This window comes from Oryzias latipes, chromosome 13 (genome assembly GCF_053564925.1).
Source record: "Oryzias latipes strain Hd-rR chromosome 13, Olatipes_Hd-rR_3.1".
NCBI classification, from domain to species: Eukaryota; Metazoa; Chordata; class Actinopteri; order Beloniformes; family Adrianichthyidae; genus Oryzias; species Oryzias latipes.
This window is the reverse complement of record NC_136249.1, coordinates 15,560,479-16,098,267: the sequence shown is the minus strand read 5'-3', so window position 1 is coordinate 16,098,267 and position 537,789 is coordinate 15,560,479. Positions and strand designations below refer to the sequence as shown.

At 40.8% G+C, this 537,789-nt stretch overlaps 20 protein-coding genes and 1 non-coding gene across 44 annotated transcripts; 8 read left to right on the top strand and 13 right to left on the bottom strand.

Moving 5' to 3' along the window:
• Positions 1-26,517: 26,517 nt before the first annotated feature.
• On the bottom strand, positions 26,518-80,287 carry sorl1 (sortilin-related receptor, L(DLR class) A repeats containing). The gene is made up of 48 exons (XM_023961483.2): positions 79,919-80,287; positions 74,831-74,947; positions 73,831-73,965; positions 71,873-72,034; positions 71,592-71,659; positions 63,280-63,460; positions 61,042-61,143; positions 60,460-60,629; positions 59,572-59,764; positions 58,929-59,046; positions 56,207-56,280; positions 55,873-55,961; positions 55,286-55,464; positions 53,553-53,739; positions 53,330-53,458; positions 53,086-53,171; positions 52,653-52,825; positions 51,810-51,941; positions 51,597-51,688; positions 49,629-49,875; positions 49,420-49,558; positions 49,144-49,317; positions 48,952-49,065; positions 48,744-48,866; positions 47,773-47,892; positions 47,517-47,642; positions 46,113-46,223; positions 45,216-45,347; positions 44,923-45,054; positions 44,610-44,744; positions 44,381-44,533; positions 42,768-42,932; positions 42,494-42,622; positions 41,396-41,522; positions 41,141-41,310; positions 40,917-41,029; positions 38,105-38,209; positions 37,962-38,028; positions 36,584-36,666; positions 36,421-36,511; positions 36,153-36,343; positions 34,042-34,161; positions 33,069-33,233; positions 32,793-32,967; positions 31,400-31,506; positions 30,861-31,050; positions 30,216-30,428; positions 26,518-29,246 (listed from the first exon to the last, which is right to left on the bottom strand). Exons 1-48 carry the CDS (start codon positions 80,183-80,185, stop codon positions 29,176-29,178), a joined length of 6,642 nt encoding a protein of 2,213 aa, XP_023817251.1. The 5' UTR covers positions 80,186-80,287; the 3' UTR covers positions 26,518-29,175.
• Positions 80,288-83,271: 2,984 nt separating this feature from the next.
• tex12 (testis expressed 12) lies at positions 83,272-88,782 on the top strand. Its single transcript, XM_004075735.5, has 5 exons — positions 83,272-83,396; positions 84,501-84,608; positions 84,823-84,940; positions 87,088-87,139; positions 88,418-88,782. The coding sequence occupies exons 2-5, from the start codon at positions 84,507-84,509 to the stop codon at positions 88,560-88,562; spliced, it is 417 nt and encodes a 138-aa protein (XP_004075783.1). The 5' UTR covers positions 83,272-83,396; positions 84,501-84,506; the 3' UTR covers positions 88,563-88,782.
• A 73-nt stretch (positions 88,783-88,855) lies between these two features.
• On the bottom strand, positions 88,856-94,961 carry bco2b (beta-carotene oxygenase 2b). Its single transcript, XM_011482760.4, has 12 exons — positions 94,828-94,961; positions 94,550-94,748; positions 94,251-94,462; positions 94,050-94,165; positions 93,785-93,887; positions 93,592-93,720; positions 92,568-92,728; positions 91,361-91,528; positions 90,938-91,075; positions 90,265-90,447; positions 90,064-90,174; positions 88,856-89,876 (listed from the first exon to the last, which is right to left on the bottom strand). The coding sequence occupies exons 1-12, from the start codon at positions 94,862-94,864 to the stop codon at positions 89,760-89,762; spliced, it is 1,674 nt and encodes a 557-aa protein (XP_011481062.1). The 5' UTR covers positions 94,865-94,961; the 3' UTR covers positions 88,856-89,759.
• Positions 94,962-99,425: 4,464 nt separating this feature from the next.
• Positions 99,426-105,801, top strand: il-18 (uncharacterized). Of its 3 annotated transcripts, XM_078929494.1 has the most exons (8): positions 99,446-99,585; positions 101,420-101,477; positions 101,567-101,602; positions 102,882-102,968; positions 103,077-103,220; positions 103,615-103,757; positions 104,394-104,627; positions 104,707-104,911. In XM_078929494.1, the coding sequence occupies exons 2-7, from the start codon at positions 101,420-101,422 to the stop codon at positions 104,610-104,612; spliced, it is 687 nt and encodes a 228-aa protein (XP_078785620.1). In that variant the 5' UTR covers positions 99,446-99,585; the 3' UTR covers positions 104,613-104,627; positions 104,707-104,911. The 3 variants fall into 3 exon arrangements, with proteins under 3 accessions (XP_020564027.1, XP_078785620.1, XP_078785619.1); XM_020708368.3 differs by lacking the exon at positions 102,882-102,968 and having other exon boundaries at positions 99,426-99,585; XM_078929493.1 differs by having other exon boundaries at positions 104,394-105,801.
• Positions 105,802-106,801: 1,000 nt separating this feature from the next.
• On the bottom strand, positions 106,802-114,376 carry sdhdb (succinate dehydrogenase complex, subunit D, integral membrane protein b). The gene is made up of 4 exons (XM_004075737.5): positions 114,219-114,376; positions 111,700-111,810; positions 109,981-110,131; positions 106,802-107,421 (listed from the first exon to the last, which is right to left on the bottom strand). The coding sequence occupies exons 1-4, from the start codon at positions 114,265-114,267 to the stop codon at positions 107,256-107,258; spliced, it is 477 nt and encodes a 158-aa protein (XP_004075785.1). The 5' UTR covers positions 114,268-114,376; the 3' UTR covers positions 106,802-107,255.
• Positions 114,377-114,923: 547 nt separating this feature from the next.
• timm8b (translocase of inner mitochondrial membrane 8 homolog B (yeast)) lies at positions 114,924-115,968 on the top strand. The gene is made up of 2 exons (XM_004075738.5): positions 114,924-115,135; positions 115,558-115,968. The coding sequence occupies exons 1-2, from the start codon at positions 115,034-115,036 to the stop codon at positions 115,723-115,725; spliced, it is 270 nt and encodes an 89-aa protein (XP_004075786.1). The 5' UTR covers positions 114,924-115,033; the 3' UTR covers positions 115,726-115,968.
• Positions 115,969-116,047: 79 nt separating this feature from the next.
• il4i1 (interleukin 4 induced 1) lies at positions 116,048-121,899 on the bottom strand. The gene is made up of 8 exons (XM_004075791.5): positions 121,789-121,899; positions 121,187-121,286; positions 120,817-121,031; positions 120,618-120,730; positions 119,484-119,685; positions 119,335-119,403; positions 119,124-119,260; positions 116,048-117,043 (listed from the first exon to the last, which is right to left on the bottom strand). Exons 2-8 carry the CDS (start codon positions 121,215-121,217, stop codon positions 116,266-116,268), a joined length of 1,545 nt encoding a protein of 514 aa, XP_004075839.1. The 5' UTR covers positions 121,218-121,286; positions 121,789-121,899; the 3' UTR covers positions 116,048-116,265.
• A 9,732-nt stretch (positions 121,900-131,631) lies between these two features.
• Positions 131,632-204,426, bottom strand: fat3a (FAT atypical cadherin 3a). Of its 8 annotated transcripts, none has more exons than XM_023961436.2 (31): positions 204,137-204,295; positions 184,681-188,004; positions 180,142-180,465; positions 178,898-178,959; positions 178,268-178,582; positions 176,983-177,193; positions 174,719-174,790; positions 172,883-173,022; positions 166,685-166,960; positions 165,907-166,117; positions 163,068-165,796; positions 161,597-162,968; positions 160,014-160,210; positions 159,674-159,827; positions 159,345-159,578; positions 158,031-158,423; positions 156,046-156,260; positions 155,057-155,194; positions 152,431-152,574; positions 151,478-151,675; positions 150,429-151,230; positions 148,763-148,897; positions 148,521-148,675; positions 147,410-147,649; positions 146,365-146,611; positions 144,522-144,675; positions 143,727-144,439; positions 142,410-142,523; positions 139,613-139,672; positions 137,469-137,504; positions 131,632-133,763 (listed from the first exon to the last, which is right to left on the bottom strand). In XM_023961436.2, exons 2-31 carry the CDS (start codon positions 187,985-187,987, stop codon positions 133,138-133,140), a joined length of 13,974 nt encoding a protein of 4,657 aa, XP_023817204.1. In that variant the 5' UTR covers positions 187,988-188,004; positions 204,137-204,295; the 3' UTR covers positions 131,632-133,137. The 8 variants fall into 8 exon arrangements, with proteins under 8 accessions (XP_023817204.1, XP_023817206.1, XP_023817207.1 ...); XM_023961438.2 differs by having other exon boundaries at positions 158,031-158,420; XM_023961439.2 differs by lacking the exon at positions 174,719-174,790 and having other exon boundaries at positions 204,137-204,426.
• A 12,753-nt stretch (positions 204,427-217,179) lies between these two features.
• kcnj13 (potassium inwardly rectifying channel subfamily J member 13) lies at positions 217,180-241,537 on the top strand. Its single transcript, XM_004075739.5, has 3 exons — positions 217,180-217,396; positions 224,023-224,563; positions 238,414-241,537. Exons 2-3 carry the CDS (start codon positions 224,047-224,049, stop codon positions 238,986-238,988), a joined length of 1,092 nt encoding a protein of 363 aa, XP_004075787.1. The 5' UTR covers positions 217,180-217,396; positions 224,023-224,046; the 3' UTR covers positions 238,989-241,537.
• Positions 241,538-242,326: 789 nt separating this feature from the next.
• LOC101161570 (NACHT and WD repeat domain-containing protein 2) lies at positions 242,327-251,623 on the bottom strand. 4 transcript variants are annotated; one of them, XM_078929489.1, is made up of 11 exons: positions 251,431-251,623; positions 251,265-251,353; positions 250,755-250,817; positions 250,580-250,687; positions 249,193-249,378; positions 248,936-249,074; positions 248,566-248,699; positions 248,059-248,409; positions 247,874-247,975; positions 246,521-247,193; positions 242,327-245,613 (listed from the first exon to the last, which is right to left on the bottom strand). In XM_078929489.1, the coding sequence occupies exons 1-11, from the start codon at positions 251,510-251,512 to the stop codon at positions 242,534-242,536; spliced, it is 5,007 nt and encodes a 1,668-aa protein (XP_078785615.1). In that variant the 5' UTR covers positions 251,513-251,623; the 3' UTR covers positions 242,327-242,533. The 4 variants fall into 4 exon arrangements, with proteins under 4 accessions (XP_078785615.1, XP_078785616.1, XP_011481136.1 ...); XM_078929490.1 differs by having other exon boundaries at positions 251,265-251,349; positions 251,431-251,577; XM_011482834.4 differs by lacking the exon at positions 250,755-250,817.
• A 75-nt stretch (positions 251,624-251,698) lies between these two features.
• Positions 251,699-314,498, bottom strand: fchsd2 (FCH and double SH3 domains 2). 2 transcript variants are annotated; one of them, XM_004075794.5, is made up of 22 exons: positions 314,171-314,498; positions 307,466-307,563; positions 302,746-302,791; positions 291,406-291,485; positions 287,010-287,154; positions 286,778-286,911; positions 286,382-286,436; positions 286,087-286,215; positions 277,198-277,320; positions 275,970-276,065; positions 275,233-275,307; positions 272,630-272,746; positions 272,412-272,516; positions 268,415-268,504; positions 268,261-268,323; positions 263,590-263,724; positions 261,999-262,082; positions 261,716-261,893; positions 260,222-260,445; positions 257,393-257,585; positions 257,226-257,314; positions 251,699-254,379 (listed from the first exon to the last, which is right to left on the bottom strand). In XM_004075794.5, the coding sequence occupies exons 1-22, from the start codon at positions 314,189-314,191 to the stop codon at positions 254,287-254,289; spliced, it is 2,373 nt and encodes a 790-aa protein (XP_004075842.1). In that variant the 5' UTR covers positions 314,192-314,498; the 3' UTR covers positions 251,699-254,286. The 2 variants fall into 2 exon arrangements, with proteins under 2 accessions (XP_004075842.1, XP_011481068.1); XM_011482766.4 differs by lacking the exon at positions 275,233-275,307 and having other exon boundaries at positions 314,171-314,468.
• Positions 314,499-318,931: 4,433 nt separating this feature from the next.
• Positions 318,932-326,848, top strand: p2ry2.1 (purinergic receptor P2Y2, tandem duplicate 1). 4 transcript variants are annotated; one of them, XM_078929491.1, is made up of 5 exons: positions 318,932-319,042; positions 323,454-323,804; positions 324,573-324,741; positions 324,836-325,166; positions 325,250-326,848. In XM_078929491.1, the coding sequence occupies exons 2-5, from the start codon at positions 323,471-323,473 to the stop codon at positions 325,439-325,441; spliced, it is 1,026 nt and encodes a 341-aa protein (XP_078785617.1). In that variant the 5' UTR covers positions 318,932-319,042; positions 323,454-323,470; the 3' UTR covers positions 325,442-326,848. The 4 variants fall into 4 exon arrangements, with proteins under 4 accessions (XP_078785617.1, XP_020564036.1, XP_020564035.1 ...); XM_020708376.3 differs by lacking the exon at positions 318,932-319,042 and adding an exon at positions 322,255-322,549; XM_078929492.1 differs by lacking the exon at positions 318,932-319,042 and adding an exon at positions 322,413-322,549 and having other exon boundaries at positions 324,839-325,166.
• relt (RELT TNF receptor) lies at positions 326,374-351,293 on the bottom strand. 2 transcript variants are annotated; one of them, XM_023961844.2, is made up of 11 exons: positions 351,143-351,293; positions 337,909-337,983; positions 337,740-337,832; positions 336,905-337,089; positions 336,749-336,801; positions 336,409-336,660; positions 331,275-331,355; positions 330,979-331,051; positions 328,367-328,747; positions 327,980-328,111; positions 326,374-327,702 (listed from the first exon to the last, which is right to left on the bottom strand). In XM_023961844.2, the coding sequence occupies exons 2-11, from the start codon at positions 337,948-337,950 to the stop codon at positions 327,699-327,701; spliced, it is 1,296 nt and encodes a 431-aa protein (XP_023817612.1). In that variant the 5' UTR covers positions 337,951-337,983; positions 351,143-351,293; the 3' UTR covers positions 326,374-327,698. The 2 variants fall into 2 exon arrangements, with proteins under 2 accessions (XP_023817612.1, XP_011481069.1); XM_011482767.3 differs by lacking the exon at positions 351,143-351,293 and adding an exon at positions 338,823-338,963.
• A 1,944-nt stretch (positions 351,294-353,237) lies between these two features.
• arhgef17 (Rho guanine nucleotide exchange factor (GEF) 17) lies at positions 353,238-417,466 on the bottom strand. Of its 3 annotated transcripts, XM_023961337.2 has the most exons (25): positions 412,742-417,466; positions 412,331-412,615; positions 371,457-371,534; positions 366,503-366,685; positions 364,894-365,010; positions 364,352-364,444; positions 364,100-364,276; positions 363,973-364,023; positions 362,516-362,625; positions 362,352-362,437; positions 362,125-362,243; positions 361,819-362,026; positions 361,516-361,589; positions 361,344-361,427; positions 361,159-361,262; positions 359,623-359,735; positions 359,425-359,544; positions 359,076-359,343; positions 358,907-358,993; positions 357,774-357,841; positions 357,442-357,590; positions 357,188-357,362; positions 356,558-356,653; positions 356,260-356,442; positions 353,238-356,181 (listed from the first exon to the last, which is right to left on the bottom strand). In XM_023961337.2, exons 1-25 carry the CDS (start codon positions 417,047-417,049, stop codon positions 355,973-355,975), a joined length of 7,545 nt encoding a protein of 2,514 aa, XP_023817105.1. In that variant the 5' UTR covers positions 417,050-417,466; the 3' UTR covers positions 353,238-355,972. The 3 variants fall into 3 exon arrangements, with proteins under 3 accessions (XP_023817105.1, XP_011481070.1, XP_020564037.1); XM_011482768.4 differs by having other exon boundaries at positions 412,331-417,466; XM_020708378.3 differs by having other exon boundaries at positions 364,352-364,441; positions 412,331-417,466.
• Positions 365,810-365,882, bottom strand: trnam-cau (transfer RNA methionine (anticodon CAU)). Its single transcript has one exon. It is a non-coding gene; the product is annotated as a tRNA-Met (tRNA).
• A 1,890-nt stretch (positions 417,467-419,356) lies between the features above and the next one.
• Positions 419,357-436,834, bottom strand: p2ry6 (pyrimidinergic receptor P2Y6). Of its 2 annotated transcripts, none has more exons than XM_023961808.2 (3): positions 436,660-436,834; positions 422,078-422,517; positions 419,357-421,600 (listed from the first exon to the last, which is right to left on the bottom strand). In XM_023961808.2, the coding sequence occupies exons 2-3, from the start codon at positions 422,506-422,508 to the stop codon at positions 420,892-420,894; spliced, it is 1,140 nt and encodes a 379-aa protein (XP_023817576.1). In that variant the 5' UTR covers positions 422,509-422,517; positions 436,660-436,834; the 3' UTR covers positions 419,357-420,891. The 2 variants fall into 2 exon arrangements, with proteins under 2 accessions (XP_023817576.1, XP_023817577.1); XM_023961809.2 differs by lacking the exon at positions 436,660-436,834 and adding an exon at positions 429,853-430,025.
• A 3,993-nt stretch (positions 436,835-440,827) lies between these two features.
• fam168a (family with sequence similarity 168 member A) lies at positions 440,828-485,274 on the bottom strand. Of its 2 annotated transcripts, XM_004075741.5 has the most exons (8): positions 485,100-485,274; positions 458,411-458,518; positions 456,308-456,399; positions 452,693-452,773; positions 446,369-446,514; positions 445,969-446,155; positions 445,402-445,528; positions 440,828-444,720 (listed from the first exon to the last, which is right to left on the bottom strand). In XM_004075741.5, exons 2-7 carry the CDS (start codon positions 458,470-458,472, stop codon positions 445,416-445,418), a joined length of 681 nt encoding a protein of 226 aa, XP_004075789.1. In that variant the 5' UTR covers positions 458,473-458,518; positions 485,100-485,274; the 3' UTR covers positions 440,828-444,720; positions 445,402-445,415. The 2 variants fall into 2 exon arrangements, with proteins under 2 accessions (XP_004075789.1, XP_020564038.1); XM_020708379.3 differs by lacking the exon at positions 458,411-458,518 and having other exon boundaries at positions 485,100-485,258.
• kbtbd3 (kelch repeat and BTB (POZ) domain containing 3) lies at positions 484,375-496,806 on the top strand. 3 transcript variants are annotated; one of them, XM_023961689.2, is made up of 10 exons: positions 484,375-484,514; positions 489,563-489,853; positions 489,927-490,092; positions 490,939-491,121; positions 491,438-491,611; positions 491,680-491,970; positions 492,661-492,903; positions 492,973-493,263; positions 493,355-493,504; positions 493,980-496,806. In XM_023961689.2, exons 2-10 carry the CDS (start codon positions 489,573-489,575, stop codon positions 494,100-494,102), a joined length of 1,902 nt encoding a protein of 633 aa, XP_023817457.1. In that variant the 5' UTR covers positions 484,375-484,514; positions 489,563-489,572; the 3' UTR covers positions 494,103-496,806. The 3 variants fall into 3 exon arrangements, with proteins under 3 accessions (XP_023817457.1, XP_023817456.1, XP_023817455.1); XM_023961688.2 differs by lacking the exon at positions 484,375-484,514 and adding an exon at positions 489,154-489,277; XM_023961687.2 differs by lacking the exon at positions 484,375-484,514 and having other exon boundaries at positions 489,194-489,853.
• A 56-nt stretch (positions 496,807-496,862) lies between these two features.
• sln (sarcolipin) lies at positions 496,863-497,806 on the bottom strand. The gene is made up of 2 exons (XM_011482773.4): positions 497,668-497,806; positions 496,863-497,367 (listed from the first exon to the last, which is right to left on the bottom strand). The coding sequence occupies exon 2, from the start codon at positions 497,284-497,286 to the stop codon at positions 497,191-497,193; it is 96 nt and encodes a 31-aa protein (XP_011481075.1). The 5' UTR covers positions 497,287-497,367; positions 497,668-497,806; the 3' UTR covers positions 496,863-497,190.
• Positions 497,807-505,539: 7,733 nt separating this feature from the next.
• Positions 505,540-514,413, top strand: alkbh8 (alkB homolog 8, tRNA methyltransferase). The gene is made up of 12 exons (XM_004075743.5): positions 505,540-505,715; positions 505,856-505,989; positions 507,435-507,535; positions 507,625-507,756; positions 507,969-508,064; positions 508,195-508,299; positions 508,615-508,685; positions 509,402-509,508; positions 509,628-509,782; positions 510,205-510,470; positions 512,980-513,129; positions 513,647-514,413. The coding sequence occupies exons 1-12, from the start codon at positions 505,587-505,589 to the stop codon at positions 514,286-514,288; spliced, it is 2,088 nt and encodes a 695-aa protein (XP_004075791.1). The 5' UTR covers positions 505,540-505,586; the 3' UTR covers positions 514,289-514,413.
• Positions 514,414-515,021: 608 nt separating this feature from the next.
• Positions 515,022-537,392, top strand: cwf19l2 (CWF19 like cell cycle control factor 2). The gene is made up of 19 exons (XM_011482774.4): positions 515,022-515,579; positions 516,426-516,536; positions 517,553-517,678; positions 521,957-522,073; positions 522,220-522,339; positions 522,523-522,616; positions 523,383-523,498; positions 523,948-524,419; positions 524,508-524,712; positions 526,689-526,806; positions 528,858-528,959; positions 530,496-530,624; positions 531,591-531,728; positions 534,674-534,886; positions 535,132-535,248; positions 535,621-535,776; positions 536,473-536,553; positions 536,647-536,748; positions 537,080-537,392. Exons 1-19 carry the CDS (start codon positions 515,487-515,489, stop codon positions 537,218-537,220), a joined length of 2,751 nt encoding a protein of 916 aa, XP_011481076.1. The 5' UTR covers positions 515,022-515,486; the 3' UTR covers positions 537,221-537,392.
• Positions 537,393-537,789: the final 397 nt, after the last annotated feature.

Genomic DNA, 537,789 nt, shown 5'->3' with positions numbered 1-537,789 from the left:
CTCTGTCACTGTGGCATGTTGGTAACAGACGCTCTAGCTTCTTCTCAGTGATCATCCAGGAAACTTTCTTCACAGAGAAAACATTGTTTTAAATGTCCTGTGGTTCATGGAAGGCAGACAATAACCATATATGGAAGAAGCGCCTTGTTCACAGTAAAGTGGAGCTGAGGCACGTTTCATTGATTTGTATGATAACTGACAGTTTAATTATGTTAATAATAATAATAATGATAATAATTGATATGTTGATAATACTTTTAGAGTTTATTGTTGCAACTTACTCAGAAAAGTTAATTAAAGCCACAAGCAGTGTTGTATGGTCTGCAGGTGCTATTGTCCTCGCCATTCCCCAGTACCCTCTTTTGACCCACCCTCACTGGCTGAGTGACAGCTACATGCCCATCAATCTTCCCTCCGCTTTCCCAGTCAGAGCTGCACAGGACAAATTATTGGGGGGGGGGGGGGGGGGGGGGGGTGTTCCTTCAAAATGGTTGCTTTTATCTCCATAGCAAGTATTTTATTCTTTGTTCCCCAATAGAGGTGACGGAAAATCCTATGTCATTTTTAGAAGATTCAGTCAAAGTAAACTGTTTGGATTCTTTTGGCAACTGAGCTTTATTTTGTCAACCACGCCCAGATTTTTTGTATTTTTGTTTTGTTTGTCATATCATTTCTTTCAACCTGAGTCAACAATTCATGTATTACATTTTCATAATAATGCATTAAAAACTTTGCGAGCAAAAGCAAAAAACCGCCACACTAGCGTCATTCAAAATCTACAAACTTTATTTCCAACATTATTCTTTCAAGTAGCTTCCCAATGAGGCTGTGGGAATTAGGAGGCAATAGATTGAAATACCTAGGTTCAGTCTAAATTTGACCAGAGCCACCCGGCTTACCCCAAATGTGTTGTAGTTCACCCCAGCGAGTGAGATGTCCGGTTCCTGCACCTCTAAGTTGGAGACAGAGGTTTTGCAGATGTTTATTAAAAAAATAGCTATTTAAATGTATGTGAGGAACTTATAGTTTAGGCAGCATGAATGCTGACTGCAGATCTGGTCTGGAAGGTAGCTCCACAGCCGGCTGATATCTATTGGGCCAGTTGTTTTCATCAGAGAGGAAGTTCAATCATTTTCATGCTCCATCAAATCATCTGCCTGATATAATCGCTGTGTCAGAGGAAATGTGCCCACCACCAGCAGATTCCACCACAACGAAACCATAAATGGCCTCATATTACGGACTATTTATGTTCAATTAGGTGGAACTACACAAACAGTCATAGATGAAAGTGTGTTTTTCTTTATCTTCCTGCCCACTTCACATGCATCTTTATTCTCCTGCATGGAGATAAGTACAATCAGAGGGCACTTAACAGTCTCTGCACATACAGACAAAGCTCAGGGAGCCTCCATCCACACAACTCCTCGTCTTCTGTTATGTTACAAATATCCAAACTTGCATCAAGATTTTTTTTAGTCATATCTCCGTAGTTTTTGCGATAGTTTTAGCCCCCTAAATTAGTGTGATAAAGTCATTCAGTCTTCACCGTCTCCTCTTCTCTCCTTGTATTAATCTCCTCTTCCTCTGCACTCAAAACAAAGTTAATTATTAGGATTTTGCATATAAATCTTGTTTGAAAAAGCAAATAATCCAGTTAGATGTAGAAGAAGGAATCCTTTTTTGAGTATTTTCTCCTGTGGAAGAACAGTGTTACAGTGTGATGCTGAAGCTCTGTGAGTGCTGGCTGCCTCTGCTTTGTGTGAATTTCATGTGCCAAATATGAAGGATATCTATCACTCAGTGCAGTTTTGATTAGACAATGTCAAAAAAGAGGCTCTATTCACAGCCTTCAAGGTAAAACTTCTTCCACCTATTGTCTCTAGCCGATCCTGGGAGGATGCAGATAGTTTGGCCTGATTTCGGAATGAACTAGGGGGCTGGTGAAGTGTGCAGGGAACGTAATTGATGGGCTCAGTTTTTGCAGAACCTGGAAGTGCTTTTTTGTTTGCGCTGGAGCTGTTGGAGACAGAGGAATGTGTTGCCATAGCTCACTCTGGTAGAGATGGAGAAGTGAACCACTTTTTTCTGCAGCTTGGAGGGATGTGGGAGTCTGGCAACGCCGCAAAGATGGAAGTTATGCAGATGTGGTTGACACGATGCTCAATTGTTTTCTGACTGTTGTCACAAATGTCTGCCAGCATGAATAGCATGAATAACAATCACAGCAGACAGTAGTGAACAACTGATATCACGTTCTAATAAACCACTAGCTGAGGTCAAAACACCATGGATTCAATCGCAGAAGAAAAAGAGCCACATTTGCCCTTTCGGACGGACGCCCGCCGTCTGTTGGTGAAAAATGGGCAAAACAATTTTATGATCGGAGGCATGGTTTTTGTGATATTGTCATTCACTGCAAGTAGCTGAAAGAAAATCCTCCAAAATTTTCACCACAGAAGCTCAATTCGGCACTGTAATGTGAACTCTGCAGTCCCGGCTCACTTTCCAAGGTGAGCCGATAATTTCAATATGAGCAAGTTCTTTTGCTCCATTTTGAGTCCTTCTCTCATCAGAGATGAGGTGTTTTGTGTTGGATAGAACCTGGTATTCTGACACAAAACAAAAACTGTACAGAAACATCTCCATCCATGACATCCACTCATATTAGCCACTTTATCAGTTAAATCAATCTTTTTTAATCATGTATTCATAATGCAGAGATAAACCCAGCTATGATTTGTGTTACTGTATCCTTTAGCGTTGCCATCTTTTTGCACCAAGGCCTTCCTCCTAATAACTCCAGCCTTTCTTTTCTCCTCTCCCGCTATTCATACACATCCTCCTCTCTTTTTACCACTTAGCCCTTTTGCTCCTTTTTGTCAGTTCACTTCCCCTCCTCTCAGCCCATCTCTTTCAGCAGAGCACTCCACCTGTCTGGCCCTGCTGCCATGCTGGGTTGGACTGTGGAGAAGGCTCACCCATGTCTTCTTCAGGAAAGCAGCCCAGATTAGTGGCCATTAAAGAAAAAGTATAATGAAAAAAATAGGATTATCAAAAACATGTTAAAAAATGTATCAAAGCAAGATTGGTTATTCTGAAAAATAGAATGACTGAGTAACAGCTGTTTTTTTCTTCTACCGAAGACGATCGGATTTTGGCTTCTTGGTACTTCCTGTTTGCAACGCCAGGGGGGAGGAGTCTCTCAGTCCAGTTCTCACATACAGTAAATGTTGGAAAACCATCATCTTTGCGTGGTCCTCTTACAGATGCTGAGGAGCATAGCACAGTTTTTACAATTTCTTAGCCCTAGATCCAACAAAGCAACCTCTTATCATTACACTTCCTCCTCTGTCTTTGGCTGTTGATGTCACACATTAACTGAACTGTCTATTGTGGAGGGGATGTGAGGCTCCCATCCTTCTTTCTATATATCTGTAACAAAATTTTACATTTTAGTAAACACACACTCACCTGGGCGCAGGTGCCTGCTCACCTTTAGCACCAAATCAGGTGTGAAAGCAGGTTTGTGAGAATGTGTGAGTTACTCTAAATATACATATATGATGTATAGGTGTCTGCATAGACGTGTAAAACGTCCTATGTGCTCTATTTGTATTCATGCGGATCTGTTGATATGTGTGCTGTACAAAAATCTGTCCTGTGGGAAAAATTATGTATTTACCAAATTATTTACTGTCATGGTGCCTCTGGAAGTCTCTCCTCCCCCTCCCCTCTCTGTTCTGCTCTCATCATTGGAACCAGCTGTGGACATTCACCTCATCTACTACCAGCCTTCATACGGAGATCCAGCCCCAGTATTCATCGCCAGTTCTTGCCCCTAATGGTGCTTCAGCTGGTCGCTATGTTTATTCTTGTCATCTAGTTTTTTCATGTTACTTACCTTATTTGTCGCCTCGCTCTAAGGTCCATTTCCACGAGTGTCCACCTGGAACAATCCTCTCGAAGAGCTGTCACGCTTACTCCTGCCACGCCACGACTCCTGCCAGGCATTACTCCAGCCACGCCACAACTCTCGCTTCGTCTCGTATTCAGCCACAATGAAACTCCTACCACGGAAAGACTGCTGTCATTGCTAGCCATCATCCAAGTTACGAACTCTAAAGACTCTCTTACCTTTCCCATCTTGAAAAATAAATCCAGTTTGTTATTTCTACCACGTCTGAGTTTTCTTCCGGGTTCCAGCATCTGGGTATGCTACGTCATACAAGTCATGACATTTGCCATGATAATAAACCTCCATAAACTTTTGTCTGTTTTTATGCTGCTTCATATCCATCCTCAATCTGTATTTTTTTCCAAATCAATTTTCATTTATAGAGCACTTTTTATGCACGGTAACACAAAGTGCTGTATGGTGGACTTTAGCAACTTGAACCAGAAAAATAATCAGAGTTGATAATCATCTCAGTATTTTAACTCTTCAGTATGTTAAAGGTACTGTGTAAACTGAAACAATTTCTTACAGTGTTAGGAACATAGTAAATTAAAACTCAATGCTTTCATTGAATCTTATGCTGCACTGCAAATTGTTAAAAAAGCTGCTTTTCTAATGAATGATGTATAGAACATGAAATAATAATTACATTTAAAACTGAGCATGTATGCACAAGGACAAACACAACAAAGGGGTTGTTTGTAGACTTGAAGCATCCAGTTTTTTCAGCCCGCTGTACTCTTAGAATGATCATATTATCGTTTCAGACAGATCTCTGGTGGGGAAAACTGAAGCCATGAAACTGGCAGACCTCAGCTTTCCTGGTTCTGAAGTGTGTGCGCACTGCTTTGTTGCAACATTGCCTGGTGCAATGATCCGATGCCATCTGAATGCTGTTAGCATGGGGAAGAGGCATTCCGAAACTGGCTGGCCAATACAAACACTGAGCTTGGAGAAATGAGGTGTGACTAGACTGCTGTGTTGCCTTGGAAACTCTTAACAATTCAGTTCCGGTCTGCTGTCTTATTTCTCAATTTTCAAGACAATGAATCTAATTTAAGACCGGATTTAAGATGGTTCTTCAGGAGTATCACGTTCAAAAAAGCAGTTGAATTTTGTGACCATCTTGGGATCTGAAAGCAGAAAAACAACAATGAAGAGCATGGGAACTGATGACTCAGGACTTCAATATTTCACATCTTTACATTTAAATGGATGTTTTCGTTTTGATACAACCTCTTCCTTTGATTCTGAAGTCATGACCTTGTACGTTTTTTTTACTAGACTCTGACAGAATTGTTAAAAAGTGTTGACAGACCACAGAGCCAAACATTGATGGAATATTATTTTATCTGCATGTTGGACTTTACATTTTTCTTCTCTGTCTTTTCGCTCCATCCTTTAGGGGCACCACAGGGAATTATTTACCTTCATCCAAATCTCTCCTCCGCATCATCCTCACATCAGCATCATCCTCTTCTACACCCATGACCCTTTTCTTTATTCTTCCCGAAGGCTCATTTTCCTGGTACCTTGTACAAACAGAAATAGTGTCTCTCCTCTAAACCAAACAATCCCAGTCTGTCTCACTTCTGACCTTAGCATAGCTACCAGAACTCTTTCCCATAACTCCGTCTTAACAATCATTGCACTTTTTCCCCTGGAGTTTTCTCTCAGTCTACAAACACGATGTTCTCCTTTCCATCTTCCACGAAACATATGGTGCAGTGGTGCAGTGGTAGGGCAGTCGACCTCAGATCAGAAAATTGCAAGTTTGATTCCTCCTTGCCCACCCATGTGCCAAAGTGTCCCTGGGCAAGACACCAAACCCCACCCTGCCTCTGGTGGAAGGCTGGTGCCAGCGTCCGGGACCGCAGGCACCATTAGCATGTAAATGTATGTGTGAATGGGTGAATGGGACTGTGACTGTAAAGCACCTTGGGCCTTCGAGGAAGGTAGAAAAGCGCTACACAAGTATACGCCATTTACCATTTACCATAGTCAGATCTGCACCTGTAGGTCAACATCACAGATCGTTGTTGACCTAGACCATCAAATATTTATTATGGTAATTATAATCAGAATCATTTAGAATCTGGACTCTGCATGTGTTCACACCTAGACCACTACATGTGTCCGGTACTAACCTAAAGGATGAAACTGATAAAAGTATTACAGCTGTATTATTTATACTGTATTATATTAATGTTTTGGTTATAATGATGTAATTAAAAAAAAAGCAAAATGAGGGAATGTTTTAAAAATTAACTATGCAATGGTTGGTTCTGCTGTGCTAGATGTCCAGGGTTGATCAATTTGCACTAATTACAAGAACATTCAGTCTTTTTTTATCATGGGGGTCAGAATTTTCTACACCACCTGCACCACGTTGCCTTGCTCATGATTTTTTGTTTTACTTCCCTATATGTTTCAAATGGGACCTTTGCCAAGAAGGACCCCAGTGTTGAATGCAAACCGTCATTTCCACCTGTATTTTTTAAGGCAAAAACACTCTGAAAGAATTGATGGACCTAAACTGGAGCTTTTGAGCAAAAGTAAATTAGTGGTACTTTCACAGCAGTAAAGATGAAGGATATTAGGAAAATGAAACTGAGACCACAGAGAGGCTCAGTTATGGTAGGCAGATGCATTGCTCCATCTGGCACAGTCTTGGTTCATTTCGATGCAATCTCAAGATGGTGGAGGCCTTCTGGAGTGAAATGTCAGAAAGTTTGGTCTCAGTTGGATACCAGAGGTCTTCCAGCTAAATAATGACCCCAAACACAAACACATATAAATGTCCTTTGGACAGATGAGACAAAACTGGAGCTTTTTGGTAGGGCAAATCAGCTCCATGTTCGTAGACTCAAAAATGAAGCATACAACGAAAAGGACACTGTCCCTACTGTGAAACATGGAAGAGGCTGAGTTCTGTTTTGGGGCTGCTTTGCTGCATCTGGCACAGGGTGTCTTGAAGTTGTGCAAGGTAAAATGAAGGTATAAATGTGCTGCCTAGTGTCAGAAAGCTTGGTCTCAGTCGCAGATCATGGGTCTTCCAACAGGACAACGATCCAAAACACACAGCCAAAAAACCCCAAGAATGGCTAAGAGAAAAGCGTTGGACTATTCTGAAGTGGCCTTCTATGAGCCCAGATCTGAATCCCATTGAACATCTGTGGAAGGAGCTGAAACATGCCATTTGGAGAAGACACCTGTCAAACCTGAGACAACTGGAGCAGTTTGCTCATGAGGAGTGGGCCAAAATACCTGTCGACAGGTGCAGAAGGCTCATTGATATATACAGAAACCGTTTAACCCTTGTGCTATCTTAGATTACCCCCCCCCCCCTTACATTGACGTGTTCTCCCTACCATGACAAAGGTGGATAAAGGTGGAAAGATTTCATGTAATCCATGGACACCAGTGAAGATCACAAATTATTGAAGAAGAAAGGTTCAGCGCACTGTCTAGTCTAGTGGGTCTAGATGACCCAACTCCCAATGTTAAAGTGCCACTCTGCTTCAGAGTGAACTACATAGTGAACTATAAGTATAGTTCACTATAGTGAACTATACTTTTTTTGAAGCCACACAGTAGATTAGTCATTGGTAGAGGCTGGAGATTCACCTGGGACATAAACAGGCTCCACACCCAGTGCGACCCTGAACCTAAAAAAACAGATAAACCCTTACTGCAGTTGTATTTTTATTTTATTTTAATGTGGAGCTCTGATATGTGACAAGTGTCAACCCAAAGTTTAGTCTTTTTGTTGTCCTCGTGTCAGAAGTCATTTTCATTTGACCAAAAGTAGAATATTTTGTTCTTGATAAAGTAAACTCGCGTTTTACTTCATCGGGTACTGTCCATCCTCTTGGCCAGTTCTATGTTTATTTCCAAGGGTTTTTTTCCCCAGATCTCTCCTGGCCACAGTGCGAGGGCTCTTGGCTGAAGTCCACACCGCACAAAGGACCCGGGCATTCCAGCTGTCTGCCTTTAATCCAGGGTGTCAGCTCCTGTTAATGTTGCAGCGTGAAATCTGAGGGTGCAAAGCTGCGTGGAATATCTACAAGAAAAAAACATTTCTCGCTCTGAAAAAAGGCAGCCACCTTTGCATCTCCAACTCTCCCCTGGCAGGTACGCTTAATAGGTGTCACTAAGTTTGACTAGTAGATGGTAGCACAGGAGGTGGCTCCATAACTGTCCAGGAGAACCGCTGCCTAATCAAAAAGAAAAGCGAGAATGCAAAGCCTGTGAGACTAAATTAGCATTTCCGCTCCTCCTCAGAACCCCCACAGTCTCTTCTGACTCACAATGGGAGGAATGACACGCTTCTGTGGACAGTTAATTATGGAAGACGCTCACACTTTGACATTCACTCTTACACAGAACAGACACACACACAAAACTACTTTAGAGAGGCGTCCATCACATCACCACTTCACAGCCTGAGCGCTGCACTTCAGTTTTATTATGGTGCTTGCAGATTGTTTTCACAATGATGCAAAAATCTCAAAAGGTACAAAAAGAATTAAAAAAAAGGCCAAACAGACATAAGTTGTGTGTAGTACCAAAAACCACACAAGGAGAAACTTAGGCTGCAAATTTTCTACATTGTTATCGTATTATTGATTATTCTGTCCTGCAGCCGTCCTAGACTGAAGGATCAGATTGTTTCAACAATTTTATCTTTCTGCGCCTTTGAGCAAAAATGTCATCCCAGCCACATACTCAACATTTGCACAGACCTAGTATCCTGTGGCAATGAATTTGGGGTAATAGCCTAAAGGTAGACACCCCCACTCCCCCCACAAAAGAAAACCATCAGAAAAATGAATAGAGCCAAAATTTCTTATCAAGCTCAAAAATATATATATTCTAAACGCACTTGTCTGGGACATCCAAAGGAAGTTTGGAAATTATTATGGGATGGGCACATGACCTACAGTTTGGCAAATTTCTAATGACCTACTGCTGCTCTGCAGAAACTATGTCCTAGAAAACGAAATCGTTTTTAATGATTTAAAAATGGCATAATCAGAATTAACCACTTATCAGAATGGGTCTGTAATGACTAGCATCAGCTACTCTTTGCTTTTTTACAGTAAAGACTTTTTTCCATGTTTTCCCTTCGAAATAAAAAATGTTTGGAAATGTTAAATGTTTTGGAAATGTTCATTATGTTATGTATAGTGATAGATGTCTAAAGATCAAAGATCAACCATGTTGCATAATGTCGGCGCAAATGCAGGACATCAAAGGATGCAGAAATGAAATGTTCCGATTCAGATTCCCTCTTGATGCAACTTCAACAAAAATGATTCTCCGACTTTGAAAATTGTCTTTCAACAGCAGCAACCTGAAGTTGAGAGCTTCACCACCAAAGCAGTTTGAGATTAAATCAAGCGAGACAGAAGAGGAAGCTAAATGAGTGAAAAAATACAAAGGCTTTGGGGATGAGTTGGGGGGGCTCTGCATGAGTCTGCAGGTGCTGCAGACAGCCTGGTAGGCTAATTAAACTTTCCTTTCCTATGGAGGGATCATACTGTTTGCACCCCCGTCTGCTTTCTGATGACAGCTCCTGTGTCGGGGGGTTATACGTGTCTGTGTGTGTGTGCAAATGTGCGTGTGTGCTAGGAGCTGGGGGTGTTTTGCTGCAAAAAGAGGTTCTCATTATCACATCAGTATCACCTCTCTTTGATTTCACCTAAATCACAGCCTTTCTGAGGTTGGAGGATGCTTACATTCATTGTTCATTTATTTTTTCACCGTCTGCCATCCGTATGAACCCTTGTTTGATGGAAGCTTGTTGCATGAGACAACTGAAACATCTGTTCTGTCTGAAAATGTTATCTTTTACAAAAACAGTTCCCTAGCTGGTGTGGGTGCTGCAGTGGGACTTAACTGAACAGGCCTGACCAGACTCAACCCCCCAGCACTGTCACACTGGGGAAACTTTATAGACAGGGACAAACCATACTGGACACATGAGTGATGGGGAAACAAACTAATGAAACATAACAATAATTAATCTATGATTGCAAAACAGGAAAACAGCAAACAAATCACATTTAAATAATATTGAAGTAGTCTTAAAAAACTGAACTAAATTTCCTTTAAATAAGCAAAAGTAAAGTGCACGAGGAGAGTTGGCAATCCCTGCAGTTTCCCCAGTGGAATGTCCCAATCTCCTCTGCTGATTTCTATGGATGGGCTCACCTGGGATGGAAACTCAGAAACACAAAAAAGGGAATAGACAATTTTTTCACTCAAAACAAATTAATCAAATGTGTGCACCCATTGTTAACTTATTTTATGTAAACAAAGTAAAAGTGAGTGTTTTAATTAAAAGAAAATTAAAGAAATACTCACACCCATGTAGTGGTTTGAGTTTGAACCACCACAGTACCTAAACCATGTTTAAATGTACATCACATATATACAATATAGCAGAAAGTATTAGCTGAAAGGCATAAGAGGATAAAAAAAAAGGTAAAACAATATTTGGGAATGTTTTAAGAGGTCAAGTGATAAAAAGAAAAATGACGCTAGAGCAGAAAAATAGTTGGGAGAATAAACAAACTGTGGCAGAAGGGCAATTTGGTGCAGTCTATACTACAATCTGAAAGAAAAAAATTCAAACAATAAATATGTTGTTTTGAAGTTGAGAATATAAAGTGGAGGTCTGGTTTTATGGAGCTTTGCTCTTAAATTGATAGGTATGCTGCAGGTTTGTTTTGTTTTGAAGAACAGAAGAGTGTTCTTCTTGATTGGCAGATGCTCATAAAATGAAAGTGTTTTCTTCATGCTTCTGCCTCAATCAACGAAGGAATGAAAAAAGATGGAAAGTTGCACTAAAATGTCAATTCTCGAGGAGCTGCCACAATTGGATGAAGTCTTTATTGTTGAAGATTTTCATCATGAAACATTTCAGGATACATTAAAAAACACACAAATCCTGATTTAGCTTAGTTCAGTTGTGGACAAAGGGTTTTTTGTGAGTTGGTGGAGGTCTGAGTTCTGTCAATCTCACAGAAAAGAAAAAACATCCTCTGATGATTCCAGTTGCCCATTATGGTGCCAGATCATTTATCAGACATCGTGATGAGGAAGTGGCTCATCCAGGAAGACCCATTGCCGAGGGAGCTGTTGAAGGGGAGGCTCTTGTGTTTTCTATATTCTTTAATGTATCTGCTATGGACAACAGGTCAAAATGGAGGCTCAGAACATGACTGACCTTCCTGAAGACAGAGTGAATCCTGGACCTGCTCAGATGTTTCAGCCCATGGTCAGTTGGGACTCATCACACAAAAAACGGGTTGGGCTTTTTTGTTTTACACTGAACTGATTGAAACCAAGTCAACAGGCAGTTTTGATGACGCTTTTAGAAGGTTCTGAGCTGCTCTCGCTCCAGTCAAGGCTCTGCATTCAGGAGTTTTGCAAGGAACTTAGCTTTTTGGCAGATTTCTGTCAAATGTGGTAAATATCCAGGTAATGTTTCGCTTTATTTTTCTTTAAAAAAAAAAATGATATTTTATATATGATTAAAACAAAATCCCTGATCTCCGTTTGGATCTGTTTACTAAAGGAAAAACCAAGTGGACAAAAAAGAATGCATTTCCTATTTTTGTTTTTATTTCACTCCATCTTTTCTGTGTTCAGCAAGCCATAAACTTGGTGATAAAGCCGGTTCTTAGAGTGTCTGCTATCTGAAACTCTGATCTACGCCGCCTCCAATGAAAAAAGCCAGTGAGAGAAGGGGAGTGGAGGGAATGGGAGAAGAAAGGGTGACAGACAGGACAAAGCTTGGAGCAGGGAGAAACTGAGCACAGTGTCTGTTTTGTGTATGAAGGGAGGACTTGGCACAAACACTGGCCGGTCTGTAAGAGTATCCTCCTCTCCTTTCTTTCTGCCTACATCCTCAATGCTGTCTTTGTACGACTGCCGAGCAGAGTGACACTAAGACTCCACTCACAGCTACACCTGCCGCTGCATTGCGGTGCCTCCTCTGCTTCAGTGTGTTAAAGCAAACTGAGTACAGGTAAACTCTGGACATAACAGACAGAATCTTTTTTGTTTTTCATTCACAACAGAAATGTCAGTTTTAGGTATAAAACCATTGTTTTTTCAAGAAGTATTCCCTCAAATTCATGTAAAAATGATAGAGCACATGACCTGCACTAACACCTGTTTTTGTCAATTGATACATATTTCAACATGGTATAACTGCAATACAAAGAATTCACAATCAATAAGAGGCCGTACAAGACATATTTCATTCTGAACCACTCAAAGACCTGTAGTCTCATTCACACATACATATATACACTCGCTCACATACATACATTCTCCCTTACATTCTCATACATTGTCATCTAAATTTTCATGCATTCTCACTTGCACATACATTCATTCTAATAACATGTGTCTAATAACAAACACACTTCAACATCAATTTCAGTTCAACAATTGAACTTCTGGTTGACAGTTTTTTTAGACGTCACACGGACATGCGCATCCAAGCAATTTTGTGTCCGTCCATCAAAAACCAGTTATGGATGTCTATAGGCCTACAATGTCCATATTCTGTCTACTATTTTATATGCAATAATAACCTAATTCGATGTCCTTTTTTGTTTAATATAAAATAACGTGTGGACATTTTAATTGCACATGGCAGTAACATGTGGGACCAGTGCTGAATTTGAATTTTTTTTTATTTTACATTTTCATGTCTTCTTATAATGTATCGATGTACTGAAATGTGGAAATGCACTTTGTGGGAAGGGCTCAGTAAGTTATATTATTTGTATTTATTCATTTAGAAGTTTTTTTTTCCATTTTCATGTGTCAGTAATTCATGCTTCACTAACTAACCGGTAGTCAAGTCCACTCTCACTAAAACACCACATCTCACATCTAAACCGACTGAACGTGCAGTTTTTGATCTGATTCTGAACCGGTCTGAACCTAATCCATATATTACTGGATGGAGCATCTCTGACGTCACCCTTTGACTTCTACAGTCCCCTACTTGAAGCCTGAATTTTCCGCTCACGGGCGCAGCCATATTGGCTTGAGTTAACTGTGGTTTAAGCCAATCGGCGGTTCCTGCACGCTAATTCTGCTTTCCGCTTTACCTAAAGTCTCCAGCTCGGCAACGTGAATCTTTATTGGTAAAAACTGGGTGTTTCACACAGAACATGTAAAGCTTTTAAAGTCTGGGGTGCAAGTGACATATGGGACAAAATAAAAACATATTTTTCTGTATTTTAGTACAAATAGCCCTTTCTAACACATAACAACTTGGAATATGTTATTTCTGTCAATATGTGATATCAAAATACCTTATTATAGCCTTTATATGTACATTTTTTAAACAATTTAAAACAACAGTAATAGACAAACAAGTAAAATTAAAATTAAAATAAAATAAGCCAAAAACGAAACATGTACCACTTTGTTACAAATTAATTGCTTACATTAAATCAATTGTTCCTGTTGGAATAGACTCTGAAAGTTTTCAATGTGTTTTATAGTTTTACCTCAAAAATTTGGATCACCTGTGTGTTGTCAGACACTTTACATTAACCCTTGTGTTATCTTAGATGACCCCACCCTTACATTGACGTGTTCTCCCTACCATGACAAAGGTGGATAAAGATGGAAAGAGTTCATGTAATCCATGGACACCAGTGAAGATCATAAATCATTGAAGAAAAAAGGTGCAGTGCACTGTCTAGTGGGTCTAGATGACCCAACTCCCAATTTTAAAGTTCCAAGGATAGCACAAGGGTTAAGTGCTTCTGAATCCAGTCCTTATAATATAAGTAAAAAAAACATAAATAAAAATACTAAGAAAATGTAAGCATTTTCAACATTAAAAGTCATAATAAATATTTGAATTTTTTTTTTTTCCCTCTCTCTTCTTCCCCTCTTTCCTTTTCCGTCCGGTCCAACACCAAAGATTTTCAAACATGATTGAAATTAATAAAGTTTGGCCTCAATTACAAAAGGGGTTTATTCAGACATACCTTTGGTAAAATATGTCCAACACAAGAGGCCCTCAGCTCTCATCTGTCTGCCCAGCTGTTGGACAGGACAAGTTAAAAAAAATAATAATAATAAATAAAAAAAAAAATAAAAAAATAAATATTTCATATTAACGATAAACAATTATAGAGATATTATGGTGAGGACATTTTGAAAAAAATTCAATTGAATTACTGGAATTAACAGAAATTTCACATTATATATATTTATAGGGTTTATCTTTGTTATATAGACAAATAGTTTTTCTTTTGTTAAAAAAAAAAAAAGCTCGCTCCACCCAGAGTTGTAACAATTTGTTACTTCCTGGTTGAAGCACCCCACCCCTCACCTGCTAGAGTTACTGCTTATAGATCTAATCATGTGGGTATGTAGCTGCGTCTCAGCCAATCACAGCACAAGAAATCATCTGCCTTCAATTTCCACTATTCTTCTCCTCTCACACACAAATATACTTCTCAATCACACATAATTTTTTGTACTGTATATATAAATTATGAGTGTGAGAATGTGTTAATGTAAGAGATAGAATGTATAAAAATGAGTATGTATTTGAGAATGAGAATAAATGTATGTGAGTGGTTAAGAATGAAATATGTCTTGTAAGGCCCCTCATAATAAATGTTACTTCTTTTTTTTTCAATTCAGCAAGTAGTCATTTCAACAATGAATAATAATGGATGAGTTATTCTCACCATAAAGTTGTGAAAATTTGCTAAACTTGTTCCTCCAAAAACAATTTTTGAGATTTCATGAAAGCAGCCGTTTTGCAGGAAAAGCCTCTCTACTACCCCTAGTGGAATGATTATGCATTACAGGTAGTTTTTTTTTTTTTTATTCAAATCAAAAATGCAATGGCTTTTTAAGGAAGGTTTGGGTCATGCTAATGAAGGCTGGGGTCTCAGAAATATGATATAATGGTCAAATACGATATGAATGGTAATATAGGGTCCTGCTTTTGGGGGGGGGTTAGAGTTAACACCAGTCTAAACCCACACCGACTGAGTTTTCCTTTTTATTCTTGTAAATGAATAAAAACATGTTAAAGTCAGAACAATTTCCTTTCATTCTCATTAGAGTGTAACCTGTGATGAGCAGAGCCAGGCACAGCAGTGACTGCAGGTACCATGGTGATGGTGCAGTGATACCTTGAAAGAAAATCATTCCAGGAACAGAAAACCCATGTCACTACAGGTGGTGTAGAAAAGATCTGAGGCACCAGACACTGGTGACAGCAGTAAACCTGATTGCTGAATAGCTCTGGTGTCAAATGGATGTACAATTCTGAGCGCTGGATTCCTTGCACTAAACAAAGCTGTCCTGGTGAAATCGTTCTGTCTGTGCAGGACGCTTCTCTGCACTTGTGATCGTGTGAACAAACATCACTGCTCCATGACCCCACCCCCTGTTTACTGCTCATTTAAACACTAGTTAATGGCTGTTTTAGACTGCACGTTTTTGAATAAAAATATATTTTCCTAAAAATAACCATGCCCTCCCCAAAGAATGACCTTAGTAAACAAAGAGCCCGTAAGTTCAAATATTAACATATATAGTAAAATACAGCAAAATGTTCCTTTTTAAGTTAAACTGTAAAATTTCAACCCTTACTAAAAAATTATTTTAGCGAACACATACAGATAGCCAAAATTTAAAAAAAAACTGTGTTTCTCTAGGACATAGTTTCTGCAGAGCACCAGTAGTTGATTAGAAATCCACCTCTGACTTGTGGGCAGGAACCTAACCCCCTTCTCTGTTTACACTCTCTCCCACTAGTTTACAGTCCATCACAACCCAGACTTAACATTACCAGTGTAATAAAAATGGTGAGCAATATTAGAGCTGTCCAGCCTTACAGTTTGGAGCCAGATGCCAGCTCAGACGAGAAAAACAAAGTTGGGATCTAGTCTTCAACAAGTTGATGTATTGGAATGGAGCAGAACAGGGAGCTTGTGGAGTATTTTCTACATCACAAATAAGATCTTTTTCAAACAGCATTTCTTCATCTGCTTCTGATTCATTTGAATTAAAAAAATACTCATAAGTGCAATTTTAAGATTATTTTTCTTTATATGCCCTCCATAATCAGAAAAACATGTTAAAAACATTAATTGCACCGGAGTTGCTTTTTAATGACGGAAACAGTGTCTTGTGTTTGGTTGTAAGACCTTAAACTTTGACACAAATGTTAAGATGACTGGGCGGAGACACTGATGCCAAGCGTTCCTCTGTGAGCTGACTGAGGTGCTTGTTCTTCACCACGTTCACTGCTGAGAATGCAGATAGATGGTTGAGAATGTAATGTGCCATCTTTTAGAGAATTATCTGCAGTTATTACCTTTGTCCAGAAGGTGATCACAGATTGCGTCACGTTGACTCTCTTTCAGTCCAATGGGCGTCAATCAACTCCCGCTGCAGCAAGGCAGCTTGGCCTGGCTTGTTGTGCTTCTACAGAGAACTTCCTCGCATTTCTGTCCGCAAATGGATCGTTAGTCAACAGAAGGACTTGTTTTCTGAAATGTTCAGTCAGCTTCGTCAACATTATAATGAATTTGTGGAGGTTTGTTTACCTTCAGTGTGTTCCAAAACTTATGAGAAGTATAAAGGCTTGACCTGTAAGGAAACTCAGAACCTTCACCTCTAATAGGGCATTTAGTATCCATAAAATAATGTTTGCAAATGAACATACAAATCAGCACCCCTGTGGGTCACTTTTGGAGACCTCCAGTTCCCTCTGGCTGACTTTAGGTTACACATTGCCTTGTTCCTCCCCCACATCTACAGATTTAGGTCTGTAAGATGAAACTGCCATAGCTTGTATCTTATCCAGTCTCTGTAGGAATCTCATGAACTGAATTGCTTTGTCACTCCTTTGACCAAAATACTTATGGCTCATTCCTATTGGCTCAAAACCCTTAGTCTTTTTCTTCTTTTTTTCTAACATATTTATAAATCCCAAAGGAAAATTAATAGTAGCCAGCTGCTTTCATTCAAAAATGCTTGTACATCAAATAAATGGATTGAAAATTCAAAAATAAAACAATACAATATTTGAATTTTTAAATCTATTGATTAAAAATACAATAAAAACATGAAACATTCAAAATCAAAATTCAATGATTTTTTTGGAGACAAAAGACGTCCTCAGTCTGTCTGTGGAGCAGCACTGGGACAGTAATCTGCTGCTCAGTCACCTGATGCTGTTGTGCAGCAGCAAATCATCAGATGCTTCACTGACGTCTGTCAGGATTGTGTGCAGCAGGCAAGGCTGCTGTGCACAAGATAAACCCCAAAATCTATACGTCTCATATCTGTTGGCATGATTTCAGATTACAGAAGATTAATCCCAGGACCTGCAGAAAAAATCTAAAGTCTTTCTTTCTCACTGCTGGAGAATAAAACAGAGTTAAGAAAACGAGTGATGATCCTCCACTCCATGCGACAGACAGAGCTTTCTTCACATTTCCTCAGCAGTGTTCTCCCTTCTTGGTTACCATGTCCATCGAATCTTTAACAAACCCTCTCTCTTTCCCTCATAATGAGTCCTCACAAGCTGCATCAACAGAGTTACATACCAGGGATGTCAGTGGACTCATCCACAGCTAAACAAACATATTTTACATCAGAGAATTGTTTTTCTGCCATACCAACACCTATCCCTCCCTTGATGAGCACACCGTCGCTTTTTGTTTTTGGGTCATGAACGCATGAACTATTTTAGTCAATTGATTCTTGTTTTTCAAATATCAAAATTTTGAGGAAAAGTCTCTTTTGTGAGGACATAAGCCTTTAGTTTAGTTTGTTTTCCATCATGTTTACTTGGTTCTTGTTGATGGATAGAGAAGAACCTGAATCTGAACCCAGCAGGAGATTCTCTGCCATACCTGTCACACCAGAAGAAGGTTTTCCTGCAGCCCTGTTGAAGACACGCTATGACCACACCTGTCCACGGTCACTCCAACAATTGATGTTCTAGTTGCGGGAACCTGCAACATGGGTTCACTGATCCTAAGGATTCTGAAAAGAGTAAAAACGGTTCAGTTTCCTTCTCAGGCTGGAGGTCAAGTTAGAGTTGAAATCCTGCTGCAGTACGGGGGGGTATGTTACAACATCAGAGCTACAAGGTTCAGTTTCCAAAGTATTCAAAGCAAATTGTCTATTATAGTTCTCAGGAAAATGACATCTTTCCAATCTGACATAGTAACTGTGGAAACGTTCAATGGGCAGGTAAAGGGAGGAGGGAAGGCGTGTTGGGGCGGGCCTTAAGTCTTCACATGGAATTTTGTTATTTCAGTCATAAATTTTTCCAACTTCTACAACACACAACACACAATTTGGAAACTAGGCTGTTTAAAAAAAAAAGGTGAACACAATTCATAAAACTCCACATCCAAACTGCAAAATGAAGCACTCCAACCCAATACCGTTATCAAAGTCAAACTTTTGCACCAAATTGCACACATTTCATTCATATCACCAAATATTTGTCTAACCTACAACACACGGTTGGGCATAATGAAAAGCATTCTACTCTTTAGTATACTATGCCATGACACTAAAATAGTTCAAATAGTAGAAAATTCCTCTGATTGTTCACAAAAATATTTGTAGATAAACACATGATTTGGAGAACTGTATTTTTACCAAACGAGCCAGTGCAACATCTGAACAGCACATATATTTACATTAGAGTGAACCAAAATGTGGTCACAAAGAACAGAAAACTAAAAAAGAAAATTGCAGAAAAACTGAATAGAATGAAAAAAAGAGGCAAGAAAAATGATCAGGACAATAATCCTGAATGAAAACATCTATCCATCCATCTGTTCATTCATCTATATATCCAATATTATCTATCTATCCATTAATCCATCCATCCATCCATCCATCAAGTAATCCATTACTTTATCCATACATCCAATCTCTTTTTCTTGTCAATCCATCCATCCATTTATTAATTTATAAATGCTTCATCCATCTATCCATCCAGCAATCAATCCATTAATCCATTCATCATTTATCTATCTATCAATTCATCCATCTGTCAAGTCATCCACATATTTATTTATTCATCTATCATCTGTCCATCCATCGATCATCCATCCAACCAACGATCCACGATACATCCAAACCATCCAACAGACCTTTAACATAGTTCTGTTACACTTTTCCTGAAAAGAAGAAGTTTGGAAAAAACAATCCGACTCCTTTCCAAAACTACAGCAGCAGAAATCAGGTGACATTTAGAAGATTCAGAAGAAAGGACAGAAAACAGAGGGAGGGGGAGACTGTAAGGAAATGAAGGCTTGGCAAGCTGCACTTTTCTGTTGGCAACCGGATCTGAGCGGGGAGGGAAGATAAAAGGAGAAAGAAGTTCTGTCCGAGTCCGGCTACAGGAAAAGAATGATTAGATCAGGTGAGCAGGCCTGCAGCTTCAGCCATCACACTGTGGGTACATCAGGCAGAAGAGCAGACCGACTGCTGCTGTTAATGTTTCTCTTCTCTTCTTCTCCCTCTGCGGTTATGTCATCAACGGCTTGTGTCGGATTTCAAAAGGCTAAAAGGCATTTAGAAAATTTAAACTTTTAGTAATTTAGCAATAACCAAAAAATATATTCATAGAATATTGTATGAAATGATCATCTGGACATTTGATCACAACATTTGACATTTGGAGGAACATTTGTCATGTGGTCCTTCACTCCCCTCCACACTGCTGTAGAACTTAAACTCCGTCATGCTCTTCAGAAAGTCTTTACTTCAGCTGCAGGTTGATGCACTGCCTCCAAGTGGTGATTCACAAAAGTTCACTTCTTGAACTTGAACATCAATAGAAATGAAAGCAAAGTATTATTTGTCCTCTGGTCAGTTTTCAAGCTTTTAATAACTGGAGGAACAATGAATCTTTTATTGTTTACATTCTTTAACATATTTTTCCTTTTATTCATATTTTTTTTTTGGCAGATTGTAGAAAAAATCCAAATTGATGTGGTGTTGAAATGGCTCGTTGTGATGTTATCAGGCACCTGGGACTTGGACATATACCAGGAAGAAGATCATGAATACGGTGGCTGAGAGAGCTCCGTTTTAGTGTTTGAAAAGCAATGTACGGACATTGTTGCAGTTTAAGTGTTTTATTTTTATTAAAGCAGTTCTCACACTGAGCTTTTTTTGACAACTGTACAGATACTACAAGAAAACAATAAAAAAAAAACTTTGTGGAGGCATGACAGTAAAGATTATGAATATTTTGCTTGAAAAAAAAACAATAACTTTGTCCTATAACAAAAAGGGAAATGTTTCTACATTTCTGTCAAAGACAGAACATCTTTTTATCCACCCATAATTGTTAAATGGCAAAATACTCACAGCATCATCTCCTCTGCCAGTGATGGAACCAGGAGAAAAACATTTTTAGCAGTTGTGACTGACAACTTTGAGTGAGTTTCTGTTATTCTGACCGTCAATCAGCAGAACAAAGACATCGACAGTCAGACAGTAGACAAATCATTTGCAAACCCATCTTGATTTTTACGCTCAGTTCTGTGAGGAGGACACACAAAACGCTACACAAGGGAAAAGCAGGTTTGCACTGATCTCCTCGGAGAAGAACCTCCATGGAACTGTCACCAGGAAACCCTTTCAATTCTACCCCACAACCCTTTAAACAAAACCCATCAAGTCAACCACGACATTCAGGTGAAACCCCACAGAGTGAAGCGTCATGAAAGCCAAGAGCAAAAGGAACTGATGCCATCAGGAAAAGCCTGCCACCGTGGGCCTTTGGTGCAGTGGAGACCTGATGCAAGTGTGAAGTCTAGTGGCAAACTGATTATTGAGGATTTTTTTTTACATGTTTCTTCTGCATTTCTGGGCTTAACTCCTTGGTGGATTCCTATAAAGCCTTAGTCCCAACAACCCTTACATGTACCATAGATAAAAGTTGTCTGCAGGTGAAAATTGGTCAAACCTGGACAGGGCACACAGGTGACCCACATGAAACATCAAGATCATAGACCGCTCAGTGAACCCATAGAGGGATAAAGTTCATGGACATTTTTACTACAGGCATGCAGCAGACGACAGATTGTAGTAAACACTTAAACAACATGTAATGATCATGAAGTATTTGTAAGCATAATGGAAGTTACACACACTAATGACGTACAAGTGATGCTGTCGTACAATGTCCTTATGCCACACTCTAGTCATTAGTAAGGAGCAAGTTCTGGCTCCATACTGGCCGCACAAATGTTGCACAAGATGTGTACGTGATACATAATTGTCCATAGGATGTTCACATAAACTGATTGTCAATAAGAGCCTTATTTCCTTCTTTCTAACAGTCAGACTGGAGTGCACACTTATCACGTGACACACTTATCACGCAGTCTGCAAGATTTGGAAGGGTTGAAAATGACATATCTGTTGGATACGCTTACTTCTCACCTACTTTACTCTTACTTATACACTTAGCACACGCGCGACAATGAGGTGGCCGTACGAGCCTCAAAGAAACTGCAAAACACACCTGAGCTCCCTTCAGATGCAGCCACTCCTCTCTATGACCCTCCACGGACTCGGACACTCCAGAAACCCTCAACACCTGGACGGGTGCCTGTGACTAACACTTTAGATATTTTGGACAAGTCCATGTTCCCAACTTAATAGTAACAGTTTGAAGATAGTCCTGCTCCATCATTACTGCAAACTAGAATAGCCCGTTTAAAGTGCAGGGATGAGAAAGATAGAGATGGAAGACCCAGAATGAACTGCACCAAGTCTTGACCTCAACACAATGAGAAACATTTGAAATGAAACTAAAGAAAAGACTTTTAGCAAGTTAGCAGAGTTGCACCTGCAACAAGACAGACTAAACACTCTGATGAGGAACACAGAAATGTCATGAAAATGTTCGAGTCTCTGAAGTCTAATAAGAAATTTGACTTAGTAATTTCAGTCCATAAGAATTAAAAACAGCCAAAAGTGACAGAAAAAGTGGAAAAAATTATTTTGTATTGAAAAACACAAAGCTTATCTTTTTGCTCTACATGATCTAAATTCTATTGGTTGATCTGCTAAACTTTCCAAAAAACCTGCTTTTGAAAAGAGCTTTCATAATGAAGTATGCAAGATATTTGGTGGCCGTTGACTAAAGAAGATCATCTTTTCTATCATTTACCTTTTAACCTTAATCATGACACAGTGGTGAAACTAATTGTCTAACAGGAAGGACGTGTTAACCCACAACAAATGGTCTCATTCATACTTCCTAATTCCCATCAGCTAAATCATGCCACTTCCACTCACCCTTTGTTTGTTTAATTCTGTCTGCAGCGGCCATCTCACACGTCTCACATCAGACCGATCAATCAACGCGCTGCTCCACACTGCCGCCTTTGTCAGAAGCCTCACCGAGTCCACAAACACACTGACAACCTCTGTTTGCATCCTTTTTCCAGGCCCCCATCAGGGCACAGAGTCCCTTCTTTGTCCCCTCCGCCCGTATTGATGGAATCTGAAAGTAAGCAGATTTTCAACGGATATTAACAGTGGGCTTTCAGAACAATGGCGAGGAGAAACGAGGCACAAGGCTGAGAACAAATGAGTCCTTTATGTCCGCCATGGCCCTTGGTCCCAGGACAAAGGAGAGCAGAGCACGGAGAAATGCACAAGGATGGCTGTCATCTCCCCTTCTGCAAACGGAAACCAGAAAATGTGCACAGATGTGTGAAAGTTAGAGGCCATTCATATCTCATTTTAACCAGAAGATGCACCAAAATGAGCACACAGCAAACGACAACACTCATCCAAGAAGCAGATGGGGATGGAAGGCCTTTACATCTCCACCCTCAGCTGCAGTCCTCCACTGACAAAAAGAGAAGCTTCCTCTTTGGTGGCTTCATCTTCTCATGCCTTTGACAGCATCATGGGGGGCTTTTTTGCTGGAAGCCGCAGGAAGTCTCTTCACATTCTTCAGTCTTCAGCAGAGCCGGAAGGTCACAGAAAGGATGAATTGATGTTTCTTCTCGTTCTTCCTCGTTGGAGTCCAGATCTTTAATCGTTACTTGTGTTGAATTCAGGACCATCACTGAATTCTGAGATGTGAGAGTATGTAACTGAACCCAGATAGAAACAAATCTTCCTTTTTAGTCAGCACACAGTTATGCTCATAAGTTTGCATTCTCCAGAAGAAATTATGATTTCTTGACCATTTTTCACAGAATATGAATGATAACACTAAAACAATTCTTTCACTCATAGTTAGCAGTTGGGTGAAGCCATTTATTGTCAAAAATGTCATCCTTTTTAAATCGCCCTGGAAGAAGAACAACCTTTTTCTGCACAGTTTGAATCCACTTAAAGTTCTTCAGGTTGCCTCTGTCAGCAACTTTGTCAGGTGGAGATGAAATAGAATAGTGTGTTGCCATGACAGCCATGTAAAGCCTGATGTCCAGCCCCAAGAGCTGGACATCAGGAAGTGGATCTCACATATCGCACATATTTATGGTCTTTATAAACTCAGTTACTACTGACAAAATACTAATTCTCGGAAGGCTTATTCTAACTTTCTGACCAAAATTGATCCTTGTCAAAAACAATAAAAATACACGAATATATCAAATTTATTCAATAGAATAACTAATGAATTTATTTGAAAATAAAGAAAAGACAACATTATTATCTTCTTGACATTATAATTGCTCCTAATCATAAAAAGAAATATTTGCTCTCATACATACAGCACACACGAAACATAGAATCCATTAAAGATAATGAGTGTGTGATAGAGTTTGATAATTGTTTGAATGGGAGTGGAAGGAACTTATATAATCATCCCTCTAAAAAAGGAAAACAAGTGCTGGTGTATAAAAATGAAAGAAAAAGATAAATGTTAATTTCTAGAGAAGAAAGTTCCCCCCACCAGGAGCGCTGAGCCCCCGGTAACCTCCTTTATGTTTGTTCTAAATAAAAAATGAAATTCTGCTGTTTTTCAATAGAGTTCTGATATGCACCAGTAACAAGGTGATTTCTCTAGAAGAAAACTAAAATGTACATTTTAAGTTCATTTTTTTTGCGAGTAGTTATTTCTGGGCTGTGGCAATGTTAATGTAGTTTTGCAAATGTTTACACCTCACTGATCTGTATGTAAATGTGCTTTTAATGCTGCTGTAGAATCTAATGACTCCAGCTATCCATTTGTGCGTTGATGCTGCTGTTGCTGCTGTTCTCTGCCTAAACAATTATTGACTAATCTGTTCTGTTGGTGCTTAGATGTACATGAGAAGTATTTTTCAGAAGTGATGCAAAATTGTTTGTACTATATGAACACAGAGACCGTGGAATTGTGTTACAGTAAGGACAAGGTTTCTATCTGCATCATACGCATCCAGCAGCAGCAACACATCCAGCTCAGCAACTACATCCTTCAAGCTACAGCAGCATTGAGGTGGTTTTGATGCAAACATCTTCCCAAGGACACCACAAATATTAGGATTTCTGGTAAGTACCATCATCATTACAAATGGAAATATGAAATCAGTATTTCTTTTTAGGTCTAACTTGGTGAAAGAGCAGGCAGAGAAACCTAAAGAGGAGACAACACACACCTATAAGATCTCTGAGGCACTGAGGATAAACAGAAACAGATTTAAACAAAACTTAAATAAATCCAAAAGGTCAGAGTAGAAAAATATTGGGGAGAAGAGCTCCCAGACCCTGAGCTTCGGTTTAAAGATGTATTTTTCTAAGGATTTCAAATGACTATAAAAGAGCAAACTTTGCCAAATGAATCTTGATTTTGGCAGCACAATTCAGATCTTTTACCAATAACTTTGGTTAATTGTCTTTGCCTAATTTGAACTTTACCAGATTGTCTCTTTCATACATACCGGACGTGAGGTTCTTGCTCAGAGCATGTCTGCATTCTGATTCAGCCTCTGATTCAGTTTTTTACCAAGCACCTGTTTTACGTGAAGCATTCACCCTGCGTTACAGTCCAAAACTAAGGAAAGAGCACAGAACGTAGAACTTTCCAAAGAGAAGCATGTTTAGCTCAAACTGTGCAGAAATAAAACTGTGATAAATATCTTTATGTTGTGCTGAATTTGAACTGTAGAGGACATGTCAAAATCTGAATATCTCTCAACCACTGCATAGTACTGAAAGAACTACTTATAATATCTACAGAGGACATTTGGAGCTTTCCAAATATACTAAATGTAAGGCAGGGGGGCCCGGGGAATTGTAGTTTTTGATAGATTTCTTTTTTTTAATAACTGGACAAGATTTTTTTTCTCTGAGAGTCTGCAGGTTGAGAAACATGAAAAACTTTAGAGGTTCTAAAAAGTCCAGAGAAAACACAGGAAGTGTCTAATTTGTTGAGGTTGTGGCTTGGTGCCCTTGCCCTGGCAAATACTGCCCCCTGTTGTACAGAATGAATGTAGGAGGATCCAAATTGACACCTTTGCATCAGATCCACTCATATGAAGACTTCCCTTGTTTTATTTTTCGTTGCTTTTGAATTTCAATTAATGCAAAGATCTTTCATCAGGGGGACAGATACGTACGGACACAGAAAATGTTTAAACGTTAACCATGATGACAAAAAACTGAACAAAAAGTGTATTTTTGTATTGTATATTTTTTGCTTTCCTTCATTGAAGGTGCAGGTGACACACATGAGCCTATTAGCCTATTTCAAATGGTAGAAAACTTTTCTTCTTTCCTATTTGAAGTAGAATCTCAGTTGAAGGTTTTCTATCATATTACAAAAATCAGGATTTAAACTTCAAACTTAAACCTTTCAAAGTTATTTTCTTATTCTTCCTCACACCTAAAACGGGACGTTTGAAAGCAGTGATCTCTTCCTTCTGTCTATTTTATTTTAAGGATCTTTTGCTGCTCTATATAGGATAAAATAAAATCGAATGGATTTTTTTATTCCCATTTGGTAGTTTACCTAAACGCTGAAGTCACACAGGTTGTAATAGAGGGAGGCCCTGGGGGGGGTTGTAGCTGGCCATGGAGGCTTCAGACAGGCCTGGAGGAACTCTGACAGCACCTGGACCAACAGGGAGGGAGGGAGAAAGATCTGATAAGAGCGCGCATAAATACACGTCAGCAGCCGAAACACCCTAAATCCCTAAAGCACTTTTCTTTATAGTCATACATTTTGACAAATTGCATTTTTTGCAGAGAATGATCATTCCCACTCCCACAATGAAACGTTTGCCCCTGAAAGCCTCTGAAATAAAGAAACCAAGATGAGAAAAAATATTCAGCAGGCAGAACAATATTCATAAAGATGTATAAGCGTATAAACTGCAGTGTGATCTCCAGATCAGTTTAGGCTGTTTGCTGTGGACTTAGAACTACTGTAACTCTACAGGTTCTTTAAGAAAGTGACACCAAATAAATGCGTGGTGGATATAATGAAGCTGCTTTGATGTGACATGAATAATAAGTTCAAATCTCTGCATATAAAGATGGCATCAAAATTAAACAGGAACTCGATTTCAGCAACTTTATTCCAGTAAATGATTTTACAGTATTTCTTTAGTTTTCTTGCAGTGAGCTTTACAAGCAGGCAAAAAACAACAACATCAACAACAACATGGTCAAAAATGGATTATCTGTGTGTCCAAATCAAAGTAAATTGTTTTTTACGAGTCCACACTAAGACAGGTGAGGAGCACAACGATGCTGCTTTGTACAGATGTAAAGTCTGACTGAGAACAGGAACACAAAATGGTCCTACGCCCTTTCCCTTCCTCCTCAGCAGAAAATACCTGCATGCATGAGCAGGTTCTAGCATACAAACAGTACATTACATAGAAATTCATCGTTTTCTAATAAGGCATTCAGTGGTGGAACAAGAAAAAAACAAAACACAGAAGAGTTTAGAACAGCATCAGAGAAGATTTAAGGCCAAGAAACAAAAGAACGTTCCTCCTTAAGACCAGTTCTTAAGGAGACCTTAAAGTGACAACAGACACAGCCTTATGATAAAAAAAAAAAAAAAAAAAAAACAGTAACATGTTTTGCAGAAATGGTTGCAGACATCCAAATCATATAAAACCACTTTAAAAACAAGCTGAAGACTGTGCTTCACCAGTGATCCACAAATTCACATTGGAAAGGTCAAACTGCTCCTCAGAGAGGATGGTACGGCCCAACGTACAGATGCTAAATACATTCATGAAGTTGCTTTTCCCACCAAATTTTCATCCACTGACTGTACATGAGAACTGGACTGAGTGACCCCTCCCCTAGCGTTCCAAATAGGAAGTACCCACTGGCTCCAAGAAGCCAAAATCCTATAGACTTCTATAGAGAAATAAACAGCTGTTATTCACTCAATCTATTTGTTAGAATTACCATTTGCTCTGATACATTTTTTTAACACTTTCTTGATAATCCTTTTTTCTTCTTCTGTAGTTCAAGTTATTGAAGTTATAAACTGACCAATCAGGTGCCTCAATTAAAGTAGGTGGAGTCTGCTGGCTTTCACGTTCACGTTTGGCAGATTTTGTGTAGCCCCCTGTTAAATGTGTGGCTGTCCAGCAAGCTCACTCCTGACTGGCCAGAGTGGTTGCCATGAGAACAATGACTGACTCAAATCAATTACTTCTTACAAACATCATCTAGCTCTAAAATAGCACAAAAAATGGCAACTGAATTGACCTCATCTGGAAGTAAACCAATTTTTCATGGACTCATTCCAGTTCTTAGATACAGTCAATGGTTTCACCTCAGTACGTTTCCACTTTCAAAATAAAGTGACTGAACAATCGTTTTAAAATGGTGTTGAAGTGAAACACAGATCTACTTTAAACCAAAGGAAAAAAGTCAATGAATGAAGAAACTCTCCAGGGGTCCAACAGTAAACGATGAGCCTGTTGACTTCTGGTTACGCATTCAGCTGTTACATGTGAGGGTTCTCCTGATGTTTGTGTAAATCCATCAAAGCTTCAAAATAAAAACTCACATTCCTGTGAGCAACAGAACCAAAGGTCAAGAAGACCTTCCTGAAGGTAACAGCCCAAGCAGCAGGCCCTGCCCCAAAAGGCCAACCAACCGCAGAAACCAGACCAAAGCAACGATGAGCAGATGGTGCTGAGAGGGGTGATGCTAAATGTCTTCACCTGGACCTGATGGTTAGCCTGAGTCTGACACCTCAAACCTTTGAGCCCCGCCCCTTCCTCGAAGGTTTCTGTACCATCCAACAGTAGATTGACGGCGCCGCCTCAACCACGGAGGCGCCGGTGTCCGTTCTGACACGTTTCCCTGAGAACCGCCAAACACACCTTTCCTACGACTGGACTTATGGCAACGTGGGGGGGGGGGGTCTGCAGTCCAAAACAACCAAAAATTCATGATGAAATATATATCTACATCTATATATTTATACAGAATGATGAGTGCAGCATTGCAAGGAGAAGATATATTAAAAGCTCAAATTTACAAACACTTTACATGATCTTGGCGACGTTCTGAGGGAGCGTCCCCCTCGAGGAACTTTATCCGTCAGGCTCCGCTTAAACACACGAATACGACTGTGCTGGTGGTGGAACAGAAGAGTGTTTTTACAAAGACACTGTGGCGACACTTCCAGATCAATCACTTTTGGTTGCAAAAGAGAACAAAGCGTGTCCGAACTTTAACAGACTAAGTCAGATAAACACAATCCACGAACAGCGCGGTCGACGGCCGCACACCAACGTTTGATCCCGACAGGAACGGGGGCGGAGTGGCCTCCATCAGTTTTATCGGGATAGCAGAGCATTTAGATGGTGCTGTATTTGTGGGGGGGGTTGCGTTGTCTGTTCTTTTTGTTTTCTTTTTTTTTACTTTGGATGCTTCTTTTGGCTTCAAGCAGTAACCATTGCAACAGTAATGAGTTTGCATTACAATGTTGGGTCTTTCCTTACAGACATGCTAGACAAACTCAAATATTTCACAGTTTACATCAAAGTCCTCTTATCCAACTATCTACATAGTTCACATTATAAAAAATAGGTTATTGCGCATCCCAAAAAGTGCAATGTATGTTTGAAGGTGATCTGGTTTGGCGCCGGTTTCATTTTCTTCCACTTTCCGGTAAATTGGGGGGGGGGGGGGGGGGGGGGGGTTTCCAGTCGGGTAGTAGCTGTCTGGGACCGGCTTTGCTATGCAATGACCATGGGGACATCATCGGAGAATCCGCTGATCATGGGCGCATCTTCATCGTCGTCATCACCTAAAAACAGATGAGGAGAAAATGAGGTGATTTTGGAAAAGACCTCAGCTAAAACAAAATGCAAACATCAGTTTGACCCTTTTCTTAACTTATTAACCATTTTTACCAGTGGTCCCCTACCCCTGGGCTGCAGACCAGTACCCGTTTGTGGAACAATTTGGAACTGGCCAGGAGAAAAATAAAACAGGAACTACACTTTTTACGTACATCTTATTCTGAAGGAAGTTTTATTTTGGAAAACTTCTGGATTATCTCCACCACATTTGACTCAATCTTGAAGCATATCAAGCTGCTCGGTCATGTGTGGAAAATCCCGCCCATCCTGCGCCTTCCAGAAAGAGTCTGCTCTGTCAGCTCCGCCCCCAGAACTAGCGTTGATCAGCAAAAGGCTTTAATATTATTCAAAAGTTTGGATGTTGTTTGTTTTTAAAGGCAAAGCTCAGATAATTACTGCAGATCCAACGTTTACTGAAGCCTAGAAAAACCGTTTTGTGCTGCAACACTTCACGTAAGTAATGTGTTCCATGAAGCTGCTTTCCTCCGCATCAGAATCAGCTGATTCACCTCGATCACGTAAGTGGTGGAAGGCTTACGGTAGGTCAAAGAGAAAGTGTTATTTAGGTGTTGCCAGCAACATCTCCGGTTTCACGTTAAAAGATTTTGTTTCATTTATTTTTCCATATTCATCAGTAACGAAGAAGCATAAGGCTTCTCTTTTTAAGAAAGACAATAATAACTCAAATTAAATAAAAATGTTTCCGATTAAAACTTTTATTTGAAAGTTTAATCAAGAGTTAACACTAAACAATTTAATATGTGTGGAAATTATTCCAAGTTTGACAGTTTACTGAAAATAAATTAATGCTTTGATCATATTTAAGTGTATTAAAACATGGATCGCTGTGCTGATTTAGCAACTGTCTATAGGAGGTTAGAGAAAAGGTCAGAGGTCAGGAATGCATCCGATACCTAGTTCATCTCCAGAAGAAAAGATGGCGGAGCCCAGGCGGGAGTTGTAGTGGGAGTTGGCGAAAGCCGTGAAGTTGTTCTGCAGTCTCCGATGGCGAAGGTAGAGCGCCACCAAACCTCCACACATTCCCAAGAGCAGGACAAAGAGGACCGGGACCACCACCGCCGCCATGTCCTGGGAGTGGACCTCAGTCCGAGAAGCGTCGCTGGTTCCTTCGGGTGAAAGAGCACGCCTTCATCAAACATGTCCCACCGCAGCAGGACCTCTGATTTCATCTGTTCGTCGACTTTTTAAAACTGGACATCCCTGCCGCTCAAATTGGGGTTAGTGTGAACACAGCTTAAGGTTGATGGGGTACATTCCCTCATCAAGCAGGTCTTTTTGGCGACTGCAGAAACTTTCAGATTATCTAAATACTGACGTGAATGTAAACATATTCACAGTTTACTGTTTACTGGTCCCGAGCTTTTCACAATATAGATATAGTAAAGGTACCTTTTCAGTTTTTGTTGTTTACCTGCTGGTTTAGTGTTACATCATGACAGACGGGTAACCTCTCCGTCTTCAGAACAAGTGCCGCTTTTGACCTCGTTTAAAAGCGGTAACCTGAGCAGTGTATTGTGGGAAAAACAGCATCTTAGCACCTGCCAGCGTGTTGTAGAGCACCACAGCAGGATCGCCGCACAGCTGACCGCCCAACAAGCAACGAGCCTGCACTGAGAAGGTGTAGCTGTGGCCCGGCAGCAGGCTGGTGATGCGGAAGAAGGTTTCGGTGGTGTTTCCCAGATATGAGGTGTGGTTGGTGGTGCTGTCAAACGCATGAACTTCATATCCCTGAAAACAACACAACAGAATGAAGAGCAGCGGCGGCGGCGGCAGAAAGACTGATCTGACTGAAGTGCAGCATTGTTCCCTTCAGAGTAACTCAAGGAACTTTCTAGGATTTAAACATTTCAACTAATGAACCTAAAGTTTGAAGTTCAAACTTTAATCTTTATGAAGCATAAAATGTCTGGAAAAAAAAGACACATTTTTATCTGCCATGGACAGCTGCATAAAGTACCACCAGTCTGTCCAGCCACCTCATTGGCCAGCCTTTGAATCTGTCAAATGGAGTTTGGATGGATGAAGCTTCATAAAGAGGAGCTCCCTGCAGAGCCCAAACAACCCACACCAGCCTCACCCTGCTCTCATTGAAGCCCCTTTCCCGGACCGCCAGGCTCTTCCAGAACAGGAACACGTGGTCGTTCTCCGTCAAAATCTTTAAGGCTTCAGGCGGAGGAAGAGGAGCTGCAGAACAGAGAAGAAAAGCTCAGATTTTATATTAAAGAAAAAAAGCCTTCTTAGCCTAAACATGTAACCTGTGTTGTTTTCTAGGACATAGTTTCTGCAGAGCAGCAGGGGTTCATTAGAAATGGGCAGGCAGATTGTTTTTTTGTTTTAGCCTCCAGTTTTCCTTTACTTGACTTGATTTGATTTGATTTATTGATTTATTTCAAGCATTGTAGTCAAAGCAATAAATAATTTACACATGTTTATCAAACTCATTACAGATATATTGAAATGCATAGTTTAAAAAGAGAGAAAATAAAACAAAACAAAAAAGTCACTTAAGTCACATTTGCTTAATTAAATATAGAGATAATTAACTAAAGTTAAGTAGAGCTTTATTTATTGCTTGGAAAGGAGTGGGAAGAAGCGAACTTATATAAGCCCACCCCTACTGAGTTCATTCATTTGATAGTTTTACAGTTTTTGAAATCCGGTAAAGTTTATCTTCATCCTCTGTAAAATATCCGCAGTTACTTCAAACTTTCATTGCACACCAGATTTCATGTAGGAACCATTCAAATGTGATGTAAGTTTTTCCTTAATCCATAACTGTCAACTTGAAGCTAAAAATTTAGACGTCAACTTCAAGTAGAACATTGATTTTTGGCACGTGAGCGAGCAACTTGACGTGCACCAAAAATGAGTCGGATGTGGTGGCTAATGCAGTAATTTAAAAAAACTAAATCTTATGAATAAAAGGGAAAAAATGGAGTTCATGATTTTTTCCATGAGGCCTGGAACCAACTGTACCACTTAATGATACCGGTCTGTGGGACCACTGACCTAGATGACCAGGATGTAGAAGAATAGGTGTTGTCTTGAGATCTGTCATTTTAATCAGATTGATAAAAACAGGATAAATGTTTAAAGGTAACTGAAGATTTATTTGGACAAATGTGGTTTGAATTTTATTGCAAGTTGAGAAAACTTTTTTTCTGTGGTTTAAGCAAACCTCTGCTTCCTCCATCACTGCTGTTTTTTTGTTTTTTTGGGGGGGTATTGTGTCAAATGTAATTAGTCCAGGGATCAATGACAGTGGTAAACTCATTTGTTTAGTTCCAACAAGTTTAAATTTCCATCAGATTTAGCTTAGTGCTTCTACTGAACCCTCTTTGTGGGGATCTGCCTGCTAGCGTCCTTCAAGCAAAGGTGTTGCTAGAGAACAGAAGATCTTCTGCTTTTATCCCGTCTCTCGTTTGCATTCACGTTTCTTTTTCCATCTTCAGAGCTTTGACTGAACTCACTTGTGCTGAGAGTGAAGCTGGCCTCTTTGCTCATGTTGAGCAGACGGACTGAGATGCTGTATCTTCCTCCAGGCTCCAGGTCCTTCAGCAGGTACTCCACCGTGTTGCTCTGACTAGTGAACTTATAGTCCCTCTCAACATTTTGAATCACGTCCCTCACATGGATTACGTATGTCTGAGGATAAAAAAAAACAACGTGGTTTTGATTGACAAGATGTAATAACTTTAAATCATTAACGCCGGCTTTCAAAATGATGACCCGCATTTTAGCCGTACCAGAGGCTTGCTCGGGGTGTCGTACGGCGGCTGCCACTTCAGAGTGGCCTGGGTTTGGTCGACCCGCACCCGGTGGAGGTTTCTGGGCGGCAGTCTCTCATCCGGAATCATCTTCACCACGGCATAGTCAGAGGGCGGGCCGAGGAACGGGTAGACTGCCCGGACCTGCAGACAGAGATTAACAGGTGAGTCTGAAACACCTTAACTAAAAGCACATAGTCTAAAAAACCTGATCACAACAGATCTGATCAATGATCACAAAAATCATGACAAACTGATGCAGAGCGGCAACTTTCATGAAACTTTCAGATTTCATGTAGTCCTCTTTCAAGTGGTAGGGGTGTGGACATCCAACAAGCTCACTCCTGATTGGTAGAGTGGCTACCATAGAAATGTTGACTCAGACCAAACACTGCTTACTGACGATGTCTGGCTCCAACATGGCGGCATCCGTATCATGAAAAATGGGAACTGAATTGGTTTATTTCATTTGGTTTAAGCTGGAAGTAAGCTATTGTCTATGGATGTTATCACACCCACTCGGCCCAGTTCTCTAATAGAGCTGATTGGTTCAACAGCTGTTTTTCCTGTACATTTTTACATTTGATTCCAAATTTAAAATGTGTTGAACTTTTTGGCTGAACATGGAGTTTTGATGATGTGCTTTTGCTAAACTTTCTGTAAGAACATCAATGTCAAACATGAAGAATTTGACATGAAATGGGTCACAGTGAGAAGTTTGAGAGTTACGGCTGCTTAGATATTTCTGATTCAACAAGTAGGGATGGAAATTTTAAACCAAAACAGTATTTATATGTATTTTATTACTGATTTCATGTTTTGTACAATTGCCGGTGTGATAATAACTGTTGAGATAACTGTGTTGTAATATTGGGCTATTTAAATAAAATTTAATGGAATAATTACACCCTTTAACCATAAAATAGAAGTTGCATTTCCAGAAAGTACTCACCAGGAAAAGATACTGCTCATCCCTGTCCACAGTCACCGTCAGGTTGAAGGAAGCGGAATCCACGCGGCGGGGCCAGCGGTACAGATCCAGGAAGGATGTGGCGTAAAACACGCCGTACTGCTACAGACACACACATGCAACAGGTTGATGACTAAGATGTGGTCTGAGGTTGGTGTCTTTGGTACTTATTCATCCTCCTGTTCCCTGTTTCCATGAAGAATCCCTGACAAAAAGCTTTGACCTGTATTATTTGCTGCACTCTTATTTTCATGAGTCTCCAAAAATGAAACGTCTTGTTTGTAAAATTTTGCTCTAAAAGAAGTGAAACAGTGTGTTGGTGGTTACCATATGAGCAGCAGGTGGCACATTTTACCCGGAGAGTTTTAAAGGTATCTTCAACAGCCGATCAGTTCCTTTCACCACTGTTAATGTATTATTTCATACAAACTTATCTCCAAAAAAGAAGAACACTAGACAAAATGCGTCTGTAATTGTGGTTCTGCTGGTTTAACAGTTTGGGTTATTTCTGGTAATACTTTCCTTAAGTATTTTCTGGTTTAGAGATCACACTATTCACTTATGCTCCTCAGAGAACCGGGGAGTTCAGGAGGCCAACCCACTGCTCAAAGTCCAGAGGAGCAGTTGAGGACCAAATGATGCTCTGATGGAGCACAGATTACTTGGACCTCAATATCCCATTCGTGTAATCTGATATGTATTTAGGCCATTCCCATACAATATAATAAAACAATTTTAAAGAATGAATGACTTGGATCATAGATGTTCATAGAGTGTAGTAATATGAGCATCCACCAGAGTAAAATATCATGTTGTTAAAAGTTTGGAGGCAGGGAGTCTGCTGCAGGTTCCTTTCAATTATCAACAAACAGATTTCCCAACAAAACTGACCTGAAGACAGAGGAATTTGGCCTCAAACACCACGGGACCAACAGCCTGTTTAAAGCATAGACGAGTCCGAATTGCTTCCTTACCCCTCTGGCTCCTCCAGATTTGTAAGGAGGATCCGTAGCGACTTAGGACTGGCTATCCCTCCACTGGTAGGTTACTCTACGCCACAGTGCAATGTGGAGGAGAAACACATTTCTGCACATTGGTGTGCTCTGAAGCACTGACTTTTACATTTAAATTTAAGTACTGAGCTTTTGTTTTTGCATGTTTTTTTAAAGTTATAAATCCGACGTTGTGTATTTTCCCAGCACTGGCAGCTATGCGCCAACATAGATGTCTGGCGGCTATTGATGACGCCATCGAGTGGTAGTAACGTCCAGATTTGGAGACACTATTCTTGTCATAACTCTCCACTTGGAGGGATAAATGTAGAGGTAGGGAGAAGCCGTAGGGGTACAGAAGCAATTCGGATTTGGTCCATGTGATGTTTACATATATGTGTTGGTGGAAAAGATAAAGAACCATTTTAAAATTCTAAATATTTCCAGAAAGTTTTTATTTATCTTTGTGTTTTCAATGTCATTTACCTAAAGATAGTGTAGCCAAGGCATTCATTACACTTAAAAATGATCATTAAAACACATCTAAACTATTTTTGAGAGGTTCTATGCTGTTCATCCCTTCAAAAAACACTAACTATGAGATCCAGCAGATAGGTGGTCAAAGGAAGCTGTTGGTCTTTGTTGAATCATTTTCCATGTTGATTTAGTGCTGTAGAGGGTTACGGCCAGTAGATGGTGCTAATTTCCCGTGATTTGGACCAAGTTGAACTTCATATACTTGGGGGAGAAACTGAAGCCCCGGCGAAATTCGTTCTGAGCTCCATTTGATTTCAGAACGCATTTGTTACTACTTTGAAGGGGAGGAAGAAACGTGCTGTTCAGTAATATTTGTAATATTTGGCCATATGCTTTAAAATGAGAAAACGTGTCTATTTTGATGTTTATTGGGAATTGGGTAAACTGAGAAAACTAGGAATTTCATTTTTCTCACTGCTTCTTTCCTGTTTTCGTAAGACATGGACTTTTGTTATGTTGAATATGTGAATATATAGTGGTACTCTTTATGAAAGGAACAAATAAACAGAACAAGACCTCGACTTTGCAGGTGGTGGTGGTTTTGGGGCCATGTGCTTGCCGTACCTTTGCCAGAGGGCCACTGACAGTCCAGCTGCACTCCACAGCAGTCTGATTTAGAGCCTTGGCTTTGAGGAGGGGCTTCTTTGGTGGTGTGCCGGTTGTACGCTGCTGGGAAAGGGTGGTGGGGCTGTCTCCAGTGCTGGTGTGAGCCCATACAGCCACCTCATACAGCGTCCCTGCAGTCAGGTTGGAGGCTAAAAAAAAAAGTAGTGTGTCACCTTCAACTCAGCAGTTTGGGGATGGACGATGATGAAACAGTCAGGAGGAGAACCTTTCAGGATCCCTGATGTGACGTTGTAGTTCCTGCTTTCCTTAACGTGGGAATCAAATTGCCAGGACAGAACGGCCATAAAGAGCTTTACCTGCAGAGATCAACCAACGTGTCACAAAAAGGAAAACCCACCAACTAAGAAGAGTTTTAGAGAAGATCAAACCTCAATCTTGGAGTCCAGGCTTAAGGACAGACTCATGGAGTCGTTGCTGATGCTTTTTACCATCACAGAGGGAGGGGGCAGAGCTGTGGAACAAACAACACACCAGAGATGTTCATTTCTATCTGAAATAGTTTTAAATCAAACTTACCAACTTTTCTAAACTGTTTGGTAGAAATATGTTGTTGTTGTTGTGCTATCTTTATTTACATTATTACAACCACTGGTGCAATTTCTTTTTTGATTTTCACTCGTGTTGTAAGTTTTATAAATATGTGACATGTTTAATTATTTTAATTAAGGGGCGGCCGTGGTGCAGCGGTAGGGCGGTCGACCAATGATCGTAAGATTGCAGGTTCAATTCCCGCCTTGCACGCCCATGAGTCAAAGTGTCCTTAGGCAAGACACTGAACCCCACCTTGCCTCTGGTGGTAGGCGGGCGCCTGTGTTTGGCAGCGGAGCCGCCACCAGTGTGTGAATGTGTGAGTGAATGTGTGTATGACTGGGTGAATGGGTCTGTGACTGTAAAGCGCTTTGTCCTTGTAGGAAGAAAGGCGCTATATAAGTATACGCCATTACGCCATTTACCATTTTGACCTGTACATATAATCATGCTCCATCTAAATTTGTTATCTGCTGCTGCAACGTTGGAATTGCCGCACTGCAGGACGAATAAAGGATTATCTTCTCTCCTATCTAATGAACACTAAAGACCCACTCTGATCATCTGTTAATCTATTGTAAAAGTGTTCCAAGTGGTCCTTTAATTAGAATTATGTCAAAAATAAAGACCTGTGTTGTTTTCTAGGACAGTTTCTGCAGACCGGCAGGAGTTCATCAGAAATTCGCCTCTTGAGTTGTGGGTGGGACTTTTGGCGTAGAGTAAGCCTAACCCCCCTTTCCCATCATCCCTTTGTTTACATGCTCTCCCGCTAGCTTACAGCCCTCACAAGCCCAACCTAACATTACTGGTGTGGTGAAAGTAGGGAGCAATGTTGGAATTACCAATACCTTACAGTTTTGATCTAGATGCCAGCTCAGATGAGAAAAATAAAGATGTACGTGGATCTCTCTGTCTGCAAGTGGATGCATCAGAATGGAGCGGAGCAGGGAGCCTGCCTGTTGTGACTTCTACATCACTGCTACAGACATTTTCCCCGCGATTTGAATGAATACTCAAAAATGCTATTTTTTTTTTGCAAGTCTAATTTTTTCAGGATACATGTCCTCTGTCATCAGAGAAATGCCACAAGAACATGTTAAAAACACCAAAAATGGTTTTCATTGGAGAGGGTTTTACGGCAGACAAATCCAAACATTGTGATTCTGAGCTGTCACCAGCAGAGGACAGAGTTTCCTTTAGTTAGGAGATTGAGTTTACCTTTTTTAGGTGTTATGGACTTGATCTCTGACCAGTTTCCAACCCCTCGACTGGTAACAGCAGCCACCTGAAACCAAGGATTAAATAGAAAGTGGTAATTTTGATCCTTCTGAAACCTGTACCACTGCTGTGATGCCCCTTACCTGGAACCTGTACAGGGATTCTGGCTGCAGATTCTTCACCTCTGTGCTGGTTTCACTGGATCTCTGGGACGTCCACTCTAAACCTCCACGCTGGTTGTACTCTACCTGTCACACGGCAGGAGACGGGTGGGAGTGAACACTTTTACAATACACATAACGGTAGGTAAGGGGGGAGTAGGTGAGACGCAGACATGTTGTACTGTTGGAATTTAGGAAATTCAGTGATGAAAGTCAGGCAAGGAAAAAATCCCTGAACTTTTCTTTGAGCGATATGGCGGGCACAGAGCGAAATTTTGGAAAAATACGTGGTCTTAGATGCATTCTGGTGCATTCTGGCAGCTAGTTATTCACTTCTTTATCAAGAAACTAAGACTAATTGGAGCATCATGATTTGTCATTCAAACCCCTAGTTTGACTCTCCATTAAAGACTTGCTGGTCCCAAAAAAGAATTTGGAAAATTGCTCAAAGTAACACAATCCTACAATCTACGCTTTTCCTTAAAGCTGCAAAACATACAATTGCTAAAATATAGTAACATCAAAGCCCCAAATGGCAAAAAGAACACCAGTAACTATGATATTCTATGAAAATACCTCAGTTATTTATACATTATTTCTGCTTTAGAAATGACTGATGTACAACATCCACTTGCACTGTTTTCTCAAACTATAATTACATCAAAATATGGGATCTGCTTTAAACTATAATTCTATAACATAATACATCAATTCTTTAACACCAATACTAAGTAATCTGGGAAATATCAAAACAAACATACAAACTAAGCTAAACATTGTAAACATTATTTTTTAAGGGAGTGCGGGTCCAAACCATCAAATACTTATAATTAATGTCAACTATACTGAACTAAATCGTGGTAATTAGGAAATACAAATAAATTAGATAAAGAAATGTATTCAAAATAAAAACTGAAACTCAAAACTAAAATTGAAATTATTTCAAAATGTGGTTTTGAGATTATTTTACACAAAAAAGTATTTGACCTACACTACCTTAAAAATCTTTTTTTTCCAGCCAAGACCACTTCAATTTGTTTTTTATCGTCTTCTCACAACTGAGGTCGTGACCACGCACAATAATGACGATGCCTGCCATTATTTTAACACAAATTTGATCGCAAACTCTTCAGATGTGTTTGTGAAAGTTTAGCGTGGGTCCGCCAGTTTTGGTCTCTAGGGAAGCAAGTCACGCTGACCACGTGGTGCAGACAGAGCCAATCAGACCCGTCGACGCATCCGAAAGCAACTAAAACGTCCCGTCATTGGTCAATTAGGCCGGGAAGACGAGAGATGGCCACGACCATAGAGGAAGCGATCTGCGGAGAAATATAGAAAATAAAGCTAAAATTAGCTGATTTCAGACCATTTTTTAATCCGGAAAGCGATTTGTCCGTAGAGATCAGGTCTTTATTTCCCGGAAAGTACGTTCGGTTTGCTCAAAAACCCGGATTTCCGGGAATTCCCGGAAGACTTTCATCACTGGAAATTAGACAATCAGAGTGGAGTTAGTGTGCAGGTCCTACGGGAACTTGCGTATCACGTGCATACCCCAGCATTATTGCACCGTCAGTAAGGAGCCAGTACCAACACCTGATAAACGACTAGAGTGTGGAGTAAGGGCACCGTTTGACAGCATCACCCATACATCATCAGTGCGTGAAAGTTCCACTATCCTTAGAAATACTTTACAATACACTTACCACACACATGACAATGGTACGTTCTATGGTACGTCCCTTGAGGTAACTGTAAGAGCTTCAAGGGAACTGCAAGACACATTTGCACTCCCTTTACTCTCTACGAACAACCCAAAAACCCACAGCACCCGTACAGGTCAACCCCCATACGGGTGCATGTGACTAAGGCATAAGACCTGCACACGGTTTCCCTGAACACTCCTGACTTATTCAGCCTCATTTCACAGTCCAGATATAACCAGATTCTTGTTTGGAACGTCTAGCCTTTTATTCTGATCTTGTTAAATGAAGAGAACGTGAAGCATTTTGAAGGCCTGATAATGTCAAACTGGTACTTCCCTGATTCTTCATCCAGTCCTTGTGGTTTACCATCACCTGAGGACTGTGGAGTTACACTAGGACTATCACAACTGGCTCTATGACTCATTCAGGCTCAAACAGTATCTAAACTCAGAGATGAACTCACAACAAACCTGGATTTTATAAGTTGTCAATATGTTTGGAGTTAATTCAAAAATTCTTTAGTTTTTCACATTTTTATGCAATCTTTTTGTTCAACCCATGGAATAAAAGCTGAAAGTCTGCACTTCAATAATCTCTGAGTTGTTTTATTTAAAATTCACTGTGGTAATGTACACAGAAACTAAATTAGAAAGACAGAAACTAAATTAGAAAGAATGTGTCTCTGTCCAAATATTTATGGTCCTGACTGTAGGTGTTGTAGAATGAGTATGTGTGTCAGCGAGCTGTGTGTGTAAGTGGAAGGGGCCAGAGCAGAGCAAGAGTGAGTGAGAGCGCTCCCTTTTGCGCTGCACGCGCTCTCCCCTACCTCCGAAGTACCCGCACCGTCCGCTTTCTTACACACGCAGCACAAGGTTTCAGCACATCCTCATTCTACAACACGTTTCAATGTGGGCACATGTGGCTTATAGACAGGTGCGGCTTTTGTATTTACAAAATGTTTTATCCTTTAAAAATGTAATGGTTGCGGCTTATGATCAGGTACGCTCTATAGTCCGGAAATGACGGTAAATAAAAAACGCCTTTTAAAGGCCAGCATATTCAGTTGGACATCAGGTCTGTGAATCCCTCACAATGTACTCCCTGATCAGGCCGTGCCCTCTGCTGGGAGGATCCCAGGAGACCTTCACCGTGCCGTCTTCCTTATTCAGGCAGGACAGCTGCAGGTTTGTGGGGGGATCTGGCACTACATCGTCCACAGCAGGGGGGGGGGGGAACGATTCAGATAAAAGATAACATGAAACCGTTAATGTTTGCTTTTGGTGGTTGCGGATCAGTCCATAACTCAGGAACTCACATCCCTCTGGGGTCCGGATGCTGATCATGTCGTTGGTCCTGTACAGCTTACTGAGGCACTGAGTGAGCACTTTCACTTGGTAGGTGGTGTCTGGTTGTAAAACGGTCAGCTTGCAGCTGGTCTTGTTGCTGTGGGTGTTCATGGTGCTCCACTGCTGCGTACCGATGAGTCTGAACACAAGAACACCCATCATGTTACAAACATGGATGGCAAGAAGATGGAGGTTCTCGCCACGTGTGTGGGGACCAGGCTCACCTGTAGAAGATCAGGAAGTAGCAGGAGTTCAAAGGGAGGTTTTTGGGCCGAGACCAGGTCAAAGTGACGGCACCTGATAAGTCCTGCGCCCACTGGAGGTTCTGCACCTTATACACCCGTGTGTCCGCTACAAAGGAAGTCCAGTCAAAAAGGACAAAGTCCTTTCCAAATATTTTCATGCAAACACTGGATTCACATTTGCATACAGGAAGAAAACGTAGATTCCTGCAGCAACAGATAAAATGATTGAGATTTGTGTTCCTTTATCAGTCTTTTTAAAGGACCAGTCTGAACATCTTTAAATCTATTTTTAGAGTTCCCAGTGATCTTTTAACTACGTGTAAAGCACGTAGTGTCGTGTTTTGATAGGAATAGTGCTATCTAAATAAAGCTTGATTTGATTTTAATTTTTCTAGTTGTTCCATTTCTACTGAGCGGTTGCTGTGTCTACATTTACTATATTCTTGTCATCTATCAACTGGAATTGTAGTCGGCTAAACTTTGAGGATGGAAAAACTGTGGAGAACATTTTCCGGATTTGTTCCGAGATGAACCAGAGCAACAGGGATGTGTATGTTTTGTTTCCTGCTGAAGTTGACTGGGAGGTTGACAAAAAAAAACTTGAGTGTGACATTGTTTAAAGTGATAAATACCACTGTGCTTTGTTGATTCTCATCTCTTGTTCTACATAAAGGCCTAAATGATGATATTTCAATTCATGTTATTTTAATGTTATACATACAGTAAAATGGCCTTCACAAAGCAGCCATTCAAACAGTTAAATAGGAACAATTTGACCTGTGAATCATTGATCTTGATATTTGAATCGAATTAGATCGCTCCCAAGTAACGATCCACAGCCCTACTACTGGACTAAAATAAAGTAAAGATTAACGGTTGATTTTAATTTCAGTGACTCAGATCAGAACCGAGATCAGAAACAAAAGAGTAACAATTAATTCAGTACTTAGAGTTCTTTTGAGGGAATTTTACTTTTTTGTACTTGTATTTGAGTATTATCCTGTCAAAGGAATGGTATTTTGGTGGAGAGTGTTAAGTATTTACTTGGATGAAACTTTGAATGGGATGTTGACTCACGGGTGCAGTTGTCTTCGTCGCTGTGGTCAGAGCAGTCCAGGAAGCCATCGCAGCGCTCGCCGTCCAGCACACAGGCCTCCCCATCAGCGCACCGGGTGCCGTTAACACAGACCAGAGGCCCGAGGGTCGCTTCAAACACATTACACACCACAGTTTGTTAAAAGTTAAAGCTCCAACAGGCTGATGGTCGCATTTTCTTCTGCATGAATTAACGTCACACTGTAGTACCGGTACTTTTAGTCTGCGGTGACTTTTTATGAACAAAGAAACTCACGGCAGTGGACTTCGTCTGAGCCGTCCGGGCAGTGAGAGAGGCCATCGCAGTGCTGCCACTCTGGGATGCAGTGGGCGGGGCTGTGACACAGAAACTGACCTGGACTGCAGCGGCCAGGGGATGGGGGAGGAGCCTGGGTGGGGGCGGGCGTAACAGTGCCATTCACTGTGATCAAACCAGAAAGAGATCGTGGAGTTTAATTCAAGCTCATCAAAGCTTGAGCAGGTTAAGCTTCATAAACTCCAACAGGACCTTCATCTGTTGAAGCTCACTGACCTTCAGTCAGTGGGGTTCAGCTGCATTTTAGTGTTTAGAAATGAACAACAAATCAGAAAAACATTTGTTCAAAAACAGAACGGAGACTTTCGACCTCAAACCTAAGCATGTTTATTAGCAGAAATATTTGTTAAATCTGTCAGAACCTGTTAGTATTTAAAGGAAATGTTTCGTTGTTTTGACAGAAGGTGTTCAAACATGTTTTAAACCGAAATATTTCAGCAGCATTGTTTAATCATCGACTGATTTCCCTCCATCTTTCTGAGGAAACTGTTTTACAGGTGAAATAGTGGACTGTGTTTTTTAATTAAGCAGTTTTCACACCGATGTGATTTGTGCGTTAAGCTAAGTTCACAAGTCTATGTAAAACGTGCATAAATGCACAGCTCAAATGCTCACATTCACATGTCACTACGCATGTTTCTATGACTGTTTTCAGGCTCTAGGTACAAAACCAGTGTTTGTGGAACGCGCGTTGAAAATTAGACCAATTGAGGTCTGAGCAACCAAGGACTCAGATTTGGTAGTGACGTATGGGTGACAGCCTTTTCAATTCATGAAAGTGCCAAACGTTTGAAAAGTAATCATAGAGGACAAATGAATGATTACGGTTTTTGCCCCGAATTATAGACCCCAAGTCTTTCATATATCGGAATTGAACTGTGAAGAAAAAGGTCTGGATCGAGATTCAGAAGATTTGAACCGCCTCGCCATTTCGCAACAAGCCTTCTCCAACTGTAGATACATGCACTAGTATTGTGTAGCGCCAGTCCAGCGTGAACACTGTATGCTAAATGTAAACGCGCTAAAAGCGCACTGTTGGATGCTCGTCACATGCCTGGTGTGAACGTAGGATCACGGACGTCCAGTTTCAATGAGGTGATTACCAAAGATTTTGTAAAACTCTTCAAAAAAATCTACACAAATGCTGAGGATTCTATACATAGTAAATGATATACTGTATACAGATAAACAGTCAACGCCTCCATGTAGTTGATGAGGCTACCAATTTATAACAGTTGCTTCTCCCACGCGTGTTTAGTTTATGAACACATTTTGGGAGAAAAAACGTTGAACAGCAAATTTGACGCTTGTCAAAAGAGGCACCAAATTTGACGTGCAAATCGCATTCTGTGAATGCAGCATAAATAGTGTCCATGAGGATGACCTGTTGGCGTCGGGTTGAACAGAACATTTGAGCGCACTGCAGCCCAGACCAGGAGGTAATTATTCTCCTTTAGGCCTCAGACGTTTGATTTGAGTCTCTGTTTGTTAGACTAAAACTTAAATGACCTCAGAGACAAAGCCAGGCTAAACTTGAGAGACGACACTAGTACCTGTCGGACACCCAAGCTCGTCGCTACCATCGCGGCAGTCAGCGTAGCCGTCACACACCCATGTGTTAATGATACACGCTCCGGAGCCACAGTGGAAGCGGTTAGAGGCACATGTAGTGGGACCTGGAGTCACAGTGTGAGGAGTAACCCCGCCTATGGCACAGACAGAGGTTTTCTTTTTTAAGATGTAACAAATTTCTACAAGCAAGTTATCGTTTCAGGCTCTCACCTGTGCACAGAGCCTCATCTGACCAGTCTCCACAGTCATTCTCGCCATCGCATTTCCACCAGGTGGGGATGCAGCGTCCATTTCTGCATTCATACTGGAAAAACCTGGAGCAGCCTGGAGCCTCAGTGGGAGCAGCTACATGACAGAACAGCGAGCATCATGGGAGCTGCTTCAAAAAACACACACTCACTTCTGACAGGGACGAGTTGCAGAACTAAAAAAATGTTTCACTTTTTATGTTATTTGGCCCTTAAATGCATCACAACTGTTCTTTATGTGTGTTGGTGGGTTTGTTTATTCCAGAGGTTCTCACCACAGTTGGCTTCATCAGAGTAATCCCCGCAGTCGTCCATGCCGTCGCACTTCCACTCCAGGCTAACGCAAACACCGTTGGCACACTGGAACGTGTAGGCATCGCACACTTTCCCAAATTCCGAGGGTGTGGCTGACGGAGCAGACGGAAACCATTAGAGTCCCAACCCCCTTCTGGAAAAGCAGCTGCTTTTCTCGACTAAGCATCTCAGTTACAAACATGAACTTAAAATATGTGTTTTTTTTGTTTCATGAGTCCATCAGATGTTTCTGTGGGATAAACATGTTTCTCACCACATCCAGCATACGCTGCATCCTCATCTGAACCGTCTTCACAATGTTTGATGCCGTCACAAACCAACGACTGAAACAGACACTGGGCTCGGTTCCTGCACACAAACTCCATGTAACGAGTGCAGAGAGGATCTGCAGGTGAAACACAGACAAGAGCATCACACGACATCCCAACAGACCAGCAAAACTCCTGTAGGCCTGAATATACGCGAGCTTTGATGAGTTTATAGAACTATAACTATAACAATAAATCCTTTCGCCATTAGAGGTTCCTGAATGAAATAATTACAATTGTAAATGAAAGAGCCAAACATTTTATACAAAAAAATCTAAAGAATAAAAACAGATTTTAGTTCATAAAAACAACTGATAGCCATGGTCCAGAGGTAGGTTGGTCGACATCTGATTGGAAGTTCGAAGGTTTGGTTTGGCAAGATACCAAACCCCACACTGCTCCTGGTGGTTATAGGTTGGCGCCAGTATTCGACAGCAAAGTCAGTGAAAGTCATCAGTGTGGGAATGTGTGTGAGAATGATTGAATGGGACTGGGACTGTAAAGGGCTTTAGGCCTTCAGAGGAAGGAAGTAAAGTGCTTTTTACCATTTTTATCTACCTGTATTATCTATATCAATACTTTAAAGCTTTATCTATGTCTGTGTTTTCCCCTGGAAAGATCTTTCAGTGTATTTCTTCACGCTACGTACACAGCAGGCATGTGTGGCGTGTTCAAGAATGTGCTGAACGTGGGTTTTTGAACGTATACATGGTGTCCAGTGTTCCCCAGAGGTATAACAATGTAAGACACACACATTCTTTATTTTGTTATGAATTCAGCAGAACTTTGACAACATTTCTAGAACTCTGTAACTCGCGATGCACCAGCAGACAGAAACTCACCACAGTTGTTTTCGTCAGCGCCATCGGGACAGTCCTTAACGCCATTGCAGTGTGCTGCTGCTGGCAGACAGGAAGCGTTGGAGCACAAGAAACCTTTACACTGAGTCCCCTCTGGAAGCAGAAATTACAATTTTAAAAACCGTTTAGAAAAAATTTAATTAAAACATATTTTCTAGAGACTGGTTTCTTCTGGAACTCATCTAAAGCAGGGGTCCCCAAACTTTTTCCTGTGAGAACCAAATACGTTTTTTTCTCCAATGGGAAGGCCAATGTCTGTTTGTAACAGAAAAGGTTTGAACGCCGCGGGGGTGCCTAAACTTGTTTATGGTTTTCCAGAAAGCCACACATGACCAAGTCTTAAAAAACCCTTTCTCGGATCTTCACAGAGAAGTAGGTCAGGAAATAAATAACACTGCTCCTGAAATAAAAAATGACCAAATAATCCTCTGGTTTCTTCACCAATGCACGTGCATGCCATCATCCAGTGCTAATGAAAAAAAAGGCTAATTCTTTCGTCTTCTGCTGCAGCTTGGCATATATTACCCCTGATTTCCTCATTGCGTCTGTTGATTTGCATTAAAGACATCTTCCTTCTCAGGACACACCTCCTCCACAACAACATTCAAAGACATCTTTACAAACTCTCCATCAGTAAAAGCTTTACTGCTGCTTGCTATCAGTTGAGACGGCTCCAACAGATACAAATCATAATGTATCATAATGCGTCCCAGATATTGTTCTGGGGACCAAGCCAAATGTGGAGGTGAGCCAAATCCAGCCCGCCGGCCATAGTTTGGGGACCACTAGTCTAAATGTACGTTCACACCAGCCTCAGCAACATGCGTTTAAACAACATTTCCAATGAGAAGTCTATATAAACTCCCTTATACGCAGTTCAGGCGTTTGCGCTCAAGCGTTTTAAAGACCGTTTTCAAGCTCTATGTACAACAAGTCGAGCCATTAAACGTGCGTTAAACGTTGCACAAGTTGAACTTTCAGCAATCAGGGACATTGAATTAATTCACGCTTGAACATTGGCCATGGAGAAGAAATTAATATTGCGGTTTGTGCCTGGCTAGAATTAAATGACACCAAGTCTTTCTTGTACTGGAATAGAGCGGTGAAGAAAAAGCCTGAGAGAGGGTTGGCAGGATTTGCATCCCTTCAGAGACGATGGAGGTCACGTTGGTTGCGTACATGAAGCTCAGGTAAACTCGCACATTTTGCACCGGGCCTCATATTCTAAGTAGGCATTCAAGAATGCACTTTTAGCATGTTCTTGATAGTTCGCCTGTGTGAATGAAGCCTAATCCTCAATATATAAATTCAAATCAACCAGTGCTGCACTTGAGCATAAATAAGCACTTCCGATGTATTTATTTTTATTAAAAAATGTTTGATCACCACAAAACTGTGGATCTTCGTCTGAGCCATCCTGACAGTCGTCATCACCGTCACATTTCCAACGCAGAGGGATGCAATGGCCTGTGCGACACTGGAAGCTGCTGGGCTCACAGGTATGGTGGCCCACTGGGATCAAACAAGAAAAGAAAGTTAGAGTGTTCTCCACCTGTGCAAAATCAGAGCACTGGACTCATTTTCCTGACGTTTGGTGGCAGGTTAAAGGTGACTGAAACACAAACGCCCTGTTTCTTTGAACCTGTGCAGTTGCTCTCGTCAGACCAGTCTCTGCAGTCGTTGTCGCCATCACAGAGCCACGCCTCGCGTATGCAAACACCTCTTGCGCAGGTGAACTCTCCGGGTCCACATTGGTGAGCCTCTGAGGAAGACAAACATACCTTGACATTAGTTTACTGACAAATATGCCTCCATTTCAGAAAGGTTCAACATCATCGTTTTGTTTCATTTTTATCCTTTTGAAAACAATCATAGAGGAACTGAGGTCAGATGATCCACTATTCTTAAGATTTTTATATTTATAAAATCTATTCATTGCTAAACACAGAATATAAAACAAAAACCATCCCTAATGTAACTAAAAACCCAATAGGAAATCGACTCAAGTTTCTCAGAGGAAATTCTACAGAAAAGTCTCTAGAAACGTCTTAAATTTGTCTACATCAAATGGTTATTTCATTAAAGATTGTACATCGACTCCACTGGTCTAAACCAGGTGTTTACAACTGATATGTTTGCAGTTTGAGACTGAAAAGTACCATAAACGGAGGGGGGTTTCGTGTTCTACGTTCTCTCTATCTTTGAACAATGTTTGAAATACAAAACACTAATAAAAGACTTGGTGTCAATTTTTATTATGATTTATATGCAGCCTCAGTTCAACACAAGATCACACTTGACTTGTTTTTTCTTAGAAATAAATAAGAAAGAGCAGAAATTTTGTCGGTCATCAATCTGTTATTTGGTTAGAAAAAAGGTTTGAGACAACAATTTTCTGCAGCATTTCTTCAGTTCGCTGAAGATGAGATTGCTGCACAGTTCTTTAATTCTCAGGTGGAGATCCAGACTTTTATTGTGAAAATCCTGAAGCCCCACATTTCTCTGGTAAACCAGCTGTTTGTTTACATACAAAGTGTCAAAACTGAATCGTTGCATCCCTACTGATTCTCCTCAGATTCTCTGCATCATGTCAAAAGGAAACTCAAACCTTACCACACTGCTCTTCATCACTGTTGTCTCCACAGTCATCCTCGTGGTCGCATTTGAAGGCCAGGGGGATGCAGGAGCCCGAGGCCATGCAGCGGAACTGGTGGGATGGGTCGCAGGTCGTGGTAGCTAAGACAGATAGCAGAAGTGTTCGGATTTGTTCGGACAGAGGTCGACTTTCAGGGCTAAAGGTGGCGCCGTCCTGAGTACTCACGACACTCCTGTTCGTCGCTCATGTCCCCGCAGTCGTTGTCGCTGTCACACTTCCAGATGCTGCTGATGCAGCGGCCATTGCGGCAGTGGTACTGGTTGGGCAAACAGGTGCGCTCTGTTGGAATAAAAAGAAGAAGCCCTCTTAGACCAAGCAGCCACTCCTCGGCTCTCTAAGGACGCTGCCGGGTCTCACCGGTTTTCACGCAGGTCTTGTTTCGGAGCTGGTACCCAAAGGGACATTTGCACTGCAGCTCTCCTTCGGGCATGGTCACCATGGGAACCCCGTCTGGGCAAACGCAGGTGTGTTTGTGTCCGGGTTGAGGCAGACACAGAAGGCTGCAGGGCTGGTCAGCGCAGGCGTTGTGGCCTGGAGATGACAGACACTCGTCACCACGCCGACCTCTCTCTTCACGAACAAAGAGACGCTCCTGGAAAAGTATCTGGATAGGTGTCTTTGTCTGTCTCTTACCTCTGTGCTTTCCCTTGTAAAAGATCTTTAGATCCATGACTCCCGTCAATCTGCCAACAATTAGCTCTTGGTTCTGAGATCCAGCTTTCTGAGCTTTAAAGATCCCCATCCTGGACCAGTCGTCCCAATACAGATCGTTCTGAAATTAGAAGGCTGAGTTTAACAGAACAACTTCGATCTGCTCTGCTTCAGAAGGAAAGTAAACGTACCTTGAAGACAGCAATGGCATAGGGGTGGGGGAGCCCCTCAATGAGGACCATCCTGTGGGTGCCGGAGAAGTCGGCCCGCTCGATGCGATCGCTGTAGGCCTCGGTCCAATACAGCCAGTGGTCATCGGCGGTGATGCCGTTGGGCCAGTGGACGCCCTCAGAGACGATGCAGGTCACGTTGGTTCCATCCATGAAGCTCCGGTAAACTCCAGCTGCTCTGTCACCCCAGTCTGTCCAGAACATGAGACTGTGGGACAACCAGAGGCCGGATTAACCACAATGAACCTTAAAATAACTATATTTCAAATGAGTACCTTTACTGTCAATACGAAAAATTCATCCAAAACCCTTGAAAGTACACTCTGATCATCTTTTGATCTATTTTAGTCTTTGAATTCTGATTATGACAGTTTTTGTCAAAATCAGAAAACGTGTTTTTTTTTTTTTATGACAGTTTCTGCAGAGCAGCATGAGTTAATGAGAAATTTAGCTCTGAGTTGTGGGTGAGTTGGCGCTAACCCTTAGTCCAGCGTATTTTCTACAGCAAAAATAACATTTTTTTAAATCAGCTTTTTTTCCTCTGCTCCTGAAAATGAAAGACTGAATAAAGAAATATAAGAAAAAAAGCCACAAAAAACATGTTAAAAACACCAAAAAGACCATTTTCATCTGAGTGGGTTAAAAGGAAAGAGTTCCCCCTTTGCAAGAGGAAGAATAATGAGACATTAAAGACGAAGCAGGTCCACTAAAGCAAAAGTGTAAAAATTTTTTAGAGAAAATGAAAATAGGAAGCAGTAAAAAGCGGAAACATTTAAAAACCACAGCATGTCTGGCTGTTCTGCAGCAAAACTAAAATGAAAGCAAAAACGTTTCTGCAGAAGTGTCAGCTGGAAATAGAAAGCAGCATAGGTGAAACAAGATTATTCCCTCAATAACCCTGATGGATTTAAGTCTTAGTCACAACTGTCCTTATGGAAGCTAATGTGGGCGAAAAATGGGTGAATCTGAACAGAGCAAGGAGTTGGTTATAGATCACTCCGTGAACCCATTGAGAGATCATGTTCAGGCTATTTTTTCCTTACCGGCAAGCTGCAGGCCACAGGTTATAGTGAAAACTCATCCAACACAAAAAGGTAAGTAAGGGTGAAGTAGGTGAGACACGGGCATGTCGCACAGGTTTTTCATCATTTCAACCACACACACACAAAATCTTTCGATTAGACAATCGGAGTGTAGTTTGTGTGAACATCCTACATGTGTTCTAAGGCAACTACACATCACGTTCACGCCCCGTTTGTGCAGAATTTGTGCGCGGTCAGTAAGGAGCCAGAACTCAGAACAGCACCACGTGCATCATCATCATAAGTGCGTGTAACTTCCATAATCTTATGAATACTTCATGATACACTTACCACACGCATGACAACGGTAGGTTCCATTGTCATGATGTCCCTTGAGGTGGCCATATGAGCCTCAAGGGAACTAGAAAACACACCTGAACTCCCCATTAAGATGCAGCCTCTGCTCTCTACAACCCTCCACGGACACAGCCAACACAAAAACACAACACCGTAAGGGTCAAACCCCAGTATAAGTGCAATTTGACCAAGGCGTAATGTTGACCCAACTTCAGTAGAAATCAGACATAAAAATGAGTCTCATTGCAACTCATTTTCAGAAAAAAATACAGAAATTCTGTCTCCTTAAGATATTCAGAAAATGCTACAAATTTATGAGCTTGTTTTGATTCCATTAAACATTTTTGATCAATAACTTCCGGAAAGGGTTTCTCTGAGAACCAAGAAGCTTCCACAAGTAGAACTTTGAATCAAATTTATTTTATTTTTAAAATTCTGCTTCAAGCCTTTATTTGTTATGAAAAAACTTCTAGGAAAATTTTTAATGAATTTTATTTTCTGATTTTCTAGATTTGGTGGTTTTTAACGAGGGTAGAAATGGGGTACTAACCTCTCACCAGGCAGCAGCACCAGAGCTCTGGGATGTTCCAGGACCGAGGAGTTGAGCAACGTGTGACGAAGATCCCCGTCTGGATTGGAAACCTTCAGACACAGAACCCAAAGACAGTTCAGTCTTTGGGTTCCAAACGCTTCAACCAGCGCTTGATGTCGTGTAAAACGTGACAGAAAAACAGGAGTAAAGGCTTTTACACATATCAAGTACCTCGATCTTTTGCGCTCCAGCATCAACCCAGTAAAGGAGTCTGCTGATGGGGTCAAAGGTTAGAGCTTCCACATTCTGTAGGTCTTTCCTTATGACGACTTCCTGACCTGAGCTGCCGTTCAGACATAGCCGCTGATGGAGGACAAGGAGCTGCAGGTTAGTACTAAAGACACTTTGACACAATTTTATAATTATCATTTAACATTGAGGCCCAAGTACTTCCTTAAAAGATACAAAAACTGTTCTTGACCCCTGTTTTCATTGGTGTGGAACTTGCAATGTAATTATTCTTTTCACTATTATTAAACATTTGTGAAAAGTATCTAAGAAAGTCACCAGAAGTGTCAGATGTTCAAAGAGGTCACATTGTCTGAGGCTGGTCTAAGCCAGTGAAAACAATCTTGCTCTAAATAATGTTCATAGAGTTAAAGTACAGTTCAAAATCAAGAGGAAAAGAATCAAAAGATTCTTATCACGGTTGACCTGGACTATTGGAAATGAAGCTTTGCTGTTTGAAAAGAATTGTGGGTAATGAACCTCGTTTGAAGGCTGCTGATGAAGCTCATCGTTTAAACGCCACAGGGAGTTTCTGATAAAAAACTACTAAGGAAAGTTCAACTAAATACAAAAGTAAGTTATTTAGGGTAATTACCATATAAAACAAAAATGTTTTAGTTACTCTATTCAAATAGAAACAAGTATCACTGCTGTTCCTCAGAAACAGGAAGTTCAAACTACAGTTTGTATGAATAATTCTATCATCAGGAATATGTTTAAATAATCTAACATCTCATAATATGAATACACAGGTAGAAGTTGTTCTACAAACTCAGACTGTCAGACCTGAATGGTGTCTAAAGCGATGTCGGCCCAGTACAAGCAGTTCCTGTCGTAGTCAAAGTCCAAAGCCACGGCCTCCCGCAGGCCGACCAGCGGCAGCGCCTGGTCGCTGCCCGTGGCCAGGTCGTAGCGATGAATGGAGTTTCTGACAGCGTACAGGATGAACTCATTACTCTCTGCAGAGACAGGAGATGCAGAGAAAGTGAAGATGTGGCTCACAGCGATGGACTGATGTTAGCTGTCGCACACAACATCCGGCTGAAGATGCTGTTCCAGCATGACAAGGGGTTGAATGATGCTGTCACAATAAACAAAAAATCAAATGATCTGGAGCATTCTTTAACTTGTCCAAAGTTTTTTTTTAAACTAACATAAAAATAAATTTAAGACAAAGGGGTTAAAAAAAAATCCAGATTTTTAAGAAAGTGGTTTTTACCTCCAATGGGGCAGGGCAGCATTTCCCCGTCCAGTCTGGACTCCACATCTCCACCGCTGCAGCTGTCGCCTGGAACCTTCCTGTAGCTGCAGCACAAATGCGAGAAACAATGAAGGCATGAAGGCAACAGAAGCAGCAGATACCTGATATGATTTTCCACAAAGCTGACATTTTGTTTTAAATGAAAGTTCTGTAAACGATGCTGTTCTGCACAACAGAAGAGGATTTGATGATGGCAGTTTACCCTTTACTGCGCCGATAGGTGGTACCGATGGGACAGGGAACAGGAGGAGCATACAGGTCACCCATAAACTCAGGGTCTGGGACACAAACCTGGAGAGACAAGTCCTCACTGAGCTTGAAGCCATAGTCGCTGCAGAGAGAAGGAAACTCCAGGTAAACATAATAAATGAATGGAGGATCACAGACAGTATGGGAGAAGTTTCTGCGTCCAGTGTTTTCCTCACCATTCATAGTCCTGTCGTGTGCAGGAGCAGTTGGTGATGGTGATGGGCCTGTCAAAGTCCTCGCCGTTGAAGCACGTGGCATGGGGAGCGCGCCTCTTGAAGGTCACTTCCCTGCCCAGAAGACACTCATTGCCATGCTCATCTGAAGGAGACCAGCGCTTGTAATCCGCCTCTGAACACGGCACGCCTGGAGAAGCAAAGCACACGCTTGTCACGCTGCTCCAGCCGCATCCTCCCCTATCCTCAGACACCTTCAGTGGTTCGTCAAATCCAAAGCCTCCCACACAACTCATCTTCTGCAGGACCTCATGTCTTCCGGCATCTGACACTAGCCGAAAGTAACTGTTTCAGTCAGAAGGAGGGAAGTTCTACTAAAAACCACCATTATCATCACGTCACTGTGTTCAGGTTAAGTCTGCCGTATGGCTAACAGGGATATCAGCCAATCGGGAGCTTCAGCAACCAGAAAAAGCTTTTATACTAGAGCAGTGTTCCTATTATGCTGCGGACGGTACCAGTCCGTGGTCACTAGGTACGGGGCCGCAGGCAACAAAAATACATCCAGTAACTAAGATTATTTCCATTTTATTTTGTGATTCTGAAGGAAGTTTTATTTTGCTAAACCACGTCCACCACACCAGTCTATGATTTAGTCTTGATGCATCTTAAACTAGCTCAAAGATAACAAAAAAAAACATCTTTGGAAATTTTCTTTGAGGAGAAAACGAGCCAGAGAGCAAACAAAAGATGTGCCTTAAAAAAAAAAAGAAAATCTGCTATTTACTGATAAAACCAGGAGAAATTTGGATTTATTACGACAGTTGTTTCCATGTACCAAACTCACTTTGCACACTACGTGGCGACCAACTCTCTAATGTTACACTGATATTATTGTTGCATGCACTGTGGAGGGTCTAAGGCAGGGGTGGGCAAACTGTGGCCCGCGGGCTGGATCTTGCCCGCCTCCATGTTTGGTCCGACCCACTGAACAATATCAGAGACCCATGTTTTTGGTTTTTTATCTGGCCACATGATCAAGACCTGCATAGAACGTGATATTTTCTTCCCCCCTTCTGCAGTCTGTGCTCCAACCTGAAACCCTCTCAAAATCTCTGTCAAACAGAACAGAAGACAGTTTTCCCTTCCTACGTCGCAGTTCATCTTTTCCGGTTTAGCCCGTTCTTTTAGAGCAATTATGCTGCTTTTTTTAAACAGCACACCCTGTTCTGTGTCCTGATTGGCTGGAGACCTTGTCAATTAATCTCCCCGGGTCATGTTACTTGTTCAGAAACGTGGAGCTCTTCAGATCTGCAGAAATCCGTGATCAATCATATCTTTGTTTTCATTCTAAGATCCTGGACCTAATTTCTATTAAGGTTTGACAATTTAATCAAGAGAAAAGGATGAAAATGTTCATGTCTGTCAGAGAAAAGTGTAGAAAGTGGGCAGTGAGGAGTTTTACTGCCATAAACGTCTGTAATCAGACTGAGGATATCAATGATCACTGGTTATTTTTAGAACGTAACTCCTGCAATAATCAAGGGAACTCTATACTGGTGAAAAGGTAATGCAGAGTTATGCTTAGCAGCAGCATAAGACATAGAAATGTGCTTTTTTTTTCATTCTTACTGAATGAGAAACAGACGTGCAGGACACAGCTTCTCAGATTTTGTGCAAACTGTGAGATGTTTGAGGGGCTGCCATAAGACCGTCCATTAATGAGCTGAACTCACTCAGAACATCAGAGGCGTTGACCTGCAGGATGAGCCAGCTGTGCCGTTGCTCCGCATACGAGCCAAAGATGGTAAAAATGGTGCTCTTCTCCCCAGGCTCCGTCAGCAGCTGGTACACAAAGACCTCCTTCTCAGAGAACTTAAACTCCGTCCACGTCTCGCCTTCGTTGGTGCTGAACCTGAAGATGGAAAACATCACATTGACACTTCATCATTAGGACAAAAACAGGTGAGAAGAGGTGAACTTTCTCTCTGAAATGATGCTTTGGATTCCTTAACATGACGCTTAGCATATATACCAGTTTCCTCAGTTAGTTAGTTCTCATACACCAGCTGCAGGTTATCATAACAACGCGTCACATCATGTATCAACTAGTCTAATAATATTTGATTTAATATTTCTTTCTTTCGTAAATAACCATTGAAATAAGCAGGATAATGTCCTTCGAGGTGTCCATTATCTGAAATGAATGGACTTTAGTGAAGCAACAGTCCGTTGTCAATTTATATGATCTGTAAACTTCATCAAAAGTTTATCCGTGTAAGAGCTCCAACCTCCTTGATTCTCCGACAGTTTCAGGACTTACTTGAGCTGGTTGGTTGGACCTCCCTGAGCTATGGCCATCAAGATGCCACCATGGTCCCCCCACGTGTAAAAATGAGGTCCAGCCAGAGCCTGGATCACACACAAAAAACTACATCAGATCCAGTTCACAACATTCCGAAACATTTCCACAAACTACATGTTTAAAGGCCCACGCCAATGAAAGCGGAGGACATAAAGTCAGATGTTCCATCCTGAATGAATGCTGCAGAGCTCAGCTGTTCTGCATCCTCCTGTCCTCATGCTACAACTGAAGCTTTACAAGCGAGCTTTTGGCGCCGCAGCTCTGCGTTCATTATATTAGTTTTTGAACTGACCTCTCTCCAGCGCGCTCCAGCGCTGCTCGACACATACACGTTAGGTTTGTTCGCCAAGTTCCTGCCAACAGATCCTGCAGTCGGAACACAGAGCGACAGATTACTGACTGCAGCAGAAGCAGTCTTTACCCAACGTCACAAAGAACAAGGCACACAGTGTCTTCAGCAAAAGATCTGCTTGGAGAATTCATTAAAGCAAAGAAAAACGTGAGGTACAAGTGAAAAGACAAATGTTCCTTTTATGTGAAAACCAGGTCATTATTATGTCCTGATGATCAAAAAGGCTAAAAGAGCAACATTGTTACCGTAGTTACAGTCTTCAGGTAAGAGTTTTTGCAGCTGCACTGATGTGAGAAACTGAATGGTTTGAACACCATTTAAACAGGAGTTCTTTGAGACGATCATGCTTGAATATATATAAGTCCAATCCTCTCTGAGCTGCAAGCTTCACAGTCAAACAGTGCGAAGCCATGAAAAAAAATAAAGAAAATTTGATTTCTTTCCTGTCCTGTGATGAAGAGTTAGGGTCCTAAAGGTAACCCCACCTTATACCATGGTCCAGGTGAACTCTCGATTCTGATTGGCTGCTGGGTGTGCATTGAAAAGTGATAAACCACAGTGATAATGCACGCCTAAAAGAAGAAGTTCCGGTCACATAGTCTAAAAGTTCTATATCACTGCGCTGGCTTCTTTGAAATAAACTTTTGCTTCATCATCTGGACAAAAAACAAGCGATAAGAAGTGAACTTCCTCTCTGACCTGATGCTTTATCTAACCCCATATATGCCGCTGCAGCCGGCTAACATTGTAACATAACAAATATTCAGCTTTTTATGAAAAAAAGCCTCCCAAACTGATCAAATCACAAGAATAAAGAACAAAAACTGGTTGAATATTTATTTCTTTTGAAAGTGACCATGGCATAAGCGGGATAATGGGCTTTGAAGTGTGCATTATCAGAAATGAACGCACTTTGCGGAAGCAACCATCTTTCGCTTCACCTCAGATGGTACAGCCTTCCACGTTATTGTGATAGTTTCTGATAATGCGTTGTTGGCCATTTACTGTGTTCCCCAACAACACAGTAAATGGGATAGGCTCCAGCTACCCTGTCATCCCAAAGGGGATTCAGCTGGTTTGAAAGATGAGTGGATTTCCTCCTGTTTAAAGGGGCTTTATTTGATTTTTTATCAATAGAAAAACTAAAAGCATACTTAAGACTTAAAGACAAGCTACAGATTAGTGAAAATCACCGGTAACTCGTGAATGAATCATATTTTTTTTTATCCAAACCACAAAATGTCAGAATGATAATAAAAAAGTTCAACCCCAGAGATCTAAAACGAAAAGTTGAGGTAGAAATTTTGGTTTCACCCAAGTTTATACGTAAATCAGCATCTTACTGCAGCAGAAGCTGAGTTTTCAACAGGACTCTGAAAGCTCATTGTTAAGAGCCTTAATGCTCTGCAGGTTCCACCACTAACAGTTATGCGTTTGCTCTTCCAGAACAAAGCTGGTCAACAGCTCATTCAGGTCACTGCAGGACCTTTAACCAAAACCAGGACAACTCACACAGACAGTCAAAACTGCTGCTGGTTTAGAAATGTAATCCTTTCGATCTGAGAGCTCTGTTCGGTATACCTTTACCACAATGAGAACATTTTTTAAGAATGCAGCTGTGGTTTGTTGAGACACGGGTAAACCCCCAGCTAGTCACCAACCTGTGACTTTTGAGGTTCTCAGATGTAGAACTACAGAACTGATTGGATTACATGAAGTGATTTACACTGAATAATCAAAATACTCAGCCTTAGATGTGTTCATATTTTCATGTTTAGGGATCAGGGCCCGTTTTGTCTTTGAACTCAAAGGGCAAAGGCAGAAACGACAGAACTTGTTAAATGGTTTGAGACACTGGCGACAGTCATGTAAATGAGAATTCAGGATTGGGATGGACACCTTCACACCATAACATAAATATATCCAATAGGAGCAGGAAAGTCTCATCCTGCATCTGAAGATGACTCCGTCTGAAGGTTGTCAAATCCAAAAACATTGTCAGAAGTGGTTTATAAAAGGCAGTGCTTCGAGCAGGAAATTCGTTTCAAACATCATTTCATAAACAATGAAGTCATTAAAAAACCTTTTGGAGATAAGCTGACGGGTTTTACAAACGGATGGAAATCACCTCAATGTTAGAGAAACCAGTGATGTAAAATAACTGTTCTGGGAGCTGCAGCTCAGTTGACCAAAGGCAGCATCCAGAAATACCACCAGCATCCAACAAAAACAGACTTACAGGCTGGATTTCTGCTGAGAGTAGAGCTGGAGAAATATAGAATGCAAAGACCATTAACCTGGAGATAAAACTCGCTTCACAATTCTGATGAAATTCTCCAAAACATCAAATCATCTGCTGCAGCCTCAGTGGTAAATGTGAAGCAGCACTAAACCATGATATGTTTGTAGAAGGCAAACAGGAAGTGAACAGACCACAGATCTGTAAACATCTGTCAATTGCATCTCAACTAACTGCAGATGGTGACCAGCTTCAGGTTTCACCATGACTTCAGTCTAAATATACAGAAGTAAACAAGTTTCTGCTTAATGAACAACTGTTTCTGATAGTAATTAAAAGTACAAATTAAATACCAATAATCCCATAGCACCTGCAGTCAACAACCCAAGAACTCCAATTCTTCCAGAAGTCCTGCAGTCTCACCTGTTGCCATGATAAGTCCAGGAGCAGAGTCCTTGGATAGGATGGGGATCCTCCTCAACTGGATGTTGAACAGCTGACTCCAGCGCTGAGCCAGGTGGAGAGAACAGCCTTTACTGAGCTACGGAAGGAGAAGAAACAACCATGGGTGTTCTGTCCTGATGTCCCTATGCGACCAACAAGCACCGGTCCAATGCAGGAACTGTTCAGTTCAAGACCCACTCTGATGAAAATGTTGTTTTTTTTTTAACATGTTCTTGAATTTCTGAGTATTTCTTTATTCAATTCATTGTTAATCAGGGGCAGATGAAAAACGCAGTTCGAGAAAAGACCGTATTTGTGATGTAGAAAATACGAGCTTCCTGCTCCAAGCTCTTAGCAATGGGAACAGGAAAGGGGGGGGGGGGTTGCTCAGTCACTCCAGTTCTCTGATACAGTCAAGGACTATAACACTATAACAGAAGAGCAATGTGGGGGGAAAAAAGATGGATCTGAATGATCAAACACCAAACAGAATTTTTTACCGCTCTTACTCTAAATGTCATTTAGTCCATTTCCTCAACTGCATCTATGGAGCTCAATCATGAACATCAAACATCAATTATGTTAAAGGAGTCCGTGCGCTAAATCCAGGAAGGCCTGTCACCTGGCAGTCTACGGTTCCTCCCAGGCTGTCAGCTGAGGGCGGCTGCAGCAGCTCCCATGTTCCTCCTTTGTCAAACGTGATCACAGAGCGCATGTTATCCTCGCTGGCCGAGCCGTTCAGCAGGGTGGCAATGAAGACGCCTCGCAAACCCTCCACTCGATGCAGGTCTGCAAAGGTCTCACTGGCGAAGTACCTGGACCACAGAGTAGCTGTCAGCGGCGCTGGATGATAAGTTTAGGATCTGAAAATCTGCTTTTTTATTGGTCTCTCTCTGAGTTATGCATCTTAGTTTACAAACCAGAATTCATATACATCAACACAAACTGATTTTTAAAGGAAACTCTCAAAAGTCTCCTTTAAAAATGCCTAAAAAAATAAAGATCTAAACCAGGACTGTTCTCCAGGAAGCTGCACCTGGGGCTCTCCAGGAAAGTGGTTTGTTCCTTCTTCTCTAAAGCCTTTAGTTGATCAAAATGTTCCAGCATTAGTAGGAGTTACATTTTAGGATTTTTACCTTTTAAAACCAGAAAGTTTTTTCAGTCAGGTGGGCTGACTGAAAAAAAGACAAGAGATTTTGCAGCAGTATTATCAAGCAAAACCAGAGCAGGAGCTAAAGTCCAAATAGATTATTTCATTAAAGTTTGCATTAAAGTCTCTTTTTGATATCCTGGATTTCTTCAGAAAGAAAATTTTTGTTTAGAAAAATGACCTAAAGCTTTTGCAAGTCATTAAGTATGCCCACATGAACCTACTTCCACCATGCTTTGAAGTACAGTTTTAGATTGATACAGAAGAGTCCAAGATCTGTTCTTTTTCACAAGTGAACCTTCTCAGACTATATCAAATGTCTATATAAGGTCTACATGAGTCGGTTTGTTCGGTATCTACCTAATAAGTGTGTTATTGCTGGAGCCTTCGGGACTGTAGTACAGGACGTTCTCCAGGGACAGAGAGAAAGCAAGCCCTTGCGTGTCTGATATGTAAAGGTGTGTGACGTTGTGTCTGTGGTTCACACACACAAACACTTGGTCTTCAGAGGCATCGGCGATGTAGAACTCCTGTTGGACAGACATTTGACAAGACTTCACTTATGTATAAGAACACAGAATTTAGAATTGACACATATTAAAAAAAACACAAGGTTTGGAAAATTTCACTAAAAGATGTCAAATTACAACACATTGATGCTAAATAAAACATTAAAATAACAATTATTTCACATTATTTCATTTTTTATTGATTCGTTTTAAATTTTTGAAAACATTTCAAAACCAGATTCTTTTTAAAAAGAATCTGGCTTCAGATCATTTCATTTCTTGCATTAAAGTCTCCCTCAGGTCAGAATCAAATTTCTGAATACTTATTAAAAAAATTATGTTTTGAATCCGAATCGTGTCTTAGTTGAAGATAAAAATCCTGCAAAACACAGGGTCATGTGACGTCTTTCTGGTGACACAAGGAAGCGCTCACTGTGATTGGATGGCGAGTCATAAACTGCGCTGCTTTCATAGGCTGGCGGTTGTAGGAGACCCAAAGCTGGACGGTGGACGGTTCATGGCTGCCAAACAGCTTCTGCAGGGGCCAAGGACACAGGCATAAGCAGATCAGTGTTTTTACCAGCCTGTCATCCAAAAATCAAAATCCATCCCAACAACATCCCACAAAACCAAAGTTCAGCAACACATACAATTTTCTTTCAAAATAAAATAAAGATTCTACCGCTGCATCAGATCTACTTGCATTTATAAACTTTTAAAAACGTTGCCTCTGAACAGCAAGTAAACACTGGTGTGTAGCTAAAGATAAGAATATGTGCTTTAAACTTTACCTAAACAGCTCTGACAACAGATAAAACCTTAAACCATCATTTTGCCTAGTTATCTGTCATTTTCATCTTTGAGGAGTGGTGAAGCAAGCAAGCTCTCTTCATTTAGTGTGTTGTCAGCAATGGTTTAAAAAGAAAAGACACTTTATTTTACTAATGCATGATCAATTATAAAATCTAAGCATAAATGTCAACAAACCTTTTATGTATTCAACAGGTTAGCATTTTTCTTCAAAGCCAAAGAACAATAATGAAAAAATAAGAGCCACATGTGGCTCCAGAGCCTCAGGTTGCAGAACGCTGCTCTAGAAGGTCAATGATGGGTGATGTTGTCAGACATACTGTGGATAATTTTGAAAATCGAGATAAACTGTTGAATTCAACATAGAATATTTTTCCCTTGTATACTGTTGTCTGCGCTGAGTGTTGTAGGGCCAAAACATATCTACCTTTCATCCTAAAAAGGTTGATCTTATTTTCATCAGACAGTAAAGTTGGAAAAGCAGTTGAGCCGTCAACAGGGAACAGGTTTTTCTGAACAATGCTTTCTGCCACCTTGACTCTTTATTGACATAACTGACAAGCAAATGAGATTATATGTTGGTTTACTGTTCTGCAGAGGAAAGGAAGTGACACAGGAAGTCAGTCGTTACAGCTGAGCCTCTGCAGAAACAACACAGTCACGGCAGAGCACAACAAACAGCTTCAGAGTCCCGATTCGCCTGAGCCGCTGAATGTGATGCCGACTTTGGAAGAAACGCTTCACAGTGGGTGACATTTAACACTCCTGTTAATATTTAATCCTGTTTCACCACAAACCAACACTTAATTACCATCAACACAAGAACCACACAGTTAATGTACATTTTAAACACTTCCATGGCTTCTGGCCAACCTAAGCCAATTTCACTGAATAAAAATATACATATAATAAACTGAAATATTGACTCCAAAACCTCCATTAGTCTCTATAGTTATAGATTTTGTAAAGTTAGTCATACAAATACCCAAATGTTAAGAGAAAAACTCTACTGATCACATTTTAATTGAATAGATAGCTCTAATTTATAGAATTTTCAAAGTTTTATGGGTTTTGTCTCAGCAGATTAATAATGTATAGAACACAAAGTGGCCCCCACAAAACCAATTATGCTTCATCAGCAACTGTGCATAAAGGCCCCGCCAATAAAACAAGACACCACACTACCAACAAGGGCAAGGCAATGCAGTGTTTCCTCATTAATCACGGTATTCACAAAGTAGTCAACTTATTTGTTTTATTTACAATTATTTTAAATGTTTTAAGGCTGCATAACTCACTGCACACTTAACACACTTATATCAGACAGATAAGAACATTTTCACATTTTTCTATCTTGTTTCAAATTTCTGAGTTCAAACCTTCACAGAAAAATAAATCCATTGTTATCACATGAAAACGAAGATCTGACCCCAATCGAAGATTCATGTGTTTGACAAACTGAACGCTTTCTGTACAGGAGGCATGGCACGGAGGAGACTGACTGACAATGATCTAGACCCATTCAAGAACACAATTTACTGTGAGAAATCCTTTTAAAACAAGCATTCAAAAGGCTGAACTGCATTATAGCGGGGCAACACTGTACACCAATTCCATTAAGGAGGACATTTAGGGGTCAACGGGTCCTGTTGGGCGACCCAGCTCCTCACAGACTGTCTTCATTTAAGGGCAAATTGGAGAAAATCAAAATGCTTTATAATCTAAGACAATAAGCCCCTCCTTTATAATAAAGGACATAATCTTAGCACTGTTATTAATGTATTTTTTGGTGGTTTGAATGCCAAATGAGTTGGGTTTTGGTCTTTCTGCATAACCCCTACACAGCACCCGCTCGTCTTACCCGTGTGGTTGTGGCGAACATGTACTTGTCTCGAAGCTGGAAGCTGTCCACCTGCTCCAGGATCACGCTGCGGTTTTGCTCACTCTGGAAAAAGTCTGTGCTCTTGAGAACGGTGGAAACACCCTGCGGCTCGTGTCTTTGGACCAGCACAGTGGTGGGGGGGTCATAAGGCTCAATTCCCCTATGATCATGCAGAAGAAAAGTCGGCAGGTCAGACTGACAGACGAAAGGGCTAAATTCCTGCCGCTACGACAGCAACAGCTTCAGACCTACAGGTTCCTGTCACATCCCAGACCAGAACCAAAACACGAAAAATCAACAGACAGCTTATGTTTAAACTTCTAAATATAAAGCTTAATGCATCTCGCTAAACATCACACAGGTTAGTTTTGTGTTCACTGAGGCAGGGTTGTGCTGACCGCACTTCTCTATTAGCTATTTTACACAAACTTCCTTAAATTAATCCTGTTTCTTTCACATAAGGACATTTTCAAATACATATCAGTCAAGCTAGGAGAACTTTGTGGTAAACATATTTTTAGATACAAACAAATTAATTCTGAGGCCAGAGAACGAGCTGGGATGGAAACAAGAGGTTTGCTGTTTCCCATAATCAACCTCAACACGGAAGCTCTTGGCCCTGAACTCAACAGAGGCAGCACTGTCTTGGCCTGACTTGGCCTCTGTAGCATTCCTGCAAAGCTCTCTGTTCATCTGACACTCACAGTCTGGACCGAGTCTGGTTGGTACTTCAACTCTGCTGCCTCCTTTGAACGGATCTCCAGCTCACTGAGATTCGTCCTACTTGTGAATTTAGGGAAAATAAATACTGTGTTGTTTTACTCTTTAAATCACGCAAATATTATTTAGCTGCCAATCTGAAAATAATTTTTAACTAGTTTATTTGTAATGTTGTCATTTTAACATCCAGCTCAGAGAATGTAAAAAAAAAACTGTTTAAAACAAGTATTATCATTGCATCAAACAACCAAGATTTTAAGGAACTGTTTTAGTCCGGTGGGACCCGTTGACAAGGCTGCATTTAAATGGGTTCTTTGGGTGTAACCTCAAACAAAAAACTGTAAGAAGGAAACTTTCTCTGACAATAAGAAACGTCTAACATAGTCTGTCAACAAATAGCAAGATCCATAAATGCTATAGGTGTAAAGGATAACAGATACGGATCAAAAATTGATCCAGTACTGAGAATAACAGCAGTATTGGTTGAAAACCACAGATAAAAACAGGATTATGTTGGTAAAAAGTAGGGGTGTGTATCTTTCCCTCTTGCAGGTTGCACTATCCAACTCGATACATGGTCCACAAATTGATAACTAAAAGATTCAGCTAACTTTGTGGCAGTATACTACAGTCCAATTCCTATATTATGTATAAATGGATACATTAATTATTTACTTCCCGATTCATTTTATACCTTTTTTACAACATAATCTTGTTCCAATATGTAGTTTTCAAATTACTCCCATTGCTCAATCGATTCTTTGATACATGTGAATATCCTTTACATCTCTGCAAATGAAAAAGTATAAAATCGATTGAAAAGTAAATACTGGTAATCAGTGTCTGGCAAACTTTGGCAGTTTCTCTTACTGTTGTCTCTATACTGTCTTTGCCTTTTTATATACATGTGATTCAAAAAAAAAAGACATCCAATCACAAGCTTGCTTCTACCAAGTCATGTCAAAGGGAACATGTATGTGAGAAGAGAAAAAAATGCACTACCGTGGCATTTTAAGTCAATGTTTGTCAAGTTTGAGGTCTACAAACAAAGTCCCTTAATATTACAAATCTGACAATATCAGGAAAGGTTCTTTTTTTATTATTAAGTAATAGATTAAAGTATCTAAACTCCCACATAACTAAAAATCAATAGAAAAAAATGAGCAGTGATTTATATTTTTAGGTTCTCTTTCAACATTCGTTTCGGTATCTCACTATGGGACACGCCCCCTGCGCTGTCCCCCAGAAGCTCTTTTTCATTACGCCAGTCTTGACTGGCAGACAGAAGGTGACGTCTGCTCTCAGGAGGCGGGACTTCCTCCTGCTATAAGAGCCGGACGCCATCTTCTCTCCTCAGTCTAACACCTCTTCTCGCTCCCAGAAGCATCCTCAGACGGCAGGTGTAGTATCCGAAGCTAGCTTAACTGTTCCTAGAGCGAGCTAACAACTCGGTCGCTGAACGCTAGTCGGTGTTACATAGCTTGTCTGGGTCACGCGGTTGGTCTGTCTCCAAACAGCACCCGTTAGAACTAGTCACCATACTAGTAATTTTTCGCGCTTCGCTCTCAACCGGAGTCGACGAAGTCGTCATGGAGCCTGAACCTTTCCTCGCCATGGAAACGGTCAGACCTCTGCCTAGAGCCTGCTCATGCGGCAGCAAAATCGCCGGGGCAGACACCCATTCTGCCTGTGCTGCATGTCTGGGGCTGCAACATGCCCAGGACGCGTTAGCATCTCCGGCTAGCTGCGAGCATTGTGCGCGCCTCTCCCTCAAGACCCTGAGACGCAGACTAGCGCGCCAAGCTAGTCTGTCCAAGGCGGACCCGGTCTTGGGGGTAACCAGCCCCCCACTACCAGAGGAGTCTACGCAGGGAGAGGTGGCAGGCATGAGCTGGGGCGACCAACTGGATACGGTCGCGCCACTCGAGGGCATGGATGAGCAGGAGGCCGCGCCCCCGGAGTTTCAGGACACTGTGCCCGACTCCGGAGACGAGTCCATCAGCTTCGGCTCTGAGGAGGACGAGGAGGACAGCGAGCCTTTCCTTCTGCCATCGGCTGCAAAGCCGCTGGCTGCGGGCGACGCGTGCGGCGGCTTCCCAAACCCGACCGCCGCGATGGACCTGCATGATGTCTGCAGAAGAGCAGCTGAAAAGCTGGGCATTAAGTGGCCTGAAGCCCTCACCGAGGCCACCACGTCTCGCTATGAGGGAAAAAGACTGCCTAAAGCCAAGTCTTCCAGCAGACAGCTGCTGCCAGTGTTCCCTGAGTGCTTGGAGGAAGCAACCAGGACCTGGAGCACCCCCTTTTCAGCCAAAAGCCCCGTCCTGGGAGGCTCGGCTTTGGACTGGGCCAACATGGAGGAGAACGGATTCTCGCAGATCCCTCCAGTCGAACCGCTGCTGGCTTCCCACCTGCACCCAACACAGAAGTCCACCATGACTTCCGCGGGCCCCGCCCTGCCCTCGAAAGCTGACTGCTTCCAGTCAACTCTCACCGAAAAGGGCTACAAGGCAGTTGCCGCATCGGTGAAAGCCCTGAATGCATCTTCTCTGCTTCTAGCCTACCAGGCAGAGCTGCAGGAACAGATGTCAAGCACTCCAACCCCAGACCTGTGGAACGAGCTATGCGTGGTCACAGACCTTTGTCTGCGTCTCCACAGGTCCGCAGTCCAAGCCTCTGGGCGAGCCATGGCCCTCATGGTTGTCCAGGAAAGAGCCCGGTGGCTGAACTTATCCAGTCTCTCTCAGAAGGAGAAGACTCAACTCCTCGATGTGCCGGTGGACCCAAAGAGCCTATTTGGGCCAGCAATGGCCACAATGCAAAGGCGCTGTGAGGAGAAGAAACGGGAAGGTGAAGCACTGCAGCTGTGTCTGCCCAGGAAGGTACCCCCTCCTACCCCAGCTGCACCGCGTCTTTCCTTCGCTCAAGCGGTAGCTAGACCAGCTTACCGCACTCCGAAACGCCAGCCTCAGCCAGGTGACCGGAGCCACGGAAAGCCTGCTGAGGCCAGAGGGGCCTGGGCCAAGAAACCGTCTGCTCCAAACGTGACAACGTCAGCCCAGCCAGCGCCTCCTGTCGCTCAGAGCGCAAAGAAAAAGAGGCGTGCCACCTAGGGCGCAACCAACAGGGATGGAGAGCGGGCAAAACCAAAAGCCTGCTTCCCCCCTTCCACGACACGTTCCGTTCCTGTCGTTTTTCTCCAGGGCATGTTCCAGCCCGACCAAAAGGCGTGCAGAGGCACAGGTGGCCCTCACTGTTCACAGCCAGTTTAAAAGGAGAAAAGAGGGACCCACAGAGAGCTCAGTGGAGCCACAGTTGGGTCCCAGAAAGTGTTTGAAAAGGTTTTTAAAACCAACACAAATAAAAAATCCCCGAGGCGCGCAACCAGGCCCCGAGCCAAGGGCGCAGCCTCAACACAAAAAGACAAAACAAAAAACAAAACGCATACAAATGACGGGAAGCCGAGTGGGAGCTGCGCAGCTGCACATGAGGCCACAGGAGGGAGCTGTTGCTCCGCCAGTGGCACAGCAGCCCAGCACCGTGGTACCAACGAGCCCTGCGCCAGCGCAGCTCGTGTTGGCCACGCCCACCAGTGTCTCAGCGCGGATGCCGCTCGGCCCGCTCTCGGACAAATCACAGCAATGGCGGCACTGCGGGGCGCCAGACTGGGTTATAAGCACTGTTACCAAGGGTTACAGACTCCAGTTTGCATTTACCCCTCCCCTTTTCAATGGTATACTGCAGTCGCAGGCCAGGGGGCAGAATGCACGAATTTTGCAGGAAGAGATCAAAACACTGCAGGGCAAAAGAGCCATTCAGCTAGTGCCACCGGAGCAAGCTCACAGCGGGTTCTACTCCAGATACTTCCTGGTCCCAAAACGGGGTGGAGGCCTGCGTCCGATTCTAGACCTGCGAGCACTGAACAAATACTTGAGGAAGTACAAATTCAGAATGCTAACACACGCAGGTCTGGTACGGTTTGTGCGTCCAGGAGACTGGTTCGTCTCCATAGATTTGAAAGACGCATATTTTCACGTCCCAATATACCCCCCTCACAGAAAGTATCTCAGATTTTCCTTTCGAGGGAAGGTTTACGAGTTTCTAGTGCTCCCCTTCGGCCTCTCACTGAGTCCGCGGGTGTTTGTGAAATGCACGGAGGCCGCCGTCGCACCCATGAGACAGATGGGCGTTCGGCTGGCCATGTATATAGACGACTGGCTGCTCGCAGCGCAGTCTCCCGAAGAACTCAGGAGGCAGGCCGGGTTGCTCACATCGCACCTAACTGCACTGGGCTTCACAGTAAACTGGGGAAAGTGCGTATTGACACCAGTTCAAACGATCACTTTCATCGGCTTATCCCTGAATTCGGTCGAGTTCAGAGCGCGACTCTCAGCGGAGAGAGTGACAGCCTTCCGGGCGTGTCTGTCACAGTTCCGCAGGGGGGCGTGGATAACATTCAGACTGTGCCTCAAACTCCTCGGGCTGATGGCATCGGCGCTGTCCGTCATCCCTTTTGGCCGCTTACACATGCGTCCTTTTCAGCGGTGGGTGGCGTCGCTCAATCTAAGCCCCGCCTGCCATGGTCACCGACGAGTGCTTGCTTCGGTTACGTGCATTCTCGCCCTACACAAGTGGAGGGACATCTCCTTCCTCACCACGGGTGTTGTCATGGGAACCGTGCAAACAAGACAGGTGATCACCACAGACGCCTCGCTGACAGGCTGGGGAGCCACTCACGAGGGCAGGACAGTGAACGGTCTGTGGGGCTCCCACATGCGATCAGTTCACATAAACTGCTTGGAACTCCTGGCGGTGTCTCTTGCACTGAAACATTTCTTACCCTTTCTGAAAGGGCGCCATGTTTTAGTCAGGACCGACAATACCACAGTGGTGGCGTATATCAACAGACAAGGAGGACTGCGCTCATTTCAGTTGCACACGCTAGCACACAGACTGATTATGTGGAGCAGCTCCCGTCTTCTGTCGCTGCGGGCCATCCATGTACCGGGGATAATGAACTGGGGAGCCGACCTGCTCTCCAGAGGGAACCCGCGTTACAGGGAATGGAAGCTCCACAGCCAGGTGGTAGCCCAGATGTGGAGCATTTACGGTCAAGCAGAGGTCGATCTCTTTGCGTCAGCGGAGAACGCCCAGTGTCAAATGTTCTACTCTCTGACGGACCAGAGCGGCCCCCTGGGGGTGGACGCTCTAGCGCACGAGTGGCCGTGCCGACTTCTGTATGCGTTCCCACCATTGGAGTTGATTGCCCCTACCCTCACCAGGGTTCGGGAGGGGAAACACTCTCTCATCCTCGTAGCCCCTCGGTGGCCCGGGAAACACTGGCTAGCGGACATCATTCAGATGCTGCACAGCCAACCGTGGCCCCTGCCTTTACGCAGGGACCTCCTGTCGCAGGCCCGCGGGGAAATTTTTCATCCTCATCCGGAGCGCCTGGCTCTGTGGGCCTGGCCCGTGAGAGGCTGAATCTCATGGCAGCGGGACTCCCGCAGAACGTCGTGGACACGATCCAGAGTGCCAGAGCGCGGTCCACCCGCTCCGCCTATGGCGCCAAATGGCGCGTTTTTGAGGACTGGTGCGTAAAAATGGGCGTATTGCCTTTCCAGAGCCCAGTCCCAGTCATTCTATCGTTCCTTCAGGAACTGATTGAAAAAGGTTTGTCCTTTTCCACCATTAAAGTGTATCTGGCGGCCATATCCGCCTGTCACATAGGTGTTAATGACAAAACAGTGGGCCAGCATCCGCTTATTTGTCAGTTTATGAGGGGCGCACGTCGGCTCCGACCGGTGTCGAAAAGCCTTGTTGCTCCTTGGGATTTACCGGTGGTGCTGGACGCACTGTCGTGCGCACCGTTTGAGCCACTGAGGCAAGTCAGCCTCAAAGCGCTCTCTTTTAAAACAGCTCTGCTTATTGCACTAGCTTCTGCTAAACGAGTGAGCGACATCCATGCGTTGTCAGTTCACCCGTCCTGTTTGCAGTTCTCCAGAGGGGATTCTAAGGTTTTGTTGAGACCGAATCCGGCATTTATGCCCAAGGTTTTCAACCCTACCATACCTTGCCACCCCATTGAGTTTTTGGAATTCAATCCGCCTCCTTTTTCCTCTACGGAGCAAGAGAAGCTTCACACATTGTGCCCTGTGCGGGCGCTGCGCATCTATGTGGAGAGGACGGCTGGCTTCAGAAAATCTGAGCAGCTGTTTGTGTCGTGGGTTTCTCCTCACACAGGAAAGCCTATAACCAAACAACGCCTGTCACACTGGGTTGTGGGCGCTATAACCATGGCTTATAACAGCAAGGGGTTAACACCCCCGGCGGGCCTGCGCGCTCATTCCACTCGCGGCATGGCATCATCATGGGCAGTTTTTCAGGGCATCTCTCTGGATGATGTGTGCACGGCTGCCAGTTGGGCAACGCCTCACACTTTCATCAGATTTTATAGACTGGATGTCACTAGACCAGGGCTGCCTCACGCAGTGCTAGGTGTGGGGTCCACACCTTCACCTGTATGATCAGCCTGGTTGTTCTCTGTTGGTCTTCGGAGTAAGCTTATCTGGCAATACGGGAGTCTCTACATCCCATAGTGAGATACCGAAACGAATGTTGAAAGAGAACTTTAGGTTAAGAACTTAACCCCGGTTCTCTGAAACATGAGTGAGGTATCTCACCAGATCACCCTCCTTGCCTGGAGCGAGAAGAGGTGTGCTTACTTAGACTGAGGAGAGAAGATGGCGTCCGGCTCTTATAGCAGGAGGAAGTCCTGCCTCCTGAGAGCAGACGTCACCTTCTGTCTGCCAGTCAAGACTGGCGTAATGAAAAAGAGCTTCTGGGGGACAGCGCAGGGGGCGTGTCCCATAGTGAGATACCTCACTCATGTTTCAGAGAACCGGGGTTAAGTTCTTAACCTAAAGATTTCCACCCACCCACCCAAAAAATTTGGAGACTTCAAAATAAAAGCACACACAACGAAACCATTTTGCTTTGAAGAGTGAAAAAAATCAAGAAGAACAGAGATGGGCTGTTCCAGCACTCCAACTCCAAACCAAATGCATTGAAGGAGAACATCTAGTTTGGCTCTGTTGTTCCAGGCTTTGGATGTCAGAAATATCAACAGCTGACTGAAGATCCAGACCAGCCAAGAACAAGACAAACTCCAAGATTATTTCCCTGGTCTCACTTCATAAGGGGTACCTCAATAATTGATCCAATCTCCCCCACAGTTTTCCATTGGGGACCAGCAGAACAGTTTAGATTAGGATCCGTTTTTGCTGTTCCAGTACGAAGCCCTTTCTTTCTTTGTACAGTCACATGACCATAACAATTCTAGATTTGCTTCTTGGCTTTTGTTATACTCTTTTACTTTTCAAATACTGTAGACTGCGCAAGGAGCCCATTAGTGATTCGTGTGTGCTCCTTGGGTGCAGCCTGACTGTTAGAAATGAGGAAATTAGACAATTAGAGTGTAGTTTGTCTGGACTGCAGCGTTTGCTGGTGGATGGAAACCGATTAATTCTTCTGGGCTTGAAGCAGAAAAGGCTGAACATTTCAGGTCTTACCAGAAGTAGGCCTTCACATGTTCCTGGATTAACACCCATGTCTCCCCAAAGTCATCAGATTTCCACAGCTAGAGACCAGAGAAGAAGAAGAAAAGGAAGAAATGGAGGGGTACAATGACAAAAAGTCTAGGTCACACTTGACTCAAGTAAGACAGGGACAGCAACTGACCTCTAGATTTAAAAAAGGAAGCAAGAAAAACATCATTCCATCATTCCTTAATAACCATTTACTGAAAATGAAGGTTGTGAAAATAGACTTGGATTAGTCACAACGTTGAGACCTGTTTGTTGGAATGGGAGCTGTCGTAGCCAAGCACAAGGCCGGACATTCTGGAATGGAGCAGCAGGTCGGTGGGTTTGAAGGGAAGGGAGAAGCCCTGGACGTTACGGCAGAAGTCAAAGGTGTTCCACAGGTAGTTGTTAGTGGAATCCACAAACAGGTACTGAAAAACACAAGAGGAACCAGAACAACACAAATATTCAAGAATATGCTGTAAGCCATTTTTTGAAAACATGTTTATTCATAAATCATTGATGTAAGGGATAATGGCCGTTGTGGTGTCCATGATCAGAAATTAACGGACGACCCGAAAGCAACTGTCCAACACCAAGCAGAGGATGGATGCTTTCGCATAGTTTATTAATTTCTACTCGAAGGCCATTTTCCTGCTTATAGCATGGCCATTTAGAAAAGAAATGAATATTAAATCAATTATTTGTACTTTAATGTAGCTATTTCTAACATTTATACAGTTTTTCACAACAAGTCGACTATTTAATACGCTGTGTGATGCATTTGCAGCGCTTTGCTGCAGCTGGTCTATGAGACTAACCAGCAGAGCAATATAGTATACGTGTTCATCATTCATTAACTCTTAAATTGTTTATTAAAATGTATTCACTCTGTATCAAGCAATAAGGCAAACAAGACAGAAAGACAGACAATGAATTATTTAAAATTAAAGGCAACATTGTTGTTGGAGGTAAAATTTGACAGATACCTGCGTGTCCATCATAGAACCATTTGAAGGACAGAGATCTTTTCTACTGCCTTGCTGCTGTGATAAACTGTGGAATAACGAATGTCCACCTATGTTCCAGGTTCCTGTTGTTCTGGTTACCAACTGGCGTTTAGACCAGCGCCTAAATATAGAATGTAGAGCATTCAGGCCATGTTACCAGAACTCGTTCTTTAAGTGTCTATTATCACTTTTACTGGACACCAGCAGCCAATCAGAACTAAGCATTCACCCACATAAAAATATTTGTTTTCTAATTTTGTTGTTATTTTAATAAACTTCGTTTTTATTATAATCCATTTACTCATCCCAGAATTGAGCAATCTGCACCAGGAATTGTGGGCAGATCTAATTAAAGCAACCCCCAACTGAGGATTAGATATCTTGCCCAGGGCAATTTAGCACAGGTCTCAACCAATATCCAGTTTTTTTCAGAGATCTGAAGCTGCAGCTGTTTCTCCACTCTAAACTTTGGCGTTCAGCTTTACAATGATGGAAGTTTTTGCAAAAATGAAAAATCTGAAAACTATTGAAAGAAATAAAGAAGCAACAATCTGTCTTTATTATTGACAATGACAGTAAATTAACAATTTGAGCCCAATTTTACTTTAGATTAATCATATTGCTTTTAAACAGTGTATTTAGTTTGGTTGGTATCATCAGTAGAAGCAGCTTGTGCCGCACACAGCAATTTTTAGATCCATGCATGAATGCAGCTCTTCAATCAGTGGCTTTGGACCACAAAACACACAGACAAACATGTTGGAGCAGGCAGGTATAGTTAGCCCCGACTGCCGTTCCAGGCGGATTTGGGATGTCTGCGGGTGAAAAATGGTCAAACCTGGACGGGTTTACACAGGTGGCCAGCACAAAATTTCAATGTCATAGATCACTTGGTAAACCCGTAGAGAGAAAATGTTCATAGATATTTTTTTCTATGGCCAACAGGTCGTAGTGAAAACTTGTACAACACTTAAGGGTAAGTAAGATGAAGCCGCATCTCTTTGTGATCCTGCAAGCGCCCGGACAACCCAAAAACCCACAGCACCCGTACAGGTCACCTACCCTATATGGTCGCATGTGACTAAGCTATTACTTTCTGGCAATGACCACAATCCTCCTAAATGACAAATCCGTTCTTTTGCTGGTTCGTGTGGAGCCATCTGACCTGCTGGTGGAAAAGGCTCTAAAGCAGAATCATCTCTGCTGCAGAAACTTACCCTTCGGTTGTCTGCTGGGCTGTGGTAGAACTGGGAAATAACTTGCTTGCTGCCATCCTTTTTCTTGTCCTTTGATAGCTGAAACTTGTCTGAGATGAGGGTGAAGGTACCGCCGTAGTCATAGGACACATACACCTTCAGATGAGAAAAGAGGAACTCTTTCAACGCCCACAGCATGAAAGCTCACATTTGGATTATAGCTCAACATTTTTAGGTGGGAATAAACTTTTAAAGCAAATTTGGGGTTGTATTAAACCCATTATTGAGAGAGTTCTTTGAAGCAATTTCCAGATTTAAACCATGTTTATGGTCAGCTACATGATTGGGGGTATCACCGGGCCCGTACAGCCAGCATAGGGCAAAAGGGGTCGGAGTTACAGGCACTAGACAGGATAAGAAAGAACATTTATTAAGAGGACAAGAAGAGTGGCAACGGTGGAGAGAAAAAGTCCAGCAGATGTAGACTGAAGCAGAATCAGTCCAATCGTAGAGAATAATGAAAGGAACTCGGTGAAAAACATGGTTTTTCATCAAGTCCATCGACCCATTAGGTGGAAGAAGCTAGTTTCCCTTTTCACTTAATCCTTTTTGTCTTATATCGAATTCAACAATAGTGTGGCAAAAAAAAGTTCTTTCCCGTTGAAATATATTTACAATCAGACATTTTTAATCCAGTTTACAGCTTAATTTTTATCACTCCTTGTTTCAAAAAGATATAAAAGTTCAGAGATATTTTAGGTTTTGGGTTAGTGCTAGGGTTTTGTAATCAAATGTAGTTCATACACAGTTTTTTGAGTAAATATTCTTGGTAATAATCTGAGAAAAACAGACTCCTGCATTATGCTGTTAGCAGAAAAACAGTATTTTTCTAGATGGAAGAAGAACACCAGCTCAGATGGAACAGGTCTCGCTTTCATACAGGCGTTTGGTTTTTGCTTCAGACCGTCCGTCACCATTCAGACTTTTTCCGTACTAAAATAAACGTTGTAGAAGTACTTACAGCACTGGTCTTGGGTCCACTGGCTGCTGCACTGTCCCGAGCCAACGCCACAATAACGTTGCTCTTCTCCCCGGCCCAGTGCACAACCATCTGGTTGTGAGAATCGTTCAGACTGACCTGCACATAGAAAGTCAACAGGGACGTTAGAAGAGCAATGAAAAGAACCTAAGACCTCCATCCAAGATCTCCTGCTGCTTCCTTCATTTGGAGCTGCACACCAAACATGGCGCCTCTGAAACCTGTAAAGCTGGATAGCTCTGAGATTGGTCGTCATTTTCGTTAGTTAATGTTAGGGTTGGGGTTGTGAGGGGCTAGCAGGAGAGCACATACATAGAGAGCCCTCAAAGATGTGTAGGGGAAGGGGGGCGGGTTGCTCTGCACCAACAACCCTGCCCAAACTGGTTAATTTCTAATGAACTCCTGCTGCTATGCAGAAACTTTGTCCAAAAAAAACACTACTTTTAATTTTTATTTTGGCTAAAAGCAGCATAATCCTAATTAAAAGATAACAATAGATCAAACGATTGGGTTAGGATTTTCAGGGCCGTACTTATAAAGCTTTGTGGCCAAGACATTCTGCTCGTTCAAATAAATAGAATGGCAGAAAATAGACTTTTGAAACTCGTGCAAAATAAAAATATCAAAATTCTTCATTTTCATTAATTTGTGTCAATTTTCGTTTTAATATGTGCATATTATTATTTTACAGCTGCATCTTCTACCAGTCTGTGGTCGCCAGCGCTCTAACGTACGCTGTGGTGTGCTGGGGGGGGAGCACCTCAAAGACAGACTTCTCCAGGCTGGAGAAGCTGATCAGGCGGGCTGGTTCTGTGGTTGGCACAAGGCTGGACCCTCTGGCTACTGTGGCAGAGAGAAGGACACTCAAAAAACTAACGTGTATCCTGGACAATACCACCCACCCTCTGCACACGACCATCAGTAGCCAGAGAAGCACCTTCAGCAAGAGGCTGCTCCTCCCAAGGTGCAGGACTAATAGACTGAGGAACTCCTTTGTCCCCGGGCCATCAAACTCTTCAACCACCACTTAGGAGGGGGTTGTGGGACAGAAAGGAAAGGGCCTTGATTGACTTTCTTAAATGCTGTTTTGCAGAAATGTAAACTGTCTTTACTGTTTTTACTTTTCTGATTATGTCTAATAGTGCTGTATGCGATGGAGATGTCAATTTCCATGCGGGAACCTCCCAAATGGATAAATAAAGTTGTCTATCTATCTATCTATCTATCTATCTATCTATTTATCTATCTATCCAAGTGTATTGTAATACAACTGCAAAAATGCTTGACTTCAGAATTAGTCAGTAAGGTTGTGTCAGTGCAGTGTTACATAAAAAATGAATCAAACCTCCTCCCAGTGCCCTCAAAAACAAAAATAAGCCGTGTAGCTGCACATTGTTCTGCTGAGGGAGAGGCTGAACACCAGAGCTGAAATGTCAGACTGATAACTGGTTTTCGCACATCTCAGTTTTTAGGCCTTGGCTCCACATTAAGGCTGTTGTTAAGCTGGTTCCCCGCCCTCCTCCTCCTCCTCCTCTTCCTCCTCCTCCTCCTCAGTGTGTCCCTCTGGACCGCCTTACGTCTCCGTCTCTCAGGCCAAAAAACCTCGCAGCAGTAAATTTCCGCATTTCAGGCTCCGTTGGTCGCAAAGCAAGTGCATTGATAGGCTGCATACAGCTCTGAAGAGCGGCGGGCGACACTCCACAAAGTCACGGTGAAACCAACAACCTTCAACAGACTGCAGCAATACAGAACTAGAATATCTTTAAGAGTGATAAGCACTATGGTTAAGGGACAGGCCGGCTACAGCGTTCTAAATTCGCAGCACAGAGAACTTCCGAAATATTCACTCTTGTTGTTAGAGTTTTGGTTCATCGGTTTGTTACAGAGTGGCAACATTTGTTCTCCTCCCCTGGAGGAGCAGTAAGCTGCAAACACTGGAACCGATGATGGCCTTGGTCCCATGCACCTGTACGGGGGTTGACCCGTATGGGTGCCACAGGTGGGCCGCCAGTTTTATGCTCCCCTATAGGAGCACATGGAACCTCAAAATGCAACAGACGGATGCCTTGCAAGATAAAAACCATGAGCTTCTACAAATGTGCTGTAACACAGACCTGACAGAAGATCCTCACCTCCACAGATAGAACCTCCAACAAAGAAAAGGTTTAGATAATGATTTACTACAGAGTGAAAGTATTTTGGAAATGAGCACCAATAGAAATTGATCCAGGGTTTGCTGATCATCACTGCAGTTTACATGCAGAGCAGCAACACCAGGAGCGGCTTGGACTGCCCGAAGAGCCCATCAGCTTATTCATGCGGGCACCGTTCAGCTGCTCACACTTTGCACGTCAGCATTTTAATTATTTACCTCGGCTTTTTATTGCTTTCACTACACAGGTAACCGACGGTTTGAAATGTTTTAAAGGAGCATCAAGATTTTCTGTTCGTATGTTTTAGAGACGGTTTGCGAGGGAGGTTCATTTAGCTACCAAAAGTTTGGATTCCACCATAAAAAAAAAACTCCAGTCATCTTTAATCTATTGTCCAAGCATTTCCGGTGTTTTTTTAATTATGATGATGCCGTTTTTAGCCCAAAAAAAAGTGTTGTTTTCTAAGACATAGTTTCTGCAGAGCGGCAGCAGCTCATTAAATATTTACCTCCGAGTTGTGGGCGGGGCTGTTGGTACGGTGCATGGACTGTAAAAAAAAAACCGGACACATCGAGATGCGAGGTCACCTATAGAAAATGCATTACCTCCAGCTCTGGCGAAATGAGGAAAAATCCCTCACCATTGCTTCCTGATAACCATCTACTGCTATAGATATGATGACTCATAGCGACTCTGACCAATCACTGCCGACTGGTTTCAACATGGCGGCGCCTGTAGCTTATTCCTATTTAGGAACACGAGATGGGAGGGGTTGAGCTGTCCAATGTTTTTACAGTCAATGGTGCGAAGCAACCCCACCCCCGTTTTTCATGACCCATAACTGAGAGCTCTCTGTTTACATGCTCACCATTTTCATTGGAGTGGGTCTTTAAACATGTTTTTTACTTTGTAAAATCCAATAAGAGTACATTTCAACAGAATGTTTTGTGAAGCAGATTGTTCAGACAGCTGGGCTCTTGGAATGTTACACGTTGGGTTAAAAGTCGAGAGCAGAGAGCCAGACTCTGAGATGAATCATTATGAACATTTATGAAGAGGTTCCTCAATTCTGACCTTTTTGGGGGGGGTTTCAGACGGACATTTCAGAAACTTAACAAGAAAACCAGTTCAGAAGAAAAAATAAGGTCAAAACCACAAAGGGAAATCAAAATCTCTTTTGCCTCGGCTGGTTGCATCAAAATATTGAATAGATTTGGTTTCAATTCCAGTTTTTTTATTTAAAACAAGTTTTACTAACAAAATGCGACTTTCACACAACTGGTGACATGAACGTTGAATATTAAATCATTATTTCTTTAAAATGAAAAATTAACAGAATTTATTTTTCCCTGAAAAATGTATTAAGACCCAGCCCAATGATAAAAGTGTTTTTGGTGTTTTTAACATGTTCTTGTGGCATTTCTCTCACGATGGAGGACAAATATAAAGAAAATTAAGCTTCAAATTGCATGAATCTTAATTAAAAGACCACTAGGAACATTCATTAAATTAAAATATGGTCACAGTGGTACTTTAAGTAAAGATTGCTTTGATATTGTTGAATCTCTGAGCTCTGACTGTAGTCCCTGGTCTCTATCTGTGCTGCTGGTTGTGGAGCTCTCTTCTTTCAGTCTTTAGTTGAAGTTTTCCAGGAACTGAGAGCAAATCTGGACCAAAAGGTAAACTTCCTGTCACTCAGAGGCAGGGGAACAGGTTGTGTTCTTCCTATAGGAAGATCCTGAAGGTCCCTTTATTATGTAATTATCTGATGATGTCAACAATGTGTCGATGTCACGGTGGATCATCCTCACGGGAGAGGTTTGTTTTTGAACACGAAACTCTTCTAGCCTTCTCATAATGTGAGACCTGCACTGAGAAGTGAGACCTCTGACGACAGATAACAGGACATTCAGGTCAAAAGACTACATGAGGAAGTGACAGCCTTCAACCATAATGGCTGATAAAACCTGTTGATGGGTCAAAACCCTGCAGGAGATCCTAACCTGCCCCTGAAGACTTCTATCCCCCCATCACCTTTCATCCTAAAAGCTTCTTCTTCTAAGTAAGTGATAACCAAAAGCTACTATGAAGATTCAGTTTCCACCTCTGACCATGTTGCAAATATACAAACGGAGCTCCAGTCCGTTGGTTTTAACAGTTTTGCTCTGATGCAGTGACGTTTCCTATGAGCTGATGATGAGGATGATGTTCAGAGCCTTCACATGTGGAGTTCTCTTCTTCACCAGGTAATCTCCTTTTATTTTCCTCTCTGGTTAATACTGATGATCAAACTGGCATTTAGGTCTCGTTCTGGACCTTCAGATGTTCAGGCTCGTGAGTTGACGTGCACTAGCAGAGCTTCAACACTCTTCCCTCTGAAGGAATTCACAGAGAATTTAAGGAGATATGGAGAGTTCGTCTTCTTGTGTGACATTTGAGGACATTTCCTTGGTTCCTCTGCCGATCCCTGTCCTCCTGTGTGACGTCGGCTGCAGCTCGGATCTCTGTGGAAGATAATTCGGAGCAGCTGCCCCCTCATCCAGGATCATAAGCCAGGCTCCTTTCATGCATCTTCTAGATGCATCCAAACCGCAGTCTTCCACCTTCTCAACCCCAGAGAGCACGCCATCATTCCGGAATATGGAGGGTCTGGCTTTGGGCATATATATGTATTTTTTTTCATGGATCTGCAGATGAGCGTGGAGCTCCTCTGCAGATATCTCTTGGTGGCCCCAACACCAGCAGCAGGTGGGCCGCGGAAGCGCTCAACAAGCGCCGCGGCGCGTCCGTGGCTCCAGCCTCCTCAGTTATGAGAAGAACCGCAGAAACGCGCAGCAGTAAACACGTGAATGCGCAAAACGAGGCTTTCAACGCACGAGCCCGTCTGCAGCCGCATTAGTGCGCGAGCGCAGCCTACCTGGCCGTACACCTTCGGCATGGCCGACACTCCGCTGCTCCGGCGGCTTCGACGCGCCGTGTAGCCGCCCTCCGCGACGACACCATGCGCGGCCACAGGCAGCGCGGCGCCTCCTCCGCCTCCGCCTGCCGGGTCCCGGTTCGCATCCACCGTGAAGACGCCGCGGTTCTCCCAGTGAGCACGGAGGGTCACGCAGTTCACCGCGCTGGCAGCGATGAGCAGCGCGTGAAGCGCGAGCAGCATCCTTTCTTCTCGTCCCTTCGCCATGTTTGTGTACGTTTATCTCCTGGAGGAGGTCACAGCAGCGGGGAGGGGAGGGAGTGACGTGCTGCGTTCACAGGCCGCGTGCAGGTCCAGAACAGAGCGCGCGCGGACAGAAGAGCTGCTGCCACCACCAGCCTGATGATCCTGGAGGAACAGAATCACTTCACATCAGTGTGAACCGAAATACGCCTTCATCTTTACATTAGATATACACACGTCATGGCAGATAGATGGAGCTTTCATAAAACATTCAGAGTTCATTGTCTGGGTTCCAAGGGTGGGTTCTCATGACACATTGACATATGGTTCTATCATGTCTAAGAAAGAAAAGATCCCACAATAAACAAACAAGACTATCACTCTGCATCCACTGAGACCAAATCTATGGATTCATGGAGATTACATTTAAAAAAAATTGTCTCAAGGTTATAATTTGTTGCTACAAATTAGTATTTTGTGTGCACAAATTTGCATTTTATATACACAAATTTGCATTTTCTGCAAACAAACTTGCATTTTACATATTCATAGTTTTAAACAAATAATAAATAGTGTTTTCACTGAAATTCAGTGTCAGGTGTCTTCCCTGGGTATTATTTACCTCGCTGGCTAATCCACTTTGCAGCAGCAAAGAAGCACTACTCTGCAGCTAAGTCCACCTTCTCGGCGGCTTTAGGTGGTCCACTTATCCGATCTTCACTCACAGTGTGGTTCTAATCTTCTTCCTGTAAATCCTTTAATGTCATCTATCCTCATCCAAGCAAGCAGTTCCAAGGAACGTTCAGTTCCTCATGTGATTATAAATTTTGGACTTTTCCTGTTAATGTTGCCACTGAACATTAACAAAATTAGGAGTTTTTTACCAAAATGGCATCAATGTTAATAGCTTTTCCGATGACTGTGAATGTAAGCCTTTATTGTGTACATTTTGTTGGTTATTAATTTAGATGCACCAATTGGGGATCGTAGACACCACAGTGGATACTCACGTTTTGTTTTGTTTTTAAATAAAGTGATTGGTTTCATTTTTAGTAATTATTTTAAATATTGTTCTTGGAAATCTTGGAGGTCTGAAGTACAAGAATTTAACTCACCTCTGAAGTCACACAAGGCTCTTTTACCCCTCCATTGTTGGAGGGCTGAGCGGAAAATAAAGCTAAACATTTTTTTTAATAATGAGAATTACTAAACACTGTTTTAATTTTAGTACACTTTATAAATGTATCCAAGAATAGTAGGGTAAACCATGCTAATTTTTTAAACTGGTTCCAGAGGCTTCATGTACTCCACCATTCCAGAATGCCCACATTTTAAACACAGAGCAAAATGTTCGTAGAACTGTGCAAGCTCTGCTTATTATTAGAAAAGGTTTGAAGCACATAATCTTATGTTGTATAGAAAAAAGTTTACTTTCTGTCAAGAGAGGAAGTGCTAAGTCAAACTCTATGTAGCCTACCTTTATATATTTTTAACTAAATTTTGAACCATTGAAGTTTTTTTGTTATTTAGGTTCATTGTAGTGGTAAATAGGAGAATAGATGACAGGTTTCCAAAGCAGACAAAATGGCATTTTGATTTGTGTCGTTATGTTGCAGTCTTTTAACCCTTGTGCTATCTTAGATGACCCCACCCTACATTGACGTGTTCTCCCTACCATGACAAAGGTGGATAAAGGTGGAAAGATTTCATGTAATCCATGGACACCAGTGAAGATCACAAATCATTGAAGAAAAAAGGTTCAGATGACTGTCTAGTGGGTCTAGATGACCCAACTCCCAATGTTAAAGTGCCTAGGATAGCACAAGGGTTACAAGGAACCCCCATTGGTTTTTGTCAGAAATTTAGAAAATATATCATATAATATATAATATCGCCTCGGCTGGGGCCGATGGGGGTTGAGTCCTCCGTCTCCTGGGATGGGTGTGCTTGGTGGTTGGGCACACCAGTGCACCCCAATATTTCCATTGTTGCTCGCAGTAACTGGTGCCTTGTCCTCGGGCTCACCCTTCTCCCCTGTCTAGGGCATGTGCTGCCCTAGACACATGTCCGCTGCACATGTCCACCTCTGCTGATGGGCATTCTGCCTGGGTTTGTAGTGGATGGGCTGGTCGTGGTTGGTCCTGGCTTGCCTCTGGGGGTGGAGGCGGTTGGGGGGCCCTGTTATCTGGGCACCTGCGTGGGTCTCGTGTGGTCTGGGCTTGGGTCTGGGACTGGGGCGCCTTGGGGGTAGGGGCGGGTCCCTGTCCGGGCTGAGGCTCCTGCTCTGTATGCTCTCTGTTCCTCTTGCTTCTCAGCCAGGGGGCTGCCGGGTTCAGTTCTCCAGTTCCTTCACCATTGTAGGGGTCTATTGCACATTCCTGGGCCTTTGTCGGTTGGGGGGCTCTTTGGTGCCTGGATTGAGCTGCTGCGCTGTCTGCCACGGGCTCTGAGGTATTGGGGGGCCTTTGCTGGAGCATTCAATGTGAGCAAGGTAGACTCTGAGAAGCATGCATTCATTAAACTCAACTGCTTATTTGCTTTTGCATAATGTTTTTACACCCCTCTCCAATAATGTTGGATATGTACATATTGTGTGTACCTGTCTGTGTGACAGAGTTCATTTCAGTTGGTGCGCCCTGTGAGATAAGTTTTGCATAATTATTCTATGAATATTCTAAAAACCTGTAAATAGTTCATGTAAGTTTGTGTGTACACTAATAAAGTTCAGCTTCTTTTACATAGTGGTTTAAAATAACATACTCTAGGAAGTTATCACACAACCCCAATTTCAAAAGTAAAACATGTTAATCAGAAGAAGGACTCTGTGCATTCATTATTTGCTGGACAAGTTAGGGGAAAATAAAAAAAAGCTATCATTAGCATATATAGAGAGAAACTGAAAACATTTTTTCATCATATTTCAGTGTTTTGTTTAAATGTGAAACAAGTGTTTGTTTATTTATATACATTATAAGTTAGTAGTAGTTAGTATTATTTTATATATAATACTAACAACAGAATAAATATTGTTTTGTTTTGGTTTAAAGTATAATTTTTTTTATTATAAAGTTACATTAATTCCTTTTTGGGTTGGAATCTTCCAGGGAATTCAGAAACTTGTGTTCTTAGGAGCACAGTTTATTTTGCTCCGTTATTTCCCGGAGTCCCTGAACGCAGCACCGGACAGACGAGATTTCCAGCCCGCGCCACTGTGACGCCATTTATAGAGTATCAGGTTAGCCTTTGATTAACTTCTGTTTTCACCCTTTTTAGATATATATATAAAAAACGGTGGACTTTTTCCGGCTCTTCGACAACTCCCTGCACTGTTTTTCTGAATAAATGTTTCCTTTTTTTTCTTTTTTAAGAAAATACATCACCTCTGCAGCTTAGCTTTCGGTTAGCTACTTTCTCAAATGCGGCATGAACAGAAGTTTGTGTAGAAGAAGTTGAGAAAAAAACTTTTAGGATATCTAATCACGTAAGAGTGATTAACAATCATAATGGTAATTCTATTAACGTGTAACTACACTGTGATTATCTGCTCTGTGTGTCTCTAGGTAAAATCTACTTTAAAGTTGCATAGTAGAGTTCAAGCTTCTTACAGTTTTTCTGGAGTAGTTCTGATTGTTTATGTCCAAACATAAATGCTTTGTTCTGAGTTGATCAAGCGGTTTTGTGGTTTGGTGCTTCTTTACCACCCTTTTCGACACAAGCTGCTCTATCAGTCTGTGACGGAAACTTGTTACGATTTTTTTTAGCTACAGATACTGTTTCAACCCTTTAACACCAGAGCCTTAGCTCCATAGTTCCCGTTCTTTGAATTACCGTAACTCTTCAACCCTTCAGCCTAATTCCACCTGATTCTGACGCTGAGAAAAGCAGCAGTAGTAAAGTGTTTATGCAATCAACATAAATCAGCTGATTTATCACATTGTGTCAAAATGAGGTTAATTGGATAAATGGTCAAAGAGTTAGGGTAGTTCAAAGATGTTGTTCATTTTTTGGCATATCCCTTCAGGGGTTGCCACAGCTTTCACAGGTTCCCACAGGTGGTTTGCCATTCCTGGCACAACCCTTGTATTTTATCCTAGCTGGGACCCGGCACAGGGGGGCCCGACTCTGAGTCTCTAGCTCTCTCTGGCTCTGGAAGCCTTGTGACTACATAGGCAGTAAGGCGAAGGGGCTTGCCCAAGGACCCACACTGGTGAATTTGTTATCTCCAGTGTTAAAGGGTTAACACTTTAGACTGTTCATTCCACCTCATCCTACACAGCAAATGAAAGTCCAGCTTCATGGAATGATCTGATCTGATTTTGACTTTTTGAGGGCTGTGCAGAGTGCAATGGAGGACACGTCTACAGTAGCAGGAAAACTGGAGCCGCTAGTGTTAAACAAGTCAACAATGAACAACAACAAGGGACAAAAATGGACAGCATCCCAAGAAGTAAGAAGACACACTGGATGTTGCTTTAAAATGAATTATTTTTAATTTGTTTGGGGTTTTTTCCCCATAAAATATGAAAGGATCAATGGGAATAGGGAACACAAATATTCAAATATGTTGCTTCCTGTTCAGAAGAAGCTAGAAATACTCAGAAAAATAATTTCTATGCAAATGTTGAAAAACATTTTTACATCTGTTGGTTGTTTTCTCCCAGTCTCAGCAGATGGAATGTACACTTTCATATCAAGACAAGTTTCAGCCAAAGAAGAGGAAACCCTCTTCTGAAGCATCTGCTCATGATTTGACAAACTCATTTGAAACCACAGCTGCAGGTAAAACAGGCTTACAGCAGTTTGAGATTACCTTCAAAATATGTCATAAAAGTCCATTTTAATCCACATCTTAACCCTTTAACACCAGAGATGTCGCAAGACCTAGATAACCCATGACCTGTGACCTACCGGAACTTGTTTACGCAGTCAATGTCGATCAGCGGATTCTGACGTGGAGAAAAGCAGCTTTGCATATGTGCTTTGCATCCTTGTGAAACACATTACACAACTATAAATTCTTTCTCCGAGACAGAATCAGATGATTTACGTTGATTGCAAAAACAATTCACTTCAGTAAAGGGTTTCATATCAGTGCAAAGCTGCGTCAGAGTCCGGTGGAATTGCATTAATTGCTTAAACGGTTGAAGAGAGACGGCAGTCCAAAGAATGTAAATACCAGAGCTAAAGATCTGGTGATAAAGGGTTAAAGGCCTAAAAAACAAAAGTTAGGTGCTAATGTTTCTATTATATTGAGTTGTTATTATTGAACAGGAGTGTCAAGGTTAAGTAGAAAGACCTTAAATAAGTATTTGAACACCCTGTGATTTTGCAAGTTTCCCCCCTAGATATCATGGAGTGATCTGACATTTTCATCTTTGGTGCATGTCCACTCTGAGAAACATAATGTAAACATATCTGGAAATCACATTTCATACTTTTTAAAATAATTTATTTGTACGCTACTGTTGTAAAGAAGTATTTGACCACCTGAGAAAATCAATGTTAATATTTGGTACAGTGGCCTTTGTTTGCTATTACACAGATCAAATGTTTCCTGTAGCATCAGCCAGGTTAGGACACACTGCAGGAGGGATTTTGGCCCACTCCTCCACATAGATCTTCTCTAGATCAGCCAGGGTTCTGTGCTGAAACACTGAGCTTGAGTTCCCTCTTAAGATTTTAATTTGGGTTGTGGTCTCACCACTCCAGGACCTTAATGTGCTTCTTACGAAGCCACTCCTTGGTAATGCTGGCTATGTGCTTTGGGTCGTCATGTTGAAAGACACAGCCACAACCACTCTTCAATGCTCTAACTGAGGGATGGAGGTTGTACCCCAAAATCTCACAATGCGTTGCCCCACTCATTCTCTCCTTTAAACAGTGCAGCCATCCTGTCCCATGTGCAGAAAACACCCCCATAGCATGATGCTACCATGCTTGGGATGGTACTCATCATTCTTCTTCCTCCAAGCACAGGGAGTCGAATTAAGACCAAAGTCCCATTTTGGTCTCACCCGACCACATGACTTTCTCCCATGACTCCTCTGGATTATCCAAATATTCATTGGCAAACTTCAGACGGGCCTGGACATGCGCTGGTTTAAGCAGGGGAACCTTCTTAGCCAATACATTATTCCAAACCACGACGTCTTAGTGTATTACCAACAGTAACCTTGGAAATGGTTGTCCCAGCTCTTTTAAGGTAATTGACCAGCTCCACCCGTGTAGTTCTGGGCTGGGTCCTCACCTTTTTTAGGATCATTGGAACCCCACAAGGTGAGATCTTGCATCAAGCCCAAGTTTGACGGAGATAGACAGTTGTGTTCAGTTTCTTCCATTTTCTAATAATTGCTTCAACAGTGGATCTTTTTTCGCCAAGCTGATTGAAGATTGCCCCGTATGCCTTATCAAGCCTTGTGGAGGTCTACAATTTTGTCCCTGGTGTCTTTGGGCAGCTCTTTGGTCTTGGCCATGTTAATAGTTAGGGTCATACTGATTGTATGGGGTGGACAGGTGCTTTTAGCTTAAGATAAGAAGTGGAGTGGAGGTGGACTATTTAAAGGTGGACGAATAGGTCTTTGATGGTCAGAATTCTAGCTAAGTGACAGATGGTCAAATACTTTTTTGCAGCAATAGCGTACAAATAAATTACTTTGATGCAATGTGATTTCCAGGTTTTTTTTAGATATCACAGTTGACATGCACCTTGGCTGAAATTTGTTTGACCCCTCTATGATGTCTAAGTGGGAGAACTTGCAGAATCACAGGATGGTCAAATACTTATTTGCCTCACTGCAAGTCTGCTGTGATGTGAAACACAACATGAGTGAACACAAAATCTGATGTCGTGAAAAAGCATCAATCCACACAAGTAATCTGAAGGTTCTCGTCTCTGTCTGACATTTCCCGTTGGTCTGCTTCTCCAGGGGCGAGTAGAGATATCAGCATGCTGCTTACAAAGTTTGCCCAAGTGTTGAGGTAAAAAGACAATATTCCATGTATGTCAATGAAGGTTCTCTATTCTCCAGGAAATGTTGTCTTTAAGTTGAGTCATGGTATCTGGTCTTAGAGTCAAAGTCTAGATACCATGACTCAACTTCAAGACAGTGTTCCAGGTAAACATTTCAAATCAGGACAATTATAGGAGCGTAATAATTTTCCATATAATTTAAAATCTTATGTCATCTTTCTTAACTCTTGTGCTATCTTACATGACCCCACCCTTACATTGACGTGTCCTCCCTACCATGACAAAGGTGGAAAGATTTCATGTAATCCATGGACACCAGTGAAGATCACAAATCTTCTTCCTCTTTCGGCTTCTCCCATCAGGGGTGGCCACAGCGAACAAGTCGCATGGTAAACTTGGCAATGTTTTACGCCGGATGCCCTTCCTGACGCAACCCTCTCAAACCGGGCTTGGAACTGGCACAGAGGCAGAGAAGGGAACAGGGAGCAGCCTGGAGTCGAACCCTGGTTTCACGGACGGAAGGCGCCGCAAACCAGCACGTGCTAAACTGGCTCCATGGACACCAGTGAAGATCACAAATCATTGAAGAAAAAAGGTTTAGAGCACTGTCTAGTGGGTCTAGATGACCCAACTCCCAATGTTAAAGTGCCTAGGATAGCACAAGAGTTAAAGAAGGAAACAGGAGGTATTTTACCTTTATACTAAAAAAAAGTGACGTTGTTTGGTTTGGTTTTACGGTTTGCTGGCATCAAAGCTCCTCTACAATCTAACCAGAGATTAGAGGAGGGAGTGGGTTAGGTTTTCATTAACACTCAGGGGTTACTGGATGTCTAACTCATACTTGGCAGTTTAGGATGGCGGTATAGATGTTTCTGCTGCGGACTAACTAACCAAAACCTCAAAGAAAAAGGCCTGAAGTGACAGCATCGTGTATTCCTCACAGCTGTAATTGTAGTGCCTATGATCTCACCTAAAGATCTATGATGTCTTTGTGGAATTTAACCCTTGTGCTATCCTAGGCACTTTAACATTGGGAGTTGGGTCATCTAGACCCACTAGACAGTGCACTGAACCTTTTTTCTTCAATGATTTGTGATCTTCACTGGTGTCCATAGATCACATGAAATCTTTCCACCTTTAGCCACTTTTGTCATGGTAGGGAGAACACGTCAATGTAAGGGTGGGGTCATCTAAGATAGCACAAGGGTTACACCTTCGGTCACATTCTCTTCCAATCTGAATGCTGCTAACCTGATTAGTGAAAAACTTCTCTGGTTTTTCTGCAGGGAGAGAGCTGCAGCAGACACCTCCAAGATGAAGGAGCTGGAGATCCTTCTGACTGAAGCCAGGAACCTGGAGTCCTACCTGAAGGAGAAGAAAAGCCACCTGAAGCAAACTCTGGCTCAGATTTCTGACAAACTTCAGGGTTGAATCTTTAAGATGTTGTTTTAATGCTTCATGAAGCAAATGACCTATTTCTCTTACTTTCTTGGCGTCCCAGTTTAGGTTAAAATTCTTTCCACTCAGGTTTTCACGTTTTCTCCTTCATTTCACACTAAGCTTAAATGCTTATAAAGCTGTTAAAAAAATGTTGGATTCTTTTTTGACAGAATAAAAAGGAGTGTTCTAATAAAAAAAGTTCTAAAAAATTCTCCTTGCATGTCGTCTGTGCTCCACCTACATCTTTAGCATCTGCAGATAGGTCATTAAAATCATTACGACAATTTTTTTATTGTCATCACTTTTATTTAGCAGACACAAAACAAATTAAACAAATTAAAAACAGTGAGTTTTTAGATTGGTTGAGTCATTCAGAAACTTCATTCTTGTGTCACTCGCTCCTTACATCGGTTTCTGTTTTCTTGGATGATTATTCATATTTCCTTCTTTAACTCCTTAACAAAAATAATCCTGCAACAAACATCCAAATTAAAGCAACTAATCAACTACTTCAACAAGATTGAGTTGAAATCATTTAAAAACCAGCTCCAATGAAAATTGTGTTTTTAAAATGAAAATACATACACAAAGAAAATTAATTCCAAAATTGCATTTCTGGGTATTTCTTTAATCAAATTGTTCAGGAGATTTGATTGATCAGGAGAAGATGAAAAAAACTCTTTGAAAAAGATCGTATTTGCTGGGCGGGGCAAAAAAACTCCTGTCACTCTATTCTGATCCATCCACTTGTAGACGACTAGATGTACGTCTTTGTTTTCCCTGTCCGAGCTGGCATCTGGTTCACAACTATAAGGCTGGAGAGCTCGCCATTGTTGTTGCACCACTAGGTTTGGGTTGTGAGGGTCTATAAGCTAATGTAGACAAATGGATAATGGAATGAGGGCAGGGGCAGGCTTACTCTGTGTCCAAAGGTGTGTTTCTAACTACTACTGCCGCTCTGCAGAAACTATGTTTTAAAAAATAACACTGGTGTTTTGATTTTGGCTTGGAACGGCATGATCATCAATAAAAGGTCACTGGGAACGCTTTGAAAATAGATCAAAAGATGATCGGAGTAGGACTGTCAAGCACTGAGTTTCCAGGTGTCAGCTGGTTTTATGGTTACTTGGCGCTGACATGGTACGGTGCAGGTCAGGCGCTCCCTGAACCTCTTTCTCCCCCTCATGCTTATGTTGTGGCGCTAAACGCTCCGTGGAAGCCGTACGGGATGTTCACAGACACTGCAGCCCTGCCCAACTCCTCGAAGCTCTTTGCATCCAAAACAAGAAGGAAAGTACTTTTGTCCTGAAACAGACAAAAAGAATCATTCAGGTTCGACATCCTATACGAGCTCCAGGTTATACCTGTTCAGTGAGGTTTGACCTGGTTAGCTGTAGATAAAGTTCTAAACTGTTTTCCTATGTATTTTACATAACACTTTAGAAGTGTTTCAGTGTTTCTTTCCCTTTTCACATGTCTGAACTGGAACAACCTTGTTTGGAGTGATGACCACAGACAGGATGACACCATCGTCTTCCTCCGTAGCGTCAGGTGAAGGAACAAAGATCGGCTCAGAGGGATACAGACCCGCATGTTCCCACACCTTAGTGTTCAACAAGTCAGATCATTAAAACAGAAGAGGTGTTATAATTGCGCAGATTTGGTCTTTCTACGCAGTAGTTCTGCAGCTCACCTTCATGCTCTTCCTGTGGAGATCCATTTTGATCAGCGTGTCTCCTACCAAGTGTCTGAAGCCACAGCCGTAGAAGTAGCGGTAGGGACGGGTGTTGTACTTGCCGTAGTTAATCTGTGGGAACTCTAGGCCCCCATAGTGATGGAGTTCCTCTCCATGGAGGTCCTCATGGGTGCAAAACACCTGCACAGAGCAAAGAGAAAATAACGAAGAGGATTTAGTGCCTTAAAACACTGACGTGGTTAGGTGCAAATTTAGGGATGTTACTAACATGTAACAGAGATCCACCTGAAATAGTTGTAGCTAGCATGGATAAAATCAGCGGGAGTCTGAGATCAGAAATGCAAAGATTACACTGTAACAGCTGCCAATGCAACATTCTCCTGCCAGTAAATATAAAGAGGAAAAAGTCATTAAAACCTGATTTTGTCTTCTGTCTTGTTTGACCTTCTTGTTAGACCTTTTTAAACGTTAGTCTTCCTACAAAAGGCTGATTAAGGAGTTATGGCCCTTTCTAATTTCTAATAGATAAGCAATGGATTCACTATATCTGCCCACTTCTCAGCTGGACAATCGTAACACCCTAAAGTGTGCTGCACATGGGTGCAGAAACCCTGTCCTGTGATTGGTTTCCCTTTAGTCCTCACACTAATGGACTAAGGGAGCAGCCCACCTTGTTTGAGCCGATTCTGACGCAGGTGGCTGTGATGTTGGCCAGGTGGACCAGGTTCTGGTTGAAGGGCGTTTGGGAGTCGATGTTGAGAGGAAGCACAAAACGCCGCGGGAAGACTCTGCACAAAGTGTTGTAAACCTGAGGAGGATACAAGTTTTTTCATCCTATGATTCCTAAATAAGTTGAAGTGGAACCCAAAAAATAAAATTCCCTGTAACCATGTTTGTGTTTAAAAAAAAAAATCACTGACAGTCTGCACAGTTTCATGATTGTCTTGTAATTTATGCAAACTGACTCACAAGGAGAGACATCCTCATCCCCATCCAAATTTAGGAACTTTATCTCCACAGTCATCTTTGCATTGGAGAAGCTGCTGAACAATAGCATAGTGGCTGGCATTAAAAACACTGCAGCAACACTCACCTCATCAAGAGCTTCACCACTCTTGCGCAGGTTCTGGACCTTATAGTTTGTGATTGCACGGCCATCGTCGGATGCGCACATGTCTATAATCAGGAAGCCCCCCTCCTCAAAAGCATTGATCTGGTGGAACGTTGACAGCGCCTTGGCAAAATATTTGATGGGGCTCACCTGAAATGTAAAGCTGGGAATGAAGATTCCTCTACAGCCATTCAAATCAACTTTATTTATAAAGAACTTTTCAAAAAAAGTGCTTAGAACCTTATTAAAAAACTACACACAAAGTTAAAGTACCAGAATAGGCATTTAAAGAAAGAAGGAAAGAGTTTTAGAGAAGTGATGATTGCTTTATAATAGAGCTTAATAATAGCATAAAATAAAAATGAAGCAAAAGAGGCAATCAATAGCAACAACCAAATAAAAGGTCTAGGCTCCTTTTTACAGAAAATCAACTATGATTTGCTATTTTGGTTTTCTTTTGGCCAAACATTTGCATTTTCTTGGATTTCTGTGCAAGTCTGGCTGTGACTCCGCCCACTCACCTGTGGTACACAGCTGCCGGAACTATGTTAATTAGTCGCACTGCAGTTAAAGGCCCCCCCCCCCCCCCCCCCCCCCAACAGGACTCAATAATATAAATAAATAAAAAATATATATATATAACCCTTGTTCTATCTTGTGGGGTCCAGATGACCCTCCTACCAACGTTTACATGCCTCAAAGGGATAAGAACTGTCATTGTTTAGCATGTCCTTGTTCCTCTGTCTCCCTCTTCTGGTCATTTCTGTTATTGATGTCTGCTGACTCCTTTCTGCTGTTTTGTTTTGTCTCTACAAGTGTCCAGATTACTGAAGGGAACTCCTGACATACCTGCAAACCATCTCTATTTACCCTGATTGTATTTCAGAATGGTTTCACCAGCCCCTATGCCCACCAGTCCGTCAGCTCTTCTTCTTCCTCCAGTCTGTTCAACCCTTTAAATAATGGCAGTTTGTGGTTGTTACCACCTACTCATAAAAACTGTTGGGTTTTTTTCATTAGGCAGTTTCCTCCTTCTGAGGAAGCTTTAACAGATTAAAGGGTGAGTCTGAGCTTTTTCATAAAAGTCTTCATAAATGATGAATTTCTCACATCCCCAGATAGACTGATCGACAATTTTAATCTGAGAACTGCCCCTGAAGGTCTGAGGGTTTTCCAGGGTCAGTGTTACCTTTCCGGTGTCTTTATGAATCAGGTGGAAGACTGTGTTGGATTTGGGCTCCCAGGAGAAACCATCACTGATGCTTTTCCCTGTCAGCTTCCCAGTTGCAATTTTCAATAGGTCCATCTTGATTGGCTGCTCTATGAACACCACGTAGTTCTCAGACATTGCTGGAAGAGATGAACATAGTTTTGTTTTAATCTGGAGTATTTTCTGCATTTTAGACTGAAATGTGTTATTGACACTCATAGCCTCATAGCAGCGTCTGGACAGGGCAGTTTCTAGCTTAGTAGAGGTCAAACACAAGCAAATATTAGGGAGATTTGTAGCTTGACAAACTGCTCAGTTTAAGGCCCTCTTTTTTTTTCCTGCCCATACATACTCAGATACCCCAGAAATGAAAGTACGTACAAAACTGAATGCTTCTAATCACAAGAAAACTTATAAATAAAGATAACTGCGGAATTTCCCTATGAATTGGTCTCATAATTTGGAAATCCAGTGTCTCTCTTTGCTGTCATGCAGATGACAGTCAACTATGTACTGCATGGGTGTCTCTAATAAAAAAAAAAAAAGTTAATTTATTGAATATGATTTGATCTGATATTTCATTGCTATTTCATATACTTGACCAGCTCAGTGGCCTTGTGCAAGAGTGTCTGTCCTGTGACTTCAAGGTCGTGAGTTCAAATCTAAAGCCTAGTCATTCCAAAAACTTAAAAAATGGAACACAATGCCTCCCTGCTTGACACTCAGCATTAAAGGGTTGGATTGAGGGGTTACACTGCTAATATTTCCCCAGAGCAGCTCACTACTCCACCATGTTCTCAAATGCCGAGAACGAATTTCACAAATCCAAGTGCGTGACAGCTAATGGGACTTGATTTGATTAAAAAAAAACCTTTATTTTGAATCTGTACAAATCTTTTGTTCTTTGGAAATGGCTAAAGTGTTTTCTAAGGTTGAAGATGCTGTAGATTCAATTTAAAACTGTCTTTGTGGTCAAAGAAAGGTCGTGTGAAGACAAACTCACCAAAGCTGTGGTAGTAAGAAGGCTTGGTCTTCTCTGAGGAGCGAATGGCGCACAGCACGGAGGCTCCCTCCAGGGTTTCCCCCTCTGCCTGTTTGCTTGCGGGCACTCGGATGATGTTGTAGTATGCTCCTGTCATCACAGAGGGCTGAGTCGCCAGTGGAGTTCATTCTCAGCACAGACATTCCTGACCTACCTTTGGGGGTGTAGGAGTTTCCCATGTTGTACGTTGTTCCATCAGGCTCTGTGTGAGGATGTGCAGTTGCTCCATTCACAGCAATGAATTTGCTCCAGTCCACCTTATGCAAAAAGAATAAAAAAACAAACGTGGACCTCATTTCCAGTTTGCGTTTTAGTTTCTGATCTGATAGCAGGGAGCCAAACTCAGACTTTATTCACTAGTTTTTTGTTCTCTGTAGTCATTCTGTTTTTAAAAAGTCTTGCGTTCAATGACACGTTACCTTTTCGGTGGACTGCAGGGTCTCGGGGTCCAACTTATGCATGATGTTGGTTTCTGTGCTGACGTAGTAATCTCCTTTGTAGGTTACAAAACTCACGTTGGCGTTGTCAGAGAGTTCTGCAGGCAAAGAGCAAACACCAACTCTCATGGACCGTGTCAGGAATCTGGTTTGTGTTTGTTCTCTGGCAGACAGAGCACTCACTTGGTAGCTCAAACCTGGACAGGAAGCGCTGGAAGAAGTTCTTGCAAGGATCTGGCATGGTGACCGTCCCAAACTCTGACACAGCAATTCTGTTGTGCTCTTGGTTGGATTGGTAGCTGTCGCTTGAGAGGAAGCGGCTTTTGTAGGTGACCTGTCCGTTTGATATTTTAAACTGATGCAGGAGAGCCATGCCGTCAAACCAGTGGTTGAACCTGATGAGAGTAGAGGAGCCATCCAGCTTCGTCAGGTTGGTCCTGCTTTACTTTGGTTGGAAAAATGGGAGAAAATGTCACACTTACCTCTGGTTGCCAATCTCAAATTTCCCAGGTCCGTTTCTCAGGAAGTTTCCTTTGATCCAATCTGGGATTGTGCCTGTGATGAAGCAGCTGATGGGTTCAGGCGTTTCCTCCACTGAACTCACCATCTTCTCAATGCACGGTAGCCCGTGCACATCAGTGAAGTACCTGATGTTTTTCGTAGACTTCGATTTTTTATTTGCTGTGAAAACAAATTGTTGACTTTTAAAAAAGCAATGAAGAATTCAAGTAAATCTAAAGAGCAGCCCTTGCAGATTTACCTGGGCTGTTGCTCTTCCAATGTTTGATGTTGCTCATGGTTGCTTCCGGATCTCCTCTGGTCTAGCCTCTTTCCTGAGACGCTGCTGATCTTTTGAGAGGGACTTGGGATTTTATATTCTGGGTCTGACATTGAGGCCCCCAGAAACAGATGCATGTACAACACTCAGGTCATGCTTGTATAAGCCTGTACACTGTAATCACAAGAAAACTCATTCACAAAGATAATTGCAAAATTTCCCAGTCAATTGGAAATCCGCTGTGTCCATTTCTTTCAATTGCTTCTTTATTATGTCTGTGGATGACAGAAGCAGATGAGATGCTGGAAGGTATTTTGTGTTTTAAATAGATGCTGACTTAAAAGCCTTGTTTATCTGTTGTTGCACTCGTCTATTTCTGGAAGTAATTAGTTTTATTTAAAACTGGGACTTTTCCTTTAAGCTTATCAACAGCTGAACAACAACACAGATGTTTGTGAACCTCAGATGCTGCAGAAATAGAGCAGAACATCTCCTGATGTCTTTTGCAGTATTTTTCCATCTTGTTTTTGATGACATCCTTGTTCCATCAGCCTCTACCAGGTCCATTGTCGCAGTTGAGAAAGCATCTTCAGAATCCAAAAGGAAGGGTTTAGGGTCAGCAGCATTCAGATGCAAAGTAACTAAATCCATCAGATGATCAAAACTCAGATTTGTGTTAATAGCAGGTAAAAAAAACACCAGCAACAACCTGAGAGCAGCTGCTGCTGTACTTGACAAAGGAATAGGATATGAAAATGATTTAAAAGCGTTATTAAATATGGAATCCATCAAAGCCACAAAGAGCCACTCGAGTCACTGAGTCAGCCATGAGCTGTTAGTCCAGAGTATTCTAGTATTCCATGGTTTTCTAGTAGTTCAAAGTATTCTCGTATTTCAGAGCATTTAGTATTTCACAAGATACTAGTATTCCACAATATTCTGGTATTTTCCAGTATTCTAATATTCCAGTTTATACTAGTATTCCAGAAAATACTAATCTTCCAAGTATTCTGGTATTTCAAGGTGCTCTACTATTCCTGAATACCCTGTATTTCAGAGTAATCTGGGTATCCAGAGTGCACCAATTCACCAGACAATACTAGTATTTCAGAATTTTTTTAATTTTTCCAGAGTTTACTAGTATTCACTAGTATTCCAGAGCATTAAGCAGTGTGAACGTAGAGTATTCCATGTCCCAAAAGCCAAATCCAGGGTTTGGGCAGCTGAGGCACCCGCCTTTGACTGCCACCCAAACCACATTGCACTGGCCCCTTTTGAGTTGTTCTTAAGGGAGAGTGATCCTACATAGTCTCTTTGGGCTTGACCCGACTGGGGCTTGTGAGAAGAACCCAAGGGCTGAACCAGAGTATTCTAGACTGGAATGTGAGTGCAGGTGCCTGGCAGCTAAAGCTTCACCTAAAAACATGTCCTTCAGTAGATCAATTTTAAACCTGACAGCCTGAGCTCAGAGCCACAATACAACAGAATGACAATGTATCATAAGTTGCATATAAAATAATAAAGGACATCTTCATGCATTATTATTTACAATAAAAAGTCTACAGGGGGCACTGCTGGCTTGTTTCAAAAGTAAGTGATCCCCCTTTCACTATGATGCAAACCCCCACAACTGAAGTGGAAATAATGATGCTAACAGTCTGACCCAGAAACGGGTTCCACCATTGAATCCTCACCTCTGTAATCACTTTTCTTCCAGTTCGCAATGATGCAGCAGTCTGTCTAATCAACCCCAAATAAAGCACATTAGTTTGTTCTGTGACAAAATGATGAAAAAGTTCAAACCATGTAACCATACTTGAACAAACCATACTTGAATAAACAAAGTGTCTCTGTTTGGTTTCTGTGCCTGCATGGTACCACTGAGGACACAGCTTAATGTGGGGTCTATGGCAGTTTTAAAAACTTTCCCCTCCTCTTTATTCTGGAAACGGATGATTTTTTTCAATATAAAGTGGAAAATAAAGATAAATGGGATTATTTAAGGCTGTTTTCATTTATCCCTCCAGGGAAATTCATTCTCTTATTTGACCCGTGCTGGTTCAAATGCAGCCATACATGCATGATCAGGTCATGGGTTCCATCAGGAGCAGTGCTCCTAAGATGAATGCCTTGCTCAACGGCACTCCAGGTGCTTTTGGAAACCACAAAACATTAATAATCTAAAACAAATATTTACTTGTGATTGGTTACTTTAGGGGAATAGCTTTATTTTTTGAATAATCTGGGATAATGTAATTAATTTACAAATTCTTTTTGAGTTTATTTATTTGATTTCTAGCATTAAAAATAATTGAACTCTAAACAATAATAAAAAAAATCATTCCAGATATCAAGTAATACATAGACTAGAATATAAAGGGAACATGAACAAAGGTTTTAGAAGATTATGTTATCTTTGCATACATTTAGTTTGCATAAAATATTACTGTTAAAATCTCAGTTTATCCCTTTATTCCACTTTAGGTTTTGTTTTAATAAAAAAAATTGAGGTCCAAACAACGAGGAGATAAATATAAACTCTGAAGCGGAAGTGTTACTTTTTGTAGTTTAATTCTGTTGACGAACGCAGCTTTGTTTTCACTTTCATCCTCATAAAACATAGTCATGATATTCAAGGTATTTCTATTTTTGAAAAGCAATACAAAATTAGTCAGTTTGCAGATGATACTGCTTTACTTCTAAAAAACGATGCAGAGGTTGTTAAAGCTCTAAGTAGGCTTCAGTTATTTTCCAAAGCATCAGGCTTGAAGCTAAATATTTCCAAATGTGAAATCCTCCCCGTTCACTCGTGTCAGCACCAAACTATTGAAGCCATTAGGGTTGTTCATGAAGTGAAATATCTGGGTGTGTTATTGTCTAAAAACACATTAAGGAGGGAAGAAGTCAACATTACAAATCGATTGTTTGATATAAAGAAAAGTTTAAGTCGCTGGTTGACAAGAGATTTAACTGTTTTTGGGAGAAATCTGTTAACCAAAGCAGAAGGCGTCTCTAAGATTATTTATCCCTGCTATTCCTTATACATATCCCCTCCAAACATTAAGAAAGTTAACTCTATTATTTTTCAATTCATATGGAAAAACAAAACACATTATATCAAACGTTCCCAACTGGTCAAAAGTTATGATAATGGTGGCATCAAGGCTCTAGATTTTGAAGCTATGGTCGGTACTTTCAGGATTAATTTTTTAAAAGCTCTTCTGGTTGATAGTAACTCCATGTGGTTTCATATCCCAAGATCCATTTTTAAACATTTAGGAGGCATAGACTTCCTTTTGAAATGTGATTTTGAAGTCAACAAGATTCCATTCATTTTGTCCAACTTCCATAAACAGGTTCTTCAGTTTTGGAAAATGATATTTATTCACAATTTTACCCCCCATGGATCAACATTATGGAATAACAGAACAGTATTAGTTGGTAGGAAATCTATATTTAAACAGGATTGGTTTGACAGAAACATTCTTTTTGTTACAGATTTAACTGACAGTGACGGTAATTTATTGACTTTTTCTTCATTTATAGATAAATACAGTCTCACCTGCAGCCTTAAAGAATTTAAAAAAGTATGTCGAGCTATTCCTGCTGCTTTGATTCATTTAATAAAGAACACTGTTTTTACTCCTCATAGAACAATTATCTCATTACCAAAATTACAGATAAATGGATGTAATTTCTTAGATTTTAAACTAAATAACAATCTTTTGAACAACTGTTTAAAAGAAAGAATTTATCATGTCCATAATCGAGCCTCTTTTAGATCTTTCTCTTATTTCAACAGCCAATCTCTGTTAGTTAAAGCACACTCAAAGTATATTAAATGGCCTGTTCTGCCCAAAGTAAAAGAAACTCATTTCAAAATAATAAATAAATATTATCCTGTCTCCGATTTTCTTCAAAGCAGATTTAAATTTGATGTGGAATCTTGCATTTTTTGTAACTCCAATGAGGAAACACTGGAACATTTGTTTTTTTCATGCGATTACTCCAAAGAGTTCTGGACTCAAATAAGGAATTGGATTAATTTAAAACTGAATATTCCCCCTTTTGGTATTTCTGATGTCATGCTGTTTATGGAAAATATTGATGATTCTTTCTCAAATTTCATTAATATCATCTTACTTTTAGGAAAATACCATATCCACTGTTGCAAGTGGAGAGGTTCCAAGCCCTCCTTCCCAGGTTTTATTAACGATTTTAAATTATATTATTCCTCACTGAAAAGATTACAATCCTCGGTAGGTGTTAAAAAATATCTAAACAAATTTCTTTGTGGCTTTTATTCTAGTGTCTGTCCTGTGCTATCATTTGGCTCCTGTTATTTTTTATTTGTATTTTTTGTAAGTGTTTCAACACTTAATGTTTATGACTGAGAGTATTTTTTACCCCCATTAGTGTTTTTGTATTTTGTGGTGTATTCATCCTCTGCTGGAGTTTGTATGTTTTGTATTTGAAAAGTTCAATAAAAAAAAAAAAAAAAAAAAAAAAAAAAAAAAAAAAAAAAAAAGCTTTGTTTTCACTTCCGCTTTGCAGCAACACGCGGGACTTTTTTTCCGCTCAAACACGCATGCGCTAAGCTGCCGCGAACCCTCAAAGATCCAGACACGTGCGGTGTTGTTTCATCAGCCGTGCGTTGCCGTCCAACGGAGCATCGAGGTCGAGCTCAACAACCCCTGAGAGGTCCTTCATCCTGAACAGAAAGAGAGAGAAGCCTCAAAGGTACGAAGTTCTGCGAAAACAATAACAACAACGGTCCCTCTTTCTTATGATGCTCAATTTCCAATGAGGTTCCGTTTGTGCCAAAAATATGTTTTTTTGTGTCCACTGTCTATCTATGTCTTTGGTCTATTCTATCTGTGTCTACTGAACAAGTTCATTGAACATTGGTTCATGCGTTATCTTTAAAACTTTGCATGATTTGTCTTTGTTATTGTCGGACGTTACCCCCTGTCGTCTCAATATGTCGTCAGGAAAGTCCTTTACCGGCCATACAAAGGACTTTTCTGACGACTTTGGCCCAGTTTGGCAAAATTTGAAAAACGACAAGATGAAGATCTAAGAGCACGACATGAGGAAACGACAAAGCTAACGACACTACCAACGGTTGCTAAGGATTTTCTTGACGACCACCACGTAGCAAACGACACTAGCAACGGTTGCTAAGGACTTTTCTGACACCGTAATGAGACGACATGGGGTGACGACAATAATAAAGACAAATGCAAAGTTTTAAGCATAAAGCAAGCATATAGATCACAAAGCAAATAGAAAGTAATAAGCAAAGAAGCATGGGCATGCAGAAAATATTGCTTAGTAGTACATAGATATGAACGAATGTTCAATGAACTTGTTTAATAGACATAGACAATGGACCAAAGACATAGACAGTGGATGCAAAAACATTTTCATATTTTTGGTACAAATGGAACCTCATAATTTTCAGTTTCAAGTTGTTGTATTTGTTTTTTTCAACACGTTTGACCCCATTTGGTACCACAAGTCTGCGCCGTCTTTGATGGAGTCGTTCTCATGTGGTTCAGCTGAAAGTAGCAAAGTTTACAGAATCAGGGAGAAGATCCCCTTTCCCCCCACAAATGAAGGTGAAGAACTGAATCAGAAAATGTGCAACAGCGTCTGACCACTTCCTGCTTTTATGCCTGGGAAGTCCCCTATATTGGATCATTGTGTCGTTCACAAAATACAGTGAAATACTTGAGTTTGGTTTATTAGAAAAAAGAAAGAAAAGAAGCTACATTTGGTAAATAAATGATCTAAACTAGGGATCCTTTTTTGTGCAGAACTGAACTTCATTTGTTTGGATTTAAAAACAAGGACACAGCTTTAAAAAAAAAAAAAGGTGCTGAATTAGTGAACTGTTGCAGCCTCAGAGCTAACAAAAGCTGCTGGTTACAGCTTTTTAACTTGAGTTTGAAAGAAATCTGAACATTTCTAAATGCAGCTTTGCCTTAATCATATGATTGACTTGGTAGACTTTAGTAAAAAACAAACTAATTTGACAGAATTTGCTGCCTCAGCTGATAAAGTCTCTAAACACGTACCCGTAATCGAAAAGAATCCCTGTGTTTTGTTTTGTTTTAAGAAAATTGAACAAAGGTTAAAGTTTTTTTTATGTTTTAAAAATAAAAATTCTGAAACTAAGCACAGAAACGGCAGCTTTACCGTGATCCGCGCGGTTTTCTGAAGGAACCCTCTGAGCCAAATTCACCTAAACTTCACCCAGAATCCCCTGGTGTTAGTCTCTCACAGAATCGTCTCCAGTAGAGCTTCCAGTTTTTTGGATCTGTCATCTCATCTGGTTGTTTTGCAAATCGACCCCAAAGATGCAGAGGCGCTTAGAAAGTCCTTTCTTTTAAGTTGATCAAAATCTATACATTTAATCAATTTCTATGTTTAAAAATAAGCTGTAATTAGTGCGGCTCAAAAGCTGAAGTTGTGATTTCAGAGAAACTCCCGGTCGCCCATCAGTTCAGTGAAATCCAGCGGTGAGTTTTGCAGAAGTGGCAGCTGACAAACATCTTTGTGTTTCCTTCAGATGGAAGCCGTTACGCTCACATTTTTTGGAACATGTGAGGATTTCTTCCTTTTTGAAGGTAAAGGACATTTCCTTCATTTTGAGTCTGTGGATGGAAAAGCTTCTTCTCAGAGACCTCCTTCTGTTTTCTCCCACAAAAACATGCAGTCCTGCCCTCGCCTGTCTGTCAAGGAGCTCCAACATGTAAGCCGTTGAACTTCTCCATTTGTGAAATTCTAAGTGTTCTGGTTCTGCTATTCAAAAAATTGTGTCCCGTGAGAAAATTGGGCTTAAGTAATGGGTTGTGATGTCATTTCCTGTGCATCCATCCAAAAAGACGTCTCTTCCGTTAGCCCAGAAAGTGGAGACCAGTGAGTAGGAGGAGCAGCCACATGATACGTTCACACTGGGCTCGTTTGGAACATGGAAGGAAGCTGGAAACGCACATATACATGCTTTTTACATGTTTGACCTTTCATTGAAAGCGGCTGCTTGAACACCTGTTTCTGAGCCCGGTGTGAACGTAGCAGAACCTGTCAACTTGATGATGAACCAAAAGCAACTTTACATTTATCTTGATGTTGTAAACCCAGTGGTCCCCAACCCCCGGTACCGGTCCGCGGGTCATTTGGTTCCGGGCCGCACAGAAAAAATAAAATAACTTGCATGACTTCCATTTTATTTACCGGTATTTCGGAATCTGAAAGTTGTTTTATTTTGAAAAATTGCCCATTTCTCTGTTACATCCGTTTATGTTACTCTTGACGCAGGCCAATTCGCTCGTCTTGGTCACGTGAAAGGATACCGCTAAAATAAAACCCAGGAACTAGCAAAATGAATAAAAAAAACAACCGTCTTTGGAAAGTTTCTTTGCTAAGTCGAAAAGGCCCAGCCAGGAGACAGAAAAAAAGAAAGCTACATTTAATAGACAGTATCAGGAGTCCTACTTGAAATACAGATTTATCCCAACGGGAGATTCCCATGCACCATCCAGCATAGTGGAGAGTTGGATTTTCCCTGCTCTTATTTTGAAGGCATGTTTAAATGTTGTAATAATAGCGACCAGGGAGTGTTGCGGGCAGAGAGGACGTTGCTCATGTCATAATTCGTGTTTATTGTTATGTTTAGAAAATACCACAGTTTTCATGCAAGTCATATTATTTTGTTGTACTGTAGTGTCGGTCACATGCACGTTTGGTCTGCTATCGGAGTTCCACAGGCTGCAGGGAATTAAATCAATCCCCTTTGCCTGCTTTGGTCAAAATAGGGTTGAGCATGGGTGTTTCTTTTTGCCTACGGGTCCTTTTATGTGGCAGTTATGTTGTTTCACCCTTTGTTATTTCTTCCTGTTGTTTACTTCTTTTTAGCACCATGAGTGTGGGAAGGGGAGAGGATGATGACACCTGTGCGATGTACAATGTTTAGCGTCTCAAAATAAAAGTGCAGAGTACATCTTATCACCTGTCTCTAAACTTTATTGTAGCTTTGCTGCAGTGTGTGTCCGCCACATGTAACATACCGGTCCGTGAGAATTTTGCCAGACATCAAACCGGTCCGTGGCGCAATAAAGGTTGGGTGCCGCTGCTGTAAACCTGTAGAAGAAAAGGTTCTTGTGCCTCTCGGTGGACTGGAGCACAGGTTGAATTTGGTAACCTGGTTATGTTTCTGTTTTCTTCAGGCTGTGAGGGAGACGGTTTCAGGATTTCTAAATGCTACCAGTCAAACTGCTGGATCCAAAGCAAGGAACAAAAGTTCTTGATTCTGCACAATACAGGGACTCTTGACGTTCAGGATCTTAACGCAGAACAACGGCAACAGTCAGGTTTGAACTTTTGCTTTTGATACAAGCATTATGGAGTGGGAAACTGACAGAAATGTTTTAGTTTTTTAGTTTTCCTCACAATTAGAATATAATTCTTGGCAAACACAACAATCTCTGAATAAGAGAATTGTCTAAAAATCTTTTTTAACTGGATCTTTAATATATTTTACATTTTTAGGCCAACAATTAAAGAAATGGTCATTTATTGAATTGGTATAATAATACATTTATTCAGGATCATTCTTTTATTCATTGCTTTGTCTTTAGATTGCATTCAACCAGCTTTTTTTTTTCCTTTTTCTTCTATCATTAGTCAGATCGAGGTGCTTGGATGAGATTTTTTGGGGGGTTTGTACCTGAACTTCTTTCCTCTGCTTGTCCTGTATTTTCTTAGAGTGCAGGTTCAACATCCAATACTACCAGAACACGTCCAGAGACGCCACCAAGAAAAGGCCGGTCATTCTGTACGCCTTCAAAAACGGCCAGACGGTGGCGGTGTGCTGCCATGACGAGCACACCATCTGCAGTCAACCAATGGTGAGTTTAAAGCTTTTATTTTGACATAGACAGGAACTTAACCAAAGGCATCTCCACACTGGACATATTCCCGGCTTGCATTAAAGCTGGAGGGAGGGGCAACGTCTAACACAGCATGCCTTCCTATAGAAAGCTTTAGAGGTCACCTAGAGGTCACAATTCTTTCTTACTGTGCCTTTAAGCAAAAATTTCACCTTCGCCACAAACTCCAAAAACTCAGCCAAATTTGCACCCACCAAGTACCCGGTGACAGTGAATTTTTGACACGATTACCCTGATCAGGGTGGCTGGGGAAGAGGGGGGGAGTAAAGGGTATGTAGCAGCCATTCAGCCAATGTGGGTTGGTCAAAAAAGGGCGGGAAGAGCCTGCGAGCCATACGGCGCTGCTCGTAGCTTTAATTTTAAAAACCGATTTTCTAATTCATTTTTTTGCCTGTTTTTATTTTTTGGTTTGTCAAATTTGGAGCTCCTGCAGCAAAAGCTGTGATTGGGTCAAAAAGGCCCCCTGTCTGAAGAGCAGGTGAATGCATGAGTGCCTTTCAAGGAACAGGTTGATCTGTCAGGACTTGTGAATGAGGGAGCAATCATCTGTGTTCTTATGTTCTGAAATGGAAAACCTGTCTCATTTATTGCCAGGATCTTCCCAACAACATCTGTGAGACGAAGCACAAGGCCTTGTTCTACCGGACCAAAGTCTCCACCAACCTCTACATGTTTGAGTCCTCCGTGTACACGAGCAGGTTTCTGGCCTTTGAGCCTCTGGATAACAACCCCTGCATTCATAAGCTGGTGTTGCGTAACAAAAGTGAAGATGAGGTGGACGAACCTTGCCAGGTCATCGTGTCTCAGATGTGAAACGTGAAGCAGACGGTCGGTGCACCAGCTCTGATTTACTCTCACTCGGAAGACCTACTGGACCGGCATTGTGACTCCAAATTCTTTGTTTTAGAAAACATGACCACCTTCTAGACCAGGCGTCTGCAACAGGTGAAGCTACAAGAACCCTTTGGTCCAGTTTCTTACAGACCAAAACGCAGCGAGAGCTGCAGAGCTCCACCTCAACCTAGAGAAAAATCAACTTTATATTTTTGTATTACCTAAGCCTTTTATGTATAAAATTAAGCTTTTAAATATTTACAATAAATACACTAAAAGTATATTTTTATATAAATACCAAGTTCAACTTTCTTTATTTTTTGCAGATTCACTGAAATTAATGTAAGAGTCTGAGACTTTTCTATCAACTATTCTCCTTGTACCATTTAGTTTGGGTTCATGAGTGAAAAAGCACACAAGAAATTGTGTTCAGCAGTCAGCAGTTGTACAAAAAGTTACTATAAAAATCTAAACACAAATGACAATTTAGTTGATTTATTCAAGCATTATTCTTTTAACCCTTGTGCTATCTTAGATGACCCCACCCTTACATTGACGTGTTCTCCCTACCATGACAAAGGTGGATAAAGGTGGAAAGATTTCATGTAATCCATGGACACCAGTGAAGATCACAAATCATTGAAGAAAAAAGGGTCAACGCACTGTCTAGTGGGTCTAGATGACCCAACTCCCAATGTTAAAGTGCCTAGGATAACACAAGGGTTAGAGCTAAAGAGCCACAAGAAATGAAAAAAACAAAAACCATGTGGCTCCAGTGCCTCGGGTTGCAGACCCCTGTTCTGTTCAAGAGTTGTGCTAAAGTTTATCGATTCTCATCGTTATTAATGAACACTTGGCACTTTTTAGAGGATCACTTCACATTGAACCCAACTCCTCCAGGACATGTTGCGTCAGGACACCTAAAGCTTCATCAAAACCAGAACGGTCTGCTGCGTGATTTGTATTTTTGGGGGAAATGTCTGACCAAGTGGGATCCTAAATAAAATGCTGTGAAATGGAAGCTGCTTGAGTGCAGCTGTAAGTTTTGTTGAATGTTCTCTTCTGGAGTTTTCCTCCTGAAATTATGAAAACCATAAAGAAAAATGTGAATACTGTTGGATTTTTTTTAAAGTACTTTTTCCATGAATTAAACACCACATTTACTGTTTTTCTCTGTTCTTTAGCATGATATAAAAATGTTTTTCAACATTCAACATGGGGGCCTTGCGGCGGTCCTGCTGGCCCTGGCTTGGGTGGCGGGCTTGGTCGCCCGGGCGGCCGTTGTTCCCTGCCGGTTCCCGTGTGGCGTTGGGGGGATTCCGGCTGCCGCTGCTGCTGCGGCGGGGGTCTTGGGGTGGGGATGGCTGGGCACTCTCCCTCCTTCTTTTCACATTCCACCATCCATTTAGAAGAACATAAACACTCACCTGAGCACAGGTGTTAGCTCACCTTTGCACTAACAGTTTGCATGACTGAAATATTTCACACTAGTTGGTTTTAAGGCATAAGTATGTGTGTGAACACTATCTGTTTTGTGTACATGTCGACAGGTGGACATTTTTGCAGCTAGCAGGGGTGTTTATAACATTTGAGTGTGTGTGGACAGGCCTTTTTGTACTACATTTGAACCTTACCATAATGATTAACAACCAGTAAACTTGTTGCTTTATGCTGCTTCATGGTCTTATCCCCCTTCCCCTCCTATTATCACCCTCCTACCCCCCCCCCCCCTTCTCTAACATCCCTCTCTCTTCTTCCCTTCTTTCCTTTCCCGTCCGGTCCAACACCAAAGATTTTGAAACATGATTGAAATTAATAAAGTTTGGCCTCAATTACAAAAAGGGTTTATTCAGTCATACCTTTGGTTTGTCTGAAGATTAATAACCCCTCTTGTTAAAGTAAAATATGTCCAACCCAAGAGGCCCTTAGCTCTCATCTGTCTGCCCAGCTGTTGGACAGGACAAGTTAAAAAAAAAAAAAAAAAAGTTTTTCAAGCGAGGATCTGGGATCCATGACTTTCAAAATAAAACACCACAGTGCATTGAATAAAGCTATGTTGCTAAGCTACATCAAACATACTTGTATTTTTTTTGTTGAGCTGATGAGTTAAGTGTTTCACCAAAACCTGTTCCTGCGGCTGGGAACTTGAGAAAAGTCAGAGCTTAAGGTGTTTGTAAATAGGTTTATTTTTACACAGCGCTTAACGGCGGCAGAACATACGGTAGGTTCTGACTGTAGTAATGAACCGGCGCATTAAACAGGACGGCACCAAGACGTTTTGTGGCTCGTCTGCGGTAAAGAAGACGCTTCACCTCGGCCACAGACCCGCACGAACACGTCGGCGGGTCAGAGGTGTGACCGTGGGGTGGACCCAGTCATGGTTTTCCGATTGGAGAACAAAGATGTGTTCAATGAACAGATGTGAAGCAGCAGCTTCAGCTGCTTGTCTGGAGGCGGACATGAACTTCTACTGATGATTAAAAAAAGCATGCTGGAAATGAATAAACATACATTGAAGTACTTCTGTCAAATTATCCATTCATAGGAATTTACAAAGAACCCATCTTGTTCTTTACAATCTTTTCCCTGCAGGACATCCAAAGCCTGTCAGTCCAGAGGAGCTCATTTGCTCCAGAGCAGAGCCACAGCTTTGCAAATCCCCACGTCATTGTAGTTGAAGTAACAAAGACCAGCAAAGGTGACGGTGGAGAGCAGGAAGAGCCCCGCTTTTGCCATCTTGACTTTGGTGTCTCCGTGGACGTAGTCTGTGAGAACCTGGTCAATCCCCCTACACACAAAAAACAAAAACACTTCTCAGAGTCTGAGCCTTTGAATGAACTTAGTGCTGCAAAAAAAAAGGAAGAAATAAATTAATCTGGAGAAAGTCATGATTTAAGGTTCATTATTAATGTTCTTCCAGGAAAATAAAAAGAAAAGGACACAGAATCATCTACAAGTCTCTTCTTCTCAATGAACATCTGGGCTTTAAGCCTTTGGCACTTATACAGGTCAACCCCCATACGGGGGTGCGAGGTTTTTGAGTGGTCTGGTCCGTGGAGGGTCGTAGAGAGAAGCAGCTGCATCGTAACCCTTGTGCTATCCTAGGCACTTTAACCTTGGGAGTTGGGTCATCTAGACCCACTAGACAGTGCGCTGAACCTTTTTTCTTCAATGATTTGTGAACCTCACTGGTGTCCATGGATTACATGAAATCTTTCCACCTTTATCCACCTTTGTCATGGTAGGGAGAACACGTCAATGGAAGGGTGGGGTCTTCTAAGATAACACAAGGGTTATGGGGAGTATAGGCGCGTCTTGGAGTTCCCTTGAAGCTCCTATGGTCACCTCCAGGGACGTCATGAAAATGGAACCTGCCATTGTTGTGAGTGTGGTAAACAAATTGTGAAGTATTTCTAAGGCTAATGGAAGTTGCATCCATTCATGACGCTGTGGAACGGTGTCCTTATGCCACTTCAGAAGTAAGTAAGGTGCGAGTATGAACGAATGGGGTGTGCATGTGATACAGAAGTGCCTCTAGGAAGTCCACATAAATCAGGTTCTGAATGTCTAATTTCCTCAATTCTGAAGCTATGTTCACACTGGGCTCAAAAATGTGCGTTCAAGCAGCCGCTGCTGCGTTCCAGCACCCCTGTAAACGTCTGCTTTCAGGCTCTAGGTTTAAACGCACAACTACTGAACACATGCTGAAAGTTAAACCAGTTGAACTTTGACCAATCAGGGACACAGAAGTGCAAACCGTTTGCAAATTGATCATAAAGGAGAAAAAAATAATTGTGGTTTGTGACCGGCTGGAATTCTATGACACCAAGTCTTTCATATGTCGGAACAGAGCCGTGAAAGAAACAGCCTGGACTACATGCGCTAGCATCAAGTAGTTCAACACGTTCAAAAATCCGCGGTCAGCACATTCTTGAACACAGAACTCATGTCTGGTGTGAACAGAGGTTGACAGTCAGGCTGCAAGCCAAGAGTGGGCACTTATCACAGACTCCTTGTGCAGTCCACAGGTTTAAGGGGGGGTTGAAGAAATGAAAAACCTCTATAAAATGCCTGAAACTCACCTCCTTCACCTTTACTTACCCGTTCGTGTTGTACAAGTGTTCACTAGGACCTGTTGCCTGCAACATGCCCGTAAAAAAAAGTGTGCATGAATATTTTCTCTCTACGAGTTTCCCTAAGCGACCTACGACCTTGATATTTCATGAAAACCCTAATGCTCCTCTAAAGGTATTGAGGATCAACAGGAGGTCTCCTTAATAAGGTGGTATTAAGGGGAGAGTCATCAGCACTGTCGTCTCCTTTCTAACACAAACTGTTGGTGACTGATCTTACAGACTGAAGTCAGTGATGACCAACCCAACTTCTGAAGAACTGGGTCAGTTCATCTGACCTAATTAAAAGGGATTAATGTCCCTTTGATTTATCAGCTAGATGTTATTTTCAACCGTCTTAAGAAATTTCCCAGAGATCCTATTAAACATAAGCATCCATGAAAAGTGACACCTTTCCTCAAACCCTGGCTGTGCGTGAACAGATTGTATTCGACATGAATTAACCCAAAAGGACCTTTCTGCCCCGAGAGCCGTTGCTTTCTGGACTTACGGCTGGAATTTGCAGCTCAACACTAAAAGCCGTTTCTCAACCAGAATGAGAAACGTTCTCAGCTAGAATGTGACAGCTGTGCCGCCTGCTGCCCCGCTCCCACTTCAACCTCCTGAAGAAGGTCGCTGAGCAAAGTCAGGACAAATCACAGAGAAGAATCGCTGCTTTTGACCTCAGTCACACAGAGATGATAGATGATACGTTCTGCTTATGCGCCAAAGGGGTAGACTAGAGGGCTTTTCTTAACATGACCCTTATGCTAACCTATGACCCCACCCTTCCATTGACGTGTTCTCCCTACCATGACAAAGGTGGATAAAGGTGGAAAGATTTCATGTAATCCATGGACACCAGTGAAGATCACAAATCATTGAAGAAAAAAGGTTCAGAGTACTGTCTAGTGGGTCTAGATGACCCAACTCCCAATGTTAAAGTGCCTAGGATAGCACAAGGGTTAGGCCCATGCATCCGTCCAGGTTAGTGTTACCTCTATGAGCCTCCATGGATCCGGACAATCCAAAAACCTGCAGCATCATACAGGCCATCCCCATGTACGAGTGCATGTGACTAAGGCTTAAACTAAGACTTATGAAATCTGAGGTTGATAAACTGTAAAGCAAAGAGATAAAAAGGGGAAATAGTCTGGAAATCTTTTTATTCTGAGTAAAAGGAAGTGAAAATGAACCGCTATTCCCGCAGTGAAACAAATGCATTCAGGTCTCACCAGTGACCATGCAGGGTCAGCGCTGCAGCCAGAGAGTAGTCTATGACGGGGCCGGGGCTATAATATGCAACAGGGCCCATGGCCAGCAGAGCGATGCTCAGCACCCGCTCGGCCGTCCAGTGCAGAGAGGCGGCTTTAGAGTCAGCTCCACCTGTGAACATAAATAAAAGAGGATCATCAAAGAGTAGAACGCAGAACCGACACAGAGCACAACATGATTGATCAGGGAGGTCCGTCATCCACGTTACAGTAGCTGTAACCACAACCTCGACTCACTTTAAACCACCTTAACTAATGACTATTAACAAAATGTGTTTGCTTTTCTTCTCCATCACATTATTTATACTATAAAAGAAACTAATTTAAACAACATACACATTCATTATACACCCACAAAGAAAATTAAAACAAGAGCTTTTTTAAACCCTTTACTTATAAACTTCATGTAGAAAATTATTTGACTTAAATTGATGTTTTATCTTCAACACCAAATTAAAAATGTTTCAACAGGCTAAAGAGGGAAAATCTTTCAAGTTCAGTTTTTCTTGTTACTTTCAGCAAACTGTCCACATATACGTTTGTTTGTTTTTCAGTGACTACCTGTCTGATCTTAAAAAGCCACTAAATATTTAAGGGAACATCACGATCCAGACAACCAGTCTTACAAAAGTGGGAATCAAAGCTCCAGGAAGTAGATGGATCCTGACAACACTCAGTATCAGATAGAAGAAGTTAAAATGCAAGTTAGAAAAAGGATGAGGAAACAATGCCTCGGAAAATACAAATTTATGCAACGATGAGTGGGATGGATAACTTCAGGGGTTTGCAGTGATGAGAACATCGGCGCTTCATGAAGGTAACTTCAGTGTAAAGCTATAGACCACGTGTGGTAGGGCTGCACCACATGAGGAAAACCTGCGGTATGCGATATTGGTGATTGATTTTGCAATAACCTTATAATTTGCGGTATATAAACAAATAGCAAAACAACCAAAAAATAGCAAAAAAAAATAGCAAAACAACCATCATTTCCATTTCATTGCAACAGTTTAAAAATTATACTCCAAATGACCCTAGTCTATATAGGAGGCAAACATCTAACATAAAAGGGCTCATCTGATTGATCAACAACGTAAATGGGTCCTTCCCATTGGTTAAATGCATAAAGGGATTTATTTCATTTGTTCAATATTTCATGCTGCCATGAGTTTCTTTTAGCACGTTTAAGGTAGCCATTTATTGCGATTTTCGCCGTCTTTTGAGGTATGCATATTGCACAGCTTGATGTCGCGATAACGATAAATGTGTGGTATATTGTGCAGGCCTAACGTGTGGCATTTTAATGGATGCTAATAAAGGCTGTGAACTTGCAAAAAGACACTCAACTTCTTTCTGTGGAGACATCAGGAAGTTTTTTAAGTAAATTTGATGAAAAATGCAGTAACAGTCAGCAGAGTCCAACATTTTCTGCAGATTTCACGCTCAGTTGTGAAGAAAACCGCATCAGCACCTGAACACACCTCCAGAAAGGCGGGCTTGCAGTTGGAAGAGTATCAGATCCTAAGTGTTACACGTGGAACCAAACTCTTTCCCTTTTACATCAACTCTACATTCATTAAAAAGAAGATGTGTGGCTGTGGGGGTGATGATGATGATGATGATGATGAGGGTAAGGAGGGAGAAATGGAGCCAGAGCTCTCTGCGTTGTGTGCGACTGACCGTACAGCGCCTGCGAGGAATGAATCCTTGCCGTCAGCAGACACGGCGGCTCCTTCCGTTTCTGTGGGACGGCAGCTGGTCGGGCCAGCAAGGCGCTTTGGTAGAGCAGAGCTGAGGAAAGAGATCATCATCCAACCATTAGATCAAAAGCGGTTAGCGAGCAAGAACCTCAAACCTGCCGAGGAAGAGTACACTGGGGAGGTGAACAAACCACCAACCCTTTTGACTCAAAGTAACTGAATGATCCTGCAGCAGCGTAAAGACCTTTTAACTTTAGGAAACCTGAAGTACAACAGCTTCAGCAGAAGAACGGTCCACTGTGACTACACTCCTGACGGAGCCAAAAGTTCTTAGAGTTTGAGGAGAAATAAGGAAGTAAGCGACGGGTCCGTCCAGCAAGTCATAGTGGTCCTCATGGCAAAACCGTCCACAGAACCACCACTGACATGGACAAGCAGAGCTCACTAATGACAACATTTGAAAACATCCTCGTTCAAAAATATATAAATACATACATCAACCAACTTCAGAAGATCTCCCAGTGTTTTACAACTAAAGAGCAATCCTAGACGACTTCTCTCTACATCAGGGGTTCTCAAAGTACGGCCTGGGGGCCAATGGCGAAGAAAATGTTGCGTTGGCATGGAAAAAAGGCGCTTTCAAGCTAAGTGGACTAACGCTTACTTTGTCATACTTCATGGGCTGGATAAAGTCCTGTGCCTTATTTGAAAGCAGGTAAATGCAATGCTCAAAGAATTCAAAATAAAATCGCCACTATGTTACAAATCATAAAAACTATAACAAATTTACCGGCGAGGAGCGCAACAATGAACTCCGACAACAACAACGAGGCTATGCTGCACAGCAGACAATGTTTACAAAAATGGCTAAATCTAGTGAAGCTGTGACAGAATCTAGCTATGTTGTGGCTTTGGAAATGGCGCGGAGTATCAAGCCCTTCAGTGACGAGGAGTTTGTAAAAAGAATGCATGCTGAAAGAAGCTGACATTGTTTGTCCAGAGCAAAAGAAGAAGTTTGAAGAATTAAGTCTGTCAAATGTTACAAATACTAAACGAGTAGAAGATCTGGGCAGCAACCTCTGACAGCAAGTGGGAAAACATCTGAAGGGCCTGGTTAATTGTACAAATGACACTTGGTCATTAAAGTTATTAAAACAACTTTTTCTGTTTATCCATTTTTCCCCCACCAAAATTGGCCCCCAGTCTAATGTCAAGTTCCTAATTTGGCCCTCCGCTACAAAAACTTTGAGAACCTCTGCTCCACATGATCCACCTTTGCAGCTTCTTGGTAAAACACACCTGATCAAGGGGATCAGCAGCAGATAAGGCAGGATATCAGAAAACAACCCAGCAAAACATGAAGGACTGACCAGGTAACTCTAACCATCTGCTTTATGAAGCCTCAACACTTTCATTTATCTTTATGGTTTTATAACCACAAAGTCACTGTGAATCCTGTAGAGTTCATGAGTCAGTGGGTTTCCTTCAACCAATCACAGAGGTTGTGTCCAAACTCCTTCACTATTCACTACATAGTGCACTATGTAGTGCATCTGCCATTTTGTAGGGCTGTCCGACTCTAAAACTCCAAAACTGAGTGCCCTAGAAATTTCCTAGAAGTCTCTGCGACAAACCAGTGTTTGCTCACTAGATTGGCGAATATAGACCACAATGCATTGCGTTTGAGTAATTTTCGTGAGAGTAAATGTATTTATTTTTTAAAATATATAAACCATCTAAGTTTTTTATCATCAAACAATTGATTCATAGTTTTCGTAAAATACTCAACATTTATAAGGGGTTTACTTCATGAAATCGGTGACGTCATATTTGCCGTTTTAAAAGTAAAGTAGCGAGCATTGTGTCTTAATAGCTTTTAAAAGGCAGGGCACTAGATTGTCCCGCACTAAATAGTTTAGTAACTAGAGAGTAGGGAGGAAATTCAGAGAGCATCATCATGAGAGTGAAGGGCAAACAAAATTTTAACAGCAGACTGTACCTACTTGATGAATGGACTCAAAAGACGGAGCTTGAAATTACAAATATTCTAATTTTTTTTACATTCCGTCTATTTTATAGTCATATTTTATTTGAAATGTGCATATTTTTCACGAGAGATTCAGTAACCTTAATTTAACCCAGGAGGAGTGCTACAGACAGTAGTATGTTTTTTTGTTGTTGACCAGCATGACGAGTAACAAACAACACGTGTATGTGTGACGCACACGTACAGAAACATACAAATGTATACACATAAATAAGTTCAAATACACACACATTACGTCTTTCTTTCTTTCAGGTATTTGAACCTTTGAGTGTCCAGTCAGCAGCGCCTAGCATCTTCTAGCACACTGACTTTCACGCGCTGGTGTAATCGATGCTAACAATTACAGCTGCGTGACTTGTAGCCGTGAAGCTGGGAAAATTCCGGCGTCCCACACTCCGCAGCTACATCTCCACTTTCACACAACCACAGCTGACAGTCGGAGCTTAACTTACGGTGAACTCCTCTGCGACACAGAGAAGAGAGTTTGTACACAGCCGCCATGACGATCCTTCAGCCAAGGTCACCACGAGTACCCGGATGTGAATGGAGCGTCGTGGCCGAGATTATACATTTTAAGAGAATCTCTCACTACATTCCAGCTTCTGTTTGTTTTTGGTTTTTAAAAAATAAAACAATGCTTTTCTAAAAAATACACAAAAAATCACACAAAAACAATCCGGTTATTTTAAAATTTTAAACGTTTGCATATTTTTACCCTGTATAAAAGAGTATTATTTTATTTGTGCAGACAACTTTTGAGGCCACAACTTTTCCATAGAAGACTGACCTTTACTTTGTCCAGCTTTGAAAAGGCACTCCAATAAAAATGGTATTTTCTGTGTTTTTGACATGTTCTTGTGCCACTTTTCTATGGAGGATACATATTAGAAAAATGGATCCCTTTCTTCTTGCTGTATCTGTACATAGTAGTTACCTCTTTTTTATCGGTGCTAAATATAATCTGAATTATGATCCATATCTTTTCTATTCTTAAACTTGTTTCTTTTTTCTTTTTATTTAAAATGTTTTTTTTTTCTATTCTAAAATCCAGTGAAAGAATGAAGATGATTAAAAACTACAAAACACTTCATTTCCTTTTTATCATTAACGATCTATGGTTGGGAGGCGGGGTTTCTGTTAGCCAATCACAGACGTCAGCGTGATCTGCGCAGTCGCAGTGACTGAAGGAACGGTCAGCGTTCACCTTCGGCGTGTGGCCGCTCAGTCAGTGAAACCATCGGCGTTTTCTGTGCCTCAGCGGTCCGCCATGGCGGATTTTAACAGCCTGAGCTCATCGGAGAAGGCAGAGGCGGCGGAGCTTCAACGGATGATCGCAGTGGAGCAGCAGAAAGCGCAGTTTCAGGCGCAGGTCGGTGCTAAATGGCAGGCTAAGCTAGCCGTACTTCTTTCCATTCAGAGGCTACCTGCAAGGAGTCCGCACGTGCAGGTTCACTGAATACTATTCTGTACAAACGTCAATGGTCTGGGGAAAGCTGAGGTTCTGCTATAACGCAGCGTTCTACATTTTCTGGCTCGCGCTCGTTAGCAGATTCACTGCAGGCACGCGCCCTGCTGTGAGAACATGATTAAAAAGAAAATGATTTGTTTCAAGGTGCAGGCTGCAGCAGAAACGATGACATTATGCAGAACGTCACGTTCTGCATAATGTCATAATGTCAACGTGAACTGTGCACGTGCGAAACCTCTTATTTTAAATTTGAGCAAACTCTATAACAGTGGAGGAGCTCGTGACTGTTTCTCATGTTTCAGTCTCCTCTCCATGTTCTGCAGGTGCACACGTTCACTGATGTCTGCTGGGATAAATGTGTGGACACTCCCGGCTCCAAACTGGACCACCGGACAGAGACCTGCCTGGTGAGCTGCGTGGAGAGATTCATCGACACCACCCTGACCATCACCAACCGCTTCACGCAGATGGTGCAGAAGGGCGCTCACTGAGGATGGACGTACACTGGTGGAAGATGCTGCAGGCTGGGATCACCTCAGCTGAATGACTGTGTCACTGCAGGTTCCTTAGAGCTGGAGAACCCATCCCTGTTTCACATCTTAACTACAATCTTTTAAAGTTCCAACTACACATGGTGCATTCATCCTCCGCCAAAATCTCAGCTATTCTGTATATTTATTCCTTCCATCTGTCATTTTTTGTCCTGTATGGAAAATAAAGTTTTAAAACGTTAAGTCTAACCTGGTTGCTGGAGCGATAAGCAGACATGGAGTGGACACATCTGGACACTGTAGGTCAGATTTCTGAGACTTGTTTTTGCAGGAATAGTGTTTTATTAGGTATATCAAGATAGAAAACAACTAACTTCATTAAAAAAATAAATGTGTCTAGGAAAAAGTCCAGTACTTTTATTATTTCTAATTCTACAGTCACACCAGCCTTGGCAACGTGTGTTCAAGTGGCAAAAAGTCTGTAAACTCAGTCCAGTTCTCATATACAGTCAAACCCGACATGCTGTCCTTCATCTGGTTTTAATTGAAGGCCAGCTCTTTGCTGTGGATGTTTTTAGCCGCTCTGAGTGCAGACTTCACGGCTGTCTCGATCCAGCCGTGAGGAGTGGCCGTATGCTCCCCCGCAAAGTGCACCTGCCCCTCACTCCTGAAGAGCTCCTGGGCATACTGCCCCTGCTGGTAGGGTGTAAACAGTGCAAAGGCTCCCAGACTGTAAGGATCCAACCCCCACTTCTTTACCAGCCCTCCGGTCCACAGAGGCTTGATCTCCTGCCCGTGGATTCTCGCCAAGTCGTCCAGAACCACGGCCATCAGCTCTTCATCGCTCATCCCTTGAAAGAGGGTGGAGTCATCTGAGCAGGTGTAGGAAGCCAGGAGGGCACCTGCGGCCGTTGCAGGGAAGCTGTGGCTGGGGTAGTAGATGAAACGCGAAGGCCGGTCAGTGACGCTCTTCCCGCCTCTGATGCCCTGCTTCTCCCAGAATCGCTCTTTGAAGCTGAGCACCACCTTGGTGGAGCTGGCGTAGTGCACGGAGCGCAGAGCCTCCATCTTATTCCCAGAGAGAGGCGGCTGGAAGTCGATGAAGAGGGTGGCCTTGGCTGTGGCTGTCACCAGGACATAGTCGACTGTCAGGTTGGACAGAGAACCGGGGTTTTGCTGGTCCTGGAACGTCACAGTCACATGATCTCCACCTCTTTGGTCTATTAACTTCACCTTAGAGTTCAAGAGAATGGTGGCGTTTAACACCCTGTAGAAAGCTCTGGGAAGGTGGTCGAAGCCGTCAGTGACCTCAAAGTACCTGGAAAACAAAACGTTTTTAGTCAACAACAGACGAAAAATATGGAGTCCAGGGGGGTATTCCAGAAAGCATGTTTAAACTAGCCGGACTTTAAGCCTGAACTCTGGCTGAAATCCAAACCTGAACTTGCTTACTCTGGGTATGTTGGTTCCAAAAGACCGGATGTGAGTTAGCGTAATTACGCTCGACTTGGTAACCCTGGGTTAATGCACGTGCATGTCAAGTACATAAAGACATTCTCAATGGATCGCAGATTTCTGGAGTCACAATGGAAACGCGTGGTGAAAAAAAAAAAAAGCGCGACGCTTGAGACGGAAGTGAGACGGAGTCTGAGATTTTAATGACGGCGTATGAAGATTATAAACCCATCAAAAAAGTAACACGGCTGCATCATCAAAAAAAAAATAGTTTCTGCTTGGAGAAAAATAACAGACAAAGTAAACGCACGAGTTTCTGATCTTATTTCCATTTTCCTTGTGACGCATATATATATATATATATATATATATATATATATATATAATTACTTCTATTGGTAACAAATGATTGAGTTAAATTTATTCAACCTAATTTCTTACGTCTATAAAACTCAATAATTCTTTATACAACTCAAATTTACATATGTATCTAACTTAATGTCACATTACTGCATTAATCTTTTTTCCATCTTATTTACTTATATTTCTTGAACTCTCATATGTCTAAGTTTGAGCCGGCAGATATGCTCATTTTTATAACAATAAAAAGGACGGAAAAAAATGCACGGAGTGCAAAAATTCATTTAAGAATTTACATCATTGTCATTACAACGAATACTTGTAGGGGTTCTATATAAACTCATCATCGTCTCCTTCACTCTTACTCATGGTGCAGAGACATAAGCATAGTAGGACAAAATAACTCGGCAAAACACGGCAAAACACAGTAAAACAGCTAAACAACTAAACACATTTTGTCAAAAACCCACACTTTTCTATGAGATTTTCTATGGCTCTAATTTCTTTTTCAAACGGCATTTTGTCTCCTCTTGATTACCAACGATTTGAATAAAGAAAAACTCAAGAATGCATTTACGAGCCTGATGTCTTTCATATATGTTGTCCATCATCAGAAAAATGCCACAAAATAGAAAATGTAAAAACAGCAAAAACAAAACTTTCCTCAGAGTGGGTCTTAAAAAACTCCTAACCTTGTTTCCACAGTCTGTTGTTGCTCCTTAAAAAAACCAAGGATGCAACTCTACACCTACAGCATGTTTCATGCTTGTTTCTAGCTCCCATCACACCTCTCTGATACTCCTGAATCACCTTCTCAAGAACAAGATGAAGATCTCTTGACTCTTTCTTTGATCACTTATCCTCCTGACTACCAGCATTGCACATGTGTCCTAACCCTGAATGTCCCCCAACCACTGCATACTACTTTTTGTATCCACGGAGGACATTTGAGACTGTAACCCTTGTGCTATCCTAGGCATTGGGAGTTGGGTCGTCTAGACCCACTAGACAGTGCGCTGAACCTTTTTTCTTCAATGATTTGTGATCTTCACTGGTGTCCATGGATTACATAAAATCTTTCCACCTTTATCCACCTTTGTCATGGTAGGAAGAACACGTCAATGTGAGGGTGGGGTCATCTAAGATAGCACAAGGGTTAAATGATACCAAAATGAAAGGGTGGAGCTCTGGGTAAAACCATATTTGATGGGTTGAAAAACTATCTGACTCGACAACATTTTTTTCTCTGGTATTCAGGAGCTTTTATTAAGGTAGCTGTCAGAACCTTCATCCCTGCCCTCCTCAGGTTCCTCTGATGGACCTCAGTGTTCTGAAGATGCTCAGGTACAGCCATGAAAGTGGGTTTTTTCTATCATCACATCCTGGAGGGAGGCAGATCCGTAGATTTGCAATAACATCAAGCAGCAGAAGAGGAGCAGAAGCACCTGAGTCTGTGTTTGACATATCCAGAGAACAAATCTAACATCAGCTGTTCTTCAGAACCAAAGACCAACTGGACTGATAGACATTGCATGAGTCAGTTTTCTCAATTTGAGGTATTAAAGACATAAAGCAGATCTTACTCGTTGCTGTCACTGATGTCTGACTGAATGTAAAGCATCTCTATCAGTGAGGTGTAGAAGAGGCTGTTTTCATTCAGAATGTCCCCAATCATCCTCAGGGCGCCGCGGCTCAGGTTCCCTTCCTTCACCAGGTACTCCTGTCGCCATCAAACACACTCCTTTCAGGTTCGTTCATGTCAAACATTGTCCTTCTATTCATCAGAAAACAAACCTTCACTGTATAGGAGTCGTATTTATCCAGCATGGCGCTGCAGCCCATCGCTTTAAGGTCATTTCTTACCTGAAAGGTGAAGCGGAAAAACATCTGCTTCACAAATAACATCTCTCTGATGGTTACTGGTGTTTGTCATGAGTCTGAACCTTCCACAGAGCCCGGCTGAAGAGCTCAGCTGCTGATTTTCCTCTTTCTCCCTCGTGCAAACTGTAGTTCAGGACACTGGGGTTGTTTTCCACGGCGTACGTTCTATGAAGAGCTTCATTTATCAAATAATAAGTGTTGATGTCCTCTTGGATGAAATGGTTAAGAGGAATTTGCAGCTTGGAGATGAAGGAAAGCAGAATCCTGTAAAATGAAGAACTCATTGTCAAGCTGGAGATATTTCACTGTTTTTTAAAAAGACAGATGACAGCAAATATTTTCTTGGTTTACGTCAATTGTATAAATGGTTAGTTATGGTAGTTCGAAGAAAGTGTATTAGTTTGCTACAGGGTTACAATTGATCCTGCAAAATCTTGTAAATGGGAACTGTTGCACTGTCTTTTGGTCATTAAAATACCTGCACTGACTGGAGGAAGTGTGGGATTAAGGGGACTTTTCCATCAAAAAAATCCCAATGAGGTAACATGTGACCTAACTCTGAACAGGAGCATTTTTATTGCCATATACTTTAGTTTTTTAACAGTGTGCAGAACAAATTGGTCCTTAGTAAAACAGCTGATCTTCAGTCTTTGGTTTTTATCTGTTCTGGACCTGGAGCTTTCATTAGTATTTTCTACAAATCTGATTTTATTTTATTTTTCGTGAATATAATTGAGAGTAAAAACACTAATTCTGGATTAAAATGTACCCAGAAAACAATTGATGTTCAATGATGAGAAGAAGACAGACCTGATCAACTATCATTCATCTGTTTAGGCTTAATCTGACTGTAGTTTAAAACCAACAACAGGTCAGTTAAGGTTGGATTAAAAAACAAACTTGTTATGGAGAATGGATAGTTATGACGTTTCAGACATTGTTATGCTGTGTAGATCACATATTTATAACCTGTTGACCTCTTCATTAATCTGCTCTCAATCTGACTCACCAGCCAAACCAGAATGTGTCTAAACTCTGTGATCAAAGTCATGATCTAAAACCTCTCATTTGAGGAACCAAAATTCACCAAAAGTCTAGATCATGCCCCTGACAACCAATTCTCTGTGTTGCTGTCAGTAGAAATTCCTCTTGAGCCTCAGCTGATGCGTTTAAGTCATTTTTTCGACTGTACTCACTTATGGAAGCTTGGGATCCTCATGGCACCCACTTCTGCGTACCAGCCCTCCTTTTGGTTCCTGTAGGTCTCCACCCGTCCTCCAATACGGTTACTGGCTTCTAAGATGGTCACCTTTTTCATCCACATGGACACATTAAATTACACCATGTGCATCCCCCTCTCATTTACAAGATATTTGTCCTCAGAAGATAGATAACCTTATGTCCCGCATCTTCTAAAACCTTTGCAGCAGTCAGTCCAGCCATGCCCCCTCCAACGATGAGCACATGTCGAGGGCTCTTTGTGACGGGAAGACCTTTGAGGACCATATCAAGGAGATCGCTGTAGTCTGAGTCCTGGAGGCAGTCAAAGACTGGGTCTCCACTGAGTCCACTCACAGCGTAAACCACCAGTCCCACCAGAACCAGGGGGGCTGGCAGACCAAGAAGACACCAAAACCAAAGACAAAGCTGAACAACTCAGAACTTCCAGCTGAATTTCTATTTTTTCTTGCCGTTAAGTATAAACAGAAACACTGCGACTGATGCGGTATGAGCTAGAAGAGCTTCGACTGGCATTCAGACTTACCAAACTTGCACAGAGCCACATGGGGTGTCATGGCAGCGACAGAATGCCACAGAGTGGATTTCTGTCTTTGGGCACCGATTTGAGGAGAGACAAAGGAAACCTATCAAAGAAGGAGAGTTAAGTGCTAACTCCAAACACACGTAATAGCGTCAAATAGTGGGAAAAAAATTGTGATCAATAAAAAAAAGATCTCAAATAATCAGAGAAGAAACATCAGTGTACGACCTCCAGACTCACCTCCTCAATAGGAAATGTATTGTAAGTTGTCATAGAGTGATGCATGACTAAAGAGAAATGAATCTGAATCTGCAGAGTCAAACTATCAAAGCTGTGACTTCAAACCCCGGAGGTGGGGTGGGTATGTGTGACATCAAGGTCATTTTAATGAAGGGCTTGCCCGGTCTCCCAGAAATACTTTCCCACACTGCTTCCAGACTCACCCACACTGAACAAATCAGATTAGTGGGGTTATACTAGTCATCAGCATACCTTCAGTCCTCCATCGACTCTGATTTTAATATCTGACCTGAAAGAGCTCATGGAATCAAATCAAGAAGATCTGAGGTCAAACATCTCCTCTGAAGCAAACAGCTCTCACGTACCTGTAGGGTGATCACCAGCTTCTGTCTCTGTCAGTGTCCAACCCAGAAGTGACCCCATGCTTTTATTCTGTCTGCAGGGAAAGAAAATGAAAGCAAAACTACTCATAAGTTTCATTTTCCTGACTGACGCTGGGATTGAAAGTGAATAAAGAAACTCTGAGCTGGAAGTTCCAAATATTACTTCTGTAAAAAAAAAAAAAAAAAAAAAAAGAATATCACATTTCAATTTTAGTCATGTTTCATTATGAAACTGAAACAAATGGAAGGGCAAAGGCAGCATGACAATGTAATAGTTTTTTAGAGTTTTCTTTCTCTATTGATGATCAAATGTGAGAATATCCATGGATTAGAACAGGGGTCACCAACCCTGTGCCCGCGGGCGCCCATGCGCCCCCGAGCACCCCTTGTGACGCCCGCAGGGAATGCACCAACACATTTTTTTTTTTAATTGAAGCAAATATTCAACAAACAATCACAGCATGTCTGTCAATGACAACAATTGGAGGTTTTTAGTAAACAGGTCCTGTGGCGCCCTTCATACCACTTAGTGCCCATGAAATAGCCCTCAGTCTCAAAAAGGTTGTGGACCCCTGGATTATACAAACAGTGAAAATCACAGTGAATTTTCCTTTTCAGCGATTATTTGAATGATTTAACCCACAGATTCTTAATGTTTTACATGTAGGGGACGTGGGAATGAGGCTGTGAAGCAAAGTCCCTTTTGTGACATTTTTATTAACAACCTTTTCCAGAAAAATAGGCTAATCTGTTTCTTCTTCTTCTTCTTTTGCAGGTTTTAAAAGCTGTTTGTGGACAGCCGGTGAGCAGAACCAGATCAACCGGAGCACCAATATCGACGAGTAAGTCCTGGCTGCGGCCTGCAGATCGCTCAACGTCGCAGAATGCTGGAACGCTGTGGAATGTTAACCCCGCCCACGTTGAGCTCGTGTAATACTGAATAAATGTGTGTGCATGGCTTGCATCAAGAGGGGCACAGGTGAGTGAGATGAAAAGCAATCAGGAGTGATTAGGAAGAAAGACAGGAAGTGAGGTACGGGAAGTGAACTGATTCAAATTACAGCCTTTATTTTTCTGACAGAATTTCATATACTATTTCTATTTAATTTTTTATTGAAAGGCAGTTTAAAAATCACAGATTGTTTTTGATTAAATGTTTTCCCCTTTTGCTTTTTGAACTGAATTGTTTCAACATGAATTATACCATGCTCTGGGTGAAAAACCTGATTCTGAGTGGCTGCTGAGTGTGCATTTAAAAGTGAAAACAAGAATTAAGGAGTAAAAACTGGTTAATATTTATTTATTTTGTAAGTGACCATGGTATATAAAGATAACATTCAGAAAGTCACATGGATTCTATACATTAACATGTACTTTATGACTTTCAGTATGCACTCTACATTGTCACTGGGACTAAATGCGATTTCAATGAGGTGTGTGTAGATTGTGTCGAGTGAATTCAAGACACTTTTGGGTTGTGGCACAAAGTAACCTACTGTGTCTTTATTTCTTCAAAGGAAATATGGAGCATATAAGAAGATGGTGTCTTAATCTAATAACTAACTTTCCAATGCCGTAAGTGCTCTTTATGTGATCAAACTTTTAAAATCCTTATTTTCTAATTACATATTCTAATGAAAACTCTATGGATTGACCTTCTATTAACATTTTGATAGTGAACATTCATTGTCACTGATTCACCAAGGTCTGAAGACGACAGAATGCAGGCCAGAAAAAGAGGAGCAGAAACTCCAGGTGAGAGGAGGTCATTGAATTCATCAGGCACATATTGAAGCTCTTCTTTGAGGCTATTGTTAATCCCTCTACCACTTTCAGGATGAAGAAGATGCTTCACTGAAATAGATGCCTTCTGAATCCATCTCATCAACTATTGAAGCTGGAGCTGTTGTACACTTACATACATAGTTTTTCCCTGCATGCTTTCACTCTGTTAAGTTATTTAGGTGACCTGAGATGCCCCTGCAAATATAATATTGTATTATAAATATAATAGAATATTGCATTTAATCTAAAGGTTTAGGAGATGGGATGTCCAGGGTGTTTTTTAGTGTCATATCTTTTCATTTTTATGCTCTTCTCTTTGTAGGGGAAGGTGACATGAAGACCAGCAGTGGGACAGGAAGGAATGGATGGATCCTTCTGAACTCATCATTTGTTGCCATCTCCAGTATCTACTCTAAGAATTCCCTTCTTTTTCTGTACAGGAAGAAGATGCTTTACTACACGGCACCAGTAAGGCAGCCACATGGTGCAAAATGCAGTCCTTTCAAGGAAGATGTTCCCTGCCGGAAGTTCTGAAGGTAGATAAAGGAGAACAGAAGGAGATTCTGAAAGAGCTCGGAAACTGCTCCCTCATGAGTGAATGTGACGAGAGATTGATGGAACTGAGGGAGCTTTTCGTTTTTTCATTTCAGTTTTCAAATGTTTTTTTGTCTAAATTTGTGTATGTGTAATGCTATAATGACTGTAGCTTTACATTCATTCATCTTCTATTACGTTGTATCCCTTTTGTGGTCACGGGGCTGCTGGAGCCTATCCCGGCCACTTGCTGGTGAAGGCAGGGGACATCCTGGACAGCTCGCCAGTCTTTTGCAGGACCACAATCACACACCCATACACTCTCACATTCACACCTATAGACACTTTAGAGTGACCAATTTACCTATCAAGCATGTTTTTGGGCGGTGGGAGGAAGGCCCAGAGAAAATCCACGCATGCAGGTCTAGCATGGGGTCAGAAGTTTTACTTTCCACGTTTAACCCACCTGAGACTAAGCAGTCCTTTTGTTGTGTGAGACTGAGCTGAAATACATAACAGTTATTACACAATATCTTGGTGGAACCTGGATGTGATAAAATTATATATAAAATTCTATATTTTAAATTGTGATATAATTTTACAATAAACCATTGATCAATAAATGACAGGTCCAGTTAAACTTTATTTCCAAGAGACAATGTTAGTCAGCAGCTTTGTTCAGTCTGCCCTTTTCTTTTCTCCTGTAGCCATATATAAAAAATATATATTTAAAAAAAAATCTTAAAGCACGACTGTACATATCCTAAAGGCAGTTAATTGCATTTATTAACGTGATTAAAAACACAAAAACCGATGGAATTTCACGTTGGCCGCACTTAATTCATGCAGCCAAGATGCACATTGCTCCATTGTCCGCACGTATTTTAAGTGCGTCCAAGGATACAAGTCTGCCACACATACTTCGTCCAGGTCCGTGATGCCAAACAAAAAGTACCGCTGTTGAGCCTTAATTTTATGAATTCTCTAATACATGCACATGGAAACATGTAAAAGGCATATAAGAAGACGGCAATCGCGGTATAAATTCCCTAATTCAATTTGTTTTTTGTTTTTTTTTATATAGCCCAAACAAATCTTTTTTTATTTTTTATAGCCCAAATTCACAACAACAGTCATCTGAATGGGCTTCCTACCGGTAATTGTAAGGTAAACATACAATCAAAAAGAATCATAAATGTATAAAATACAATAAGATAATACTCAAACTTTAATTAAACGGACATTCCTGCCCTTAGACCCCCCTTTCGCGGTAAGGAAAAACTTAAAAAAAAAACGATAGGTGGCAATATTGCACATGGAAACTTGTAATTTGCAAAGAAGAAAAAGACAGGCTCAACGTGGGCGGGGTTAACATTCCACATTGTTTCAGCATTCCACGAAATTGAGCGTTCTGCAGGCTGCAGCCAGGGGTAGTTGTGGGATCGACTATATGGAGTCAATTCAGTCTCAATAACCAGAAATGCACACAACCTGTTTCACAAATACAGACGCTCTGATTCACAACTGTAATTTTACGCAAACGTGCAATATAAATTTGGAAATGCACACGTTGTTTCACAAATGCACACCCTGTGTTTCACACATGCACAATAAGTGTTTCTCACAAATGCAGACAAATTGTTGTCATCAAACCATCAGTTGATGCAAGGCTGTGTGCAGCCTATTTTCGTAAAATGTTACATGTGTAATACATGTCCTTTTTTGCTCAGTTTTATGTTATTTTTCTTCGTTCACTTGGACAGTTTGATCGTGGGTTTTTATAAGCAGATAAAATTTAGAAGGATTTATGCTAGAGTAACAAGCAAACATGTTTTTTATGCAACTGTAATTGTCACTTTAAAAGGTTATAGTAAATAAATGAGTTTTTTTAACATTAAGGAGTAGTTGCATTTATTTTTTGTTACATTTAGTTACATGTATAAATTATATCTGGCCCTTTGAGGACAATCACTGTGCAGATGTGGCCCTCGGTGAAAATGAGTTTGACACCCCTGGGCTAATGAATCTGTCATCAAACTCATCAGCAAAGTAGGCGTGCTTGCTTTCAGCCAATCGAATGGCATCTAAGACTTTCTCCAGCTTTCACACTGATGTCATAACTGAAGGTGCACGGCACACAAGCATGGCGGTAAAGTTTTAAAGTCCAGGGGCCTCATTTATAAACGTTGCGTACGCACAAAAGAAGGCGTACGCCACTCTCTACGCAGTAGTTGATATTTATAAAAAGCAAACTTGACGGGAAAATGTGCGGTCCTTCACGCAAGCTCTGACCCAGGCGTACGCACAAAAACGGGTGAAATGAGAAACGGCGACACCGTCGGCAGATGGGAGAAACACGTGAAAGTGAAAATGACAATACTGCCTCTCATAAATAACATGAAGACTTCACAAAGCAAGTCTTACAATTAACAGCCTACACGAACACCCATTTGATCGATCAGCAGTGAAACAAACAAAAAAAATCAAACGAAAATTACAACAGAAATTCAAATGAACACATATTATTTGCAAAAAGAAAAGTGAAATACGTTCTGCAATATTGGCATGTTGTGCGATTCATCCTCATAAATAATAGTTAACAGAACGAAATAATGTACAAAACTGATATTCTCGTCAGTGTGTCCGTCTGGCGGAGCAGATATAGGTGCGGGCGTGCGGACGGACGGACAGACGTACTAATTGTCCACTGGGGAAAGTTGTTTTCATATTAAAACATTTCTTCATAAGCTATGGAATTATGGTATTCATACATATGCCTTTAGTTTGTTTTATCTTTGATAAAACAATGTATGGCGTATGTCTCAACCATTCACAAAGCAACAAGAAATTACATTTGCGCTGATCAATTTCCCATTTCCACGTCGATTATTACCGACATCTGTAGCTTGTCAGATGCAATAAATGGATGGAAATAAAATGCCCCATCACAATGCGTAATGACGCACAATGGCTGATCTTAGAAGATGTGGCAAATGGAAGAATTCAGAGTGAACGCATCTTTAGACAGCAATAAGACTTGCTGGCAAACGAGGACGAGTGGCTTATGAGCCGGTTCCGACTTCCTCGAGCAGTCCTGTTGGACCTCTGCGGGCTTTTGGGCCCGGCGTTACCGGAGCACTCGGAGGAACCACGCGAGTCACCCGGTGCATCTGGCGCTCCGGTGCCCCCTCGGTCGCAGAGACATTCTGGCGATGGAGCGCCAGACGTTTTTTATGCCTCGACTTTGATGTCCGACCATTTCTTTTTTATTTTGGCCACGGTCTGAGGTTGTGAGGCTACAGCATTTGGCGTCTGCCACCGTTCGCCACTCAAGTGCCTTTTTGGCATTAGTAATGCCCACACTGTGCCCTCCAAACAACACTTTTTTCCTCTTTTCCACTTCGCCAACGATAACTTCTACTTCACATTGAGTGAAGTTACGTTTTTTTGATTTCCTCTCTGTGTTTGCCATGATCTCGCAATCAATGAATATTCATTTGTGGGCGTTTCACGGACTATTTATGGGCAACTATAGGCGTGAAGCCGCAAAAGCTGCGCAGCATTTAGAATTGGTTGTGATTTATTAAGGGAAAGATGCGTAGGATGTGCGTGCGCACGGTTTTATAAATCTGAATATTTCTGTGCGTACGCACGTCCTATGTTTCATCCGTACGCCACTTCTGACGCAAATCCTACGCAAAGTTTTATAAATGAGGCCCCAGGAGATGCTAAGTCCATAACGTAGGAGTAACAAAATCATCCACTATAATTAAAGTCAGTATTGTAATTCTTTTTCTAACTTTAGGGGTAACGCCCTGATTTGAAGAATGGAGAGAAAGGGAGGGGGGGGTGTATTGATCTGTGATTGACAGTGAGGTTAGCTTGAGGTAACGTAGTCCCGCTGCGTCTTTAATATGGAGAGTGGTACAAAGAGATGCCAGTTTCTCCACAGAACTTTTTGTGGAAGTTGATGTTTTTTTGTTCTCCACCTCCTCATGATCCAGACCGAAGGGACCGGTGTACGAGTGATAAAAGGAGGCTAGCATCATAGCTAATAAGGATAAAGTATTAGCAAACTATCCCGAGTGAAACATTCATCGCAAATCCCAGTTGACCTGCAGCGTGAAGGGAGTCTCAATCTTCACCACAGAGAAATCTCTCACAAATGTGGGGAGATTCACAAATGAGAGCGGGTTTGTGAATGCACATTCTAAAATTTGCACGATCTGTGAGTTCATAAAACAAGTGTACCTAAAAATGATGTTTGTGAAGCATCTATAGTGCATTTCTGAAAAATATATTGTGAATTTCTAAAAAACATGTGATATTAATTAAAATATTACAATATGTGATAATATTTGTGAAACAAAGCGTGTACATTTGTGAGACACTTATTTTGTATGTGTGAAACATTTCGTGTGCATGTGTGAAACACAATGTGTGCATTTCCAAATTTATATTGCACCTTTGCATAAAATTACAGTTGTGAATGAGAGCGTGTGTATTTGTAAAACAGGTTGTTTGCATTTCTGATTATTGAGACTGAATTAACTCCATACGACCAGGCGTGTAAATGATGTTCGGCTCGAGTGGGTTCACTGCGGGTCAAACAGGACTTCGTTTCGCTGATGAACTTACGTTTTTTTTTATTATTTTTTTAAAGATAGATGAAGATAGATTTAAAGATGTTATTTTGCTGTCCAGCGGTCCAGCGCCAAAGTTCTTGTACAGAGAAAAGCTCTGCCCACAAGGTGTCTGGAAGAAATGCATTGTGGGTGTTTGTTTTTCTTTTCTTTTTGTTTTAATGATTTAATTTAGTTGGTGATATTTTAGTTTTTTTGTTCCTTTTATGTAAAATTTAATTTATTCTTTGTTTTTTGTTTTTTGTATTCACTCACTGTCACCGCCAGTGAGGAGTCTGTCTGTTTCTTTATTATTATCTGACAAACTAAAACAAATAAAATGACCTTACAACTCAAAATTCGACTTTTAATGGATTTCATGAAGCCTTGGTTTTTGTTATTTTAAAGAGTTGTATATAAGATTGGCTCTCTTGGCTTTTTTCAGATGTGTTGACTTGTAAAAAGTCAGTCTGGAGTTAATTCATGATTGATGGGCTGAGATCTGGAGCAGAATAATTCAATAGATGAGTTCAAATTTTTTTTTTAATCAATTATAGCTTCATTTGACATGTGTGGATATTATGTTAACGTCTAATATGGATTCATTGTAAATATTCCATTGCTAGCATAGCATATACAGTGTGCATATGCATAAGGAGTGTGTACGTGTACTATGAATTTTTAATGCAACAGCTAAACCAGGGGTTTTAACCTCTAAAATAACCATTTGCTCCAGTATTTACAGATAAAACTGAGCTAAAGCCAAAAATGTCACTACACTTCCTATAAAAATACACTTTTTTTTAGCAGACTTGAGGCCATTTAACTATAACATCTAACTTTTAAATATTCACAATAATTTTAATAATTTTTTTTAATAATTTTTCAATAGGCTATACAGTATAGCAATTTTCGTTTATTTTAATCTGACAGGAGCACATTGAAGTTCCTCTCAAAATAAAAATGTGTCAAAAAAGATGCTCCTAAAGAAACAAATACTTGCACTTATAATTATGCAATTCTGTCATTTATTTACTTTCCTTCTGAACAGAAACTATAGATACTGCTGTGCAGCAGAAGATAAGAACATAAACTTATTCTGATAATAAACAGTTCTGACAATAGATTAATCATCGTCAATTTGTTCGGTAATCTAACGTGTGCATTTTGAAGGATTGATAAAACAAACAAGGTCAGGAGTGGCTAAAACAAGTTTATTTTACTATTATAAGATCACTTCATTAAATAAAAAACCCAAATGACAAAATGTAACTAATAAACTAATTATTTACACCCAATAAAAAACAAATTAGGCTACTTTGAAACTCTATGCAAAAACTTCTGGTGAAACATTTTATAGAAACAAAAGAAAAATTGTAACAAACAGAACAACTTCAACTCAAGAGAACAACTCCAGAACGACGACTGAGCCCCCCCCCCCCCCCCCCCCCCCCCCATTGTCTGCACGTGCTGCGACTACGACAAAAGAGACAACATTGAGACAAGAGTGATGCTGCTACTCAGTCTCGATTTCTTTTAAAAAGCCTTTATAGAAAAATAAAGGGCCCCATTTCTGTTTTAGATATAAAAATATCCACTGTTGCTGTTTTTCAGACTTTATACCATGGTCCGGTTGAATACTCGATTCTGATTGGCTGCTGGGTATGCATTAAAACCTGATAACCGCACGGTGAAAAAAGAAGTTCCGGTCGGCTAGCTTAAATGATTTGTATCACTGCGCCGGCTTCTGTAAAACAACCTTTTGCTTCATCATCTGGGCAAAAACAAGCGGTAAGCGATTAACTTTCCCTCTGAATTGATGCTTTATTCAACCCATCGGGACCATCGGCATATATATATCATCGAATCTTGACTGCAGCGGTGGTGCTGCGCGACGCGGACTATATGTTACGTGATGCGGCGCGATGCGCCGCATCACGTAACATATAGTACGCTGTTTATGAGAAAAGTGATCCAAATCGAAAAAAAAAAACAAGAATTAAGGACTAAAACCTGGTTAATATGTATTGCTTTTGTAAGTGACCATGGTATAAGCGGGTTAATGGCCTTCGAAGTGTGCGGTTACTACTTTTTAACGCACTTCGCGGAAGCTTCCACGGCGTGCGTTAAAAAGTAGTAACCGCACACTTCGTCGGCCATTAACCCTTACATAAACAACAACTCTTAAGCTACAAACACACCGGGAATTTGACGTGCATCCAGTAACTCGCTTTTGACCCATTGTGTTCACACTGTGCAAGCAGGGAGGGGCTTCTTCTTTTCCTACCCCACCCACAGAAGAATCTTAGTGTGAAATGTCAGAGGGGTGCAAATCACACAATTTGGGCATAAAACAATAACAATTCAGTTCATGGCTGGCATCCTTGCAATGGCAATATGTATTAATTGGTTTGTGTTTATTTGAAAAACAAATGCAGACATTGTCGGGCTTGTCGCGGTGTCTGGGTTCACCAGATAAACCCTCTACACTCCGTGTTTGGGGAGTTTCACTACGTCTTTATCAAATCCGAGTCCCTGATTGGTCAAAGTTCTACCTGGTTTAGCCTGAATCATGCATTCAATGGCCATGTAGGGCCCAAAAATGGTCGTCAGAACTTGCGAAGCTATGCACGAATGTGAGAGTTTTGACTGCAGCCCGAAATGCACTTTTACTTACTTACTTGCATTGACTTTCCGTTGGAAATGGCTGCTTGAACGTGCGTTGCCTAGAGCGGTGTGTACTTAGCTTCAGGCCAATAAAAGGCCAAGAGTCCAGCAATCCTCCAACCCAGGCGTGGAAGCCACAGAAAAATCCTGCTGCAGGGAAGAATGGGGAAAAAACATTCAAGTGGAGGATTTTTTGTAGTTAACAACTCACCAAAGCTGCTTTTCTCTTGTTTTATTAGAATACAGAAGTGTCATGTAATACACAGCTACTTTGTAAACACGAAGTACAAAATTGTGAAACTGTATCATCTTCAATTTCTTTAGATTAGTGCAGTTTAGTTCACACTGCCTGTCTTTGTAAAAATCCAGAGGAAAAACATTCAAGTTGGAAAGAAGGTTCAAAGCAGTTCTCATTGCTTTCAGTGTAGTTTGACAAAATAAAGTAACAGCTGGGATGTTGGGGTTTCATTTTGTGCACATATTTCTTAAAAGGCTGAAATGCCAATAAGAAAAGCTTAGAAACAACTGTTATCTAAAGAAAATGCAGAAAAGAAATAATGCAGACAAAACTGTACTCTTCAGAGTCACATCAAAGTAAAAATAAACATTTATGGATTGCAATTTCATATTTACAAAATGATCATTTTAATCACAAGCTTTTGAGTTTCTATAAATGGTTAAATTCAAATAAACATTATTTACAGAGGGCTGGGGCTTGCCTTGGATTTCCATACAACGCAAAAGTAAAGACAGTTGTCTCTGCCCAAATAAAAACAAAGCCATCGATGTCCTTCGTTACTTTATTCTGCCTTAACGCCTCTGCCTTAACCATGGCGAGGATGCTACACAGAAGAAAAAATAATAATTCAAGTTATTGCAAGTAAAAAGTCAGATCACTTAAATTCATTGATACTAAAAAGTGTTTGCTTCAATTGGAATTTTAGAAAGGTTGTAATCGTAGATCCAGATTCAATACATAGTTTGTTCTGCTCAGTTATCTTGTCAAACATTTTATGTACACACAAAACAATTCAAAAGGACATAAAAAAGCCAAAAAGCCCTTTTCTTAAGGTAGATCAGATATCCTACATTTCATTATTAGTATTTTTCTGTTGGGTAAATGCTGAGCAAACATAACTGTCTTTCTTTACCGTCTTGTAGAATGGATGAGGCTTCTTCATGACACTTCATGGGCGTCATGTCAGGGAGATGGCAGTGTAATGTTAAAAGAATGAACTCCAATTTTTGCCTTACCAAAACCTTCAAGAACTGCGCCCCCCCACATTACATTCCACATTTTAAAGAATAGAGAAGAGGTATTATTAAATAGAAAAAGAAGGTGTCAATTTACATCTTTTGGGAGGTTCTTGAAGAAAATCCTTTTTTAATCTTTGCTGCACACAAAGATGGTCTATTTTTGTTTCATCTTCATCTGCACTGGATCAATAAATAGATGAGGGTGTTCTGGGTTGGTTTCTCATTGGTTATCAAAGTCTTACAAGCAAATCAGAGTCAGAAAATAGTAGAGGCCACACTTGACAACAATAAATTTGATGGTTGTAATATTGTAAACCTTTCCAACACATGCAGGACTAAAACTCATTGGACGATGGTCTCTGAAACACCAAACGAGGCTTACATGTGGCCTACAACCTTCCGCCATTGCTTATATTTGGATCCAGTGGTGCAGAGAAAAGGTGTCCTGGCAACGGAACTGAGGCAGTCATACTTCAGTCTGTTGCTGGGAGTCTGTCGTAATAGTCACCCCCCGGCGGAGTTCCTCCATGCTTCCAACGCTGCCATGTTCAGAGTCCAAGCCGCACGGGCCAGATATGTCCGAGGCTGACGAAGTTCCACCTGACAGGTGAGTGTTTTTCCACAAAGAATCTGCACTGTCCCCGTTTACTGGGGTTCCTGCACCGACTGTAGGGCTTAAGTCACCATGGAGAACTTCTCCAGTGGGTAGCTGGTGGGAAGGCAGGTACTGACTAGGGTGGAAGTGTGGCCTCACAGTCTGATGCCTTGTGCTACTGGAGCTCAGTGCAGTCTCCTTGGAGGCAGGTCGACTGGCCAGCAGTGGTGTGTAGGGCTCAGGGTAATCCTCCCCAGTGGGCAGTGGAGGGGGCATTTGTTCTGGACATAAGAACTCTTCCTCATGAGGAGGGGGGTAGTCGCTGTCGATATCATAACCTCCCAGGTAGTAGTCTGACTCCAGTTCATGGGTTCCTCCTTCAAGGCAAGGAGACAGAGCTACTGGACCACCGGCGGGACCCATCTCGTAGTTTTGGTCTTCTTCGATGTCTGACAGCCTTGTGCTTGGCATCCAATCGGATGTGTCCCAGTGATATGCTGGACAGCAGAAACAAACACTGTTAATTACAGACGACAAATCTACATTTACCAGAGCGCCTTAGAGATGATGCAACAGGATGAAAATGTTCAGACCATGCAGAGAAGGCTTCAGCAATGCAGGGCAACAATACGGTTGGTGGAAACCAAGTTCTTCACAAAGAACATGCAGGGTTCATGACGTGCATGCCATGCTTCATGAAGACTCAGAACAGCTGAGCAATGTTGAGGGATTTCAAACTAGCAAAAAAACTAAATCTGATTCTGATTATGCTCCTCATTGATTCCAATGAAAACCACAATTCAAAGTTACAGGTCGTCTCAAGTTTTCCTTTTAGACTTCAATAGAAAGTTCCCTTGAGTCAGGTAACACTGGACAGAGGCTCTGCTCAAAGGCAAGGTGTAATCTAATTACTATTTTTGCAGTACCGTAAATAAAAAAACTTAGCTTTGCATTTATAAAATGATAAACTGCGTTTGCACGAGCTCAACATTCCAGAATTTGGATCGTGCAGACTTAAAGGCTTGGCATTGAATCAGCATCTGCAGCTGACCTGACAGCCATGGAGCAAGTAGTTGGTCTGAATCCCAAAATCCTGTTGACTCTGCTTCTGTTTCATCTGTTTTGTTGCATTTTTCCCCCAATGGTACCACTTACAAACTAAAATTAAAGTCATATCGAAGTGAATCCCTAATTGCAGCAAAAAAAAAATCTACCTAAAGTGAAATTCGGAATACAAACCAACTTTAAAATTCCTTTAAAAGAAGAAGACAACACCTGCACACACGTAACACCTGCGGCACCTGAGACAACAGTAACAACTGTGGCACTTGCCACAACTGTAACACTTCCGACATCTGTAGCACTTGCAACATCTGCAAAACATGCAACCCCTGTGACAACAGGAACATCTGTGACACCTGTAAAAGACAATAAACCAGCCTGTGAGCATATTAACATTAAATGACTTGATCACCAGCACAGTGCCTATAAATGCAGAACAATAATCATATTTTCCTCAAGTAAGCCAGTTTTTCTAAAGGCAGAACTTATAATCAGAACAGAGAAAGCCTTTTGTGTCAGAGGTGAAATGGGTTCACCTAAAATAACCAAGTCCAGATGAAGATCTTTTCTGCCATGAGCACCTATGTTTACGACGATTTAAGTCTTTTAATACGGAGGATTAAAAGACTGGTTCTTTGAAAATAAACTCAAAGTACTACATTATTAACTGCATATGCATCATATGTGCATTGACAAAATGACAAAAGGACTATTAGACTTCTAATTTGAGCCTGGAAAAGAAAACCTAATGTTATGTTAAGTAGAAAATCATGAATCTGCACAGCCGCCATGTTTTGCTGCTGAGAACCAGATCCAAGTCCTTTACTTCCATTTTCAGGCTCATCTTCTGGCATGTGACTGAACACTTTACCTTCTTACCAATTCTCTTTCATTGGGAAAACAAGATGGAGGCAAGTTTGAGTATTTACATCTCTACATCTTACATCGTATTTGTAATCTTAAAACAAAATTCTGAAGATAAACAAGAACTTTTAGAATTACAGTTCAATGTAATCAAAAGAAGGATGGAGAGCTTGATCATCACACAAGTGGAGCATTGGCTGAAGGTTGGGTTGGAAATAAGGTCCATTAAAGCACACAAAGCTCCAAGAATGAAGATGAAAACAAATATGGCAACAAGAAGAAAGGAAAAGTGGAAAAAGAGCGGCTTTCTTCTTTTGTCTTTTCAGAGGGAATGGTTATGACGAGAACTATGGATCTCCAGAGTTTCAGCTGTTCTTCAAAGACCAGCATATTAAATCCAAACTTTCATTTTAAAGTGTCCAGAAGCTGTTAGCTTTGGAAACACAAAACATGACAGCATTTACTGAAAAACAGTTTCAAGTAACATTTTAGGACAGCCATCCATTGGTTTTGAATAGAGATAGTTCAGACCGGTTGGTCAGGGAAGAAAGTCTGATTATCATCAAAAAACAAAAAATATTGTATAATATGTCTAACATTATTAAAAGTGTATTTCTAATGTGTTATTTATTTTCAAATGAATTTATAGATATATTTCTCAAAATATATCAGATATAATCATATTTTCTTTTATTTTTTGCGTTGTTTCTTTAGTGTTGTTTTTAATTTATTACTAATAAACAAATGAATCAAATTGTTAAAGATTCAATAAGAGCAAATAAAACTAAAAGTTCAGTATTTCAGAAAATCTGAATATTAACTTTCACCAATTAGAAAAACATCAGATGAATGTCTAACTGGTACCTACAAGCAAAGCTAAACTAAAAAATTGTCTTGGATGCATCTGTGTTCTTGGCTTTTGGACCTGAAGCACACTTGTTGTGTTTACTTGATTATATTTATGATTAAAGTATTAATACTCAGCAGCTGTTTTCATGTAGGTTATCCCATTTTTGTTCATTCTCAAGATGCGTGATGACATCACAACCATATCTGTATCAGCAAAATATTTCATAAAAAAGTAGTTATTAGAATTAGACAGAATGTAAATGTACAAAAATGTAATCTTTAATTATTTAAGCTCAATGTAAAAATGATGGCTCTACAGTAGAAGTCGGGAAATTTAAGTGTTAAATGTTTGAACTTTTCTAGAAACTAAATAAAAAAAGGAGAAATTAAAATCAGTTAGAGTTCAAATGTGACATTAGAAAATATTTTTTCTGTCACCAAAATAAAACATTTTTTTTATTCTGACCCGTTTTGTTAATAATTCTCCTCGGCAACAATTAAAAAGGTAAAACGACCCACTGAAAAAAAAACACAGATCAAGACAGAATCATTACCACATCCTGAGAATGAATGTTACAGGAAATTTATGATAATAATTATCTTCTAAATTTAGCAGAGGAGAGGCCTAGAATTGAACTCAAATAAGATTGAATTCAAAGTTTTATTACTCAAGCAAAAGTAAAAGAATAGTCATAACTTGTGAAAATAATTCCTCAAGTTTTGAGCAATATTTTGAACATGTCTATTTGTAGTCTAAGACTTATGGAATCATGCAAACAAAAAGTACAACAGTGCAAAGGTATAACAAATTCTCAATTCTTGGATTAACAGAAAAATCTGCTTGTTTCATTCATTTTGGCAACAACATGATGAAAATGAATACAAAGATATTTGATTCTCGCTTGTTTCCAATATTTAAGCTTTTGATTGCATTTATTGCACATGCTTTATCTTATTTATCTATCAGATTTTTGAATAAGCAAGGATTAAAATCATCCCTCCTTAGAAACAGTATTTAATCTCTCTGATATTTAAAATAGTCATTAATCATCTGTGGATATGAATACTGTGTTGATGTAAATGTGCCTCAATATAAATGGAACTAACATCAACTTAACTTCAGTAACTAGAGAGAAATAGAAACTCAAGTAAGAAAAGGTATGGTGCAGTAAAAGTACTAGTACACCTAAAAAGGTACATGAGTATATGTAACTTCACCTCAACCAGTTGGTATGGAAATAAAAGCTTTGACTGAAAAAAGCTGTAAAATAAAATTCTAATCAAAGTAGAGCTGTTCTGCCTCCTCGCTACAGAGAAGTACAGATGAATAAATGAAGCAGGCAGGGGGGGGGGGGGGCAGTGAGGGTGAGCAGGGTGGAGGTTGTTGTTGATGGTGGTGGTGGTGGTGGTGGGAGGGGGGGGTTCACCTCTGTTGTAGATTTCATCTTGATTCATAACAGACACTAACAGATGGAACAAGAAAACACAGCAGCCTTTAACATCCTCAGCATCTTCAAAAGTGGATGTATTTTATGTTTTGTTTTTACCCATAATTCAAACTGATATTCAGGTCTCAGAATCACAAAGAAATCATCTGCTCGAGTCTGAAGGGCTTCCAGTATTTTGGTCCCAAGTCCAGTACAGTGCGTTCCAAAATATTATGCAAACTGTATTTACGTGTAAAAAAGATTAAATTGTTTGTTTGTTTTGTGCCTAACAATGGGGAACAGTGCATTTGAAGATTTTTCTTTTTAAAAAACAAACTGCGATCTTTATGAGATTTCTTCAATAACATTTAATATACAGCATACTGTAATGGGTAGTGACTTGAAAATTATGCTGAGTTACATTAGCATTGAGTATTTAGAGAAATCATAGAAAAATAGTATTTGCCTAACAATTTGAAACACTGTAGATTCACCTCAGCTGAGGAACCACTTCCATTATGGATGTAGGAAACTCTCCAAGGGTTCAATTTTCATGAAGATCATAGTTTAGCTGATGAACCAAACTCAGAGATCAAGATAAACTGGACTGAGTGAGTGTGAGGTCAACCATAATATATGGTTTACTTCCGGCTATGACCAAATTAGGTTAATTTAGTCGCCATTTTTTCACACTCCGGATGCCCCCCTGTTGGAGCCAGACAACAAATGGTCTAGGTCGACGTTTCTATGGTAGCCAATAAGGAGTGAGCTTGTTGGAAGTCCACAACATTACCACTTAAAGCAGGCTGCATAAACTCAGTCAAACGTTTTGAACGTTGGATGTGGGGGACAGCAAGCTCCATCTACTTTTTTCGAGGCATCTAAAAAGTCCATTTACAACTTGAATAACAGAAAAAATATCATATTTACCTTATTTTTATTTTAAAAAGTTATCAAAGAAAGAATGGTTTTGGTTATTCTGACGACCACAAAGTGCGACTTAAAACACAGCTGGGACTTTAAGTAAGTAAGTAACCTTTTTATTTTGGACAAGTGAAAACAAGTGTAGAATAACAAAATAAGACAAAAACAAGACAAAAATTATATAAAACAAGAAAATTATTTAAAACAAAACTATATAAACAACACAAGTCCAAAAGGGAGTGAGAAGAAGAAAAATCTTATACTTAACTTTGCTTTCAAGAGTGTGTTCATTTATTTATTATTCATCCCAGAAATGGGGGTTACATTTGTCTAGTGTTTGATTAAAGAAAAGAAAAATTTGCTTCTAGTTGTCTGCCAATTGCACTTATTGCTTTCCTTAAGTGTGTGTGTGGGGGGGGGGGATCGGGGGGATCGGGGGGAAAATTGGAAATCGAATAAAAAATTGAAATAAAATCAGAGATTTTACTTTTAGGCCATATTGCCAACCCTAATTTCTATACATAAGTTTATGGGTCTGTCTTCTTGGAGCCAGCAGGTACTTCCTGTTTGGAACACCAGACGGGACGGGTCACTCAGTTCAATTCTCAGAAACAATCCATGGGAAAAAACTGACTTCAGTCCTCCGAAAATAAATAGAAGATTTTCTAATCCTGAATATGACTTTTTGTATCTTCCTGATAAATGTTCTATTCTTATATATCTGAGGACATATTTTTATTGTCCAAAAAAAACATCTCATTATCAAATCTTAGGTGGTGAAACATGATTTGTTACAGCAGGAGTAGCCCTCATTGGGATTTTAAAGCTTCTTCTGCTCCCATTGAAGCAGAACACTAACAACTTTCTTTCCTTCTCACCACTGACAGTTTTTGAATCTCTAACTTCTGCTGCTCAGTGCCTCAGCTTCAGCTGGTTTCACACACTGAATAGTTAGCATATTGGGTTTAATACAATTAGGAAAAGCAGATTTACCAGAGATGATGAGGTCTATATTTGCACGACAGCTCCGTAGCATACCTTGAATAAACCGCATTTACTGAATCCATACTTTAAGAGATTTCTGAGGAAGTGAATATCAGATGACACAAGAACTCTGCAGGTAACCTCAGTTGTGACACTTATGGACCAATAAAAGTGGGGGGAAAATCATTTTTGTGGAGCAAAAAGAGACCACACACAAAGAAGATGAGAAATGGTACCTTCACTTTCGATTGAGTTGACTGCATCATTGACCAGTCGAATGACAGTCACAATGGATGCTTGTGGGGGAAACAAGGAGCAGGTCAGAGTTTAAAATGCAGCTTCTGAAATTCAATAGAGCAGTTTGCTGGGCAGCGCTAAGTGAGCCGTCCTGTCTGCCCTCGTGTGGTTCCCAAGAGTTAATGACGAATTAATGACCAATATATCATATAAATAATTGAAGTAGAAACAAGGTCAATCTTGCAAAGGAGGTGGAGTGAGAACATAAAAGAGTCAGATCTTTACTATTAAGTCTTTTCTAACTGCTGCAGCGGTCAGATTTTACAGTGCACAGAATATGATGGAAAACCAAATAAAATGAACCCTGAGGAAGGGTTTATAGTAAATCATGTTACAAACACATCTGTCGTATGTTTTTTCTATGAAATGTAATGGGGTATAAATTAAGTCCAGTAATAATAAATAAAACAAATAAAATTCCACTTTAATGGCAGAACAAAAGCAATTGCATCATGCTTGTGTTTCCTGTCAGATCAATCCATTCTCACTCAGACTGCATCAACGCTGGCCTCTGCTGGACAGTCTACACCTTTACTAAACAGTGACGCCTCCCAAATACAAAAGATGGGATTTGGCTGCATTTTTACTGTTTTTACATCAAGTCTTTGCAGGGAGGTATTCTGCAGGGAGGAGTGAGAATGAGTTGATCAGCACATTTTGTGAGAAAATCTCAGTGAACCTTCTGGAATGCACCAACGTACTTCTGAAAATATCCCTGGCTGTGTGTGAAACATTTATATATACGACATGACTTTGACTAATTATGTATTATTTTTCCCTAGGAACCAGTTTATGGTGTTTTGTTGGACATCGGAGACTTAAAGTTTTAGTCACAACTGTTCTTGTAGGAAGCAACTATGGGTGAAAAACGGGAAAACCTGTACGGGGGACGCAAGTGGCCCGCACCAAGGATCAAGATCGTAGACTGCTCAGTGAACCCACAGAGAAAAAAAACGTCATGAACATTTTTTTACCATAATGATGCAGGCGACAGTAAACAATTGTACGGCACATAAAGAATAAGTAAGATGCAGGCGTGTTTTACAAATTTTTCATTTCTTCAGCCCCTCCAAAATCCTGGGGACTGTGCACCCATTGGTGCTGTTCAGGTGATAAGTGTGGCCAAGGAAATTTAACAATCAAAGCGAAGTTTGTACAGGCATCCTACAGAAACGTAGGTATCCCGTACACCCCCCCCCCCCCCCCCCCCCGTGCATGTGGCGTCCGAGCCTGGTCAGTAAAGAGCCAATACTTGCACCTCACTAACACTAGAGTGTGGTGTAAGGACACTAAGTTATAAGTGCGTGTAACTTTCAGTAGCCTCACGAATATTTAACAATACACTTTACCACACGCATGACAATGGTACGTTTTATTTTCATGATGTCCCTTGAGGTAATCGAATGAACAGCTGCAGCTGCTCCTCTCTAGGACCTCTCTAGGACCTTCCACGGGCCCAGACTACCCACAAACGCCAAAAAAAAAAACCTGCATGGGGTGTGACTAAGGCTTCCAGATCAGAAGAACTGAGGAAGCTGCTCAGCAAATACAGTTTCATGAAGAAATGATAAGAAGTTTTATGCTGCCAGTTTGTTCCTTCAAACCAGAAATGTTTTTAGCCAGTCTCCTACTGTGATCGTCAGCTGCAGCATCACCCAAACATCAGTGTAAACATGAGTGTATACAGACGGCAGGATGATCTGATTGGGCTCTTTTCTTCCTGGAATGACTGCAGTTCAGCTTAAAGAAAAAAGTGTCATGGTTTGGGTTTCTTTTGTCTTGGTTCTTGATTTATTTCGTGGTCTGTCATGTTTGGTTCTGTTTCCTGTTTTATTTTGAAAGGTGTTCTGTGTTGTCATGTTCCTGATTTTTACTTCCTTGTCCCTATCTGTCCTTATCATGTTCACCTGTGTCTTGTCTGCCCTGTCTGTATTTAAGTCTCGTCTCTCCCTTCCTCTGGTGCTGGTCCATTAGCTTCTTGTCATAGTGTTAACGTCATCTTGTCGTAGCGTCTTTGTTTCCATGTTTCTATGTTTCTAGCCACGTTCATGCCATGTTTCATGTCCCTCGCCACGCCACAGTAAGCTTTGTTTTGTTTTGTCATCCTGCTCTGCAGCGCCTTTTGTTTGTCATTAAACCCTCTAATCCTGAACCCGTTTGCCTCCCGTCTCTGCGTCTGGGTCCTACCGGCTCTCGAGCCCCCCTCTCCGTGACAAAAAGACACTTATTCGAGGAGAACTGAACATTTTTTCTTTGAGTTCCTTTCAGTTTAAAGGAACCATTTGTTCCCCAATTTATGCACTTAATTCTGCCCACCGTGAAAATTGAGTTTCTGAACAGGAGTGTAGGGAGATTTGGACCATTGCACCATTACCCAGTTTTTATTCATCCATTTTCTGATGACATGTTGGTCAGGCTGTAAGATTACCTCTATAGGTTACTATGTACCATGTATGTTACAGTAAATCTGCTGATAAATCTTAAAATACCAAATATATAACTTATCATGTTGCTATGATCCACATTCTGGATACCAGGTTGTAGTCCAAATGATTCACATTTTTCTCACAAATGTTAACCTGAAGGTTGTTCTAAAATGTATTGATGAGAAAATCTCGCTCTCTGAGACACCTTTTGGTGATTACATCATAGACCGGTCAAAAATAAAAAAAGAGGAAAATTAAGAGAGCTGGAGGAATGAGGTGATCCTGCTGCGGCGGCGCCGGATCTTCTTACCGTTGTCATCGCAGGAGTCCGACTGAAAGGAACTCAGCGATTGGGCCTCAGAGCTTTGGCCTTTGTTGCTGCCTGAGAAACACGTCTCTTCTTCCGCCATGTCCGTCATCTTACCTGCAAATGAAACAAACGAAACAGTTCATGAGCTTTACAAAACGAAAGCTGTTTGCATGGGGATAGTTTCAAGAAATAATAGGAATGTGACATAATTATCAGTTTGGCTTTTTTAGGTAAAAAAAAAAACAACTTAATTTACAAGTTTGTAATTTTTTAAAAACTTTTTTAACATAACCTAGGCTTTAGAACTCCGCCCTCTACAAGGTTCAGCAGAAAAATCTAGTTGTTTTAACGCTTTTTTTTAAAATAAGAAAGACAAATAATAAACCAGCTATCATGTCTTAAAGACTGGCTTATGCCAAATAATCTTCAACGAAATGCAAAAAGCAATATCTCAAAGCATAATTTTACGCCCCTAAACAAAAAGTATCTCTTATTAAACACCACTTAGGTGCCTTTGGGCTCCTCGAGCAAACCTACCTTCAGAAACCTCAAAGTTGTATTTGAACAATCAACGTCCTTCCAAATTCATTCAAGGTACTTAGTCAAAAACTGTTTTTAACACTTAAAAAACATGTCAAAAACAACATTAACACCATATTCATTAGAGAGGGTCTTTAACTGTAATTTATTTTATATTCTTTGTTTTTGTTTCATAATAATCCTTTTTTGGCCAAATGATTACTTTTGAAAAGGCTTTTTGTTAGTTGATCAATTAGTTGTATAATTTTCGGTTCATGCATTGGAAACATATTAGAATCCGTTTCCTTGTACAGAGCGCAGTTCAGTTCTGCTCACACTGGAGCAGAACTTTATAAGGAAGAGCACATTAGTGCTCCAGTGCCAGAACTTTGTTATGGGATTTTTCACATTTTATTTAGCAAAAGCTTAAATGCATCCTAAATTTTGTGAGATATTTTGAAAGAGTTTGTTCATGTTCTGGTATTAAAAGGTGTCTATAAAGTGTTGCAATCAACACATGCTGGGTCACAAGGCAAACCTTTACAATCACAATAGGATGTTCAGCTTCATTATGAACGTTGGGGGACTTCACAACAACCAGAAAATCAATAATAATTGTGTCGTTCAATTTCAATTTCAATTCAATTTTATTTTTATAGCCCAAATTCACAACAACAGTCGTCTCGATGGGCTTCGTGTAGTTAGTGCTTTTTGTCAGGATGGCTGTGAATTTCTTTTCTGGAAATTATTGACTTCATATTTTCACCTCAGAAGATCTCCTCAACCATAAACGCTCACCGTCATCGCTCGCCACAGAGCTTTTGTGGATGGAGTCACAGTCTGAGCGACACGGAGACACCGGAGGAAGGTTGGGAGCCACGCTGCACACCACCACCCCCCTCTTGTTGGTTCCCGAGAGGATTTTCGGAGACTCCTGCTGGAAGCTGCTCATCTCCAGATGTTCTCGGAAATGCTCCTCAGACATCCTCTCCAGTTTGGACAGCGGATCTCCTTGAAAGCAGGGCGTGTATCCCATAGGTCTCACAGGAACCTGTGGGGGGCCCATTACCCCAACCCCTCCCACTATAGTTGGTTCTATAGTTGGCTCGGAATACAGGTTGATGTTATCTCCAGGCGTGCAGTGGAGACCTTTGAACTGAACACAGCTGGCCTTGTTGAGCAGGGCCGCAGTGGCCGGGTCCTGCACCAGAGAGAGGTTGCTCCTCGAGTAGTTCTTCTGGAAAACTTTCTTGCGGAAAGCGATGAAGAGGATGACGAAGACGATGATGACAAACAGCACCACGGTGATGCCAATCAGCTCCTCCTTGCCAACCACAGCGTGTCCGGCCTGCATGTCGGGGACGACGACAGGCCGCAGGCTGCAGCGCTGGCCCACAAACCCGGGGGTGCAGTTGCAGTAGAAGGAGCCGGGGGTGTTGACGCAGGTGCCTCCATTCTCACACTCCCCCTCGGGGTTGTTTCGGTCACATTCGTTCACATCTTCCTCACACCTGCAGCATGGAGAGGGTGGAGGGAAACGAGGATTAGAGTGACACCTGGTGGAGGAGCGGGGTCACTTCTGCTGGAACTCACACCAGGCCCCGGAAGCCTCTCCTACAGCTGCAGAGGAACGCGTTCCCGATAGGTTTACACACTCCACTGTTCTGACACGGGTTAGGGACGCACACCGTCTTCTTCATCTCACAGTTTCCTCCAGTGAATTGATGACTGCAGCTGCAGGAAAAGCCTGATGTAAACACAGAAAAAGTCAAAACAGAAATATATGCATTAAACACAACAACAGACACAAGGTTGTTCTTCATTTATATAAAAAAAGCTTAACAATTTACAAAACTCTTGTAAAAATCGAATTTTTAACTATGACAGGTTTCTGCCGAATTAGTCTTGACTGAGGAAAAGTACAGGTGCACAGGTTGGAAAGTCCTCCCACCTCTTTGCTCTTCAGGCTAAATGTCAGCAGGGGCTCTGTGACATCACTCCACAGCTCAGTGATGTTGGAGGAGACACACCCGTGAGGGACTGCTGGGCTTTCTTTATAGGTTGCTTTAAAGAAGCAGAACCTGGACACAGAGTGGCGTGTTCTCTGACGGTTGGAAGCGTGTTCGAGGAGAGGATTGTGGATGGAGAAGGCAGAGAGCGAGCCACAGGGTCTTCATCAGGGAGTGGGCCATCAAAGTGTGACAGGTCATCACCTGGAGGAGTACACCTCAGTATCGCTGTTCGGTGTGAATGGGCTTCAGCCCCTCCCAAAGTCAAGAGTAGCAGCTGCATCCTGATATTTTTATTGAAAGCCTGTAGCTTCAGTTGCCAGTGGTTTTTAAAGAAACAGATTTATCAATTTTTTGAATGTCTGTGTTATTATAAGTCTGTTTTTGGATCCGTTTTATCTGCATTAATACTGATGGACGAGAAGGCGGGGCTGAATGGTCATGCAAGGCCTTAAATAACAAGCACCTGTACGGGGATTGATCTGTATGTGTGCAGCAGGTTTTTGGGTTGTCCAGGTCTGTGGAAGGTCATAGATAGCTGTATCTTAAGGGAAGTGCAGGTGTGTCATACAGTTTCCTTGAGGCTTGTACGGCCACCCCAAGGGGCACCATGAAAATGGAACCATCATTGCTGGGCGTGTGCTAAGCGTGTCTTGAAGTGTTTATAAGGATATTGGTTAAACACACTTGTGGTGATGCTGTGGCAGGGTCTCCTTATGCCACACTAGTGGTTAGTAGAGTGTGAGTACTGGCTCCTTACTGACCGGACACAAATGCTGCACACACGGGGTGTGCAGGTAACAGGTAATAAGTAGTAAGAAGGTAGTAAGAAGCCCGTAGGATGTCTGCACAAACTAAACTCGGTCTCATTGCTTAATTTCTAACAGTCAGGCTGCACCCAAGGAGCAGCACTTATCACGTGAACAGCACTTTCAGGCTCATAACATCTGAGATTCCACCAGATAAATCTGGGGCGCAACCATCAAAAGACCTTAACCTAAAAATCTCAAATATTAAGTCTTGTTGACTAGTATTTTCTTGAAAATTAAACATTTTGACCATGACATTTTTTTAAGCATTAAATACATTGTATTAAAACTTTACAAAAATCCACTAAATGATCAGGTGATCTGACAAATAGTTGCAGATTTATTTTATATTCCTGTTCCTCTCTATAGTTGGGTGAAAACATAGTAAAATAAAAATTTAAAAAATAGATTTTTTTCCGCCTTTGAATGTCAGCAGGTCAATTAATTTGCTTTGAAAAAATCTATTTAGAAGCAGGAAAATGTATACAAACAATAAAAAAGCTTAGTCTTCACCAGTTTACATGTGTGGCATAAATTTAAATTTTTACAACCATGAAAGTTTTAAAGAACTGAAGGTGCAATAAAAAAAGGAGGACTCATGTGCTTCCAGCTCCTTACCACCAGATGGCAGACTGTTGCATGTGGCTCCGTTGTGGCAGGGCTGATGCAGGCATGGGTCAGGATAGAGGACGCAGCCCAGCTTCAGCTCCGTCAGCTCCACCACCTCAGCGTACAGCGAGCGCTTGCTCTGCAGAGGCAGCTCATTGTCGTTGAGCGTGACCAAGTCCAGGCAGCCTTGGAAACCATCATGGACCCGCAAGTCCCTCTGGGAGTCCACTAGGCTACGGGAGTTTGGCGGCTGCACCTAAAACATGGGATTTAGGAATTTAGATGTGAAATAAGACACTTCAGAAATTTTTGTACCTAGAAGTTGATTACAATAGTTCAAAAGTACAAGAATTTTATAAATATTTTGAAAATGATCTTTTTGGTCTTGAAGTTGAGTCATCTACAACAAGTCCAGATGACTCAACTTAAAGACGTCACATGGATGAACCGGGTTTCCATATTTTCTGCTTTTTGCTGATTAGCTGACTCAGGCGTCTCCACATTCTGATTGACTGAACACACCTGATCCAGGTAATCAGCAACAAGACCTGGAGGGAGATCTGGAAAAAGACAGTGTGGTAGGTAGATCTCTGAGAACCAGGCTTGGGCATCCCTGAGGTAAAAAGATCCTTCGATTAGGAGAAAATCAATCTTTTTGAGTTTTGGGTTGTCTGGGTTCTGCTCCATTAAACTGGTTACAGTTTGATGGAGCAGGATGGATGGAAACCATGATGAGCAGCACTTAGAGGAAACAAAAACGTATTAGTGTGACTATTATGGATTGTCCAGCCATTTAACTGTCTTTTTGTTGCGCTCTTTAAAGATGAAATGTTGCTTTTGTTAAACTTTTCTCCACATTTAGACAATAATGTGGAAATCCCTTTGAGTTACCTTGGTAACCTTTAGCTTTCTTCATAGTTCCATACTTAGTAGTTATTGTTGTGACCTATCCTGAAGTCTTGACAGTGATAAGATGAGTAAAACCGAGCCAAGCTGATCCATTGTCTCCAAAAAAACCTTCTGGAATGATTTCTACCTTCTTTCAGAGACTCACCAGCGCTCCCAGGTAGATCGTTCTCTCCTGAAAATGCGTTTGCATCAGTGATGGTGCGTGGCGCTGCTCAATGAAGCTGTTGTCCAGTGCCAGCCGGCTGAAGTTGCGATTCATCTCCAGCGCCACCGTGTGCCAGTTTCCATCATTGATACGATGACCAGAGAGGCCCAGAATGTCCGGACTGGAACCGCCAGCCCCAAGACCACAGGCCAGCTGGAACCACAGCTTCCCATCCACCAGCTGCAACAACACAAATGCACAGAATTCCACTTTGGTAGAACTGGGCGTCCTCTTCATCACTGGAAGGACTTTTTTTTACAGAACTTCCCTGTGTACGAAAGCTGCTTAGATTTTTGTTTGGGCTATTTCCCACCATGCACCTGGATTGTGGTCAACAACATCACCAAAACCTTTTAATACTCTTATCAGGAAACCAACGTCAACAAATGCAGTTCTGTCCTGCAGCAGTCCTGGGCTGTAGGACCTGATAGAGTTAGTAATTCTTCTTTCTTTCTGTGCCTTTGAGCAAAAAATTTCACCCCTGCCACATACTCAAAACTCGTGCTCACCCCCTATTGAAAACTCAAATGCCGCACAATTCTGGAGAAAATCAGTCGAAATCCTGCGTTTTGTGTTTCAACGCATCAAAATGACAAAATTGTCTCCAGTTAATTAGGAATTGTTTTCAGTTAACACTGAGGACATGACAATTATTTTGCTTCCTGATGATTCATGCCCCAAAAATATCACAGAACAGGTTTAAACAAATCCATCTCCAGATTCAGATCTGCATCAGATTTTGGGATTAAACTTGTTTTCTGGAAAGGACTTGGGGATCTGTCTTAGACACATGTCTGTATTTGCCACTGTCACATGTAAAACAAAATTTAACCTGCTCTTATAGGTAATTAAAAGATGAACACAACTAATAAACACAAATTTCCATCAGTCATTAAAATCAATATATTACAAACAAAAGCATAAGGATGGTTATAGCACAATTCAGCTCATTTTTACACTCAACATTTCATAGTTTTAGCAGCCTTAGTTTGGAATTGAAATAGTTTAAAACATAAATATAGTCTTTTGTTGAGGAACAACGTCATGATACCTTCAGGAGGATGCAGTGCTCGGTGTGCATGGACATGATGATTCCGTGGCTCTGAAGTGTCCGGATCCTTAAGGAAAGCTTCAGCTCGGTCTGCAGCCGCTCCGACAATCTGTACTTTATGTAGCTGTTGCCTGAGAAACTCAGAGACGAGTGGCCTGCACCCAACCAGCCTCAGCGTTAGTTTTGTTGGTCAAAAATTGCTATTGTGTGTCTGATTTGCATCCAGACTTGGAGGTACACACCTGCACAGTCTCCCAGTTTGCCTGATGGACATTGGCATGCGTAGCGCCCTCTGGTGGCTTCAACTGAAACGCAGTGCATGTCGGCTGGACACAGGTGGTCCTCGCACTGTTCTGAGACAACAGCACAGCTGGCATCTGCATCCAGAGACAGAAGTTCAGGACGAGTCTCAGTGGAGGTGGAGCAGACTGATGTTACAGAGACAAGGAATTCTGTTGTGCAGATGGACCACTCATTGTGTTCTTTTAGGGTTAGGGGGGTAACAATTTGATTCATATCATAATTTGTAATTCATAGTCACTATTGGTTCATCTTGAACGATCTGATTCACTGACTTAAAATCAATCCAGAACATCTACAGACAAAAATTTATCCATTGGGACTCAGAGATAAATACCTGGGTACTGAACAGTGCAAGTAAAGTTTTCCAGATGTATTTCCAGTAAGATAATCAAGTGTAAATAAAATGTGCACAAACAAACAAGAATTAATGACAAATCCATTTATATTTCAGTTTCATAAAGTTCAGCCCACTTGTTTTTCCACATTAAAATATAGGAATATACATTGATTCATTGGTTAAGTTGATTATCCTTTACACCCTAAGCCACAATCCATTTATCCATTTTCTGAACTTGCTGAATCCCTTTTGGAGTCAGGGGGTTGCTGGAGACTATCCCAGCTACCTCCGGGCAAACGTGGGTATAGCCTGGACAGGTCACCAGTCTGTTGCACAGCCAAACAATCACATGCACACCTACGGACAATTTAGATTCATCAATGAACCTATGAAGCATGTTTTTGGAGTGTGGCAGTAAAACCACAGTGTGCTAAGAGAAAACCCACACATGCACGAGGAGAACATGCAAACTCCACACAGAAAGGACCCAGTTAGGATTGGAACCAGGACCCTCTCACAATAAGGCAAGAGTGCTCAGTACTGGATCAGCACGCAGCCCCTGTGTTAGTTTCTAAATTACCTTAAACTCCATAGGCTACATACAGCAAAAGCAGCAGGAAACTCAGGAATTCCAAATGCAAACTAGATCAGCGCGTCAGCTTAATCATTTTCAGCCGCAAATGATGCAGGGGGCAAAGGGCACTCAGGTTCTGGCGCAGATGAGTTCAGGTAAGATTACAAGGGGGTTCTGAAAGACTGAAATGAGGGTTCAGCAGGTTTTCATGGTTTAAGTCCTTCACAGCATAGACGGCCGATGGCGTGCAACTCTGCTGTAGTTTAGTCTTTGTGATTAATTTAAAGCTGTCAATGTTCATTCAAAGCTGAAGGATGAGCATCAATTCTGTTCTCAGCACCTCAACCAAAGTTCATCTTCTCTCTGAGAGAAAACATTCATCAAAGATTTAATTCACTCTTTTAAAGTCAAAGCTCTGAGGTGATGAAGACGAAGGTCTTCACTGACATGACAGCAGCAACGAGGCAAGCTGCTATGCATCACTTGAAACAGGTCAAACTGGGCTTTTTTTTTTCAGTGAACATGTTTTATGGCAAAATACATCAAATACTGAACATAAGCCTACAGACAGTCAAGTCCAAGTCTATTTAAGCTGCATTTAAACGGCGTTGTATCACATAAATTATGACTTCAGCTTTGAAGTGTTTCTGTCTTTAAAACTCCATCAGGTCATCTTGTTAGTACTGCCTCTTACCGTCACACATGCAGCGTAAGCTCCGGTGGAAGTGCGGCGACACAAAACTGAGGCGTGGAGTGCTGTAGGTCTGCAGGTTGTGGGAATCCAGGCTGATGCTCTGCTCACACTGTGCACCCCGACACTCTAGCCCAGAGCAGTTCTTGTCCAGAATCGCAGACACCCGGACCACCTCCTCCAGCTTTTGCCGAGACGTGCTGAGCTTCTGCGTCAGGTAGGCCGCCTTATAGTATCCGCCTGCTGCTGTTTCCACGGCAACCAGCATATCCAGCTGTTGGGTCCCGCCCACTGGCTGCAGACTCAGGAGGTGCAAAACGTCCTGGGGCTGAGAGGTGGCTGCCTCCCGCAGAACCTTCAATATTCCCTTAAGGTGCGACGCCACAAAGTCGGACGGTGTGATGCTCTCGAAGCGCACCGTCACCGCGTCATGAAGCATCTCAGGCATCACCTGCTTCACGTGCACACTCACAGAAACGGGCACGACGAAGCGCCCATCGCTTACAGTCACGTTGAGCGAGTAACTGCCAGCATCCAGCCCCCCCAGAGCAATGATCCTCCCATCATGGGGGCTGATCTTAAACAGGCCGTGCTGGGCTTGAGGGGCGTGTCCGAACGTCAAAGCGTCATAGGGGTCGGCGTCAGTAGCGTGGAGCTGACCGATGACGCCACCAGGAAACTCGTCCTCCATTGTGACCACGTGGATCTCCAGCGGCAGCGCCACTGGTCGGTTGAGGCTCTCCTCGATCACCGCAACAGTCAGCATCGTGGAGGAAGACAAGCTGGGCTTTCCGGAGTCTGACACCTGAGGAGGAGGTGCACAAGCACAATGAGGGAGAAGAGGAGGAACACCAGAAACCTTCAAAAGAGAAGAAAGTTCTAAAGGAAAGTAAACATCAAAAACTACAAAGAGGAAGCAGTGCATCACGTCTCTGAAGAGTCAGTCTACTCTTAATGCACTCCCTTAAAACCCCCCGAAACAGAGCTTTTTATTACCTCAGAGCGACTTTTAAGCTAAACTCAGCCGAACCTGAGCAGAAGCTGGATCTTACCTGAATCTGAATGATGTATTCCGTTGCAAACTCTCTTTTAAACACCTGGTTGGCAGTAAGAGTTCCATCTTCCTTCAGCACAAACTCTCTGCCTTCATTTCCAGACAGGATTTGGAAGGAAAAAGGCGGACCGTTCCGAGAGGAGTCCCGATCGATGACGGACAGCTGCAGGATGGTAGTGCCAATTGGCTTGTTTTCCTGCACACGGTAAGGGTTGGTAGAACAGGAGAAGTTAGGATTTACCATGAAAAAAATTATGAATAATAGAGCTAAAGCATCAAATACCAAGACAATACTGACATAGATGGAATTGTGTGTTAAACCAAAGAACCAAAAACTTCATGTGAAGCTAAAATAATCAGTACAGTCCCCTAAGGTTCTGTTAAAGGTTGCCATTAAGCAAACATCACATTGCTGTGATAAAGATCTATTTAATTTGGATCCAGTCTCATTGTCTCTCACAGGGATCAAAAGTAGACCACATCAGTCCAGTTCTGAGGTCTTTCCACTGGCTGCCTGTCTGCTGGAGGATAGACTTTAAACTTGAATAGCTTAGCATCAAAATACACTATTGACCTCTTGACCCAGTATGAACCAGCCAGACCTCTCCAGTCATCTGGATCCAGGCTTTTGTCAGTTCCTAGAGTCCAAACCAAACATGGAGATGCTGCATTCAGCTTCCATCATCCTCAGAACAGACTTAAATCAGCTGAAACACTCGTACATTTTGGTACCATGACTTATTTATTCCAATTTAAATCCACCTCTCAGCTGGATTTGATTAGTTTTCATTCAAAGTTTTGTTGACTTTGTTTGGGATTCCTCTTCAGGTTATGTATATTTGTGCCCATTGAGGGACTAGAAGAATGAAAAAGTGACATGAAACCTGTGAGATTATGCTTGGTTACCTAGCAGACCCTCTGCTCTCTCTGGGCTTGTTGCGTCAGTCTTACCTGAATGACGGCGGTGAGGTTGGCTGAGGAGAAGGTTGGGGGGTTATCGTTCACATCAGAGACGTCGATGTTGACCAGCGCGGTGGAGGACATCGGTGGGACTCCACTGTCCAAAGCTCTGATGGTCAGTGAGAAGCTGGGAATCTGAAAGGACCGAATAAATCTGATCAGAAAACTAAATGCTATCAGATCCCAGCAAACTGCAGGCTGTGGCAAGGAGCGTTCGTCTCGCAGCTGTTGTCTTAGTACATTTTTGTCAAAAAAATTCTTTTTGATTTTCATTCAAATTATCATCAAAAACCAATTTTATTATTATTTTTTTAAGCGAACAATTTTTACAATTTTTCTTACATGTCCAAACTTTCCAAATCGTCTCCAAACTCTCACTGACTGCACCACTCACACACCGACATTTTGAAGGGAGCCTGAGGGATTTATATCAACTGTAAAACTGGCGGCACAATCCCAAGCATTTCTTGAATCGGTCCCATGGTACAGCCAGGCAGTGAGGCTGCGGGCATCATCATTCTCTGCTCCTCCCCTTACATGAAGCTAGCCTCAATACGACAACACCTCTTCCTCTGCCTCCACGACACACACCTCGAAGCCTTAACACACAACGTCACAGCACTAGCCATTGTATATAAAGGCTATGCAACAAAATGTTAAAATTAAGGGCGTCATCATGTTTATCCAGGTACAATATGGTGGAACCACAATTTAAAAGCAAAAACTTATTGGATGATTTAGATTTTCTTCTATTGGGACAGTTGGGGGACTCATTAACACAGGGGCTACCACATAAAACCTGCTGAAGAGACCAGAAGGGAAGAACAGTAAGACCAAAGTGAACCAGCTCAAATTTTAAGAAAAAATTTAAAATTAACTATTTAAAAGCAACTCAAAAAGTGATGAAGTTTTGGTTGTGCTGATTCTTTTCATCTTTGCTGGGCTTTAAAAACTCTTATATTTGTGCCCTTGTGCTTTCTGCTCAACCCTGATTGGCAACCGTCTGTCCAGGGAGCCAACCCAGATCAGACCGAACGGCATCGAGCAGATTGGAGGTCAGACATGTGGTGGAGGTTTCCAGATGACTGCATTTTTGTATGCTTTAGTAAATGTACAGAATGAGGATTATTCTTTTTGCTTTGGGAAGAAACATGCATATGGTGGCAAATTAGTCCCTAGTATTTTGATTTTCGCTTTGGGGGTATTTGTTCCACACATGAATAGCATTTTACCCTTTTTCAAACGGTGCTCTTTATTAAAAAATGTTTTACACTATTTTATAGGAACCAACCAAAACCAACAGAACTATGGTTGTTAAAGACTTCAACTATTACCATTTACACATGAATACACTGACACGGTTGATGCTACATGGGGTTTGGAGAGCTCATAGTCCTTTATTAAGAGAGGCCGGACATCAAGAAAGTGGGTTAACATCATATTTGTTGTTTGGTGCTGTTGTCATGGCGACAGTTTTGCTCATTTGGGCCCACTTCATCCACTTTTTAGGCCCTTCTTTTGCTGCTCTCTGTATTTTTAAGCTATTATTAATGACCAAGTCAGACTCCAACCTGGCACACAGGCAGTCCATCCATCCCATTAATCAGCTGTAAACACCCTCAGAGTTATTAACTACTGGTAGCAATGAGAAAAGAAACTGATGAGTCAGTGATTTTGACTACGGCAGAGATGTTGGTGCCAGATGAGATGCTTTGAGTGAATCTAGACATCTATATAGTTGTTTATCATGCTCGTTTGATGCAAAAACCTGTCAATGTTGACACAACAAACACAAACAGAGACTATGTCTCACACAAATTCATCCTTTAATAAATTTAGATCTCATACATCTTCATTTTAGCTGCAACCTTCAAACTGTGGGGGAAGAATTTTACAGACTGACTTAGTTTTATGACATATAGACTCACGCAGCTCTTCTGGAGCAGTTTTTGTGCACATGTCACTATCAAATATGTTTATGTCTAATGAACAACACCCTCATCCTTTTATTCATCATGTTGGAAAAATAAGGCATAAGTCCAGGAACACATTCACAGTTAAGCATCAATACAATCAAAAAGAACAAAACTGCAGCTGAAAACTACTGGTAAAAACAACAGAACTGGAAACCTCAACATTAAGACATTTAATTCCAAAATATTCCTCAATAGCCAAAGGAAAATGAGACCTTGCTAATGTCAGGGAGGAATAGAAAATGTGCTGAGCTTTGTAATAAATATGAAAGTTAAATTCTTCATGTGGATTGTTTTGTGTTTTACCAGGTTACCATGGACTATGCAGCCCGCACAAGCCCCAATGATGGGAGAAACAGAAGTAAGGGATGAAGCAGGGGTGAATGAATGCAAAGGTATAAATGATATTAGGGAATGGGAGGGGTCAAGAAAAATTCTGAAAAGTTGAGTTTGAACCAACCTGCTGGAAGAACTGAGGTGCTTCTCCATCGGATAATTAGCCAATAATGACGCTTTAACAATGTCCCAAAAACTATCTTAAACTATAAATTGAAGCTTTCTTTAATGGGTTAGTGATTAGCAAAGCTCACCCTCTTTAATTATGCTTATGTTTTTGGTTTTCAGAGGAGTGTGTAAGTTCTTACTGTTTCACGATCCAGGGGTTTGTTGACTTTGATGACGCCATTTATCGGATCAATGAAGAATTGGCTCCCTTGGTCTCCACTGACTACGGAGTACAGAACAGCTCCGTTCAGGTGACTGTCGCTGTCCTCTGCCACCAGCTGCACACAAACATTCATTTCAAACCATGAGTCAAGTGTGTTAAGCTTCAGAGAATCTTGATTGTAATCTCATTTAAATATTGTTGACAAAACATAACAAAGAAATTGGTTTTAAAAACCCCACTTTGCTGTCAATCAAAACACATCTCTATTTTTTACAAGTGTGACCTTCACGATCCAGAAATTAGCAAGTGCTTGATTTCATGTAAACATGTATGATGTTTAAATTATTTAATAATAATAGACAAAGCTAAAAGAACATATGCAAACCAATATAAATTCCATATGAGGCACTTTAGGAGCTAACTTTGCGAATACTGTAAACACTTTGTTGCAGCCCATTTTCCCACACACAATCTTTGTGGGTGTATTTAAAATATATTAAAATATCAGGTGGTCATGTTTATGGTCAGACATTTCTTTTACTTTAACGTGGTTATACTTGAAATGTTGTTTCTTTGTCATTTCACGGCTTAACATAAGATGAAAGTAAGAGTCCTGCTGCTGCAGTTAAAAGTATTAATGGGCATAGATTTCTAATCCAAAAACTAATGATAAAAAGTATTTGCAATTTTCTGGACTTTTACAATTATTGGACATTAGTATAAAATTAACGAGGTAAAAATGTCAAACTACAGGTTTCACTGTGAGCCTGTTGTCATATAAAGCTGGTTTAACCCCTCAATGCCTGAATTTATTCCAATTATATTTTTTAAAAATCTTCTTTTTTTCCAGTTCAACTATCAACACATAAAAAACTTAAATATACTTTTTGTTATTTAAAATTTTGAGACCAGAAGGTAAAAGAGCGTTTTAAAGCTCTGGCATCTGGACTTATCGGGCAAACCTACCTGCACAACAAACTCGCCAATAAAAGCGTCCTCTGACACAAAGGCAGTGTACAGGTCACGGCTAAACATGGGCGCATTGTCGTTCACGTCTGTCAGGTTGATGTTAACCGTTGTAACTGCACTCAGGGGGGGTGTGCCGCCGTCACGAGCCTCCACTGTCAGGAAGTAGTCCCTGCAGGTCTCATAGTCCAGAGGCTGAGCGACGATGATGGCACCTGAGAGGGACCGAAAGACAGAAATGGTGAAAGACCTTGATCCAGGTCTCCTGTGAGAAGTCCAGGTGATGATGTTTCAATGTGGGAATCATTAACAGATCAGCAGATTTTCTTCCCACTAATGACAGAATGAACAGAAGCAGATTCTAGTTTCACTCAGAAACAGCAACAGGCAACAGCTCTAATCTAAAGAGACCAGCAACTTCTGATTTCTGTTCATAAAAAGATGCAATTAAGACACCCCTGGAGTTTAATCTTATGTAATTAAAAAGGTTTTGCCACAGTCTTTAAAAGTTATTTCATAGTCATAAGTGCAGCATTTTCTGCTTATAGAATTGCCTACTGACTCTGGGGCCACTTCCTGCTGTGAGCTCTGACTTCATTTGTACACACAGCCTCAAGATGCTGACAAAAGTGAGACATGTGTCTGTTAAATGACTGGAACTAAACGCTTGTTTTGGTAGAACAGGCTGTGAGACGATGATTAAAATATCACTGCTGTTCAGAACACTGGATAAAAATGATTACAGAATCCCTTTAATCCCCACAAACGTATTTAAATTATTCCAACTTCATAGGTAATGATGCATAAACAGAACCAGAAACAAAACACAGCTACCTGAACGCAGAAGGAAATTCAAACATGCTGACTGATACTAAATGTATTGGAAAGACAATTTGAGTTGAACACGACAGAAGTCACAGCAGGCAGACTCTTCAGGGGAATCCTTCATTAGGAACTGCCATCAACTGGGTTTTAAAAAAGGGAAGTGTGTTTGAATTCAGTTTGTATAGTTAGATGTGATTCCATATTTACAGAAAAGAGGTGTACAGGAAAACCAGCTTGTCATTTTTGGCTACAGTTAGGCTGTTAATTCACCAAACAATCTGACCGATTCTGTTCTTCCATACTTTATTTTATCTTCAGCCCTCACCCACCAGCACATATTTATGCCTTTTACACCAACTACTGCTGACTGGTACAGACTTTGTTTAATTGGGAATTATAAATGAATCCTTGTTGTTTTGTTTTAGTTTAAATCTCCTTATAAATTGGTATATAAAAGAAGAAAATTACAACCTTAACCCTTTAACACCAAAGCTACAACATCTAAATAACACACACTCTTTGACATACCAAAAATCTTTGACCATTGATGTGATCACAGTGAGCCAGCTGATTAAGACAGAGAAAAGCAGCTTTGCATCAATATACAATGCATTATGAACGCAAGTTGTTGCATAACGACACTAAGCTGTTTCTCTCTGCCTGAGAACCAGCTAATTTACGTGGATTGCTTAAACACTTCACTACTTTGTAGTGTCACATATCAGCACAAGTCTGCCTTAGTCCGCTTCAGAATCTGCTTGAATTCCGTCAATTGTGTAAATGGTTTAAGAGTTACGGTAGTCCAACACTGGAGCGAAAGCTCTGGTGTTAAAAGGTTAGAGGTAAAAACATTTGGAGGTTTGGAGCCAATTGGAGCAATTACTATCTTAGAAAACCAATCAGAGTTTGATCTAGACCAGGGGTGCCCAAATCCAGGCCTCAAGGGGCCGGTGTCCTACGTGTTTTCCAACCATCCTACCATTGGAGCTTCTCATTGGCTAAACACACCTGATTCAGGTAATGTACAGCAGATAAGGCAGGATTTCTAGAAAAGTAACAGAAAGTTGGCCCTTGAGGCCTGAATTTGGGATCCACACGTTCACCACAGACACTAAAATCTTGATGTGTGGAACTTTTACAGTTTCACACTCGTCACTCACCAGAATGAGGATGGACATGAAACCTCCTGTGTTCGTTGCCTGATCGTATAGTGTAGGTGATCTCAGCGTTCGTTCCAATGTCCTTGCTGGCGGCATACACTCTCAAAACCTCTGTGCCGACTCTCACGTCTTCTGGCACTGTTGTCAATTGGTCTCGATGCTCAAATATGGGATGATTGTCGTTGATATCCAGCACTGTTATTGTCACGTTGACCAGAGAGTAAAGAGGCAGTGGGGAGCCCTGATCTGACGCACAAACTGTTATCTGATAGGTTGACTGAACTTCACGGTCCAAGGTGTGCTCCAGGATGACAACACCGGAGACATGGTCAATGGAGAAAAGGCCTCCTGCTGAGTCTGTCAGGGAATAAACCACCATCCGACCTGGTCCTGCTGGAGAACCACACAGGGGAATCAAAAAAATCATTTCATAGGCTTCATGAATCCACAACAAGTCTCAAATAACCATCATGTGTTTTAACATTTCTGCTCCTCACATTATTACATGATAATATGAAACACAAAATCAGTTTACCACTAAAACTTAAATGATGAAATCAAAATTAAACTAAAGAAATTGTAAAGAAGTATTGTTATATAACTAAATCATTTTAATTTGTTCCTAGATTAAGAAATACTGGTAATAATCCTGAACTTTTTTGCTTCCAAAGATCAATAAAAACAATGAAGTGAATTGTTTTAATACATTTATGTTTTTTTCCTAAATAAACCTTAATTCAAGAATGATATTTTCACAATTTTAAGTGAATATTGAATATTTTTGTCTATTGAATATTTTTTTTCAGATCATTTTTAATGCATGCAAATATGGAGAAAATGGTGCCTGACAATAGGCTATAAAGGGATGAGAATGCATTATTGATCAGAATGTGCTGACTGATATTAAATTTACTTGGATGACATGTTAGCTTAACAGTTCCATTACACAGAGGCTAGATAGCTATTATATTGTAGTTCATTTAAAATGGTTTATTATGACTTAGGTAGGTATGTTTGTATTCTTTTTCTCAGTGGCAAAACAAACCTTTTGTTATATTTTATAAAGTTTACCTTTCAGTATTTAAAAAAACAACTCAAGAAGCGTGTGCTCACCTTAACCTAAATGGTTGATGTGTATTAAGAATAATAACCAATGTCTGTATCTGAGAACTGTATTGAGTGAGTGTGTGAGATATCATCCATAAAAAATTGTTTTCTTTCAACTCCACCCAACTTAATCAATGTAGTCGCCATTTTTTCCACATTATGGACACATAAAGCTGTTTTGTCTCATTCAAAAGAGTGGATCTCTACCTTCATCAGGATCTATGGCCTGAATGCGAGTGAGCAGTGCCTTGGGGATAGTATTCTCATATACATTGGCAGTATACTGTGGCATAGTAAAAATTGGTGGGTTGTCATTCACATCCGTCACCACCAGTTGGATCTCAGCGCTACACCACTGCCCACCACCATCCATGGCCTGCACAACTAGCCTGTAACTGGGTGTCTTCTCGTGGTCCAAGGTCACCAAAGATTTCACCTCCCCTGCAGAAGTTAGTATTAAAGGAACAATTAGAAATGACAAATCAAAGAGTAATTGTTTAATTTGTCACACAAACTCTTCAAATTAGCATCCATACCAGTGTCTGGGTCTATACTAAAGTCCTGTGACCCAGAACCATGAAGAGAGTACTGGATCTGAGCATTTACTCCCACATCTGCATCTGTTGCTCCAACAGTTAGCAGCAAACTGTGCACTGGAAGGTCCTCTGGAATACTGGCAGTGTACACTGCCTGGAAACACACACACACACAAAGAAATACACACACAAATACATAAAAATTCAAGACAGGCTTTTACAGGTGCCTAAAAACAGAAACTTTTGCCAGTATCTACCGTATATTTCCGCTCAAAAGAAATTTCCTGCTATGCTTTTTGCATTCAGTTCAAATGTAAAATTAGTTAGCTGACCCACTGACCTGGTCACAATCGGGGCTGTTGTCATTGGCATCCATCACTGTCACCTCCACTTTGGTTTGAGAAACAAAAAGTCCATCTGTGGCAGTGATGTTGATTAAATAGAAGTTGCGTTTCTCCCGATCCAGTGGACCCTTTACATACATCTTCCATTCCCCCTGAACTAGACGGAGTGCAAACACACCACGATCATTCCCACCTACATGACACAATCAGACAATGGGGGAGACAAAGGGTCAGGACAGATATGATCCTATCAAAATAAAGCACTTATTTTCTTTATCAAATTTTTCCTTCATATTCTAAGGGATGCATTTTTGTCTTGTTTGCTGTTGAGCTTCAACAATATATGACAATAGACAAAAAGGCAAACACTGGACTAACAATGAGGGAAATAAGGAGCCAAAAATTAGGCAAACTTAAAAGAGCTTTTAGAATTTTTTGCCAGAATTCCAAGCTAAAAAACAACAAAATGATTACAAAGTCCTAAATTGACTCTGGTGTCCAGCTTCGAAAGAGTTTGCCTCATTGGAGGACAAAAGAATAATGTCTGTCAGAAAATTTCCAAACTTTCTAAACTCACACATAAGCAAGACTGAAACCATGATTTTTCAGCTAAACAAAGAAAGTGTTAGCAGTCACGTTAAGTGTCTTTATCTGAAGCCTAAAAGTCTGGTTAAAAGTTAAGGATATTCATGGACTCAAAGAAAACTTTAACAGTTGTGTCAAGCTTGGTTCAAAACTCTGCTGCTCAGATCATTTCCCTTCACCATCCACAGCGCTCCAGTCCAAAAGCAGCTATACTGCTGCAAGTCCATCTGAGAACTGAATTTAAAAATCTTTCTCCTCACTTTAACGCTCCTAATGATTTCCTCCAGCTCCATCTACCCCTCCGCTCTTTAAGATTATCCTCAAGTTCTCTTCTCTCCAATGGAAGCATTTGTGTAGCACAATTAAAAATAAAGGTCAATACCAGAAATGCTTTTTCATTTTCAAAATGAAGCTGCATTTATTGAATCAAAATAAAATAAAAAAAGCAATCCGCCAAACCGCTTTTTCTTTTTCTTCTTCCACACCGCTCATTTTGTCACTTAATTAAAATGATAAAGAAAATGGTATTTGACATTTCATTTTCAAAAAGTTCTTTAGTAAACGTGGAGCAAAATTAAATTAGAAATATCAAATTTGACAATTAAGATGGTTTAACAGAAATGCTTTTTCATTTTCACAATGTAACTGCATCAAATGACCCAAAAATAAAGTTAAAAATCAATCCTCCAAAAATCTTGTTCATTTTCTTCTTGAGCACTGCTTATTCTGTGACATAATTAAAGAGAAAAGACAAAGATGGGATTGCATTTTCACTTTTCGCATGATGGACCTGTCCATATGAACCACCATGGACAGGAACAGACCTTCTACCAGTACCTAGGACTAACACTGAAGCGGCATTTTAGTTTTATCCAGTTTGAATCTGGAACAATCTTTCTGAGGATGTGAGATCAGTTTCTACTCTGACAATGTTTCTGTCGCAGTATAAGCCATGCTTGCATATCAATAGGCAGCTTTTTGCACAAGTACTCACCAGTGATGTGGATGCTGATGTGTTGATTAACAACAGAGCTGTCTTCATCTCTTGTGTTTAGTACGGCCACCACCTCACCAGGGGGGTCACTCTCTCGAACCGTACCAATGTAGTGGGTTTCAGTAAATACGGGGGCATTGTCATTGACATCCGACACTGTGACCGTCACTGTAGTGGTACTGGACAGAGACAGGACCTCCCCATGATCCAAGGCCACCACTGTGAAGGTATAAAATGGACTAGTCTCGTGGTCGAGGTCCGTTCTTATGAAGATCCAACCGCTGTTACTGTCAATGTTGAATATGTCAGATAATGGCTCAGAATTCCCTTTTGATTTAATTAATGATCCAAGTCTGTATGTCACTTGGCCATTGGCTCCAGAGTCTGGGTCTGATGCTTGAACTCGAATGACTTTGGTTCCAACTGCCGTTCCCTCCATTACAGTAGCAACATAAGAGTTTGTCTCAAAAGCTGGTCTGTTGTCATTTATGTCAAAAACATTGACTTTAACATTTGCAGAAGTCATAGAATCCAGCTTTGCCTGCTTCACTGTGGCAGTGACTTTGAAGTAAAATTCTTTAATCGCTTCATGGTCCAAGGCTTTATCAAGCTTTATGACTCCTGTGTCTTTCTCCACCAAAAAGACCATTTCTCGATTGTTTTCACCACTTTCTCCATTGGCTGTGGCAAAGGTAGCAGTCAGTGAAGAATATTCTGGAGGAATGCTGACGCGAACTGTTCCTATGACCGAACCTATGGGTGTGTTCTCCGGTATGTTGAATGAGTAATGGTGCTGACTGAAAAATGGAATGAAAGCCTCAGAGGAGAGAACATGGATGTAGACAGGAACTAGAGAATGTCGCGCTGGAATTCCTCCATCAACGGCCTTAACAAAAAATGATAGCACAGAGTTCCTTAAATGGCTGAAGCTGCCTTTTGTCACCATCCAACCATTATCTGGGTCTATTTCCAAAATGTCCACTACAGGGACGCGAGCCTCACTATATAGTGAATATCTCACCTTTGCATTGCTGCCATCATCTAGATCATGAGCCTGTAGCTGCGTCACCAAAAACCCTTTAGTCACATCATGCTTTAGAGATGCTTGGTATTCTGTGGCAACAAAGGAAGGGGAATTGTCGTTGTCGTCTAACAGAGTAATCTGTACTGTGCAATAAGACACACGTCCGCCCAAATCTTGAGCTGCCACAATAAGAAGAATGTCCCTGTTTGCTGGATCCTCGCGATCAAGCTTTTCTACTGTACAGATATAACCATTTGAATCAATACTAAACTGGTCACTCCCCACATCATTAGCAAAGGAATAAGTAATGTGGCCAAATGGTTCCTGGTCTTTGTCAGTTGCCTTTACCTGGAAAAAAGGGAGAGAATGTTGTTCTATATTTCCTTGTGTCTATAGTTTTTTTCAATGAAATATAATATTTGTATGTAGAATTTCAAAGGCACTTACCTGAATCACTGTGGTTCCCACCGCAGCATTCTCTCTCAACTCTGCCTCGTATACACTCCGTTCAAACACTGGACTGTGCAGGTTGGCTCCCAACACTTTAATATGAACCTGAGCAGTACTTGTGAAGACCCCATCCGAGACTGAAACATTGAGGCTATAGGTTGGATCCATTTTCTGCTTTCGGTGGCTAGACAAGGCAAGGATTCCTGTACTTTTTTCTAGCACAAAATGCATTCTCTCATTTCCCGACAAAATACTATACTCCAACTTATCAAAATCTGAACTGTCAGCATCAGAAGCTTGGACACAAGTTATAAAGTGACCCCTGGGTGCTAACTCACTCACATAAGCCTCGTAAAGCAGCTGGTTGAAAACTGGTGCATTATCATTCATGTCATTCAATGTAACGGTCACTGTTACTTCACTACTTAATGCTGGATAACCGTTATCAGTGGCCCTCACAACAAAGTAATAATTATGGGCTAGTTCATGGTCCAGCATCCGAGCTGTCAGAATTAATCCGCTGCTACTATCTATGTGAAAATAGTCTGTGCTGTTGTGCAGTTGGGAAAATATCTGGTAGCGAATGATGTTGTTCTTCTCTGAGTCTTGGTCAGAGGCAATAACTTGAAGAACAGGAGTACCAATCATGGCTGTTTCAGACAGACTAACACTGTAAGACATCTTCTGAAATATAGGAGGGTTATCATTTATGTCCTGAATAAAAACACCTAAATCAACCTCAGCATGGGCACCAGTCAAGTAGTCTGTGGCTCTAACAGTGAGGTGGTACGATGATGTTACCTCATAGTCCAAACAGTGGATGACACTTATGACTCCTGTATCGAACCCTATATCAAACTGAAGAGATGGATCACCATCAACTATAGTGTAAATGATCTTCTGACCTTCAGGACTGGTTGAATTAATGCTGATGATAGGTGTATAAACTTCCACATCTTCATTCACGTAAACAGAATAAAATGATTTGTCAAAGACAGGCATGGCTTTGTTGACCACAGTGATGGGAAACTCTACTGTAGATGAGAGAGGTTCATCACCCCCATCTTTAGCATATATCACAATCTGGTATTCTGCATTAGACAAATCTGACTCGAAAGACTTTTTAAGGCTGATAATTCCAGTCTTCTGGTTAATCTCAAAGTGGTCATGGTCATACTTTAGATGATAAGTCACTTCTCCATTAACCCCTTTGTCCCCATCCACTGCAATGACTGTGAATATATGTGACCCTTGTTCAGCATCCACTTGAACAACTGCATAATAAGGAAGTCCAACAAAAACAGGAAAATTGTCATTTATGTCTTCAACTTGAACTTTAACTACAACTCTAGCCACATGCCGATGGTCATGTTCCCTTTTTGCTTCTGCTATCAGTTCATAAAACTCTTGTTCTTCACGGTCAAAAGGTATTCCTGTGGTTTGAATGACACCAGATGTTGGACGAATTCTAAAATGTGTACCAGCATTTAGCAGGCTGTATTTTAGTGGCTCATTGAGGTGGTTCCCCACAGCACTGACCACAGCAACTTTGGTGATATTTGGTAGATTTTCTTTAATAGAGGAGTAGTAAATGTTGTGAGTAAAACTGAGGCCAGAGTCAAGGGCTTCTTGAACATTTAAAGTCACCAAAGCAGAACTGGAGAATTTTCCATCAGAAACTTGGACAGTGAAACGAAAAAGCTCTTTGGAGAAGTTGATGTTTTTGACGACAATTATTCCACTGGTAGGATTGATGTCAAAATGTTCCAGTGATCCATCAACTAGAGAGAAAGTGAGCTCTGTGGCTACATCTTTGTCAGGGTCTATGGCTGACACTTGCAAAGCTTCAACCCCAAAATAGGTGGGGAGAAGTAGCACAGCTTCATAGGCACTTTGGGTGAAGTGAGGTGGTGAATCATTTGAGTCAATCACTTGTATGGTGACCTCAGTCGGACTGTCTGCTGTCAGTTGTGGCCTACCACTGTCTCTCACTTGAACATGGAAGATGAAGATGGGGAAAGTTTCATGATCTAGATTAGCAATGGTTCTAATGGATCCCGTCCCAGAGTCCACCGTGAAAACCTTTTTTGCAGTGTTCTCAACAATCTCGTAGACCAGCAAAGCATTTTGGTTGTGGTCGGGATCAGTGGCTCTGATTACAAGGGGTAAGCCATGCAAGTTCAAGACCACACTTTTGACTGGTGCCACTTCACTGATGCTGCCATAGTAGTGATGCTGCAGGAACACTGGAGGATTATCATTTTCATCCAGTATCTGGATTAATAAAGTAGCATTGGATGCCATACCAGCCATATTTACCGCTTGTACTATCAAGGTATAAGACTCTGTGGTCTCATAGTCTAGAGCCTTCTGATTAGTAATGACTCCACTATACTGATTTATCTGAAAAACATGTTCAGCATTGCCCTGCTTGATGTCGTAAATAAGCGTAGACTGACTGAAAGCGCTGACTGTGGTGATGGATGTCCCAATCAGGGCATTCTCTGAGACCTCTGTCTGATACTCGGGCTGAGGAAACTTTGGACCAGTGTTGTCAGATAAAGTGACTGCAATACGCACTACTGTGTTTGTGGACAGAGGAGGGACACCATTGTCAGTAACTCTGACAGTCACAACATAGTGGCCTACATTGGTCAAGTCCAAGTTGTGTGCCACACTAATGATACCCAAGACAGGCTCAATCCGGAATGTGTTTCCAGTATTCCCTGTTGGGGAGATTGAAAAGATGTTAATACCATGTTACCATTGTTGAAGGAAAATTAATGTTTGTCGTAAAATTTGTATAAGAAAATATTCAGCTTTCAGTAGTACTTACCTGCCTCAATGGAATAGCGTAACTCAGCATTTTTGCCTTTGTCTTTGTCCAGAGCAGTGACCTGAACTACTGCTGAGCCCTTTGCTGCTGACTCATAGACTGAGCCTTCATAGAGGGGACTGGTAAAAATGGGTACATGATCATTTATGTCCTCCACTTCTATTAGAACGCGAGCTAAGTTCTTCCTGTAAGGAAAATCCTGGTCTTTCACCTGTAAAACAGACAAAAATTTAAACTTTTTGATCATTCCAGTAAAAATAGATTTTTTTCCTGTCCTATTATTATTTAAGTTGGGTGAGCATTTTTCTTTGGTTCCTTTAATAGTTTTTGAGATAATTTCCTCAATTATGAGACTGAGTAAAGTCTCATATTAAAGTGAGTAAAGTGCTTCAAGATTATCTTGATTATTGATGTTTGTTTTTTTTTACATCTAAGTGAGGTAAGATTTTAACCCTTTTCTATCCTGGCAGGAATTTCCTGTTTTAGCTGCAGAATTGAAATAAATTCTCACAAGCGCTGCCGGAGTTTTTCCTAGCAGCCCAGCTACTAGGAAATTTTTAGATTTGTCCAAAGTTGGAGTCCAGGAGGAACTGTGTAAATCTTGTATCTAAAGAAAATTCCAGTTATAACAGTTGAGCTGTCTAAATAGGTGTTGTCTCAGAAAGCAAAAAAAAGTATATGGAGACATTCAAACTTCAATGTATGTTGCTAAAACCAAAGAAGAATCTTCACACTACCATCAACACCACAAGCTTCTCTGATCAAATGTTTGTCTTACGAGGACAGTGAGGATGTGCTGGGCACAGGCCTCATGGTCCAGTCTCTGAGTAGTGAAGATGGTACCCAGTGTGGGGTGGATGCGGAACAGACGCATACTGTTGGGGTCGATGGAGCTTTGGAGAGAATAGGTGAGCTCATTGTGCTCGTCACGGTCTGAGGCCACTATCTGCAGAACCTCAGTGTCAGTTGGTGTATCTTCAGAGATGGTGACCTCATAGGCTTGTTGGGAGAAGATAGGATCGTTGTCATTGTTGTCCAGAACAAGGATGTGAACCTAGAAGATGAAAAACAGTATAAAGTCAAAGTCCCACTATCTGTCACACACCTGGGTGTGCGTAATTTGTTCTCTGCATTTGACCCATCCCCTGAAGCAGCAGTATTAAGGGTCTTGCCCAAGGGTCTTGCCCAATGAACAGTACCATTGTTCATTCCCCTCTGAGAATCAAACCCTGGATTCCTGCTTGGCAGGCTTCCACCTTACCAACCAAGCTACCCAGCTGCTTAACTGATGATGCAATTGCTCAGATTGAACCACTGATATGGCTGTAGTAATTTAAGAATTCATAAGAATGTAAACATTAAGCAACTTACTAGTACATTCTAAATATCTACAGGTACTTATAAGGGGTGCAACGAAACACATAATTGAACCAAACCGTTTCGGTACAGCAGTTTCGATTCAGGTTACTTCTGTACTGTTTTGGTATGTTTTTTCTTTTTTTTCCCCCGCACATGCATTGTAACAACCCAGCTGGTATGTCACTCGTGGCGGGGAAAGAGAGCAGAGTTGCCAATTGACTAGCTGCGTTGGCTGTCCTTGCCCCATACTCCCCACACCCTCAAACAGTCTCAGAGAGGGAGAGGTGGAAAGACAGGCAGATTGCTAAATCTCCTTTCCGGCATTAAAACCCATTTATTATGAACACACATGAACAGTGTTCCAACATGAATGTCAATTCTCTTCACAGCTCTCTCAGTTATGGTGAAGGATTCAACACACAAGATTTCACACTTCCCATAAGTCTTAGTGGCTATAGGCGGGGCTAACCCCCAGGTCGCCACAGTATTAACTTTGCGCCAAGGCGGAACTAATGTTAGCTGTGAGTTTCCTCCAAGACGCTATTAGGTGACGGACAGTAAGCATGTCAAATATACGGCTAATGCAGACGCGAGGCCAGAGAGGAGAACCCCCCCCATCTCCTTACACTCTCCTGTGTGGGAACACTTCGGCTTGGTTGTCAGCATCCATCAAGGGGAAAGACAATTGGATAAGTGGAATGCTGTGTGTTGACATTGTTACACAATAGCGTATGCCACAGGTAACACATCTATCTAATCTGTTAACAAACTTAAAACGGTATCACCCGACTGTAACAATCGGGTCTACAAGAAAAAAAAATGTGCAAGTTAAAATATGTTTTTTCAGGCCTGTGGTAAGTATCCAAAGTTTTTGGTTCCTGGCAATATTTTTTTTTGTTTTTATAAAGGCAAGGCAAGTTTATTTGTATAGCACAATTCATACACAAAGTAATTCAAGGTGCTTCACAAAACAGAAAAATGCATTAAAATCACAATACATCATAGAAATAATCAACATAAAATTTACTTTAAAAGAAAAGAAAAAAGAAAAAAAAATTGAAAACTGATTTAAAAATAAAAGAAGGAAAGGAAAGAAAAGTGCAGATAGGACCTTTCAGTCATATACACGGCTAAACAGAAATGTTTTAAGTCTAGATTTGAACATGAACACAGAAGACGCCTGTCTTACGACTTCAGGGAGGCTGTTCCAGATTTTAGCTGCAGAATATTGAAACGCTGATTCCCCTTGTTTAGTTCTGACTCTGGGAATCAACAGGAGGCCGGCCCCTGAGGTCCTCAGAGTACGAGATGGTTCATATGGCACTAACATGTCAGAGATGTACTTTGGTGCTCGGCCATGGAGAGACTTGTACACAAGCAGAGCTGCTTTGAAGTCTATTCTTTGAGGTACAGGGAGCCAGTGCAGAGACCTGAGCACAGGACTAATGTGATCATACTTCCTGGTTCTGGTCAGGACTCGAGCAGCAGCATTCTGGATGTACTGAAGCTGTTTTACAGCTCGTTTGGAGAGGCCGGTGAGCAGGCCGTTACAGTAGTCTAACCTGCTGGAGACAAATGCATGAATAAGTATCTCCAGGTCAGGCTTTGACACTATGTTTTTGATTTTGGCAATGTTTTTCAGATGGTAAAATGCCGCTGATGTTACTGACTTGATGTGGCTGTTAAAGTTCAGGTCAGAGTCCATGATTACCCCTAGATTTCTGACTTGATTTGAGGGTTTAAGACACAGAGAATGAAGGTAGCTGCTGAGACTTTCTCTTTGTTTCTGTGGGCCAAAAATAATAACTTCGGTCTTGTTTGAGTTTAGCTGGAGAAAGTTGTTCTGCATCCACGCACTGATCTGTTGGAGGCAGTGGCTGAGTGAATCCACCGGCCCATATTCACCTGTTGTCAGTGACACATAGATCTGAGTATCATCTGCATAGTTGTGATAAGATATGTTATTACTGCGTATTAACTGCCCTAGTGGCAGCATGTAGAGGTTGAACAGAAGGGGTCCCAGGATCGATCCCTGGGGCACACCACAAGTCAAGGCCATGTAGTCTGAGACACAACTCCCAATTTCAACAAAATATTTCCTGTCTTCTAGATAAGACTTGAGCCAACTTAGGGCAGATCCAGAGATGCCAACCCAGTCTTGGAGTCTGTGCAAAAGGATCCCATGATCAACAGTATCAAAGGCAGCACTCAGGTCTAGCAGGATTAAGACAGTGACTTCGCCATCATCAGTGTTCAGGCGGATGTCGTTGGTTACCTTGATAAGAGCAGTTTCTGTGCTATGATGGGGTCTAAAACCTGACTGGAAAACATCAAATGAATTGTTTAATAAGAGAAAATCAGTGAGCTGTTGGTAGACAACTTTTTCAAGGACTTTTCCTAAAAATGGCAGATTAGAGATAGGTCTGTAATTATTCAGTACAGTGGGATCAAGACCGTTTTTCTTCAGGAGAGGTTTAATGACTGCAGTTTTTAAGGCCTCTGGAAATATTCCAGATTGAAGAGACATGTTAACTATTTGAGTAATTGATGGCAACACACTGTTCAGGACAGACTTTAGAAATCTAGTGGGTAACACATCAAGGCAGCATGTAGACGAGCTCAGACGGGTGATGGTCTCTTGGACAGTTTGGTCAGTGACAGGTACAAAGTGAGTCAGCTTAGAGTGAGTAGGTGGCCGTTCGATAGTTATATGTGTTGTGGAGTTGATGGCTTTTTTAATGCCCTGAACCTTGTCATTAAAAAATACAGCAAACTCATTACATTTAGGTGTGCAAACCAGTTCTATTGGTAGCTGGGTTGGAGGGTTAGTTAATCTGTTTACTGTTGTGAACAGGACACGAGAGTTGTTGCTGCAACTTCCAATGATTTCAGATCACATACATAGGTCAATTTTATTCATTGTTATGTAAAACCAGTAAATGCATTTTATAATTAATTTTCTTTTTGTCCGACCGACTGACCAACCGACCGACAGAAAAAAAAAAACTTTATTAATCTCCCAAGGGAGAAATTCAGGTGTCCAGTCGCAAAACACACAATAAATAACAATAAAATAATAGCTCATAAAATAGGAGTTCATATCAGGCAGATTTGTTAAACAGCAGTACCGAACAAAAATGTACCCAACCGAGCCCTATGAAATTCTCAACGGAACCGAATTGGGATTTTAGCGTACCGTTAGACTCTTAGTACTTATACACTCAAGTATTATTGAAATAAAGAACAAATAAACAATAAATTGAGGTCTTGGATTTTAGGATTAGAAATTTAACACTGTTTTTTTAAAGTCCCACACTGATCATCTTTTGATCTGTTATGGTAAATGGCATATACTTATGTAGCGCTTTTCTATCTTCTTCGAAGGCCCAAAGCGCTTTATAGTCACAGACCCATTCACCCATTCACACACTGGTGGCGGCTCCACTGCCGAACACTGGCACCAACCTTCCACCAGAGGAGAGGTGGGGTTCAGTGTTTGCCCAAGGACACTTTGACACATGGGCGGGCAAGGCGGGAATCAAACTCGCAATAATCCAACCAGAGGTCGACCGCCCTACCACTGCACCACGGCCGCCCATAAAAGTGTTACCAGTGGTCTTTTAATTATGATTATGCGGTTTTAAGGCAAAATTAAGCCTCTTTCCTTCTCCTTGCTGAGAGCTCAGATCAGGGAGCTTGTGGCCCGCCCAGCATATTTTCAACGTAACAAATACAATCTTTTCAAACAGCATTTTTTATCTGCTTCTTAATCATAATGATTTGATTGAGGAAAACTCAGAAATGCAATTTCAAGCTTAATTTATTACCCAGAAATCCTCCATCATCAGAAAAATGCTACAAAAACATTTTAAAAACACAGAAAACACAATTTTTATTGGAGTAAGTCTTTAAATGAATTTAATCTCTTTACCATGTAACAATGTCCAAAAGAAAACAAGCACCAACTTAACAGAATTTCATTCTACAGCTTTGTTGACCAGCATTGTTGGTTAGTAGTGATGTGAAACTTATATGGAACAATGGACACTGGTGAAGGCAATTCAACTTTGTCAGCAACTTTAATTGTTGTGCTTTATTTGATCCCTGATTTCCAGACTGATTGAATGTGGATGCAGCACGTTCACTTTCACTTCAAGATTCTGATTTGTCCCTATAAGTTTGACAGCAAATATTTTTGCAAACAAATATTATTATTTGCAAATACAGCAAATATTATTATTGACTTTGGTTTATCCGTTTGTCTTCCACTACTTCCCCAGAGCCAGGGGTGAGGGCAGCAATCAAGGCAAAGATGACCTTCTCTCAGGCCCTTTGCTGAAGTGACTCCAAGGAATTCCCAGGTCCTCTCTGACCTCTGGGACATGCCTGGGACATCTTTTTGTATGAACATATAAAGAGCCTTCATTTGGTATAAATAACCTTTCATTATACTTTTTACTTTTAGCAATAAACACCTCTAAGGGAGAGCCCAACCCCCATCAAGGAAACTGCCATTTGTATCCAGAATGTCATCTTTTCAGTGACAATCCAAAATTCATGACCACATGAGAGGGCAGAAACACAGATGGACATATTATTTGTAAGCTTTGGGCCTAGCTTTTTCTTTGCCACAATGCAACAACTGTTTTAGTGTAGCCAATATTAGTATTACTCTCCATCCTTCTATCACTCACTAACTAGAACACCAAATACTTTGACTCCACCACTTGGGGCAGGAGCTCTCTGCCTAACCAGAAAGGGCAGGCCATGTTTTTCCAGTCAAGAACCATGATGTCAGACTTGGAGATGTGAATTTTCATACTGGCATATTAAATTAAAAATATAATGGTGACAAAAGGCATCTTTGCAACAGCCCAACAGGCACAGGGAACAATTTACCTCGGGAAACAAGAACCAAGGGTAGCAAACACCATCTTCCCAGAGTCTCATGAGAGACATGAATAAACGCCTTCTGCCAATCTAAAAATAAAAACGACTATAAACCCAGAAGCACAGTATGGAGGGTACAGTGCTGAATCATTGGTCCACGAAGAAAACACAAAGTTCCTCCAGGACCAGAGGTTTGACTGTCAGTCAGATACTATCCAGCACCCTAGAGTAGACCTTCCTAGGAGGGTTGTGATCCACTGGACCAAACTCTCCAGTCCTCTTTCTTGAAAAGATGAACATGACCCTCTGCAAAGAGACTGTCAACAACAACGATGCTGCAAAGTTGTATCAACCCAAACAGCCTCATGACATCCAAGAACAGAGGAGATACCTCTGTGACTCCACCTCAGGTGATGCACAGATTTATCCTCTAGTTCCCCAACTTCTGTTTCTCCAGAGACCTTCTGGCCACAACTCAAAACAACTGCAAAGGAGGTGGAGAAAATGGTCCATTTGGATTTGTTAATAACCCCCTTCTGTACCTGGCGATGCAACATAACCTCTTCGGGCTAGACACGCCTATTTCTTTGTTTTTATTTAAAAAAGTGACCCGTTTTGCTTTTTTAATCTTTTTTTTTTATTAATTATTTTTTTAAAGAGAGACGGTACATGTGACATCAGGGAGTTGGTCTTCTAAAAAATACTTAAGGGTTAGATCAAGTTTTACCTGTGTGTATGCAGTGTGAGTCCCATCGGTGGCCAAAACAGTCAGATTGTAGAAGGAACGTTGTTCTGCATCCAGAGGTTTGGCGATCAGGATGGTTCCCACAGCCTTCTCCACGTCAAACACGCTATTGCTGTTTCCACCTGTTCAAAACCATGAACTTCAGAAAGGAAGAAGAGGCAGGCAGGAGAACTAGAATACAGATGACTAAAAAGCCAGTTTTACTGACAAAAGCACAAAGGTATGTAGTTTAAACCCATTTGTTACAACATACTGAAATCCCTTTTTAATATGTCTGTGTAAAAACAATAATGAGATCAGCAGCAAGAAATGACTGAAGACACAGTGTACACATTGATGCAGCCAAAAAGCTGCACAACTTCCAAAAACATACTAGCTACACATCTTCAAAACACTCACCATCAAACATCTGCTCCAAAAGCTTCATTCAGAATCGATGTGTAGTAATGGTATTATTTTCTTTTAAAATTACTTTTTTTTCTTGCTGATATTTGCCTTTAAGTCTAAACTGTAAGGAAACCTGGATATTTATATAACTGCATTTTGTACAAATAAAAAAATATATTTTTAGTCAAAGAAGACACTATTTTTTGTGTGTGCTTGTGTTTACAGGTCTTTCTGATGAAAAATATCCAGTTTATTTAAAAAAAAAAGAAAAAAAAGAAAATTGTTTTCTATCAAGTGAATAAAAAGTAATGTGCATTTTTGCTACAAAAATACTGTGAAACTGTATCTCTAAATTTCTCTAAATAAAATTACATGTCACCCCCTTACAGAAAAAAGACGGTTATTCCTTCTAAGACTTTATGTCAAATGAATTCCTGTTAGAATCACAGATTTGTTTTTGCTCTCTTTCCAATATTAATCTGCATTAAATTAACGTGAACAACCTTCTCCTGATTTGTGCGTCATGCGGTTGAAATTTTTTGAAAGTGAGGCTCAGGTTCCTTTTTTTTGAACAATTCTGTGAAAGGGTCTGTTTGTTTTTTACATGTGAGAAATGTTCAGAGGAAAGAATTCCTCACATTTTAACAAATGCACTCATTTCAGGAGACTTGCATCAAGTTTCCAGTTTCTATTTAAGTTGAATTCATGTGTCATTTTCTGTTTCCTTATTTTACATGTGGGCCTCGGGAGTGTTGAGGGCACTCTGTGTTTTATAATTTAATATAATTTAATTGACTTTTGTTTAATTTTTCCTGTGTCTGAGTATTTTTTATTTGATTTATGACAATCTAATTATGATATATTCTTAATTATGATCATTTGTATCATCAATTCATTTTGATTTTTGTTTTTCTAGACCAATCCATGGGCTTTGGTTCTGTCAGTCCATTCTCTTTCTCTGGACTGGACTTTTTTTTTCCAAACCATACTGGCTTTTAAGCAGCAAGATTCTGGTAAATGGGATTTGAACACATACCTAAATCTGGCTATACAGTAAAAAGCAGAAGATTATTTCCTGACAGATGGGTTTAAAGATGTGGCTAAAAGCAGGTTTTCCAATGGGCTCATCTCAGGTTGTAACCATTGGCAGAGATAAGAACATTTGATTGTAATGTCTTAATAATTCCTCATTACAGCAGTTAACCTTTGCTGTAATTCGGTTAAATGGTTTGATATAATTTGCCTGATCCCCTAACAATTCACACATACACCCTCAGCATGAGCTCCTTTGTACTGTGCATCAACCAGTCATCCTTTAGAAGCATGTGACAGCAGCATGAACGAAAAAGAACAAAAAAAGGAAAACAACAACAAGGGAAAAACATGAAAACAGCAGGATATGAGAGGTGAAAGAAGCTGGAAACAAGATACCTTCAGAGGAACAGTTGTTGACACAAGAAGAGCTCTGCAGAATACAGAACATCTCACGGAAAGACCTGGAACCTTCCATGAGTGAAGCATTGAGGAGAAACATTAGAGACGATGAGACTGAGAGGCTCAGAGGAGGAGAGCAACAACAGAAGAACATCAGAGGAAATACACTAAACTAGTAAACTAATTAGAAAGAATTTCTGTCTATTACGCAGGCACACAATTTTTTGGACTATAATAGTACCTAATACAGTTATATGGCTATTTCATAAAAAGTTAAAGGGATATTGTACTATTTTAAATCTCTCTCTCTCTCTCTCTCTCTCTCTCTCTCTCTCTCTCTCTCTCTCTCTCTCTCCTCTCTCTCTCTCTCTCTCTCTCTCTCTCTCTCTCTCTCTCTCTCTCTCTCTCTCTCTCTCTCTCTCTCTCTCTCTCTCTCTCTCTCTCTCTCTCTCTCTCTCTCTCTCTCTCTCTCTCTCTCTCTCTCTCTCTCTCTCTCTCTCTCTCTCTCTCTCTCTCTATATATATTAGTGATCCATAAATAGGAGAACATAGTACTTTAGCTAACCTTAACTAACCCTAAATAACGACACTTACAGAAAATATGAAATATGCTCAGCAAGAAGACTGAATGAAAGAAACGACAGCAGTAAACACAGACAAAACTGAAAGAAAAACGTTTCAGTAAAAGCGGAAATGTGTGGAAAAAAATACATGCTTTTCTATTAAGACATCAGGCTGAATGAAGTGCTGTTACTTTACAACAACTTTAAAGAAACACACAAGCGCACATATATGGATGCACATCTAACCACACACATGCAAATAACACAGCCATATATGTAAAAAAAACACACACACAAATACAACTGTACATCCAAATTCACACATAAGTATGAACACACACACGTGAGCCTGCACTCACACAATGACTTAGACACAAACACACAAGAAAACCACATCCACAAACATGACCACATATGTGCATCCACACACTTTTAAGCACAAACACACACAATTACGCACACAGAGGTGTTAAAGAATCCTCGGGGTTGATTTCTCATTTTCCTTCACGTCACTCTTAGATATTTTGATTCATCGCACAAACATAAATTCAAACAAAAAGACCAAAAGTAAAAACAAAATGAGGTTTTTAAATCATAATTTTCGTTAGGAGAAAATTATTGAGTAAACACACACATGATCTTGTGTAACAATGTGAACTGCGTCATGCAGCTAAAAATTACTTCTGTTGGGTTGATGATCATTTCTGTTTGCAGTAAATTTATTTGCAAGCTGGTTGCAGAGTCTTTGCAATAACGGTCTATGTATAAGGACTTAAAGAAAATCAGTTGAACTGAATATAAATCACTGTTCAGCTGAGGATGTAGAGGAGAGGCTCACTAAGGCGGTTCTGCCAGAACCAGAAACGAGGGTACTAATGCAGGACAACTGCCCAGAGGGGGCAGAGATTTGAGAAATACACAGCAGCTGCAGAGTGGGCGTGACATGACCGAGTGACCATGGTGGATGGCCTGAAGGATAGTGGACCTGCTAAATGAACCGTGAGGCCCAGACCTGCTTCGCCAGGGCTATCCAGGTTTCTGTCCACACCAGCACAGTCACCAGTACATGTACGCGTGGCGGACGGGGATCAAAGCTCATCCTCTCTTACTCTGAGTGCTCTTCTCTTCTTCTTATGCTGGTTTAACAGAAGTGGGTTTTTATCCTCTTGCTCGTAAGCTTTATTATCTGATTTGCTCTATTTTATACAGAGGATTATTTTTCGTAGGTCTTAGGAAATGATCAGAAGCTGTGGTTCTGTCTGTATAGATCCTGCCATACTAAGTGATTTTTATAATGTTCTTTTAAGACAAAATATCTAAATCCTGTTTTATCTGAAGGCGGATGGTTTCCCCCTAAAGGGAGCATCCAAAAGGCGAAGAAGATCTAAATCCTGCTTTCATGTACTTCTCTGGATGACTTATTGAGCATATTTTCCTCCATATCAGTTGTTTTTTTTACATTTTCTGTTTTAAATAATTTCACGCAGACATCGTAAATCTTGAAAGAATTTGGTTTAAAGGCATGGAATTCACACATTTAAAAAAAAGCCATCGGTTGTAAAAACCACAGCTTGTTTTATTATGAAAAGTATTAAAATGACTTCTGCTTTACGAGCTGTGTGCCCCAAATTTACTGTAAACCCCCAGCATCCCGATGCTATAACAGCACTAATGATCCCATTTTCAGGGAAACGTTACCTCTGATGTCAAACCACACAGGAGCCGAACTCCACTGCAGGGAAACCACGCCCACTATTTCTGCCACCTTGTCGTTCTCCATGACAGTGAAATTATAGAAGGATTCACTGAAGACCAGTGGCTGAGTGGACGCAGGAGGCTGAGGGATCCATTCGATGTGCAGACGAGCGGTGGAGGACTTCTGAGGACGGCCGTTGTCTGTTGCTTTAATCTGAAGATAAACGGAGAAGCATCTGTCGTGACCAGCCAAACCACGGCGGGGTGAGAAAAATGTATTTAGAGACACCTGACACCACTGAAACCATAAAATTTGTTACTCAGCCAAACATCTACATCACATTCTGAAACAGAGCTCAGCAGCAGACTAAAAGCTACTTACTGACTTTATCTGTGAAACTGAAACATCCATAAATTAAATTGTACAAAATTATAAATGTTAACAGTCACGTTTTTCATTTAAAGAACTGAAAACAACTTTTTAAGTAGAGCTGTGGATAAAAAACCCAGAAGCAATCCAACTCGGCTATTTTTTTTATAAAATAAAACAGAAATGAATGATGAATGAACAGAAATTTCTATTAGAAACTCTTCACGTTTGTTTTACTCAAAACTCCTTGACTCTAAAATTTAACAAAGGATTCTTTTTTGTTCTTTATTTTTTTTCAGGCTGCACAGTGGCTCAGTGGTTGGCGCTCTTGCCTCACAGCAAGAAGGCCACTGGTTCAAGTCCCGGCTGGGGGACCTGAAACAGAACATCAATGGGGGACATTTTGGATGGTGGGAGGAAGCCGGAGTCCCCGGAGAAAAACCACGCATGCACGGGAAGAACATGCAAACTCCCCCATTGCTGTTATGTTTCAGATCAGCCAGCCGGGATTTGAACCTTCTTGCTTTGAGCCAAGAGCGCTAACCACTGTGCCACCGTGCAGCCCCAACAATAATAATAACGATAATAACATTATTAATAATAATATTATCAATAATAATAACAATAATAGTACATCTAAAGGTAGAATATGGAATAAAAATAATAATCACTTAATGTGTTTATCTGGCAGAATGTGATCGCATTTTGATTTCAGTTTTATCCATAAATGATCCAACATAAAATTATTTATCAAGTAAATTTGAAGTAACTTAAAATAAGATGTGGATATCTTTAAAATAATAAAGAATAACTGCAAAATTCTGTGAATACCTGTAAAAGAATTTAGAGTCAAGCTTAAAAACATCTACCGTAACTTTACGTCGCCCAGAAGCTTCAGCTGTGCTTATCGCCTCTTACCGTCAAGATGTCGTAGCCACCGGCGGGGAAGGCTCTGCGGGACTGTACTGTTCCTGTCTTGGGGTCGATGACAAATTTGCCGTCCTCGTTTCCATCAACAATACTGTAGGAGATGTCGCTGTTGGGCCCCTCGTCCAGATCATAAGCAAACACGCGATAGATAGGCTCCGCCTTCTTTCTGCGCTCCCTCTCCGGAAGTTTGACCTTGTAAACCTTTTCGTGAAAGGTGGGCTTGTTGTCATTTTCGTCTAGAACCTGAACGATTACCAACACAGTACTCTGCCTTGGGTTGGGACCACCATCTGAGATTACAACCTGTGCAGACAAGCAGAATGGTGACCATGATGGATCTTTTCAACTTTCACTATTTATGGAGCGTTCTTTGAGTTGGAAAAAAAACACCTTTTTTCTAAAGCTTCATACAAAAAGAAACAACACAGAATGGTAAAAATCTGTAAAATGATTTAAACCAGTGAGAATATTTGGGATGATGGAGAAGCAGATCAAGCGTGTCATTCTTGAGATAGTCCACTGTCTTTCTTTTTTCAAAACAGCAACATGTTTTCAGGTTTGGAGACCTTTGGTGGAAAAAAAAAAGCCAACCAAAATGAGACGTATGTTCTTACTAACCTCCAGAACATGCTCTGTTTGTAGCTCACGGTCCAGTTTATGAGAGGTTGTGGTGATCAGACCTTAGGGCAGAAAACAGCAAACATTAGTTTGTGCTGGGACCTGGATCTTAGAGTAACCTTTTTGTTTTCTTTTATTAGAAAACACAGGAATAAAGTTCATTATATATTCAAATGTGTTTTTTTAAAGACTAATGAATTGAAAATGTTAATTTATTTAAGTGAGCAGATATATTTGAGCATAATAGGACACAAACCTATTTTTTTTTAGATTTTTTAATAGCAAAATGAAAAGTATTTTCTTTACTCTTTCTGCTGTGTTAATTTTATTTATTTTGTTTATTTTTAGTTTATTTTGCATAATCTCAAATTTAATCTTCATTCCTATAAAATTGAACAAGAATGTTGATATTCTGTTAATTTAAAAGTTATATATGTGAATGTTTTGTAAGTAATACAATGAAAAATAATTACTATACTCCATAAAGAGTCCAGTGCATGACACTAAAACACCTTCATGTTTAAACATGCCATTGCAGAAATTTTAAATTTAGTTTGTAAATATTAACACATTTAAATTTTTTTATTGATTGAAAAGTTTTGAGAGACTCATAGCAAAATACTGATTTTCTTTTTATTCTGGAGTTAGAAACACTCATTACGTCAATAAGCCAATAGTGCAAGTCAGGGAAAATATTAAAATGACGATTTTTACTCTGCAGTAAAAAAAAAACAATAATGGGAAAGAGACAAAACAATGCATTGCTTTTTGTGAAAAAAAATGCAGGGAAAATCCATTAAAAGTTTTTATTTTAATATCAGATAAAAACGTTCAATTGCTCTTCTGCCTCCTATTATAGTGTGTGTTTTACTTAAAAATAAAGACGTTTTCTCTTGTAAAGAAGTTTGCTAAAACAAATTGAAAATCGCTCCATACACAAAGCACGTTTACAACAAAACAGTTTTTTAGTTCTGCAGGTCTTTGTTTTAAATATCTTTTTTGTAATTTTTTTAAAACACTTTTTATAAAAGTTTTAATTTTACCCGCAGGTTTCTGTCAACTTTCCAGACAGAAAATCCCAATCAAAGGAAGGTTTTTCAGCGGCAGCAGTCAGAGCTAACACACCCATCCACTGACAATGCAGCTTCTTTTTTTAGATCTGCACATTAGCCTTTATAATTCGTATTCATTGGTACCAAGACGCAGTCCATGATGTATTAAATGGGTTGTACGTTGGTTCTTACCACTGTGGGGGTCCATGTTGAAGAAATGCTGTGGGTTTCCACTAACAATTTGGTAGCTGAGCCAGTGAAGGGAGGTGGAAGGGGAGGTGTCAGGGTCCTGGGCCTGGATCTGGATTACAGAAACGTCTGGCGGGGAGTTCTCGGGCACGGACGGTCGGTAAAGCGGCTCTGATGTTAACGGGGCATTGTCGTTGATGTCTTCCACTTGGACAAACACGTCAATAGTCGTGAATTGAGGAACCACACCACGGTCGCTGGCATACACTGTGAGCCAATAAGAATCCTTGGTCTCGCGGTCTAAAATGTCAGTGGTGTAGATCACCCCTGGTTTAAGAGGAGACAAATAAAGCAAATGAATAAAACAAATGTCCAAGAAACAAGGCCTTAGTCTTTCACCTGAAGTTCCAATGAAAGGACCTCAAGAGATCATGAATATTCAGCGTACAAAGACATTTTGAACAATTCTGTGCACCAAACCTTGTAGGAACAGTTTGTCAATAGACCCCATTTTTGCTTTAATGCCAGCGCATGAAGTAAAGTCCATAGAAACATGGAGGAGAAAGTTTGGTGTTGAAGAACCTGACTGGTATCCGCAGAATTCTGACTGTAACCCGACAAAATATCTTTGCAATGAATGAGATTGAAAACTGTGAGAAAAGCTTTTTTGTTCAAGATCAGTGTCTGACCCCACAAATAAACTTATGTCAAAATGGTCAAACATTCCCATAACACACCCCTAAACCCATAAAACGGCCTCTTAAAAGAGTTTAAGCTTTTTTACTTGTTTTATTAAACTTTATGTATTAAATATGGGACATCACATATATTCTTATCCTCCTTACACTCAGAGAAAAACACATTTTCAAGTCAATTTTTAAGAATTGACCTAAAACTACATTTTCCCGGAGCCCCACCGCTTCACATTTGGTATCACTGAAATACCCCAAATGGCCTCTATAAATACTAAAAGGGGTTAATGCAGTATGATACACAGGTTGGGAGCTATTCAGGTTTAAAAAATATCCTCAGAGAATAGTTTTGGCAGGCATTAACTGTATCTGAGAACCAAATTTAGTGAGTGTGACGTCACCTATGGAAAACGGTTTATTTCCAGCTCCAACCAAAGGAAGTCATCTCAGTCGCCATGTTTTCGCATTGAGGACACTGCCACGTTGGAGCTAGATGTCGTCAGTAAGCAGTGATTGGTCCGAGTCAGTCTGAGTCAACTTTTCAAAGGCAACCACTCTGGACAATTAAAACGGAGCTTGTTTGAAGGCCACACCCCTATCACTTGAAGGCTACACAAAATGTCAATGAAACGTTTTGAATGTTGGATGTGGGGACCTGTAGGCTCCACCTACTTTTATTGGTCAGTTTATAACTTGAATGTCTTCAACTACTGAAAAGATATTTAAAAAAAAAGGAGGATTATCACAAACATGTTAAAAAAGCAACATATTAAGAACGGTTATTCTGAGAAATAGAATGACTGAATATTAGTGTATTTCTCTATAGAAATCATCTGGATTTTGGCTTCTTGGAGCCAGCGAGTACTTCCTGTTTGGAATGCCAGAAGGGAGGGGATCAGTCAGTCCAGCTACTATATACAGTCAATGATTGCTGGTAGTCATGAGGACATGGTAAATGCTGGTAATATAAAGAGCTTTACTACCTACTTAGAATGCACAAAGTGCTTTACAGTCACAGTCCCATTCACCCACACACAGCCACTCACCGATGGTGGCTCCGCCGCCGAGCACTGGTGCCAACCTAGAGCCACCAGGATCAATGTGAGGTTTAGTGTCTTGCCCAAGGACACTTTGACACATGGGCAATGTTCCAGGTCAACCGCTCTACCTCTGCACCAAAGCCGCTCCGTTATGCATGTCAAAGCAGACAAGCACATTTTTTGGCAGTTTTATTTCTATAAAGGTAACTCAACTTTCTTTCTTTCAAAGAAAATTGAAGGCAAAATTAATTTTTTGTTAGATGGCGACATCTCAAGCTCCCACTAATCTATTAGAGCGTGCATTCTTCATTTACTACACACAATCTAACCTGGTGTTTCCCAACCCTGGTCCTCTGGGAACACTGACCTGCATTTTTTTCACTCCTACCCTGCTTAAACACACCTGCCTTTGATGATTATCCCATGTCTGCAGAGCCTGATGATGAGCTGAATCAGGTGCGCTTAAACATGCAGTACAGAGTTCCCAGAGGACCAGGGTAGGGAAACACTGCTCTAACCAACATTGTGTGGATGAAAAGAAAGACAAGCAGACCAGCAAAAGCCAACACTTTTGCTTGAAACAATAGCATGGATTTACATGATCTGAGGATGGAGATGAAGTACTGAGCAGTGTTGAAGGGAAGACCTGCAGAGGAGGACTTAGTGCTGATTAAAAATAAAGCCACTGCTCTGACAAAACTGTTAAAGTCTGCTTTACTACTTGTCTCATGAGTTCACTGCAGAGCATGTTATGTCTGTTTACATTTCTCCAGATCCTCACACTAATGACTCGCTGAAAGACCTTAAGGACAACATTAGCTTGCTGCAAAGAAAAACAGCTGGAGGCTTTTTCTGTGACAGCAGGAGACTTAAACCACCTCTATCTGGCCAAAGTTCTGGGTTGTTTTTACCAGCATGTCACTGTGTCTACAGGGGGAAAGGACGTTCTAAGACATCAGTGCACTACTAGACATGAAACATAGAGCACACCTACCTCAGCCTCTTCAAACCCTTTTCCTTTATCCTGCTACTTCCTACTGCTTCAGGTTAAAACAAGGGCAGTTTATGTTTGTTCTGGTGATGCTGCTGCTGTTCGTTCACACTGAGGACCGGAAAACCTCACAGGGTCACAGGAGGCTGAGGTGGACATGGATGAATATGCTTTAGCCTTCTTTGGCTTCATTTCCAAATGTGCCCACCAAGACATTTGGGTTAGGAACAAAAATCTTTTCTTCAACATTTAAATATGACATTAAAGTATCAGGCCTCTTTCGCTGACTAATTTAGCAGTTTTTCACCACTTTATTACAGTTTTTGTTTTTTCTGCATTCGATACCTCTTAACCATTTTCACTTGACTACTGAACCTAAATCTTCCTCATTCTCTCTCTTTTCAGTCAATCCCAGAGAATAAAGAAGAGGGCATTCATTTCAATAAATTTTAGCTTCAAGTACTATTTAAAACGAAAATATATACAAACAATAAAATCCGTCCAACATAAAAGACTCGTACCTTCTGTCTGCAAGCTGCTTTACTGACAAACAAGGAAAAATGAGAACTGTCTTTTGATCAAGTTATCCCACAAACGCAATTACAAAGCAATTATTTTCTGAGTTTCACTCTCTGCTGAAATATAATCTAGCCGTCAACAAAAGGAGTCTGAAAAACTCTGACACGACACAAAAATGAAAAAACTTCAAAAACCAGATGCATTAGAGGCAACTTTAAAGCTGTGGATGCCAAGGCTCAGATCTGATCACAAAAGCTTCAAACCAAAACAGAAACTAGCATCATTGGCATAGCAGGAAAAATAAAACATAAAAAAGCAATTTTGTTTAAAAAAAACAGACACTCCCATTTTGGTCAAACTGGAGCAAAGACACAATATGCCAAGTATTGTTTGGCATATACGTAATTGCTGTTTGATGTGTGTGTACGCCAATGCTAAATGTAGTTTTTTATAAATATCTATCCTTGATGGAAACCCAGGTCTGGATGGAGGCAAAGGGTTAAATATTTATTAGGGGTGTAACAATTAATCAACTTGATCATTGAATCGATTTATATTACAACGATCAAACTGATCTGTCTGAAGCAAGTTGTTAGTCAAATTAACCTATACTATTATAAAATCCCTTCAAAATAAAATACATTGATTATGTCCATATTAGAAAATACCATTTGGGTTGAGACAAGGTACATTTATTTTACTATAATGTAAAAACAACAAAGTGCCATCACAGCGGACAACACACATGTGATGGCATCAAAAAATAATCAATCCATCATTCCAGTCCAATGTGTGGAAACACTTTGAATTTAGCAAAGACATGTGACCATACAGTGTGGTAGAATGTCCTAAGAGGCAACTACTGTAAGAATGGAAAAACAACATTTGGCTGAACATTAAGTAACTAAAATGTGAAAGAATTTGCCATTCATTCTTGTTTACTTTCCTTTACTTTTTGTGTGTACACATATTAAATTTACACTTGATTTTCTTGAAGAGATTACAAGAAATCTGGAAAACGTCACCTTCACTTTTCAGTCCCCAGGTATTTATCTCTGAGTCACACTGGATGAAGTTTTGGCTAAAGATGTCCTGGATCCATTTTAGGTAATTGAATCGGATCATTTAAAATGAAACAATATCGACCATGAATCATTTTGACAACCAAAAATTATGATTTGAATCAAATCATAGATTAAAATGAATCATTACACCCCAATATTTGGATTTTTAAAAAAACATTCAAATGCATTTTATCAAGCTAATATTGAGAATTAAAAAGTAATTTTCCGACACCCACCTGTTTCTTCATCAATGGAAAATCGTCCAAGGCCACTTCCATCACGAATGGAGTAATGAATTTCTCCATCTCTTCCTGTGTCGTCATCATTAGCACTGACTTGAAGTAAAGTAGTTCCAATACGAGCATTTTCTTTAACTACTCCAGTTAATGCAAAGTGGGTAAAATATGGAGCATAGAGGTTTTCATTGACATCTATCACCTCCAACTCCACAAAGGTTACAGACAAAAGAGATACAGGCCTTCCCTTGTCCTTGGCCTTCACAGTCAGGTTGTAGAATTGCTGAGTCTCATAGTCCAGTTCCTTTGTGAGACGAATGGCTCCGCTGGCTTTGTCTAGTTCAAACCACCCATTGTGGTCATTTACTAGAGAGAAGCGAACTTGGCCTCCCAAGCCCAGATCTGGATCATGGGTTTCAAGCCAAGCGACAACAGTTCCTACTGGGAGATCCTCCAGAGCCCTGGCTTTGAACACACTTGGAATAAATAAAGGTGAACAGTCATTTACATCTTCCAATATAATTTCTAAAGTAGTTACAGAAAACTTGGGGCTCTCCTTGTCTGCTCTGTCCCGAGCTTCAATTTTCAGGGTAAACCTGGAGGTTAACTCTCTATCTAGTTGGGCAGCAACATACACCATCCCAGTGGTGGAGTTTATGCCAAATGGTGTTGTACTCGTCAAAATAGAGTACATAACTTCCCCATTGGGTCCCATATCTTTATCCGTGGCCTCCACTTGAATGATGTCCGTACCTATTGCCATGTTTTCGGGAATGGTAATTTTATATCCATCTTCTTGCAAAAATTGGGGTGCATTATCATTTGCATCCTCTATGTGAATAGAGAGTAAACGCCAGGCCATTTTCTGTGGGATGCCAAGGTCATAGATAGTTATGTTGAGAAGATAGTGATCTCTCTTTTCTCTGTCCATGGGCAGGAAAACACTGATGAGACCAGTCTGCATGTCAATGTTAAAGCAGTTGTCAGTGTTTCCACCTGAAAAAGAGAATAAAACCTGACCATTGAAACCAGTGTCACCATCATACGCATTTACTTTAATAACGCTCGAGCCAATCTTCAAGTCTTCCATCACAGCAATGTCGGTGGGAAACGTTTTGCCAAACTGGGGAGTTTTGCGGTTTGCAGAGAAAAGGTCAATAAAACCTTCCTCCACCTTTAGCTTGTTACTAGCTTTGGACTTCCTGAGTAACTTTTCCGCTAACATTTGGGCCACTCTTGTGTCTTTACAAGTTAAATGTTTAGGGAGAGATTTTTCATAAACAACTGAGATATTTACATACATATGGTCAGAAAGGTTTTCACCATCTGTGGCAGTTATTTTTAAACTAAAGACACCTTTCTGTGGACCTAATGAGGTAAGAGGGTGCCCCAATGTAAGGACCCCTGAATCAGGGTTGAGGTCAAAGAGCCTTTGCTCATTCCCTGACAGAATCTTGTACTTCACCAGCTCTAACTCGTCTATGTCAATTGCAGATACGGTGGTTATTACTTCCCCTACTGGGAAGTCTGCAGAAATCACCCCCTGGCATGCTACTTTCTCAAACAATGGTTGGTTATCGTTGACATTTTCCAAGTGAATTGTTACATTCACTTCGCTCTCTCGTCTGTAAGGTGACCCCCAGTCAGATGCTCTGACCAAAAACACAAAAATCTCTGTAGAGGACTCAAAATCTAACAAAGAACTAGTGCTAATAACACCAGAAAACTGGTCGATTTTGAAGGGCAATGGCTGAAGGCTGGAGATGCTGTAAGTTATGTAACCGTTTTCCCCTCTGTCCTCATCCGTTGCAGAAACTGTCAAAACATTGGTTCCAACTGGGACACTTTCATTGACGAAAACTTCGTATGAGGACTGGGAAAATGTTGGCGTGTTATCATTGGCATCTTCGATAGTGATTAGAACTTTCACTCTGAGATCACTGCTAATTTCCACTACCTCCAAATTAAAAAGATTATTAGAAACTTTAGTTAACCAGCGGGTAGTGGAGATTACACCTGTGAAGGTATTGATCTGAAAAAAATCCAAATCTTTAGATGGCATTAGGATGTATTCAACATTTTCATGCTCTGGCCTGATTTTAACGGCGCACACAACTGTCCTCGGGGGTGAAACCTCATTAATAGCAATTTCATAGAGCTCCTGCTCAAAGCTAGCTTCAACTTTTTGCTCTTTCTTTGCAAAAATGTGGACAGGGAAAGTGGACAGCTTTGGTGGGATTCCTCTATCTTTTGCCTGCAAGGTGATGTTGCATCCAAAAGGGAAAGACTCCCAGTTTATGGATTCAGTCGCTTTGATAGCATACTCATTTTCCTTAGTTTTTTCTAAAAAGAACTGCCCTAAAGGGTCCCCGTCTACAATGATTACTGAATCAATTTCCCCATTTACCCCCTCGTCAGAGTCATCCACGTTGACTATGGCATACGCAAGGCTTTTGTATAGCTTTGAATCATGGTGTGTGACTGCACTAATGACTGGGGCATGCTCATTCAGACGCTCTACATGGACGAAAAGCTTGGCTGTGCTGCTGACTCCGTTGTTTCCATATAGCTTCATACCACGATCCACAGCAAGTATTTCTAAATTATACAGAGTCTGCTCATCAACGTTGAGTTTTCCACTGAGGTAAACCACTCCACTGGTTGGGTGTACTGCAAATAAATCTACTTTCTCCTTGAAAAAAAAGTAAAACTCTCCATTGGAGCCAATATCTGCATCTGTGGCAGTAACTTGTGCTATGCTAGTCCTGAGAGGGGTGCTCTCTGCTATGGTGACAGAATACGTAGTGGGGGAGAACAATGGTCGAAGGTCATTCATATCCAAGACTTGGACGCTCACTTTAGTCCAGGCCTCCAGAAAGACTTCTCCCTTGACGAAGGCTTTCACTGTCAATACGTAGTTACTCTGAATCTCTCGGTTCAAGATGGCTGAATTGCCTCCCTTAGTTCTTATGCGCAGAAAACAAAAGTCACCAAGTACATACTCCTCCGCTTTGAAAAAACCTTCTTCATCTCCTGAGACGATTCTGTATCGTATATCCAAGAAGCGCTTATCCAGTGTAATGCCCATTTTAATTTTACTGTTGGCATAGGTACGTGCAGCAGAGTTTTCATAAATTGTGGCATGGTAGACCGCTTGAGTGAAGCTGAAGTTGAATCCATCCTGAGGTGGTTTATGAGTGTTTTGGTTGTTACAGGCTGAAGGCTTGAAGATCAGGAGTAACAGAATGAGAGCCAGACCAAAGTGATGGGCTTGCATGCCTGTCCATTTGCCCATATTCAAATCCATCCCATTATAGCTCCATCCTACAGAAAAAGAGACAACACAGGAAACCAAATGTTAATCACAAACATTAGCTTAATTAAAACTAGATATTTTCAACATTCACAAACTTTGAAATGATTAGAAAAAAGCTGAGAACAAGCAGAGGTCTGCAAGAAGAAATGTCATTTAACAGGGAAGCTCGTCTGTCACAGGAGACCCTGGAATTGTTTTTACCAAGTGATTTCACAGTGACTTTGCTGCATTTTTATTAGAATAGAGAATGTCTGAGTAAATAACATGTAAGTGGTGATGCAAGTTAAAAAGGAGACAACGACCAATGTGACCCAATCATTTGGTCACCATTGATTTTTGAGACACTTTTTTGACCCATAATTTAAACCCAAAAGAAATGCAATCATTGTTCAATATTTTAAGGTAAACGGTATTCTCAAATGATAAGACACAAGAAGTCATTAAGAAACATTCTTGTGATTGAAGCTTTAGTCACAACTGCCCTTACTGGTGGATACGGGCTGTCTGCAGGCAAAAACTGCCAAACCTGTACGGGACACACAGGTGGCCCACACAAAACAATCAAGTTCGTAGAACGTTCTGTGAACCAGTAGAGTGAAAACGTTTTTTTTTTGTGTGCTTGCCGTCTGTGACAGACAGGTCACAGTAAGCACTTATACAACACATAAAGGTAAGTAATGGTGATGTAGGTGAGAAGCAGGGGTGTCATAAAGATTTCTAATATTTTCTAACCCCCCTAAATTCTGTGGACTGAGCATGTGCTTTTCACATACGTGTGCGCTCCTTTAGTGCAGCCTGACTGTTAGAAATAAGGAAATTTGACAATAGGAGTGTAGTTTGTGTGGACATCCTATTAAATATCACATGCACAAGTCATGCGTGCAGTATTTGAGCACAGTCAATAGGAAGTCTGTACTTGCACCTTCATTTCATTTTCATTTCATTTCATTTCATTTTTTACAAATGATTAGTGTGGAGTAAGGGTATCATCCATACATCATAGGTTTGTGTAACTTATATTAGCCATATGAGTAATTCGCGAGACACCTACCACACACATGACAATGGTACGTTCTATTTTTGTGACATCCCTTGAGGTGGCCGTACGAGTCTCAAGGGGAACTGCAAGACACACCTGCACTCCCCTTAAGATTCAACGGCCCCACTCTACGATCCTCCACGTGTAACCCAAAGAGTCTCACCTCCTGTACAGATCACGCCCCATATGAAATCAGGGGATTAAGGCTTGGGCTAGGCTCCATAATGTAGTGAACAGAGGACTAAACTAAAAAATAATGTCTATGAACATGCACCATGACCTCCTATATAAAAAGTCATTAACCTGTTTTTTTTACAATGGGTAAGTAAATAATTGCATTATAATTTTCAAAAGCTTTAAGAAGTTTAAAATCAAAATGGAACATTCTTTGTTAATAACCTATGTTGCTGTCTTTTGCGGCTGCAGTAGTGGTTTTAAAGTGAATCAGCATGAAGTCCATCTCCAGTTAAATTTCCTATTATAGCTCCTTCTATTTCTCCTTCCACAGAAAAACTGAAACCAAAGCGGATCGCTCGTCCAGCAGCATCACAACAGTCTGACTGATTACCAGGGTTTTTTCTGTAGATGTCACTGCCTTCAAGCCTGACAGATAGGCATCCATTGTAAAATCACATTTGGGGCACTGTGGTTTAGGATTGACTGGATTTATCTGTAGGAATGTTAGAAGAAAATCTCAGCCTGAGCCACCAAACTGTGTTAAAAAGCTTAACAGCCACTTTGAGGCAGCTTGGTTCTTTGAATAGAGAGAAAAGAACTAGACGGCAAAGAACTAAAAGACAAATGTACAAATCTTGGAGTTAAATCTTTATTTATTTTTAAACAAAAAAGAATAGGTTACATAACTGTATATTCATTTTGACAGTTGTGCTTAGTTAGTAAGAATGGAAATTAGATAGAAAAACATTTTAAAAACAAATGTTTTTTAAATTAACATTATTATATGATCGAAAAATTAACATTAAAAACACCCCAGAAAATTTGATTTCCGTTTGGGAAGGGGGAGTTTCTGTCAGTCACTGTGTGTGTACGTCTGAGCATTCCAACGGGAATATGATCTCCCTCTAACATCTAAGTCTTATCAAATAGGAAACATTTAACATGCCAATAATTTTCCTTGTCAATGTGTATTTTAGGCAGTTTTCAATGAGGGCCTAGCTCAAAAGTTGTTTTCATTGATTAAATGGCCTTGCAGGAAGCTGAAGAAATCAGTTTCATGAATTTAAATGGAATATTTTAAATTAAAAGCTTAAATATTGAACATTATCCTCTTAGGTGGTCATATCTTAAGCTCTGATCCGACTATTTTTATAAACCTGAGTCCAAATTGCAAAGTAAAAAATGTTTTCACAATTCTACTGTTTGTAATTTATCAACCATCAAGGAAAAACCTTGTTTTCTCATTTCTATAAGTAATTTTAGTCAAACTTACATACTTTTTTTTTTCAACTGTTAAGCTATTGAGTAATTGTATTGTTCTGTATCCTTGCTTTAAGTGGCTTCATTTGTGACACAACAAAAAAATGTAAAGAGTAAAAGTTTAGTCAAATGTTTTCAGCTTGCTGAGACTGGAAGCATTCACAAAGAATGCTCAGATTGGACACTTTTTTTCAAAAGTAGTTTTTTAAGGTTTCGTAATGATCACTAAAAAAAATGTTGCTGTAAACAGTTTGATTTTTATTATTTTAGACTTTCTTATGTGACCGCTGTTTCTGTTCCTTTTCTCAAAAGGCCTCGACTTTTACGAGGCCACACAAGAATATTGTTTTAATCTATCTTGCCTGCATAAATAAAGGTTAAATAAAAAAATAAGTAAGTAATTATGATTCGGAACCCAAATCTTTGCTTTGCTTGTTTTCTCATTCAAATTTGAAAATAAAAAATTCTTTAAAAAAAGGTCAAAAACCAGTTTTGGATGCTCTACAGGTAGATATCTTAGTTGTAGATGATTCAGGAACAAGTTTGGAAAGGACATATATTGTGTGCAATAAATATAGTTTTTTTTAATCAAATTATGGCCAAATGGAAATTGTTTTATGTTTGGAATCAAATTTTACTGAGACAGCTGGTGAAACACTTCCTGTGAAGAAGTAACTCAGAACAGACTTCAGGCAGATGGCCATTTACAAATTATGCTTTTAATAAAAATATGGCATAAAATATTCACCCACTGCTGCTTGTATCATGTTAAAAATACACTTTAGGGAAGTAATGAACAAGTCATTTGCTTTATTTCAAAACAATGCACTTGTTAACGCAACAGACATTCTCTGACTGTCCATATTTTAAATGACAATTTTCTCTCATCCTGTGCAGCATAGGAAATAAATCGGCAATGCCGGATATCTTTTCAGTACGGGGCTTATGTCTCTGAGATAATCTCCATGGGTCACAAACACATTTAATGAGTTGCACTCCTTAACAACAGCGAGTGCCTACTTGCTGAATGGGAGCAGGTTTTCATATTCTGAATAAGAGCTTCTTTTTATCTTGTGCTGTGTTGGGATGAAGCCCATGTGTAACAAGAGACACAATTAAGAGAAAAGGGCTAAAACTGATCCTTTATCTAATAAAATGTAAAGCATATGAACGTTAATGGTTTTATTAGTATATGTTCTTGCTCTACAATTGCCAATCTCAATTTGGTGTCCTATTGTATTGTATATTATATTACATGAAGGCATCTTTAAGAAGTACAGACAACTTCTGGAAATGAACCAATGAACTTGAAAATTATAACTTCTTTAGCATGGTTAAAGGCACCCGAGATGCTGTGAACTCACATTTCTGAAACTGAAAGCCTTAAATTCCTGCAGTTGACACTTTTTTCCGATTAATAAAGCCTAAGAATGTGTTTGTATTTGGTTTGAAAAGGGCGGGAAAAAGTGAGCAGGGGGAGAGTAAAATGCTAATGAGGGCAGTTGCTTGAGAACCAACTGCTTTCAGTCTGTTGCACACATTCAGTCCTCTCCAGGGATGCAGAAGGAGATTTAATGCAAAAAGATGATCAGGAGTCACTTCCATTTTACTGGAAGTGACCACAGAGTACAGCCCTTCAAATTGGCACTCAGTAATCACCCATTTCACAACACATATATTCATGAGGAAAATTGTGGTTCCTTTCTGCAAACACTGCACCCACAAGCAGTGGGCTCTGGGGACTGGATTTGCAATCAGCATCTTGTAGGTCAGGCTGTAAGACGGAAGAGTGGTTAGCACTCTTGCCTCTCAACAAGAAGGCCCTGGTTCAAATTCAGGATGGGTGGAGTTTGGATGTCTACCAGGGTTTTCTCCATTCACTCTGGCTTCTTCTCAAAGCGTTAATTTATGATTCTGTCCTTTAGCTGTGAATGTGTATGGTTGTCTCTTTTTGTGTGGCCCTCTGATGGGCTGGGACACTGTCCAGAATAATTCAGCCTTCACCCTACAGTAGCTGGGATAGGCTCCAGCATCCCTGTGACTTTGAGCAGGAATGATAGGAAGAAGGTAAAATCAAAATATGCTTTACAATGTACAAGCAAAATGCTATAAAATTGATAAATAACATGTAAAAAGTAAGGTACAGTTACAAATTCAAACCAAATATATAGGCAGGTGGTTACAAAGTTAATCAAAAGCTTGTCTACATAAAAAGCTTTTAAAAGAATCAGCAGAATCAGCCACGTGGAAGCTCAATTGCATACCAGGGTCATGGGGCTGCTGCTTGAAAGGTTGGTTCTCCACCAGTTTTAAACCGGGTTCTCTGGATGTTAGGAAGGTTCTGGGATTAAAAATTTTGATATTTTCAACATTCACAAACTTTGAAAGTTCAGATTATTAGAAACAAGCTGAGAACAAGCCAAGCAAGAAGAAATGTCATTTAACAGGGAAATTCGTTTGCCACTGGAAACCCTGGAATTGTTGTTACCAAGTGGTGTCACGGTGACTTTGCTGCATTTTTTATTAGAATGGAGAACGTCTGACTAAATAACACTGAAGTGGTGATGAATACAGGAGACAACGACCCATGTAACCCAATTCTTTGGATACCATGATTTTTGACACACTTTGATCCATAATTTGAACCAAAAGAAAAGCAATCATAATTTAATATTTTAATGTAAACAGCATTCTCAAATGATAAGACACAAGAAGTTGTAAAGAATCACACTTGTGCATAAAGTCTGCGAGCAAAAAGGGTTAAACCTTCATGGTTCACGCAGGTGGTCCACAGGAAACATCAAGGTCGTTAGAGTAGACCGTTCAGTGAACCCATAGGGAGTGAGTAGAGGAGTAGGGAGTCAGACAATTTTGAAACAATTTGGGGGTCCATTTAAAATTCTACAAGTTAATACAAAAATTTTAAAATCAATTCTTAATCAAACTGATTGCCAATGTAAAGAGAATAAATCTGGAGTAAAGTAAAGTAAACCCAAGTAAAGATACAAACTCAAATCTGCAACAACACAGCTCCATCAGACTGAGCACCACATAAGATAAGATAAGATAGATAAGATGGGACTTTATTGATCCCCGGAGGGAAATTCGGTTGTCACAGCAGCCAAAACAAGAAATATAGCAGTTAGAAAAAGACAAAAAACAAAGTAGCAATGAGTAAGAATAAAATAGTAATAACACAAAGTGGAAGTAAAAGTACACACAAATAACGAGTTAAATAAGGGAATAAATAAATGTAAAAACCTGATTAATCCAATGTGAATGAGGTAGAGCTGAGAGTTCATATTTAATAAAATAAGCTGCAGCTCAACCTCAAAAATAGTAAAAAAAAGTAACTTAACAAAATTGTGTTCTTCAGAAAATCTGGACTTTAAAGATTGATGGAGGGGACATTGCTCTGATCCTAGGAGTATTTTCTCAAGTTCTAACAGCGGATTCGGGTTTTGTGCTCTGACTGTTTTAGGGGAACCAAAACAGATTAGCAGATATATATCCAATGATCCTGTGCTCCTGTGCTCATCGGAGCGGTCAGCTCATACACCGTTACTTGGTGGGGGTTTTAGTGTGGCTCAGAGGTGGGGGCTCTCATTAGTGGTTTATTGTTGTTGGTCTGTGATGTGAAAGACTTTCTTCAAAGTATTCAATCAGACGGGGGCTTAAACGTTGTTAGAAAAGCAGTCAGCAAAACAAAAGTCAACTAAATCTAAACAACTGCAGGCCAAAAATAAAATATGGACACAACTTTTTGGGTTAATAACAAATCTAAAGCAAAAGTAGAAAAAATGTTTACAACCTGACAACAGGTTTGTATGCTTTCTTTGTTTTTCAATGTAGACTACCTTTCTTGAATAACATGTCCCCTTGGCAGTTAAACGGTGATCTGACCTAGCTCCAGTTACTTTTGTTTTCAATCAGCCTCAAAGAAGAAAGGCAAGAGTTGCCCCTTGGTGCTGTCATAGAGAATCTGCAGGAGCTGTATGAACAAGTGGCTAAAGCTCTATTCTCCTCATCCAGTGCATAGAAGTGCATGTGGAAGTGCACATGGAATGCACAGGCTGGTGAAAGTGCACGGTTCTGGCTCATTCCCTTCATGATGTCAGTGGGACTGTTGGTTAGTTTTCAAGTCGCATTTTCTGGCTGAGATTCTCCTTAAATCTAATGTTGTTCGAGATAAATGAAATTCTTTGGATATATGTGATATAAAGTGTTAGAGTTGAGTCTTATCATTTGTTATTAAAATGTGAAACATTAAATGAAAGAAAATTTTAAGTCTAGATGCCATGACTCAACTTCAAGACATCAGCTGAATAAATGAGATTGTTCACTGACGTACAGTGTTGGAGTCTGTTCCCGAGGCACTGTGGTCTCTCCTGGAATTTACAGATGCTCTCTTTGGAAACGAGTCTGTGACCATGGCCTACATCAAGCAGGTTTTTCACCTTCTGGCCACATCAATCCTGGCTGAAGATACTGAGGACATTGAATTGATGCCTTACTCACATGCAGTAAAATGGGGGTTGACCTGTATGGGTGCTGCATGTTTTTGGGTTGTCCAGGCCCATGGAGGGTCATAGAGAGAAGCATGGGGAGAACGCAGGTGTGTCTTGCAGTTCCCTTGGGGCTAGTGCAGGCTATCATGAAAATGGAACGTAGGATTGTTGTGTGTGTGTGTGTGTGTGGTAAGTGTTGCGTGAAGCATTTGTAAGGGTTATTACCTGCCGGTGATCCTGCTGTCCTTACGCCACACTAATCGTTAGTAAGGTGTGAGTACTGGCGCCTTACTGACCACGGACAAATGCTGCACGCATGGGGTGTGCAAGTGATCAAAAGTGCCAGCAAGATGCCCATAGGACGTCCACAAAGACTAAACGCCGGTTGTCTAATTTCCTAATTTCCAACAGTCAGACTGCACGCAAGTAGCGTGCACTTATCTTGCATAAATCTTGAACAGCACTAATATGCCTCGTTTCCACAGCGGTACGGTAGTCCAGTCAAGACCCGTTTAGTAATTTGAGCATTTTCATTATGAAAATACACCAATTAAACTGGACTGAATCGTACCATTTTTAACACCCGTTGTTTGTTAGGGCGGAGCTAATGTTGAAACAATTGGGATAAAGGCATAACTCAGGTCTGACAGACCTCAGAAAAAAACATATTGAAATGGCCCAAACATCTGGGAACTTTTGGATGTTCCTTTTGTACTTTGCTTGTGCTACTTGAGGAGGCTATGGCAGTTGAATGAAGCAGTTACCTCATGACTGCTGACAGTGAATGGGAGGAGGGCTACTTGGTCTAATGGAAGCTGCTCAAGATCAACCTCCACCAACCAAGCAAGATATAAGACCAGGGATTTTGCAAGTCGTTCCACAAGTTCCATAAGACACAAGTTGAACTCTTGTGACGGTACAATGTCTGTGCAGGAGTCAATGTCTAGAGTTTAAGTCCAAAATATTTGATAGGGTAAAGACTCAAAAACTGTTAGATTTTTTCGTTTGCCTCAACCTTCCTTCTTTAGAAGTCATTAGTTCAGATATGTATTTGTGACCCAAAGTTATGCTTCTATGTTGTTTTAAATCAAATAAGGCTTTTAGAAAAAGATTCGGAATATATCCAAAACTCCTCAGTACAATACAATGATAATGATTTATTACAGTGCATTCATATCTCAGATGCTTATTTGAAATTGACCATAGTGAGATGCTGTAGTGTGTTTCTAAAGCCACTGCATGGTCAGAACTGGAGAAAAGCTCCTTCAGCATCTGGACGTCCACCTTTAGAACATCAGATTCTGAGAAAGTTAGCAGCTCCGCTCTCATACTTGTGCACCAGCCAACCGCACAAACAGAGGTAACAAAGCTTCACTCCACACAGGCCAACAGCCTACAGCCCAGATAAACGGGCGAATTGACAGAACCCCCCTCCATCTCTTTTTCTCATGCACTTAGAGAGAATGGAGGGGGTAGTAGTTTCCAGGATACTGGCATTTGGCACAAAAGAAGCATACAATGCCCCAGAGACTGCTGGGGTGAAGGAAAGTGGGGGGAGCTGGAGGAGGAGGAGGGGTGTCAGTAATGCTGTCTGTTGGGGGGGGTGGGGGGATAGCCTGTGGATTGCTGCAGTGAGATGATGATAAACCTACCAGTGTCCTTTCCAACCCTCCTACATGTCAAGGACAGGGGCCCCAACAAGTTCGACCACAAATCTAAATAACCATTTATACGAGATGCTGCTCCACTTCACTGGCTAACCCAGATCTAACGCAGAGATTCAGAACGGGAGTTAACTGGGACTCTACTTTGATCTTAATAATAAATTTGTTGTAGTTGTTTACCTATAGTTTAAATAAGCACCCCACCGGGATAACATAAAATGTGAGAACAGTTATCGGTATAGAAGTGTATGTTAAACGATTTATTAAATTAAAAGTCAGTTTTCTAAGGGAAACTATTATTCATCTGCTTTTTGTTGGTTCTTTCTTACGATTGTTATGGTTGAAAAGGTTTCTGTTTTAAGATTTAACTATAATATTCTCTCAGTTTAGTCCACTTTCCAGTACAGAACAAAATGCATAAAATAGAAAAAAGATCAGTTCAAAATATTATAAAATATTGTAACCTATAGGCAAGTTAAGAAAAGGTTTTTTTTCTTCTTTGACCAATGGGAATCAAATCAATCACTTTGAACGTTGGACATGGGGACCAGCAGGCTCCACTTACTGCTTTTAGGCATCCGACTGGTCAGTTTATAATGTGAATAACGTGCACTACAGAGAAAAGAATCGTGAAAAAAATGAGGATTATCAAGAACATGTTAAAAAAAAGGTATCACACCAAGAATGGTTATTCTAACAAATGGCTGAGTAACTATACTATCCTATACTATCTGAGTTTTCTTCAGCGAACGAGAAGGTTGCACCATCGGGTTAGGGAATTGGTATTTTTTCTCTTATAATCCTAATTTGGTTTAGAGTACCAAGCCTTCTTGTAGTCGGTTAAAGGAGAACTGAAGGGTGTTCCCTTGAGGGGTCGTGGTAGGGGGAGATCTCGATTCGGCCATGGACCATGTCTAATCAATTAAATGTTCAAGCATTGATAATTTACTCATAACTAAAAAAAAACAGTACATTAGAGGGAGGGGCAAAACTTAGACACCCCATCTCCAAGACAATTTGTGAAGAGCACAACATGGCTGAACACAAGCGTCCAGATTTGGGTTTAATAATATCCAAGGAGCAGGTGATTTGAACAAAAGCCACACCTCGTGTCTGCTGCGGCACTCCAAGATAAACTGTGCCAGAAACACAACAACCTTGAGAAACATTTCCACAATTCAGCTCCTTTACAAGCAAAACTGATGTGAAGAAGGACAGTATTACAGAGTAGCTGAGAGAATTACTGCTGAGGCTGCTACTCCCCCACAGGAAAGTCAACATATTTATTGCGTAGAAAGTCATTTCAAATGTAAAATTCAACTATTTAATTTAAAATGAATTTCAATAAATAATTTAAAGACAAAGTACTATTTTACATAATCCAGAGTGTTAAGTATTGATTGGATAATAATACCTAAAATGGGATATTCTTTTATTTTTAATTACTTTTTATTTATTATTTTAAATTGTGAATTTAATTTAATTTAATTTTTAAATTTGTGTTTGTAATTGCTTCAGGTCAAAAATGGGGGGATGGGTGACCCTAACCCTAACCCAGTGAGAGAAGGCCATAAAATCCTTGAGGATGATGAAAATAAAAAGGAATGCATGGTCATCTTCCTCGTTGGAGAATCTCCTGGAGCAGAAATCCACCAACACAAAGATCAACCAACATCCTACCAAATCTGCTGAAGCAGAGCTCCAACACTCAGGTCAACCAACATCCAACCATGTGCACTGGAGTTCAGGATGTAGCGAACAAGCACTAAAGCCCTTGATCTCTCCCTCTTTCCCAGGACCCTCTGAGCCGGTAGAGAAAGAAAGAGGCAGTTTTTCTTCCTCTTTCCCTAGGTACAAGCGTCTCTGCAGAGTTTCTTTCCACAGCGGAGCAGACTTGAATCAGAGCATGAAGGTCAGCTCCTGTTCTCACACAAGAACACAAAGGTTTAAAAACATTTGAAACACGTAGGCTTTACAATTCAGCGGTATAAATCTTTTTTTCTTTAGTTTACATAACTGTAGTTACCGTATTATATTTGATCTTTTATACATTTAGTTTTCAGGATTTTAAAGACGGAAATTTGTTTTTTTGTTTCTTAAGGTCTTGAAGCTTTTTTGTTTTCTGAGACTAAAGACAGAGTTTCTGCTTTTGACCTAAAGCTTGAAGGCACAACAGTTTGATAATGAATCAGGGTTGTTCCTGTGAGAGAGGACAGCTTTTTATGTTGTCTGGTAATTGAAGTTTGTAAGCATCATGGCTGAGCCGTCAACATGTTTACATTTCTAACGAAATCCCATCAATTTTGGTTCAGGGAATTGCTTTGTGCCATAATAACCGATTGCTCATTCCACTGCTGTGGATGTTTTAAAGGATAATATAAGTGAATTCAGCTTCTTTGTAATGATAAATAAACAGATATTTTTCTAAAAACAGCGAGTAGAAATGTTCTGGTATACCTCGATGAAGAAAACAAATTTTACTAATATGTTTGTAAAATAGATCAATCCTTGATGGGCTAATAACCATTTGACATCGGAATCACAGCCCCCCGAATCGTACTGAAAGCAAATCATAATACAAACAGAATAGAGATGCACCTTTCATAATGGTACGGTGGCAAACTTCATCAAAAACCAATCAGAAGATTTGTACAAGCAGATCAAAAATGAAATGAATAAATGAAAGCATCTTCACAAACAAAAACTATACACTTTCGTATTATCTTATACTTTGATGGAATCAACCTGAATGATTTATCAAACATTTTGAATTTGGAATGTGGGGGCCAGCAGGCTCCACATACTTTTTTTGAGGCATCTGACTGGTCAGTTTATAACTTGAATAACTTGTAAGAAAAAATATAGAGAAAATTAGGATTATCAAGTTTATGTTAAAAATAAAGGTTTCAGAGCAAGAATGGTTATTCTGACAAATAGAACGACTGAGTAATAGCTGTTTATTTCTCCATAGATGTCTACAGGATTTTGGCTTCTTGCAGCTTGCCGTTTGGAATGCCAGGAGGGAGTCTCTCATTTCTCTGTCCTTCAGTCTTTCCTTTCACAATTCTTTCATCACAAACTGCTTCCCCAACAAACCATAGCATACAGAAAGCCATCACCATCTATCAGAATGCATGGTGCTTGTTCCTGCAGACATTACCAATATTTCTCCAGAAATTGCATGTAGTGACATGTAATTCCGAGTACTCGCCTCGGTTCACTCTTAGATACTTGTACAATAAAAAAAAAAAATAAAACTTGATTTACAATCTTGTATCTTAAGAATGATGTGGCTCTTCTTCCTTCCCGAAGCCCACCAGCATCTCCTCTGTTTTAATCTTCTTGCTGTGCTCCTCCTTCTCCTCTTACAAATGCCTCACACATGTCACCACAACAGTTTTGCCTGAGTGTTCCTGAATGCAGGAGGACTTAAAGTTGTCTGAAGTGTACAGCGTAAGCAGGAAGGGGGTAAAACGGTCCCCTGTGGAGACCCCTTGGGCTGAAGAGACAGCCCTAGAGTCTGAAGCCCCTTTCAATGAGCCATTCTGTTCCATCTCTGAGGAGTCTTTTTTATGCACCAAGAAACGTCCGTTCAGCAGCGACGTAACATTTGTTCCAACCCTGATCCTCCTCCAGAGGAAGTCTCAGAGGAGGATGGGAGGTGGAGTAAGTCTTCTGTGATGAAATAACAGATCATCTGGTGATGCTGCAACCATGCTCTGCTAATGAATGCATGCATATTAATTTCTCCACAACATGGACCATCTATGGATATGAACAGGGCGACATTCATATCTCCATGCTCCACACCTGTTGCCGTGTTTGTCCTCACTCATCTTGGAAGTTATCCAGACTGAATACTGCCTGTGGGCATTTTAAGTGTTTCAGTTACATTTGCTGAGGCATCAGCCTCGTCGTCTGTCGCTAGCCTGCGGCCTGTTTCCAACATACGTCTATTATATCATATGCTTTGACCACGGTGACGATATTCCTGCCTTGGTTAGTATGCACTTTGAAAGAGCACGCATGAACAGGAGTTTTACATGGGATGACAATGTGTACAGTCTAAAGTCTGGTCCATGATGTTAAAAACATAAGAGACGGTCATTATCTTGCATTATTGTGCACACAATGCATTTAAATCATAACCTTTAGTAAAAAAAAAAAAACACTTATAATGCTAGTCACTTTGCAGCATTTACATCGACAGGAGGGAAACGAAGGAGCTATAGCAGGCTCTTCTGTAACGAACACTGTAACATTGTTCATCCATCCATCCCTCTTCTGAACCCACTCAATTCCTCTTGGGGTCACAAGCTGCTGGAGCCTTTTGCAGCTACTGTTGGGCAAAGGTTTGATACACCCTGTACCCTAAACATTTAAAAACCACCCAAACATATATTTGAACTTTGACCCTCCTTTTAGCCACACCCTCAATCTATTAGGTAATTAGACAAAAACCCAGAGTTGAAATAGGGAGGGAAATCACATGAAACGAGCTCACATAACAGCCATGATGCTTTTTTTTCTTTTTTTTACTAAACCTGGACTTTATAAACCAACTCAAAATGGGAAGATGGGGGTATAGAAAATGAGTGTGACCAAAATTCATATTTAGCCACTCATCGAAGAAAACATTTGACTACAATGCTCAGGGAAAAATACAGAGTGCTTTTACGTTAACCTAAATTGCACTAAATGTAGGACTAGATTGTTGATGCAACGATGCAGTGGGACATGAAAGCCTCGATGCTCAGGTTCATTCCAGCAGCACCACAGCCCCAAAACAATCTGCTTAACCACATGCATGTAGGTGAAACCATAACATGCAGCTGCTAGTGGACTTCCTGTAAATAAAGTTTTGAGTAAAACGTTTTACCTACTGTGATGTACTCTGGATCAGGATTTCTTTCCTCTCCAGTGATCCTTTTTTGTTTGTTTGTTTCCACTTCTAATCTTCCCAACTGTGCTTGATGGTTTTAATCAGAGAATGAAAACCATGAAGCTGCAAACAAAATGCCCTGAATACTCTGTTTCTCAATTAAACCAAAATGTTTCAGAGTTCTTTTGCATTATTTAGCTCCCACAGCAACTACATTGTTACACAGTTCTCTCATCCAGCATGTGGAAAGTAAATCTGTGAAACCTCAATGATTGGTTATATATTTAACCACAATGTTTGTGGTTAAATATGTGAGTCTTTTAATAAAGTGAGAAAAGAAATTATTAAGGTAAACAGTATAATGTGACATGGTCCTAGTACAAGAGAATGGAGCTGACTGGCTTGCCTTTTCATCTCCACTAAACTTCAGCCTGTCCAAACACGGCCTTATACAAGGACACAAACAAGTGAAAGTTTCTGGACCTAACAAAGCTGCTTTTGAGCAAAGATTTAGACCAGTAACCTGCGAGTCAATAACCCCCTTCCTCCCTCCAGGTGTGTGCAGTTTAAGTAATGAATATTATCTAAAACAGTTGTGGTTAGGGATGGATGGATGATATTAGGGCTGAGTATTACCAAGATGTTCCATAATCGATTCAATTTGACTAATAAGAGTCTGGACCAATTTGATTCATGATTTTTTTTAATCCACTCAATTTAATATTGAATTGACACAGTTTACACATTTAGACATATTTGCATAGAAAAACAGTAATAATCTATATATGTTTTAAAGTTATTAATCTTATACAGTTGACATACTGTAAAATGTATTAGTGAAATAATAAACCAATGAGATTGTTGACACCATACAGCATTATATGATTTCTCAGACGGAGAAGCTCCAGCAAAAATGTGCAGATTATTATGTCCTGCCTCTCCTGGAGGGCGTTTCACTTTGGCCACTAGGTGGTGGTCGCGTTATAGCGTTAAGCTTTATTCCAGAAGATTTAGCAAAAAACATTGCTTTAGACCACAAATGGCTACTTTAAAAAAGTTTTCTTGAAAGAGTTTGAAAAATGTATACCTGTTAGTATATATTGCTGTTCATTTAGTCAACATCATATAGGTCAACCAAGCATTAGCATGAGCCGTCCTATGGGAAACTCCATTATACGTTAGCATCAAACTAACGGGCATTGGTTTACTGCCGTTATGCGTTAGGTCACTGGAAAAGGAAAGGCATAAAAGATTGATTTCTACTTTTATGAACTAATTATTGATTTATTAAGTTTGGATTGATTCAGATCGATAAATCGATTTTATCAACCCAGCCCTAATCGATATAAAATGCTCCAGTGCCTCCACAAGGCACAGTGGTGAAAAGACGTTTATGTTGAAAATGTAGACCCATAGTCTGTCTGGCCTGTTCACCTAATGGTTATTTGGTGAACAGACCTGGCACCAGTTGGGGTTTTTCTTATTCACAAGACCGACAACTGCGAGCCTTAAGAGACACAATCCTACATTTTTCTCCTCATTCATGCAGCTTCTGGTTTCTGGAAACACCTGGTCTGAGTAAGTAAATGATGTATATCTATGAACTAGGATGGAAACCTAGAAGAAGACCAAAGAGGATGTTCATGGAAGTAGTAAATGAGGATATGATGGTGGTGTGAAGAGAGGGGAAGATAGTAATAAGGCGTGACAACGCTTGAAGGAAACGGATGAAAGGCAAAGAAGAAGAAAGGGTGGATATTTTGGGGTAGATGTTTGCACAGGTCTGTCTGTTTGTGCCCCTGTTGATCCACAAGCACGTCTGATTCTGCTCACCTGAGCCTTCTGCCATCATCCTAATTTGAAAATGACAGAGCGGCTCCATTCACTGCTCCACTCAACACTGGCTTTTGAGGTACATGCACGTATTCATACACACGCACGCCCGCAAAGAGAAAGGAGAACCTGTGGGTTTGCGGGTGGAGGGATGCACTCACTCACAGATGGGATTTCACCTGTGGAAACGATTGGTTTGTTTGTTATTTTATCTATGAACCAATGCTTCAGCAGATCCACACATGCGCGGCAGTCACTGGAGATTTTCCATTTTTCTCTCTTACAGCTGTAGAGGCGATGTGTCCAAAACCTAAACTACACTCTGAGGGAAGAAATGATTCATATAAACGCTGCAGTGAAGCCCATTAGCATCTTGAGGCTTTTCTTTTTAAAGACAGCATCTCCAAGGCTGTCATTTGCGTCTTGAAGAACACCTTAACGCACCATCCCCCATAACACGCCTCATGCTCCGAAGCCTTTGCAAATGAAGCGGATTCCCACTCCACCACAGCTCCGACAGGCTGCAAGCGGCCTTTCAGGCGTCCCCGTGCAGCACGAGCTGCAGCGCTGCATGCTCAACCATCCCCGGCCCTGAAAGTCAACAGCCCTTCACGCACAGCTGCAGAGCAGCCCCGCAACGCAACGCACGTTCCACGGACTGAAAAACCTCAGTGATCCACAATGGAAAGGCTGCCCACGCAAAATCACGGCACCCTGCACGCCCCCCCCCCCTCCCTTAAACATGCCCCACTCTGCGGATCCATCCAGGAGACTCACCCGCTCGTGCTGTCGGTCGTCGCGGTTAAAACATCGCAGAGATCTGCGCGATCCATCCGCTGCGAGCACCGCTCCGATCCCAGCTCCACGGCTGCTGGCAAGAGGCTCACCCGCACGGAAGAGGGCCGAGTAGTTCGCAGAGATGCGCGCTTTTAGCGCAACCTGCCGGAAGTGTGCGTGTGTGCGCGCGTGAGGAGAGCGACTACTGGGGGGGGTGCAACAAAATCAGTTTGGAGCAAAGGCGACTCCAGGAGGATCTTCACGGGAGCTTGCCACAAAGCTTGTACTTCTGTAAGTTTTTTTTATTTTTGGAACCGGAGAAACAACATAGAATCTTCACTTTGTTCATGTGATCTTTGAGGGTTCACCCCCTCCCATGTGCGCGTTTTTACGCGTCTGTGGCACAACAATAGGTCATCTTAAATTACCCACAGAGGACAAACAGTGGGAAAGATAAATTGTCTAGGATCCCGTTTCACCACCTTTGACTAAATCATTGCAATTTCCCCTTCAGGTTTGGGATAATCATACTGTACTGACCTCTATGTGCTGTCAGAAAAGGTAAAGAAAGCTTTCAATTAACAAATACAGTTACACCAAGGATGCAAAACCTTTGGTTTGAAATCCACCTAGTTTTAGAATAAAAACAAGTCCATCCGAGAAAGGAATATCTGAAAAAAAGTGATAATCTGCTATTTATGCATTTGGAACACTATGACAGGGTGTCCTGATGTTATTGCCACGCACCTTTTTGGCCCTTCTGTGTCTCCTTTCCCTTTTCCTCTTCATCTCCTTCTCACCTACTATTGTCAGTATTCACTGTCCTTCTGTCAGGTTGGGGAGGGCTGGTAAGCACGAAGGACTCAAAACACAGAGACGGGAGGCACACAGTTCCAGGGCAAGGGATTTATTCAACTAAAAAAAAGCGCTGCAGAGCAGGAAAACTAAACTAAACTTACTGTGGGCATAGCATGAACACATGGTAGAGAAGGGAGTCAGGGAAGAGACGTTAATGGACCAGCACAAGAGGAAGGCAGAGAAAAGACTTAAATACAAACAGCACTGACAAGACACAGGTGAACATGATCAGGAGATATTGGGAATAGGGAAGTAAAACGCAAAACCATGACATAACAGTAAACCTTTCAAAATAAAACAGGAAACAGAACTCAAACATGACACAAACAAGACGGAAAGCAAAAACTCATACAAAGAAAGCCAAACCATGACACCTCCTCTCCATATCCAATAGGGGATTTTATGTCCCATTTCAGTCTTATTTTCTGTTTAAGGTCTTTAATTGAGATTTTATTCAACTTTTAAAATGTAGCATTGATAAAAACTTCTTTATTTTTTGTTGTCATCTCCAGAAGCTGAAAACAGAAGTGAGAGTCCACACCTATATCTTTTGTAGTTAACAGCAGCACAAACTTGATAAATTACAGTTCCACTGAACTGAACTAGATTGTGACGGAGTTGTTTTTCTTCTTCCTTCTTTTAAAAAGACACTAAAACTGCCAAAAATGTAAAATTTTAAAAGAGGGATTTTATTGGTTCCAAACAAAAGACAGAATACAGAAATCCCTACTGCAAGAGTTTGTTACCACTAATGTGACCAAAGTTCCCCCTAAATAAGGTTTAGCCCCTCCCACAAGCCAACTAACCAAACATTTCTGCATTCCTTCTCTGAAAGTCTATTTTTGCCTTGCAACGGTGTGCAAACACCTGCTGATGAGCAGAGAGATGAAAATAAAAACAGACTGACATTCAGATGCTTTCCTACAACCTGTGATGCTGCTTCATCACCCATACAGTTTTAAGATCTTTTGCAAAACGATGAAGATCTGAATCCACAAACATGTCCACATCATTTAAGGTTTTTAGTTTCTGACCAGACTCCAACCCCAAGTTCTCCACCGAGTTTCTGCCTCTGATCAAGCTCCACCTCCTCAGATCATGTCGGGATTTCCTTCATCACCTCCTTCCCTCTTTCTGGTACAAGCTTTTCTTCTGACAAAGCTCCTTCCACTCTCTTACGCCACCTTCTGGAGGAATAGAGACTCTGCTTCCAACGCTTCACATGATTTTTCATTCTACTAACACCTGTAAAACTGTACAGTACAGTTACCAGCGCCTAAAAGAAAAAAAGCTCTCAAAATAAAAAAATTCACAAAGACAATTAACTGGCACATCGACCACAAACCTTACAGGAGGAGACACACCCTCACTTTTTTAGGGTTAATTACAAGATCCAATTTTTTCTATAAACTTGAAGCAGACTCACATTTTGGAGGATGAGGAAGACAAACCAAAAAATGAAAACAAGGACAAAGAAGAACTAATCCTCCTGAGACTCTGGAGGCGCCAGGAAACAGACGTCTATCCTTCCTGGACGTGAAGATCTAACACGGAGGATGGCAGCATTACAATAATATTGTGGTGAAACCTACATACAGACCAGCACCTGTTATGGCCACACCAGCCAAACAGGATGCTGTATGAACGGACTATTGCCACAGATGAGGACTTTTCAGTTGAGAAAGGAAACCCTGGATAAATTCATATTTCAATACTGTGAGCACCTAAACATTATGCCTCTTTTTATCATTTTTTCTTTACATCCCCTTTTGTGGTCTGTGACTGCATCACATCTGATGTTTTCCTAACCCCCTATAGTTTTCTCTGGCTGTGCAGCTTTGCATAACCTGGCAACCCGGGAATTGAGCTCGGAGTTCCTGATTCCCACAGATGGCAGTATGACTGAAGAAAATGTAATGATTGGACGTGATGATTGCTGAGAATAAAAGAAAAGCAAAACATTTAGTACACAAGAAAGAAAACTGAGTCGTTCTTGTGAAAATTTGTTAAGATTTCTGTTGAAATATTTTAATAAATTGCATTCTTATTATTGAAAATGAATTACAGGTTTTAACCTATGATGTAATGAATTTCAAATTGTAAGAAAACTGTCTGTGATGTTTAGACCTGAAGTAAATGAACATGAAATCATAATTTTATTCCTAAAGTGGGAAAAACATATTTAAATAGATTCAAACTCTCCTCATTAGAGGGATTTATTAAAAGAAAAATGACAATTTTAAAATTTTTAAATTTTAAAAGATTATGACCTGTTAAGCAGAATTACTCAAAATATGATTCTGTCCTTAAAAAGCTCCTTCAATATATGTCTGATATTTTGAGTTTCTTCTTCTAGATGTTTTCCTTAAAGACCCACTCAGATGAAAATGTTTTTGTCTGTGTGTGTTTTTAACATGTTCTTGTGGCCTTTTTCTGATGATGGAGAGCATTCATAAAAAAATTAAGCCTAAAATAGCTTTTCTGGGTATTTCTTGAGTCAAATCTTTGTGAATTAGGAGTAAACAAAAATATGCCATTTGAAATAAATTGTATTCGTGACATAGAAAAAATACACAGGGTGGGCCACAAGCTTCCTGCTGTGCTGCACTAGGATGGATCCACTTGCAGACAAATAGATCTATTTACATCTTTCTTTTCACTGTCTCAGCTGGCATCTGGCTCAAAATAAGCTCCAGTGTTCCTCAAAAATTTGGTTGCACCGCTAATGTTAGGTCGGGGGTTTGAGGGGCTGTAAGCTAATGGGAGAACATGTGAATGGATGGGTGATGGGAAGTGGGGGCAGTGATGCTCCATGCCAATGGTCCCGCCCACAATTCAGACGTGAATGTCTTATGAACTTCTGTTGCTCTTCAGAAACTGTCCTAGAAAACAAGCGTTTTTTAAGATTCTGGCTAATCATAATTAAAGACCCCTGGGAACGCTTTGAAATGAAATCAAAAGACAATTGGAGTGGGACTTTAACAAATGGATACAGGAGCTGCAGTCATGTGTGTGTGTGAAGGTGTGTGTGTTTGCATGGGTGGGGGTGTTACTTTCCTTAATGTTCAGATCAGATCCCTCCTGACTGTTCTGGATGACACAGACCTCATCAAACCACAGATGCTGTGGGAAGTTTCTCTGATGGTTCCCTCTGCGTCAGAGGTTCTGGTGTTTCTGCTGTAATATTCTTATTACTCCTTGTTTATCTTCATGTGCGGTGCTGGGATGTAAATATGAGATCCTGGTCAGCGTAAGCGGGTTTCCAGTACACCTCAGTGTTCAGATTCCTGCCGTAACCCTTGTGCTACCCTTGGAACTTTAACATTGGGAGTTGGGTCATCTAGAGCCACTAAACAGTGCTCTGAACCTTTTTTCTTCATTGATTTGTGATCTTCACTGGTGTCCATGGATTACATGAAATCTTTCCACCTTTATCCACCTTTATCATGGTAGGGAGAACACGTCGATGCAAGGGTGGGGTCATCTAAGATAACACAAGGGTTAAACAACAGTCCCCCGGGTTTTCCAGAGCAGTCAGGACTGTCATCACTGAAAACATTATTCTAAATGTAGACTTTAAGCATTTATATCTGAAGTAAAGTTAAAGCTTTACATGATAAAATGTGGTTTGTTTTCAGATTCCCAGAGTTTTTTTCTGCAGTTGTTCATAAAAGCCACAAAGAAAAGGAAACAACTAGCAGAGATCTCTGGGAATTCATTAGTTTTTGAAGACATTTGAGGATTTCATTTTTTAAAATCTCTTTGGCTAAACAAAATGATCTAAACTCTTCATTGTGGTCTCTCCATGTTTTGAAGAAACATGGTTGGCTGAAGTTATGGACTTAGAGGGAACCCTCGTAACCCTTGTGCTATCCTAGGCACTTTAACATCGGGAGTTGGGTCATCTAGACCCACTAGACAGTGCGCTGAACCTTTTTTCTTCAATGATTTGGGATCTTCACTGGTGTCCATGGATTACATGAAATCTTTCCACCTTTATCCACCTTTGTCATGGTAGGAAGAACACGTCAATGTAAGGGTGGGGTCATTTAAGATAGCACAAGGGTTCACCACTTCGACCTTGCACAGCGTTTCCAAAGGAAAGCCCAAAGATGTTGAGATAAAGGCCAGAGACTTTTAGGCTGGATAAGGGGAGTGCAACCCAAATATAATATGTTGCTCTGTATAGGAAGTATTTAAACCTTTAGAAAGCAGAGCAGCTGACAATGTTCCACCATGAACTGAGATTCCTTTTTGTATGAAGATCCTTTTGACTCCAGAAGTATGCACAGACTCTTTTCATCATTTGGCCGACAGACAAGGTGTTATAAAACATGCACACTCACTCAGAGTTATAAAGCTGGCCAAGAGAATAAATCATCAGGAGACCTCCATTCACCTGCAGCAGAAAGGAACCCTTTCTCCTGGTCTGACTGGGGAGGATGTGGTTCCCCTAACGATCACATGGTTGACTTCGGCAGTGCGCATGTATCTCCACCCCCACGTGCACGTGCACACTGTCACATTGTTCCCTGTCTGCTTCATCCCTCCTCCTAACCCACAGTGTATTGATGAACAGATATCCTCCGCTTATCTTAGTATCAGAATTTTACTTTTGGATGGAATATTTGTATTTCCAGCAGATCTGGTATAAATGTTACACAGCTTAAAATCATAACCTAAATCAACAACCCGGCCCTTGTATCCCCTCACTTTCTCCCCCTCTCTCTTTTTTTTATTTTTCTTCAACCCCCCCCCCCACACACACACACTTTTCCCCTCTCTCTCGACTAAAAAAAAATTGTGTATATAAAAATTTATTAATTTATTTATATTCATATACTTCAAACATTAAATGTAACAAATGAATACAAAATCATTTAAAAAAAACAAAAAAGGGGTTTATACAAATTTACACCCTGGTTATCCAAAGATACATAACCTCTTTTTGTAATAGTAAAATCTGTCCAACATAAAAGGCCTTCAGCTCTCATCAGTTGTTGGACAGAACAAGTTAAAAAAAAAATTAAAAAAGGATCCTGAAGCTAGAAGACAACAAACCTGGTGAGTGGTAGTACATGTGGGATTTGGGTGATAGACATCTGGAGAAGTCAGCAGCGAAGCGGCTCACTGGACCCCTGGTGGAGATGACCTTGATGATTCCAGGAATCCTGAGAAAAGTTTCCAGATCGGTAAGTCACAACAGGCTAAGGTCACGCACGGGAAGATCAGTCAAACAGACAAAATAAATCCCAGTTTGTAATCTGTAAAGAAGTCAGATAGGAAAGAAGGTAACAGCAGGAAGAAAAACACAGAGATCAAGAATTATTTTCCTCTTGTGGGTCTGACTTTGTGCAGCTGAGGAGAAAAGCTTTTGCTTTCTGTTCTAACTAGCAAGATAAAAGCATTTCAATTTGATTTATGATTTTTTTCAAAGTCTGAAACAAAATTGATAATTTTTGGAAAGGAGAAACCTTAACCAGATCTTAAAGCCCTGAATCCGGGAAAAAACAGGACCAGATGAGGAGAGAACCTAGCTCCTCCCTCATCAACATGGTAACCTAATATGCTGAGTCAGCAGAAAACATTTGATAATTTGAGCTTTTGGAATCAGAAATGACACTAATATTGAAACATTCAACACTTCATCAGGTCTCAGTTTCAAAAATGCAGAAGTGTGGGACTCAATCAGACTTCAGAAGAAAATCTAAGGATTACAGACTTAATGCTGATAAAACAGTTTTGACTGGAGTTTGTCGTTCTTTGACTTTGACCTGAAAGAATTCTACCTCCTTTTTATTGAACACAGAGTTTTAGTAATTCGTTTCAGAATAATGATGTCAGAAATGACCTTTTATTTGGAAGCATAATGGGTGAATGTATGGAACATGCAGACCGACAACAGTAAACTCGTGAGGAGCAGCAGACATGCACTCAGACAAACAATAAATAAAACTGGGTTTTAAGTTTTTTTTCAAGCAATATTATAAATTTCTTTCTAAATCCAAGAGCACAATCTTAGCACCTTCAAGCTTCGTTTGTCTCAAAATATCCACAGAGGTTAGCAATGGACTTGTTGTCTAAAGAAATTGATGTGCATCAAAAGGTAAAACTAACAAAGAAAAACCCCAACATGGTTGAAAAAGGGTTTAATAGATAATCGACTTAATTGAGGAATCGATTTATGCTCCAACGATCAAACCAGATTGCTATGCCGTGAGGCAAGTTGGAAATAGAATGACCTGATACAATTATAAAGTCGTTTTAAAATGAAATAAATTGATTACAATTGAAATTGGAAAATACCTTTTGGATCGAGCCAATGTGTTTCAGATGTGTTTCATTGTGCGGGTGAGAGGCTGCAGTCTTTTTCCTGATTGTTTACTCACAGAAACACTGGTTACATAAAGTTTTGGTATAGGAATGTAATTCCTTGATTCAAAAAGTTGTTTTTAAATAGTAACTGTTATGCATTGGTCTACAGGTACATTCGGTTTGTATTTTAACGAGCGTCTCCACCTTCCTGCACTGTGAATCCATCTACAACTACACAAAAACACACTATTCATCCACGGTGGATGTCTGTGCTTCACCATCTGCACCCGCATTCTATGCAGTGACCATTAAAACATGAGTCCAAAATACGTATCCATCCACCTGATGGATACGTATACTGTATATATATAACTTCATTTTTATATGAAGTTATATGAAGGTAATGGTAATGGAAATTGCAATGCCAATTACCATAACAATAGCAAGTAATTAACAGGACAGGACATTTTTATATGAAGTTTGCAGAGTTCAAGGTCCCTTTTGCAGGAAAACTAAGCCCCCCCACAGCAGAAAAGGCTGGGAGGTGAGGACTGTGAAAGTTGAAAGGTGAAGGGTGGCATTTTTCCAAATACTGCTCCACACTTCAGACTAATGAGAGAGAATGAAGGCAAAGTCAGAGTAAAACAACAACACAGACTCACATTCTTTCAAAGTCATGGGTCATGTTCACACAAAGCAGCCAGACACTTTATAAGTCAGCTGTTGGAGCATTGATCTAAATCACTAAGCTGAATGGCAAATGATTCCTCCTCATCCTTAACCCTTGTGTTATCTTAGATGACCCCACCCTTACATTGACGTGTTCTCCCTACCATGACAAAGGTGGATAAAGGTGGAAAGATTTCATGTAATCCATGGACACCAGTGAAGATCACAAATCATTGAAGAAAAAAGGTTCAGTGAACTGTCTAGAGAGGTCTGGATGACCCAACTCCCAATGTTAAATTGCCTAAGGTAACACAAGGGTTAAAGATTGTAGGGACCATTGCCATCTTTCTTTGAAAAACGGAAAATTCTTTGGCGGTTCTTCCTTGGAAGGAAATTCGTTTTCCAAGAAACAAAATATAATCAAGTAAAAGTTTAAAAATGTTTTCCATTCTTTAACAATCATCCCCTCAGCACGTGGTCTCATGAGTGAGATCTTCTGAGAGAAGATACAGGCTCGTGTCATTAGAGGGTCTCCATGATTTCAAACAGACTACACAAACAGTTTGGTGAACTTTGTGAATAAATTACAATTCCCAGAAAGATAGGACATTTGTTTCGTAAAGAGTTGAAGGAAAAAGTAAAATAAAACCAGAAATTTAAATGTATAACTATTTAGAATACATCGTGTGACTCATTGATGTAAAACCAAGTTGAAAAGTTGATAAAATACAACCTAACTTGATGACTCCATACCTCCCCCTTCAGGGGGTTTAGGTATTTCTCCTTGGCCTGTTAACTCCAGGGTCCTTCTCATCAACTTAAAGACCCACTCCAAGAAAAATCATGATTTTGGTATTTTTAAAATGTTGTTGCATTATTCTCATGATGAAGGACATATGTCAAGAAAAATAAGATCAAAACTGCTTTTCTGAGTATTTCTTTCTTTAACCCTTGTGCTATCTTAGATGACCCATAAATTGCCCAGAAATGTAAAGAAAAAATGATAACACAAAACATTGATCCAACTCCTGATATTTTTCTCTAGAATGGTTTTGCATGCCACATAACATTTATGGCTTTTGCCAAAGTTACATGGAGAAGTTACATGGAGCTTTCACTCTGGTAAAATGTCAAATTTCTAAAGCTTTATTCCAATCGTGTGTATCTACAAGAAAGCTCGACATCCTTGTCATCTGTTGTTAACACCAACATTCCTCCTGTGAGTCATGACATGACAGCCGACATGACCACCAAGGGCACAACTCAAGGTTGGTGTTTGTAAAGCATTTTAGCACACACAAAAACACTATGCAGTCGGTTTACTAATCAAAACATTAACTTAGAGCCCTTGTATGAGTTTTTATGGAACTGGTTGCAGTAAATAATACAGACACTGCTTAACTCTGTCTTTCCACCTCCATTTTTTTCCTCCTTTGTCTTGTTTTTATCTTAACTGTTTCGTTTGTGCATCTCTCCTGTGCTTTTCCTTCCTCTCCAGAGCCCGGCTGCTGCCCTCATTGGGAGCACTCTCCGCTGCCCCGTCTTTGATTTTTGTCAGCCCATATACGGGCCGTCCAGCAGTCGAGTGTGCGTTGCTAAGGCCTGAGTATCTGCTCACTTTGGCCTTCTCGTCACAGGAAACACAGTGTGCGTAACCTCAGACGTTTGATGGCTTTGTTCCAGCAGCACCCAATTTCCTGTGCTCCATCTCTGCTCTCCACAGAGTAGCCTCATTTAAATACTGCTTTTAGGCCTGTTATTTATAACACAAATCCTCTTTGTACTGACGAGTCCTAAACAAACTGCCTGTTGCACATTCACGCCCTTTTGGGCTCTTTGTCCAGGATCTTGGTAAATCAGGGCATAGTGTTCTTGAATCACAGATGATGCCTGACTTAACCCTTGTGCTATCCAAGGCACTTTACCATTGGGAGTTGGGTCATATAGACCCACTAGACCAGGGGTCGGGAACCTATGGCTCGCGAGCCATATATGGCTCTTTTGATGGTCACATGTGGCTCGCAGAAAAATCCTTGAAAATCCTTTACTATTATCTATTATTTCACAGAGTTTGTACCACCCGGAAACCTGTGAATTGCCGTGCCTAAAGCTGCGCGCTCCCGTCTCTGAGGAAGAGCGCGCAGTTTCGGGGACGGGATGTGTGAGGAAGAAAGCCGGGGGGAGGGGGGGGACAGGCAGCAGGTGAATCGCGCAGGGATTGTAAAAACGTAAACCCGCTGCAGCGTGTGAGTGAGTGTTTGGTTCCTTGTCCACATCTAAAGAACATTCAGACCTAAGATCCCGTTTAAAGTCTCAACGCCTGCATGAAGCAGAAACTCACCACGTATCAACTAGACTAGACCATCAGCAAAACTACTACGAGAAATACTCATCATTTATTAGCAACAGCATAATGAAGTTTTTAAAAAGAATCCACAGACCTATTGTACTTTAAAAGTGTTGAAATTACATCAAATGCACACATTCTGTCATGATTTGAACTTGTCTTGTTTTTGGTCCTTGTTCTGTCTTGTTTCTGTTTCCTGTTTTATTTTGAAAGTCTCCTGTCTTGTCTGTTTTCTTGAGTTTTACTTCCTTTGGTCCCCATCAGCCCTGATCGTGTCCACCTGTGTCTTGTCTGCCCTGTCTGTATTTAAGTCTTGTCTCTGCCTTCCTCCTGTGTTGGTCCATTAGTTATTCCTGTCCTGGTTGTCCTTGTCATGCCATGTTCCTCGTTTCTTGTTCCACGCCACAGTGAGTTTTGTTTAGTTTTGTCATCCTGCTCTGCAGCGCCTTTTGTTTGTTCATTAAACCCTCTAGACTCTGATCCTCATGCCTCCACCTCTGCGTCTGGGTCCAACCGGCTCTCGAGCCACCCTGCACCATGACACATTCACTTGTATATTTAGTTTTAAACATATTGTCGCGGACTGAGTTTAACTTGGCTGTTGGGCCGCGTTAAAAGTTCTGGAGTTCATGGAACGCATCGATCAGGCAGAGATCTGATTGGCCCTCAGTTCTGTCGCTCAGCCTGTTGTTAGGGAGTTTGGACCAATGGGGTTCAGCTATGGGGCGAATAAAGGAAATGGGAGGGCTGGAGCGGGAGGGGGGAATATAAAGTTGGGAGAAGCGCTCTCGTCTCGGCGGGAGAGATTCAGGAGTTGCTGAATTAATTGAACGGCGTTTGTTGCGGTCTACAGTAACCAGAATAAAGAACCTTAAAAGAGGTTAAGTCTCCGTGCCTCAGTGTGGGAAAAGGACACAACATTATTGTATGGCTCTTTCGAAATTACATTTAAAAATATGTGGCGTTTATGGCTCTCTTGGCCAAAAAGGTTCCCGACCCCTGCACTAGACAGTGCACTGAACCTTTTTTCTTCAATGATTTGTGATCTTCACTGGTGTCCATGGATTACATGAAATCCTCTTCACCTTTATCCACCTTTATCATGGTGGGGAGAACACGTCAATGTAAGGGTGGGGTCATCTGGAACCCATAAGACAGCACAAGGGTTAAGCAGCATCAAGTTCAATACCTGCAGTGTTACTAAAGGTACCAAATGCATCAAATTTGTGTGGCCTCTATTTATTTGTGGTTTTTGCAGTAACAGGGTGGACGTGGACTATGAAGTGGAGATTTACGGTTCTGTTTTTCACTCTGTCACTGGTAATCCCTGAACTGAATGAGTTCAGGTCAGGTGTTCATGTTTGGTACATCTGTTATCACTGAAACAATCATTTAATATCATTTAAAAATAAAAGTATTCCACTTTTAAAAAATTACATTCCATCCATCTTCCAAACCCACTCAATCCGTTTCAGGATCACGGGGTTCCCAGCTTGTATGGGGTGAAGGCGCTGGTCACTGTCAACAGGTCGCCCATCCATCTCAGGACCACACAATTATATTCACACTGAGGTATAGTTTATAATCATTAATTAACCTTTGATGCATGTTTATTGACTGTGGGAAGAAACCAGAGAAAACCCACCATGTATGAGGAGAGCATGCAAACTCCACACAAAAAGGTCCCAACTGGAGTTCAAAGCAGGGCCATCTCGCTGTGAGGACAGAGTACTAAGCCCCCAACTCCAACCATGACCCCAGCCCCCAAAAATGACCCAAAACCCCAATAATGTCAAATCCTTTCAAGTCAAGTTTCAAATGTCAAGAAAATCAAGTCAAAGTTACGTCTAACCTTTAATCAATGCTTGTCAATCAGGTTTCAAGTCCTCAAACTCCAATTGGACATTGAACCCCCACATGTCATGTGACTGGATACCACTACCTCTGGTAGACTGATAACATCTCCTGGTTTCAAAGGCAGAGCGACTGCATGACAGAAGATGGAACAGTGGCAACTGATAAGAGAACACAGCCCCATGATAAGATTAAAAAGTGTGATTAAGCGGTAAAACAGTAAAGAAAGAACATCTACGTTAGTAGACGGGAACTTCAGAAAGACAAAATTCTTCCATCTTCATTTAAATCACTTCTGTTTACACAAATCTGATCATATCTCGAAGGGTAAAACCCAAAAACCATTAAGGCAAAGATAATGTATAACACTGAAATAAAATACAATCTAACCAAAGAGAGAAATACAACCAGAAATACCCCAAAGTCTCAAGGTTTTTCTAATTAAATCAAAGGTGATTGTCACCATGGTGATGATGACGAGCGGACAGAGAGTGTCCCAACAACGATGTGTTTCTGCTTGGGTCAAAGAACGCTTTTTAGATAGTGAGAAGGCTCTCCGCTGTTTTCTCTGTTAATATGTCAACCTTTCAGAATAATGCAGGTAAAGTTTACAACATGAAGGGCGATTAAAATAAAAACAAGAGTTCTTTTTCACACACTTAATTTTGAGAAAAAAAACACACACACACAGCTAAAGCTAAAGTTTTTATTAGTCGACAATCCAAAAAAGGGAAAAATTATTTAACCATAAAAACAACACAAACTGTAAAGTCAGCTAGAAAAATAAAATGGAAATTCAAACTTTTATTCTGAAAGATCAGAGTTTCTGAGAATACAAACAAAGGCTGCAGGATGTACGCGTGTGACAAACTTATTTTTGAATGAACTGTGACAAAATGTCTCTTTCTCTGATACACACATGTGCACACACACACACACACAGAAACACACACATCTCCATCTTCTGTCTTCTTGGAACACTAATAGGCTCCATGCAGAGTTGTGTGACCAATTGAATCATTCTCTAACAGAGCTTTGGACTGCACATCCCAGCAGAGTGCCATACTCTTTCCAGCTTTCGCACCAGTGGCACCTCTCCCAAAGGGAGCACTGAGCACATTCATTTCTGGGACCCATTTGGGATTTTATTCATCTTTCTCCAGCATTCAGCAGCTCTTTCTGTTGGGGCACAGCAAACTTCCAAAGTAGGAGAAGAGGTAAGACGACATGACAACTGCATCTCCAGATGGGAACATGTGTTTGATCCTCAGCAGTCCTGGGATTAGAGAAGGAAATGCAGCACCAAAAAGGATATTTCAGATTACAATAGTTATTAACACATTCTAATGATAGCACAAAATTAATTAAATCTGAACTGACTTCATGTAATATATCTGCTAGCCAACTTGCATCATCAAGCCAACATTTTGCTGTTTATCATGCGACACAGGTCCCCCAGTTTGTGCTGCAGGCAGTTCACTCTTTGACCAAGCTGGAGCAGTTGAAGTGAACAGCTGCAGGGTGAATGTTACATAAACCTCTCTGCAGGCCTCCAAGCTAGTTCTGAGCATGCTTTCTGCTCTTTTTTCATGCATTTGTTTGGAACAAAATCACAGAAAAGCATTACCTGCATCTATTGTCCTAATGACAATGTTCATTAGATTGTTCATGAGCTTTCTAGAATTTGTTGGGGCAAAAGTTTCATGACGTTAACCTTTACTAGCTCTGCTGAAGCATGAATCAGCTACACGGTCATTTAAAAGCTTAATTGATGAGTGAAGAGGGTAAAGTTCAGTAAAATCACAAAGTAGAACAGCTAGAATTGTTTCCATTGCTTCCAATTTGGAAGAACTGTTATTCACCTTCAAAGTCCCCAAAAAGGAGGATCATTTAATCAACTAAAGCTTGGGGTTTAATTTAGGTGCATCAGATTTACTGACAGGCTTCATGATCTTCTACCATAAAAACGTTCATCACTGACCAGGGGCGTCTCCAAAAGGGGGCCTGGGAGTCGGGGTAGGTCCCTTCAAAAACTGTCAGTTAGATAAATCCCAACTCATGTTTGTTTTAAACAAACCACATGAATAAAAATAGAAATGTTTAAATTACTTTTTCTTTTTAATTTAATTACAGTCAAATTTTCTCACAGACATGTGGGTGGGCCTAACAGGGCTTTGAATTTCACTTTGTTCCACCCAATTGCCATTTTTGGAACATTGCTGAGTTGGGTGGAGTAAAGAACGCACCCACCCAACTCCGAGCTCCGTTTTCGACCTGGATTCAACTCGGCAAACAGGTCAGTCTCCAAATGGAAAAGTACTGCTGAGATCAAATTGTTTCAGCTGCGACCACGAAGGTCATCTGATGACCTAAACATATGGAATGAGCAGCTTCTTCCATGAGCTGATGGTTGCCCCACTGTTGACGCTTGAACACTGTCAGTGTTAAAGTAACTTGAAGGATGAGACATGAACTGAACTATAGAAGGTTTAGACCAAACCTGGTCCCATTGGATAACATTTTCCAAACCTCTGCTCATATATGTAGAAACTGAGGAAACTCGTGGAGCTCCACACAAAACAATGCAAAATTACCAAAATGTTGCTTTTTAAATAAAGCAACATTGTTCTGAGTTAAACTTATGTGCACAGTCACAACCTTTTGGAAGTATTTCTTGTGAACCTAATCAGTATCTGATGTCACAACACAGAAGTCAATTAAAAAAAGATGCATGTTTGGTTAAACATTTCCATTCAAGCAAATGAATCCCTTCCTGGTAATTAATCTGTAAAAAAAATAAAAAACAGAAATGATTCTTTTTTCTTCCCCTCCAAACTGTCTGACAGCTTTTAGCCTTTGTTGGTTTTGACAAACCAGACTTTGTTTGGAAAACAGAGTTTTTGCTCAACATCCAACCATTTATCTTAAATCACGTTTACAGATTTAGTTTTCCACTAAAACATTGCAAAGCAAGGAAAAACAGATTATTCCGTTGCATTTAATCCCATAAATGGGGGATTAATTGCCTTCATAGCAGCACTCTGGAACCGTTTCAGTCTAATCTGACCCAACATCCTCTGAAGTTTGCTTCCAGACCACTGAACACACATCAGTGCTTCATTGACCTGTTTCAATGTCAGGCTGCCTCAGTAGATCCACCTTCTATGAGCATTATCTCACACAAATGGGGGCCTCGGGGTAGGTGTGGCCCCTCGGGGCATTTCACCCCCAAATTTATTGAAGTTTTAACATGAAGTTAGATCTTTGGATGGAGTCACACATTTTAATTAATTCAAGAATTAGATAAATGTTTGGTTTGTTAAAAAGTTGTTTTGCTCTAACCAAAAAATGTAAAATTCTGAAAGAGAAAAACAAAGTGACACAACCCAACATCATTAATACATCAGTGGAAAACAGACATTATGTGGTAACTACGCGAACAAGTAAAGAAAAACCACCGTCCAACACCGCTACAGATTAACCAGGTCATCTTATTTACAAAAACACTCAATCAGACATTTTGACAAAGCACCTCTCTAAATTGCTTCGACCTCAGATTATAAAGCGTATCGTTGTCTAAAAAAATTAAATGAAGTGCGCCTTACGGTGTGGAAAATATGGCCTCAATGCATCTTTATTCTGTGTACAGAATGTTTTGTTTTCAACACAAGACACTTGAGCAATATTTACTTTTCTCCACCAAAGTGCATCAGTAAGTAAAGACAAGATCAATAAACCTGTTGAACTTTTATTGAGATCATAAAAATTGTGACAAGAAAAGTTTTATGTTTGATAAACAAAAATCTTTCACAGCATCAACCATAGAAAGAAAAACTTTTCCCTGAACTCAACGACCTAAAATTACAAAAAAACATGTGATTTATCATCAATAGCTCAGTTTGAACACAATGATCTTTAACTCAAGTCAGACAAAATAAATAGCGTCCAGCTTTAGCTAAAATAATACTTTAGTACAGTGTGGAATTGTGCTATATGATTTTGCTTGTTTGTTATGTTCCCTAAATACTTCATTTAGGTACAACACAACTTACACAAAACACGACTTTTGTCAAAAGCATTTTAACCATCGGCATTGAAAAGACCAAAATGCTTTCAAAGATTAGCTGTAACCCTTGTGCTATCCTAGGCACTTTACCATTGTGAGTTGGGTCATCTAGACCCACTAGACAGTGCTCTGAACCTTTTTTCTTCAATGATTTGTGATCTTCACTGGTGTCCATGGATTACATGAAATCTTTCCACCTTTATCCACCTTTGTCATGGTAGGGAGAACACGTCAATGTAAGGGTGGGGTCATCTAAGATAGCACAAGGGTTAAACAAAGTCAGGTCTGGTCTGATCCACTGCCTGTATCGGACTGAGTAAGTGATCGTGAACTCACCCATAGAAAACGTTTTACTTCTGGCTCCAGCGGAATGAAGTCAATTCAGTCGCCATTTATTTTTCACAATATGGACGTTGCCATATTGGAGTCAAAATATCATCAGTAAGCAGTGATTGGTCTGAATTGGTGTACGTCAATATTTCTATGGCAACAACTCTCACCAATCGGGATTGAGCTTGTTGGAAGTCCACATTCCTACCACTTGAAAGCATGCTGGGGGTCAAACGATCACTCAAACAGTTCAAATGTTCAACATGAGACCAGCTACTTTTATTGAGACATCTGATTGACTGCTTAATAACTTGAGCTACAGAAAAAATATGAAAAAAAATGATCAAGAGCATGTTAAAAATGTATCAGAGACAAATAGAATGACTGAGTAATAGTTGTTAATTTATCAGAAGTCTATGAGATTTAGGCTTCTTGGAGCCAGCGGGTACTTCCTGTTTGGGACATAAGCATGACGGGTCGCTCATTCCAGTTCTCAATTACAGTCAGTGGTCTAGTCGCTGGCCGATCTGTGACGGTTACTTGATCTATCCATTCAAGTGTGAAGATGCGTCCACTTCCGCTAAAGCATTTTAATGGTCAGAGTATGTTTTCAGATGTTAATAACAGTAATTACCTCCTAAAATGTTTATTATAATAGATTTCATGTTAAAGTTTATTTCAATGTTTACATTAAAAACGAAAGAAAAAATAAATGTTAAGGATTAGGACTTCACGATCCTGAAAATGACTACAAGTGGACTAAATGTTTTATTCCTCTGGGTTTTTTTTTATGGCACTTTACTACCCAGCGTACAAGGAAACAGCGCCACCTACTGACACTTTATTAACTCCGATAACACAGACGAGTTATTAAAAGCAAAAGTGGCAGCAGGAGCCCGTGACATCTGCCTATCAAAACCATCAAACAGGGCAAACAACTCCAAGCCGTGTAGTTTTGATTCTATGACACATTGTAGAGATTTTCATTGTCTGTAATGACAACAACATACAGTGTTGTTTTAGGCGAAGTGCTTTTATTTTTCTGAGCTGTACTTCAGGACGAGGAAACTCTCGTTGTTGAGGAAAACATAAGTTCAGGTAATCACAGAGTTATCCACTGTTTAAAAGGCTCAAATAGTTGTAAAGGAGACAGAAGTATCGGGTAATGCTATCACCAGCTGACCTTTTTAAACTATTTTTATTTTCATTGTTTAACAATGAATTACTAGGTTTATAATCTTGGAACAACAAACATACAAAAAATATATAAATTATGGGAAATAAAATTGCGAAATTGCTGCACAAAGAGGAAGTGGCGTAAGGGTTGCTCATGCAGGAACCGATTGCGTAGCTGTTACGGATCAGGTAGCGACAAGATCTGATCACAGAGTCAAAGGATTAGCCATGTTTGTGTGGTCTTTAAAAACATCTGATTGAAAAAACCCTGGGCGTTTAAGTCCTGCTTAATGCTTTAGGTGAAATCACGTAAATGTTTCAATTCTTGATTATTTAAAAATCACAAAACAATTCAGAATCATCTATGAATCTTAACATATTAAGCTAATAACCCACCCCCTTCTGTTTGCTCGACCCTCAAAAAACAAACTGCTCAACTCTGAACCACTGGAATGCTTTTAGAATGCTGGTCATCTGAACCATGGCGGTTTCCTGCATGTTCTGGCTGCAGATGACCATCGACAACAGAGCTGACTCTAATCCTGGAGAACCCACAGGGTCGAATTCTGGCTGCAGTTCTTTGTTTTTAACCCTTCTGCTATCCTAGGCACTTTAACATTGGGAGTTGGGTCATGTAGACCCACTAGACAGTGCTCTGAACATTTTTTCTTCAATGATTTGTGATCTTCACCGGTGTCCATGGATTACATGAAATCTTTCCAACTTTATCCACCTTTGTCATGGTAGGGAGAACACGTCAATGCAAGGGAGGGGTCATCTAAGATAGCAAAAGAATTAACTGCTGTTACCCAAAATGATCAAACACAAAACAAACAGTGAAAATAACTTTAAAAGTCCAGAACATAATCGTTCTTGGGTTCTCCGGAGTTAAGGAACACACTACATCTTTTTTACCTACTGTCTCAAATTTGATACACGCTTTTATCATGGTGTAACTGTATTAAAAAGAATCAACTACTTTCGTATTCTGTCAGAACAGCAAGTAGCCATATATCAAAATGAATATCAAGAGATGAGTTATTCACACTATAAAATTTTAAAATTAGCAAAACCTTTCCCGTCAGATATTTTGAAATGAGCAGGAAAAGGCCTTCTACTGCCTCTAGTGGAATGATGATGAACAACAGGGCAGAAAACATGGACCCAGTTTTAAACAATGGGACAAAGTTTGGATCATGCTAATAAAATCGAGATCTCAGAAATGTTTGTATCAAATATGATACGAATGTTTAAGTGGGATTAATCTACAACAGACACAACGATGACAAGTTTTTGAGAAGCAACTGCATTAATTAATTTTTAAAACAACCACACAAATGAAAATAGTCTTCTATTCTAATCAGAGAAAGCTGTAATAAATCATGCAACAAACAGTAAAAACAATAAAACAAACAGCAAGTCCTGAAAACTTTATAAATAAGGGAGTAGAGAAAAACCAAAGATAAAGAAAGAACCACAGGATGTGTTGACGAAACATTGGTTCACCCCTGATTTTGGAGTATTTTATACTACATGTACTTGTTGGTAATTGGTTGACAGAGGAGTGTGGATGCATGCAGGACAAGCTCCCCACAGATGAAAGACACATTCCTGCTCTGCATGCTGCTGTGTTGCTCAGACGGACTCCCGGCTGAGAGCCGCTCTAATCTTCTGGAAACAATATTGACATAGAAATAGAAACTCTGCAAAGCACACAGCTCTGGCTGTCTGCTCCTCAGGATTGTGCACATACATGAAGGGCCACATGTATGAAACTTTGTCAAGCTGTGTGAAATTTGCGTACACATTTTTTCCATATTTAATTTATTGCAACTGAGAGTAATCTGTCATTTTGCTTTTTTTATACACAAGTGCATTTGCTTTTTGCAGACATAATTCCTAATTTCTTTCGTTTTTAGACAGACATGGATGCGTATACTCATCAGGATGGCTCATCTTTTCAAGTTTGTGTTTTATTTGATGTGTGTGACATGAATAAACAAACAATAAATTAGTTTATTGGAAGAAATTAGCAGAAGGGGATTTACAGGCTTAGAATTGTGCGTATGTGAACTTTTAAAGGAGGAGATCCCACATGTATGAAAAGCCATTAAGTCCACAAAAAATGCAATAACATACAACCATTGTTTAAAGGTACATTTAAATCTAACTGGGGTAAAATAAAGTGAAGTTACGTCAAAATTAAAATGTTAAAGAAAAAAATTATGTATTTAACGAAAATGTTAACGTCCAGTTTCCTTGTTATTTCAGAAGCTGCATCCTGAAGTTGCTACCATGACAACCAAGTCCACCGGCAGCATTCTGGCAGGCAAAGCTTCCTCCTCTCCTCTCTTGTCCTCTGCTCCACGTCAACGTCTCGTCACCAAAGATGGACGCTGTACGCTTCGCCCCCCTCCTTACCCATCTGGAAAGTGGAGCAGGGCCTGGAGTGGAGCCTGGATGTTGGCTCTGCAGGACCTCTGGGGGCTGCTAGTAAATCTGCGCTGGAGATGGGTGCTCCTGGCTTTCTGTGCTTCGTTTCTGGCCCACTGGCTGCTTTTTGCCTGTCTCTGGTACCTGCTGGCCCATCTCAACGGAGACCTTGCTGTTGAGGATCATGATCATCCTCCGCCTGGTCATGTCATTTGTGTCAAATACATCACAAGCTTCACGGCTGCCTTTTCCTTCTCTCTGGAGACGCAGTTGACGATCGGCTACGGCACCATGTTTCCCAGCGGTGACTGTCCCAGTGCCATTGCACTGTTGGCAGTGCAGATGCTGCTGGGCCTGATGCTGGAGGCCTTCATCACAGGTACCACTCTATAAGCACTTGTAAAAATATAAAAGTAGTCAAATGGATGGGCAACATTAAAAAGTTAATCCTAAAATAGGAAAAATAAAGTCAGTATAAAATATTTTTGGTTGTTAAATAAAAACAAAGCCCAGTACTTTACCATTCCTTGAGACTTGACTTTTGTTCATAAATAATTAATGATCTCATATACAGTTATATAATTAACATCAAATATACCATGGCTCCATAGTTCTAAAGAGGGCAGGTTTAGCATCTTATCTCATGGTTTTTTAAATCTATAATTTAAGAAATTGGTTCTAATCTCATTGACTTTTGCCCTTTCTTGTTGGAGGAAGAGAAATATAAATTTGACAACCCAACATTTTTGCTAAATATTGAAAACAAAAAAAGAAAAATCATTTTGACCATTTTGTCTTTTACACAGGAAAAAAAAAGTCCTTCTCATTACAAGTTAAATGTTCATGTTATAAGGAACTTAGAACTAATAGAATTTGTATTGGTAAGATTTCTTAAAACAAATCGGGATGTCCTGGTCTTTAAAGAAATATTTTAATCTTGAAATTAGCTATAAACACTCTTATTTATGTTACTCTGCTAAATGAAAATAGTATGTCCTAAAATATGCATGCATTGTCAAAAAATGTTTTATATTCTTAATATATTTTAATCAGTTTCATGAGTGAATAAATAATAAATAATCTGTAACAATGTTCAGACCATTTGGTGCAAATAAGGGATCCAGGTGATCAGCTGCATGTGGAGCACAGACAACTGGATGGAAGCTACTCCAACCTTAGAGAGCTGACCCTGAAGTAATACCTTCCCGGGGGCTTTTTAGCAATCACATGATAAAGGTTTTTCTTTTTTTAATCTCTCTTTTAATTATTCTTTTCATATTTTAGAGGAAATTGTTTTTCTTAAATGTTTTGCAGTTACTCAAAGTCTCCCTTTATAAGGAACTAAAAGTTTTTGTATTATTTAAAATATCTGTCTTGTAAAAAATAAAACCAGTCAATCTAGATTTTTGTGATCAAAAATAATACCTGTAGATTAAATACTTACTAATTATCTGATGCATTTTTTTCAGACAGCCAGAAATCAAATTAAATCTGTTTAACAAAAGAAAGATAATAATGGATTGGATTTATCTGCACTTTTCCAGACACTCAAAGCACTTACAGTGTGTCCATCATTCATTCACTCCTCATTCATACTTGTTGATGGTAAGCTATGGTTGTAGCCACAGCTGTCCTGGGGCAGACTGACAGAGGCGTGGCTGCCAGTTCGCGCCTACAGCCCCTCTGACCATCACCGGGATCATTCATGCACATTCACACACCAGTGGAGCCACACTGGAGGCAAGGAGGGTGAAGTGTCTTGCCCAAGGACACAAGGACATTTTGGCTGGTGGGAGCGGGGATCGAACCGCCAACCCTTTGATCATTGGACGACCCGCTCAACCGCCTGAGCCCCTGTCGCTCAGTGTAAAGAAAAGCCTTGAGAATAACTTTAATGAAATTTTACCAAAGAAAGAGCGGGATGATTAAAAGTTTTCTTGCCACAGTTATTGAGCAGCTTATTTTGTTTCTTTATGGTTGTTTTTTGAAACATAGAGGCTGAAAGTCTTTAACTTATTCAGCATGACTCTGCTTTGAGTTGTTAACAGTTGGATTTTGATGATCTTTAAAAAGAAAGTGCAAATTATTATACCTAAACGTTAGACTATTAGGGCTGCCTTTTGTTGGCTAAAGTGACACCTGTATAATCTACCTGACAACAAGGATATTCATCTGCAATGCAGGAAATTATTTTGTTGACACGGACATGTTTCAAGTGTTTGATGGCTGTAAAAATGATCCACGATCTGTTTAGATCATGTTTTACTGCACTATTTGCTGTTCAGTTAGAGTTTAAAAGTAAAGACACAGTCCTAATATTTTCCTAAAAGGTGGTTTGAGATTCCAGCTGCATGTGTCCAGTCGTAGTTCTGCCAGTAGTTTGTTAGTAAATGTTGGAGTACCTGCATGTCTTCACTGGTACGACATCTGATGCGTATGTTTGACAAGAGGGGCTTAACAAAAGTTCAATAAGGAGAGATCTGTGTTTGTGATACAGAAAGATGTGCACGAGATAAATCTATGACCTCCGGTGCTTAGGCTCTGGTCCAATGACTTCTTGGGTGCGAAGGATAAACTAGGATCATAGATGTATCAACCACAGAGTCTAGACGCCATTGGTGGGTAAGGGTCAGCCAATGACAAGAATCGTTCCCGGTGGAGAATGAGGAGGTAGACAACCGTCCATGAATCTAAAGGGGAACATTTGATTGTCGTTAGCTGAGAGGAAAATGTGGGCTGGGACGAGTGATGTAACAACCCAGCTTATATTATTCCTTATAGAAAATGCGCCAAAGCTTCACAATAAAAATGACATAGCTCAATTTGGATCCACATTGTGGTTTTACTGGATCCTCGAAGTTAAATCTCATGTTTTTACTCATGTATTTGTTTTTCTTCTCTTTTCTTTCTTTGTTTAGTTGAATGGATCTCATGGTGTTGTTCCTAAAAATAAAGTGTGAATGGTTAGAAGGTCATCATAATGTACAACTATTCTATTTGCTGTTGTCAAACAATATGTTGGGGCAATGCTGTAAAGCAGGAGCGATACACGTGATATAGGAAATATTTGTGGATTCAATCGCTGCGTTACATCAGGCTTTTAATAGAGCATTGTGCAAATTCAGCAAATGTTACTTTTGATAATGTTAGGAATTAAATAAATCAGAAAGAGTTCATGACACAAATCCCTGATGATATATTTCTGATCTCATTTATTTTGTTTGAAAATTAGGATTCTGCCTGTTAGTGAGAACAAAAAGGCAAACCTGTTAGTGTGGGAACTGTGGTGGTGCGTGGTCTAGTCTTGTCTGGTAATAGTGTTAAACTCTCTGGTCGTCCTAATGAAATTCAGATGCAGCAGGAGTGAGCGTGTTTGTCACCACAACTGCACTGGAAAATCCCTTCACTGGTGGAAAAACCCTTCAAAGACACTTTTTTGAGAGAATGTAGTCATTTGATCTAGAATCTTCTAAACGCCCTCACACTATAGCAAATCCACTATGTGTTCTAGTCTTTGCATGAAATGTGAGATGTGTCTGTCTCGTTCAACACATTGTTGCATTTCTTAATAATAGGATGAACTGCTGTAATAAACCTTCAGCTAATAAAATAACCGGAAGATACAGTAGCTAAATGCTCAACTGAAACAAACATTTAAGATCTGTTAACAAATTATTTTTACATTCAAGTTGTTGCAAAAAAAACAACTGCAGATTCTGCTTTTTTGTGCCACTAGAGCAGGGGTCGGGAACCTTTTTGGCCAAGAGAGCCATAAACGCCACATATTTTGAAATGTAATTTTGAAAGAGCCATACAATAATGTAGTGTCCCTTCCCCACACTGAGGCACGGAGACTTAACCTCTTTTAAAGTTCTTTATTCCGATTACTGCAGACCGCAACAAACGCCGTTCAATTCATTCAGCAACTCCTGAATCTCTCCCGCCGACACGAGAGCCCTGCGCGATTCACCTGCTGCCTGTCCCCACAACCCCTCACCCCCACCCTCTGCTTTCTTCCTCACACATCCCGTCTCCGCAACTGCGCGCTCTTTCTCAGAGACGGGAGCGCGCAGTTTTAGGTACGTCAATTCACAGGTTTCCAGCTGGTACAAACTCTGTGAAATAATAGATAATAGTAACTGATAGCGCTGGCGCAGATTTCTCTCTCTAAGCACCGCTACTACTGCGCGCCTCTGGCATCGCATCGCGCCCGAGAAGGACTGGTCTAATGAAAAAAAAAAACTATAATTAAAGATTTGTCTGCGAGCCACATGTGACCATCAAAAGAGCCATATATGGCTCGCGAGCCATAGGTTCCCGACCCCTGAACTAGAGGGACAATAGGACTTTAAAGGACAGGAATTTAAAACACTTTCAGGAGGGTCTAGTGTAAACCTGAAAACGCAGCGTGTTTTCTCATGACACTTGTGGTTTTTTTGACATTTTCTCCCATTTGGTGGCCATTTTAGATAATGTCACAGACTAATTAGATGATGGGAGGGAGCACTTTCTTTTTTTCTCTATGGGTTTTTCAGGGTGGCACTGAAAAGTAGTGGTATAAGCACTCACACTTTTCAGTGAAAAGTTCTCGTTCAAACTCCAGCTGGGCTCTTTCTGTGTGCAGTTTCCAAGTTCTCCCTGTTTTCTCTGGGCTCTTCAGCTTCCTCCCACAGTCCAAAAGCAAGCTTCATGGGTTAATGGATGATTCTAAGTAGTTCCTAGGTGAATTTGTGGTTGTTGGGAAAGGCTCCAACAACCCCACAACCCTAAAAGGGATTAGGTGAGTTAAAAAGATGGCTGCGTTTCACAGTGTTTCTCTAGTGGCAGATACTCATCAGCTCAGGCATTACAGTACTTTATCAACTCTAGTACATAGACATGAGTTGGTACAGGATAAACCCTGGACATCGTATTTAAAGTGTGTTTTATCAGGAAAAAGAAGAGGAGATGAGACAACAGTTTGTTGATCCTAAAGGACGGAGATGGAATCTGGAGTTGGTGATGAACGATTAAGATAATCCAGGCTGACTAGAAGATGATGGAGACAACAGGTATAAAATGTAGTTAAGGCCAGACTAAATATTTTAACAAATGTGAGTTTGTACCACTAGAGGTTAGTTGACAGACTTGTGGGTTAGTTCTGGAAAAAAAAAAAAAGGAAAAACCCACTTGCAGCCAGGGTGCTTGGAGAGGAGTTGCAGGTGCGCCGGGAGCTCAGACCTGTAATTCTGTGGACCTGTGGAGAGCAGACACGAGGCCTGAGGACAGCAATGACAGGGAAATCCACAAGAGTAAGACAGAGAGATAGGTACCTGCTAAACCAGAATAAGATGAAGAATCAAGAAAACCAAGTTTTAGTGGTAAACAATTTAGGGTGTGTTCTTTCTAAGACTATGTTAAGTTCTATGACATTTTGCTGATTGTCCATTTCAATACCTACTAAAATTGGCTTCCTTTTTTTAATTTTTTTGTTCCCAAGATATTTTTGGACTTGGATAACTTTTAAAGTAAAATAAAAAAATGCAAAGACAGTCAAAGAGCCAATTTCTTTACAAATCAGAATACATCTGCCATCTGATATTACATGTATATATATATATATCTTCTTTTTTCTCTTTCGGCTTTTCCCATCAGGGGTCGCCACAGCGAATCATCCTTTTCCACCTCACTCTATCATGGACATCTTCTACCCTAACATTAGCCAACTTCATGTCCTCTGTTAAGACATCCATGTATCTCCTCTTTGGCCGTCCTCTTGCCCTCCTGCCAGGCAGCTCCATCTCCAACATCCTTCTACCAATATATCCACTATCCCTCCTCTGAACATGTCCAAACCATCTCAGTCTGGCTTCTCTGACTTTGTCGCTAACACAGGCAACATGAGCCGTCCCTCTGATGTACTCGTTCCTTATCCTGTCTAACCTGGTCACTCCTAAGGAGAACCTCAACATCTTCATCTCCGCTACCTCCATCTCAGCCTCTTGTCTCTGTCTCACTGCTACCGTCTCTAACCCATAGAGCAGAGCTGGTCTCACCACTGTCTTGTACACCTTTCCTTTGAGTCTTGCTGGCACTCTTCTGTCACACAACACTCCTGACACTTTCCTCCACCCGCTCCAACCTGCCTGCACTCGCCTCTTCACCTCTTTTCCACACTCCCCATCACACTGAACTGTTGACCCCAAGTACTTAAACTCCTGCACCTTCTTCACCTCAGCCCCCTGTAGCCTAATGCTTCCACCTTGATCCCTCTCATTCAGACACATGTATTCTGTCTTACTACGACTGACCTTCATGCCTCTTCTTTCCAGAGCAAACCTCCACCTCTCTAGCTGTTCCTCTACCTGCTCACTACTCTCACTGCAAATTACAATGTCATCCGCAAACATCATTGTCCAGGGAGATTCCTGTCTTACCTCGTCTGTCAGCCTGTCCATCAGCATAGCAAACAAAAAAGGACTCAAAGCTGATCCTTGGTGTAGTCCCACCTCCACCTTGAACTCCTCTGTCTGACCTACAGCACATCTCACCACCGTCATACTTCTCTCATACATGTCCTGAACTACTCTGACATACTTCTCTGCCACTCCAGATGACCTCATACAGTACCACAGCTCCTCCCTAGGCACCCTGTCATACGCCTTCTCTAAATCTACAAACACACAATGCAGCTCCTTCTGACCTTCTCTGTACTTTTCCATCAACATTCTCAAAGCAAAAATGGCATCAGTGGTGCTCTTACGGGGCATGAAACCATACTGCTGCTCACAAATCTCCACCTTCTTCCTAAGCCTGGCTTCCACTACTCTTTCCCACAGCTTCATTGTGTGGCTCATCAACTTTATTCCTCTATAGTTGCTGCAGTTCTGCGTGTCACCCTTGTTCTTAAAGATCGGAACCAGAACGCTTCTCCTCCATTCCTCAGGCAACTTCTCACTCTCTAGAATCCTATTGAACAACCTCGTTAGAAATTCCACTGCTGTCTCTCCTAAGCACTTCCATACCTCCACAGGTACGTCATCAGGACCAACGGCCTTTCCGCTCTTCATCCTTTTCAGAGCCTTCCTAACCTCATCCTTTCCAATCTCTGCTACTTCCTGCTCCACAACAACCACATCTTCCTCCCTTCTTTCCCTGTCATTTTCCACGTTCATCAGCTCCTCAAAATACTCCTTCCATCTTTTCTGTACACTCTCCTGAGTTGTTAGCGCCTTTCCATCTCTGTCCTTAATCACCCTTATCTGTTGCACGTCCTTCCCATCTCTGTATCTCTGTTTGGCTAGCCTGAACAAGTCCTTTTCTCCTTCCTTTGTGTCTAACCTGTCATATAGCTCATCGTAAGCTTGCTGTTTGGCCTTTGCCACCTCTCTTTTCACTCTACGCTGCGCTTCCTTGTACTCCTGTCTACCTTCCTCAGTCATTTCTACATCCCACTTCCTTTTAGCCAACCTCTTCCTCTGGACGCAGTCCTGTACTTCCTCATTCCACCACCAAGTGTCTTTACCGTCTTTCCTCTTTCCAGATGACACACCTAGCACCTTCCTACCTGTTTCCCTGATAATTTCTGCTGTAGTTTCCCAGTCATCTGGAAGCTCATCCTGACCACCCAGGACCTGCCTCAACTTCTGCCTAAATTCCTCACAAGTTTCTTCATTCTGTAGCTTCCACCACTTGGTCTTCTTTTCTGTTTTCCCTCTCTTCTTCTTCCTGACCTCCAGAGTCATCTTACACACCACCATGCGGTGCTGTCTGGCTACACTCTCTCCTACCACCACTTTGCAGTCAATAACCTCTCTCAAATGACCTCGTCTACATAGGATGTAGTCCACCTGAGTACTCCTACCTCCACTTCTGTATGTCACTCTATGTTCCTCTCTCTTCTGGAAGTAAGTGTTGACTACAGCCATTTCCATCCTCTTCGCAAAGTCCACCACCATCTGTCCCTCCAGATTCCTTTCCTTCACACCAAACCTGCCCATCACCTCCTCATCACCTCTGTTGCCCTCACCAACATGCCCATTAAAGTCTGCTCCAATAACAACTCTCTCTCCTCTGGGGATACTCTCGATGACCTCATCCAACTCACTCCAGAATCTCTCCTTCACTTCTAACTCACAGCCAACCTGTGGCGCATACCCACTGACTACATTTACCATCACCCCTTCAATTTCTAACTTTAGGCTCATCATCCTATCTGAGACTCTTTTCACCTCTAGAACACTGTTCACAAACTCCCCCTTCAGAATCACACCTACCCCGTTTCTCTTCCTATCAACACCATGATAGAACAGTTTGTATCCTCCTCCAATACTACGTGCCTTGCTGCCCTTCCACCTTGTCTCCTGCACACACAGTACATCTACCTTCCTTCTCTCCATCATGTCTGCCAGCTCTCTGCCTTTCCCTGTCATTGTGCCAACGTTAAGAGTCCCTATTCTCAAACCTATGTTCCTGCCTTTCCCCTTCTCTCTCTGGCCACGGACCCTTCTGCCTCCCCTCTTTCTTCGACCAACAGTAGTCAAATTTCCAGACACCCTGTAGGTTAACAGCATCGGTGGCGGTCGTTGTTAACCCGGGCCTCGACCGATCCGGTATGTCTAAAGTGTTGTGGATGATTCGCATGGTTATTTTGGCAATTTTTACGCCGGATGCCCTTCCTGACGCAACCCTCTCTATTTATCCGGGCTTGGGACCGGCACAGAGGCAACTGGCTTGCAACCCCTGTGGCTAGATTGTATATATATATATATATATATATATATATATATATATATATATATATATATATATATATATATATATATATATATATATATATATATATATATATATATATATACATGCTGCATCCTAACTGATGATGACTCAGAGACAAAACAGTTATATACAGATTTTTTAAACATGTAAACACGCCGTTCGGAATACTCTGCCCCAATCAGACTCGTTCGGATCAAAATTTCTTTCCGATCGAGATAGGTGGGTTATGCCGATTGTTTATCCGATCGTGTTGCATGTAAACAGTCTATTCCGATCGTGTGTCACTACTGCTTTGGTTTAACGTCATGCAAAGACGGTGTTTCGCTCCAGAGAAAGCTTTGGAGCTCAAACAGGACCGACCGCCCGCTCCGCGGACGCCTCTGTGCTCTGCCCTCCTTGCCTCTCCCTTCCTATCTTTTTCCGACATCCCTCGCGAGGGGGGCGCCGGGAAGGAGCGCTTCGTGCCCCCTGATGTCCGGACCCTGCGCAGTCTGGGCGCGGCTCCCGGTGGACAGAGCGAACTCATAGTTTTGTGTTAGAGGGGAGGATGCTTTGATACATGTGGGAGGCTTCGGACTGCGATCCGTCCCGCAGCTATAGGTGAATGAGCAGCCGAATTCAGGAGAACCATGTCTCCCGTCTCCGTGCAGAGCTCGGGCCTCCAGCTCACACAGCGGCCTTGGGGCGGTGTGTGAGCTTAAAGCAGAAATGTCGCTCAGTCCTTAGAAACCGTTCAAACAATCACGTGGATTTGTGTTTCCAGTCGTGTCCCGACAGAATAAAGGCTGATGATATTCCCATATATTTACGTGCATCCAAGATGCAGATTGCGGCATTTCCTGCATGGATTTATGCTCATCTAGGCTAAATGTTGTTAGCGCGCATTAGCCTTCTCCTAACTCTTCTTCCGGCTCCGTTCACAAAAAAAGACCACACAGATGAAAAATAAAAGGATGAGCGAACAGGCGCTTCATAATAACTATAACATTTACAAAAGCATAGAAGATCATTTGAAGATCATCTTATATATTACAGAGCTGCTACATATATTTATGTGGAAGCTCGGCTTGTTTCAGCGGGACTCGTTTCCTCTTCCGGTATTTTAAACAGAACTGTGCATGTGAACGTTTGTTATGATCGGAAAAAATGTTCTGGGCCCATGTACACGGTTGAATTCTAATCCGACCATTGATCCGATCAAGATACTTTGCATATGTAACCGCGGCTACTGTTTTTCTAAGACGTAGCTGTCCTCACTACTTTCTGCAGGAATCTACCTAACGGAAAATTCCCTAAGTTTCCTTCCATAAAATATTTCATGTCCATTTCCTGTGATGGTGAGTTGATTTTAAAGTAAAAAACATTGACTGTGATCATGTGCATACTTACATTGCATATCTACACACACTAATATGTTTTGTTACCTGAAACAGATTGAGTTGACTAACTCTTCACATCTTAATGCACATTCAAATATTTTTTAATTACAGTTATATCAATATAAATATGTAAAAAGTGATCTTTATCTTAGCTGTTAATGATGACGTCTCTCTTGTTTACAGAAAAGGACCCCCTCCACCCATAATTAAAGTCACAACACTTTCAACTCATCATTCTGTTGGACAGTAATGACTTGTTGCATTTTTTAAAGGAAATAAGTTATTTTTATTCAAATGGCCAATGGTGAGACACGAAATTATGGTCTGTTGCCTTAAGGCGATGCTAAGCAGTAGAGGGTTAATGCACCGTAACATGATGGCTGCCTTTAATTTCGTCATTATCTTTGTATGACAATGAAGCATTCTAATCTATTTTATTCTATCCTAAAACAAAGGGGTACATGTGTTGGGAGGACAGTCGTACATGAGGGATTCAAGAATAACTGAACTCACTGCACCCTGAGATATTCAAGTCATTCTTCAAAAAATAAAAAAAATAGTTTTAGTCAGACAATCAAATGTTGAATTGAATATTAATTTCTAAGTAACGTCAGATGTACAAATAGCACTCTGTCATGTGGTCAAGAATTGATGTCCAATTGTTTGTTTTTCCTTTTGGGTATTCCCTTCAGGAGGTGCCACAGTGAACAGACTAGCAGTTGACACTTTGTTAGGCTTTAGTCCTTTCCTGGTCCAAAACCCAGACTTGGAAAAAGCATGCCCAAACTTTGGAAAGCTGTTCCATGGATTTGCAGTGACTTACAGCACCTAGTAGTTGAAGGCAGACTCCCAGGACTAAGCAGGCTCAACCTGGCTTAGGTCCCAATAAGGGCAGATCAGGTCTAGTTTGGGACTTTCAGTCAAAGAGTTCGTCTCGGATTGACAAACCCAAAGTAGACCCAAAGTCTAAAGTTCCAAATACAATATAATGAAAGCAGCCGGTTTTTATCAGGGTTGGATAAATTAACAAGAAAATAGAAAAGGAGTGAATTTTTTGTGTCCCGCTTTTTAATTTTTACCCTTTTAATACCCAACCAAGAAAAAAACATTAAAAATAAATGTTTTGTCTGCTGTCTTTTGCCTTGGGGGAGTAATATACAAAATCCTTTTTTTTAAATAATACAGATGCTCTACCATTTGGGTAAGCAGGCAAATATAGGGTTAATAAAACTCGTAAAAGTAAAACAGTTGTCCTCAATGGCAACCCTTTGCAAAAAATCCATTTAAGTGCACTACAAGCATACTTAGTCTATACTAGAAGTGTAGCTGTATACTTGAAGTTTACTTTTTGTAAACTGTCTATATTTTGTAAAGTTAAAATGTTTAGTCTGAAGAAGTATTGAGTTAGTACACTTCCAACACTACACATTCAGTACATGGTCTACATCAGGCAGTGGCGGTTCTACCCTGAATTACTCCCCAGGCGCCCCCCCCCCTCCCCAGGCGCCCCCCCCCCCCATAGTCACAACAGAACTTTGTTTGTCTTCGTCAACTGAAATGTTTTATTGTCATTGAAATTAAGAAGTGGATACAAAAGATGTCAGAATTCTGAACAGCATTATAAAAGTTATCAGAACACAAAAAATAAAAGACCATAAGCATGGCAAAAATACAGTTAGCTAAGAAAATATTGAATCAAACTCAATGTTAAATAAATAATATAAAATAAATATTTTAAAAACATTTATGAATTGGAAATTTAAATTGTCATGTTCTATATCGATCTCTACTTCAGAGAAGAAAAATTAGCTCATGTTTTCCGTCTTCAATCCTTTGATTGGCACATTTTTAGTTATGACCTGTTACATTATGTTTTGTCCCCATAGAGTTGCAGTAAATGGTAAATATTCATTTTTAAAACTACCTACAGATTTATGGAAATTCTATTGGCTAAAAATATAATCCCACATTTGTAAAACAAATAAAAAATAAACTTCATATGCAGGCTCAAAATTAACCCCTAAATCCCCAGTTAAATGTCAAAAAAACATTGTGAAAACGTTTAGGCTGCCACAAATGATTATTAAATTAATGACCAATCTCAAATTATTTGCCCCATTAGCATCTTATGGCAGCAGCAGCATGCTGTGTAACCATCACAGCTTTTTTAACATTATGAGCTAGTATACAACAGCAAAACACAACAAAACCTTTGTGTTACAGCAGAGCAGACAGACACACGAATCATAACTAATGTTACAAGTTAAGGCAGAGCAAATTTTTAAGAATAAAATCTAAAAAAAATTAAAAATGACGCTATTTGCAACATTTGGGCCTACTTCAGTGTTGGTCATCGACCAAAATAAAGTTTTCATCGGCAACGTTGTTGTAGGGCAGGTAGCATTAGAATTTGGAAAAAACATGCATCAAGCTGTGAGGACTTACCCTTTTCTTTATCTCTTTTCTCCTCTTCTTCTTTTCTTTTCTTTCTAAATTGGGCACCAGATGGCTTTGACCTTTTCTTTTCCATATTTTAGATGTTTATTGGCGTTTGTTTGGCATAAATGTCCTCACGTCACGAAGAAGGCATCAAGTCCGTCGACTGAACCAACTGTCACCTTAGTGACAGCATTGTTTTGTGTTGCCATTTTTTTTATTTGGGCATTTCACACAAAATTAACCCAAAAAGCAGAATATATTTTTTATACCTTTATTAAAATGTAGGTTATAGAATGTCACCTTATGACTGACTTATAAAAAGGATTTTATAAAGTAGATTCAAACCCCCGCCCTTGTCCCCACCTAGCCACTTAATTTGGAAGCGTCCCACAATTGAACTGATTCCCCGCAGCCCCCCCCCCCCTTTCTTCACACATTCCCAGCAGGAGCGCGTGCAGCTACAGCCAGGGGCGCTGATTCGCTACATGACGGCGCAGTCGCAGTTTTTACTTCTATTTTTTTCATCAAGCCCGCGACCGTCGCCTCCCCTGAAAGATGAGCCAGCCAGGTTTTGCGCATGCGCAAACGCGGCGGCGCTCCGTGCTCACCCCGCGCCCCCTCCCTTCTCCTTCTTCACACACATTTGTGTCTACTTCTCAAAGACAGGAGAGCGCAGCTGCGGGGCGAGGGCGGCGGCGCGGCCAGGTTCAGGCTGTTACAAACTCACAAACTGTGACATAAGTAAACCAATAGTGGTGCATATAATATTTTACAAGGGCTGAGCCGCCGGTGCCGCCCCCCTTCAGTTTTCCGCCCCAGCCACCGCCCGGACGGCCCGTGCCTAGAACCGCTACTGACATCAGGGGTGTCAAACTCATTTTCACCGAGGGCCACATCTGCATAGCGGTTGTCCTCAAAGGGCCAGATATAACTTAAACATGTTACTAAATGTAATGAAAAATAAATGTAAATACTCCTTAATAACTCATTATTAATTTATTATAACTTTTTAAAGTTACAATTACAGTTGCATATGTTTGCTTGTTACTCTAGCATAAATCCTTTTAAATTTGATTCTGTTAGGTTACATTATACAGACAGTGTTTAAGTCGTAATGTATAGTTGCCCAATCCCATATTTCAAGTCCAATTCCCTCTAGATATGAACAAATACACATACATTTTTATTTTAAGAAATTTTAAAATGTTATGCTCTCGTGGGCCACATAAAAAGACATGGCGGGCCTTGAGTTTGACACATGTGGTCTAGTATAGCTGCTATTTTTATATTCAAGTATATACCTAATAAAATAAGCTTCAAGTGTAGTAATTTTTGCCAAGTGAGGAGTTGTTTATTGCTGCTGCAATGTATGTCCAACTGACTAAAGATTCAATCACATTCAAGATTTTAACTAACAGAATTTGAATAAACAAATTGAAGTTGGTCCTATGGATCTAGTCTTAAAGCAAATGTTAGATTTACACTGGTAAAATCTGAAAAGAAAATATTTTTTTACTGTGATTTCAACATATTTGGTACTTGATCATCAAGTGTTTTCAGAACATTTATGTTTGAAATCTGTTGTAAAAGTAAATGAAGCTGAACAGCTTGAATCCATCACAGGCTGCTGAGGTGTTGATGTTTTTACCTTCAGGTGCTTTTGTGGCTAAGATTGCACGTCCTCAGAAGAGAGCGGGAGCCATCCAGTTCAGCCCCCAAGCAGTGGTGGGCCAACACCAGGGCAAGACGTGCCTGATGGTGCGAGCCACCAATCTGCTCCACCGCCCCCTGGTGGACGTGAAGGTGAGTGCCGTTCTCTACGAGGAGCACGAAGGTCAGGCTCTCTACCAAACCACTCTGGACTTCCTGTTGGACCATCTTGGCCAGCAGCCATGCCCATTCTTTATTTTTCCGCTGACTTTTTACCACCCCCTGGACTGCCACAGCCCGCTCTACCCCGCGCTTTGCGAAGGCTCCTCCAACCATTTTGAGCTGGTGGTTTTCCTCACAGCCTTACAGGAGGGAACGGGGGACTCCTGCCAGAAAAGAACCTCCTACCTGCGGCAAGAAATTCAGTTTGACCGTCGGTTTGTGCCTGCGTTGGGGCTGGATGCTCGGGGAAGGTACATGGTGAGCATCGAGCACTTTGACACAACCCATTCAAAGGAGCCCATGAGCAGGGACTGTGTGGTACAGATCAACGGGGATGGCAGCGACAGGATGGAGTGAGGAGGAGGATGGAAAAAAAGTCTCACAAGATCTGCAAGAAGTTTTCTACAGACTGATACCTTGACAGGACACAACTGGATGTAAGAGCTCCTAAACCAGGAATGAGCCACTGTTGTGTTGTCTTAGTGCAAACAAGGAATCACTGAGCAACTTTAAGAATGTAGCTTCAGGCTCTTACTTTGACTCATCTTTGGTTTCTACCTTTAGCCACGTCTCGCGGAGAAGACAATTGGACATCAGTTCTAAAGCTTTGATGTGTCAACACAACATCAGGTTTTCCCTGCAGGACTGATACAAAAACAGGCTTAAAAACCAGAAAAAAGCAGCCAAAAAAACCCTAGAAAACCTTAAGGTAGCCTGGAGCTTTGTTGATCAATCCCACCTTAAATATTATAAAAAGCAAGTACTGTACTTTCAAATTAATAAACATAAGAGCTGAATGAAAAGTTTAAATGATGAACCATGATGTCTATGATCTTCTGTTAGATTAATTTGGATCAGCTACTTTCCACACTCTCTGAATTTTATTTATTTAGTGTTTCTAATAAGCAAAAAGATTTTGAAATGATGGTTGGTGGACAATTCTTCCTACATGTTTAGTGTGGAGCCTGTTCTGACCAAAATAAACACCTCGTGTTCCATCTGTCGATGCTTTCATGTACCATATTTTCCACACTATTCAGCGCACTGGATTATAAGTCAATAAAGGGTCTATTTTCAAATGCATGTCATAAATAAGGTGCACTGAACTATGAAGCTACGTTCACACCACCTTCACCATCGAGCATTCCAGCAGCCAGTTCCAATAAAAAGTCTATGTAAATGCGAGTGTTTTGGCTCCCGCTTTTAAAACTCTTGCGTTTCCACAACATGCAAAACGCACTGCCGTTGAATTCATATTGCTAATTAAACCAGGTTGAACTTTGATCAGTCAGGAACTCAGATTGGTTAGTGACGTTTGGATGGCGACCTTTTCAATTCATGTTAGTGGCAACTGTTTAAAAATCGATCATGAAGGAGAAATTAATCTTTCTGGTTTGTAATGAAATTATATGACTCCAAGTCTTTCATATTTTGGAATAGAGCTATAAAATAAAAAAGCCTGGAGCGAGATTCGTCAGATTTGCACTGCTTGACATTTCGCATCAAGCCTCCTGCAACTGTAAATGGCGAACATGCAATGAAACAATACAATATGATACAATAGTACTTTATTGATCCCGAGGAAAATTCATTATTTTCATGCAGGAGTATCTTGCAGCAACAGTCCTGTGATTACCACATGCCAAATACGGGTTCAAGAATGCACGTCACATGCCCGGTGTGAACGAGCACCAGGCGCATTAAGCTAGACAAAAGAGTCAAAAATAAGTCTGTCAGTCAGTCAGACTTTATCGTCCACAGTAGTTCTGGAACTTCTGTGTGACGCGCTAAACGTTAGCTAGGTTAGATACTTGTACAATACTTGTAATCCCCAACCTTGCAAGTGACACAAAACGAAAACCCAGTCCGACATTCTACACATCAGCTGCATTAGCGTATTGAAAATAACAGCCAACCTTGTTTGCAAAACTTTTTTTTTTTTTTTAAACAGCTTGACATGTCTACACACCACCGTGTACCTCTTAAAATCGCTTCGACATCAGCGAACATAACCAGAATTAATCTATGTTCATGGTGCATTGCTGTTTGGGGGGGAAAAAACAAAGTCTTTTAAGTGTGGCTCATAGCGTGGAAAATACGGTAGTTACTTTTGACTCTTTTCACGCTGATCTGTAACCTCCATCTCAGTTAAATAGTGTGTTTGTGACCCCCTCTAACCTGTAGTTCCATGGTCGTTTGTCAGCTGGTGTGCTCGCCATCAGAAGTCCAGCCTCAATGTGAACGATATTTATAATTAGACTGACCCATGTGACACACTGTTCAGAAATGAATGATAACATTATATCTATTGACGATTGAAGTGTTGATAAATTACCATGTACTGACAAATTGTTGTTTGAAATGTAAGATTGATCAAAACGGAAAATGATGTTTTCAATCTGCTCAGCGAGAATATTTGCTTCTAGATTTAACAACGAAAGATAGAAATGTAGGAACCACAGTGAATAGGCTTCAAATGTTTGTTTGTTCCTTTTTCTATAAAAGATCTGTATACTATGAATCATGTACACTATTATATATTAAGTCGCGGTTTGAAAAAAATCACAGACACACATGGAACTGGTTTAACAATGCTGCACATAAAAAATAAATTGATGTGAAGAAAGATTTTCAGTACATAATACATGCTGTAGTGCCTTCGTACAGCGGATCCATTAAATCCATATTTTCTAAAAAACAAACAAAAAAAAAGCAGATATGGAAGCAAAATATCACGTCCAGATTCCAGGGGCTACATGATTAAAAATCTGTAGATTTTAGAGTGAAATATGTGTGTATATTAAGGCCAAATGTACATACATGTTGTTGTTTTTTGCCAGTTTTATCAAGCCAGAAATGTATAATTACTGGTCATAACTTTATAATAAAACACTTGTCAAAAGAAATTATTATGACTGTGTTTAATTATATTGACACTTCAAAAGTGACTATGAAAAGGCAGGTAATGTTGTATTTCTGAGCAGAATTTTCAATGAAAGTCTTGTTAGGAGAAGCTCAGGGAAAAAAAACAGAACCGAAAGTTCCAAAGGTTAAAAGGTTCTGGATCACAGACACTAAATGGAACAATTAAGTACCTGAGGGACACATTATACGGGTGAGTCATCCCAAATAACCATTCATATCATATTTCATACAAGGATTTCTGAGACCCCCATCTCATTAGCATGATCCAAACTTTCCTTAAAAAACGATTGTAAAGAACAGGAATCTGCAACCTGAAGCTCCGGAGCCACATGTGGTTCTTTTACTCCTCTGGTGGCTCTTTAATTAAAGAAAAAGAACATTTTTAATTTTAAAACTAGGTGTGAAGTAAAAAGTAAGTGAGTAATAAAGTAAATATAAAGTAACTCAAACTTTATTCAACAGTTGAAGGACAGAATGTATCACTTCAAGTGGCTCCTGACTACAGTACCCATAATGCTCCAATATACCATCAAGCAGTTCAGCTTCATTGTTTTCCTCAAGTCAAACTAAAACATTATGATTGACTTTTAAGCACCGTGTTCCACAGAAAATCAATTGAAGGTCATTGAAGGTGCACTAAATTACAAGGCGGTTTTTCTATTTTTGAAAAAAAAAAGCAGAGATTTTAAGTCATGGTCTTAAAATACAGTAAGGGTCACTTCATTAGCTCTGAGTAGAGTTACACATATTTTACAGAGATGCATCACAAATGGTAAAATGAACTTTTTATTTTTTTAAACACTGCTGACATTACACCACTTATTTTCTGCATTTTATTTATGCAATATATTTCCCTTATATTATAAATATATACCTTATATTTATCAGGTTACAAAAAAGTTACACTAAAATATGCATTTACAAATAGAAATAGAACATGTGAGCCTCTTTGTGTGTTGAAACATATCAATTCTAAATCACACAATTTGAGGCCAATTCACGTTAGGTTTGGCTTGAGGAAACCAGCTGAGAGGATCCTCAAAGGGGCAGAAGTTCTCTTTCCAATGGCCTTTTGAATCCTCTGTGCCTCTGAGCAAGGCTTCCTCATCATTAGTGGAATCTAAAATGGAGTACAGACCTACAGATCCATCCTCAAATCCCACGAAAACCCTTTTCTGATCACAGACAAGCAGAGTGGAGGGGTTTTCAGACAGCTGCACACTTCCCATCTGCTCTCCGTCTGAAAGCCGTGTGACTGTGAGGACAGGTCGGTTGTGGTGGTGACAGGTGCAGCTTTCCTCCAGGCTGCGGGGGCTGCTTATGTATGCAACGTACGATCCGGTTTGGTCCAAGCAGGCTTTAATGACGATTCCTTCAGCTTTAAATGAGCACAGTCTGACCCGGGACAGATCTAGAAGGTTTATTTGGTCACCACAAGTGGACAACAGCGCAAAGCTCCCATCAGATGACATCTGGAAGTCTCCTGGATCACAGTAAAACATAGGTGGTAGCTCAAAGTGCTGGCACACAGTCTCCTCTGACACCTTCCAGGTGTACACTGCCCCCAAGGCAGCCATTACAACCACAAAGTCTGGATGCTCCGTCAGTGTGTGGAAAGCTACAACCTCAGACGGCTCCATGCAGGAGAAACGCTTACTGATCAAGCCCGACCACAAGCTGGCAGCCAGCAGGTCCCCGCGGTGCAGACCGATGAGGAAGGTTCCATCAGGCAGCACCTGGGCGTCAGAGAGGTGCAGGTGAATGCTGCACACGATGCTTCCTTGTGCTACCTTCCAAACATGAGAGAGTCCTTGTTCAGAAATGCTCACGCCAAAGTTACTGTTGGGTGTAATGAGGAGATCTGTAGCTCTGCAGCCGCCGATCCGGACCACATTCTGACCCGATTCTGTGTCCCAGACGTAGATCTCCCCAGCTGACAGCGACACGAGCTTCAAGCTGTTGGGAGACAGCTGTAATTTTTCCACAGCGCCATCGTGGAGGAAGCTGTCGCGTGGGTGTCCTGGGTCTAAGCTCCACCTCCACACTACGCGTGAACCATCGGACGTGTAAAAACACTTTCCTGCTTTTTCCGCCACAACTTCTTTCACTCCAGATCTCATTTTTGGAGTGGTTCCTGCTGCATCGATCATCCCAGAGTCCCAGATTGTCAAGCCGCCACTCTGAGAGACACAGATGGTTTCTGAGAGCGTTCTGAGGAGCAACAGCGGTGGCCTGTTTGTCTCCAAGGAGAGGACACACTGCCCAGAGCTGATCTTCCACACCAATACCAAGCTGCAGTTCCGTAACACGGCTGAGAAGAGGTGTCCATCCTGACTCAGCATCGCCTGTGTGAAGACTCTCGTCTTTGGCGCTGAGAACTTCTCCAACAGTTCCCAGCTGTCCGAACCCCAAAGGGTCACCTGCTTCGCCCCACACACCAGAAGCAAGCTGATGTCCTCCACATAATCTGTGTTGAGGATGTCAGATTCATTATGACTGTTTTTCTCTCTGACAAGTCTGAATGTCTGTTCTTTCGCTGCAACATCCCATAATGCGATGTTCCCAGTCCTGGCAAGGCACGCCATTTCCTGCTGCTCTTCTCTGAAGATCATCAACATGATGGCGCTGCGTTTCCAGTGGGAACAAGAGCCCAGCAGGGTCCCGGTTTGGATGTCAAACGCAGACATGGTGCCATCTTCTTGTCCACAGAACAGGTGAAAGCTGTGGGTGGAGAACGCCACGTAGGTGACAGCGCTCCAACACTGGAAATGAGCTACGATCCTACCGCAAACATCAAACACACCGACAAAATTTTCGTTTTCCCACCACCAACCTAACTTCTCCTGGTGTGCAATAAAACCTCCGACTCTTTTTGATGCTCCTCCGGATCTGAGAGGGTCTTCGACCTCCTTGAGCTCCTCTGAATCGGTCAAGTCCCACACAAAGAGCCTGCTGCCCTCAGCTGACAGCAGCAGGAACCGGCCACTGCTTCTCACTCCAGTAAACTTCACCTCCTGCTGATCACAGCTCAGGGAAATCCTGAGTCTGACGAATCTGGAGCTTCTCCAGATCCAAGCAAAACCGTCCTCCATGGTCTGTGCTACGGTTCCACATCTTGTAGCAGCAGACTCAGTGACACGCGTCTCATGCGGTCTATCGTCTACGCCCTGAAGGGCAGGAACGGAGTGGAGACAAGGCCAGAGAAGGATATCTAACCCTCTTCCTCTCTGCCATTTTTCTTCTCTAATGTCTCGGATGTAACCCCCAAGGGTGGGAAACCCCCCCCAAAAAGGCAGGAGGTTCGTTTCCATGACTGTAGGTAGCTGGGGGGGGGATCTCTGCAGTAAGCAGGCGGATGACCTCAGCATGTTTGCAAGGAGCCGTCTTTCCCTTAAGAAATGAAAGCTGGAGGGGCTTCTGTCAGACTCCAACATGGAGATCAGATCTCCCAGACGTCCAGCTTGAAGCATCGCCTGGTGAAAACTGAAAGACATCAACAGCTCAGCTTCCAGCTCCGCCCACCTGCCACTTTGTTGCAAGTGATGCGGCAGCTCTATGATTTTTCTCACATTCACCCAACTCTCGTTTGCTGGAGAACCAAAGAGGAACGGCTGGTTGTCCTTATTTAGTCCTCGACCTCCGACCCTCCATCCCCTGAAGGAGTCTGCCATCTCTGAATGAATCTTCCTCTTCACCTCAACATCCAGATACTTTTTGGACACCACCAGACCGAAGTGTCGGCTCACCCAGAACAGAACCCGTGTACCGCCTACTGATCTTTTAAGAAGAAAGCTCCAGAAATCCAAAAGCAGCTTTTCCGTGTCGACCTGTGTGACCTTTGGCCTAAAAACAGAGTCTTCCTCTTCTTCCTCAGCCAGAGAGGCATTGGAGAGCAGATCGGCGAGTTCAGCCTCCGAGAGCCCGGATTTAGAGAGGGTGAGGAAAGACGTAGCACGAGCCACGAGGGCGGAGCCATGTTTGAGTTCCAGGTGATCCAAGAGCGCAGAAATGGAGGAATGAACGCCATCTGGAAGAAAGGACTCGTTTACCTCTGAGTCTGAGAAGAAAAACGGAGAGAAGGACATCAGTTTAACAGACGGGTTCATATCTGCCTTCACAGTCCTGGAAAAGTAACAGTAACTTACTGTTAATATATTTGTTACTGAGTAATAAATATATTACTCAGTGTATTTATTGAACTGTACCATTAAAAGTAACCCTTTTCAAAAAAGTAGTCTAAGTGTAGTACAAGTATATGTAGTCTAAACTAAAAGTGAGGCAATATACTTGAAGTTATATTTTAAACTTAAAATGTTTCAATTTAGGTCTATCCTTGCTAGACTTATACTCAAGTATATTTAACAAAGTAAACTTCAAGTGTACTACTTTTTGCTAGGAGAAATCATCCCCTTTTTTGGTTACAGAAGATGCTTGGGCTTTAAGGATGTGTTGATATGGAACTAGTTTAAAAATATGGATTTATTGTAAATAAAAGATTTAATTCTTCAACTTTAGCAAAGACCAGATGATCCTCAGAGACTAGCAGAGAAATAAAAGTGAAATCAACCACAAAAAAGAAAAAAAGAACAAACGTTTTTGGTTGATCCAATGTATACAGATATTGAGTGACTTCACCCCTCTGGCGTTCCAAATAGGAAGTACCCGCTGCTCCGATACCTTTTTTAACATGTTCTTGATAATCCTCTTTTTTTCAGGATTTTTCTATCTGTAGTTACCGTAATAAGTTAATAAAAGTAGGTGGAGCCTGCTGGCCCCCACATCCAACAGTCAAAACGTTTGACAGATTTTGTATAGCCCGAATTGAAGTGGTAGGGGTTTGGCCGTCCAACAAGCTAAAATAATGACTCAGACTGACTGACCAAATGATCTTTACCAATTGTCTGGTTCCAACTTGGCCATATTGTGAAAAAAAAGGTGACAGCTTCATTAGGCGTCCGTCTTACCTGAGCTCCACCCAGCGGCGTGCACATGCAGCAGCCTGGTGTAGAGCGGCAGGCGGCAGGAAGTGAGCGCCTCGTTTATCAGAGCTTGTTGTCCAGATGTAACCCTCCTCCCTGAACCTCCTAGCAGGAACGTCAGCATCTTCCTGCACTGTTTGGTGTCTGCTGATCCCATCTCCACACACAAGAACCCTGACTCTTCTTCTGACACATGGTGAGGAAGACCTCCCACATGGGAGTACTGCTGCTTGATTGTGTTCAGGAGGTGAGGTTGGTTAGAAGAAACTGTGATGATGAGTTTGACCCCACAGGGGAGGGGGGAGGGGAGGTTCCTGACTATCTGAACACCAACGCTGTTCTCCAGTTGATCCAAACCCTCGAGCAGAAGGATAAGAGGCCGTTTGGTGCACGGAAGGAGAGTTAGGAGGGATGCAAGATGCTGTTGGAGCTCAGAGAGATTCATTAAGCCTAAACTGGATCGTCTTGGATAACGGAAGGACGTGACTGTGGGGTTTGGGCAAAAGCTGGTGTCCGTATCTGCAGGAACCTGGTGGTCATACTCTGCAGTGATCTGAAGACACAAACTGGTGAGCAGGCGTTCTGGAGAAGCGTCCACTGACATGCTGCAGAAATAACTGAGCCCCACAGGATCAGCATCTGCCAGCCAAGACTTCAGCTGTAAGAACAGAGAGTACCGTAGGTTTGGATCATCATCTCAAGCAACGCACATACCGGGTATGTGTCACGCATTCAAGGACACACTTAGAAGCGTGTTCTTGAACTCACATTTAACCCAAGGTTTTCACATTGGAGAAGCAGGTAGGAACTTATTCCTTTTTCTCTTTTTCTACTGTTTACTAGCTTGATGTCTTGATGACTTGATGTCATGTAATTCTGGCACAAATCACATTTATTAATTTATCCTCTGATGATCTCGTTTGATATTACAACTAATTGGAACAAAAAAGACTTTAGTTTCACTTTTTTTCCCCTAGAAAGTAAAAAGTTAATTAACATAAATTCTGTTTCTTTACAGAGTTTTTTTATCTTGGGATATTCCAACCTAGAAAAACCAACAATGTATTAAAATAATATGACCACGAAGATTAAATAATATTTCTGTCTTTTATGAAACACCATCCCCTCATTTATCACCTGATTGAGGTCTCGGTCAGGTTTTTGATCAATGTGGAGCATTTACCGTCAAAGATTCTCCCCTGATCAAGTGTTATGTGTTGGCTTTTTTTTTTGGGTTTGTTGTATTATTTTTTAATTTTTGTTTATTCAGTTTTCTGTCAAATCTATTCTTAGTGCTGACGGCTGTTAAGGTCTTTCATTGGGTTAACATTCCATTACCTGATGAGCGCAATGAGCCAGCAGCACCTTCTTCCCTGTGCAAGGTCCTCCAACAACCACTAGTGGGCAGTGTTGATCCTTCTGCTGCACATAAGCTCTGACCTGAAACAACGGAGATTGAAGTCCAGACTGCAGACCCAACAGAACTCTACAGTGTAATCAGAAAAACTGGAGATCCTCCTGACCTTTTCTTCCTGTGGTTGAATGATGTCATAAAACTCAGACAGGATGCTGCACAGATGCACCTGCTCAGCCCGCTCTTCCTTTAAAGAACCAACATTTTGGATAACCCCTCCAGAACCCGACAGGTTTGAGCGACCGATTAACGAGACAAGGTCTGCGTACACCTGCTGGCTCAGGGAGTCAGCGTAGGCTCGCCTCCTGGCTGTGGTGTAACCATGGCGACGGTCACACTCAGTGGTGAAGGTATAAACTAGAAGGTGGCAGGAGGTGACAAGAGCAGGCAGGTAATCGTCACACATCTCTGATAGGAATTGGTCATGGGTGGGATCAGAGATCTCTGCCTGAAGGTTCAGCTGAAGACAAAAAAAAACGTTTTTGGCAAAATCAAATTGAAATAAATCTTTAAAAACATTTTGTTGAAGAGATCTAGTATTTTGTTTTTATTTTATTTTGTTAAACTTTTCTTTGTTCAAATGTTCACAGATTTCTGTAAAAATGCAGCTTTTTACCTCCAAGTCTGTCAGCAGCTGGTTGGACATGTCCTTCCTGGCATTGAGGACCTTGTGGACGTAAACCACACAGCGGTTGGTGACGTCCTCAACTGTGGGGTTCGCCAAAGCAAATCGCACATCTTTATCAAGGACTGGGGAACAAATTAAAAACACAGGGGAGAATTCAGTTTGTCATCATCTCAGGACGCTCCAGCTCCAGATCTGCGTGTCTTTCTCCATCTTGCAGAGAAGTATTTTGTATCCAACTGAAGGAGATATTAAATGTGTCACTGGAAGAACAGTTTGGGAGGTTTGCATGCATTTGCAACAGAACTGTAACACTTTCTGACCACAGGCTAGATCAGCGGACACAAGACAGATGATTTACCTGAAGTGTGGAAACTACGGGCTCTCTCTGGGCTCAAAAGACCTCTGCAGACACTCAGAGTCACTGCTGCCTGAAGCATCTTCCTTAGCTCTTCTTCATTCTTCCTCTTCTTCTCTGTTTCCTCCTTTCCGTCTGACTCCTGAGCAAAAAAAATTTCAGAAAACTGCATCCCACTAATACAAGTCTTTCTTCATCGCAAATGTGAGTCAAGATCAAAAATGTTAACTTCTGAATAGAATAAAGTTTGCTAACTTCACCAGAAAACTGGAGGAGGACCTCCGACAGAAGGATGCGGGGATGATGTTCTCGTCCCTCTGGTAGGCCTTTTCCAGTTCCAGGGTGCTGATTCCCGCCCGCTGGCTCTCCTGCAACAGCAGCTGGAACTCCGACACCTGCACCTGGGCGGGCAGACAGCTGGCGCCATACTGATGTCCCACCAGAGCCTAGAGCGCCACCATGTGGACACAGAAGGAACGTCAGAACGAGTTCTTTTCTGTTCTTTTCATTTTTTCGTGCAGAATTTGTGCCAGATAGCAGATGATTCTGTTTAACCCTTGTGCTATCCTAGGTACTTTAACGTTGGGAGTTTGGTCATCTAGACCCACTAGACAGTGCGCTGAACCTTTTTTCTTGAATGATTTGTGATCTTCACTGGTGTCCATGGATTACATGAAATCTTTCCACCTTTATCCACCTTTGTCTTGGTAGGGAGAACACGTCAATGTAAGGGTGGGGTCATCTAAGATAGCACAAGGGTTAAGGGGCTTCTGGTATATTTTATGACTTTAAACAAATATATATTTTTTTTAATTTTTATGTGGCAGCAATAATAGCGTTTTTTTAAATCAATCTTTAAAGATCCACTCAGATGAAAATTGTGTTTTTCTTTTTTTTAACATGTTCTTGTGACGTAGAAAATTTGCTGGACGGGCCACAAGTTCCCTGCTCCGCTCCATTCCGATGCATCCACTTGCAGACAAATGGATCCATGTTCGTCTTTGTTTTCCTCGTCTAAGCTGGAATCTAGTTCCAAACTGTACAGCTGGATAGCTCCAATATTGCTCCCCATTTTTGTTGTGTTGGTAATGTTAAGTTGGGGGTGTGAGGGGCTGTAAGCTAGCATGAGAGCATGTAAATGGATAGCTCTCAGTAATGGAAAGAGGAGAGGGTGAACTATGAAAATCCTGAACCACAACTATGAGGTGAATTTCTAATGAACCCCTGCCGCTCTGCAGAGACTATGTCCTAGAAAACGACACAGGATTTTTGATTTTGGCTAAAAATCATGATTAAAAGACCACTGGGAACAATTTTCCAAAAATCAAAATTCTTGGAGTGGGACTTTGAAGAAATGTTTTAGAGTTTAAACCACTGATTTGTCTTTGCTGAAATTGGAAACAGGCTTCATGCAAGCACTCCTACGAAAACTCTGGAAGACAATAATTTATGTGACTGGGTTGAAATCTGTGCACTGATGGACTAAAAACTAAAACCTAAAAAAACGTTTGAATGAATCACTAGTTATTATGGCTGATGTTCTTTGTCAGTACTTCAGGACTGGCTGCTGCCGTCAGTGTGTGCAATGTTCACTGCAGGCCTCAGTGCAGACTGATCCATCATGGGGGGTGGGGTGGGGGTATTTACCAGCAAATAGGGCCCGGCTGAGCTCTCTCTGCACTCTGTAATCAACCGCTGTCTGGTGTTTTCATCTGGCCAACGACGAGGATCACTGGACTCAAATGGATCTATCACCTGCAAAGCACACACCTGTGACTGGAGAGCCACTAACAGACAGCAGGGAGGTGGATGCGTGACACACCAGGTTTTTATAGCCATTAATCGCTGGAAGGCTGTGATGATACACTGCTCTGTCTGCGACCAACTGTGTTGATGTGAGGAACACACAAAAACAAACACACAAGTCAGGTGGTTGACTTCCCGCTGCTCCTCCTCTTCACTGTCGGATCTAATTAGCAGAAGTTGAGCAGAGGTGATCGCACCATGACAAGAGTGGCTTCAACCTGGAAGTGTGAAACAATCAAGGACGGATGTACAAACACAGAGAGACAACACAACTTTGAGTGCTGCCGCAAATTTAGCAGATCAAAAATCTGATTAAAATTCAAAACCTTCTAGATATGCAGTGAATTTAGTAATTATGCAGAGATTATATATTCTGTTTTGTTGGTGGAAAGATGTACAATTAGATGATCAGGGTAAGAAACATGAAGAAGTGGTCAAATCTGCTTCTTCTCCAGTCGAAGAATCGCCACATTTTCCAGAGCTGAACTCTCAGCAGGTGAACAGGGGTGTCCCTTTGATGACTCACTCTGACATCCAGGCCCAGCGAGCGTCTGCAGTATCTTCTGAACCTGGGGAACACGTCCTGTCTGAGCGCCTGGCGCTCCGTCCTGCTGTCTGACAAACACAGTTTAGGAAGGAGACTCAGAGTCTTGAGGATCCTGACGGAGACTCACACTGCGCAGCTACCATACCTTCTGGGTTGGAGCATAGGTAGATTTTCACACAGGAAGAGCTGAAGGGTCCTGGGAAGCAGTCTTTTCCTTCGGTGTGCATGTCTAAACAGAAAAAGAAAAACCAGAGGAGACCTTCTGCAGGAGCAGCTTCTCCTCAGAGGAACTGCTTCTGGTTCTGCTCAGGAAGCTGCAGTCAGAGGATGTTTATGGACTTCTCCTGATCACGCCCAAGAGGGGCTGGGGTCAAATCTACACCTCCTTCAGCTCAGAAGACGAGAACACCACCTTCATCATATTTTTTTATTAACATTTTTACACAATAAATACAAACTTCAGTTATTGTACAGCTGATATGACACTCAGGAAGGCCTGTTCTCATTTCAGTCAGCAGTGTGTGAGAAGAGAAGAAGGCCGAATGTTCCCGCTCTGAATCATAAAAAATACACGTATAGAAAACATAGAAACCAAATCATTGAACACGTCAGCAGATCCAGAAGGTTAGTGGAGGGAAACCTGGAAGCAGGAACGATGTGAGTGACAGCAGCACGGACGCCGATGGATTTAAGCTCCACACTTCACTTCTTTTTTTCATCAGGGTCACAGGAAGCTAGAAAAACATCATTTCAAAATAAAGGAGGTTAAAGTTTTCAGGTATTGATCCAGCAACAGCAGGATGAGACGTTCTACCGAACTTCTGTCAAGGTTAGTATTTAGTGAATACTGTCTCTGCAGTCACAAAACAATGACATTTATACTGTTACTGATAGGGTTCTTATATCTTTGGGGATTTGTTATTTTGTACTAAGTTTAAATATACTTTTTTTCATTTCTGAAGCACAGTTTATTGTTTAAGATTGTTTTAAGCAGTGTTAACTTTCTTTGTTGCTTTCAACAACTTCATATAGCGCAATAAAAAAACAACTCCTATTTTTAGCTAAAAGTGTGATTTATTCAGAGCGAACACAGAGCTCTAAAATAGAGCTGATGTGAAAAGACACTGGGAGGAATCCAGAATAGATGAGTAAAATAAATTAAACATCACATCTCAATTCAAAATTCTTCTGTTTTTATTTTTATTTTTTTATAAAATTCAGAAAATTTTAAAGCCTCGACAATTTTCTTTCCATGTCTTTGGAGGTTTTTAAATATCAATGCCACTAAATCTGCTCGTTTATAAAGTCAGTATAGAATAAAAACAACAATATTTCTGTATTTGTAGCTACATTGATTTGTCAGTTTTCTCTATCCATGCAGATACCACATGAGGTTACAATGACCTTTAGGGGAGGGTACAAATAAATAAATAAAAGTGCTACTTTTGTCATATAGGTAAAGACCCAAAGGCTTAAAGTGTACATGAAGGAGAGATTCTGTTTTACTTGAAGGAAAGTCACAGGTTTGTACTTTGCTGCATTTGAACGTCACTCGCTGGTCACCTGCTGCCTTTGCTGTGGGTTCAAATCATCGACTGTATTTGAGAACTGGACTGAGTGACTCCTCCCTGGGGTTTTAAACAAAATGTGCCCAAATCGCGCATCCATTAACAGTGGATTGAAAGTTAAATCAGGTTGAACTTTGACCAATCAGGGACTCAGATCTGGTAGTAACTAGGGGTGTTAACGATTAATCGGCTTATCCAACCAGATCAATCTGTCTGCGACAAGTTATTTATTGAGTGGAATTCAAGAATTATAACTTAGTTTCAAAAAGATAAATATCGATTATATTGACATTGAAAAATGGCATTTGGATTGAGGGATGGTAGATTTATTTTACTTTTATGTAAAAACAACCATAAAGGCAACTGAAGGACTTCAATTGGTCGGAGCGGAGAGTGAACCATTTTCTATGCATGACGTCACACTCACTCAGTCCAGTTCTCAAATATGGTCAATGGTCAAAACAGGGAAAACGGCTGGAAAATGGGCGATGACAGAAAGCCCCCACCAACGTGATGCATGGCACGGCCACAAAGACACGAGTTCACCGGGTTTCAGTGGAGCTGTTCTCATCACTTCAAAATAAAGTAAACCACCTTTCCAATCAGCCACACAGAAGAAAATGTACGTCTGTGTGGTTCAGGACTCAGTGGGGACGGACCTGAAGAAACACAGATTCACCGCAGGGATGAGACCAGATGAAGGTTAAAGCAGATCAGAGGATCCAGCCTCCGTCTGCTCTTTAGTTTTCTTTTTTTAAACTCTTCTCATTTCCTTTCATCGGTTTGTCCTTCCTCCTACACAAACTTCAAACTTTGCGCTGAGTTGAACATTCCTATGACAACAGTAATGTACTGTACTAATAATACACAATACATACATTTGATGATGATGATAATGACTATATATGGTGTAGGCTTTCTCTGTTTACTACCTTTAAACACTTTTGAGCCCCCAACACTCGTAAAGCATCGTCTCAGAAAATCCAACACCAATCCGATTTCCTCCACACAAACTCGTGTTTCCGGAGAATCTTTGACCACACTTTGAAACCTTGTTTGACGCTCTTGAGCTAAAACATCAAATTTACTGCTTTACTTTCCGTCTACTGAGTTTAACGACACACAAAACCTTTCGGAACCCTCTTTCGGAACCCTCTTCCTGTTGCAGCAGGTCTACTTCCTGTCTGTCAGGTCTGAGGTTGGAGCGGAAGAACAGAAAAGGTGGAGCAGAGAGGTGGGGGCGCTGCTTCCTTTCCTTAGAGAGCGGAGGTTCTATTATCCCATATCTCTGCTCATGTTATTATCTTGAGATTGAGATCGCCGCCGAGCGTCTGGAGGAATCAAACCGCTTCCAATCCGCTCTACGCCTGCTTTCCTCCTGCTTTCAGGTCCGGGGGTGTCTCCAGTTCTTTTAGGGCAGCTGTCGCTCCTCGTCACACAAGCGTAATCTCCACCTCCTCTGTTTTGTCGCTCTTCTCCTGGTGTCGGCGGGGGTGTTGTTTGGGTGGGGGAGGAGCTGCTCGTACCTGAGGAAAACAAACAAACAAACAAACAGCATTAAGATGTAAAATTTTTGCTTTCTTTCTCTTTCCATTTGTGCATTTATTTCTTATTATTCTTTTTAGAAGGAACAAATGACATCCCTTCTTTAGTTTTCAGATTATTTTTAAACTAAATCACATACACATTGAGGAACGTTGGACGGTGAAGAATGTTATAAATAAACATAGCAAACAAAGCAATTCTAAAAGTTATAGTCAAAACCCATCCAGCAAACAAATACAGAGGCTCTTTTCTCTGCTTTGTTTGATGCCTTCTTTGAATTCTGCACGCAGATCTTACTGTAACATTAAGAAAAGATGTTGCATATTTACAGTAAAGCAGAAAGGTATTGATTTGTGGTTTGTTCCTCTTAAAAAGCTTAGTTTGGTCTGTAGAAGAGACACTAACTGTGAGGCAGAATGTAAAAAAGAATCTACGAGGCAACATTGTTTGATTTTTAAAAACTGTAAATGTATAATGGAGCAGAAAAATTAACAAAAGTTCACCTTAATACTTAGTACTTAATACAGTAACCCTGCTTGATCAAAGGTTCTTCCATTTTCTAATAATTACTCCAACAGCTGATCTGTTCTCTCCAAGCTGCTGCTTACTGTAGATTGGTTCATCCCAGTCTTGTTGCAATCTAAAAATCTTGATCCTTTATTTGCACCTTAGACATGTAATGCCATTGATAGTGGGGGGGGGGGGGGGGGGGTGCTTGGGCATCACTGTCAGCAAGCAGCGGATGTCCTTTAGCGCCCTACCTGCCAATTTTAACTGCACCGCAGACATTTAGGGCCCCTTGGTTGGGAGGATGATGGGATATCACTGTGAGTAATCAGGAGATGTCCCCTCAGTGCCCTACCCGCCAATTTTAACTGCACCCCCATAGTACACACACCATTTAACCCTCAAAATATACACTCCAACATAAACACACAAACATGCACACACACGTCCTCACAAAACACACACACATGCATTTCACAAGGAAGGTGGGACCTCGGACCACCTGTCCCCTACCCCATCCCTGGTAGGGGGTACTGGGCCCTTGGCAACGGCGACCAAGTGCCGTGGAACACATCACATCTGAGCCGGGGGGTGTCCGTGTCCCTGTGGTGTGGGTTCTGGTCCTTGCCCCTGAGCGCTGGGCCTCTGCAAATTTCCAACTGTGGGCAAGCCTGGTCGGGCCATGTTTACAACACTTCTTGTGAACCCCCTCTTTTCCTGGGTGCCCTCCCCCTGGGCGGGAACAGCTGGCCCCTGCCTTGCTCCTCCCTGGACCAACCGTGGGACGGGTGGGTGGCTGCCTGGAGCGCGGGCCGGGTCTCCCTTTGGGGGTCCTGGCTTGTACCCGGGGTTGGGGCAGGGGGATGCACAGAACTCCTGGGTGGTGATGAGGTGCTCTTCAGGGGCTGTGGGCGCTCTTCTGGTGCGGTGCCCTGCGCTGGGCCCTCCCGGCGCAGGGGGGGGGGTTGCTCTCCTGGTTGGGCTGGAGCTGCACTCTTTGTCCCCCCATGCCTCCCTGATCTCTGGCTCTGGGTGCCTCCGTGGCGGTCCTGCTGGCCCTGGCCTGGGTGGCGGATGTTATCGCCCGGGGGGCGGTTGTCTTCTATCTGCTGCCGTGCGGGTGTTGGAGGGGTTCTAGCTGCCGCTGCTGCTGCGCCAGGGGTCTTGGTGAGGGGATGACTGGGCACTCTCCCTCCTTCTTCTGACATTCCATCATCCACTTTAGAAGAACATAAACACTCACTTGAGCACAGATGTTAGCTCACCTTTGCACTAACATTTTGCGTGATTGAATGAAACGTTTCACACTAGTTGGTTTGAAGGCATAGGTATGCATGTGTGAATATGATTAGGATTGTGTACATGCTGACATGTGAACATTTTTGGAGCGAACAGGTATGTTCACAACATCTGAGTGTGTGTCTGGACAGGCCCCACCCCTTCTAGATAGGTATTACATCTGAACCTCAATGTAATGAGTATAACCATCCAGAAACTTGTTGTTTTATGCTGCTTCATGGTTTTACCCCCCCCCCCCCCCCCCCTTTCTATAACCACCCTCCCACCCCCCCCTCTCTAACATCCCTCTTTCTTCTTCCCTTCTTTCCTTTTCCGTCCAGTCCAACACAAAAGATTTTCAAATATGATTAAAATGAATGAAGTTTGGCCTCAACTACAAAAGGAGTTTATTCAGACATACCTCTGGTTTGTCTGAAGATTTATAACCCCTGTTGTTAAAGTAAAATATGTCCAACACAAGAGGCCTTCAGCTCTCATCTGTTTGCCCAGCTGTTGGACAGGACAAGTAAAAAAACAAAAAATAAAAAAAACGTATTGATCCTGGTGTTCTTCGACAGCTCTTTGGACTTGGTCACAGTGGGAAGGTTGCAGTCTGATTGTTAAAAGGTGTTGGCAGGTGTATTTCAAATAACTCGAGGAGGATAGAAGAGCTTTTAAGAAGTAACAGGTTTGTGAGGGACAGAATTCTTGTTTGTTTGAAAGAGTTAAATACTTACTTTCTGCACCGTTATACAAATAAATTCTTTTAAAATCAAACAATGTCATTACCTTGACTCTTTTTGTTACATTCTGTCTCACAGTGGAAGAGCTTTTCTTACGGACCAAACTCAGCTTTTTATGAGGAACAAACCACAAAATCTGTGACGGATGAATAATTTTTACTCCACTGCACATCTACTCTACATTCACGTTGTAAAAGCCCTTTTGGAGACTGGCTGACACCTCATCTTTGCTACCCATCATCAAAGCAATCCCATCATCTGTCACCTTACAGACGCGTTTTAAACCGTTTTATACTAACAGGTCGAAGTTTGCCGGGTCCTCCTTCAGGGGTGAACCGTAGAGGCTGAGTAAACCCCGGAGACACCGGACTGCGGCCAGAGCTTTGATCTGAAGCGAGAGATGACAGATTAGCAGAGAAAAAAACCCAAATGGTGTCTTCAGATGAAAGCTGCTAGTGCGTCTTACTGTGAGAGGACAGCTGCCCTTTGTACGATGCTGCAGGCAGTGGAAGCTTGTGCTCCCCGTTGAGTGCAGATGAGGGGGAGCGCGGCAGAGGAGGGGGGGTGGAAGTCTCCGGGCTGGTGAAAGGGCTGATGGGAGGCTGATCGTACAGTGGGAGAGGCAGCAGAGACGACTGCAATTTTACAGATGGAGAAATCTAAAAAAGGTCAAATAAAAGTTAGAACCGACTTTTGACTTCACTGTAAACTATGGAAACGTGTTGAAGAGCATTTCAAATATTTTTAAGCAACTTTATTTCCCCCAACTGACCAGCTGAATGGGTGTCGTTTGGATTTTATCTGGTGCCAGTGCCAAAAATTAAAAATGGCACCACTGTTTTTTTAAAACATGTGCTAGAATGCTTCAATTTATTCTTTCTGACAGTCTGCACCATTGAGAGTAATGAGAACTGGACTGTTTGAAATAAATAATCTTATCAAAATAGGGAAAATAATCGTAGTTTTAGTTTCTAATTTCTAAGGCGCCTGTTTTTGCAGTGTGGGTCTAATGAGATCCGTATAGTATGGCATACCACACAGATTAATCTTCTCACTTCCTGAGAACATCTAAAAGACTTTCTGAACTACAATAACCTCCTAATAAGACATTAAAGATCCTAAAAGTTGTTGTTTGATGTGTTGTGTCTACAGGCTTGTGGGAAGGGAGAGGCTGCATCCTTCCTCTCTTTAGGCCACAGATAAGAGCGTTTTTATAATTGTCGTGGCGTGTTTTTCATCAGAGTGCAGGAACATGGCTGTTTGTGAGCTGCACCGCCGCTGACAGATCAGCCAGACAGCAGACAGGAAGGGGGGGAAGCTGTGGCTTATGGGGGCACAGCGGATGACACTCCAGGTTTGGGTTTTCTTCTCCTTTGAGAAGCTTCCTTATGCCCCAAACATCCCCTTTACCCTCGTTTCTATAGATGATGTCTGTGAGCTGTATTTAGTTAAAGTACACACTCTTACACATCATCTGATGGTTTTTTAATAAAAGCAAACCACAGGCAGCCCAAATGAGACCAACTGGAATAATGTCAGTGTTCAGAACAAATAAACCTTTTTTTGTTTTTGTTTGGAATACTCCTCTACCTGTTGAATCACTGTAAGAGTAAAAGCTGCTCACGATCAGAGTCTTCATCATTTTCTGAACTTCTTGTTGCCTGTTTAGCTTCATTAAATCTCTTGCTGTCTGATTTAAATCATTGACAGTGTCTCTGTGTTTGAACCGCTTTAACAAAGTGGTCCCATTTCAATGGGCGTGAATGGGACCTGGCCACAGAGAAAAAAAAATAAAACACAACCTACAGTTTAACCTTTTTATTCATATTCTTAGAGTGTATTTAGACTGAAAAACCCATTTGGTTCGGATCAAGTCTGCTTAATTTGTTCCGGATTGAGTCCTGAATCTTGTGTTTGGTGTGTATTGCCGTTAAGCAGCCTTTCCTGATTCAAACCAAAGCTTGTAAACAAAACCATGTGACTAAAAATCTTTTCACTCATTGGTCAGGAATTACAAGGGCGGGGAAATCCAACTAGAGCCAGAAAAGATGGAAGTCCTGCGCTTTGCAGTCCTTGCTGGCGTTAGTTCATTCAATCTTTATATTTTGCTCACGATTTTTTAAACGTCTGTATTAACGTCGGGCTCAACAAGCTTTTTACCTGCTTTTTTGGTCTGCTAAAGGAATGTTGCAGGACAGTTACTGGCAAGAAGACAGCTAAGAAGGTGCTACTAGGTGTTTATGACATTTAGATAAGATTGTGGGGAAAACAGTGAGAAGCCATGTGTGTCGCGTTAAAAGTTGTGTTGATGAGCCTGCATAGTTGCTGTGTCTCATCATTGTGGTGTTAGGACATTGTTGTTGAGAGAATTTTGTTCAGGAACTACAAAGCAGCTTTTAGCATGACGTCACAGCAGCGCTGGGCTCATGAAACGTAATGAGACACAGAAAAGCATGCAAGAAGAGTTTTCAGCTGTGTTAAAATAAACATTCTAACAAATAAACAGTTAAACTCTTTTCTGTGTTTGATAACATGGCAATCTTTGCTTTACATTTAAAACTGATGTTGGTGTATAAACATCCTAATCTGTTTATTTTGGCTACGGTGGACGTTTTGGTTCAGTTGATCCGCTCCAAGAATGGATTGTATTCAGACTGAGGAATCTCAGAGAGAAACGAAGCTTAGAAACAAACCGAGACCACGTTCATAGACGGGTCTGAGAGTGGTTCCTGGTACCGGACCAGGGTCCACTTGGGTGGATTATCGGGGAACAACAAACTCTGTCTTATTTTAAGCGGACCAAACGAGTCCAGTCTGAATATACCCTTAGTCATAAAAATGTTACAGTAACCGGAAGGGGCTTTGCCTTTTGAAACAGCAGGTTTATTGTTTCCTAAAGTGGTTCCTGCACTAAATCCTAAGTACAAATAAAGTTTATAGCAGCTGCAGATGTTTTACAGAAGATGAAGATAAACCGTACCTCCAGAAATTAAGAGAAACTGGAAGCAGAAAAAAAAAAACCAATGCCCACTTCAGCCTCATACACACAACAGTCCATGAGAATATTGTCTGACATTAAACCAGTCCGTGGCCTGAAAAAAGTTGGGAACCACTGGTTTAACCTACATGTAGCAGAACAGGGAAAGCTAAAAGCAGAGACGTTCAGGCTGGTTGGACGTCCTCAAGAGTGAAACTAGAGTTCCCAAACAAACAGCAATTTACCGCCAGTATGTGTACAGAAACAATGGAGTATGATATACGTGAGTGTTTTTTGGGGTGCAGGTGGTTACAGTACCTGTCTGTCATGTGGCGCTCCCCCACCAGCTTCTCCATTCTCTGTGAGATCTTCCACAAGGACAGAAGGAAAAACTCCCACCCGTCCGTTCAGCTCCCCTTCCCAGAAGCCGTCGTCGGTTTGGGTGTCCCGGCTCAGCAGGCGGATCACGGCGCCCTCAGAGAAGGAGAGCTCCTCGTCGGCCTGGCCGACATAATCGTAGAGCGCGCGGACGAACAACGCCGCTATGGGACACAAACACGGAGAGACAGAAGGTCACCATGGCAACAGAAAGAAAACTTTCATCTTCAGATTTACAGCTGTTCATCTGTTTCCTGTACTGTACAGTTTTATTTCACCAACACAGGGGGTAAAACATTGACTGTATATGAGAACTGAACTGAGTGACTCCTCCCCACTGGCATTCCAAACAGGAAGTACCCACTGACTTCACAGACTTAGACTTCTGTAGAGAAATAAACAGCTAATACTTAGTCATTTTATTTTTCAGTATAACCATTCTTGCTCTGATACTTTTTTAACATGTTCTTAATAATCCCCTTTTTTTAAATTTTCTTTTTTTGCTGTCGTCCAAGTCATTTAAGTATAAAATGACTAATCAGATGCTCCAATAAAAGTAGGTGTCAGCCGTTCAAAACATTTGATTGATAAATTTCATGTAACCTGCATTCAAGTGGTTGGGGTGTGGACTTCCAATAAGCTCTCTCCTGATTGGTGAGAGTAGTTTCCATTGAAACATTGACTCAGACCAACTTTGACCAATACTGATGTTACTGATATTGTCTGGCTCCAATATGGCGGCGTCTGTATAATGAAAAATGGCAACTGAATTGACTTCATTTAAATGGAGCTGGAGGTAAATCCTTTTCTATGGATGATATCACATTCACTCACTCTAGTTCTCAGATAATGTCACTGGGTTATTAGGAAATATAATAAAAGATAATAGAAAGTGCAAAATATTAGATGGTTATTGGTAGGTTTTTCTTGTGGGCCTCTTTCTATTATATCCTCAGCGGAAACAAGCAAAGAACAATCAACAAACGCTCTGATTTTCTAGTTATTCTGTCATTCAGGCTATCCTGGGACAAAAAGCCTTCAGAAAAAGCGTCCAAATACACTTGTGTCAGGCAGCAAGAATTTCTAAAAAAAACGTTACTTCTAACTTCAGGGCCTTTCAGTTCTGTTGACTTTGGAAAGTTAAACTCGTGTTAGATGTCGTCTTTTGACAGTTTTACATAGATTTTTCTTCTCTTAAACAGACACAAAGCGACTTTTGGGGTTTAAAACAAAATAATAAACCAAATTCTGTTCCCACTAAATTCAAATATTGTCTTTTTTGTCTTTCACTGTGGAAATTTACTGTGAATGTAGTAACTATTAAGAAGACAATACTGAGTAAAATTGGTGGTTTTGAATTTCACAGAGCAATGACAAGAAAAGGGGAAAAATGTGTGCATTTGTGCAGCTTTCGAAGATGTTCCAGCTGCTTACTGTTTGTGTCTCCATTGACGCAGACCGCATGCAGCTCTGGCTCCGTTGAATTGGACGACGTGTGGGAGCGAGCGTCCAGCGTGGTCAGGGACTGGAGCATACTCAGTAGGCTGTTGGAAGTCGGGAACTGCAGGTATTTTTCAGGGACATAACCCACGAGACCCGTCTTGTTGCGGGCCTGGAGAAACCCAGAGAGTGCGAAAGGTCAGAGTGAGAAGGGCAACGACAAGCGGCTGTGGAAAACACAAAGCAGGTCCATGTCTATGAAAAAAGAAGTGAGCACCTTGACCCAGTCCTCCATGTCTCCATCCTCAATAACCTCCAGCATCTCCTGTTCATCAATCGTTAACTCGTCTGGCTGAGAGGCCTTCAGAGATAACAAAGAGGCAGGAAAGTCAGAAAATAGAGTTTCATGACTGACATGAGCAATAAAATTTCAATAACTTGATTTTTAAAAACCTGTCATGAGAAGACTGAGGTCTGCTCTGACCGTTCAAGTCCTACTGAATAAAGTTTCCTGTAAAAACGATGCAACACTGTGGCAAAAATACTTCTTCTCACTGTCACAGGATGCAGAGATTCATCTGACAGTGGTCCCTCTCTGCCATGTGGTTCACCTCTCACAGTCTTGTGGATTTTTTAGTGCATGCTTTGTTGTGTGCGCCTGATTTATGTGTCGTGTCTCATGTACAGCCAGAATGCATGCATGCAGATCGTTCCATGACACTGGACTTATTTTTTAATAAATTTTTGAACTTTGAAAGTTTAAACAAGAAGCACAATGTTTTTGTTTTAGTTAAGGGTATAAAGAGTGTAGAGAGGGATTTACAGCCTTAAATCATCTTTCATACTTGGGGGGGGGGGGGGGGGGGAAGAGAGATGACCAGATGAAGATTGAGGACTTTAGTTTAGTTTTTCAGAGATGTTTTTGATCATGTTCTTTTTTCCTTCTGTCAGTCGCACCAGGTCTAGGTTTCCAGTCTTAATTGGCTGGTCATCTGCTTTGTCACCCTCTTGTTTCGCTATGGTTTTGGTCATATTTAAGTTTATTTATTAAATGTTTTGAGTTTCAGCCACCAAGCCCCTGCTTTCTGCATTTTGGGTCCTACACTTCCAGTCCCTGAAAGACAACTTTGTGGAATTTCGTCTATCATTTTTTTTTAACAAAAGACAAACCATGTATGCATTTGCAAACATTGTCTTCACGTAAGTTTAGCTATATATAAATTCCCCAAACAATGTAAGAAGCCAGCAGTGAATGGCGAAAACTGATCAGAAACCAGACACATTATATAGAGATAACCTAAAGAAGACTAACAGACAAAAACTCTAAAGTTGTATTGACTTTAATTTCAAACAGTTTGCTGTCTTTTTGCTTTGTTTACCTTATTGATTGACACAGAGTAAATATGTGTAAATAAATAATTTTAGTATTAAATAATAAAGAAATTGTTTGCTTGTTGATGGTGGATATTTCTTTAATAAAGGTGATCTAGGAAGCTTTTGTGGACTTTGTTTCTTTGAAACAAACTTTTGTTTAATGAAAACCTTGGTGTGTTTCTGATAAAGGTGTATAAAGTGTGTACTGAGGGGTTATAAAGCCTTAAAACACGTGTAATTATTGTAAAAACTAAGGATGACTACTTCGCAGATTTCATCTATCAGAGGTTATTTTTAGAATGTAACTCCTGAGACAAATCAGGGACCACTCTATTTGTATTTCCTATTGGAATGCAGTTAACATGTCTGACTACTACAAACCAGCAGTTTTTTAGTAATAGCAGTACTTAATCCATAAAACTTTTAAAGGGAAACAGGTGTCTTCCTGTCAGAACACAGAGGGAGCAGCTCGTGTGTCTCAGAGCTGGTCATACCTTGTATGAATAAAGCACTTTGCAGGTTAGTGGGTAGTTGCGGAGAGTTCCAGAAGGACTGGAACTGCTGTCGTCAAAAACCTCCATGTTCTCCTCCCCCTCCTCGCCCTCCTCCCGCTCCAAGTCCACCGAGCCCTTTGGACGCACACACAGAAGAAAAGCTGAAAGAGCTCCGGTCACAACCAGAGGACGGTCCTCCAGCTCAGATGATCCAGACTTTCACAACAGTCTAACATCACGGTGAACGTCTGACTCTGCGCTCTTCTAGCAGGTTCAACCATGAGAGTTCATCTGCGTCCTTCACCTGAATTGACAAGCCCTCACCTCCTCCTCCCCTCAGCTCTCCTGAAGAAAGGTGGGGAGGTACTTGCCTCTCAGATGTTGTAGCCCCCCCTTTGTTCTGTGAGAACTTCACTGGCTTAGATGAAGATCATGTGACCCAGCTAATGGAAAGATCCATCACACACAGCAAACTGACCTGCCCAGTAACAAAAGAGTGTGTTTGTGTGCGTCTTTCCAAAGCTTTCGTGCTTCGTCATCACATTTCTGTTTACAGGGTAAACTCTCCACGTCTGCAGAACTAAACAACAGTTTTTAAGTCTCATCTCCTCCGTTTTATTCTAAAATAGAAATGTAAACCTTCAAGCTGGTCTAAGGGCTGTGAGGCCAGTTGACTTTTTACTTTACATTTTCTGTCTTGTTTTGTTTAATCTCAGTTTTAATGATTCTGCCTCCCTGCTGTTCACAGTGTCTAACCATAGTATAGCAGCAGTTATAGTTCAGTTCTAAATCCCTCATAGTTTGTAAAAAGACCCATTCCGATGAAAACTGTGTTTTTGGTGTTCCTAGCATATTATTTTGGCATGTTTCTGATAATGGAGGACATACATAAAGAACAATAAGCTTAGAATCCCGTTTCTAAATATTTCTCTATTCAAATCGTTGTGAATCAGGACCGAAGGAAAAAATTCCATTTGAAAAAGGCCACAAGCTCCCTGCTCTGCTCCATTCTGATGCATCTGCTTACAGACGACTAGATCCATGTATGGCCACGTTTTCCTTGTCTGAGCAGAGATCTGGATCCAAACTGTACGGCTGGATAGCTCCGATAACACTCGCCATTTTTATTGCACTGGTAATGTTAGGTTGGTGGTTTGATGGGTTGTACGCTAAAGGGAGAGCACGGAAAACAGAGAGCTCTTAGTGAGGGGTAGTAAAGGGGGGTGGGGTTTCTTCGCACCAACAGTCCCGCCCCCAACTCAGAGGCGAATTTCTTAAAAACTCCTGCTGTTCTGCAGACACTATGTCCTAGAAAACGACACAGGTTTTTCTTTTTTCCTTTTTATTTTCAGAGTATTAATTGTGTTCTTTTGTGTGGATAGTTTGGCCCGGGGGCGACATACTTATGTGTGACTTATATGCGAGGTGTTTTTTCTTTAAATAAGTAGCAAGAGCCAGTAGAGGGCGCTGTATGTGTGTGTATCAGTATTGAGTAGACGGCAGAAGCACCACCCAGTCTTCTGCAGGGATTGGCAAAATTTTTCCCAAGCGACACAGGGAATGAAGAATTTAACAAATGTAATATTTTAAAGTGATGTGAAGAATGTAGTTGACCTGTTGCCATGTTCTTTATGGTTATCTTTATTTTTATTCATCTGTTGGACTCATACACTAGATTTCTTCTATGTTTCGTAAGGCTAAAAAAGTTTCAGAGTGCAGTTTAAGATTCAGTCTATGATTGTTATCTTTTTCATTGTTATGATTTACCTTTCAACATGAAAAATCTATTCTTGCATGTATTTTCTGGCTTAGGCGATTTATAACCCAAAAATAATATGATAATGATAATTAAAAGACCACCGGTAATACTTTCAAAAGATGTTCAAAGTGGAACTTTAAATAACCTTTGGTTGTCATCGTAAAGCAGGGGAAAAAGTTTTTCAAAAGCCGGAGTGTTCTTCAGTCCAGATGTGAGCTAACAAGTCAATATTTTTATTCATCTGTTTTTTAGAGATTTAGACATTTGCAGCCTCTTAGCTTAAAGTTTAATTTAGAAATGTACACTAAATATATATTTTGCTTTCATTTTAAAGACTTAGAGGTCAAATGTATGTATACTTCAGATTAGGTTTTCTGGTGCTTTAACTTTGGTTTGTGTGCAGGTTTTAGTGCCTTCTGGTTCCTCAGTTGGTTAGTTAGTTTGCTGCATCACATGATTCTCATTCAGTTTTACAGCAAAGCTCTATCAGGAGAATTTCTGCAGTAAAATGACCAGCGTTCATCTCAATAACAACCGAACAAATCCAGTTTCTCTGTGTTGGATCCACTAAAGATGGGACTAACGATTATTGCCACAAGGAACAGGAAGGTTTGCAGAAATAAGAGTAGAAGAAGTGAGGCTATAGAGGATCTCAGCATCTGACTGGTTGGTTACACAAAGAGAAATTTTTTCATTTGTTTTTTTGTTCGAGTATAAAACAGACTTCAGGCATCAGAACCTGAAATAAAATCTCACTCAGCCTATTTTCTGATTTCACAGCCCCTCATCATTGTCACCTCCGCCTCCCATTTTACCTCCGCGTTCTCACCTTGACACGACTCTTCCTCACCCCTCCCACCTCTTCTCTCCTCAACTCCATTTTCCCTCCTTCAGTAGTTGTCTTCCTAATGCTCCATCTTGCTGTGCATAACTCCATCTTTTATCCTCGCTCCTTTCATTTATCTGCACAAAGACTCCCCCACCCCCCATATTCAGGATCTCTCAGTTTTTTGGGTGATATCTGCACCATCATGTGAGCAGAATGTCAAACGACTGATGGACCAGAACATGTTTCACCTCTGATGGGAAGATAAAGGAGCGCTGACCCGGAAAAATCTTTCCCTTCTGTAGAGTAGATGTGGAGGGAAAAAAAGAAACTTAAATTCTGAAGATTAAACTTCATTTTAAACAATTTATTTTGTCCTCTTTAGAAAAATAAAATAAATGTTTCATCTGAAGATATCTAAACAATTAGACTAAATTTTTTAAATATATTACTTTTAATTAGTTATTTTATTTCTTAAATTTCTTTTTGTTGTTTTTTGTTGGGTTCATTACTCTGTTATAAGATTATATTAAAAGTTGTTTTCTTTGAAATGTTACTAATAACGTGTTCATAATAAAAATAAATAAATAATAATTAAACAAAATTATAAATAATAAGTATTAATTGAAATTTTTAGATATATTTCACTGGAATAATGAAGCATCTGCAGTTTACTTGTGCAGCACTGAAAAACATAAACATGTGCACGACTCAGACCAACACTCAGTTTACTGTTGCTTAAATATTCATGAGGTAAAGCAGCAGTCTGTGAGTGTCGGTAATTCTAGAGGACAGGAAGGTTAAACTTCAGGCCTGATCTTACCGTCTATTTCCCTCAGAAGGAGACTTTTCATCCCAAACTTGGAAATTATCTCAAAGAAGGAATATGATGTAATGATGAGACATTTAGATGAGAGTTTGCAGTTCAACCTTTGACCTACTAAGACAGGAGTGCAGTGATGTGTTTGTAAAGATCATGGATGAGGTCAAATCAGGATCATCTTGAAGAGAATTTGAAAAACAGATTGTTAACTTGGAAGAAGAAAAAACGAACATTTGAAAACAGTTTTAAGCTAGAGAGAACACATTGTGAACTTGAAATAAATATTTAAAACTAAAAGAAAAATTAAACTTAGCTGTGAAACTAAAACTTTTACCAAATGAAGAATAATATTTGGAACAGCTGCTGTTTCTTATTTTCAGCTTTTATTTTTGCCCCCCCCCCCCCCCCCCCATTACCTTCAGTCCTTAATTTACAGTTTCAATTCAGACTTTTGGAGTTGATCCTAAATGTTTGTAGGGGCGGGGCTTTCAGCCCATTGGCTATCAGGACATGACTGACATAGCGTGATAGAGGTTAAAGTCTCTAAAATGTCTGTTGTTGGAGCCGCCAATGTCATCTCTACTGTGGTCTGTGTAGTAGTGATAATGCTCCCAAAGTTTGGAAAAATACCAAACAGCAGCTGTTACAAAGATTTATCATTTGATAACAGTTTTTTATGCATAGTTTTTTCACTCAAGATTTCAAAAAATGTACATTTTCAATTTTTTTGAGTTTACTTTTTTCTTCTTCAATTTTTAGATATTTCCTTTAAATTTGCAATGTGACCTTAGAAGTTATTTTTTAACTACAATCTGGTTTTTCATTCAATTTACGCTGATGAATAATGTTTTCCTTGAAGCAGAACGTAACTTCATGCAACACAAACAGGCAGACGGAGACAGCAGGAAAAAAAGACTGGAATCATAACTGAAGGCGTGTCGCTCCAACCATCCAGCCAAGTCAAAGCAAAGTTATTTTCTGCTTTAGATCATCTGCACTAATGTCAGGTTTTTCAAACTCTTTCAGTCAAGAAGGAAATCTGGTGCCGCTGAGTGCTAAAGAGCGTCTGTGCTCTAACACATGAATGGATGAAGCTGAACAGCAGCTGTTTGTGTGAGAACTTCAGAAGAACTAAGAAAAAGCGCTGTGGCCTAAAAAGGTTCCAGCTAAAAGGAGGCTCAGTTCTGCAGCTCCAAATGTTTTCACAGGCTCCTCTGCGTTGACTTGGCAAGAAAGCGAAAGCTCTGAGGGGGAGTGTCTCACCGACAGTGAGGGACCGTGGGAAGTGAAGCTGGCCCAACGTTCATTCTCCAGCTCCTCCATCACCTACAGCACGCGCAGAGACAGCGCCCGTTGGTTCAGGGAGTGTTTGCAACATTCACATCATTCCTTTCAGCTTATCACAGTTAGCACTCACCTGGTTCATGGCACTTTTCAGCCAGGTGTCCACGGCAACTCCCACTTGTCGAAGAAGATCCAAACGAGCTTCAGCTTTCAACTTTATGGTCTTTGGAAAGAAAAAAGGGTTTGGAACGTTAAAAAAGAAAGTTTTCTCTTCTGAATGGTCAGCATAGATCCAACAAACTGAATGAAACTCCATCGCCCAGGATGCTCCTGGGTAGGGATGGGTACCGAGCCCCGGTATTGAACGAGCCCCGGGCAACATTCTTCAAGACCGCTGTATAGTTAAGATCTGACCTCTGACATCTGCTATCGGTACAGGAGAAGTCGCTTTTTTCGTGTCCCACAAGATATAAACGTTATCTGCCATATTTAACTCACCAAGGCAATTATTTTTAATAATTAATGATGACATTAATTTCGCTATTCTCGCTGAAGAGGAGAGGTCTGTCTGGCAATTTGTGTGCAAGGGGGGGAGGGCTGTTGTTCAGACAGTACGCGGCACGCGCACACACGAACGCTACCAAAGATATACGATGGTGAAAGAGCTAAACGGTCTAAAATGCAGATCTTTCCTCCTTGGGCTGCGGCTCTCTGTGCTTTTGTAAAATAACTATCATGTTCTCAGATTGTCGTGATGCCTTTAACATCGTCGGGTAGAGCGAGCAAGCAGGAGGAATAGAGCAGCGTGAGCACGCGAAGGGGCGTGTCTGCAGCTATGAACGGCGACCAGAGTCTATTATGGGACGGAACGTTTTTCTGGAGAGACAGTCAGCGGGGATCTCGTAGGGGACACATGAACACCCTCCCAAAAAAATCCTTTTATCCCCCTAGACTAAAACCACCCATTTCCGAGTAAAATTAATTACATTTGTGTCAGGGTGCCCCTATTATCCTGTCACCTTGCTGCTACGATGACCGTATGTTGAGCTGTCTGTGTAGAACACGCTGGAGGGGGGGTTGCACACAGAGGAAAACAACGAACAGGTAGAGACGCGGGGGCGGGGCTTAGACTCACCGCTTATGATTCCAGACAAACTAACAGCTGTTTGCTAATAAAAAAATTATTGTTATCCATAAAATTAAAATACTTTATTGGGTTTACTGGATTTAAAGAAAAAAAAAATAGAAAGGAGTCTGCATCAAAGTGAATCTGTTTCCATCATCTCATTCATCTTAACTCTGGGTGTTTGACAGACAGAAAAGTCTATTCAAGGTGGTGGAAAATGGACAAAAGATCAAAGGAAACATCACACTCATAAAGAATAAAAATAATTTAATTAAATAATTAAATAAATATCCTGACAGCATTTTGAATCAATACAAGTATTGCCAAATGAACTATGGTATTTTGTATTGTAACATTATCATGTATAAAGTATTTTTTTTTTTAAACTATGTTGTTGCATAATGAGTAAATAAAACACTTTATGTTTTTAATTTGTTATTTATTTATTTTTCATCCTCAAAAAGTATCCATAAGAGTATCGTTAAAATACCGGATCGATAAGCAGTATCGACAAGAGTAGTAGTATCGTTAAAACCTTAACGATACCCATCCCTACTCCTGGGTATTTCTGAATAAGCAGAATCTATTCAATTCCTTGACTCTCTTTTTCCTCGCAGAGGGGAGCAGCCACATCTAATGGGGAGCACAGGTGTGTCCTGCAGTTCTCTTGTACGACCACCTCAAGGGATGACATGTTAATGGAACGTACCATTGTCGTGCGTGTGGTAAGCGTATTGTAAAGTATTTGTCAGGCACGTTGGATGCACTCATGACGTACGGATGAGGCTGTCATACGGTGCCTTTACACCACACTCTAGTCGCTATAAGGTGTGAGCACTGGCTCCATACTGACAAGTTCCACATACACACTGTGCATGTGGAACTTGTCAGTAGGAAACTCCACACAAACTACACTAATCGTTTAACTTCCTCATGAATAACAGTCTGACAAAAAGCACTGATTTATTACATGAACATCACTAACTGGCTCCTTGAGAAGTGCGCAGGATTTGGGGATATTGAAAATGGGACAAATCTTTACAACACACCTGCTTCTCACCTGTGTTCATTACAATCTGTTGTCTGCAGCATACCAATAAAAAAAATGTGCATGAACATTTTCTCTCTATGGGTCCCATACAGGTTTGCCCCGCAGACAGCACGTATCCACCCGTGAGGGCAGTAGCCACTAAAGTTAAAGACAGGGGGTATGTGTAGATGACAGCAAACGTTAGAGGAATGCTGAAAGTTGCCTCCCCTGCTTTCACAGCCTCTTCCTCTGTGTGATTACATTGGAACCATCCTGTCTATTCCAGCATTTTTCCTTTTTTAGAACATGGTACCCTCCAAGCTGGCAACACTAAATAGACACTGAGACCCACCTGACCACCACATTTACTGTTATGTCAATACAATCAATTACTTCAAAAGAGATGTTTTTGTCATCATTTTAAAGAACTGATTGTCTCTTGAGATCCATAAAGGACACATGGTGTCATGAGCATGATTTATTTCCTCTGTGATGAACTGAATGCTGTTTTCTTCACATTCCCTTTCAGTTGAAACCTAAAAATCCTAATTTCTTTCTGTTAAATCCACACTTGGATTTTTGGTTGATAATGAAACAGAACCTTTGAAAGGCTCAGCTAAAGGAAATGAGTTCATGTCAAAGGATCGTTGGCGCCATCACCATCCAGATAAAAGTACCATCTCGAAGCATGAATGTCTTCTGTCTGTTTCATATGATGAGCTGAGAGCTCATCATTTCTATCCAATGAGCTCTTTAAATATTCATCAGCACAGGGAAGGCAGTTTTGGGCCTAATGAGAGTAGGAGAGGCAGCATTCATTTAGAGGCTGAGATCATTTGATCACTGGTTACACAAATTCCAGTTCCAGTTCAGTTAAGAAAAGTTTGGAAATTCTGTTCTATTTAATACGACAGCAGAAATCGGGAAGATACCAGTGCTTTAATGAGGACGGGGGATGAGCTCCCAGAGGCTGAAGAGCAGACAGTTATAGGTTAGAAAAAGAAGAAATGAACAAATAATGGTAAATCAAAGTATAACTTTCCCTTAAAATTTACATTTTGTTCATTGAAATGTCAAAGCTCTAATCCTTTTAAGTTGACTTGTATCAAACCTTCTTCAAGTCAATATTTCCAGATAAAGGACAGTAAGCATTTTAGAAGTGTTGAAGATCCACGTGATCAGACAAAATTTGTCCTTTAATCAAAAGGAACCTTGGACAGCAACATTAGTCTAAATCCTACAGGTTTTCTGCCTCTCTGTACACTGTTGAATTTTTTTCCTCTGTTTTTTTCTTCAAAAGTCCATGATAGCATTAAATCAATCAAATCAAGTGAAATTGCAAACTGGATAAAGCTATTGACTGTATCTGAGAACTGTGGGGTCCGGCAGGCTCCACTCACTTTTAATGAGGTTGTGATAGGTCAGTTTATTTCTTGAAGAATTTAAACTACAGAAAAAATATAATAAAAAAAACAGGATCATCAAGAACATGTTAAAAAAGGTATCAGAGCAAGAATGGTTTTTCTGATAAATAGAATGAGTAACAGCTGTTTATTTCTCTGTAGAAGTCTATGGGGTTTTGGCTTCTTGGAGCCAGCGGGTACTTCCTGTTTGGAACATCAGGGGACACTCAGTTCAGTCCTCATATTCAGTCAATGGGATAAACCTGTGACCTTCCATGGTTTTTCCATAGATTCTTTAAACTATTCTAAATACACAGATTATTTTTAATGATTTTATTATCAGAACTGAAACACATTGAAGGTGGACTAAATTCTTTACATTCAGATAATTTTTAAGAAAAAAAACACTGTTACGGTAGGTTGGCCTTAATGAAAGAAAGGAATAGACTAAACTGGAAGAAACCAACAAGGGAATCGTTTGATGTATATATTATATAGTGTGGCAGAACTTGATGAACCAGCCCCCCAATAGTGATATAAAAACAGATGTAAGAGCATTGGAGTCACAGACCTCAGCTTTGCGCATCATCTCTTTGGTGTCTTCTATCTTCAGCTCCAGCTCCAGTCTGCCCTGCTCAGTGGGGGGCAAACCGTGACTTTCACACTCCTCCAGAGACTAAAAGCAACACAAGCAAACCTTCAGACGGAAACGGAGTATGGAGAACGTGAACTCCATCCATGAGATGAAGTAGAAGTTTTTCTGCGGGTTCATCCGCAGGTTAGTCTTACTCTCTTGAAGTGAATGATGTTCTTGTGCTCTCTGGCCACTCTGGTGGCCCATTTTCTGGCCTCTTTGTTCAGACTGTGTTCCTCCGTTGTTCCTGACTCAGACTCCAGCTGTCGACTCTGCACACACGAACGCACGCACGCACACACACACAAACACACCATCGTTTAGCTTTTTAACAGTGTGTAAAACTGTAAAAGCTCGAAAAAGTGACAACTTGATTGTTTTTCTTCATTATTATCTGTTCAAACTTTTGATTCTCATGAAGGATAATGACTCTGTTTCAATGTGGTTTTATTCAAGTTGTGTAGAAAACAAGCACAAGGTTCATGTTAGGTTATGTTATTCTGTTTTCTTAAAAATATAAGTTCTTTTTTTTCTGAAATGAAAATCCGTTTTAAGGAGCTTTTAGGACCCAAGAATCACATAAACCCTTGTGTTTTTAATCAGTATGCCCAACTAATTCCAGGTTCTCTTTCTGAAATCTTTGGAAAACCTAATTTCAATTCATGCATTATAGAAAAAAGTGTTAAATATCTTTGTCAGAATCCAGATGAAATCCTTTGACTTCCCCTTTAAAAACCAACACCAGACAACAAACATGCAGCACAAAAGGCTGTCTGTACATTACAATGCAAAACAAACCCATTCATTACAATTCAGTGACACTTCAGCATAAATCCAGCAACACATAAATGTTAAAGAAAAAACCAAGCAGCGGAGATTTACTGTTAAATTCTAAGTGGGGTTTCAGGGTTTCAGATTACAGATTAGGTTAGAGTGAAATACAATGTGGATAAGTGATATTCCTATCATGATAATTTTAAAAAAAATACAGACATTTTCCCATAACAGATATTGAATGGAGTAACAAGGAACACACTGATGCAAAAATAAACTCCAAGTGAAAACACGATGGATGATACTCAAGTCAACCCCACATTTGACTGGGCACTGAGGGTCCCATTCCTGCATGTTTTCCTGCATACCCTGCTCTGGCATGTTTCAATTGGCTGGACACACCTGAACCAGGTAATCAGCCATGTGTAGGGCAAGGATATCTAGAAATCATGCAGACACACCGGCACTCGAGGCCTGAAATTGCCCACCCCTGCAGAAACGTCAACAACTTTTTCACTAGGGATCTTGGAATAGTTCTCTTGTAAGCCATTCCAGCAGTCTAGCTTTAACATTGAGAATCCAGTTAGATCATGGACATATGAAGTACATCACAATGACCTCAGAGTTGTGGTTCAAGCACTTTAGAAACAACAACAACGTCACAATAACAGTCTTTTAGACGACTGTGCAGAGCAAGTGTGTTATTGTGAAGGAGCGGGGCTTAAAGGATGCCATCACAACATTACAAGTGTGAGAATGGGCGGGACCACATATACTGATGGTAGTTTAGGCTTTAAAGATAAGACCCTGAAATGTTGTGTCTCCTGTACAGAATGTGTTCGGCTCGCCACATTGACATAAATCTTCAATTGTGAGAAATCTTTGTTTTCATTTTATAATACTGGAGTAACTTTTCTGAAGGTTTGAATTTTGTGAGAAAAGTGTGGAAATATGAAAAAAAAGATGCATCAAGTGTGTAGTGAGGGGTTTTACAGCTTAAACATCTATAATACTACTTCATGGATTTCACCTATAGCAGGTTATTTTAGAACCTAGCTCTAGCGATCAATAAAGGAACATTATATATTCAAAATACTGCCCCTAAATGGCCAGCGCTTCATAGATGCATGGCTTTTTGCTCACTTGAGTGTGAATGCAAATAAGACTTAATAAAAGTGAGAAATTGTCCTGCCTTGGTCGGATTTCTCCTGGTGAATCTTTATCTTTCACAACAAAAGTGATGCGTTTGCCTGATGAGGTGGCTTTACTCATCAATGCCATTGTTTAGTCAGAAGTCAAAATGCATTAGAAACGTATACAAATTCAAGAACATTAATGGTTTCAAATGTACTTTACATCTGCAGCAACACAATGAGAGCGTTTCTTCTGTGACATTATTATAACTTTGATGGCCAAGATCATGAGTTCGAATGACTTTTGCAGGTTCTCCTCACAGCATCAGGTCATTTGTTTATCTTGGTTTAATTCTGATTCGGAATCAAAAGACTCACAAAATATTTAAGATTTACAAATACAATTTCCTATTGGTTCACGTGTAGATAAAAGATGATTTTTTAACACAATTATGCCTTTGTGATGTTGTCTGTCATTTTCATGCAAGAGGAAAAAAACTCCTATTTGTCAAATAATAAAGTCACATTTTTTGAAACCGTGAATTATTTCAGGCTTGACTTTATAAGACAAAATCTACATAGGATTTGATATTTAAACTTCAAATTTGCATCAGTTGGGTTTGTAAGGTCTAAAATTGAACATGTAATCGTTCATATACCCCTAGATAAACAAAAAAAACAGAATATACTATTTAAATTTCTGCATTAAAGCGATAAATCAAGTAAAACTTTGTCTAACTTATTTCAGTCTTTAACTGTATGCAAATGTGACCAACCCAGAGCGCTATCATATGGACTTTAGGGGACCATTTTAGGAATGAGGATGGAATGCCAACAATGGTTAAAACTACCTGTGCCAGGGTCATTCTCATGGCACTGACGGGCGACGGCTCAATGTCCACCAACTGCTCCTCCGAGCTTAGAGTCTGCCGCGCACAGACGATCAGGGGAGGGTCAGTGAGAAAAGAGTTTGGGGAAGAGTGTTAGAACAGGTTAAAGGAAAAGGAAGAAGACAAACGAGGAAGGAACAGCTTATCGGTGAGTACAGGCATCAGAGCGGCAGGCAGAAAAGATCAAAGGATAGATAAAGAGACATGGATGGAAAAGCCAGGACAGACATTCATTTGGTAGATTTTCAAAATGTGTTATATTTCTTAATAAATAGACTTTTTAGACTGGATGACTGATACAAGTAAAAGAAGAAAATTTTTGTTAAAGTTAACGGGATTATTGCATTGGAGTTTCATTCTAAATGTAGAAAGAAGTGGATGCAGACTTCATTAGAAAATTGGAGAAGTGGAATATCTTTTCTCAATACATGTAAAAACAATGAGCAATTTTAAGCATTGTTACAATTCATTTGTGATCGCTACTTATTTCTTAAATTATATCATAAATATCAAAAGCAAACGGAGGAAAGAACTCGTACTCTGCCACATTTTGTTTTTCTAAATAAACATCAGTGTTTTTTTGCTCTTGTGTTTTGGATAAAGTATGGTTCAGCTTCAAAAAGGCTCAAGTACAAACAATCCAAGGACTTTAGGCACAGCAGGACAATTGTACACTCGTGTATGCAGAAAAGTCTCACCATGTCACATTCACTGGGCTGGAACTGAAAGTCCTGTGATTTGTGAAAGACTGGGTTTTCCTGCATGAACAACTGCTGGTTGAACTCTTGAATTATCTAAGGGAAAAGAAAATTCCAATCCAAACGTTAATCCACTGCAGCCTGTTGATTAGACAAAACCAAGTTTAAACTCAAGGAGACAATCATTAAACTGTCTTAAACAGGTTTTGTTTCTGATCCCTTTCAATGGAAAGAGTGACAGTTTCATTGAACAGCATGTATGAGGTCAAAATGAGCAAGAAGAAAAATGTATGAGATGCATGATTCTATTCTAATATACAGCAGGAGTGGCGCATCACCGTTAAAGCCTTAGTCACATGGATGGATACAGGCTGTCTGTGGCTAAAAATGGTTAAATCTGTTGGGGGCACACGGGTTATCAGCAGGAAATATCAAGATCATGGACCGTTCAGTGAACCCGTACAGAGAAAATGTTCATATACAATTTTTTCTACCAGCATGCTGCGTGTGACTGGTCGTACCGAACACATATACAACACTAATAGGTATGTAAGGGGGAAAGCAAGTGACACAGGCGCAAGGATCCCATGCTGGTCACGTAAGATGTACGGTACTCACTCCTTGTTTGGAGTCTGACTGTTAGAAATAAGGAAATTAGACAATCAGAGTGTTGTTTGTGTGGAATCCTACGGGTGTATTATGGGCAATCACATGCACACCCTGTGCTTGCACAGTCGTAGGTAAACAGTAAGGGGCCAGTACTGCCACCTTACTAAAGGCTACAGCTTGGCGTAAGGACACCGTACGACACAGCATCACCCGTACGTCAGAAGTATGTGTAACTTACATTAGCCTTTTGAATGGTTCATGAACCCACATGCATGACAACGATATGTTCCATTTTCATGATGCGTCTTGAGGTGGCAGTATGAGCCTCACACCTATGCCCCCTTTAAGATGCAGCAGTTCCTCTCCATTACCCTCCATAGATCCGAACAACCCAAAAACCACAGCACCTGTATGGGTCAACCCCCCATTGACCCTGTCCATGTGACTAAGGCTTTAGGATGCACACACAAAACGTAATGTGCTAAAATAAATTACCCCATTGTTTCATGCAATCACACCCCTAATGTGAAACATCATGATGTCATCACGATGACGAGAAACCTTTCATTTAAAATAAAAGCTACTGGGCATGCACATAGCTGAGATGTTTGTGACTCACTCTGGTCGATTTCTCCAACAGAAACTGGAAGGTGTTATGTGATGTTTGAGAGGCCTCCAGCTCGGTGCGACACAGCGCTACCAGGTAGTCCTTCACATGTTCATAGATCCTCCCATCCAGAGCCTTCAGGACAAACAGGCAGACCGATGGGTTACATGCTAAACCCAACATTTATTCAGCGTTTCTTCTTCATCCATTCACATTAAAGGATAAACCACAAAGCAGGGGGCTTTCAGGGGCGAAATGAGCAAAGCTGTGGACCACAGACAGAAGAAGCTGCATTCATTTCTCAGAATGAGTCAATACTCATGAATGCAGCTTCTGAATGAACCAAAATATGTGTTTGGAGGAGCAAGTTCTCACAGCTGCCGGGGTCAGTGAATGGCTTTAGGTTGTGAGAAAAAATAAATGAATACAATAAAGACAAAAATACATTTCCTGCAAACATGTTCAGAAGCCGGGTTAAAGTGAGGTTTTAAACAGAGCTAATAAACAATGGGAGTCTGGCAAAGGAATTATGTCATGAAGGGTGGGTTGTTGGTTGACTTCAATCCACATGTTCCCTCATCATTCTGGTAACTTCCTCCTCCCCCTTTCCTCTCTTCCTGCCCTCCTCTTTCTGTCCATTTATGGTAGCACTAAAACGAAATGAGTCAGGTTCCAGAAAAAGGTTCTTTCCCGTGCTATGGCTGTTGGGTGTGTGTATGTTTTTCTGTGTGTGCGATAACGTCAAATGACTTCATCAGTTAAAACAACAATAATTACAGCACAGAGGAGCAGGAAGGAGATCATCGGTGTGCGTTTAGAGGACAGAAACAGCCATGCTGATTCCAGACAGCAGGGGGAGTCATGGAGCAGTTCCTGCCCTCATAACCAGCAGATGAACTCACCAGCCTAAGATTTGGGTTTTTATTGCAGTCTAGCATTACTTCCTCCACTCAGTCCATGCTTATGTTTCACTCCTATGTCATTTTTAAAAATATATATTTGTATTTTTTCTATTCATAGGTGACATAGGAGACAAGCTTTCATTATGGCAAATGGAGGTGAGGGACTGTTTTCTTCTACAACTTCTTCCACTTTCGGCTTCTCCCATCAGGGGTCGCCACAGCGAACAAGTCGCATGGTAAATTTGGCAATGTTTTACGCCGGATGCCCTTCCTGACGCAACCTTCTCAAACCGGGCTTGGAACCGGCAGAGGTAGAGAAGGGAACAGGGAGCAGCCCGGAGTCGAACCCAGGTTTCACGGATGGAAGGCGCCGCAAACCAGCACGAGCTAAACTGGCTCTGTTTTCTTCTACAACATTTCTAAAAATGTTGTTTCTTTCTGTTCAAGAACAAAAACTGTTTGATGATGAAACTGCAACTTTCCTATGATTCCTTAGTTCTGGAGATATTTTATTGTGTGTTTTTGGTAGTTTTAAAGACCCTATACAATGCAAAGTGTATCACAATATTCATTTCTCACGAAAACAATCCCCAAAGTGGTATTTTGATACATTCATGCATTTCTGAGCTAGCTGTGTTTAGCAAAAACTCTTTCCTTTTATATGCACAATATGTAAATCCATTCATTCATTCATCTTGTAAGCCATTTTGTTCCCTTTCGGGGTCACTGGGCTGCTGGAGCCTATCCTGGCCACACGTGGGCGGAGGCTGGGGACATCCTGGAGAGGTCGCCAGTCTGTCGCAGGGCCACAATCACACACCCATGCACTCTCACATTTACACTTAGGGACAAGTTAGAGTAACTAATTAACCAATGAAGCATGTTTTTGGATGGTGGGAGGAAGCCGGAGTCCCCCCACGAATGAACGGGGAGAAGATGCAAACTCCACACAGAAAGGTGTGGTACAGTCCACCGGCTGGAAAGTGAGACACTTTCTAAATAAGAGGGACAAATAACAAGTCGTTATCCCAGGTACTAAATCTGCTGCCCTGTCTTATGCACATCCATCTTTGCAAATGTTTGGATGTCTGCATCCACAAGGAGCAAAAGGCAGTGCTTCAGAGATGGAGTCGTCTTACTTCAGGGTAGGAAAGGTAGGAAGCTCAAGAAAATAACTACTATTTATTAATAAAATCCTTTTGTGTGCCAAAGAATACATCATCCTATACATGGGTATTGTTTACTATAAAAGGTTTAAGAATAGCATGGTATAGGTTGTTTAACATGTTCTTATGGCACTTTTTTCATGATGGAGGACATATTTAAAGAAAAATAAGCTCGAAATTGGGTTTCTGACTATTTCTTTAATCAAATATAAATGAATCATGCGCATTTTAAAAAAATGTAGTTTGAAAAAGCCTAGCCTGTATTTATGATGTCGAAAATACACTGGGTGGCCCAAAAGCTTCCTGCTCCACTCCATTCTAATGCATCCACTTGTAGACGACTAGATCCATGTACGTCTTTTCTTCGTCTGAGCTGGAATCTGGATCACAACTCTATGGATGGATAGCCCAAAATTCCTCGCCATCTTTGTTGCACCAGTAATGTTAGCTTGGGGAATGAAGTCAGGGCAGGTTTACTCTGACCCAACGGTTCCGCCCACAACTCAGAGGTGAATTTCTAAAGAACTACTGCCGCTCTGCAGAAACTGTCCTAGAAAAGTTTTTTTTATTTTTTTATTGGCTAAAAACGGCATTGTGATAATTAAAAGACCACTGGGAACGCTTTGAAAATAGATCAAAAGATGATCGGAGTGAGTATTTCAGTGTTTTACAGATAAGATGTGTAAACACCACAAATGAAACTAAAGCACGGAGAAGATGAACAGCTTGCTTCCCTCTAGCAGTGTCTCTCACTTTCCTTGTGGATTTGCATGCACATATTTGTTTACATGCATCTTCCTTACAGTTCCATCCTTCCATCAGGAGCTAAGGATCTATTATTCAGAGATGCCTCCTAGTATAGATGCTGAGGATCGCCTGCAGCGGTGTATGTCACAGTCAAGTAGAACATGTTGAAGCAATATTGGGGGGGAAGAAAAATGGAAACAAGCACTCGAATTTCAAACAAAACTGACTACCAAAAATTAAGAGGGATGTAGCTGTTGGGTTGCATTTCTATTTCTTGAAACAAGCATTTATATCATAACTCGTAATTTTTTGTAAACTACCGGTAATTTTTCCCCCCAATATTTGCTGAGGTAATTGCATGCTTACAAAAATCAAGCAATTGTCACTAGGGGTGTGTACTGGCAAGATTCTGGCGATACGATACGTATCCCGATATTGTACCGGAACACATGTTTTTCTCTTTTTTTTTTTTTTTTTTAAATATGACTTAGGAAAAACTCTACTTGAATTTCAATACGTCTTTCATTTCAATAAATATGGTCAAATTCAGTTTATTTAATGATCACAATGTTAAGCACTGCAACTGTGTCTCATATAGAAGTTGCTTTTACCCGGGCAAATTTATAGTGCTTTTGTTTTGGTAACCTAAAATATAGAAAGGGAAAAGTCAGCATTGTCTGATTTCCACCACAAAATATATTTCAGTATATGAAAAAAATGGAATGAATGTGGCTTAATCAATAAGGTTGTAAAAGTATAATTGGGGAAATAAAGCACTTTGTATTTTCAATATTGCTTAATGTAGCTTCTCCAGTACCTTTAAGCGATTCAGGAGCCTGAATCTTCTTCCACTTTCGGCTTCTCCCATCAGGGGTCGCCACAGCGAACAAGTCGCATGGTAAATTTGGCAATGTTTTACGCCGGATGCCCTTCCTGACGCAACCTTCTCAAACCGGGCTTGGAACCGGCACAGAGGTAGAGAAGGGAACAGGGAGCAGCCCGGAGTCGAACCCTGGTTTCACGGACGGAAGGCGCCGCAAACCAGCACGAGCTAAACCGGCTCCCGATTCAGGAGCCTGAATGGTGTTTCAAAAAAAAATTTTTTTAAAGGAGGGGGGAGGGGCACTAATTCTTTCCAAGAACAATAAAGTGTGATGATGAGGCAGCATTACTCATAACAACAAAAAAAACTGCCTCTGGCTGAGGTCTTCCTGTTGTTTTGTGCAGAGTAGAGCTCTTCAAAGAGGCTCCGTGTGCTCTGCTGCCAACTAGCGGTCAGAGGGTGAAGTGGAAAACACCCCTAATTTGTACTACTATAAAAAAAATAATTGTTCGTTCCAGAATTTGTGGCCAACAAACTGCTTAAAATCATTACCCTCCAATTAACATTTACTGAATATGACACTAAAAAGAATAGAACATAAACTACTGTCAGAAACAAAGTTATCCAGTCTTTTCTGCCTAAGACGTGTAGTTTCATAAAAAGTGTTGCTTCTGTAATACATTTTCTGTTTTTTCTTAATGGTTTTTTAAAAATCTGCACTTTGAAGAACCAACACTTTAAAGAACCAACACTTTAAAGAACCAACACTTTAAAGAACCAACACTTTTACAAACCAACACTTTTACAAACCAACACTTTAAAGAACAAACACTTTTAAAAACCAACATTTTAAAGGACAAACACTTTTACAAACCAACAATTTAAAGAACCAACACTTTAAAGAACCAACACTTTAAAGAACCAACACTTTAAAAACCAACACTTTAAAAAACTAACACTTTAAAAACCAATACTTTTACAAACCAACACTTTAAAGAACCAACACTTTTACAAACCAACACTTTAAAAATCAACACTTTGAAGAACCAACACTTTAAAGAACCAACACTTTAAAGAACCAACACTTTTACAAACCAACACTTTTACAAACCAACACTTTAAAGAACCAACACTTTTAAAAACCAACACTTTAAAGAACCAACAATTCTATAAACCAACAGTTTTACAAACCAACACTTTAAAGAACCAACACTTTAAAAACCAACACTTTGAATAAACCAACACTTTAAAGAACCAACACTTTAAAAACCAACACTTTTACAAACCAACACTTTAAAGAACCAACATTTTAAAGAACCAACACTTTAAAGAACCAACACTTTTACAAACCAACACTTTAAAGAACCAACACTTTTACAAACCAACACTTTTACAAACCAACACTTTAAAGAACAAACACTTTTAAAAACCAACATTTTAAAGGACAAACACTTTTACAAACCAACAATTTAAAGAACCAACACTTTAAAGAACCAACACTTTAAAGAACCAACACTTTAAAAACCAACACTTTAAAAAACTAACACTTTAAAAACCAAAACTTTTACAAACCAACACTTTAAAGAACCAACACTTTAAAGAACAAACACTTTTACAAACCAACACTTTAAAAATCAACACTTTGAAGAACCAACACTTTAAAGAACCAACACTTTTACAAACCAACACTTTTACAAACCAACACTTTAAAGAACAAACACTTTTAAAAACCAACATTTTAAAGGACAAACACTTTTACAAACAAACAATTTAAAGAACCAACACTTTAAAGAACCAACACTTTAAAGAAAAAACACTTTAAAGAACCAACACTTTAAAAAACCAACACTTTAAAAACCAAAACTTTTACAAACCAACACTTTAAAGAACCAACACTTTTACAAACCAACACTTTAAAGAACCAACACTTTTAAAAACCAACACTTTAAAGAACCAACACTTTTAAAAACCAACACTTTAAAGAACCAACACTTTTAAAAACCAACACTTTAAAGAACCAACAATTCTATAAACCAACAGTTTTACAAACCAACACTTTAAAGAACCAACACTTTAAAAACCAACACTTTGAATAAACCAACACTTTAAAGAACCAACACTTTAAAAACCAACACTTTTACAAACCAACACTTTAAAGAACCAACAATTCTATAAACCAACAGTTTTACAAACCAACATTTTAAAGAACCAACACTTTAAAAACCAACACTTTGAATAAACCAACACTTTAAAGAACCAACATTTTAAAGAACCAACACTTTAAAGAACCAACACTTTTACAAACCAACACTTTAAAGAAACCAACACTTTGAAGAACCAACACTTTACAGGGCTCCAGACTAACTTTTTTCACTAGGAGCACAGTGGCCCCTAACTGAAAATTTTAGGGGCACAACTAGAAAATTTAGGGGCGCATACCGTAAATCAAAATTCTAACCAAATCTACTAATTTCCACTGTATTACTAATAAATACTTTAATAATAGATGCAGAAATTACAATGTGCTGTTTCAAATTCAGTGTCACATTTTAATCTGCACTTTTGAAGATGCAACAACAAGGTAAACTGACAAAAGCATCGCTGTCATGACAGTACAAATAGTTAAGAAAACTGATGGAAATTTATCTTTGTGACACCAAATAGGTGCAGCCAAGATGCACAGTAAGCGTGTTTGAGATCACCCAGGTGAACTCAACGCTGCGCAGATCACCTGGTGTGTGACATATATTTTTGTTTTTGCTCCAACATTAACTGTCAATCATCACAAAAATTTCAGGAGAAAGGGGTGGGAGCAAGGGGCAAACCTACCCGGACACAGCTGGAAACTGAACTGACTGAAAGCTGCCCTACAGGCTACAAAACAATGCATTATGGGACATGTGTCCTGATGGTTTTTGTAGTGGAGGGATTAATCAAAATAATTTAAAATACCAATTCATTAAAAAAGGCTACATACATTACAAAACATTAAATAATCACAAAATATATAATAACACAGATCATACTAAGGGGGAGAAGAATATTAAAACTAAACTGAATGTTAAGGACAACTCCATTTCCAGGCGAGGTGCTGGTTCATTTAAAAAACGTCTATCGTTGCATTTTCCCCACGTATTTTCAGTGTGTCTAAAACTAATGTTGTTTTTGCTCGAGCGTGTTTAAAGTTCAAGCCCCGTTAGCTGTCACGCATGTAGGTGTGGGACATTTATTCTCCTCAGCTGACCCGACTCCCGGGGGAGCGGTGTGCTGCCGTAACGGCCGTGCATAAACCCTTTGATGCGCCGCCGTAACCGTAACCAAAACCTAAACCTTCCTCCGGGTCTGTGCGGCCCAGAGAAAAGTTCAGCACGGACTGCATGTATTTAGAAAATTACGAGCGAAAAGATACGTTCTAGAAAGGAAAGTAAGGAACTCCTTCATGTGGTCCGGGGAGGGCGCTGTCAGGTGTCCTGCTTTCAAACCCTGTCATTGTCACGCCCCCAAGAGTCATATACCCCACTGTGATTGGTTGGTCAGCTCTAGGCCCCTCCCCCTACACGCATTTTAGCCACTCAGTGGCTTTCCCTATTCTTCTCACACGCAGTGGCCGCCTCACACACAGGCATCACGCGAGTGTGTGCTCGCGTTTCATGAGTATGTGCGCGAGTGTGTGTGTCTGCCTGCGTGCGTGTGCGTCTCATTGATTATTTCATTGATCATTGACGTGCCCCTTCCACGTTTAATGTATAAAAAAATACGAAGGGGGTGGGGGAGGCAAATTTACTGGTCGCACATGTGCGAATGGATGTAAAATTCAGTCGCACACTCTCAAATTTTGGTCGCAAAATGCGACCAATTGCTCGCAGTCTGGAGCCCTGCTTTAAAGAACCAACACTTTTACAAACCAACACCTTAAAGAACAAACACTTTTAAAAACCAACATTTTAAAGGACAAACACTTTTACAAACAAACAACTTAAAGAACCAACACTTTAAAGAACCAACACTTTAAAGAAAAAACACTTTAAAGAACCAACACTTTAAAAACACAACACTTTAAAAACCAAAACTTTTACAAACCAACACTTTAAAGAACCAACACTTTTACAAACCAACACTTTAAAGAACCAACACTTTTAAAAACCAACACTTTAAAGAACCAACAATTCTATAAACCAACAGTTTTACAAACCAACACTTTAAAGAACCAACAATTCTATAAACCAACAGTTTTACAAACCAACACTTTAAAGAACCAACATTTTAAAGAACCAACACTTTAAAGAACCAGCAATTTTATAAACCAACACTTTAAAGAACCAACATTTTAAAGAACCAACACTTCTATAAACCAACAGTTTTACAAACCAACACTTTTAAAAATCAACACTATAAAGAACCAACACTTTAAAAAACCAACACTTTAAAAACCAAAACTTTTACAAACCAACACTTTAAAAACCAAAACTTTTACAAACCAACACTTTAAAGAACCAACACTTTTACAAACCAACACTTTAAAGAACCAACACTTTTACAAACCAACACTTTAAAGAACCAACACTTTTACAAACCAACACTTTAAAGAACCAACACTTTTAAAAACCAACACTTTAAAGAACCAACACTTCTATAAACCAACAGTTTTACAAACCAACACTTTAAAGAACCAACACTTTAAAAACCAACACTTTTATAAACCAACACTTTAAAAAACCAACATTTTAAAGAACCAACACTTCTATAAACCAACAGTTTTACAAACCAACACTTTTAAAAATCAACACTATAAAGAACCAACATTTTAAAGAACCAACACAAGGCAAGAAGGCCCTGGTTCAAGTACCAGCTGGGGGACGTGAAACAAAACATCAATGGGGGATCTTTCTGTGGGGAGTTTGCATGTTCTCCTCGAGCATACGTGGGTTTTCTCCGGGGACTCCGGCTTCCTCCCACCATCCAAAAACATGCTTCATAGGTTTATTGGTTAATCTTAATTGTCCCTAAGTGAATGTGAGATTGAATGGATGTGTGATATGTGGCCCTGCGACAGACTGGCGACCTCTCCAGGATGTCCCCAGCCTTCGCCCACAAGTGGCCGGGATAGGCTCCAGCAGCCCCGTGACCCCGAAAGGGATAAAACGGATTAGATAACACTTAGAGAGCCAAAACTTTTACAAAAATTTTGTTCTGGTGTAAACTAATAATTTTTCAGGTTCTAAATAATTGTATTGTCTCTGCTTTAATCCTTCAGTAAACATACCTGTATGCAGTGCGGCAGATCCGTGTGGTAGTAGCGGTCGTGATGAGCGTTGGCAGCAGCTAGCGTTAGCAAGTAGTCATTCCTGGCCTGCGTTGCCTTGGAGTTACAGTCGCTTCTTTTAGCTTTCAACTGAAACCAAACAGCAAAACACATCAATGCAGGACTCCACTGGAGAAACAGATAAGAGCTTAGAGATTCAGATGAAGGCATTCAGGAGAAACAAGGTGAAATGTCTTAAAATAGCCTCAGTGAAAGGCTGACCTTTAAAGGTTGGTGACACTAGAGGCTCTCTTACCTTCACACTTGCTTTCTGTAAACTAATTCTTGACTGAAAAAGACCCAATTTAGATCTAAGAGAAAAAGAACGACAAAAATAAATAAATTAGTCCTACTAAATGATAAGGACATTTTGTCACATTCACTTCAGCACTAGGGGTGGGAGATCATGGGAATTTGGGTATCGATCCGATACCAAGTACTTACAGGGCCAGTATCGCTGATTTCTTTACAGATACTTTGTCTTGAAATGTTCGATTTTTGGAAATACACATTTTTTTGGTATATAAGTGTATACTAAAACACAGGACAGAGACTTACAGCAAATAAAAGTGTTTGTTTGTTGGATTGAATAATGAGAGTATCTACCAAATAGCAAGTTTCCTTCTGACACACAAAGTGAGGCTGAACTCACTTGGCCTCAATATCGGCTTTCTCTCGTACAGCGTGGGCCACCTGCTCACACTCGTAGTATTTCTTCTTGGCTTTTGCCAACTCCTTCACAGATTCTTGCAGCTCAGCTTGAATGTCACTTAGCTGGTCGATGGTCTGCAAGGACAAAACGCAAACAGGTCAGCTGTTCAAAAGTCCACACCAGTAAGATTCATGACAGTAAGTCAGAGACGGGGAGCTCTGGATCTCCTCACCTTTTTGAGTTGCTGTTCTTTATAAAGTCTAACAGTCTTTGCAGGCTCTGATACTTGACTCTTGTAGTTATCACACACGTTGAGCTTGGACTGGCTCACCTGGACCGTTCCCTCCAGGTACGCCCTCCAAACTGCATAAACATTCCTTTCAAAAGAGGAAAAAGACAAAAATCATATTCCAGGTATGGCTGCAACTAAAGACCATTGTGTTTGTCATCTACTGCAGAGGCCCCAACCCCCAGGCTGTGGACCGTTAGCAGTCTGTGGGCCACCTGGTACCGGTCCGCACAGAAAAAAATAAAAAGCATAAGCTAAATTGGATTATGTAAGTTTTGTTTATTTTCTGATACTGACGAAAGTTTTATTTGGAAAACTACCGGATTCCATTCACCACATCCATCTGTCTTGACAGAGCTGCTGGGTTGGTAGTTGGTAGGTCAACACTTAAAGCTCACAAAAACCAAATAATAAAACGCATTTGGAACGTTTCTTTGTGGAGAAAAGAGCCAGCAAGGAAACTGAAGAAGAGCCTTAAACTTTAAAGAATAAAGAATAAAGCTGTTATTTACAGGCAAAACCAGGAGCTTTCCTCCAAATACGGATTTCTGGAGACAGTTGTTCCCAGGTACCAGAACCTGCACCGCTCTGCCTGACTTTTGAATGTTTCACTCACACAGATAATGAAGTTCAAAACACGGTGGATTCATTTTTTTTAATATATATTTAGAAAATACCAGTTTTACGACGGTTGTGTTATTGGTTGAATGCTGTAAAGCATTCAACCCTTTGTTTTCCTCTTCTGCTATCTTCCGCCGTTTTTCGGCACTTAACTCCTTCTACAATTTTTAACCGATTGTAACCATTCAACTTTTAAAATGTTCAGCTCTTTCAGCTAATTACTGCTATGACTTTTGGTACTTCTAATCCTTGTACTTTTTAAGATATTCCAGTTTTTCCGGGAATTTTTACCCTATTAAAATGCATTGGGAAGTTATGGTGCATGAGGCGCCCGGTTCGAAACCCGGTTTGGACACTTCAAATTTTTTTTATCCATTTAACTTTTAAAATTTTCTACCCTTTCAACTTATTCCAACAATGACTTTTGGTCATTCAAATCATTGAACTTTTTAAGATATTCCAGGATTTTCCAGGATTTTTGCTCCGTTTAAATACAAGGATGATCCTTGAAAACCTTTTTTGTTTTAACCACTGTAACTTCAACATGCTTCCAGCTAGAGACACCGTTCAAACATTGAAATGTTCGCAAGGCTTTGGACTTCAATATAAGGCTCAAAACTATTATGGGATGGCAACACCACCTAGAGTTTGGTGGCCATTTTGTGCCAAAATGTGAGGCAATTTTAAACTTCTTCAAACTTTCACCTACTTTAATCATTCTACTATTACAATGTTCAACCCTGTCAGCTTATTCCTTTCAGCTACTACTTCTGGTCTTTCAAATCTTTGAACTTTTCAAGATATCCCAAGATTTTCCAGGATTTTCCAAGACTTTTGCTTCATTTAAATACATGGAGAGTTCTTGAAAACCTCTGTTTCTTTTAAGCATTATAACTTTAACATGCTTTTGGCAAGAGACACTGTTCAAATATTGAAATGCTCACAAGGCTTTGGACTTCAACATACGTTTTGAAATTATTATGGGATGGCAATACAACCTGGAGTTTGGCGGCCATTTTGTGCCTAAATGTGAGGCGATATTAACCTTCAGTTTTTAACCTATTTTAACCAGTTTACTATTGAAATGTTCAACTCTTATAGCTTATTCCTTTCAGCTATGAATCTCGGGCCTTCATATACTTGAACTTTTCAAGATATTCCAGGATATTCCAGGATTTTCCAAGATTTTTGCTTCATTTAAATACATGGAGAATTCTTGAAAACTTTTGTTTCTTTCAAGCATTATAAGTTCAACATACTTGTAGCTAGAGATACCGTTCAAACATTAAAATGATCACCAGGCTTTGGACTATAAAATACGTTTAGAAATCATTATGGGATGTCGACACAACCTACTGTTTGGTTGCCATTTAATGACAAAATCTAAAGCAAATATTGCAATAAACTTCATCCATGGCTTGAACGGAACATATTGAAATTCACTGGATCTGGACATATAAGGAATGTGGGCGTGGTTAGCCAACAAACTTCGTTGCTAAGGACGTCCAAAGGTTTACTTTTTCCGATTTGTCTGAAACTAATGTCGATTTGTTCGTCATCCCCAGGCGACCCAAACATAAAATGGTTGCTATGGAGATAAAATTAATAGAAAAGCCGCCATTTTGAAAAAAGTGGATTTTCTGTCAACTTAGAACATGTAGCTTTTGCCAATATGATACTCTCAAACAATGTGTTTTTTTGAGTCAGTTGATGATGCTGATGCTAGCAATTTTAGCCATTTTAGCATCATCTTCAAATTTTCAACAGTACATCCATTTTTATCAACAATTTCAGCTTTCATGCTTAACTCCGTCTACAAATCTTGACCTGTTTTGGTCATTCTACTTTTACAATGCTCACCTTTGACTTTTGGTCCTTTAACTTTTCAAAATATTCCAGGATTTTCCAGGACAGTTCAGCTATTTTTTCAACAATTTCAGCTTTCATGCTTAACTCCTTCTACAATGTTTGACCTATTTTAGACATTCTACTTTTACAATGTTCAGCTTTTTCATCATATTTCTGCTTTCATTCAGCAATACAGCATTCAACCCTGCATTTTCTTCTGGAAATGCAGCTTCTTCTAGTTTTATTTTGCTTTATTTACGCCTGACGCCTTACAAGTCAGACGTGGCTAAAGTTAGTTAGCATCCACTTGTTAGCATCCACTTTGATGTCTTCATCTTCATCACAAAATCTAAGTTTAAACCAGCCACAAACAGTTTTACAGAGAATCCTGATTCAATCAAATAAAATTGGTGATTTATGGAGGCTTGTAAAAGGGACATTTAAGAATTGTCCTATAACAAGGGAGAACTAGGTAGTCATCTGTTAAGAATAAATCTTAAATAAATCTTGATAAATCTAGTGCCCTTTTTGCCCTGAAAGATGATCCGAGACTTGGTTGAGGTCTCAGTGTTATGACATTCTATGAAAAAAACATTGCCTTTATTAATTTTTTTCACAAATCAGAATCAACTTCAACAAGTCACCAATCTTGTTTGATTGAATCTTTGTCATATATACCAAAAAAAAATGCCTGACATCAAACCGTGGCCTGAAAAAAGATCGGAGACCGCTGATATAATGCATCAATTTAAAAAAAATATTTAATGACAAACTTGTATTTTCAAAGCATCTGTTTCTGCCTTCCTCTATTCACATCTGGTGCAGCAGAAAAGGTTCCTCAGTTTAATTGCTTTCAGTCAAAACTTTGGTCCTGAATTTCCACCCAGAATCCATTATCCATCTTCGTCAGTTTTACCCGGTTATTGAGAGATTCATCAGTGGAATAAAATATTTGATATTTTTACTGACTGATCCCATAAGACTACTGCTAGAAGATGCATATGAATTGCACTAGAAATACAAGTTCTTAGTGAAAAAAGAACATTTGTTGAGAAAATCCACTTCTATTTGAAGAAATATTCACTGATATTCTGCAAACCTTTTTAGATTAAACTAACAATAATGAAAAAAATATTGACCCTGGAAAATAAAATGCAAACTATTAAATGTGTGAGAACTTCAAGGCTTTCATCAACTTTGAAATTGGTTGAAAATTAAAAAAATTTACAAAAAAAAAGTTCTCACCTTTGCGTTATAGAAAAACTAAAAAAAGATGTTTTCAAAACAATTGAGACTAATCGACTAAACAAAACAATGATTAATTAAGTTAATTTCCATTATTTTGAATCTAATCTATAACATTAAAGTATATGTGTTGCTTCTACCTATATATTGTTGTCGAAAAGAACATACTTTTTCCACTTTTGCTTCTTTAAACATCATTTTCTTTTGCCAATCTTAAAAGTTTTATTTCATTGTACATCATCTTTTTTCTGTATACATTTCTTATTTTGGTTTTTTTCCCCATCATTTTCAGTCTGATCATCTTCAGGACACTATAATTTTATCTCTGTAGAGTTTAAAGTTAGTGCCTTTTTCTTGAATTGCTCATAGCTCAAAGAAAAACATACCAAAATAAAGGCATTTAACTAAAGTTGTCTGTGTCTAACAAGCTTTCCTGAAAAAGCCCCATGGAGGGGAAGGGGGGTGATGGAGGTTTGGTCTTTCTGACTGTAACTGCTACAGAACCTCCACAACTCAATCCCCAGACTGTACTGGTAGATATTGGCAGAATAGACAAAAACATAAAAAAGACAGACACTCTTAAATTTGATGACAACATATGTGAAGAAATTTTCCCCAAACCTACCTGTAGTCAGTTCTCTGGTCATCAGGACTGATTCCAGGCCAGTCTCTCTTCAAGTACTGACTTGCTAACTTCTGCAGAGCCTGAAAACACAAAAGATGACATCTGTAGGAGGAAGAATGACGGCTGCTTTTCTGACCATTGGCTCTTTAAACCAGTGGAAAAGGGACACTTGGTGCTCAGAAAACAAATGCATTTTATCTACCAGTATTTGAAAATGTTTGTATTGCAAAGATCCTACTTCATATAGACTGCAGATGTGTGCATCCCTGCCCAACAGCTCAGACGCCAACTGGCGCTCCAAAATGCAACCAATGGATGTGAAGGATATGGAGCAGACGAGGGCTGCACCATCTGAGGAAAACTTTCAATTTATATCAGTGGTCAATGTTGAGGTGACGATATAACTTGCGATATATGAACAAACACCAAAACAACCAAAAACATCATTTCCATTTCACTGCAACACTTTAATTTAAATAAGAGTCAAATGACCCTTGTCTACATACTGTAGGAGGCGAGCATCTAACATAAAAGGGGGTCCATCCAACTGGTCAAATGGATAAATGGATTTATTTGATTTGTTAAATACTTCAAGCTGCCATAAGATTGTTTTGGCAAATTTAGGGTAACCATTTATTGAAATTTTTGCCGACAATTGCGATATGCGTATTGCACAGCTTGATATCACGATAACGATAAATTTGTGATTAATTGTGCAGGCCTAATGCAGACCCAATTTCATCCACAAGATTGGTATTGGAAGTATTGGAAGATATTGTAAGGTTCAACAACTCAGAGTCAGCAAACGTGAGCTCCTCGTCAGCTCCTGTGAGTCAGGCAGAAACCTGTGGGCTGCGATGGAGGGTAACCCACATCCCGCAGACTGGGTCACTGTGTCAGCGGCTCATGGGCTCCCTGCGCTCTGGTCTTTGACCGCATGCGCGTTCTGCTGAGCGGGACAGCAGGACCTTCATGAATAAAACAGTTTACAAATGAGATCAGCCAAATTCTAATCACCACAAGCAGAGCTTTGGCACCAGGAAAAACACACTTGCTCTTCCTGATTTCCCTCTAAATCTCCTCATCCTCCAGTTTTCTGATCTGAACATCCAAGGAAAAACATACTTTTTTTAAAAGGAAAGTGGCATCCAAGAAGAGAGATCATAGTTAGTGGACTGTTTTAATTAAAAGCTCTTAAAAGAGATTCACTCAAGACAGTATGCTCTTTGGTAGAGGGGTTGTACATTTTCAAAATACAACCATGAAGGCAGAAAAGTCCATGTTTTGGAGTAGGCCTGGGCGAAAACTCGATTGAATTAATTAATTCGAATTTTTTGTTACCGGTAATTTAAAAAATAACAAAATCAAGTTTTTGTGTAATGGTGCATTTTTGGCTCCCTGGAGCTTCCGTAGTATGGCAGCATGGCAAGCGACAAACAACATCATAGCATACACGAAACAGCAAGCGACAGCATGGCTACCGGTGAGAGTGGGAAGTTTGTTCCCAAGAAAGGAATAAAATCATCTGTTGTTGGAACTGGTATGGGTTTGCTGCCACAGACATGGAGGAAGAGACCCCACGCTGCAACATTTGCCAAAAACCCATCGCAGTCAAAGGCAGCAGCACCACAAACCTATTCCAACACCTGAAACAGAGACATCCAGCCGAATATGAAAAATGCCAGTCTCTCCGAGGCGAACAAAACCGCAGCGACCATAAAAAAATGGCTAAAAAACAGCTAACTGTAGCCGAATCCTTTGCACAAGGCACCGCATATTACAGGGGCACAGTGGCGAACAATCACCGAAGCAGTCGCTTTGCATATAGCCAAAGACATGGTACCCATAGATACCGTGGAGAAGACGGGGTTTATTCATTTAATTAAAACCTTAGACCCCAGATATGAGCTACCCAGCCGCAAGTTTGATTCCAAGAGCGTGTTTATTTATTTATTATTCATCCCAGAAATGGGGGTTACATTTGTCTTGCGTTTGATTAAATAAAAGCAAAATTTGCTTTAAGTCGTCTGCTGTTTGTACTTAATGCTTTCCTTAAGTAAGGGGGGGGGGGGGGGGGTCGGGAAAAAAAATGGGAAATCGAATTAAAAAAAGTGAATCTGAGATTTAATTTTTAGGCCATATCATCCAGCCTTATTTTGGAATAACACTTGCTGGAGTTCCACAGCGTCCTCAGCTGCAGATGGTGTCATCTCCTGAACAAAACGCCCTGGTGAAAGGCGCAGATAACTGTCAGCAGCAACTGTGTCTGATCTCACAGGGAGACTGAACTGTCTTTGTTTGCACAGGAAACCATCACACATCATGAAAAGTACATGAGGAGGATTGAACCCTGAGTTTTCAGGAAAGAACACCTCTCTGAGCTCTTCTTCCCATCACATCTCAAAAGAGCTGGTACTAACCCATAGACATGAAAACAGGAGTTTAAAATCCAAATTGATCAAGGTTCCAATTTGATATTAAAGGCCCACTCAGATGAAAATGATATTTTTGGTGTTTTAACATGTTGTGACATTTTTCTGATCATCTTTGTGAATCAGGACCAAATGGAAAAATGTCCTTTGAAAACAATCGTATTTGTGCCATAAAATACAGGGGGCGGACAACAATGTCCCTGCTCCTCTCTATCCTGATGCATCCACTTGTTGACGACTAGATCCGTACGTCTATGTTTTACGGATGGATAGCTTCAATATTGCTCGCCATTTTTGTTGCACTGGTAATGTTGAGTTGGGCGTGTGAGGAGCCTTAAGCTAGAGCATGTAAACAGAGAGCTCTCAGCAACGGGACACACACACACCAAGGTCTTGCCCATAACTTAAGAGATTAATTTCTAATGAACTACTGCTGCTCTGGAGAAACAATATCCTAGAGAGCAACACAAGTTTTTTCCATTTAACCATACATGGCAATGAAATTCTGTTTAATTCCAGAAGTGAGTCAGCGGTGAGTGCATGATATCGGTACAAGTTCTAAGTGCACTTAAAGCAGATATTTTACAAGGTAAATCCAAAAAAATGTCATTTATGCTGTTTACTATCATTCATGGGAAATAAGTAATATTAGCGTTAATGCAATATTATTGTTTTTCTAAAGAATCGCCAACAGAACCAACATCTCTGTCCATCCAAAGACAAAAACAACCTCTTTAGTTTTGTATAATAAAGATGTGTCCAATATAGCCGCACATATATTCTGTACAAGTGTTGGAAAAAAACTGAAACTTTAATATCTTGGTAAGAAGTCCAGACAAAGATATTTAATGATGCTGCAAGAAACAATGCATCCACTCGGGACATCCCATTAGGTCGAATCCTTTTTCCAGGGTTTTCCTGTGAGCTGCAGCACAGAAAGGCAGAAGCAGGTGCTGCACTCAAACAGATGTGGGGCACAAGCTGGCCCAGCTGTTAATTTGAATTAAAAATTAAAAATGGGGATTAATGTCTTCCCTTTATACCATAAAAAGATCGGAAACCCAAAAAATGTAGATCATCATTTCATAAAGGGATGGCCTTGATGAAAATTTAAAAATAAAGGATTCAAATGTTTTGTGCTGCACAGGCCAGACGTTAAAATCAGCTGGCATTAACGGTCTGTTAATCTGTTAATCAATGGTAAAATCCAGCCAAATCCATCCAGACAGCTTCAGCTCACCTTAGTTTAGTCCTTTTTATCCAATTAACTTACTTCCTTTTCTGTACTGGTGATCTGTTTGTTGATGAAAGGCTGCTAAACCTGCCATTGAGCACCAGAGAGACGCAGAGTTTTGACAGTGAGCCAGAACCCGTTTAGAAGGGTTTGAGCTAGTGAGGGTCAGTTTAGTTCATGGCCACTTGCTGAGCTCAGGCCAGCAGGATGACAGGTGATCACTGTCAGCTTATCTCTGGAAGTAAGTAACTTACAACTTATCTGGGCTTTTGCTGTTTTCATTTTTATCTTCAATCAGGTTAAAGGTTTACAGTCAACTGCATCCCTCTCAGGAAGTAAGAAACCCCAGTGTTCAGTTTAAAGCCTTTGTCTCGTGCACTCGTACCGGGGTTGGCCTGTATGGGTGCTAAAGGGATTTCCGGGTCTGTGGAGGGTCGTAGAGAGGAGCGACTGCATCTCAAGGGGAGTGCAGGTGTGTCTTGCAGTTCCTTTGACGCTCATACGGCCACCTCAAGGGTCGTCATGAAAGTGGTACTTAACATTGTTGTACGTGTGGTAAGTGTATCATGAAGTATTTGTAGGCCTAAAAGAAGTTGGACACACTTATGACGTACAGGTGATGCTGTTGTACATTGTCCTTACAGCACACTCTTTAGTAAGGTGTGAGTACTGGCTGCTTACTGACCGTGCACAAATGCTGCACGCATGTAAATGCCTATAGAACATCCACACAAACTACATACTAATTTTCTCATTTCTAATAGTCAGCCTGCTTGCAGGGACTGCACACTTATCATGAACAGCACTAATGGGCTCCTTATACAATCCGCAGGATTTGGGGGCAAAAAAGGAAATCTGCGTCTCACCTATTCTTCCCTTACTAACTCTTACATGTTCTTTGGTATGACCTGTCGCCCGCAGCATGTCCATAGAAAACAATGTACAAGAACATTTTCTTGTACATTTTCTTTCTACAACCTTGATATTTCGTGCGGGTCACTTGCATGTCCTGTGCAGGTTTGTCTATTTTTCACACGCAGACAGCCTGTATCCACATGTAAGGACAGTTGTGACAAAGGCTTAACGATTTAACCTATAGAGTGAAGCAATAACCATAGTTCTGTTTAGAGCTTTACAGACGGTACCCACGCTCTTTAACTTCCAATGTTCCCTTGTTAAACATGTCATGTGGGACGGGTGTCACAATTTTTTTCACAGAATTTAAATGAAGCAATTTCACTGAAAGAAAGGGTTTTCTTTAACAACATTAACAAAAATTCAGGGTTTTCAACAACCTGAGACTCATTCACCTGTATGAGAGCAAACATTAGCATCATCCGCGTCAACAGACAGCTATCGACATCTTGTGTTTCTTTCAGATAAGACACTGATCTTGATGTGTTCCCAAAAAAAAAAAAAACACACATGTGATAGCCATCTTACTGTAGCTGCAGGAGCAGCGATGACAAAACATGGCAGTGACTGCCTGGTGGGACTGCCGAGGGACCCTTTTGTGACAGATTCACTGTTTGCCCATTTAAATGATTCTCTGCTGTACTTCCACTCCTGCGTGTTGCCATGGCAACATCCTTTTCCCAGCCCACCCAATGTGTTCTTGGGCAAGGTGCAAATACTTGTCTTAAAAGAGCACAAATAGGGTAAAACCCAAATCAAGAATGCCACACATCCTGTTTTTGGGATTGTGATGCCAACCGGCCCAGACAGACGGATTTCCTAAGGAAATCATTGTGTGTGTTTGTGTGGGTGTGTTTGGGTATATGTGTGTGTTGAAAGATAATAAAATGGAACGGAAGAGGAAGGAAAATTGAAAAAGTTGTTCATGTGGTTCGTTACATGACTGTAAACACATGAGCCTATTGACTCTTCTATACAGTGATGACTCCATTTATTTAAATTAGGAATGAATGAGGGCCCTCCATTACAGCTGCAGGTCCGAACATCATGTTTTTGACTTTCCTACAAGGTCAGGGACCTTCAATAAATCCTATTTAACTCTGTGTAAAGATAAAATATCAATCATCTAGATAGAAAAAGTATTTCTAAGAGGCCCATGGTGCCACTTCCCTTCACCATGTTCCTCTTAAGCAGTGGTCCCCAACCTTTTTCAGGCCACAGATCGGTTTAATAACACACAGTGTTTCCACGGACCGGCCTGTTCAAGACTTTAGTTGGTGTATGATATTTCTTTCCTTTTTTTGTAAGCTTCCAGTTTCTTTTAACTTTTGAGGGTAAAGATTATTTGTACACTAGATTTCGTGTAAGAACTATTAAATTGTGATATAGATTTTTATAATTGCGACAGATAAATAAATGAGAAAACTAATTAAAACTGTTTTTTCTAAATATTGTATAGCTACAAACGTGAATCCACAATTTGGACAACCTTTTTAGCAGCGTCCTCGTAACATTAGACAGATCGCTGATGAATATTGTATGTGGGAACAACTGTCACAGTATGTATGTGGGAACAAATCCCTATTTGGAGTAGAGACTTTTGATTGAAAGATTTTTCTGTTACCTCATTGGCTGTTTTTTGTTAAAGGAAACTTTCCAATTATATATGTTTGTTGTTAACTGTGCTTGCCAATTTAGTGGCTGGTACAGCTGCTTTAAGAAAGTAGTGGACGGATTTTCCACATGTGACCGAGTGCCTTGACATACGTCAAGAATGAGTCGGATGTGGAGGGGAGAATCTAGTAGTTTTCCAAAATAAAACCCACTAATTAAACTTCAGTATTCACTGAATCCCTATCATGGCATGCTGGAGAGCACCCAGCTATTGCTGGGCAAAGATAGTCTACAGTCTGTTTTGTAAAACAGGAAAAATGTAGGTTGTGTTTTTTGTCTCTGCAGACCGGTACCAATTGTCCCACGGACCCGTAACGGTCTGTTGCATGGGGATTGGGGATCAATGCTCTTAAGGACAGCAACCTCCCCGCAGACACTCAGCTGTACAGCATTCTTTGTCTGGTCCTGGAATGCAGTAACTCAGTGATAATGTGGCACCATAAACAGGGAATCAGGCTGACCCTGCGTGACTTGATTTATTGATGTATGTACTGCAGGATTAGAAAGATGCCTTGAAGTGACTGGTTTGTGGATTTATATCAGAGTCAGGAACCCAGTAGTCTGCCTATCTGTGCATTTGGAGAATTTTCCAGACAGCTTCGTATTTTTGTCCTCCTGTCAGTTGCTCCAGAATCAGTTTTTCATTCTGTCACCTGCAAGCATTTTTTCGGGTGACAGTAAGCTTGTGCTTTGTGTTTACTGCTGCTGTTGCACTCAAACACTTGATCTGATCTGTGGTTTAGTCACTTTGGTTTACTCTCTGCTGTCTGGATCTGATTTCTCCCTGCTGCTGTGTGTGCGTCTGCCTTTTCAACCCCCTCACTTTCTCAACTTCCTCTCAAATCAATATACTTGATTTTCATTCCCATGTCTTCCTGTCTGTAGTCCTCTTCCCCTGCAGACCTCTCAGTGTTTTTGGTAGGGCGATCTGACATCCACATCAGCAGAGTTAGGATGAAGTCAGGGAGGGATGAGAGGAAGTTTGTGGTATGAAAAGTTCCAGAAGACATGACGACAGAGGAACCTTGGGTGAATTGTTCATCAAATATTTCTGTTGAATGTGTCAGAGACAGCAGTGAGATAAAGAAAAGGTTTCCTCCTCGTCGCCTCTTTTCCCCTCAGATGTTCTCTGGTTTACTGCATAAACATTATGGATCACTTTGATTTGACTGCACTGTTTTAAAAATGAATATAAATATTGGGTACAGAAATAACATGTAGGATAAAAAGTAAGCAACGTATTTCTAAGGTTGAACTGACGTAGCAATGTTTGACCAAACAGGAAGAAAGAGTATAAAAATATCCTTGCAATACATACCAATAGGGCTCATAGGAGAATGTGCTCCTTGAAGGTATAAAATCTATGACCAACTAATAAAGACTGGAATTATTTTTGAAACTTGATATTTTAAGCACATCCTTAATTTTTCTCAAATCCATAGTTATATCACAGAAAGTTCCACCTTTGTTAAGTTTATATCATTAGTTGAGTAAATTCTTTTTGGAGTAAATTGGAAATTGTGTGTGTGTGTGTGTGTAGGGGGGGGGGGAATCAATATTTGGTCAAATTAGATAGTGAACTTAAAATTAGTTTTTCCACATGAATTATTCATTTTAAAGTGTCCACCAGATTTTTTAAAACAAAACACAGATTTCTTAGAAGTGTACTCTGATGTTTATGTATGATACTTAAGAAAATGAACATCCTCAAATGTTGATTCAACATTCATTTCTGTTAAACAAAGCAGAAGACGGAGCAGGATGCATTTCCTGAGGAGAGTGGCCAGCTTCAACATCTGCTCTAAGCTTCTACACATGTTTTACCAGTCAGTCGTCTCCAGCACCCTCTCGTATGCCATAGTGTGCTGGGGAGGTAGTGCAAAAAAAAAAATGACCTTAATAGACTGAACAGACTGGTCAGAAGAGCAGTCTATTGTTGATTCGATTCTGGACTCTGTGCCGCCCAATAGAATTGGGCTCAGGAGGTTTAGCAGGTCTTCCAAGGGTTGGCAGTTCGATCCCCACTCCCCACAGTCAACTGTCGTTATATCTTTGGGCAAGACACTTCACCCTTCCTGCCTCCAGTGTGGCTCCACTGAATGTGTATGAAGGTGATGGTCAGAGGGACCGTAGGCGCCATCTGGCAGCCACACCTCTACCATCACCAAGTATACATGAGTAGTGAATGAATAATGGACACACTGTAAGCGCTTTGAGCGTCTGGAAAAACGCAGATAAATCTAATCCATTATTATTATTATTATTGGTCAAATATAATGCCCTGCAATGAGTTACTTCTGTGTGAACATTTATGTTATGATTTTTATATAATGATACATATTTTTAGTGACCTTTTATCTTTTAACTCATACTTATTATTTATATTTCTAATCCTTGACTACTTTTATGATGTGTTTTTTATTGTTTTATCTGTATGTGGTTTTCAGCAAGCCCAAAACTTTCCCTTTGGGATTATTAAAGTATATCTGTTCTACTCTATTCTAAGTTAGTGGCATGTTGTTGACCTGGAACCTGGAAGGCTTTTTGCTCAAATATGGTTTCCCATGATGCCCTGCCAAAGGCACAGAAGGCTGTGCTTGCGTGTTCTAAAGGATTTCTTAGGTATGATTTGGAAAACAGATTGAGAGACTTTTTTTAAAGAATTTTCTGCATCCACAATAATTTACATTAGAATTTATATATATATAAAAAAAAACTATTGAGCCCCACATCATGGTAAAAAGAGGTTGTGTTACACAAAGTTATATGTAAAACAAAACCTGCTTCTTTTGTCAGTACAGAGAAGTCTTCATGAAGTCTAAAAGTATTCCAGTTATGCTTACAATGGGAAGAGAACATCAGACAGCTCGTTGACGATCACATGTCTGCAGACACCCACCACCCACTGTGCTTTTGATTGGTTTTGATGGTAGTTGGACAACTCCCTTCACAGGGGAGTCCAGCACAGTGAAAGGTCAACAGTTCAACGGCAACATCTTCTTCCATGTTGCATGGTTGAACTCCCACAACAGCATCCGCTTGGCCTGTTCTGTTAAATCATGTCACTGTCTCTCCCTGGCTCTAGACTGTTTGTGGAAATCTTCAGATTCTCTGTTGAAATGGCTGGTTAGTTTGTTGTTGTTATTGTTGATTTTCTTGGTTGTGCAAGGTCTTTGTTTCAAAGTGGAAGAAAAACCAATGGCTGATAATGTGGAGTAAATTAAAAAGGGTTGGGAAACAACATTTCCCTTCATATTATTTTTTTATTTTGATCTAAAAACTTCCCCTTTCATTTCTTTAAAAGGGAAATCTACAGTGCCTGAGATTTTCCACCCAAAGATACACCAACAATTAGAAGAGGTTTCATTGTCCTGCTGATTAGAGAGCTTGTTGCTAGGCAACCTTTATTTCTACAGTGACAGAAGAGTAGAATATAAAGAGTGATGGAAAGAAGGCAAGTGACTAAGGAGATCATCAGACACCTGGGATTGGGAGGCAGAAAGGGTGGTGTGAAATTCTAAAGTACACACACATAAATGACATTCCACCACTACTGTATTAGTTTGTTATTAAGGTCACAAAGACGTATGAATTCTGTGTGAATGCATTTCTTTTATAGCAAAATGAGCTGAAACTAGAATATTAAAAGAGGAATTTAAAACCTGGAGAAGGCTCCGTCTGTATGTAAATGTGAATTTAACAGCCTCAAATGAACCGACAGTAACTATAACTGCCTCAAAAGTCTGCATAATCATTTCAAACGATTTTATGTAAAATGTCGGCTATGCACTATACTGTTGGATTAATGTCCAACCATTGCACTAAAAGGTAATACAACTATGACCAAAATAGACTTATACGTTTCTACCCTGTTTACCAACTGTTTCTAGACTTTTCTTGCTCCAGTCTTGCAGTTTCCAAATGTTAGGGCACATTTTTCCTGAAGTTTCCTGCTGAAAACTCCCTGCCTCAATCATGAGTTTTCACAAGAATAACTAGCAAATACAAAGCAGGGTTTTGTTGATAATCTTTCCAGAATATGAAGTTGATTCATGTTTTTAATACGTAAAATTATCATTTAGGCTTAGTGCCGTATGTGTTCCAAATTGTTTTTATTTTGAATATTGGTTAATACAAAGTTGTTGTTTTGTAAAAAGACAAATCAATGGCAAATAAGCTGCATTTTCTGTTTAACTGCTTAGGAGAAGTTTACATATTTTCTTTTAATTGCATTTTTAAAATTTTTAATCTGTGTTTTGATCTAAATGTGCTTAATCTATTTTAAATCCAGCTGTAAATTAGCAGAACACAAGCAAAATCTTCAGAGTTCTTTCTGCATACTTGAACCTTAAAACATTAAAACTACATCAACCTGTCATGTACATTGACCAGAGAAAGGTCACTGCAACAGACAGACCCTTTACAAATCTAAACATATTGATGCAATAAGAAAAAAATGCAAATGTGGGATTGTATTTTAGATAATCAATTGACATTAAAGAGAAATTATAGCCTGGATCCATTTCTACAATGCATCAAAACTTCTTTTTTTCAAGTTTCTTTTCCATCATTAGTGTTTTTTTCCCGAACATAAGACGCATCAGATTACAAGGCGTATTAAGCAAAACAAAACAGTCATATAATGCATTATGATTACACTTCCCCTAATGCCAAGAGGGGGTTAAAGGCAGGCAATTGGTTAGAGGGGTTGAAGTAGCAAACTGTAATGTTATTCCTGTTCACCTCTTTTATCTGTAATAGTCAGCTTCAGCAGAGAGTGAAACACAACCCTTAAATCAAACTGTATCTACAAAAACAACATAAAATAAAGAACAATGAACATAGCACTCCACCAGGCCCCTGAGTCATGACTACAGTACCCATAATGCTCAGAAAAAACCATCAAGCAGTCCAGCTTCAGAGTTTATTAAGTCATACTAAAGCATTTTGTACTAAAACCAGATTTTGAGAAAGTTCAAGGATTTTATGTGCGCCTTATGACTCAAAAATACAGAAAGTTTTTATGGACAAACTCACAAACTTAACAGAAAAAAGACGGTAAATATTTGGAACAGCAATTCTTACTTGTGCGTAGTCCCGCTCCAGCTGTCCTTTCTTTAGGCTGTAACTCCTAAAGAGAGATAAACATATTTATTAAACTGTATGTAGTTACAAGCATTGGTGGCAAAATATACAAGACGAAAAACCTTAGAAAAAGTATTTCTTTCCTATTGCTTTTACAATCACCCTTCTGATATGGATTAGGCTACCAGTTTACATGGTCACGAGAGAAAAGGAAATAAAAAGAGGATTTTCTTTGTTAAGTCTTAGTGTTAGAGTTTCGCCTAAAATTGAAATGATTCCTTTTGTAATAGAGTGGATTATGTTGGTGTGTTGGGCTGGGCATCACTGCCAAAAATCCTAATCCACTCAATTTGCATTTTCATTATCCATTAAAAAAAATAAAATCCAACCTAATACAAACTATTTGGGCGATGAACAACAACTTTTTCACTACTGAAAAAAACAAGCTTCCATGAATGAAATCTTAATTTTTTACATTACACTAATGTGAGCAATGGGGATTTGGTTCGGGGGCGTTCGGGGGCCACAAGGGGGGCAAAGTCTGGGTCCCCTGTGCTGGTCCCCAGCCCAGATAAACTACAGGGTTGTGTCAAGAAGGGCATCCAGCATAAAAATTCCACCTGTGCAAGTCAGATGTGGCAACCCCAGAAGGGATAAGTCGAGAGATAAACAACAACAACATTCTGTAAATATGCCATAATCTATATTATACTAAATCTTCTTCTACATCCCAAAACCCAATACGAACTGTGATCGTTTTTTTCCCCTTTCTTTTCATTCTTTTCTTGCTTTCACTCAAACTTTACTAATCTAATACCTTCTCTACTTTCTTGCCCCCACTTAGACAGCCATTACTGATGTTTTATTTTAGCTGTGTGAAGCAAGAGTTAGATACGCATGTAAGCACAAGAGGCACAAAAGCACAGACTCTATAGTGAGCCAAGCAGGAAATACTGAAGTACTTCAGACTTGACGCTACTCTATCTGTGAATCTGAGAAGGTTGTGAAAATGGGAACATTACCCATCCATCCATCCATCCATCCATCCATCCATCCATCCATCCATCCATCCATCCATCCATCCATCCATCCATCCATCTTCGTTCCTACTTTATTTAGTACAGGGTCATCAGAATCAGAATCCTCACTATTATAGAGTGAAGTTCCCGGTTCATTACAGGCCACACTCGCATTCACTCCTAAGGGACAGTTTGGAGTATAGGCAACTAAATCAGTACACCTGGTTCAAATACTGTGAAAGTTTCCACTCCCCTCACTTCATTTTGGTAACATAATCGATGTTACATCAATGAGTAAAACAAACCAAGTCTAATAGTACAGCATTTATTATGTCTGGACGTCTTTTGCCTTGGTCAAAACTGCTCTTATGGCTAAATACACACTTATCACATGCTCACGTGATAAGTGCATGCTCCTTGCATGTCCCGAACATTTTTGCCCATTTTCAGCCTGTATCTAGCCATAAGGGCAATTGTGACTAATGCTTTACTAACAACTACTGTAGAATGTGGTGTCTGCACCGTGCACCAGCATCATCCATGTCATATGTGAGCTTTACCAATACTTTAGGATACACAACAATTTCACTTTCATCGAGCCTTAAAAGAGCTGGCTGCTTCTCTCTACGATCCTCCACGGCCCCGGACAACCCAAAAACCCCTACAGGCACATCACTATGGCTTTTGTCTTGTGTCGAACATTATTTGCATCTTAATCAAAACGGTGAAACAGGAGTAAATCCTTGTCATATTGCGGTTTCAATCAAGCTTATGTTGTTGTAGCATACACCTACCTTATAACTACCTGTTTGTGATCTCATTAGCTTACATTCTGCTTTATTAAGGGTTCATTTGAACAACTCAAAAATGTTTTTCAAAAGGTCAATTTGTAAGCATAATTTCATTGTTTACAATAACTGGGATCCACAAAAGCTGAGGTTGTCTGTAATGTAATTTACACAGCGACTCTAAGCCATGACTGCATTAGCCAACAGTGATTCAGTTTGCATTTATGTGGGTTCTTCATCTTCTTAAAGTATGGAGGCTTTGCTCATGAGCATTAATTGACAACTTTAAGAGCAAGTTGGTCTCTCACTTCTGAGGTTCATCTTGGTGCATATCATGGTGGGGCTGTTTAAAATTAATGGAATGCTTAGAAACTGTTCAATAAATCTTTGTGATTTACAAATCTCCTTCATTCCATTAGCAAGTGCCAGCCCAAATGGAAATCTGGGGGGTAGATCACATCTAAATCCCAATTTAATCCCATATCACCAACTTCACACCAACAGCAAATACAGATTTAATTTTTTTGATATACTTCTTCCTTTATTAATAGAAGATTTTCCTTTCAAGAGTTTTAACCAGTTTAAGCGCATGGGGGCACTATGGTGAATCTCAGAAATATGCCATCCAGAAGGAAGTACACCACTGGGAAATGTGGGGTTTTCTGCAGTTCTGATATGTGACTACATGAAACAAAACAGATTTTTAAGTCCGATCAATTCGCTTTAAAGTAAAGTGCATGGAAGGGTAAATCTGGGTTTTACCAATGGTAAAATGTTAGCTAACGGCAGAGTTAATAAACCTACTTCACACTCCAAGGCAGGTGTGGCACACATTAGGTTGTGAGGACTGAGGACAACTAATTTACTTCTCATATCCACAAAGTCATGTTTTGTCCTCTCTGTCTTTCTCCTGTCCAGCCAACTTAAATTAATCCAGCAAAAACTAAAATAATTCTAAAAAAAAACACACAAAACCACATTGTCACTGTTGTTTTTATTCATCTCTTCTTGTTATTCTCTTTTCAACCTCTTAGCCTTTGTGTACACTGCATGGCAGCAATTGAGCACACTGCTATTCATTGGATTGAAGAGGTTAAATAACCCATATATTTAAAGACAACCTTAGCAGCAGAGGCCTCACAAAATCCCAATCTAAATCAACAAGTCTCCTTTTCAGGTTATGTCCTAAATTGTGCTTAGAGACAGGCAAAATTATGAGTTTTACGGAATACAAATTAGGATGCACTTTGATCAATATTTCAGTCACAGTAAATTGCATAACTTCCCACAGTTGTTCATTCATACATTAACTATATATCAGTTCCTCCTCCAGAGCTTTCACATTTGCCAAACAAAGCCAACTATCTGCAGCAATAAACCCTGGAGCGAAACCACCTGCTAACAGGAATCCATCCAAAGCAGGCCATATGCCATCTGTTAAACTATTTAATCTGGCCTTCCAAACTGGAATAAATTATATTCATATTCCTTGTTATAGTTTTATCTTCCCTGTAATTCTGGTGTCTCCCCATAGGTGGTGCTCTATTAACCTTTTAAGTGCAAAAGGTTATTCTGCATTCATGTGTTTTTGGAAGATTCCTCATTTTTCCCTGAGGGACAACAACCCATTGGTGCATTTTGCATTAAAATGAGAAGAAAGTCAAAGTTTTGAAAAAGTTGAAAAGTTCCAAAATGTTTTATTTTTTTAAAATATACATTAATTTTCAATCAAAATGTAAGCATGTTATCCAGATTCCAGGTTATTTCTTTCTTTAATGATGTGGATTACCAAAGCACTCCAGCATCTGCTCCTGCTCCCGCCCTTCTGTCAAATTTAAGAACCCTTTGTGGACCACGAGTCAAAAGATTTGCCCACCCCTGATCTCTAAAAGGAACTTTGACCAGATTCAAAACTGTTTATTTGAAACTATCTTCAGTAAATAAAAATACAGGTTTAGGAATTAGGACATCGACACCAGCCTAAAAAGTGTAAGTGTACTGGATACCACACTAATGCCCCATGATTCAACCAAAATGAGAACTACTAAACATTAAACACCTAAACATCATGCTGAGAAAACACTTCCAGCAGCTGCTGCTTCTAATGTTGAAGATCACAAATGCAATTTGTAACCTTTCATCGAAGCTTAATCTCTAACTGACAGGAAGAACTAACACACACTGTGGTTGCTTATGTTTACAGGTTTCACCCTCTCCCACTAGTGGGTCTGGAGACTTGTTCCCTTCCCAAAAGCCCTGCAGCACTGAAGCAATCTGCTCCCAAACAGCTGGATCAGCCCTATGGAGTCCAGCAAGGAGAGGGCACAACCAGGCCAGGTGAAGAGGAGGAGCAGGGAGGAAGACGAGAATGGAGACAAATAAGTACTTGACAAAAGGAGAAAGGAGAGTGAGAGAATGGAAGCCAAGCTCTCTCGGCCCCGTTGCCAAATCCAAAAGGGAAATCTGCCAACAAACGCACGTCACAAGTAAATAGAGCTCAGCCAAAAGAAAAAAGAAATGAATATGAATGAATATAGGCCCAAAAACCAATGGCAAAAGAGATTAAAAAAAAAACAGGAGGGAGCAAAAGATAAAAGAAAGGAAAACAATTAGAAAAGATGAGGAGTGTATAAAAACAATGTCCCAGAGCAGGAAAGAGGCAGCAGGAAATTCCTTCATCGTTTTCCTGACCCTTTGTACATTGAAAACTCTGCTTCATGACAGTCCTCCTCCTCCTCTTCCTCCTTTTCTCATGCCACTTCTCCATAAATCCTGCTCTCTTCATCCTCTTTTCTCGCTCTGTCCATGGTCTCTTCTATCAGGGATTTGTAACTGTCAGCTATTCCCGTGTGATGAGTTTTATTTTTCACTTGTACACTCTGTCAGATGCGTGTTTCAGAGACGTGTTCATACCTCATATCTTCAAGCAGGTCACATTCAGTCTGATGTTTAAAGTGCAGCCTTGTCATCTGCTCTGTGTGAGTGTTTTTCAGCTCCTGTGTCACTTTGACCTGTTAAAAAAAGAGCAAAAACAAAGGATGTGTAACGTTTTCATTCCACTTCTCTTTAACAAACCAACAGCAAACGCGCTAATACAAAATAAATGTGAAACTATGAGGTCATGGAACATGACATTCTTGTTTTTCTGGTAGCGATGAATTGTGCAATATGAAGAAAACCTCTTTCTTTATCAAAACGATGAACATGAATATTTAATGATCTACCCATCCATCCATTATCCCTTTATGGCAGAACAGACTCTCATTTCTGGAATAAATAATGCCCTGAATTACCAAACACATGAATAAAAACCAGAACTCTGCATCCTCTCATTTAAAGCCCAGAACCATTTAGATGCATGTTGGGTAATAACAAACCAACCCGAAGACCAGATCGATTGACTGTATAAAAGAACTGGACTGAGTGACCCCTCCCCACAGGTGTTCCAAACAGGAAGTAACCACTAGCTGCAAGAAGCCAAAATCCCTTAGACTTCCATAGGAAAATAAACAGCTATTACTCAGTCATCCTATTTGTCAGAACAACCATTATTGGTCTGATACCTTTTTTGAACATGTTCCTGATAATTTAAAATATTTTTTAAAAAATTTCATGAGATTTTTTCTGTAGAGCAAGTTATTTGAGTTAGAATCTGACCAATAAGATAAAAGTAAGTGGTCTAACGTTTAATGTTCAAAACATTTGATTGACAGAGTTTGTGTAACCAGCGATTCTCAGCCTTTATATTGAACTTGTAAACCTGTGAATCTTTGATCCATGCCCTTCCCAAACTGAAGCGTGTGCTCTATAAGAGCTTGTAAACATGTTTATATCAGGTGAAAATGGAGGAACAGATCCACACACACTCCCCACCAGTAATCATTTGGCGTTGGGTATTTGTAATTATTTGTAATGGTGGATTTCAACTGAAAGATGGGAGGACTGAGGATTCTGCTCAGCAGCAGACACACCACCTTAGTGAGCATCTCAGGACAAATCTGGACTGTCTTCTCCCCCCACAGAACTGAAGCGTCTTGTGCTAAAGCAGACCAAGTCCCAAAGCAAACTCGTGAAATATGAATACAAAGACAAGCTTCTGCACAGCATTACTGTGAAGGTCACTATGAATGTTGGGTAAATTCCACCACCTATTCACCAAATTCATGACGCTTCCAGACAAAACAATCAACAACTTTCTATGCAACGCACTGCCAGTCACTAACATGACACGGCGAACGAACAAACGCAACACTGAGACTCTGGAGGGACAGGTGTTTATCAGAGCAGGGGCACACCAGCAGCAGGTACAGACAGACACACAGGCACAGGTCAACTGAGGCAAAAGACAAGAAGCTGAAATACACTAGGGATGCAATCGTTCACTTTCCTCACAGTTCCGTTCAAACCTTGAATTTTTTTTTTTTTGGGGGGATTTACTAACAAGCGAGTAACAATGAAGATAAAGCTTTCAGTTCACCAACACTCAACCTGGTGTGATGTGATAAAACAATAAATAGAAAATCCTTCTTAAAATTAGCACAGCAGTTGTTTGCCACTTTTCAAAATAGCAGTAGAGATGATTCACTTCATACAGTTGGGTTTTAAAATGTGGCATCCCTAGTGATTCCTGCAAAAACTCCATACAAACCAGCGAGAATATTCAGAAAGAGCCACAGCACATGTTTGCAGAGGAGCACAGGAATATCCTGAATATAGTTTAACAGTAGAAATGTGAGGTTTCTCCACTTTATTGTGAGTTTAAAATATAAATATCCCACTTTGCCTTCCAGCTACAACCATTAATTTGATCACAAACGTATATCTATCAGAGTTTATGTCTCTTTTACAGCTCGTCATTAAACCTTTACTTTCCATCATTTGAACCTTAGAGTTAAAAGACTGCAGCAGCCATAACAACTGTCTATAATTATTCCCATGATTAGACCAGCTACACATTAGTATGTGGATTATACGATTTAACAGAGTTTAAAAAAGAATAATCATCTCTACTGATGGAGTATTATCTGTGGCAGCATGCACAGTAAATACAGTAAATAGAACCTTTTCCCACATCTCTGGTCCACACACATGGTGTGACGAGCAGGACAGCAACTCCTTACAGAGAGCAGCTGGTTGACAAGGACGGGCTGGAGAGACAGGCAGCGTGATCGACACACAAGGAGAACATCCTGAAGCCAAAGATGTCCTCACAAACGTTCTCTAAAGAAAACTGGAAATGTTTCGGCAGGACTGGGGTTGCATTGCACCGTCTGGTGGAAAATGTGTCTGAAACCAGAGGTCCATGCTGGCTGGGTTTCGCCACTGTTACGTGGAATAATAGCTTTTTATCGAGGTAAATTAATCTATGTTGAAAATATGGAATTCCTTAGATCAACATGCAGGTTTGAATCCCATTCGTGTATGTGTTCCACAGATAAATGAAGGGAGTCTTGAAGCGTGATGTGTGGTGATAAACCGCCTGTGTCTGCCCAGAGGCGGCCATCTTTAATCCAAGCCACATAAAAACTAATATACAAGACTCCAACGAGCTCAGTTTGTAAGCAGATGTGCTGAAACACGGAGAAGAAACATGAGGGGTTTTATATGCCGTGCCAGCAGAGGAATTACTTGTGTCCGACAACCAGACACTCAGCATTGACTGGGTTTGTGAAGTCTGAGTGCACTGACCAGCTTCATCACATCAGATGTTAAGACAAATGTGCTGCAGCCTTTGAAAGTATTTTAGGAGAACATGATAAAGGACGAGGAGATTCCTAGAATCACACAGAGGACCGGAGCAAAAACCAGTCAGCTTTAAATATGAAGTTGCAGGCTCTGGTGTTGACATGACTTGGCATGTAGAAGCACATTCAGGGCACCAGAGGATACATGATAATGAGAGGATGAGGAGCTGAGGTAGAGAGGAGCATGGAAACTGCCTGTTATGCATCTACTTGAAGACAACATAGAATCAAACGACAAGCTGGAACTTCCTCTCATGTGCAGGAATACTCCTGACCTGTTACTGCAATGACGACTCTCGTTTTAGCAGACTATGTGATGATCGAGGAGCCAACTTGTAACTTTTACAGACTCACTTGGATGAAAATGGTGTTTTTAACATGTTCTTGTGGCATTTTTCTGAAGATGGAGGACATATAAAGAAAATTATTCTTAAAGTTGCATTTCTGACTCCTTATTCAAATCCTGAATCGCAAGCAGACAAAAAAATGCCATTTGAAAAATATTTGTTATGTAAAAAATATGCTGATCTCTCTGTTCTGCTCCATTACATACACACCGGGTATTTGATGTGCACTTTTGAACGCACACATTTAAGCCTATAGTGTTCACAGTGGACAAGCAGGAAGGGGCTTCTTCTTCTTTTTCTACTGTTTACTAGCACACGTCTGCCACCTGCAGTTGGAAGAGGCTTGGTGTGATTTGTCAAAATGGTTGCTAGCACCCATGCAATGGCGGATATGGATTTCCATCATGTCAGGAGAGTGGCCTTGGTTTATTTTATTTGAAAAACAAACACAGGCGTCGTCAGGTTAGTCGCCTTGTCTGGGTTCACCAGATAAACCAGCTAAACTCTGAGTCTGATTAATTTCACAGAGTCACTTTCAAATCCCAGTACCTGATTGGTCAAAATTTGTATGCGTTTAATGGCTATGCATTTAGTACATAGAGCCCAAAAACTGTCCTAAAAAAAGTGTAGCTGTGTAGCTACATGGGAGCGGAAGAGTTTCGGACGCAGAAGCTTGAAACGCGCGCTTATATAGACTTTTCAGTGGAAGTGGCTGCTTGAACGAGCATTGCGGAAAGCGGTGTGTACATAGCTTCCACCAGTAGATAAGTAGATCCATGTAGGTTTAGCTTTTCCTCGTCTGAGCTGGCATCTGGCTCAAACTGTATAGCTTCTTTTTTGTTGCACCGGCAATGTTAGGTTTTGGGTGCGAGGGGCTACTTCGGTCCTGCCTACCACTCAGAGGCAATTTTCTAATGAACTCCTGCCGCTCTGCAGAAACTATGCCCTAGAAAACTACACAGGTTTTTTGATTTTGTCTGAAAACACCATAATCATAACTAAAAGACCACTGGGAATGCTTTGACAATGGATCAAAAGATGATTGGAGTGGGTCTTTAAGAAGTTTAACCCTTGTGCTATCTTAGATGACCCCACCCTTACACTGACGTGTTCTCCCTACCATGACAAAGGTGGATAAAGGTGGAAAGATTTCATGTAATCCATGGACACCAGTGAAGATCACTAATCATTGAAGAAAAAAGGTTCAGAGCACTGTCTAGTGGGTCTAAATGACCCAACTCCCAATGTTAAAGTGCCTTGGATAGCACAAGGGTTACACAAATAGTACAATATCTCATTTTCAAATAAACAAAAAAATGGCAACATTGCTGTACAGTCACTCAAATAAAAATGTCTTTTAAAAACACGCTGACATATCTGTCCCAATCTTCCGCTCCAACACGCTAGCGGGGCTCAAAACACGACTAATGACAGTTTTGCAACAGTTAGATGGCAGCTAACAGGCAGAACGTTGGTTCAGCTCTGAAGCAGATCAACACAGACACTCCTCTGCTGAAAACAGGCCAACGGCAAAACAAATTACCAGCTGCAGAAGTGATATGGTGTAAATTTACGGCTCTCCACAACTACAATTAGCTGCTTCGCTTGGATTTGTCTTGCGTGGCAGAAAAAATTGTGTTTGATGGCAATCATGGCGATCATCCAAAATAAGAAGGCAGTGACTGCTGTTATGTGAACACAGTACTCTAATTACTTTTGAGTGGCACTTTTAGCCCTTTATTGTATCTTTTTAACATCATAAAGTAGCCAAACACATATTTGAAGCAGAGAACCTCAGTGAAAACACTGGCTAGAGCTTGTACAGAGGTTCCTGTATGCTGTCCTATCAGAAGACTGTTCACAACTAATTCAAGCCGATTTTTCAAGATAGTTCAATCTTCAAAATGAGGAATAAAATATGTAAAGTAGTTCAAATATGCTTACTTCTTCACTCCTACAGTGTTGTTCTTTTGTCAAGGGTGTCCACACTTTTAGCAGCGGGCAGGATTTGGTGAAGTGAAAATGTGTGAGGGCCAACCAATCGCCTTGCATTCTTTGAACATTTATAATGACATGAAATGCAAATAAACTATTATACTTTGCATATCTTCAAATAGAACTGAAATAGATGTAAATACATGTTTACCATAATTACTTTGAATTTGTATTTGAAGACAAGAGGTTTTGTCAATATTATGAAATGTTACATATAATTTATTATTAAACGTTCAATGTTAACTTCGAAATGTAAATTACGTGAACAAGAAAATAATCTAATCATTATTCAGAAGTACAAAACGCAGTTGACATTTTAGAAATGAGCCAGAATGTGTCACAAAAGGGTCCTGCGACAGTGTGGCCACATATTTTAGCAAATCATAATCAAGAAATCGTACCAGCAGTATTTAGAAAGTGCTGGAGTCTGCATAGTATTGATTTTATGACAGGAACTTGCAGTCAGATAAGAAATTTGAAGGCCGGTTGCCCAGGGGCCAGGCTTTGGACATGCCTGTCCTACACCATTCATTCAACTAACACTTTATTTTAAAAGAGGAAGAATATAGGAGAAGAAAAAACTGCACTTTTAATAAGTTTCAACTTGAAAATAGAGCTTTTTATCAAATACATTGTTTGCATATTTTATATATATATATGTCTTAAAAATAATCGCAATTGGCGCAAATTAATGGGGAAAAACACTGCATCTCTAATGCCACACGCCATAACAACCAGGTATCAACACATGTATCACCCTGACCTCTAAGAATGACATACAAACTCACCGAAAATAAAAATATAAATAAAACCACGTGTCCGTGTTTATCCTACAACCATGCAGGCATTCGTGAAACATCTCAGAAGCTTCTGCTCTGTGGATCATCAGGCTTCATCTTTTCCATCAGTTCGATCCATTGGATTTAAATGAAGAGCAGGAGTTTGACAGAAGCGGTCTCTACTGCATGGCGGGGGTGGGTGGGGGGGGTCTAAAGGGACAATCAATAACCGTGGATCCGACATGGCCCCCGCTTTATGATGTCTCCGGAGAGCTTGACGGTCTCCTCGTGTTAAAATCATACGACTTCTCTCAGAGACTGACGCTTTGAATGGGAACTCAAATATCACAGAAATCGCATGAAGATGCAACGACGGTTGCACAGACAGACAGTCTCCTAAGAAATCAGTGCTCGCGCGTGTTAACGTTCAAATGATGTTTTTTGGTCGTCCCCCCTTTGCCTCCCCGGCGCGGTGCTTTGTCTCCTCCGGCGCCTCGCGGCTGTTTGACGGCTGGACAGATGCACTCGCGCGTGTCAGAGCCTCTCCGCTCGCCTGGCTAGCTCGCTTGCTAATGCTGGTTAGCGGTGCATCTCTTCCCCCCCTGGCGGGATTTTAAGCCCCCTCAGACGGCGTGCAGCCCTCTTTTTTTTCTTTTTTAGAGAGGCTATACCCGCGTCCAGATGTGCGGCTGCGCCGCCGCCGTGTGTCTGCGGTTGTCGCCCCGACCTAACGGACCGATGGAGATCACTCACCTTCCGCGGCGGTGGCTGCATTTTGCAGCGTTGACATGAATGGTATCTCCCCGGTGAGATGTGCAGTAATTCCGAAAGGATATCCGAATCAGCGCGAGGCTGATTTTTTTTTCCTTCTTTTGGAGTAAAAAAAAAAATTTGCGAAAAATCCTCCCCTCGGTCGACAAGGGAGGGAAGACGCGAGTTAAACTTCCACTTCGGCCGCCATGATTGATGATAGATAGCCAGCTGGACTGTGAAGCTCCGGGGAGACGCCGCACACACTTGTTTTGGCTGCTGCCATACGAGAGTCCTGCGCGGCCGCGAGCAGAGGAGGGCAGGCGGGGAATAAAGAGCAGCGGGAGGGGGGGGGGTATATTGACGGAGAGCCCTGTCCGTCAAGAAGCTCCGCGGCGCCACCGTGCGGTCAAAAAGCGCGTGACAGCTAAAGCCGAATGAAGCACGCGGGGACAAATAAGCGATGACATCACGGCCCAGCACCAAAAAGTGGTGGTAGGAGAGAGTGTAGCCAGACAGCACCGCATGGTGGTGTGTAAGATGACTCTGGAGGTCAGGAAGAAGAAGAGAGGGAAAACAGAAAAGAAGACCAAGTGGTGGAAGCTACAGAATGAAGAACTTGTGAGGAATTTAGGCAGAAGTTGAGACAGGTCCTGGGTGGTCAGGATGAGCTTCCAGATGACTGGGAAACTACAGCAGAGATTATCAGGGAAACAGGTAGGAAGGTGCTAGGTGTGTCATCTGGAAAGAGGAAAGACGGTAAAGAGACTTGGTGGTGGAATGAGGAAGTACAGGAATGCGTCCAGAGGAAGAGGTTGGCTAAAAGGAAGTGGGATGTAGAAAGGACTGAGGAAGGTAGACAGGAGTACAAGGAAGCGCAGCGTAGAGTGAAGAGAGAGGTGGCAAAGGCCAAACAGAAAGCTTACGATGAGCTATTTGACAGGTTAGACACAAAGGAAGGAGAAAAGGACTTGTTCAGGCTAGCCAAACAGAGAGACAGAGATGGGAAGGACGTGCAACAGATAAGGGTGATTAAGGACAGAGATGGAAAGGTGCTAACAACCCAGGAGAGTGTACAGAAAAGATGGAAGGAGTATTTTGAGGAGCTGATGAACGAGGAAAATGACAGGGAAAGAAGGGAGGAAGATGTGGTTGTTGTGGAGCAGGAAGTAGCAGAGATTGGAAAGGATGAGGTTAGGAAGGCTCTGAAAAGGATGAAGAGCGGAAAGGCCGTTGGTCCTGATGACGTACCTGTGGAGGTATGGAAGTGCTTAGGAGAGACAGCAGTGGAATTTCTAACGAGGTTGTTCAATAGGATTCTAGAGAGTGAGAAGATGCCTGAGGAATGGAGGAGAAGCGTTCTGGTTCCGATCTTTAAGAACAAGGGTGACACGCAGAACTGCAGCAACTATAGAGGAATAAAGTCGATGAGCCACACAATGAAGCTGTGGGAAAGAGTAGTGGAAGCCAGGCTTAGGAAAAAGGTGGAGATTTGTGAGCAGCAGTATGGTTTCATGCCCCGTAAGAGCACCACTGATGCCATTTTTGCTTTGAGAATGTTGATGGAAAAGTACAGAGAAGGTCAGAAGGAGCTGCATTGTGTGTTCGTAGATTTAGAGAAGGCGTATGACAGGGTGCCGAGGGAGGAACTGTGGTACTGTATGAGGTCGTCTGGAGTGGCAGAGAAGTATGTCAGAGTAGTTCAGGACATGTATGAGAGAAGTATGACGGTGGTGAGATGTGCTGTAGGTCAGACAGAGGAGTTCAAGGTGGAGGTGGGACTACACCAAGGATCAGCTTTGAGTCCTTTTTTGTTTGCTATGCTGATGGACAGGCTGACAGACGAGGTAAGACAGGAATCTCCCTGGACAATGATGTTTGCGGATGACATTGTAATCTGCAGTGAGAGTAGAGAGCAGGTGGAGGAACAGCTAGAGAGGTGGAGGTTTGCTCTGGAAAGAAGAGGCATGAAGGTCAGTCATAGTAAGACAGAATACATGTGTCTGAACGAGAGGGATCAAGGTAGAAGCGTTAGGTTACAGGGGGCTGAGGTGAAGAAGGTGCAGGAGTTTAAGTACTTGGGGTCAACAGTTCAGTGTGATGGGGAGTGTGGAAAAGAGGTGAAGAGGCGAGTGCAGGCAGGTTGGAGCGGGTGGAGGAAAGTGTCAGGAGTGTTGTGTGACAGAAAAGTGTCAGCAAGACTCAAAGGAAAGGTGTACAAGACAGTGGTGAGACCAGCTCTGCTCTATGGGTTAGAGACGGTAGCAGTGAGACAGAGACAAGAGGCTGAGATGGAGGTAGCGGAGATGAAGATGTTGAGGTTGTCCTTAGGAGTGACCAGGTTAGACAGGATAAGGAACGAGTACATCAGAGGGACGGCTCATGTTGCCTGTGTTAGCGACAAAGTCAGAGAAGCCAGACTGAGATGGTTTGGACATGTTCAGAGGAGGGATAGTGGATATATTGGTAGAAGGATGTTGGAGATGGAGCTGCCTGGCTGGAGGGCAAGAGGACGGCCAAAGAGGAGATACATGGATGTCTTGACAGAGGACATGAAGTTGGCTAATGTTAGGATAGAAGATGTTCATGATAGAATGAGGTGGAAAAGGATGATTCGCTGTGGCGACCCCTGATGGGAAAAGCCGAAAGAGAAAGAAGAAGATCACGGCCCAGCACCTCCTGCGGTTTGTGAGCCTGCGCGGTCGTAAAACCTCCAGAATTTAGGAGGTTAACTTTACATTTAGAGATATCTGAGTTTTTAAGTTCGCAGTTTGTGTTGTATTTGAATTTTATTTTGTCTCCTGTTTCTTTTGGTGTTGACATTTGGACATTGATTCTGTAATAATAAATTATTTTCTATTGTATTCTGACGGCCACCCAGCTTTCCAAATTAACGAGTTATAGAGAAATATACATATACATGACAACTATAGTTATTCTTGTTTATTCACAAAGCACTGCCTCAAACTGGGTTGGTTTGGATTGAATCATGAAGTGTGCAAAAAAACTGGGACTACAGTTTTCTGAAGGGCTGTATTCATTATAATTAGAGTCATAATCCTGCTTAGAGATGGTCACTGGCTTCCTCAGCAGAATTTACAGTGTAGTCCTCCCTACTGAGCATGTTAGTGGAAAAGAACAGGAAGGAACAGAACCTGGAGAGGACTAAAGAAAAATAAAACAAGGATTTTCCATTTTCAAAGAAAAACTTCCATTGCCCCACATTGAGAACATAGCATGAAACAAACGTATTTGGAGGTTTGTCCTAAGGGGCAGGGGAAAAAGGCATTGGCAACACTCTTAACAGGGGAAGATAACCTCCATAGAACTAGTTCCACACCACAGGGTCCTCCTTCTTCCATCCTCATGTGAGCAGTCCATTAAATCCAAATTCCTTTAGGAAAAACTACCTAAAAACAAGAAAACAAATATCCCCAACCACATCACAAATAAGAAAAACAAAAGGAGGTGGAAAAAACAAGCAGAGTAATCATACACAGTTGTACCCTTCAGGAATTCACACTCACAATCACAACAAAATAAAAACAGCAAATGAAGCGGGGTGAGCAGAAGCAGCCCTACGTATGCTCTGGTCCACAATGGAGACTGATGAGGCTCGATTACAGGGAGATGGGGCAGAAATAAAAACACAAAACTAATCAGAAGACTGAGAACAGAACAGCAGAATCAGTAAGAGTCCTAATCACTTTGGATCATTTTTAACTTATGAGCCAGAACTAGAGACCAGATGAAGATTGTGTTTTTGGTATTTTTAGCAGTATTTTTGTCCTGATAGAGGAAATATATTAGTAAAATCAAGCTAAAACTTGTATTTCTGAATATTTCTTTATTCAAATTTTGTAAATCAAGAGCTAATGAAAGTACAAATGCAGTTTGAAAAAGATAATTTTTGTGACATAGAAAATATGGTGGGAGGTCCACAAGCTCCCTGCTCCACTTCATTCAGATGCATCCCCTTGTAAACAAATAGATCCATGAACGCCTTTATTTTCCTCGTCTGAGCTGGAATCTGGCTCTAAACTGGATATTCGGCTGGACAGCTCTGATATTGGTGGCCATTTTTGTTGCTCTGCTAATGTTAGGTTGGGGGTGTGAGGGTCTGTGAGCTAGCAGGAGAGTGCAGAAACAGAGAGCTCTCACTAACCGAGAGGGAAAGGGGGGTCGGGGTTGCTCCGCACCAACATACCCACCCACAACTCAAAGGTGACTTTCTACTTAATCACTGCAGCTCTGCAGAAACTATGTCCTAAACAAGGACACCGTTTTTTTAATTCATTTTTTTGTTTGTTTTTTGTGTTAAAACGGGATAATCATAATTAAAAGACCGCTTTGGAAATACATCAGAAGATGATTGTAGTGAAACTTTAAACACATCTGGCAACCGTTGCTGATCAAAAACCCTGAGGCTGTCGACTGCTTATACATCCCATTTAAAGCAGATCAGAACAATAAACTTTTAAGACATTTAACATGAAACATTTAATAGTCCAGTGGGACTTAGCCTGTATTTTACAGAAATGACTCATTATTTTCCTACGTTTGATTTAAATATAGCCGTGAAGGTGAAAGATTGTTAATCATTTCAGTTAATTTGTTTCACATCAGTGGGTGACTTTTCTTCCATGTTTTACGCCTTAACTCCACCTTAGAATAATTTCTAAGGTGGAGTTAAGGAAGTTCCTCTTTGTGCTCACCCGGGTTAGAATGATGCTGATAGGAGGACAATCTCTGGTTTGGTTCCTAGCAAAAACTTTTCCTGTAACACTCAATGTCTTTAAAGAAAAGAAAAAAGATGAAATAACTTCAGGGAACCAAGATGATTGACCACCGGCAAAGACTGAGGAAATCAAAACGGTGAGCATTTTCCTTCTCTTGCTTCCATGTTAAGGATGAAGGTAATCATTAATGCAGTGTGTTTCTGCAGCAGGTAAGACATTAATGCTCTCTCTCTCACCTCACAATCAGATGAACTGGTGCTCGCACACTCACTGCTCCACAAGCGAACCTTTTCACACAGGAGAAAATAGCTGGCCTCCATTTTTGGGTATTTCTTTTTTCCTGCTTGGATTTTCCTGGAATGTTATTTGATCCATGATTTTGTTTTTCTCCCAAATATCTACACTGGTTTTTTTTTTTTTGACAGACTGAGGTAGGGAAAAAAGTATTTTACTTTGAAAGGAACATGAATGTTTGCCTCTTTGGTTCTAAGACAGAAAATGTAGTTTGAAGTTGTGTAACTAAAGAAAATAATAAATGCTCAGCATTGACACTGACTTTGAAGAACATATTACACTTGTACATTTACAGCAGCACATGGACAGATTGGAACAATACATTTTCTACATTTGTGTTTTAGTTCGTCTATGAATAATCTGAAAGAGAATTCCTGAGTTTTCAGTGATAATATGTTGTTGTTTTGTTGTTGTTTTTTTCTTTCAGTGTTAGCTCAGTATTTTGGTTTCCAATTTTAAATATCTTTAAACTTCCTCCGGAGTTCCTAAAGCTTCTAACACGTGCAGGATGTGGCTTTTCGCTTTTGCTAGGGTGTTAATAAATGCACAACTGTTCCTGGAATATGTGCAGACCTTTAGCTGAAGGATGTAAAAACACGGCTGGAAAAACGTAAACTTTGGCATTTCTATTGAAATTGCTAAATCTTGACAAGTGTGGTGAACCTTCATGCCGGCCTCACAGCGGGTTTTGATGGTTCTTCACGTCCATTTTCCCATAGAAGATCAAATCGAAGACTTCGGTGTCTGTTCCAGTAAAAACCGACATTTTTCTTTTAAACCAGTCAACAAAACAAAAAACCCAGTTAAATTCACCATAAAAACATACATGAGAGCAAAACAGAAAAAGAGCAGTCATTATTATGGAGATGGACAATTTCTTGTAGATGTTTTTCTGGGCAGGTTTGTAAAGAAGGTGTGCAGCACAGTGGGGGCTACCTGAGGACCTGTTTGGTTCAGACAGAGAATGATGGATTTAATTTTTTTAACAATCCGATTCTATGTTTGGAGGTAAAAAAGGTGAAGCTGGTGGAGATGTTGAAGGTCAGAGCTTTGAATCTAGAGGGGAAGTAAAATGTCTTTGCAGAAATTTAAAGAATTTCTTCTAAACTCATCTTCTGATGTTGATCTGTTCCCAATCTCTCAAAGCTCAGAAGCCTCCATAAAACATTGAACTAGCAGTTCTATCTTTGTATATCCGTGATGAGAAAGATTTCAGTTTTTCTTGAATTTTGAAATTATACATGTTTTTTTTTAGCATCTTTCAGATTCTCAGAATATTTTTTTAATTCCTGAAATGCAGGAATGAATGAGGAGCATGCTAACCAAATTAAAGTGGGGAGGGGGGTAATGGGTTGAAAAGAAGGGAGAGGTAAAGCAAAGCAAAAACATCAGAGAGAAATTTCCAAACTATACTGCAAAAGTTGATTAACCCATAAGAACCCTATAGTGACATCAGTGTAACAGAAAATAGCAGAAATGGTTTCTGTGGTCCACTTGGTTTGTGGTCAAATACACATCATTTTATTTTGAAGAAAAACTGGATCTGGGTTCTTATGGGTTAAAGCGTAACTTCATAAATGTCCTAAAAGTGTGCTTACAAAAGAGCTGCACTCGTGTGCACAACCGCACACAACTACACACACACAGCTATGTGGTTCTTTTATTAGTTTATAAAGGTTTAAATGGAACTGGCCCCTCATTTTTATCAGATTTACTCTTAGTTTATGACCCTCCCAGAGCCCTCAGGTCCGCAGGTGCAGGTCTGCTGGGGGTCCCAAAAGTCAGAACTAAAACCCACAGCGGGGCCTCATTTCAGCACTGGGGGGCCTCATCTGCCTGAGGACGTGAGGGCTTCACCCACTGTGGAGGTTTTTAAGAAAAAACTTCAAACCCATCTTTTTAGTAAAGATGTAGTTTTTACTTGTCCACATGTTTTCATTGGGTTTCATAAATCTTAGTAGCAAATAATTCGATTTATTTTTATTGTACTTGTGGGATGTGTATGTGCTGGGTTTCTATGTGTTTTTATTTGTTTCATTTTATTATTATTATTATTATTATTATCATTAGTATGTTTTCTATTTTAACTACTATTTATATCTTACTATTATCTATTTTACTTTGGGAATAATTTGACTGTTCTCTGCACAAACACACACAGATTTTGTACATCAGGCTTGTCTGCAAACACACAAGCAGACTGGTGTTTTCAGGCAAGTGTGTGTCAGATTGTACCATAATGCTGCTGAATGTATAAAAAAGGAGTGAACCTCACCCCCCCCCGCACACAGACACTGGGGAGTGCAAAAATGCAGGCAACCACAGAAACTCCCCATGGAGAAGGAACTTGAGAACCTTCATCCCCCCCCCAGACAATCTGACACCAAACACCCAAAGACAAATGTCTGCCATTGAAGAGCTAGAGGACGCTGAAATGTCTCTGCCCCAGAGACTGGGCTCCCAGATTCCAGCAGAAGACCCCCCAGATGACCATTGCCCAATGGTCCTGAGCTACCCCCAGGGTCCTACCCCGCTGCCCTACCAGCCCCCCCAATGTCCAACAACAGAACCTGAAATGTCCCTGCCCACCCATCCAGGACAAAATCTTGCCCCCCTTCAAGTGACGAAGGGACGGGAACTTTTGATATTCATCTGTCTGTCATCAGTCTGTGTGAGCAGAAAAATCATTTGGATTTTTGAGAATTCAGGTTAAGAGGTCAGATTTCTTCTTTAGAATAATGAAAAAAACACTTTATCTTAAAAAATTGTCTTCAGGTTCAACTCCCCAAGGGCAAAAGTACAGCTCTTTTTCAGATTTGCCGCTGTGATCGATCCAGTTCACAAAGACTAAATCACATCAAAAGTGTTGTAAAGGTCGTCTAAAAATGAGGAACCTGTAGTTTTACGTTAAATCATCTTCATAAATCTGTGATATTGTGGGTGTGTGGGCGGTTTACAGTTCTCTGAATCGCGGCCCGTTCTTGGAACCTGGTGACACCTGAGGTTTGCAGGCTGCAGCTTGTTAAAGCAGCAAACCTCAACACACAGCAAGTCAAACATCTCAGTTATGAACACCTCAGAAGTAAGTCGATCTTTGCTCCTACAGAGCGAGAAACTTCCTCTGAACCTTTCTGGACAGACTGCGGAGACAGACAGGAACTTCTCCGGTTTTTTTTCGGAACAGTGAAGGAATCACAGCCAGTCATTCGATTTAACTGATTTAAAAATGCAGTTTTGACTTTGGGTCTGTCAATGAATCCAAGAACAACAGAACAATACGGATAAAAGACCAGAAGCACGACGAGAGCTTTACCTTCTGCAGTGAACCTTGTAAATCTGGCATCTGCTGGTGAGTTGACGTACCAGTTGTGAAGATTTGTTTGTTTGTTTCTGCATGACAGGTTTGAACTTGAGCTTTTCGGATAAGCTCAACCCTTAAGGGGGTTTGCAAAGACACATTAAGACAGAACGCCTGGAGGGTTTTGCTTGAGCCAAAAGTCATTCCTCTAATCAACCATCTGCTGATTGACATCATGAAAAAACAAAATTCTAGATAAGTTTGCTTGAATAACAGTTGGAAATGTACTCTCTTCAGGATTTGCATTACAAATTTGGGAGTTTTTGGACATACCTATGAGTTGAGCTTCAGAAGATGATCTTTAGTGGGGATCAAGATCTCTGAGGTCAACACCAAACTCCAGAGGAAAATAAAAACATAAAAAAACAGTCTGTATGATGATGTTAGTAATAATTTAAGACTTAAATTCATGATTTTATGACCTAATAATAAATGGTAAATTGCTTTTATGAGCAACTATTTTTTTAATTTGCCATTTATCAGATATTAGGGCATGTATTTCTGAAATAAGTAAATAAATACAAGATCTAATGGTTCAGAAATCAATAAATATTCCTTTTAGTATTTACCCAAAAAAAGCATATATTTACATTATTATTTGAATTAATTATATTTGTGTGACAAATATTTTGTTATTTATACATTTTCATTACTCTTATGGTCGACAAATGAACAAAGATACCTTGTAAATGATGTCAATAAAAATACACGTCTCAGTTTTAATCCGAACTACTTGTAATAGGTCTTTATAATTATTATTGAAGATTGATATAATTGTTTTCTCTTCCCTTCGTGTTTAAATTCATCCCTATGTGTTTGTGTGGAAAACGGCTTTGCATGGAGTAAACAGCAGCATAATTCTCCCCTTTTTCCTTTTGGCATTTTTCATCTTCAGGTGTTTCCACTTCCAACATGAATGCTTCCGGCTTGAACCTCACAGAAAACAACAGCCGCAGTGATTTCTGTCGCTTCAATGAGGACTTTAAGTTCATTCTTCTTCCAGTCAGCTACACCCTGGTCTTTGTGGTCGGACTGGCCTTGAATTTCACGGCGCTGTTTGTGATGGTGTTCCGCACAAAGCACTGGAAGCCCTCCACCATCTACATGTTCAACCTGACCATGTGTGACACGCTCTACATCTTCACGCTGCCCTTCCTCATCTTCTACTACGCCGATGAGAACGACTGGCCCTTCACCGAACCGCTGTGCAAGATGATCCGCTTCCTGTTCTACTCCAACCTCTATGGTACACTACTGACAACAACACACACACAACACAAACAACTACTAACATCAACACACAGACACATACAACTACTAACAACAACACACACAAACACTCACCGAACCGCTGTGCAAGATGATCCGCTTCCTGTTCTACTCCAACCTCTATGGTACACTACTGACAACAACACACACACAACACACACAACTACTAACATCAACACACAGACACATACAACTACTAACAACAACACACACAAACACTCACCGAACCGCTGTGCAAGATGATCCGCTTCCTGTTCTACTCCAACCTCTATGGTACACTACTGACAACACACACACAACACACACAACTACTAACATCAACACACAGACACATACAACTACTAACAACAACACACACAAACACTCACCGAACCGCTGTGCAAGATGATCCGCTTCCTGTTCTACTCCAACCTCTATGGTACACTACTGACAACAACACAAACAACACACACACAGACACATCAGTAGTGACAATAACACACACACACACAGTACTCACAATAACACACACAAACACACACACTCACACACATTTAATACTCACAGTAACACACACACACATTAGTTCTCAAAGTAACATACAAAGACCTATCAGAACTGACAACACACACAGACACCCACACACACGCACATTTGATTGAAGTTTCCTGTCTGCTCTTCAGTAACGTCCTTTACTGTTTAAAGAACCAGAAGATCTCATTGTAGTAATGTAAATCTGTTTCTACGTTAACCCTTGTGGTTCCAGGGTCCATTCTGTTCATGTGCTGCATCAGTCTGCACCGGTTTGTGGGGATCTGCTTCCCCGTGCGCTCTCTCAGCTGGGTCAGCACTCGTCGGGCCAGGCTGGTATCGGTGGCAGTGTGGGCCAGCGTCCTGTTCTGCCAGGGTCCAGTTCTCTACTTTTCTAGAACGAGGTGATTCTGAGTCTGACTATGCTGTAACTTTTCACCGTACAGATGATTGAATCTTTCAAGTTTTATGAAATCACTGACTCACCTCCTCCATCAGAAGTACCACCACCAAGCAGATCATCTGCTATGACACCACCAGCCCAGAGCTCTTTGATGACTTCCTCCTGTACAGCTCTGTGGTGTCTGTGCTCATGTTCGCGCTGCCCTTCATGGTGTTGATGGTGTGCTACGGCCTCATGGTGCGGAAGCTCCTGGAGCCTGGCTGGGGGCCTGGAGGGGAGGTACTGACAGCCCAACGGACAAAGCAGAAATCAGTGAAGATGATCATCATCGTGCTGGCAGCGTTCATGCTCTGCTTCCTCCCATTCCACCTCACACGCAGTCTGTACTACTCTCTGAGATACCTGAGAAAGGTGGATCCAACACAGGTAAAGGCTGACACCCCCTTTTTAAACAAACACTTCTTGTGTCTTTGAAAGCTGGGTGTGTGAAAGTCTGATGTGTTCATCAGGTCAGCTGTAGTTTGTTGGAGTCCTCCAGCGTGGCTTACAAGGTGACCAGGCCTTTGGCCAGTGCCAACAGCTGCGTGGACCCCATCCTTTATTTCCTGGCGGGTCAAGGCACCCGCAGCAGTTTCATCAGGAAGAGCAGACCATCTTCACCCAAACCAACTGTGAGTCCAGATGTCACAACGCGAATCTGAGTCAAAAGCTCCAAATGTGACTCAAGAAGAAAAAGTTTCACTCTGGCTGTTTGTTTGGAGCAACAGAAAGCTGAAATATAGCATGAACTCAGAGAAAGTCTTTATGTTTAGAGTAAAAATAGTATTTATTATTTAGGGTTTTTATTGAAATGAACTTTAGAGGTGAAGATGTTGGGAAAGCCTTAATTCCAGGTATGAACAATACATCGCTAACCTTTATGTCTGCTGTCATTTCATTCATTTGACAGCAATAAAACTGTTCTTTCTTTTACCATCAGTAAACATTCAGTTCTAGTTTTGAGAGAGCTGGACTCCTAGTACCTTACAAAATCACTTTTTCATCACAGACGTGTCTAATGATTTTATCTTTAAATTTAAACAACTCTAAACCATAGGTTTTGACCAGAAGCAATCTGTTCCCAAATACTTTACACAGTTTGTTTTGTTAAAAGTATACTGCAGTATTTTTAAAGCAAAAATACTCTTATATACTAAACTAGAAAAGGTTGTTTTTTTTGTTCATAGAAAGTTCTTTCCAGCTTACAGAGCACTTCATGACAACCTCAGGACCGTTTTGAAAGTCTGCATTCATGCCTACTTTATGTCCCAGCATCTAAAAAATGAACAAATGTTACCTTATGACATTGTTACTCATTTTTATATTGCTCCTTTGCAGCATTTCTTTCATGTCCATTCACAACATTTTTTAGCGGTTCATCTGTCAAAGTAAAAGAAAAATGTTTAAGTGTTGAAGTGAAATCTCAGCTGTTTGGTGTTATATAGAAGATGACCAGTAGGGGGCGAAAACGCTCAACTTTACCAGCAAAAATGGCTCCAAAACAGCTTTGGACCAGTTTTTTAGTTTTTGTTTCTTTCTTTCATACAACATGAAACAGCATATTTGTTACAGACAAGAGCAGCACACACAGAAATATTTTAAATATTCCTCTTTTTTATTTCAATAATATAAACTTCAAACAAAAAGCATGATATTAACAACTTTTACAAATGCATTAAAATAAGGTTTGCTTAACAAAAACACATCTGGCAAACAATAAATGGTAAATATGCTGTCTAATCTATGACTAGATTAAATGAAAAGATGTAACTTGATGCCGTAAATATCCTGCCCGCTGTTTCTTTGACAGGATGATCAGAAATAAGTTTAGAAAAAGTATAAATAATGTAAAAGCTTTATATCTTGATGGATGTGAATACATGTGCACCCAACTTTAGCACTTTCTAATATTTATAAAGACTGTACATCTTCTGTTAGTGAATTTGTTCAGCGTGTCGTTAAAGTGAAACGTCAGGTGGTTTAGTGAATGTATTTGAGTTGTCATAAATGCTCCGCCCCCATGCTGCAGGGCGCCGTCCATTTTGTCCATTAAAAAATCCTGAAATAAATGAGAATGTGTCGTCTTATGTACATATATATATAAACATATTTACATGTGTTGGTTTATAAAATCTCACTTTTTGCACATCTCATCATAAATATCTGTAATCTGTGAGATCTGAGTGCTGGCTAAACCCGTGAACATCAAAGCTGACGGATCAAGAAGGTGAAAGTTGATGAGGAGCAGGACGGCTCATGAAGATGTTTGACATTTGTGAAAACGTTGAGATGCTGAAGTAACAGATGCCAGTGCCCTGATGGCCTCCATGACCTCCACGCACACTAAACGCGTCAGGACCTTCACATGTCCAAAGAAACAGACAGTAACGTGAAGCTCCGAGAGGAACCCCAGGAAATACTGTGCGGCTCAAGTCGAGCTTTGGATCACTGACCTCAAAGCACGAGATTCAGATCAAATGACATTCAGCTTTTTACTGGTCTGCCCTCCGTCATCTGCACGTTGGGTTTGATGAAAGTTGGGTAGGGGTGAGCTGAAGCCCCTCACTCTTGCGTCACAACTATTTAAACCATCTGATTGTGAATGATTCAGATCTGTTATTGTTCATCTCTCAGTAACTTTTTAGACCTGAATATCTGCTGATAATACATCCTTCAAAGGTTGCAGAGAATTTTGTCCCACAGACTTTTTAAAGCAGGTTAGTGTCCAACTGGAGCAAAAAAGAAGTTTATCTGTCATAATAAATACAGTTATTTTCCTTTTATCGCATAAAGAGGAACGACCTCTTCCAGCAGATGGCGCTCTGGGGTTCTGTGAATCGCTGAATATTACGCTCCATCCCGACAGTCATCGTAGGATGCCATATTCTTCCTCGAGGTAGCGGCTTCTTCTGCACTTCTTCATCTGGAGAGAAAAGGATGGAACCTTCAAGTACTTTTCATAAATTAATTCGATTTTTTTAGATCAAAGTCCCTCTCTGATCACTCCTGATTCACAATGATTTAGGAAAAAAAATACCGGTACTCAGAAATGCAATTTCAAGCTTAATTTTCTTTCCATATGTCCTTCACCATCAGAAAAAAGGGCTCAAGAACACACCCAAAATCTATTTTCATCGCAGCGAGACTTTAAAGAAGAGGTTTCAAATGAAAGTCAGATGATGCTCCATCAGTCGTGTTACCTTCTGAAAGCAGACGATGGAGCCGAGGAGCAGAAGGGTTTCCCCCCGAACAGGGAGTTCCTGTACTCCAGGGAGGAGGTCTTGCTCTCGGTGGTGACGGGTTTGTACTCAGGGATGTGAGCCACTTGGAATCTGGAGATAAAGTAAAGACAGTGAATAAAATTTGACTGTAGACGAGGTTTTAATCTGCATAAATCAAAAATACTTCACAGAGAAAAGCTGTTGAGGTTTGGATGCATGAAAGTAAAAGTGGTCTGAAGTAAACGGTCTGTACATTTCTCATTTGAGAAGAAAAACGGTTGAAAGTTTTGGTCAAAATGTGTCAGTTTATAGTGTTTCAGAGGTTTTGGCTGTGCAGCCCGTTCCTCCTGTGGGGGCGGAGCTCACCTCCCCACAGACAACACTGCAGGCTCCACCTCCTTCCTCTTCTTCTCTTCGCTCCCATCCATCTTGTCCTGCACGGCCTTTGGCACAGCCGGGGCGTGGTTTGTGTCTGCAGACACTCCCCCTAGCAAGGGTCTCTTCTGCTGTTCGGTGGGGGTGTCCAAAGAGGGCAGCTTGAGGGTTTGGGGGGTCTTCAGGGGCTCCTTCAGGGAATCCAGAGGAGGGATGAGAACGGCGGGCCATTTTTTGTGAGCGCAGCGGGAGCAGCGGTAGCCGTGTTTGGGGGCCAGCCCGGAGAGGCCGGAGATGGTGTGGAGGTGGGAGTGATGGAGGCAAGGCCTGGGGAGGGAGCACAGCGTGGACAAAGGAGACAGCATGGGGAACCTGGGGGGTGAAAGACAAACCAGAGGAGGGGGCCATCAGTTTAATCAGCAACATCCTCTGAAGGAGAGTGCTGGTTCTTCTGGTGTTTCGTCAACTCTTTGACAGCAGAACTCTGAAGCTTTCATCTGTTTCCACAGAACCTACTAAAGAGATGAATGGAAATGCTTGTCACTGCCAAACTCACTGAGGGAGCTGCCCTGTGGGGGCCCAAATGAGGCCATGCATGAGTCCCCCCCCCCCATACACACATAACTGAGAGGTTTCCAGACCCGTGCATGGACCTCATGTCAGAACATTGTGGAATTAAAGCTCATTCTGCAGCCAGAACTATCAAATTTGGTCCTGCAAAAAAGAAGAAATGAACTACTAAGGAAAAAACGCTTTACTAGAAGTTCTTCTCCATCTATTTCTACTCAGCGTGTTTACAACTTTTGTGCAATTTTTATAAACAAAAAGTAAAAGTTGGTGTTTAAAAAGACAAAAGTAATCCCATGCCCCAGTCACATGCATCTGTAAGGGGGCTGCAGGTTTTTGGGTTGTCCTGGCCCCGCTCAGTTCAAAAGGCAACTTGGGTGGCTGTGGTGCAGAGGTAGAGCGGTCAACCTCTGATTGGAGTATTGCAGGTTCAATTCCCGCTTTACACACTCATGTGCCAAAGTATCCTTTGGCCAGACACTCCCACACATTGTTCCTGGTGATTATAGGTTGGTGCCGGTGTTCAGGAGCAGCGTGTGAATGGGAATCACAAAACATATGACACCACTTATAATATTCAAATAATTTGAACAATTTATTCAAAAATCACTGTTAGTGTTAATTATTGACACTAGTTATAAAAATCCAACATTTTCTGTGTTAAAATTCAACTACAAAGAGTGTTTCTCCAACTCTGTTTCAGAGTTTTAACCCAGTCTAGAGTGGACCTAAACAGACACTTTTGAATTTAACTCTGAAAGTTGAATTGGCTCGTACGGATGGCCACCTTAAGGGTCGTTATGAGAGTGGAACGTACCATTTTCATGCCTCTGGTAAGTGTATCATGAAGTATTTGTACTTGTAAGGCTAATGGAAGTTGCATGCACTTATGACATACAGGTGATGCTGTCATATGGTGCGCTCATTCCACACTGTAGTTAGTAATGTGAGTAGATGTGAGTGTACGTGGTGCATGAACCTGTTTTCTCTACAGGTTCACAAAGCGGTACCAAAGCGGTAACCCATACAGGTTAGATTATTTTTCGCAGGCAGGCAGCGGGTCCCCACCCCTAAGGACATTTGGGACTAAAGCATTAATGGACTTAATCCTTAGTAGTCTCTGAACTCATCAGTAAGTTTGCCAATGACATCAGCTGTTTAAATGATGTAGGAATGACACTGGCACCCCATTATTCTAGTTTTCATTTGAAGTTTGACATGAAGGTTTTAAAAAGGTTATTAGCTTTAAAATCTTTGGTTTAAAATAAGAGTTATTACCAGAACAATTTTTTAACATTGTTTTGTCTTTGCTTTGTGTTTGCATTGATGCATTTTTATCTTGTTTCTACACATTTGTTCTCTGGTATAAAACATGAAAAAGGTTCGATCTCAATTTTTGCAATTGTTTCAGGTTCATTGTGGAAACATTGTGTGTAAAAAAAAAAAAAAGAAGTTGCACTAAAAAGATGGTGAGCATTGCCACATAATACAGTTTTAAAGAAAAAAATATTAGAGTAAATTGTAAAAAGATATATTCAAAAAAGCTGTGGACTAATACAGATTATTAGATTATATTCTGACTTTCAACGCCACAATCCTGCTGTTGATTTTCACTTAGCGGGTTAAGAAGCAGACCGTCTGCTTTAGCCACATGACCAGACGGCTGTCAGCACGGAGTGAGCGCCATCACTTCAGACCTGCAGGACTGAGTCACCGCCAAGCTGCGCCAAACTGAGCAGATGCCTCCACTGTGGTCTGAACTCCCCAAACCATGTTACACAGGAGTTTTTAGAAGCATTTGTAAGGCATTATGCTATTTTAATGTGCTGTGAATGAAGCTGGTTTAAGTTCATCGGCTCAATCAATGTAAAGGACCCAAACCTGGAAAAACATTAATTTTTTTTTAAAAACGTGAGTTAATTTGTTTACTGGTAGTCATTTCTCCAGACTTTTTCAGGCTCTTTTCTTTCAAACTTTCCTTTCCTGCTCGTCAGCAGTGACCTCAGCGACATGATTGGCGGTTTGTGGTGACATACCTGATGGAGGAGCCCTTGCTCATCTGTTTGCTCTCATATTCCAGCAGCAGCTCCTCCAGCGCAGCAGCGTTTTCTGAAAATCACACAGGTCCAGACTCAAAACCCTTACTGTAGAGTTTTTCAAGAGTCAGGTGAGCTGCAGCACCTCTGTTTACTTTAAAGCATGAATGGCAGCGATCTGAGAGCAGCTGAGTAAGGAAAAGAACAAAGAGGGGGTTTTTGGCTGCATGTGACCTTCTCTGACGAGCATGTGGTCACCTCCACCAGAGACATGATGATATGTGGATCAAACGCACCTTTCTTCTCGGTTATGAGGCGCACCAGAACGCTGATGGTGTCTTCGTTCACCTCATCAGACATGTGGGGGCAACTGTTACCTGCAGACAGACAGAAAGACAGACAAAAGGAAAGTGAATCCAATCATAGGACTTGACAGAAAGTCCGCAGCTCTTCAGCATCGTCCTCCAGCGAAAATGGACCTTAAGATGGAGACTAGGGCTGCACGATATGAAGAAAACTCGCGATATGCGATATCACTGATTAATATGGCGATAACGATATAATTTGCGGTATATAAACAATTAGCAAAACAACCAAAAATATTATTCCCATTCCATTACAACAGCTTAAAAATTATACTACAAATGACCCTTGTTGACATAGGAGGCGAACATACAACATAATAGGGCGCCATCCGATTAGTTAACAACGTGAAGGGGTCCATCTGATTGGTCAAATGCAGAAAGGGATTCTTTCAATCCATTAAACACTTCAAGCTGCTATAAGATTGTTTGGCCACATCTAAGGTAACCATTTATTGCAAATTTGCTGTCTTTTGCGATATGCATATTGCACCGCTTGATATTGCGATAACGATAAATTTGCGGTATATTGTGCAGGCCTAATGGAGACGCTTTCACACACACAGCATGGTGAGATGGATTATACAAACTCAGCTGAAAACCCAACTTCCTGTCCAATACACCACAGCCCACCAACTTTAAAGCCCCCAAATTATCTGATTATCTTGAGGAAAATTGAAAACTGTCAGAACTTCAGATCTTTCTGATGTTTTTGCTGTAAGAACTTTAGATGTTTTTTCCAAACATCCTCCCAGTTGTGAGAATCTGTGAGGTAAAACATTCCATGCATCCATCCATCCATCCATCCATCCATCCATTGACTAATTCTATCATCCAAACATCCATCCAATCCTTTATACATCTAAACACTCATCCATCCATCCATCCATCCATCCATCCATCCATCCATCCATCCATCCATCCATCCATCCATCCATCCATCCATCCATCCATCCATCCATCCATCCACCCATCCATCACTCCATCCATCCATCTGTGCACTCATCCATCCATCCATCAATCCATCTATCCACTTATCCCTTCATCCATTTATTCTGTTTTTTTCCCACCCTCCACAGTCTCTGTTCCTGTTTGTAAAATATACTTTTTGTGGCATCTCCTAACCCTCTGGTCCCTTTGCCTTATGGTTTCACCACCTTCCCCCCAGAAGCTTTATCCCCTTTTCAAATTGCCCAGGCCGTGTTTTTTTCTCCTCTGAACTCCATGAAGGTGTACAAGATCTACTGGACTTATTCTCCAACTTGTTCACTCTGTACTTTGTGGATTTCTGGAAAGTTTTTCTTCTGTTTTTTGTTGTTGCATACTAAATATAAAACTACACATTATTTTTGCAAGTGAAATGAAAAAAAAAGTTTGATATATGTCAACAATGTCAGTTAGAGAAGAACTCCAGTTTAGAGAGCCCAGCAAGCCCCTCACATCTACGTACAGTAGGTTAAACCTCATTAAAAAATAAAAAGAGCTACCTGCTGCAGTTCACCTAGTAACCACCAGGTGGTCGAATATATTAATTTATAGTCATTTGTAAAGTCCGATCTCAGAGTTAGAAACAGTCAGGGGACGGGCTTCTAACTGAGGAGTTAAGCCCCTCAGATGGTGACGATAAAACCCCCACGCCTTAAGCGAGTCGGTCATGTGACCACATTTGACCTCCTCAGTCATTTCCAGCACATGTGAAAGGAGATCTGCATGGATCCCAGCCACCCTGGGTGTAGTCGTTTCACTGAAAGACAGTGCACAACAGGAACATTGTGTCCCTTTAGGGTGAAGCACAGTGACTAAAAACGCAAAGATGAACAACGACACAGCAGAATCCGTGACGGCCTCACCCTCTCAAACCGGGAGAGCAGTGGACGCACAAAAGCTGAAACACGCTTACTCAGCAGATCCATTCTCTCTGCTGGGGTGTGATGCACAGCCCTCCATTACCCCCCCTCCTCCACGAACCGGCGCCACTCAATGCGTCAGCGTTAGCCAGTGGTGTGTCCATGACAGAACTCTGTCACGTCTGTGAGGAGAACAGCATGAGCTTCATGTGTTCCAGCATCAGCTGAGGACTTCAGTCCTTCACACTGAGGAACCAAACCCACTGAGGCTCAGTGGATATATTTACTTCTATTGAATAAAACATCCTTTTATTTACGCGGATGAATGCATACATCTCCATCCTCCGACCTGTATGCTAAACCAACAGCATTTCACACCTTCTCTTTCTTTCAGGGAAAGAGTTCGACGTAGTTTCTTCTTCTGACATTGACGTGAGTGTATCGCTTTAGTTTCCACAAAGAGACGACTCCATTTGTGCTTCCATCAGCCTCTCCGTCAAAGCTGCCACTCCAGAGTCAAGCTTGCTTTGCTGTAATTTATCCCCATGGGTGTTTCCTCTGTTGGTGGGGGCGCTAAGAGAAGTGATGGAAAAACCTCGGCTCAAGCTGGAGGAGAAACAGCAGCCTTTCAGGATGAAACCGAAGTCAGAAAAACTCCAGAAAATCCCTGCTTCATTGCTAGAATTTTCTTTTTTTTCTTTTCTTTTCTTGCTTTTATTGTGAAAGTCTCCCCCCTCATTAAACCTAACACGCTGTCTCAGCATTTAAATACTGCCTCTTGACTGGTGTTGGAGGAAAATGAGATTTAAAAAAAAACAATTATTTCAGCTATATTTACTCAGGAAATGTCCCATTTAGATTAAGAATCTCTTTTTCAAGGGAGACCTGGCAATGTTGATGACGATTAGAACCTAAAATGTCTTCTCTAATTATGGGGATTAAACATTTTTATTCTTTTAAGTAGGCCGGGGCGTAAAATCAATTGAATGAATTAATTTGACTTTTTTGTTCCGGGCGATTTCAAAAATAACTAAATCCTGCTGCTTCATCATCTTCTCCGTGGAGAAGACGGGGTTTCTTAATTTAATTAAAACTTTAGACCCCAGATATGAGTGGATTGTTAATTCTCTAGAAAATGGTGCTACTCTCAAGGTGAATGTTAGTCTCCTTTTAGTCTAGACTACAAAGTGGGACTTAAAACACAGCTTTAGTATTATAACAGCAAAGACATGATGAAGCCAACAATGAAATAAGGAGCTGATTAAATTATTGATCTGTCTAGGAAAGGAGAGCTAATGGGAGCGATGGTGTCGTGTTTCCATGAGACGGGACGGAAACGTAATAAACTGGAGGAACTGAGAGTTGGAGACAGAACGGATTCAAAAACAGGCAGGATTTCACGTCAAAGAGGCAAAAACTGCAGAGCAACTCGAAATATTTGGGTTTTCAACTCAACGGCTTTACTTTGACAGAAATCTGTAGGGTCAAATCAGGATATATAAAATATAAAAGCGAATAAAAAATTAATGTAATTCAAATTGAAAAAAACTAGACTTTAAACAAGAAAGAACAGATTGTAAACTTGAAAGAAATATCAAAAACTTGAAGAAAAAAAATGTAAATTTGAAGAAATATCATTTCAATACTTGAAAGAAATATTTAAAAGACTAAAGAGAATAATTTGAAAAATAAAATGGAAAAAGGTAAATTGGAAAATAATATATTTAACTTTTAAATATTTAACTTTTAACTATTTAACTTTTAAAACTTTTAAAATTTGAAGAAAAAATTTGAAGTACCAATTTACCAAATTTTATTTTAATTACCAAATAAGCGATAAGGTTTACGTGTAACCACTGTTTTGTAATTTCGACTTCTGTCTTTTCACTTTCTCATTCTTTGCTTTTAGTCTTCAATTTACAATTTCAGTTGAGAATTTTCGTTTTTGGTGCAGATCCTACTTTTATGTGGAGGCGGGGCTTTAAGCCCATTGGCCACCGGGACACGACACCGGGACACGACACCGGGACACGACAGAGGTATTGTTTGCATCATTTGCTCCAGAACATTGTCTGCTGTTGGCGCTGCCTGTGTCACCGCCAAAGTGACATCACCTGGTGTTGTCACCTCTGCTCCAGACCTTATGGTGTTGACCATAACCTCTGTCACCTGATGTCAATCATGTCCTGGTAGCCAGTGGGCTCAAAGCCCCCCCCCCCCATGACAAATTAGGATAAATTCTGAAAACCGCGGCTACTACTAATAAACATTATTTTCCATTTAGCAACAGTTTTAGGTTTATAGTTTTTTAATTCAAGTTCTAAATTCCCAGTTTTTTCTTTTTTCAAATGTTCAGTTTTTATTCATCAAATGAATAATCTGGTATATCATTGATCTGAATCTGATCCTGAGTTGACCCCACAGAATCCTTTGTAATGTGACTGATTGAAGTAAACCAATGAGACAGGCTGCGTGACAGAAGGGAAGGTCCGTCAAGACTTTCTCCACAGAGGAGCTGACCTGCTGAGGCTGCAGCTGGGCTCCAACACAAACCTGACCCACTGCCATCAGGTACTTCAAATCCCTTTAAGCTTACACTCTAAACAGCAGCAGCTGCCAGACAGAGACGGACTTCCTGGAAAAACCCTGTGCAGCAGAAAAACTGTAAAAGTGTCCCAGTTCCACTTAAATCGGAGACGTTTGCTGCAGTTCAGGGTGAGAGCACTCGTTCAATTTCCACACAAATCCATTTTTACTGCACCTTTACCGTTTGTCAGTTAAATCCCTCAGGATCTCGAACACGCACTGACGTGTCACTTAACCAAGACTTGAACTAATCACTGCTGGCATCCCGCACTGAGGCAAACATACTGTGACCTTAACAAGATTAAGAACCTGACCAGCAGCAACAGCTCCGGTTCCACTAGGGATCAAGAAAAATTCTCTTTCAAACCAATTACAGAGTTTTTTACTTTATGCAAATGACCACAATGAGTTTTCCAAACGACACAGGTAAGAGCAATTTAAGAGATTTAATATTTGGTTTATATAATATTGCTTCTTGCAGATTGTAATTTATTTTCTGCTTTTTCTCTCTGAACTACTTACTTTCACATAAATCTATTTTTCTGGAGGACACAATGCAGCAATGCAGGCACAGCGAACCAAGCTGGGTGTTACCCGTAAGATTTCAGAGAATTCCTCTGTTCCCAGTTTCTCACCTTCCTTCTCAGGTGAGGCGGCCTCTTCATCTTTTCTCTCCTTCTCCGCGCTGCAGTTGTATCCTTTCTTCTTCAGGATGTTGCAGATGAGGATTCCTAGCAGGCCCATCACACAAAAGACGGGTACCAGCGCAAAAACGGCATACTCAGTGGTTTTCTCCTCTGCACTGCGAACCACCGTGGCGTTGACCAGTCCGGCTCCGCTGGAGGGACCTTTCCCGACCGTGCGGACCATCCTGACATGGGAATCAGCTGAGATGAGGGGGAGGGGGAGAACCAAGAAGTGAGAAGTGTTGAAAATGGGACTGTGAGATGATATGAAGATGGAAATTCTGCTCACTTTTTAGGCAAAGACTGCGAACAGAAGCCTGGTCTGCAGCGATAAAGTGAAACCTGCGAAAAGACAAGATCCATGTTTTAAAAAGGAGGAACTTAAAGGAAGGAATCCTCACTGAAACCCTAACGGCATGCAAAGCTGCACAGAAGCAGACCTTACCCCGGCAGACAGGCTCCGCAGACAGCATCAGAGGTGGCGGTTCCAGAGATCGCCACCTTTCTGCCAAGCATCTCGCAGATCGTGTGCGGCCGACAGAGCTCAGTGTTCAGAGCATCTGAGAAGCTTCCAGAAGGACACGGCTGACATTGCACTTCTTCTGCCGGAGTCTGTATCTTCTCACAGGCCTGCAGAAGAAGAAAAAAAACACATGAAATCATGAAAGAATAATTATCTTAATGCTACTCATCTTTTATCCATTTATAAACAGGTAAATGACATTTTTATAAACTTATATTTTGGTGCTTAAAGACCTACTCTGATGAAAATGGTGTTTTTAACATGTCGTGGCATTTTTCTGATGATGAAGGACATATAGAAAGACAATTGAGCTTAAAATTGCATTTCTGGGTATTTTTTGTTCAGATTGTTGTGAATCGGAAGCAGATGAAAAAAATGCTGTTGGAAAAAAGATCTTATTTGTTCCCTGCTCCGAGCTCTCAGCAAATGGGGAGGAGAAGTGGGGACGAAGTTGCTCTGCCCCCAGCTCAGAGGCAAATTTCTGCCGCTCTGCAGAAACTATGTCCAAGAAAATGACACGTTTTTAGATTTTTGGCTAAAAACTGCATTCTCATATTTATAAGACCATTGAGTACGCTTTTACAAAAAATCCAAGACTTTTAAGGGTCATAAGTTTAGGTCGAACAGAAAACGTATGGTACAGAAAAAACACTGTCAGCTGAATAAAAGTGGTAAAGGAGGATGCAAATGGATGATTTTTAATTAAATAACATTTTTCATGTTGGAGAATCAAAGTCCAGTGAGGGATGAGATTCACCTTTGAAGGCTCCTGGCCTGCAGCGCATTGTAGACACACACATCCTTCTGCCCACGTGCACGGCACTGCCGCTGATCCACCACAGCCAAGCATCTGCCAGAAACGGAGCCCAATTTAGCAAAAAAGTGCTCCCCTTGGTGATCCACACAAGATACATGAACAAACGTACTGCAAGAAGGACAAGAGCTGAGCAGCAAAGGTGGTTCTTCATCTTCTTCAGCGTGCTCTTCTATACTCATATGATCTGAAAGGGGAGAACAATTTGAATAACATTTTTTTATAGCTGCCTTTTTGTTCTGACGTTCTGAAGTTGGAGGTGACATCAGATGTTTTCCAACATTTAATAACACAATTACTTGCATCATGTTGTCACACAAACACCTGCACACTCTCACAAAAACCACACGAGCTCACGTGGCAAAAAAACACATGAGTCATTTTTAGAGTCCTTTTTCTGTAAAGTAGTAAGAACAGAAAGGAAGGGGGCATTTCAAAAGCTGAAAATAGTCTTTAACATGACTCAGGGCTTTTTTTCTGCACAGCTGTGAATGCAGCCGGGATCTCCCGCAGCTATTTTAGGACTGCAGATGCCTTTCGTGCAGTGATTCATTCTGCACCGTTTGCAAACTCAGTCTAACTTTCTCCACAAAAACAGATAATACCAAAACTATCATCTTTGAGTTTAGCTTTTAGAGGTGAAGAATATCTGATTAAAGCTTTTTTGAAATAGTTTTGCTCTGTAATTATTCATCTCCATTGAAACCCTTTTTTTTGTTTCTCATCATCAGCGACTTTTTTCTGTTTCTGCTGCATGTTTTCCTGTACAAGAACTGAGATCTTCAGGTTGGAAATGAAAGAATGATTGAGCGGAAATTGTGAACGAATGAATCATTTTGATGAAGGAGGCATACTGATGCTGTGCCCCCACAGTTACAGGAGCTGACCTGACACGCTGAGCCCCTGTAGGGTCAGAGAGGACCAGGCAAAAAAGTCCTCTAACCTGCAAACGGATCAGGTCATTTTAGCCAAAAAAGTTGGAAAAAGGAGGAAGAAAGAGATGAGAACACTGAGCAGTACACTTACCCCAGCCTGGAACTACTGACAATGTTGCCGTGGCAACAAAGCAAAGATGCTCAACAGCTAGAAACGCTGAATCAGGACCAAACTCAAATAAGCCTTTTGCTGTCTAAGAGCTACACTGACAAAAACAACTTCAGAGGTTTGAATTGAACTTTGATTAAACTAAAATATTTAAGTTCCGACAAGATCTGACCTCCTCAAAAATTCAAACAAGCAAGACTAAAATGATCTATGAAGTTGATGCACAGTCTGTGTCTCTGAGTGGAAAAGCAAGAGTACCTGTAAGCGTCTTATAGTGTCACTCTAACCACAAACACACCCACGCGCGTGCAAGACCCGCCCCCCTCTGTCAGAGCCTCTGGGGGGAGTGGGTGTGTCTCTATGTGTGTTTGTGTGCTGTTAATATGCATGTGTGAGTCCGCTTCGAAGCTGCTGGTCCTCTTTAGAGTAAACAGTAAAAAACACAGCAGTTTCCTCTTTTCAGTCAGCACCAGTCCATAAACTCACCAGCACCTGCACAGGTGTGCTCAGGGATCGTACAGCGCACCTCCACTGCTGAGGTATCAACTCTGACATCTTGAATGTTCTCACCTCCAGCAAACACCAAACTGTTCCTTTGAAAGAAATAACCTCAAAAAAACTGAAACAAATTCCTCATTTCAGTGCGGTCAACAAGGGAGGCTGCCAGGACTGCATTTTAGGAGAAAGATGAAGCGAGGATGGAGAAACCACAGGCTTGGAAAATCAGCAGAAGGTCAATGGGGTCAAAGATAGAAAGAAAGACGCCAGCCACCGAGGACTTTGGGTTGATAGGCCAGATTATATAAATATATATAGAAACATTGATTAAAATGCCATACAGAGCAGAGCATGAGGCTAATTACAAGGCAGACACATGTGGAGGCATGAGTTTGCTTACATGAACCCTACACAAAGGTCATGAGCTGAGGAATACTGACTCCCAAAGCAGCCCCTCAGACACCTGTTTATAGGTGGATTGTGGGACAAATGTTCGTCTACCTACGTCATCATTTACTTCTACGGAAAAGAGGATGGTCTAAGTTTTATACCAGGAACAGAAATACACAAACATGCTTCCATGGTTCAGCATGTAAGTTAACTGTGCACATGAAAACCCCGCCGGACGTGATCCGCAATGAACTATTCTTTGATGAAAAGTTCAAAGAAACAAACTCTGAAACGGCTGACCACGGTCTTCAGAAGCCGACTATTCACAGCCAGGCAAACAGAGAGCTTCCACTGTCTGCAAACACACATTTTCCCCATAAAAAACCCACTACAATGCTGACCGCTGCATGTGCAGCTTTCACGGCTCTGCAGGCACGTGACCGCCCACGTGTCAGAGCAGGACTTTAAAAACCATCAGAAAGGCTCTGATGCCAACGTCTGGATGTTCATATTTCCAACATTATGACCTTTGCATGGCCTGAGTGCCCTGTTCCAGAATATTCTTGAAGTCCCAGGTGTTTTACACACACCTGTGTGTGCTCTTCTGATTTGACCCATCCCCTGGGGGAGCAGTGAGCTGCAGACTGGACCATAGATTTAACCCACGACCTACCAGTTGCAGGGCGGACACTCTAACACTAGACCACTGAGTTGAGGCTGCTTCACCATGTTTCAGAAGCATCCCAGAAGTGATCATGCTGCACATTTGCTCCTCATGGACTAACCTCCATCATTCCAATTATTGTCCATTTCTTTGCAGACGACACGCAGCTTTTCCTGTCCTATATATCAGATCACTTTACCGAGTCATCCTGCAAAGAATCACTGTCAGCATGGTGACATCCACTGATCTTTTCCAAAAAATGTGCATAAATTTTGAACTCATCGTCTAAACTAGGGCTCCCTAATCCTGGTCCTGGAGATCTATAACCCTCCCTGTTTTCCGGTTCTCTTTTCACAACTTTCTGTTGAGCAGCTGACTCAAATGTCTCCTTATTCTGATTGACTGAACACACCTGATCCAGGTAATCAGGGGTTGACCCGTATGGGTGCTGCCTTTTTTCTAGGGTGTCTGGGCTTATAGAGGGTTGTGAAGAGAGGCAGCCGGTCGCATGTTAAGGGAAGCCCAAGTGTGTCTTAGTTCACTTTAGGGTCGTACGACCATCCTAAGGGGTGTCATGAAAATAGGATGTACCTTTTTCGTGTGAGTGGTAAAAGCATCTGCAGGACGAGGAAATGTATCCATGTCATAATTTAACAAGATTCTTCTCACAGAAATAAACGCATTTGATCCGCACTATCCAGGCCATTTGCACACAACAGATCTGTGCTTTTCTGTGAGGTTTGTGTCTGAACAGCAACATTTCCTGCAGGGAGCTTTCAAAGTGCTAAAAAGACATTAGAATTGGGTTTATCGAGATCTGTTGTGAACCTTCTGAGCTGCTTGTAACGGTTGACTGTTGCATCTGAACTGATCACCTTCCAACACTGCCTCACATGGCTCACATGGTCACAGAGGTTGAAGTTTTTCTCCTGGTTTTGTAACATCATCTCACAGCTCTGGACTCAGTCGTTCGTCTTCCACGTGCTCTTATAGTCTGGGCCGCCAGTCCTGTAATCAAACTTTTATAGTTTGCATTATTTTCCCTTTTTTACAGCTCAGAGAGTTTCCTGCCTTTGTCTGTGATGGGAGCTGGCAGAGTGGTTTGAGGAGGCAGATGAAGGAGAAGAAAAATGAAGAGAGAAGAGGAAGAGCAGGGCGTAACAGGACATTAACACCTCTCAGAATATCCCAGCAAACACAAGGCGCGTGCCAGCCAACGCCAACAAGCGCCACTCTTTCGTCACGTGAGCTGAGCAAAACAGCTGAAAGGATGAAAATGATCAAAACACTTGCAAGGAAAAGGAGAAGCTTCGCCATTAAGTTTGTAAAACAGTAATTATCCAAAGCCATCCGTGCTGCTTTTACACAAACAATCAATAAGTCACTAAACATCAGTCACATTCCTGTTATGATTAAAGGAGCTAAAAATAGTAATAATAAAGAAGTAATGTTGACAAAAACACGCACATTATGTTTGTGGTGAGGAGGAGCTAAATGTGTTGGACTGCTGTTTCTGGATCCTTGACGTCAGGCTGCAGATGAGCTGAGAAATCCTCCTGGATGAAGCTGAGACGGAAGGAGGGAACCACAACAGCAGGAGACGCTCGGAGAACGCACACAAGAAAATCTGTAACTTTGGTTTAAAAATTGGCTCTGTGTATGTAACAAGGTGACACCAAATTTTTGTAAATTATTTCGCTTTTTAACTCTGGAGAAGCCAAGTACTATTTTTTTCCAGGCTTTTAAAGTTGATTTAACTTTTTTTATATAGTTTATTTGGGGTAGCAGCATTAACAGCTGCCAAGAAAATAGAAAAATAAAAAATAGGAAAAAAAACACAACAAACGACAGAGTTTTAGGGCCAGTTTATAAAACTTTTTTTTTTTTAAATTACGACTTTTAAGTCGTAAATTTTACGAGAAAAACACTCGCAAATTTACACGTTTTTATCTCGTAAATTTACGAAATAAAAACTTGTAAATTTGCGAGTGTTTTTCTCGTAAATTTACGACTTAAAAGTCGTAATAGATTAACGAGGAAAATACACCAAGGTTTTCCTATTTCCGGAGAATAGCCTGAACATGAAATATGTGGAGCCTTTTGTGAAGCTTTATTTCCGCATAGGTGTAAAAAACAAAGTGATTCTGAACCTTTTGGCGACTCAAAATCAGATTATTTTTAGTGTAACAGTCTTCCCGGGGTTCAGTGTCATTAAAGCGGAGTTTCTATGATAAGGAGCTCAGAGACACGTTTGGGACACGTAAGTGCTGCTCCTCAGACAGAAGCAATGAGTTATTTCGCTGTATAACTCATTGGACGGAAGCGTCACACAAACGTAGAGATCTTGGTTTTGGTGGAGGAAGAAAGGATTGAAGTGGACAGCTGCAGAGATACCAATGTCTTCATCTGGCTGCAGAGATCCTGCAAACCACCCATCAATAAATTAAACATGAATAAATCCTAAATCAAAAAAATGAGCTTCCAAACATTTGGAACGTTATCAATAAATATTTAGCTTACCTGTTTAATTGAGTTTAGTCTGTCTGCTCTGCTGCTGCGCGGCGTTTACTTGCTGCTCTGTATGCTCACTTCCACTTAAATTTCGTAAAATTACAAGTTTTTTTTTGTAAATTTTCAACTTAAAATCTCTCAACTTAAAATTTTACCTTTTTTTTGGTGGCCCTAAAACTCCATCGTAACACTAAATACATAATAAATAAATACAACAAAACACTGGTCAAAAATTACAAAACTAGAAAAAAATATTTTTTCACCCTTTGACATCTCTATGATTAACGAATGACATTTTTGTTGTTTACATTAAACGTAGCTTAAGCCCAAATAATGGTTTTGGTTCTTATGGATTGTGGAAAATTCGAAAGTTTAGAAATAATGTGCAACTGGAAGATAATCTGTCTTCACTTAGGAAAAAAAAGACTTAAGTTTTTCAGAGTAACACTTTTAAAGTTGAGCATCTGTTCCATATTTCAGAATTGATTTCATTTCTACAGAATTACATTCCAGATTCAACACGATTCGATTCAATGTAGATTCATTTTTCTAACCTTTGAATCCATTTTATTTGTATTTGGTTACAACAAGCAATTTTTCAATAGAAAAACTGAACAAAATTAAAATTTTCATTACATTAATTAATCATTAATTCATCTTCTAAACCGTTTGTTCCCTCTCTGGGTCACGGGGCTGCCAGAAATGTCAAAATCAATAATGCAAAAATTGGTTTAATGTCTGCATCCTGCTTTTTCCATAGGATTGGAATAAAAAAAATTTTTTTTATCACAGCTCTTCTGAATATCTGGTGGAACTCTGTTCCATGAAGATCTTGCTCGGGATATTGAGTGAAGCGTTGGTCATGGAGGATGACTCTACACTGTGGCTTACTGTTAAAGCTCACTTGACACTAATCGAGACAAAGAAAGGAGCAAAGTCATCCTTAACAACAACTCATCCAAACAGTAAATTATTCGGATGAGAAATTTGACTAAAGTTTTATCAAACGCAGGCGGTTCAGGTTCTGCAGTTCTGATGCAGTGACAGGGTTTGAATTCTGCTCCAAACATCTTTGAAGAAAAATATTTTCAGTTTGGCTTTGATTCCAACAGATTTCCCGCTGCTCTAAGAAAAAGAAATCCTCAAATAATCCAACTGATGGCATTTTTTAAAATCCTGTAAAGACTGAGAGTTTAAATCTCTGTTTGAATGTTAATTTTCTCTCGTAATCTTAAAAGTATTTAAGGCTAAAGGATTATTTTTATGGAGTAAATATAAGAACACCTAAAATCATCTCAACGTTTACTGTCTTGACTTGTACAAACTCCCATGTGTTGACCTAATGGAAGAGGTGTTCTTTTAAGTAGTAGTAGTAGTAGTAGTAGTTTCTTTTTTGAAAATATTTTGTCTTGATTGATTAAAGGTTGTCAATTAACCTGGTGATTTTTTTAGACTCTGAAATTATTTATTTTTTAGAGAAGATAATTGTTGACCTAATAAAGTCAAATTGATTGTGTTTACGCCTCGGTTCAGGGTCAAACTAATGTCCGTGCATGGCACTCAAACTGTGGATCTTCCCCTCTGGCATTATGTAAGCGAGCCTGACGACGCAGATAATGGCCACCTCTTGAGGCCACATAGTCAAATACCATGATACAACCTTGGGGAACACCTTATTGTGATGCACTGGAGTATCAGGTAACAGTTTGAAAAGTGAAATGTAATACAAAAGAACTGAGGTAGCAAAAGGAGGTTTAGGGTAATTACACTCCATTATTCATCGGACGCTTGGTGGGTCCGGAGATAATGTGCACGTGTGCACAACAACGACGCGATCGGAGAACCATACCCTCTGTTTGACTTCATGGAGGTGCCCATTATCGGCAAATGTAAGGCTGATCTACGCCAATGCTTTATACGTTGGAGCTTAGACAATGTCTTATTACGAGGAACATGTCTGATAACCGGGCAGGAGTCACTCTTTGATGGGTTTCTCTCGCCGTAGATGTGACCTCAGTGGTCATGTTTCCCGTGGAAACTGTACACCTGCAGAAACCTGCGGCCTTCTCTTGTGTCTGTTCAGGACGTTGGCAGGAAAACGCCAATGATCGGAGCAAAGGAGGTCGAATTAACCAGAAAAAAAGGTGAGCAACAAGAGGCCAAAACCGACAGAAAAGATCAAATGAGGCTGACATCAAAAAGATTTGGTCTGGTTTGGGTTTTAGACTTGAAGCAAATAACACTGAAGATGTTTCCTTCACCTTAGATCATCCCAAATACAACATATAGATTCATTTTGGAAGCCATAAACACAAATCCCTATGGCATTAGTGTGCACCAATACTACCATTCTGCAGTGTACAACATGTTCTTTGAGGGAACATCCAGCTCATACCTTGAACTTCTTATTTGTAAATTGTGTTTTAATCTGCATGGTATTACAAATCTGCAAAAGAATTGTTGCACAGAGCACATCTGTCATTCTGGATCAAAAATGCCTTTTCATGATCCCAAAAACATGGTCTCTGCACTCAAGTTAAGCCTGAAGTCCTCTTATTTAAAGGAGAAATAATAATTAGACTGTTTAGCAGGACAATGAAAACAGCTCTGTTTGCTCAGTGCTTGATGAAAGGGTTTGTTTGAACCCAAACAATCTTCTAATCCAAACCAGCTATCCACTGTACCTAAATATTTTCAAACAGCATCTTAAAAGCCAAACAGGCATAAAAACATTGCTCTAAGTATTAAAACTGAATATATAATACTATGAAGACAGCTTCTTTCAGGTCTCCACTTCACATCTGCTGTAGAACAGGCTAGATTTTGTGGGTCTCACGGTGGTGAATGATGTGTTTTCAATACGTCTCCAAGCTAGATCTAAGTTCTCCATCCCTGTGCAGTGGTGATGTAAAACTTGCAGAAATTAAACCAAATTACAATATTTTTCCCAGCAAGAACTCGGCTGTTGACAACCACAGGGCAGCCCTAAGACAATCTAACCCCAAACAGCTGATAGGTAAGACAATCAGAGCCGGACGCAGCAGAGATGTTTGTCAAGGTCCGCTGTTTTCCTCAACCTCAGCACCATCACAACACTTTGAAGGATGATTCATAATATGTTCACTCAAGTTGATTCCGTATGTTTTCACGCACATAGGCCTCAAAACAACCACTTGTTGACCATTTCCTTGAAACAAATAGGAGCCATCTAGATAATAACTGTTTCTGTCACCAAGCAGAGTTATGGTTTCACTCTAAGTCTGTGATGGTTCTCAGTCATACAGGTGATGTTCTCACAGGACCAGCTGGATTCTAAATGCTGATCTAAAGAGGTTTCTCTTATCATCTGAGTTTCTTCTTCACACAGGTGAAGAGGTTCTGGTAGAACCTCTGCTTTTTGTGCCGACTGCTTCAGAGGTTTACCTTACAAAGTTAAAAAGATGTCATGTGACAAGATGCAAATGTCTACTACAGTCCAGTCAGCTGTTCTGTTACATGGTGGGGGTCTTGGTGTGGTTTTGAGGACTGTCGTTTTTGGCTTATTGTTGGTTGTAGGGGTGGTGAATGGGATTCTTGTCTCCCAAGTAAAGCCATAAAGAAGATTTTTCCCTTTGGACTTGGATGCCTTCCTTAGCTCCTCTTCAAACCTTCTGTCCAGAATGTGACTTTATTGTCTTCAGAGTTGAGTCCACTCTCCTTCAGATGATCTGACCTGATGCTGAGGCTCCTTTGTGCTGTGTGGGGTACAGATCAGAGCTCTCCTAACAAGACCTCATCACTTGTTGGGGTGGACCAGCTTCTGCCTGTGTGTGTTTCTGGGTTTGAAGTTAACAGTTTCTCTGACAGTTCTAGGGAAGTTTCTGAGGGAAATGTTTTCTTTGTTGGTTCCTTCTGAGCTAATGAGTCTGGTGTTTCTGCTGTAATGTTCTGATTACTCCTGGCTTATTTTCTAGTGGGTGTTGGGATGTAAACATGAGATCCTGGACAGCGTGAGGGGGTCTTCTCTGGTGTGAAGTTTCTGTCCACTGCACAGATGTGAAGGACTTCCTCCACTCCCCATGTGGTTAGACACAGGTCAACCATTGGAACAGCCATGTGTTTTAGAAGTAGGAGATGTTCAGGTAGATGTCCGGTGGATCACAAATGTGTTTTGGTGTCAGCAGGTTCTTTCAGGCAGTGTTGGGTCTTATTCGAAGTCTTGTCCTCACCATTTCTGTGGCTTATGTGGTGGGAAATCTAGGTGAAAAGAGATGTCTCATCTAAGGAGACCATTGTGGGTCCATCTTGATGTGCTGTACTTTTCTGACAAAGTCCTGGGTGTTGTGGACGCTGGGTATTGTGTTGCCTTCCAATGGAGATAAGACGGTTGGGAGGTATTTGGTCACACTGTAGGTGACTGAATTAATGCTGCTCACAGTTGGCGTCAGAGGAACTCCTTACTTGTGTATTTTCAGACTTCCACATGGAATGTCATCTACTAGATAAGTGTAAAATCCTCTTTTTGTTGATAATCTTATTCTTTCCTTTTAAAATGGCTGATCAAGTTCTGTTTTTGTAAAATATACATCTAAATCATAAAATATATTAACTGAAGTCAACAAGTTATTATTTTTAAAAAGCAAAGTCTTCTAACTGTGATGGAAACTGTCTTACAACAAACATTTCATACTCGGACAACCCAGAGGTTTCTGAAAATAGAAGTCATCTTTCACAAATTCAGCTTTTTCAGGGCTTTATTGGTTTCATCAATACTTTAGTGGGTTTTAACAAAAGTGGGGCTCAGTGGATCCCAGCAGAGACTCTCCAGCACGTCAGGGATTAGGAAGCCAAGATCAAAGCATATTGTACATTGTCAGTAAAAAGGTATCTCCTATAGATACTAATGGTTTTCTAACTTCATGCTAGCATCAGTATCACACTGAGTCTTTTTCCTTCCATCGTGCATCCTCGTTCTGAAGGCATCACAAACTTGTTATTCTGCGTTCAAGAGAAAGTCTCTTATTTCCATATGGAAAAGTTCTTAGTGTGCTGCCACCTTCGCACCAGATGAACCAACTGCTGTTAACTGCAGTACACAGAAACTCCTTCACCTCAAAGATAACAAGGCAAAGTCTCCTTATGTGTCACTTTAAACCAAACACTAAAATATAACCACCCAAGGATTAACGCTAAAGTTGATCAACACTCATTTACATAAGATTAAACCATTTAACCAAATCTTCAAATTCTTACCAACAGCAAGCATGATGTTTGCTCACATCCTCATCTATTTCCCAGGTTGTTATTGTAAATTAGAACCATGGTTTTTAACCCAGTATCCGAAAATGAAATATTAGACAGAGAGAGGAATGAAGGGTAAACTCTCCACTGATGTTAATGACATTGACGTGACTTTGGTGAAAACAGTAATCAATGGGATCCTGAAACCATTCGAATATAATTGTATTTTCTCATTCCAAACAGGTTGATTTCCAAATCAAATGAAAATAGCAGAAGTTATACCATTGTACAAAACCGGGAACAATCACTTCACAAACCGTAGACCAGTTTCTATGTTACCACAGTTCTCAAAAATACTAGAAAAAAATGTCATAACTAGATTTGAACTCTTTCACCGAAAAGCATAAGATACTCGAAAAAAGGACAATATGGGTTAAAGTCAAATACAAAAATTAAGTATAAAATTTCATTTCATTTCATTTCATTTTCATTTCATTTCAACTCCCTGCTATGCTCCATTCGGATGCGTCCACTTGAAGACAAATAGATCCATGTAAGTTTTTATTTTCCTCATCTGAGCTGACATCTGACTCAAAGCTGTATGTCTGGACAGCTCTGATATTGCTCACCATTTTTGTTGCACTATTACATTATTATTATTACTATTATTATTATATTTTATTATTATATAACATTATTATTATTACACTATTATTTTCTTGCAATATTACGTTGGAGTTGTGAAGTGGTGTAAGCTAGTAGGACAGCGCGTAAACAAAGAGGTGACGGGAAGTGGGGGCGGGGCTGCTATGCACCATCAATTCTGCCCAGAACGAATTTCTAATGAACTATTACTGTCACACACTTTGGCTAAAAGTGAACCAAATAAGAACAGGTAGAAATTTCAATTCTGATTCACTCTATATACATTAGTGAAAAACTTCATTTGACTTCTTTGGTTTCTCTCTGTACAGTTTCTTCTCTGACCCCAAATCCTCACGAGGTCACAAAAATCTCCTATCCAGGATCTCTGATCTTTTTAGGAGCCACTAACATGAATGCTGATTAAAGGTAAGCTTGTATTCCAAAGTTCCTGCTGGTGTCTGTCCGGCTTTTGTGCTGACTCCCCTGTAATTACCCTGCCTTGTCAGACTGGATGTTTTGGGCCTCGAGCGAGCTTGGATGAAGATCTACGGCTGGGTCTGCAGCGTCTTTGGCACGGAGGCTCCTGGCTGACATTGGGGAGGCTTTGCAGTCAAAGCGGCGGCAATCCAAAGAATTCCCAACCATGCTGTTTGGCAGAGAAGACTGACTCTGTACGACTGAGTTCATTGGAGGTTGGTGTAGGGCTTTGACTTCCACATGCCCTCTGACACTTTTTTTGGGTAAACATTTGTTTTTAGCTGATTTTTTAGGAAAACGATGTGAGGAAAAACTCAAATGCGGCAAATCTTGTTTTTAAATAATAAAAAGTTCTAATGTGAATCTTCAGGACCATCTTAACAATACCACATGCTGACCATAGCCAAATTTTCTGCATCTACTTTTCTTTAAATTTTCCTTTTCTTTCCTGGTTTACTGATCATTAAACAAACTCCAGCCATAAATAAGGACATGTGCAGTGTACCACTAAAGATGTGAGTGGCACAAACTAAAGTGAACTAAAGTTTAAATGTGGCAGAAGAGGCACATGAATTTAAGACAGCAAAAACTTGACATGGTTATGTGTCTACTTATTCGTTTTTATTTTCCTCTTTTAATAATTTCGTTTTGTGTGTAGAATTTTGAATTAAATAAGGGTAAAAAAAAATGAAAGTATGAAAATACTTTCTGGATCCATTTGTGGGTTTTGTCAGTAAACCCTTCTTTTGGTGGATCCCTGTGATCATATGTGAGGTTCCAGCTGCACGCTGTGTGACGGAAGTCAAAAGCCTCTAATGGAATCAAGCGTCCAGGAATGCAGCTTCACACAATGGATGGTGTCTACTGGAGAACAGTGTCATGTGGGTCTTTGTGTGTCTGTGAGTGAGTAGATCATAGCAGATTTTCAACCACAGTAACACTGGGTCTATGTGCGTACGTCTTTAACGATGTTCAACGATTACATTCCACTTATAATCAGCAATTTAGACCAAACAAAGGTTTTGGAACTTTCATAACAGTTGAGCTGCTGTTTTCGTTTGCACACATTTTAAGTCCTTTCATTAAGGAATAACAGAAAAGCTGTTTTTGGTTCAAACATTTTTTTAAGTAAATTGATTTAAAGAAATAAACTATGAATGGAATGGATGGATTTGATTATGTTTTTTTAAATCAATATTGATTTGTTTACAACAAATATTTTTTAACCCTTCACTTTCTTTTGTATTAATGTTGGAATATATTTTTAGGTTTCTCTTTGGAGCAATACTATTTTTGGGGAGTTACAGTGGTTTCATTTTAACTTAGTTTATGGGTTTTCCTGAGTTTTTTCCCCCTGAGTTAAAATAACCCAGGAAAAAGTTAGTCCCTTTTTAACCTCTGAGTTGGGTTAAAACCAACCCAACTTGGGTTATTCGAGTGTTTAGTGTGTCCCTTAAAATTAAACACAATGTAATTTATAAAATTAAAATACAAACATTTGCAAGTCATTTGAACATCTTGCTATACTCTATAAACTATCTGGATATTTTTGGTCACGCAGAGCTCAGCGTACATTAAGGGACAGAAACCAAACTGGAACCAAATAAAAGCGAAGAGAAGCGACTGCTGCGTGACGTCATCGCGCACTCTGACGGTGCGGCAAACATCCGCTCACTTGTCACCAGAGAGAGCAAGAGAAACGCAGGTTTCCAAAAAAAAAACTTGAATTTAAAGAAACTTTAATTAATTAATGGTTGAAAAAGTGACTTTATGACGCAGTCAAAGCTGTTTCCGTTTGTTCAACACCTCCAACCGACAGGAAAAAGGGGGGGGGGGGGATTGTCCTCCTAACTTTACATCCCAGCAGACTTTATTAGCAGCTTTTAAACAAACTCACCTGTATGGAGGACAAATAATCAGCCATCAGAGAAGTGGAGAATCAGGCATCAGCGGAGCGGTGGAGAGTCGCAGTGGAGCGGCGGAAAACCACAAAGCCGGCTGGCGAGGAGCCCGTGTGCGCGCGCGCCCAGAGCCAGAGCGCGGGACCAGTGAGCTCACCGCGAGCCACAGCGCGTGCGTGTACGCCTAGAACACAATTACTTTCTCAAACACACCGAGTAAAATGTAACGTTGAGAGTAGTTTTTCAGGAAAGTAATTTAACTAAAGACAGACAGACAGACAGATATAGATAGATACTTAGATAGATAGATAGATAGATAGATAGATAGATAGATAGATAGATAGATAGATAGATAGATAGATAGATAGATAGATAGATAGATAGATAGATAGATAGATAGATAGATAGATAGATAGATAGATAGATAGATAGATAGATAGATAGATAGATAGATAGATAGATAGATACTCATAAAAAGCAGAAACAGAGATATAACAAAATTAGAATTAGTACAGAGTTAAAAACTTGTTTTCTAATTTAGTTTGAATGGTCTTATCTTTATTTTCATAAATTAGGCTTATTGATGGAAAAGATGAGGTTTTACATCTACTTAATGAATCTATTTAAATGTTTATTTAAATACTTGTGATGCTAGAATTAAAACAGGGTTTTCTGGTTGAATTCTTGGAAGTTATCAGATACATATAAACTTTCATTCAGTTATACTTGAGAGGCTGCTATTTTTTTTCACAATTACAGTAATGAACTGAATATTATGTTAGCTGTAATTCCATATTCTGACCTGCTTTAAATGCATACACTTGTATTACACAGACACACACACAAACATTAGAATAATCTTATTTAATTTGAAAGAACATACTCAGTCTTCTTTTATCATATTTGGTGAATTAATGTTAATTTTTTTCTTCTCTCCATAATTGTAAGAGATGAAGTCAGTGATGCTGTTTCTGGTGAGTCAGTGTCAGTCAGTGACCCACTTTGTCATTCTGCAGAAGCATGGAAGAAACTGTGGGCTGCTGCTCTCCACCATCACAAACCTTCACTGTTTGCTCCATTCAGGAGTCCTCGTGAGGGCTGGGCTGCAGTTTTATGTGTTGACTGTGAAAAGATGTATTCAGTTACAAACATCAGATCACAATACACTTCATTGTAGGTCAGGGAGTTCCAGTGACTCCATTTTTGAGCATTACTGAATTAAGTAGTAGTTTTCCACAACAATTGAGTCACTTTCATTACAGAAGGATCCAATTTATTGTTTTAAGCGTGTTCTTTGTTTTTCCTTCGCAGTTCTAAAATAGTAGGGGTGTAATGATAAATCAACTTAAGATTCAAAATTCAAAATTATTCAAGATTCTTAGAGTTACATTCCTACGATCCAACCATATTCGTCTGAAACAAGTTGTTCATCAGAAAAAAACATTTCAAAATGAAATAAATCTACTATAATTAGTATTGGAAAGTATCATTTGGATTGGGGTATGGTAGGTTTATTTTATCAATGTAAAAATGACCAAGGATGATCACAGCGGAAAACAGACACGATGGCAGCAGAAAATGATCAATCTATCATTACAGTCCAATCTGTGGAAACACTTTGAATTTCTCAAAGACGTGACCATACAGTGTGTTAGAATGTTCTAATAATGTTCCCTTTGGATTATTTTGATGTGGAAAAACAACAGTGGGATGAACTATAACTAAAATGTGAATGAATTTGCCATTACTTCTTGTTTACTTGTTTGTACAAATTTTTAATTTACAATTAATTATTTTGTAAGACATACAAGGAATCTGGAAAACTTCAACTGCACTGTTCCCAGATATTATCTCTGAGTCACACTAGTTGAAGTTTTGGCTAAAGATGTCCTGGATCGATTTTAGGTCGATCGAATCAGATTGAATCAAATTGTTCAAAATGAACCGATATAGACTGTGATTCACATCAGCAAGATCAAATTATATGAATCAAATTGTTAAAATGAACCATTGCACTCCTACAAAATAGTGGTCCAGAAGGTCTTCATCTAGGTCACTCTACTGTACATAAAAGGAAAAAAGCAAACCCACCACCAGTGAAATGATTTAATTACAAAGAGAAACAGCTACATACAGGAGGTACCTCTGATGGGGGGGGGAGGGTAGCCATGACACCTGGAAGGTGTCAGTCAGAGTCAGGAAGTTGGCCGTGCAAAGAAACTGACATGTTTTTTTTTTTTTTCCTTTCTGGTGATCATGAGTAACAAAGCAAACAAGAGCATGGCCAGGAGCTGAAGGTGATGACATAAATACCAAATCTTAACAGAGATCATCCTAAAAAAATAGGTGACAGCTATAATTTAAAAGTGACTGACAGCAAATGTAAAGAGAAAGGAGAAAAAAAAACACAAATATAAACAAATCTTTCACACGTCATATCAACAATTGAGAACCGTGGGTGCATTTTTTTTTAAACAGAAAAAGGAGGGGTGTACCAATATTTACAACAATATGACCTAGTTCACAGACGGGCCTGATAAAGTTATGTACAATCTGGTGCAAAAGTTTGAATGAATTTCAGAAAACGTTGCTTTCTTTTACTAATTATTTTTACTTCATATCATGGCGTTTGTAGAATCCAAGTTCAGTTTCATTATGTTTGGCTCAAAGCTCTGATGATGGAATGAATCTACTGGATCTAAAGGTAACTCCAACCGAAGTGCATGATCAGTCAATAATCAAGAGGTCCAATGAAAACAGACATTCACAGAGTCCAGTTGCTTGACTCCCAGTGGGTCATCATGAAGGTAGTGACTCCGTCCTGCAAGGAGTTAAACCGTCAGCATCAACTTGGACTTTTCATAGACCAAAAATGGCAGCTCTTTACACAAACAGGTCACACAAAAGATGGAAAAAAAGTTTTTAAACCATTAACTCAAAAACTATAGGAAACGACCCTTGATACTGCTTTTCATGCTGGTATTCTGGGGGGTGGTGGGGGGGCATTTAAAAGTATTCTAACACTAAAACACAATGTGCTTTTGCAGATTTTTAACATTTAGCGTACTCAAGTGAACACGCTGCTGGGATTAGCATTGGAGAGGAAAATGTACCATTCTGTTGAACCAAAACTTTCTTAAAATGTCATGGTGCCATGATCTTAATAGGCTAGCATAAGTTAGCTGTATTTTTGCTTAAGCATTGCTAAAAAACAACAGCAAAGCTTTATCACGCAAATAACAAAACCCCTGGAAGGTCTCTGAGTTTTTTTTAAATGCTAGCCGGCTTGATAGGAGCTGGTAAATCCTCTTATCCCTGACAGAGGGAGAGAGCAGCATGTTTGCATTTATATGCGGGAAAGCTCAGGTGAAGAGTCCAGATGGCCGGTAAAGTGCAATGAGGGTTTCTAGGCTTGGAGGGATCAAACACTCTTTAACCCCCCCACAGCCAGAAGCAAACTCCAATGTGTGAGAGTGCGTGTGAGGAAAAGGCCGAGTCATCCTTCACTTCTACAGACATCTGCTGTTGTTCACCTTGTGTGTGTTGGTGTGTGTCATGGCTTAATTTGTAGACTTCAGGAGCCACATTTGGCTCAACGTTTGTCCTTCTGACAAACTCCCCGTCTTGTGTGCTTGACCAAAATCTTGTTTTCGATCATTTATTTTTGCACTAGGGATAGGTTCAACATGACGAATTCTTTCAGTGGCACAAGTATTTTGGTTAATGCCCAACAGCATTTATGACCTTTCAAAATCTTTTTATTTTGGTGAACTACAATGCCCACAGCCCAAAAATGTGCCCGCCTGTCCTCACACCAAGCAATTGCGCTGAGTTTGCCAGCTCAACAAGAAAACGTGACAGCTACATCTTCTATAAATTAAGTGCTGTAAAAGAAGGCGCTAAAATTGAAACCATAAATACTGTACACAGCTATCTCTTCCTGCTATCATCATCAAGCATCCTCTTCAAAGAGGCCCTGTCAAAAATAACAGCGTTCAACAAAAACGGAAATGTCATGGCAGGACACGTTTGCACATGTGAGACTTTGGCATGGTCATGTTAAGGAGGAATGTCTCCATTTTTTTGTCTTCTTCAAACCAGCAGTAAAACCCGGCGTCTTTGACATTTCAGTCGTCTTTAAATGGCAGCAAAACTGGCATAAAAAGGATATCTTAAAACAACAACAAAGTCATCCTCTTCAGAAAACCCGTGCATTCTGACCGGTAAGACGGTGCTTTCTGTGTGGGTTCACCCAAAGACGTGATTTCCACTCAGGTTCAAAGCACACAACACCGTCTTCTACGTCTGTGAGGATTTACCGCTTATCCCAACCCAAACTCATTAGCCAGAACTTTCAAATGCGGTCTGGAGGAGCCAAGTCTAAAGCAATGATGATATCTTGAATTCCAAAAAGACACAAATGCTTCTTTAAAACGTCTTCCTTCCTCTTCTTGTGCAATGATGCTCCGTAGAATCCACATCCACGTCTGTGTAGCCCTTCTTGACAGTCTTGAGCATAACCAAACCTCTGAACATCTTATTTTTTAATCCCTTCTTTGTCTTTTTAAGTCTTTTCAGTAAAAGCTACTGTCTAAAGACACATTTTTTAAGCTACACTTACAGACATGTGCACAGAATCGGACATTACCACAACAAAACCAGCTTTGATGATGCATTTTAGCGTACATCCAGGAGGGAGCAGCTGACTGTTGCACAGAGACACCAGCAGACCAAGCAAAGGTCCAAAAACACAAGTCTGTTGAGGTTGAAGGTCACGAGCTCTCAAGCTGATCGCGGCCAGACAAAGCAGCTGGGTTTTGATCGTCTCAGACCCTCCAGAGTAAAAGATGGTTGGTACTGTCATCACGCCCGACCGTTTCACTGCTGTTGGTGAGTCTAAAATCCTCGTATCCATCTCCACCAGAGATGACAAGATGGTTGGTTTTTGGTGGGATGTGAGCGGAGGTCCTGCGATGTGCCGAGTCTCGCCGTTGAAGGCCTCCTTCAACTGTGCTACTGCTCTGAGACAGATTGCCTGTAGACCACAAACCAGGTGTTTAAGCAAGCAGAACTACATTGAGTCTATACAAGTACGGCTCTGGATTTCAGATACCTGTAGAATTAGTTGTTGTAGGAGGAAAGTTCATGTCAAACCCTTCAGGCAGTTCAATTGATGTGAGGAACCGGACATGGCCCGTGTGACCATGAGCTGACCCCATTGGCACAAGAGAAGATTTCAGAGTCCCAGCTCCGGTTCCTGAAGTCACTGCTGGGATTGCCAGTGTAAGAACTACCCCTTAAGAGAAACAGAGGAATGAAATGCACGTTCAAAAAACAAAACACAACTGTTTGCTGTACTTGCAGTCTCTGTACTTTTCTAGCACAGGTCGGTGATCCAAACGCAGCCTTACCTGCACTGGTTCCGATCCACAGCAGGTCTTTACAGGCCAGTAGGGCTGTGATTCTGAGACAGGCAGCTTTGTGCTGTCTGATGATTGCATCTGCCCCTGAACAGAGCAAAAGATGCAGAGTCAAAACACAACAGAAACGCAAGAAAAAAGTGACGATGGTTCATCGCAGGAGTTTTGTACAAAGAAATTACTGCCGATCCATGACGTATTTAAGGCTGTAAAACCCCTCTACACACTTTTCTCAGACAGACATGAACATTTTCACACTTTTGTCCCTTGTTTAAACTCTTAACGTTCAAACATTTGTAGAAAAATAAAGACAGTATTAAAGAATAAAAAAACAAATCTGCTCATGATGGAACATTTTTATAGATTTGTCAAACTGAGGGCATTCTGTGCAGGAGACAAGCTATAGAGGAGAATGATTGACAGTGGTCTACAGCCAATCAGGATGCAGTATACAATGCTTTATGAAAAACGAAATATGCCAAACAGCGAGACCATGAAAGGTGAACCACGTTTTAGCGAGGAATCACTTAACCGTATTTGACTATTTTAATCAAAGACACATTCAGAAGGCACAAAATACAAGCATTTCCACTCAGGTCCTCCCCATCTTCTTGTGTTTACCTGCAAGCATTTTGTGCACAGCGGGGGCCACGTCCACCTCCGTCAGGCTCTCCCAGGTCTGGGCATGGTACAGCCTGACCTGGGCGCTCCCCTGCAGCGCCAACCACACACCATGACCGTACGCCACCATGCATATCACGCAGCGACTGCTGTCTGTGCCCACCTGGAACCAGTGCTGATAGGGAACAGGAAGAGGATGCAGCTAAAACCAGTCAATCTTCTCCACCTCCTCTCCACACAGAGCCTCCTCTCACCTCTTGTACCAGTGTAGTAGGATTGATGATCAGAACTTTGTTTTGCGAGCCACACCAGAGCTTCCCTCCAACAGGAACCATTTTGGTGACCGGGCTCCTGGGCGTACCAAGAACTAGTGTCTGAGAAGACTGAGGGTCCCAGAAACTACCTGAAATTTAATTAAAATGTAAAGAATAAATTAATATGTTTAAGTTAGTCAACAAAGAAAAAAAACATCTTTGAGATTTTAATTGGACAGGGGCAATTAGATTAGATTAGAGCATGTGGGTCAGAACATAGGTAGACTTCTTACACAAATTTAGTTCAATGTTTTACTTTTTGCATCAGTTACCTGCATCTCTCTGATACACAATCACCTCTCCGTTTGCTAAAGACACAAACACTTTGTTGTCGAAAAACCTGATGTAAGAAAAAAGGTGAAAACAAAGAAGAGAAAAAGCAGAATGAAGTGTTTAAAAATACAGAAAAACTTTGTTTAAAATCAACTCAAAATTCATGTTTCTAAACATGAACCTCAGCACTGGTTTTGTTTCAAGCACCGACTGTCAATGAGAACTGGACTGAGTGACTCCTCCCTCCTGGCGTTCCAAACAAAGTACCCCTGGGCTCCAAAAGGGCAAAATCCCAAAGACCTCTATATCGAGAAATAAACAACTATTACTCAGGCATTTATTTGTCAGAATAACCATTCTTGCTGATACCTTTTATAACATGTACTTGATGATCCTCATTCTTTTTCATACTATTTCTATAAAGTTAGTTAAGTTATAAACTGACCAATCAGATGCCTGAATTAAAGTAGGAGGTTCCTGATGGCCCCCACGCCCAACATTTAAAACGTTTGACAGATTTCGTGTAACCTGCTTTTAAGTTGTAGGGGTGATATATAGGGGTGTGGCCTTCCAACAAGTTCATTCCTGATTGTGAGAGTGGTTGCTGTAGAAACATTGACTCAGACTGATTTGGACCAATCCCTGTTTAATGACGTATCGCGAAAAAATGGTGATAGAATTGACTTCATTTGGTTGGAGCTGGAGGTACCAGATTTTTCGGACTATAATAGTATATGTTCTTTTGAATAGATTGGCCAGGAGAGGGGACCTACATATGATTTAAAAAAATAAATAAATAACAACAACCACTAGAAAGCACTGCTATTTGCTATTGATAGCAACGCAGAAAAAGAAGCGCCGCTCAGTCTTACACCAGGCTTTGTTTCAAAGTGGGAGAGGATAAAGAATTTAATGGATTTAAAGCGATATAAAGAATTTAATGGATGTGTTAGCATGGTCTTATTCACAAAAGTGCGACTTAAATATGATTTTTTCTTCTTTATAATGCATTTCTTTTGATTGCTGTAACTTATAGTCCGAAAAATACAGTAGGCTATTTTCTATGGGTGATGTCACACTCGCTGTCCACTTCTCAGAAACAGTCAATGGTTTCAAGATAAGTCGGACTCACAATATGCAGAGGATGGAGGCCGCATGTTGCATCTTCATACTGTTCTTCCGGTTGCGGATGTTGTCGGAGGACTGGTACACGTGGATGCTGGCACAAATACCAGAAATTGATTCATCAGTGGCAGTTTGAGGAGGGATACTGGGTGAGTTTGGTTTTAGTGAATCTTTACCATCCGTCCTCGGTGCCCAGCCACACAGAGCTCTGATAGGCCTCCGGGTCGATACTCAGAAGGTCCTCCAGACTGGCCCGGGTGAAGGATCCCCGAGAGGATCGTCTCATGGCCCTGCCGTCCATGGGGCTCTCGGTGAGAGCCCGGCTTCCTCCTCCAACGCCCAACATTCCCGGGGCGCTGTAAGAGCCCGCTACTGGGAACTCCTGCTCCTCCTCACTGCTGGTGGTCTCTGTAGCCATGTCTTTGGAGCCCGGGCCTTCATCATCTTTAGAAGATGAAACCGATTTTTAAGAAATGGTAAAAATGGTCACAAAGATTAAGAAAGAAAAAAGAACAAAACACTCACTGCCAAAGCTGGAGGAGATAGTTGAGTGACTGGCTTGACTCTGCAGAGTGGAGGAAGGACTGGGGGAGTCTTCATCATCTGTGTCGTCACTGTCAAAAGGAACCAGCTCTGCTCCTGGTCCTGGAGTCAACACAGCATCCAAAATGAACAAACACAGGCGGAGCACAAACCAGGTTTGTTTGGACAGAACAAACTAACCAGTCGGCTGCTCTGCGAGCTCCAGAGTGGAACGAGAGATGGAAATGTGAAGCTGCTGCTGCTGGGAGTGACCAGCTGCTGTAGACGATGGAGTCGGCTCCGACCCACGGTCCCTGAGAAACCGAGTGAATACCGTCAATGGCGAAAAATTCACAGAGAAGGCTAAGAAAAAGAGTCAAACTAGTTTATGTGTGCCCTCAGTAACCAGTGTTTAATCTGCTGATATTTTTGGGATTAAAGTGATGGAACAAACACAGAGAATGCTAAAAGTTTTGTGTCCTAAACTGCAATAATTTATGTGAAATTAACCAACATTGTGATTAAAAATAAAAAATTTCCCACTAAGGAGTAAAAAAAAGATTATTTTCTTATCCTAACTATAAAAACAAAAAAACTGCAGGTCCTGAGGACATTTACATGACTGTTGCTAAAAGGTTTTTCAAGGGAACTCCTATTTTTTTTTTACACCAGTTCAGTTTACCAGCTCTGTTAGTGGGACATTTCAAAATAAAATGCTGATAGCCAAAGTATTGATATCAATCCGCTCTCCTGCTCCCTTGATTATCCTAATTTTTATGAGAAAAAACTTTCAATAATCTACAGGGCACATTTTTAGATAAGAATTCGAATGAAATTCAATCTGGATTTAGATCAGACAGATCAACATCTCTGGCATTATTTGACTCCATAGAATTAATTAATTGACTTAACTGAATAGAAGAAAAAACTAATTGTGTAAACCAACACACACACACACACACACACACACACACACACACACACACACACACACACACACACACACACATATATATATTTACATGTACAAACATACGTTAGAAGGCCTTTTAAAACAAGAAAAAAAAAACAAGAGACAGTATTTCAGGTGACATAATTGATCCAAAGTTCCAGTTGGTTTTAATTCTTTCTCTTTGAACATTCCTTTAAATGACCAGCAGAAGGCAGGAAAGGAGCTTAACCTGTTTGCTGTACACTTATTCAATGTTCCAGCTCACATTTTATTTTTATAATCAAGGTTTGGACTGTTTCATGACCTTGTTGAATTACAATATTAATCAAATTACAGCAAAAATAATTTATTGAGCATAAATAAAAACAAATAAATGAACGAAAAGAGGCAAACATAAAACTGCAGCAGAAAAAATGTGGAGGGATTGCTTTTGTGAAGAGAGGTTTAAAAGCAGGTAAAAGAATAAGCATTATTTGTAATTTCTTCTTAAAAAAATTGTTTACAAAAAAATTCTTGTATATGTAAAATGGAAACTAAAGTTTAGGACCTAATTGGGAAAGGGTTAGGATTAAATATATTTGTTCTTCTTCACTCTCCTTTTCCGACATTTGTATCAAATATATATTATCTTCTATCCATTTTTCTTTATCATTTTAATATATACACACATATTAAGTATGTTGCTTCCGTCTCTCTATGTGCTTGCACACATGCATGCTCAAATGTTTTTATGTCATTATTACATGTTAAAAATAAAAAAGCAAAAATAGAAATAGAAATCTGACCTTCCCTTGAGCCCTGGAACTGCAGCGATGCAAATGATTCTTGCAGAGCAGACGGCGATGCAGGCCTCCACCGTGGGCTCGTCTTTGATATTCAACAAGCAGACCTGAAGAGAAAACATTGTTGAGGTTGATGTTCTTCCACCCTACCATGGCAGTGATTCCATTCATGTGTAAGAGAGTCGCACCTGCCCCACGTAGCCGTCGCTGTTGCACACCCACACCTCACAGCCGCTATCGGGGCAGCTGTGGCTGGGAGAGGCGCAGGAAAACTGAGGATGGATGACAATGGTTCAGGTGTGAACTGTTTATTATCGTCTGGAATCGTACTCAGAGGTGCTTTGGTTTCTGGCATCTCACCTGCATTCCACTGCGGGTCTTCATGATGGGGATGGCCTTCAGGAACTCCGGGTCCCACTGGTCCTTATTCATAGCTGAACACAGAGACACAATCAGAGAGGATTCAGATCATCCAGGCCAGGCACCTCCAAATGTCATTTGATGTTATTACAGTACAAGGGTTCAGAGAATGCAGGCTGAGTGGTTAGCCTTCACATATTTTCTCATCACAAAATCTGTCCCTCTTTGCTGTACACCCCTGATCCAGACAGAAAAAGGTCGAACTTTTCATTCATTTAAGCCTGAGTCTCCTGCCTCACTCACCCAGCTTCTTCTTGGCGTCCTCGAAGGCCTGCTCGAAGCTGGAGAGAGCGTCAGGTGAGCTGAATTCAAAGACGAAGGTGCTTTCAGCTGAGACTGTGGTAAACTCCAGCTTTGTTGGCAGGAACGTCATACTGAAGGCCAACGACTGCTTCTCTGACAGCTCTTTGTGCACCGATGCCATTAGATCCTTTATGACCTCGTCTAAGGACTGACAAATGCCATGGAAAAGGGTCAAACACTCACAAATGTAGCAGCTCAGGACCAATAAGTAGACAGCTGGACATCCAGACTGTATATATCCAGTACCAGGTGTGGGAAGCTGAGGGTCTCTGACAGTTTGCTGATCTGACCCATTGTGCTGAGATCCTCCTCTAGTCGGCTGATCATCTTCTGGATGCTCTCCTTGTTTGTTGCCTGAGTGGAACCTGTGGACAAAAGCAGAGATCCTCAGTGTATAAAAAGTGCAGCAAAACCAGTAAAAAAAAAAAAATTGCTAAAAAAAACAACAACTAAATTTTGCTTTTGTGTCTTACTTTTTACCACCTCCACCTCTTCCAAAGGAAGTTTCCACAAAAACTTGTATTTACTGGTGGTATCAATTACACTGGCTGCAGTGTATCTGCAGGAACAAACACATGCATTAGCTGTAGCTCAACACCAGAGGGCAGTGTGAGGACACAGAGGGGTTTTCACACACAGGCTCATGGAGCTGCGTCTTAATGAACCAGACTTCCTCTTCAGAGTGGTGCAGATGATGAGGTCACTGAAGAGGAAGAGGGAACGGTCCTTCTTCCCACCAACTGTCTTCTACAGAAACACACAGAGAGCTCAGATTTGCAAATGTGCAGATAGGCTGAAGTTAAGGTCGTGGATTTATTTTCTTAAATCACCTTTTGATCTATTGTCATAGCATTCCCAATGGTCTTTTAGCTATGATTATACCTTTTTTTTTTTTTTTTTACCAAAATAAAAAAAACCTGGGATGTTTTCTAGGACAGTTTCTGCAGAGCGGCAGGAGTTCTCTAGAAATTCTAGAAAAAGGAACCAACTAATCTCAGTCACGAATGAAATGGCTCACAGCCTGAGAGTCACAGAGCGGCTCGTCCTGGGGGGGGGGGGGGTCTTTTATCCCCATTCACCCTCTATCTTTAATTTATCTTCAAGCCGCATGTGATTAGTCAACACATATGTGCTTGCGCCTAAGGTTTGCACGGAGTAGTGTTTAAGCTGAGCGGAGGTGCACCCAACACAAAGACGTGTAGCAAAGGAAATGAGTGACAGCAGGAAAAGAAGCAAAATCCAGAACCATTTTACTTTTGTTAATAATAAAAAGGAAGAGTGTAGAGTCTGCAGGAAAATAATTCCATATAATAAATCACAGTAGGAGGTTAAAAGGTCGTCATCTGGACTTGGTTTTTAAAGTTTTAAAAGACTTTGTCGAATTGACAATTGTTCTGGATATTTGTCGAACTGAAAAAGGCCAGAGGACAACCTTTAAACCTACTACTTTGATGGAATCTACCTGGATGAATGAGAGTCTTCATAGACATATCCATATAGTAAAGGCTTAAATCTAAAGAATTAAAACCCACGGCAAGTTTGATGACAAAAAACACGACATCCAGCTAAGAGTTAGGATAAAGTTCAGAAAGCTGAACTTTCTGAGCGTTGGCTGATGCAACGTCACGTGCAGCTTGTAATTAAAAATTAAATTGTCATTTTGCCTTAAAAATTAAAAGCCAAAAACATCACATTAAAATGACATATTTTTACATAATGACTAAAATAAGGACAAAAATATAAAGGAGAGGGACAGGAGCGGGATCATTATGAATGGGAGTGGGAGTCAGATTACCAGGACTGGGACGGGACCGGTTTACTTTCTAAACTTTGGTCTGGGATTGGGACGGGACGGGAGTGAAAATACACTCAGGTGTCATCCTCTACCTCTGATTTATTTGCAGGACAGTTGTCGTAGAGTACTATGTCCTAGAAAACGACACCATTTTATCATTTTGGCTAAAAGCGGCTTAATCATCATTAAAAGACCAGTGGGAATGATTTTACAATAGAGCAAAATACGCTTAGAGTGGGACTTTAAAGGGAAACTTTGCTAAGACATTTTTCCAAATGTTTCAAAAAAGTGTGTCTTACCGCTTCCATAACTATTTCCTGTCTCAGGAACTTCCTCTGTGGATTCAGAATCTGACATACAAGAGAAAACATCAAAATAAGCAATTGCTGTTTGCTTAGCATTGTTCCTCTTCAATAAAATCCTCACATGTTCCACTCCCTCAATGTGAGCCTCGATCTCCTGGATCACCCTGGCCTCCCGCTCTGCCTCCTCAGCGGAGCGCCGACCCTTGTTGATTTTCTCAGCCAGCCGCTTGATATCCCTCTGAGCGTCCATTAAGTACGAGTGGTCTGGGTGGTCCTCTGGAGTGTGCTTCAGCAAGTCCTAAACCACGGAACCATAAACATGTTTACCTGCTGTCACACATCGTCTTCATTTGATGCACGAAACGTTGGTCACCTTGACCAGCAGCTCATAGCGAGGTATCCTCTGCACTGGCTTTATCATCAGATCGCCCAGAGCCTGCTTCTCCTTGTTCTCTCGCATGTTCTGCTGTTGGATTGAAGCAAAATAGATTATTGAAAAAAAGAATAATAATACTCTGCATTTTAGAGACTATCCACAAGATGGCACTGTGGCTTCACTGTCAGAAGCCACAAACGTTTAACTAAGAGGAGGTCAGTTTCTACAACTTTCCTTCACTCATCCATTTCCAGAACAAACTAAACAGTCAGAGCAGAGATTCCCTAAACTTACTGGACACTTAACCAACTCGCTGACAGCTTTTCAAGAGGTTTCTGTCTCCTGAAGTCTTTAAAATCATTTTTACTTTCCATTTCTCTTTTTGAGACAAAAAAATATAGTAAAATCTGTTCAAGGCGGAAAAATCAGCAAAATTGGAGTCAAAATGTTTAGTTACTAGCTCTTCTCAGTTTTCAAGATCAAAAATAAAAGTCAGCAGGTCCAAAAACAGCCCCCATCGCTTAATCACCATGACTCACCTCCAGGAACTTGTGAAAAGCCGGCTTGGCCTCCTTGGCGATCCTCACGGCGTCTCTGGCGTTGAGAAAATTGTCGATGTATGCTGAATACATATCAGCCAGGGCCTCTTTGGAGAACTGCAGCAAAGGAGAACATGGTTGTCGGATTTTGTACCTAAACGAGTGGTTTAGATCCAACAGTGCCACAAATGTACTGATAAATGCCTGGCTTAGTAACCGTTTCAAACACATGAAATGTAATATTTGACTCGTCAAATCACCACGTTTGCTTCAATGCTTCAATGAGCAGAGGCTTTTGCAACAAGGCATAAAGAAAAAGAAGCCAGGATGAAGGAAACATCATGTTCTTTTCCTGCAGATTTGTCTCTGAGGGGGGTGTCGACTGATCTCTGCCTAACTGTTTTTGAAGGTGTCCACCCCTCTCAGCATTAACATGGAGATAAATGGTGGAAGCCAGAGAGCAGGCCGTAAAAGGGATGAATTATACAACGTTGGACCCACCGAGGCATTTATGCTTTCTTCTGTCTAGAAATTCAAAATGATTGGAATGCACACACTTAATTTTATAGACTCTGCATTAGTGCTGATTAATAAATAGGGAATTTCAGCTGCAAGTTTTAGAGATTTACTTGTATTTTAAAGACTTTAAAGAAGCAAAATAGTTATTTTTATTGCAGTTTTTCCTCACTTAATCAAGGGTGATACTTATGTAATCCACCCTCTACAGTTTAATTCTTAATTAATAATCCATACTAATGATCTTATTCAAATAGGTTTGATTCATTTTTAAAGAGAATAAATTCTCAAAAACGCAGGGATTTCTAAACAACAAACTATCAGTAGTTTGGTGTATTCTGAGTTACAGACTGGAAAATGATTCACAGAGAGCACAAACTGTCTGTTTTACAAAACAATGTGCCCCGTGTGAGGCTCGAACTCACGACCTTCAGATTATGAGACTGACGCGCTGCCTACTGCGCCAACGAGGCCTGCAGCCTCACTGAAACACAACACGCTAAAGACTGCAGAGGAGCGGGGGTGGGGCAGACAGAGCTGTCTTTCAATCCTGTTGAGCGGCTTAGCTGAGTCCCAGTGGCATTTCATGTTCTTATCTGGTCTTTTACTGTTGTAAAATGTGGAACTGTGCTGTGAAATGTTTTTATATCTAGGAGCAGTAGAGTTTTGCCTATAATGTTTCTCTAATGCGTTGCAGCTCCTGTTTGTTTAAAGGCCGTTTCAGAGCCGCTGTTAGGTCATGGGAAAATGTTGAAAAGGGCACTGAGCGGTCACCGGAAAAACACTGGATCATACAAGGATCGCCAATTTTGGGCACCATCTTTTAAAAATTGCTTCCCCTCATTTAAACAATGACCTCTTCCTAACATAACTTTCCTGTCATTTCTGAAGAAACGCTCCACCAGAGCGTTTATGCTGAGATCTTCTGTTTTTAGGTTTATTTGGACTATGTGCATTACTCCAAACTGGACAAAGATTTATAGCCGTCTTAATGTGCACAATCACTTCTGAAAGAGCATCTATACCTCAAGATGATGAGACTCTGCATGGGAAACTGAATTAAAATCTGATCTTTAATGTTATCCTCACTCACGGATTGGACGAGGATGTGTCCAATGGTCTGTCTGTCATGCCACTGACTGACGCAGCTGGAAACCTGGTCCAGGAAATGCTCGTGGTGCTCCAGGATCTCTGGGATCTGATAAAACATCTCATCCACCAGCAGAGGGTCCACAATGGTGCCGCTGTCTGGTTGTTTGAGAGGACGCATGTAGCCCTGAGGGAAAAACAAAAACACTTAATGAAGATTTTAAATCTTCATCCCAAAGCAACATTTTTACAGGTATGCCACAAAACCTGACACCTCTTGAGGTGTTATCATTCAGCTAAAACGTTCATCTTTTCTAAAGTTATCAGCTCTGCAAACATCATACATGAGTAAAGTCCCACCCATCTCGCCTCTAACTGGCTGTTTGAAAAGGTCAATAAATGTTGAGTCAGTGATGAGTCACAAAAACATCATTTAGCATTTTCTCATTTCTTTAGTTACCAGAGGTATCCACCTATTCCCCTTTCTTGCTTATTCCTGTTCAGGGTCAAGGCTCTTTTAATTACAATCAATGAGTATTACATTGTAATGTGCGATAATTATTACTGAAATGTTTAAATTACAATCAATAAGCTATTGATTTTCTTTACTTGATTTGCAATGTGTAGCAATAATTACTGGTTTATTGTGATCTAATAATCAATGATTATTACATAATGGTTACCGTTACTGTTTACTGAAATCATGAATGAATGTTTTATTACAATAATCAATCATTACTAAGCACTTGATTTTGTTACTTGAAAAGAATCTATCGGATCAGAACAGGATTACAAAACCTGTAAAACCATAAAATTAATGAACTCAGTAGGATTATACAGTGGGATTATACAAGTTACCTTCTTTCCACTCCTTTTCAAGCATTAAATCAAGCTCTACTTGACTTTAGTTAATGATCACCGTATTTAATTAAGCAAATGTGATTTCAGTGACTTTTTTTTTGTTCTTTTTAATCTATGCATTTCAACATATCTGTAATGAGTTTTCTAAATTTGTCTAAATTCTTTATTGCTTTGACTACAATGGCTGAAATAAATCAACGAATCTAATTAAATCAAAGTGCTGCTGTAGCCCATCCCCGCCACTGTTGGGCAAAAGAAGGGTACATACCATCGACTATATATGAGAACAGGACTGAGTGACCCCTGGTGTTCCAAACAGGAAGTCCCTGCTGATTCCAAGAGGCTAAAAACCTACCCCCTTTATAGAGATATAAATAAGTATTATTCAGTCATTCTATTAGTCAGAATAACCATTCTTGCTCTGATACCTTGTTTTAACATGTTGTTGATCATCCTCTTTTTTTCATGATAGTTTTTACTGTAGTTCAAGTTATCCAAGTTTTAAACTGACCAATCAGATGCCTCAGTAACAGCAGGTGGAGCCTGCTGGCTCCCGCATAAACCATTCAAAACGTTTGACAGATTTTGTGCAGCCAGCTTTCAAGTGGTAGGACCAATCACTGCTCACTGGCGCAATCTGGTTCCAACAGGGTGACGACGGTATCGCCAAAAGAAAAGGCAATTGAATAGACTTAATTTTGTTGTAAGCAATTTTCTACGGGTGGCCTCACTCACTTGGTCCAGTTCTCACATACAGTCAATGGTATATCCTGGACAGTAGGGCCACAAAAAGACAAACAACCATACACACACTCTCACGCCTAAGGGACCATTAATAGTCACCAAATACCAATGCAGCATGTTTTTGGACTGTGGGAGGAAGCCGGAGAAAATCCACACATGCATGACAAGACCATGTAAACTCCATACAGAACTGGGATTTGAACCATCACCTTCTGGTTGAGAGGTGAGTGCAGCAAAGCTATGAATATATAAATATCAAAAACCTTCCTTAAAAACAGCTGTTTTTGTTCTTGTCAGTGTGAGCATGAGTCAGTATGAGTGAGTTCTTCGTGTCCACCAGCAGCTGTCACCTTCTTAGGTGTGTCAAAGCTGAGAGTCACAGCTGCTGCAGGACATGACGATGAAAACTGGAGGCCCATCGCAGGTACAGGGTGTCAAAGTGATGTGTCACAGCAAATGAGTCCAGATAAGAACCACAAACAGAGGAAATGTGTCAACAACCAGGGAACTGAAGAGATAATGAAGCAAATCCTACATCTAATTTGTATCTCCCTAAATAAATTCAAATTCAATTACATGAGATAATAAACTACTTTAATTTTTTGTTGTCTGACAGTTTGGATTTAACATTGTTCATTTTATCTATTTCAATAAAAACATGTTAATTCTGTGCTTTGATATATTTTAAAGTCAAACATGGCTCTGTCAAAGATCAGCTCTTATTCTAATGTCAATTTTGGTCTGCTCCTGATTCATGATTTAAATCAAAAAAATACTCAGCAATGCTATTTTAAGGTTAATTGTCTTTATGTTCTCCATTATCCAAAAAAAGCTACAGTTATTTACAGTTGAAAAGATCAAAAACACCATTTTCATTAGGGTGGATCTTTAATTAACGAACTGGTTTGCTAAAGTTATAGTTTATTTTATCCAAAAGCTTCAAAAGGTGAAAATTTAACAGCTTTTTATTTCTAGCATTGAAGCAACTTAAATTCCTAGAAAGTAAAAAGCTGATTAATGGATTAAAATCTATTTTCTTTCCTTTTGCTCCAGTGATTAAATAACTTATTTTCTAGGCCCTTTGGAAGTACTTTGGAGCACCAAAAAAACCACCTCATGTCATTCTAGATATAGTAATTAATGGATTTCTTTTTTAAAAGGCTCCTTTGTATTTGCAGAGATCAAAGTAACACACAGAATGTTAGTGAAAAGTCAACTTTCTTTTAGTATTTTAAACATATACAATAAAAACAGACATAAAAGCAGAATCTTCCCTTCATCTGTGACTTTTTAAATGGTTGCTGCAGGGTTTTAGTTTAGTGTGTAGGTTTGCATCCTCTCATTTTTTAAAATATGAAGTACAATGTGTGCAAAATTGCTTTTCTCAACAAAGCACTGAAAGAGAGATTTTGTTGCTCCCTGCAGAAATGTCTTCCTCTCCAACATCAATTGTACTTGCACAGTGTGCTCCTAATAAACTGTACCCGATCGGATTTCACACACAAAAAAAAAAAAAAAAAAAAAAATCACTCACTGAGAACTGTTTGACATGAAAATTAGGAGAATGAAGTTAGTCTGAGGTGGATCTGACAGGTGCTGGTCTCCACCCAAAATCTAGAGACACACCTGGTGTCTCACTGCTTGAATCAGTGGCATTGAAAACCAATTAGAGTAAAAAAAGGAAATTAGAATAATTTGCATTGCAAAATCGAGTCAGCGTCTCGTAAATGTGGAACTTAAATGCTCAACAACTGTCTGGAATTTCCAGAGACTGTCAGCAGGAATGGAGAGAATTCCTGGACATTTTTTTTTTACGCAATTCTTCTCCTCTGCGTCTTTAAGCGAAAACGTAACCGCCTCAAATACTCAAAAACTCACCCAAATTAGCACACACCTAGTATCCCCGGAAAATTTATTTTTGACATAATGAAGCCCCCCACTCAAAAAAAAAAAAAAAAGAGGACACCAAACTGTCAAAAAATGAACGGTGCAAAGATCTCTCATGGGGCTCATACTTTAGTTCAAACTCCACTAACAAAACCAAAACCCACGTGCCGGGAACATACAAAGGAAGTTTTAAAACTTTTATGGATACAGCTTGGTGTGTGTTGTGGCAAAGTGTGAAATTGACCAGTTTTCTCATTTTCCCACATGGAAAGAAAACTTATTTTTCAGCAATCTTCACATAATCTTACACAGGTTAAGTCTACAAACACCTCCATAGCTGCATTGACTTTTGACCTCAGGAAGAGGCTGCCACCAAAAAGGTTGCTATGGAGATAAAACCAACAGAAAAGTTTTCTCTACAATTTTTCATCTGCAACTATGACAAGTTTGGCAGGGGCAGAGATGGAATATAAGGCACATGTCGCCATATCAGTCAGTGAGACTGGGTCAAAGGGGGCAGCGAGGGTGGGGGCGTAGCGCCTCCAGGCCACACAACACTGGTTGTCGCTTTTAGAAGTCTTTTTTCTAAATTTCCCAAAACATTTCTAGTTCTTGAATATTGAAATTAAAATTTGGTTTCATATTGAATTTGTGAGAAAACACTTTCTCTTTCTTTCTTTTTTTTGTGTGTGTGTGGGGGGGCGTTATCCAGTATGACTGGGAAACATTCACAGACTTTAAATTTTTGAGTGAAGCTTCAGTAAAATCTGTCATGATGTGAGTCAAACAGCAGACTTCTGCTCTGAGCTGAGCTGCTACTGCTGCAGAGCAGTCGCATCCGAACCACATCTGACAGCCTCCCTCAAGGATATCTCCACTCTCGCAGCAGTCGCCGTGGTAACACTTACTCCCCCCCGTGTCGTCATGGGAACACAGAGCAGGATTTTTCACTTTATGTGATGTGCAGACACACTTACAGCAACCGGAAGTGCTGTTGAAGTGCTGTTGAACACCGCCCACAGGAGACTGTGTCAGGTAAACCGCTGTGGGGGCGGGGCAACAGGTATGCGTGTGTGTTTTAGCCCACCAATGGGAATGAACTGCAGGGTTAAGATTTGGGGCAAAGGTTAGCGAGCTTTTAGATCACTCAGGCATACGGGAGAAAGTGTCTATGTTTGTGTGTGTGTGTGTGTGTGTGTGTGTTTGTGTGGGGGCAGATAATGCTGATGACAGCGACATGTGATAAGGTTAGCGGATAAGACTGACAGGATGAATGGTAATAAGTGGATTACATAACATGATTGTTACCCATGAGTATTCTCAGCAGTCAGGTTCCAGAATATTTGGAGTGGGTTTCTTTGGCACATTGAGCATGAGAACTGTGATCATGAATAAACAACTTGGACTTGACTAAAATCACAAATCACCAGCTCACTGGAAGTGGGGTCACCTGTGAGTTTTGTTACCTGAACAAGGCTGCGCAAAGACTCCACATATGACTGTTCTGTGTCCAGGAGGGTCATCATCACATGTTTCCTCATGTCCTGTGGAGACAGAGCAGGAAAAGTGCAGGAGAATTAAACTTTACAGTCTGAATTCACAGATGAGCAACAAACCAGCATCTTTTGGATGGAAATGCTGCTTTTCATTCTGTCAACCACAACAATTAACCGTCAAACATATTGACAGGATGATGGTTCCGACTGTGGCTGTCTGACTTCACACACTACTCCAACACTCCTAAAAGATTGTCCAGAGTCCTGGATTTTAACATAATTCGGACACGTTTCCTACTTTCGTTTTTCTTTAAGTGCTAAATATGACGACAACCCTTTGCTTAAGTGAAAACCTAATAAATACAAACATTTTATGAAAACTAAGATGATTTATAAAAAAAACAAAAATTATTTCATGTTTTTTTAATAACAAATCGTTAAAACACAATGCACTTTGGTCTACATTGACCAATCTAGTGAGCACTGATGCACGATGGTTTTTCACAGAGACTTCTGCGCAATTTCCAATTCACATTTGGAATTATAGATTCGAAAACCCTGAAAAAATTTAGTGCACTATGTAGTGAGGAAATTCAGTGTGAGTTTATAGGAGACAATTTCACATTAATTCTTCATTCCTGTAAAGTTACGGATTAAAGTGAAGCGGGTTCTGAGATCTAAATCTCAAATTTAAGTATTAAAGTCTGCACACGGTGGGAAATGACAAACAATGCTTGCAGTCTGCATCCGATTTAGCCTAAAATTTTTCATAATTTAAATGTTTGGTTAAGTAGAGCAAAGCATGAAGAAGTTCTGCAGCATTATTTCATTTATTTGTTCAATGGCATTAGGCCTGCACAATATACCGCAAATGTATCGCTATCGCTGTGCAATATGCACTGTAAATAGCTTTTTAAATTATACTACCTTGATGTTTGCATTTATGCTACATTTTCTTTGTTCTTGTTTTTTTTTTATTTCATTCTAAGTCTTTTTTTCCCTCTGCTGTCAGTTGCTATGGTGACAAACAAATTTCCAATGTGTGGGATCAATGAAGTATTTCTGATTCTGATATCGCAAAACACAGTGAAAATTGCAATAAATGGATACGTTAAATGTGTTAAAACAATCCCTTTATGCATTTGACTAGTCGAATGGACCCCCTTCACTTTGTTGACCAATCAGATGGAGCCCTATAATGTTAAATGTTCCCACTCCTATGTTGACGAGGGTCATTTGGAGTATAATTTTTAAACTGTTGCAATGAAATGGGAATGATGTTTTTGGTTGTTTTGCTCTTTGTTTATGTACCGCAAATTATATCGTTATCGCAAAATTAATAACCAATATCGAATATTGCATGTTTTCCCTCATATCCTGCAGCCCTAAATGGAATGATAACTAAATTTAGAATTTAGGATATTATCCCAGACAAAATTGTAAAGAATAGATCATGTAAAGATAAAGTACTGGTACTAAAAATCTCAGAACGTAATTAAAAATTTGTCACTGAAGAGCATAGAAAGTATTACGTTTTGTCATAGAAACTTTCTAGAGTATCCTTTTGGTGTTTAAAAACCTCTCAATCAATTGCCATGTTTCACAGCACATTATGGTGCAGAGTGACAAGTACCAAACAGTGGAAAAGTACAAGTAGTTCATGTTTTTGTCAGGTACAAGAAATACAGACCAAGAATGTTAAACTAAAAGACAGATGTTTCCAGCTGCAATCACACAAGAATGAGTTGAAGATCATCCAAATATTATGCTTGCTCAGCAGATCCTGCATCTCCACATAAAATTATTGGAGATTCCAGGAGTGCTGAAGCGCCCTTGAACAATATATAATTCCGGCTCCACCAGATGAAGGCAATTCCGTCACCATTTTTTCATATGTACACCACCACGTTGATGAGAGATGTCAACAGTAAGCAGAATTTCAAGAGCATATTAAGAATAAAAGGCAGCAGAGCAAGAATGGTTATTCTGACCAATAGAATGATTGAGTATTAGCTGTTTATTTCTCTATAGAAGTCTATGGGATCTATGGGAGCCTGCGGGTACGCCACGGGGAGGGGGTCAGTCCAGTTCTAATGTACAGTCAATGATTTTCATGTCACTAATCTGTACCCACGAGACGCCGTTGGCTGGATGCATCATAAAAATGATGTGGATGCAGGAAGCAGCGCTTCAAGTCTTCCACGCGGAAGCTTTAAGTAGCAGAGCATGACTCAGCAAATAATGTGCCATAATTTGTCTACTGCGTTGCAGCACTTTGCAGCACACCTACGGCATCAAGAAAGCAAACAAAAGGAGGGAAGGGAAAGAGTGGATGGGACTCAGCCACAAAAAGAAGGATGAAGAAAGGTTCCAAACACCATCCCCTGACTGAGGAACGTGGGGCAGAACGAGGAAGACGTCAGAATGTGAGGAGTCGCTGGGGAGATTTCTAAAATAACCGAACTTTAGAAAAAATGTCAGAGGGAGCCCAGGGCAAACCCCCCGTCCATGTGCATTTCTGTCAGTCTTTAAACCCCCCTCTCCTCCACTTTGGCAGCTCCGTGTCCTACAAACAACCTTAACAGAAGATCCCAAAAGGTTGTTTAGTGTTTGCCATCCAGAAGGACCCCGGGGTGCTGTGGGGGTAAAAGGTGGTGTTTGGATGGGAGGAATGTGTGGCATTGTTTGCAATAGAATGAGTCACTGTGAGGGATGAACCTGCCCTGAACAGTAGAGGGGTGGGGGGGGCTCCCAAAAGCAGATTAATTCAATGATGCAATTAAGAGTTGAGCAAAAAGTACGATCAGTGCTCTGTTACTAAACTGTTTGACCACTGTTTGCTCATGCTTGACTCGCAAACACCACTGAGTCGAAGGGGCGCGGGGATATGACACTAAACAAGGTTAAAGAGGAAAACACACAAAACAACAGTAATCATCTAGTTCTCATCTCTAATTAAAACTGGAGGTCCAATCCGGATCCGTTCAGGAGGACAGAACAAACCCACCCTCAGATCATAACCCTAAATACTGATCAACATTTTCCCATAAAAAGATAAAAGATCTGTTGTCTGGTTTATAATTCAAGTATTTAGATAAACCCTCAAAGACTCCAATCATCTTTTCACAGTGATCTTTTAACTATGATTGTGCCATTGTCAGCCAAAATCCCCAAACCTGTTGTTTTCTAGGACATATCTTCTGCAGAGCGGCAGGAGTTCATTAGAAATCTGCCTCTGAGTTGTGGGCAGGTCCGTTGGTGTGGAGAAGCCCTGATCCCCCCCTTCCCCTTCCTAGCTGAGAGCTCTCTGTTTAAGCGCCTCCCCTCTGGCTTAGAGCCCAAGCCTAACATTACAGGTGCAATAGAAACGGCCAGATGCCAGGTCTGACATGGAAAACATGGATCTAGTCAGCTACAAGTGGATGCATCCGGTTATAAGACCCTTTTTTCCATAAAAGGGTCTTATAACCCATTTAGGGGTTGCTGGTGCCCGTCCCAATAACTGCAGAACAAAGGTAGGGTCCACCATAGACAGGTCACTGATCCAACACTGATTCACGATTTGAATAAAAAAAAATACTCAGCAATGAAATTTTAAGCTTAATTTTCTTTAGACATGTATTCCATCATCAGAAAAATGCCACAAGAACATGTCAAAAACTGTAACATCTGTTAGAAAACAAAAGAACACCATTTTCATTTGAGTGGGTCTTTAAAGAAAGTGTTTCATCTAAAGAACAAACTTTCCTGATTTAATTTTAAAAACGTACACAAAGCAGAAAATGCCTTTTTTCTGCTCCGAATGCAGATTCCTGCAAACTCCCCTAAAAAAGTTTAACTTTCAATTTCTAAACTGGGAAGGTTCAATGGATAAATGAATAAAGAAACTATTGCTGGTTAGAGGAAAAAGCTACATTTGTTCAGAAAATATTTGTATTTCTTTCTGAATTACTCATTTTACTTCCTCCTCTGTTATATGCATTTATATTGACATATTTATATATTTTTCATTGACTTTCAATTTAATTTAAAAAAAATTAATTAGTCATTTTAGCATTTTGCAGATTGTAAGAGAGTAAAAGCATTATCTATTTTGGATATAATCGTGACAAACTTGACTGATGACAGCTGCAGAGTCTGAACACAAACTGCACTCCACAAGCTTACAGCTGCAGCAGCGTGACGGCTTCACACTAATTAAGCCTCATCACAGTAGATCAAATCAAACAAATGCAGATCCACCCGCATGGCTCCCATGACTGTCTGGAGTTAACGAGTGCAGCTCTGGCTGCTGCTGCACACGTGCAGCTGTCGTTCTCCAGCAGCTGCAGAACCGATGGCCATGTTGCTGCAACAACCAGACGAGGAAAAGTCCTGCTTTGATCAGACTGCTGCTGTCTTGATCAGATTACACACACACAAAAGCACAAAAAAAAAGGTGAAATAATGTGAGGAATGCCAGTTTCCTTTTGCTAGCTGGGTTCCCATGGAAACCTCAGCCGAGAGGCTGCGCGGTCACCGGACACACTGGCCTCATGCTGTGAAAGCGCCGCAGACGCAGATTCACTGCAGCTCCTGTCAAACAAAAGCCGCAAAAACACAACAAACAGCAGCAGCACTGGATCGCACACACAGAAAATGCATTTTGGTGTCAGGAAACGTACACGGCGTGTTGGAGCAGCAGGACAGAAACAGAGAAGCAGAAGACCCGATGGGAAGTTCTTCCACAGTGAGCCTTATTTCAGAGACATTTACAGATTAAAACGTTTTGCAGAAACCAAGGTTTCTGAAAATGTCTTTTAGTTTTTATGTTGTAGCCATTAAAAAAAAAAGGAATTTCATGTTTTAGCTTAAACAAATAAGCTATAAATAAAACCAATGTGAAAAAGCAAAGTTGTTCTGCGTGTTCTCCAACAAAAAGGCAGAGAGCTCACATTCAACCTCTAATGCGAGTTTAACGCCATTTTAAGACATTTGTGAAAAAGAGTTAAAAGTGACAGCCCTAGTTGGTAGTAGCAAGACTTGCATAACCATCCAGATGGCGCTGTGGGCGGGACAATGCTAGAGAAAGCCAAAACAACTAGTGACCAGTCTAATTAAAATAAAAGGCCAATACCAATTTGCGTTAAAATAACAAATACAGTATCTGCGCCGATAATCAGCCTGGCCAATGATCAGTTGACCCCTCTCAGAAAGAAAAGCTTAAATGAACATTTTTTAACTTCTTATGTGAGGATTCATTTCATAAATCTGCTCAAACTTCAAATAACAATAAACGTTTGTTGCTACAAAACTAGAAATCTTTGACATACATTTATATAGAGACTTTAATATTGAGCTAAACAAAGATAAATAGTTGTTCACATGCCATCAATATATGAATATATGAATGTTAACATAATCTTACAGTTTTAAAAATATTTTAAAGTAATGACAGATATTGGATGTATGGCATTCATACAATTCATTTATTTTCAATTTCAATTTTCCATATTTAATTTTCCAGGTAATGTGTCCAATTTTATTGCAAAGTAAAATTACACTTTGTGATTTTTTTTTTTAAATGCTGAAATGATTTTTAACTGAAACAGACGCCACCGTTTGTTACTTTGTCTGAATTTTCATGTCAGAAGAAATTGACAGATAAAACGATGCGATAATCTGAAAATAATCCTAAAAACAACATTTTTTTTAAACCTTTTGTTGTTTTATTTTGCCAAACCTTTGAGCCCCCACGGTTTGCTTTAAACATCCTCATTTATCTGCACTTGCCGTGAATTAATCATCGTTTTCCCCTGAATTCCTACGTGGACTATTTTTCTCCCCCTTTCTATTTCTGAGTTGTTTTTTTTCTAAGATTTAAAATCAGAAAAAATAATTTGGCTTCTTTTTCCGTTGTAACTTTTACATTCTGTTAAAAATCCTTAAAAAGTCTGAGTTTAAATCAGATTGTGAGTTTTAAGTGGTTAACACAGAAAACAGCCTGAAAAGCTCAACTTACATATTTCTCAAAGATTGTAAACTAAGCTAAACTTTATTCAGTCACACTGTTCAACACAGACAGTGTCGCAGATCATTTTTCATATCTTTGGTAACTCCAAACGTTACCTCACTTGATTTGACATTACAAGCAGGAACGTCAGTTTCTTTTTTTAAATCCCATTTAGCATCACCTTAATCTCAAAAATGTCCAAAAAGCCCCATGAGTCACTGAATTTTTCTGCTGCTGAAACAAGAACCTGCTGATCTTTTTAACAATCCTCGTCTGAGGAAAAGGGTATGAGCTCAAAGACGGGCTGCGTTTGTGTAATTCAATCCTCGCGGCCCAAACATCGCCGTCTGCTCCTCGCTCACAAATGTTCCTCTGGATGTTTGCCGTTTTAGTCAGGGTGTCCTTTCAACAAAGATGAACGGCAAACCGCCGCCCGACTGTCCGTCTAAACAGAGAGCTGCGGGTCTGATATCTAAGGGTCTCAATTTTCAGCCTTAATCTTTCATGTTCAGACAAAAAAAAAACGTCCTATTCCCAAAACGAGCACTTTGCTTGAACCTAAAAACGGATTTAAGCACCTCATTACTGCCACAGCTGAATTCAATTTAGTGTCATTAAACATCACTTTCCTTCAGTGGGTGACCTCTTTTTTACCCCGTGGAAAAGACGAGCACGTGCAGAATGAGGCCTTCATGTGTGAGGCTGTAAATGCTATCAAATATTTAGCACTAGCTGTTTATTTCTATTCATATGTGAATTCTATTCCAACTTTACTGAGATGCAGACGACCTGCTCTCCCCGTGGTTGACCCCTAGAAGACCAGAAAGTTCATGGAGTCATCTCCATCACAAAGAAGCGAGGATCCGGCGCTGACGGAGGGCGGACACCCAGGTCCTCTACTGTTAAAACTGCAGCTTTGCTAAAGCTCAGGTTTTCAGCTTTCTAGGTTTAAGATGCCTAATGACTGAGAAGTCAAAGGTTGTCTGATTTCATCCGTGTGCTGTTCATCCTAAACACAACTGATGTTGGAAACCAGAAACAAAACTTTTGTTAGAAAAGACAAACATAAACTGAAGATTTTTTTTAAAAATCGAATTATTGTCAGCATTGCTGAATGTTTCTCACAGAGATCTGATCTTAAAATCATCTTTCCTCATCTCACTGCTTTCATTCCTCCCATTCTGCGCCTTTGCCCCCTTTCACCCCGTACTTCCTGTGGATACAGTTTCCCCTGGCAACCACTTGGTTGAAGCAAAAGCAGCGCGCCTCTTCCTCCACCTTTTGCTCCCTCAGTTCACCTCTATATTTCTGCGACATTTCCACATCTCCAGGTTGCGCATTTCCTATGTTCTCCCATCTGCTTCACGCACTCCTCCTGACTGCTCCTTCATCACCTCCTCCTGTCAGTTCAGACTCTGCACTTCTTTTCCAACAGTTCAAGAATCAATCTAATGATTTAAGTTTTCATTGTAAAAATGACAACTTAGGCATCTGAAAAATACAAAAACCCACTGTGATAAAAAAAATGTTTGTGGTGTTTTTAACATGTTCTGTGACATTTTTCTGATATCCTGTGTATATATATATATATATATATATATATATATATATATATATATATATATATATATATATATTCTGACATGTGTAAAGAAAATTTAGCTCAAAATTGCATTTCTGAGTATTTTCTATTTCAGATCGTTGTTACACAGACGCAGGCATAAAAGTGTGCATTTGCTGCATAGAAAATATGCTGGGTGGGCCACAAGCTCCCTGCTCCGCTCCATTCTGATGCATTCACTTGTACTGAAATAGATCATTATACGTCTTAGTTTTCCTCGTCTGAGCTGGAATCTGACTCGAAACTGTCCGACTGGATAGCTCCAATATTGCTGGCCGCTATACGCTGATAATCTTAGGGTGGGGCTTTAAGGGTCAGTGAGCTAGAGGGAGACCGTGTAAACAGAGAGCTCTCAGCAGCAGTCCCGCCCACAACTCAGAGGGGGAATTTCTAATGAACTCCTGCCGCTCTGCAAAAACTATGTCCTAGAAAATGACATTTTGACTAAAAAGTGCTTCGTCATAATTAAAAGACCACTGGGAACACTTTGAAAATAGATCAAAAGATGACCGGAATGGGTCCTTAAACTTTTTAAGTCGTTCGTTTTGGTCACAAAGTTAAGAAAAGTGTGATCTTTAAAATATAGATTTTCTACCCTGATATTGTTTAAAAAAATCTTGTCTGTCTTCACATGCATCACAAACACACAAACAAACAAACACACACACAAACACACACTTTAGAGGATTAACAAGCTGTCTAATAAGATGTCTGCAGTGTGTGATCATACAAGTGTAATCCACAGTTTTCCTGAGCATTTTCAGACCTTCAGACCCACAAAAGTGATGCAAAATGAACAGAAATAAACTCAAAAGCGTCATGTGTTTGTCTGTAGATTCAAGGGGGAGTGCCGAAGGACAAACAGTGAGTGGGTTGAGTATTTATATGTGGTAGTTAAGCGTGTGATTCACTCTGCTCTAATTCTATTATGGACAGAAGTGACAGAGACGGAGCTGATGAAAGAGACACCATCCTCTGCAGACAGACGTCTCAGAGGAAGGATGGAGGACATGAACCAGTGAAAGACGGTCTTTCAGTCCAGAAAACATCACCCAAGAAGCACCAGCCTTACCTCTCCACTGGGGCTTCCAGCACAGAATCCATTCAAACTGGCATTGGAGTTCCTGAACTGATCTCCTGCTTCTCTGTCCAACACCTCCTCTCCACCACCACCACCTCCGTCATCTCCCGTGTTCTCCCCGCTCTCATTCATCTCCTCCAGAGCGATGCTGAACTGGGTGAGGGTTCGAACCATCTGCAGCATGTGGACCGCTTTCTGAACCTTTAGGTTGGCATATATAAACCAGACAACCCCACGAGGTCTACAACTTCTCCTTCACTCACATCAATTCAGTCCTGTTGAGGAGGACAGTTGAAGGAGCTACCACTTCTCCCTGTTATTACAGGACAGAACGGGCATCTTCTTCACTGGGATCCTTCCGTCATTCCAGCTGCTTCCATGAATCTCCTCTGGCGAGCGTCTCTCTGCTGAGCCAGATCCGGCGTCACGGCTCGTCTGTCATACAGCGCACCACAGGAAAAAGGAGTCGTCCTCAGCGCATACGCTTCGGTGTCTGGTCTGCTCCTTCCACATGGGTGATGCAGGCGAAGTCTGTGTGTGTGTGGGGGGGGGGCGGCGCGTGTGTGGGTGTGTGCGAGCGTGTCACAGCCCTCCCCCCTGGGAGTGTATAATAAGAGACAGCAGGCATGCAGACGGTCACAGCACTTTCACACCAGCCAGACTCTACTAATCGCCCCCATGAAGAACTGATTTAAGGGGATACAGGAAGACTTTTAACCCCCACCACCACCACCTTCCCCGTCTGACTGAGAATTTACCCTACGACCTGCCAGGAGCTGCATCACCTCTAAATGTCACCCCCTCCTACCTGACGGAGCAAAGCTGCTCCTCCCATCTCACCTTAAGAACCTTTAATGATTTTTTTTATTCGTTCCGTTTCTGAACAGAGAACTAACCGCAGCTGGGGGGCACAGTTAGACTCCCGGCAACTCCAGCTGAGCTCGTTAGCTTCTACAGAAGCTACTGAGCTTTTTCCCCAAACAGTTCTGTCATAAAATCATTCCTTCTGTCTTCCTTTTTTCCCTAGATTCCTGTTAAATTCTATCTCATGAAGAAGAATATTAGCAATAATGAAAATCACTTTTAAAGATGATTTTTCATTCTTGTATCTTCTTAAGTCTGCACATCACTAACAAATTTTGGAATTAATGCATATTAAAATTGTTTTTTACTTTTTTTAAGTTTATTCTCCAAATGGTTTTTCAAGTTCTGTTTTGTTTGGTTCTAAGAACTGGTACACAATGAGCTGTATTATAGATGGAACATTTTTTTATTAAATTATACTTTTTTACTAAGTAAAAAAAAAAGTGTTTTGGCTGGAAACATTTGTGGATTTTAAATTTCGTTATTGCATTTGCACTTTAAAAGATTTAAATTGATTCATGGATTTCTTTCGAAAAACAGTTCCATTACATTTCTTGCAGAGGCAGCAACTGACAACCATGTAGAAACCGAATTTGATTATTACCCAACGTCCAATGATAAACAGTAGATGTTTCTGAAACGTGATTTTCCAGAAAAATGTATTTAAGAGAAGAAAACATCAATATAACTTTCATTTGTACCACTAAGAAACCATTATTTTCTTAGACATTGTTTAAATGTTAGAATAATATAAAATTATGTAAAAGTGTATGATTAACTATGATAAGACTTGTTCATTCAGAATGGTTACATGGTACAAACGGTTATTTAAAAAAGGGTCATTTGGGTTAAAGCCTTGGTCCCAACTGTCCTTTCCTGTCTGCAGGGGACAATAGTGCGGAGCACACATCATGAAATATTAAGGTTTGAGGACGGTCTGTGAGCCCGTAGAGAGAAAATGCTCATGCACACTTTACTACGGCCATGCTACGGACGACAAGTCATAGTGAACACTTATGCAAAACGTAAGGGTGAAGTTGGTGAAATGCAGGCATGTCATCCAATTTTTTTTACATTCTTTTAACTCCTGCCCCCAAATCCTGTTGACTGCACAATGTGCCTGGCAGTTCGGTCTGGCATACACATTCTGTACATGCAGCAGTAAGGAGCCAGTCTCACACCTTACTTCTGACTAGAGTGTGGCATAAGGACACCATATCGCAGCTTCACCCGTACATCATAACTGTGTGCAACTTCCATTAACCTTACTAATACGTCACGGTAAACTTGCCACACGCACAACAACGGGACGTTCCATTTTCATGGAACTGCAAGAGGCACCTGTGCTCCCCTTAAGGTGGAGCTGCTCTTCTCCATCCTCTACAGACCAGACAACCCAAAAACCTCCAGCACCCGTACAGGTCAACCAACCATACGGGTGCATGTGACTACGTCCAAATGACCCTTTTTATAACTTTTTTCTGCTAGAATAACAATATTTTAATAGTTGTTTATCTCTTATCTTAGATCTGCTTCATCACCAGCAGAAAAAGTCCCTCCACTTAATATTTGATACATTTGCATCTTGAGCTCCAATGTTTGCTAGTAAACACTATAAATGCTTTAATGGTGTCTGTAGAAAGAATAAGTGTCAGTTCATTGTGGTCTAATTAAAAAAAGAAAAAAAGATCCTGTAATCAAGCAACCATGAAAAAGGACTGCAGTGATCTGATTGGAGGATGACTGGAGACACATGAATCTGACGAACACAGAGGCTTCACAACAATACAGATCAGGCTCTCACCTGATGGTTTGATTCAACATCGTTTGAACCTGCATATCACCCAAACAAACCTCAAACCGTTTCAACCGGCAGAGGCCAGCCGACCACAGAAAGGTCGCAGCTCGACATTTAAAGGCCACGAAGGTGGGAATCTGCACTTTAATCCTCGTCAGCATCAGAACTACAGAAAGAAACGATTTCACAGATGTGTTTGAAGCCGAGTCCGCATGTCTCCACCCCCTTCCTGTTACTGCAGGGATTTTATTTTCACACCAAGAACCACTGGAGGATCAATACTGCCCTTTACAGGTTGATGAGGATTTATCCTCCTCATTTATTTGTCTGCATGCAGAAGTCCAGTTTCATCTTCGCACTTTTGACGTTCTCGAGTCATTACTCTCAAGCAGTCTGACTGTAGCTATGAAAGGTTTATCATCATTCAAGTGATGAAGTTGCTACACTAAGTTATACTATGCAGAAGAACTACAGTGGAATGCAAATGCAAGAATAATAAACTACAAGAAACATCAAATAAAAAACATTTCAAACATGAAAGAAATGCGTTTTTATATATATTATATAGCATTTTTCTACCTTCCTTAAAGGCCCAAAGCGTTTTACAGTCAGAGTCACATTCACCCAGTCATACATGGCGTCAGCCTATAACCATCGGTATCATCCTCACACGGGCAGACAAGGAAGGAATCTAACCTGCAATCTTCTGATCAAAGGTCGACCACTCTACGTCTACCTTACAGCAACACGTTTCTAGAAAAAGGAAGGGTCCAAGATGTTTAAGTATAAATAATTTCCCACCAAACTATAAAATTGTAGAAATAACCCATAAATAAAGGTGTGAATACATGGATGAACCATTTATTTATCCTAAAACTATGTTAATTAGCAAAAGTTTGATTATTTTTTTAAATTCTTTGCAGGCGATTGAATCGATGCTAAGACCAATTTATAGTCCAGCCAGCTTCTATTGTATTGTAGTTTATGGTTTTGGAGATTTTTCCATCACCTGTGTGTCAAACGTGAGGAAACCTCTGATCTTCTTGGTGATGCTGCAGAGCTCTCTCATGTTAAAAGTGTTCTATAAATTATTATTATGCCATTTTGTGTTTATTACAAGTTTGCCTCCGAGCTGTGGGCGGGACCTTTGGCACAGAGTAACCCCGCCCCTTCCCTGTTGCTGAGAGCTTGGAGAAGGCTTGTGGCTCGTCCAGCATAATATCTTTGTTACAAATATTTTTTTTATAATATTTTTTTTCTTCTGCTCCTGATTCACAACGATTTGAATAGAGAAATACTCGGAAATGCATTTTTTAAACTGAATTTTCTTAAAATTTGTCCTCCATTATCAAATAATATGCTTCAAAAACATGTTAAAAATATCAAAAACACAATTTTCATTTGAGCAGGTCTTTTAAATGGATAAAAAAGAAGGTTTTGATCACTCAGCTGCTATAACTCCACCCAGAACTTAAATCATGCTGCATTTGCTGTTCCCAAGTCAGAATTCCTTCTGTTTTTTACTTTACTGTAAAGCATTTTATCAGTCATATAAGAATGATGCGCTTAAAAAAACTCCAGTTCTCTTGCATCACATTCTTATGTTTTTTGTTTCAGATGAACGGGGTGTTTTCCTGTTGCTTTCTAATATTGTAGAATGTTAGTGAGACGCTCATCTAAACATAAGCTCCAGATGTTTGCCTCCAAAATCCTTAAAGAGGAAAAAAACGACGCTGAAGGTTTGTGATGGGACACAAAGCCTGAACAGCAACATCTAAAATATTCAAGGACATCCTGTCTTTTCTATCACGTCTCAGCTTTCGAGGGTCACAGAGTTCATTGTCAGTTCATTCATTTTAAGCAGCATCCCGTTTCCACAGCAACAGCACTTATGTGTGATTGGGGAAGGAGGGGAGCATATGGTGACAGAGAGCTCTTTCTTGGCATGTGGTGAGCTGGCCCAAATTTCCTAGGACCGCTCAGTCAACGTCACCCTCAAACACATCCTTCACACAGACCCCAACTCCTGAAAATGACTGAAATGTTCAGGGAGGCGTCAGCATGCTCCGGTGGTCGAAAGGGAGGGGCTTACACACAAACACGAGAACAGGACGGGAGGTTTTCAGCGGACAGATGTGTCGACACGCTTAACTGTCGTTCAGGAAATTTCCTCATTTCCTCCTTTGCCAGCATGGGGGCACAGCAGCTTCTGCCCTCCACCCTCACAAACTACCTCAGTCACTGATGACCACAGAGATCTGGCGATGCCCGTCCACTCAGGTGAGTAACCCTAGAAGAGGTAAACGCACAACTGACTAAACCAAAACAGATTCGTCATCTCACACCTGTGCCGGTGCACAGCTTGTCCCGTCAACATTTGGGTTTTGGAGCTGAGCAACAACATGGTGGCAGATTTCTGCATACGTTTACCCCTGTTTTCCCTGATTCATCATTCCCCCCTTCTTTTTGCCTCCTGTTCCATCTTTGTGCAATCGGTCATCCCTTCTATACACAAAAAAACAAAACAACACTCAAATTCCTTCTTGCTACACACACTCAGGTAAAAAAAAAGTGGAATTTCTTTCTTCCAAAAATTTTAGCTCAGATATTAAAAAAAAAAAGCACAATAACCACATGGGGGCAGCATTCGTGATGCAGTTACATCATTACTAGGTGTAACTTGTTTCCCTAATCTCCTAATCTGTGTTATCGTCAGTCAAAACACCTGGATAAAAGATTAAAATCAGATTTTTCAAAACACAGAGCAGCTTTTTTGTCCATTTTCCTTCTGTTTTTTATGGGATAGCCTAAATCTAACAGCTTGTTACTAAACTGAGCTGCTGAATAAGGGAACTCGCGGGTAACCAGATCTCCTTTTTCCTGAAAATACGCCCTGATGGGATGGTGTGTGTCTCTGTGTGAGTGTGTAGAGGAAAGAAAAGGTGTAAAAAGATCTTTTGTGAGTCACTAGAGCTCTGATATGATGAGTCGAAGGCCCCAGATCCACAAACAAGCACAAAAACACCTGTGGTGATGATTGGAAATGATGCTCTAATGTGTAGCAGAAACAAAACTTTCAGAGCAGGAGGAACGGTCACTCGTGTTGTTCATCTGATGAGTTTAGAGTGTAAAGAGCAGAACACAGCCCCAATCGTTAACCCATTGGTTTCTTCAATGTTTATATCCATATCCATATCAATGTTTAAAACCATATCCATATCCATATGCAGTGACATATCCAGCTTTTTTTCTTTTGATTAAACAAACAGAGAACATATCTGGTCATTTGCATCCATTAACTGATTCTTGTCGTTTTAAAAAAGTTGACAAACTGTCTATAAAACCTTAAAATGTGAGTTTAACAACTCTGAGATTGTATATTTAAAACATACATACATGTATACGTATATGTATGTTTTATATATATAATCAGAGTTGTTCAGAGTTCATACGTATATACATATATATATACATATATGTATATACGTACAAACATATATGTATACATATATGTATGTACGTACACACACACAATTAAAAAAATTGGATGAGGTGGTGTTTAAGCCTTTTAGCTTTTATCATTTTTCCTGCTGTTCTGAGCGCTTCAGTTTAATTTAAATAGATAAAACAAGAATTCTATAAGTTTAGGTTATTTATTTATTGTAGAGTTTTTTTAGTAAAGTGCAAAATGGGTTTAGTTTAAGTGGAAAAGGGGTTATATTTTTTAAAACATACTGAGACAGGTCAGTTTTATCTTTAGAACAGTGTTTTTCAACCAGTGTGCCGTGGGAAATTCCCCTCATTAACTGATCTAAAAACATTTTTCCATCTCCAGGATATCAGCTCTTTGTTCATCCAAACAGGCCCTGATTAAACACTGAGTAGTTAGGAACATAAAAGATCGTAAAATATTTTTTCTTTGTGTTTATTTGATTAAATTAAAGACATTTTGATAAGAATGACGGTACCACGATTTCGCTGTTTTCGGAAATGTCCCGCCCCTTTAACAATCTCCACCAATCATTCTTGGAGACTTAATCACACGTCATCAGTCTGACCAATCAGAAGTGGTTAAAGTCTTTACTTCCTTGTTCTGATTCTGCTAATAAAGTCTCTCAGTTCCAACAAAAATACCAGCTAAAGCTCGTCTTTAGCTGGTATTTTTTTGTAGCTTTCCACAGAATCAGGTAGACCGTGGAAAAGGTGAAAAAAACAATGAAGCTCAGAGTCTGTCTGCATTTGGCGGCTGTTTGCACCACAACTCCCATGATGCATTGGGTTAAAGTGACAGCGTCTCAGCGCAAAGTTAGTCGTCCTTGTTAAACGTCTTGAAACCACTTGAACACACATCAAACAGTTTTTAAATCTTTTAACTTAACTTTTGTTACATCTTTTAGAAAAAACAGCTGCAGCTTCCAGCTTTTTCTGCCACAATTATCACAAAAATACATGTGAGATTGTGGAGGGGCTGTAGATCAATACAGACTATGAGTTTAGAATATAGAATATATTAGAATATATATAAAGAACACCTGCAAAAGCTTTGCCAGTGGTAATTTTATTATAATTATGCCATTTTTAGCCAAAAAAAAAAAAGATCTGCTGTTTTCTAGTACAGCTGTGGGCGGGAGCGTTGGCGCAGAGCAACCCCGCCCCTTTTCCCCTCATCAATAACTGAGAGCTCTCCGTATATATGCTCTCCTGCTTGTAGGCCCTCACAGTCCCTACCTAACATTAAGCTAACAGACGAGGAAAACAAAGACGTTCATGGATCTAGTAAGTCTACAAGGGGATGCATCAGAATGGAGCGGAGACGGAAGCATGTCGCATGTCGTATTTTTCTATATCACAATTATGATCCATTTCAACTGGCATTTTTTCGTCAGGTCCTGTGTAACAATGATTTGAATAAAGAGATGCTCAGAAAGGTGCTTTTAAGATTATTTTGTTATACATGTCCATCATCAATAAAATGCTACAAGGAGATGTAAAAACTTAAAACAATAAAATTTTCATAGGAGTGGGTCTTTAAGGATGTTAAACACTAAAAGACTTCCACCTTTCTTTACTGTTTTTTTTTTCTTTCTAAATTGACGCAAAATTAATTTTGAAAATCCTTTTGGTTTAAATATGAAGTGATTGTGGCTTGGAGAAGAACAAGTAAAAACAGGAGCAGCAAATTGATAAAAGCAGAAATGAGAAATGAAGCATTTGGAGAACAACAGCTTGAATGGAGCGCCACACTTTCATGCAAGTTTCCCTGTCCTGATGAACGCAGAGTCTCTTTCGAGGACGTCTGGATACACCAGGAGGAGCCTCTGGTCCATCTCTGTCCTGAGATGCCGTCGCTGCCCCTAATCTGACATCCACTTCCTGTCGAGCAGCATGTCCCACAATGCTCGGCTCTGCCGCTGATAGCCATCAACCACGGAACGTTTTAACGCCGGAAATACTTTCCATCTCTCCCGCCCTGTTGGTCCTTTCTGATGCCCTCCATCATATATTTTCTCCTCCTCCTCTTCAGGCTTTCAGATTTCCTCTTGCACACCTTAAGGCCAAGACTCAAAAAGGAACTTATTCAAAACTCTGTGAAAACCTCTAACCTGATAGTAAAAAAGTTATTTTTTCTGCACTAAAAAAATGTAACCGAGTGATTCAGGACAAACTTTGAATGCAGACCTGACGCGAGTAGTTTTCTCCAATCCTCCTGATTTCCGGCAGCATTTTGATGCTTACGATATGTAATTCTCTTTTTTGCTAAATAAAAAATACTTCATTTATATATTATTTCAGAGTGACCATTTGGTACGACTCAATAAGGTTCTAGCATTCAAAAAAAATGATTGATTTAAAAGTTTCTCTAAATAAAAAAATAAACATTTTAAATTTGGATCTGCAGATGGAAACAAACTTTTCTTTATTCTTTAGGAATCACGGCTGTTTTTTTGAAAAAATGCAATGATTTCACTGTTTTCATCCAAGTTACCCCTGAAGTTGCTTTTAGAGCTTCACCCCTTCATAAATATCTGCTAAAGTTAAAGAGAAAGTAGAAAAGAAACTCTTTCACACACACAAAAAATCACACACACACAAAGCAGTAGAAAAGAGGAGAATCAGATCTGTGTTATTAGCTGGTCGGCGGCTGGTTTCCACAGAAACAAGTGACAGCAACAGAAAGCATGAATGAAAAAGAAACATACAGCAGAAGAAGCCATAATTACAGAGCATCAGCGCTGCAGAGGCTGCATAGCTGGATGATAAATCCTCTGGTGATGACATGTGACGCCACCGAACACAAAGGACGAGCAGATTCTCCCAAAAAGAAAACACACAAAACGTAGACATAAAAGAGTTGTTTACAAGAGGATTTGGGTTAAAGGAAATGAAAAATGAAAACTCTGATTGGAGTAGATACCAGGATCCTTTGTAAGTCATCGATGAAATGCAAGAAACTGTGAAACACTATAACCTAAAGATACACTTTTGGAGTAAAAATGTTGAACTCCACAGCATCAATCCCACTAAATCAAACATGTGGTCAACTCTAAAGCTGACTGCATGGTCATTAAAAGTTCTTGTCAAAAAAGGGGTGTAATAGAGCCTATGAATTTGTCTACAGTATCAATTCCATTTCAGATCAACATAGAAGCAAGATGACTTAGGTACGTCTGCATTTTTATACATTTCATGCCCTAGAAAATAAAGCTTCAACAGCTGAAGTCTATAAGCATTGAATAAAGAACGTTTTTTGAATGCCTTTAGGCTTGCACAATAAATTGAAAATGTATCGTCATCATGACATCAGCTTGTGCGACATGAGTATTGCAAATGATGGTGTAAACTGTGCGCTGAAACGATCATTTGACTTGATCAATGAATCGATTTATATTCCTACGATCCAACCAGATCGGTTAGTCTATGGCAAGTTGTTAATCAAATCAACCAATGCCATTATAAAATGGTTTCAAAATGAAACTAATAAATAATATCAATATTAGAAAATACCATTTGGATTGAGGTACTGTAGAGGTTTTTCTTTTTTTGCCTATAACATAAAAAGATACAATAGGAAACAGTAGCATTTAACCGCACATGTTCGAAACCTTACAATATTAACATGTTGGTTTTCCTTACCCAGAACTTGCCATAGTAAAATATCAATTCATCCATAGACAGAGAAACCATTGTGTTTTCAAAAAAAAAAAGGCCAAGCACACAATCCCTACAGATTTTTTAATTGTTGATCATGTTAGTATTGGCCAGTACTACCAAAAAGGTACTGTAGATAATTATTCTTTGTTGAGTTTCCCCGACAGACAAGTTCTTACCTGTGTCCTATTGAGATGACTAACAGAATAACTGAAGTCACTCTGTCCTACAGCAGGGACCAGATGGTTTTTTCAATTCTTCTTTCTTACTGCACCTTTGAGCAAAAATGTCACCCCTGCCACATACTCAAAAACTCACTAAAATATGCACACACCTAGGACCTGGAGAAAATACATTTTTGACATAGGGAACAATCACTTTTTGGAGGGAGAAACCATCCAAACTATGAAAAATCTCTTGCAGGCTAAAAAAATATTTAAAAATCTACTCACGAAACCAAAACAAACGTTTGGCGACATTCAAAAGAGGTGTTGAAATTATTATGGGATGGTCAAAAGACCTGTGGTTTGGGAGCCATTTTGAAATTTGGCGGTTTTCACATTTTTACACTATATGGGAAAAGAACATTTTTGTTTGAGCAATCTTGATTAAATTTCACATACACCATCGGCTTCAGTCCACAACCATAAACGATTTCCTTCTTGACCTCAAGAAGACGCGGCCATCTCGAATTTGCCCCATAACTCTTGAAAACCATTGAGAAGTTACTTTGGAAAAAAGTTTATCTTAAGTTTGTAGATTTTGAACGGTGTTAGTGTGGTAAGCTCGCAAAAGTGGCATTTTCCCGTTGCTCGCACATTTTTGACCGAAAATTTATGAAAATGTAATATTGGCCTAAGACAAACAAAATGATATGACATGTGATATGAACATATTAGGAATGTGGGTGTGGTTACCAAAAAACCTCAATTGCCAATGAAATCCAAAAGTTTATTTTTGCTAAATTTTTCTAAAATCTACATAAAGTTGTTTGTCTTCCCCAGGTGACCAAAAAAAATCAAATGGTTGCTATGTTTTTTAATGCCAGGGTGGCAGGGGCAGAAGGGCAGAGTGAGAATTGTGTAGCAGCCATTCAAACAGTGAGGGTGGGTCAAAAGGCGGCGAGGGTGGAGGTGAGTAATGCCCACAGGTCATACAACGCCGCTCACAGCTTTAATGTTGACTTTTATTTAGGTAAAACTGTTGCAGTGAAATGGAAATTATATGAATTTTTTTTTGTTTTGCTATTCCTGCATTGCAAGTCATATCGACATTGTAATATTGATCACTAGAGCTGCACGATATGAGCAAAACTTGTGATATTAGTGATCAATATTACAATGACAATGTAACTTGCGATACATTAACAAAAAGCAAAACAATTAAATACCAGTACATAATTTCTATTTCACTGCAAACGTTTGATTTGAAAAAAAGTCTACATAACTTAAATTAAACTCCAAATGACCCTCGTCTGCATAAGGGGCGAGCATCTTATATAAAAGCAGTCCATTTGATTGCTCAAAAGCATAAAGGGATTTATTTAATTCATTCAATATTTCAAGCTGCCATAAGATTGTTTTAGCACATTTAAGGTTACCATATATTGCAATTTTTGCCGACTTTAGCGATATTTATATTTCACGGCTTAATATTGCGATGTTGATAAATTTGCGATTTATTGTGCAGCCTTATTGATCATTTACATCACAGATTGCAGCTTTCCTAATATCGAGTAGCACTAGTCGCACATCAAAAAAATTTCTGGAGTTTATAGAAGCTTCTGTGCCAAAAGGGCGCCGCTACATAAAAGAGGAGGGCCTGGCAGAGACCACGCCCCCTCCTTTCAAATACCTCCCCAGTGAGACAGAACTAAAGAAGGGAAACATTTCCTTTATCTCAACACACACACACACTGGAACACACTCTCCAATACCGGATACTCCCAGGAAAATTGAGCCGTTTATAACCGCTCACATGAAAGAGTCACATTCCACTGCACGCACGCACGCACACACATACACACACACATAATCCACAGGGGGTACTCTCTGCAGTACACATTAACCACTGCTCTGTCAAACTATCCACGGTGTCACCGTGGACTTTCAGACACTTTCTGAGGCTCCACTTGAGATGGAAAACCTTTACAAAGGCAAGCAAAGACAGCAAAAATTCATACTGGGATTAACAGCAGCAATCTAACACTTAAAACACTTCCCAAACTAGTTAAGTGTTTTAACTTCCAAGAATTCTGGACTTCAAACAGTTTTTACTCCACATAGTTTGTGGATTTTCAAATCTAAAATATTGGCTGAAAGTGTTTGGGTGCAGTTGAAATACCTGAACAAACCCTAAAATGTATAAGTGAAATTAAAAAACAAAGTAAATGTGTGTTGGAAGTTCTTTTTCTATTTGCTGTGGTTGAATCGAGTGTTTGCAATGTGCAAGAATCAGTGGGAGACATTTAGTTAATGTGTAGTCCTGAGTTAAGCTGGAGAGAAATGTTTCAATGTCCTGAGAATGCTGTCCAAACCGAAAACCAGGCTGTGCAGCAGAGCGAGAAAGGGAACGGCCGTCTTGAACTTGAAGATATGATGAACGATGGCGCGGCATCAGGTTGGAGATGAATGGATGAAAAAGGAAAGCGCAAAAGCGGAGACAGAAAAACAATCTGTTGACTTTACAATGAAAGCGGATGGGGAAAAAAAGAACAGAAGACCCCTGGTTTTAACCTTTTTCCAACTGCCTCCAGCTCTCTCCTTATATGGTTGTGTTACGTGTGTATTTGTGTGTGTGTGTGTCAAGAGGGTGTGTGTGTGTGCGTTTGATGCTGGCTTAGTCCCAGTGTGGCTCTCAAAGGGAGCGATTAGATCACCATACTGACTACATTCAAGTCTTTTCCAGGTTTTCTGCTTTATTTTTCATTCCATAACATTCATTCAAGGACTTCAAGCATCAAATACTAAGTTTGTATTCAATAAAGATCTCTGAGGGGGAGGGAGCACTTAAGAGAGACACAGAAAACACGAAAAGACAAGATTAGGATCTGTGCTTCAACATGGAAGGAATCCTTTCTTCTTCTCCTCCCTTTTATTTTAATTTCTTCAACCCCCCCTCCCACAATGCTTTAGTAGGAACCCAATTGACTGGAATGCAGGAATCCAGGTAGCATGTCCTGCATAAACACAATCCCCCACAATGCAGTCATCGAGTCGTGGTACACAAGCAGGAATGTTCTGCACACACAGAGCAGGTGTGAAGCTCCAGACGTATGAGTGACCTCTGTGACCTCTACTACCATAGCTGGGACCTTTTTGACTGACGGTCAGTTTTATGGCAACTGAAGGTACAAATAGGAGGTTAGGGGACGGAGATGATGCTGATGAGGAAAACTTTTACAAATGTTTTTTGAAAAGTCTGATTCAAAAGCTATTTCTGAGCAGAAAAAGAGGAATTTTACCATCTGTAGGTGTGAAAAATAATAAATCACACTCGATACCATCCCAAATCCAGTTCTACCATTAGCAAAAGTAGTCTATTTTAGTGTACTACAAGTATACTTCCGCTATATTAAAATTAAGGCAGTATACTGCAAACTATTTGCAGAGATTTCAAACTTCATACAAGATACAGCATTCTACCAGGTTTGAAGTTGTTTTAACTTCTCTGTGGTCTACACCTTTCCAAGCTTTTCTCAAAATTAATTTGGAGTTTTTGCTTCTACTTTACTGCTGATGGATGCTCTGCAGGCGGCATGCAAAAACAGTGTAGGAGGCAGTTCATGTTGAAAAAGGTGAACTGACAGGTAACACGGCAAAAACACGTTAACTGCAGCATGAAGCGTCTACGTGGCTGTGGGAACAAAGCAGGAATGTTTATATCTATCCTGTTAACCTATAAGGCCTTACATGGAATGGCCCCGTCCTATATTAAGGACCTCATAGTCCCTTACCAACCAATCAGAATACTTCGCTCGCAAAATGCAGGACTGCTTGTGGTTCCTAGAATTGGTAAAAGTACGGTTGGAGGTAGAGCGTTTAGCCACCAAGCCCCTGTCTTATGGAATAAACTCCCAGCTCATGTAAGAGAGGCCGACTCAGTTTCTACATTCAAAGTTAGACTGAAAACATTCCTCTTTGGACAGGCTTATTGTCAGACTAGTTAGTATTCAGAGATTATTTAACTTAATGTTAGTTTGTTTAAATTAAACTTAATAATAACTATTTCTTTTAAAAGGCTGCTAGAAGTTGAAGCTGGGGTAACTATGGTACACTGGGGTTCTGTCCTCTTTCCTTTTTTACTTCTACCCTTCCTCTCCTCTATTTTTGATCATAATTTATCATTTAGTTCTCCATGCCTCTGTTTGGTGCAGTGCGATTCATGTATTGTCCCTCTTTTCCTCTCCCCTCCTGGGGAGTGGGAGTGCTTCCAGACTCCAGTTGGCTCATCCGTGCTCCAGTTCCTGACCGTTTACCTCGCCTTTGCTCCTGCTCCTACACCTGGCTGTGGATCCTGCCTCTGGCTCATCTCTGGCTCGTCTCTGCTCTGTACCTGACCGAGTACCTCGTCTCTGCTCCTGCTCCTACACCTGGCTGTGGTTCCTGTCTCCGGCTCGACTCGCGCCTTTGACTGTCCCGATAACCACGGCTGGATGAAGCTCGTCTGCTGGACTTTTATATATGTAGTTGTAGATTTAGATAAGTTAATTCTTCTCTAAGATTTCTGGTAAATCGCCTGTCCGTCCTGGGGGAGGATCCCTCCTTCATGTGGGCACCCCTGAGGTTTCTTCGTTTTTTCCGGAATCCGGTTTTTTTGGGAGTTTTTCCTTACCGCGAAGGGGGGTCTAAGGGCAGGGATGCCAGTATAGCTTAGTCAGTTTGTTAGTTCATTTTAGTATTTTTCTATTGAACTCTTTGTATTCGTGATCCTTTTGATTTCATGTTTTACTTCGAAGCCCATCGAGACGACTGTTGTTGTGATTTTGGGCTATACAAATAAAATTGAATTGAATTGAATTGAATATCTCTAGAAACTGATGTTAACTTGAAAGGATTCTCTACCCTCCATCTAAAACAATCTTCTATTTTCTGTGTAAGTGTCTTCATCACTGACATTTCCATTTATTTAGCAAATTTCATTCCCCCTCTAGAGATACCCTGGATCTCCTCATCCATCTCCTTCTCCTCTACCTCACATCCCTCCTGGAGGGCAAAACCGGTGACAACATTCAAAATTAGACTACTACTAGCTACTTTTCCATCTGGTCCATTGAACATTCAGGAGATCACCTAAACATGTCGACCAACTCTCTAGTTTTTCTGTCAAAGTCTCCTCTATAAGTTCCTCTTTCAACTTGACTCCTGCCTTTCCTTTTCTTTCTCTGCTGAAGAACCACAGACAGTCGTCCAGCATCCAGTAGAAGTCGGCAGGTCAACGTCACCGGTCCTTGGTTTAACGGATTGATTTGTCTTTGGTTTTACGTCCGATGCTCCTCCACACAAAAATCTCTGCATTAACCTGGAATTTGGACATGACAAGGACTGGATTGTGGCCCCCCAGTGGTTTCACTCAACAACAAAAGCCATCACAGTCAATGAACACTGAAGCAAAGTCTCCAAACATCACACAGCAGCAGCACACTCACACAACTATCAAACCTGACGAGAAAATCTAGCAGCTCCGAGGCTCCGATGAGAGTAAAAACAGGAATAAAAGCAAAATGATTTTCAGAAGTTATATCTAACCAGAGGAGAAGCAGAAGAAAACAAAGACAAATTTAAAACTAAGTAAACTAAAACTTGTTTACTTTGATCTTCTCATGTACTGAGATCTTTTTCTTCATCCTTTTTTCTTTCCCTCCCATCAGCTGATGCAGAAAAGACGGAATGAAGGAAAAACATGAAAAAATAAAGTTGGTTTTTCCAAAAAGGACAATATTCCCAGGCCTGCACTATCCCTATTTCTAATAATAGAGCAGCGACACGCACACATGCGCGCACACACACACACACACACACACACTCAGGTCCAACCCAAACACAAGCTCCCCACTGGAGTTTCTGCAGAACCCCGTAACCAAAATGAATCCAAACCAACGTGTGACGCTGTGGGTCATAAACAGCAGTGAGCTGCAGGGAAAAGAGAACCAGAGACTGAAAGGAGTTAAAATGAGATATTTATGGTTAATCCTGCTGCTCTCAGATTTATTCTGTCCATTTTAGGTCATATACCGACGCTTTTAGCAAACGCCTGCAACGTGTCCATGTTTATTGTCTACAATGACACCCAAAAATTAAAAATAAAATGCTGTTCATCAGCCTCTGCCCCGCCCCTCCACTAGACATAACCTACTTTTCCTTTGCCAGAAGTAAAGCCTACAATTAGGCAGATGGGGGCTGTCCTTCACCTTGTCATTAACTTTATTTGGTTTAAAGCCCCTCAGCTGCGGCGCGGCGGAGGGACGCTGGCTTTAAGAGCCTGAAGGCCGCGGCTCTCAGACAACAGCGATGAAGGCGGTCCGTCAGAGCACAGCATGTCAGCTGGTTGACAGGTTTATGAGAGTCTACTAGACGGGGTGAACATGTGAAATACGACGGGACTGCAAGGACTGACAAAGGAAAACTTCAGTCTGTGGCCTTCCCCTCATAAAAACCAAGTTATTAAAATAGTTCAGGGTGAACTCTGAAGAAGGCAGAATTTTTATTGTTGTTTGTTTTGTAGATAGATGAATATATATGATCATTTAAAGAACGAATTCACTTTCTTTTCCTTAGGCTATCCCTTTTTGGGGTGGGCAGGACAGTCCGCCCTGAGTCTCACTGTGTGGCCCGAAGCTCTCAGTCCACTTAAACATAAACAACCTGCCTAATCGCTTATTTAATCTGCCGTCAAAGCGTGACCTCCTTCCATCAGGTCTCGCTTCTTCAAATGCTGAAGTGTTTTGGGCTTTCCAATGACAGAGAAATGTGTCTTTATGAGGAATGAAAGGGTATTCCAGAGCTAGAAGTGCCTCTTTAGTGTGCACCGCAGCGGTGATGCTAAATAGAAAACCTGTCAACAAAAACTGTAATTTCTTTTGTACGGTGTCCCTGAAGTCCAAATCACATCAATTACTAACTCAATGCAAAAACATTAAAAACAAAAATCACAATTAAAAAATTAAAACAATAATAAAAAAAACCATTACTTTTAGAGATCAAAACTAAATCCAAAGACCAAAACATTAAAAAAAAAGTTTCATAAAATCGAAAGCAACTTACAGAAATCAAAATGAACTGCTAAAAGATGAAATTAAATAAAAACCGGAAAAGGCAGGTATTATGGGACATCACTGATTAGATGATGATGTTTAAGTTTTGAAGAAGAGGGAAAGCTGAAGGATGTTTTACCTGAACTCTGGTAGATTGATCAATCACTGAACTTTTGCAGTGGCTGTGGTCAGATGGTTAAAGAAATATCTTCTGTTGGAAAATAACTCCACGCCAAATAACTTCCTGTTGAATCCATCCAGTGATTTCCCATTATATCTACCTTTTCCAGTTTCTTATTTTGTTTCACTTCATTTTGATTTTTGGAAATTATCTTTGTTTTCCAAAATGTTTCCTATTTGGGGGGGAACTGTGTTTTGTTTCTGGAACTTTGTTCTTTTGATCTTTAATTTGTTTTTCCATTAAGTGATTTTATGATGTAATTTGCACTTCATAGCCAACAAGCTTTAGCACTGGAAATGCTGCGACAACAAAAAAAAAAAAAGGTGAAGAAATGTAAGAACCAGCAGGAGAAAATCCCAAAAATAGCTGATCAGAACAGGTTTGAGAACATAGGAAATCAAACAACTGCATGTCATCAGCATTTGTTCCATGTGTTTTGATCCATGTGTGGCGTCGCAAAAATCCTCTTTTAATCAGACTAGGTTACATTTACATCTGCCAGACAGAACGTTCATGTCACACACACACACACACACACACACAGTCCAGTTTCTAACTGAAGGTCTGTTCGCTTTGTCAATAAGATCCAGATGTGAGCGCAGTGGGAGAAGAGATAAAAATAGACAAGAGAGAGGTAAGACAGGCACAAAGAAACAGACCAGGACAGGGTCAGACAGGAGCCAAGTCAGACAAACAATCATCTTAGAAGATAAATGTACCAGACTAAAAAGTACTAGAACCCAAGTTCCCGAAGAGTTCAATTTATTGTGCCAGAAATCCTCCTCTCTTCTATTTTTTTTTTGAAAAGCAATACAAAAACCCCTCATCCACCTACGTTCCTACCACGACATACACACAGCCGCCACGGCGATGGACAACACTCATAAAGCGGACAACGTTTTCCAAACCAAAAACAAAAACTGTAACTCTGCTCCCTAAAGATACGAGTTTCCCTGACTTTTCTCTGTCTTACTTCAAAGATTTGAATAGGTTGTGGGTCTGTGTGTGTTAGTGTGTCCCAGTGTGTTTGTGTTGAATGCTTTAAAAAATACCTCCCCAAAACCCACTTCCTGCCCTGCCCTCTCAGTGAAGACAATTATGGTTCCTGCAAGAAGGACTACACAGAAGAAAAAGCTCCTTAAAAGGCAGGATCCATGTTGGTTTTCACCTCTGCACACATTTTTCAAATTAAAAGCCAATACCACATGTTTTTCAAATATAAAATACTTTGCTGAAGACAGCTTTGCTTTATGAAAAAAAAGTGTCAGGCTGCCATGGAGATCACAGACTGGATTTAAAGACATAATAGTGCAGAGACGCTGCTGCGTGTAGGTGTTCCATGTGGAAACATCACTTTGGTGCAATTTATGTCACCAAATACTGAGAGCAGAATCAAAATTATTCATCTTTCTATTTACAGAGACCAGAGGCGCTTAGAGCTGTTAGAGAAACAGCAAGACTTTGTGCCGAGCCAAACTTAACCCCCCCCCCCCAGCAGTCCTGAAAAGGTGGGTCAAACTGGACCCTGTTTTGAGCCTCTGAATCAACAATCCGCGTATCATTTATTTAATTGTAGTTTATTTATGTATTTAGGGTTTCTTTGACGATGCATTTGAATCAAATAGCAACAAAGGTGCCTGGAGCCAGGTCAGTTCCCCAAGTAAGCATTAGGGGTTTGTTCCAGACGCAGGTCACTCTGCAGCAAGTTTTGATGCTAAACTTTGAGTCTAGTTCCATAAAACAAAACCTATACTGCAAAAACACTGAATTTCACCAAGTACGTTTGTCTAGCTTGTAGTTTAAATACTGGATCGTGCTACATTCCCACTGGCTACAGCAATGCGCGTTCAAGCGACGACTTTTAATACGTTTAAACGTACATTTACAGAGAACCAATCAGGGACTCGGCGTTGGTGGTGATGTATGGGTAGCGTTCTTTTCAAAACATGTTTAAAAACTGATCAGGAAAGACAAATCAGTACAAGCTTTTTGTGTTCGGCCAGAATTCTGCCGCACCAAGTCTTTCATAAATCGAAGTCTAGCTGTGAAAGGAAACACCTGGAGCAAAATTCACAAGATTTGCACCACTTTGACATTTTAGCCTCTTCAAACTGTGGGTACATGCGCTAGTATGGTGTAGCAACAGATCTGTGTGAACACCATATACTGAACGCGCATTCAAGAACCCACATCCAGCGCATGCTTGAATCTACGTCATACGCCTGGAGTGACCGTAGGATCAGACATGCTTTAAGACAATACTAGTTACTTTTCAATTACCACTTTTTTAAGACATTTAATCTTAAATATCTTGTGTCATTTGATCTTGAAATCATCTTATTTGAACCAAATCTCAAATGAAATAAGTTTACTTTACACAATTATTTTAAGGAGAAGCTTCATTTTTAAACAGTGATTTTGCTTTTAAAGAAACCGATTTCGTTGATTCAGGGAAACTTAAGTTTGATATGACTCTAAATTTACAATAATTTTTACGACAAATTTACCTTAAAATATTTAATTCTAGTCTTATTTTAAGATGATTATATGCTAGAAACTTAAAATGGAAGATAGTTGGGGGAAAAGTATATAATAACTACTTTCAAGATATAATACCCATTTTTTGGAGCACTAATGCTTATTTTTTTGATGATATTCATTATTAATAGAGAAAAATACCAAATTATGAGCGTTTTTTGCTAATTTTTGCTAATGAAGACTTCATTTAATACTAAAAGAGCAGGACATCACAAGAAATCTTACCAAGACTAATTCTACTAGTTCCATTAGATTTTTTTTCCACCTACAACAAATAAAAAAATCTTGTCTATTTTTTCTGCTTGTTTTGAGAAGTATGTTTGTTCCTATTTTTGCTTACTGTTCATTGCTAAGCAGTAAGTAAGTCTTACTGAGCATGCTCCAAAACCACTCTTCAGAAAAAATCTGCCTATTTTCACAAGTCAAGATTTGTCGTTGTCATATACTGTCATAAAGCGTCCACACACTTTTCCGCTCTTTGCTTCCAGACATTTTCTTTCTTAAAAACACAATACCTTTGGCTGATTGTGATGTGGAGGAGCCAATGACCTGAATTTCAACTCTGAGCAGCATTTATCCGCACCAAGTAAAATTTTAGTAAAATCAGGAGCAAACCTCGGATAATGTCTCTTCCCCTCACAAAAACATTTCTGAATGTCAATACCAAAATGCAAATTGTTGAATAAAATATTTGAAACATTGAGTCTCTCTGGGAAATAAGAAGGCCATTGAGGAGCGAAGAAGGACGGCATTGTTTGAGGAGAAAGCAGCCATTGAGCCTCTGCAGCCGCTGGGTGATGGAGCTTTGTGTGAGTCCTTCAAACATATCTCCGGGCAGGAACACACACCCGTCCTTCCAGCAGGATAAATGGCGGTCATTATCATTAACTATCATCATCGCCATGACAGTGACTGCTGTTATTTCTGGATCAATTCCAAATTTGATGGATGAGAGTGACAGACAGGGAGGACTCATTAGATCAGGACGAACGAAAATGAGAACACACAAATAACTATGACTCAGTGGATTTTCATGACATTTCTTCATTGTTCCAAGTTTTTAAACTGTGGTTAACCGCAGCTTTAAAGCCCCACTCCACCTATATTTTTTATCTGCTGTAAAGTATTTCCAGTGATCTTTTAATCACGATGATGTTGTTTTTAGGCAAATTTTTAAAAACCTGTGTTGTTTTCTAGGACATTTTGTGCAGCAGAAATTCAATGGAAATTGTGACTGTTGGCACGTAAGTACCCCCTCCGCGGACATCCCATGATCCCTTTATTTATACTCTCTTCTGCTGGCTTACAGCCCCTCACAACCACAAGCAAACATTAAACGGAGAAACAGAAACAGTGAGCAATAGTGGAGCTATCCAGCTGTACACTTTGAGCCGGATGTAAGCTCAGATGTACATGAATCTATTTGTTTGCATGTGAATGCATGAAAATGGAGCAGAGCAGTGAGACCTTGGCCAGCCCATTTCAGTTGCTGCGTTACAAATAAGCTCTTTTTCAAATCTGCTTCTGATCTGTCAAGATTTGAACAAAGACATACTCAAATACAGCTTTAATCTTTATTTTCTTTAAATGTGTCCTCCACCATGAGAAAAATGCTACAAGAACATGTTAAAAACACCAAACGCACTATTTTTCTTAGAGCGGCTCTTCAGGAGCTACTATCAAGAGGGAGGAAGTTTCATGCAGAAAGCAGGAGCACAGTGGGATTGTTCTGGAGAGAAAAAAAATGGATTGGACAGAGAATTTGTTGATCTCATGGCTTTAATATGGTAGTCCACAAACAAACTGACAGCAGTAGAAACAAGAGCCAGCCTGTGAAAATGTTGGTCTTGCCTCTGAACTCCTAACAAGGAAGTAAATGTCTGAAAAATATCAGGTTCTCCGTCTGCCTCCCTCAGTGGACAGAAAATAGCAACACCACGATCCATTGATGCACACAGCAACAGCAGAGGTCAATTTTAAAGTAACACAGCAAATGTGAAGGATCCTCAGCTGTTTAAGGCACTGAAGCTCACACGACTTTCTATTTACTCTTACAAACCAAAGAATCATATCCCATTTTGTGACAGGTCATGGAGAAAAGACCAAAAACCTGCTAACATTCATTTAAATGCTCACAGTCCTCCATTTTAGTGTTTTAGCATCAGCCTAGCCCTGGTTTTATTCCCTTTTTCATTCCTTTCATGCTTTTTGTTCTATGAATGTCTCTACAATGCTAAATTTGGTTTTATGCTTTATTTGTTGTTGATTTTGCTCTCCATCCAGCACTTTGAGCCTACTTGGCTGGTGGTGGATGGTGCTTTATAGATCGACGACGGCGACGACGATGACAACGAGGAGAACTGAGAAACCAAATCAGAAATGGATAGGAATGGAAGATGTAAGCAAGAGTCAGACACCGCAACTCTTGCAGCTTCATCACCGCTGTGAACAAAATCCCGAACCACAGCTCTACTCCAGAGCGGTTTAATAAAGAATCAATCACCGTTCTTCTGAGGAAAACCTTTTTTACTGTTCACCTTCACTCCGTAACACCAAACATGAACGCGCACCCCCCAACACTTGTACGTGCGCTCTCACTTACACAAGCAGCGCGCTGAGACACATACACATTCTACAACACCTATATAGTTGGTTTATTACTTAGATAGTAGTTAGTTGTTACTGTTATTTTTTAATAAAAAATAACGCGTTGTAGCTATGAATTGTATTCATTTGCGATGCGGGCCGCTGGGGGATTTTGTGTTCGGCGGTGGCAGGGGGGTTAACCAGGACTCCTGCTGCTTCATCACCGCGGTGATCAAAAATCCCACACCATCACAGCTTTACTTCCACCACACTTGCTGTTGGTTGGGGTGCGAGTATTGTTCCTTACTCCACGCACGGGGTGTTCACGTGATATTCAAGTGCCCTTAGAATGTCCACACAAACTACACTCCAATAGACTAATTTCCTTATTTCTAACATGCACACTGCACGCAAAGAGCGCACACTTTTCACGTGACCAGCACTAACAGGCTTTTGAAATATTTGTACGTCACGCATGGATCTCACCTACGTCACCCTTGCTCACCCCTACATGTTGGATAAATGTCAACTATGACCGGTCACCCGCAGCATGCCCGTGGGAAAAAAGTGTACATGAACATTTTTGCTCTATGGGCTCACCGAGTGGTCGACAACTATTATTTTTCCTGCAGGCCTCAGTACAGATTTGACCATTTTTGCCTCAAGACAGCCTGTATCCACCCATAAGGACTAAGGCTTTTACAAAACAGTGTCCAAAGCCAGAGTCCTTTAGTCATGGATGCCTCTTTGTCTGAACACAGGAAACTGTGAACAAGACACCAGCAATGATTTCCAAATGCAGCAGATGATGTTCTAACATCACAAGCCGGGCAAAGATGAACCCGCAATGATGCAGGGACGTCACCACCAGAAAATATTTGTTGCTCAAAAGACTAACAAAGATTTCACTTTACTACAATGGTACATCCAGCCAAAATCCGAACAGCAAAACAAAGACTCAGCCACCGTAGTTTTGAGCAAAACGTCCTTAAATGACAAAGAAGAGCTCCACTCGCCTGTGAGGCCTCCTGGGCCTTAACTGCTTCTGTCTTTGTCTTCCAGTCATCTTCATCCTCGCCCTGAGCTTTTAACCGAGATCCCAGCAGCCACTCGAGTGCAGCGCTGTGACTTTTCCAGCATCTTACATTCCTGTGTTCAACAGCGTTTCTAAACCGGCAGCTGGAGCATGATCCAAACCGACGGACTGATGCCATAAGACGGGCGAACTGATGATGAGGACAGAGTCAGAGAGAGGAGGAAGACTGCTTCTACTGCCATGTTCCTGTGGTGGACAAAGAAGAATGCTGAAAGGCCAAATCAGCCCACGCTCTGAACCAAGGCCTGGACTCGCAGTACGGGGCATTTATGCAGCCCCGTATCTGACCACACTATGAACAATGCTATCCAATATTCGTGGAGAAGTGGCACAGATGTTCCATTGTGTGAAAGTGAGGCAGGCAGCAGGTCTACAACCACAAACTACCACAGAGAAATGTCCCAACGCCGAGTTGAGTGCATGTTTGTGAAGATACAGACAGCTGTTATCTGTAATCAACAGTCAATAACGCCTCATACGTTTGCAGAGTCAATAACACGGGAGGTGTAACTTGACTTTTACTGCAAAATCAACCCCGTCGATCCAGCGGCACTTTTTTTTCTAACAACTCTTGGCTGGTGTTTTATGGTGTATTCTTCTGCATTTACACAAACAGCTTGATCTTAAGAGGATTTTCTACGTTTAAAGAAAAATTTGGAATTTATCTTTGGTGCGTTTCTACTTTGATGCAAACTTTAGCTGCAGGTTAAAAAAAATTGTTAGTAAAGAAAAAAACAAGACCAAAACAACTTAAAACTGAAAATAAAAAGCTTTTACTACAAATCAGCAAATGACAATCAGACATTGTGGGTCAGGGCTGCCAAATCCTGGTCCAGTTTAGGGTTGGGCGATGTCCCTTAAATTGGCCGTTGACGATGTTTGCTGTCAACCATCGGGATGGACGATGACATCGTCGGGGGGGAGGGGGGGTTGGGGGGCATTTTTACATTTTTCGTTCTTTTATAACTGCTATTCGTTTTTTTGCTTTTTTCATTTTATTTCCCAACTAATGACTAATCCGCGATGATCCAGTATAAACTGAGGGAAGTGACTTTAACAAAAAAAGTAACAAACAAAATAGAAAAGAAGTAGTCCGCTCCCGCACTTCACTAGTGAAGTGGACCGGCGGAGCGCGGACTTACAGGTTTGTGTTTGAGGGGAAGGGGGGGGGGGTGCTTTGTTACATGAGCGCTATGTGTGGGAGATTTAAGACTGCGATCCGTCCCACAGCTCTAGGGGTACAAGCTACCGAACTCAGAACCGGGTCTAAAAGTGTGTGTCACAGCACAGCTCGGATCGTCAGCACACACAGCGGTTTGAGCTTCAAAGCAGAAAACTTAGAAAACATTCAAACAATCACGCGGATTTGTGTTTCCAGTCGTGTCCCGGCTAAATAAAGGCTGATGTTATTCTTACATGTTTACGTGCAGCCAGCAAGCAGCACCACCCAAAGCTAATGTTGTTAGCCCGTGTTAGCATACTGCTAATCCTGGCTTCGTTAAGAAAAAGCACTGACCACACGGATTAAAATTCAAATGATGAGCGAACAGGTGTTTCATAATAACCGTAACATTATTAAAAGCACGTTTAGAAGATCATCTCGTATTTTACCGAGCTGACATGTCAATGTATATAGCCGCTCGGCGCTGTTTAACATTGTTTTGTATTGAAGTGTTACATTCAATAAAGTTTGAAAAAAAAGCCGCTCGGCGGAATTTATATCCTTCCGGTTTTCAAACCCTACTGCGCATGTGCGAATGATTTATTCCGACGGAAAGTGTGACCTTAGTGAACGTTTTTATATTCTGAAAACATTTTTCTGGGCCCATGTACACGGTTGGATTCTAATCCGACCATTGATCCCATCAAGATATTTTGTACATGTAACAGCGGCTTATGGTGTCGACGCGCAACGTGGCGGGGGCGTGGCATCACGATGGTGGTCTCTCCATCGGGATGTCAGTCACCCATCACGATGGACGATGATATCGTCCATCGGCACAACCCTAGTCCAGTTGTTTCTGCACTGCTTTTAGGGACAAAAATTGTACACTTTCTACACAGTCCAGTTCAAAACTTGATCACTGGGTCAAGTTACAAAACAAAAATTCAGAAAAATCTTTGTTTAATTTGTTAATAAGAATAAAGTAAAACCTTTCAGTTGGCTTATACTAAGCCTGATATGATGTATTAGAACAAAACATGATTAATCCTTAAATGCAATACATTTTGGCATAAACATACTGGAATGCTGTAGGGATACAGCAATTCACTTCCCCTACTATTTGTTCATTGGTGTAACATATGGTTCAGTTTTAAACCAAGAATTGTAGCATCCCTGCTGCTTTCTGGCGACTAGCTGACTCAAGTGTCTCCTCATTCTGATTGACAGAAAATACCTCATCCAGGTAATCCGCAGGTAGAAGTGGAGGAATAGCTGGAGAACAGGCAGTGTGGTAGATCATGTGGACCACGATTGGGCGGCTCTGATGTACTGTATATATCAGATTATTGCATACACAAACTAATAAAAAATGTTTCTATAGGGGACTCTGATGATCAGAGTCCGCGTTTGGTTTCAGTTGTAAGTCAGGGGTCTTCAACAAGGAATGTACCCGAAAGACCAACAGCCACAATCCCTATGAGTGGCTACAAAGCAAACCATCAAACTACTCCTTAGAACTGAATCTTAAGAAAGTAAAAAAGGTCTTGTTTCAAGAAAAAAAGTCATTTTTTCTGTCTTGTAAGAAAAGAATCTTATCGAGAAAGTATTTCAATAGCAATATAATCAAATTTGAGAAAACATGTCGTAGTGACTAGAATTTTGGTAAGACCACATTTTAAACCCTATTGGCAGATTTTTTTTTTTAAACTTATTTAAAGAAAATCTACCACTGGGGTAAGAACTTTTGACCTTTACCTAAGCGGCCATTACTCTTTAAAGAGTAATGGTCTTCAATGAGTCCTGATCTAAAGGACCAGCGACGTGCTGAGACAGGAATACCCCAACAGTCCCAGAATGGGATCATTTCAAAAGGCTGTGCTACAAAATGTAAAGTTATTTTTGTACAGGTCTGGTTTTCAAGAGGATTCTGTTAAACAAAAAGCAATTTCTGATTGTTATTCTCAGTTTTATTTTTTTATTTCCTTTTCTAGTTTTGGTTATTTCAATAATCATTGTGGGGTTTCTTTCATTCACAAAGTGGTACATCTGTTCAGTGAATAGACGTAAAATTAATCAATAAGTCCAGGAGTGTTTTTGTAGCATGAACAGAAAACAGTTTGGATGGCGTGCATTTGTTTGGATGAACAGATGGGAGGCCTTGGTGCAGCATCGACCTTGATGGGAGGGAAAACATCAGAAAGAAACCTGTGAAAGAGATAAATCATTGGATTCTCTCCATATTTTGAACACAAATGCAAGAGGTAGAAACCAATTGAAATGTCGGAGGAACACCAACGATCTACCACAGCGTATATGTGTAACAAGGTCAACTCACTTTCAAAGAACTGTCAGAATAAACTGTAATTATTTATATCAGACCCACACAGAGTCGCTCTCAAAATCTGCTCGGGTGCACAACAGAAAGAGCTGAAACGGCTTTTCAAAAGTGCTGTTTCAGGGGAGGCTTTTCTTGCATAAGCAAACTGCTCTGTAATTACACTGGGTGGATCCACACCAACCGAAGAGAGGAGAGACGGGGAAAAAGGAAAAGAGGATCATAGCAAGAACCCGGAGAGACCTCCTGTTTACTGTCCTGAAATACATCAATGTTTCTCTTATGACTAACAGTAAATCTAAAAAAAAATAAACAAACAAATGAAAAATCAAGGACCTAAACTTAAAAAAGGACAAGCTGCATGATTTCAAAGCCCCATCGTCACCAAGGACAGGGACGTTTCCCACAGTCTTTTTTTTCTCTTCTCTGTGAGAAAACAGATGGAACCTCCTCATCTTGGGATTTCTTTAGAGACACAATTCACAACTGTTGACTTTCTAAAGGTTTTATTTTTTTTTTAGAAGAAGACGTTTGTCCACAGTAAGGAAGCATCAACATTAAAATTTGTGTCCAAAGCCGAATAAAAATTAAACCGAATAAAAATTAAAACGCTTGGCCAGATACCAAATAGTTATCAAATATCAAATGTGGATTTTAAATTTCCTATTTTTTATTGCATTAATAGCTTCGCGATACATTATGTTTTCCATATAAAGGCGGATTTCCACTGGTCCGTTTGCGATGCGTCTACATTGTGTGTGTTGACAGTGTGTTGACACAAAAAAATAGAATGTTCATTACTCAGTTGGAATTAGGGCTGCACGATATGAGGAAAACTTGCGATATGCGATATTAGAGATTAATATTGCGATAACGATATAATTTGCGGTATATAAAAAAATAGAAAAATGCCAAAAACCTCCTTCCCATTTCATTAGAAACAGTTTGAAATTATACTCCAATGACACTTATTGACATAGGTGACAAACATCTAACATAATAGGCCTCCATCTGATTGGTAAACAATGGGAAGGCGTCCATCTGATTGGTCAAAGCATAAAGGGATTTATTTGATTTGTTAAAAGCGTCAAGCTGCCATAAGATTGTTTTAACACATTTTGGGTTTACGATTTATTGCGATATTCGCAGTCTTTTGCAATATGCCTATTGCAGAGCTGGATATTGCGATAACGATAAATTTGCGGTATATTGTGCAGGCCTAGTTGGAATGTTTCCATCAGCTCCGTCATGTCCACATCTGAAATCAGTCTCTTCACACCACAACACGAGCTTTACGCAAGAGATCCATTTCAAGTCATTTTCTCTCAATGTTGCAGCAAAAAGCCGGAGAATTGGGAAAAGGGGTTGGGTTTTCAAAATAAAAACTTCCATTGTACTTTCAAAGTAAAACTTTATGTAATTTGTTTTATTTTTAAGGGGACATACCCAAAGGACGGTCGTCGTCACCGTGGATCTCACCCTCAAGCTTAATTGTGTAAATACAAAAACCTAACATCATTAATGACACAAAACATGCATTTTACAAGAACTCAGTGAGGAAGAAGAGGACATGGGCATGATTGTTTAATGTTGGGACGAGCAAAGAGAGTTAGAAGAACTACTCAACATGGGGTTAGCAGGACAAACCCCTCCTCCAGGAGCCAAACTCATTGACTTATAAGTTCAGCTACCACTTTAAATAGAAATGTTTTCTGTTCAGGTGTGATTTCCCACAATGCTCCATTTGCCTTCAGTCCCTCCTCATAAGACGTACACAGGCAGGAAAAAATTGACACCAGAAAATGAACAATCTACAAAGACACCCTAAAAGAGGGTTGATCCGCTTCTTCATACATACTTTTAACAGTAAAAGAGAAAACACATCCACACTGCGGTTCTCTACAATTCCCTTTTGAAGAACGGGGTTCAGAGGTTCCCTGTGTGTCGTATAGACAGCTCAGAGGGTTGCTAGGAGGTCTTTTATCTTCCGATTCATCCCACCTATTCCCCATCATCTGCAGCCTTTGCAAAGCCGAGTCTAGATTCTCTCCTCTGAGCCTCCCTGGCTCTGTGGACCTCAGTAAACCTCCGCTGACCTTTGCAGGTCAAAGAAAAAACAGCACTGTTGACCTACAAAAAATCCTCTTGTTGCATGCAATGTGCCCTTTGACTCAACTTTTAAGTCTGTCTAAGAGGGAAAGTTGCTCTTTGGTTGGCCTCTTTCCTTTTTGCTTGGTAAAAGTCCCACAACTTGGACACAGAAGACCCTGATAACGGTAATTTATAGGACTGTGGTGGGAGGGTTTTATCATCATCATAAACATTCTAATGTTTCCCACATGCTGATGTGATTGTTCTCTTACTAGAGAGTCACAGGCTGAAGGCTTGATACCAACTAAAGAAACTTGATTTCTGCTTCAAGGTTTGCAGGAAGGAAGAGAAAACCGGCCCACATGACAATATTCTACTAAAAAAACAAAAAAAACAAATCACGTCTTATTAGGAAAGAGTCATTCATTTGCACTGAACCAGCCACCCGAGTGCCCCTTTACAGGTTTGACCCTTTTTCACCCGCAGACAGCCCATATCAACCTGTAAGGGCAGTTGGGACTAAGGCAATAAACCTAAAAACTACAAGGAGCTGAAACCACTGTTGAGCTCACAATGCTGTATAAGTGTGGTTGTTTATCAGAAGCGGAGTAAAAGTTTGAAAAGTTGTGAAGTGGATAGAAACTGAAAACAGAGAGCTGGCTCTGTATCTGCTGTGCTTCCATCTGTTGCTGCAGGTCTTCCATTGTTGAGCTCCAACCGCGTCGACTCTGATATCACTGTAAATGTAATGAATCGAAATGCTTTGGTTCTTTCTACATTTAGGAAGAATGGAGATATTGCAACAAAGTTCTGAAGGAAAATAACCAAGCTAAGTGTTAAGTTACCTGATCAAACCAAGTCAACCCCATAATCTGGATCTGTAAACATTGTTTTAAGAGCTAATCCTTCAAGTGGGGAGCCAAAACCACAGACTCTGCACTTAACTGCTCTTCCTCCAAGCTATTTACCTCCTTTATCTCTGAAAGACAAAACTCAACAAACAGCCATGCTTGAACCAAAGAGAAAAGTTCATTTTTGCACATTTTAGACACTGCAAGTGTTTGAATTAGAAGTATTCAAAATTATAAGAGAATGATGGGAAACATGAAAAACAAACAAAAAACAGTGGCATGTTAGCATGAAGCCAGCGATGCATGACAGATGCAAACCATCAATGGTCGGCTTTCTGGGAGGTTGAGGGCTGTTATGCAACGACGGGAGAGGGGAAGACGGGCCACATTCCCACTGCCTGCTGAAGTGAAAAGGGCCCAACCATGGTGGGGGGTAAAGGGGGGGCGCATAAGCAGTTAAAGAGCAAACAATCCATCATAAGGAGGCAGAAAAGCAATGGCAGAGCTGTAGATGTGAACAAACCACATCTCACAACAGAGTGATGGATGATGTACAGAATGAAAACTTATCAAATGATTTATAATATAGACGTGTTATTTTATTTTAAGTAGAACCAAACTTTACGAGAAGAATCGTTTTCAACCACCAGTGAGTTTTCTTCCAGCTCCATCCCCTGTTTTGGTTTCTTTCTCCTCCTCCATCCTTCTAACGTTTGGCTCAGCCCGACACCAAGAAAAGCATCATGACCTCACTGCTCCGCAATGTTCCACAGCGAGGAGAGGGAAGCAAAAGATAACATGAGGAGGAATGTGCAAGAAAAATGACCAATGTAGAGATGCAGCGGTGTGAGCCAATCATCTTGCAGGTCAGAAAAGACTCCAAACCTGAAGAACTGAAAGTGTGACGTGAGCTTATATTAAGATAAAGCAAAAAAAAAAAAAAAAATTTTAAAATACATCTTTTTCTCCCATCCAAACAACGTTGTTACATTCCAGAGGTCCATCAGTCTGTGGCATTGACACGCTCCACACAAACTCAGACAAGTCAACACAACGATGTGCGCACGCACATGTAGCGCTGGAAGTCATCAAGCCCGTCAGAGACCACAACAACTTCCCATTTCTCTAAACCCATTTCCTGCTTTGTTAGACTTGCTTGCCAGCTCCTGCTTCTGTCACCATGGCAACCAGGGACAGCATTTAATGAATTCTGGGATAATGGATGAAAATTATACTTTAGCAAAACAATCAGGCAGCTTGACAGAACGCCAAAAGTTGGCTTTTAGAGAGCCGTGTGCACAAACAGCAAAAGCAGTGAGATCAAAGCCTGTTTGTCCACAACAGAGAGGATGAGATTTTTCTGTAGGTCACACATCTCCAGGAGCTAAAATAAGTATTTTTTAACCTGACCAATAACCAACGGTGGTTACTCTAGAAGTTTACAGGTAAGCGTCTGTGTCTGGATGCTCAGTGCATCCTCTCTGGATGACTTTGGCCCAGACAAGGCGAGGTAGATAAATGAAGGCAGGCACAGAGCTTTGGACTTTTCCTTTGTGTGCCAATTGTGTGACTTTTGTTTGATCAAATTATTAACATCCACAGATGTTTATTTAACATGGCTCAGTCTTTAATGGCTGCTCTGGTGAAGCTCTGGATAAACTAGCTGATCCAGAATCAGAGCAGTGCTGACGACACAAGATGCTGTTTTCATTCTAAAGTTCCCCTCTGATGAAAATCATATCTTTAACATGTTCTTGTGGATTTCTTTTCTGATGATGGACATAAATAAAGAAAATTTAGCTTAAAATAGCATTTCTGAGTATTTCTTTATAGTGGTGAATCAGGAGCAGATAAAAAAAAGAGCTCATTTGTGACTGGTTGGGCCACAAGCTACCTGCTCAGCAACGGGGAGGGAAATGGGGGCGGGGATGCTCCATGCCAGTGGTCACACCAAAAACGCAGAGGTGAATTTCTAATGAGCTACTGCCACTCTGCAGAAATTATGTCCTAAAAAACAACACATTTTTTTTATTTTGTCTAAACACAGCATAATAATAATTAAAAGACCACTGGAAACGCTTTGAAACAAATCAAAAGATGATTGGAGTGGGACTGTCTGTGTAGACAGCGGTCATGCGGTTTCATCTGGACAACAGCCGACCATTGAATTTGGAAAGATGTCATGCGGCGTAACACAAGGCAGCAGCAGCAAACAGAGGACAAGAGAAAGTGAATCGGACTCACCACTCGGGGTTTGGTCCTCTGTGGTGCAGAAACTGAAGCGTTGTCCTTCTTCTGGGGTGCAGCTTCTACCAGTCCACCGATGCCGGTTTCTCCAGGCGCCTCCAAACTTGATGCTGAACCTTGAGAGACCTCCTTTGCCCCTGTGTCTCTTTCAGAGGCGTTCAGTTCAAGGATATATTTTTGTGTCACATCTTCCAATGAGGGAGCTTCTTCACCTGCAGGTTTGGATGTCACCTCAGGGTCTGCAGGAGGTCCAACAGTGATGCTCTCTGCTTCCTTGAGAGGCTGCAGATGAGGAGCAGGGGATATGGGGATGAAAGTTGCAGGTTCACTAGTGTGCCGGACATGCTTCAGCGCTGTCTTGGAGTTGGTCGTCAGTGGTGGAGAAGAGGCGAGCTCGTTGGGACTGACCTGTTGGCCGTCTGGACCCAGCTCCAGGGGCTCAAACGGGTCCTCTTGGGGCACAAACAGCCTGTTTGGACGTTTTCTGGTGGGCCTGCGGATCAATCTAGGAGACAAGACTTCAGCAAGCTTGAGGTTGAAGTTAAATTTCTGCACCTCTTCTTCTCCGTCTTGGTCTATCATGTCACCATCCTCTTCGTCGTCATTGTTAGACTTGGGGCAGCTCTCTGACTGGGACCGGGTGACCTTGACCCGTGCAGGCTGGACTTTTGGTTCCCACAGATCCCCTCTTTGCTCGCTCAGGATTGGCTCACTGCTGGAGGGCGGAATCTGACCAGACTGCTCCAGCTCGCTTATTGGCTGAGCGCCGCCCGCCTGACCCCTGAGCTGGGGGTCATTCTGGGAAAGTAAAAGGGCGTCACTACGACGACTGGGGTCACTGAAAGACTTTTTTTTGGGGGCTTTGCCATTGCTGTGATCGTCAACCACCAGATTGTCCATCGCGCCAGGCTCAGAAACAATGTTCTTGATCACACCACTGTAATCGCGGACACTGTCGTCCTGGAGACCGCCGTCGCTGCAAACTGACAGGTCACTGGCGACACTTCCCTTGTATTCGGTCACTGCGGCTGCATCAGAGGCCTCCGAAGGGCCTCCACCTGCTCCCTTCACAGACAGCGACCCTAGAAAGTTGCTGTCCACAGAAGAATAGTTTTTGTTTCCGTCTCCTGCAGCAGAGCAGCGCCGCTGAGGCATGGGATCGCTGAGGGAACGGTAGACAGTTGACTCCCCGTTTCCTACAGCTGCTGCTGACTCTGCATGACTGCCGCAATTGGAATCAGAGCCTGTGTTGTTGCCGTTTGAAGGAGAGAACTTGCGCCTCCGTCGGACAGCACCTGGGGTTGCAGGAGCTTCAAAGCCGCCTCCTCCTGATCCCTGTGACGCAGCAGGGTTAACGTGGACCCCCTCACTAGCATCGGCGCTCAGACTCGCCGTGAGATCAGGAAGACAAGAAATCCTGACCTCACTCAGGCGGTTTGGACCACCCGAGCTGCTCTCCATCCTCTTTTCTTCAGAGTCACAGAGACCCAAATGCTTCCACGCATCCACAGGCTGCCTCAGCTCCTCTCTTGCCATTCGTGACCCCAAATTTAGTCCTGCTGGGAGCGACCTCTCCAAGAGGTCACTGGGACCCATCTCCGGCTCGGTCACAATCCCCTCGTCGGTCAAACTGGACTCATGGCCTGAACGTTCATCCACTGAACCTTCATACAGCATGTTTTCCTCCGAGTCCCCCTTGAGAAGATCTCCTTGTAGTGCTCTGTGCCGTCCCTCTGGCTTCTCCCAGCCCTCTGAGCCCGTGCTGAGCAGCTTCTCCAGCTGCACTCTCTGTCCACTCCTCTCCCCCGTCTCCTGCTCATGTTTATCTTTGCCTGCTGCCTCCTCAAACTCAGCTCCTTCAGCTCTTCTTTCATCTTTGATGCTCTCCACCTTCTCAGTCTCCAGACCGGTGCCATTAAACTGGGAGCAGGTTTCCCTCACAGAACCACTGGCTCTTTTTAGAAACGCATCATCCTCTTCATCACTCCTGGTACACATCTGGCAGATGTCCTGAATGACCTGCCGGGCTTCCTGGGCACACCTCCTCTGCATTGGGGTTTGCATCACTTCTTCATCATCATCCTCATCGTGTCCATATGACTTGATTCTTTGCCCAACTCTAATGTCTCCACCATCACTTTCCACTTCCCTTTCTGACATCACCTCACCTGCCTCTCCATCCAAGTCCAGCTGTTCTTCAGAGGAGCTTCTTCTTGTGGCGCCACCTTTCAAATAACACCTCGCCCCGATGGAGGGTTTGTCCGAGTAGGTAAAAGATTTAGCGCGCCGTAGTGTGGCTGTCAGGTCCTTCAGCGAAGGCCGATGGCTGGAAGACATAACGGCCTTGTGTGGAGGCCCAGAGTCCTTCTTGTACGCCGACGAACTCTCCACACCCGCAGCTCGGTCTCCTACACTCGTCCTGTGCACCCTGAGGCCTGACAAATCCGACTTCAGGAAGTTTAGGAGGGTGATTGTTTCTGAGGAAATGTCAGGGTTAGACGTGGAAATTTGGATTTTGTTCTTCTCATTTAGGATGCCACCTCCCGTTTTCCTTAACATCACCTTTTCACCACGTCTGACCCCTGATGTGACGCTATCGATTGGAGAAGGTGAGGGTAACACCGTTGGCACAAGCTTGGGGCGCACAGGAGAGCGGGAAAAGTTGTCCCCGTGGCCAAAGCTTGGGGAGCGATACATGGTGAAATTCCCGTGGTAGGTTTTACTCAGCATGGATGAAGATGCCGCTCTACTCGGACTGCTCTGGGTCCCACCAGAGCAGAGGAAACCCTTGGAGGCGTGGCTGGCAGAGAGGGTTGGGTCTTCAACTTTCAGCGTCTCAGAACTGGAGTATCTGCTGCTGCAGCGTGAATCCCCAGAGGCGAAGGGGGGGATGCTGACCTTTGCCACACGCGACACACCTGGGAGTGTGCTGGACGTCACAGGTGAGGAGATGCGCTCCCAGTGCTGAACCCTGGCTCTGTTGCTGCGAACGCTGGCTTCTCGCGCAGAGTGGCTCCTCTGCACCATCCCGCCGGTGTTTTGCTGCTGCCTCTCAAGAGGGTCCATGGTCACAGCCAAGTCACTGTCGCTGTCTTCTAACTCTGCATCGTCATGATTGTAATCATCCCGGCCTGCGGCTGGAGCCGACCCGGCGACTTTTTTCTTTTTTCTCAGTGAGCGGCGACGTGCCGCCTCCTGGCAGTGGGAGCCTAGAGTGGAGGGGCTGTCCTCCTCGCTGCCTGAGGACCTGCCAAAGCCCTTCGTCGCCCAACAGTCATTTTTACTGCGGGACAAAAAGCTGGCCCCTCGCTCTGTGGCACCTCCTTCCCTTCCTGCAGCAGCAGAGGAGCTGGGGGGGACACCCCAACCACCTCCTCTTCGCCTCCTGTTTTGAACCTCCTCTTCGTCTCCAGAGCTAAACCTCCAAAGAAGAGACTTAGGAGTTTGTGGGGTTTCCAGCTCAGATGAAGGAGCAACTGAAGAGGAGGAGGTAATAGCTTTATCTGGGGCAGAGGAGGAGAAGGTGGGGGCTGGTTCTCTGGAGGAGCTATGTGAAGAATGTAAACTATCCCTGGGCAGCCCGACCCCCTGTCTATCCCTTCTCCCCCTCTGTGTAGGCTGCTGGATAGAGGAGGAGCAGGAGGAGGTTTCTGAGCGGCTGAAAGATGAAGCAGCACCGGGTTGAAGGTCAGGGCCGGGGTCAGATGTCGATCCCGTCCATTTGGGGGTCTTGTGCTCCACCTCCGGACTACCAGTCCTCTTAATCCCACAGTAGTGACCACAACAGTTTTGACAAGGATCTCCTTTGGGCCCTACGTCTGCTTCTGGTTTCTTTGAGACATGACCTTTGGAGATGCGGTCACGGCAGAAGGTTTCTTTTGCAGGGAGGCTTTCTCTGCTCCGTGTCTGAGGAGGAGGACAGCTGAGCTCCAGCAGGAGTCCTCTGTCGGCCGCTTTCAGGTTCTGCAAACATCTGCTTTCCTTCTCATCGAAAAGTTGTCTTATTCTGGTGACGCTGGGCCATGTTTCTGGGTGTGGGGGGCTGAAGTCTTTGTGGTGGGCAGACAGATACCTTCTGTGGGTTTTGCAGGGTGGAGAAACTCCTCTGCTGCCACCATCCTCCTCTTCCTCGCTTGCAGCCTTCCTGGGCTCAGAGCAGCGCACGTTGACCTGAGAATAGTCCCTTTTCCCTGGAGAGCTTCTGCTTTCGGCTGGGAGACGCGTCAGAACTCCTCTCTCGGTTTTCCTCTCCGAGTCCGAACCGGACAGAGAGTCGGTGCTGGAGAGGAGCTTTGCTTTGGCTTCCGAAGAAGACTCTGCGGCGGTGGTGGAGTCGCTGTCCTGCAGATTGTTCTCCTCCTCGGCAAAACTTTTCCTCCTGGAGCTTCGACTCCGCCCGCCGAGCGCTGCTCCCGGCGTCCTCGCGCTGCTGAACCTCTCCGTGAGCTGGCGGAAGGATGGAGAAATGGAGGTGGGGAGGGCGGAGGGGGCTCTTTTCTGCTCTGCGGTGGGGAGGCCGGCGCTGCTTGTGAGTTTGGAAACTTTTCTTGACGCAGTCCGCGTCCCTCCTGCTGCGTCCGAGCGCTCAGCGGGGAGGGCCGCCCCAGCTGCCTCTGATTTGTGCTGCTCCTCGCTCCTGCCGGCCCCCACCGACCCCAACTTTCTGAAGGAGACGCTGCGGTACACGAGCGTGTTCTTCCTCCCTCTTTCTGCCATTGTTCATGTCCCCCTTTGTTCACGCGCGCATTTCATCTCCACGAACAGCAGCACCTTTTGGAGCCGAGCTCCATGCCCCCCCCCCCCCTCCCGTAATGAGCCTCCAGCTGCACCAACTTTGACTTTAGTTTGTTTCCTTTTGTTTGGAAGTTAACAGCGTGATGAGAGTTCAGAGCCTCGAGCTCAGGTGAGGCGCACGCGGAAAGCAGCGCAGAACTTCCTCTTTCCTCACAACTTACATGTTTGCAGCTGAATCCCGAAACCTCCTCCGTGCAGAAAAAGAAAAAAAGCCCTCCTCCCCAGAAAAAAACAAAAACGAGAGCTTTTTGTCCTCCGCGGCTCCCGGAGCGCCTCAGCTTTCAGTGCAGCCCGTCGGCGCGCGCGCCGGGCCCATCCTCAGGACAAACCGTCGGTGGATCTCCTGCTTTCAGGATTTTCCGAGACTTATGTTGTGTTTTTTGCATGTAAATGCTTTGGATGGGGCAGGGGGTGGGCGGGACCAGGGTGAGGGGCACGGGGGCTGTCATAACCCCCTCGGGTATTAAGAGGAAATACTTTTTTTCACGTTCTGGATGGAAGATCTGCAGAATGATTCTGCGTAATGTAAGCTTTTTCCCATTAAAAATTTAAAAAAAAAATAGTTTATAAAAAGCTTAACTTTTGTTTTCACATCACTTTTTCTTTTACAATTTTTTTAAATCCTTTAATAGGTAGTAACATTTCAGATGAAAGCTTGAAGTCGCGCACAGCAGTGGCGCCCATCGGTTCAAAGAGGGTGGGCTCCGCAGCGCCCTCTATCCGCTAAACACCGCAATGTCAGGTCACAGGTGGAAGACGGAGCAGCAGTGAACCTGCAGTAGATTAACCATTTCATCCTCTGTAACACCACCTCCTCCTCAACGTAAAACATCAGACTGGGACTCCTCTTCTTCTAGTTAAAAATGAAGAGGGACTTCCAAAATATTGCAGTTTCCTACAAGAACAGAAAGAAAATAAATGCAATTTTATGCATTCATACAACAATCAGTGTTTTATAAAGCTTTACAATATAAAATCCTATAATCTCCTGTAAAATTAGCAAAAGAAAACAAATCTTTTAAGAAGAAAAAAACTAGAAAGTAGTAAAATTATCTGTTAATGCAGCAAGTCATTCTGTCCTGCAGCAGTCCTGGAATGAGGGACCTATGGAGCTGAAAATAAAATAAAATCCAGCAATGAAACCAAAACACATTTGTCCAGGCATATCCAAAGGAAGTTATAAAACTGTTATGGGATGCCCAGAGAGCCTACGGCTTGGCAATCATGTAGTGGCAAAGTGAACATTTTGGGAATTTTCACATTTTTGTAAAATATGGGGAAAGCAAACTTTTAAGTGATCTTCATAAAATGTCCCAAACGAGTATAAGGGTGTATTCAGACTGGGAAAACCATTTTAGTCCAGACCGAGTCCACTTTATTTGGTCCTGATTGAGTCCTGAACCACATAACCAAATATCTCTTTAGTCATTGCCCAGGAATAACGAGGGGGGGCAAAGCAAGGAGAGTTAGAAACTGCTGTGGCGCTAAACCAACAGAAAAGCCTTTTTTAAGTGTTTTTCTTTTCATGTTGCAGCCAGAGAGGTCTGGATCTTATAAAAATATATATATATAGAAATCTAGAAGCAAGAAGTTCCATACAAGCATTTAATAGGGGGAAAATAATCAAAAGAGATAATTGTTGGAATATTATACAGCCCAATAATAAGAACATTTCTTTTGCTAACGTGAAGCAAATGGTTTGTATTTTTGGAGTGTTTATTAATCTAATAGTAGTTTTTCTTTTATTACAGAGACAAAAAACTATAGTTTATAGTGGAAATGATTCAGTTTAGAACAAAATGTGAACAAAATGAGAAAACCATCTTAGTACAAGTTGGCCCATCTTAGTGAATCCTGTTAAAATCTAAAACTAGCACTTATATTTTTGTTTTCAAAATAAATACATTGAATGCCCAACTAACTTGATTGTCATATAAATGAAAACCCCTTAAAATTGAATACAACATTAAAGTTAAATGTTCTCAATCTTAAATTAGGTTTTTCTCTTGTTGAGAGTTTGTAGCACAAGCATTTAGACTCATTTTGAAAACAGTTTCCTAAGATCCTATCTTTGTCTAGATCCTAAAAAGAAAATCTGGACTGTGTTGATTTTAAGAAAAGCTTGGAAAGGTGTGTAGAGCAAAGAGAATGTAAATCAACTTCAGACCTGCTAAAGTGTCCTGAATGTCTAAAAACAGGGTTTGAAATCTTTGCAAGGATCACAAACAGTTTGCACTGTAATACTTTTATTAGCTTTCTTTCAGTAAGAATCGCCTTAAAGAACAAAACATCTTCACACAAGCATCAATGGCCTCACAGTGACAACTTTGCAATTTGCAAAAGTTTTTTTTTGCAAAAATAAAAGTCTAAAATAACTTTATAATACTGGCTGGATTTATTTTTTCATAAAATGACAGTTTGTTACAAACAACATTTGACCCAAAACCGCTACTTTAGCTTTTGCTGAAGCCAGCAGCACAACACACACAGTTCACGATAACACACTTTTACAATGCTTAGACACATAGCAGGTCAACACAACGTTCAAGTACAAAAAGCTCAGAGTTTCCAAACATTTGCTGCAATTAAGATGCACCAACATCACATGACTGTCAGGAGGCTGAACTCACAGACACAATAAATATGATGAAGCTGCTGCAGGAAAAACTTGGTCTCCATCAGGCCCCCCTCCTCACCTGTCTGACCTGAAGACAGATGTGGCCTCCAGATGCATCTACCATGCAGCTAAATACTCACAGTGCACTCTGCAGATCTTAATAGGTCAGACATTATAAAACAATCCTTCAGTTTTATAAATAGCTGAATTTTAGGCCATTTCTCCTGACAGCCTCAGAATCAGGATGAAATAAATCAATGATGGTTCCCCATCCTCACCAAACGCTTTCCTTCAGCTCCGTGGAAACAATCCACCCTGATGACTCCAACATGTAGATGTCACAGAAGAAAAGGTCTCAATGTTTGTCCATCACTTCAACACAGAGATGAGAGCTCCACCCAGTGGTGGAATTGTGCAACAACAGGTAGAGAGAAAAACACAAACTACCATCATATTCAACATTTTACAACTTTCATCATCAATTTTTCTGAGTGCTTTAAAGGTTTTTCTTTCCATATCAAGATAAACCACGAATATCCTTAAGTATTTTAGATGTTTCATTAAAAAAACATCTGTATTTGTCCTCTCACTCTGCATTTAGCTTAAACAAAATCAATAACACAGAAGATACGTTTGCAGCACATTAACATTTCAGTGTTTCTAAATTCTGCCTTTGTTACAAAATGGAAAAACTTTTATTATTTTACATGAGGGCTGCGCTGTGGCCTCACACTTTTTCTAATTTAATGTTTCAATTTTTCTAATTTTTGCTGATTTGGATTTGAAATATAAAAACAGTAAAGAATATTTTTCTTTATTTTCCATCAGTTTACAGAAAAGTAAACTGATAGGATCTTAAAGGATTTAACGATAATGAACATCACTGTGTTTTTGTCAGAAGATGCTCTGAATTCAGAGGCCCAGTCAATAGCAGGATCCTCCATCTGCCATTTCTGCCCCCACATTACATTTGCAGCAGGTTGTTTTTCACAGAGAAAAGACTTCAGTTGTTCTGTATTTTAAAGCTCATATCTACAATAAAGAGATGCAGAAGTGCTATGTTTTTTAAGCTGAACTAAGCATCAGTTTGTTGGCTCCAGACTGAAGCATCACCTGTTAAAAAGCAGCTACTTCACACTTTGCAGCATCAGGACTTTGACACAGCGGCGCTGTAGGATCTGCTTCCTGTTGGGGGGGCTTTGTCCCCCCTTGCTGTGACCCTGAGCAGCAACCTCCTGGTGCTGCGGCGGTAGCGCGGCTGAGTGAAGTAAAACAGGATGGGGTCCAGAAAGCTGTTCATGCTGGCAAACGGCCTGGTGCTTTTATAAATGATGGAGAACAGGTTCCTGGTCTCACAGGAGGCGTGGGGCAACGTGCGCACCACCTGATAGACGGTCTTGGTGAGGTGAAAGGGCAGGAAGCTCACGCAGAACACAGACGCCACAACAATGATCATCCTCACAGCCCTGTCCCGTTTCTCCCCTGTTGCCATGGGGACGCCCTGGTGGGACACCGGGCGGCAGAGGATGCGGGCCATCTGACAGTAGCAGACCATCACTCCTATGAGGGGCAGCAGGAAGCCTAGCAGTGTCAGAGCCAAGCCGTACGGGTAGTAGTCGCCGGAGCGCTGCGGCGTGCTTAGGTCGTAACACACCGTGCGGTTTCGCTGGGTTCCGGTTGAAGCAAAATAAAACGTTGGCGCGCAAAGGGTGATAACCAGCAGCCACACCCCTCCGCAGATGAGCCACACCTTCTTGCGACCTCCCTGTTTGTGCCACACAGCTAGAGGATGGCAGATGCCCATGTAGCGCTGCATGCTGATGCAGGTGAGGAACAGGATGCTGCCGTGGAGATTACTGAAAGAGGAGAACAGGACAGCTCTGGTGACCATCAAGGCCGGATACAGGCAAACTTTGGCTGCCTGCAAGAATCCAAAATGAACTGTAGAAAACACCAAGAAAACACTACAAAATGAAAAACAAACAAAAGAACAATAAAAACAAAAAATGAATTAGATTTTAAAAAATCTAAGGAGGGATGGACGGACAGATGGACAAATAGACAGACATAAAAAGAAAAAACAGGATAAATGCAGCCTCAAAGGGGGCGCAAACCAATGTCCTGCTTGTGCTAGCCCGGTAAATGCCGGGGGTAGCATTCAACACAAAAGCTTTTAGCACATCAAATAGATCGAAGGAGAAGGTAGATGAACTGATATGATGATAAGATGATTCTCTAAGCACTTTAGAAGCCTGGAGGGACTTGACACCCAAACTCTCAGCACATCCAGACTTGCACCCCAAACCCAGGAAAAAACTCAGGGATGAACCTACCTGTAGAACTGAAACCTGACTAGTTTACAGGTGAACTCCCCAAAGGGCCAGTAGTCGTGGCTGGCGTAGTTGTAGATGAGTAAAGGAAGTGACATCACATACAAGAAGTCTGCTAAAGCCAGGTTGAGCATGTAGATGTTGCTCCTGGACAGATTGGGTCGAGTCCTCCATATCTTCAGAATGACAGCAGCATTGAGTGGGAAGCCGAGCAGGAAGACGATGGAGTACACCGCAGGAAGTAGAATCTGCTTGAAGTCTTCCTTGTAGGTGCAACGAGGAGAGGCCGTCTCAGCGACGCTGCTGCTGTTTCCGACGGAGAAAATATCTGCCCCGTACGGCTCTGTGGGATGAAAGCTGGTGGAGAAAAAGTCCCACGGAAAAGGATTGGAGATGAGGGTCTCTGTGGGGAGGGAGTTGGACGATGGGGGCATTTTCCCAATCTGAGGTAAGAACACATAGTTTAGGTTAAACACAGTAGAGTTTCAAGTTTGGAACAAAACTGTCAAATTCTATTACGACAACCATATAAAAGCAAAAAAGCAACAAACTGAAAATGAATCCATCCTGGAGTTTTTACAGGATAGCTGCAAATCCACAGCTGTCCACCAGAGGGCAACAAAGGTTTCTCATTTTCTTTTGCATTTTGCATGTGACCCTGTAATGGATGGGTGACCTATCGGTGTCAACCCCACCTCTGCCCTGCAGGGGCTGGGATAAGCTCCAGCAACCCTGAAAGGAGTTATAAGACTTTCTCTAATAACAGTGTTTTGTGTGTGTGTGTGGTTCTATCGTGTTATTGTGGCATTTTATTGATGATGGAGATGGTTTAAAACAGATTTTTTGAGTTTTTCTTTATTCAAAACGTTGTGAATCAGGAGCAGACAGAAAAATAGCCATTTGAAAAAGAGCTCATTTGTGATGTAGAAAATACATTAGGCGGGCCACAAGCTCCCTGCTCTGCTCCATTCTGATGATCCACTTGTAGACGACTAGATTCATGTATGTCTTTGTTTTCCTTGTCTGAGCTGGAATCTGGATCATAATTTTACGGCTGGATAACTCCAATATTGGTAGGCCTTTTTGTTGCACCACTTGTGTTAAGTCAGGGTTGGGAGGGCAAGTAAGCTAGAGGGAGACAATGTAAACAGATGGATGACAGGAAGTAGAGGGGGTCTTATTCCACACCAACAGTCCCGCCCATAACCCAGCGGCAAATATCTTATGAACTTCTATTTGTCAGAATAACCATTTATGCTCTGCTACCGTTCTCATAACATGTTTTTGATAAGTAATTCAAGACCAATCAGATGCCTTAATAATAATCTATAATCTAATGATCTCCTTCAACTTGCATCAGACACCTGTTCCCACAGGTATACCATTTTCTCTGGGTGATGTCACACTCACTCATTTACAGACAATGGTTTTAGTGCAGCATCATTTTAAAATAGTATTAGAAACAAGTCAAATTACAGTTTTGATGCCAAGCCTAATTTCCTTACATTCCTCAATTCCTCTTTATCCCAAATTAAGGGTAAATTACGAGAATATGGCTAACCTTATAGTTTTTAATGAAACCTAAAATGTTGAGCATCAAGGAAATGAGTTTCAAAATGTATGAGGTCACTTCCTGTCAGGTGTGACTTAGCTTAAGGTAACAAATGGGATTTAGCACAGACTGTCTGGACTCCCACCTTCATCTCTGGAAAAATAAAGGAGAGATTAATGAAAAGTATACCCCCCCCCCCCCCACCCTCCAACTTCACACATCTTTTATGCAGTTGAGAAAGTCCTTTGCTGGAACTAGTTCCTGCAGCCTCAAAAAGGGTGACTCACCGCATTTCACAACTTATGTGTGCAAGAGAGTAAATGTGCACCGATATATGAAAGGTGAAGGGAAAAAAAAGCACATTTTTGATAAAGTGTGTGCCAGGCCAAGCCCTCGGTGTGTGTGTGTATGTGTGTGTGCATGAACATTATGTGTCTACAGTCATTCAGTATTTCATCATTTAAGCTTTAGTAAATGAAACGAGGAGAGGAAAATGTGAAGCAACCAAATAGTCGTAAGTAGTAAAATGCACAAGTATTCCCGCAGTCTGCACCCCTGCACAATTGTCTTTTTCATTGAGAAAGACCACATCTCCTCCAACTTGCATCAATCACCTGTTTACACAGTAAAAATACTAAAGGAGTTTTATATGATAGAGATGTTTGACATGTTTGCAGGAATGAAGAGACAATCTCCTACAGCAAAAAAGCTTTTAAAGTCCCACTCCGATCATCTGTTGATCTATTGTCTGTATTCCCAGGGATCTTTTGATTATGAACACCGTATGTCTTCTAATAGTAGCCTCGATGTTTATTACAAAAAATTTGGCAGCAACCTGAGTCGTTTTCCAGGACATAGTTTCTGCAGAGCGGCAGGAGTTTATTACAAATTCACCTCGGAGTTGTGGGCGGAACTGTTGGTGCGGAGCGACCCCGCCCCCCCATCGCTGAAAGCTGTCTGTGTACACACTCTCCCACTAGCTTACAGCCCCTCACACCCCAAACCTAAAAAAATGGTGAGCAATGTTGGAGCTATCCGGCTGTGGAGTTTTAGGCCTGATGCCAGCTCGTACAAAGACACACATGGATCTATTTGTCTACAAAAGTACTCAGAGACAATTTCAAGCTTAATTTTCTCAATCAATGTCCTCTATCACCAGAGAAATGCCAGAAGAACATGTTAAAAACACCAAAACTACCATTTTCATTGGAGTGGGTCTTTAAAATGAGATGCAGCATGTGATCAGAGGTTATCGCAGGTCAAACCTTACAGTCAAATTTGTTCTGTTTTCACACTTGTGATGTTTTTTTTACTGCCAAACATTTCACCCACTCATCCTCCATTTTTCTTCTTCAAATTGAGATTTTTTTCTTTACTAAAAGTGAAAGTGAGTTTAAAAAAAATCATTTAACCCTTGTGCTATCTTAGATGACCCCACCCTTACATTGACTTGTTCTCCCTACCATGACAAAAGTGGATAAAGGTGGAAAGATTTCATGTAATCCATGGACACCAGTGAAGATCACAAATCATTGAAGAAAAAAGGTTCAGAGCACTGTCTAGTGGGTCTAGATGACCCCACTCCCAATGGTAAAGTGCCTAGGATAGCACAGGGGTTACTCAAATCCACAAAGGTTCTTTTTAAGTCATTTATTGTGCTATAAGAAACAAAAAAAAAACATTTGAGAATGCATCATTTTAATAAAAACCTTTGAAAGCTTTATATATGTATAAAAAATTGTCAGAACCATAAAAAGTTGGTTTTGAATTTGCCAAGTAATTAAGAGTGGGAACTCTGCCTTAATCACAGGGGTTTTCTCTTAAAAAAGCAGCTAAAAAACAAACAAACAAAACCCTTTTTTCCTCGATTTATGAAGAATCATAAAAGCTTCGATGTGCAGCAGGTAAAGTTTTTCCTTTCCTCAGCCGTCAGCTGATGCTGCAGGTATGAAATATCAGAGCAGGAAACCAGTCAGTCCATAAACCCAGTGACAGGCAAGATTCATGTCTGCATAGATACCCTGACCACTAAATTTGCCCTCTGAGTAACCGTGATCTGTGCAGAGGGCCACAAACCCCCCCTACTGCCAACAGTAACCGTAGTAGTCGGAAGCTTTTTTGAACAATTTATTAACTCAGAACTTGATAGCAATTTTTTTGTAGAACCTCCGCATCTTTCTTGAAAACATTTATCTTATTGTTTATATAATGTTACTCAATAATTCCACAACAAACCAGAAACTATGCAAAAAACTGTATTCTGAGGAGTAAATGTGGTCATCTTTTTCCTGTAAAAATCTTCAAAATTAATAATAGGCCATTTTTATGTTTCATAAAATATGTAGGACAAATTGTTTCAGTCAGCCAAGATGCACAGATTTTATGTTCATGATTGCACCTAAAGCTGCACGTATTAGCCTAATCCTAACCCTTCTTTTGAGTCCGTTTAGAACAGTGTTTTTCAACCAGTGTGCCGTGGGATATGGTCAGGTGTGCCGTGGGAAATTGCCCTCATTTACTGATCTAAAATAATTTTCCATCTCCAGGATTTCAGCTCTTTGTTCATCCAAACAGGCCTGATAAAACACTGAGTAGTTCGGAACATGAAAGATCACAAAAGACTTTTTTCTTTGTGTTTATTTGATTCTATTAAATACATTTTGATAAGAATGAGGGTACCGCGATTTAGCCGTAGCTAAACTGTTTTTAGGAAAAGTCCCGCCCCTTTAACTGTCTCCACCAATCATTCTTGGAGGCTTAATCACACGTCATCAGTCTGACCAATCAGAAGTGGTTAAAGTCTTCCCTTTCTTGTTCTGATTCTGCTAATAAAGTCTCTTAGTGCCAAAAAAAATAACATCTAAAGCTCGTCTTTAGTGGTGTAGCTTTCCACAGAATCCGGTATCAGACCGTGGAAAAAGTGAACAAAACAATGAAACTCAGAGACGCTAGTCTGTCTGAATTCGGTGGCTGTTTGCACCACAACTCCCATGATGCATGTGGTTAAAGTGACAGTGTCTTAGCGCACAATGAGTCGTCCTTGTTAAACATCTTGAAACAACGAACACAATTTTTAAATCTTCTTACTTAACTTTTATTACATCTTTTAGAAAAAACAGCTGCTGCTTCCAGCTTTTTCTGCCACAATTATCACAAAGGGTCTGTAGATCAACACAGACTTTGAGTTTTTTCTTTTTTTTAATTTTTGGATTCTGGTGTGCCCTGGGATTTCTGTCAAAGTTAAAGTGTGCCGTGGCTGAAAAAAGGTTGAAAAACACCGGTTTAGAAGATCATCTCGCTTTATTCCGCAGCTTTATTTTTCTACAACTAGCTAATTCTTCGTCTACACCCATTTTCGGTATTTTAGAGAGTTCTGCACATGCAAAAATTGATTCCGTTTGAAAGTGTGGCGTATGTAAACGCTTGTTATGATTGGATGAAGTTTTTCTGGGTCTGTTTACAAAGTTCAATTCTAATCTGATCTTTGATCGGATCAAAGATATGTGGCGCATGTAACCCTAGTTACTGACTGCAGGACCATATTATTTTCGTAACAAGGGAAAAAAAAACTCAAAAAGGTACAAAACGTCAAAAAAAGACGTCAAAAGAAGGAAAAAAGCCCAAACCGACATTATCAGTGCGTACTAGAACACGAAATGCACAAACAGACACACAACCAGAACCACAAAAACATCCAAATTGTTTCAGCAATGTTAACGGAAAAAAAATGAAAAAGATTTGAAAAGCCCTCAAAGAAAAGGAATAAGCCAAAAAAGACATGACCAGTGTTTAGCAAAAAACAACATACATAGTCTATGTGGTTAGGACATAGATAGTCCTAACCACAAAAACACTCATATTATTTCTGCAACGTTTCGTTATTATGGCCCGCAGCAGAAGTTACTAACGCCAAGGACCATATTGGTTTCACAGTTGGAAAGATTTCTGCGTCTTTGAGGGAAATTTTGACCCTCATACCGTATAGAAATGAATGGGCCGAAAATTGCTAATGGGGCCAAAGAAAAAAAAATCAAAATACAGTTACGAAAACCAAAAAACGTGTCGGGGATTTCTCGGGGAAGGTTTGAAATCATTATGGGATGGGCACACGACCTACGACTTGGTGGCCATTTTGTTGGGAACTATGAGAATTGGCGATTTTCACGTTTTTCGACAATATGGGAACACAACATTTTTGTTTGTGCGAACAAACACATGCCGCCAGCTCAAGTCTGCAACTACCTCAGGTATCTCGTCAACCTTTGACCTCGGGAAGAGGCCGCCATCTTGAATTTTCAAGAAAAACTTTACTTCCAGGTACAAACAAAAACTCGTCTTAGGGATTTTTATTGGTTGTCTCGTAACTTCTCAGACATCAATGGCAAGCCACTATGGAAAAAGTGGCGTACTCTTATCACTTGCATATTTTGCATATGGAATACTAGGAAAATTCAATGAATGCATCCATGACTGGAACTGAACATATTAATATACATTGGGAACGAACATATAAGGAATGGGGGCGGGGTTAGCAAAAAAACAACAAAGGACAACCAAAAGGACATCCAAAAGTTTACTTTTGCCGATTCATCTGAAACTGCTGTCGATCTGTTCATTATCCCCAGGCGATCAAAACATAAAATCGTTGCTATGGAGACAAAATCAACAGAAAAGCCGCCATTTTGAATACGGTGGATTATGATAATCTTAAGCAATGTGTTTTTTCTGAGTCAGTTAATGATGCTGATCGCAATGCTAGCACTTTTAGCCACATTAACATAACTAGCAAAGTTAGCATTATTAGCATCTTAAGAAATGTGTTTTTCTGAGTCAGTTGATGATGCTGATCGCAATGCTTGCACTTTTAGCCACATTAACATAACTAGCATAGTTAGCATAGTTAGCATCTGAACCAATGTGATTTTCTGAGTCAGTTAATGATGCTGATCGCAATGCTAGCACTTTTAGCCACATTAACACAACTAGCAAAGTTAGCATTATTAGCATCTTAAGAAATGGGTTTTTCTGAGTCAGTTGATGATGCTGATCGCAATGCTTGCACTTTTAGCCACATTAACATAACTAGCATAGTAAGCTTTATTAGCATCTTAAGAAACGTGTTTCTCTGAGTCAGTTGATGATGCTGATCGCAATGCTTGCACTTTTAGCCACATTAACATAACTAGCATAGTTAGCATCTGAACCAATGGGTTTTTCTGAGTCAGTTGATGATGCTGATCGCAATGCTTGCACATTTAGCCACATTAGCAAAACTAGCATAGTTAGCATAATTAGGATCTTAAGTAATATGAATTTTTAAGTCAAGTGATGATGCTGATTGCAATACTGGTATTTTTCGCCACATCAGCATAACTATCATATTTAGCATAATTAGCATTATAACCAATGTGTTTTCTTAAGTCAGTATATGATACTGATTGCAATGCTAGCAATTTTAGCCACATGCAGCTCATTTAGCCTTTCAGAAAGAGATAAGGGAGTAGATGTGTGTAGTGTGTTCCAGCCAGACCTCTCCAGTCATCTGGAGCTTTAGATATAGCTGGCACATCATCTACATATAGTTAGATCTTTCAGAACTTATCGTCTCGAAAGTAGCTTGCATGCCGAAAAAAAGTGAGCACTCCTGCTCTGGAGAATGCGGGCATCGATCCCGCTACATCTCGCATGCTAAGCGAGCGCTCTACCATTTGAGCTAATTCCCCTCCCCCTGCGCACAGCGGAGAGTGTCTTTTAGCCCAACACCTCTCCACCCACAGGCTGCCTCGCCTTCATGCTTTCTGGTATGTGCTCATGTGCACACACTTGCATGCACGTGCAGACCCTCTGCAAGCTCCTGACGCAAAGGTCGGCCAGTAGTGTGACACCAGACTATTTTTAAATGGTGGTAGAAGGACTGACTAAACTTTACAGCTTTAGGCTTCCTGAATCACTGTTTTTAATCCCAGATTATCCAAACAAAACTATGTCATTAAAGCAGACTGTTGCTGCTGCTGTTTGAATACAGATTTTCAAATGTCACTGAAGACGAATAAACTCAATGAAAATTCAGTCTAAACTTTACATTGACTGTTGTTTTGGTTTCTTAGGTAAAAGGCAGATAAAGGACGTCAGATCATTGGTTTGCATGTCAATGTGCTCAGTGACGTAAAGACCTTCACAAACACCACCCAAAACTTTCACAGCCAGTCAGTGTTTGTCTGAGTACCTTCAGGAGAAAGCTTCTCTGTAATCATCTTATCTGAAAGTGTGGGCTTCTGGCAGATACGGCCTCAGGGGAAAACACCACAGACACGCTCTGCTCCTCTTCAAGCAGGACAGGAGAGCAACTGGGGAGCTCTTCAGTCCTCATTTCTGTCCTATCAGTGATCTCCGCTGTCCCTGATTATTCCAAACAAAGACGCAGATCACATCATTCCCCGCCCTCATATCCTGACTAATGCAGCTGGGAGGGAAATCGCTTTCTTGATCACACAGTGGTGATAAATAAAACTGTTTACAGCTTTAGAGGAGAAATACAGCCGGAGGGTGGGGGGCACAAATATGCCAACATGTTAATAGTAAAAATATAAGTGCTAAAAAGTCAAAGGTTCTCAGTCAAATTTCCATCCGTCCAACTTCAAAACTCACTGAATACCTTTGAGGGTCATGGGGTATGTATGGTGACAAATAGGGGCCAAAAATGTTGAAAACCGAAAAACAACAACTCGAAACTGAAAGCTAAAAACTAGTGTTAAAATAAATATAACCAAAACAGACTTTGAAAAAAAGAAATGATGATCAAATATAACCATGATTTCTCCTTGTTGACGGAGAGCTTACCGGGATGTGAATGAACCCAGACATTGAGACATGATTACTGATGCTATTGTAGAGCTTTTTAAAAGAAATCAATCTGATCTCTAAACATCCTTCGTGTCTCTGACATGCACTGTCACGAGATAAACACTGACGGAAATGTGAAGATATCTGCTGTTATTACAAGTATTAATTACATTTGTGTTTATGAATAATTTATCACGTGAATTATTGTTTCGTGGGAACGAATTAAACATTTCCTGGGAACTAAATGTTATTTCGTGGGAACAAATAAATTATTTCGTTGGAAGGAAATTTTTTTTTTTTTTACTCATGTCAGGTCAGGGGCTCCATAGAAAACGACTCCAAGCCGTGTAGTTTTTATTCTATCTCACATTGTAAAGATTTTCATTGTCTGTAAAATACAATGATGCATTCAGGGGATGTTCTTCTATTTTTCGGCGCTGTAATTCAGTTGGGGGAAGCTCTCTGTTGTTAAGTAATACACAAATTCGTGCGGTTACTGTATTATCCTCTATTTAAACTGCTCGGACAGTCTTAATGGAGGCATAACCGTTGGAAAATGCTACCGGGAGCTGATCTTATTATTTATTTTTATGAATAATTATTTAAATTATCTTTTTTGATAAAGCAGCGTGCGTGTTCGCACGAAATGCCGCATTTAAAAGCCAGTTGGAAAAGTTATCTTCAAGTGTTTGACACTTTGACGGCTTAGTCAAAGATCTCAGCATAAATATTGAAAAATACAGTTTGAATTAAATTAAATTGAATTGTTTTTTTGTTTTTAGCTCAGACCAATATTTCAACTTGAATTTTTTCAACTAGTTTTCTGTTTTTGGGTTTCAAATCTTTATGGCCCTGCTTTGACTCCATACAATCCCAGCTGTTGCAGGGCGAAGGCAGGGTGAGTCAAATTAATTTAACCCTGGATTACCCAATAACTATTTTTTGGGGGCTTTGAATTTTAATTCAATTCAATTCAATTCAATTTTATTTGTATAGCCTAAAATCACAACAACAGTCGTCTAGATGGGCTTCGAAGTAAAACATGAACTTAAAAGGATCACGAATACAAAGAGTTCAATAGGAAAATACTAAAATGAACTAACAAACTGACTAAGCTATACTGGCATCCCTGCCCCTAGACCCCCCTTCGCGGTAAGGAAAAACTCCCAAAAAAAACGGATTCCGGAAAAAACGAAGAAACCTCAGGGGTGCCCACATGAAGGAGGGATCCTCCCCCAGGACGGACAGGCGATTTAACTGGCCTTTTTTTTGTGTTCATTTTGGGTAGCAGCATTTAGAAGTGACCAAGAAAAAAAAAAGAATTTAATAGCCTAAAAAAAAAGAAACAGCCAAAAAATAGTAAAAAAAGAAATAAATATTAAATGATAAGTTTACCTAAATCTAAAGTTGTATTTTGTTTTTGAATAATAGCCAAGGGTGGTTACAGCAGAGCCCCCCCAGAGGGAAGCCATGTTCGTTTTGTGAAAACAGACACGCCCAGCAACTCAGCCTTTAGTCAGAAGAAGAACACAAGTAACTACTGGCATAAAAGTGGGTTAAAAAGTTGTGCCACTATTTCCAGTATTGTGCCTCAACGTCAACAGAACATTTGCTCTGTTGGATTTCCAACAGGGACAAACAAATACAAGCAAATCCTTCCATCACTTATTTCCACTTTCTGACCCTGGGCTGCAAGCACAGAAGTCCTCGCCTGTCCTGCTGAGACTCGAAGGGGAAAACGTGTCAACGCATGTTGTCTTTAGAATTTGTCCTCAGAGTTTCATTTGGCGTTCAAAGGCTGAGAGTCACCCCAGCATGCCGCTCTTTCAGGATTTATTTTTTGCTGAAAAAAGTCAGTCAAATTGTTTGCAGTTTTTAAACCCAATTATTCCAGAGCTTGTGTTTCTCTGAAGGGAAAACTCCTGCTGCCATTGCTCACCTTAGGGCTGCCGTGTTCATCCGGAGTCATTTCCTAATCGAATAAACAGTATTTGGCTCAATTAGTCACTCATTACTGACAGACATGCTCTTCCCCCAAAATCATTTTCCTCAAAAATGAGAGGCAGAAGCATCTGGAAAAACAGTTTCTGTTTCTCCTTCTGGAGGCTGAGCTTTTTAAAGGTCTGTCATTTTATTCTGAAGTCTCAGTTTTTTTTTAAACATAAAATATCTGCACATTTTTAAGACATTAATTTGAGTCATTGTAAATTTTTAAATTTTTGGAAAAAATTGGAAGAAATTCGCAATAATTCAAAAGTTGTAGTAATTCAAAGTTAGTAGAATAGTCTTTTGCATTTGCAGTGATGAGAACATTCCTGACGCAGAACCATCTTCTTCTCTGAGTTGATCCTGCAGATGAAGGAACTGCATTCTTCTACCAGCTGCTGCCACGGCAACGGGCCTTGTTTAAACGCCTCCATCTTTGCCACCACATTGTTGTCTCTGTATACACAACAACAGCTGATACACAGAGTGAGCTGCGTAAAGACAGAAGAGGAATGCGGCTTCTGCGTGGTTTGAAATGCAAAAACCTGGTTCTGGGTTACAGGAGAAGATCGCAACCTGGTCATTCACAGTGGGAAACCGTTAGTGGACAGCCCAGGAGTTTCTCCTAGAGTCCTTTCTTCTCCTCTCAGGTGTTTCTGGGACTAAGCAGGACATCGGCAAGGCTGGATTTATGCATCAACAAATTTTTAAAATAAGTTTTAAAGTTTTTTTCTAGGCCAAATAAGCCTTTTCAGTTCGTTAGTACCCACTTTGTTTAGTCTAAGGGTGTATTCAGACAGTAAAAGTCAGTTGGTCCTGACCGAGTCCGCTTGATTTGGTTCAGATTGAGTCCTGGACCTTGTGTTTGGTCTGTATTCAGACTGCCGTCATGTGGACTTTCTTGTTTCGAACCAGAGATGGTAAAACAAAACCATGTGACTAAAGGTCTCTTTACTCACTGGCCAGGAATTACGAGGGCGGGGCAAAGCTAGCGAGAGGCAGAAATTATGGAAGTCCTGCCGTTTCCAATCCTTGTTGAGACAGTTCACTTATTCAAACTTTATATTTTGAACATCAGCATCAGCATTAGCTGTAGCATTCTTCATTGCTGCTTTGGTCCGGTGATGGCTTGCTGCAGTTACTGAGGAGACGCTAACAAATGTTCATGACATCTAGATTGTCAGGAAAACAGTGAGAAGCCATGCGTGTCACGTTAAAAGTTGTTTTGATGAGCCTGCAGTCATCCGCCCACATTTCAATGAGTTGTTGTGTCTCATCGTTGTGGTGACACGGCATTGTTTTAAGAGAATTCAGTTGAAGTTGTCAGAATGAAAATCCTGTTTTTTGAGTTCTTGATAAGTACTTGTGGCATTTTTCACATGAAAGAGAACAAATGTAATTAAAAAAATCATTCCTTTTAAATCGCTGTCAATCAAACTGTCGCAAAGTTTAAATTAATGAGCTTTTGTGATGTCACAACAGCACATGCACATTGCACAAGCTCCCTGATCTGCCCCGTCCAGCGTCCACAACAGGGGTCGGGAACCTTTTTGGCCAAGAGAGCCATAAATGCCACATATTTTGAAATGTAATTTCGAAAGAGCCATACAATAATGTAGTGTCCCTTCCCCACACTGAGGCACGGAGACTTAACCTCTTTTAAAGTTCTTTATTCTGGTTACTGCAGACCGCAACAAACGCCGTTCAATTAATTCAGCAACTCCTGAATCTCTCCCGCCGAGACGAGAGCGCTTCTCCCAACTTTATATTCCCCCCTCCCGCTGCAGCCCTCCCATTTCCCTTATTCGGCCCATAGCTGAACCCCATTGGTCCAAACTCCCTAACAACAGGCTGAGCGACAGAACTGAGGGCCAATCAGATCTCTGCTTGACGCGTTCAATGAACTCCAGAACTTTTAACGCGGCCCAACAGCCACCCAACTCAGTCCGCGACAATTTGTTTAAAACTAAATATACAAATGAATGTGTGCATTTGATTTAATTTCAACATTTTTAAAGTACAATAAGTCTGTGGATTCTTTTTAATAACATTGTTATTCTGTTGCTAATAAATGATGAGTATTTCTCGTGGTATTTTTGCTGATGGTCTAGTCTGGTTGATACGTGGTGAGTTTCTGCTTCATGCAGGCGTTGAGACTTTAAACGTGATCGTAGGTCTGAATGTTCTGTAGATGTGAGACAGACTGCTCACATGCAGACCTGGAGCCAAACACACACTCACACGCCACAGTGAGTGACAGGCAGCGGGTTTTACGTTTTTACAATCCCTGCGCGATTCACCTGCTGTCCCCACAACCCCTCACCCCCACCCTCTGCTTTCTCCCTCACACATCCCGTCCCCGCAACTGCGCGCTCTTTCTCAGAGACGGGAGCGCGCAGTTTTAGGTACGTCAATTCACAGGTTTCCAGCTGGTACAAACTCTGTGAAATAATAGATAATAGTAACTGATAGCGCTGGCGCAGATTTCTCTCTCTAAGCACCGCTACTACTGCGCGCCTCTGGCATCGCATCGCGCCCGAGAAGGACTGGTCTAATGAAAAAAAAAACTATAATTAAAGATTTGTCTGCGAGCCACATGTGACCATCAAAAGAGCCATATATGGCTCGCGAGCCATAGGTTCCCGACCCCTGGTCCACAAGCTCAGGTGTGAGAGAAGAGAAGATGGCACATTGCTGCGTTGCCCACACGTATTTTAAGTGCGTCCAAGGCTGGATTTTGTTGTTGGCTGCACTGTTTAAAATTAAACTTATAGTTAACATCCCAAATGTGTTCTCTGCATTTTTGTTCTCTCTCTGACTGAGTTTGAAGGCTTGCTGTCCCGCATTAACCAGAGAGGGTAAAAATAAAAACAAGAATAAAATCAGGGTACCTTTTTTATTATTATTACCTCTATAAAAATATGAAAAATGTCCTAAAGTTCAGGAGGCCAGAGTAGGCTGGCTCCTGATCAGATTGGCTCCCGGGAGCCGGCATAGTGATGGCGATCGCTCCATGAGCCCTGCAAATGACTGTCCATGGTGTTACCCACCTTCGCCCAACAGTAGCAGGGACGGGTCCTGCTGGGCGATTTGGTTCAGACAGGTAAAAGAAAAAACTTTTGACAATAGAGACTGTCAGTCGGTGTCGTTTGTGCCCCCCCCCGTGTCAAACTGAGGCTTCTGATAAACACGAAATATGGCTTCAGTAAAATCCCCTCCACAGCATCTTCTCTGCTTGGGTGGACTCAATGTCATCACATGACACATGACTGGAGACATTTCAGACCCTTTCCTCAATGCTGTTTCTGAACTGTTGGTCGGATCAGGCATGAGTTCAAAGAGAAGGTGGATGGAAGCCAACATCAAGGTGTGTTTGGATGCAGAGAATGTACAGACCTTCTAATAAAGAAGCAGGATTCCAACCCTGCTTTTGCATCTATTCACAGAAAGGAAAGTAATATAACACAAAGGACCTTATTTCATAAATTGAATCAACATGTTCCAGTTTCTACCAGTGTCATAACAAATGTTTAACCATGTTTTTGCTCCTGTTTTTGCTCCTAAACAGTTTTTCTTAATGGTTAGGTTTCGAGGAGAAAAAAAGAAACATGTTTTCCGAAAGTTCTACAGCATGGAGTTTCTGAAACCCCTTAATAAGTGCCTTAAAGGTCCAAGAAGCCCATCAAATGCTCCCGAGAGGCCTAAATATCTGTTTGTCGGTCTGTGGTTTCTGCTGTCATGATTCTGAGGTGAAGAAATGTTCCAAAAGAGAAAGATGTCAGTCAGCAAAAACACATGTCTATGAGTGACATGCCTGTAACACGGACCGTTCTGGAGGAAATCCATCTGAGTCTGAACCTTCATTGGATGAGTTATTAAATTCCTCATTTTTCCTATACTCATGAAAACAGAAGCAGTTTTGGGAGACAGCCCCGCTTACATTTATTTCAATATTTGAAACTGAAAAAACATAAATAGATCTAGATCTACTCCTTTGCACCACGTGCAATAATAACAACAAAAGTACATGCAGAATACATAAGACTTTGTCCTCCTAATCCACATGAGGAAAAACACGGGGGTCCACTTCTATTTTTTTTTGTCTTATTTAAAAAAAAAGTTTCATAAACGCAAAAAGGACGTGTGAATACCTGTTCCTGCAGAGTTTGCAAAGCTGACATGAAAAAGTGAGTGAAGGACTTACCTAAAGTTATAGAAGCAGAACGTAATCCCAGTTATTAGCTCCTCTTCTTCTTTTTTCCTCTTCTTCTTTGAGAGTGCGAGCAGAGTCACGAGCACAAGAAACTTCCTCGGCGTCCACACTCCACGACACGAGCAGGTGAGCTTCAAACCGCTGCCTGCGCTCGTGCGTGGTGCGTGTCGGACCTACTTTCTGCGGAGGCGCCTAATCGCTGCGCTGCGGCAAACCTCGCGGCATAAACGCGCGTGGTGGTGTTGCGCCACAGTGCGAAACAAAAGAAAAAACTTAACGAGAGGACGTTTCAGCGAATTTCCTGAACGTATTTCAGTGGAAAAATATTAAGGACTGTCAAAACAGACGTGTAAGGATCTGCAGGTGGACTCAGGTTTCGGTCTCTGAGCAGAACCGCGGATGAAGATCTGTAGAACAAGAGATGTCTGAATTTTCTCATTAAAAAAATGTTCATATAATATATTCCCCATATTTTCTTTTTCCATTTTTACACCTTTAAACCCTCAGCTTTTGAAAAAAAAAAAAAACCAAAAAACTATAAATCCAACTTAAAAAATGAAGCAATTACAACTAAACACTAAAAATACATTTCAGTTAATTTTTTTATTAAACAAATAAACATAGTCACACAAATTATAGCTTAAGAAAGACTGTAGTAACACAGACGTGCAACACACTACCCAGTTTTATAACTGTATCTAATCAAATACAGTCGTAAAAAGCTTGTGACTTTATAAAAACAAACTGAACAAACAGGATGTTGAAAGAAATCAAAGAGACGCCGTTCTCTGCAGAAAAACCTGTTTATTCATTAAATAAACATATCTGTCCAACAGGTTCTGATCCTTGCTGCTAAGTTTAAAATGAACTCTGTATTTATTTATGATTTGGGCGGTTTATATTGGTCTGTTTCAGCACTTCCAGGTCCCAGAGGGCTCATCATTTCTATGTCCTCTCATCCTGGTGTTGCTGCAAACAATCCTCTGAGGTTTCTGCAGCTGTTTTGCTTTGCATCTCCTCCACCACGCAGTCCTTTCAGAGGATAAAGCCGCTCAGTCTGATGCATCTGAGAGAAATCAAACTGTTTGGACAATTTAGCAAAGACATAATCCCTGCAGAAAATTTTAAAGATCAGAACTAAATATTTATTTTTGCATCATGTATGAAATGAAGTTGTCCATATGCTTAAAGCCATGTTTGTCAGAAGATAATAAGACAATTTATGTGTAATAACCAACCCAAACAACTTTTGGTGAACATTAACTCCTTATCAGGTCAAATTGTAAACTGAGACAGAATTAAACTGCAGCTGTTTATGAACAAACCAGGAGCGAGAAGGTTTGGTGTGATAAACCTTTCAGTGTGGGGCATCCTGTCTTTAAATTAGAACAAACTCTGCTGGGAAAACGGAGTTTTCTTGGTAATGGTAAGAAGTGTCAGCCGTCTCATTTTTGGGAATTTTATGAGTCTTTTATTGTTCTCCTCTGGGGTCAACATCACAGCTTCCGGCTCAGCGTCCGCTTCCTGTCAGAACAAAGCTCATAAACGGGCTGGAGGGAGGTTCTCTGCATTTACGCACATACAGTGTGGCTTGAAACTGGACAGGTATTTACCCTCATCCATCATCTGTAGCCTTGTAGGAGCTTTTTGTCTCCTATCCGGTTCTCTGAGACATTCACATCGGAACAAGAGTTGGTTAAATATCAGTGTTTTAGCTGCTTTTACATTTAAAAGTATTCAAGTGATTGTCCTGTCCTTTGTAAATATCCATCAGAGAACTTTAGAATTCACCTTGACATAAGAAACCCTGATGTTTTTCACTGTGCAGAAGCAGACGGTGAGGTCATAATGCTCCTCTCTCCAGGTCTGTAAGTCTTTGTGCAACAAAATATTGCATTTCTGTATTTTGTTTTTTAATTAAAAACATCGACTGAATGAGATTTGGCTGTTTTCCTGTCTCCATGAGAGGGAATTGAGTCTGAGGATCCAGATGGAGAACAAATCCAATTACGTACCACTATTCAGTTTATTTGGTGAGATATGAAAAAAACAAAAACTTATAGGAAACTTCAAAAAAATCCACATCCTTGAACATAAAAGCTTCAAGAAAGTATCATTTATTTCCAGGGAGCAGAATCACAGATGAGCAGACAAACAGCATTGATATAAAAACTTAAAAGCAGAAGAATGAAAAAAAAAACAACTCTTATGTTTCAGGAAAGTCTCAGATGATGATCTTCTGCAGCAGACCTTCTTCTGAATCACTTCCCTGCTGATGTGGAAACAGGCATGTGCAGACAAAGCTGCAGCCTTGCTCAAAGCTTAGCGGGGAGTTTTGCAATGACTGAGCCCACCTTCAGGATGCAGACAGTCATTTTAAACCACACACCTTTTTTTCAAAACGTCACCTGAAAAGGCAGATGAATTATCCTTTTATTTATTAATGGTTATGTTTACCTAACTGTGGTCAGAACTGCAGTTCCAACATAGAAACTTCAGCCCTTCATAAAACTAAACATTGAAACATTCTTTGTGTCTAAATAAAAGTAAAAAATGTCTTTTTAGAATAGATGAAGAAGCTAAACTGATAGAAAAAAAACCCCAGTAGAATTCTATAAAATGTGGAGTTTATAAATGTTTATACTCGTTTCTTATTTAAAAACGAACCTTTTGTGAGTGATCCACTTCCTGTTCGTTCTGGTCATTTTTGGGTAAAATATAAAAAAAAACGGAGAAAGGCAATAGAAAATATTTTTTGCTTCATGTCAGACGTTTGTACGAATTTTTGAGTTTAGATGCTCATAATGAACTGAAGCTTCATGTTCAGCCCCTCATGTTTTATTTATCAGGAAATGATTGGTAAACCTAAATTTAAATGTATTCTGTATGTGAGCACAGATGACGCAAGGAGGAAAAAGTAACAAAAAAATGAACTATTTTTCACATAAAAGCTGCAAGAACTAAAGCAGTGGAGGGTAATTGAAGCACTAGATTAAAGCCACAAACGGCATTGTATGGCCCACACGTGCTCCCTCCTTTTGACTCAGCCTCACTGGCTGCACACCCCCTCAGTGACAGGGGTACTGCCACTTATTTTTTCATCAGCTGGGGGCGATGAACAGGTCGTAATTTTTAGAAGAATGAGCAGAAGTAGATTTTTGTATTTTCGTGGTGACAGAGGCATTTTTTCAACCACACCCACATTCCTAATATGTTCCTATCGTATGTGATTTCCTTTTCTTTCAGCTTGAGCCAACAATTCATTTATTAAATGTAAAATCTACAAAGCTTTATTTCTGACATTTTTTGACCAAAATGATGCTCCAGGAGTTAGAAGGTGATAGATCAAAATGTCTTTGGAGTTTAAATTTGTACTAAATGTGTGTTTTTTTTAATTCAAGACGGTGGCCTCTTCCTGAGGTCAAAGGTCAACAAAACTTTGGCTGTGGTTGTAGGCTTGACCTGGCAGCGTGTGTGTAAAATTTTGTGAAGATTGCTCCAAAAAGTATTTTTTCCAACCAACACTGTGTGAAAATGTAAAAAAAAAACACTAAATTTCCCACTTTGGCATCAAACAGCTGCCAAGTTATAGGTCCTGTTGCCATCCCATAATAATTTCAAAACTTCCTTTGGATATCCCAGACGCGTGTGTCTTGGTTTTGATGCTGTATTGTTTTGTTTGAGCCCCATAAGAGAGTTTGGCCCTTTTCCTTTTCCCCCTGCTGTGATGGCATCTTTTTTTTGGCAATGTCTCCTGTTCACATTTTCACTTACAGGTGAAGTGAGAAAACCCTGTGAATCCAGGACTGCTGTGGGACATACATATAAGGATTGCAGGGGGATTTGGTTTTGGACACATCCATGTTTCTGTTTGAACTTTTTGGTCAACAAAGTCTGAATGACTCTCAGAGCACAGAGATGTTTGACCTTCCCGCCTTCGGTCGCTCGTCTGTTGGGAGTGTTGCTAAAGTCGGATGTCTGGCTGAAGGTCCACAGAGAAGTGAAAGAGCAGTTGTCAGTAGTTTCTTCGAGGGAAAGTCTGTCATTGTGCTTTGTTCCTGTGAATACCTTCCCCTTTTGCAGCAACAATTGAAAAAAAAAAATCAAGACGTGGCCCGTTTCCCCACTTTCACAGAATAAAAGTCAACAAACACAGACGTCCTTTTATAGGAAAATTTTAATAGTTATTTAATGTTCTACATTTTACAGTAAATATACAATTACAAACTTGGCTTAGTTATAGTACTAAGATCACTAACTGATCTTTAAAAAAGAAGAAAAAAAAAACAACAACAGAAAAAATCAAAGAAACATTAAAAAAATGAAAAACAAATTTACACTTCATATCACAAGCCTGATGCAGGTCCTTCACTCTGGACCGAATAGCGAACATACACTTCTCTCAACGCTGAACAGACGCTGGGCTTCAGTTTCAAACACAACCTTACGGTAACAGAAATACCATAGCATGTGCAAACTGTACCAAACGAAAACTTCCAAAGATGGGCTTTTCTGGATACTCGGCCCAGCGGGGGGCTCGAGTACGGGTTTTTACTTTTTTTTTTGTTTTTTTTTGGAAGACGAGGAATTTCCACTTTTTGCATCACATTTAGTGTCCAATCAAACTAAGAGATATATCTGACGAGATTGAAATGAAAAGGCTGCAGCAAAACATCAAAGACATTTAAGAGCCCACTATTAATTGTGATAGTAGTGTTTCCATTTTTTTATTAGGAAAAACTAAGACTTAGCGACTGCAAGGTGGAAAAAAAAATAAAACAGAGACGGAGAAAAAGGAAAAGAAGGAGAGGCTCTTTGTGGTTTCACTTTGAAAGTGATTGAAATGAAACAGGAAGGTTTGCAGGACGAAAAAGATGATACAAAGATCTATGATTAAGACAGTGTTGCACACCAACGCCCCCCTCCCCCCGAATGTCTTTGAATATTTACGTTCACTTAAGTGCAAATAAGTGAGTGGAAAGGAATGGAGTCCAACGAGGAGGCGGTTACACCGTCCTGAAAAAGACCCGAGCACTCTCACCGAAACTGTTGGACAGTCCGGATGAATCCTCGTCTCAGACCGCGGCGAAGGTCGTGTGTGAAGCGGCATGAAAATGCCCTAAAAGTATCATAGTTTAAAACAAAACAAAAGCTTATGCCCCCCTAGAAACACCTCGGTGCAGAACAGCATCAAAGCGATAATGAGGAAGGAAGAGATTCTCCCTGTCGGCTCAACTCTTGAAACCACGGCGATGCGGCTGTTCGCGTAAATCAGAGGTCAATGGGAGATCATTTTAGGATGGAAAAGCAAAGAGAGGAATGAGGAGGTGAGTGGACAGTAAGAAGTCAAACATCATTTAGTGTCGATAAAAAGAAAAAAAACAGACGCAAGTTCAAAGGAAGTCAGACGGCATCAGTCACATGAGAAACAGGACAGCAACAGGAAGAAACACAGATTCACAAGAAACTAGACATTAACAAGGACTTGTAGTTTACCAGTTATTTAGAAGAAAAACTCATTTACTGAACAGCAATTGGTCGAAATATGGCACAAAAACGAGACAGGAAAAAGCTGGCTTTTCTCACTCCATTAAAAGAGGTTTCGCTGCTACATCCTTCAGCAAACTCAGGCAACCGTCCTAAAAATGAGGGGGGAGGGGAGGGGAGGGGGGGACTCCACAAGCTCCAACAGTCATGACAGAGCTTGCATGGACTCCTCATGTGGTGATGGATATGTAGAGATGCAGAAAAAAAAAAACCCAAACTATCCTTTAAAAGCACAAACAATAGCTGCCACACCAATGCAACCATGCTTCGCTAGAAGTACCTTACTGTACCACTCGCTGTATAAATATACTGCATGTTTTTTATTTCCAATGCTATCCTGAAATACACCTGAATATAATGCATACCCATTTAAGCTCATATGACCAGAGGGGAAGGAGGGGGGAAAAAAAACCAAGATTTCACTGAGGAATACTGACAAACGTAGTGGTTTGGTTAAATAACGTAGAGTAGCATCACGGCTGCCGCAGGAAAAAACGTTTCTTTGACGTCCTTCAGAAACGTTTTCTTGCAACGCCCTTTTGAATATGAACCTACAAGATTACAAACATCTGGACTAAGGAAACCTCAAACGTGCCACCTTATTGTTTGATTTTAATAAACTGCGCCCTTGTCTGTCCTGCACTACAAAGCCTAAGTACCTCTTACTTAGCATTAAATTAGAATAGCATAGTCAAGTTTCTTTTTAAACCTTAAGTTGTACAATATTTCCTCACGTTATTCAAACTTTTGATATGTTCTTAGCAGTAACTGGAATAATTATTGAATGGAAGCTGAATAAACAGCTCCAAATCCACATTTAGATATTACAACAAGCATTTATAAAAATCAATTAAAAATGCTGATAAAACAATGACTGTAAGTTAACAGCTGGAGGCATTCCCTCTTATTTATTGCGATAATTGAACCCCCTCCGACAAATACCCGCATAGCAAATGCATTTTCTAATCCCCACATGTACTCTAAAATCTGTTAAGGTTGCAAATCTTTTTTTTTTGTATTTTTCATGTTTTAATCCTGAAAAAGGCCTCACCTAAATATGAATCCCCACCAACAGCAGACTATAGTCTGGGTGGGGACCGACGCCAGCTTTCAGTGAGGCGGATCTTCACGCCTTTAAGACAAACGCGCTCTCGCCACCGATGTTTTGAATGTCTGCAAAGGTATCAAGATGTGACTCTACATAGCCTTTCTCTTCCCTCTGGTGTTTTAATGTTTGTCTGACAAAGGAAAGGAGGAGGAGATGTCACGGTCACAGCGGGAAAAATATTCAAAGTCAACGTACAAAACATCCCGTGCAAAGAAAGCTATCCGTTTGTGCCTTTGGAGGTGAAATGACACAAACTCGGATGTCTTGTACGTTGAACGAAAGGAGTGCCTGTGAGCATGGCATCGCCGCCTCCTTTCTCACCTCCACCTCCCACGACGATCCCTTTAAGCTCCATCTGCGAGGGCGGTGTCCGCCGTGCATACCCCCACGTATTTGCTCGTTTTGTGTGATGACAGCAGTAAGTGCCTCTAAGTGAGCGCACACAACAGGAGCCCCTGTGCGTGTGTATGTGTGTGCTGTTGAGTCTGTTACTATTAACATTTGTACAGATTTTGCCCGCGTTACAAAAGTGACCCAAAGCGCCCCGAATGTCCTCCAATGTTGGCGAGTCACAACATGCCAGCCTGCATAGTATGTAGCATGAAACGGGGGGTGGGGGGGTTCTCTGCAGAGTGTACTAGGTACAACATAGGAGTCAGACAAGCTGAATGATGCTCGGTAAGCACTCTTAGCACAAACTAACACTCAGGTGAAGACAGCTGGACTGACAGCCAGACAAGAACATGCTGGAAGACACATGAGAGCCAACTGAAAAACCAGGCGGGAAAAAAAAGACTCGAAAGGAAAAAGGGATGAACAAAAGGGTAGAAAAACCGAGAAAACAAATATGGCTAATCGCAGTAAACAGAACCAAAAAACCAAAACAAACCCCACAAAATAAATGTCCTATTAATGTCAAAACCCTGTGCTGATATCCTGTTAGAAAATTTGGCAGCATTAGTCTAAAGTCTTTCCAGAGACTAATGAAGATGACGATGAAGAGTAAGTGCCCTATGGATTCCAGCCAAACTGAGCAGCAGCAACAGGCAGGACCACAAATAGCCCAACACAATGCAAATGGGAGCGAGCAACGCCTGTGATGGTTTGAGTCCTTCTGGAGTTCCAATGACAGACAGCATGAGGACATCAACATAAGAAAAAAAAGAAAAAGAAAAAAAAAAATTGGTAATGAATTGTAGGCAAATGAACAGAAAAAAAATGACAAAGTAAAAGCAGCTTTAAAAAAAATAAAAAAAGAGAATGTCGCATCATAACAATAATAGTAAAGTGGCTGTTGCACTTTAGTTTGTTCTTGCAGACACGTGCCGAGTTCTCGTGTTTACCACTGGGAGCTCGTGTAAGATCTAAGCAGTTGCATATGATGGTGGACTCCAGATCTGGAGACAAAGAAGAAAACATACACAGGTAGGTGATTGATTTGAAAAGGCTGCACGGGTAGATGAAGGAAGAAAGGAGAGAAGGAAGGAGGAACTGGACAGAGATGGAAGGTAAAGCCTTAGTCACAACTGCCCTCATGGGTGGATATGGACTGTTTGAGGGCAAAAATAAACAGGGCACACAGGTGGCCTGCACGAAATATCAAGGTTGTAGATCGCTCAGTAAACAGGTGGAGAGAAAATGTTCATGCACATTTTTTTCTCCATCCATGCTCCAGGCAACAGGTTGTAGTGAACATTTGTAAGGGTGAAGTAGATGAGACGCAGGCGTGTTTTTTCATCCTGTCAGAATCCTGTGGACTGTGTAAGGCCCGTAGTGCTTTTCACGTGATAAGTGTGCGCTCCATGTGTGCAGCTTGACTGTTAGAAATTAGGAAATTAGACGATTAGAGTGTATGTACTGGTAGTCTGTGTGGACATCCTATGGGCACTTGCATATCGCATGCAAACCCCCTTACTGGGGCAGTACTGAAACCGTACTGATGACTAGCGTGCGTAAGGACACCGTGCCACGGTATTGACAGTACGTTATATACCTGCAGCACCCCCCTACCCGCACTGATCGATGGGACTAAGGCTTAAAGAGTCATAAGTGGGAGAGACAAACAAGAGGATACTTACACAAAGGGCGGGCTCTACCAGTGAGGTGGTACGTAGCTGTAACCAGGTGTCCCTTGGGGCCTGTAGGTTGGCACCGTAACTTGATGTGCTCCAATCTGGGGGTGCTGGGGTGTTGTCAACAGGGTCCCTTAAATCACCAAAGTAAAATACATTTTAAGTTAAATGGTCGAAAAATGACCATCCTAAGTCCTTTGACTTCAAAAGCTAAGTTCACATTAAAGCATCAAAGGTACTGCTTCCAATGAAAAGTCAATATAGTCAAAATAGTAAATCCGTGTTTCGGATTACTTGCGTTCAATAATGGAAGTGCCAACTGTTTAAGAATTGATCCTGGAGGAGAAATTAATCACTGTGGTTTGTGCCCAGTCGGCTTTGAGTCTTATATATATTTGAATAGAACTGTGAGAGAAAAAGCCTGGAGCGAGATTTGCCCTGATTCAACATTTCATACAAAGCCTCTTCCAACTATGAGAACATGCTCTAGTAAAATGATAAATGGTGAATACTTGTAGAACACTTTACAACCTCTGACAAAAAGACAAACATCTGATGGACAGTTGGTCATACCTGCACTCATGGCCATAGTTGTTCCAGCCACCATTCCCATGGCCGCCATGCCATTGTTGCGAGGTGCGGGAACGGGGACAGGGGCGGGGTAGAGCGCTGTGGAGGGGATGCTGTTGGGCTGCACCACGGTGGTGTGATGGATCACATGGGGCTGAGCTGCGTACACTGGCTGAGTGTAGTAAGCTCCCTGTGAGGTAGAAACACATGAGAGGGTTTATGGAGTAGGGTTTTATAATAACAGATGATGTAAAAGGTTATATTATTCAGATTTAATTATTACATTTACTGAAACTTTCAGTAAAATGTGCATTTTGTTGAAAAAGCTTCAACCACAGAGACACACGGCTACCCACACAGTACAAAAGTGATTCCTACAACTTCTGCAGAAGAACAGCCTCACCTGTGCGTAAATGTTCTGCTGAGGATAGGCACTGCGGATGGGGTACATGGCTGTCGGGTACGGGGTGGGCGTAGGAGTGTAAGGAGGAGGTGCTCCATTTGACTGGGTGGGGGATACTTTGTATGGAGTTCCTGCTGAAGTATACCCTAAAACAAATCAGAAACAAATAATTAAACAATAAGTATAGGTTTAATTAGGAATCTCACAAATACTTCACAATTAAAAAAAAAAAGATGATGTTTGGTAAACTTAGAGTGAAATAATGGCAGTCAGGTAGATCTGGATAATACGGGTGTGATGTAGAAAACCAGGTTATTTCTGTTAAATGTGTGTCTGTTGAAACTTGTTGAAGGATTTGTGAGGAACCCTAAAGTTAATCGCATTAGTTGATGCGGATGATGACAATGGACCAGATTGGAGAATGAGAATGAGAAAGGATGGAGGGATGGAGGAGATGCAGACCAAGTGATGTTGTTGGTGTGATTTTAGAAGTCTAAGGAGGTGTTAAGAATGACAACCAGACTCTATTAACATGGAAGGTGGGGGTAACTATTGAGTTAATGATAGAGAACAGCTATTAAAAGGGCCTACATAATGCTTTCCTTAAGACTTTCAGAGTAAACTAAATCCATATATATGATAATTTATTACTTTTGGCATACTAAGGAATATTTTTTACATGAAATATGAGTCATTTTAGGATCTTTCATTTTCTTAACTACTCATTGTTTTATCAGGGCCTGTTTGGATGAACAAAGAGCTGATATCTTGGAGATGGGAAATGTTTTTAGATCAGTGAATGGGTAATTTCCCACGACACACCTGACCATCTCCCACGGCACACTGGTTGAAAAACACTGCTCTAGCTCCAGTAGTAACATTCTTCAAGCCCCTTCAAACGTTTATGCAATTATTGTAAATACAATGGATTCTGAAAAAAGCGGCTTTGCACCATTATGTCATATCGGCACACAGCCGATATGGAAAGCTGCTTTTCTCCATGTCAGAATTAGCAGATTCACAATGATTGTGTGAGCGGCCAAAACTGGAATCTCAGATAACGTGTGTTATTTAGAAGTAGCCTGGAACATCTTTTACATTAAAGGGTAAGTCTCTGACAGGTAAGTCAGAGAAAAATATCAAACTTCAGAGAGACAATCCAGTGAAGGGGTAAAGAATTGAAAGTTATAAGGCTAAGCCAGGTGTCATCAGCAAACAATGGAAGGAAATATCAAATGTGGGTGAGAGATGCATGTGCTTGAGAAAACCTTTGGAGCTAACAGGTATGTTTGTGGTATGAAAGCAAATTTATATATGAATAAAACCATCAGATTCCTAAGGGGAAGTAGAAAAGCATTGAAAAGTGGGGTTTCCAGGAAAGAGCCCTGGCGAGCACCTGCAGTCACTAGGGAAGAGCGGCATCAGAAAACAGTAATAAACCGTGTGCAATCTGTGAGGTGGGACTTAAAAATGTCCAAGGAGATAAATTAAAGTAGGACCCTTCATAAGAGCTTAAGAAATGTTACAGGAGTTCGTCTGTGCTTCTGTCCGTGGACCTCGTCTCTGGCTCGTCCCGCGCCCCCAGCTGTACCCTAGTTCCATCAGGATGAAGCCTGATCTGCTACAATATTCAAACATGTAGTTGTAGAGGTAAATAAGCTAATTCTTCTTTAACAGTCCTGGTACATCGGCTGTCCGTCCTAGGAGAGGATCCCTCCTTCACGTGGACATCCCTGAGTTTTTTCTTTTTAGGTTTGAGGTTTTTCTTTACTGAGAAGGGGGTCAAAAGGCAGGGATGCCCAGTTTAGGTTAGCAATCAGGTATTGTATTTTATAACTGATTTAATGTTTTGTACGATTAGTGAAGCCCGTTGAGACAACTGTGTTGTAATATTGGGCAATATAAATAAAATTGAATGGAAACTGAATTACTTGTTTGGGTTTTAGGTCACATGTCCTATAGATTTAGCCTTTGTTTACTCTTTGTGTCTCAGGAAGTTCTTTTTAATTGCATCTGAATAAAAATTAAAATAAGCAATTAAACTATCTTTCAGGCAATTGCGGATAAACTGGTTCACAGTTGGTAAAGATTCAGATATTAAATTAACAAAAATAAGCCTTCAAATCAAGCTCAGTATTTTTCATATGTATAAAAGGAGAAAATACTAACAGTACACAATAACATTAATGTGTCTGAATTAAAACATTTGCATTTCCAATCAAGTCCACCAGATGGAGACTTGGGCTTTTCTTTGAAGAGGATTTAATCTAAACCAGTGAAACCTGGTAGGTCTATTAAAAAAGACTTAACTAGACAGCTCAATGTTGAGTTTCTCCAAATGGCATCTTTGCTCTGTTCCTATGTGATTCTAAACAGCCACTTCAAATGGATCCAGTTTAATCTTAGATGGATTGTATTTTCTCAAACTGGAAAACTGGACACCTAAAAAGAACATTTATGCATAGAATCTATATTTAAATGAAGACATGCCTTCGGTTGAAAAGCAGAGCTGAAGCATCCACTTTAAAATATTTATTTAATCTGGGTCTTTTTCTTCCTGGCTGTAATACATGGAAGCTGCCACATGGAGGAGCCTGAAGGTCAAACATGCTACAAGCTAGCTGCAGCTGCCATAGATGCTTATGAAAGCCCTTTTCTCACACAAGGACAAGGGAACAAAGAGACGCTGGAGCTGCTCTGGGGCTGAAAGTCTGTACACTCGTCAGTGTGTGCGCGCATGCATCCCTGCAATCACTCTGACATGCACGCAGAGCGCATGGAAGACAATAGAGTGTGAGAATTACACAAATGCCCTGCTGACAGACAACAATTCATCAATGATCTTGAGGAATAATGGACAATAATGAACACATTTATAATCAGACCACTGCTGGTATTTCTGGCAATTGGTTGTCGTTTCAGCAGCCTATAAACGCCACTGAGAGCACAGTAAAAACATAACAACTAGAGCACAGCAGCAACAAAGAGCCTCATGTGTCTGAAGGAACAAAGCAGAGTAAGATTCACCCAAGACGTTCGACATGTAGCTGGATTTCTACCATAAAAACCGACGTCAGGGAGAGGCCAAGAAAGATAAAAAAGCTACAAAGCAGATATCATTCCCATCGGAAATGAAAACTGTTCTTTACAAAGTAACAACCTCATGTCATTTTATCATCAGACTCTCAGGGGATTCTGTACTGTCCTTTGATGTTTAGCTGAAAGTATCAGCCCTTTGTATTGTATAACATAGTCTTAAAGACTCAGTTAAACATCAATCTTTTTGCTTCCTATGGGGACTTTGATGACAAAAAGTGTCCTTAAAGCTTCATCCTCTTTCTGAGTTTTCTAATTGATTCTTTTTTTCACTAAAGCCCAAAACATTTCTGAACTTTCTTCTTGTCTATCTGCTCCAGAGCCCGGCAAAAAAACGTATCTGCTGCGACACACACGGGCGCACATGGCCGGCCAGCTGCTCATTTGTCCTGCACTGATGCCTCCAGGCAGAGGGCTGTATTTTATCCATACTGCCTTGAAGCTGTAGGCTGCCATCTGACTGCACGACTGATAATGATGATACTTCTACTGAACCGCAATGTTTGATGTACAACAAAACTGTAACCTTTTTGGACTCAAACAGATTGAGGAAGCTTGGAAACATGAGCTGATATTGGTTAAATATCTATAATAAATTCAACAAACAGTAATGGATCCTCTTGAAACAAGTGTCTGGTTTAACCCTTGTGCTATCTTAGATGACCCCACCCTTGCATTGACGTGTTCTCCCTACTATCAAAGGTGGATAAAGGTGGAAAGATTTCATGTAAACCATGGACACCAGTGAAGATCACAAATCATTGAAGAAAAAAGGTTCAGAGCACTGTCTAGTGGGTCTAGATGACCCAACTCCCAATTTTAAAGTGCCTAGGATAGCACAAGGGTTACACACAGTAAAATTGTTTGCTCTACTTGTTAGTCAGCTAAATTTACGTATATGAATTTCCTAAATACTCATTTGAGAAGACTTCTATCTAAATGAAATTCAGAATTAAGTGAACACTAAATATAATGTTTTTGTTGGTTGGAGTGTAAATAGCTCAGCTGTGGCAGATTTTTATATTTTTTTCCTGGTCACACACATTGACTGTACATGAGAACTGGAACCAATGGTCCAGCCAAATGAAGTCAATTCATTCACCATTTTTTCTGCAAAAAGTTTGTGATGGAGCCAGATATGGTCAGTAAGCAGTGATCAGTAGTAAAGGCGTTAATCAACAGAAATATGTTCTTAGATAAACAAAAATAAACAAATTTCTGTTTGTAATAATTTTTTTAAAACATGCTCTACCAAACGGTTGATTTGTCACCTTATGGTATAAGTAGCAAAATCAAGCCAATGTTAAATAAAGGGACTGTTTGTCATAAAATCAGTTAAAACAACTTTATAAATAATCCATTACTAAAGAAATATTCATTAACACATCATAAATAATAATTTAAAATACATAATACTGTATAGTTTTGTCTATTTTTGAGTTTATATCAGCTGGTGTGTAAATAAATAAAAAAATCAAGATTATTACAACCAATTCATTTAAAACTCAACAAAAAAAGCTGCAAAAATAACATTAACAACATTTACAAAAGTTTTCTATCATTTTCTTTTGTTTTACAACTAGTAGATAGACAGTAAAACATTCTACAGTGCTAGACCACGACAAAGTCCACATGAATCAGATGCAGATCTGTATGACAGTGATGATGACTCAACAGAGGATCCTGATTATCAATCCTCACATGCAAAGGGCATTGGTGACAGTTCTTTTGAATCCATGGATGAAGAAGAATCTCTTTCAACAAGCAGATCATCTACACTGCCACCTCATAAGAAGAACTGAACAAGCAAACACACGCCATTCTACCCCACCAAGAATAGCCTGTCTCCTCCAATTTTGTTGGAGGAGACAGGCTATTCTCCTGACTCAATATCCCCCTCTAACCCAAGCAAAACCATAAGAAGAATATGGAAGCATGAGGACATTGAGGAATTCAAGGTTCCAGAATCAAGATTTGAGCCTCCCGAGGATGTACTACACACACCCTTCCAATACTTCAAAATGCTTTTCACTGATGAAATGATTGAGCATATTGCTTATGATACAAATCTACAAAGCTAAATAGATCTCTTTGATATGCTGGTGCACCTGTACAAGACCTGTACAGCTAAATCTAGGTGACAGTACAGTCCCCTGTTTGGATACATCATCGACTTGTGTGTCACTAATTCATGGCTGGTCTACAAGAGGGACCTACTGAAGCAAAAACCAGTGTTATTCAAAAGGTTCTGCCTGGCTGTTGCAGACAGTTTAAATAAGATCAACAAGCAAGCAACCATCATTGAGCTCTCTACCACAGATGTGGAAAGCCCACACACTAAGACCATCACGACCAAAACAACAGTGTGCACTACGACAACATGGTACAGCGCCTCTTCATTCTGACAAGCTGGGACGATGAAACCTCGGCCAAAATAGGTCAAGATGTCAGAAATATGTTTTTCTGTGTTTCATTCCAAACCTAGAATCTATTTATGAAATACCATCAAAAGTGAGTCAATATCCAAAATCGTTGTACTGTCAAACAACTTCTAGGAAATATAGATCAAAATTTGCTTTGTTTTAAAAAAGTTCAATGTTTGAGGCATGATAAAAAGAATGGAGACAAATGTCCTTAATATTGAGTGTTAATAATGTCTAAATAAATTGGTTTACATGATTTTTTCAAATATTTGTTGTATCTGTATGAAATTTTGCACTTTTACCATTAAAGGACATCTCAACCGTTTGGTAGAGGTCATTATTTAAAAAACTAAAAGGTCAGTTAAAAAAAACTAAACAGATTGTGGTCACTAATTACCTTAAGCAATAAGAAATGCAAACAAATAATTTTTTGATAGCTTTTTTCTTGGTGGGGTAGTTAAAGGGTTAATGTGGGCACATACGGCTTATAGACAGGTGTGGCTTATGTATGTACAAAATGGTTTATCCTTTAGAAATGTAATGGGTGCGGCTTATGATCAGGTGTGCTTATGCTGATGTGGCCCTCGGTGAAAATGAGTTTGACACCCCTGTTATATACGGTCAATGATCACACATCACATTTTTACCAGGTAAAACAACTCTACAAACACTTGGTAGCATAACAGACTAAGTCTTTGTTTTTTATTTGTCTTGTGTTTAGTCAACAAAAGCAAAGAGTAAACAGTTTTATCAATGGTTTAATCTAAAATGAGAAAAGGTGCATGAGTTAGTGTATTTTGCTCACCTGGTGGATACCCAGGACTTCCTGTTTGATAGATGTTGGGAGTATAGGTGGGGGCCGTGGCGGGATAAGCTCCAGGATAGCCTGTAAGAAGTTGTCAGTTAAGTCGGATCATTTCAGAAAACACTGATTTGCAAGCAAAAGGAAATGCCCAACACAAACGCACACACAGTAAAGGTTATCCTCTGGATCAGGAAGCGCAAAGATGGCGCTCAAGGAGAGAAATATCTGCATCAAAAACAATGTTGGTATAGATTTGGATTTAAGGTAAAGAAACAAACAAAAAATCTAAAAAAATAAATTAAAAAAGTGTGTTCAGAGGGGTGTTCTTTCTGTTAGCTATTACTGGCAGAAACTCTCATATTATTGGTTCTGCAGCTCCACTGTGAAGCAAAGATGTAACAAGTTATAAATGTCTACACCTTCACTGCATGAGGAGGTTGTGCTAAATAATCACACGGTTAAAGAATGAGACCAATTTAGATTAGGGAGGGATACCTTAACACACGGCTCATTTTATTCTGATGACTATTCTGGATTTTTTTTTTTCAATCTAAATTTGTTGCTTCGTTTTTGTTAAGATGTAAAGGATACTAAAGTCTTTAGTAACCTGGATAAGAGCATAGTAAAAGCATGTAAATGATGCATCTACAGGAAATCTTGTGATGGATCTAAAGGTTTGTAACACAACCTGAGAAAGCAAAGGCACATTTGTAAAATTAGATTTTTTTACAATTTAATGGCCCTGAAATCATTTGAATGAAAGATGCAGACAAGAGCCAATAAAGGCATTTTAATCGTCAATTTTTTTGCCATTTTACACCTGCCAAATTCCAAAGCATCAAATCTGGATGGAGTTATACTTGTCAGTTACTTTTTCTAAATAAGTCAAATTTCTTCCTGAAGCTAGTTTATGTGATTAAAAAAGAACTCTTATTTCATAATTTCTGTGTACAGAGAGGGGCAAAAAGGCCTGCAATTTTTATCATAGGTATACCTCAACCATGAGAGACAAATGAGAAAAAATAATCCAGAAAATTACATTCTGTTTTAAAAAGTATTTTGTAAATTATGGTGGAAAATAAGTATTTGGTCAATAACAAAAGTTCAACTCTAACATACTTTGCTATATACCCTTTGTTGGTCATGACAGCAGTCAAACGTTTTCTGTAAGTCTTCACAAGGGTTTCACCAACTGTTGATGGTATTTAGGCCCATTCCACCATTCAGATCTCTTGTAGAACAGTGATGTTTTGGGGCTGTCGCTGGGCAACAGGGAGTTTCAACTCCCTCCAAAGATTTTCTAGGGGGTTGAGATCTGGAGACTGGCTAGGCCACTCCAGAACCTTGAAATCCTTCTTACGAAGCCACTCCTTCGTATCCCGGGCCGTGTGTTTGGGATCGTTGTCATGGTAAAAGACCCAGCCACGTTTCATCTTCAATACCCTTGCTGATAGGAGACTTTCTCTCAAAATCTGACAAAACATGGCCCCATTCATTCCTTCCTTTACACAAGATATGTCGTCCTGATCTTTTGCTGAAAAACAGGCCCAAAGCATGATGTTTTCACCCCCATGCTTTACAATTGATATGGTGTTCTTTGGATGCAACTCAGCATTCTTTCTCCTTGAACACGACGAGTAGAGTTCTTACCAAAAAGTTCTATTTTGGTTTCATCTGACCATAGGACATTCTCCCAAACCTTTTCTGGATCATCCAAATGTAGCTAACTTTAGACGGGCCTGTACATGTACTGGCTTTAGCAGGGGGACACGTCTGGCACTGCAGGATTTGAGTCACATTGTGTGTTACTGATTGTTACTTTGGTACCAGCTCTCTGCAGGTCATTCACTAGGGTCCCCCTGATTTTTGCTCACCGTTCTTATGACCATTTGACCCCACAAGGTGAGATTTTGCAGGAAGCCCCAGATGAAGGGAGATGATCAGTGGTCTTGTCTGTCTTCCAGTTCCTAATAATTTCTCTCACAGTTGATTTCTTCACACCAAGCTGCTCACCTGTGGCAGATTCACTCTTCACAGCCTGGTGCAGGTCAACAATTTTGTTTCTGGTGTCCTTAGACAGCTCTTTGGTCTTGGACATAGTGGAGTTTGGAGTGTGACTGTTTGAGGTTGTGGACAGGTGTCTTTTATATAGATAACGAGTTCAAACAGGTGCCATTAATAAAGGTAACGGGACAGAGGATCCCCTTACAGAAGAAGTTACAGGTCTGAGAGCCAGAAATCTAGCTTATTTGTAGGTGACTAAATAGTTATTTTCCACCATTATTTACAAATAGATTCCTTAAAACTCAGACAAAATGATTTTAGGGATTTTTTTTTCTTATTTTGTGTCTCATAGTGGAGGTATACCTATTATGAAAATTACAGGCCTCTCATTGTTTTAAAAGGGAAAACTTGCACAACTGGTGGCTGACTAAATACTTTTTGTCCGACTGTATGAATAAATTCTAATAAAAAGTCCACTTTTTTCTCTAGATGAAATTCAGACATTTTTCTCTTATTTTTATTAGTCTGATTTGATCCTGCATGATCTGAATAACTGATTAATATATTTTTTTTTATATCAAAAAGGTCATGTCTTAGAGGAATACACAGGACTGGAATGCTTCTCATTGACTACCGCTGAGCCTATTTTGCACTTTAACTAATTTGTTCCTTGAACGAAGCTGCTGGAGAAGCGGGAAGAACACTCGAAGAAAATTTTTCCTGCAGGCAGCAGGAGCTGAGGCAGCATTAAAAGACAAAGACGACATGAGCACAGCCACATCAGCTGAAACGCTCCAGGCTAACACGGTTAGCACATCAATACTAAAGATTCTTGCAAATACCAACAGAGTGAATGTTTTCAGATGCGGAATGAACATCTTTATGACATTTATTGAGCTAAACCCTTGGGCAATCGTCAGGTCACCACTTTCTAGGTGAACCCCCCCCCCCAGTTTCTGGTCACTGAATTGACCAAAAAACTGAGAGAAGAGAAAGAAAATCAATGAAAAATCATCCAAAAAGACAAATAAGAGGCCGTGATTTTTATTACTTTTTCTATAAATTGTAATTACCTTGAACTCTGGTCAGTTTTAGGTTATTTCTGTGATGTTTTTCTTTCATTAACACAAGAATGCAAACCAGTCTGTTCATATGTGTGTTTGTTTGTGACTGCTGACTTTTCAATTTAAATTTTGGCAGCTTCAGTACCTGCATTCTCCTGTTTTAGAATTAGTTAACATGATTATTAATTATAAATATTCACCACAGATAAAGACAATAAAAAACATTGTTGTTTATATTTTTTGCAAATGTGTTTTACAGTGTAGCTATTTGTAATATTTACAAAATAAATAAAATGTTAAATTGATCAAAAATGTGGTCTTTTAATTTCTGAAATGTAACTGTCCAGCAATGGAAACCTAAAGACAAAATGGGAACAACAGAGCAGCATTTTTTCGTCTGCTCCTGATTCACAACAATTTGAATAAAGAAATACTCAGAAATGCAGTTCTGGCACAACATGTTAAGAACACAAAAAATATGATTTCGATCAGAGTGGGACTTAAAAATTGCTAAGCGTAGTGCGAGCGTGAGGCGGCTGGGTCTAACCTGTGAATGCCATGTTCTTGGGGTTTCCGTATGGAGTGCCAGGCTGAACGGGGCTGTAGAGGGGATTCATGGCTGAAGATAACCTGTTCTTGCTACGAGAGACAGAATGGAAAAAATGGGAAGAGGGGTGGGAAGGAGTAAGAAAAACAGATGGAGAAGGGGACATAAACCATGAAAATCTGTAAGAAAATCATTATGACTAACATGCACACAGGCTCTCGAAATTAATCCCTCAGATAAAGGATTCTGCAACAAAGACGCAGTCCTGTAAATCATCACCCCTCAAACCAGAGATGACGTGACAACAGCAAGGAGAAGCCCTGACAGCGAAGCACAAGAGGGAATGGATCCATCAACCAAATGATGCTTTGGTCTCCAGTGTCGCATTAAAAGCTGCATGGCAAATTTGCCAACTTGAAAGTAGAAAAATATGAACAGGATTGAATGACAAATTTCCACGTCAACTTGGGGCAAAAGTATTTAATATCCAAGCAATTTTTCACCCATGTTGATGTACCAGAGTCCAGGGGCCTCATTTATAAAACTTTGCGTAGGACTTGCGTCAGAAGTGGCGTACGGATGAAACATAGGACGTGCGTACGCACAGAAATATTCGGATTTATAAAACCGTGCGCACGCACATCCTACGCATCTTTCCCTTAATAAATCACAACCGATTCTAAATGCAGCGCAGCTTTTGCGGCCCCATGACACGCCCATAGTTGCCCAAAAATAGTCCGTGAAACGCCCACAAATGAATATTCATTGATTGCGAAACCATGGCAAACACAGAGAGGAAATCAAAAAAACGTGACAGAGAGGAAATCAAAAAAACGTGACTTCACTCAATGTGAAGTAGAATTTATCGTTGGCGAGGTGGAAAAGAGGGGAAAAGTGTTGTTTGGAGGGCACAGTGTGGGCATTACTAATGCCAAAAAGGCACGTGAGCGGCAGACGGTGGCCGGTCCGAGGTTGTGAGGCTACAGCGCTCCATGGGAGGGAGGGGGGGACCGGAGCGGCAGATGCATGCACCGGGTGACACGCGTGGTTCCTCCGAGTGCTCCTCTGTAACGCCGGGCCCAAAAGCCCGCAGAGGTCCAAAAGGACGGCTCGAGGAAGTCGGAACCGGCTCAGAAGCCACTCGTCCTCATTTTCCAGCAAGTCTTCTTGCTGTCTAAAGATGCGTTCACTCTGAATTCTTCCATTTGCCACATCTTCTAAGATCAGCCATTGTGCGTCATTACGCATTGTGATGGGGCATTTATTTCTCTCCATTTAATTACATCTGACAAGCTACAGATGTCGGGAATAATCGACGTGGAAATGGGAAATTTATCAGCGCAAATGTAATTTCTTGTGGCTTTCTGAATGGTTGAGACATACGCCATACATTGTTTTATCAAAAATAAAACAAACTAACGGCATATGCATGAATACCATAATTCCATAGCTTATGAAGAAATGTTTTAATATGAAAACAACTTTCCCCAGTGGACAATTAGTACATCTGTCTGTCCGTCCGCACCTATCTGCTCCGCCAGACGGACACACTGACGAGAATATCAGTTTTGTACATTAGTTCGTTCTGTTAACTATATTATTTATGAGGATTAATTGCACAACATGCCAATATTGTAGAACATATATAACTTTTCTTTTTGCAAATATGTGTTCATTTGAATTTATGTTGTAATTCTCGTTTGATCTGTTTTGTTTGTTTCACTGCTGATCGATCAAACGGGTGTTCGTGTAGGCTGTTAATTGTAAGACTTGCTTTGTGAAGTCTTCATGTTATTTATGACAAGCAGTATTGTCATTTTCACTTTCACGTGTTTCTTCCATCTGCCGACGGTGTCGCCGTTTCTCATTTCACCCGTTTTTGTGCGTACGCCTGGGTCAGAGCTTGCGTGAAGGACCGCACATTTTCCCGTCAAGTTTGCTTTTTATAAATCTCAACTATTGCGTAGAGAGTGGCGTACGCCTTCTTTTGTGCGTACGCAACGTTTATAAACGAGGCCCCAGATCTTCTTCTTACCTGCTCATGAGGAACCCGGGCACGCAAAACCAGAATTGTAAGTGTGTGTGTGCACGTGTGCCCCGTACCTCTTGTGCGTGTCTGGTTGGTACATGAAACTGAATTTTTCTGTGGGATGCCCGCTCGCCATTCTTGCTGTATGCAAATGAGGAAGGAGTGGAAGTGGATATGCAAATCTGAAATTAAAACAGCGAGAGTTCATGATTACAATGAACACAAGCAAATTTAGGAAAATAAAGCAGCAAAAAAGAACAAAGCAAAAAGCAAGCACTGGTGCAAAATGATTAGTGGGAGCTGCGAGGAGAACGGGAAAGTGTTTGTTGTCTTTTTCTGCCAAATTAGCAGTAAGATGTAGTAAACTGATTGAATAAGATTCATGGACTGTTTATGTTTAGTGCAGTCAGTCCCTTAAAGCAAGAAATATTTAGATTAAAAACCAATTCTTCAATAAAATGCTTTCTTATTGTTTTTATATAGCATTTAATTTACTGCTGTGGTTAAAGTATATACATCTAAACGAGAACAATGAAGCATGAGCATGGACTTTTAAACATATGTCGCACACAACAACCAGCACAAGCAAACGCTGATACAGCCCATGAAAAAATACACAAACAAAAGCCAGTGAGCTGGATAGTGACACACAGCAAAGAAATTATAAAAATACTGAAAAAAAGGTAAGTACTGCACAAAGAAGCAAAGGCAGGGATGCACACGAGCCACAAAAAATACAACATACAGCAAACCATGAGCAAAAAAAGGGAGCAGAAGTGCAAATGATCCATTCTGACTTTATGCATGTTCTGTGATGGTTTATACTGTGGTGTCTCAGACTATTGAGACTTGGAATGTGATGGAATTGACCTGCACCTGTCTAGCTGCAACTCAAGTGCTGTTTTAATGTACACAAGGTGTCTGTCCAATCCTGATTTTAATATAAACATTTTGCTTTTGATGAAAATACTCGTAAATTTAAACAAACAAAAAAAAAGATCCACCCAAAACTTGTGCTTCACGTCAGCAAACAGCCTTATACACAAACACCCTTTGGAGCTGCGTATCATTGACATTTCATGTACCACGAGGAAGTAACCATTTCAATTTGGAGGTCTGGAAGTGTTTTATAGTTCAACCAAAAACACCAACATGGAGACAGAAAATGACAGAAATTACACACACTTGACTGCAGTTCCTTTTTCGGGTGTTTTATGTTTGAATTGCACAGCAGATATGTTAAAACAACAACAAGCCTGTGTGTGTGAAGGTGTTTTAAAACCAAGTTTGCTTTGGTTTTCTGCTTCAATTCATATCTTTCAATAGAGGGTGGTCCCAGAGGAGCTGATCAACCCATCGCTAGAACAGCTCTGCCCTGCCTCCCTCTTTAATTTCTCACTGCAGTTGTTCTTTGTTTCGTGTACTAGGTTTCTCCTGTCTACTTAGTCTCTAAGTACAAGATTACACTAGGATTACAAGACATTTTAAGGAAATTATTCATGCAAAAACAATACATATTTTTTTTTATAGTTATGTGGGGTTCTATCCTATTCAAACATAGGATCCATACACAGGAACATAAATTGTTGCCTATCCTGATAGGAAAATTCAGAACTGGTTTTCCCTTGAAGACGAGATGCATCATTGCCAGATTATTTTTATCTGACGGGTAACACTATAGAAACAAAGACTGAGAATTCGCTCTTTTGTCATGAACTACCATTATTATGTTTTTGTTGGGTTTGCTTTGCTGCATTCCACTTCCTGTATCTTTTATACAGCCAGCAAAGAATCCCCATTTGCTTGAGGCACACCAATATCTCAGACAAGATTCAGAATCTGCCAATTTCTAATGTTAACAACCTTGCCTGGAGTCAAATCAGATAGTGACACATATTTTGGCCTTTTAAGATGATTGGATTTTCTATTTGTGGTCTGTTTAACAGTAAAATAGCAGCCAAATAGCAGCCAAAACAGCAAAGATCTTTATGTATAAATAATGGACCAACGTCTTCAAGCAGCAGCTAAAGTCAGGGTTGATGTATAATATCAATAGCTGCGGTTATATGTGCAAAATATCTTTGATCGGAACAAAGATCGGATTAGAATTGAACTGTGTAAATGGGCCCAGAAAAACCTTTTTCGACTATAACAAATGTTTACATAGGCCACACTTTCAAACGAAAAAAATCATGCTGACGTGCGCAGAAGACTCGAAAATACCGGAAACGCCCGTAGGAGAAGAAATATTGAGTTCCGTGGTACACAAAGGAAACCTGCAGCATGGAGAGAGATAATTTTCAGAACGTGCTTTTATTATTGTTATGATTATTATTAAGTGCTTGTTTGCTCATAATTTTTTTAATCCGTGCTTTCTTGACATAATGGAACCAGAAGAAGGGTTAGGATAATACGTGTCAACAACAACATTGATCCGTAGATGCTTGTAAAATCTGTAACATATGTAACATATGTAAATATAAATCATATGTATATCTGTAAATATGTGGGAATAAAATCAGCCTTAATGTTGTCTGGACACGATTTGAAACATGAATTCACATGATTATTTACATGTTTTCCCAGGATAGCGCTGCATTTCTCCATTCAAAAGCCACCTTCGTTAGCTCACACACCGTCTTAAAGCCGCTCTTCTGCTTGGAGACACGGTCCTCCCGGGAGACAAAGTTCTCCCGAGTCTGGCAGCTCCCTCACGCAGAGCGGCTGGACGGACAACAATGCACCCTGCCCTGCCCCCCGCCTGCCCGTAAACAAGAAGCTACGAGTCCGGCTGCTCTGCTAAGAGACATGCTTCGAACTGTTCGCGCTCCAAAGCTTTCTCTGGAGCACCACACCGTCCGTCTATGACGCAAAGCCAGCGCAGTAGTGACCCACGATCGCAATAAACTGTTAAATGCTCCACGATCAGATCAACAATTGGAATAACCCACCTATCTCAATCGGAAATAAATCTTGATCCAAATGAGTTCGATCAGAGCAGAGTATTCCGAACGGCGTGTTTACATGACGCATTTCTATTCTGATCAGGCGTTCATTCCAATTACTTTTGTGTCCAGTCAGAATCTGCATGGATCAATTCAGTATTTTGGTAGAGTTAAGCAGCCCTAACGGGGTGATAATCAGAACCAGCAAACAAAACTAAAATGGGTAAATACTGACCATTTTCCCTAAATAATCATATGTACTTAATGTAACATTTTTGTTTCAAATTCTATTATGTAAATAAAATAGTTGTGTCTTCTGACAAAAACATCAAACTTTAGACTGAACAAAGAGCTGAAACAAAACATTGATCTTCTGCTTACAAATTTCTTTTTTAAAAAATGTCAGCTCTTGTATACCTCTCTTAAAATATTAGTGCATTTACTGTTTAAATATTTGATCAATTTTGGTCTTAGGAGTTCATTTCACAAACCACTTTTAATTATTTATTCTTTTCTCCCAGATATATAATTCTGAATTCACACCAAAAGTTCTCATGGGTGTTGCAGTAGCACCTGGTCGTAAAAACATGCAACTATTTAAAAGTCAGTCGGTCAGTTTAACCGTTCAACCAATGGAACCTTTTAACAGTGGACTGTGGAAGGAACCCAGAGTGCCCAGAGAAAGCCAAACATGATGCAATGAGAGATGCTTAAGTCACTGTCATGCTTTTGGAAAACATTTATTTTTAAGGTGCTCGGGAATTTTGACAGTTGGAGTTGTCCATTTCCTGTGTTTGTCCACATATCGCTCACTCCTGATGCTGATGCAAAGATGCGTCAAACACGACGAAAGAAAGAAAAAAACAAACTCCAAACTACTTTGACTATTGTATCGTGGAGTCTGTTAAATGCTCATTTGACTTCCCTGACAGATATTTTCAGGTTGCTAATTTGCAACGTCGCAACAGCAAGTAGCAACTGCATGCCACCACTGCTTTGCCTTGATTTGGGAGTAGGTTTAAAGTACCAGAACAGTGTAAAAAACAGTAAACGATAGGAAATAAATGTAAAAAAAAAAGTAAAATTTAAATTTGATAGTATTATATAAACTCAGTTGTAAGTGTTGAGTCAGAAACCAAAAACCGTGAACAAATATTCAGGAGGCTATACCGACCTAGAGGTCTTATCCACCTAAAGCATGCATACCCAATTACAGCTGTGCATGAATAGACTTGTGAAGCATGGTGGTGTTCATCTGTTTCAGAGAACCGTTGAACACAAAAAGGTGATGGGAGAGGGAATTGATGAGAACAAGAGAGCCACCACAATGCATCTAATGAGGCTGTGTGTGAGGGGAAGAGAGGAAAGCAGGAAAGCATGTAGTGAGCAGGAGTGTCTAACCATCGCACCCTTTGTTTCCAAAGGGGAGGTGATGAGGTCGACGCTCATAAAAAGCTCTTTTTAAACCAGTAAACCTTCTGGTCGACTGAGCACACAGACCACTGTGCCGCTAAGATCTATCACTGAGGAATAGGTTATCTAAGGACAAAGGATAGCATACACACGTTACAATAAATTTAAAATAAAGAAAGAAAAAGACTGCAGCGGCTGATTTAGCATCAATCTAACTGTAGAAATGAATAAAAAAGAAACCGATGTCCGTGAAGCAATTGTTTAAATACAAAAAACTAATACTTTTGGTTAAAATTCTTAATTAAAAATTTAGTAATAAATTGACCATTTTTCTACAACTCCATAAGAAGAATTCTAAAAAATGTATTATTTTGACCAAATAAAGTCATTATAGCTCTGATGTTTTGTAAAAAATACATTTTGTTTACATGAACAAGACAATCAAATGTAATGGGAAGTGGAAACTGAAGATACTTAAAACAAATGCCAAATAGATGTTTTAAATGTCAGTCACTAAAATAAACAGTTCATGCGAATCTGTTCATGTTCTATTTGCCCTTCATGCTGTTTTCCCGAACATCAAAACATGAAACCCTGAAGACAGCATCCCCCCCATCAATCAAAGCACTGCTGCTCACGGGGGACTCTGACAGTGATTATGATGAAACTGCACAAGTCTTTTCACTTATTAACAGCTAATGTATTCTCTTTACCGACTGAATAGTTTTAGGGTGTTCTTTTATTTTGAAGGAAAAAGAAGAAAAAGCTTCCAAAAACAGCTAAATGCTTTTGGCTCTTGGAGCTGGATTATAACAAGTCCAAGGTCTAAGAATGAAATAAAACATATGCTTTCGGTCCACTTTAATTGGGTTACTTGAGGGTTTCATTAATAAAAACTGCACTGAAGAGCCAGTGAGTACATGGTTTGCTCAGCAAGCACCCAACTTGAAACCTGGCACATATCTGACAGCCAACAGCTCTGTCAGAATGTTGCTGGCAGGTGCAACATTACAACAAAAATGCTACTCTCTGTGAGTGGAAGAGGAAAATGCCAGATCTCCACGAGAAACCACAGGAAGGCTGGCACACAAAGGAAAAAAGCCCAATCACCGCGGCCACACAAAGCAAGGTATAGGTGTGCAAGCATGGCAGGGCTGTGAGAAGCAGCACACCAGCAGAAAAAGGCCATTGCATCTCTGTTAGTCTCTGAGGAGTTTGTCCAATCCAGACATAAACCCTAGATCATCCTTCCCTCTGGGCATTGAACGCTGGTGTCCTCCTTCTTCTCTATCTATCTCCTGATATGCTACTTTTCTTTTTTTTCTTCTTTTTAAGTTAATGACAAAAACAAAACATAATATACAAGACAAAACAAAACCTACAAACCCTGTAACAAGAGGGTGTTACAACACCCCTTAAAAAACACGGCATTATTCATACATAAACTTGAGGACGAAATTATTAGCCCCCTTGGGGCTAATATCTATCTCTCAAGTGCTGTTAAACAGAGCAAAGAATTTTTAACAGAGCTTTAACACCCAAGCTTTATTTTGGATGCTTTTGTTATTTCACTTTGTATGTAGATACGAAATAATTTCACAAAAACCTATCAGGGTCAAAATTATTACCCCCTTTAAGAATCAACCTCAAATCAGTTTAGATTTGAAAAAAAGGATTATTGAGGCTCACAAAGCAGAAAAAGGAAATATAGGTTTCACCATGTTTCCAAGAATCAAGAATTGGAGTGAGACATATCATCCAGAAATTCAATGAGAGCCATTACAGAACTAGCCTGGCAGGGGTAGGGAGCAAAGGATTTCAAAGACTCAGGAATCATAGTCTCAAAGGACTAAATCACCTCACCTCTGCAGAGGTATGGACTATGAGGTTGCAGACCAAGACGAACTCCCCTTCAGTAGACAAGAAACCTTAAACCCAAACTAAAGTATGCTAAAGTCGAACCTGGAGAGATAATGCTGACTGGAAGCATGTCCTTTGGTCAGATGAGACCAAATTAGAGTTCTTTGGCCAAAAAGATGTTGTTTATATTTGGAGAAAGAAGAGAGAGGCATACAACCAAAAGAACACCGTCCCCACGATAAAATATGGTGGTAGCGTTTTATGCTGTGGGGAGGCTTCAGTGTGACAGGAGCTGGAAATGTCATCAAGGTGAAAGCGATAATGAAGAAAGAAGGGTTTGTGAACAGTCAGCAGCAGCCTGGGTCAACACGTTGTCTTCCATCGCCACAACGACCCAAAACGTACAGCTCTCCTGGTTAAAAAAAACAACAACACCGTAACCCTTGTACTATCCTAGGCACTTTAACATTGGGAGTTGGGTCATCTAGACCCCACTAGACAGTGCGCTAAACTTTTTTTTTCAATGATTTGTGATCTTCACTGGTTTCCATGGATTACATGAAATCCACTTTTGTCATGGTACGGATAACACATCAATGTAAGGGTGGGGTCATAGGATAGCACAAGGGTTAAGAAGACCAAAGTGAAAAGTATTGACTGGGTTGCCTGACTTGAATCCCCTTGAAGACCAAGGTCCATGCCGGAGGGCCATCAAATTTGGAGGAGCTTGAATGCCAAAGACGAATGGGCTAGGACGGGGTCGGCAACCCATGGCTCCGGAGCCACATGTGGCTCTTTCATCCATCTGTTGTGGCTCCCTGTGACTTTGGAAAATAATGAGTATTTTATAATAATTAAATTTTATTTTAGTTTTTTCATTTTTCATGGCATTTCAAAGGTGCTGCTAGCTCCGCACGAAGCACGAGCCACGTAAAAAAACAGCTTCTTAATGAGCTCGTATTTTTCGGGCGAGACCTGCAGAGCTGATAGCAAGGAGAGGCACGCGGGGCGGCTTTAATAAACACTCCGATCTTCTGCCGGGAACTTGACGTACCGCGGTGCAGAGACTGATGACAGACTGAGAGTTCGCGCCAGCGTTGCCAGATAGAGTCACTGGTTTCCAGCCGAAAAGTCATCTGAAAACCGCCAGACCCAGCCAAAAACCGCCCAACACAGCTTTTGATGATGTTTTTTTTTCATACTGGACTGATAAAATAAAATATTTTTCTAAATAAAAGATAGTTCAGACTAAAAATAAAATGTATACAATATTGAATATTTCTTCAGCGGCCCGCCTTCTTCCATTCATTTTCTTAACCCGCTCTATCCCCGCTATAACCTGCGCCCGGCTCTTTCATCCTTGTGCTGCGCTGGAGCAACCCGACTATCGTATTTAGCGCTCTCTGTGTAGGACACACTGAGGAGCGCGGGGGAAACCAACTCTCATCTGCAGAGGATATGAACAGGTGAACAGGTAGAGAGGAAAAGCAGGTAGAGAGGCGGTGGAGGGGCTTTGGCTTCAAACTCTGTCAGAGAGATGAAAACACGGGCGTCAGATTGAGACGCAGCTTTCCCTGCAGGAGTTGAAGCAGAGAATTTCTCTGTGATGATTTTATGAACTCACACATGGAAACATGATTACCAAGTAGAACTCTTCAAAATAATAATCCTGATCTCTCCACATTCTCAGTGTCTATCATGCATTGATAAACACATCGCTCCATGCAGCGATCAGACCAGAACCAGTAACTCCTCCCAACGCGGCTGCGGTATCATCCTTTAAAGAACATAATGTGCATTTGCAGCGGTGTATGCTTCAGACGATCTCCGATTGGCCAATCTCCATGTCAATCAAGTCCCGTACTTGTCAGTGAGGATTTTGATTGGCTGGTGGATTTTAAAGAAGTACTTTTTTTTTTTAAATCATTTCTGGCCCGCGATCTACACTCATGTCATTGAAGATCGACCGGTAGATCGCGATCGACGTAATGAGCACCTTTGAATAATATATACATGCATAATCAGGGCTCCAGACTGCGAGCAATTGGTCGCATTTTGCGACCAAAATTTGAGAGTGTGCGACTGAATTTTACATCCAGTCGCACATGTGCGAGCAGTAAATTTGCCTCCCCCACCCTTCGTATTTTTTTATACATTAAACGTGGAAGGGGCACGTCAATGATCAATTAAATAATCAATGAGACGCGAGCGCACACGCACGCAGGCAGACACACACACTCGCGCACATACTCATGAAACGCGAGCACGTACACTCTCGCGTGATGCCTGTGTGTGAGGCGGCCACTGCGTGTGAGAAGAATAGGGAAAGTCACTGTGAGTGGCTAAAATGCGTGTAGGGGGAGGGGCCTAGAGCTGACCAACCAATCACAGTGGGGTATATGACTCTTGGGGGCGTGACAATGACAGGGTTTTGCAAGCAGGAAACCTGACAGCCCCCTTCCCCGGACCACATTAAGGAGTTCCTTACTTTCCTTTCTAGAACGTATCTATTCGCTTGTAATTTCCTAAATACATGCAGTCCGTGCTGAACTTTTCTCTGGGTCACACAGACCCGGAGGAAGGTTTAGGTTTTGGTTACGGTTACGGCGGCGCATCATACGGGTTACGGCAGCACACCGCTCCCGTCCCGCGGGAGTCGGGGCAGCTGAGGAGAATAAATGTCCCATACCTACATGCGTGACAGCTAACGGGGCTTGAACTTTAAACACGCTCGAGCAAAAACAACATTAGTTTTAGACACACTGAAAATACGTGGGGAAAATGCAACGATAGACGTGTTTGAGATGAACCAGCGCCTCGCCTGGATCGTTGAGGAGACGGGGGGGGGGCTGTGAGATGAAAGCGAATCTGCAGCAAGACTGAAGGAGAACAGGAAATTGGAGTCCTTAACATTCAATTTAGTTTTAATATTCCTCTCCCCCTTAGTATGATCTGTGTTATTATATATTTTATGATTATCTTAATATTTTGTAATGTATGTAGCCTTTTTTAATGAATTGGTATTTTAAATTATTCTAATTAATCACTCCACTACAAAAACCATCAGGACACATGTCCCATAATGCATTGTTTTGTAGTCTGGAGGGCAGCTTTCAGTCAGTTCAGTACTAAATTTCCAGCTGTGTCCGGGTAGGTTTGCCCCTTGTTCCCACCCCTTTCTCCCGATATTTTTGTGATGATTGACAGTTAATGTTGGAGCAAAAACAAAAATATATGTCACACACCAGGTGATCTGCGCAGCGTTGAGTCCACCTGGGTGATCTCAAACACGCTTGTTGTGCATCTTGGCTGCACTTATTTGGTGTCACCAACATGAATTTCCATCCGTTTTCTTTACTATTTATACTGTCATGACAGCGATGGTGCTGTCAGTTTACCTTGTTGTTGCATCTTCAAAAGTGCAGAATAAAATGTGACACTGAATTAGAAACAGCACATTGTAATTTCTGCATCTATTATTAAAGTATTTATTATTAATGCAGTGGAAATTAACAGATTTTGTTAGAATGTTGATTTACGGTATGCGCCCCTAAATTTTCTGGTTGTGCCCCTAAAATTTTCAGTTAGGGGCCACTGTGCTCCTAGTGAAAAAAGTTAGTCTGGAGCCCTGATAATATATATAATGATGTCAAAACGGGTTGTGGCTCCGGGAGTTTTTTTTTTATTAGGGGCGGTCACAAATGGCTCTTTGAGTAAAAAAGGTTGCCGACCCCTGGGCTAGGATTCCTCAGGAGTTGTGTCAGAGACTTCTCAAAAACTACAACAAACCAATGCAGGCTGTTAACCAGGGAAAGCGATACACAATTGAGTATTTGCATGAGGGGGGCTCATCAGTTTCACCCTGGTGGTTTTTCATTTTGGTGAAATTATATTTTTCTACATGCAATGTAAAAATAATGTAAGCATTCAAAATAAATCTTGGATGTTAGAAAAAGCTGTGTTAAAAATGCTTTGCTCTGTTTAAAAGCACTTTGTAAATAGTCGTGAACAAATGAAATTTTCATACTGTGGCTAATCATTTACATCAGTGTGTATTTAGCAATAGACCATCCATCCATTTTCTAAACCCGCTATATCCCTTCTGAGTCACCGGAGCCTGTCCCAGCTACTGTTGGGCAAAGGCGGGGTACACCCTGGATAGGTTGCCAGTCTGTCACAGGGCACACAATCACTCCAACACACACCGATGCACATCTAGAGACACTTTAGAGTAACTAATTAAACTGTAAAGCATGTTTTTGGACTGTGGGATTAAGCCGGAGAAAACCCATGCATGCAAGAGGACATGCAGACTCCATTCAGCCAGGGTTTGTTTCAGCAAGAATGCCTGGGATTCAAACCAAGACCTTTTCTGTTCACTTTTTGTCGAGAGCGCTAACCACTGCGCTACCATGCAGCTCTTAATAATAGGCACAAAAAGACAAAGGAACAAAAAAAGGGAGTCAGATCTTAACCGAGCTTCCATTTTCATTCTCTTTTTAGCTCATTTATCCATTGTCCTATTTGGGTATATGTCCAAAGCCATGTACATATGGTATATGTTTTATTAAGTTAATTATTAGAAATGTACTTGACATATCAACAATTTTCTGTTCTTTGGCTGAAAAACGCCTCCATGAGAAGAGGGGCGTTTATACAAACATACAGTTTGTATAAATGTTCTATGAATTACTTTTGTTGCATTTATCAGCCTTGTTTTAAAGTCCGCAGATGACACACGGAACAGCTCGTTAGCATAGCAATTAGCATCCCAGCATGATAGCATCGTAGCATCAGGGTCAAACAACACTGGTGTCTCCAAAGCAACACTTTTAAATATACTTTCTGCTGCTGCTGTAAGTCCAACAGATTTATCCTCTGGGTCTTTCTGGATCCTGGTAAAAATTCTCAAATGTTCTGCTGCTTCATCAGCTTAAACTAAAAGCTTAAACTGAGGCAACTAAAAGAAGTTACTGGGGTGGCGGGTGCTTCTCGCGGCGTGTGCGCTAGTATTTTTTTTTCCTCCTTAGCCTCGTGGAAATAGCTCCCCTTTGTTTGTTGCTGTTTTCACATTTGCGCTTTGCGAGAGACTGACGGACTGACTTTACTCCGAATAATGCAAGGGCAAGAGTGCAGAGAGCTGGGAAAATAAAATCTTCATTTCCGCAAAAATAAATGGTCTAAAACAACAAATTTAGTTGTTTTAGACAACTGAATTGTTAATTGCAAAGTAACTGTAAAAGAACGAGATATTAATGGCAGCTAAGTTACAGAAAAAGAAGAAGTCCAGCTAGACCCAAGGAGGAGGGAAAAGCATCCATATACAAAGGGCTACCATTTCTGGAAACACATTCAGTTTAGCACATCCCCCATGCTGACTCCATCCTCCCACATAATACCTCATCGGCCATCTACTTTCAAAGCAAAACCAAAGCACAATTCATGAACTGAGAACACAGAACTAAGAGCAGTTTAAAAAAAAACCTTAAATGGAAACAAAAAGATCGTCCTTCGTAGTTTCAACAACATCCTGAAATCTGCTAAACACTGTAAAAGTAAAAAATAGAATACAAAAATGAAAAAAAGAATCAATTACTGAATTGCCATTACTGAAACAGCTACGTAATAATGCAGATGTGCTTCAATGGATTTTCTGAAAACACTTTGAAAAGCAGAAATTGCATAAATATGTCCAAAAGCAGCAAACCTCTTTTACTGTTCACAATCAATGGACACATTGCAAAGAAATACAAAGCAAATCATGTTCGAATGTTATGAGACATCTATGAGACAAATTAGAAATCGTCACTTTGAAAAAAACTACATAGAAAATTACAGAAGCTAAAAAAAAAAGAAAGTTTCTTTGAACACACTATAATAAGAGCTGTGTTAACGAGTGATATTAGCTTTGCCACAGGAATACTCATCTACTCCAAAAGAGACAAACATTTTTTAATGGGAATACCCTGGAGCAGCTCTTAATCTTGCCTTTGTGCAAGATTTAATCTGACTTGCATACAATAAATTCTTGCTACAGTGTTATATCAAAGACAAGGTTTGAAGCCATACTTAGTTCTTGTTATGCAACGAGAATTGACATTTATAATCATGTCTGAGATCCAAGTCAGTGCCTAACCGCACTAAAAGGTATTATCTTCAAATCCCTGCTGCTTCTGACACAATCGTTTCTGCCGGCAGCAAAGAGCTCCCAACAGCACTCGGCTATTTTAGATTGAGGACAGCACTATACACTTTGGGACAGAGTCCATCTTTCCTCACTGCTATTCTGTTCTTCATCATCTCATCTGTCAGGAACTCTGTGGGGTCTCCATTCCATGAATGATGCGACAACACTGCCACATTCCCCCAAAAAGACATTTTTACCAAAACTGAAATGATACATTTACTTAAAGAGTTATTCGCTCCTCTTCTAGAAGCACATTCAGAAATTCAAGATGACTTTGTTTTAAAATGTTTGGTACTGACACAGCACAATAGTATTGATTCAAGAACCGGAATTTCCAGTTATTCTAAACTAAAACAGCAATTTAGAAAAAAATCCTGCTGAAACAAACCTCCTCCAAAGCTGTTTCTAAACATGTCAGTACCAAAGAACCAGGAACACAGCACAATCCTTAGAGAGCAATGATATATTTTTTTGTTTTATAAGAAATGTGGCCAAAAAATAATTCCAGGGGCCTCAAAAGTTTTCAGAGTGAGAGGCTAGTGACAAGAAATTAGGAGGCAACTACCTGAGCGCTGAAGGACTCTTTAAATGCATTTTCCAAAGCAGTAGAGAAGGCAGATTTAATACTACTCTCACTGTTGACAACTATGATTACTCCTAACCTGTTTTCCAGTGATTGCTGATCTACTTCACAACTTCCAAAACTTTAAAGGAGGAGATTAATAACTTTATAATAACTTAATATTATAAGTGTTTGGATCCTTGCCATTATGACAATAACCACGGTTACATGTGCAAAATATCTTGATGGGATCAAAGATCTAAATAGAATTCAACCGTGTACATGGGCCCAGAAAAGCTTTTTCAGATTATAACAAACGTTCACATGTGCCACACTTTCGGTTGGAATAAATCATTTAGACATGCGCAGTACTCTCTAAAATACCAGAAGAGGAAATGAGTTCCACTGTAAACAAGCCGAGCTGCCAGATTCGGGATGATCATCTATACGTTCTTTTATTATTGTTATGGTTATTATGAAGCGCCTGTTCGCTCATCATTTTATTTTTAATCCATATGGTCAGTGCTTTTTTTGTGAACGGAGCCGGAGAAGGGTTAGGAGAAGGCTAACGCACGCTAACAACATTTAGCCTGGATGAGCATAAATCCATGCAGGAAATGCCGCAATCTGCATCTTGGCTACACGTAAATATATGGGAATAACATCAGCCTTTACTTTGTCAGGACACAACTGGAAGCACAAATCCACGTGATTGTTTGAACGGTTTCTAAGGACTGAACGACATTCCTGCTTTAAGCTCACACACCGCCCCAAAGCCGGTGTGTGAGCTGGCAGTCCAAGCTCTGCTCGGTGAGACACAGTTCTACTGGAAAACACGGTTCTCCCAAGTCCGGCAGCTCACCGAGAGACAAAGCAACCCCCTACCCTCTAAGTCCGGCTGCTGTGCCCGGTTTGCGCTCCAAAGCTTTCTCTGGAGCACCGCACCGTCTATGCGTGACGTAAAACCAGAGCAGTAGTGACACACGATCGGAATAAACTGTTTAGATGCACCACGGTCGGATCAACAATCGGCATAACCCACCAAACCCCCAAATTTCTTGGTCAGAAAGAAATTTTGATCCGAAACTAGTCTGATCGGGGCAGACTATTCCGAACTGCATGTTTACATGACACATTTTTCTTCCAATAAGGCGTTCATTCCAATTACTTTTGTCTATGTAAACGCAGCTATTGACAGTAAAGATGCCGTCTGGTCCGTGAAAATATTGTCTGACATAAAAATGGTCAGTGGTCATATAGTGGCAACAACACATAGAACAGCTCTTTTGCGTAGCATAATAGCATCATAGCATCAGCGTCTAACAACACCACTACAAACAAATCAACCCTTTTTATTAAACTTTCTATTGCAGCTGTAAGTCCGGCAGGTTTATCATCCAGTTATCTCTGGATCCTTTTAAAAATCGTCTTCTAACTTTTACTTGCCAAAGAGAAAAAAATGCTAGCTATTGGCGAGTCTTAAATACGGATCCTGCATACACTGATTATTTGTTGCGAGGCAATAAATTAAATTTTAAACATCACGAAGAAGTATCCGGCGGCAAATTTTTGTCAGGTGCCCCTGCAGTTCCTTGTTTTTTTTTTTTTTAATAAAGAGTGTAACACCACCTCAGCATCACCCATTTGTCATAAGCGCATGCAACTTCTATTAGCCTAAAAAAATACTTCACAATAAACTTACCACATGCATGGCAATCAAACATTTCATTTTAAAAGATGTTGCTTGAGGCTGTCAGACAAGCCTCAAAGAAAGTGGCAAGACACACCTGTGCTCCACTTAAGATGCAGCTGCTCCACTGATTATCCACAGGCCTGGACAACCCAAAAACTCAGCACCCATACGGGTCAATCCTCCCAAACAACTGCATGTGACTAAGGTTTAGAAATGCCTAAAAAAAAATAAATGACTGTAATAATTGGCAATTTGGAACAACCTCTTGATCTTAACAAGAGCGGCGTTTTGATATTGGACTTCTATGTTAGTCAGTTTGTCCATAACACAAGGGTGTCCATCAGTGGCACCAGGATGCAGGAGGTTAATTATCAACTTTGTAGCTAGCAAACCTTCAGTCACCTTCAGGTGAAGTTAAGGGTGGAGTTTTACTGATCACCACCTGGTGGTTAGTTGGAGTCACTGGTTGACAAGGAGCCAGGAAGACTCTACAGCCCCAAACGTACCGTGAGACTCTGTTGGGAACATCTGGCTGAGCCCACAGTCAGGGAACTCCTTAACTCATCCGGTAGGGACCAAGAGTCCCAGTGGACCATATTTTCCACCTTCAACTGTCAGCACAGCTGTATAAAGCTGCTGTAAAATCTGTGCTGGCTGTCAGGACAGAAATTCATGGTGGTTGTTGGGCATAAAAGAAATTCAAATTATTCTGTGCCTAAAAAGGGGAAAGTAGTTTTCTGCCATTACAGTCAACAGTGCGAGCAGTGAGCTGTTGATATCAATAAAGAACATTATCAAGAGATGGAGGGAATATTTTGAGGATCTACTGAATGTCATGGACATGCCTTCCACTGAGGAAGCAGAGGGTGATTACGCAGGAGTGGGTCAGTCCATTACCCATGCTGAAGTCACAAAGATAGTTAAAGCTCCTTGGTGGTAATGCCCCAGGGGGTGGATGAGGCTCACCCTAAGTACCTTGAGTTTCTGAATGTTGTGGGGCTGTCTCGTGAACCCCCCTTAGCGACATTACATGGCAGTCTAAGAGAGTGCTTCTGGACTGGTAGAACAGAATGGTGGGCTTTCTCTTCAGCAAGGATAACCTGAGATTGTACTACATTGGAAGTCCAGAATACACTAAATCTTAATCGAAAAACATTTTAAAAAATCCCAACTATCTTTGTTGTCATAGATTTAAGATGTAACTATCTGGAGACCGTAATCTACAGTTTTTTACAGGAGTTAACAATTAACTGTAGAGGAAGTGCAACCCAAACATTTGGGAAAGGAAATTAATCTCAATACTTTAAATGAGAGAACATCAAATTCGCCTGGCACTTAGTATTCAGCTTTACCCTTTTTTCAACTTTCACATTCATTTTATCACCTGAGCAAAAATGCAGAACAATAAGCAGTAGATGGTTTTCTGGCACCCACTTAGAAAACCTTCTTTTTGTTTCATGCCTTTGACTCAAATCTGCAGAAAGTCAATTTGCCCAGGGCAGTATTCATTGAAGAGCTTATGTTGGCCTCATATAAGGTCCACTTGGTATGGATAATAACTCCATTCAACTCACATTACACCCGCTCTCCAGCAGTTTTACCAGCTCCCGATCACATATTGCATCAAATACAAGATACTGCTTTAACCTCACAAGGCCATTCACAATGTGACCCCCTCATAATCCCATGTTTTCCTTCACATCCCTTTACCTGTCCACTCAGATCCTTCGTACGTGTCCATCTATCCGAACTCACAGCAATGGTAGCTCCACCCGTGACTTGAGCATTTCCTCTCCTCCCGTCGTTTCAATTCATTTTATTTTCTTTAGGACAAAACTCGTCAATTTAGGTGTTCCTACTATTTTGGAGTTGGAATTGTTGTTTTGTGTCTAATTGATTTATATACTTTATTATTTTAAATGTATGGCAACATTGAGTCTGAACAACATCTTTAAAATCAAATGTATTCTTATTTTAAGAAGCTGGAACAATGTTTTTTTCAAATTGGCAAAAAAAAAGGCACATAAACTGAAAGATCTGTTGGGAAAATCAATTGTGATGCTGTATGATGGACTTTTATGTTTTGCAACAGGTCAAAAAAAGTGGTAGAACATGGTTCATAAAAAGGGAATATAGAGTAATACCTTTTCCATTAGATTTTGTTAAAAGATGTTGATCTGAGAACATTGTGATAGTTATTTTTTGGATTTCAGATCTTTGGATTTCAGATCCAAAAACGTGGAATGGTCAGAAAAGTTTGAGTCATTTGGTCACTTTCTTTTTTTTTTTCTGGCAGTTTTTTAAAAACACCTACCTTTGAAACAGTACAAGCAGACCAAGTTAGCACATTTAGTTTAGTGACACCAGACAATGGTGTGCGAAATGATGCAACTGCAAAAAAGACTAATGTTATTGCCGATTTATACAAATAAACAATCAAAAAAATCCAATTTTACTATTACTCTAGTAGAATCTTTAATTTTAATTATTTCTAGGTAACACAGTGTTAATATTTATTTTAGGACTATGTATGAATAGCAACATATAAGTTACTGATGTTTATATTATCTGACATAGTTTAATTAAATATTAAGTACTTTCTTCCATTTTCATTTAAAAAAAAAAGTCTGACTTTACACAACTAGTGGATTAATCTACATAAAGTTACAACTTTAATTGGTCAAATTTGGAATTACCAAATCCCAAACGTCAGAAAAGTTTATTCTTTTAAAAAAGTATTAAAAGAAAAGGATTTATATAACAATTGATCCATTGGTCTAATAAATTGACGTAGCATTTTCTGTCAAAATGTATTCGACTTATAGATCATTTCAAACACGGGCAGAGTTCATTACAGGCTCTGAATAAGGATGAAAAAAATCCAATTTAACCTTTTTTTCTCTGAGCCTTTGTCCTTACTGTCAATGTATAAATGCGTGTTTATAATAAGTCAATCACTGAGTAAATGTCTTCATGTGTAGGTTGCTTTATGCTGGCATCCACAAGAAAATGTAATTTCACCAGATCTCGCTGAGGCAGTTCAACAGTTAGCAGATCCACTGTTAGTAGGCAAGCGTTACGGGCGGTTTCATTACCCTGTCATTAAGATGTACGCTCTGCTGTTCCAACCTTCCCATTCACGTGTCACTCACTTGATTTCTTGTTTCTACCTTAAAAGACATCAAGAAAGTAATAAAGAGGTGGAGGGAAATGCTCGGCTCTCCCACCATCATGGTTTTTATTAACACAACAGAATGGAAAGGTGATAGAGGTGCACTGTACAGCCTTCTTCAATGGAAGTACCGACCATGTGAATCTCCACTGGAACGCAAAACACTCCTCTGCACATCCACATTTGACCAACGAGAAGAGATCTGCAAATTCTACACTGCTGCTAAGATGTATATTACACAAAAGTCTCCTTATGCAATGAAATTTAGCATTCTTGGCATTAGGGTTGCAATAATTTTGTTTTACAGAAAACTGTAGAACATGAGGATGTTCTCTTGCACAAAATAAAGCAATGTATTAAGAAATGCTGTAATAGTAGGGAAGCGAATTAAAGCAGTATTTAAAATAACCTTTCAACTGAAATGTAAGAAATCCTCTAATCTTCCACACGAAACACATGAAATATATAGTGTCGGGCAAGTCTTCTTTAAAAGCTATGTTCAGTCTGCATCAGGCCTACACAATATATCGCAAATTTATCATTATCGTGATATCAAGCAATGCAATACACATCACAAAAGTTGGCGAGAATTGCGATAAATAGTTACCTTAAATGTGCTAAAACAATCTTATGGTAGCTTGAATTATTTAACAAATCAAATAAATCCCTTTATGCATTTGACCAATTGGATGAACTTCTTTACATCATCGACCAATCAGATGGAGCCCTTTTATGTTAGATATTCACCTCCTATGTAGACGAGGGTCATTTGGAGGAGAATTTAAGTTATGTTGACTCTTACTTGAACTGTTTCAGTGAAATGGAAATGATGCATTTAGTTGTTCTGTTAATGTATCGCAAGTTATATCGTCATCGCAATATTGTTCACTAATATTGCAAATGGCGAGTTTTCCTCATATTGTGCAGCCCTAGTCTGCATTATAATTCAAAAAGCTCAACAGAAACAAAAACCCATATTAATAAATGAATGTTTGCTTATCTTACTTCAGCCAAAGCAAGGCAACTTTGATCATATCAGAGCGGCACAACACCCACAAATCAAATCATTTTCTTCACACAGCAATAAAGATCCAAAGATTGGGAAGTTCTTATTTGAACAAATTTTCAATTAAAAAAGTAGTACTCTGGGTGTGTGTATCTAACCTTTACTTAAAGAGAGTTGGAGTTAGTCTTTATGCGGATGACATATTACTGTTTTTAAGGAATTTACATTCTGTAAATGAAACAGCAATGATCATAAATGAATTCTCCTCCATATCAGACTATTCCATTAATTGGAATAAGTCTGTTTTATTACCACTCAACAGGAATATGGAACAAAGACTCACAATTCCAGTTAAAACAGGAAATATCAAATATCTGGGTATCTACTTTTCCCCCAAACTATCAGAACTGGTGCAGCTAAACCACACCCCATTACTGAAAAGCATACAGGACGATCTAATACGCTGGACCAACCTGCCTCTGTCCCTTATGGGCAAGGTAGCCACGGTTAAAATGAAAATCTTACCCAAAGTTAATTATCTCTTCTCAATGATTCCCACACAACCGCCATTAAAATGGTTCAAAACATTAGACTCATCCATATCAAGCTTTCTATGGAACAACAAACCTGCAAGAATTAGTCTAAAAACTTTAAAATCTGCAAAAAGCTGTGGAGGATTAGAACTACCTAATTTCCACAAATACTTTCTTGCAAATAGATTACAATATATCTTAAAATGGTTAAAAAATAATCCAGAAACCAACTCATGGTTAGACTTGGAACAGGTGTTATGTGGAAAGATCAACCTGTCACAGCTACCATTTATTAGCCAAATAGTTAAAAAACAGGATTGTTTCAAAAGCATTAATATAAATGCCACCTTAACAGCCTGGTGGGAATTTCTCAAAATATCAAAATCATCAATTCAACCGTGCAAAATGACACCCATCTGGAACAACCCGGACATCCTTATTAACAAAAAAATGATTCACTTCCCAGCTTGGCAAGCAGGGGGCATAAAACAACTAGAGCACGTAATTATTGATAGAAGATTCATAACCCCCCAGGAACTTCAAGACAAACATGGAATAAATAACTTCTTGGAATATCAGCAACTTAAATCAAGTATTACTAAAAAGTATAAAATTAAAGACGACGATTTAAAGCTACCAGATGTAGTTACCACTCTGATTAATTTTTCAATGAATAGAACTCTCTCCAAAATATACAAACTTTTATGCAATTTAGATAACAATATTGCCCTTCCAACAAAAAAATGGGATGCAGATTTGAGCATCAGCACAGATGAAAGCTTCTGGTCAGAACTTTGTCTAAACACCTTTAAACTGACAAAAAGTTCAAATCTACAGCTAATCCATCTCAAAACTCTTCACAGAATTTACTACACTGGACAGAGGATGTTCAAGATGGGTCTCAGTAACTCAGACATTTGCGAGCACTGTGATAATAATCTACCCGACAGCTACATGCACGCACTGTGGTCCTGCACTCCTGTCAGGGCTCTCTGGCAGCAGGTATGTGTCGATTTATCAGTCTGGCTTAAGGTTTCAATCACTGCCTCACCGTCACTTTGTGTGCTTGGTGACATGAGTGCCATCGATATAGAAGAAGGATTAGCATCTATCATTTTCATAACTCTTTGTATTGCCAAAAAAACTATTTTAATAAATTGGAAAAACAAGAAAAATATAAACATAAGTCAACACAGAAATCTGCTGTTTGATCATATCAGCTTGGAAAAAATGTCAGCCCAAAGCTCAAGTAACTTTGAAAGAATTCAGTCTCTCTGGTCTCCTGTGGTTGACTCCATGACTTAGGGGGTGGAGGGCTTGGTCGTCGCTGCTCCTTGCCCTTCTGCCGTGGTTTGGGGTGGGGGTCGGGGCTTCCGGTGCCTGGCGGGGGCGGTGGGGGGCTCCGTTGGTCGGGGGGTCGGGTCCGGTGCCTGGGTGGGGCGGGCTGGGGCGCTGCGTGGTCCTCTGGGCTTGGGTGTGGGGGTGCGTGGTGGGGGGGTGGGGTGGTGGTCTGGCTCGGCTTGGGGGGGTGGTCCCTTTGCCTGTGCTGGGGGGGGTTGGCGGGGGGCCCTGCTCGGGTGGGGGGGGCCCAGCGGCGCCGGATGGGCTGCCCATCTGCACCTGGGGCTGGGATCGGCCCTTCCCTGGCTCTGGGACGGGACGGGACAACCCTCTCGGGGCCCCCGGTCGCTCTGGGTATCACCCGCTTCGGCTGCGGGGTCTGGGGTGGGGTGGGGTGGGGGGCTTGTCGGCCCTGTCCTGTGGGGGGGCGTTCTGGGGGGGAGGGGGGGCCCATTATTAGTACGGGTCGGGGGGGCTAGCGGGTCGGGGTCTCCGCTGAGGCAATCAGTGGTTGCCTCGGCCGGTTGGCCTCCTCGGTCCCGTCGAGGCCTGACCAGAGCTCTTCTAGGGCCGGCGTCTGGGGGTGGGGGCCTGGGCTTGCTCCGGGGGGGGGCGACGCTTTCTGGCTCCTCTCTCTCTGTGTGGGGTGGGTGGTGCCGGGCCTGGGGTGTCGGCGCCTCCGGGGGTGGGCCCCTGGGCTGGGTGGCCCTGGCCCCTTTGCTGGGGGTGGGCTGGGGGACGGCTGTTTGACCACCGGGGGACAGTCTACCAGCTGTCCCCAACTTACCCCCTTCCTTATATAACCTCATATTAGGGTGAGGGGGTGGGGGGTTTAGCCTGCGATGCGCCTTGGGGGGGGGCTACTTGGGAGTGGCCCCCCTCCTATGGTTGCCGTATGGAGTGGGCCCCCCCTCTTTCGGTTTTATTTGCACCTTAGACACGTAGGGTCCTTGGTAGGGGGGGTGCCTGGACATCACTGCAAGCAAGCAGCAGATGTCCTCCTGGCACCCTACCCGCCAATTTTAACCGCACCTTAGACATTTAGGGCCCCTTGGTGTGGAGGGTGAGGGGACATCACTGTGAGTAATCAGGAGATGTCCCCTTAGTGCCCTACTCGCCAATTTTAACTGCACCCCCCTTAGTACACACACCCCTCCCCCTTCAATATATACATTCAAACATAAACACACACACATGCACACAAACACCCTCTCAAACACCCATACACGCACACACATTTTACAAGGAAGGTGGGACCTGGGTCCATCTGTCCCCTACCCCGTCCCTGGTGGGGGGTGCGGGCCTCTTGGCGATGGCGGCCGTGTCCCTTGGGTGCCGGCTCCCTGGGCCCGGCGGTGCTCTCTCCGCGCGGTGGGGGGGTTCATATTACACCTGAGCCGGGGGTGTTCGTGTCCCTGGGGGGTGGGTCCTGGTCCTTGCCCCTGGGCGCTGGGCCCCGCCAAACTTCCAACATGGCCGAGCCTGGTCGGGCCATATTTATAACATCCCTTATGGGCCGCCCTTTTTTCCCCGGGGTTCCCCCCTCCTGGGCGGGGGCGGCGGGCCCCTGCCTTGCTCCTACCTGGACCAACCGTGGGCCGGGTGGGTGGCTGCCTGGAGTGCGGAGCGGGTCTCCCTTGGGGGGTCCTGGCTCGTACCTGGGGTCGGGGCGGGGGGATGCCCGGAACTCCTGGGTGGTGGTGGGGTGCTCGTCTGGGGCTGTGGGCGTCCCTCTCCGGTGGGGCCCTGCGTTGGGCTCTTCCGGCGCGGCGGGGGGCTGCTTTCCTGGCTGGGCTGGGGCGGCGCTCTCTCTCCCTCTGCGCCTCCCTGCTCTCTGGCTCTGGGGGCCTCGCGGCGGTCCTGCTGGCCCTGGCCTGGGTGGCGGTCTTGGTCGCCCGGGGGGCGGTTGTTCCCTGCCTGTTCCCGTGTGGCGCTGGGGGAATTCCGGCTGCCGCTGCTGCTGCGGCGGGGGTATGGGTGTGGGGGTGGCTGGGCGCTCCTCCTCCTTCTTTTCACATTCCACCATCCATTTTAGAAGAACATAAACACTCACCTGAGCACAGGTGTTAGCTCACCTTTGCACTAATAGTTTGCATGATTGAATGAATGAAAGATTTCACACTAGTTGGTTTAAAGGCATAGGTATGCGTTCGTGAACACTATCTGTTTTGTGTGCATGCTGACATGTGGACATTTCTGCGGCTAGCAGGTGTGTTGATAATATTTGAGTGTGTGTGAACAGGCCCCGCCCTTTTTGTACTACATTTGAACCGTACCGTAACGATAAACAACCAGTAAACCTGTCTGCTCTATGCTGCTTCATGGTCTTACCCCCCTTCCCCTCCTATTATCACCCTCCTACCCCCCCCTCTCTCTAACGTCCCTCTCTCTTGTTCCCCTCTTTCCTTTTCCGTCCGGTCCAACACCAAAGATTTTCAAACATGATTGAAATTAATAAAGTTTGGCCTCAATTACAAAAGGGGTTTATTCAGACATACCTTTGGTTTGTCTGAAGATGAATAACCCCTCTTGTTAGAATAAAATATGTCCAACACAAGAGGCCCTCAGCTCTCATCTGTTTGCCTAGCTGTTGGACAGGACAAGTTAAAAAAAAAAAAAAAAAAAAAAAAAAAAAAAAAAAAAAAAAAAAAAAAAGAGAGTTGGAGTTTTCAGCCTGTGATGTATTTATTTGCAATTGCGGGATATGTCTTCTAAAGTAAGCTAAAGTCATGAATTGTAGAGGTTCAGAGGAAGATGGGTGGAAAACTGTAATATATGCAACTGCATATTACAATCAATTCTTTTAGCTTTCTAAAACGTGTGATTGTCACAAAAATTTGTAAATAACGCTTAGTAATTTTGTGCATGACACACATGATAGGACACACAAATTGCTTTTATTCCAAGTGTGAAAATACAAAAACCTTTCACAGAGTCAGACAGTTCAAAGCAATCAAACCTAACTTTAAAATACATCTTGCACAGCAGTATTTTATTTACGCTTCACTATGAGTGTTTTCACCAAATCTTAAAGCATAATTTGCATTAAAAGGGCTGCAGATCATGTAATAATTTTTAAAAACTAGCACGTTCTTGTTCTAAAATTGTTTTGCTCTTCAACCCAGGATGAGAGTCTGTGTTGTTTAATGATCATTTTTTCGAGACAAAACATTTTTGCAGAAAGCGGCATTTTGGAGAAAAAGCTAAGCGAGTGGCTTTTTTCTTTGAAAGACACAACATTTGTGTGACATTTCTTTATCAAGTTTTTTACTCAAACAGAGAAGGTGACAATATTTTAAAAATAAGTAAGCACTTTGTCACTCAAGACAACCTTTAAACTTAAAAACACTGTTGCATTTCATCCTAAAAAAGCAACGGTCATCTCGTAGTCACCATTAAAAATGAAATCTCGAATTAACAGATAGTATAGTGGGCTGCTGAAGGCTACTTGAATGAAGATTTTTTTGAATGTCTTTAGGTCCCTAAGCAGCAAATCCTTAAGCAGCTCCAATCACAGGAAAAAAAAGTGTTGACAACACAAAGGTCTATTTGTGAGCTCCTGATGTAACACTAAGTGATTCTAGCTTTTAAAGGTTTGACAGTTTAATAGCTCCATTATACAGCCAGCTAAAACTCAACAATGCCACACACCAGCTTAGATGACAGGACAGATGAAGACCACAACAGGCTAAATTCTAAATCTATACCTTTGCTTTACATGTTTAAAACAAATATACATGATTTTGAGCCGGGATAGCACATGTTTCAATTAGGAAATATGCTTATTTTATAGGAGGAGTTACAAAATACTATTTCAAGTTTAAGACGGATGTGTCAAAACACGAACCGAAGTGATAAAAACTAGGGATGTCCTGATCAGGTCACATGATCAAAAAATTGGGCCCAATTAACACACTATACATCCCAAGCTTATTATTTCAAAAAATGCCCTAGTAGAAGTCTGTATATCATGAACGGATCACGACTCTAGTTTGAATAGGAGTGAAGAACAAAAACATTTTGGTAAAGTTAGCAATATATTCACAGATTCAGGCTTACGGGCTGAATAACTCTCTTAAGCGCTTTAAACTAACAAAAGGTGTCTCTATCAGTTTGTCTTAAGCCAAGCAATGACCTACAAAGGCATTTCAATCAATTTTTTTCCCTCTTTAATATCTACTCTAGCAAAGAAACCGCTGCCAAGGGACCGTCTACAAAGTGAAAGCTCCAGGAAAAGTGATTAAAAAGAATCAAAACAAATAAATGGTTACATTGATATGAACTAGTCATGAATACTCATCATATTCATGCTGAAACAACAATTTTGGAGGAAAGTCATTGTTTTTAATTTTTGGAAATTTTTAATGGAACAAATCAAATCATATATGTTTAAAAAAAACGATCAATAGTTCTAAAGACACTAAAGATACAGTAACCAAACATTCTTACAAGGACTAATTATAAATATATAGTGCACTTTATAGTGCGTTCACCATTTTGTGAGGCTGTCCAAATCTACAAATCCAAAATCGAGTGGCCTAGAAATTTCCCAGAAGTCATTGATGCAGTGTGCATCAATGCTTACTAGATTGGCAAATATAGACCATTATGCATTGCGTCTGAACAATTTTTGCAAGATAAAATGTATTTAAATCTGTTTTCAAATAAAAATTCAACATTTTCATCATCAGAACACAGTGGATTCATAAACAGTTGTTGTAGAACACTCCTATCAATTAGATTTTCACTTTGTGAAATCGGTTGTCATATTCGCTGTTAGCAAAAAAAGTATTGAGCGTGGTGTCTGAATTACTTTTAAAAGGGCACTACATAGTTTACTATATAGTTTTTAGTAGTTAGGGATTAGGGAGGGAATTCGGACACAGCCTAAAGTTTTTTTTACTTTGGCTAAAAATGGCATGATTGTAATTAAGGGACTTCTAAGAACGTTTTTGAACCAATAAACAAATGATCGGTGTCAAAATGTAAAAGAAAGTTAATAAAATAAAAATAGAGGAGAACCTCGATTAGTTTATTAAAATGTTCATTTATTTGATGCGTTACAAACATATCAGATTGGGACTCATTTTAGGGAGATACTCAAAATCAAATGAATCAAACAAACTGGTGCCCAACACAAATCTAACTGGGACTTTCCTACTAAATAAAAGTTGTAACAAATTTATAAAGGTAAACCCATGTTGATTATGCATTTACTCTATTGTTTTCTGTAGGATGGAAATGTATATTTTAAAGCATAACAGGTTTTAGGAAAATAAATAATGATTTTAAAATTGTTTGACAACAAAACATTCTTTTTATCTTGATATATTATTATCCTGCAGCCTCCTGTACATTTCTCAGAACCTTGGTGGTTCGGATGTATTTCTTCTATCAGCCCGCGGCACGCATCGGTCGGGGCTGCGCTGCTCACCACAGATAGCGAGCAACGCCAAAACAGCAAAGGTTGGACAAAAATGGTCACACAGTCAATACAAGCCAAAGACACCATTTTGAAAATCCCCAGATTTTTTGTGCAACAACCTCCAGAAGCTGCCAGTTAACACGAGACGATCAATCAACACGCGTGAGGTCGAATCATTGGGAAACAAAAGCGCTGGAAACGGTTGAACTCTTATCGAAACGTTAGCTTTCAAGCTAGCCCGAAAAAGACAGCCGCTAACCGGCCGCTGCATCCCCGCATCCATCGGTGCACGCTGCTCACGTCGCTAATAGCAGGCTAGCCGATAAATTACCGGACAATTGCAGGAAAAAAACTAACAACAATAACATGGCTTAAATAATGTAAACATGTTTAAATATTTAGATTCGAAACCTATAAGCATTAACGCACATCCGGTGCATTTAGTGTGTCCATTTAGTGTCCGCTATTATCGTTAGCATTTTTAGCTTAGCCCGCTAGATTCCCACTAGTCACCACGGAGGACAATTGAAGGGAAAGGGAGGGGGAAGAAGTCAAAGAACGCAGATATAAAAAGTCGACCTATGGACATTTCTGCCCTCCACGACAGCCAGCAAAACGGGACTCACCGAAACCACTCGAAAACAAAGACTTCTCGGCGTGCTGCGGTGCGCTCGGTCGGTGAGGACTGGTTCTTTCTGCTCGGCCAGTGACGCTTGGAAACAGCTTTCAACCGGAGAGACGGCCGACGTGTGGGGGATGGGGATGCACCGCCGAGAGGGAAGGAGGGAGGGATGCTGGGATGCAAGCAGAACGGCGGGGGGGACGAGGCACCGATTATGAACGGCGGAGGGGGTCCGATCAGCGGATCAATGCGCTCCAAACCACGAGGAGAATGGGAATTTGCGAAGTCACATTTTTTGTTTTGTTTTAATAATAAAGACAACATTATGGGGGGAAAAAATCTTAGGTTAATACTTTATTATTGTAAATAATTAGTAATACATACTATATGAAGCGGCAACATACATGCAACTGCTTTTGGCAAATTATATTATAATATTGTTTGCATTGTTTTTTTTTCTGTACAAAGAAAATCTGGACGTAGTCTATCTTTCTGTCTTCATGTACGTTTTCTACACAGCAAGACAGCGCCGCCATGTGGTCATAAACCAGGTTGCTCACGAATTGTAATTTGTTGATTTCAAACAATCACATTTTCTTCAGAACTGGCTTAATCCTTGGTGGTATGTATTCAACAAGGTGCTGGAAACATTCCTCAGAGAGTTTTGTCCGTATTAACATGATAACATCACGCAGTTGCCTCGGGTTTGTTGGCTGCACATCCATGATGCCAATCTCCCGTGCCACCACCTCCCAAAGGTGATCTATTGGGTTGAGATCTGGTGACTGTGGAGGTCATTTGAGTCCAGTGAACTCATAGTCATGTTCAAGAAACCAGTCTGAGATGATTCCAGCTTTATGACATGGTGCATTATCCTACTGGAAGTACCAAAAGTAGAAACTGTGGTCATAAAGGGACGGACATGGTCAGCGACAATACACAGGTACACTGTGAAGTTGAAAAGATCCTCAATTGGTACTAAGGGACCCAAAGTGTGCCCCCACACCAGTGCACCACCAGCACCAGCCTAAACTCTTGATATAAGACTGGATGGCTCCATGATTTCATGTTTTTGATGCCAAATTCTGACCCTACCATCCAAATGTTGAAGCAGAGATGGAGATTCATCAGACCAGACAAGGTTTTTCCAATCTTCTATTGTCCAGTTTTGGTGAGTCTGTGTTAATTGCAGCCTCAGTTTCCTGTTCTTAGCTGACAGGAGCGGCACCCGGTGAGGTTCTCTGCTGCTGTAGCCCATCTGCCTCACGGTTGGACATGTTGTGCATACAAAGATGCTCTTCTGCAGACCTGGATTGTAACCAGTGGTTATTTGAGTTCCTGCTGACTTTCCATCAGCTGGAACAAGTCTGGTCATTCTCCTCTGACCTCTCATTGGACATTTTCTTTTTTCAGACCATTCACTGTAAACCCTAGAGATAGTTGTGGGCGAAAATCCAAATAGATCAGCAGTTTCTGAAATACTCAGACCAGCCTGTCTGGCACCAACAACCATGTCCTGTTCAAAGCCTTTTAAATCACTGTTCTTCTCCGTTCTGATGCTCGGTTTGATTTGCAGCAGATCCTGTTGACCATGTCTATATGCCTAAATTAACTTAGTTGATGCCATTTGTTTGGTTGATTAGAAATTAGTGTTAATGAGCAGTTGGACAGGCACAACTAAAAAAGTCACCAGTGAGTGTATTTACATCTACAGTACAAACATTTAAATAATGCCATTATAATTGCTAATCACAACATAATTATACAATATACATACAATACATGATATATTGAATCCTTTAAATTTGAAGTTTTAAAAGAGTTTATTACTTTTTGCTTGAAAAGGTGTGGGAGAAACTCAGTTTATATAATCCCACCCCTTGCTTTACTATTTGCTTAACTATTTTACTTATTTATTTTATAAAGTTATAATCCAGTTTGTTACTTCTAATTAGGGTTATTTCTAATCTACTTTACCAGTCCAAATGAAGATAATTTTTCAAATTCATAAATATGAATAATATCAAATAACATGAAGTGCTTATTGACTACATTAAAATGAAGTACATAATTCCAGAACTCATAAGAATCAGAATCTTTTTACTCATTGGTGGTGTTGGTAGGTGTTACCTTCACCAACTAGGACATATTTTCAGTGACAGGTACATGCTTCAAAGAGAAATAAAATAAAAACAAGAAAAATATGCATATGCATAGAACTTAATTTTATTACACACATAGATGGCTATCACCGATTTGCACAGGTGGTTTGACAGAGATTTCTACGCCGGGTGCCCATCCTGACACAACCCTGTTTATAACCTAGGTAGGTGACCTAGTAGGTTACAGTAGCCTTATCAAAAAGTTCAAGGCGAATGAAGCTCTACTTAGCTGCACAGAAACATCAGTCAAATCTTTTAAATGTTCTTTCCAGGATTTTGAATACACAAAACTGCCATCGAGATAAACCTCACAGTTTCCTAAGCAAGAAAGAACTTTTTACAGGAGACGTACAAGCGGACAAGGAGATCTCCAGGAGTTGGAATTGGATATAGCCAATCAATTTTCCAACAGATATTTAACTTCCTGTTGAAGCTGTGCACATTTAGTTGGGTTAACATGATGGGGATGTTGTTTGATTGAAGAATGTTCATCAACATCAATGTGATGGGATATAGCAATAGTATGGGAAGGAATGTCCGTCACTGTACTGAGATGGGGAACCTGTAGTGGACAGGGAAACAAAATTATAAGGCTTCAACATGTTTATGTGACACACTCAGGATTCCCAGGTCTTTCAGGAGGGCCAAGTTCACTGAGTTTTTCTTGGTTTATGTCTGGTCCACCAAACTTTGCCTGGAGAACCAATCCGATCCCCCTGAATTGGCAAAAGTGAGAACTTTAATTCTCCACCTGTGGCTTTGTGGTAGAGTGTCCACCCTGAGACAGGAAGGTCGTGAGTTCAAATTCAAGTCATGCCAAAGTCTCTTAAAATGGGTCACAGTACTTTTCTGCTTGACACTCAGCATTAAGGGGTTGGATTGTGGGGTTAAACAAACGGTTCCTGAGCGCGGCTCTGTCTGCAGCTCACCGCTCCCCCAGGAGACGGGTTTCATGCAGAGAATACATTTCACACACCTTGGTGTGTGACAACTACTGGGACTTTAACTTGACTTTAAATTTAACCCTTTAGGGAGGTATGGCTTAAAATCCTTTAATAAAACTAATTAAAACAAAGTCCTCTGTTGACCTATCAAAGAGTTTGGGTTGTGCAGCGCCTTTTGGGACTGGACCTTCCAAGAAATGAATATTGACATTTTTTAGCAGCATGAGAGAGGCCACTGTGTCTCCCATTCTATCCCATGTAAACGTGGTAGGAAAAGTATGTTCATTACAGTTGACGTTAAAAAATGAAGCTTTTTTTTTTAACTTTCATAATGTTTTACCAAACTTTGAACCCAGTTTATGTTTCCTGAAATCTTCAAGAACAAAACTTAATTGACTGTCTTAGTTCAAATTGGATCCCTCATAAATATTCGATTGTCCTTTTTCTTGGAATGTGCATTAATGTTGCGGGCTGCATTTTGTTTCCCCAAGAAAACAAACTTCTCAGTATCCCACCCAAACACAGGAGATATCACTGAATAGGTCAGGATGTTCTCTTTTAAAGCACATCAAAATTTAATCTTGACTAATTAAAATGGTTCAAATGACACAATCCAAGAGCAAATGTCCCCTACAGAGGACATCAGTTATTGTGCTGGTTCTCAGGAGGCGTGTGTGGCAGACTGAGTTCAAATGATGTAATCAAATGTATTTTAAACAAGTAAAAGCTGGAATTCCATTCATCAGAATCTTTTTTCCTTTTTTTTTGTCTTACCTGTTTGAATTGTGGCGCTGCAAGCCACTTGTGTTCGATTAGTAATGCCTAGAAAGCCCAGAACCGCACGCGGCAAATGACTTTATCGACCTTAACAGTGTTAAATTAAGAGTGTGATATTCAGAAGCAATCTCAGAAACACATTATCAGCAGATTCAAAGCGTGTCCAAACAATCTGACAAAAAAAGAAGAAGAAATCCCGTTTCAAATCCTCGCGTGATTCCCCTCTCCCGGAAGTCAGATCGTAGCTGGGTAGGGAACTGTCCGTGGTTCTGACGCCGAGAGAGAATCGTTCTCCTGTGGTATAGTTTGTTTGTGCTTCATGTTTATTTATTTTTTCATTTAACATAAATACTTCATTTGGTTTGTGGATTTATCTTAAATTGTTCTGAGTCTAACTAGAAACAACGAGGGAAAGCTCGGTTATAGATGTGCCGAGGGAAGCAGATTGTTAATTGGATCCTGTCTTCAACACACGTTTAAAATATCAAGCTTTTTGTAATAACACAAACACCAAATACAGCACAGACTCGTAGCTTTATGCTTTAGTCTCAAGGTAAAATGGGCCTTTTCTGTTTATTTATCAGATTTGGCACAATGGCTGAGCACCCACAGCCGTGCACAGGTTCAGCAGTCTCCCACATCTCCAGCAGCAGTAACCCTCCCTGCAGCCCGGAGCCCGGAGGCCCTCCCAAATGCAATGGTCTTCCAGAGAGGAGGACTCTGCTGCGCGTGTCTGAATCCCATGGACTGCAGCTCCTGTGCTTGCTTCAGTCCTTCAGGGAGCAGGGTTTGCTGTTTGACTTCACCATCAAAGTCCAGGACCACAGCTTCCCGTGCCACCGCTGCGTTCTTGCAGCATGCAGTGATTTCTTTAGGTACTTTTTAGTCTGATTTTTGCATCTTCTTGTCCAATCCAAATGCCAGCATGTGGAAATGCTGTGTGTTCAGGGCCATGTTTGAGGTGGACATGCGGGAGCGAGGTGATGGTTCAGTTACTTTGGGGAACCAGTGTTCTGCAGCAGTAAGTTCCTTCCTGGACTTTGCCTATTCTGGAGAGGCCCTCATTACCGATGGAAACATCGACATGCTGTTTCAGATTGCTTCGTTTCTGCAGGTAATTTACAAATATGATTATTTTTATTCTTTACATCCCTCATTTATCCAACTTAATCCTGCAATTAAGCATCTCTCTTCTACTTGTTCAGGTTTAAAAATGTTAGTTTGAACTGCTTCAAATTGGAAAAGCAGTGATTATAAATAGTAAACTATTGTTAGAATCTATGCATGAGACCATGCATTACTGTATTCAACTTATTTCTTGACAATCATTATAATTATTTTACAATCATATCTATGTCCTGCAGCAGTACTAAACAGCAAAGACCAAATTCTTTTAATAAATCTTCATTCTTGCTGTGCCTTTGAGCAAAAATGTCACCAAAACTTAAAAAAAAAATCACCAAAATTTGCACCCATGTACTTTTGGGTAAGAATGATTTTTTGACAGAGTGACGACCCGCCCTAAAAAATGGTGACATCTCAGCTGGAGAAACCGTCAAAAAATAGAATTGGGCTAAAATCTCTTATGGAGCTTAAAAAATAAAAAAAAATAAAAGAAAAAAAGAAATTTCGAAATCCACTAATGAAACCAAAAACACATGTCAGTGTCAATGTCAAAGGGTGTTTTCAAACTATTATGGGATGGCCACAGGACCTACAGCTCAGCGGTAGATCCTGAAGTAGGTCCAAACTTACGACTAAGTGTGAAATTTGGCGATTTTCAAAGTTTCCTAAAATAATGGAAAAGAAAACTTTTGTTTTTGTGAATTTTACAAGATTTCACACATCACCAGGTTAAGTTAAGTTTTTTGTTTCTAGGAAATTCAATATTTCGCTAGACATTTTATTAAGGTACAGCATCCAAACATTTCTGTAATGATGTTTGTCGCTGTGTTTTCAGGTGCCCCTCCTGTCCAGAGCCTGTAGTGACTTCCTGATAGGAACCTTGGATCTGGACAATTGTCTGTCCATCTTGTCCCTGGCTGAGGTGTACGGCTCCGCCTCTCTCCATCATAGTGCCAAAAACTTTGTGATTAAAAATTTTTCAGATCTTTCTGAAACCCAGAACTTCTTGGATATGCAGGTGATTTTGAGTCTGATTACTGAACCCAAATAGCCATTTCTGTTTCGCACGTTTCTTTTCTTAAAACATCCACGCCAATGATCTTTTGAGCTATTTTCAAAGCGTTCCCAGTGGTCTTTCAATTCTCCTCTCGCTGGTTTCAGCCCAAATAAAAAAAAAAAAAACTGTGTTTTTTTTCCAGGACATAGTTTCTGCAGAGCGAAAGTAGTTCATCAGAAATTTGATTCTAAATTATGGGCGGAACTGTCGGCGCAGAACATAGCACTGTCAGCAAAAGCAAATTTGACTCTGAAATTGTAAACAAATATCTTTTCAGGTAGATGACTTGGAAACCTGTTTGAGGTCAGATGCTCTGAATATTTCCAGTGAGGAGGCAGTCGTGGCGTCATTTCTGAAGTGGGTTCGCCATGATTTGCAGGGAAGAAGGAAGCTTCTGCCACGTCTGTTGTCTCTAACCCGGCTGCATCACCTCCCCACATCTGCACTGAAGGTGAGATCTACTCTAAATATACTCTATGTTGCAGGTTTACAGCTCCACCATCTTTTCTGTCCTCACAGAGTCTTCAGGATTCAGAGCCTCTCATTTCCAAAGAGGAGGCCTGCCTTAAACTGTTGATGGAGGCCCAGGTCCAAGAGGCTCAGTACAGTGGACTGCTCACAGATGCCAGACCAGCCACCACTCAGAGCTACATCTACATCCACAAAACGGAGGACAATGGAGGAGTCCGCCACACCTTTTGCTACTGTCTAGAAACTGACCAATGGAAAGAGCTGAGCACAGACAATGGAGAGGGAAGAGCTCTGCTGCCAGACCCACCGGGGTCTTTTCTCACTGGCTATGCTGAGAAGGTATGTTTTAAATGTTCATGCAGTGTATTTAAATTTACCTTTTTAAAAGCTCCCACAGTTTAATCAAAGTGTTTCCAAAATCTTTTTATACTGTGGTTTGCAGATTCTTTGTTTTTGTCCTGCAGCACACCTCGCAACAATGGCCAGATTATTTTTACAATTCTTTTTTCTTTCTGTGCCTTTGAGGAAAAACTTTTCAAAATTGTAATTCACTCAAGACAAATGAAACAATATGACATATGATATGAACGTATGAACATAATGTGGGCGGGATTAAAAAGAATCCTCAGTTGCCAAGGAAATCCTAAAGTTTACTTTTGCAGATTCTTCTAAAAATTACATAGACCTGTTCGTCACCCCCAGGCAATCAATAACAAAAATGGTTGCCATGGAGAAAAAAAACAACAGAAAAGCCAACATTTTGATGAATGTATTTTTTTAATGAATTTGTCTTGTACAGATCTGACCAGGGTGACAGGGGCAGAGGGTGACCGTGCAATGCAAATAGTAGCTGCTGAGCTATTTAGGGTGGGTCAAGGTGGGCGGCAAGGGAGGGGGGAGGGTAGGGCCTGTGGGCCAAACAATGCCACTCACGGCCTTAAGTCTATTTGTTGCTAAAAACATCACATCAGTTTTATTACAGCCAAGTTTTGAAAATTGCTAACATTTCTTTGCTTTACCTGTTCAAAGATGTTTGTGACTGGTGGTTGCCGAGGGAGCTGTTGCCGAGCGATCCGCCTCCACGTGGCTGAACCACAGCATGATGCTACTGATGAGGTTTGGTGTTTCTGCCCTGCTACCTTAACCTGCACTCCTGCGCCCTCCATGCTGAGGCCCAGAACCATGCACACAGCTGTCACCTGCCTGGATCGAATCTATGTCATCGGGGGACGGACAGGGGGATCCAGAAGGGAGGCCCCCGCTCTACTGGAGGTGGGCCAGTGTTTCATTGACCTCCAAAGCTAAATGGTGGTGTGTGACAGATGTTGTGTTTAATTGTAGGTGGAGTATTATAACCCTCTTACGCGGATGTGGAGCTCTGTCAGCTCCCTCCCCAGTGCCATCTTTTATCCAGAGGCCAGTACTTGTGGAAGTGTTATCTACACTCTGGGTTCAGAAGTAGAGATCACAGATTCCTTCAACCCCTCACTCGACTGCTTCTTCTGCTACGATGCGGAACAAGACCAGTGGAGCCGCCTGGTGGCAGAGTTTGGCCAGTTTTTCCACGCCACTCTGGTCAAGGCTGTGTCAATTAATGACACACTGCACCTCTGTGACCTGTCCACCTATAAAGTATGCCAATAGAACCTTTGATATATGAAATCTCCAAGCATGAATATGTAATGCTTTTGGAGAATATTGACAGTTGCTTTTTTCCATCCAGGTTTACAGCTTCTGCCCGGAAACCTGCGTGTGGAAGGGCCAGGGCTCATTTGAATGTGCTGGGTTCAATGCTGGAGCTGTGGGTATAGCAGACAGAATCTACATCCTGGGGGGAGACTACTCACCTGATGAGATCACAGATGAAGTTCAGGTACGGACAGAAAATAGCAAACCAGTTTCTAGGGAATATGTCCATTGTTGTGTCAGCGTGGATGATTATTGGGGGGGTTTCTGTTCATGTTTTAGCTCTGATGGTTCAATAAATACATGCTTTTAATGAATGTGCAACAACTGCAGAGATATTTTAACACTTCTGGAGTGCTGGCTGATGCTTGTGGTACCACCTACTTCAGATGTTTATGTTTATCACTTATAAATAAAAGTCAGTTAATTAAATGAACTGGTGGTTAAAATATGGAACAGATGTAAGTACAAAGACCAAAAAAGACTAATGAGGCTGATCATAGTCATCAGACTTGTGGAAAAGGAGTGATTTAACATTTCACCACAAAATGATAAATATCCCAACTGCACACGAAAAGCAAAATTTGATATTCATTAAAGAGGAACTTTTAATCAAATCCGTCTGCATCTTAAGCGCTCATGTTTTTCTGTTACCTGCACAGGTGTATCACAGTGGGAGAAGTCAATGGGAGGAAGTGGCACCTATGCCCCGAGGGCTCACAGAGTTCCACTGTCAGCTCATCAGCTTCAACAGATATAGAGACCCATGGGGGGACGGCCACTGACTGTTAAGAAGAAACTGGAGCAAGTGTGATGTCATTCATAGAAAATGGTTTATTTCTGGCTCCAACCAAATTAAGTCAATTCAGTTGCCATTTTTTCATGCCATGTTGGAGCCAGACGTCTTCAGTAAGGAATGATTGGTCCCAATCAGAGCCGTTGTTTCTATGGCAACCACTCTCACCAATCAGGAGTGAGCTTGTTGGAAGGCCACACCCCTACCACTTAAAAGTGTGCTACATGAAATCTGTCAAACCTTTTGAACGTTGGATGTGGGGAATCAACAGGCTCCACCTACGTTTACTGAGGCATCTGATTGGTCAGTTTATACTTACCGGTAAATAACTTGCACTAAAGAAAAAATATAATGGGGAAAAAGAGGATACAGAAGAAAATGTAAAAAATGTATAGCAGAGCAAGAATGGTTATTCTGACAAATAGAATGACTGAGTAATAGCTGTTTATTTCACTATAAAAGTCTATGGGAGTTTGGCTTCTTGAAGCAAGTAATTTCTGTTTCGAACGCCAGGGGGGAGGGGTCACTTAGTCCAGTTTGCATATACAGTCAATGGGGACAACCCATGATAGACAGGATTTACTGGATTTACCTGTGACGGAATAGTGTACGTGACATCAGAAAACAACTTAAAATTGACCCACAATCTCAATTTGTTTCACTATGCAAACATCAGCTTTCCTCTCAGGGTCATTAAAGGAGCATTTATTTCAAAGAGCTTATTTATTTTTCGACACTATTTAGCACTCGAGTGTATTCGCACATGCTTAATAAGGCTTCCTTTATGGACAAAGTATTTTTGGGATTATTTTTTTAATCTGACAGGAAATCCACAATGACGGTTTGCAGCATCTGAACATGCCAACTCTTCAAAGAAAAATAATTCAGTCTCATCTGTTGTCTTAGGTAAAATCTTGAGCCTAAAAATTATGTTTTCTTTTAGCTGCTGGAAATAATGCCCAACACAATAGTTGTCCAGGAAAGAAATGTGGTGTAACACCTTTAAAGCACTTTTACTCACATTTATGAACCAGTTTTGTTCTATAAATAAATCTATTTCATCCATCTTTAGATCAGACACAGACAATCACAACCAGCCAGAGGCTTGAAGTACAGAATTCCAAATATTGATATTGAAGTCATGTAAAGAAGAGCTGGTAGGTTAGCGCAAAGGAATAAACTGCTACTTTACAATGCTAGAAAATGTAGATAATATAATAATTCACTTTATTTCAGACTCGGATGCGGTCCATAGAAAAAGACTGATTCAACTTATATAACAAAAAAGTAAACGAGTAACTTTTTTTTAGAAGAATCAAGGTGTTATTTATTTCTTTAGAATCTGGTGTTGCTGCTAGGGAACAATGGTTGCACTCAAACAGGCTTTTGGTTGATTTTATTCCCTGAAGAGAGCTGCCAGCAACTCAAGAAGGGGGAAGATCAGCACCTGCAGGAAATTCAAATACATTTTCTGACAAGTGAAACTTGAATCAGCATGGGTCCTCATGGGAATATTGCCTGAAGCAGTGCTTTTTTTGAGAGACTACTACCTTTGTAATTCCTCCAACAGAGAACGGTTACATGAAGAGCAGAAAACTTTAGGTTTCATGGAAAATATTTGTTTTCTTTGGAAATCCCTGAGGTTCCACACTGTTTTTTAGGAATTCATTTTGGACCGGTTAAAGATGGAAAATAGGAGTTTCCAAAATTCAATTATGGAAAAAAATGTTGATTTGTTGAAAACATTACTTAATGAATCATTTCCACATCTAGAAATCCAAACCAAGCATCAAATTTATATTTTCTTTTGCAGTTTTTAGGTTGTTTGTCAGATGATATTTAATTATAGGCTCTTAACCTGTAAATTATAACTATATTTTTAATTGTGTCCCAAGTTTTTTGGGTATAAACCTTTATTTTCTTTAAGAGGCCCTCTCTAATTGAAATTCATCTTTTACTCATTCATGCTCTCCTTCTCACACTTTTTTTTTGAGTCAAAAGAACTATGGGGGACCAAAAGTGAAAAATTGAAAAAATATAATAAAACATAATTAATGAGTAATCAAAATTGGATTTGTCATCAAATGTGCATGAATTAATGAAAACTCCTATTAATTTCATGTAATGATTTCATGGTCCAGTGTTTTATCTGTCAAAGTCAGATGGGTGGGGCCAGGATTCAGGATGGTGGTTGCACCAGGATAACTGAATTTACTGGATTTGAGTTAGCCCTGCCCATTTGATTTTGACAGGTGAGTTTGAAAAATCAGAACAAAATTAAATGACATATCATACGAACGTTTTAGGAATGTGGGCGTGGTTAACAAAAAATCAAGTTGGGAAATTCAAAAACTTACTATCGCAGATTCTTCTAAAATTACATAGACCTGTTTGTCACCCCCAGGCGAGTGAATAAAAATGGTTGCTATAGAGAAAAAAACATCAGAAAAGTTGACATGTTAAAAAAAAAACCATCAATTTGTGTTGTGCAGCTCTAAACTGGGTTGGCAGCGGGGGTTCAAGCCTGCAATGCCACTTGGGTTAATTTTCACTTTTCCCCTTTGGTCCTCCATCAAAAGCTGAAAGTAAATGTAAAGAAGGTTTAAGGTTAAAAAAACGGTGAATGAAAAGTTTGACATTAAAAGAAGCTGATGCTTTATTGAAATAAAATAGCCTTCTGTGTGGCCGACTGACTCTGAGTGAGTGTTTTGTCTGTGTTTGTGGCATTTATACTCACACACAATCCAAATAACAGAGACAGCAGCATTTTATTTTGACAGTTCAGCGCCGAGCAGCTTCATTCCATTGAAAATGAACTGTTATTGCATTTTTATTCCCACCTCCCATTACTTTTTGGCACCTGCCTGAAACATGCAGCTGTATTATTGAAGAGTACAAACGTGGATGTTGTCAGAGAGAGCCATGACTGATATTTGAGCTCATATGAACGATGGGGCCCAGGATCAGACCAGTGACCCTAAAAGGAAACACGTAAACACAATCCCGGGACTAAAGTGCCCCCCTTGCAGCCTCTTCTCATCGTTTTGCACCCCGCCCGTCTCTTGGTTCTTAGTGCTTCAGTCCTGGTACATTTTCACCAACAGCCACATCAGCAGTACGGTGATTAAGACAATCATGAAGTTGAGGAAGAGTTCCTGAGCGGAGCGGTCCATGGTGGATGGACCAACAGGACTGGTGCAACAACTGGGATGAAGCTGTGATGGAAGGAATTTCACTCCCTCAAGATACTTTTCCTTAAAGAGGAAAGAGAAAGTACAAATAATAAAAAGAATAGCAGGAAGATCATGTAAAGTTGAGTGTGTCAGTGATAATTGCTGCCTGTTTATCTTTATTTTATGGGTCAAAACAAGGGTGAAAAGACTATTATTGCCTTCTGTATTTGTGGCTGTTTTTTAATAAAAGACTTTAAAATTCTCACATAAAACCCACAAAACGAAAAAATAAGCCAACCTACAGTTAAAACTCACATTTTCACTACAAACACTTGAAAACACAACTATGCTGTTTAATAAGGATAATTTGTAAACCAATACCTCAGTTTTTTTCTTCTTCAGTCTCACTTTGAATTGGAGGAAATGCTCCTGCTGAACACGGGCGCAGTAGTGCGTCGTCTTCTACTGATCTTCTCCACAGTCGTGGTCATCCGCTCAAGCATCTGTTCATAGCTGCTGCCCTCTGAAGCATCCAGTGTTTGGTGCTGCTCCTAAAGTAGCCGTCCTCAGCGGACCGCCCTTTGCTCACATACTGCTCGTGTCACGGGGCAACAGAGTCATTTTTCCACCATCTCATCTTGTGGAGTTTCTCTTCATACAAAACTAGGCTGAGCCTCCCTCCTCACACAAAACAAAGTGGAGTTATTTTTACAACATGATGGGTGTACTTAGGTTACAGTTGCTCCACAATACTTTCTCATTTGTATCATCTGATGGATGTCGGAAACTCTGACCACAACACAGTGAGGATCTATGCAGACGCGAACAGCAGGGCAAGAACTTAAAATGTGGTTTGATGTCTTAAAAAAAGGGGCAAACGTATTTTTCCATTGTATTTGTTTAAAGCTCAAAAAGAATATACTTTGATTTTCTAATCAAGTCATCATCATACAAAGTTTGATCTATGTATAAGTATTTCTTTAGTTTGTCTTTTTAGGCATATATAATTATATTTATGGAAGTGAAACCGAAAGTAAAGTAAATGTGGACAAATTGGTTGTGTCCGAATTCCTTCACTACTGAGTCCACTATAGTGAGTTTGCCATTATGTCATGGGGTATGTCCGAATTCCCATCCTAACCCCTATATAATGCACTCTAAAGTGTGTTTGCCATTTTGTAGTGCTGTTCAAATCTACAGTTCCAAAATTAAGTGCCCTGGAAATTTCACCCAGGAGTCTCTGCGAAAAACCAGTGTGCATCGATGATCACTAGATCGGCGACTATAGACCACAATGCATTGCGTCGAAACATTTCTTACCAACAAAATGTATTGAAATGTATTTGTTTTATAAACCATCAACGTTTTTATCTTCAGAAGACAGTGGACTCATAAATAATCGTCGCATTTTAATTCGATTTTATCTTCATTAAATCAATGACATAACCGCAGTTTAAAAAAAAAAGTAGTGAGCATGGTGTCCGAATCGCTTTATATTATATTTGCTATATAGTGCAGCACTATATAGTCTTTTTTTTAGTAATTATGGATTAACGTTGACCTTAACGTTAGCGCTGCACGCTGGGGTGAAGAGGGTCAAGGCCGCATATGCTCAGAGGATTCAGGGACACTTTACGTCCAATAACCTCCGGAGTATGTGGAAGGGCATTAAGTGCATCACAGACTACAACACCAGAGATGCACAATGCCCCCAGGACCCCTCTCTACCAGACGCACTCAACCTTTTCTACTGCCGCTTTGAGGACTCCAACACCGCCCCCCCCAGCACCAGACTCACCATCCCACCTGGCGAAGAGCCTTTCAGCGTGACGCCCGCTGAGGTGAGGAGGACCCTCCAGAGGATCAACCCTCACAAAGCTGCTGGACCCGACAACATCCCTGGACGGGTGCTGAAGGACTGTGCACACCAGCTCACAGAGGTGCTGACAGACATTTTCAACACCTCCCTGAAGCAGGCAGTGGTCCCCACCTGCCTGAAAACCACCATCATCATTCCAATCCCCAAAACATCCTCAGTAACGGGCCTGAATGACTATTCCATCATAGAATCCATTGATGTCACCAAGGACCTGCACCAATATGCTAACAGGTCAAACCGAACCACAGAGGGTGCCATCTCCTCTGTGGTCCACACAACCCTCACCCACCTAGAGAACAAGAACTCGTACGTTCGGCTGCTGTTCGTGGACTTCACATCAGCCTTTAACACCATCATCCCACAGACCCTGATCCAAAAACTACACTCATTCGGACTGAGCCCCACTCTGTGCAACTGGGTCTTGGACTTCCTGACGGACAGACCACAGTCTGTGAAGATCCGCACAATCTTCTCTTCCCCGATCACCCTCAGCACGGGCTCCCCCCCAGGGCTGTGTGCTAAGCCCCCTCCTGTTCACCCTGCTCACGCATGACTGCACAGCGAGTCACTTCAGCTGTCTGATTGTGAAGTTTGCGGATGACACAGCCGTGGTTGGACGCATCACCAGCAATGATGAGTCTGACGACAGGCAGGAGGTGGAACATCTGGAGGGCTGGTGCAGAGACAACAACGTCTGCATCAATGTGAAGAAGACCAAGGAGATGATCGTGGACTTCAGGAAGGACAGACCCCCCTCCCCCCATTCACATCAGAGGGGCCGTGGTGGAAGTGGTTTCCAGCTTCAGCTATCTGGGCATGTGCATCTCCAACGACCTTACATGGAGCACCAACACCTCCTGCCTGGTCAAAAAGGCACATCAGCGCCTCTATTTCCTGAGGAGGCTCAGGCGTGCTGGGATGGGGATCGCAGTCCTGACCTCCTTCTGCAGGTGTGTGGTGGAGAGCGTCCTGTCCTCCTGCAAACAGTGGTTAAAGCTGCACTGAGGACAGAGGGCTGCAGCCTGCCGACCACCACTGATATCTTTGAGACCAGATGCAGGAAACGAGCCTCCTGCATCTTGAAAGACCCCACTCACACCTCACACCCTCTGTTTTCCCTGCTCCCCTCAGGCAGGAGGCTAAGGAGCAAAAAGAGTAGGACCACCAGACTGAGGAACAGTTTCTTTCCTGAAGCAGTCAGACTGCTTAACTCGAGTTGATCACTGTAACCCTCTCAACCCCATGGACAACTTGCTAAATCTCAAGTGCAAAATCGTAGGACTGTGCAATACTATAATATATTCTCCTCTGTGAAATTTTGTAACATATTCTCCACTGTGCAATACTCAATGGGAACCATACCAAATCATATTGATAGTTACTTATTCGTGTCTTCTCACTGTAAACGGCTGGCCCGGGACCAGAGAAGCTAATTGTGTTTTATCACTGTGATAAAATGACAATAAAGATTCCTGATTCCTGACTCCTGATTATGGTGGGAATTTGGACACATTCCTTGTTTCTGAATCTACAGTTCCAAAATCCAGTGCCCTGGAAATTTTTCCAGAAGTCTGAAAAAAACCAGTGTGCATCGATGCTCACTAGATCGGCGGATATAGACCACAATACATTGCGCTTGAACTTTTTGTAAGTAAGTAAATGTAATTTTTACAAATCATCCAAGTTTTCATCATCAGAACACAGTTTGAAATGTTCAAATTTATAAGGTTTATTAGGTTTTTACTTCAGGAAATACTTTCAGAGCTCAATAACCACAAAAGGTTGATCAAAATACTTTCATTCTATAAACCTACTGTAAAATTATAAGTAAATTAAAAAAAGGAAACTTTTTTACTGAGCAGGATTACCATTGCAACAACACATCATCAGTTGGTTAAAACTAACCTGTCTCACGACGGTTAGTTAAAAAAAAAAAAGGAAACTTTTTTTAACATGAAAATGATGTGTTTTTTGTATTTGTTGCGTTTTCCTTCACTGTCCAATGTAAATGCTGCCGACCACACCGCATCAGTCTGCTCCAACTCAGGATTTCTGGCCTCCAGTCCTTCTAAACCTGCTGTATAGCCCATTACTTGGTCCACGTTTTCTGCCCTGCAGTGCATTATTATTCCACTAGGGGCAGTAGAAGGGCTTTTCCTGCCTATTTCAAAACAGCTGCTTTCATTAAAATCTCAAAAACACTTTTAGCGGGAAACGTTTAGCTAATTTTCAAAACGGTATGGTGAGAATAACTCATCTATTGTTATTTGTGTTTTTAAATGAATACTGTAAAGAATGAAAATTTGTTAATTATTAATTCTTTATAATAAAGTTACACCATGTTAAAAATGTCTGGATCAAATTTAACACAGTGGGCAAATAAGGTCCTTTTTTCCTGTATTTTTGCATCTTAAACTAACACTGTTGTGAGCATAACCTTATACCAAACCACCCAACATATCATAATGTCAAAAAACAGTATTGCTAATCATTTTTTGTGGATTTCATCAGAGTTTTAAAAACATCTTAATCCAAAACATTTGCATTTTCTGTCACTTCTCTGATATTGGGATTTCCGGGGATACATTTGTGGCGGACAGATGGATCAAGCTTGGAAATGAAGCCATATTGTGACAAATTCAATTCAATTCAATTCAATTTTATTTGTATAGCCCAGATTCACAACAACAGTCGTCTCGATGTGCTTCGTATCAGCAATTGAAAAAGTAGAACATAAAATCAAAAGGATCATGAATAGATAGAATTCAATAAAAAAATACTAAATTGAACAAACTAAACAGACTAAACTAAACTGGACATCCCTGTGAATGTGAAGTTAGAGTGAAAAAAATGAACAAATGACAACAGGATTCTCTTATAAAATGTTGAGTGGGACTTTTTTCCATTCTTTGTTCTGTAGTCTAGTTTGTTACCTTTTACTTTGTTGTTAAGCAGGCTCTGAGAAAAGAGCTTTGACAGGTCCTGCCAACAAAGTTCTCAGCTCATCTCACACTTGACAGCTGCGAAGAACCATGTTGTCTCTGCACAAGTGTTAACCCCCACCTTCTCCTGCACACACACACAAACACAACACACACAGGGACCACAGGATGACAAAGCACCAAAGCAGCTGCCGTGAACCTTGCCATGAAAGGATTCCAGGGTTATTCCCAGAGGATTTAGTCGATCAAAACGTCTGCAGGGTCATTCCACCGTTGCTCTGCCAACCTGAGATTGGTGGTTAACATCCAGGGATACCTACTGCCATGGAGATCCGGTGGAAGGCAATTGAATAATACAAGTCAGGCCGTGCAGGCATGTGGGAGCAGAATTAACCGCTCTGACAGCTGGGAGTGTTTAAGATAGACAGGTTTTGGCAGGATTGATCCCTAAATTGGTGGACAGACAGAGGGTGTCAACAAGGCCTCAGGGACACCATTCCACTCATTCTGGGATGCTTTGTGTGGGTTTGTGCTGCTCTGTTGGTGTTTGTTTTGTTCCTGTTTACAATCCTTGACCTTGTTGGAAGCAGCTGTCCTGTTTTGGGCCAAAACCACATTCCACTGAAGCACTAAAGGTTGATTAAAGCTCAGGATTATGTATGAAACTCGTAACTGGTAAGGTTAGGGTTCAAGTCCAGCTTTACACTAAGAATGAAAGCCAAAGCAGAGTCTGAATGACAGTGTGTTGAGTTGGATTCAAGAGAATGTCCACATATTTAAACAGACATTTTTCACTAGGTTTTATAAAAGTTTCATAAGGAAAACAAAGTTATAAACTGTATATTTTCCAAGTTTTGCAATTGTTTTATAACACTTAATGGGGTGGTTCATTCCTTTAGATAAATCCAGGGTTGATACAAGTTATTCAAAGATCCACTACAATAAAAACAGTGTATTTTTGGTGATTTTTAACATATTCTTGAAGCATTTTCCTCATGATGATTAGGATTTCTTCATTCAAATTGTTGTGAAAAAGGAACAGATGAAAAAAATGACATTTGAAAATGAGCTTTATTGTGTTGTAGAAAATACACTGGGCTGGCCACAAGCTCTCTGCAGAAACAACGTTCTGGTAAATGACACAGTGTTTTTGATTTTTACTAAAAACGGCACAACCATGATTAACAGACCACTGGGAACGATGAAAACCTTAACATAAATGACACCGTAACTCAAAGAGAAGAAAACAAAATAAAAAAAAAGGATTGATCCTCATATTTAAAGCAGTCAGAAGTGTGTTTGTTCTCAAAAAACTTAAAAAATCTTTCTGTTAGTATTTTTACTTCTCTCTGTCTTTAATTTCCTTTTAAAAATAACCAACACCAATGTGTGAATTTACGTCTTGTCATTCAGGAAAAGCACTTTTTTTGGCACTTAAAGCCCATTCTTCATGCAAATGTAATGTATCTGGATTATTCATTCACTCCTCATTCATTCTTGTTGATGTAAGCTACTGATGTAGCCACAGCTGCCCTGGGGTGGACTGCCAAAGGCATTCATACACATTCACACACCAGTGGAGCTACACTGGAGGCAGCGAGGGTTAGGTGTCTTGCCCAAGAACACAACAGCAGTTGACTGGGGAGCAGGGATTGAACTGCCGACCGTTCGATCACTGGACGACCTGCTCGACCGCCTGAGCCACTGCCGCCCAATGTGGGTGAAGGCAGGGCGGATTCTGGACAGGTCGCCAGTTTGTCGCAGAGCCACAATCACACATCTATGCACACCTAGGGACAATTTGCAGTAACCAATTAACCTACGAAGCATGTTTTTGGGCGACGGGAGGAAGCAGAGAAAACCTACGCATGCACGGGGAGAACATGCAAACTCCACCCAGAAACACCACTGGTCTTCTGTTGCAGGTCCCCCAGCTGGGCCTTGAACTGGGGCCTTCTTGCAGTGAGGCAAGAGCGCTAACTACTGCGTTTGCACAGCTACGTGAAAAAAAGGTCCAGGGCTTCCTTTTTCCTACCTACACCTTCATCCAACTCATTAAGATAATCAGAATTCAGGGCAGAAAATTAAAAAAGAATGCAAAATTCTCACCACTATATATCTCCAACAAAAGGCAGACAATCAAAAAGACAATTGGATGTCCTTTTTAAAAAGGATCTGATTTAAGTGATCTTTGTTAGCTGAAGAGAAAATCAAGTGCTAACTTATTTGAGTGTTCGTTAAGGTTTTTACAAAATCAGAGAATCAAGTTTAGTTTTATAGCTGAATTGGTTAAAACACACAAAAATAACTGTGCACTTGAATCTTTCTAAATCTTCACAAAAAAGCTAGAAGTACTAACAACTTTCTAACTAATGCCCAATCATTTATGGAGGATTCAAAATAACTCAGAATAAGTATTTCCTGTATTATCATTGTATGCAAGATGAAATTATGATGCTCCTGAGATGTTAAAAAGAATGTATAAAAGCCACGATTAGAAATAAAAATAAATTGTAAATGTTACATTTATAATTTATTTTTATTTCTAATCGTGGCTTTTATACATTGTAAAAAAAATCTAAAATACATAAAATATATAATGCATATAAATAACCATATAAACGTCATGTCACATGTTGATTTAGAGTAAGTAATTTTTTATTATTATTTTTTTCTTTATGAACAAAATATTACATTTTTTTGACTGCCTACATTTAAAAAAAAAGCAGCTTTGGCCACGATGATACTCCCCTGTGTGTTTTTCAAACTAAAACTTTTCAAAAATGTTAAATTAAAATTAAGACATGAAGGGCTCCAACAACCGACAGTCTCTGTTTGATGTTGAGCTGTTTGAGTCCCTAAAAGGAAAACACCAACATGCAGCCTGGTCTGGTTCAAAAAGACTGCAAAACTGCTCATCTAAGTAATTAGACTCATAAAAGCCAGACATTTCAAGTCAGAATTTAAGTTAACAGAATTTAAGTGAAGTAGTACTTCTTTTATTAAGTATACTTGTTTAGCAAGTTTACTATAGACCATGTAGGAGTAGTGTAGGAAGTATACCAACTGAATACTTCTTCAGACTAAATAGGAACATTTTTAAGTTTACACTAAATTACATAAAAATTTAAATTAAAGTATACTACTTCACGCTTAAATAGACTACTTTTTGCTGAGGGGAAAAAAATGAAGTATGATCAGTGTTTTCAATAACTAGAAAATATGTTAACTCCTACGTTTGTGGTACTGAGTTTGTTTAATGCGTAACATAAAGTAATACTTTTTGGACAAAAGTAAGTAACATGTAAGTTTATATTTCTTGAAAGTAACTGGAACAAAAATTCTTTAAAAAAAATCTTTTTTAACACAACAATGTAAATCCCAGACGTCTTCAGGCCTTTTTATATGTAATACGTCATCATCCGGAACCTTATTCTTCCAATGCGTGCGTCGCACGGACACTTTTAGTGGACGGGACCATGAAGTCCGATCTGTCAACAGAGAGCAGAAAAAGTAAAGAGGAAAAGAAAGTGTTACGAAAACAGCTTAAAGCCAGTCACACTCTTTTAAAGCATGAAGGCGTCTGTACAACACCGCAACCAACCAAGGTAAGCTAAAGATAACTTCAATCAAAGCGGATATAAAAAAACGTTTCTGATCCACCTGTCGTGTCAGTCTATCGTAAACATAGTTTGTTTTTGTTTAGTGTCTATATTTTTTTAAACGTTGCTCCGTATAAATTGTGCAGAGTTTGGTGATCGCAAACGGCGGTCTGGGGAATGGCGTCAGTCGAGAGGAGCTGACTGCAGTGCTGCAGGAGATGGGAGAGGTGGAGAAGTTGTTGATGCCTCCACACAAACCCTACGCCTTTGTCACCTTCAGGTACACTCAACATCCCTCTCAGAGGAAACATGCCCCCCTACCTGCCAGTCAGAAGAAACCTTCTGTCTCTAGGTTTCTTTAAAAGTCACATGCATCATAAGAGCAAGTATTTTTACATGTTTCTAAAGTAAAAGGGGTTCATTTTAAAACGATAACATTTGTAATAAATAATATATACAGTATCGATGCAAATAATTTAAAAATAGATTTAATATTCAAGATAATTTATGAAATTGAAACCTAGAAAAAAATATTTCATAATCGTATTTCTGATCATATTTTTTGACTTTTTTTTTATTTGGCTTTCAACAAAATCAATTTCCTTCATTTATGTATTAAGATGTTTAATTTGGTTTTAGATACAAGCATTCAATTCTTACGGAACTGAATATTATACATCTTCTACTATGATATTATTTTTTTAACTGATTCTCAGTCATTCTTAAGAATTACTAATTTACTGTGTAAATGTCTTCAAAAATAGGAAAGTAAGAACGCTATAAAACTCGTAGATTGTTTATCTGTTTATGTAAACTATAGCACTTTTTTTCTTGTCACATTTTCTTTTCATTTTGTTGGTTTTTATAACTTAAAATGTATTAATTTGGGTCTTTTTTCCACTGCATTTGGATTCATTTGTTTTTTGGGAGGTAATAATGGTTGCCATATAGTTTGGGATTTTGAACGACTACATGTTCTGTGACTGGATTTGTCAATAAAGGAAAAAAAAACCATGAGCCAAATGAAAACGGGAGGCCATGCAAAAGCAGCTCCAGAATAAATTCTAGGCAAGAAAGTCAGGCAGGTGTTCCAGAGGCAAACACAACCAATTTACAGAAACACCTGTCAATTTGGAAAATGACAACAAAAGAAGAAAAAAAAATGAAAATACGAACAACAAGCTTGAGATGTTTGATTGACTTACAAGAAGAGAGAGACATTCTTAAGCCTTAGACAACCTCACAAATCATGCTCTTATTTTGTAGTAATGGGTCTGTGAACTGGGTTATTAACCGTAATCGTCACACAATGTTATAACTCATTTGAACTGACTGTAAGATTGTGTATGTGTCTGCATGGTTGAAGTTATCATTGCGTTTGTATGTTGCTAGTAAATTAAAATAAAGGTGGAAATTGTGTTTTATTTTATAAAATGAGTGGGATTCTTTAATAAAATTATTTTATATCACCAAATACTTTAGAAAAAGTATTTGTGCAGGTACTCCAGAAAAACTAAGCAGTCTGATTCAGTGTTATTAACCTTTTTCCCACTTAAAAAAGCAAAAGTCTATTTCTGAAATCTACCTGTTCATAGTTTTGTAATGCTGCAGATGCAGTTGGAGGAGCACCAAACTGCTGTTAAACGTTAGCTGCATCCTCGTTTGGAGCATGGAACTGTGGGCACAGATGTTGGTGTTGACCTCAGACTCTCATCCTGTTTCCAGATCTGAAGATGGCGCTCGGAAAGCTCACGCCAACCTTAATGGGTGGAAGTTGCAGTGTGGCGAGAGCAGCATCACACTGTACCTCAGTTACGTCGACTCAGGTGCTTGTCCCTTAAACAGCCTCTTAAAACCACCTTAAAAATTCCTCTTCATCATAACTATTTGTTCTACTCTCCATGTCCATCCACAGTAAAGTGTAAAGAGGGAGCATCTGTCCCTCTGCCAGAAGGTTTGGCCTTGGTGGAACATTTTGTGTCTCCAGAGGAAGAAGCACAGCTGCTCAATGTGATTGACTGGTCACCCACTCAAGGTGACGTCACTGGTAAACATATGTCCTTTTTTACTGTGAAAATGTTCCTAATCTCCTGTTTTTCCTGTGAAATGATTCACTTTTTACGTGTGCTTTTGAGCTTCAAGTATTGTACTAGAATGTAATTGGTTGACCTCTTATACTTGTTTATTTTTTTAATTAAAAGATAAAATCTGTTTGCACTTTCGTTTCTCTTTATGGATAAAGTTACAAATGTTTTTCAGCTCAAAAGTCCTTGAAACACAGACGAGTGAAACATTACGGTTTTGAATTTCGCTATGACATCAACAACGTGGACAAAGACAAACCGTTAGCTGCAGGTACAACTGCTATTTATTTGACAAAAACACTGTTTATTTCAGAGAAATTTCACAGATTAAAACCAGAGATTTATTGGGATTTTCACCGTTTTTATGGTGTGTGTTTGTGTTCATGTGTATGTGTCTCCAGGCCTTCCAGATGAGTGTGTACCCATTCTGCAGCGTTGTGTGGAGCAGGGACACACTAACGTCCTTCCTGATCAGCTGACTGTGAACCAGTATGAGTCTGGACAGGGTGAGTGACAGCAGTTTGATGATGTTACACACATTTTCTAAAAAAAATGGTAATGTTCAGATGTTAAAAAACCTTTTGGAATCTCTGGTTTTTCTATAAATGTTTTTTTTTTCAAAATGGTATTAATTAATGTGCAAACCTCACAGACTCTGGGTGAATTAAAGCATTGTTTTCCACATTAGCTACTCTGTGTTGAACTATTTATGACCGTTTTCCTATGCTCGGCAGGAACAAACAGCAGCTATGGCTTCTGTTCTTAGACCGACCTTCACAGATGTAGTTGTTTCATCTGACATGAAATTCCTTTTTTTTCAGGCATCCCCCCCCATGTGGACACTCATTCTGCCTTTGAAGACACCATCCTGTCTCTGAGTCTGGGCGCAAAAGTAAGGAGGCAGGGTTGCATTTCCCCTCTCACACCATTATTAAACCTTTTTTTTTTTTTGGGTGGTGTTGTGAGTCTGGTTCCATTTCTGGGTGGTGAAGCAAAAGGTTGTGTATCTCGTCTGGCTTGCTGCAGACTGGAGGGAGGGTTCAATTTCTGGAAACGCGACAGTGACCTGGATTTGGTTGCTTCACCTGGAAATTCAGCATGGAGAAGATGACGTCTCCTCCATGTTTTATATTTGTGTTCCACCTCTTCACCGTCACAGCTTTGCTTTATTTTATTGAGGTTTTACTTGTTCCTCTTCTCAGTGAAGTTGAGATGTTGTCTCTGAGCATTTTTGGTGCGTTGATGCTGACCTGCTTCTGTTCTTAACACCTCGTCCTGGGTTCCTGCCCTTTCAGCCTTCTTAGACGTTTGTGGCATGCAGACAACTCCATGTTTGTCTAATCTGCCTCATTGGTTCCATAATCCTCGTTGGTTGCTTAAACTCTGCATAACAAAGGCTGCATTCATGTGTCTGGATGGTTCGAGCAGCAGTTGGACGTCTGTCCTCACATCTCTGTGCTTCTCTGGATTGTCCAGACCAGCTGGAAAGCTTCTGCTTTACTGTTGGTCTCTTTTTGAAATGAGGAACTTCTGGATTCTTATTCCTCCTGCTGGGATAAAGCGCTTTGATTTACCATTTGCCCTGCTTTGTTTTGCCCCTCCCCACAGACTGTGATGGAATTCCGGCACCCCGATGGCCGTGTTGCTGCTGTGGTGTTGCCGGAACGGAGCCTCCTGGTGATGAAGGGGGAGAGCAGATACCTCTGGAGCCACGGGTGAGCAGGATGGTGTCCTCTGAACTTCACGAGGTTCCTGCAGGTTTCCTCGTGTGCAGAAGTGAAGCTGTAGGTTTGTGGGGGTCTCATAACCACAAAGGCGTGGTATTCTGTGTTAGGATCACGCCCCGGAAGGTTGACATGGTCCCAGCAGAGGCGCCACGAGCCGATGCTCCCACGGAACCTGGCATCCAAAGCAACCTGACTCTAAGCAGGAGAGGAACTCGCACTTCCTTCACTTTCCGGAAGATCAGACATGAACCCTGTCACTGTGGTGAGTGTTGCAAACGCAGAAACCTGCCTTTAACACCTTTTACAACACTTTTACAACACTCTGACTCCTTTTTTGAGGGCAATATGGGAGCAAGTTGTTAATTCGTGGTTTGATTTGCCCTCAGGTGTTCTGTCTGATCCACAGCACCTGCAGGGCTTTTCTGCTTTAATATCTTGAAGCAGATCTCATTTTTTTGAGTTTTGTTTCACGTTTGAAGGTTTTAAGGTTTCAAAAGTAAAAATGGAAAAGATCTTCCGTTATGAGTTTAGCAGAAAAGCGTTTTCTCGTGGGTTGGTTTGGGGTTCGGTTTGGTTGCAGAGCTTTCAAACTTCTTTTTGTCAACTTCAAAAGTATTGCTGTATGAAAAGGCTTTATGTTTTCAGTTTAGTGCAGCTAATGGGATTTTGTTCTCTGTTCTCCAGCCTTCCCGTCTGCCTGCGACAGTCAAGGCGCACCCTCGCCATCGCCTGGCCCCTCCCTCCCCTCCTGCCCCGCGGATGCAGCCCGTTTGGAGGAGGAGTATGTACACCGCGTTTACAGCACCATCGCCTCCCACTTCAGTGACACTCGCCACACCCCCTGGCCACGCGTGTGCCACTTTCTGTCCTCGCTGCCGTCTGGCAGCGTTCTGGCGGATGTGGGCTGCGGAAACGGGAAATACCTGGGCGTGAACGCCGATTTAGTCACTGTGAGTAGAAGAACATTTAGCAAAATTATTTGATGCTTCAAATTTGACATTTTCATCTCTCTCTGAAAGACTCAGTGGCCTTGTGGTAGAGTGTCCACCCTGAGACTAGAAGTTGTGAATTCAAATCAATAGTTGAATCATACAGAGATTTATAAAAATCTGATCCAATGCCTCCCTGTTTGACACTAAGGGGTTGGATTGTGTTTGAGCCTGCAGCTCACTGCTCCCCCAGGGGAGGGGTCATGTGCAGAGAACAAATGTGGCACACCCAGGTATGCAACAACTGATGGGATTCTAACTTTAGCTTTAAAAGTCTTAATGTGTAGATGTAAGTTCTAAGGGTTCCTCACAGTCAAATTTTACCTGAAGGTTCTACTTCAGGATTTCCTTCAAGAAGCCGTGCCCTGGGCTCACACTGCATCCAGTCCAGCTCTGGTGCGGCCGCCGGAGTCTTTAGGTAGCTGGAAAAGTGCGGGAGGCACTCCCACGGCTTCTCCAAGCGAGCTGGAGCATTTTTTTGCAAAGTTGAGGCAAATGAAACAACCTAAACCGGAAATCATGCGAGCGAGTGGAAAGTGCATCCGGCGCATTTTTCAAAATAAAACCCTTTTTTCCGCTGTTTCCACCGTGGTGTAAGCATTACGTCATTTCCGCTGACATGGGGCCACAAAGGGTGTGATAGAGCATCATAGTGGTCGTTTAACACCATAGACGACGAGAGGCTGATCACAGAGGTCCAGAACTACCCCATCCTTTATGATACTGCACATCCTTTTTAAAAGGAGCCTGGGCTGCAGCAGGAATGCAGCCATCCGTAGCCAATGTTACTCATCTGCTTCTCATTTTCCAGTATGATGGTGTCCCACATCATAACACTCCCTCCACTCACAGACGCTCCTCCATTGCTGCAGCAAACAGGACAGTGCTTCTTCTCTGCACTCTGACTTCCTCTTCTGGGCAAAATGTTGCTCATACATAATGAACTGAACGTTCCTGCACATATTCAAGTTTCAGTGTAAGACACCTGACAGGAAACTGTAGTCTTCTCTCTGTGCCGACTCAGGTGAATTTCTAAACCCCCACTCCGATCATCTTCTGATCTATTTTGTAAGCATTACCAGAGGTCTATTAATTATGATCATGATGTTTTTAATCAAAATACCTGTGTCGTTTTGTAGGACATAGTTTCTGCAGAACAGCAGCAGTTCAACAGGAATTCGCCTCTGAGCTGTTGGTGGGACTGTTAGCTTGCGCTGATATCCCATCAAGGCCTGGTTTACACTTTCTCCCGCTAGATTACGGCTCCTCGCAACGCCAACCTAACATGAGCCATGCAGAAAAAAGGCGAGCATTGTTGGAGCAATCGAGCCGTACAGTTTTGTGTCAAAGGGCAGCTCAGGCGAGGAAAATGATGACGTTAATGGATCTACTTGTCTACAAGTGGATGCATCAGAATGGAGCGGAGTAGGAAACTTGTGACCCGTCCAGCTTATTTTCTACCTCACAATTACGATTCTGATTCAGAATGATTTAAATAAAGAAATACTCAGAAATGCAATTTTGAAGTTTAATTTTTTTTTTATATTTGTCCTCCATCATCAGAAAAATGCTACAAGAACATGTTAAAAACACCAAAAACACTATTTTCACTGGAGGGGGTTTGATTAAATACTGCAGCTCTGCAGAAACGATTCCCTAGGCCTAGAAAAAGACAGTTTTTTTTATTTTGGGCTAAAAACAGCACCATCATAATTAATAGACCACTGGGAAGGATTTTACAAAAGATCAAAAGATGATTGGAGTGGGACTTTTAGTTAGGTGGTGAAAGGTTTTCTTAGAAGAAACAATGCAGTTGAACAGTTTTGTTGTATTTTGTAAAAGTTGTGTAGTTGTCCTGAATGACAAATACATCCATTCAACAACAGCTGTCACAGAGGTTTTTGGAGATCCCTGCTTTGATTACATCGCATTCATTAGCTTGGTTTCCATGGTAATTTCCTCATTTTCTGTTTACGTGTGCACATGGGGGATATTCATATTTGGGATCTGGGACGTGCATTTAAGCAGCTTATGCCGACTCCAGGCGTAGCTGTTATAAATCAACACTGAGAACATTGTGATTATGCAGGTCACACACCAATTTCCGAGGATAATTCCTCTTTTTTTTTCTATTTCCTCCTCCCCTGCTTTTCTCTGTTTAATCCTTTCCATTTTTGTCTCCTACAAAGCACCTCAGTGTCTTCAGCTGCCGTTTAGAATAAGATTCAATTTAAAACATGATTGTTTGTTCGGGTCCATTTGTGTTTACAGACATGGACAGAATGATTGGTATCACTCCAGTAATGAAAGAAAAATCATTTAAAGTAACTAAGACAACTAAACTAACTAAAAAAAATCCTTCTTTTGGTATTTGAAGTCATTTTTGTTCTTATTTCCTGCTTGTGTGTTCCTCTTACAGTTGTTGTGTCTTCAGCTGAAGCTTGTCTTTCTTGTGTCTATTTGCCTTCAGGTGGGTTGTGATCGCAGCACTGCTCTTGTTCAGATCTGCGCCGCGAGGGGTTATCATGCGTTTGTGTCAGACGCCCTCAGCGTTCCCCTGCGAACGGCGTCGTGTGACGCCTGCATTTCCATCGCGGTCATTCATCATTTTTCCACTGCGGTATGTTCTCCACATTTTCATACAAAGATGATTGACATGTGACAATCATTGCCTCTTTTTTTTGTTAGACCCACAAAGATCTGCAGACAATGAGTTATGTGGGAAAATGGCTTTAAAAAATACTAAAATCTCAGATGGAAAAAAAAAAAAATTCTATTAACTACAAAACGCCATCTTTGAGATGCAGCAGTAATTTTTCTCACATTATAATAACAAATGGTTCAAAATAGGTAATAAAACTATAGTTATTATTATTTTATGTTACATATAGCTATGACATTTTTATTGAGTGTGGAAAATATTTAAATTTGACAAAAGCTTAATAGTTTTTTAAATTACAATGAGGTTTGTTGGTCCAGCTAATGAATATTTCTATAAATGTTAAAGTTCCAAGTTTGTCTAGCCTTGATGTGCAACAAAGTTCCATTTTTATATTGTTTTGTTGTCAAATTTAGATTTTTTTAATCGAAAGTCTTGTTGAAATAATGAGTTTGAATGTTTTTCCTGTATTTACCAGGAGCGCCGACTGGCAGCAGTGAAGGAGCTGGTGAGACTTTTGAAGCCTGGAGGTCAGGCACTTATCTATGTTTGGGCTTTTGAACAAGAATACAACAAGCAGAAGTCCAAATACCTCAAGCAAATCTTCAAAGAAGACCATGGAGAGTTCAGTTCCACCAACTTACTGTCAGAAAAGAGCCAGAAATCCAGTGGAGAAAAAGTATCTGATCTTTCCTGCCACTTAGAAAACAGCCATAAACCTTCTGACATGCAAGGTGTTAGTAGAGTTCCTGATGCTCGCCTCAGTGTGCACACCAACCGCACAGCCTTTACTTCCCAGGATCTTTTGGTTCCCTGGCATCTTAAGGGAGGGAAATCGCAGCTAGAGGAAAACCCTGACTTAAGCTCCAGCCCCGACTCAAGCCTGGGGTCGGACTCAAACTCCTCCCAGCGTGCAGATGCTAAGCTGAGTCCAGCATTCCCTCAGGCTTCAGCTTCTGCTTTGAAACTGGAGAGTAGCACAGTTCCAGTTTTTCATCGCTATTACCATGTTTTCCAGCAGGGGGAGCTGGAGCATCTGTGTGCTCAGGTGTCTGGAGTCAAAGTGAAGAGCAGTTACCATGACCAGGGCAACTGGTGTGTTGTGTTGCAGAAGGAATGAATGCAGAAAGATATGTCTGTGCGAATAAAAACTTGGCAGAACAAAAAACAGAACAGTGAGACAAAATGAAAAGATGTTCTTGTTGAGATTTTAAGAGAAATTAATAAATGTAGATTTTTGAGAAACTGTCTTTTACAGGGCTTTGATATTTGTGACTCTTTTGTTCGTTTTTGCTTGTTGGTATTTCATATTTTAAAAATCATTTTATTTTTCTTTTATCTTTAAAAATTCAAGTCAAGTCAAGTTTATTTATAATGCGCTTTAAAAAAAAACCCAGCAGAGGCTGACTAAAACACTTAACAATGAAAGATTAAAAAAAAACAACAATCTAAAATAAACAACATAATAAAAAAGTAAGAAACATCAATAAAATCACCAACTCATACTGAGCTAAAAGACAGAGGGAAAAAGGGAGTTTTCAACTTGGATTTAAAATCATTCAATAAATGAAAAAGAAACACATCTAAGTGATTTTTGGTCTCCTTTTAAGTTCAGTTTGTGCTTTGAAATTATCAGGGACTTTAAATTGAGAGCAGCCAGCACAGATTTTTTGTTTTATTTCCAACATTAAGGCAAATCAATCAAACTTTATTTTTTCAAAGCAAGTTTGTTTCGCACATTTTATGTACAAAGGTAGTTCAAAGTGCCTTACATAAAACATTAAAGGAAACATTTACTGGAGATATTAATGGGGTGATTATTAAAATAAAAATTAAAGAAAGTTAAAAAGAACGGAAATTAAAATAAGCTTAGAGTAACGGTGCTGATGTAAACTTTTGAAGTTAAATTAATTAAATGCTGTTGAGAACAGGTGGGCCTTTAACATGGGTTTAAAAAAACTGAGTGTTTTAGCAGATCTAAGGCTTTCCTGAAGTCTGTTCCAGAAGATCTGTGGAGCATAGAAGCTGAATGCAGCTTCTCCGTTTTGGTTTGGACTCCAGGAACTGACAACGGTGACAACAGATGATGGGAGAGGTCTGCATTGGACACTGAAGCCGCTAATTTGCACATGTAATGCTTGAAAACTATAGAACAAAATAATGATAGTGGGCCTTATATTTATCATAATCATCTTATTTAGCTCTTTGGAAAATTAGGCATTAAGGGTTAGGGTTAATGGAACTACAAGAACCACAAAACAACTGTCGTAAACAGCGATGTTTTACGACAGTTGGCTAGACCCGTGTACGACGTAGTTATGGCGGCGTACGGAGTCAGTTTTGAGAGTTCCAGCAACATCGAAGAAGCGAAAGAAAAGAAACGACAGGCGCGACAAGAGGCGATACAAAAGGTACGAACTAGGACTCTTTAGAACGCAGATGTGAAGTATTTCCGCGCCGCCGTTTGTTTTTGTTTACATTGATTGACCTGCTAACCGACATGCTAAGGATGGTACCATCAACGATCAAGTCAACCGGGACTATGTGACGTTTTGAGAAGGTTTGCTGTCGTGATGAAGTTTTAAGCAAGCGCTTGTCGGGACATTTTTCAGATTATTCCTGTTTGGACCATTGCTGCATGCTCCCTGAACGCTTGCAGGGAAATATGACACAAACACTGAAAGTGGTGAAAGTCAGTGACCGATATAGCACAGCAGACGGCGGCAGCCTGTCTTTTTCGTGTTTACATTTTGTCCAGATTGTAGTTATTCACTGTCCACAGATAGAAAACAAGAACATCTTAATAGCTGTATTCAAACATGAACATAGCTATTTACGCAGCACTTACAGCTGTTCCCTTTAAATGCACATAAATGTGTTGTAGACTCTTATCTGTTCTGCGCAAGCGCCAGGAAACTGACAACAACCGAGTGGAGCCCAGAACTGAGGAAAACTCAATCTATACATTTATCTTCAACCGATATACAGCAAAACATATTTAGCCAAATCTCTTTACTTTCTGTGCTGTTTTTATAATCTGAATATAATATATAATCGTAATCAATTTTCCAGCTCACATTTATACTTATAATCCCAAAATAGTATGTGAAGTCTAGATTTTGTTCAAATCTTTGTTTAGTGTTACCATTTATTTCTAGACACTTCAGCATAATTTAACATAATGTGTGAGTACATTTCTGTAAAACCACAAATACTGGTATGCTGTAGATATTATAATAAATGTTATTTTTTTTAAGGCTAAGCAACAATATGAGAAGGAGGAGAGGAGAAAGGAGCTGAAGAGGCAGAGAGGAGAGGACACCTGGATACTTCCTGAAGTCAACCAGAGACTGGAGCAGTTAGGAGACGTAAGTTGTATCTGTTTCACTTCAGAAAGACATTTAATAAGCAGCACAATGACAGAAATACATCATTTAAAGACCCACTCCAATGAGTATAGTATTTATGTTGTTTTTAACATGTTTTTGTTGCATTTTTCTCATGTTGAATAAAATATATCAAGAAAATTGAGATTAAAAATGCATTTCTGAGTATTTCTGTATTCATATTGTTGTGAATCAGGAGCAGACAGTCTGAGCTGAAATCTGTCTTAAAACTGGACGACTGCTCGCCAGTTTTGTTGCACCGGTAATGTTAGATTGGGGTTGTGAGGGGCTGTGAGCTAGCTGGAGGGAGTGTAAACAAAGGGTTCATGGGTAATGAGCGCACTTCAACAGTCCAACCCACAACTCCGAGGTGAATTTCTAATGAACTCCTGCCACCCTGCAGAAACTGTCCTAGAAAACAACACAGATTTTATAAATTTTTGCCTAAAAGAGCATAATTATTATTAAAATACCACTGGGAATGCTTTGAAAATGGATCAAAAGATGACTGCAGTTGGACGTGAATCATGTTTAATCATTTTCTAGAGCTATAGGTTGTTAAAGAAACATGCCAATGGTGGCACATTTCTTAAGAAAGTATTTATGCCTTATTTTTATATTTACCTAATCTAATTTTCATCTTTTTTTCCTTACATGCTGCTTTGAGTTTGCCATTGTCGGAGAAATAAAGTTTTATTTATCATTTTAGAATTTAAAACCACCTGCTTCACAGCAAACCAGTTTTCATCTTTTTTAAACCATGAAAACTTATTTGTTTTTTTATGTCAACATATTGGGTAGTTGTTTTTTTTTTTCCTGTACTCAAGCTAAACGTTTGCTGGTAAATCTTCATGTTTGCAGAAGTGGCTTCAAAATTTGCTTATGCAGAATTTTGGCAGCTTCACTCTTTTCCTGCTAATTGTATTTATTTCAATTCAAATATATTTTTTAAACAAACTGAGGTTCCATTTAAAGAACTAAATTCAAACATTTACCAGGATGGATCTTTGAAGAGCAAAAAGAAGAAAAAGGAGAAGAAATCCAAGAAGAAAAAAGAGAAGAAGAAGGACAAGAAAGAGAAAAGGAAAACGGAAGCAGGAGATGCTTCAAGTGTGGATTCAGAGGTAGACCGTCTTCCATGCATTACTCTGAGATACAAACACACAAATGATCTGTCAACAAGTTTTTCTGAGTGGTTTCTTAACAAAGATGTTTTAATAATTTCTATAACTGAAAAAATATTTTTGGGTTGAGTTCAGGTGAAGAATTTAGTTACGATTTAACACTAGAACGCCCAGGATTCTTCACTCCCCCTGCAGCGTCCAGAGCACAGCCAAATGGCTGGGTGACTCGAAATGACTCAAGGCCCGTACACACCGGGACGAATATTCGCCAGGCGTTATTCGCCAGCGTTTTTCGCCACGTTTTTTGTGTTCACACCCAGGCGATTTTCGCTGACGGTGAGCCGAGCGAACATGCAATTTCATTCCCTGACATTAGATGGCGCTTAATGTAAACAGAAATACTCCTGTACACAAGGTGGCGCTGCGCACCTTTACGCTTCTTAAAGTCGCTTTTCACTCAGAAGAAGTGAGCAAGTATTTACGCGCTTGTCAGAATCATACAAAGAAAACATGAATATTTCAAGCATCAGTAGCTCCAACTGGTACTTGGTTCGGGGATATTTAAGAATGTCCGTCATTATTTCTTCACAGCAGTGTAGACGCTACTTGGCGTCTATCTTCTTCGCTGGTATGTGTGCTCAGCAAGGCAGTTTTGTGTTTGAGCGCCCCCAAGTTGTGTTTTACTGTAACTTCAGAAGCTCCAGACACGTGTGCAAAAGCGGCATTCTCATTGGTCGAATAGATTTCGACACGACGCGTCGAAAAAAAAAACGAACCCGAGGCGTTTTTTTTTTTTGACGCTTTGGCGCGTGGCGTTTTTTCGCGTCGGTGTGCACACTCTCATTGGTGCCCTTTGTTTAGTCACGAGGCGTTAAACGTCGGCGAAAATTGCCGGCGAAATTCGTCCCGGTGTGAACGGGCCTTAAGGCTACATTCACACTGCAGGGCTTAATGCTCAATTCGGATTTTTTGAAAAAATCTGATTTGTTTGCTAGACCGTTCACATTTCCAAGTAAATCCAAACTTTTGTGATCTCCAGTGTGACCGTGACACGACCCAAACGAGACCCGCATGCGCAGAAGCTAGAAGAATACTCAACAGTGAACAACGTCACTTGTTGTTTGCGGAGCCAACGTTAACAATGGATGTCAACAACAGTGTTGTCAAAAGCGGAGCTCTTTTTGTAATATTACATTTATTTTCACAAAGGAGCAGCACAATTACAATCTTCTCATTTTAAGAAGGCATTGGAGTCGGGATCGTCTGTACCCACTGTAGTGGAAGAGGAATGTGTATGTGTTGGGGCCTCGCCCCCGCGTGTGTGTGTGTGCAAGCGCGTGCCGCGATAGAGAATAGGGGGGGGGGGGGGGGGGGCAGTGTGGGCGCGCATTCATGTTGTGTGTTACGGAGGACGGTAATAAAAGAAGGTTTCCCCCAAAATAAATGCTATGGACTCTTTATTAACCCGTTCTGGAGAATCTAAGGATCAGAACAGGGAGGAGGAGGAGGATCGCCTCGCGTCCCCCGCGCTTCTGAGCACAGTCAAAGGGGAGAAAGAAAAAAAAGTTATCGCGGGAAAGGTTCAACACCACGCTCGGCCATTTATCTGGAAATTTTTTCAAAAACCGCCCAGTTGCGATAAGAGCCCTGGAGTTTGGCCTGAATAGAGCGATCACCCCAAATATTAATCCAATCCGTGACCTCCCTTCCCTTCCACTGACTGGTCTCTCAGCAGCATCCTCCACCATGGTTGATGTTTACGTTCTCGTTCCCGCCTACTTCAACGCAAAATGATGACGTTTGTTGCGTGTCGATGACGTACGGTTCGGAATCAAGTCGCCTGGCCGGTCAGACGGCGGTCGCAATTGAAAAGAACGGCTACAATTCGGAATCAGGATGGCAAACCCACGGGGCCTGGGTCGCAATTGAAAAGATCGGATCTGTGTCATTCAGACTGTCATGAAAAAATCGGAATTGGGCCGCTTAGGGGCAAAAAATTCGGAATTGGGTCGTTTCAGCCTGCAGTGTGAACGTAGCCTAATTCAACAGCCTTCAATTAGCCACCTTTCATTTGTAAATGCAGCACCAACTACCTGATCATCTGGATGAAGACATGTCCTAGCTAACCACATTCTTTACTCTGATCAGGGTGGGGGAGGTTTTTCTGCTTCAAAAGAGCCTCCAAGCTCTGACAAACTTTGACTCCCAGTGTGTCAACTGAAAAACCAAGATGCCTTATTTTTACTACCCTGAGCAGACATTGAAAATGATCCTGGAGCAAGTCAACCCATTTGACTCTGAGGGAGAAGAGATAGTCCTTTAGCTGGACTCAGACTGATATTTCTTTTGATAAGATTTCATGAACATCTTGTTCTCATTTGCTGATTCTAGCAGTTGTCTATCCATTTATTTTCTGGGCCTGCTCATCCTGGTCAGGATCACAGGGGTCTGCTGGAGCACATCCCAGGTAGTCACAAGCAACTGGGGAGGGCTACACCCTGGATGGGTCACCAGTCCATTGCAGGGCCACATAGATAAATAACCAGGCACACTCACATACACACCTAGGAGAAATTAAGAGTAATTTAATTTAACCACATGTTTCTTGGACTGGGGAGGCAAAGGAGGCCTATTTGACATGTTTTGGAATTTGTAGATTTTAACTAGAATTCAACAAAAAAAAAAAAATTTAAAATAAACGAAACAACATATATCTTTACATTGCTGAAGGTTTTCATTGCTCAGATCTCAGAAATCAGATCACTGATGAGGAGATTTCACTGCCATCAGAAAAGAGAGGACGACAGAGAGGAGACACACTGTGCCAACAGAAAAGGCAAAAGATGGCACAATGTGGCATTCAGAAAAGGTTGGGAGGCCTCTCCATCACAACACAATTGAATGTTACACTGCTGAGGAAGAGCCAACTGCTTTGGTCAGAAGTACGGTGTCGACTCGCTTACAGAGTTTCCTGTTTCCTCACTCTGAACATGCTTCAGACTATTCGGGACTGTGTTGTTCAGCATGAACGTCAGACAGAAGATGACAGCTGGTTCATGGCCCTCCCTGAACTAATGGGCTTCATTGCCATCCTCCTTGTGAGGGGGGGATAAAACTTGCATCCATGCAAAACGCAAGATGCAAGATGGTTGGCGAAAATGGGAAATCCACTGATCTAAAAAAGCTATGGTCAGAAACCACTTCAAAGATATCATGCGGCATTTACACTTTGATGTCTAGGGCACGCGCATGGAACAAGTTGGGACTGACAGGTTTCCTGCAATCTCCAATGTTTGTGGGTTTGTTGTTGCCAACTGCATCAAACTTTCAACCAGGTAAAATTCACTGGGAGCTTCCAGAATCAGTAAAAAACCTTGCACAGGTACATGCGGGGGCTGAGAAGGTGAAAAAGGAATACCGTTTTTGGTGACAAGCTCCCATACCTGGCAAAGGGAAACGGGCAATATGCCAGGTGAATAGTCAGTACAAGAACAATAATGCCAGAGTGCGCTTTGTTGATTGCTACAAGTATACCATGTGGCAAATGCAGAAAGGAGATTTTGGGGCAGTACCAAGTATGTGCAGACAAGTAGTGGGTTGAAGATATGACTTTGACCAGATGATTTCTTTGCTTGAGCATTTCAGTATTATGTCGGTAAAGAAGTGTCTCTTGTGAATGAAAGATAAATCTCAGCCAAAAAAGAAAAACCAAACTGTGGTGACCTCTTACTAGAAGTGACAGAGGTGAGGGGAAATAGTGAAAACTTGCGCAGCCACTTGGCTTGTCCTTTTTGCAGAACAACCTAATGGCGGTGCTGTTCATGTGCAAAATATGTTGAAGGCTGCTCTTTGGGCATGTAAATTTGAACTAATCCAGCCACTTGGCTGTCCCTTAGACATTGTAGGTAGAAAAGCCAAATGGCTGCCCTACGGACGTTCTAGTGTTAATCAAAGATAACTGCTGAATCTGTTCAAATGTTCTTTTTTCCTTAAGTCTCAACTCCTCAGGAAACATCCTGATGGGGAGGATGATAGACTTCTTTTTCTTTCTCTTTACGCTGCAACAAAAAATTAAACACTTTGAAAAAACATAGTAGATACTCACATGGAATGGGGAAATTGTTGAACATCAAAACCAAAGATTATCAGCATAGAAGGGGCTGAATTCAAAGGGCCTCCGTAGCTCTCTAGATGTTCCCAGTGCTTCTGGTGGTATGTTTCTTAATCATCATCATCATCATCATGCTGGCTTTCCTTCCTATTTGCTGGATGTGTCAGGACTCAGCAGAGGAGTGGGTTGAGGCTCAGCCTCCAAAGCAGCCGGCTAAAGCATGGCAAACGTCAGGAGAAGCCAAGTCTTCAGACAACAGCGGAACCACTGAGCACACTGTCCAGGTGACGTTTGCATCTTCATGAAGCTATTTGTATTTTACAAAAGACAACATAAACTATACAATTTTCAAAGACAGCAGATAGGTGCAGAGTTTTGAGAGCAGAGCCTTTCACACTAGTCACAGTCTGTTGAATGAATTTCTCCACAGAGAGATGAATGGATGACTTTTGACTTTCTGGCTATGAAAACCGTATCAACTTCTGAGCGGCGAGCTGAGAAAGAACGTCAGAAAGAGGTGGAGAGAGCCAAAACGCGTGCCGTGGAACAGGTTTGTGCCTGTTGGCTTTTTGGTTTTTAAGGAGGAATGGACAAAAAAATGTATTAAAAAAAAGGATTTCTACAGACCTTCAACAACAGGAATAAAAGAAGACGCCTAGAAATAGTTAGAGGTGGTTTTCACATCATTGCATTTCATGTTTTATTTTTCTATATAAAAAAATGTTTCACTCAGGCTAGTTTGGAGAAATTGGAACTGAACCCTTTCTGGAAAGACGGAGGAAGTGGTTTGCCCCCTGAGGAGATTGCTGGTACTGCAAATAAAAAAGGTGAGGTTGGATCAAACACAATCCTTTATTGTTAAGAATGACCAGGATGGAGATTCAGTACTCAATTAAATACAGTTTAATAATAATAATTAATTTTTTTTTATAAAATCAAAATAAAAAGCACATTTTACAAGACTGTCCTAGTTATTTCATTAGAAGTTGTTCTAAACTTGTCAGTAGTCAAATTCATGGCGATTAATGTTTACTAGGCCTGCACAATATACCGCAAATTTATCGTTATCGCGATATCAAGCAGTGCAATATACATATCGCAAAAGACACCGAAAATTGCAATAAATGGTTAACTTAAATGTGCTAAAACAATCTTATGGCAGCTTGAAGTATTTAACAGATCAAATAAATCCATTTATGCATTACACCAATCAGATGGACCCCTTCACATTGTTTACCAATCAGATGGAGCCCTTTTATGTTAGATGTTTGCCTCCTATGTCGACGAGGGTCATTTGGAGTGTAATTTTGAAACTGTTGCAATGAAAAATGTATGATGTTTTGTTTGTTTTGCTATTTGTTTATTTACCGCAAATGTTATCGTTATCGCAATATTAATCACCAACATCGCATATCGCCAGTTTTCCTCATATCGTGCAGCCCTAATGTTTACCTTAATATTTTTATTCTCCCAGAGTGCAGTGGGGGACATTCAGTCTTGGCACATAATCAACAAACTGAGTTAATCAATTTGAAGCCAAAAGTTTGACCTTTTATTTTTATTTTTATACGTTCTTCCTTTGTTCTCTTGCAGCTCCAGTGGTGAACGATGGAGGCCTGAGCTGGTTGAAGAACAGCTACAGGAGGATGAAGGAGCAAGCGGAGAGGGAGCAGCGCAGCCTTGACAGTGTGGTGTCGGAAAGATACGGGGTGAGAACCGACGGACGCCTGGGTGCCTTCACACTCCAATGCCTACATTTGATTTGGCGCCTTAGTCACACCTGCCTTTATGGGAGGATATGGGCTGTCTGTGGGTGAAAATGGGCTAACCTGTACGCAGGAGGCCTGGACAAAATATCAAGATCGTAGGCCACTCGGTGAGCCCGTTTACTCTTTAATCTTGGGTTTCATAGTTATCACATATGTACTTGTATTAAGCTTGATCAATGCAATGAAAGCAGTGATGAAATAGTTTGAACATGAACTTCTCCTACAGTCAATCTCTTTCATTTCTGGCATCCCTGTCAATAATCTTGTTCTCTGCATTTTTTTGTGGAGCTTTTGAATTCTTTCTTTTTTAATTGAGAGTTTGAAAATCACAGAAAAAACCTCGAAAAAGGCCAAATGTCAATCAAACGTTCTGTCCTTATTCTCTACAGTCAGTGGAGGAATTTCAAAGGAGACTCACTGAAGCTGAGGAGGCTGTGTTTGGTCAACGGAGGGACGGCCGTTCAGAGAGAAACGGACGAACTACGGGAGAGGAAGAGGACAGGAAACGGTGGAGAAGACATGAAGACACAAAGGAGAGAAGAAGTGACAGAGACTCGTCACCCCGACGCCGAGGCAAATATCCTGAGGGTGCAGGAGAGAAGAGGGAGAGACATCGAGCAAGAGAGGAGGAGAGGAGCCGGGATGGAGATGCTTTTAGAGAAAGAGACAGAAACGAGGATGAAGAAATGGATGGAAGAAGAGACAGAGTTAGAGATAATGGAGGAGACAGAGGAAGTGATCGGTACAGAGTAGAGAAAAGGGAAAAACAAAGGCCCGATGGTCGCAGTTGGAACAAACACGGCGTCTCTTTGAAAGGACGTTTCCTCAAACCTTCTGAGGATGATGATGACTGCGCTGCAGGTAGGTTCTCCTTGAGTCTTGATCTTTTAGAACCAGGATTCTTTTTGTTGCTTTTAAATCCGCTCTTCTCACTGTTGTTCCTGTGCAGCACCGCAGAGACCTAAACAAGCTGAGTTCCTGAAACCCAGCTCTGATGATGAGGAAGACTCTGGCAGCAGGAAAAGTGGAGATCCAGCCTTGAGGAAAGACGGCTCTTTGGGCCGTGATCCAGCCAGCCAAAAACGAGCAGGACAGGAAACCCAGAAGGAGGCAGGGAAGACTGTATTTGCTCCTCAAACATCTGAACCATCAAGGTAGGACACTTTTATGTTGTCACACTTTAAAGCTGGATCTTGGTGTAAAGTTAGATATTGAACATTTTTTAAACAAAAAAGTCTCATTTTCTGAGCTTCTCTGATGCATGCTGCTGTTTGTAGATTCGTTTCATTATTAATTTATTAAGGAAAATGCACATTTATGAACATCTACCCAGACACTGATGGATAATAAATATGCTGGATTGTAACAATAATGCTAATTGACATCTGTAGTTTCTAGACAGGATAACACAAAAATTCTAAATTCAAATTCAACTTTATTTAATGAGCAATTTTCATGTTGCAGAACAACTCGAAGTGCTTTACAAAAAAAAAAATACACCAGCTCAGGTGACCTGGAAGGTCATGAGTTCAAAGTCGTATCAGAGACTAAAAATGGGATCCAATGCCCTCCTGTGTTGCAATATAAAAGCAATTCAGATTAAAAAAATAAATAAAAAGAAGGTCCAATTCTCTTAGGTCTTTTAAAAACCTACAATAATCTTTAAACCAAACCCAAAGCTGACAGGGATCCACTGCAGTGATTTCAAAATTGTGTCGCGCATTTTCTACCTTAACCAGACACACATTTACTAGGTGGGGTTCAGTGTCTTGCTCAAGGACACTTGTATGGTCGGGCAAGGTACAATCTTCCAATCAGAGGTCGACCGCCCTAGCGCTGTACCACGGCCGCCCCAACGGTGTGACATTAAAACATTAATTAAGTAAACACAATTCAATAAGAAGAGTTTTTAGGAATGTGGGTAAAGATTTGTTTGTATTACAGAAAAAGGTCAATGGCTGTGGTGCAGTGGCAGAGCGGTCGACCCCTGATGGGAAGATCGCTGGCTCGATTCCCGCCCTGCCTGCCCTGCCGTGAAACTGCTTCAAAGCTTTACAATGAGACTTTGGATAATACTTAAAATCACAATAAAAGCAACATCAGTAAAACGGTATTAAACAAATCGGCTAAGGTGGCGGCATGTTCATCAGACTTTCTGGTTTGCTTTGGGTTTAGTTTGTTTTTCGGTTTAGTATTTTGGTTATTTCTCACATTAACCCTTGTGCTATCCTACACACTTTAACATTGGGAGTTGGGTCATCTAGACCCACTAGACAGTGCACTAAACCTTTTTCTTCAATGATTTGTGATCTTCACTGGTGTCCATTGATTACATGAAATCTTTCCACCTTTATCCACCTTTATCATGGTAGGGAGAACACGTCAATGGTCATCTTGACCCCATAGGGTAGCACAAGGGTTATGATGAATATTAAACATGAAAGTTTGGTCATTTTATCAGGTCACCACCTTTTATTGCAACAAGATGAACCAAAAAAAGGAAAGTGAAACAGGAACAACAAGTTTATGGGGTTCCACTCCTCACTGCTTTGGTTTACCATCAGCTCCGTTGTGGGCCATATGTCAGACCATGGCTGCGTCGTGAAGAAGCCTTCTGTGTTTTGCCTCATAAGGCTAAGTAGTTTGGGTAAACTGGAAGCCAGAGCCCCTGCAGCATGAAATGAGTCTGCAGTGTGGCAGCAGCAGGAAGCGATGCTGTGAGAGGTGTAATAGCCTAGAACGCCGCTTCCCAGGATCCTCCTGGGCAGCGCTGTAATGAGTTAAATGTATCATGACACATAAACATCACAGAAGAAGTCAAAGCAAACGGCGAAATGGTTAAACTTTAGAGGGAAGTTTCCTCTTAAATCTGGGCAGAATAAACGTGTTGTGATTGCAGCCGGAAGTTCTTGAAGAATCCATTTTACAGGAAAAGAGATCGAGCAAAAGCAGATGAGGAACACGCGTCTGCGATGTGGGTGGAAAGTTCAGAAACCATTTAGACTTATAATGCTAACTTTGTTTTGTCTGTTTTGTATGTTTTATGGTTTATTTACACGTCTTGTCTACTCATTCTAAAATCTGCGGGTTCTTGTGCTCTCCTCGAAAACTCCTGTCCATATTTGGTCAGGACTGAGGAGGAAAGTGAAGAAGAGGATGAGGAAAACGATGAGACCCCTTTGCTTTCCGAGGAGGAGATGAACAGACTGGGCTCCAAACTCATAAAAGCAGAGATGATGGGCAACACCGTGAGTCTGACCTTTTGTGTTTGTTTTTTTTTGTTGCTGAGAAATGCTCAGAGTTCCTAACTTTAGGAGTTTCAGACATAGAAGAATCTCTGCTGTAAATCCAAACATTTATGAACTGAAGTAAAACTGCAGAAAGCCGTTGGCAAGTGGCACAAATGACAGTCCAACAACATCAAGGCTAAGGTTAGCCAGCATTTTCAAAGAACAGTTTGAAGAATTATTCATTTAATTGAAAAATCTGCATTTTTGTTAGGTGTCAAGGATGACGGGGTTTTGTTTTAAACTATTTTTTATTCTCTGAATATTAAAAAACTCAAAAAAACTTTTAGTTTCTCCCCTAAAGTTGTTGGTGTGTCCAGAAAAAGCTGCAGTCGTAAACGTTTCTGCTGCTATAAGAAAACCCCAACATGTTGAGGAGAAAATTGTGTGGATATCTGAGTGTGTAGCTGTGTGTGGTTGTGCACAAAAATGCAGCTCTTGTGTAAACAAATGTTTTATGACATTTATAACTTTAAGCCTTGAGCCACTTTTTTTTGTTTAGTGTTTCTTTTTTTCTGTCTCCCGTCTCTCCAACCCATGTTTTCTTAACCCTTCTGTCCACATCGGCCTTAATCTGTATTTTTTTTGTCCGGTCAGAAATAAAAAAAAAAAAAATAAGCTAACGGGGGGGGGGGGATCATAAAAATAAAAGCTACTTTCAAATATTAGAAGAGGTTATACAAATGTACACCTCGTTTTGTCAAAAGAGAACCACAAATGTGACATTTTGGAGGCAAAAAAGTTTAATGAACAGCAAATTTTCTTTAGTGTACATTTACTGGCCACTTTTTTAGGTGCACTTTGCTAGCACCAAAGGGGAACCCGCTTTTGCCTTCAGAACAGCATGAATCCTTGGTGGCAAAGATTCAGCAAGGTACTGGAAACATTCCTCAGAGAGTTTGGTCCTTATTGACATGATAGCAGTGATAGCATCACACAGTTGCCTCAGATTTGTCGGCTGCACATCCATGATGCCAATCTCCCGTTCCACCACATCCCAAAGGTGCTCTTTTGGGTTGAGATCTGGTGACTGTGGAGGTCATTTGAACTCATTGCCATATTCAAGAAACCAGTCGGAGATGATTCCAGCTTTATGACATGGAATGTTATCCTGCTGGAAGTAGCTATCAGTAGATGGTAGACTGTGGTGGTAAAGGGACTTGGTCAGCAACAATACTCAGGTATTCAGTGGTGTTGGAAAGATGCTCAATTGGTACGAAAGAAGATAATATTCCCCACACCATTACACTACTACCACCACCAGCCTGAACTGTTGATATAGGGCAAGACGGACCCATGCGTTCATGTTGTTGATGCCAAATTTTGACCGCAACATCCAAATGTTGCAGCGGAAATTGAGATTCATCAGACCAGACAAGGTTTTTCCAATCTTCTATTGTCCAGTTTTGGTGAGTCTGTGTGAATTTTAGCCTCAGTTTCCTGTTCTTAGCTGACAGGAGCGGCACCCGGTGCGGTCTTCTGCTGCTGTAGATCATCTACCTCATAGTTGGACGTGTTGTGCATACAAAGATGCTCTTCTGCAGACCTGGATTGCAACCGGCGGTTATTTGAGTTCCTCAGACCGGCCTGTCTGGTACTAAAGTGGCCACTAAGTTTATTCTCTGTTCTATAATCTTATAATCTTTTGAGTGTTCAGGACGTCTGCATAGGTCCGTGTAACAATCTGACTTGTGGTCTTCATTTATGTTCATACAAGCAGGTCTGGTGTCTTCAGTCTGGGTTCAGGTTTACTCTGCATTATTCGGGTGCTGGAGGCTCTGAAAAAAAAGACTTTTTTTAATCTACTCTCTGGTTTCCCCAGATGTCTTTTGTTGGTTCTCTTTACAGCCAAAAAGCAGAGTTTGATCCTATCGAACTTTTGACTTTAGACATGTCAAACTGCACCTAATTAAAAGATGTTAGTCTTCATTTGACCGCCTTTTTTTCTTTTATGTATGGATTAAGACAGATCCTAGTTATCCAACAGATAAACATGTTTTTTTGTTTTTCAGGCCATGATTGAAAAGCTGAAATCCCAGCTGGAGGCGGCGCGGAAAGCCAAGGAGAATCACACAGCCAGAAAGAAGCAACAGGAAACGGCCGCATCTAACCGGGTCTGTGGACTTTAACCCCAACGTTGTTCGTCGCTGACTTTCTTTCTTTTAAACCATAATTAGGGAACACAACCCTACTCCTATACTGAAGCAAAGATCAGCCACCAGCAGGAACTGAACATAATTAATGTTACAGATCAGATCAAACTTAGTTTCCTCAAAGATTTCAGTTTAGCTCAACGGTTTTCAACTTTCCTGAAAAAACAACATTTGAACCCTTTAATGACATTTTTTCCCGTTCGAATAACTTCACTCTTGTGATGATCTGTTTATAAGAAGCTGCACTCATCCATCCCTCACTAAATGTTCTTTTAGAGGCGACTTTCCTGTTGAAGCCTCCTGAGGAGTCGATGGGTTCAGTTTAGTGTTTGATTTTCCAAAAAGTAAACAGTGGGGAAAAAATTACAAGCTTTGTTCTGTGTTTTCATTCTTTTTTCTAATCCATGTTGCTTTTGTTTTGTGGTTTGAAAGGTGCCACCATCTGCAGCAGTGATTTCTATGTTTTCTCTTCTGTAATTTGGCTTTTTGGATCCACCATGACCACTCTGACTTTCACATTTCATATAATTACGGCAAAAACCTGTTGGAACCAACCATGAACATGAAAGTGCAAATAACCTTAATTCGATTCATATCCAGAATTCATCGCTAAATAACTAAAATCGTGAATTGTTTTCCAAGTTATGGTTCATGAAAAGGTTATTTACGGCTGTTCTGAAGTGCAAATAATCACGTAATGCAAAATATTAAAGGTCATATACCACAATTAAAAAAGCAAAACAAATAATAGAAACCTTTACATTTAAGACAATAAAACAAATCCAGAACCCAAAATGTAATTCCAAATAAAACAAAACACCATTCTAAAAAAAAACAGAGAATAAATAACAAGGAAACATTTTGGAAAGCAAAAGTAATTTCCAGAAATTCAAATGAAATGTTACAAAATGAATCAAAATATGAAAGCAGAAAAGGTAGGTATTATGGGAAATCACTGGATGGCCACGTTTTCAACAGGAAGTTATTTGGCGTGGCGTTATCTTCTAACAGAAAGATAACGTCCTTTGGCTTTCCCTCTTCTTCAAAACTTAAACATCATCATCTAATCACTGACATCCCATAGTAACTACCTGTTCTGCTTTCTTATTGTGTTTATTTTTAACATTTCATTTGAATTTCTGGAAGTTACTTTTGCCTTAACAAAATGTCTCCATTTTATTTAGTTTCTTTTTTTAGAATTGTGTTTTGTTTTATTTGGAATTACGTTTTGATTTCTCGATTACCGGTAGATTTATCGTCATGGTCTTTGATATGTTTTTGGGTTGAGTGATTTGTTGATGTGATTTGGACTTCAGGGCCACCGTCATATAAGTTAGTACTGCAGTATAAAGGATCTTTTTTTTTTTTAAATGTTCATTTCTTTCAGTTTAAAATAATAAAACTTTACTAAAGTCCACAGAAAATGTTTCCCTCTTAGATTTTCTCTTCTGTTGAATTCATAAACTGGTTTTTTTGGGTGTTTTTTGGGGTTTTCAGGCCACTGTTGGCTCCAGTGAAGACCAGGAAGTCCTGCTGTACAGAACGGATAGCTCTGGCCGGGCCTGGCCAGTCAAAGGCCCATCTGGACCTGTGGAACCACATGGAGGACGGCGGAAAAAGAAAGCGGTAAAGAGAGCTGGATGGCACCATTGATTGTTTAATGTTCAACTGGACTGAATTTGCGTGTGACGTCACTCATAGAAAATACTTTGCTTCTGGTTCCAACCAAACGATGTCAATTCAGTTGCCATTTTTCCGCAATTGGCGAGCCATGATTGGCCCACCTACATTTCTATGGCACCGTCTCTCTCCAATCAGGACGGAGCATGTTAGAAGGCCACACCCCTACCACTGAAAGTGGGCTCATGAGAATCTGTCAATCAAATACTTTGAACGTTCAACGCAAGGCCGCCTACTTTTATTGAGGCATCTGATTGGTCAGTTTAGAACTTGAATAACTTGCACGACAGCAAAAATATGACATAAATAGGATTAGCAACAACATGGTACTAAAAGGTATTGGAGCAAAAATGATTATTCTGAAAAATAGAATGACTGAGTGAGTAATAGCTGTTTTTTCCTGTATAGAAGTCTATGTGGTGTCAGCTTTGTGGGACCAGCGGGTACTTCCTGTTTGGAACGCCATGGGGCAGGGGTTGTTCAGTCCAGTTCTTATTTTACTGTCAATGGATGGCACCGATTGTCTGACGTATTGGGTCCTGCTGATGGAAAAAACTTTGAAAAACTGAACCCAGTCGCTTCACAGGCTACCAGAGCTGCATCTACATCTATGTGATGGGATTTTGTGACTTTGTACTCACTTTAAACCACACCAGTCAAGCTGCTATTGTGTGTTTCATAAAGACGGCAGCCTCCCTGTCACCTCAGAGCTTCACATGGTGGTTACAAAAGAAACCACTGCATTTACAAATCTCCCCTGTTTTCTGTGGAGATCTAGAGTGTCGTGATTACATTTTTGTTTCGGGTTACATTTTCTTGATTGAAACGGTTGTTTTTCATGTAGGTTTATTTTGTCGGGCTCCTCTTCATCACCGCTTTCTTCCTGTGTGTCTCCTTCATTCTTTCATCCAGATTGAGACTCATGTTGGTGGAGAGCGGGTCCGCTACTTCCAAGACGACGACAGATTGGATCTTCAGGAGATGGTCCGCAGAGAGAAGATGAGCTCCGCTATGGACCAGAACGCGCTCTACTCGCGAATGGCTTCCAAGGTAATTATTACTGACCTGCAGCAGTCCTGGACTGGATTGTTCTAGCAACTTTTCTTTCTTACTGCGCCTTTGAGGGAAAATTTCATCCCCACCACACACTCCAAAACTCACCAAAATTTAATGACCGCCCCCCCTTCAAAGGCAAGGATGACATCACAGCAGGAGAAAAAACGAATAGGGCCAAAAGGAAGATGGGAAATGATTGTGGGATTTGTGATAAAGTGTGAAATTTGCTGATTTTGACATTTTTCCACAATATGGGAAAAGAAAACCTTTGTTCAAGCCAGCTTCACAAAAATTCACACAGACACCACCAGGTTAAGCCACAACCAAAGTTTAGCCGACCTTTGACCTCTGTAAGAGGCCAAAATGTTAATATTTCTTTGAATGGCATTAGCGTGGCGAGCTTGCAAATGTGGCAATCACCTGTTGCTCACGTATTTTTTTTACCAAAGCTGAATATGACATAATAAGAATGTGGGCGGGGCTGAAAAACCATCAGTTACCAAGGAAATGCAAAAGTTTACTTTTGCCGATTCTTCTCAAAATTCCATAGACCTGTTTGTTACCCTTAAGGGACTAAAAAAAAAATTGGTTGCTATGGAGATAAAATCAAAAGGAAAGTGTTGAATTTGAATTTGTCACATGCAGCTGTGACCGGGGCGCAGAGGCAAAAGGGGAGAGTGAGGGGCGTGTAGCAGCCGCTCAGCCAGTGAGGGCGGGTCAAAAGGGTGTGGGCAGTTTTTGGGCCATACAACAATGGCCACAGCTTTAATTTTATTGTATTTTTATATTTATTGGTCTGTAATTGGCTTGATGCAAATTTTGTTTCACCTTGCGATGAAATGACAAGAACACACTGTTTAAAACCAAAGCAGCTTAAAGGCCTCCTTGGATCAGTTTGTCACATTCATCATCTGTTTCCTCTGCAGGGATGTGAAAAGGTCCGATGTGACCTTTCCTTCCAGGAGCTAAACGGGGGATTTTTTTTCCTGAAGTCGTTAGTCAAATTATCTAAAGGAGCGAAGCCTTGGTGGCATTTAAGATTCTCTGGCTCTGCTGTCTCCCTCAGTTGTCTCCTGGAAATCCAGATGGGAACTGGCATGCTGGCATGTGTCAGTCTGCGCATCAGCAGACTCCACCATTCCTCCTCTTCCTTCCTCTGCCTTTCATCAGTTTTCTTCTTTCCCCCTCGTGTTCGGCTGCAACAAACGGTGTGAAAGTCTGATTGACAGCAGTGTGTGCTCCTGTGCAAAATGAGGAGGGAGGGAAGTTATCATTAGACAAAATAGCAGGGGGGTTGCTATGGTAATAAAAAAAGGCAAAATTAATCCATTTTTTTTTTTTTTTTTTTTTTTTAAGCTCAGACTTTCTGGGTCCTCACTGGAACGCGGCAGGATCACTCCTCTCCAAAATGCACGCCTTTAAAGAGCGACACTAAAAATACATCCACAGTTACCATGGCTGGCCTTCTATGAATATCACTTCTAATAACAGCTATAGACTGATCATCCCAGACACAGAAAAGTCAGCTTCTTCTCTGCATGGCTGCACTGTTCCTGCTCTCTGCTTCCAGACTCGTAACAACCTCAGGAGTTATCTGTCAGATCTGTTGGTCCATCTTCTATCAGACTTTCATCTCTGAAGAATGTCCATCACTGTTTCTGACATTTTCTTTCAGGCAAAACATTTGACGGGGAGAGCATTCAAAGGACAAACTAGTGCTGAGTTTGAGTCCACATTTGAAATTCTAAAGTTCTAGAGAGTGGAGACAACCACAGCTCTGTGTGCTGAGCCTGATCAGACATTTTGACCACAAAGCTTAGAAGAGATCAGAATTACTGCCTCGTTCCTGTTCTTTGTCTTGAAGCTTAACTTCCACTTTCCTCAAATGTTCCATTTCATTTGGTTTAGCGTCTTTGTGCTGCAAACAGCTGTTTCCTAGAAGAATTCTGCTCTTTGGTTTCATCCCTCTGTCTGTCCTTCATGCAGTAACTATAGTAATGTTTGTTGGCATTTCTCTGGATACAGCTCCAACATTTTTGGATTTCTGCAGCTTCACAGTTTTTAATGAAACACATGATTTTTGGATTAAAAAAAATGAGGTCCTGTCGGGTAAAGCTCCCGCTTGGCTTGAGTGTTTTTGAAAATGGTGTTTAAGAAAAAGGGGATTTCTTTTTAGCTCTCCTAATAAAACTCATTATTGTTTTAACATAACAGAAGATGGTTCTAGATTTTAATAGCAAATTTGCACCAGTAAACTGGATTTTATTTATCTGATCTGCATGAACACATTCTAGACTTTCATAGCTGATCTGCATGAACACATTCTAGACTTTAATAGCTGATCTGCATGAACACATTCTAGACTTTCATAGCTGATCTGCATGAACACATTCTAGACTTTCATAGCTGATCTGCATGAACACATTCTAGATCTTAGTCTGATGTGGCTAACCACACATTAAAGTCCCCCCCCACCTCCCACGGTGCCACTAAACTCATTCACTTTTCCCTCTCGTGCACACACTCCCTCCCACACAGCGAGTCATGCTCACACACTTCCGCCATCCTGCGCCTTCTCAAATACACATTTCAACCTGTTGCCCAGTCGCCATGGTGACAAGATTTGCCACAGTCCATGCACTACGTCCTCTTTTGCAATACTAACATTCCCACGGAAGATCTCACATAAACACGCACACACACTCACACACACACACAGAATGGTGCTGATACTTGGATGCCAGTTCAACTCTGTATCAACTGATTGTTTATACTGTTTGTCTTTGCAGACATAAAAAAACGGACCATTTAATGCTGCAGTTCAGTGTTTTTTATGCTTGACATAAAACTGTCATTTATTAACTCTCAGCACTACAGCAGTGCGTCTGCAGAATGAACCTTTTCCTTCATGTCCTCCTCTGTTGTGCTCCGCCCTCCAGATGATGGGCAAGACGGACGGGGACAACTACACCCTGGACGACATGTTTGTGTCGAGTGCGGCCCAGAGAGAGGGTGAAGGAAGAGAAGAAGAGAGGATGAAGAACAAAGCTGTCGGAGAGAGCAGGAGGCTGGCTGCCTCCATGGAGAAATGCCAGTTCTGCTTCAGCAGCCAGGAGCTCCAGAAGCATCTGATTGTTGCCATAGGCTGCAAGGTGAGGAGATGACGATGTGGGCTGAAAAAGAGGCGGGGCAAATGAAATGGCAAGGAGTACTATTGGACTATAATTCAAACATTTGAGGTACATTCCCTCAAATATGAGGTAAATTTGGTGTGTTCTGGGTGTGCACTTTTCATCTTAGACTCTTCAAAGTTGTGCCTTTCTTAAAGGTTTTTAAGAAGTTGTGTTAAAAGGTTCTATATAGATGAGTGTAATTTGAGTGTGGGGTCCTGACTCAGGTGTACCTGAGTCTGCCTGCAGGAGTGTCCATGACAGAGGGACACTGTCTCATCTGCCCCCTTCAGCATCACAGCTGTGGAACGGCGCTGGATGAGGACGTGTGGTCAGAGATGCAGGTATCTCCATCCCTTGATCTCATTCAATGGAGAATTTAAATATTTGTGTTAAGTGTAATTAGGTTTTTATTAAGCCTGGGAATCAAAGGACATCCTATTTTATTGCTTGGAATGTTGATATTTAGCATCAATATTCCAATTATGAGAACAAAGAAAAAATTGGAAAAGAGAGGATCAGGTGGAAAATATTCTGATCTTTTGAGCACTGTGGCATAAAGTTGATAGACTTTGGATAATCTGGATTTAACTGGTTGATGAAGAATGTTTTATGCTTCTTTGTGTAACGTCTGACCTCCGCTGTCATGTGGTGGATATAAACGCTGTTTTCCTGTGACTTTAAATCATTAATTAAGTGTGCTTTGTTGTCCTTAGATGTTCCGGAAGACTTTGGTGCGAATGTTTGAGGACCAGGACTTGGACTGTGTGTTCATGGAAACGCACATGAACCCTCGCAGGAAACTGCACATGGTCCTGGAGTGCATCCCTCTGCCCAGGGAACTGGGCGACATGGCACCAATATACTTCAAGGTTCGGATGACTTATCTGAGAATCTATAAAGCCCAAGTCCCAACTGCCCTTAGGGGTGGATACGGGCTGTCTGTGGGGGAAAAATACCTGTACTAGGAACACAGGTGGCCCACATGAAATATCCAGGTCACAGACCACTCTGAACAACTTCCATTATTCTTACAAATACTTCACGATACCCTTACCCTAATGCATGACAGTGGTACGTTCCTTTTTTATGAGGTCCCTTAAGGTGGCCGTTTGAGCCTCAAGAGAACCCTGCGCTCCCCCTAAGATGCAGCCGCTCCTCTCTACAACCCTCCACGGGCCCAAACAACCCAGAACCCCATACGGGTCAACCTCCCCATTTGGGTGCACATGACTAAGGCTGCGTTCCCACCAAACGCAATTCCCAGGTCAAATTTGCGTTTGCCTCCTCTATATGGACGCAACGCATCTTCTTCAGCAGAGTTCAGACCTTTGAACTCTGGACGCACGGCCTAAAATGTGCCATGACGCTGAAATTGTGCCGCTACTGCGCCCATCGCTTAAATTCCTCTGCAGGACCTCAGATGGCGTCTGGACGTTGAAACTGGACGCCTCTGCTGTGCAAAATGCGTTTGTGTGAACACAGCATGAGACTTCAGTGTTTCATTCTGAAGGGTTTGAGTTTCATGCACTCAAGGTGTTGAACTTTAGTTATTTGTGTGTTTCCAGAAAGCGATAATGGAGTGTGATGAGGAATGGGCTATGAACAAGAAGATTGTTGACCTCTCCTCTAGAGACATTCGTCAAGCTGTACGTCCATTTTTTCTTTTCCTTTTTCATCTTTGATTCACGTTATTGTCGTGTGACATGAATTCTGACGTGGATGTGCTGTTTTTGGTTCAGGTTCCTCGAGGTTTACCATACTTTGCTGTGGACTTTGGTCTGCAGGGAGGGTTTGCTCATGTTATTGAAAATGAGCAGAAGTTTCCTCATTACTTTGGGAAGGTGAGTCAATGTTGTTAACCTACTGTTTCAAAGGAACATTTATATCTGTTTGTCATCAGATAAAAATCCCTGGATGTTAGTTTAAACATGGCTTGTTACTTGATTTACCAGAATTATATTTATGAATATTGTGAGGTTTGTAGCCATGATAGCAGGGGTACAGTCCTGGTTTTGTTTGTCACATTAACTTAGTATCTTTTCATTGTGACACATTGTTGTTTTTCTATGATACTTTGCCATTTTTAAGCTCTTCCTTGGTTTTTTTGAATGTCACAACTTTATTGTTCTGCAGGATGACGATAAGCTGACCAACCTGTTGTCTCTCTTTCAGGAAATAGTCGGCGGCATGATGGACTTGGAGCCGCGCCGCTGGAGGAAGTCGATCAGAGAAAACTTTGATGATCAGAGGAAAAAAGTCCTGCAGTTTGCAGCGTGGTGGAAACCGTTCGACTGCACCAAAACGGAGGGCTAACCGATCCCTCTGTCAGTCCTGGGGGGTCTCTGCAGAACTGAAGGGACTAAAAAACAAACCCAGGGAAAGGTTGTAGAGACAGATGTAAATACTTAATGATTTGATGTTCAAAAATGTGTTTTCTTAACCAATGTGGACATTTTTAAGAGAGGTGAATAAATTATATGTCACAGATGTTTGTTTTTATTTGGTAACAAAGTGCATTTACATCGTGAACATACATCTCAAGCTGAGACATTTAATGCATCTTGTTTTGATTCTAAGCTGCTGTTTCATGGCATTTTAAATGTTTTATTAATTAATTTCATTCAATTTAAATACTATGAATAAAAAGTAGCAGAAAGGAGCATAAACTTATAGCTTCTGATCTCAATTCACAATTTATTTGTATTATTATTATTATTCTTTTCCCTCTATCAAGTTACTTTAAAAAGTTTGCTCATAGGCACTTTTTGTCACAGGATTGAAACATCACATTTAGCTGTCCCTGAGTAATCTACAACACAGCCGCAGCTTTTCACCTTTTCTTGATTATATATTTTTTTTAAACAAAAGTTTTGCTTTAGTTT

Bases quoted from the DNA above. Each gene is read 5' to 3' on its own strand.
- sorl1 (XM_023961483.2), bottom strand. From the start codon at position 80,185: ATGGCGAAGGGACGAGAAGAAAGGATGCTGCTCGCGCTTCACGCGCTG. The intron at 41,523-42,493 runs GTGAGTCAACAT...CTTCCTTTGTAG, and splicing joins CGACGAAGACAACTGCACCC to CGGACACACGGGTGTATAAG. The intron at 38,029-38,104 runs GTAAGGGGCATC...CCTTGGTTTCAG, and splicing joins AATCCCTGTACAGGTTCCAG to GTGGCTGCTGTTACCAGTCG.
- tex12 (XM_004075735.5), top strand. From the start codon at position 84,507: ATGGAGGACACGTCTACAGTAGCAGGAAAACTGGAGCCGCTAGTGTTA. The intron at 84,941-87,087 runs GTAAAACAGGCT...CTGCTTCTCCAG, and splicing joins ATTTGAAACCACAGCTGCAG to GGGCGAGTAGAGATATCAGC. The intron at 87,140-88,417 runs GTAAAAAGACAA...GTTTTTCTGCAG, and splicing joins AAGTTTGCCCAAGTGTTGAG to GGAGAGAGCTGCAGCAGACA.
- bco2b (XM_011482760.4), bottom strand. From the start codon at position 94,864: ATGAGCAACATCAAACATTGGAAGAGCAACAGCCCAG. The intron at 94,166-94,250 runs GTGAGTGCTCTG...CTTTGCCTGCAG, and splicing joins GTCCAGGTTTGAGCTACCAA to AACTCTCTGACAACGCCAAC. The intron at 91,076-91,360 runs GTGAGTGTTGCT...TATCCTCCTCAG, and splicing joins GTGGTGAAGCTCTTGATGAG to GTTTACAACACTTTGTGCAG.
- il-18 (XM_078929493.1), top strand. From the start codon at position 101,420: ATGGAAGCCGTTACGCTCACATTTTTTGGAACATGTGAGGATTTCTTC. The intron at 102,969-103,076 runs GTTGGGTGCCGC...TGTTTTCTTCAG, and splicing joins CGGTCCGTGGCGCAATAAAG to GCTGTGAGGGAGACGGTTTC. The intron at 103,758-104,393 runs GTGAGTTTAAAG...ATTTATTGCCAG, and splicing joins CCATCTGCAGTCAACCAATG to GATCTTCCCAACAACATCTG.
- sdhdb (XM_004075737.5), bottom strand. From the start codon at position 114,267: ATGGCGGCTGTGTACAAACTCTCTTCTCTGTGTCGCAGAGGAGTTCAC. The intron at 110,132-111,699 runs GTCAGTCGCACA...TTATGTTCACAG, and splicing joins TTCCTCGCAGGCGCTGTACG to GTGGAGCTGACTCTAAAGCC. The intron at 107,422-109,980 runs GTGAGACCTGAA...TTTTGTGTGTAG, and splicing joins CTGACCCTGCATGGTCACTG to GGGGATTGACCAGGTTCTCA.
- timm8b (XM_004075738.5), top strand. From the start codon at position 115,034: ATGGCGGATTTTAACAGCCTGAGCTCATCGGAGAAGGCAGAGGCGGCG. The intron at 115,136-115,557 runs GTCGGTGCTAAA...CATGTTCTGCAG, and splicing joins AAGCGCAGTTTCAGGCGCAG to GTGCACACGTTCACTGATGT.
- il4i1 (XM_004075791.5), bottom strand. From the start codon at position 121,217: ATGACACCCCATGTGGCTCTGTGCAAGTTTG. The intron at 119,404-119,483 runs GTTCAGACTCAT...TTCACCTTTCAG, and splicing joins TCAGCCGGGCTCTGTGGAAG to GTAAGAAATGACCTTAAAGC. The intron at 119,261-119,334 runs GTTTGTTTTCTG...TGATGGCGACAG, and splicing joins ACGACTCCTATACAGTGAAG to GAGTACCTGGTGAAGGAAGG.
- fat3a (XM_023961436.2), bottom strand. From the start codon at position 187,987: ATGGATTTGAATATGGGCAAATGGACAGGCATGCAAGCCCATCACTTT. The intron at 151,231-151,477 runs GTAAGATCCAGC...CCTCCTCCTCAG, and splicing joins AATACATCATTCAGATTCAG to GTGTCAGACTCCGGAAAGCC. The intron at 146,612-147,409 runs GTGAGTCTCTGA...CCCATGTTTTAG, and splicing joins CGATCTACCTGGGAGCGCTG to GTGCAGCCGCCAAACTCCCG.
- kcnj13 (XM_004075739.5), top strand. From the start codon at position 224,047: ATGACAACCAAGTCCACCGGCAGCATTCTGGCAGGCAAAGCTTCCTCC. The intron at 224,564-238,413 runs GTACCACTCTAT...TTTTACCTTCAG, and splicing joins GCTGGAGGCCTTCATCACAG to GTGCTTTTGTGGCTAAGATT.
- LOC101161570 (XM_078929488.1), bottom strand. From the start codon at position 251,512: ATGCACACCGAAGGAAAAGACTGCTTCCCAGGACCCTTCAGCTCTTCC. The intron at 251,350-251,430 runs GTATGGTAGCTG...TTTGTCAGACAG, and splicing joins CCTATGCTCCAACCCAGAAG to CAGGACGGAGCGCCAGGCGC. The intron at 247,194-247,873 runs GTAATGGAATGT...CTGTTCTTACAG, and splicing joins TGGCTCATTGCGCTCATCAG to CTGAAGTCTTGGCTGGCAGA.
- fchsd2 (XM_004075794.5), bottom strand. From the start codon at position 314,191: ATGCAGCCACCGCCGCGGAAG. The intron at 286,216-286,381 runs GTAAGAGAGCCT...GTTTGGTTTCAG, and splicing joins TACAGAAAGCAAGTGTGAAG to TTGAAAGCTAAAAGAAGCGA. The intron at 257,586-260,221 runs GTACTGTAACCA...GACCTTTTTTAG, and splicing joins GAGCGCCACATGACAGACAG to ATTTCTCCATCTGTAAAATT.
- p2ry2.1 (XM_078929491.1), top strand. From the start codon at position 323,471: ATGAATGCTTCCGGCTTGAACCTCACAGAAAACAACAGCCGCAGTGAT. The intron at 323,805-324,572 runs GTACACTACTGA...TTGTGGTTCCAG, and splicing joins GTTCTACTCCAACCTCTATG to GGTCCATTCTGTTCATGTGC. The intron at 325,167-325,249 runs GTAAAGGCTGAC...TGTGTTCATCAG, and splicing joins GAAAGGTGGATCCAACACAG to GTCAGCTGTAGTTTGTTGGA.
- relt (XM_023961844.2), bottom strand. From the start codon at position 337,950: ATGAAGAACCACCTTTGCTGCTCAGCTCTTGTCCTTCTTGCA. The intron at 331,356-336,408 runs GTGAGAAACTGG...GTCTGTCTGCAG, and splicing joins CGCCTCACCTGAGAAGGAAG to GTAACAGTTGCCCCCACATG. The intron at 328,112-328,366 runs GTGAGCTCCGCC...CTTTATCTCCAG, and splicing joins GCAGTGTTGTCTGTGGGGAG to ATTCCAAGTGGCTCACATCC.
- arhgef17 (XM_011482768.4), bottom strand. From the start codon at position 417,049: ATGGCAGAAAGAGGGAGGAAGAACACGCTCGTGTACCGCAGCGTCTCC. The intron at 364,277-364,351 runs GTGACCAACGTT...TCCGTGGTTTAG, and splicing joins GCTATGAGCTGCTGGTCAAG to GACTTGCTGAAGCACACTCC. The intron at 357,363-357,441 runs GTGAGAGGAGGC...GTTCCCTATCAG, and splicing joins CTACTACACTGGTACAAGAG to CACTGGTTCCAGGTGGGCAC.
- p2ry6 (XM_023961808.2), bottom strand. From the start codon at position 422,508: ATGCCCCCATCGTCCAACTCCCTCCCCACAGAGACCCTCATCTCCAAT. The intron at 421,601-422,077 runs GTAGGTTCATCC...CTCCTCTTTCAG, and splicing joins GTCAGGTTTCAGTTCTACAG to TAATCTCCACGGCAGCATCC.
- fam168a (XM_004075741.5), bottom strand. From the start codon at position 458,472: ATGGCGAGCGGGCATCCCACAGAAAAATTCAGTTTCATGTACCAACCA. The intron at 446,515-452,692 runs GTGAGCAAAATA...GATTTGTTTTAG, and splicing joins AAGTCCTGGGTATCCACCAG to GGTATACTTCAGCAGGAACT. The intron at 445,529-445,968 runs GTATGACCAACT...TGGTGATTTAAG, and splicing joins AACTATGGCCATGAGTGCAG to GGACCCTGTTGACAACACCC.
- kbtbd3 (XM_023961687.2), top strand. From the start codon at position 489,537: ATGGGCCTTTTCTGTTTATTTATCAGATTTGGCACAATGGCTGAGCAC. The intron at 491,971-492,660 runs GTATGTTTTAAA...ACCTGTTCAAAG, and splicing joins TCACTGGCTATGCTGAGAAG to ATGTTTGTGACTGGTGGTTG. The intron at 492,904-492,972 runs GTGGGCCAGTGT...GTTTAATTGTAG, and splicing joins AGGCCCCCGCTCTACTGGAG to GTGGAGTATTATAACCCTCT.
- sln (XM_011482773.4), bottom strand. From the start codon at position 497,286: ATGGACCGCTCCGCTCAGGAACTCTTCCTCAACTTCATGATTGTCTTA.
- alkbh8 (XM_004075743.5), top strand. From the start codon at position 505,587: ATGAAGTCCGATCTGTCAACAGAGAGCAGAAAAAGTAAAGAGGAAAAG. The intron at 507,536-507,624 runs GTGCTTGTCCCT...GTCCATCCACAG, and splicing joins CCTCAGTTACGTCGACTCAG to TAAAGTGTAAAGAGGGAGCA. The intron at 508,686-509,401 runs GTAAGGAGGCAG...CCCTCCCCACAG, and splicing joins CTCTGAGTCTGGGCGCAAAA to ACTGTGATGGAATTCCGGCA.
- cwf19l2 (XM_011482774.4), top strand. From the start codon at position 515,487: ATGGCGGCGTACGGAGTCAGTTTTGAGAGTTCCAGCAACATCGAAGAA. The intron at 522,074-522,219 runs GTGACGTTTGCA...ATTTCTCCACAG, and splicing joins CCACTGAGCACACTGTCCAG to AGAGATGAATGGATGACTTT. The intron at 522,340-522,522 runs GTTTGTGCCTGT...TGTTTCACTCAG, and splicing joins AAACGCGTGCCGTGGAACAG to GCTAGTTTGGAGAAATTGGA.